At 40.1% G+C, this 576,716-nt stretch overlaps 2 protein-coding genes, 1 long non-coding RNA gene, 1 other non-coding gene and 3 pseudogenes across 9 annotated transcripts; 4 read left to right on the top strand and 3 right to left on the bottom strand.

The window, feature by feature from the left end:
• The first annotated feature begins 143,757 nt into the window (after nt 1–143,757).
• On the top strand, nt 143,758–487,201 carry MYRIP (myosin VIIA and Rab interacting protein). Of its 5 annotated transcripts, XM_077129738.1 has the most exons (17): nt 144,247–144,490; nt 212,493–212,537; nt 217,670–217,813; nt 310,139–310,360; nt 412,094–412,230; nt 417,202–417,282; nt 420,460–420,557; nt 420,776–420,856; nt 422,710–422,850; nt 435,586–435,739; nt 442,510–443,147; nt 456,771–457,010; nt 472,896–473,090; nt 481,005–481,166; nt 485,243–485,347; nt 485,445–485,505; nt 486,894–487,197. In XM_077129738.1, exons 3-17 carry the CDS (start codon nt 217,704–217,706, stop codon nt 487,088–487,090), a joined length of 2,622 nt encoding a protein of 873 aa, XP_076985853.1. In that variant the 5' UTR covers nt 144,247–144,490; nt 212,493–212,537; nt 217,670–217,703; the 3' UTR covers nt 487,091–487,197. The 5 variants fall into 5 exon arrangements, with proteins under 5 accessions (XP_076985852.1, XP_076985854.1, XP_076985853.1 ...); XM_077129737.1 differs by lacking the exons at nt 144,247–144,490; nt 212,493–212,537 and adding an exon at nt 143,758–144,062; XM_077129736.1 differs by lacking the exon at nt 212,493–212,537 and having other exon boundaries at nt 144,249–144,490; nt 486,894–487,196.
• Nucleotides 277,827–281,746, top strand: LOC143657755 (small nuclear ribonucleoprotein-associated protein B' pseudogene; annotated as a pseudogene).
• On the bottom strand, nt 382,721–383,807 carry LOC143657754 (adiponectin receptor protein 1 pseudogene; annotated as a pseudogene).
• A 32,319-nt stretch (nt 487,202–519,520) lies between the features above and the next one.
• Nucleotides 519,521–528,238, bottom strand: LOC143657394 (uncharacterized). The gene is made up of 3 exons (XR_013162843.1): nt 527,984–528,238; nt 522,122–522,272; nt 519,521–520,892 (listed from the first exon to the last, which is right to left on the bottom strand). It is a non-coding gene; the product is annotated as an uncharacterized LOC143657394 (long non-coding RNA).
• EIF1B (eukaryotic translation initiation factor 1B) lies at nt 528,159–530,960 on the top strand. The gene is made up of 4 exons (XM_077129735.1): nt 528,159–528,463; nt 529,429–529,592; nt 530,045–530,146; nt 530,533–530,960. The coding sequence occupies exons 1-4, from the start codon at nt 528,433–528,435 to the stop codon at nt 530,575–530,577; spliced, it is 342 nt and encodes a 113-aa protein (XP_076985850.1). The 5' UTR covers nt 528,159–528,432; the 3' UTR covers nt 530,578–530,960.
• A 31,906-nt stretch (nt 530,961–562,866) lies between these two features.
• On the top strand, nt 562,867–562,973 carry LOC143658197 (U6 spliceosomal RNA). The gene has a single exon (XR_013163199.1). It is a non-coding gene; the product is annotated as a U6 spliceosomal RNA (small nuclear RNA).
• Nucleotides 562,974–567,708: 4,735 nt separating this feature from the next.
• On the bottom strand, nt 567,709–570,235 carry LOC143657968 (folate receptor alpha pseudogene; annotated as a pseudogene). Its single transcript, XR_013163041.1, has 2 exons — nt 570,132–570,235; nt 567,709–569,107 (listed from the first exon to the last, which is right to left on the bottom strand). The product of XR_013163041.1 is annotated as a folate receptor alpha pseudogene (transcript).
• Between the last annotated feature and the right edge of the window lie 6,481 nt (nt 570,236–576,716).

The following is a 576,716-nucleotide window of genomic DNA, read 5'->3' as shown; positions in this document are numbered from 1 at the left end:
TCTGCCTTTTACTTAAGCCTCTGCCTCAACTATGTCTCTACCAGGGACTGGAACCACAGAGAATTAAAGACACCACATCACTTTATGCTGGTGGAGAGTTGCACACTGACAAGTGCCACCTGCTGGGCAGGATAGGAAAAGCACAGAGTCTAGAAGCATGATAAGACTATGTGTGGATTTATCAGCAGAACCATGGAGGTAAGAAGGCAGTGGTATGACATATTTAAGGTACTGAAAGAAAAAAACCTACCAATAAAAAAATTTGCATCTGGAAAAACTGTCCTTCAAAAATGAGGGAGAGTTTAAAATATTTTCAGACAAATAGACACAGAGAAAGTTTGTGAAGATGAGACCTGTTCAACAAGAATCCTGATGGGAACACTACAGGAAGATAGAAAAAGACGGGAGAGAGAGGTTTGGAGAAGAGTGTAGACAAGAAGACTATTAGGAAGGGCAAAAAGAGAGAGAGAAAAATAAGATATGACATATAAAGTACAAAAGACAAAATGGTAGAAGAAAGTAATGCCATTACAGTAATAACATAAATGTTAACAGACTAAACTCCCGCAATAAAGAGACATAGACTGACAGATTGGTTAAAAAGGACCCATCTATATGCTGTCTACAAAAGACTCACTTTAGACCCAAGGACAAAAATAAGTTGAAAGTGAAAGGTTGGAAAAATATATTTCACACATACAACCAGATAAGAATGGTGGTAGCTATACTAATATCAGACAAATTAGACTTAAATGTAAAACAATTAAAAGAGACAAAGAAGGCTAGACCGTGTAGTCACCCATTTTACTAAGTGGTCTCGTCTGTACACATCTCAGCCTGCCATCTGAGAGCTATGAATAGATTATAAGATTCAAGGTAGATCTACCTCATGTGCCTCTTTGGAGACTATCCTTCTGAAAAAAAAGAGACAAAGAAGGACCCTAGGTATTTATAAAAGGGACAATCCATCAATAAGACATAATAACCACAAATATTTATGCACCAAGCCAGAGTCCTACAAAATACATGAGGCACATACTGACAAGACGGAAGTGAGAAGTAAACACCTCTACAATAATCACTAGAGGCTTCGATATACTGCTCACATCAATGAATGGAACATCTAGACACAGGATCAATAAGGTAACAGAGGCATAAGATAGTATGATAAATGAATTAGACTTAACAGACATTTATAGAACCTTATACCTTATAACAGCAGTATACACATTTTTCTCAAGTGCTCATGGATCATTCTCAAGAATAGACCACATGTTGGGTCACCAAACATGCCTCAATAAACTTAAAAAGATTGAAATTATACAAGACACTTTCTCAGATCACTAATTTCTTAGTGGAAGAAATGAAAATGTCCTCATAGATTTTGATGGTATATATATATCTATACCATAAAACTATGTGATTATATCAAGAATCATTGATTATTTACTTAGGATGGATCGTTTGATAGGTGAATAAAACTGTTTAAAAGTAAACAGAGAGGTGTGCAAGGGTAGCTCAGTGGTAAAATTCTCAACTGCCATGTGGGAGACCTGGGTTCAGTTACTGGTCCATGCACTTCCCCCCAAAAAACAACAAAAAAGCAACAAACAAACAAAAACAAGCAAACAAACAAAATTCAATAAGTGGTGCTGCAGTAACAGGATACTCAAAAATGGAAAAATAATGAAATGTGACCCTGCCATACAGCATATAAAAAAAAAAGAAAAGAAAAAAGAAAGAGAAAGATACAAGTGCTGAAGAAAATATGGAGAATGGGATGTACCTATTCACTGTTGGTGGGGAAGTAGAACGTGCAGCCCCTCTGGAGGCAGTGTGGTGTTTCCATGGGAGGCTAAGTACAGGGTTCCCATATGATCCTGCAACCCTGTTATTAGGTTTATACTGAAAGCAAGGAGGCAAATGGACATTTGCACACTGGTGTTTATGGCCGCAGTATTCATGATTTGCAATGGACAGAGGTGGCCTAAGAGTACATTGACTGATGAATGGAAGGGTAAACTGTGGTGTATATATACAAGTGGCAGTAAGAAGGAATGAAGTTGTGAGGCATGCAACCAGGTGAATGGGCCTTGAGGACAATTTGTTGAGTGAAATAAGTCAGAAACAAAAAGACAAGCATTGCAACACCTCACTAATATGGATTAACTATAATATGCAAACCCTGAGATTTGAACCTGAGAGCATAGGTTATCAGGGGAAGGATTATTGTAAAGGTTCCTGGATTGTAAGCTCTTAACAGCAGTCATATCCATTCCTGAGTTGTAATGATTATTTCTAAATTGGGAAATGCTGAGCTGTTTGTGTATAACCTGGTCACCTGGTCATTTCCTAGAACTGTGAGTATCTTTGTGACACCTGAGACTCAGAGCTAGAGTTCTGCAGCTATGAAAGTCATCATTACCCTAGATAGTAACTGTTTAAAAAGCTGAAAAGGAGATCAGACTTCAATTAGAGACACGAACGTAGAAGATCTTGTTAGGACTAAGGTAAATCAGACTAAAGAGTTATGTTTTAAAACTTCAACTTCTGTGTGAGACCAAAGGAAGAGATGTTTATTTGATGCTAAATTTTTATTTTAGGTGGAATACTATCTAATATAACTTGTATGGTCAATTTATTTGAATACCATGATTACATGGAAACTTGAATAACGAATAAGATCTTGTTGGTTTGTACAGGTTAGCGTGGTGCCCCAATACATCCCGGAGTAATCTGGGCAGAAAATAAAAAGGTATTTGCAAAGTTCCCTTGAGGGACTGGGGGGAAATGTGGAAATATTAAACTTCCCCACCTGGGTTATTCCTGATATTCTCACAAACATTAAGGCCTAGCAATGTAATCGGTCAAGTCCTTGATCTTGGGGCTTGCCCTTATGAAAGTTATTCCTGCAAAGGAGAATCTAAATCTACTTTTAATTATGCCTAAGAGTCACCCCCAGAGAACTTCTTTTACTGCTCAGGTGAACTGACTGCCCTCCCCTCTACATGGGACATGAGTCCCAGGGGTGTAAATCTCCCTGGCAACGTGAGACAGTACTCCTGGGATGAGCAAGGATCCCGCATCGTGGGATTGAGAAAGACTTCTTGGCCAAAAGCAGGAAGAGAAATGAAACAAAATAAAGTTTCAGTGGCTGAGAGATTTCAAATAGAGTAAAGATGTCATTCTGGAGGTTGTTCTTAAGTCATATATAGATATTGCTCTTTAATTTTTAGTGTTTTGGAATAGCTAGAAGGAAACACCTGAAACTGTTGGACTGTAATACAATAGCCTTGATTCTTGAAGACAATTATATAACTATGTAGCTTTTACCTATAACTGTAACCGTTAATCACTGTAACTGTGTGATTGTGAAAACTTATGACTGGCGCTTCCTTTATCCAGTATATAGACAGGTAGGTGAAAAAACAAGGACAAAAAAATAAATAAATAATAAGGAGAATAAAGGGTATGGGATGTTTTAGGCATTCTTTTCTATTTTTATTTATTTATTTTTGGAGTAATGAAATGTTCAAAAATTGTGGTGATGAATGCACAACTGTATGATGATACTGTGAGCCACTGACTGTACAGTTTGGGTGATTTATGGTGATAGGAATATATCTCAATAAAATTGCATTAAAAAAACAGATTAATGTGCTTATCCCAGGCAAGCCACCTGATGCAAGCACAGCTAAGGCATTGCTAAAAGAAGCAGCACTATCAATAGGATGCTAAACATCTGGCTCAAAACCTAAAATCCATTAAACTACCAGATTGCTATTTCTGACAGTGCTAGGCTACTGACTACATTTGGCATGCAGGCTGGGGGTGGGGAGGAGGGAAGAATTCTGTATTTGAACGAGACATCTTTTTGAAAAGTTTCGGCTTTTTGAAACTTCTTGGTTTTTGTTTTTAACTTTCCAGTTTGTTGAATACTTTCTTTCTTAAAGATTTCCCTGTCCAAAGAAAGATATACATATATGCATGTGAGTGCACATACATACACAGTAGATGAATTTATTTCTTCCAGCATGATCATTCATGTAAATTTTGATGATAGACTAATATCAAAGATTCTACGTATGCTGGAGAACACTAAGTCAATAACCCTGGACCCCTTTCATTATGGATGTGGCAGTGATTTGTTCTTACTATAATAGGCTCCTGTTCAAGGAACTGATTTGTCTTCTCTGCCAGCGTCAATGCCACTATTCATGGATTTACTGAATGCTTTATAACCCAGGAAGTAACTCTCACCATATAGTTTCTGTCCAAGGAACCTGTTCCACTGCATCAAAGTATTATACTTGGATCTCTCTTTCTCCCAAAATTGAGCAAGAGGTAGGAAAAAAGTTAAGCTTTACCAAAGACAACTTTGACCCTGGTTTGGAAAGTTGTCCTTCATAATCATTCCAAAGAAGTTTAATGGGGGCTCATCTTTATATTAATTAGGCAATGGGAATTAGATTTTCCCTTGACTGCTACATATTTCAATAAATAAACTACAAGAATACTAGAAACAGAAATGTCTGGACATACTGGAAGCCATAATGTTTCCTGTCTGTAGCATGGGAAATAATGCCTATCTTTTATTCCCTTGCAGGATGGCTATTGAGAACTTAAAATTTCTCCCATTATTTTTAGTAGTAGTCATCTTGCTCCTATTTTACACTGCGCCACTTTGGCTCTTGAAGAAGTGATTTTTTTAGAAAAAAATTTCTCTAAAATTTTTGTTTCCCAAAGTGGGAAACTCAACTTTGGCTTTACAGTTGTTCAGAACCGGTCTTCTCCCAGCTGTGAGACTGCTCGTGAGTGGTCCATGCTTACCCATGTTCCTCCTCTTCGTCCTTAGTGGAAGCTCCATACACTACCTGCGCTAGCGGCCACTCAAAAATCATTATTCTTAACAGCCTGACTTGCACAAGGTGTAGCCATATAACTAAGTGCTGGCCAATGAGGTAGAAACAGAAGTGGTAGGTGTAGCTTCCTGGACCCATCCTTAAAGGGAGAGGCCTGCATGTCCCCTCCCCCTTTTTCCTTCCTGCTGAATGGAATGTGCATAAAAAGACTAGAATGCTAGACATCTTGAATTATCCTTTGAGATAGCGGAGTAGAAAGCTTGACGTAGCCTTGATACCTATCAAGAGAATTGCTATCAACCCAAAGGCTGGCTGGGACCAGTGACATTGTCAGTAGTTCCAGGGATACAAGGGCTATTATTCAGTGGACTGGGGCCCATGCTTCATCAGGAGTCCATGAGGACCCAGTAAACAGGATGCGTAGCTGCTTCTCCTCCTCCAAGGCTGGGTAGGTTCCTAAGCATCCGTCTACGCTCATTTGCCAAGTTGAAAATAAGGAGGTAGAAGGGAGAAACTTCTGTGATTGGGAGATAATCTTCTAATTTTCTGAATATCTACCAATAAAAGATTTAGGTATCTAAGGGAGATGGTTTAAATGAGAAAAGACTTAAACACCAGTTATTGGGACATTCAAGGGGTGATGGTTTTCTTTGCAATCCTGTGGCGGGGACTTAGGCAGAAATTAGATGAGTCATAGGAAATTAAAAAATAAAAACATGTTCTTTGAATATGTGGAATATATTGAGTGTGAACATGTGATCCACCTTATTTTTATATGGCCAGCCTGGTGAAAGGCTGGAGTCAGAGTTTGGGAAGAATTATAACTCTGATTTCATGCTAAACCAGAAAGTTTAGAAATCATGGTATGGCTAAAGCTAACAAGGAGATCATATACATCTTTTTTTTTTTCAAGAGCGCCTGTGGACACATTCTGTAAACAAAGGTCTGCAGTGGTGAAATAACAGATATGCCAATCTTTACACATATCAGAACAAATAACACACTCTGTGGGTATCTCTGCCAATGTCAGTGCGGGAGGACGCCTGTAAGCAGGTTGCAGAAACTTCAGAAAATGCTCAGCCCAGTCCCCAATAAAACCTAGACCCTACCCTTGGCAACTATCATCTCTCTTCCCCACTAGAGCCCAAGCTCCATGAAGACAGTGATGACATCTGAATATCTTGACAATGGTATACCCAGTTCTGGCAGCTAGAAGATGTTCAATAATAAATATTTGATGAATGTATGAATGAGTACCCTTTTTTCCCCAAAACTCTCTATTATGTAAAGACAATGCATTTCTATCCAAAAGAAACAATTCTTGCAACTGTATTTGTAAATGTGTTACAGTACTTAAAAAAAAAGGTTTCCCCACAGACTTATCAAACAGAAAACACTAGAAGCAAATGGAGCAAAAGGTACAAATATTTGAGGGAGAAAGCTGTAATTCAAGCAGAGTAAGGGGCTCAAGGGTTGGTTTCCAGGCTGGTATCAGGAGCCAGGGGCTCATGTGGGGAAAGAGATGAGGCTGCACCGCAGTCTCAAATTGGCCCAAGTATTTGGGTAACTGTTATGAATAAGGCACTGTACTGGGCACCTCATTTCTGTATCTCCACTAATCCTCTGAAGGAGGAATGATACCACTTTAACAGGATCAGAGAGGTTAAACAACTTGCTGAAGGTCACACAAGTAGTGACTGGCGTGACATCTGACCCAGGCCTGTTCGTGTGTCTGTCACCCAGCCATACTTGACGTGCCTGCTCAGGGCGCCCCTCTGCTCCTCATGCATCCCAGTCTCTCTCCAGTTCTCCAGGTTGGCTCAGGGAAATGAGATGTTCTCACCTTTCCCTTTGTCTGGTAAACTTCCAATTCAGTCTTTAGAAAAAGCTCAAATACCATTGCCTCCAGGAAGCTCTATTGGATCACCCCTAATCTTATTCCACTATAGCACTGCCACAATTGTAATATTGCATTCCACTGTGTGGTTATTTCATTAATGTGTCTTCCCTATTAATATGGAGATAATGTTTTTTTCTACTCTCTATTGTTATACTAATGTCTAGAACAGTGCCTAGTCTATGGAAGCCTTGCTAAATATTTGTTGAATGAATAAAGGAGTTTAAGTGTATGAATCTGCCGCAGGGATTATTTCTACAATAACTTTATTGGTTTGCCCCAGTTTAGTGTGTGAGGAAGATGCCCCTGTATGCCTTTGGATGTGTATTTCTATTATATGGAGGCTTAGGCTAGACCATGAAGAATCAGAGTATAATTTTAATTAACTTATTTTTAAATGGAATATATTACAATATGTCTCAGAAATTTCACACCAAGGTATGTCTCCAAGAGAAATAAAACATATGTCCACACAAAAACTTGTATGTGAATGTTCACAGCAGCATTATTCACAATAGTCAAAAAGTGAAGACAACCAAATGACCATCAACTGTTGAATGGATGAAAAAAATCTATATTATCCATAGAATATAATATTATTCACTAATAAAATGGAAATACCAATATATGCTACAACACGGATGCACCGTGAGAACATTATGCTAAGTGAAAGAAGCTAGATGCAAAAGACCACATATTATGTGATTCCATTTATATAGAATTTCCAAGATAGGCAAATCTATGGAGGTACAAAGTAGGTAAGTGGTTGCTGGGGACTGAAGAGAGGGGGAAATGGGAGTGATTGCTAATGGGTATGGGGTTTCTTTTGGGGGGGGTGATGAAAATATTTTTAAATTGATTGTGTTGATGGTTGTACAACTCTGTGAATATATTTAAAAACATTGAATTGTACAAGTTATACAGATGAATTGTAAGACGTGAATTATATTTCAATAAAGCTGTTAGAAAGAAATATGTTATAAATTCTTTACAAATATTAGTGAAAGTATTCTAAGGTCTCTACACTTCATAATGTAGCAAAACTAATGTTCTGCTTTACATATCTCGTACAATTTTTGACAAAGATGCAAGAATAAAAAAACTATACATCATTCTCACAAAGATTGATGTAGACACCCTCAACAAAACACAAGGAAAATCAAATTCAGCAATACATTAAAAGAATAGAAATGCAACAGGTTATGCTAGGAATGCAAAAATGTTTTGACATTAGGAAATCTAATAATAAATAAAATATAGCATAAGAATGATATAAGAAGAAAAATCACATTACTTCAGTAGAAGTCAAAATCTTCTAACCATTAACGTCCAACATTGCCTGTTCTCCATAAGGGCCTGACATTGCCTGATTCTAAGCAGTTTGCTTTGCATCATGCCTTTTTTTACATGGGCAGGCACCGGGAATCGAACCCGGGTCTTCTGGCATGTCAGGTAAGCGTTCTTGCCACTGAGCCACTGTGGCCCTGCATCATGCCTTTTATGGTAGATTGAATTATGTGCCCCAGAAAAAGCATTCTTAATCTTAATTCCACTCCTGTGGGTGTGAACCCATCCTAAATAGGACTTTAGGAATTGCTATTTTTAGTTAAGATGTAGCCGTTAAATCAGGATGGGTCTTAATCCTGTTACAGGAGGTCTTATACAGAAAAGGCCATGGGAGAAGCCAAAAGCAGGAAGTCAGTGGGAACCAGGAAGAGAAAGGAGAGGACGTCTCCATGTGACCTGAGACCAGGACACAAGCCATCCAAGTATTGCTGGCCAGCTGGGAAACTACCTCTCCAGGAGAAAGCTAGCCTTCTAGTCTGTGAAAGAGTGAGCCAATCGCTTCTGTTGCTAAGCCAACCCATTGTGTGGTATTTGTCTTGGCAGCCTGGCAGACAGTTTTCCATGACATTTGCACCCAGCCTGAGACATTTTAGTTTGTGTATAAAAGAAAGATAAAGAATCCAGGATTTCAAGCTTATATATATTTTTCTTTTCTTTATTTTTTTGGGTGTGGGAGGTGCAGGGACCCGCGGTACTGGTAGGTAAATAGCAGGAAGGATCCCAAGGGTGTATGTGGCCAGGAAAGCCTGGATTTTCAGAGCAGGTTAATCCCATGGTTGGACAATGAAATGATGCCACTCAACACCCTTCCCCCTGGTGCCATGTTATATTAGAAAGTACCCGAAACTGGAAGAGAAGCGTAAAAAGTCACACAACAACAGTTAATTTTCTCGTATAAAGGATATTTATAAGGTCCATTTTTATGCTAGTCTGGAGATGGCCATGCCATTGTTTTTAAGTTGCATGGCTGGACAAAATAACATCAATAAAATCCCCTAGTATCCTGTAGCTGGAGTTTTACAAATCAATATTAAAAATTGGTATGAGTGGTTTGTACAAGTTGGTGTGATGCCCCTATGTATAATTGGGCACCAATTATATGAGTAATTTGGGCAGAGAATAAAAAAAGTATTTGCAAAGTCCCCTTGAGGGGCTGGGGGGAAAAGGAGGGAATATTAAACTTCTCCATCTAGGAAACTCCTGATATTCTCAAAGGCAGTGGAGACAAGCAGTTCAATAGGCTGAGTCCTCAACTTGGGATTTTTCCCTATGAAACTTATTCCTGCAAAGGAGAAGCTAAGCCTACTTATAATTATTATGCTTAAGAGTCACCCCCAGAGAACCTCTTTTGCTGCTTAGATGTGGCCTCTCTCTCTAAGCCAATTCTTCAGGTGAACTCACTGCCCGCCTCCCTAGTCAGGACATGACTCCCAAGGGTGTAACTCTCCTTGGCAATGTGGGACAGGACTGCAGGGATGAGCCAGGACCCAGCATCATGGGATTAAGAAAGCTTCCTTGAAGGAGGGAAGAGAGAAATGAGACAAAATAAACTTTCAGTGGCTGGGAAGTTTCAAACAGAATTGATAAGTTATCCTGGAAGGAATTCTTATGCATTATATAGAAAGTCCCTTTTTAATTTATGGTGTGTTGGAGTGACTAGAAGGAAGTAATTGAAACTGTTGAGTTGTGTTCCAGCAGCCTTGATTCTTGAAGACAACTGTATACTTATATGCTTTTACAGTGTGAATGTGTGATTGTGAAAAACCTGTGTCTGATGCTCCTCTTATCTAGGGTATGACAGATGAGTAAAAAAATAAGAATAAAATATAAATAAATAATAGGTGTGGGGGGATCAGGGGTAAAAAAAATTAGGTAGATTGAAATACTAGTGGTCAATGGGAGGGAGAGGTAGGGGTATGGAATGTATGAGGTTTTTTCTTTTTTCTTTTTATTTCTTTTTCGAAAAATGTTCTAAAAATGATCATGGTGATGAACATACAACAATGTGGTGATATTGTGAGCCATTGATTGTTTGCTATGGATGGTCCGTTTGTGTGTGAAGGTTTCTCAATAAAAACGTTTTTAAAAATTGGTATGGGGAGGAAGAGGAATTTTATTTTAAAAAGAAACATAAATTGCCTATCAAAAGAAATAGAAATGAAAGTAAGATGTCATTCTTTTCTTATCCAACTGGCAAATATTTTGAGAGTAAGGTGGCCACTCATGAAAACTTAGGTAGGAGGGTGTGCTGGTTTGAAAGGATTATGTACCCTAGAAAAGCCGTGCTTAATTCTGATCCATTCTGTGGAGGCAGCTGTATCTTCTAATCCCCATCCACTACAGCAGGTTGGAAACTTGATTAGATCATCTCCATGGAGATGTGACACGCCCAGTTGTACTAACCTTTGATTAGAGGGAGCTGTGAATCCACCCATTCCAGGTCAGTTTTGATTAGTTTACTCAAATGCTTTAAAAGAGGAAACATTTTGGAAAAAGCTTCAGGGCCACAAGAGCCAGAGAATTCATGCAGCCAGAGACCTTCGGAGATGAAGAAGGAAATGTCCCTGGGGAAGCTTCATGAAACAAGAAGCCTGGAGAAAAAGCTACCGGTAAACTTGCAATTTAATAACGTAATAAGTTCTTCTTTTTAAAAGCCGTTCTTTTTCTGGTATATCACATTCTGGCAACTTGCAAACTAGAACAGAGTGTGTGCCAGTTTGAAGCTATTATGTACCCAGAAAAGTCATGCCCTTTAATCCTCATTCAATATTGCTGTGTGGGACTTTTTTTGGTTGTTTCCATGGAGATGTGCCTCACCCAGTTGTGGGTGGTAATTTTTTATTAGATTGTTTAAATGGAGCTATGCCTCCACCCATTCAAGGTGGAGTTGCTTACTGGAACCCTATGAGAGAGAACCAAGGTGGGCCATGGTGGCTCAGTAGGCAGAGTTCTTGCCTGCCATGCCGAGACCCAGGTTAGATTCCCGGTGCTTGCCCATGCAGAAAAAAAAAAGAGGGAACCATTTTGGGAATGCTTCAGAGCCCAGAATGGACAGAGAAAGCTAGCAGATGTCACCATGTGTCTTTCCAGCTAAGAGAGAAACCGTGAAAATCATCGGCTTCTTGAATCAATGTATCTTTCCCTGGATGCCTTAATTTGGACATTTTCATAGCCTTAGAACTATAAACTTTCAACTTAATAAATTCCCTTTTTAAAAGCTGTTCCAGTTCTAGTATATTACATTCAGGCAGCTTGCAAACTAGAACAGAGGGTAAGTTCTTTTTATTTCTCTGGGGAACAATTTGTAATTATATTTCAGAAACTTTAAAACCACTTAGCCTCATTAACTCAATAATTTCACCACTAGGAATTTTCCTGAAGGGAAAATTAGAACTGCCCATAAAGAATTATGTATGAAACTCATTGCAACATTAATTATAACAGCAAAAACAGTAATGAACTAGGGTCCAAGAATAAGGGATTAATTTAATAACTTTTAGGATAGCTAAGGGGCTGTAATACAATTTTGGGTGAAAAGATGGAATGCATAATGCCTTAAAGTATTTAATATATCAATATGAAATTAATAGCTAATTATGTATTATGAATAAACATATACATTAATAAAAGTGAAAAGGAATAGACAAGATTTTTATAATAATTACTTGATTAATTTATATTTTTATCTTTATACTTTTTCATTTCTCTACAAATAAAATCTATAACTTTTACATCCCAAAATAAGCAAATTATAGTTTATTTAATAGTAATTAAATCATAAAAATTAGTTTTAGGTTGTCAGAAATCCAATATAAATATATTTTTGACACTAATTCTGTAAATTTAACTGAATTCTATAACAGAAATACTTTCCTTTTTGTTATACTAAGTGTTTGAAATCCAGTGTATATATTGCTGGATTTTATTATTGGCATTTTATTAAGATCTTTAAGTTATATATTTATAAGACATATTGCCCTATAATTTTCCTTTTTGCTGTTAGGATTATTGAGTACTCATAATACCAAAGTATAAATGTTATAGTATTTATATAAAATGATTTATAGGCTTTCATCTTTGTTTACAATTTGTCAATTTAAATAATGCGGAAAACAAGTGCCTTCCAAATATTTGAAAGTTGTCAGAGGTAAAATTACATGAAACTTGGAGTCTTTTAGTAGCTCTTTAACCATTTTTTCCCCACTTTTTTCTATGCTGATCTCTATGGTAGAATTTTAGAAATTCCGTCACTCTTCAGAAAATTTTGCTAAATAATAATAATAATAGGACTTTTCGGAATATAGGCAACAGAAGCCCAACTTGAGCTGGCTTAAACCAAATGGGATTTCATAGCCATGGAGCTGAGCAACTAAAACTCAGGACAGTGTACTTTGACTGGGTCTGCAGAACAAATAACTATTCATAGAAGCTTTGGTTCATAATAGCCCCAACTTGAAGCTACCCAAATGAACCTCAATCAGTGAAGGAGTAGAGAAACTGTGGTATATTCATACAGTGGAATACTGCTCAGGAATACAAAAGAATGATTTGTTAATAGACCCCAAAGTAGATCCTTCATTCCGCTTATCCTCCTTTCTCCTGCCTCTCCCCCCCATTTGCTCCAAGCAAAAAGCACTTAGTCAACCTTGACTGCTCTAGTTCTCTCACATTCAGCCCAACAGTAAATATGTCTTTCAAAACACATCCAGAATCAAAATACTTCTGGACTCCCAGCCCTACCGTACTAGCACAAACCATTGCCATCTGCTGTCTTCAGCTGCACTTGCCTTTCTGCCACCGCCAGCTGTGGACTTGCTGAAACATAGACGTAAATCAGGTTTTAATGACAATTACTTCCAAAGGCTGCCCATCTCACACAGAATAACATCCTCACTTACAAGCTGCTCACCACGAGGCCTCTGCTTTCTCTTCTTCTTCTCTCCCTATGTTCCAGAACCTCCATCTCCTCATTCCCCAAGACTCTGTCCTCACGCATTTTCATTCACTCCTCATAACCTTCTCAGAATTGCTCTTGGTTGACACAGACTCCTCATCTGGAGATGCCTGGGAGATTAATCCCCACCCCTGAGTGGCCAGTGATTGAGATGTGTTTACAAAGCACTGTCCCCTTGCCACAAGTTGTGACAATGCCGAGGTGCCTGCATGCTCTGGAGCTCCCTGTGGATCAAGCCAAGGTTAGATTTCACCTGGGTTCTTGCTTAGCTACTTCTCCTGCCCTTCTTGCTTCCCTTCTAATCCCACACTCCACTTCTCCTGAGAACACTCCCACTAGAAATCGCATGACTCCAAATTGCTATCTCATTCTAGGCATGGGAAAGTGCAGTAATTTGGCTAAAGAGAAAGGCATCAATAGCCAATTTCTTGTACCATTTGTGTGGCAGTTGACCATTTTAGACTAAGTGTCTAATGGCTTACAGATTTTGGAAAAGCAGAATCTTAAACCTGCAACAAGCCTATCAGTTAATTAAGAAGATCAGAAAAGAAGTCAATGCAGCATGGTTATGGGTTAAACTCTCAGAAGTCACTGCAGCCAGGGTTTGCCTTGGCATATTGTCAAAGTGGAGGTTAAAAGTGCTGGGAACCAAGACAAAAGAGAGAATTCCAAGAGAAGAGGCCTGTAAATCTTAGGGTAAATGTTATTCCTGCACCCAAAGAGTAAGGAACTGTTTCTTAAAGCACCTCCTTTCAGTGATTCTTATTTAAGGAGTCTTGATAACAAAGTTCCAGGGAAAAGGCCAAGTGTTCTCAAGGGAAAAGACACATAGCACCTGCAGATCCAATTCCCTTGGGGTGGAGGTTTAATCTGCCAGGCTCTTGGAGCAACTGGCTCCAATCTTGGGGAGGTCACATGTACAAGCCATGATCAGATCACTCACAGAAGCTGGGGTAAGGAGTATGCCAGTTGGTAAGGAGGATTCAGGATACTACACTTTGTTTGTATTAGAAGCTGTAAGAAAATGGGACATAAATATCTGGGAGATACATAAGAAGCGAAATTCTTGAATGTCGTTAATGTGTAAATTAAGCAGCCCATTGAGGACCGCTGGGCACTCTGCCCCTGGAAGCTCTGGAGGGTAAATATATGTTTGTCTCTTCTCATTTGGTTTTACCATGATCAGAGCTATTCCCCCTTACTTTAAAATTGGGACCGTCATAAACTCCTTTGTCTTATCACCCACAGGATTAATGCAGGGGGGCATTAAATTTCTTGGATAAGCATATTCAGGGCATTGTCTTCACTGAGGACCACTGGATGCTCAGTGTAAATTGACTGCTCTTCCACATTCATCTCACTACCCTCTCAGTCATTGTTAGAGACTATTCACGATCTTGATAGAAATTGTGACTAAAGATGAACTTCCTGGTGAGTCATCCATCAGCTCTCCCCTCCCTTTACCTTAATTTTATTTGAATCCAAGTAATACAGTTACATAGACTTAAAAGTCATTTGCCACAGAGAGGAATCTTCCAGTCTCTTTTCCAAGATACATGTGTTTTGATACCAGAGAGGGAATGAAATCCATCAAACATCATAATCCAAAACACAGGCTTCTTTCCACAGTGTAATGTCCCTCACAACTGTGAAAGCTTTCCAGAAAGGACATCTCTCTTCTGCCAAGAATTCACTGGGCTGCAGGGGAGCAGAAGACCTAGATGATGGGTCAGTTCTACCAGCTCCATGTTCAGTCTATCCACGAACCCTCTTCTTTCCACGTTCACCCCAGACCCACCCTAGAGGCAAAGGGTGCCTCTAATTCCTGTGGCTCCCGTGGATTTCATGGTGGCAGTTCTCCTGATTTTTGTTGTCTTCATCAGCTTCTCCAGGTTTAAGCTTTGTCTGGTTTGCTCAGTTAGTTACCACGTGACTATTTTACTTTCAGTCTTTCAAAATTCATTGAAATTTGTATGGTCTCCAGTTTGGTTTGACTAATCTCCAACTCTCTCTGTTCTTATGAATCAATGTTCTTTTTATTCTTTAACTCTCACTCTAATGGGGATTTGAAAGGTAGTTAATATAGATATTTGTGTTCAGCCTACTGTATTTCTGCTTCAGATTTTTTTTTATCTTGTCTATTTATTGATTGGCCTTCCTCCATAGGCTTGTTACTCATTTATGAATATGTGTCTAGAGAACCTGACATGGATTACAGAGAGGATCTACATCAAAAACCTAGGGAGAAAAGTCTGGGATGGGGAGAGGCCAACTAATTTCTACCACACTCCCACCCTGTCCAACTCAGCCATTTTTTTTTTGGCGCACTAGAAAGATTGCCGAGGCTGACAATGCCCCAGTGTTCCCATTCCAGGGAATTAAACTTTAAATTGGTTCTTCCAAAAGCCGTTACTCTATTAGAGTGGGGTTTTCTGCATTCTAGACTTTCCTATTTTCAAGGTTGAGTTGTGAAAGACTGCTTCTATAAACTGGTGTTATGTTTCACCCTTAAAATTTATAGAGAGCTTTTTCTGGAAGAGAGACAATTTGTCACTTCCTGGTGGTCACCATTTAAAGTGAAAACCAAAATATAGTTGAGTTTTGCCAAAGAGCACCCTTTTGACTGCTTGTCTGGGTCCAGTGTCCAAATTACATTTTCCCTTGAAAATTTGGTCCTCGTATTTTCAACTTGGTTAATTTCTAATTCTGAGGTTTGATTCTATGATGGCCATTAGGGGGTGCAGGAAGTATCAATTAATGCCCTCCTAAAGGATACCATACAGACCTTTCCCTTTAATGAGCAAAGTGGACTTTTTCTTAAGATTAAAAAAAAAAAATTATCAGAACACCCTACATTTAAAAATTTTGTGCACCACATGTGGGGGATTCAGCATCAAAAGTGCATTCCCTCATCCTCCCAAGTCCTCAGTGTGCATTCTCTCTTTCATATTGCTTACCTGGGAGAATTCTGAGTTCACTCAGACTTCCTGCATATTTCAGGGGATTTTTCTTTTTTTCTAAAGATCGGCAGTGAATTCTTTCTCTTTGCTACATACCAAATTAACTACCAGATTCCTTTAAGAAGATTGCGAGGAGAAGCTTTAGAGCTTCAGGAACATTAATCAGATGCAGTTTGGAACAAAACTTGATATTTTTTCTATTCAAGATCTCATTGGATATGAAGTTGAGGTTACTCTCCCTGGTTTCTCAGTTTTCTATTGGTGATGTACCCATCCCTTAATAGTTTACAATTAAATACACATATCTGGAGACTACACTCCCCCATCCACCCCAGTCTTCAGAAGGACGAATAAAAAGTTTCATCCATCATGAAGCACCTTGGTGCAAACTACACACTGCCTTTCCCCCAAGGTAACCTGCATCCTTCTTTTATGCCCAACCTAACTGATGGTGATGACATCGAATTCTAGCTTCTCCTTTCTCACCTGAGCACCTTTCTCTTTGTGTACTCTCTGAACAGGTATTTCAAAGTAGGGAGCAAGCAAAAATTTTAGATGGCAGTGTGTTCATTCTCTTCATTTTCTGTAAGAGGCAATTACACCCAAAGGAAATAGAGCAACTCAGGCATTGCTGTACCTTGCTCGCCTGGTACTATCTTACCATCCCATATGTTCTCAGATGGAGAAAGTCTTAGTGTATGGCAAATGGTTCTCTGAGCCTAATGAGGAAGGGCTGTGCCCATATCCCAAGCATATCCTCATCTTTGTATTAATTTTGGTGGGAAATATGACCACTAATAATTGCTGAGCGGTGTTTTTTTTATTAGGTCTACCACTGGAAAGAAGCTGATTTGCTATCTCAGTTCTAATGCAAAAAAAGAAAAGGGGGACTAGAATTGGCCTGGTTTTAATCCTGGAATAAGCCAATGCGACCAGATGGTGGAGCTCATGGGGCTACTGGATGGGAAACCATGGCTGCAATGAGGGAGAAAAGGTTCCCAGAAACTGGGCCACAATGGGCCTGCTCAAAGACAAAGAGATAGGTGTCTGCTGTGCCAAAGTCACTGTCCCTTTTTACTTAAGAAATGAATTCTGAATTTAGGGTACTGAGTTATTTTTGGATGGTTGATATGAAAAATAATTCAGACATCTTTTTGCAATTCAACCAAAACAGGCACAAGCTCTGAAGAAAAGAAGCTGTTTTAAGTTACACTGAGAGTTCTTTGGAATCATCCCACATAGCGCACAATACAAAGGTGAAATGCTAACAAATGTCACCCATTTCAACTCCACCCTTGGCTCCACCACCTGGTGACATTGACTCATTCCAGGATTAAAGCGGGGCCAATCCTAATCCTCCTTTTTTTGTGTGTGTGTTGAAATTGAGAAAGCAAATCAGCTGCTTTCCAGAGGTAGAATTCCTAAGTACTACTCCACAATGTTGGTAGCCATATTTCCCACCAAAGTTGATAAGAATCTTTCATCTAATGTGAATGAAACAGCACAACTCCTGGCAGAAGCCACACTTTCCCTGATCTCATAAAAATCTTGGTTCTCCCTCTTTAAATTCTCAGCTTTGACATGAGGATTAGTGTTAGCAGACTAGAAGCTCTCTTTCATTGCCCCATCTATAGAGAGAAGTGATCTCTAAAGAAACATAGTTTGAAAGTATCAGAATTTACTACCTTTATATTATCAGTGGCAAACAGGCAGATCCTACATCTGGCTATGGAAGGATTTTCAAGTATGAAATTGAATTTAGCTCCTGCAGACTGCAAAAGCCCTAAATATAAGACTTCAGGAGAGGCATAAATGTATTTGTGGCCGCTTTATTTGAAAGAATGCATTTCAACTTTGTTTTCGGGGAAGATTCATCCTTAAATAACAATGCGAAGAGGAATTTAATAATATGTTAATTTCACAAAGCTAAATTAAAATAGTTTAATTTACATTTCCAAGATTAGAGCTATGGTTAAATTTTATTTCTCAGAGTATTGTATAATCCCTATTAAAAAATTATTGAGGTTTAGCATACCTTTATAACATACAGCTTGATGCATTTGTGCATATGTATTTATCTGTGTGACCACTACTCAGATCAAGATACACTATATCTCTAGCGCTCCAGAAGGCCCCTTTATGCCCCTATATGGGCAGCTTCCACCCTTACCCATGGTCCCAGAGGTAACTACTATTCTAACTTTTATCACCTATGAACTTCATAAATAAGGATTCATTCAGTGTATGCTGTGTTTTGTCTGGCTTCTTCTGTTCAATATTATTTCTCTGAGAGACACCTGTGTTGTTTCATGCAGCATCGAGTCATTTGTTCTCATTGCTGTATATTATTTCACTGTGTGATTCTACCACAATTATCTGTCTGTTGTCTGTTGGAAGACCAAAGCATTCATTTCTCTTAGATCTATCTCTAGTAGTGGAATTGCTGAGTCAGTGGGTGGGTGGACATTTAGCTCTACCAGATAAGGCCTAATAGCTATCGAACACAATTGTACCAATTACATGGCAGCAAAAATGAGAGTTCTAGTTGTTTCACATTCTTACCAATTCTTGATTATCATCAGTCTTTAATTTTAGCCATTCTGGCAAGTATATAATGGTTTCTTATTGTAGTTTTAATTTGCATGTTCTGAATACCGTTGAAGCTATGCTTCTTTTCATATGCTTGATGTTATTTTTACTTTCCTCTTTTATAAAATGGCAGTTCAATACCTTAGCCTATATTTTACTGGGTAGTTTTTATTTTTCTTATCAATTTATGTAAAGTCTTTATATAGTCTGGATACAGGAACTTTGTGAGCTATAAGGCATTGCAAATATTTTCTCTCAATTTGTAGCTAGCTTTTTAATTCTCTTATTGGTACTTAATGAAAGCTAATTTATCAATGTTTTGTATGGTTGATGTTTGATATGGTTGATGTTTATTTAAAAATTGTTTTACTTTTTAAGTTGAGATAATTATACTCAGAAAGTTGCATAAATAGCACCAGAAGGTCCCATGTATCCTATAATGATAACATTTATATAAAACTACAATATATCATCAAAACTAGGAAACTGACATTGTTACTATTCACAGAGCTTATTCTGATTTCACCAGTTTTACATGCACTCATTGTGTATGTGTGTGTGTGTGTAGTTCTGTGAAATTATATCACACATGTGGCTTGTGGGACCACCACCCTAATTAAGACGCAGGTTTTTTCCATCACCACAAAAATCCCTGAGTGGTAACTCTGTGGTCACATCTACCTCTCTCCCCTGCCCCAACCCCTGGCAGTCACTAATCTGTGCTCCATCTGTATAGATTTGTCATTACAAGAATGTTATAGAAAGGCAATCATACAATATATAACCTTTAGAGGCTGGCTATTTTCATTCAACATAATGCCTTGAGAAAGATTCAAGTTTTTGTATGCATTCATTCCTTTTTTTAAAAAAGAATTTATTGTCATAACATATGCAACACAAAGTTTTCTATTTTAACCATTTCAAGTGCAAAATTCAGTGGTCTTAATTACATATACAATGTTGCTCAACCTTTATCACCATTTATTGGCAAAACTTTCATCACCCCAAACAGAATATGTACAGAAGCTCTACACATATTAAGCAGCAACTCTCCACTATTTCCTGGTAACCTCTAATTTAGTTTCTGTTTCTATGAACTTGTTTATTCTAGATATTTCATATAAGTGGAATCATACAATAGTTGTCCTTTTGTGGCTGGCTTATTTCACTCAGCATAATTTTTCTAAGGATCATCCAAATTGTAGCATGTATCAAAACTGCATTCCTTTCTATTGGATGAAGAGTATTCCATTTTATGGATACTCCAGATTTTGTTTATCCATTCATTTGTTGATGGACTTAGGTTGTTTCCACCTTTTGGTTAAATTCATTCCTTTTTATTATCGAGTGGTATTCCATGGTATGGTACCACAATTTAATCATTGGCCCATTTAAGGACATTTGGATAGTTTTTATATTTTAGCTTTTAGAACTAAGGCTGTTATTCATATACAGGTTTTTTAATAGGCTTAAGATTTTATTTCTCTGAGATGCTTCAGAGATGATTATGAGTCTGATTGCTGGGTCATATAGTATGTGCTTAGTTTGTTCAGAAATTGCCCAGCTATTTTCCCGAGTAACTGTAAAATTTAATATTCACACCAGCAATCTGTATGAAAGATCTAGTTTCTCCACATCCTTGCCAGGATTTAGTATTATCACTATTTTTATTTTTTTATTTTAACTGTTCTGATAGATATTTACTGTTATCTCATTATGATTTTAATTTGCATTTCACTAATGACTAATGGTTTAAACATCTGTTCCAGTAGAACTTCAGGGGATAGGCTGGATTTGGCCCATTCCTAGTTTGCTAATCTTGGTTCTAGATTATTTATTTGCTCTTTTGCTCTTTCCATTTCCTTTTACCCTAATTCCTGCATTCTGTGTTTTCAGTACCATTTTTTTATCCTAATATTTCCACTTGCTTCTTTTTTGTGATTGTTTGTTCTGCTTCATATTGCCGATATGTTCCTTTAACGTAATAAAGATTTTTATGCTTTGTCTATTTCAATAACAACTTTATGTGGTATGTGTCAATCAGTTTTGTCTTTGGAACCATGAAATAGTACACTGTTTAAAAGCTTTGGTGCTAGAGCCTGTTTGTCTAAGCTCAAGTACTGACTCCTTCACCTCTAGTAAGTCAGCCCTCTAAGACCTTTGTAAAACTTTACAAGGGCTGAAGTTCCCCCAGAATGGCTGAGATTGGGATTGTCACCAATAAAATTAGTGGGAGCTGGGGCCATATTTCAATATGGTTTATAAGAATGTAATAATCTAACGAATCTTGCATCGCATGTTGTGAAGCCAATTTAAAATGACAGCATTTATAACCAGCAGACACAATTATAATATCCTATCTAGTACTGTTAGAACAATTAGACACAAAGTAACACATAGATTTATAATACTATCAAATAATTGAACCTAATTGATATTTAGAGAAAACTATACACAGAAACTGAAGAATACAAATCTCAGTAAATTTTTATTTCAAAGGATTGAAATCATACAGAATATTTTCTCTGGTCACAATGGAATTAAATTAAAAATCAATAATAAAAAAATACCAGGAAAACATCTAAATACTTTCAATTTAATCAATACATTTCTAAATAGCCCACTGGTCAAAGAAAAAATCAAAAGAGAAATTGCAAAATAATTGGAACTAATGAGAATTAAAACCCAACATATCAGCTAAAAATGCTTAGCTGGAAATTTTTAGTTTTAAAAGCTTATATTAGAAAAGAAGAATTTCATAAAATCAATGATTTAAGGATCAACCTTAAAAAGTTAGAAACAAAGAGTGATTAAGCCCTAAATAAGCATGAGGAAATAAAAAATAAGGAGCAGAAATCAGTGAAAGAAAATTCCAGATTCAGATGGCTTTACCAGTGACTTCTATCAAACATATAAGAAAAAAATAATCCCAATATTATACAAACTCTCAGAAAATAAAAGAGGAGAGAATACTTCCCAACTCATTTAATGAGGCCAGCAATACCCTGGTAACACCAGACAAAGATTTTAGAAGAAAAACAAATTCAAGAGCTATAGCTAACTGAGCTAAGGGAGTGTGATGACATTTTTGATGTGTCAACTTTTCAAGGTATGTCCCAAACAAACACTAATCTACATATTGCTATGAAAGAATTTTCAAGATGTAAAGTGCCTAATCAGGTAACTTTAAGTAAGGAAGATCAACCCAGGCTACCTGGGTTTGCCTGATGTAGCTGAGCTACATCAGTGGGGCTGAGGTCTCCCTGTGTGGGTGGGGTGGGGACGGGGCAGGGGAGGGGACAGAAGGGGGAAGGATGAGGGGAGGGGAGGGGGCAGGGAGGAGAGAGGAAGGGAGCAATGGAGGGGAAGGGAGAGGAAGAGAGAGAACGGAAGGGAGGGGAGAAGGGAGGAAAGGGGAGAGATTTTCCTTCCTAACTGCCTATGGGCAACAGCCTTGAACCTTTGCTGTTAGCCCAGGGATCCATCTTGCCCCAGACCTTCCCTTCCTGACCGCCTACCCTATTTCAGACTTGCTTAGCCAGCCCCTGTGACCATGACAGCCAATTTTTAGAAAATAATGCTCTGTGTGTATTTATCATCTACCGGTTCTGCTTCTCTGGTGAACCCTGACTGATACTGGAAGGGTGACATTAGAAGATTAGAAATGTTCACAGGCCCAAGTCATGCTGGGCCTTTCAACTGTGTTAATGAGTAGGGATTTTAAATGCAACTGGATATGAGCGATTGGTCTGATTACCCATGGGTTTTCCCAACTGTTGCTTATTGGTAAGTACCAATTTCTGCCCAATAAACAAGAGATATAAAATGATATTACAATGTTGGTGAGTTTAAAGAGAAATTAGACTCATTTTAGCTTTGGAAACTATGTCCCAGGGCAATAACTGAAATGAAATATGTATCTGTTTCAGTTTTCTATTGCTGCATAACTAATGACCGCAAATTTAGCAGCTTGAAGTTTAACATGCATTTGTTAACTCTGTAGGTTAGAGGTCTGGCAGGGTGAAGGTGGATTCTCTGCTCAGGGGCATCACAAAGCTGATATTAAAGGTGTCACCCGGGCTGAGTTCTCCTCTGGAGGATTACGGGGAAAATCTGCTTCCAAGCCCCATGGTTATGGCAGAATTCAGTCTCTCCTGGTTGTAGGAGTATAGTCCCTCTTTCCTTGTTGACTATCAGCATATTCCTTGACCCTCCCTTCATCTTCAACCGATAATTTCCTTCATGTTAAATCCTTGTCATGCTATGAATCCTTTTCACTTCTCTATTTCTGATCTTTGGACCCAGATTTAAAGAGCTCACATGATTAGGTCAGGCCCACCGGGGTAATCTTCCTTTCTTAAGGTCAGGTGTGCCATGTAATCTAACCTTGTCAGGAAGTGAAATCCATCCTATTCTCAGCCCCAAGGAAAATACACGGCAGGTTCACTAGGAAACAGGGAATCTTGGAGGTCACCTTAGAATTCTATCTACTACAATATCTATATATAATTTAGATAAATAGACCCACAGAAGTGTTTATTCTTGTTCCATTTTTATGTTCGAATGTACATCTACCAGAAATAACAAAATTTCCAACTCTAGAGCAGGCAGATTGCAGTTTATAGATAATGGATTACTATAATTACTTTGAAACATGTTTTTTTATAGTTCCTGTCCATCCTTGCCTACTTACCACCTCTAATGGCAATGTAAGTGGAAAAACACGAAATGGAACGATGCATATGCAGTGACGACAGTGGTTGCAAAAATCATATAAATGTTGCAAAATCATTTAAATGTTAGAATTACTGTGAGGAAAATGGGGAAGACAGAGTTTTCGGTTGTAGTTGTGTTACTGAGCAAGTGGGTTTGTTGCCCGATATGCACAGAAGTTAACTGCTGTGACACCAGAATTTTGAGAAAAGAAAAAGTGTTTATTTATTGCAAGGCAGCCAGGCAAGGAGACAGGAGATAATGGTCCAATCTGTCTCCTAGAGGGAGGAGGCTTATGTTATTTATGTGGTTTGGAAGGGGTTGGTCTAGAGGAGTGACTCAGGACGGGGTGAGATGGCTCAGGTCAGAAAGCAGGGTTAAGCGGCACACATGCAGTTACGACTCATGCTTGTTCATACATTGCCTGTTTAAAAATGGCAGCCTTGACACGACAAGGGCCATGATTTTTACTATTATAATTAAACATAGGTAACTGTTGGTAAAAATTTTATTCTTTTGCACATGCTCCAGTCTCCAGATCTAACTGGACCTGGTGTTGACTAGTTTCTGCAGATGAAGAAGGATACAGGAACTAGGCTTTTGGTAAAGCAAGTCACTTATTAATAAATATGAGTAGGGGGGTGCAAGGGTAGTGCAGTGGTGGAATTATCACCTGCCATGCAGGAGACATGAGTTCTATTCCCGGCCCATGCCCTTCCCAAAACAAACAAAAACCAAACAAAAGCAAACAAACAAAAAATTCAACAAATGGTGCTGCAATAATGGGATACTCACGTGAAAAAAGAATGAAATGTGACCCTGCCATACAGGACACAAAAATAAATAAATATATAAATAAATAATAAACACGAGTAGGTAGACCTCAAGCAGGTAAGGGAGGGGTTAGGAAATGGGCTTGCTAGCAGCTGGCGTCTGTTGTCAGGGAGCAGGGGCAGAGAATGGGCAAATGCCTTAAGATAAACAAATGGACTTCTATCGTCGTTACCCTTCTGGGGTTTCTGCCCATGCTAAAAAAGAATTTTCCAAAGTAATTGTACATAAGGGGATTGAATTTGACAAATATATGCCGCCTGCTGAAGCCGGAGTCCCTAATCATTTTCAGCACGAAGCTGGCTTGCAGAGGTAGGGCTGCTGTGGGGCGATGGATTAAGTAAGAAGGACAGTGGCAAGAGAGTTCCAGCAACCTCTTAAGGGGTTACGTGACTCTCCTCTGTAGGTCTGTGCTTTGCCTTGGCTCTGGCCTCCATCTGACTGCTCTCCTCATCTCTGAATCACTGAGTATGAGTGGCAGCCGGAATGAATTAATAAGCCCTTCCTTCCTCTCTAGGGCAACTGTCCACACCCCTATCCCTCAGGCTGTCAGGCCCACACCAGTGGCTGCCTGATCTCCGCAGCCTTTGAACAACCCTGCTTCACACTGCAGGCATCACACTTCAATTTGCTTGCTTCACCGATCAAGCCTCTCTTGTTGGAGGCCTGGAGGGAAGAGGGCAGCAGGGAAGCAAGGCCGGACGTTTGCCTACACATCTGACAGCGTTTGGTAAATGAGTTTTTCTTCCCCGTTGTACAAGCCCCAGGACAATGGGCCTATGTTTGTTTGAAGCTTGTAATTCATACATCCATCTTCTTGGAGAGTTTGTCTTCTAAATTTTCTCATAAACCACAGAGTAAACTACACTTCTTGGAAAGCCCCCCCCCACGGCTGTCGGATGGCGCAAGCTGGGTGGGAAACCAAGATTCCAGGGCATGTGCTCCCCACAGCCCTGGTCCGGTCGCTACTTCCTTGGCTCCTGATTCAGTCCTTTAAGGCTCTTTACCCCGTTTCATAACAATATTTTCAAGCTTTTTCAAAAATATCTCTCCTCGTTTTGCATGTCAGCGAGGGCTTTGAGGAGCAAAATAAATTTTCCTGTTTTTGACATCTAAAATACTTGGAACAAACGTGGGTGGGGGCGAGGAGGCGGTCGTGATGCTGTTGAAAGGCTCAGGCTTTTTGTTTTGTTTTGCTTTTTTCCACTCCAGAGTCCTGGCACCAACTTCAACTCCACGCAGTCGACAGGCACCTGCTCCTGTTCAGAAATATAGGTCATCAAGTTAGGTCCACTGCAATTGAGGGGTTTTATTTGAAAACTTCCTGAATTTATTCAGCATAACGAGTCTCTGAGGTACTTGTGACTTCTCTGAATCTAAGATTTCCTCATTTGGTGATGTATCTCCATGTTTTTTTGGATGAGAAACAGGCTAGCAAAAAGGCCAAAATATGACTACAGAAAATGTTCTATGAAATCAAAAGATCTCTGACCAATGACATCAAATATTTCCTGGGAAAGAAAGAAGAAAAAAATGTGATGAAGTTTCAATTGTTGAATTGAAAATTTCAAAGATTTCTTTCTTTTGTCCAAAATAGAAATGAAATCAGAATGTCTTTGTGACAGCCAATTTGGGAAGCGGTTTGGCAGTTTCTCTACAAGCTGAGCGTGTACTCATCGTACAGCCCAGCCACTCCACTTCTGAGTATTAACACAAAGGGAACCAAGGCTTCTGTTCATGCAAGGACTTGTGTGTGAATATTCATAGCAGCTTTACTTGTAATAGTCACAAATTGGAAACAGTTCAAATGTCCATCCACAGAGAAATTCATGAACAAATTGTGCTACATACATACACTAGAATGCTCCACAGCAGTGAAAAGGAATAAGCTACTGATGCATATGAACAGCATGGATGAATAAAAAATAATTATGCTGAGTGAAAGAAATGAGACAAAAAGAGAGTATAGGCTGCATGCCACCATTTATATAAAATACAGACTAATCTATACTGGCAGAAGGTACCTCGGTGGTTACTGGAGGGATGGGGTACAGGGGGAAAAGCTGAATTACAAAGGGCCACAAGGGAGCTTTTGGGGTGATTGTCTTGATGATTATTTGATGCATGTCATCAAATTGTACACTTCAAATATATATACCTTATAGAGTCAATTATACCCCACAATAAGCTGTCTTAAAAAAATAACAACCACATAACAATGATTCTTTCCTTCTGTTCAAAATGAAAAGAGAAAAGGAATATGTCTTTTGCCCAAGACCTCTGAAGTAATTTAGAAGTTTGTGATAAACAATGACTTTGTGTTGTTTTCAGTTGAATGTTTAGCACTGGTTAGAAAGGCTGAAGATAGGAAAAATATAATTTCCACTGTTCAGGCTCTCCAAATATGTAATTATCTGATTTGATCGTATTGATCTTGGAATAGATTTTTATGGCCTCATTTGCAACTTTTTCCTACAAATGATATGATTGTAGAGTAAGGGGGACATTTCTATCTTACTACGAATCAATATTTCTAATTTGGTACATGAAGTAAGATCTGCCAATACTTCTACCTCTCAAAAATCGCTGGGGAAAAGCTTCTGCCCTTATTCCATCATGGGAAGAGAATTAACTTACTTTATCGATAAGGTTAAGAGAAGCCGCTCTCTCTCTAGCTGGCCTGCATGGAGGCAGGCTATTTTCTCCCCTCTATACCTCCTTCTAGGTATTAAATACTCCTGATCCGGTACTCTGTTTGATTGGCTTGATGGGGCTTGAGGCACACCCAGATTCCTCATCTCTGTGACAGGGAACTCTCTTCTACAGCTAGAACTTTCTCCATGCACCGTGTAAGGTTGAGTTGAGAAAAGGCCATTGAGAGCTGAGTTTGGCCTCAGTTCCAAGACTCATTCTATAATCCAGCTAATAATAAAGTGGATGATATCATTAAATTACAGCCTGAATTCTTTGTCTCTTTCTGTATGGTTCAGAATCCATAAAGGAGGGAGATGTGATTAAATAGATATGGGACCATATCAAGTGGAGCTGTTATTGATTAGCATTCTGCACAGGAGGGAATGACGTGTGTTGCCATATCCCTATCAGAAGGAAAGTCTTTCTAGAAATGACATAAAAAATAAAGGAAAAAGCAAAATGAAATTTTTGTCACATTACTAAGTTAAACAGATTTTCTCATCTCACCTGGCATTTTGATATGACAATTATAAAAAGTGTTACACCTCAAAATCAATAAGTTCAAGAAAGAGACTAGTTACTCTTGTTAGCTAAAAATGTCAAATGCAACTTGATTTTGAGCATGTGCCTTAAAATTTTGATATTTTCGGATTGTTTTGTTGTTGTTTGGTTGCTAAATTGAGAATGATTTCCAATAAAGGAATTGAAGATTTAGGGGAAACTTTTAAATAAAATTTTTAAATGGTTAAAACATTCAATTAGAATAGTTTCCTGAATTCTTTATGATTCTGGTTCTCTAAAACAGAAAAACCTGAGGTTCCAAAATAAAAGGGTCTTATTTAAAGTCAGCCCAAGATCTTTTTAAATTTAGTTTGCATATCACCATTAATTTCTAAAGTTGTAATGGCTAGGAAAGGGTTAGAGAATTTCGCACTGGTAGAGCCAGAGAAAAGAGCTGTTACATGCCCAGTATTCCCTTCAGGCTTGAATTAAAGGATATGCCCTCGGCATCCCTATTCCCCATCTGCAACCCTCAGAACTGTGGCTCAGGAATGAATTGGAGCCCACTGTGTACCACTTGTGAGGTTTTTAAATTTGTTGTTTATTGCCTGATGTTCAGGTAGTAGTAACAGTAGTAGTGATAGCAATAACAACTTTCTTTCATGTAATGCTTTCTATGTGCCAGGCACAGTCTTAAGAACTTTACATGCATCATTTTAATTAAATCTCACATGAAACCCATGGGAAAGCTGGGACAAATCTTCATTCATCAGAGGTCTTCTCCATTCCACATGACCCCACCTGTAAAATCTTGTGATCACTCCAAGTTTCCAGAGTGTTATTTGCATATTGATTTTCTTTTTTTGGGGGGGGAGGGAGGTGCATGGTCTGGGAATCCAACCCAGGTCTCCTACATGGAAGGGGACATTCTAACCACTGAACCACCCGTGCACCCCCTTCTTCTCTTTTTTTAACATGACTTTTAAGGATGGTCCAAACTGTGATCAGGGCAAATGAATGAGAGAGAGAGAGATTTAAAATGGTACTCAGAGAAACTAACTGTGGTTCCAAATAAGAACTGAATGCCAAACTGAGGACTTAGGGCTTGGATTGCAAAAGGATGGCCCCCATGGAATGATGCATTGCCATCTTAACATTTTACCACCATTTCTTTATGTCATGGTACACTCAGTTGAGGGATTAGAGCCTCAAATACACTACCCCAGCTGGTGCAGCTTTTTGAACATTTCCCACCACACATTACTGTAAGGAGAAAGCTCTTGTTTTCCTCATCATCTGCACTGAGCCCAGAATTGCCACAAGTTGGCCCCATCCCCACCAGCCTCATTGAGTTTTAATTTCTCTCTTCATCCTCCTTTCCTTCATCTCCCTTGTCTTCCTTTAACTCTCTTTATTTTTAAACTAGCTAATTAATGCCTATATTAAAGAAATAGGGATTTGGGAAGTTCTTTCCAGTTGCATTGGAGAAAGTTTCAAATTCTTGAGCTAGACAGAAGATACCATCAAAATGGTTTAGAATGCAGTAATTTATGTCTTATTTACATTTGGCTCACACTAAACTAGACTTCTGGTAAAACTCTCTATTGTACTAGTCAAAATAGCCTTGAGAATTGATTGGAATGTCTCAAAAAACAATTGCTTTGAGATAACAATCTCCATGAAGAAAATGAGGGTAAATAAAATAACTTGACCAAGCTAGAGAAAAGTTGGAGCCAGCCAAGATTTGAACACAGCTGTGTCTGAGTTCAGAACCAATCCCCTTTAACCACTATTCTATAGGATCTCCCATCTAAGGAGGAGCTTATTTTCATCAACCTTAAGTAGGTCAATGTACATAACTATATTTATTCCTTATAGCTCTTCACTTTTTCATTGTGAGCATGACAATCCCATGGCAATATCTTTGATCCTTCTCTTCTAGGTGTGATTCTTAGGGCCAAAGTTCCTCTGGTCTTCCATGTTCTGTAATTATCTTAGATGCATCTGATAATTCAAGATTCTAGGAGACTTGCATTTTTAAGTGTTATTTATTATAACTTGTGTGCTGCTGCTCCTACATCTATCTGCTGTGGGCAGCCCAACCTCTGGTTTCATCCAGGGCCAATCTTGCAACAGTATTTATTACTTTGTTTATATCATTCCTCATCAAAATCCTATCCAGAACGTAGATTTTCCTAAAGATTTTGCAAGAGCAGCAAAGGAAGTATTTTATGTTATACAACAGATAGCATTTCACTTAGAAATTCCTTTATATCTTCCAAGTCTCTCTTCTTGGACTCGTACCCACACCCCTCAAGCCATCTGCCTTCCAGGGTTCTCATCATCTCTTCCCAGTTCATATTGTAACAATTAAGCTCTCTCCATGCCCCCATATCTAAGTTTACATGCCTCCACCCACTGATAGTATCTTTCAGTGGATCAGATCTCACTGTTTCTGAGAATAAAGATTTTGATTTAAGCAAACAAAAGATTCTTCATTTATGAATGTCAACTTGTTTTAGAAGACAGTGGGTTATTGCAAATAATTAATGTGGGAGGAAGAAAGGGGATCAGGGTCAGTTAATTCAGGAGGACAGAGGAGATGGTTACGCTTCTCAGGAAGCCACTCCTGAAATCTTTAGAATGAACAGGACTTTTGTTCTCATGGAAACATTTGTTTCCAGAGAGACTTCCTCACCTGCAACATGAGATCCTTCACAAGATATTTACCTGCATGCGGTCACCAAAGGGACCACTGGGGCTGAAATTCCTATGTCCAGTCCCAGAGACCTGGCTTTAAATATGAACCCAACTAGGGTGCAAAAACCAGACTTATATTTGCTTCCAAGATACTTTTTAAGCAGCTACACATATTGTCTAGCAAGAATTTATGAAAGCTGATCGTGTGGACGAGGACAAAAGAATTCCATCCATGTAAGCACATTTTTCTGGAATCATCCTCTCTTTATTTATACTTCTTCCTGCCATGGCTGATTTGGCCTTCTCAGGGGCTTTGAAAAAAACATAGAGGGCACAGTAAGCTTCCTAAAATCCTGCTGTCTCTTCTCATCTCCCAGCACCTCATTATTTTTCCCCTTTAGCTTTAGCAAATTATAGAAAAGACTCAGTTCTGTGATTGTGATGATTCAGTATTCGGCATTTGTAATAAAGAAGCAACTACAATGGAAGAATATTGGCTTCCAGCCATTTTATTTCCAAATATTGGCCATTTCTTTCTGCTAGCTATTGAAGTTTACTGAGCCATCACTGTCCTCTTTCTGACCCAGGAGAAGATCCTAAGAATCTGCATTTGTCAAAAATTTCTGTAGGTAACTTTTATGCAAACTAAGATCTAATAACGATTCTGATAGGGACAAAGGTGAAGAATGGGAGCTAACATAGGAGAGTGAATTGAGAAGGGCGAGGGACGGCAGTGGTATGCCAGGACTAAGGATGGCTTAGCAGGCTTGGAGGCCCCTTCGGAATCAAGAACATTCATGAGGCAAGTTTTGATGGCTCCTCCAGCTCTTTCTTCCCTCTTGTCCCTTCTGAGCCTTAGTTCTGGAGTGACATATTCTTGGCTAGAGGCAAATCAGGTCCTGTTGTTTCTCTCTTTCCCCCATGCACAGAGCTGCTGAGATAAACTGGTTCATAGCTCTTTGAGAGGAGCAGAGATCACACATTTGCATTATTACCTGTCCATTTGTCTCCAGACACAGCTGGGTGGCCTCATTTAAATAGATGCTGCACACTTGTGGCCTCGTAGTTATCTTTTGCATCTGGGCATGGTTTTTGCAGCTCCTCCAGAATCTCTGAGGGCCTGCACCAGCCCTTACTGGTCCCTGCCCATCTGTTGGCCTTGACATCCTTATTCAGGACAGTGTGACTCAGCTGCAGACACAGCACAGAAGTCAGGCCTCCAGCTGGTCTTTTGATTTCCTTTATGTGCTCCATAACCACAGCCAGAAATGGGAAGTGGCGCCTTGGAAGGGTGCTTCTGCCTGGCATTGTGGAGGCTTACTGAGACTGCCTGGGAATCCGAAGGCCTTTTTCCTGGGAAGAAGAGAGGAGAGAACAAAGATGGCTGACAACCTCCCTAGAAATAGAATCAGACTCAGAACTTTAAGCTGTGGTGTGTCTGCTGGGGTCACAGTAAAAGTCCTGAGTACTCAGACCAGAGTTTACAGCTGAGGGGAAAGAGGGCCTTCACGTCTCCTAAGGTTTCTCTCGTCTCAACCTCTTTTCACCTCCTTTCAAAACTGAAGTAGAGAACTTCAACTTGAGATAGACTCTGCAGAGATAGTCCACTGGAGCATCTTCTGTACTGGGTGGCATCCCAACAGGGGAAGAGATAAGATGGTGATGACCCTTTGTGGGACAGGGACATGTCCTGGGAGTACAACCATTCTCAGGACCATATATCCTAAGAGAACTTTCTCCGATCTCTATAAATGAGATTTATGAAAGAATGATGGCTGTAAGAAGGGAAGAGAGACTATAACCCAGGGGACTTAGCCTCTCAGTAACCAGTGGAATGTTAGGAAGTTTTCCAGTATCAATAGCATGTGGCTGTGTTATCAAATAAGTGCTTGTCTGTGGTAGTTAGATTCACTTGTCAACTTGGCCAGGTGAAGGCACCTAGTTTTCTTGCTGCGGACATGAGCCAATGGTACATGAACCTCATCTGTTGCTAATTACATCTGCAGTCGGCTGGGAGGTGTGCCTACTGCAATGAATTGACATTTGACTCAATTGGCTGGTGCTTAAATGAGAGAGCGCAAGGTAGCACAGCCCAAGCAGCTCAGCATACCTCATCTCAGCACTCACAGCTCAGCCCAGGCCTTTGGAGGTGCAGAAAGAAATAACCCCAGGGAAAGTTGTTGGAACCCAGAGGCCTGGAGAGAAGGCCAGCAGAGACCATCCTGTGCCTTCCCATGTAAGAAAGAACCTCAGTGAAAAGTTAGCTGCCTTTCCTCTGAAGAACTAACAAAATAAATTCCCTTTTATTAAAAGCCAATCCGTTTCTGGTGTGTTGTATTCTGGCAGCTAGCAAACTAGAACACCATCTCTCTTAAGTTGGGCTCTCTCAACCTGAGCCTGAGACAGATTTAAGCTTATGGCATTGAGGGAGTGCTCTTCAGGAAAAAACGTGTAAGTGGGGAGGGAAGTAGGACAGGGAAACGAAAGGAAAGAGTTGAGGAAGGATAAGGTCTCAGACTGTGTAGTTTGGCATGATCCATGGAAAGGAATACCCTTCATGCCCCAGGCCTGACTCCTCTCCTTGATGAATTTCCCACTCGTGCTTCAACACCTTATTTCAACTCAGCTCCACAAGCACTGAATGCTGGCTATGGTGAGGGGGCTGGGGATGTAACGTGTCCCTGTCCTCGAGGGAGCTCATGGCGGACCATGCATCTAGGCAAGAAAATACCCATAATAGCGCATATTTCACTATCACTGGGCTGTTTCTCTACTTTGTACAGGGAAGGGAGTTCATTCTAGTCAATCAGCCTCCCACTCTTGGGCATACCAGTTTACATGTTTCAAACCTAGTTTTCTAATAGCTCTGAAGTAACATTCTCCACAAAATCTGCTCCGTGCTGCAATGATGAGGTGTTATTCCACCCATAGCTGTAAACTTTGTTTCCCTTTTCAAAATTCATGTGCATTTTCTGGAGTGTTTCCTTTAATTTGATATTCATAAAATGATTAGCATATTGAGGTATTTATCTTTCTAACTAAAGGTTAACTTTGCCTCAGTTTGGGATGAAGTAGCTGCTCAATAAATGTTTTTTAAATGTTGTTACTATTAATACAATTACAGGTGATCCTCATGGTACCTCGGTGAGGTAGGAGTATGCAAATGAGGAGACAACGAGCAGACCTGAGTAGGAAGGAGAAATTTCTTCCACAAACATGTGCAACTGCTGGTCCTCACTCAGTTATGTGTTGCTTCTAAACCATAGTGTGAATGGTGCCTTCTACCTTTATGCGTGGCACAGTATGCATAAGATGCACACTGAGAAGATGATATTTAAGTAAATATCTGAAGGTGGTGAAGTAGCGATTCTTGTGGATATTTTGGAGAAGAGCATTTCAGCAGAGGGGAAAGCATGAGCAAAGGCCTCAGGAAGGAGGATTGAGGAATTGCTTATGGCCAATCAATGTTTCTACTGATAACTACTAAAACAGCCAGAAGCAAACACAAGAGATTTTTGAAGGTTTTGGAATGCAATCAAGATTGGGGGTAAATAAAAGGGTGTTTGCAGAGTCCCCTTGGGGAAGTGGGGAGAAAGGAGGAAATATTAAACTTCCCTATCTGGGAAATTCCTGATATTCTCACAAGCAGTGGAGACAACACATTCAATAGGCTAAGCCATTGATCTTGGGGTTTGCCCCATGAAACTTATTCTTGCAAAGGAGAAGCTAGGCCTGCTTGTGATTGTGCCTAAGAGTCACCCCTAGAGAACCTCTTCTGTTGCTCAGAAATGGCCTCTCTCTCTAAGCCAACTCAGCAGGTGAACTCACTGCACTCTCCCCTACATAGGGCACGATACCCAGAGGTGTAAATCTCCCCGGCAAAGTGGGACAGGACTCCAGGGGGATGCCCGGGACCCGGCATCATAGGACTGAGAAAGCCTTCTTGACCAACAGGGGGAAGAGAGAAATAAGACAAAATGAAGTTTCAGTGGCTGAGAGATTTCAAAGAGTTGAGAGGTTATCCTTACACATTGTATAGACATCCCTCTTTAGTTTGTGATGTATTTGGAGTGTCTAGAGGGAAGTACCTGAAACTGTTGAACTGTATTCCAGTAGCCTTGATTCTTGAAGACGATTGTTAACTATATAGCTTTTATAATGTGACTATGTGATTGTGAAAACCTTGTATCTGATGCTTCCTTTATCCAAGGTATGGACAGATGAGTAAAAAAATAAGGATTAAAAAATAAATAGTGCTGGGGGTGGATAAGGAATTTTAAAAAATTGGATAGACTGAAATACTAGTGGTCAATGAGAGGGAGGGGTAGGGGGTATGGGATGCATGAGGGTTTCTTTTTTCTTTTTGTGTCTTTTTCTGGAGTGATGCAGATGTTCTAAAAATGATAATGGTGATGAGTGCACAACGATGTGATGATATTATGAGCCATTAATTGTATGCTTTAGATGGACTGTATGTGTGTGAAAACATCTCAATAAAAATAATAGAAAAAAAAGGGGGGAAATCCTGAAGGAGAGGGAACCACAGAGAGTTCTGCACCTCCTTTCTGCCTTGACCATTAGCCAAATTGTTGGGCGAAAGGTTTTGTTAAAACATAAATTGAATTATGCTATTCCTTTTGTCAGCACCTTCTGGAAGATACTCGTCTAATTAAGCATAAAGCCAATGTCTTTTCAGTGACCTCCAGGCCCTATACAACTGCGCCCTGCTAACTCTGACCATTTCCTACTATTCTTCCCCATTGCTCACTCTGCTTCAGCCATTCCAATCTCTTTCTTGCTTCTCAAACTCATGCTTCCCTCAGGGCGTTTGTCCTTGCTGTGTTCTCTACCTGGAATGTTCTTCCTCAAGCTATTAGCCTGGCTCTTTCCCTCTCCTTTAGATTTTTACTCAATGTCATCTTTCCAATGATTCCTTCCCTGACACACCATTTAAAATTATAACATCGCTCCCAGAATTTCTTAACCCTCTTCCCTGCTTTACTTTTTTTCTCCAGAGCATTCATCACCATAAAGCTCACTTCATACTTTCTTGTTCTGGTAACTTTTTTTTCCTTCCCACAGAATGTAAGCTATGAAGGAATTTATTTTTCTGTTCTGTTCTTTTTGCTTAGAACAGGTGATTGTAAGCACATAATAAATATTTGTTCAATGAATGAATGACTCACGTGTCGCCAACATGGATAAATTTCAACTAGATAGAGTTAAATTTATTCCAAATTGAAGGAATTACAGAAGCTGACAGAAATTCACCTTAGGAAATGCAGTTTTGTAGGAAATAAGAGATTCTGGCAAACTCCGCTTACATTCCCCTACTTTTTATAGTTAAAATCTGAACTTATGGGTGAATTGTAGGAAAGTCAACAATACCTTTTCCTGCCATTGATGACCTATGAAGAAGCTAGAAGGAAAAGTATGTGGTCAGGCTATTTTTATGACCTGGTTTCTAAATATCAGCTTGATTTCCTTCCAATGTAAGTAGAAGCCTCCTATCATGGTGTGAAATACGCTAGTGGGAAGACGCCTCAGTGCACCAATCTACCGGAAGAGTTTTGCACATCTGAAGGCCAATTGAAGAAGTGATTGAAAAGGTGAACTTTTTTCTAGCCTTTTTTTTTTCTTCAGGGAAGGTGAGGTAGGAGGAGGTTGTTTGGAGGTGCTAAGGAGGTAATCGTGTCTGATTAAAAACAAAATCCTATTCAGGGAAATTCACTGGAGAAGAGGCAGAAAATAGTATCAGGCCTGGAGCAGCAGGAGTTTAGGAAATGCGGTTTTATAGGAAATAAAAGAGATTTTGGCAAACCCCACTTATATTCCCCTATTCTTTATAGTTAAAATTTGAAATTATGGGCGAACAATTCTTTAGGGAAAAATAAGGAGGGGAACGTTTCCCTACACGACAGGGAACTTGGCAAGCAAAAAGACCTCTCCATGTAGATGGGCTTGAGAATCTGCTGTCCAACAAAGGGCACAAATTACTAAACCAAGTGCACTTTTTAAAAAGATTTTTTATTGTAATAATAAATACACATCTCAAATTTTCCCATTTTAACCACATTCAGGTATACAATTCAGCAGTAGTAACAATATTCACAGTATTTTGCTGCCATCACCAGTATCCATTATCACTATTTTTTCACATCTTAAACAAAAACTACTCACTCATTAAGCTATAATTCTCTCTTCTATCCCTGTCTCCTCAAATCCCACCCCCACCCCCTGGTAACCAATAATGCACAATCTGTCTTTATGCATTTTGCCTCTTCTAAATATTTCTTATAAGTGAGATCATACAATATTTGCCTTTTGGTGTCCAGCTTATTTCACTAGACATACTGTCTTCAAGCTTAATCCATGTTGTAGCATGCATCAGTTCTTGGTAAAAATTATTACTAGGTATTTTATTCTATTATGAGCTATTGTAATTGGGATTGTTTTTAAAAATTTCTTAGAATATTTTTTGCTGATATATAAAAACACAACTGATTTTTGCATGTTGACCATATAGCCTGCAACTTTGCTGAATTTATCAGTTCTAGTAGTTTTCCTGTGGATTATTTGGCATTTTCTATATAAAGGATTATGTCATCTGTAAATAGAGATAATTTTACTTCCTTCAATTTGAATGTCTTTTAACTCTTTTTCTTTCCTAATTACTCTGCTAGAACTTCTAGTACAGTGGCGAATAGCAGCAGTGAAAGTGGGCATCAGCCAGTCAACATTTTGAAATTTTTTCATTATCCCATCTTCTCTCCTAAGTGACCTAATAGTAGGGTCTTATGTTTTACCTTCTTACTGGTATTTCTAGGTGTTCAATAAATTTTAGTTGAACAAATAAATGAGGCTACAGGCACAGTACACAGAACATGTGCATGTACCCAATGGCAATATTCAAAATATTTAATAATAGATATGTGCAGGTTTGAAAGGATGTATGTACCCTAGAAAAGCCATGTTTTAATCCTAATCCAATTTTTAATGGCAGCCATTTCTTCTAATCCCTATTCAGTACTGTATATTGGAAACTTTAATCAGCTCATCTCCATGGAGATGTGACTCTATCAGTATGGGTATTAAACTTGATGGGTAGAGATATGTCTCCAACCATTCCCAGTGGGTCTTGATTGGTTTTTCTGGAATCCTTTGAAAGAAGAAGCACTTTGGAAAAAGCTAGAGAACGACAAGAGAGAAAACTGAGAGATGCAGAGAGAGCAGAGAAGAATGACATAGTCACGAGAAAGCCACAAAAGAGAACACCGCAGAACCACGAAGCAGAGAGTCCACCAGCCGGTGACTTTTGGAGATGAAGAAGGAAAACACCTCCCGGGGAACCGGAGAGAAAGCTAGCGGATGATGCCATGTCACCATGTGTCCTTCCAGTAGAGAGAGAAACCTTGACTGTGTTCGCCATGTGCCTTTCACTTGAGAGAAACCCTGAACTTCATCGGCCTTCTTGAAAGATACCCTGGATGGCTTAGATTGGACATTTCTATAGACTTGTTTTAACTGGGACATTTCCTCGGCCTTAGAACTGTAAACTAAAAACTTACTAAATTCCCCTTTTAAAAAGCCATTCTGTTCCTGGTATATTGCATTCTGGCAGTTAGCAAACTAGAACAAGATATGGCTCAGATACAAACCATTCAGAAAGAATGACCTGTGTGAATAACCAGTACAGCTACACCAGTTTATACTGGTTAAAAATCAGCTGTATGTATACCAGCTCTCCCTCACCTACCAGCTTAGATCTCAAAGTTTATTCTATGAGACACTGTACTTAAACCTGTGAAAATGTCCTTTACCTTTTGGTCAAATACAGCCTTTTTTTATTTTCTAATGCACTCATTCATTTTGAGAAAGTTCACTGAGCCACCTATAAAGTATAGGATATAGGTTTCTTAATGTCTTGCTGAGCTTTTAGTAGAAAAATTTTATCATTAGATATTAATTTTTTAGCTTCAGCTCTAATAGCCCAGGTTCAAAACCAATAAACCAGTGGTAATTTGCATGCCTTGTTTAGTCTTTTTATTATCTTGGCAAAATAATTTCTCAGAAAAATCATTTGCTGATAAATTTTATTTTTATTATTCAAAGAGCTCTTATGAGAACATATATCTTTTCAATGATATGATACTTCCTTTGCTCCAAGATTAAATGTAAAATTTTAATTAAAATACTCAAAGCAATAAAGTCAAATTCTAATCCCTTTATGTAGTCAATGAAATAGAATTGAAAGAGATAGGCATAGTGGATTCTTTTTTTTTTTTAATGATCTACCCAATCCTTTTCAAATTTCATTATCTTCCAAAAAATAGGTTATCTGAGATACCTTTCTTCATTAGAGGGGACAGAATTTTTCAATGAATTTGTTAGTATTCATTCAGTCAATATTAAAATAATACAATCAGCTAAAGGCAATGTTGTTTATGAAATGAATGTCTGGTCTTCTAATAGAGATATACCAACCTGTGCAGACCACGAGATATGATTGTTTCTGTACCATTTATTTTATGTATGCTATCTCATCTAAGCAGTTATTAAGCTAAGTGGAGACAAGTTTCTAATTTTATTGAATGCAAATACTCCAGAAACAAGCAAGCAATATTTGAGACATGTAGTCATATAATTCTCAGCATTTGTTTCTGCAACACACACCATCCATACTTCAATCTCCTTCCCCAATTCCATAAAAAATCTGTTGTATCCCAAAACATGGGACCTGAAAAAATGTTATAGTTCATTTGATCAATATATCTGTACAATATCTGTAAGAAGAGCTCTCTTAACCACCATAATAATGTGATTATACCGCTCGTGCCTTGTGGGTAAACCTAACCATTCTATGCCTCTCTTCACACATCACATGGTCAGCTCTTTCTTTTTCAAAGACAGGAAAGATTGAAAAAATAATAATGTGGCTATGAGAACTACAGCCTATAGGGAAACCATCATCTGAAGATTAGAAGGAAGAACAGACTTTGGAAAAATGACTTGGTATAGACATGAAAACTTTAAAAGTCATGTTTTATGAAATAGAAGGAGAAAGCTAATATTATGAAGGGGAAGTGACTGTGTTTTGTTCATGAATACATATTATAGTATTTGCTACATGGAGCTCACCAAATAAATATTTGTCACTTTAATTGTTGATGGAAATTTTTGCTTATCAACACAACCTGGGTAAATTTTACTTCTAAAGAATGAAAAGTAAGATTATAGATAAGTAGGTAGGTAGAAGGATAGATAGATAGATAGATAGATAGATAGATAGATAGATAGATAGATAGATAGATAATACATACATACATACATACATACATACATAGACAGATAGATACAGATGATTGATAGATAATCTATAGATAGATAGGCAAGTAGCTAAATGAGAGAGATTTCTATAAGCATTGGGTGAAGAATAAAATTAGAAGGAGAATTCAGCATGTCTCTCTGGAAATAATAAACCCCAAAGGAAAATGAGGCAACTTTTACAGAATTTAAGTAAAAACCTGTGACCCCCTACAGTTTATATCCTGTAAAACTTTTATTTACATTTAAAAGCAATGGAAAAATATTTTAAACATTCTACCCTTATGTTATCTTAAAATATTATTTCACAAATATTCTAACCAGTAGACTTCAATAGGAAGTACACTCATCGCAGGAGTTCACAAAAAATTTTCAAGGATGTAAATGGGCACAGATAGTTTTATAGGAATCAATTCCTAGGTCCAGAGCATATGTAGTGTTTCTTAAATTCGGTCTGCTTGGTTCTCCTTTTCAAACTCTTATTTAATAATTGCTCTTTTCCCAATTGACAAATTTTCTGCCCATCCAGACAATTACCATTGTACATTGTGCACATTGTGTATTATTGCCCTTGGGGTAAGAACCTCAGGGATAATTCAAAATGATGGTATCAGAATTGAGAAAGTGAGTATTCATAAAAACTGAGTATAAATCCATTTTGTAGCTCATGGAGGTAAATTACTTTAAATAAATTGACTGAGAAGCTTTTGGATAATTAAAAAAAATTTTTTTGACAATTGTTTTGGCTTCTAAGACAAAACTCTAAAAGAATTGAGTGACATTGCTATACAAAATACTTTCTATTTCTACCTACCTATACATTAGTTTGTATTTCCAATAACTTTCTATAGTTGTATCCCTCTTAGTCTGGTTTTCACTCAGCATAATGTGTTTAGAATTTATTCATATTGTTGCATGTATCAAAAATTCATTTCTTTTTATCTGTGTTACTCTACTGTATCATATACACAGTTTGACCATCCATTCATCTGCCAGTGTGCATTTAAGTTGTTTTTGGCTCTTACAAATAAAGCTCCTGTGAACACTGCTTATAAGTCTTTGTATGGACATATGGTTTCTTTTATTTCGGGCAAATATCTAGGAGTGGAGTGGCTAGATCATATGGAAGTGTATGTTTAACTTTTAAATATTGCTAAATTGTTTTCCAAAATGGTTATACTATTTCCTAGTCCCACCAACACTTCATGAAGATTCCAGTTCTGCCACATCCTCACCAACACTTGATATGGTTTGTCTTTTAAATTATAGCCATTCTCATGGGAGTGAGTGCAGTGGTAACCCATTGTAATTATAATTTGCAGTTCCTAATAACTAGTGAGCCTTATTTTCATGAGTTTATTTGCCATCCGTGTATCTTCTTTTGATGGGTTTATTCAAATATTTTTCTTAGGTTGTTTAGTTAGCATTGAGTTTTACCAGTTCTTCATATATTCTGGATACATTTATTAGATGTATGATTTGTAAATATTTTTTCCAAGTCTGTAGCTTGTCTTTTTACTCTCTTAACAGAGTCTTTTGAAGACCAGGTATTTCTTAGGAAGATATTTAAACTGAGACATGAAGCATGAATTGGAGTTATTTTGTGAGTTTGTAAACTAATTTATTTCTAGTAATTTTTTGTGGTTCATTTCATTTGGATTTTCTACATAAATGATCATGTGTTCTGAAAATTAATAAAAAATAGTTCTGCTTTTTCATTTCCAAACTGGATTCCTTTTATTTATTTTTATTACCTCAATGCAAGAATCAGGATAGATGTGAGTAGCAGTGGTGAGAGTTTATATTCTTGTCTTGATCCTGAGCTTAGGGAGAAGCATTCAGCTGGGAAATTGTGTGGATACATACACACAAACATATATGTCACCACAATAAAATCCTTTTAAAAGAATAATAAGGAAATATTACCCAAAATCCTCACTGTATTCATAAATTTGGGTGAAATGGATTGATTCCTTTAAATGTATTAACTATCAAAACTCACTCAAGAAGTGTAGAAAAGTGGAATAGTCCTATATCTCTATTAAGGACATTGAATTCATAATTTTTCTTTGAAAAGCAGTAAAGAAAGCTCCAGGACCAAAAGCTTTCACTGGCAAGTTCTACCAAACATTTAAGGAAGAAATAATACCAATTCTATATAACAACCTGAAGAAAACAGAACAAAACGGTATACTTGTTAACTCATTCATGGGTCCAATACTACAATACAATACAAGGTTGGTTCACCACATTAACAGACTACAGAAGAAAAGTCATGCGATCATTTCAATAGATCCAAAAAAAAGAAAAATCTGATGCTTTCATCCCAATAACACCCAGCAGAGGCCCCAGGTCAACGTATTTCTCAGAGCAGGACCCAATCATCAGGCCAAAACTTATACTACCAGAGATGAGCTCGTGGCTGCTTATGTGTTCTCAGGCATAAGGACTGCATGGATACAAGGATATCACCTGGACAAAGATATTTCCAAATCAATCTCCTTAAGCTGTCTGTCAAGGATGGGGACGAGCAGGGAGGGGAGATAACCATTTCAATAAACATTTCTTCATCATCAGCATTTACAAAGATCTGAGGTTGAAGAAATGTATGAGGGAGGAGGAGTTTTGAAGAGCTTGGGAAACTTCAAACTTCTTTTAATGAGATCTGTGCATCTCGTTTTGTGACTTAAAGTGCTGTTGAGAATTTGAACAATGCCTCCTCAGACATCTTCTTATGCTATGAGACAAGAGAAGACATTGATAGGTCCCAAACATTTTCCCTGGTGAAATCTCTTTTCTTTGAGTTGTGATTTTTTTTCCTTACCACCTTCAGGAATATGTATTCCCACTTTGACCTCTGAAACAACTGCGGTGGACAATCTTCTATTCACGCCTCAGAATGACTCCAGGAGAATCAGTTCTGATAATAATAAAGTCTTGAAGCTATTTGGAGCTCCACTTTCCATACATTTGCCCATTGCTTGCCATACAATCCAATGTTCTTTACATGACCCACAAGGCCCTAGAACTCCAGCCCCTTCTTCTAAGACTCTGTCCCTTGTTCTTTAAACTCCAGTCACAATTTCATTTCTTCACATTCATAAAGTCTTCATAAAATGTTTACGTTCAGGCATGCTTTTCCCTCCATTTCAGATGCTCTTCCTCTCACTCCTCACCAAGTTAACTTCTCTTCATGTTTCAAGTCTCAGTTTAAATGTCTTCTTTAGCAATATCCACCCTGAATTCATCCCACCATGCCTACAAATTGTTCTCCATTACCCTCTCCCTTAACAACCTGCAGTATTTCTTCATTGCATTTAGCATGATTTACCTTTATATGTCCATTTGTGATATTTTACCTAGCATGTCTCCCCATTAGATTGTAAATTCCTTGTAGGCAGCAGCCCTGTCTGCTATTTATATATCATTATTTCTCTAGTGTCCAAACTGATTCCTACTGCCAAAGATAGTAATAGGAAATACTCTATTATTGTATCAGCTGTCTCAGGGACTTAATAAAAAATAATAAAGTTGTCTCAGGACCTTAATAAATACTTAATGAATAAATATTAAGTGGACTACCACTGTCCTCCTGCAGTGTAAGACTTGAACTAAGGTTGAATATTCCAATTTTAAGACCCCCAAACAATATGTTACTATATTTATCTTGTAATACCATAATATCCTATTAAAATCACATGCACTGCTTGAATCCTAACAGAAATATTGTAGCCTTAAGCAATAAGGCACAGGTTTTGAAAAGGAGGATAATTTGGAGTGATAGACTGAAGCATCTTTACCACCTGTTCTATCTAACATCATCACCATGTGTTGTAAGCATGTGTAATCAGATAGATTAGAATAAAAATAGTTTTGCTACAACTTCCAATAATTTATTTTACTTTTCTGTACTTTCTCCGACCAACTCTCTGTAAAATGCTTACATAATGGGAGTTAACAGTTAATAATGTGATTTTCTTAGATGTCTCCTGTATGCTTGACTCAGTAATGACAAACAGCACAGGAAATCCAAGAAACACGCAATATAGATGGTCTCCTCAGCTACCAACAACAGGATTATATATTTGTTTTGATTTTTATCCACTAATTGTTTCACCAGGTGAAAGAGCATCTCAAATTAAGATAACAAGGTAGAAATGCCCATTCTACTGCACCAGTGGCTCAACTACACACTGTACCATCCATTTTTCAGTTGCTAGGCAACTACTATGTCTATCTACAGTGTGACGACGATAAGGAAATTAATAATGTTGACCATTTTGCTCCTAGCCTAATGGTTTGTTTAATTAATTGGTTGCCAGGCTCAGCTAATACTATGTTGATGTCCTAAGACATCTGTAATGGGGACAGCAATCTCTAATAGACTCAAAGTCCAGGTGCTAAATGGAACTTTATTTGCAATCAGCCCAAACTTCAATGATAGTGTTAAAATCTCAACATGAGTAAACATGCTTTGATAAGTAATTTGGGGATCAATGGTTCAGAATTTGAAATTGGAATGATCCCAGGAAATCTCAGAATCATGGTTACCCTCCCTAAAATGCATAGAAGAATTTTCTTCTAAAAAACCAGTGACATGGTGAGTGTTTTTTGTGTCTAAGTTATCCCCTTGGACCAACAAGGGGTAAAAGGACAAAAATGTCAATTTCATTTGGTTCAACCTAACCTACAAAAGCCCTACATGAACACCGAGACACTAGGCATTGAGGAATTATAACGAGATAAAATTTGAAAGAAAAGGTACAATCCAGGTGCTGTACTTTCAGTCTGGAAGCTTGAATTTTTCTAGCCACATGTATACCATACAAACATACATCCTCATATAGATGTTTGAAAGTGTGTGTGTGTATAAACACATTTTACCTTGATACTTTTTTTGCTTTATTTTCACTGACTATCCTTTGCAATCAAAGTAACAATTATAAAATCTAAGGTTCCATATCCTCAGCAGACCTGGAAGGTCTCAGGTGTGCTTTGGTGGCCAGATTCCAGCAGGGGCCACAACCTTTGGATACCTGCAGTGGGCACAGCCACGTCGTTCCACAGCAGGCTTAGTTCCCTGCCTCAGCAGCAGCCAAGCCCCAGAAAAGAGGAGCCAGCACATCTGTCTGCTTGGGAGAAAGTTTTGGCTCTGTCACTATAGAAGACCTCAAAGTGGAGCTGGAGCAGTGTGCAATTAGACATTCTCATTTGCATTTTTTCTTACTAACAGCTATTTAGAAAAAGGTTTTAGATATGCTGGCAATGATTCTGGGAACAGGGTTTACTTCTATCCACAGACCTGCAGACAGAAGAGATTTCAGCCAAGCAATCATTTAAGTACTTAAGGGAAGACACTCAAAAAGCAGATTTGCCAACTTTGCTTTTTTTCCATATGCAGTAGTGGTAATATTTTACATGTTCTCTTGGCTGTTTACACTGGCAGATATTGATTTCCTCCACATGTTAGCTGGCTGAGCTTAGACAAAGCAGTAAATTTCTAAGTCTCAATTTCATCATCTGTACAAAGGGATAAGAATATGCTCCTCATAGGATTGGTCAATAGACTATGTGAGAGAATGGTACATTCTAGAGGAGGAGGGAGACAGTGAACAATTGTTTATACCAGTAAATGTTTGCTTGTCATTGTGATGATACAATGTATCATTCGAGATACTATGAGAATGACTAACAGAATCTGGTCTGGTCTGGGGTTTCAGGGTATATGAAAGGCTTATATCTTAGGGAATATGCATTAAAGGTTGATGATGATTATATCCAGTTAGGAGAAGACAAAGGGTTTTGAGACTGTTGCTAAGGTTTAGATCTGTAATGCACAACTTTGAGTCAAAGTAGTAGACAAGAACCGTGGCTATCAATAGATGCTTTTTTATTCTCTTTTAGTGTTTCTAAATATGCTTCATTAAGGAGATAAAGGATTGCAATCTTGTGTTAGGCTCCTACTTCTAGGGCTGGGTTCCTCAGCTTGGGCACTATTATAATTCTGGGCAGAATAATTCTTTGTCGTGGGAGCAGTTCTGTGCACTGTAGCATGTTCAGCAGCATCCCTGGCCTCTATCCACTAAATGCCAGTAGCATTTCTCTCCATTGCTGCAACTGAATTGACAAATGTCCCTTCAGGCAAAATCACCTCCAACTGAGAATCACTGTTCCAGTGAATTCATCTTAAAATCATGTAGCAATTTGTTTAGATAAACCAGTAACAAAAAGCCCCCTACTTTTGAGGACAGGAGATGATATTTAAAAGAAAAAGAAAAACTAAATCAGCATAAGCCTTTCTCAGAGTCTGGGAGAGGTCATTTGGCATGCTAAGTTTTGCCTGCTTAAACGTCTTCCTGAGACATGATTGCTGGGTCCTTCCATCATCAACTTTGTTAAGCTGGAATTAAATTTTTTCAGAATCCCCTTCTCTCGGTGGCTCCACATAGGGCTTGCCAAAAGAGGAACCTACATGAGAGTTGGGAGGCAGAAGTGAAAAAACGACCATTGTTCTCTGAAGGACTTTGTGGTCTGCTATTGGGGATGGACACATGAGGAGGTACACAGAGGACCTCAGCTTGTCTTCATTTCCCTCCACTCCTTGTCCAGTTCTCCTTCCCCAATAGCTGGCCCTGTTGACAGCAGCAACTCAGCTCACCAACAGACACTTGGCCACGGACACACAGCAGTGGTGGCCTCCTAAAGCCAACAGCTTCCTCTCCATAACAGTCTTTCTTGTGTAACTGAACATGGTTGCCTTCTCAGATTTCCCTGCCAGCTCTGACTTGTCCACCCACCAGCGCTTCATGAAGTCTCATCAGGACTTCTTCTCTGACCTCATGACTCAGTCTTTCAGAACATCACTTTCCCAGGTCCTCTCATAATTCATTAATGCCCAATTTGTATAATAAATCCACTTTCTTATTCTGTAACACTTATAGTAGTCAAGTTATGAATACCTTGGTTTCCCCCAGACCTGTAATTTCAGAAGCCACTGCTATCTGAGTCATTGTCAGTCACCACCATCCCAATGGAGGGCACTCAGTACATGAATCATCATCCTGGAGCAGCAGGGGAAAGTGGTCAACTTGCTTCTAAATTCATTGGATACTAATAAATTTGCCCCTATTGTAACAGTCTGGCTGTTCCAAGAGCTCAGTTTGTTTTGTCTGCCCTGGAGGATTGTAGAAGAAAATGAATTTAACTCTATCTACTGCTGGAAGAATAAGGCTTTCCCATGATCAGGTCCAGGGGTGGAATTTAAGTTGTGGTGATAGTGCTGTGGAGAAGGGCCCACCGCATCCCAACTGGAAGCAGATGACCACAGTGCAACTTTTTAATCTGTATTTTAGTTTGGGTTTATAGAAGGCAGCCAATAAAGGATTTGTGAACAAGCGAGTGACTGCCACTGGTAACTGAAATTCAATTCCACTGGGGAACTCTGGAAAACAGTGTAGAGTGCATTGAGTATCTCATCTAAGACAGTGGCTCTTGAGAAGAAAAGCTCTTGGGTTAATTCTTGAGTATTTCTAACCTGCTCTGCAACAGGGACAGTACCCCAGCTGCTGGAGATGCAGAGACTGGAGGTTTGTTGTTTGCCAGCATGCACTAAAATGGTAAGACCCAAGAGAGTATGAGTGAGGGACAATGACAATCTCTTACTCTCTGCAAGCTCAGGTTTTGTGTTACAAGACTCCATATACAGAAACCAGATCTTAGAAAAAGCAGCGTATCCAAAGGAATGGATGTCTAGGTGTGTCCTGTGTCTTGTTTTCAGTCTCTCAGGAAGTGATTGATACCATTGCATTTCGAATCTTAAGTCCCACAAATTTGAGTCTCCCTCACCCCTATTCCCCTGGTCAGTATCGAGAAATCTGAAACACGTTTATTTGCTCCATTTATTTATTCTCTATTCTTCCTGGCTCTCCATCTTCTGCAGACTTGATGCCCATCCTCTATTTCCTCTTCTAAGTCATTGTTGGCCAAAAATGTACCACTGGGGCAGACAGAGTAAAGAGGCTAGAACTCTTCATGAGGTGTTATTTGATCAGCAGTTTCATTTAGCTGTGGATGTTTGCTGTTGAGAAAACTTCTGATCTACAGGAGGAGTGCCTAAACCTATATTACGGACAAAAGGGAACCCTACAGAAAAACGGCCCCCTAATTCCCTTTCCCAGAATGTGAGGGGGATATTTAGTAGAAGGGATGATGAGATTACAGAAATACAATTGCATATTCCTCTCCTGAAGAACCGCCTTTTGCGTGTGAGAACCTTTCATACTAAAGGAATGAGATGGGCAATAGAGGAGCTCACAGAGTGACTCTGGCTCCTAAGAGCTGGCTCTGATCAAGTCTTTAAGAGAGGAAGTCAAGAATCTTTGAGACTCTTGAATGGCGCAGGTATGCTCTCTGGCATAGGGTTATATATAGGGATCCAGGGAAAAGACAAAGCCAAGAACGAAAGCTCTTATGACTGGGGCTCACTTGTCATGGAACTCAGGGAAGGGCAAGAGTAAAGGAGGTATGGGGGAGAGAAGAAGAGGAAGGAAAAGAGGGAGAAAGAAAGAATGGATAGATGGATCACAGTGCCTCTTGCATACAGCCCATGAGTTGGCATTATCTTAGTGCAGAGATGAAGTCCCTGAACCTGCTGGGCCCCAATCTGGATCAATTGTATTAGATTCTCTTGGGATTACAACACAGCATCAGTATATTTTAAGAAGTCACGAGTTGATTGTAATGAACAACCAGCATTAAGAACATTTGCTTAGAACAGCTGTTCTCAAACTTTAGAGCACATTGAGATCCCCTTGAGGGCTAATAAAAGATATTTCTGGGCCTCAACATGAAAAATTATGATTCGGTCAGTCTAAGGTGGGGTCCACGAATTTGCATTTCTAACAAGTCACCCATGTGATGCCGACACTCCTGATCTGGAGATCTCACTTTGAGAACCATTGCTTTAGACCAACTTTGAGGTTAGTGCTATAGTCATTCCCATTTTACATATGAATAAACTGAGGCTTAGTAACAGCCAAGCCAGAACTTGTTCTCAGGTCAGTGACTCAAGCCCTTAAATTGCTCTACTTGCCTCATCTTTTATGCAACTTGGTCAGGCCTTGCTTTGCCGAATGCCTCACTGAAAAGCAGTTACCGCCTGTCTCCGGCATTGTGTAAAAGGCTGCCTTGCATGCCACATTAAGTCAATTTCAAACCCTTGCCTGCTATCAAGAAGAAACATTTGAGATTACAAAGCTAATTTAACTTCATTAATCAAGATAACATTAATTGTTAGAATTTTCTTAATGAAGGACTGCTAATACATATAAAAGTGCTCCATCCGAGATAACTTCATCCAAGATAATTTTGAAGTGCCGTCCTCCAGGGCTTGGCTCAGAAACTGAAATCTCTTCTGGATAAAGTTTCTCTCCTGAATGGGTTCAGCGCTGTACATTGCGTGTCTACGTAGCAATGATGTTCCTTTAAAAACACAGTTCCTGTTACAGGTGATCCACGGGGAAGACTTCAGCTGCCCCAATGAAGGAAGACTTCGGCTGATGTGGAATTCAGGGATGGCCTCTCAGGCCAATGAACACACTTTGTAAAAGTCAGAACTTAAAACCAAAGGGCATCATAAGCAAAAAGATTACAAGTTCAATTTCTTCCAGTACTTTTTTATTGCTAGGCAGGTAAATTTCGAGGCGTCAAGAACCTAAGTGATTGCACTTTCAACTTTTATCAATTTTCCATTTAACTCCAAAGAAAGGCTGAAGGCCTCCAAGACTGTTGGAGGCTGGCCTTCGCTTCACATAATTCCCACCCATGGCTTCTCTTCATGCAGGTGTCCTCCTAGAACAGTAGTCTTTTCATTTAGAAGAGAGTCATGGAAATGAGGAAGCCGTGATAAAATTATTTTTCTCTCTTCCTGCTCCGTGACCTTTTTTTGAGAGTCATACATCTAACAAGGTGAGAATAAACACAGTGAATCCTCTCATGTAGACTCCATTGCCAGCCTTTTCTACCCTGGATTGGTCATTCATTAGCTGTAGGCTACTGATAGGAAGGGCATAGCATCCCAGGCACTTCCAGGAGAATGGTGTCTAGCTGACCAAGGGTCAGTCTCAGGAGAAGAAAGGAAGCTGTCTGGGTGATGGATCCACCTGCCAGGTAAAAGGGATCTGGTGTGGCACCAACAACATCTAATACATGAACTCAGCAGAATCAAGGAACCTCTTCACTGTGTATGTAGGAGGAAAAACAGGGAACTAGGTCACCTTTTCCTCCTGGGGACTTTCTTCAGTTCTTTGGTTGGCTACTCCCCCTCTCTGTATTCATGCCTCTGCTGTAACCCTTAGCTATATTAATGTGTTTTATTGTGTCTGTCTCCATGTTGAGACCAAGAGCTCTGTAGAGTTAGGACACTTATTCACGCATCTTTGTACCCCCATGACCTAGGGCAGCATTGGGCACATGCTAGGAGTTCACCGGTTTGTTACTGGTAGGACCTAAAGCTTTCCTGGCCCCTCCTCTTCATTCATACCTCTCAGTCCAGGCCCATCTGAGCTGTTCTCAATGAAACAGATGACAAGCAGGCCCTAAAAATACCAACCCCTAGGGCTTGGATAGTGTCTTAATGTACTTGCAATTGTGCAAAAATGAAATAAAGACAGATGGTTCTTTCTAAATAGACAATATATGGAAAGCTTAGTCATTCTTGAACTCTTTTTGATCCGGAGAAAGACCCACTTAGTGGCTCTTTGAAGCAAGAAGCAACAACCTACACAGAGAACAACAAGAGGGACCTGGGCCATTCTTCAAGGTGCTAAGTGGGCACAGAGAGCATTGTGCAGAGGAGAGGTTTGTTGATGTAAGGAGTAAAAGCAGAATAACTTGGGAATGGAGGTTCGTTTCCCAAAGCCAATGACCTATAAGTGGGCATCATTATAATTTTATGATGATATACAGGATTTTTTCAAGTATATTGCAAAACCACATAGTCCAGTTAAATTAAAAGTGTTTCCTTTCCATTTTTAAGCCACATTAAAGTTAATATTGGAATAAAATATTCATTAACTAAGAAATACCTTCCACGTAAAACAATGCAAATATTATTTTAAGGGAAGTAAGGATGGGATGAAGATGGCAGTTAGAATACATAGTTTTGCCTCTCCCTCCCATTTCAAATTCTTAAAATTAAACTTAAATAACAAAGCCAAGATATGATTTTCAGTGAGAAAGGCTCCATCTAGATGCATGTTTCTAAAGCTATTATAAGAGAGTTTGAACCACTTCTTTGCCTCTTATCACCTTCCCTTCTAAGGTACATAATTGGTGAAAACTGGGTGATGTCTCTGACCCTAGCACCATTTTTATGGTCTAGCAGGTCTTCATCCACAGGTGTTTCCTCTAGACTGAAGATAGGTTCTCTTCCTCCTGCCCTGACCAGGTACCATGGTATCCTCAACAGCTGGAGAATTGCACTAGAAAGGAAACGCTCCTTAGCACTGATAGATACCAGGGATCTTTTGGTTGGTCTCCATTCCTGCCCACTCTTGCTGGACTCCATTCTCTTTTCTGCAATGGGGGGGTTGGCAAGGATGAGATGGGGGGACTGCAATTTTGGAGAATATGTAGAGAGAATTCTTAAGGGGTACAATGGAGTGGGAATATGAACACCTCAACAGGCCATGGAAGAATGATTCCCTGTTTTTTAACTGCTAGGGCTTCTGGGACTCTGACCCAAGGACTGGCATTGGGAAGAAAAGCATTTGTTTCCCTGAGTTTCTTCAATATGGCAGGCACACTTCATCCAGGCCCTGATGTGGGTAGTATAACTGAATATGATTCTGGATTCCGCCCCCAGGCTTTCAAAGTAGTGAAAACTCTCCTTGAACTGGTAATCTGTCTGTTTCAGGCATTGGTTACCAGGAATATATGAAAGGTTGAATCAGAGGCTGCTGACTAGATGTTATTTTAACCAGAACACTAACTAACCTTTTAATGGAATGTACTAATGTGATGGCTTCTGCCTCCAACTTTCTGTGGCTGTCACCTGCATGCTTTACTACCTGAAGTCTTAAAAGAGAGCTCTTCCTTCCACATACTTATGATGCAGAACTTTGCTCATCTACAGATTTTTGGATTTTTAAAAAATGTTTTCCTGTTGGTATTACTTTATCATAAGAGAAAAAGTCAGAGTGATCTGGTAAGTGTTTCTAGGTTTGTTCTCTAGTTAATTTTTTATTTTATTTTCCAATGTTTTGTTTTTTAATTAACTATATTTTACGTATAATAAAATGCACAAATAGTAAGTACACAGTTTGATTAGTTTTGAAATGTGTGTATATTCCATTGACCCAGGAAATTCTCTCATGCCCCCATCACTCAGTTCCTCCATCCCACTACCTGAGAGGTAAACTGTCACCATAGAGTAGTTTTTGGTCTGGTTTTTTTTTTTTGGGGGGGGGGGTGCCTGGTTCGGGAATCGGACCCGAGTCCATCCACTGAATTATCCATGCACCCTTGGTCTGTTTTTGAACTTCATATAAATAGATGCTCTCTTTTTATTTTTAATTTTGAAATACTTTCAAACTTATAGGATGCTTATAAAAATAATATTAATCCCACACAGAGAACTTCAACATACCTTCCCTGCCAAAAACCCAGATACACCAATTTTAATATTTTACATTTGCTATATCTTCTACCAATCTATCTATCTGGCTGGCTGACTATCTATCTATCTATCTGTCTGTCTGTCTGTCTGTCTGTCTGTCTGTCTGTCTGTCTGTCTATCTATCCATCCATCTACCTATCCATCAATCCATTTGCTGAACACTTAGTGTAGGTTGTATACATCATACTCCCTGAATGCTTAATACTGCCATGCACATTAATATTCATGTACATTTCCTAAGAACAAGGACATTCACTTATGTAACCATATTAAGTGTGGTTATCAAGTATAAGGAACTTAACATTAATATAAAGCTTATAGGCTATATTCCAATTTTTTCAAATGTCCCAATAATGTCCCTTTGAGCCATTTCTCCTCCCTTGCTAGATCCCATCCAGAATCATTTTTGCATTTAACTGCCATTATCTCTTTAGTTGCTCTTTATTTCTTTTAATTTTTAAATTGTGGGGTATACAACTTTCCCATCTCAGCTGCTCCCAAGCATACCACTGAATGGAATTAATCACATTCACAATATTGCAGTGCCCTCAACACCTATTACGAAAACTTTCCCTTCTCCCCAAAGAGAAACCATACACCCATGATGCATTAATTCCCCATTTTCTCTGCCCCCTGCTCTTGGCAAACTGTACTCTAATTTCTAACCCTGCATAGAATATTGCATTTTCTCTACTATTTTCTTTGAGTCATGATGGGACTTAAAAGGAACATTCTAAAACTATAACAATCTCATTTGTTTTGATACCAACTTATCTTCAATAATATACACAAACTATGTTCATTCACCTCTCCATTCACCCACCTTGGTCTTGTCACAAATTACATGTGTACATGTTATGAGTCCCAAACCACTGATTTATCATTACCTTTTATGCGTTTGCCTTTTAAATACTGTAGGAAGTTACGAGTGGAGTACAAACCAAAAGTACAGTACAAAAATAGTCCTGGCATTTATATTTACCCATGCCATTACCCTTGCCAGAGATCACTATTCTTCATGAGTTTCACTGTATTATCCATTATCCTTTCCTTTTAACCTGCAGAACTCTCTTTAGCATCTCTTGCAGGCCAATCTAAAGGTGACTAAGTCCTTCAACTTTTGTTTATCTGGGAATTTCTTAATCTTTCCCTCATATTTAAAAGATGTTTTACCAGAAACTGAATTCTTGGTTGGCACTTTTTTGCTTTCAGTATTTTAATTATTGTCATTTCTTTGCCTAGTTGCCTTATGGTTTCCAGTGAGATACTGGCACTTAATCTAATTGAGGGTCCCTTGTACATGATATGCTGCTTCTGTCTTGTGGCTTTCAGAATTTTCTCTTTAACTTAGCAGTTTAATTAAAATATGCTGTGGTATGGGTCTGTTGGGGGTTATGTTATTTGGACTTCCTTGAGCATTCTGGATGTGTATATCTGTGTCTTTCATGAAAGCTGGGAAGTTTTCAGTCATTATTTCTTTGATATTCTCTCTGTACATTCTTCTTTTTCTTCTGGGACTACCACAATGTATTTATTGGGACGCTTGGTGGTATCCCATGGGTTCTTCAAGCTCTGTTCACTTTTCTTCGTTCTTTCTTCTTTCTGCTCCTCAGAATAAATGGATACAATTGTCTTGTCCTCAGGTTCTCTGATTCTTTCTTCTGCCAGCTCCAATGTGCTGTTAAACCCTTTAGGGACTTTTCAATTTATATTACTCTGGCCATCAGTTCTGTGTGGTTCCTTTTCATAGTTTCCATCTTGCTATTGCTATTGTTTTTGTGTTCATTTGTCATTCTCCTGATTTTCTTTAATTCTTTGTTCGTGTTCTCATTTAGCTCTTTGAGCATATTTAGGACCTTTTCTTTTTTTAAGTCTTTGTCTGGTAAGGCCCAGATCTGGTCCTCCCATTAATGGTTTGTAATGCTTTAATCTTCTCATTTGCTTGGGCCATTACTTCCTATTCTTTGTATGTTTTGTAATTTTTTTTTTGTAAAAATTTGGACATCTTGGTATTTTAATGTGTTATAGCTGTAATATAAACTTTTGCTCTGAGGGATCTATTCCTTAAGCTTGTATCCGGTTAGTGTTATGACAGAGCTTTCCTTGAATGTCAGGAGCTATCAAAAAAAAAAGGAGAAAGAAGAGCAGCAAGAGGGGAAGAAAACACCTTTTTCAGTCTTTGCAGATTGACCTGTGCAAGAGCTTTCTTCAGGGCTTATCCATATAATGAGTTTAGAGAATAGTTCCAGGCCAAAGTATGGGGACCTTCCTGATCCTTTCCAGGCATATGTCTAGTCTTAGGGATGTGTATGTGTGGCCCTAGGAATTCCCCTATTAACCAAATGTCCCCTCTCTTAGGAAAGAGGTTCCTTATTGTCCTGTACACTATACTGCATGTCCTATAGCCAGCAATCCATTGCCCTAGACTGCATGACTTGACTGCTTTCCCACAGTGTACCATGGAAGAGTTCAACGGGCCACTTTCTACACATAGGGCAAGTTCTGGGATGGCGAGTGCCTCAGGCCCCAGACAGATTGGGTCAAACAATACATACTTCCAGTATGTGCATAAGGATTACTTAAGAACAGAGAAAGCTTAAAAGAGAGAAGGTATGAGCGCTTGCTGGTTTTAAAGATGAAAGAAGAGGGCCATGAGCTGGGAATAGCCCTCAGCTAACAGCCAGCAAGGTCCAGGAAATGGGTTATCTCAGCCCTATAGCCACAATGAAGTGATTCTGCCAACAGCATGAATGAGCAGAAAAGGGATTTTCCCCTAGAGCCTCCTTAGAGAAACACAGTCTGCCAACAACTTGACTTTAGTTCAATGAGGCCTGTATGAGATTCTGACCTATATAGTTGTAAAACAACAAATTTGCACTGTTTTAAATGACTACATTTTTGGATAATTTTATTATGGCAGGAATAGGAAACTAAAACATGATCTTGTTCAAAATCACCCAAAACTGGAAGTCATTCAAATATTCATCATCTCATAAATGGACAAACTGTGCTACGTCCATACAGTGGATTCTACTCAGCAAATAAAAAGGATAAAAACACTGATACACACAACAACATGAACATACTATAAATGCATTCCTTATGCTTGTGGAAGAAGCCAGACTCAAAAGCCTACCACATACTATATGATTCCTTATAAGACATTCTGGAAAAGACAAACAAAATTGGAGGTCAAATCAGTGGTTTCCAGACATGGGGGAAATGGGGTGGGGATTGACTTCAAAGGGACACAATGGAGTGATAGAACTGTTTTTTTTACCACGATTACGATGCTGGTTTCCCAATTGTATACACTCTTAAAACTTTTAAATCACATTGTATACTTGAAAGGGGTGGCTTTTATTGAATAAATTATATCTAAATAAATCTTACTTATTTTTCTTGAAGTGAGGTCATTGAATGATTTTTATGTAAGTGAAAAGTTCCAGGAATTAGGGGAAAGCCTTTTGATACTATGGGGCCTAATAGACAAAATGAAGGGATAAATACATCTCTTTCTTCTTCTAACTTTCCATCCTTTCTTGCAAATATTTCTGAGAACTTGTTATAATCAAGCCATGGTGGTCAATATTGGAGATTCAGAGATGAAGAGGAAATGAAAATAAATAAATTACAGTACAGCATATTGCCCCCACTCCAACCATCTAGACTGAGCAGGAAGACCTCTTTGCTCCATCTCCAATGAACCTCCCTTGCCTGGAATCTTGCAGTGGTCCTAACTGGCCTCCACTGGCCCATGGTCTTCCCCTGAATCTATTCTCCCCATGAAAGGCTGTGTGGTCTTCTCAAAATATAAATAGAATCATGTGTTGCCCTACTGAGAACCCTTCCACTTTCCCACTGCCTTAGAATAAAGCTCACATTTCTTACATGTCCTACATGGCCTGGCATGACCTGTCTCCTGCCTACCTCTCCATCCTGACTTCTGCCAGTCTCATCATCACTCACTGTGCTCCAGCCACACAGGCCCTCACTGTGACTCAAACGCACCCAATGCATTTCCACCGCCACCTGGAAATTCTTCCTCTTACTTTATCTGTACAACACCTGAGCAGGTTGCAGCTTAAGTATCCTCAATTTAAATTAGGTTCCTTGTTATTCTCTCCCACAGCTTAACGTTCTTTTCCTCTATGGCCTTATCACATTTTGAATGAATATGTATTTGTTTAATATCTATCTAATTCTGGTTATATTAGCATAGGGACTCTTTCTCTTTTACTCATTGCAGTATCTCCAAGGTATAAAACAATGTATAGAGAGCATAACAGAAGTAGATATTTAGTCAATAGCTTTTGCAATGAATGCATGGAAATGACTGTTGTAGATAATTTATGTATCCTCATATACAGATGGGCATTTGGGCTGTTTCCGGTACTTGTTGAATGAGTGAATGAATGAATAATATACAGTAATGTAGCATAGACAGTGGACTGTGGGAGCCTAGGCAGTAGCCATGTGGGACCCATGACCTTAACTCTATTTTACCTTTTCTCTCCTCAGGTACATTAGCACTTGTATTAAGCAATAGGGAACAAGCAGAACTATGGGCCTATATTCTGTACAACCTTAGCCCCAACTCCTGTGGCAAACCCTGCAGGCTGCCTAAAAATAGTCAAGTGTACCTTCCTGTCACCAGCCACAGGCCTTTTACTGTAAAAGCTAGTCTTCTGTCACAACCTGAGTACCTGCAAAAATAAAATCAATTGGGAAAGGCTAAATTTCAGTGGAACAGCTAAGATTTTTTTTTAACTTTTTTTATTAATTAAAAAAATTAACAAACAAAACAAGATATTCCATTCTACATATACAATCAGTAATTCTTAATATCATCACATAGTTGCATATTCATCATTTCTTAGAACATTTGCATCAGTTTAGAAAAAGAAATAAAAAGACAACAGTAAAAGAAATAAAATGACAATAGAGAAAAAAATGATTATACATAACATAACCCTTACCCCTCGCTTTCATTTACTACTAGCATTTCAAACTAAATTTATTTTAACATTTGTTCCCCCCTATTATTTATTTTTATTCCATATGTTCTATTCTTCTGTTGATATAGTAGATAAAAGGAGCATCAGACACAAGGTTTTCACATTCACAGAGTCTCATTGTGAAAGCTATATCATTGTTCAATCATCATCAAGAAACATGGCTTCTGGAACACAGCTCCACGTTTTCAGGCTGTTCCCTCCAGCCTCTCCACTACATCTTGAACAACAAGGTGATATCTACTTAATGCATAAGAATAACCTCCAGGATACCCTCTCGACTCTGTTTGGAATCTCTCAACCATTGACACTTAGTTTCATTTCACTCTTCCCCCTTTGTTCAAGAAGGTTCTCTCAATCCCTTGATGTTAATTCTCAGCTCATTCTAGGGTTTTTCTCAGTCCCTTGATGCTGAATCTCAGATGATTCCAGGATTTCTGTCCCACGTTGCCAGGAAGGTCCACACCCCTGGGAGTCATGTCCCATGCAGAGAGGGGGAGGGTGGTGAGACTGCTCGTCATGTTTGCTGGAGAGAGAGGCCACATCTGAGCAACAAAAGAGGCTCTCTTGGGGGTGACTCTTAGGCCTAAATTTTAAGTAGACTTGACCTATTCTTTGTGGGGTTAAGTTTCATATGAACAAACCCCAAGACTGGGGGCTCAGCCTATAGCTTTGGTTGTCCACACTGCTTGTGAAAATATCAAGAATTCAACTTGGCGAAGTTGAATTTCTCCCCGCTCTCACCATTCCCTGAAAGGGGCTTGCAAATACTTTTCCAGTCACTAATCAAATCACTCTGGGATTCATCGGGGCATCACTCTGGACAAACCAACAAAATCTCATGTCCTACCTGAGATTCCAAGTACTTATGACATTCAATCAAACTATCTACATGAGTTATATTAGGAAATGCTCTAGTCAAAATATAAATTTTGTAACAAATAAACATTATTTGCTTTAGTCTCACACATAAGGTGACATTTTAAAGTATTAATTATCATCTATTTTCAGCACCCTGCAATAATAACATTCCTTTGTTCTTCCTCATGTAAAAACCTTTTTAAAATTTGTACATTGTACATTTCACTATTATTATACACTCTAGGCATTCCTAGATTATACCATCTTGATCTTTAACATCTATCCTTCTTTCTGATTTCATTTATGTCCCCAGCCCTCCTCCCTCTATCATTCTCACATGCAGCTTCATTCAATGTTTTAACACAATTATATTACAGTTAGGTAGTATTGTGCTGTCCATTTCTGAGTTTTTGTATCCAGTCCTGTTGCACAGTCTATATCCCTTCAGCTCCAATTACCCAATATCTTACCCTATTTCTATCTCCTGATGGTCTCTGTTACCAACGACATGTTCCAAGTTTATTCACTAATGTCAGTTCATATCAGTGAGACCATATAGTATTTGTCCTTTAGTTTTTGGCTAGTCTCACTCAGCATAATGTTCTCAAGGTCCATCCATGTTTTTACATACTTCAGAAGTTTATTCTGTCTTAAAGAAGCATAATATTCCATCGTATGTATATACCACAGTTTGTTTAGCCACTCGTCTGTTGATGGACATTTTGGCTGTTTCCATCTCTTTGCAATTGTGAATAATGCTGCTATAAATATTGGTGTGCAAGTGTCTGTTTGTGTCTTTGCCCTTAAGTCCTTTGAGTAGATACCTAGCAATGGTATTGCTGGGTCATATGGCAATTCTATATTCAGCTTTTTGAGGAACTGCCAAACTGCCTTTCACAGTGGTTGCACCATTTGACATTCTCACCAACAGTGAATAAGTGTGCCTCTTTCTCCACATCCTCTCCAGCACTTGTCATTTTCTGTTTTGTTGATAATGGCCATTCTGGTGGGTGTGAAATGATACCTCATTGTGGTTTTGATTTGCATTTCTCTAATGGCCAGGGACATTGAGCATCTCTTCATGTGCCTTTTGGCCATTTGTATTTCCTCTTCTGAGAAGTGTCTGTTCAAGTCTTTTTCCCATTTTGTAATTGGATTGGCTGTCTTTTTGTTGTTGAGTTGAACAATCTCTTTATAAATTCTGGATACTAGACCTTTATCTGATATGTCGTTTCCAAATATTATCTCCTATTGTGTAGGCTACCTTTTTACTTTCTTGATGAAGTTCTTTGATGCACAAAAGTGTTTAATTTTGAGGAGCTCCCATTTCTTTCTTTCTTTCTTCAGTGCTCTTGTTTTAGGTGTAAGGTCCATAAACCCGCCTCCAATTATAAGATTTATAAGATATCTCCCTACATTTTCCTCTAACTGTTTTATGGTCTTAGACCTAATGTTTAGATCTTTGATCCATTTTGAGTTAACTTTTGTATAGGGTGTGAGATACGGATCCTCTTTTATTGTTTTGCATATGGATATCCAGTTCTCTAGGCACCATTTATTGAAGAGACTGTTCTGTCCCAAATGAGTTGGCTTGACTGCCTTATCAAAGATCAAATGTCCATAGATGAGAGGGTCCATGTCTGAGCACTCTATTTGATTCCATTGGTCAATATATCTATGTTTATGCCAGTACCATACTGTTTTGACCACTGTGGGTTCATAATATCCCTTAAAGTCAGGCAGCATGAGACCTCCAGCTTCATTTTTTTTCCCCAAGATACTTTTAGCAATTCGGGGCACCCTGCCCTTCCAGATAAATTTGCTTATTGGTTTTTCTATTTCTGAAAAGTAGGTTGTTGGGATTTTGATTGGTTGTGCGTTGAATCTGTAAATCAATTTAGGTAGAATTGACATCTTAACTATATTTAGTCTTCCAATCCATGAACATGGTATGTCCTTCCATCTATTTAGGTCTTCTGTGATTTCTTTTAATAGTTTCTTGTAGTTTTCTTTGTATAGGTCTTTTGTCTCTTTAGTTAAATTTATTCCTAAGTATTTTATTCTTTTAGTTGCAATTGTAAATGGAATTCGTTTCTTGATTTCCCCCTCATATAGTTCATTACTAGTGTATAGAAACACTACAGATTTTTTGAATGTTGATCCTGTAACCTGCCACTTTGCTGTACTCATTTATTAGCTCTAGTAGTTTTGCTGTGGATTTTTCAGGGTTTTCGACGTATAGTATCATATCATCTGCAAACAGTGATAGTTTTACTTCTTCCTTTCCAATTTTGATGCCTTGTATTTCTTTTTCTTGTCTAATTGCTCTGGCTAGAACTTCCAACACGATGTTGAATAACAGTGGTGATAGTGGACATCCTTGTCTTGTTCCTGATCTTAGGGGAAAAGCTTTCAGTTTTTCCCCATTGAGGATGATATTAGCTGTGGGTTTTTCATATATTCCCTTTATCATTTTAAGGAAATTCCCTTGTATTCCTATCCTTTGAAGTGTTTTCAACAGGAAAGGATGTTAAATCTTGTCAAATGCCTTCTCTGCATCAATTGAGATGATCATGTGATTTTTCTGCTTTGATTTGTTGATATGGTGTATTACATTAATTGATTTTCTTATGTTGAACCATCTTTGCATACCTGGGATGAATCCTACTTGGTCATGATGTATAATTCTTTTAAAGTGTTGCTGGATTCAATTTGCTAGAATTTTTTTGAGGATTTTTTTATTTTTATTTTTTATTTTACATGGGCAGGCACCGGGAATCGAACCCAGGTCCTCGGGCTTGGCAGGCAAGCATTCTTACCTGCTGAGCCACTGTGGCCCGCCCTTTGTTGAGGATTTTTGCATCTACATTCATTAGAGAGATTGGTCTGTAGTTTTCTTTTTTTGTAATATCTTTGCCTGGTTTTGGTATGAGGGTGATGTTGGCTTCATAGAATGAATTAGGTAGCTTTCCCTCCACTTCAATTTTTTTGAAGAGTTTGAGCAGGGTTGGTACTAATTCTTTCTGGAATGTTTGGTAGAATTCACATGTGAAGCCATCTGGTCCTGGACTTTTCTTTTTGGGAAGCTTTTTAATGACTGATTCAATTTCTTTGCTTGTGATTGGTTTGTTGAGGTCATCTATTTCTTCTTGAATCAAAGTTGGTTGTTCATGCCTTTCTAGGAAGTTGTCCATTTCATCTACATTGCTGTATTTATTAGCATAAAGTTGTTCATAGTATCCTATTAATACCTCCTTTATTTCTGTGAGGTCAGTGGTTATGTCTTCTCTTCCATTTCTGATCTTATTTATTTGCGTCCTCTCTCTTCTTCTTTTTGTCAATCTTGCTAAGGACCCATCAATCTTATTGATTTTCTCATAGAGCCAACTTCTGGTCTTATTGATTTTCTCTATTGTTTTCATGTTCTCAATTTCATTTATTTCTTCTCTTAATCTTTGTTATTTCTTTCCTTTTGCTTGCTTTGGGGTTAGTTTGCTGTTCTTTCTCCAGTTCTTCCAAATGGACAGTTAATTCCCTAATTTTTGCCCTTTCTTCTTTTTTGATATAGGCATTTAGGGCAATAAATTTCCCTCTTAGCACTGCCTTTGCTGCATCCCATAAGTTTTGATATGTTGTGTTTTCATTTTCATTTGCCTCAAGATATTTATTGATTTCTCTTATAATTTCTTCCTTGACCCACTGGTTGTTTAAGAGTGTGTTGTTGAGCCTCCACGTATTTGTGAATTTCCTGGCACTCTGCCTATTATTGATTTCCAACTTCATTCCTTTATGATCTGAGAAAGTGTTGTGTATGATTTCAATCTTTTTAAATTTGTTGAGACTTGCTTTGTGACCCAGCATATGGTCTATCTTTGAGAATGACCCATGAGCACTTGAGAAAAAGGTGTATCCTGTTGTTGTGGGGTGTAAAGTTCTATAAATGTCTGTTAAGTCTAGCTCATTTATTGTAATATTCAACTTCTCTGTTTCTTTATTGATCCTCTGTCTAGATGTTCTGTCCATTGATGAGAATGGGGAATTGAAGTCCCCGACTATTATGGTAGATGTGTCTATTCTCCTTTTCAGTATTTGCAGTGTTTGCCTCACGTATTTTGGGGCATTCTGGTTTGGTGCATAAATATTTATGATTGTTATGTCTTCTTGTTGAATTGTTCCTTTTATTAGTACATAGTATCCTTCTTTGTCTCTTTTAACTGTTTTACATTTGAAGTCTAATTTGTTGGATATTAGTATAGCTACTCCTGCTCTTTTCTGGTTGTTGTTTGCATGAAATATCTTTTCCCAACCTTTCACTTTCAACCTATGTTTATCTTTGGGTCTAAGATGTGTTTCCTGTAGACAGCATGTAGAAAGATCCTGTTTTTTAATCCATTCTGCCAGTCTATCTTTTGATTGGGGAGTTCAATCCATTAACATTTAGTGTTATTACTGTTTGGGTAGTACTTTCCTCTACCATTTTGCCTTTTGTATTTTATATGTCATATCTAATTTTCCTTCTTTCTACACTCTTCTCCATATCTCTCTCTTCTGTCTTTTCGTATCTGACTCTAGTGCTCCCTTTAGTATTTCTTGCAGAGCTGGTCTCTTCGTCACAAATTCTCTCAGTGGCTTTTTGTCTGCAAATGTTTTAATTTCTCCCTCATTTTTGAAGGGCAATTTTGCTGGGTATAGAATTCTTGGTTGGCAGTTTCTCTCTTTTAGTAATTTCAATATATCATCCCATTGTCTTCTCACCTCCATGGTTTCTACTGAGAAATCTACACATAGTCTTATTGGATTTCCTTTGTATGTGATGGATTCCTTTTCTCTTGCTGCTTTCAAGATCCTCTCTTTCTCTTTGACCTCTGACATTCTGACTAGTAAGTGTCTTGGAGAACGTCTATTTGGATCTATTCTCTTTTGGGTGCACTGTACTTCTTGGATCTGTAATTTTAGGTCTTTCATAAGAGTTGGGAAATTTTCAATGATAATTTCTTCCATTAGTTTTTCTCCTCCTTTTCCCTTCTCTTCTCCTTCTGGGACCCCCACAACACTTGTGGAGGGTATGTGCACTTCATATTATCATTATGTGCGCTTCATATTATCATTCAATTCCCTGAGTCCCTGCTCATATTTTTCCATTCTTTTCCCTATAGTTTGTGTTTCTTTTTGGATTTCAAATGTTCCATCCTCCAGTTCACTAATCCTAACCTCTGTCTCTTGAAATCTACCATTGTAGGTTTCCATTGTTTTTTTTCATCTCTTCTACTGTATCTTTCATTCCCATAAGTTCTGTGATTTGTTTTTTCAGACTTTCCATTTCTTCTTTTTGTTCCTTCCTTGCCTTCTTTATGTCCTCCCTCAATTCATTGATTTGGTTTTTGATGAAGTTTTCCATTTCTGTTCATATATTCTGAATTAATCGTTTCAGCTCCTGTATCTCATTTGAACTATTGGTTTGTTCCTTTGACTGGGCCATATCTTCAATTTTCCTATTGTGATTTGTTATTTTTTTGCTGGCATCTAGAGCATTTAATTACCTTAATTAGTTTATTCTGGAGATTGCTTTCACTTATCTTACCTAGGGTTTTCTTGCTAGATGAGTTTGTTGTCTATCTGTTTTTTGACCTTCAGTTCAGCTTTTCTGGGGCCTCTAGCTTAATTTTGTTTAACAGAGGGTAATTTTTCAGTTCTTGTTTTCTTGTTTCTTGTCCTGCTTGTAAGGTACCTTTTCTCTCCCCACCCTTATGAGGGTCTACATAGGTATTACAGACTCCAGCCGGGTTTTCCTGGACTAAACTGGCCTCCTATGGGGGGGGGGGGGGAGGAGTCACCTGCATCAGTTTTCCCTGAGGGTGAGACCCAGCAGGTTGAAAGACTTTCCTGTGAAGTCTCTGGGCTCTGTTTTTCTTATCCTACCCAGTATGTGGCTCTTGTCTGCCTGCACGTCCCACCAGCAAAAGATGTTGTGGCTCCGTTAACTTTGGAAGGCTCTCCCTGCTGGGGGCGTGGTGGAGACAGAGGAGAGGTTTTAGGCTGGCTTTAATGGCTTCTAATTGCCTAGCCCTGGGGTCTGAATTCCTTGAGAGAGGGACTCCACCTAAATTGGGCTTCACCCCTCCCCTGGGGAACATGCGGTAGACAGCCCTGAAAGCAGTCTGTTTCTGCTTATGCCTGGGGCAGCTGCAGCCCGAGTAGTCCTGCCACTGAATCCAGAGGCAGCCAAGCCTCCGTAGAAACAGCCACAAAAATTTCTGTTTCATCTCCTTTCCTCTTTTTCGGTTAGCCCAATAAGAGACCTCCGCCTTGACCAGTTTCTCCTGAGCTGGGGGCCTATTTTTAGTAGTCAGAATTTGTTTATTAATGCCACAATTGGTGTTTGGTTGGACTCAGTCCCTGCTACTGTTAGAGTCTCTTTCCTTTCCCTCTGGGAAGCTGCCTGTGGTGGGGGGGGGGGGGGGCGCCGGCCACTGGCTGCCGTGGCTTTGGGAACTCACGGTTCTGGAGACTTGCAGCCGGTCCAGCTGGTCCAGACTGGGGTACGCTGTGTGTTCGGTCACTATCGTGGCTCCAGGAGCTGTTCTGTACTGTTTCTGGTTATTTAGTAGTTGTTCTGGAGGACAAACTAAAATGCGCACATTGCTAAGCCGCCATCTTGGCCCCTCCCCTCAGTGCTTAATCGGAACAGCTAAGATTTATAAAGGAAAACATGGGACAGAATAAAGAGCATGCAGTAAGAAAGAACTATATAACTGATTATATTTGAATTTATGGTCATACATATCACAAAAAGGACTTTCCACAGCATTCAATTATTAAAATCTGCATAGTAATGCAGAGATTTATCAGAGAAAATACTCATCAAGTTAGAACAAAATGTTGGACTACAATTTCAAGATGAATGGTGTATGTAAGAAGTCAGTTTATTACATCTCAGCAAGTTCAGAAAAAGACAATATGATATACACAGCGTCTGGAAAGAGGCAAAGTCTCCCATAGGTGATAAGGCAGGGATTACTGTTTGCAAGAGCACAGTCAAAATTGAGAAAATAGGAGCAATATGCATTCCTTCTGAGAGGTATCTGAGGTCTTTGGAAGAAAAGTAATACCCAAAGAGAAGAGAATTGAATGTGGCCAAGGCTCACAGAGAGGCTTAAGTTAAGCCAAAGTAGCTGCTGTCTACCAAGACAAGACCAGAATCACACCTTTCTTCTCCTCCTGGCTAATGGAAGCCCAGGCGGAGAAAATGGCCCATTTATGTCAGCTGATGCTAAAACAGTGAAGAATTGCTGCAGTGGAGGCTGCTGTTGTGGGGAGGGACCTGAGTGTATTCCTCGAGGTGGCCAGGTACCATGATGAGAAGGGGATCAGACAGGGGGACTGAAGCAGAGCAGAAGTGGCGAGACAGAGGAAGGAGGAGAGATCATCCACTCTTGAACGAGACCTGGAAGAAATGGCCTTGTTCCCACATACCCTTCTTGTGATAGAAGAAGGGTACATCCAGGGTTACTCCTTGATCAATGCCAGCAGACACCACTTACAGCATAGTCTATGTGAATAGAGCTCCCTAGAGTGTCACAGTGTGTGTTCTGTGCAGCAGAAGTCCCATCGTCGTATCTCCAACAGGGATGAGATACTTTCTGAAGTCCTTCAAGACAAGAACTGCATAAACCCTCCATCAAAGTTTAGGATAGACTTGGTCCAGGGAGGCTGGAAGTTGTGGTATTCAGAGCACAGGTTGCAGCCATCATGCCCCAGACCCTCACTCCACAGCCACCTCCCCCATCCCCATCACCCGGAAGATGACTCACCTGGTCCCTAAAGATTACAGAGCAGACTACTTCCAAGCCTGAGGCTGCAGGGTTCATTCCCCAGGTCCTTCTCACCTCCAAGCCTATAAGACAGAAAGGAGAGGTCCTGATACCCAGGGGCCATATTCTCATGGCCACTTCTGCCTCGGAGTTTGCTTGAGTCAGTTCACTTTATGCCTACATGTTAACTCTATTCTCCCCTACCTCAAATTTGGGCATCTTCACTGTCAATACCCATCATCTAGTTCATGATCAGTTAACCAAGATTATCCCATGACCTCATGTACTTGTTATAGGTTTACAGCTTTGTTCAACACTTCATTTATACAATTACAAAAATGTTCTTCATCGATTATAACAAATGTACCATACTAATGTAAGATGGTATTAGTAGGGTGATGTATGGGAACTCTGTATTTTATGCATGATTTTTTGGTAAATCTACAGCTTCCCTACTAAAAGAAATCACAAATAAAAAACAAAAAAAATATGTAGCTAGATTTAAGTCTCCAATTTCAGTTTGAGAGTTTGTTCGGTTAGTAGGTTTAAAGCTAAAAGAAATATCTTGGAAAGAAAGAAGCTTAATTTCATTTTAAATGCTTTCTCATGAAACTGCCACAAGCAGAATTTGGAGGGAATTACAGAAGCTCAGATAAACTGTTGTGCAGAAAGCAATGGGCATGGCTCTGATCAGGACCCACTTCTCCTCTGTGCAGAAGCTACATATCAAACTCCTTCATTGAGACACATACCCTAGATGGAGTTGGCAGTCACATCATATCTTGCTATAAGAGGAGAAATTCCATTTTTTAAGGAGATGGTAGAACCAAAAATTAAGCCCTATCTTCTGTTGAAGTATTTTTCCTTTGTTGAATTTCAGGCTATGTGTGCCAGGTTTTCTTATCTCATGTAATACGCCTATGGTTTTTTCAGGGCAAGTCTGATTAGCCTGATTATGTGTTGTCTTAGCAGCTTGTTTCTGGAAATACTGAAATTTTTGCTTCTCATCTCAGATGACCTCTTTTACACTGAATTTCAATGATGGGCCATTAAAACTCCTCTTCCATGGTTTAAAACGTCTAGCCTTCAAATAAAACCTTGCCCTGCCAACCTGGAAATTGAGCGTTCCTTCTAAAAGAGCTAGCATCCAGCACTGGAAGAACTGAGGACTTACATGTAAAAATGTTTTTTTTTTCCAGGACCTATTTGAGAATTTCCTAGTCCCTGATAGAAAGGGTATAAATTGTGTTCTATGGCATAAGTGTAGAAGCTACAGTGGTGTGACAGCAAGGATATGAGCATTCAACTGAGACATTCCACTTTAGGATGAGTTTAGGCCCTGAATATCTACTCAGTGCAATTTTCAATGTTCAGCAAGTCATAGAAAGGATTAAAGATATTGAAGTTTTAGATTTTGACACATAACTACCAGGAAAAATTGTCACAGGTAAATGATGAATTACAATAATATTTAAATATGCATGGACTAGGTGCTTGTTTTTTCAAAAGTAAACTGGATGTTAGGTGTTAAAACCTGTTCAACTGTTGCTTGAAAAGAAAATTAAATATGTGTTAGTTCCGTCCCTCCTTACATTGGCTGGAAGTCCCTAATTAAGAATTTTGTTTAATAACTGGGCATATATGTAATGGACTGATCCAACTGGTACCAACACTAAAGGCACAGAATTATATTAGTAAATTTGATCAGTAAGAAGCATAAACATCAACAATTTCTCTGTGGCTGCTATAAGATCCAGAAATTCTTTCCTTCATCAGAGAAGCTTACTGCCCCGGTTTGTCTGAGACTGAAGGAGTTTCCTGGACACAGGGCTTTCATTTTAGAACAGGGACAGTCCCGGGAAAACCAGGATGAGCTGATAACACTGTAAGAGTATCTGTCATAAGAGGGGGACTTGCAGAGGAGGTGCCACCACCAGGCACTCATGGGGCACAGGTCACCCACCGTCTGGACATCTGGGATGATCTTGAGCCCTCTGTCTGTGTTTGCAAGTCTTTCCACTTCCCATATGAGTCTAGGAACAGCAGATTTCCAAGGGTCTCTCTGCCCAGCAGTTGCTAACCCCTCACCTATCAGTAGTATTTTCTGGTTTCAGGAACTATTTTAACAAAGCTAGAATAATGCTGGATCTTGTATTTACACCTTGCATTTCTTCAAAAACTATTCTAGGAATTATTCCTAGAAGAGAAACTAAATAACTCCAGCTATAGATGGATTTATATAAGTTCTGATTTGAATGTATTTCAGGAGAGATTTCCAGTTGACTTTAATGAAATTTTAGTCAGCATCTGCAGCAGATGCTTGTGATGGCCTGCCGTATCCCTTCATCCTCACCATCGCAGTGCCGGCCAGCGGTGTCCTTTCACCAAGTGCTTCTTTTGGCCACCAGAATCTACTTTGCAGCCCACATAGGGTAAGCTGGAAATGCTGGGGAATTTACACCCCCCAGGAGCAGCCCTCACCCCACAGCAGGAGCTTGTGCATTGACCACCCATAGCTCTCTTGCCTTGGGTGGAATCTGAGGTCCAAGTTCTACATTGGCTCCAGATTGTCCCCAAGAAAGTAAGCCCCATCTGCTCCCAGGGGTAATGTTCTTGATGATGGCTCTCTGCTTGGCTGCTTTCCCCACACTCTCCACTTCCCCACTGCCCTCCTGATGTTTTCTTCACCTCCAAGTAAAGCAGCTGCTCTGGAAGCTCCATGCCGGGGTCTGTTTCTGGGGAAGCCCAAACTAAACCTCTCCCATATGTTGTTTAAGAGCAAATATGAAGTAGGTTCTTGTCTTTCGGTTCAACCTGCTTGTTTCCTTCAGAGCCCTTACTACAATACTTAATTTTTGTATTTGTTTACTTGTTTACTGTCTGTCTCCTGAACAAGGTTAAACTCCATGAGTTCAGGCAGTATTTATCTTTCTCAAGTTCCGGAACTTAACAAATGTTTGTTAAACAAGTGAATGAAAGGATGAATTCTAAGGAAATTGCTTTAAGGCCAACAAGCTTAATGGCCAATTCACTAAGTTATGTTGCTTGTGTGCATATATGTATGTGTGTGTGCATGAGCGTGTACTGTGTATATGTATGCATGAGTGTATATGTGTGTATCTGTGTATGTGCATATGCATCACATTTATCTAAAATAAATGCTATACAAGAATATCCTCCAGGCAGCCCTGGTCCCTGAGCCTGTCTGATTCCAGGGCCTGAGCTCTAACCACTATACTGACTTTTTCTTCATTTGAAAAACAAAAACAAAGTTATGACCTATAAGATTCCCACCATAGTGTGCAATACAGCTTTGAGAAGCATAAAACATTCCCACCTCTGACAGTTCTGTTCACATCCATGCATGTTAAACAGGAAGACTATGACCTCTACAGACATTTCCAAGAACATGATGTCCACGGTCTTAACCAGCTTTCTGGCACAAATCTTTATCTCCATAAAGCACTTGGGTACCAATAAGTAAAAAAGCCAGTGCGATGCTTTCAGGATCCTCATCCAAGAGAACAGTTGTGAGGTCACAGCCATGGATGGGTGAAAGTTGCAGGGGGAGCAAGAGCAGAAGCTCAACTCAGACCATACATACTAGCCCAGTGACTCTCAACTTGTCTCCCTAGGTACCTTCCTCCTTCTTTCTTTTTTAGACTCCCATCCAACACATCCCACCTTTTCCTCATTCAAAGTAACTTCCACACTTTTCTTTATGTCTTAACACCTGCCGACATCCATGCCCATGCACCCTCTCCTTTAAGTGCCTCTCTTAAGTTGGGTTCCCCACAAACAGACTCTGAAGCAGGGATTCAGGTACACAGGATTTCTTAAGGAAGTCACTGTGGGGAAATGGCCAAAGGTCAGAATGCTTCCATAATGCAGATAAAGGTGTGGAACTTGGAACACCGGGTCCTGACGGGATGGAACACTGTCCTGGCAAGCACATGATTGTTTGCAGAAGGAAACATTTGAACCTTGTATGGCATGCCTGAGATTAATGTTGATGTGGCAGTTCAGGTGATAAACAACTTACTAACAACCCTGAAAGATACTTGCTGTTTTGAAGCTTCGCAATAAATACAATGAGGAACTCAGGGTCGAGGCTCTTGTCCTTTGAGACACGAGTTCCCTGCTCTTATCTTACAAGACTCTTCTGTGTGAGTGTCTTTATTTTTCAGATTCGTGGTGCCTTCTTCGGTCCCTCAGGCTGAGCTGGTCTCAGCAAGTCACCTTACAGGAAACTTGAAAGGGCAAAAGAGAAGAACGATAGGGCAGAAGGAGTGGAAAAAGATGTGGTCTCAGCTAGAATTGAGCTTCAGCTTGATCCCAGGAGAGCTCTGGAGTGTGAATTGCGCCACAGAGTTGGTCCCACTTTGAGGCAATGAACCAATCTCAGTCCCCTGTGTCAGTCGATCACGGCTTTGAAGCTGCCTGGGGACAGGGTCTGTAGCACTCCCCACCCCCCAGCAAGGCAGCCCCCTCTAGCTAAGGATCTCATCTGAGGCAGCTGTGAGTCATTGGCGGCATGCACATACACAGCACCTGAAGCACAGGGGCACCAGGTGAGTAATGGGGTCTGGATAAGTACCAACAGCAGACACAACACAGGTCAGTGAATTATTTTGCAATATGGCGACACTGGAAAAAACTTAGGTCTTAGAACTACCAATGTACTCATTTGTAATTATACATCTCACATTTTGCATGTCTTTTTTTGCCCTCCCTCTCCATCTTTAAGGTTTTTTAAAATTTCTATAGAGGTAACAGATAAACAACACAAAATTTCCCATTTTAACCACTTTCATGTACAATTCAGTGTTATTAAATACATTCACAATATTGGGCTACCAATACCACCATGAATTATCAAAATGCTTTCACCACCGCAAACTAAAACTCTGCATCCATTAAGCAATAACTTCCCATTTCCCCTCACCTCAACCCCTCGTAACCTATAATCTATTTTCTGTCTCTGTGTATTTACTTATTCTAGGTATTTCATATAAGTGAAATCATACAATGTTTGCTCTTTTGTGTCAGACATTTTTCACTCAACCTGATGTCTTCAGGGTTCATCCATGTTGTAGCATATCAGAACTTCATTCCCTTAAATAGCTGAATGACGTACCATTGTATGCATATAACACATTTTATTCATCATTTCTTCAGTTGATGGACATTACACATCTTTTGTTGGCTGAATTAAAAGCAATGGTTATTTTATTTCCCTCCCTTGAAAGAATCCTTTGCCATCTTTCATCTACATTAATTTCTTCCCAGTAGTCTATAATCATTCTTTAGTCACACATGTCAAAAACAAACAAAAAGCCTACACTGGCTTGAACTTATGTTTATCTATATCCTATCATTCCTATTATTAGTTGAGCATTTATTATTTTCCAGTCACTAATCTAAGCTCTTTATATGCATTATCTCATGCAGCGCTCATGTAAACAGAGGAGGTACTACTAGTCCCAAAGTAAAACACTCTGGGGCTTCAAAAAAATAAGTAAGACTCTTCTGAAGCCAATATAAATAGATACCAAAATGTGACAAAGAAAAAGAGAGAAAGAAAGAAAGCAAAAAAGAGGAGCAAAGAATAAAGTGTAGACCAATCTCATTATAAAGAAAATATTGACAAAAAATGCAAACAGGAACAGTTTAAGAACCCATATTACCACTACAATTACATAATGAATACATGTAAAATATCCAACACAATTAGACAAGAGAAAGAACAAGTGGCATAAATATTAAACTATCAGACAGGTATAAGCAAGAATACTACTATTTGCACATGATTCATTTGTATACCTGAGAGTCTAAGAGATTCCACTTCATTTTAGAATTCGATGATCATATACTTTCCTTAAAGCCAATCTTTTTTCTGATCTAGATTTTCCTTAATTTAGATATGATGTCCATCTTGAATATCTCTGAATATCTGTAGCAAAAATGCTTCTTAGTGAAAGTAAAATTCCTAAGAGATTTTTGTTCTCTGATAGGTCTCCTTTTTTGAGTTTGTTTTTCTCACTTGTAGTTTTCCCAGATGATGTACATGTGTGTAGGGCAATCTAGGTGTGCCCAATATTCAGAACTGAGAACAATTCTGTCAGAATACATGTGGAGCCCTGTTGTAATATTTGAATTCCCGGGAAAAACTTTACATTGAGGGTGACTTGATGATGTTATAGTAGGATATCTGGGGCTAAGCAGTGCAGGAAGAGAGCTATCAGATAAATAGTCAGCTGCATAGCAGGAAAATTCATCATTGTACTAAGATGGGGGCTGGCTGCCACTGCGCCATTTTTCAAATTCTTTCTGTGATTGATGGGTATTTTAGATGAATTTGCATGTTAGTAAAATACAGTGTTGCCACATGTGCTCCTTTTGTAGATAGAGCTGAAATATAGTTTTTCCAACTGCTAAAAAAAATTAAGAGGAGATCATATAATAACTTCAGTTGCTGTGATTTGGATGGTAATGTCAACTCTCTACTATATTAAATTGTAATGATTTTGAAGGCAATATGCATCTCAGCTGGGACGCCTAAAGTAGGAATAAACAGAAGGAGTGTGGGCTGGTAAGGAAGCAAATAATCTTGCAGAGTATTTTCAACTCTCAAAAACTAAATTTGAAAGTAAGCTTTGCCATAACAGGAAGTATTAAAACTATTCTGAATGTTCATTAACCATATCAACCTCTCTGAGCAAAGCTAAGATTTACTTCGTTGGAAGCTGTAGTAGTTACAGAAAATTTAAAAATGCAATTTCTTTTTGGCCATCAACTCTTAGTGAGCATTACAAACTAATCACAGACAAAATAGAAATAGGGGATCAGGAGAAACATTGAAAAGATCAGATATAAGTGTATTTTTCTAAGTTCCTTCATCTGCTGGTTTAGTGAGCCATTTTTGTGGGCTTCATTAAAATGAAGACACTACTAATAATAATGAAGTGAAGGGATAAGTGGATAAAGCAAAGAATATATACCTAGTATGCTATCTTTTGTGTAAGGGAGTTAACAAAATAAAACACCATAAATGGATCTGCTTATTTTTGCAAAAAGAAACTCAGAAAGGATAAACCAAAAACTAATGAGAGTGTTTGCCTAACAGAGGTGGGTGGGGATAAGGTGCAAGCGTTGGGGACCACAAACTGACTTTTCTATGAGTATTTGGTTTGTATCGTTTTGGCTATTGGAACAATGCCATGCTTTATAGGAACAAATAATAAAGTTGAAAAATGAATAAGGATAGGGTGTATGGGTAGGTCAGTGGTAGAACACTCGCCTTCCACATGGGAGACCCAGGTTCAATTCCCGGACCATGCACCCCACCCCCCCAAAAATGTGAATAAAGAGGACTTCTAAAATGCACTTTAGAAGTCATAAACAAATGGGCTTAACTATATTTCAAATTAATAACTAAACTGAACTGAAGGGAAAAGTAAAAGGAACCAATCCAAGCAGCACAGTATTCAATTATATGCCCTCAGCCTAAAATTTTTGAAAAGCTGCAAACAAATACTGAACTGGTTAGTAGAGTTTGTTTTTCTGCTTTGTTTTTCCACAGTGATGTGAGTTGGTAGCTCTGAAACCACATCTATACATTCTAGCGTTGAGCAAATAAGTAAATATATTGCGAATGGGTAAAGTGAAATGACATCTGTGGTGCTGGATTAAAATTAAAAGCATAGTGGTAGATGAATCATGTCCACCACAAGGACATGTTCCAGTCCTAACCCCTGTGGTCCTGTGGTTGGGAACCCAGGCATAAATAGGATCTTCAAAAATCCTTTTAGGACGAGGCCAGGAGCCCCTCCGTGCCACACCCTGGTTCTCGGTGGGAATGTGAGCTGTTGGGCCCAGGACCTCTTCCCTGTGCTCCCTGCTGCAGACCTGCCCTGGCTGCATCACTGCACCAGGAGTGCTTCCTTAAGAACAGGGCTGGGGAACAGACCAGGGAACTGGCAGATTCGGAGAGGAGCCAGGAATTAAACCTCAGCTAATGAACCTTATTCAATCTGTAAGAACCTTGATGAGAGTGCCACTGATGAGAGCAAATGCAATTGCAATTTTATTACTTTAGCTTTTAATTTTTTAAAATTTTGTAATGTAACATATATACAAAGCAAAGAAAGGAAAAGGCAGTAGTTTTCAAGGCACTCTTCAACAAGTAGTTATAGGAAAGATCCCAGATGCAATTGTATTACTTTAATTATTTGGGTGCGGTAACATGGGGGAAAAATGGAGATGTGGAAGAAGAGATACAAGCAGAAGTTATTATTTCAGTCATAATTGGAATATAGATACTTTAGCTGGTCAGCCTTGCACTTGACAAAAATGTACAGCTGACAATCAAATAAGAGTTCCTATTTATCTGATTTATTTTAAACGTTGCACCTGTGGTTTCATTACAAAGAGATCAGATTAATTGTATATAACAGAGGCGGTAGCTATTCAGAATTGAAATGCATTTGATTGCTGGCTGTTACTAATAGTCCATGCTGCGGTAAAGTTTGTTAGAAAGGTACAGGGCTGTCATGTCTACATTCATAGAGATTTCTCTCTCTCTCACTTCTCAGGGATGAGGTTGGGTGTTTTTTCCAAACTCCTGGCTAAAGGTTTCCTTTTGGGTTGCCTAACCTGGAATTTGCTTGGGGACAGAGAAGCAGTGTGGCAAGATGAAGCACAGTCAAGCAGAACATAGCCACCTGGGGTGAAAGACTGAGCCTGCGGCATACAGCATGGTGCTCAAGACCTAGGAGGAATAGCTGTGGAGAGAAGCTCTGTTTCTTAGGGAAAGCATTTGTGCATACTGGGGACACTAATACTGATCATGTAGAAACTAAAAAGATTAAAAGAGAATACTATGAATAATTGACACCAACAAATTAAATAATATAGATGAAATGGAAAAATTACTAGAATTGCACAATTTACTTAAACTGACTCAAGTAGAAATAAAAGATCTCAAAAGACCTATAACAAGAGATTGAACTGATAATCAAAAACCTCTCAACAAAGAAAAGTCCAGGACCAGATGGCTTCACAGATGAATTCTACCAAATATTCATCAGACTTTTTCAAACTCTTCCAAAAATTTAAAGAAGAGGGAACTCTACCTAACTCATTCTGTGAGGCCAGAATTACTCTGATGCCAAAACTAGGATAAAGACATCACAAGAAGAGAAAAATACTGACCAGTTTCCCTTATGAAAATAGATGTGAACAATCTTATCAACATATTAGCAAATTGAACTCAATAACATATTAAAAGGATTATGCTCCAAGGCCAAGTGGAATTTATGCCAGGAATGAAAGGGAGGTTCAACATAAGAAAAGAAATCAATGTAACACAACACATTAGTAGAATGAAGGGAAAATGTCACAGTACCATCTCAATTGATGGGTAAAAGGCATTTGACAAAAACTAACACTTTTTCTTGATTAAAAAAACACTTTGAAAATTAAGGAAAAAGAAGAACTTCTTCAACACGATAAAGGGAATATATAAAAAACCCACAGCTATCATCATACTCAATGATTAATGACTAAAACTTTCCTCCTAAGATCAGGAACAAGACAAGGATGTCCACTTACGCTACTGGTATTCAACATTGTACTGGAAATTCTAGCCAGAGTGATTAGGCAAGAAAAAGAAAAGACATTCAAGTTGGAAAGGAAGAAGTAAGACTATTTCTATTTGCAGATGACGTTCTTTTACATAGAAAATATATACACAAAGTTGAATTACTGGTAGATTAAATCATTGGATGTCAAAGTTAAGCTCTTAAAATAAAAAAGCACTATTATTAATAGGATGGGAGAAAAACCTTCCAAAATGAGGCATAAAACACAGAAGAATAAGGGAAAAGCTGAGAAATTTGAAACCCTCCCAATTTAAATTTCTCTAGTAAATTGAATTATAACTCAATGAAAGCCATACTGACATAAATAAATGAGTGAAGGAACAAATAGATAAGTACAGAAGGGACAAAAATTCCTTACAGAAGAAGTTTAAATAATAATAAATGCAGATATTCTTCCCTACTCCAAGAAGTGGAGCTTAATTCCTCTCCCGTTGAGTGTGGACTGGAGTTAGTGACTTGCTTATAATAAATAGACAATGGAAAGGGAAATATAGTGACTTCACAGTGGAGAGATCTGGGAGATACCACCTTCCCCAAGTGAGTGAGGCTAACATCATCAGTGATAATTCATGTTGACATCATGTGCCCCCAGAGAGGATGTACTGAGAAGGGCACTTTATCTCTGTGCTGTTCCTCCCCAAAATCTATAAGCCTGGTCTAATCATGAGAAAACATCAGACCAACCCAAACTGAAGTATATTCTACAAAATGCTCAATAAGTACTCTTCAAAAGTGTCAAGGTAATGAAAAACAAGGAAGACCTGAAAATACATTGCAGATTGGAGGGAAACAAAGGAAATATGATCACCAAATACAGGGTTGTATCCTGGATGAGATCTTTGAACACAAAAGAAGGGCATTAGTGTGAAAATTAATGAAATCTGAATAAAGTCTGTACTTCTGTTAATAATACTGTACCAATGCTAATTTCTTAGCTTTGAAAAATGTACAATGGTTTTGTAAGATGTTAACATTAAGAGATGCTAGGTGAAGAATAACATTAAGAGAAGTTCGGTGAAGGAGCTCTCTGTGCTATCTTTGCAGTTGTTTTTTATTCTAAAATTATTTTCAAAGTATGAAGTTAAAAATGCTTTTTAACAACAAATATTATTCGGAAAAACTTTTCTCCACTAAAAAAACTGACACATGAAAAGGTAATATGAGCTTTGTGGCAGAATGGAAGAAAACTTACAGTATATATATAATTAATCAGATATGTAAAGAGCCCCTGAAAAAACAATAAGAGAAAGGCAAACAACTCAGCACAAAACTGGATTAAGTAAATGAACTAGGAAAAAAAAAAGCTCAAAGGGAGAAATACCTATGGCCAATATCTCTCAGTGAATATTCTGAATATCAACAGTATGCAGAAAAATGCAATGTAAGACAAAAAATGACAACATCAGATTGGCAAAAAAATTTAAAAGAAATGCTAATAACAGGGACTCGGTGACATAAGGATTCTCTTATACAGCTGGTGTAAATTGGCACAATAGTTTTAGAAGGCAATTTGGCAATGTCTATCAAGGTTTTAAGTTGGAATATTCTTTATTCAACATCTCCCTACCCCATATTAGTGACAGACCCCTCCAATAGTAAATGTTAGAATTGCCATAGCCCAAAAAACCCCAAAGAGAGGTACTGAAAGATCAAAGGTGATAGTGAAATTATACATAGAAGCTAAGACTTAACAAATATATATGAATGCTGAATCATTAAACTGATATCTCTCTTAGTCTCCAGTATTTTAGAGCAGCTAGAAGTAAAAACCTAAAATGGTGAAATTGTAACCCATGTCAAAGTCTGAAATATGTTCTACAAATAATTGTGGTACTATGCTTTGAAATTTATAGCTTTTTTGTATATATGTTATTGTTCACAAAAAAAGTTGATTGTGATTATAAAAAAGCATTTAAGCCCTCTAGCCTCCTATATTCTGGAGCAGCTAGAAGGAAAAATATGAAAGGATCATATGGTAGCCCATGACAAGCTCTGGGATCTATCCTGTAACCACTTTTTGATGAATGCTTTGAAAACTATTGCTTTTTTATTTCTTTGCTTTGTATATGTGCTATACTATACAATTTAAAAAGTTAAAAAAAAAAAGTTAGAATGGGCATAGCCCAAATGCCCCTACAGAGTGTGAGAAAGATCAGAGGGAGGACGGTGGAATTATACAGAGAAAGTTGATTTAATAAATCAGTGCTAAATCATTTTACTGATATTTCTTTTAGCCTCCAGTGCCTTTGAACAGCTAGAAATAAAAACTTAATATTGTGGAGTTGTAACTCATACCAAACTGTGAAATCTGATCTACAACTATTTGTGGCGATGTACTTTGAAATGTACTGCTTTTAGGTATATATGTTATTTAAAGGGAAGGAGTATAACAAAGAAGATAGGATTTAACAAATGAGTATGACTTTTGAATCATTTCTGTCAGTCTCCAGTGTCTTGGAGGCGCTAGAAGGAAAATCTGAAATTGTGGAACTGTAACCCATACCAAACTGTGAAATCTGTTCCATAACTACTTGTTAAAATGTATGTTGAAATTTATTGCTTTTTTTTGTATGTATTTCATAATTTAAAAAACGTTAAAAAATAATTCCACAACTAAGAATACATTCTAGAGAAATGTTTTCATTCTTGCACAGGGGTATTTGTAGAAGGATGTTAACTGAATTGTTCAGAAAATTGTAAACAATCTAAACGTCCATAAAAAGGAGAATTTAAAGTAGATAAGTACATGAGTATGTGGAATTCTTAAAAGCAAAGAAAGAATAGAATGGAATTGAATGAAACGGAATAGAATAGAAATAGATAGTTATGAGTATAGAGATAGAGATAGATAGATGATAGATATGGATAGATAGATGTAGTTTTGCTGTCTTCTCTTCCTTGAATATGATTATTGTTTCTGTAATTTAAGAAATATAAGCAACAAGGGCAGTTTTGAAGATGGGTAAAACTGAATGATTTCCTTATTTTTCTGATTGATTTATTTGGCCCAGATTTATATACTTTGAGAACTGTAGTACAAGAAAACTAATCTTTATAAGTATCTGAACCTTGCCATCTCCGAGATGAGTAGTTTCTTCTTTTCTTTTATCAGTCTTAATAAAGAATATATCATTATTCTCATCTTACATGAAACCAAGAAACTCTATGTTCTGAGTGAACTAATGCTAGAAGAAAACTTATGTTTGCTTGTTCAGGGCTGCGGGCCTGCATGTGTGTTCATTGTTTTGTGTGTACATGTATTTGGTGTTGCATGTATGCATATTCATTGTTTTATGGGTATCTGTGTATGTATTCATTGCTGTGTGGGTTGGTGTGGGTATGTATATATTTGGTTATGTGTTGTGTGTCTGTTTGTGTCAAAGGGTTGCTGTTACTCACCCATCCAAGAATGGTACAAATCTCCTGCAATCCTTTTCTTTCTTTTCACATATCCCCACCCATGACAGCTGCATTGGCATGTGAATATATTTGTTCTGGCCAAATGATTCTGTCTGAATGACCACATTGCTGTTTTTTTAGCAGCTATGTGCCAAACTCAATCAGGGATAAAGGGGGAAGGGTGTTTCCACACCATATCTATAGCCACTATCCTGGCCAGTCTCAGTTTAAAATATTTTGTTTTACCTACAAATCACTTAGAGATTCAAATAACAGGGCCATTAAAACCATATTGCAGAAGGCTATTCAGCAAAAAAAAAAAAAAAAAAAAAAAAAATGGATTCAACCACTGATATTTGCTAGTATATGGGTAAACTTCAAAAGCACTATATTAAGTAAAGAAGTCAAATTTCAAAGACTTTTTATGCTATAATTCCATTTATATGAAATGACCAGAAAAGACAAATCTGTAGAGACAGAAACTAGGTTAGTGGTTTCCTGAGGATGGATGGAAATGGAATTGATTATAAACCAACAGGAGGGATCTTTGGGGTGATGGAAATGGAATTTCTAGGACTGAATTGTGGTGATGTTTTCAACAGCTCTGTAAATTTACTAAATACCACATACATTTAAATAGGTGAAGGTAAATTATATCTTAATAAAAATATTGGTACAATATTTCAAAGACAGAACTGTGAGATCAGGTTAAATTTACACCACTGGGATGTTCAGTGTCACAATGAAGCCAGCAGAAAACCAAGGGTCCAGGGTTCAATATAGCATGTAGAAAAGATAAGGAAGTCTGATTGGTTCAGTTTGCTAAAACTGCTGGAATGCAGTATACCAGAAATGGATTGGCTTTTACAAAGGGGATTTATTAAGTTAGAAGGTACAATTCTAGGGCTGTGAAAATGTCCAAATTAAGGCACCAACAAGAGGATACCTTCTCAGAGGAAAGGGGCTACTGGCATACAGAGCTCCTCTGTCATAAGAGAAGGCATATGGTGATGTCTGTTGATCCTTTGATCCAAAATGTCTCTGTAGGCATTTTCTTTCTTTTTTTAGCTTCTCTCAGCTCTTGTGGGTCCTTCTGGCTTCTCTTGGAGCATTTTCCTTCTCTCTTAGCTTCTCTCAGCTCTGAGCTGTCTCCAAAATGTGTCTTTCTTAAAGGACTCCAGCAAATGGGTAAGACCCACCTTGAATGGGTGGGGTCACATCTCCAGGGAAACAACCTAATCAAAAGGTCCCACCCAACAATAGTCTGTCCCCACAGGATTGGATTAAAAGAACGTGACTTTTCTGGAGTGCATAACAGTTTTAAAGCAATGTACTGATGGAAAAGGACTTCGTTGAGCTTGTTATATTAAAACTGCGGTATAAAGGATTTTAAATTGCTTTACTTCATCTCTTCTTAACTATTTGCAAGGTGATAATCATACACATGTGTGACCTGCAAACAGGGAAATCACCAAACTGGTGTATATGAACTGTACGGTTTTAGAAGATAAGGAGGGTACAGAACACCAGTAGAAATTAAAGTTGAGGAATAAGGGAGTAGAAGTGTAAAGTCTTGGAACTAAATGTTGATACATGCCTGTGGATGACTTACTCTGTTAAGAAAAGCAGGGGAATCAACATTTGAAGAAATGATAGGATATTTTTCGAGATTAGATCTGAATTATGGCCTTATAAGAATTGTTAGATCCTTTTTAATAACCTCTTAATGGCTAGCCCCAGGGGGAAAAATGGTGGAATACTAATTAAGCAACTTGTATTTTGATCAAATTCTCACAATAATTTCAGGATTTACAGTAATATCCTCACTGTGGGATCCATGTCCCTATTTCTGCCTATTTACTAAGAAAATGTCTCAGGAAAGATCGAAGTGTTGATGATATTACAACCTAATGGCAGGCAAATGTAATATTAACGTCATCAAAGAAAGGAACCCAGACAATACAGGAAAGGGTAAATTTAGCAAGGTAGAAATGGATAGGCAAAGTCCCAAATTGCTGAAAATAAAGAAAGTATAATAAAATGAAAGCCCAGAGAATGTGATGCAGGAGTGGTCTAGTTTGCTAGCTGCCAGAATGCAATATACCAGAAACAGATCAGCTTTTAAAAAGTGGAATTTATTTTAAATTGCTAGTTTACAGTTCTAAGGCTGAGAAAAATGTCCCAATTAAAGCAAGTCTATAAAAATGCCCAAATTAAGGCACCAACAAGAGGTTAACCTTCACTCAAGAAAAGCCAATAAAGTTCAGGGTTTCTCTCTCAATGACAAAGGCACATGGCGAGCATGGCAACGTCTGTAAGCTTCCACTCCAGGCCTCTTGCTTTATGAAGACCCCTGGGGGCATTCTCCTTCTTCATTTCCAAAGGTCGCTGGCTGGTGGACTTGGTTTTCTCATCATTCTCTCTCGTGGCTCTCAAAAAGAGGCTCTCTCCAAACCGCTTCTTCTTTTAAAGGATTCCAGTAAACTAATAAAGGCCCACATGGAATGGGTGGAATCACATCTCCCTCTATTCAAAAGTTAATACCCACAATTGGGCGAGTCACATCTCCACGGAGACAATCTAATCAAGTTTCCAACACACACAGTGCTGAATAGGGTCTAAAAGAGATGGTCACTCCTACAAGATTGGATTAGGATTAAGCCATGGCTCCTCTAGGATACATAAATCCTTTCAATCCAGTACAAGGGAAAGACAAAAATATCAATAAGTGGTACAATTGAGAAGAAATTCCACCTAGAGACAAACAATCCATCCTTCATATCACCCTTCATAAGAGAATTAGTATTTGTTAAGCATCTCATATTTACTAAGAAAGGCCACCTGTGAAATATACTTTATTAACACCACATCAACAAAAAAGAAAACTGAGGCTCAGAGAGCAGCATCCTTAAGATCACACTGCCAAGCACTGAGTGATAACTCCAGGACTTGACTTCTATTCTGTCTCATTCAAAAATTGGTGTCCAGGTCATTCTCACCTACTTTTTCCAGGAAAGAAGGGATCTATTTGGGATTATTTAAAATGCAAATTTAATGGCTCAAATAATGTTGTAAGGTTAACTCTTCCTACCACCATTTATAAAAATATTCTTTTATAAGCGTAACATTTACTTATTTATTTAAGCTTATTTATTTACTTAAGCTTTATTTAAGCTTATTCTATTATAAGCTTAACATGTACTTATTTATTAAGCTCCTAGGAAAATAGCTGGCACATCACTGGCCATAAGCACAAGGAGGCCAAATGGCAGGAAGTAGTCTCAAGTGGTGAGTATTTCCAAAATTCAATAGATCCCATGCTATCCTGAAATTTTAAGAATTAAAATGTTTTTTCAGGTTTATATCACAAGAAAAAGAAAAAAAAATTGAATACCTATGAACTCAGTGATATTATATGCTTTAAGAAAGCTTTAGGACCTGCCCATGGATGGATTCTCGCCACTCTACTGTAGCAGGTGATGACCAAGGAAATCATCATTATTCCAGCCTGTGGAATCTTCACACCACCTGACTCCACACCACGACATCTGCTCTTTGCAGTCCCATTCAGACTCCCTATCATCATCCCACCATAACCCATTTGCCTCAAGTTCAAATCACTTGGGACTTTTCACCTCAGAAGGCTTGAGTTTGGTATTCTTTCCCCTTCCTGACTTCACTCTTGATAACATGGTCTCTATCCCTCCTAGTAGTTATATCATCCAATGGTCCAGAAATTTAATAAAAAATATCAAACTATTTTCTCTGGGTGGTAGGACACCTGAAATTCATTTAGTTTGGCACTTAGAGATAGCAGACATAAATATTTTTTAGAGAGCAATGTTCACACTGTTTTATATTGAATTTAGAAGAATTAAAAATAGCCCTCTCTGGTCCCTGGTTACATTTCAATCCTATGGTATAGGTATGTGCAATCCACAGTAAAAGTCACATGGTGAAATAGATGGCTTGCTTACCAAATCTCTTTCTCTGATCCACCCTTCTCCAGGGGTGGGAGGCAGAACTGAGGAAACCTTCTGGTCCTCAGTTTTCGTAAGTGTCTTCTGGCCATGTGCATCACTGTTCCCATGAGCTATGTGGTTTCTGGTCTGCGTGGGGAGTGGATACTAAAGAAGGGGTCATTTCGAATACTATTTCATTAAATGGGAGTCCATTAAAGAATGGAAATTTCATTGCAGGACCTAATGATATAACATAAGAATATGGATTTAGAAGTAGAAAATTGGGATTCAGACTTAGCATTTCCATTTATCACGTATGTGTTCTTCTCAAAGCAAATTTCCCCTCACTAAGATAGATTTTTCTGTCTCTGAAGCAGGAGTGAGTGTGACAATATTTCCTGTACAGAGTTGAGAATTAAATGACATATTAGAAAATACCTAACCCATAGAAAATTATCTTTAGAACATTTTTTAAAGTTACCAATAAGAAGGTTAATGGTTGAATACAATAATACATCTTTGAAGATTTGTCACTGTTTGCTTGAGGAATTTTTAGTCTACACTGGTAAGTGAATTTTTACAGAAATCCCACAGAAGAAATCTTGGTTTGTGATTCTTGCTTTCCCTTTTCTTACAGGTGCCAGACTTGAGTCATACAAGCATCCTTACTGTCCTTCTCTGTGAAGCACATTTATTTCTTACCCTTACACTGAGAGTTGAAGCCTTTTAATATCTCAGCTTAAGTACGTTAGGAGTTAACAAGGGGTAGCAATGTGGAGGCATCGCCAACATTTATATGCTGACATGCAAAAGAAGCTAGTCCTCTACAAAGAAAATGAACTAGATCAGCCCCAGAAGAAAATTATCTATAGAATGAGGAAGAAACAAGAGCATACACCAAAAATTCTACACCAGATGTCATCCATATGGCAAGAAGATAAAATGGAATTTAAATTCTATTAGGGGTGTTAAACATATACCCTTTACTTTTTTGCCTTGTTTTTGTGCTTTCTTAACTAAATCCTTGATATTTTTGAATATGGATACATACCTAGCAGTTAGAGCCTACCTAATTAGCCATTTGAAATCAATACTGGAATATCCTGTAGCATGTGAATATATTCAGAGAGCCATGCGGAAGAAAATTAGGTGAGAATCAGGCAAATGTAATTGAATGAGGATCAAAAGTCTGAGTTACATAACTCTGAAGAACAAAGACATTCCAAAGGCATTTGGCCACGGGATTTCCTTATCTCTGTCCATCTCAGCCCATGAGCTATTCAAAGATGACCTAACTGATCATCTTTATTTCAGGAAGAGAAGGACCAAAGACTTAAAGCCCTTGTTCCAATCCATACATGTGAGAACTCTGCAGTCAGTATTGCCTTATAGTACCAGAACATACAACTGGAGTCCCAAACTTGCCCCAGTGAATAATTATGGGACCCTGCAATGGGTAGGGCCAAAGTAGATTTGAAAAGACAAACTTCACAAGATTGTGGAACTCCTATGAAAAGAATTCTATGCTTTGAGAAACAATAAAAGTAGGGAAAAATAACAGAAGAGGCTCCATTCATTCCAATAAATTGTATCCCAATAAATTGATCTGTGCCCCACAACCTAACTGCCCAGAAATCTCCTTCTTATTCATCTTACGCAGATTGAAAGAAAACTGAAAATCCATGGCTCTGCCCTGACCAAGGCCATTCCTTATAGAAGACCTGAGGAACAAGTGACCAGATGTGCTGGGAACTCTATTATCAATGTTCCCTAACCAAGGAATTACTTCAGGATAATCCAGCCCATGAAAGGAAGAGGGAAAAAGGAAAGGGAAAGGGGGCAGAAGGAAAAGAACTCACAAATAGAGAAGTTGTGGCTCTAAGGGCACAGTCCTGGTTCCTGACTCCATTTAATATATTATCATGTATAAATATATTTCTATATAAGATATAGTAACATATAGTTATATAACATGTCATTACATAAATAGATAATTATATATTAATGTGCATAATTAATATATAGTTAAATATATATAATATGCTAAATAACTATAGCAATTTTGATCACAAACAGAATGCATGTATAGAATTTTTAGCTGAAAATATACATAAGGTAAAAAATAATAATTTATCTTTAAAGACAGAAAAATAGCTGAGAAGATGTTTGCAAACAATTGGAAATGAGGGCAGGATGGGAGAAAGTGTGAGTTGCTAATTTCCCATTTTCATTGGAAGACAATGAAAACTGCTTTGATAACCAAATTCTGATCTAGCAGTGTCACAATGGACTATTCCTGCCGGTTTGAGTGCAAAAGTGTTCAGCTTTTCTGGGAGGTACATTGGCATAATTTGTCAAGAACCTGAAATATTTTATAGCCGTTGACCCTGAAATTCTAATTTTATGAGTTGAACCTAAGTAAATAAACAGATGTACATGGAGTGACATGTATTCAATGGTATTTACAGCACATTTACATATATTTGCAAGAGGCTATCTAATTCCTGTGCCATCAGGAAGGTGGCAGCGCAAGTTCCATTCGAACAGGGATGCTGTGAGAGGGAAAGGCAGGGCCATTGAGAATTACACCAGGACAACAGGGACAATGTCTGCCAAACCAACATGTACTATAAGTGCCATTAGTATGTAAGACTTCTATACTCTTGGGGAAAAAAAGAGATACTTTAAAATCTACTAAATTCTAAGAAAAGGAAAGGAATGAAAAGAGTCCAAGAGCTGTGGAGCCCTTCTGGCTTACCCAGGCCGAGACATTGCCTAGTCAAAAGGCTAGAGCAACTTGGGAGGCAGCTTGCCTCGGTTTTCCAGCTTCTAGTTCCTTGCTTCCTTTCATATCTCACCTTCCAGAAACCTGCTGCTTGACAATATAACCCCTTAATAATTCTCTGCTACAGATCTAAGATCTCTCCTTCCAGAGTTTTCTTAACCATCAGGTCATCGGAACAATTTAACAATGTCTTAACCACATAGTGAAACTAATGTCCAAAAAAAGAAGTTACCACCACCAGGGGAACCCCTAATACCGTGTCAAACATTAGGGACACTCAAATCAATAGGCCAAGCCCTTGATCTTGAGGATTACTCTTGTGAAGCTTATGTATGTAGCGGAGAAGTTTAGCCTACTTATGGATATGCCTAAGAGTTACTTCTGGGGGACCTCTTTTGTTGCTAATATGTGGCCTCTCTCTCTCTCTCTAAGCTCAGCTCTGCAAGTGAAATAATTGCCCTCCTCCCTACGTGGGACATGACATCCAAGGAAGAAAGTCTCACTGGTGGTGTGGAAGATGACTTCCAGGGATGAGCCTGGTCCTGGCACAGTAGGATCAACAATGGCATCCTTACTAAAGGGGGAAAAGAAGAGTAACAAATAAGGTATCAGTGGCTGAGAGAGTTCACATAGAGTTGAGAGGCCACTCTGGAGGTCACTTTTATGCAAGCTTCAGTTAAACATTGCTACCTATCATAGCTTGCCAACCCCCAACCAAAACCATTCCAGCCAATTCTAAAGAACACATAGGTTGCTATATAAGATTTTACAAAGGTTCTGTGCACTAGGATAACTTTCCAGGAACCTACAACCTCCAGATGGGTCCCTGGACCAGAGAAGTCCTTAAATTCATAGGGGCCAGCCTCTCCAGAACATCAACTAGTTCCATCCTCCATCTCATGTTGTTGACAGCCCCTTTCAACATGAAAAAGTTAGAGTGGGCATAGCTAAATATCCCTAAAGAGTGGAAGAAAGATCAAAGGTGACTGGAATTATACAGAAAAGGTAGGGTTTAACAAATGAAGATGACTGCTGAATCATTATATTGATATTTCTTTTAGTCTCCAGTATATTAGAGAAGCTAGAAATAAAAACCTAAAATTGTGGAATGGTAACCCATCCCAAACTCTGAAATGTGTTCTATAACTAATTATTATGATGTGCCTTGAAATTTATTGTTTTTAAATACATATATGTTATTTTTTTTCACAGAAAAGAAAAAAAAAGTCGATTGTGATCATGAATTTATGGAAAATAAAATAAAAAAGCAAAACAACAACAAAAACAGAAGTTATCCAATAATGGGAGGTTACACACACACACACACACACACGCACACACACACACACACACACACCAGTCATTGTACCAGAAATGACCACACAGGGAGAGAACACCTGAGAGCATTTTGTGGAAGCTCAGTGGGTTAGCTTACCTGGAACCTCACTTGAAGGAAGATCGTCAGAGAGGCTCTCAGAGAGAGAGGGATATTGAGGTAGAGTCTTGGAGGAAGTCGTCATGAGCTAGGGCTCCAAAAAATCTCAGTGTGGCTGGATGTGGAATATAAGTTGAGAGCCAATAGAAAAGATTCCAGGAAGGGCAAGTCGGGAAGGGTATATGGGTCCTTCAGGTCCTCCGCCTCCCACAGGAACTGTTAGGTTTCAAACTTGGTACTTAACAAAGTCCCCATTATTTCTGTCAGGGTGCTGGGCAAAGGACCACCTGTGATTCGCTAGACCTCCATGTTCACAGTCTCCTTGTGCATGGATGGCAATGCGAGGCACACGAGTATGCCAAACGGCTCTTGCTTTCATTCTGTTGTGCACAGGATATGAATATCTCTGTTAGTGCTAGGAGAAATACTTTATTTCTCACTGTCTCTTTTACATTTTCTCAGTGGGAAGACTTCTTTCTTTGACCCTGGATAAAAACTTAGTAAAAAGTTTTTTTTGATTACTTTTAGGTAACAAAAGATCTTATGGTCACTTTAAAATAAAGCATGGTCTTGATTCAGAAATTAAAATACTAGGCTCATAAAATAATCTAGACTATAAACTTGATTTGTGATGCTAACTCATGTCTACTTTATTAATCAGAGCTTTCATTTTCCTTCCCTCCTATCCCTCCCTCAACCTACTAACCTGGTTTATGATCTATTTGGGTTTGAAACAGGAGATAAAGAAGATGTAAAGAGAGAAGGACAGTTCTTACTTCATGGACATTGCCATATAATGGTTTTGCACTCTCTGGGCCTCTAGAGACTTTCATACATTCTTTGAAGCTCCCTGTTTGTAGCTCCTTTGACAGGGTTGAATGTGTTGCCATTCCAGCTGATCACTTACTCCTTCCTTAGGAATATGATAGTCCACCTTCAGTTTGTCTGATGAGGGCCCATCACCCCTGCAGGTGGCAGTATTGGATAGGACCTATTTTAACTCCATTCCACCATTCCCTGGCTTGTGACCCACATCAGATTCTTGGGAAAGCATTGCATTTCCTCTTCCCTAACAAACTCTGGATGAGCAGCCTCATTACAAAGCAGCCACTTCTTTAATTTGCCCAACAGCAGCTAATCAGCCTGTGTTCATCCTTTGAATTTCTCAGCCAGACATCACTTTGTCCCTCCAACTGTAGATGACACATATCATTCTGAGATAAATTCTACTGAAATCCTTTCTCTCGACTTGATATGACAAGGGATGCACCTCCCATCTCACAGCCTAGCAACAGTGCTCTGCAAATAAGTCCTATCTAAAAGAAGACAATCTCCAATGCCAACAACCCAACCCTTTTACATTCTCAATGTCAACAAGTTACAGTCTTGTAACTGTGCTTTATTTTCTTGTTTTGAAAATATTTATTTTGGTTTAACACTTAACTTTAGTTCCTTGCTACGTAGAGTTGGGTCTAAGGACTGGCAGCCCTGGCCTTACCCAGGAGCTTGTTAGAAACACAGAATCTCAGGCCCCACTTCACATTTACTGAATCAAAATTTGCATTTTAACAAGATCATCAAGTGATTCTTATGCATGTTCAATTTTAAGAAGTGCTGCTTTAGAAACTCTTTGCCACTGCTTCTTGGTGTCTCAGTCAAAACTTCCCATTTAATTTCCTGTTATCCATTTATAGCTCAGTGCCCTACTGTAGATTTATGGGTTCTATTTTCAGAAAGAAGGCGTGCTAGTGTCTACCATTTGCAAGTCCAGATCTCAAACCAACTAAAGAATTAATGTGGATGTCCTTCTATTGAATTGAAATGTTTCTCTATTACTTCACAGACAACATACTGTAAAAAAAAATTCAGTATTTTTCCCCATACCTGACACCACTTCCAGACCCCTACCTATAGGCCTACCGATATTTCAAGATCCAGTACAGGCCATCTCTTCTAAGACTTTTTTCTTGACCATTGTAGACCACACTGATTACTCTCCCTCCAGTCTCAAACTCGTGAACATGTTATCCTTTAGCACTTACTGTATCCTGCTGTTTTCTTCATTTCATTTTATATTGCCTTAATCTGATATTTAATTTCTCATTCAGCCAACAATATTTATTGATCACTTTCTCTAATAAATGCCAATAAATGCTCTAGGAACTAGAGATATAGCAAGCAACAGATTAGATTAATTTTCTGCCCTCAGAAAACTTAACATTCTCAGGTGAGAAAACAAGACCAAAATAGGTACACAGATAAATAAATAATCATATATCATAGCAATAACTGAGAAATGATATTGCAAGTGCTAATCTCTCCCTATAACTGTGGTTCATATATCCAACGGTCTGTTCCACGTTCCACTTGGATGTCTAATATGGATCTCGAAGTTAACGTATCCTAAACTGAAGTCTTGATATTTTCACTGTAACACCCTCTTTCCCTAGTGTTCTCCATCTCAATAAATGGCAGTCTTCTTATATCCTCTCTTTTTCTCACACCCTACTTCCAGACCATCAGCAAGTCCTGCTAACTCTACTTTCTAAACATATCCAAAATATTGCCACTTCTCTCTACCTCCTCAGCTCTGTCCAGGTCACCAACTTCTCTGGTACCCCTACCCCCACCCACACCCCCACCCACACCCCCACCCACATGGGTCTCCTACTCCTACTTTTACCCCTCTGTGTCAGTGAAGAACACTTCACACGGCTTTCCTTTTACAAAATAAATCAGAACATTCCCCAGCTCAAACTCTCCAGGTCTCCCATTGTATTCACAAGTAAACCCTGGGCCTACAAGGCCCTAGAAATTCTACACCTCTTCTTTTTCCTGTAACCTCCTACCACTCTTCCACTTTCTAATCCTACCTCAGCCACTTTGGCCTGCCTGATGTTCTTTGAACATATACATCAGAACTCCCCTACCCCAGGGCCTTTTTACAACTTTTTGGACCACTCTTCCCCATGTATCCAGAAGGCTTGCTTCCTTCAGACTTCTCTCTATTCAAATACTACCTCTTAATAGAGGTCTTTCCTAATTACTCTATTGAAAATAACCTCACGCGTCACTCTCTTACTTTCTTCTTCTTCATAACACATCCAAAATCATGCGCACACACATACACATATTTATTTGTCTGTTTATTATCTGTCTCCTCCCCTAATTTGTAATTACTCTAACATAGAATTTCCAGGAAAAAAAAATCTAACTGCTCTTTGTCCAGGACCTAGAACAGTGCCTGAAGAAAGCAGATATTCAATAAATATTTGTTGAGTATGTGAAGGATAGCTAAAATACTACTTAAGTTTGTAAATTGTTTTCTTTGTTTAATAACAGCCAAAACTGTGCCTGCAATAATTTCACTGTCACTAACTTATATTTTAAAATGCTTCCTTAAATAAAATTACAGCTGGGAATTGAACTTCACCCTGGGCATCACAGCAGGAGAGTGTCATGCACGTGAATATCATCTATCATATGTGTGGCAAGAGAAGAAAAGTTTGAGAGCAGTTGCTCTAAAGCACAGTTTCTATCCTTACTGTGTAGATCTTTTTATCTAGGTGACCAAGCAAGGAGCTTGGCCTCGATTTGTCCACTGACATTCTTTGAGAGAGAGTTAGGAACATGTTGCCTCCCGTATTCATTAAGGAATGCACACTGCTAGCCCTTTACCTGCAGCAGAATAAAGGTAGAAATCTGGATGGGGGCTTTGGATCAGAAGGTATTTCCCAACTGCTAATGTTGATGTCCTTTCTATCTGGCACTAGCTGTCAATACTGATTGCACTTTAGACTCACGTGGGAGCTTTAAAGAAATAACAGTGTTCAGAATCCACTTATATGAAATAACTAGAATATGCAAATTCAAAGAACCAGAAAGTAGATTGCAGGTTACCAGGTGAGAGATAGGGCTAGAGAGGGTGAATGGGGAATTAATGCATAATGGTTTTAAGGTTTGTTTGGGGTGATGGGAAAGTTCTGGTAATGGATGGTGGTGGTGGTAGCACAACATTATGCCTGTAATTAATGCTCCTGAATTGTACGCTTATGAGTGGTTGAGATGGGTAAATTTATGTCCTATATAGGACAATTTTAACAATGTGAAAAAAGGGAGAGACTAAACAGACAACAAAAATTAAATGCAATGCATTATCTTGGACTGAATCTAATGATGGAGGAGAAAATGACCAAAAGGACATTATCGAGACAAGTGAAAAACTTGGAATATGGATATGCTTTATCTCAATGTTAAACTTCTTCAACTTAATAGCTGTTCTTAAGGTGGTTACATAAATAAGTGTCCTTGATCTGAGGAAATGTGTATGTCAATGTCGGGTGTGAGAGGAGCATGATGTATGAAACCTACTCTCAAATTATCAGAAAATAGACAGATGATAGATATACGTAGGTAGGTAAGAAAGTAGGTAGATGGATAGATAACCAATGTTGCAAAATGCTAATAGTTGGTCAACCTGGATATCTGTCCAGGAAGTACATTGGAGTTCTATGTATTGTTTCTGCATTATGTTTGCAATTTTTCTGTAAGTTTGAAATGATTTCAAAATAAAAAGTTAAAAACAAAGTAACTGTCCAGCCACATCCCTAGAGATTCTGAGTTAATTGATGGGTAAGCCTACATATTGGTATTGCATAAAAGCTCCCCAGGTGATTTCAGTTTGCAGCCAGATGGCAAGCACTGGTCTATAATCCTTGGGGTGCTAGCACCAGGGAAACACTGAGTGAGTATGCACTCCTTGGAGCACACATTCTAGGCGGGGCCTGATTCAAGGCCCTCAGTGATGAGACAATAGATCTGGAGCTTATCTCGTCCCTTTGGAGGACTTTGCAGTTGCGTGATCATGTCCCAGTTCAAGCACTGTGAACACTCTGGGGTTGGCAGCTCTATAGATGTGGAAAATTTGGAGAGGTTCAAGGAAAGAATGGATGAAAATATTTGAGGAATTGGGAATATAAAATATATAAGGCAAAAGTCAAAAGTTAGATTTTTATTTAGCCTGGAAAAGCAGATTTAGTAATTTTCTGACTTTGTATGCATAAGTCCCATATTGAGAAAAATCTAGTATACAAAAATCAAAATGTATGAAGTGTGCCTACAGGAGAGGGTAATTATTTAAACCTACACTATAAGCACAAATACACACAGAGTAATTACAGGCAGAAATTTATGTAGCCCTTTCCCATGGGTTGGGTGCTGTTTTAAGCACTGTGTAGAATGGATATAAATTAATTCATTTTTCCCCTATAAAAACCTATGAAATGGATACTAGTATTATTCTCACTTTAGAATGAGCTATTTGAGGCACTCAAAGGTTTAGTAACTTACATTTGTCACTAAATGTTACTGTATGGATCTAGAATTTAAACCCCAGCCGACTGGCTCCAGAAATCATGCTTTTGACCATTACTTTGTAAATATGCATATGGATGTATGCATGCATGTATATGTGTATGCATAAATGTTATATACAATACAGGTGCATGCGTGTGTATCTAATAGATACATAGATATGTACTGCTGTGTGTAAGTAGACACACACATATATATGTGTGTGTATAGGTGATGTTTCGGAGAACATATATACACATTTTGCTTGACAAAAAGACGCATAATAATTTATAGTATTGGAGCTCACAAGTAAGCAGGAATTTAAAAGAGAAAAACTCCTTCTTTATCATGTGACAACCCATTACAAATGCTGCGTAGTGAAAGTTTTTTGAGAAGATAAATGGGAAGGCATAAGAAGTTCAATGGAAAGTCTTGTACATTTTTTCCTGGGTTATTTTAACATGTGATAAATAAATACAATGAAAAATGTGTTCTTGTGGGATTTTCCAGCTAGATTTGAAATAAAAACAAAAGGTTAGCTTTTAAATACTAAGGATCTGTCAATCAGTGACTCAATGTCTCATTGTTCTATAATGGGTTGGTTGTTGGGAGCAAGTAGAGAGGTATTATTGGGTAGGATGGGCATGTTCTTGCTTGTACATTAACATCACCATTTTTTTTCAGTCTGTTAGGCTGGCAAAATGCAATATGCCAGAAATGGGCTGGCTTTTAACAATGGGGATTTATTAGTTTACAAGCTTACAATTCTGAGGCCTTGAAAATGTCCAAATCTAGACATCATCAAGGCGATACCTTCTTCCTGAAGACTGGCTGCCAGTGATCCTGGACTCCTCTTCACATGGCAAGGCACAGGCGCATGGTACTGGCTATCGGTCTCTTCTGGGTTTCATAGCTTTCAGCTTCTGGCTTCTGGAGCTTTGAATTCACTCTGAATTTTTGTGTCTTTCCTCCTGAGCTTCTGTGTCTTACTCTAAATCTATCTCTTCATATTCATCCTGCTTATAAAGGACTCCAGTAAGAGGAGTCCTTACTTCAGCCAGGGCATGCCTCAGCCGAGATAACCTAATCAGAAGCTTCCACCCACAACAGAGTTACACCCACGGGAATGGATTTGCTTTAACAACATGATCTTCTGGGGTCCATTCAGTTTCAAACTACCACACCATTAAAACTTCATGTAAGGTTTTGTTTTGTTTTGTGTTGATTTTCTAATGAAATAGGCTAGAGGCCTAAAGGATTGCCCAGTAAAGTAGTTGAAAGAGTGTTTTTACAAATATCATCTAAAACTTATTTTGGAAATAAAGTTTGGGTTAATAATAACAAGCTATTAAACAATGGATAGGCACATGATAATAAAAATGAAAATATTCCTCTAATTCCTGTTTGCTTACTATAGAGAAAATTTAGTAGCTTTCCCATACTTGGTTGAAATTCTTTTTTTTTTATATATAATTTGTTCATTATAATGAGACCTTGATTGAAAGGTTAATTTAAAAATAAATTCATAATATAATAGTTTGGTTAAGCTAATTAAATAGTACTAACTTTGGTGTGTAGTAATAATGAGCAAAAACATAAATTAAGGCAAAGAAGTGAAAATCTCAGAAACTTTAGAATAATGAATAATGGGAAGGCTGATACCAGTTACACTAGTCAGTGTTTCCCACTGTTGTAGATAGCTAATGAAATACTGGAATAGCAAAGATAAAAGACAAAGCTGCTTTATAGAATAGTGGTAATAAAACTCTTCTTGTAAAAGTGCAGTCACCCAATTTGGTTAAGGCCTATTAAAGATGAAATTAGCCTATTTTTAAAGGCCAGCACAATCATTCTTTCTTTAGGCTATCCTTTGTATATTAGGGTGTGTGTTCTGAATGTAAAAGAATATTTCAGACTTAGGTATGAAGTGATTCTTGGCGAATTACTAAGCTTCTCAGTCCTCGCTATTAGCTGGGTTTCCTAGGGGCTCTGCCTGCCACCTCTCTTCCCATGGACTCATCCAGTCTCTCCTGGGATTAAAATTGCTGGGGGACAAGACATGTTTCCCCATGCAGCTTGTACCTTGCCTATTTCTACCAAAGATTCTGCTCTAATCCCTTCCCTATTTCCTTATCCTGGTGAGCTAGGCTATAGTTATGGACAAACTTTAGGCCCTCTTCTCTTATTCATCTTGAAAAATCCTAGAGCAAGTAAAGCTTCAGCTACTCATTGCATGCCTCTTTCCCCTGGTACTGCTCAGATCTTCTTACCAGAGGCAACCATCCCATAAAGAAGAGTCATTAGATCATATTAGCTCTTGGAGAGAAAAAACTGGCATCACTAGTAGGAAAGAAAAGACCTGGAAACGTCTCAAAGGCACAGAACTTGTCTTATTCATCTTTACATTTCCAGAGCCACAAATGGTGCCTGGCAGTCAGTCATAGATGTTCAATAAGTATTAGTTGCACTGGCCTTTGATTCCTCTCCCTTACCCCCTCCCCACTTCTTCCTCAGGTGCAGTGGCTCCATTTGTGGGTTTCTTATGTAGCTCCAGAAAAAAATATTTTACTCATAATGTCTAGTAAATGATTTCCAAAGTTAGGATGACTAACATCCACAAAAAAACAAAAAAAACAAAAACAAGAAACCCACCTTTTTAAGAAATAAATTATGGTATGTAATTTGGGATATAAAGCGTGATAAGAAATAAATGAATCCCGGTGCCTGCCCATGAAAAACAAATATATATACATGTAGGCCTCTCCATCTTTCTTTATTTGCAAAAGTATTCATATGTCTTCTTTTTTTTTTATTCAACATACAAACAAAAATGTTCTTACCATATGATCATTCCATTCTTGATATATAATCAATAACTCACAATATCATCACATGGTTGTATATTCATCATCATGATAATTTCTTAGAACATTTGCACCAATTCAGAAAAAGAAATAAAAAAAGAACAGAAAAAAATTCATGCATACCATACCCCTTACACCTCCCTTTCATTGATCACTAGCATTTCATCTACTAAATTTATTTTAACAACTTGTTCCCCCTATTATTTATTTATTTTTAATCCATACATTTTACTCATCTGTTGATAAGATAGATAAAAGGAGCATCAGACACAAGGTTTTCACAATCACACAGTCACATTGCAAAAGCTATATCATTGTACAATCATCTTCAAGAAACATGGCTACTGGAACACAGCTCTACATTTTCAGGCAGTTCCCTCCAGCCTCTCCATTACACCTTAACTAAAAAGGTGATATCAAATGATGCATAAGAATAAGCTTCAGGATAACCTCTCAGTTCTGTTTGGAATCTCTTAGCCATTGACACTTTATTTTGTCTCATTTCGCTCTTACCCCTTTTGGTCTAGAAGGTTTTCTCAATCCCTTGGTGCTGAGTCCAAGCTCAGTCTAGGATTTCTGTCCCATGTTGCCAGGAAGGTCCACACCCCTAGGAGTCATGTCCCATGCAGAGAGGGGGAGGGTAGTGAGTTTGCTTGTTGTGTGTCTGAGAGAGAGCTCCTACATCTGAGCAACAAAAGAGGTTCTCTGGGGGTGACTCTTAGGCCTAATTTTAAGTAGGCTTAGCTTATCTTTTGCAGGGTAAGTTTCATATGAACATACCTGCAGTTTGAGGGCTCAGCCTATAACTTTGGTTGTCCCCACTGCTTGTGAGAATATCAAGAATTCTCCACTTGGGGAAGTTGAGTTTTCCCCTTCTCACCATTCCTCCAAGGGGGCTTTGCAAATACTTTTTATTCATTGTTCAAATCTCTCTGGGATTTATTGGGGCATCATTCTGGACAAACCTACAAAATCTCATGCCCTATTCAAGGTTTCTAGTACTTATGGTGTTTAATTAAGCTGTCCACATAAGTTATATTAGGAAATGCACTAGTCAGAATATAAATTTTGTACCAAATAAACATTTTTGCTTTAGTCTCACACATAAGTTAAAGTTTTAACATATTAATTACCATCTATTTTCAACACTCTGCAGTATTGACATTCCTTTGTTCTTCCTAATGCAACATTTTTAAATTTGTACATTTAGTCACTCTCATTATACACTCTAGACATTCCTAGATTATATCTTCTCAGTCTTCATTGTCTATCTTTCCTTCTGATTTCATTTGTGCCCCCAGGCCTCCTCCCTCTATTATTCTCACATTCAGCTTCATTCAGTGTTCTGACATTATTGTGCTACAATCACATAGTATTGTGCTATCCATTTCTGAATTTTTACAATCAGTCCTGTTGCACAATCTGTATCCCTTCAGCTCCAATTACCCAATATCTACCCTATTTCTATCTCCTGATGACCTCTGTTCTTAACTGGAACTCTCCAAATTCATTCATTAATGTTAGTTCATATCGGTGAAACCATACAGTATTTGTCCTTTTGTTTCTGGCTAATCTCACTCAGCGTAATATCCTTAAGGTCCATCCATGCTGTTTCATACTTTATAACTTTATTCTGTCTTAGACCTGCATAATATTCCATTATAGTATCAACCACAGCTTGTTTAGCCATCATTACTTCACAATTGTAAGTAATGCTGCAAAAACATTGGTGTGCAAATCTCCATTTGTGTCCTTGCCCTCATGTCCTCTGAGTAGATACTGAGCAATGGTATTGCTGGGTCATATGGCAATTCTATACTTAGTTTCCTGAGGAACTGCCAAACTGCCTTCCTCAGCAGTTGTATCATTTGAAATTCCCATCAGCAGTGGATAAGTGTGCCTCTTTCTCCACATCTTCTCCAGCACTTCTCATTTTCTCTTTTATTGATAATGGCCATTCTGGTATGAGATGATATCTCATTGTGGTTTTGATTTGAATTTCCCTAATAACCAGGGAAGTTGAGCATTTTTTCATGTGCCTTTTGGCCATTTGGAATTCCTCTTCTGAGAAGTGTCAGTTCAAATCTTTTGCACATTTTGTAATTGGGTTGTCTGTCTTCTTGTTGTTGAGTTGAACAATCTCTTTATATATTCTGGATACTAGACCTTTATCTGATATATCATTTCCAAATATAGTCTCCCATTGTGTAGGCTGTCTTTTTACTTTCTTGATGAAGTTCTTTGATGCACAAAAGTGTTTAATTTTGAGGAGTTCCTACTTCTTTCTTTCTTCAATGCTCGTGCTTTGGATGTAAGGTCTAGGAAACTGCCTCCTATTATAAGACTTATAAGATATTTCCCTGCATTTTCTTCTAAAAGTTTTATGATCTTAGATCTAATGTTTAGGTCTTTGATCCATTTTAAGTTCATTTTTGTATAGGGTGTGAGATATGGATTCTCTTTCATTCTTGTGCACGTGGATATCCAGTTCTCTAGGCCATTTATTGAAGAGACTGTTCTGTCCAAGGTGAGTTGGTTTGACTGCCTTATCAAAGATCAATTGTCCATAAATGAGAGGGTCTATATCTGAACACTCTATTTGATTGCATTGGTCAGTGTATCTATCTTTATGCCAGTAGCATGCTGTTTTGACCACTGTAACTTCATAATATGCCTTAAAATCAGGTAGCAAGAGACCTCCAACTTCATTTTTCTTTCTCAGGATATTTTTAGCTATTTGGGGCTCCCTGCCCTTCCAGATAAATTTGGTTATTGGTTTTTCTATTTCTGAAAAGTTTGTTTTTGGTATTTTAATTGGTATTGCATTGAATCTGTAAATCAATTTAGGTAGGGATATCTTAACTATATTTAGTCTTCCAATCCATGAACATGGTATGCCCTTCCATTTATTTAGGTCTTCTGTGATTTCTTTTAACAATTTCTCTTAGTTTTCTTTGTATAGGTCTTTTGTATCTTTAGTTAAATTTATTCCTAAATATTTTATTCTTTTGGTTGCAATTATAAATGGAATTTTTTTTCTTGATTTCCCCCTCAGATTATTCATTATTAGTGTATAGAAACACTATTGATTTCACACGTTGATCTTGTAACCTGCCACTTTGCTGTACTCGTTTATTAGCTCTAGTAGTTTTGCTGTGGATTTTTCGGGGTTTTCGATGTATAGTATCATATCATCTGCAAACAATGAGAGTTTTACTTCTTCCTTTCCAATTTTGATGCCTTGTATTTCTTTTTCTTGTCTAATTGCTCTGGCCAGAACTTTCAACACAATGTTGAATAACAGTGGTGATAGTGGACATCCTTGTCTTGTTCCTGATCTTAGGGGAAAGTTTTCAGGTTTCCCCAGTGAGGATGATGTTAGCTGTGATTTTTTCATATATTCTCTTTATCATGTTGAGGAAGTTCCCTTCTATTCCTATCCTTTGAAGTGTTTTCAACAGGAAAGATGCTGAATTTTGTCAAATGCCTTTTCTGCATCAATCGAGATGATCATGTGGTTTTTCTGCTTTGATTTGTTGATATGGTGTATTATATTAATTGATTTTCTTATGTTGAATCACATTTGCATACCTGGGATGAGTCCTACTTTGTCATGGTGTATGATTACTTTAATGTGCTGCTGGATTCGATTTGCAAGAATTTTGTTGAGGATTTTTGCATCTATATTCATTAGAGAGTTTTGTCTGTAATTTTCTTTTCTTATAATATCTTTGACTGACTTTGGTATGAGGGTTATGTTGGCTTCATGGAACGAGTTAGGTAGGCTTCCCTCCTCTTCAATTTTTTTGAAAAGTTTGAGCAGGATTGGTACTAATTTTTTCTTGAATGCTTGGTAGGATTCACATGTGAAGCCATCTGGTCCTGGATTTTTCTTTTGGGAGAGCTTCTTAATGACTGATTCAATTTCTTTACTTGTGATTGGTTTGTTGAGGTCATCTGTTTCTTTTTGAGTCAATGTTGGTTGTTCATGCCTTTCTAGGAAGTTGTCCATTTCATCTACATTTTCTAGTTTATTAGCATAAAATTGTTTTTAGTATCCTCTCATTGCCTCCTTTATTTCTGCAGGGTAAGGGGTTATGTCTCCTCTTACATTTCTGATTTTATTTATTTGCATCCTCTCTCTTCTTCGTTTTGTCCACCTTGCTAAGGGTCCATCAATCTTACTGATTTTCTCAGCTTCTGGTTTTGTTGATTTTCTCAATTGTTTTCATGTTCTCAGTTTCATTTATTTCTGCTTTATTCTTCATTATTTCTTTCCTTTTGCTGGCTTTGGGGTTAGTTTGCTTTTCTTTTTCTAGTTCTTTCAAGTGGACAGTTAATTCCTCAATTTTTGCTCTTTCTTCTTTTTTGATATAGGCATTTAGGGCAATAAATTTCCCTCTTAGCACTACCTTTGCTGTATCCCATAAATTTTGATATGTTGTGTGTTCATTTTCATTTGCCTTGAGATATTTACTGATTTCTCTAATAATTTCTTCCCTGACCCACTGGTTGTTTAAGGGTTTGTTGTTGAGCCTCCATATATTTGTGAATTTTCTGGCACTCTGCCTATTATCAATTTCCAACTTCATTCCTTTATGATCTGAAAAAGTGTTCTGTATGATTTCAATCTTTTTAAATTTATTGAGATTTGCTTTGTGACCCAGCATATGGTCTATCCTTGAGAATGATCCATGAGCACTTGAGAAAAAGGTGTATCCTGCTGTTGTGAGGTGTAATGTTCTATAAACATCTGTTAAGTCTAGCTCATTTATTGTATTATTCAAACTCTCTATTTCTTTATTGATCCTCTGTCTAGATGTTCTGCCCATTGATGAGAGTGGGGAATTGAAGTCTCCAACTATTATGGTAGATGTGTCTATTTCTCTTTTTAGTGTTTTCAGTGTTGCCTCTAGTATTTTGGTGCATTCTGGCTTGGTGCATAAATATTTATGATTGTTATGTCTTCTTGTTGAATTGTTCCTTTTATTAATACATGGTATCCTTCTTTGACTCTTTTAACTATTTTACATTTGAAGTCTAATTTGTGGGATATTAGTATAGCTACTCCTTCTCTTTTCTGATTGTTACTTGCATGGAATATCTTTTCCCACCCTTTCACTTTCAACCTATGTTTATCCTTGGGTCTAAGATGTGTTTCCTGTAGACAGCATATAGATGGGTCCTGTTTTTTTAATACATTCTGCCAGGCTATGTCTGCTGATTGGGGAGTTTAATCCATTAACATTTAGTGTTATTACTGTAGTACTGTATGGGCAGTATTCTCATCTATATTTTGCCTTTTGGATTTTATATGTCATACCTATATTTTCTTTTTTTTTACCTTTACTGATAGTCTTCATTTCTACACTATTTTCCACCCTCTCTCTCCTGTTTTTTCCTACCTGTCTCTAGTGCTTGTTTAGTATTTCTTGCAGAGCCAGTCTCTTGGTGACAAATTCTCTCAGCAATTTTTTTTGTCTGAAGATGTTTTAATTTCCCCCTCATTTTTAAATGACAATTTTGATGGATATAGAATTCTTGGTTGGCAGTTTTTCTCTTTTAGTAACTTAAATATATCATCCCACTGTCTTCTCACCTCCATGGTTTCTGCTGAGAAATCTATGCATAGTCTTATTGGGCTTCCCTTGTATGTGATGGATTGATTTTCTCTTGCTGCTTTCAAGATTCTCTCTTTTCTTTGACATCTGACATTCTGATTAGTAAGTGTCTTGGAATATGTCTATTTGGATCTATTCTGTTTGGGGTGTGCTGCACTTCTTGGAACTGTAATTTTAAGTTTCATAAGAGTTGGGAAATTTTCAGTGATAATTTCCTCCACTAGTTTTTCTCCTCCTCTTCCCTTTTCTTCTCCTCCTGGGACACCTACAACATGTATATTCGTGTGCTTCAAGTTGTCATTCAATTCCCTGAGTCCCTGCTCATATTTTTCCATTCTTTTCCCTATATTTTCTTTTGATTGTCAGATTTCAGTTGTTCCATCCTCCAGTTCACTAATCATATCTTCTGTCTCTTGAAATCTGACATTGTAGGTTTCTATTGTTTTTTTTCATCTTTTCTACTGTGCCTTTCATTCCTATAAGTTCTGTGATTTGCTTCTTCAGACTTTTGAGTTCTTCTTTTGTTCATTCCTTACCTTCTTTATATCCTCCCTCAATTCATTGATTTGATTTTTGATGAGGTTTTCCATGTCTGTTTGAACATTCTGAATTAATTGGCTCAACTTCTGTATCTCACTTGAATTGTTGGCTTGTTCCTTTGACTAGGCCATATCTTCAATTTTCCTAGTATGATTTGTTATTTTTTGCTGGCATATAGGCATTTAATTACCTTAATTAGTTTATTCTGGAGATTGTTTTCACTTTTTTTACCTAAGATTTTCTTACTGGATGTCTTTGTTGCCTATCTGTTCTTTACATTCTGTTCAACTTATTCTAGACCTCTAGCTTAGGTTTTGTTTAATAGATCAGAATTTTTTCTGTTCTTGCTTCCTTGTTTCTTACCCTGCCTGTATGGTGCCTTCCACAACCACCACCCCCTTAGGGAGGTCTACTTAGGTGTTATGGACCCCAGCCAGATTTTCCCAGACCAAACTGGCCTCCTCTCAGGAGGAAAGAGTCACCTGCATCAGTTTTCCCTGAGGGTACAACCCAACAGGTTGAAAGGCTTTCTTATGAAGCCTCTGGACTCTGCGTTTTCCCTATCCTGCCCAGTATGTGGTGCTTGTCTGACTGTGGGTCCCACCAGCATAAGGTGATGCAGTACTTTTAACTTCAGCAGACTGTCCCTGCTGGGGGCATGGTTGAGACAGAGGAGAGGTTGTGGGCTGGCTTTAATGTCTTCACTTTTCCAGACCCTGGGGCCTGAATTCCTTGAGGGAGGGATTCCATCTGAGCTGGGCCCTACCCCTCTCCTGGTGAAGGTACAGGCTCCAGATAAACACTCAAACCAGCTTGATTCTGCCTATGCCTGGGCAGTTGGAGCCCAAGAAGCCTTGCTGCTGTATCCAAAGAGTAGTCAAGCCATAGAAACACAGCCACAGAATAGAAAAAGAAAAATCCTTTTCAGAGCAGGGCCCCTATTCATTGGGTTTGCCATCAAGAGTTTAAGTTGGTATGTTGCTTTGTGTATCTCCAGGTCCTATGTGCCCCCCCCCCCTTTCCTTCAGGGCCCAGATCCTTTCAAGTATTATGTGTTATCCAATCCAAGAAAAAACGCTTTTTTTCCTTCCATTTTTCTTTTTCCATCAGCCCTGCCCCCTCTGCACCAGAGCAAAACCCAGCAACCTCTGCTTTGACTCAAGCTCAGCTGAGCTGGGGGCCTATTTTTAGTAGTCAGAATTTTTAATTAATTCCACAATTGGAGCTTGGTTGCTCTCAGCCCCTGCTGCTGGTAAAGTCCCTTTCCTTTCCCCTCTCGGAAGCAGCCTGTGGGGGAAGGGCGCCAGCCACCACAGCTTGGGGAACTCATGGTTCTGGGTGGGCTTGCAGCCGGTCCAGCTGGTCCAGACTGGGGTATGCTATGTGTCTGGTCACTGACATGGCCCTAGCAGTTGTTCTGTACTGTTCCTGGCTATTTACTAGCTGCTCTGAAGAACAAACTAAATCCCACACCTCACTAAGCCACCATCTTTGCCCCTTCCCTCTTGTATGTCTTCTTACATGTGTATCTAAAAAATGCCCTTCCTGCTTACTCTGTGCCATTCTGTGCCCTTCTTTCTTGTGGCATGGCCAAGAACCTAGGAAGCTAAAATCTGCCAACATATTTTGGTGAGCCAGTCAGGAGTGACTTCTCTCAAACGTCTGGACTGGTGCATACCATGAAGATTGGCCATATGCTTTCTTTTGTCCTTCTCACTAGTCTCTGTCTTTCTGTCTCTTTCTCTCTTTCTAGGGATCTAGAGGCGCTACTGTGGCTCCCCCAGGACCCTGAGCCTTTGGCTCCCTCCTCAGTGGTGGCAGGAACCCCAGTTCCATACCATGTAAAGGAGACTCAGGACAGCAGGAGATACCACCTTTTGGGACCTGACTGGGCACTTCTCCCTGTGTCAAGCAGGAGCCCAATAGGAGTGAAGCCAAGTTCCTATCTCTCTCCCTCTCTCTTCTTGCCTCTCTGAAACTTCCCCCCACTCTCTCTTTTACTCCACTTTGAGGTCCCAGACCCCTCCTGCTGAATCTGTTCCTCTTTTTACCTCTTCATCAGACATCCTCTCCCCTGTCTCCAACAGCATCTCCCTCTTTCTCCTCTGTCTGGCTTTCAATGCCTTCTAACACATTTAATATTTCACAACACAGGATTCTTGACTAAGAATTCTTGTACCAAACAAGGTGTTCTCTTGAACATTCTAAGGAGTCATCTCTGGTTTAGGCCCAAGGGAATTAGGTCTCCCTCTGAAAACCAAAGTGAAGTTTACAGAGTCAGCAAAAGCCCTGGCTATCCTAATTATAATTAACTAAGCCCGTAAGCCCACAAGCATGCAGACCCTCTTGCTCTCTGCTCACTTGAGGCATCACTCTGATGACCAGCTTTTCACTTTTTCTCTCCCAGTTTATCCATCTCTTCATCTGCTAGTATGTCTTGAACCCCAGCATGTTCTTCTATTAGCCATCTTAAAAATGTCACCCAGTGTAGGAAGAACCATTAGCTGAGAAGAATAGGCTGTTAGGTATACATTCGCATTCTAAAAAATACATCCTGGTAAAGGATGAAAAAAGACTCAGTCACCAGTCCTGGTTCTGTCCTACAATAGGTCCATACCTAAAACCCCCTGATTACCTGAAAATCATAAAAGACATGTTCCTAAAAGGAGCCCAATTTACTTGCCACACATTCTTTCCCTTTAGCTCAATCATGGAAACACCCAGGGCTAGCACCCAGGAAATTCACTCCCTAGAGTTTCTTTGTTTGTGGTAAATTCTTTCCATTCTCTTAGGCAGTAAATCAGGCAGTAAGTTAAAAAGAAAAGACTTTTTTTTCTACTGCAATACTATCTGGCCATGATATTGCCTGTAGGACAGACACTGTTGGCCCACAAATGGGACAGTCAGTTATAACCCCATCCTACAGTTAAATCTCTTTTGTAAAAAGGAGGGAAAGTGGTAAGAGATTCCTTACATACAGATTTTTATGAACTTATATCAGGACAAATCCATGAAGGGCTCTTGAAAATTACATTATGCCCAGAAGGATGCTCAGAGGCTTCTTCCTCATGACTCTTCCTTGTGGGAGGGGGAAAATATTTTGGATAATCCCCCCTTAAGTAGCTCTCCTCACTTTAACCCTACCACAAAACCTGAAATACCCTAAACCTCTGAGGCTGCAGCTCCCTCAACACCCTTTCCATCTCCACCTTACTCTAGTCCAGCAACTATACTCACAGTGGGGCCCCATACCATTCCCCAGGTAAACAAGGGGAAAATAATTGTATGTTTCCCATTCAGGAATTAACAAATAGAAACATGGAAAACATCCATGTTTATGTAAAAACCTATTTTGTTGATTAGCCTGCTCCAAAAATAAGGAGGAAACTCCAAAAACTGGCCTCTGGACCTGAACCCCCTGCAAATGACCTCATGAACACTGCTTTTTCTGTTTTTAATAACCAAGACAAAGTTGCAGAGGAGGAAAAAGTAAGGAAAGGCAGGGACAAAGTTCAGCTCATAGCATTTGCCATGAATGGCAAACAGCTGCCTTAGGGCCACTCGCAGGAGCCAGCCAGATCCTGCTATAAGTGTGGAAAGATAGGGATACTGGAAGTAGCATCCTTAGGAATGCCAAGAGCCCCTGGGGTCTTGCCCTAGGTGTGAGAAAGCTGGAAACTGGGTCTGGGAGTGTGCTGAATCCTGGAAGGGAGTCAAGGCCCTTCCAAAGGCCTGGGTGACTGCTCCCAAGCAAGACTGAGGAGGACCACATTGCCTAAAAATATTGACTTTAATAAGCCCCAGGTGACTTTGAGATGGCAGGTAAGACTATTGTAATAGTTAGGTTCAGGTGTCAACTAGACCAGGTAATGGTGCCCACTTGTTCTGTTTCTGTGGACTTAAATCATCAGCACATGAATTTCATCTATGGCTGATTACATCTGTGGTCCACTAAAGGGAGTGCCTTCCACAAGGAGTGGTATTTAATTCAATTAGCTGGAGGCTTAAAAGGAGGAGTCAGAAGAGAGAGAAGTAGCTTAGCACACCTCAGCTCAGTGCTGAGAGCAGGCATTTGGAGATGCAGACAGGAAATACCCCAGGGAAAACCTTTTAAACCCAGAAGCTGGGAAAGAAAGCCAATAAACATCACCATATGACTTCCCATGTGACAGAGAAACCCAGATAAAAGCTAGCTGTCTTTTCTCTGAGGAACTGTAAGTTTGTAACTAAATAAATTCCCTTTATAAAAGCTGGTCCATCTCTGGTGTATTGCATTCCAGCAGCCTTAGAAACCTAAAACATCGATTAATTTTTAATTAACACTGGAGCCACTTTTTCTGTTTTTACCTATCACTTTCAAACCCATTATCCCCACAAACTTGTCCCATATTGGGGTCGTTTTCTCACTCCTAAAGGAAAATGTACAAATAATCTGTTTTCACCTTGTAAAAGTGAGGTGCTAAGATAATTTAATATATTATGTATTAAAATTTCTATCCTGTTAAATTTGCATAATAAAATGTTGTTCATATATTTTAAATTGTATAAAATTCCTAAAGACTTAGCAATGTTTTCACTGTCCATGTTATATCCTAATACCTATCTGTATAGTAACCAAATTTATTTTTCAGTTATACTACTTTACTATAAGGCTTAAGTAAAAGTATATGTGGTCAAATTTAAGTCAGAACTTCATCTTCAACAAAAAGCACTTTAAAAGAAAAGCAAGGTGAGCATGAAAATTATATTCTATTCGTCAGTTAACATAACCATGGTAAATGTGGAGAAACAAAACAAGCAAAACTTCTGCTATAGCTCATAATTAATCACCCCAATATGTCAAATGTTTCTATTTCTGAAAGCAAATTCATTTAAAATACTTATAAAAATTAAAACTTTAACCTACCTATAGGTATGCATAAGGGTTACTTCTGGAGGACCTCTTTTGTCGCTCAGATGTGGCCTTACTCTCTCTTTGCCCAACTCTGAAAGTGAACTCATTGCCCTCCCCCCTACATGGGACATGACACCAGGGGTGAAAGTCTCCCTGGCAGCATGGTAGATGACCTCCAGGAATGATTCTGATCCTGGCACTATGGGATCAACAATTCCATCCTGACCAAGAGGGGGTAAAGATGTGCAACTAATAAAGTATCAGTGGCAGAGAGAGTTCAAATAGAGTTGAGAGGCTACTCTGGAGGTTGCTCTTATGCACGCTTCAGTTAACATTGCTACCTTGCCAAACCCAAAATAGGACGATTCTAACCAATCCTAAAGAACACCTAGGGCAATATATAAGATTCCACAAGGTTTTCATGCACTAGAGTAACTTTCCAGAAACCTACAACCTCCAGATGGGTCCCTGAACTAGGTAAGTCCTGACATGCAGCGGGCCCAGCCTCTCCAAACATCGAATAGTTTCACCTCCCTACCCCATTTACTGACAGATCCTTCCAATATGAAAAACTTAGAATGGCCATAGCCCAAATACCCCTGATGAGAGAGATAGAAAGATCAAAGGTGATGATGGAGTGATACAGAGAAGATAGGATTTAACAAATGAATATGATTGCTGAATCATTAAATTTATATCTGTTTAAGTTTCCAGTATCTTAGAGCAGCTAGAAGTAAAAACCTAAAATTGTGGAATTGTAACCCATGCCAAACTCTGAAATATGTTCTACAACTAATTGGTGCTGTAATTTGAAATTTATTGCTTTTTTTGCATATATGTTATTTTTCACACAAAAAAAAAGAAAGAAAAAAACTTGATTGTTGTGATAAAAGTATTTAAGCCTTCTAACCTCCTATATTCTGGAGCAGCTAGAAGGACAAATCTGAGGATCATATAGTAGCCATGACAAACTCTGGGATCTGTTCTGTAACTACTTGTTGAAGAGTGCTTTGAAAACTATTGCTCTTTTCTTTCTTTGTGCTATAGATATGTTATATTATACAATAAAAAAGTTAAAAAAAAATTAAAGCTTAATGTGTAAGCTCTTACAGCAATCACATTTACTCCTAAGATTTAACTATTATTTCTAAGTTCTAAAATGCTTAACCTTTGTATACCTAGTAATTCCCTAGAACTTTAAGTATCTGTGTAACACACAAGACTCAGAATTAAAGTTCTTCAGCTCTGAAAAACAGCAGTTCTCCATACAGCAACATGTAAGTGATGCTGATCTAGTTAGGACTAAAAGAAATATAAAATTATCTATATTCTAAAACTTTAACTTCTTTGTGAGACAAAAACAAAAAACATGAAACTATTAAATTCCCCTACCTGAGAACTTCCTTCTATTCTCTTAAGCAATGAGGGCTCCCAATCTAATAAGTCAAAGCCCTGCCCCTAGGAACTTTAGGTCAGAAAGCAAAACTAATTGACCTCACTTGAGTTTTAAAACTAAAAAAATAAAATAAAAGGCTATGTCTTCTGTGTTGGTTTGAATCTGTTGCATACCCCAGAAAAGCCAAGTTCTTTAATTCACATTCAGTATTGCTGGGTGGGAGCTTTTTGATTATTTCCACAGTGCTGTGACCCACCCAATTGTAGGTAGTAAATTTTGATTGGATGGTTTCCGTGGAGACATGTTTCTACCCCTTCAAGGTGGGGTTGCTTATTGGAGCCCTTTAAGAGGGAGCCATTTTGGAAAGAGCCTTTAGGGAAGCCTAAAGGCAGAGGGTGGGCATTTCACCTAGTTGCAGTGGAAGAGTTGTGCCATCTCAGGCCTTGGAGAGGGTGGAGCAAATTCCTTGGGGATTGGGGAGAACCTGGCTGCTACCACACTCTTGTGGAGGGATTGAGCACAAGCCCCAGAGATGGCAGATAGCCTGGGTGCAGACCTGATGCTTGGAAAGGGTAGAGCTGAGAAAAAAACATGGTCTCCCCAATGTCCCCCAAGGTTGCATTAAGAGAGAGGTGGGCCACTGTGTAGGTCCTTGGAAAGGGTGTGACTGCTGTTTTCTAAAGCCTGGAAGATAAATGACTCTCAGATTTTGAAATCTAACTGAATTTTGCCCTGCAGGTTTTCAAAACTGCTTTGATCTGGTGACCCCTGTGTTCCTTCTAATTTCTCCCTATGGAAATGGCAATATGTATCCTACGACTGTCCCACCTTTGTATGTTGGCAGCAAATAACTTGTTCTGAGGTCCAGAGACAGTGGAGAATTTTGTGTTAGGACAGAATATGCCTGTAGCTGACTTTGATGAGATTTTGTACTGTTTATGACTTTGTGTTGTATTTGTATTGTTACTGACAAGATTTAGGCCTTTCTGACATTGTGATCAATCAATGTATTTTGCATTTGGAAAGAACGTCCCTTTTTTAGGGTCCAAAAGGTGGAATGTGCTGGTATGAATCTGTTTTGTACCCCAGAAAAGCGAAATTCTTCAATCTTCATTCAATTTTGCTGGATGGACTTTTTTTTATTGTTTCCACAGAGATATGACCCACCCAATTGTGTGTGGTAAATTTTGATTAGATGGTTTCCATGGAGATGCATCGCTACCCAGTCAAGGTGGAGTTGCTTACTAAAGCCCTATAAGAGGGAACCATTTTGGAAAGAGCCACAAGAGCCACCAGAACTGACAAAGCTAACAGAATGGACCGAGCCCCAAGGAAACCATTGAGAAGAAAGCTAGTGGATCTCACCATGTGCCCTCCCAGCTGAGAGAGAATCCCTAAATGTCATCAGCCTTCTTGGACAAAGGTATCTTCCCTGGATGCCTTAGTTTGGACATTTTTATAGGCTTGCTTTAATTTGGAAATTTTCACAGTCTTAGAACTGTAAACTGAATAACTTCCCCTTTCTAAAAGCCATTCTATTTCTGATACTGCACATTCCAGCAGCTTGCAAACTAAAACACCTTCCTAGACCTGCATGTTCACACAACAGTGTAAAAAGAGCAAAGCTTTCTCTCAAACGCCACCAGGAAATACTCAATATCTTAAGTACTGTGCTTACACAAAGATAGTGGTAATTCATTGCCCTGCCAATAAAAAAAAATCTAACTTTTCTCAAAGAAAAAACCAGGCTGAAACAGCATCTAAAGCCACAACCCAATCAATCAAGCCCCTTCTAAACCTCATTCCTGCACCCTTTAACATGTCACATGCACCCTCTTATTTCCCAGTTAGGCAGAAACAAACCACCCAGCTAAAATTCATTCTTAAGCTGAAAAAAACAGTCATTTCCTTCCCTCTTTCCCAGTCTTACTTGACAAATGTCTCTCCTAGACCTGAGCAGCCTTTGCATTTTAAAACTTCTCACCAAATTTATTTCTTCTAGACTAGTAACCTTTCACTCCAAACTAATGCTGGTGCACATTTTCAGCCATTCCAACCACCCCTCCAGATGCTTCCCCTCTCAACTTAAAGGAGATAGCCAGAAAGTTCTACATACTGTCAGGCAGGGCTTATACCCCCTAACAAGCCAGAAACAGCTACAGAACACAGATCTTCATCCCTCAGCACCCCTTAAGTTTAAGTGTTGAGAACTCTTTGAGGGGGAATTTAAGGCAGGCTAGAAGGGAGAGAGAAAAATACCATGAAGGAGCCCTTGAACAAGGACAGTTAATCAAAGTCAGCAGGACTATGTCTGGCACAGACACCCTGACTAAGGCTACCCATTTCTGGGAAACACCCAGTGGCAGCCCATCCATCTGAAGCCAAATGACCTGAGTGAGTCATCCATGGAGAAGGATGGAACCAACCAACCCACCCACATGCACTATCTACCACCAGGAACCACCCTGGAGAGAATAAGGAAGGGTACGAGGAAGGACCTCAACAAGGAAGGGGGAGGGAAGTAAGTGAAGCAAAGTGAAAAAGTAGATGGTGCCAATGTTGGGGCACTTCTTCATCTTTCTTTACCTACAAGAGTGCTCACATGTCTTCTTACATGGGTATCTAATAAATTTTCTGCCTGCCTACTCTAAAAAAAGCCCTCATGTATTAGTCAAAAACTGGAAGCTACCCAAATGCCCTCCAATAACTGAACAGATAAATTGTGGTATATTCACACAGTGAAGTACAGCAACAAGAATGAAAACTCTACAAGTACATGCAACAGTATGAGTGAATCCCATAATTATAACATTAAGAAAATGAAGCCAATACAGAAGAGTACATTATATGAGGCCATTTGGACAAAGTACAAAAACTGCCTAAATAAATCTATGCTATGAGGAATCAGGGTAGTGGTTGTCTTTGTTTGCTAAAGCTGCTAGAATGCAATATACCAGAAATGGATCAAATTTTCTAAAGGGGATTTATTAAGCCTTAAAAATGTCCAAACTAAGACATCCAGATAAAAACACTTTGATTCAAGAAAGACTGATGTCTGTCACATGAGGAGGCACATGGCTGGTGTCTGTTGATCCTTGTTTCCCGTTCCATTGCCTTGTGCTTTTGCTTCCAGTGGCTTCCTCTCTAAGCATCTGACTTAGCTGCTCCAGGGCAAAATTCCGGGTTTCATCTCTTAGTTTAGTATCTCTGGGAGGCACATCTGCTGGGATCTGATTCCTGTCTAGCTTCTGCCAGATCTCTCATCTCCTACTGTCTCCTGGGGCTTCTGTACCTAAACTTTCTCTGTATTGGCTATCCAAGCATCTCTGTTGGTCCTCTGAAGGACTGCAAATGTCTATGTTGGTTCTGAACTGTCTCTTTAAAGGACTCTAGTAAACTAATTAAGGCCCATTTTGAATGGGTGAAGTCATATCTCCATCTAATCAAAAGGTCACATCTATGATTGGGGGAGATCACATGTCCATGGAAACAACCTAATCAAAGTTTCACCTTAAACAATAAGTCTACCCCCACAAGATCGGAGTAGGAAAAAGAACATGGTTTTTTGGGGGTATATAACAGTTTCAAACCGCACTATTGTTATCCTAGAGACAGTGGTTCTCAATCAGGGAGATTTTGCCCTTCCGAGGGTTTTTGGCAATGTCCAGAGACATTTTTGGTTGTCATGCTGGAGTGGGGGGTACTACTGGTATCTAATGGGTAGAGGCCATTAGGGATGCTGCTAAACACCCTACAACGCACAGGACAGCCCCCACAGCAAAGAACTGTCTGACCCAATATGTTCACACTGCAGAGATTGAGAAATACTACTATAAGAGCAGTGGTTGAAAGTGGCACAAGAGAAATTTTGGGGATTGGTAAAATTCTGTCTCAAGTGCATTCAATCAGAAAATTTGTAAAGCTGTACACTAATGATATGTGCATATTTTAGAATACTAGGCTGCTGAAAGCAGATGCCATGAATTGGGTTGGCAAAACAATGTTTATAGGCTGAGAAAAATGTCCAGATCAAGGTAGCATCAAGGCAATGCTTTCTTCCCCAAGGCCAGCTGCTGGCAATCCTTGGGTTCTCTGCCACATGGCAAGGCATGTGGTAACATCTGCTGGTCTCTCCCTGCTCTTCCAGGTTTCATTGCTTTCAGCTTCTTACTACTGTGGCTTTCTCTCTCTTTTTCTCTCTGTATTCATCCCATTTATAAAGGACTCCAGTAAAAGGATTAAGACTCACACTAGGCCACACCTTAACTGAAGTACCCTCTTCAAAAGTCCTTCTTATAATAGGTTTATACCCACAGGTATATATAGGTTTATACATTATAATAGGTTTATGCATTAGTTTTAAGAACACAATTTTCTGGGGTACGTACAGTTCCAAACGATCACACACCACCTTCTGAACCCCAAAAAGCCATGTTCTTTCTCTATGCAAGATATATTCATTCTATCACAACATCCCCCAAACCTTAAGTCATTTCAGTAAGAGTACTTAGTACAAAGTCTCATCAAAATCAGGTATAGATATGGTCTGTCCTGGTGCACAATTCCCCTCAGTCTGTGGACCTATGAAATTAGAGACCAAGCTATCTGTTTTCAATCTACAAATTAGGGACAGGCACAGGATAAACACTTTCATTCCAGAAGGGAAAATTGGAAGGAGAATAGGAGTCACATGTTCTAAACAATTCTGAAACCTTGAGGTTATACACCATTCGATTTCAAGGTCTGAGAGTCATCCATAGAACAATGTTTTGTCCTCTGGGCCTGAGCAGCAGCCTCACCCTTTCCAAGTGCTTGCACAGCAGCCATACTCTCCCTAAATGCTGGGATGAAGTTTTCACCCTTGTCAAGCACTGGAGTGGTGGCCAACTCTCTGCAATCCCCCAGGCATCTGAGAAAACTGGGATGGTGACACTCTTCCTGAACCATGGGGTGGAAAGTCTGCCATCTACTAGTATCAGGCCATGGTGACCCTTTCCACACACATGGGTGGGCTCACTCTTGGCCTGAGACAATTTCTTCGATCCAGACCTCAGCTTCCATGTTTCTGCCTTTGAAGTTCATTTTCCCTTCATTCTCTTCCTTTTCTGTCCTTTTCTGTCCAGGTTGGCAGTGGTTCTGTTCATACATATCTCACAGAAAACTTGTTAGTTTAATATGTAATAATAGAGTTCCAAACCATCAGACAGAAGAACATTCTACAAATCTTTCCTACATAACTGCGTTTCCAATCTTGATTTGCACTGAAATCATTGACTGGTTTCATGTTCAGTTAAATTCTGACGTGAAGCACTATTCTCTGGAGACTTGCTTTCTGGAAGCTCAGAATTTTCCAAACCATCAATTTCTAGTTTCTTTGTGTCCAGGAATTCAGTTTCAGCTTATTTCTTCCTCTGGCATTTTAGTATAAACTGCGAGGACAAACAAGTCTACACTTTCCATACTTGGTTTCAACTAAATATCCAACTTTATCGCTCTCAGATTCTGCCCTCCATCTGAAATCAGAACTCAATTTTGCCAAGTTCTCTGCCACTTTAGAACAAGGGCCATCTTTCTTCCAGTTTCTGATAAGACATTCATCAGTTCTGTCTAAGGTTTCATCAGAAGCAACGTTAGCATCCATATTTCTATTAATAGTCTCTACAAAGCAACTCGGACTTTTTGGTCAAGCAGATAACAATTCTTCCAGCCTCTAACTATTACCCTATTCCAAAGCTGTTTCCACATTTTTGGCATTTGCAATAGCAGCATCCCACTCTTCTTGTACCAAAATCTGTTTCAGTTTTTATAGTCACTGTTAACTGCAAAGGAGATACATGAAATGGGTTGACTTAAAATTGAAACTCATTAGCTTACAGTTTTGAAGCTGAAAAAAATATCCAAATCAGGGCATCATTAAGGCAATGCTTTCCTCCCAAAGGTTAGCTGCCAGCAGTCTCTGCCACATGGCAAGAGACATGGCAGCATCTGCTGGTCTCTCCCTTCTGTTTTTTCATTGCTTTCCGCACTTCTTTTTGTGGTTCTCTCTCTCCGTGTCTGTCTGTCTGTCTGTCTGTCTGTCTGTCTCTCTCTCTCTCTCTCTCTCTCTCTCTCTCTCACACACACGCACACACACACATCTCTGTTTCTCTCCATCTTATAATAAAGTTCTCTACTAAGAGGATTAAGAACCACCCTGGGCCATGCCTTGACTGAAGTAACCTCATCAAATTGTCCTTCTTACAATGGATTTACGCTCACAAGAGTGGATTAGCTTTAAGAACATAATTTTCCGGGGGTACATACTGATCCAAACCACCACAGTGTACTTTTCTATATGTATGTTATTCTTCAATAAAAGTTTTAAAGATGTCATAAAGCTACCTGTGTGTTAGATAAACTTTATTTAATAAAAATATATCCAGGACTCAATTAAAGAGCATATTAAGTTTACATTAGTTTACATTGACCAAAGTCATCTAGATTTGGTAGATAACGGGGGAAATGACATATCATAGAAAACCCTAAAAGTTTAATGACAAATGAAATGTAAAAATTTCATTCATCAAATATTGTATTGAATATTGAGATCTATATAGCTTTAAAATGGCAAATCTTCAAAAAATATGGTGCACTAATAAAAAATGAATGACTATTTTATTTACAAGTATATCCTTATTGATCTGTAGATAGGAATGTGGTTGTGTCAGCTTGAAACTCTTATGTACCCCAGAAAAGCCATGTTATTTTTCTAATCCAATGTTGTTTAGGGCGGAAACTTTAATTAGATTCTTTCCATGGAGGCTGACAACTGTGTTGTGACCTTTAGGTAAGATTCCTTCCATGGAAATGTGACACACCCAATTGTGGGTGTGACTATTTGCTTAGATGGAGATACAACTCTGCCATTCAACATGGGTCCTGACTAGTTTGTTGGATCCTTTAAAAGGGGAGGCATTTTGGAGAAAACAGATTTTCTTCAGAACTGACATCGTTCCAGATGTCTGGAGAAGCAGGAGTTGAGAGAGCCAACAGAGATGCAGACATTTGGAGATGCTTGGAGTGCCGAGCGTGAGAGCAGATGCCTAGACACAGATGTTTAGAGTTGCAGAGCCCAGCACACATCACCATGTGCCTTTTCATGAGATGCTAAGCAAGCCAGAGGCCAGATTTGTGACCCAGAGGGGCTAAGTGAAGGCTCACAGATGCTTAGAGAAGAAACTACTGGGAGCAGAAGCACAAGGCAATGGAACCAGGAACAAGAACCAGCAGACACCAGTCATGTATCTTCCCATGTGACAGACTTCAACCTTTCTCTGAATGCTTTAGTTTGGACATTTTTAAGGCCTTAGAACTATCAACTTGAACCTTAATAAATTCCCTTTTTAAAAACTGTTTCATTTCTGGTATATTGCATGCTGGCAGCATTTAGCAAACTAAAACAGTGGCCAAATCACTTAGAATCAAAATTTGTTGTGTCAGTCTCAGAAGAAAAGAAAAGAAAACACAATGCAACACCTACTTTAACAATGCAAATCAGGGCCATCCACAGTCTCTTGCTGAGACTTTACTTTTCAGCCTGCACAGCAGCAGCATATCCTGCTCTGTGGTGAGGTCCTTTGGTTTATGAAATTTATATGTTTTTTACAATGTGAACTGACATTGAAAGATTAATTTTCAATGGAAAACTCTCTTCTGGCTATACTGTTCCTGTCACAACTTTGTGTGTTGGATATATGGAGGCATAACTTGTCTTTTAGCCAATAAGACTCCATGCAAGAGAAGCTACCTATGGGTATGACGTAGGTCCCAAAATCCTTGATTCTAATTTAAGAAGGTCTTCAAAGTAAGTGTATTTTTCATAAAGGAAGAACTTGGATAATTGTGACCTGAGGATAGCCATAGTAGATCCTTTGTAAAAATGTCTATAATTACTTCCTTCCCTAAAGTTAGAACTTTATGCAGTGTGGCTTGGCAGCTCCTCCCATATGGAGTTGATGTATATTATTCAACCCCTTAAATATGCACTGGCCTTTTGTCTTACTTTGACTAATAGAACATGGAGGAAGTAATACCATAATAGTTCTGAACCTGGACTGGTGCTTCTGTTCATTTGATTGGAACCTTGACCCTGCCATGTTAATACATTTGGAGTGGTCTGCTGGAGAATTAGAGACCACATAGAGCAGAGACAAAACATTACAGGCGAGTCCATCCTTGACCAACCAGGCCCAGAAAACTCAGGAGTTGCCCACAGTATATGAAGTTAAGTCCATCCAAGACCAGAAAACCACTACCCAGCTGTTCTAGTTTACTAGCTGCTAGAATGCAATATACCAAAACAGAACAACTTTTAAAAAGGGGAATTTAATAAGTTGCTAGTTTACAGTTCTAAGGCCAAGAAAATGTCCCAATTAAACAAGTCTATAGAAATGTTTGATCTAAGGCATCCAGGTAGATTCCTTGGTTCAAGAAGGCCAATGAACTTCAGGGTTTCTCTCTCAAATGAGAAGGCACATGGTGGACACAGTCAGGGCTTCTCTCTCAGCTGGAAGGGCACATGGTGAACACAGCGTCATCTGCTAGGTTTCTCTCTTGGCTTCCGGTCTCATGAAGCTCCTCAGGAGGTGTTTTCCTTCTTCATCTCCAAAAGTCATTGGCTTGTGAACTCTCTGCTTTGTGGTGCTGCAGTATTCTCAGCTCTCTCTGAATTTCCTTCATTCTCCAAAATGTTTCCTCTTTTATAGGACTTCAGAAACTTCTCAAGACCCACCCAAATGGGTGGAGACATGTCATCATCTAATCCACCTAAACAACCACTCTTGATTAAATCACATCTCCAGGGAGATGATCTGATTACAGTTTCAAACATACAGTATTAAATAGGGATTGTTCTACCTTTATGAAGTGGGATTTTGATTAAAATGTGGCTTTTCTAGGGGACATACATCCTTTCAAACCAGCACAAAAGCTGAGCCCAATTTAAATTAGCAGTCTACAGAATCATGAATTAAACAATTTGGAGTAATCTGTTGTACAACAAAAACTAACTCATACAGGTTTGTTCTTGGGTACAATGACAGCAAGCAGCTCTAGCACTCTAATGTGAGAATTTAACTGTTGTGATGTTTCCAACTGGCTGGTCATTTGATACTTTGTAGATCCCATCATTACCATAGACATGAGAGAAAGTCATCCATTAATTACTCTACCTGCATGATTTCAAACATGGATAATCACTAGGGAAAAAAATCCATTTAGAGTAAATTTGGTATTTTGGAAGCTTCAGTGTTTAGATTTACAGGTAATTTATTTTATCCTTGATGCATACCAGAGTTCTTTTCTCCTAAAGAGGAAGAAGATGTGTAGAAAGGGTATATAGACTAATTTTATGCTGTGACATATTCTAGAATGAAACATATTAGAGATAACAACCTGTTTTTACAGGAAGTACAAGGGCACTAATCAAAAGATTTTTAAAAATCTTGATAACTTCTTGAATAATAAATAGAGAATTGACAAATACTGGAAAAAAGAACACTGTTTCCTTTAGTCTTTCTTAATAAGTACTGTCTTACAGCCTTTTGATTTTCTCTTGCTGCCTGGCTGATTTCTGGACATGTTTGACTTGAATTTACTTATCCTCATAAATAATTAAGACTAATACATGGACATAATATGTAAATTGGAAATCTGGTGGAAATAACTGACAAAGTTGGTGAATAAAATCTTTCTGCAGATGAAAATTGCATAGATGAAGATGAAGATTCTGTTAACCACTGTTTTGTGATTGACAATTCATCAAATTATCCTAGTGAGTAAACATTCAAGATGAAGAAATGAATTATAGTACATTAATAGGATGAATAATCTGTATCTGTTAAATAATGTTTCTAAGAAATATTAATTGACATAGGAAAGTATGCACAATATTTTGCTAAGTGAAAAATACATATAGAAATGTATCATGTCATCATTTTCATAAATTCTCTCTCTCTCTCTCTCTCTCTCTCTCTCTATATATATATATATATATATATATATATATATCCATATGAACAAAATGAGAATTTCTGGAGGTTCTGGAAGGAGCAGAGTATTCCTTGTGCAAATACTGGGAGCATATATGTTGGGCCCAATCTTTCTGGTGGTGGTCTAAGGTACTCACTGTCCTAGAACATGCTCTGCATGTAGAAAGAAACTCATCAAGCTCATGAACACTATATAGGTTATGCTGCCTGGGGCAAGGGATCACTGGTTATAGGAGATACAGTGCAGTGCCTGGGACTATGAGGAAACTGTTTCCTAGGAAAGAGAAGACATTTAAATTTGTGCAAATGGGGGATTTCTAGGGCCCCATATGCATGCCTAAGATAAGATGCATTCAGAGGAAGGATCAAGGATATCCCTGAGCTTTAGCCTCCAAAGTCTTTTTATAGACAAACTTTGTAGGACAGCACTTGCACAAGTCATTCTCAAAGACTAAGAAAAGTATTTTCTTTTCCTTCTTTCTTTTTATTAAATCCTGGCATTCAAGGAAGGCTCTATCATAACAGTAGCTGGATATAAGTTCAAAGAACAATAACTTCAGTATCTAAATTCTACTGATAACACACTAAAATATCAAAATTGCCAACCAAGAATTCAGTAGCTGGCAAAACTGTCTTTCCAAAATGAGGAAGGAATTAAGACATTCCTAGATAAACAAAAGCTGGGAGACTTTGTCATCACTAGATCAGCTCTACAAGAAATGCTACAGGTAGTTCTGCAGGTTGAAAGGAAAAAGTGCTAGACGATTGAGGCCACATGAAGAAATACAGATCTCTGGTAAACGTAATGATGTGGGTAAATATAAATACCAGAATTACTGAACTTTTAAATTCTAACTTCACTTTTTTACTTCCTACAGGAGCTGAAGGATGATGCACAAAATGTAATGACAAATCAATGGTTTTGAATTCATAATGTATGAATATGCAATTTGTGATGAGAAGGTGGAAGCAGAGGGGTATAGGAACATAGTTTATGCATTCTATTAGAGTTGTTAAGTTGGTGTCAAAATAAATGAGATTGTTGTAGATTTAGGATGTTAAATTAAGCCCCATTCTAATCACAAAGAAAATATAGGAGAAAATGCAAACTGATAGAGATAGAGACCAATAGAGTACAGGTTTCTAGGAGTGGAGTGCAGGGGCAACAGGAATTAATGCAATATAAGGATAGGATTTCTGTATGGGGTGCAAGAAAAATTATAGTATGCATGTGGGTGAGGGTTCTGAAACATTTAGAAAGCGAATGGTATGTTTGGGAGGGATTGAGATGAGAAGGTGTATGCTGTATTTATGTTTCCACAGTTAAAAAAAAAAGAGAAAGATAAACTAAAGAGATAATTATGATTTATATGAAATATATAGAAGAAGCAAACTTCATAAAGACAGATGGTGCCTTATAGGTTTCCAGGGGTCAGGTGTGGGGGCAGAAGGAGAGAGTTATAGTTTAATGGGTGAGGAGTTTTTAAGTTAATATTTAATGGGCTCAGAGTTTCTGTTTTGGGTGGTGAAAAAGTCTTGCTAATGGACGATGGTAATGAATAGCACATTATAAATATAATTAATGCCATTGGATTATATCCTTGAAAGTGATTAGAAATGGAAATTTTATATTGTTCGTATGTTACCAGGCATGCACACACACACACACACAAATGAAGTGGTTGTGGCCAGACTCCAGAATTCTCACTCTTAACAACTATTCTATAGTTCTCTGCTTCTTGTGAAAGAGATTTCAGGTATCACTCATCTGGAAAGAAAGTGACTCAGAAAGGAAAGCAGAAGTGTTAATTCAGAGCCCAAGTAGGCAGAGATGGTCATGATCTCTTTCTCTTTATCTATTGATGGAGGAAGTCAGCTTAAAATTTAAGGAGAGCATCCAACATGTCGAAGTTAAAGGGGGAAGTGGGAAAAAAGAGATGCTGGAACAATCCCTTCCATAATGGGTTGTCTTTTCTAAGAAATGGAATAAAATTCAGATGACCTGATTGATATTTCACATCATGCTTACTCATAAGTTATCCGTTACATGCACAGGTGAAGGGTTCAGGCTTTCATAAGCTTTGAAATTCCTAGGTTACATAGACAAGTCTGTTGCAGGTCTCTTTTTTATGCTTGTGAACATTTTCATCTCTATGGAGGGATATAGTGTTCACCATCTCCCAACTTCACTCAAAAACAAAAAAAAAATGTTTTTTCTTGGAGCACTTTCTAATATCTCCCTAAGTTAATGTTCTGTGGAACAAAGTATGGGAAACACTGGTCTCAAATAACAGTACTCTCTATATCATTTCCATTTTCTTCCAGCCTTTGCTGAAGTTTTAACATCTCAAATTTGTCTCATGTTGTAGTAGTAGATAAACAACTCATTTCATTCAGATGAGGGAGGCCATCCCAGATCACCTGGCCACCAACCAACCTGCTACCTAATTGCAAATATAGGAATCAGCCCAGCAAGATCACCTGAGCTAGTCCAGTCCAGAAGAAACATCCAACCAACCCATGGACCCCATGAACTAAATAAATGCTTGTTGCTAAGTTTTGTTACGTACAAAAACCTAATTGATACAGTGTTCTTGGTATGGTAAGGATTTTGTGTATTTCTCTTCATGATATGACCCCACTTTGGCTCTTAATGTCTTAATAGAGCCTCTGAATCTGACAAATCCCAAGTCAGTTCCTTGGCCTAAGCAAACCACCCAATATCTCCTACAGGCTTGCTGGATCTCAATTCTTGGTACCTTTCATTCCATATGGAGTATATTTGGATTTATAGATTCCTCTGATGCTGTATAAGAACCTAGGGAGAGTAACAGGGTGCCACCTCCTATTCTTTCTTAGCTTAAATTGACCACGATTCCATTCTCATTTGACTGCAGCTACTCCATGTTACCTCATGGGAGCCATGAGAGGTTGTCCCCTTCCGGTGTTCCAAATATGGTGTGTAAATATAAAGACCATGCAAATAAGAACTGACAGAAGCTATTTATTCCATGCTTGCTGCAGCAAAGGGTCAGGCCACCATCGCTTGAATTTGGTAATGACACAAAGACAAGCAAGGTGGTAGGAAAGCTTTATAATTAAAAAAAAAAAGCAAAGTGTTTGAGTATGCTCTGATTACAGGTTGTTTGTGTAAGAAAACTGGATAAAGGTTAACTAAAAGCAGGACATCGTATGTGAATAAGATGGGGAGCATATTTTGGGGGAGCATATTTGGCTTTTTCTCGTTCGTCCTTAGTTGGAAATTGGCTTTTTCTTGTTGGTCTTTAGCCAAAAATAGTACAGCTGGCAGTCATTGCTAGTTGTTCTGAGCCAAGTGATGCAGAGCTTGTGAATCAAAGTTCTAATGTCTTAAATGGTCTGGTAATTGCCCTTTTGTATATTCAATCTCTCAGTTCCCCTTTTGGACTTTCTCTCACTTGCAGAATGTTGGTTAATTCAGGGAAAGCTAGAGATCCAGATTGTCACTCCTTAGGGATTGTTCAGTTGTCACCACACTCAACTGAATCACAAGATATTCTTGAGCTTTTGGTTGTTGTATTATTATGGTAGGCATCTGATGAGAGAGCAGCTGCACAGTAGCATTTAAGACACTGGATAGGATGCAAAGGGCCAGCATCATGCCCACTATGACAAAAATAAGAACAATTAACAGTCCCTGTAAAATGCTTTGGAACCAGGAACCCAAATCACCCAAAATAGGTCAAGTAAACAAATCCCATAGGCCATGAGGATCTACCTTAAAGAATGTAGTAGCTTTTCCCCGAAGGTGACTGATAGCCTGTTCTATCTAGCCTGTTTAATTAATCCAAGTATAGGAAGAAGTATTAGTAATGGCATAGGCAATAACATGACTAGCCAACAAGAAAGCCAGAGAAATTCACTAGCATTACTACTCATGCCAAAGACTTGAGATTGACCTGTACTTCATTTAGGGAGAGATGGTATTGTTAATAACTTCTGCCAAAGTCAGTGATAAGTTACTCACAGTATTTGCTATTTGGATGATTCCACCATTGGAACACTGCTCTGATTTTTCACATAAACAATAAGTCAATAACTCCCCTAAGTAGGGTGCTTGAATAATCAAGGGTGGCTTCATTTTGGAGCTTGGATTTGAGTTGGAATTTCCAATCCTGGTGATTTATAGAATTAGTGTTTCTGTATATGAATATGTGTGAGAATACTATTCCTAGCAAACAGGATGAGGTATCCTGGTATCAAAGGATGTAGTATCTTGTAGGGGCACATGGAAATCCCAGAGAACAGTTGTTCACAACAGGAGGGTGAATCAAAGCCTTACATTAGTACAATTATATACATGGATCTCTATTAGGGTTTTCAGGTGGCAAGTAATTGCCCATTCACCACATGAAGTTTATTTAATGCAAATTTAGGAGCAATTGTAATAATTGGTTATTTTTCTAGGAGAGAGGGAAATTACCAAAGTCATATGTTGATTTATTTATGGTCATTTTTCTAGGTAGGTGCTAGTGGAAATGCCATTGGATATAATTCCCTATGATCTTGTTTAATGAGACTGGAATTTTTCAAAGGTTTTTATCAGAGTGGTCTGGTTATGGAAAGCACATCCAGCAGTCAATAAGCTTGAGGGCAGTGAATAATGTTTGGATAATATAAGAATGGAACTAAAATGAATATATTATGAACTAACAATGAGAAAGTGGACAATTATAGGTGGGTAACAACCAGAGATCTATAGAGATTGAGAAGAATGGTTATTAGCAAGCAGTTCAATGTCTTAGGAAGATGCTGTCCATTATTCTAGGTCATTTGCATGTTACAAAGATCTTGGGTCAGAGACTTCCGGAGAAGATGGCGGCTTAGTAAGACGCGCGGGTCTTAGTTCCTCCTCCAGAACAGCAACTAAAGAAACAGAAACAATATGAAACAGCTCTCGGAGCCACGACAGAGACCAAAAAGACAGCGTACCCCATTCTGGAATGGCTGAACGGGCAGGGAGAATCCTCTGTGGTGAGATACCCGAGGGACGCGCGCTTTCTCGGGCCGGGGCGGCTGGCGATCGGGTCCCTTCCACACACGTGGCTTCCCGGTTCGACTGGGAACGTTGGATAGCGGGGCCCTCCTGCCACGCTTGGCGTCTCGGGCCAGCTGGGCAATTTGGACCGGTACTCCCCCAAGCCGCAGTGGCCGGCAACCCCCACTCCACGCGCGGTTTCCCAGGCCGACTGCGAGATTCGGATTGGCAATTAAAGGAGCCACAGCATCTTTTACTGGTGGGACCCGCAGACAGACGAGTGCCACAAGTGCCACCTACTGGGCAGGAAAAGAAAAACAGAGCCCAGAGATTTCACAGAAAAACCTTTCAACCAGCCGGATCCCACACCCAGGGAAATCTGATCAAATGCCCAGACACCAGCAGAAAATAATGGATGACGCTTGGAAAATTGAAGATATGGCCCAGTCAAAGGAACAAACCAATAGTTCAAATGAGACACAGGAGCTGAGACAACTAATGCTGAATATACACACAGAAATGGAAAAACTCTTCAAAAACCAAATCAATAAATTGAGGGAGGACATGAAGAAGACATGGGCTGAACATAAAGAAGAAATAGAAAATCTGAAAAAACAAATCACAGAACTTATGGGAGTGAAGGACAAAGTAGAAAAGATGGAAAAAACAATGGATACCTACAATGGTAGATTTAAAGAGACAGAAGCTACAATTAGTGAACTGGAGGATGGAACATCTGAATCCCAAAAAGAAACAGAAACTATAGGGAAAAGAATGGAAAAACTTGAGCAGGGGATCAGGGAACTGAATGACAATATGAAGCGCACAAATATACGTGTTGTGGGTGTCCCAGAAGGAGAAGAGAAGGGAAAAGGAGGAGAAAAACTAATGGAAGAAATTATCACTGAAAATTTCCCGACTCTTATGAAAGACCTAAAATTACAGATCCAAGAAGTGCAGCGCACCCCAAAGAGAATAGACCCAAATAGGCGTTCTCCAAGACACTTACTAGTTAGAATGTCAGAGGTCAAAGAGAAAGAGAGGATCTTGAAAGCAGCAAGAGAAAAACAATCTGTCACATACAAGGGAAACCCAATAAGACTATGTGTAGATTTCTCAGCAGAAAGCATGGAAGCTAGAAGACAGTGGTATGATATATTTAAAATACTAAAAGAGAAAAACTGCCAACCAAGACTCCCATATCCAGCAAAATTGTCCTTCAAAAATGAAGGAGAAATTAAAACATTCTCAGACAAAAAGTCACTGAGAGAATTTGTGACCAAGAGACCAGCTCTGCAAGAAATACTAAAGGGAGCACTAGAGTCAGATACGAAAAGACAGAAGAGAGAGGTATGGAGAAGAGTGTAGAAAGAAGGAAAATCAGATATGATGTACATAATACAAAAGACAAAATGGTAGAGGAAAGTATTATCCAAACAGTAATAACACTAAAAGTTAATGGACTGAATTCCCCAATCAAAAGACATTGACTGGCAGAATGGATTACGACCCAGCAATACCACTGCTAGGTATCTACTCAAAGGACTTAAGGGCAAAGACACAGACGGACATTTGCACACCAGTGTTTATAGCAGCATTGTTTACAGTTGCAAAGAGATGGACACGGCCAAAGTGTCCGTCGACAGACGAGTGGCTAAGCGAACTGTGGTGTGTACCTATGATGGAATATTATGCAGCTTTAAGACAGACTAAACTTATGAAGCATGTAATAACGTGGATGGACCTAGAGAACATTATGCTGAGTGAGTCTAGCCAAAAACTAAAGGACAAATACTGTATGGTCCCACTGATGTGAACCGACATTCGAGAATCAGCTTGGAATATATCATTGGTAACAGAGACCAGCAGGAGTTAGAAACAGGGTAAGATAATGGGTAATTGGAGCTGAAGGGATACAGACTGTGCAACAGGACTAGATACAAAAACTCAAAAATGGACAGCACAATAATACCTAATTGTAATGTAACTATGTTAAAACACTGAATGAAGCTGCACATGAACTATAGTTTTTTGTTTGTTTGTTTGTATCCTTTGTTTTTGTTTTTTTCTTTTTCCTTTTTTATATATATATTTATTATTATTATTATTTTAATTTTCTTCTCTATATTGACATTATATATCTTTTCCTGCTGTTTTGCTAGTTCTTTTCCTAAATCGATGCAAATGTACTAGGAAATGATGACCATGCATCTATGTGATGATACTAAGAATTGCTGAGTGCATATGTAGAATGGAATGATTTCTAAATGTTGTGTTAATTTCTTTTCTTTTTTTAATTAATAAAAACAATACAAAAAAAAAAAGATCTTGAGTCAGCTGTCTACTTCTGATGATTGGCTGCTACTAGAGTCTCTGAAAATCCTAAGTTTAAAACCCTTAATTGGCATAGATGGCTTACTCTGTGGATTCTGAATTGCTTCATTAGTTGGGAGGCATGAACTCAAGGATTGACTTCTTTGAGTTTCACTGCTGTATTTGTTTTTAACAGTACCTGATAATGTTCCTTCCTATGAAGTTCAAGCATTGTTTTTCTCTGATATCTCTTCCAATAAATGAAACCTGCTTAAAGATTATGAAGAGGCTGTTTAGGAAGATGTTGTGGAAAATTAGCCTTGACTGTTAGTCATAGGTTTGGGTATGCTAGTACATGAGTGCCTTGCAATATTTTGCCATGACTGCATGCAGCAGGGCAGAGTATCAGAAACGAAATCTCTAAATGAGTGGAACTTCCAGTCACCAGATTATAGGAAGCTATTTTATTTGTCCCTGAAGGAGTGGCCCATGTGGCCATAATCTCTTATAGTTTCATCTTTTCTCTGTGGAGATGATTGAATTATCATCCAATAAATTTTTATCAGAAATGTTTGGGGGATAGATTTTAGAAGATTTTGCCTTACCTTTTCCCCTTCTCCATTTTATGTAGAAAGGGGGTGCTGTAGATCTGTTTCTTTCTCAGCCCAATCAGAGTTTCTAATCCAAGATTTAGCATCTGAGGTTTCAGCCAGTATATATACAAATTGATGTAGTCCAGGCAATCCTGGGGCATATGCACACAACGAAGTCTTGCTCCTTCTATGAATAGTAGTTGACCTTCTCCAGGTTTAGACAACTCCTGAATTGCAGCTCATAATACAGCTCAGTTCTGAGATATAAATTATAAAATAGACTACATACTTTGCTTATGGAAGGGATGGCTCTTTAGAGGCAACTGGCATTTTAGAGTCTTAGGAGAGTCAATAGGAAAAGATAGGGGAAGAAGAGGGAGAAGTTGATGGAAATGAGGAAGGAGAGAGATCAAAAGTATAAGGAGGAAGGGGGAGAGTTGGATATAGGGAAGCAACTGGAATACAAGGAGGGATAGGATTTACTAGGGAAATGAGTTTAGTTTACTATTGCTCAAGCTTGTCAAATTGTTTATTAACTTTGGCCAAAGAATGTTTTAGTGAAGCAACCTTTGTATCAGAACTTCATTTGGAGGCCTCTACATATCATTAAAAAAAATGTCACCCATTGGGCCAGAGAAATTTCACTCTATTTCTTTTCGAAGGCATCTCTCAAATGAACAATTTTATTCAAGTCAAATGTTCCCTAGAGATGCCATTGAAGGTCCAGATAATCCTTGGTGAAGTTATGCCACTTGGAGTGATAGACACAAAAGTTAGGGTGATAATGAGAGTAAATATGGAAAACAGGAATTTCTCCTAGAGGAGAAGAGGATTTCAACTTAGATGGCCCCATAACAGCAGAAAATGGTTAGTTGAAACCTATGCTTATGCACTCTGTGTCTTGGACCCCCAACCTATTGGTTGGTCATCTTTGAAAGCAGACCCCTCCCCCAAAACACTCCTCAGCAGGCAAAAAAACAGAGAAATTGTTATCTCTGGGTCAAAGCCAAGCTCTCAGAACAAAAAAATCAAGATGGAAGAGAAGCCTCATTTGATGTATTGGTAACTCTGCAAAGTTTGCACAAATGAATATGGTTTCCACAAGAATCACAAACTCTCCAATCAGCCCTAATAACAGACTTACGTGGCCTATGCCTGATTTCTGCCTGTGACTCTCCTTATGACAAACAGCACTTTTAGACAGCACTATAACAGAACTGAAGCTCCAAAGAGATCAAAAAGGGATGAAAAGGAATGGCCTGATTCCACCAAGGAAGTCAAACAAATGGAAACCAATAACAAAACAGAAACAAAAACAGAAAATAGTTGAAAAACTCAACATGAAGAGAAGAGTTCAGACCTAGGGCTGCCTTCGATGTCAGTGCATCTTGACAAGCCACAGGCATCAAGGCACAAGGAGCCTCTGTGAGAACCACACCTGGTTAAAGGCTGGGGTCTGAAGGGATGGCCAGCCAGACTGTGTCTTGCTGGGATTTCCTGAAGAATCGTGGAAATAAATGAAGACCAGCCAAAGGAGAACAAATAGAGGCTTTCTCGTCAGAGCTTGCTGTTGCAAGGAAGTCAGCTACCAACATTTGTATCTGACAGAAACTCAGATTCAGGCAGGGAAGTAAAACAATTTTACAGTTAAAAAAAGAGAGAAGGCTTCAGCTATGCTCAGATTGGAGGTTGCTGATATGGGGAAGCTGGAGTTAGGTTAGTTAGAAGTAGGGCATATTATGTGATTAGTTTGAGAACATCTTTGGCTTTCTCTTATTGGTCCTAAGTTGGAAGCTAAGGCAAGAAGGAAGGAAGGAAGGAAGATAGGAAGAAAGGAAGGGAGATAGGAAGGAAGGAAGGAAGGAAGGAAGGAAGGAAGGAAGGAAGGAAGGAAGGAAGGAAGGAAGGAAGGAAAGAAGGAAAGTAGGTAGAAAGGAAGAAAGAAAGAAGCTGGCTGTTGGTGAGCAAATATTGCTTTTTGAGGGCTGACTGCTGTGGTTGTGGTTCGGCTTCCTAACTGGTTCTGCAGAGGTTTTGGGACAGAGTTCTATTGTCATATATGATCTGGCCAGTGTCCCTTTGTATATTCGGGTTTTTTTGGAACCCAACTCTATTTGCTCTGCTGCATTTGGTGTCTCACTCAAATTCTGTTTGGTTTCTAACTGTTCATACACACCACCTCCCCCCACAGACATATCCTGATTATTTCCCATTCTGAGTCCCACGGGAGCCAAGGAAGATTAGGTTTTGGATTCTTGGGAGAATCAAGTAATGTCTTTTGTTGACTCATGTTTCTTCTAAATTATTCTCTTACTCTCCTAGAAGAGAGTGCTTAAAGAAAAACTTTGCAACAACATTAAATTTGTCATGCAGCTTTACTGAGTGATTCATGAATCAGACAGCAACCCATTCAGAAAGTAGAAGGGAACTACACCAAGGGAGTGGAAAGGAGACATTCATATGTGGCGAATGCAGAAGCATATGAAGAAATGTTCGAATTGACTTAAGCTTCCATTTTACATAGAGGTGGCTTACAAAATGGGGAGCAGATATACATTAATTAGAATGGTATGCTTGTACAATCTGATAGGCTGTCTCTTCTCGGCCGAAACTGGCCTATCAGCAGATGTTGCTTATCTTTGGTTCTGTAAAGTGTGTTCCATTGTTTCATTTTCTAGGAAAGTCCCTTGACACCAATTGTTTTCGTCCATTAGAAAAGCCGTTCTTGGTGAAGGGTCCTTGCTGGCAATGCCTAATGCAGTTGGCCATTTTATTTTACTCAGTGAAAGTGTGCGTCTCTTTTTTTTTTTTCTCCCAGTAGTAGAAACTTCCCCCACATTTTATCTTCTTTCTTTCCTACCCTTGGATTTCTCTGTTGCAGAAAGGATCGACTTTTCTGTCCTCAAGCTCTGCCTTAAAGGTGGTGGTGGAGGGGGATCACTCAGTGGAGAAATATCCTCAGTGAACTGATAATATTACTACAACCAGCATTTAAATGCTTTACCTCTCCAATGAACTTAAAAATTCTTGAAAATTCAGGTGTCCTGACTCAAAAAATCTCAATGTGTACATTTGGCATGCATGAAAACCTCTAAACATCTTTGAATTGTAAATATTGGTGGATGAACAGTTTCTCTGGAAACCTCATTCATTCAGCAAGTATTTATTGAGCACATATCTCATGCTAGGCTTGTTTCCAGGCACTTGGAGAGATGTGGGAACAAAACAAAGACCCCTGCCTTATATAGCTTACATGCCGGTATTTGGTACAAAAAATGGTAACCAGAATAAGTAAGTATATGGTTTGTTAAAGGGGAACAAATGCTAAGAAATAAAGAAAATATAGAGCAGCTTAGGTAGGGTCAGGAGAACAGGGTAGAGGTGGTTTCATCTGCATTCCTGTCTGCTTTTCTTTGGTGGTACCTGGTCTTTCCATTTCAATAGCAACCTTATTGCTAAGCCTCAGTGAATATGCTCCTAACAATTAAACTCTCTGACAGGGTTTGAATATTGATATGAAGAAGATGCACACTCACACAAAGGGCCCTTGCTAAGTTTTCCGGGCATTACTGCTAATTTTATTAATCCTCAGCACAGCTGCGGGCTGAGTCAACTGCAGTGGATTTCAATTTAAATCTGCTGCTCAGTATCACTTCTTGGTTCAGAATTGAGGGAAGCATTGTACCTGATTGGCTAAAGAGGTTATTGACCAGGTCTGGGTTTTATTGTAGGGAACTGATTTATAATCAGAAAAGTTATGAAAGAAGAGAGTCACAAATCAAGACTCCATAACTCAGCAGTCATCTGTATTCCTGTAAAATAATAGTTATCAGCATCTCAGCAGCATCCATGATCCTTCCTTGATACTCTGGCCAGAGAAGGACAAGGTTCTATTATTATTTCTGCATTGTTGTTCCATTCTTGAATAAACTTTTCTAAAGAAACCAGCAAAGCTTTTAAAAAGCCATTATTTAGTAGGGAACAAATGGCTGTATAATAAAATATTAATTGTTCTAAAAATACTGCAGAGGAAAATATTGTACTTACCAGAAACAGTAAATTTTTTCTCTGCATTTCTATTTCTATTTAGAAAAATATGATCTGCTTCATCAACTCAAGATACACATATGGTCGCATGTCTTTTATTTCCCAAATCAATCACTGCTGAAAAGCAAAAAATTCAGGGCTTTCTTTTCGAAGGCTCCCACCCCCTTGAGTTGTCCAAAACCAGGAGAATTCACGTAGTCCAGTGGGGTCCATCCTGTCTCTTCACATATCAAGAAGAATGAACTGGCCTGTGTTTGGTGCTCCCCTGCTGCCATGTTCTCCTGTCTCATGGTAGGCTTATGAACAGATCCTGCCTGGTTTGGTTTCAAAGCTTTCTGTCTGGTACCTGGAAGTTCTTGCTAGTCCAGACCACAGTGGATGCCTGTTTTGAAGGCCAAGATTGCAGCTCTGTTTGTTCACACCCCCAGCTCAACCATTGTTCCCAGGAGCCTGCTCCCAGAGGGGCTTCCAGCCATAGTCACAGGATATGGCTACCATACTTCCTACGCCGACTACAAACACTTAGGTCCTTGTGTTGTGCCTGTTCACAAGCTTAGCTTCCTTATTTCACAAAGCAAAATTTATTTATTTTAGTGGCATCCTTGCTCCTCCATGCACTGAACCTTCTTTAGGATCAGGGTCACTCTGGGCAGGTATGTAGATAAATAAGGCATAAAGTTGTCACCACTGGGAGGGCCAGAAGAGGCTAAAATCCAGCCCATCCTCCACTTGCTCAGTCCATACCTCTGGGTTAAGCATTTCTAATACATCTGTGATGGTTAAGTTGATGTGTCAACCCAGCCATGTTTTGGTATACAGTTGTTTGGTTAAGTGAGCACTACACTATTTGTTATTGTCTCGACATTTTGTGGACTTAAACCATAAGTTGATTGCTGATTAAGCATAAGTTGATTGCTGATTTTATCTACAATCAACTGAGGAGACTAACTTCAACAATGAGAGACATGTCATCCAATCAGTTGAAGGCCTAAAAGGAGAAGTGATGATTTCAGCAGTCAGAAGAGAGAATTTCCATCTCTACTTTAACCAGCCAGCTTCTCCTAGAGAATTCATTGAGGACCTCCATTGGAGATCCCAGCTTGCAGCCTGTCCTATGGAATTGGACTCATGCATTCTCACAGTCACATGAGAGAATTCTTATAAAGATTTCATAGTATTTACAGATATCTTCTGTCAGTTCTGTTTCCCTAGAGAATCCTAATACAGCATCTACCAAGATGGTGAATTAGCATTGGTTCATAGAGAAGTGCTAGTTAGGGGGCTCTAATTGGACTCATCCTTCTCCTCTCCAACTGATCTTTGTACCTTTAAATCTCAGGGAGCAAGGGTTAGAGTAGCTATCCATTCCTTCTATAAATTGATCCATCTCCTCTTCAGGAATCAGTTTTCAAAGTGGGGAGTGGGATGGGATGTGTGAGACCTCTTGCCCCTTTTACCTCCTCTCACAAGAGCCAAACACAGTGAGCTCCTACTCACTTTACGCTTTGCATTGAAAAAAGTAATCCCCTTTATCAGGCAGGCACACAACCCCACCCCTACCCCACCAACCCAGATGTTGTAAGTGTTGTCTGTTAATGGCTCTCAGTGGCTCTCTTCTTTGGAGAATTATCCTCTAGAGGACAGAGACACTTTGTCCAGGAGCATCTCATCCTGCCCACCCCAGTCTGCCACCAATGAATGACTGGCATAGGAATGTAAAAAGCTGCACCCCCTTGCTTCAGGATGAGATCAGTTCTATCGTGTAATTCATGCTCCGGAGCAGCCTGCTGGATCAGGCTGACGCTTGTCTTTGCTTAGCTCCCTCGTTCCTTTTCTCTTTCTTTTTCTCTTCCCTCTACTAGAGGAGTTGTGGGTTTACGGAACAATCATACATAAAATACAGGATTCCCATACATTATCCCACCAACAACACCCTGTATTGCTGCGTAAGATTTGTCACAATTAACAACAACAATTTTTATAATTGTATTATTATATACATCCACGGTTTAACTTAGGGTTCGCTGTTTGTGTAGTTCCATGGATTTAAACATTTTTTAAAATTCTGTTACCATACATACAATCTAACGTCTCCCTTTTAATAATATTCAGTTATATATTTCAGTCCTGTTAATTGTGTTCACAACCTTGGGCTACCACCACAACCATCCGTTATTAAAACGTTTCCATCATTCCAAATAGGAACCCTGTACATGTTAAACCTTAACTTCCTATTCCCTATCCTCACCTGTCCCCTGATAGCCTCTATCTAGATTTTGACAGTGAACCTTTTGTTACACACACACATGCACACACCTACACACATATTTGCCTTTCCTCATAAATATGAGCTTATAGTACATTTTGTTTCACAATTTGCCCATCAAAGTCCCCCAACCACCACCTTCCTTTAGATTGTGGACATTTTATGTCATGATGTACAGTTGTATCTCATTCTTTTCTAATAATTATACAGAATTCCTTATTTTAATGTGTTGTCAATTCATAGCCTTGAGGATTTTTTACTTCCTCTAGTATTATAAATTATGCTGAAACAGCAGTCTGCAAATATCTTTGCATCTTGCGCAGTGTTTTAGCATCACAGTGTCCTAGAAGTACAATTTCTGGCTCAAGTGTTTGTATATTTTAGATCCAAAATGTACAAAAAGGTTTCACCAACAGAGTTTGAGGCACCCATTTCCTCACATTCTTACCAATGTGAAATGCTTTCAATCTTTATTTTTCCTTCTGAAAATATAATGAGTAAAATTTGTACCTACTATTGCGTTCATTTTAACTTTGCTTATTATTGGTGAGGTTGAGCATCTTTTCATAAAGTTTGTAGGTTACCAGTGTTTCTTCTGTGTATGGCTAATCATATATCTTGGTCTTTTTTTATTGGCTATTCAGTCTAGCTGATCCCACTTGAAGCTCCTCAAATTCTTGGGTTACATATGGCATCCATCCTTGACCTTTAGTGCTGCTATGAATTTATGCTTATTTTTATGTATTTTTTTTTTTTTTACTGTTTCCATGGGATTTAGGAAGGGTGGTGTGGTAGATGCTTTCCTGGGCTTGTGTACTCCTCCGCTTGATTGTCCTGAGTGTTGGCTGCTAACAACTCACAGCTGTTTCATTCAGAGAATTGCTATCAGCCCAACAGAAGCCATCTTGTATGGGATAAAATCATGGCCCATGATGAGTCGCCGGGGGTTACAAAGGCCAGCCCCCCTTGTCTCAAGGCGGGGCAATTCTGTGGTCCAATTCATGCTCCAGAGCTCTCAGAAGGATCAGGCTGAAGTTAATCTACGTTTTAGATCCCTTTCTTGCTTAGCTCCTTTCCTATGAAACTTCCCTCACTGCCTTTCTCCTTTGAGCATCTCCTCAATAAATCACATGTCCCTGAATCTTGTCCCAAGTTCTAGGGAACCTGACTTAAAACAGGCAGTGATATAAATGCAGGAGCTCAGAGCAGCATTTGATATGAAAATCAGAAGCCATTTCTCAGTGTAGAAAAATCCTGTCATTTCATAGCCACAAAGAAATCAGGACATGCTAAATTTCAGAACAGCCCTAAAAAAGTTAGGATTTAAAAAAATAAAATAGTATACTTGTGTGAAAAATCTAATGTTTCATTTCATACTGACTCATTTTTTTAGCCTCATTAAAACAGAAATAAATGTTGCGATTATATAAGGCCCAAATCTGCCCTGAGATCTGCAGGATGGTAGAGAAAAAACAATGAAATTTGCAGGTTCTTATCTAGGTTTTAAATGGTGGTCCAGCGGTAGTGGCCCAGGAGGACAACAGGAGCCACAGGTGTGCTTATATTCTGAACCCTGGGACTTGTTTTGGAAGAAAAATGCATATCTCAATATCCTATATTTGTCTCAATATTAGTGGTTATTTTTGTGCATGGCACACTTTTTGCATATGTGCTTGGTATGAGATCAGTGTCTGAAACATCTTCTTCCTCAAATACCAATAGAAAATTTTGCTTACTATAAGGAAGCTCCAAATTGCAGACTTGAGTATAATATTATGAAATGTATAATATACTGCATCATCATAATGCTGATATGCCTCTTTTAAGTGGATAAATTTATTCATTCATTCACTCATGTGCTTTTTATAAGCTTTTGTTTTGAAATAATTATAGATTCATGGGAAATTACAAAAAAATGTACAGAGAGGCCCCCTGCGCCCTTCACTCAATATCAATATCAATACCAATGTCAATATCTCGCATAACTATAATAAATTTCAAAGCTAGGAAATTTGCATTGATACAGTCCACAGAGCTTATGCAGAGTTCAACAGTTACATAGGCAGTCATTAGTATGAGTGAATGTAGATAGTTCTATGCAATTTCATCACATATGTAGATTTATGTAACTATGCTATAATTAAGATACAGACTTATACCATGACAACAAGGTTCCCTGGGGCTATCCTCTTACAGCCACAGCTATGCCCTTGGTTCCCCATCTAGCCCTTGGCAACTACTAATATGTTCTCCATCTCTTTAATTTTGTTATTTCAAGAAAGTTATATAAATGGAATCATAGAGTACGTAACCTTTTGAAATTGTTTTTTTCCCCACTCAACACAATGTCCTTGAGATGCATCCAAATTGTTGCATATATCAAAAACTTGTTCCATTTTAATGCGATTCTATTCACATTAAATGATATAGATAACTATTAATCTCATTTGGGTAGTTTCTAGTTCCTGGATATTAAGAATAAAGCTGGCATGCATTCTTGTACATTGTTCTCGTTTCTCTGGAATAAATACCCAAGAGTGCAATTGGTGGGAATTATGGTGATTCCAATAGTAGTTTTAAAAGAAACTGCCAAACTCTTTTCCTGGCTGGTTGTACCATTTTACATTACCACTGGCAAGTTATGAATCATACAATCTATCCACTTCCTTGTCGGCATTTAACTAGTTTCACTGTTTTTTTATTTTAGCCATTCTGATGGGTGTGTAGTGATATCTCATCATGGTCTTAATTTGCATTTCCCTGATGGCGAATGATGTTAAACATCTCTTCATGTGCTTATTTGCCAGCTGCATATACTCTTCAATGAAATGTCTCTTCAGGCCTTTCACCCATTTTCTAATTGGATTGTTTTTTGTTTTACTGCTGAGTATTGAGAATTCTTTATCTGTTCTAGATATGAGTCATTTGTCAGATATGTGATTTGAAAATACTTTCTCTCAGTATGTAATTTTCTTTTCATCCCCTCAACAGGGTCTTTTCTAGAGAAAAAGTTTTCCATTTTGATGGAGTCTGTGGTGGTTAAGTTCATGTGTCATCTTGGCTAGATTATGGTGTTCAGTTGTTTGGTCAAGCAAGCACCAGCCTTGACTGTTATTGTGAGGATAGTTAATGGGATTTCAATAAGTTGATTACATCCGTGGTTGATTCCATCTGCAATTAACTGAGGAGACTGTCTTCAACAATGAGGGATGTCTCATCCAATCAGTTGAAGGCCTTAAAAGAAGAAGTAATGATTTCAGCAGTCAGAAAGAGAGAATTTCCATCTCTACTTCAGCCAACCAGTTTCTTCTGGGGAAGTCATTGAAAAAATTCATTGGAGTTCCCAGCTTAAAGAATTTGCCTATCTCCAGAGTCACGTGAACCAATTCTTGCTTAAAAAATCATAATTTTTACATTATATATATACATACATATCCTGTGGGTTCTGTTTCCCTGGAGAACCCTGACAAATACAAAGTCCAATTTATTCATTTTTCCCTCCCTTTACTTTCCATTCAACAAATAATTATTGGATTTCTACAACAACCAAGAAAATGTTCTAGGCACCCTGCAGGAATCAAAGATGTGACATGGCCCCAACTTTAAAGCCCTTCCAGTCTAGTTGGGAAGATTGAAGATGTACCCAAATAGCCAATAATATTACATAGCATTTGCTAAATGGTGTGGAAAAGGTAATGATACTTTTTTCGAAAATCAGATATCATTTTTAAAAATATTTTTATTGACACATTTTTACACATGTACAGTCCATACATGGTATACAATCAGTGGCTCACAATTATCATCACATAGTTGTGTATTCATCACCATGATCATTTTTTAGAACATTTGCATCACTCCAGAAAAGGAAATAAAAAGAAAAAAGAAAAAATTCATACATTTCATGCTCCTTACTCTTCCCTCTCATTGACTACTAGTATTTCAATCAGCCCAGTTTATTTTACCCCTTATCCTCCCTATTATTTATTTATTTTTAACCATATTTTTTACTCATCTGTCCATACCCTGGATAACAGGAGCCGCAGACACAAAGTTTTCACAATTCCATGGTCACATTTTAAAAGTTAAATCTTTATACAATCATCTTCAAGAATCAAGGCTACTGGAACATAGCTTGACAGTTTCAGGTACTTCCCTTCAGCCACTCCAGTGCACCATAAACAAAAAAGAGATATCTATAGAATGCATAAGAATGACCTCCAGGTAACTTCTCAACTCTTAAATCCCTCAGCCACTGAAATTTTATTTTGTCTCATTTCTTTCTCCTCCCTTTTGGTCATGAAAACTTTCTCAATCCCATGATGCTGGATCCCGGCTCATCCCAGGAGTTCTGTCTCACATTGCCAGGGAGAGTTACACCCCTGGGAGTCACATCTTACATTGGAGGGAGGGCAGTGAATTCACCTGCCAAGTTGGCTTCGAGAGAAAGGGAACATCAGGTATCATTTTTGCTGATAGAGAAGAAATGGGTAAAGGTTTCATTTATCACTTCTATGCCAGAGACTGCCACAAAATGGCACAGAAATTACCTTTATAAATTCATTTGTTGCAGGTTAAAAATGTTAAGTTTTAGATAACTGACATAGGATAAATCTATGGACAAAGCATTTTCACATACACCATGTCACTTAAGAATCCCACAGTGTCGTGAACAGGATTGCATCTATTTTATATTTAGGGATTTTAAAATTCAGAATAGTTAAGTAATTTACTCAAGGTCACACAGCCAGGAAGTGGTGAGCTCTATTGGTACCCAAGTCTTGGGCTTAATGCTCTTTTAATTCTACCCAGAATCTTTCCAAGTTATGTCCTTTTCCTGCCAGTATAAACTTGTCAATCTTCTGGCTATAAAATAGTCTGATTTATGTGTTAAGAGGTGATACATTTCCTTGTGCTCACAAAAACCTATGAGTTCTTGATAGAGGAGGAATCCATTAAAACTCTCATAATGGTCAAGACCATGCAGTAAATGGAAAAGCAGGTGCTGCCTGTGAGTTATGAAGGGCAGAAAAAGGGAATGGGTATTGCTGGAATTCAGTGGGAATCATGACAGAGGTAGCATTTTAGGCCAGCTACTTATCAGACTCATTGTTAAACAAATCATCTTCAAATGCCAAAGCTTTCACGGTGATCATTAAAAAAAATAAATAATTCCTCCGGCTGAAGATTTGAAGAGGTGCTTGTTTCTGACCTAAAAGCCTATAAACGGGGAATTAGAGCCCTTTTCATTCATGTTTTTGGGCTTCCATCTGTACTTTCTTCCTGTCTTATTTGCAACCTTGTCCAAATTATTTAACTGCTCTGCATTTATTTGTCTTTGTTTTAAAATGTTTACTACTTAGGGAGGATGTTAGACCTTGATTCTGAAAGATTCTATAGAGAAGCAGACTTACATATTAAGACGATATTGCAGACATTTGCATAATGTCAAATAACCTTTGAACCCAGCCCCCATTCTTATCATATTGCGGCCACTGTCAGGCCACATGTGGAAGGTAACCCTTTTATATTCTACATTCAAACTTTTACCCTGGAGGCCTGGATCTGGCCCTGAAGCTGAAATATTCACAAGGTCTAGACATAAACGAACATAACATGATCATCTTTATTTGTTGACCATTTATAAGGCATGTGTAGGAGAGTTCATGGACTACTGGTAGACCTTCCAACTGGTTTACTCCAACCATTGAGTCTATCTCATTGTCCTTCCTTACCACAAACCCTGGCCTGACAATCAGAATACCCCATTTCCTAGACTGCTCAAGAGATAGACTCATGATTGAGGTGGGACCAATGCATTGTCTTGAGGGGCTTAATGTTCGTTCACCCTGGGGAAGAGAAGGCTTGCCTCGTTTTTGAATCCTGACTACTAAGGAGAAGATAATCCTGGCAGTATGGTATCAGGTGCCATTATGTTAAATACGTCAGCTTAACAATGAAGCCAAAAGAGAGAGAAACGGCAGCAGGGCAAGAGAGAGTCTTTAGCTATCCTTCCACTGATATCTCTTGAGCCCCTGAATCTAGATGTGTCTGAAGTTAGACCTACACCTGGACTTTGCGTTTAAGTGAATCTATACATTTCTTTTCATGCCAAAATCCACTTGAGTTGTGTTTCTGCTACTTTATGACATATCCTATTTATAATGGATACCATAGAGCTTCCAAAAAAAAAAAAAAGGAAACTCTTTGTCATGATAAGGAATGACTCCATGATACATTGCTTAAGGAAAAGATCATTCAGCTTATGTTACTTTAATTTGTACCTGTTTACAATAAAAACAAAGTGCATTATTTAATGTAAGCTTATTTTGTCTGTTGGGGTGGATTATCAACTGCGAAACACTCTTATTCTCTCTCTGTGTGTGTATGCGTGTGTGTTTCTCTCCCTATATCAATCAACATGCCCTCAGTACAGATTTCTTTTCTTTTTTGATGCAATTTTATTGATGCATATTATATGTTCACACACATATAATCATCCAAAGTGTACAAGCAATGATTCACAGCACCATCAGATAGCTGTGCTTTTATCATCACTGTGCTGGTTGGAAAGGAAGTATGCCCCCTAAGAAAAGCCATGTTTTAATAGGAAGTATGCCCCCTAAGAAAAGCCATATTTTAATAGGAAGTATGCCCCCTAAGAAAAGCCATGTTTTAATATAAATCCCATTTCATAAAGGTAGAATAATCTCTATTCAATACTGTATGTTTGAAACTGTAATGATGTGATTTAGTCAAGAATGGTTGTTAAACTGGATTAGGGGATGACATGTCTCCACCCATTTGCGTGGGTCTTGATTGGTTTATTGGAGTCCTATAAAAGAGGAAATATTTTGGAGAATGAGAGATTCAGAGAGAGCAGAGAATGCTTCAGCACCACGAAGCAGAGAGTCCACGAGCCAGCAACCCTTGGAGATGAAAAAGGAAAATGCCTCCCGGGGAGCTTCATGAAACAGGAAGCCAGGAGAGAAAGTAGCAGATGATGCCTTGCTTGCCATGTGCCCTTCCAGCCGAGATAGAAACGCTGACTGTGTTTGCCATGTGCCTTTCCAAATGAGAGAGCACAACGTAGCACAGCCTAAGCAGCTCGGCATTCCTCATCTTAGCACTCGCAGCTCAGCCCAGGCCTTTGGAGATGCAGAAAGAAGTCACCGTGGGGAAAGTTGTTGAAACCCAGGGGCCTGGAGAGAGAAGGCCAGCAGAGACCATCCTGTGCCTTCTCATGTAAGAAAAAACCTCAGTGGAAAGGTAGCTGCCTTTCCTCTGAAGAACTAACAAAATAAATCCCCTTTTATTAAAAGCCAATCCATTTCTGGTGTGTTGCATTCCATCAGTTAGCAAACTAGAACAATCACACAATTGATATTTGAACATTTTCATTAATCAAAAAAAAAACTAAAAGTAAAAAAGAACACCCAGACATCTCATCCCTGTCAGCCCCTCTATTATTTGTGTATTTTTTATCTTTATTTACTTACTCATCTGCCCACACACTGGACAAAGGGAGTGTCAGTCACAAGTTTTTCACAATTACACAGCCATACCTTAAAATCTCTAGTTATTCAATCATCTTCAAGAATCAAGGCTATTGGATTACAGCTCAACAGTATCAGGTATTTCCCTCTAGCTACTCCAATATGCCAAAAACTGAAAAGTGATATCTATATACCATATAAGAATAATGTCCAGAATGACCTCTCGACTCTATTTGAAATCTCTCAGCCACTGAAACTTTATTTTGTTTAATTTCTCTTCCCCCTTTTGGTCAAGAAGGATTTCTCAATCCCACAATGCCAGGGTGAGAGTCATCCGGGGGAGTTCTGTCCCACATTGCCAGGGAGATTTACACCCCTGGGAGTCATGTCCCATGTAGTGGGGGAGGGCATTGAGTTCACCTGCTGAGTTGGCTTAGAAAGAGAGACCACATCTAATGAACAAAAGAGGTTCTCTGGGGGTGGCTGTTAGGTATAATGATAAGTAGGCTTAGATTCTCCTTTGCATGAATAAGTTTCATTAGGGCAAGCCCCAAGATCAGGGCCTGGCTGGTCAACATGGCAGTCCCCCAGTGCTTTCGAGAATACCAGGAATTCCCCAAGTAGGGAAGTTTAATATTTCCACCTTTTTCCTTGGTCCCTCAAGGGGACTTTGTAAATACTTTTTATCTTCTGCCCAGATTAATCTGGGGTATATCACACTAACCTGTACAAACCAACAAAATTCTCATGCCCCATTCAAGTTTCCATGTAATTATGGTGTTCAGATAAGCTGACCAAACAAGTTAAATCGGATATTGTGCTACAAAACATATAAATTTTGCACCAAATAAACATCTCTTCTTTTGGTCTCACACAAAAGTTGAAATTTGGATATACAGTCAATATCACCCTTTACCCTTTTGTCTGATTTACCTTAGTCCTAGCCAGATCAGCTTCATTCATATCTCCAATTGAAGTCTGATAACTTTTTCAGTGTTTTTAACAGTTGCTGTTTGGGGTAATGCTGACTTTCATGCTGCAGAACTCCAACCCTGAGTCTCAGGTGTCATACAGATACTCAAAGTTCCAGGGAACAACCAAATTATGCAGGAAAAGCTCAGCATCTCACAATTTAGAAATAACAGGTACCATTCCAGAATAGATGTGTCTGCTACAAGAGGTCACAATCTAGGAACCTTTACAATAGGCCTTTCCTTGTTAACCTAAGCTCCTGAATTCAATTCTTGGAGTTTGCACATTATAGTTAGTCCATATTAGTGAGGCATTATAATATTTGTCTTTTTGTTTCTCACTTATTTCACTCAACATATTGTCCTCAAGTTTCATTCACCTAGTTGCACACCTCACAACATCATTCCTTCTTGCAGCCACTCAATATTCCATTGCATGTGTATATCAAAGCTCCCCCTTCCCTCCTCAGTGGATGTACCCTTGGGCCACCTCTGCCCATTGCAAATCACGAACAATGCCACCATAAACTTAGTGTGCAACTGTCCATTCATGTCCCTGCTTTCAGTTCCTACAAATATACACCTCACAATGGGGTTGCAGGATCATACGCAACCTCACACCTAGCCCTCTGTCGAGCCACCTCAGTATAGGTTTTTGACTGGTTTTTACTGCTCCTTGAGGTAAAACCACTAGTTTCAAATGTTTTTATGAACGTTTCATTGGCAGGACTTGCTTTGTCCATTAAGAGTCTATTGGTTTGAGACAGGCAAACAAAAAATGTGCAAAAAGTTAAAATAAAAAGGAAATACAAATGGTTTTTAAACATATGTAAAGTTTTTTTTAACCTCACTTTTAATAAGGTAAATGCAAGTTAAACTCCTGAGACGATTTTTCACCTAGCCGATTACAGAGATCAGAGAGTTTGATGGCATACCGAGTTGATGAGTAGTGAATCAGCCAAGGGACAATTAGGAAAACAGAACCCCCTTTGGGTATTTAAGATATGGAGTTGGTTACACAGATGATGTAAGAGGCTGAGAGGTTCCCGGGGACAGTGAGGAACTGGAAGTGAGCAGCTGTGGGATGCCCTCTCACCCACAGGCTGGAGGCTGTGCTGTCACCAGAACCCTGTGGTGGGGTGGGTCTATTCTACAGGATGTGGTACCAAGAAGAGGAGCTGCTGTCCTGAGAAACCCCCCTCTTCCTCCACCCAGGTGGAAGGGGGAGTGTGAGAAATACCCTGGCTTTTCCCTTCCTTCTGCCCTCCATTCTCCTATCACTCACTCCCAATGGGCAGAAACTAAAAAAGCAGCTGGCTGATAGGGGAGGCGGGGAAATGCAGTCTGTGGAGGTCATCACTACCCTACCCTCACCTCCGCAAACACACACACACACACACACACACACACACACACATATACACACAAAGGAGAAGGAAGGGCTAGGAAGGGATCTGGGGACAAATAGGCTCAAAACCTCCAGAGGGGTGTATGTAAGAGTGTACACAAGCAGTCTCTGTGAAGTCATGTGCTGACATCTCTACGAAGGGCACTCTGACAGTATCCACATTACAGATGCACATAGTCTTTGAGTGCACAACTCCAATTCTAGAGCTTTAGTATTCATATGTACTTCCATGTGTGCATAGTTGTATAAGAACAAAATTATTCACCACAGTTTTCTTATTAATAACGACAGATTGGAGACCATCTAAATAGCCATAATTGGGTCCTCTTACATAAATGATGACATATCCTATTCAGTGGAATGCCATACAGATGTAAAAGAGAACAAGAAAATTCTTTCAGTAAAGATTATGGAATAACTCCAGGATATCTTGCTAAGGGAAAAAGAACAAGGTGCATAACATTGTGCATAGTCTGCATAACACATGATACTATTTTGTATAACAAAGGGTAAGAAGATAAGAATACATAGACAAATATGTTTGCTTGTATATACGCTGATTTTCTCTAAGACTGTACATAAGAACCTGTTAACACTGGTTACCTCCAGGGAGGTGAAGGAGCCAAGGGTGGGAGGGAATGTTTTTAACTGTGTATCCATCTGCACTTTTTAAATTGTGTAGCCGTGAATGCTAATCTAATGAAACATAGATAAATCAAATCAGAATTGAATGCAAATAAAATAAAAATAAAGCACAGAATTTCTTTCACTTTACCAGTCGTAGACATTAAAATCCTTTTAAGGGAAACGACTAGGCCTTTAGTCCTCTCCTTTACCTTCCACGTTTACCTCTTAAAGGTTGCTTTTGCTTCTGGTGACTGATTAGCAAACGAGCCATTCTCCCTCTCCTGTGCAAATCTACACTGAAAGAAATGCCTCAACCCACCGGTTTAGGAGAGGATTACTAGGGATTTAGAAATCGCCAAAGTGGGTCCACAAACGCTTTCCTCTGCTGGAGTGACTTTCACCCAGCCGCTAAAATTGCCAATGCGCTTTCACAGCTGAGTTGCTGGGGTTGAGGCAGTCGTCTTAAGAGGGCTGCAGCAGGGTTCCGGGCCCTGTGCCTGATGGAGGCAAAACCGCAATGAAGTTGTGTGGACTCCACGAATTTTCAGTCATCTTTCCAGAACTTGGAATTGCTGACATGAACCCCAGTGCAGTCCTACTGGTCACAATCTTCTCAGGGCTGGCTCGCTAATCCGGTGGTTCAGCAGCAGTAGGGCGTCTAGCCTTCGCCAAGCGCGAACCCAAACCAATATGGATTGAACGAATGAACTTCGCTAGCACAGCAAATTCAGGGGAAAACTAAAGTAATACAGATTAAGGGATGGGTCACCACGGTGACTTTAAATACCCAGGAATTGTGAAAAAGGAAGGTGTCGATGTCAGAGCGCAGCGCCAGCCTTGACGAGGCTCTTTTGGGAGGGCGCCCACATTCCGATCCCCGGGCGGAGGTGTTCACTGAGCCAGGCCGGCAACGGAGTCCGGTGATCCATCACTTTGAAGTCAGGAAGGCCCAAGGGTCAGGGACAGGGGACAGGAAAAGCCTTGATTTAAGCTGGAAATGACTGAAGTCTCGCTTTGGGGGGCTCTCGGGCCGTGGCCCCAACGCTGCACTGCGCGGCAGGGGTGAACCCGGAGATGGGCGCGGATCCCAGTCCTGGGTGCGCGCAGCTCCCGCCCCGCCTCCTCCCGGTGCGCCTGGCCCCTCCCGACGCGTGCCGCCCGCGCGCCCTGGGTGCTGAAGAGGATCTAGCCCGGCAGGCACCTCCTGCCCCAGCGCAGGCGCGAACGCGCGCCACCCCTCCCTCTGGGCGCCCCGCACGCGCCCCCGCCCCGCCTCCGCACGCGCCCCCGCCCCGAGCGCCTCTGATTGGCCGCGGGCCGGGCCGCAGGTATCGGCGGCGGCTGCGGCCAGGCTGGCCCGGGCTGCTTGCGGCGCGGACACGTCCCTCGCCTCTGCTGTAGCTGCCGCGTTCCGGGCTCGCGGCCGCTCCCCGGCTCCGGCTGCAGCTGCCGTTCTGGCGACCGAAACCTCGCGGCGCTGCAGTCCAGCTCTGGCGCGCCGACTGACCCGCGCCCCTTCCTAGATGCCCACATTCTCCTAATCCACGCGAGGTGCTGCGGCAGGTGCTCGGGCATCCCGACGCGCGGTGACCTGAGCCCGGCCGCCATCGATGACCCCGGACGCGGACTTGCTCCAGCCGGGTCACTTCGCGTGAGTATCGCCCCCTCCTCTTAGGCGGCTTTGCACTACCCTTCCCTCACTCGCCGACGTGGCCGCCACTTCGAGGGGTGGGTGTGAGGTGTCTCTCCCTCCCCCAGCGGCCCCGGGGCGTTTCTTGAGCCAGGTCCCTGGCCACGGCCAGCCCCTTTCTGCGGAGGAGTGTGTGTGTGTGTGTGTGTGTGTGTGTGTGCGTGTGCGTGTGCGTGTGCGTGCGTGTGTCGGTGGGGACGGGGACTTGAACTTGCTAGGGGATCGTCGCAGAGTCGGAACCGCCCCTTTCTCCTGCTGCCGGGGCCGGAGCCAGCCTCTGCGTTTCCCTCGCGTTTTCGGAACCCAGCTGGCCACGTAGCACTTGGGCTGCGGTTCACGGCTCACCTACTACGCGACCCGCGCACTTGCCGGGCTCCTTAAGCCATCGGGTAAGCGCCGCAGCCGTTCAGCGCTACTGGCTTGACTCTTTAGTACTCTTAATTTCTGTAAAATGGGACTAGTCTGGGAATCGTTCAAGGTCATGGTCGGGGCGCTGAGTAAGAACCGGAATCGATGTTTGGCCTTCGCCACCCGGCTGCTGGGGCGGGGCGCGCTCTTGAGGTCCTTATCTCAGTTTCATCCTCCATCTATTTCTCACACCTCTTACCCCCCACCCCCCACCCCACCCCTATCCCTCAGGCGCCGCGGGATTTGGAGAGGTTGGGAGCCGACCCAAGGGACCCTGCAGAGGTTGGGGGTGACCGCGGGGACTGTGTGGAGCGGAGCTCCGGACTCGTCTGTTCCGTGGTGGGAACCCCTCGGACCTGAGGGAGTTAAGTACACACACCCCAGTCGTTTAATTTAATAACGTCTTGGCAGTTTGGGGAAATTTGCTTTGTGCCTGCAATGAGATCCGTAATGCTCCGCTTCCTTTCCCTAAATAAACCCTATCCCCGAGGGTAAGTATCCAAATACCAGTTTAGGACCAGGGACTTCCTAAGGGAAAAGGGTATGGTGTGGGTTTGGCTCCCATCTACTCTTAGAAAATGCTTTGAGTTCTGGCTTCATTTCCGCGCTCACCCTCCTTGATCTGGATTTGTTGATTTACTTTACACTTTCCCAGGGGAGGGTGGGGTCCAGTCCAAGGATGTGTAAATGTCTGCCGGATGTGAGCCCTTTACTCCAGATCCTTCCAGCTGGCACATTGGGGGGCTGTCTTTGCCGCTGTGAGCAGCTCACAGAGCTCTGGGCTAGGGAGAGGGTCGCCTCACCTCTCATGCCCCATCATTCCTCTCACCCTCCAACTCAGCTCCCCCCTCCTCAGCTCTGAAGCCCAGTGATGTGATGACTACTTAGTCTTGTGATGCCTGGCAAGCATTTTTGAGCCTCAGTATTTTCATCTGCAAACTAGAATAACTCCTGCCTTGCATTCTTCCCAAGGAAGTTGGGTTTCAGAGGACATGACAGATGTGAAAATGCTTTGGCTGTTGTATATGAAAGTAGAAGGATAACGTTCTGAGAGGATTTGGGGCTGTGGGTAGAAGAGGACCTGATTTAAAGAATTTTACAGCCCAGTAATCCTATTTGCAGGTCTAAAATTCCTTTGTAGAGAAATCTAGCTTGCTAAGACTTTGAAAATTCTTCTTTCCCTTTTGCTGTTGATGCTCCATGCCTGGCTGTTTGGCACCTGCACGTCTCCCGATGAACCCTCCCCTGAACACAGTGGGCCGGGAGCTGACTGTGTGGGGCTGAGGCTCTCTCTGTGGGACTGGAGGTTGTCTCTGTGGACACAGTGGTGTCTCTTTGTGGCAGGGTTCTGGGGCTGGTGGCAGGAACTGTCAGGCTCCATTAACTTTTGGGAAAGTGGATTTTTAGCTTACTCAGTAATTTAAGCTAGCAGTGGTATCAGTGGTATGTATAGGTTGTGTCCTGTCTCCTTCCCAGAGGGACAGAAGGAGAGCTCTGACCTGTGGTTTTGGCCTTGGAGCAATTGATCCACACTGCCTGAAAGTGTCACATAGAGAACTGTTTTCGCCTTCTTGGTTATTGCTGTGTTTGCACAGACTTTTGTCTTGATAGCAAGGTAAGGAGGAATGACTGGTCAGAACTTGGTGAATTTCTTTTACTATATTGAAGTATATTATAATCACAGAAAAGTGCACAGGTCAAGAGCATACTCTGCATTTTTCACAAACTGAACTCATCTGTGTAACCAGTGCCCAATTTAAGATCTAGGAAGGTCTCAGCCTACATAACTGCCCTAGGCACTTGCCCCCCACCACCCAAGGGTAATCACTGCCCTGCTTAGTTTTATCAGGTGAGTTTTAATTTTATTACTATTATTATTTATTTTATCTTCTTAGTTCCTGATGTAACATGAGACTTCTTGATTTTTCTACTTTGTTTTTAAAGAATACAAACCAAGGGTAGCTGTACGTAAGTCAGTCCAGAAAGCTGGAAGGAGGAATTTGGCTTAAAGTTCTGGGTAGAAAATGAACTGATGGTTCCCCCCATACCCTATTCATAAATTTTCTGGTGGTATAACTAGCCCAACCCCAGTTATAACAGTGCTGGTACTGGTAAATAAATGGAGGCTGATTTATTCCCCAAAGGGCTTTTTCATAGTGTGAATTTGAATAATGCCAATCTGAAATAGTGTCATATGAAAATACGAATAAAGTCATTTGAAGCCAAAAAATGGAGATGTTGTGAATTCCTTAAAGTTAACAAAATTGGTCAAGAGTCACAGAATTTCAAAGCTTTTCAACTTAGTGATTTTATGATCTATCCCTGCTGTTGCCACATGGTGGCACCACATTAGCCAGAGAACGGAAATACCCACCATCCTTTCCCAAGCTCTAGGAAGGAATCCCAGGAATAAAATTCAGCATTTCACTATTTTCAAAAATGATTTCCAAATGCTACGGTTTTTCTAATCTCTGGCAAGCAGACCTTCTCTCTGGCTCCTGCTACTAAATCCATAGATAGAACTAAATCCCAGCTCTTTAGAAAAATTGCTAATGGGTGAGGGGCAGGCATGCATATGTATGGGTATTGGGGTGGGGGGAGAATGTGGAGTAGAGACCTTAGGCTCTCAGTCCCAGATGCCTTCTCCTTAGCAATATGGAGCTGGGTATACCCTTGGGATTTTTTTTGTTAATTAATTTAAAAATTTTTTAAAAACATAAACAGGAACATTCTTACCGTATGATCATTCCATTCTACATATATAATCAGTATTCACAATATCATCACATGGTTGTATATTCATCATCTTGATAATCCTAGAACATTTGTATCAATTCAGAAAAGGAAATTAAAAAAAAACAAAAAAATTCGTACATACCATACTTCTTACCCCTCCCTTTCATTGATCACTAGCATTTCAATCTACTAAATATATTTTAACATTTGTTCCCCCTATTATTTATTTTTAATCCATATGTTTTACTCATCTGTCGATAAGGTAGGTGAAAGGAACATCAGACACAAGGTTTTTACAACCACACAGTCACATTGCGAAAGCTATATCGTCATACAACGTTCTTGGGATTTTGAAGAGGGTCATTTGAGAAGCTTGCTTAGGTATGTTTATGATCCTTTTCACCTTAACTCACCCCAGAATACCCTAAAGGTATGAGAGAATGAGTTCCTTTTCCTGAGGCAGCGCTGTCCATAGCAAACTTGGAAGAATAAAAAGGGTCAGGTGTAGCCAGATTGCTGCGGGAAGAAATGCCCCACGCACCCTGCAGAGTGGGAGCCTTGGAGGAGGAGAGCCACAAGGGCGAAGGGTTGTTGGATCAGGCTGCGGGAGACAGCTTAGGTGACCCACCGAGTGCTCACTTCCCACCCATCACCTTTCCCTCTTGCTGTCGGTGTGATTCAGAGATGTTAGAAGGGTGTATTCACGTGCTGGCTACTGTGCCTATGATCTCTGAGTATTTGCTGCTAGACATGATAGATAGATAGATAGATAGATAGACAGACAGATAGATAGATAGATATAGACACTATATATATATATATATATATTTTTTTTTTTTTACTCAAGTGATCTTCTCAGTAAGTAGAGGGTGGCTTTTCAGCTTTACAGATGAAGGAACTGGGCCTTGACAATTAAGTTTTCTTTCTTTCTATACTATGGGAACCAAAGGGAGATTGAAAGCCAAGTCTTTCAGGCAACTTCCCTGAGTTGTGTCCGTCTGCAGGGTGAAAGGAGTCTTGCATAATTCTTTTGCTCTTCCTGGCACCTAGTGCAGCACATTATGTGTAGTAGCTACTGAAGTCTAAGAATGGAATATCTGGGGCTAGGGAATTCTCCTGTGAGTAAGAGGGAAAACTAGACAGTGAGAGGTAAGAAGTTGGGGTCAAGTCCATGCAATCTGTAACACTGGGACTATGTGCTTATAAGAGCATGTAGTCTTATTTTGTGTTTAAAGTTTTATGTAAATGGAGTTTGTCTTATTTATTTTTGTGATTTGCCTTTTCTTCCACCCAGCTTTGTTTTTTTTTTTTGCATGGGTAGGCACTGGAATTGAACCCGGGTCTCTGGCATAGCAGGTGAGTATTCTGCCACAGAGCCACTGTCATACTGCCCCCAGCCTTGTTTTTTACATGTGATATCTTGATAATTGTAGATCTAGTTGATTCATTTTAACACAGTATTCCTTTGTTTGATAAACCAGAATTTAAACATTCCCCAACAAGATTTTCTACTTTTTGCTATCATAAAAAAACAACATCCTTGATTAGATCTTACAGATACTTATAAAAGTGCCTCTGAGGTATTTATCCCCCAGAAATTGAATATCCAGGTAATAGGATATGCTTCCATCAACATCTGTCTTTTGCGTCAACCTTCTGAAGCATTTGTGCCGATTTATATTCCCATTATCAGTGTATGAGTGGTCCTTGTGTCCTTGTGTCTTCAACTATGGCTGGTGTTCATCGGATGCTTTAATTTTGATCAATCCGGTAGGCCTCTCTCCTGGTTGCTGGTGGCTACGGACAATCCTTGGCCTTCCTTGCCTTGTGGCAGCATAACTCCAGTCGCTGTCTTTGTCTTCACTTGGCCTTGCCTTCTGTATCTCTCTTCTCTGTTTCTGACTCTTGTAAAGATACTTACTGGATTTAGGGCTCACCCTAATCCAGGATGCTCTCACCTTGAGATCCTTACTTTAATTACATTTGCGAAGACCTTTTTTTTTTTTCCCAAATAAAGTCATATTCATAGCTTTCAGGCAAACATATCTTTTGGGGGCAGCCATTCAGACCTCTGCATTGTGTGAATGAGTTAATGCAGTCAGTCTCTGGTGACTGGGGGAATCTGAGCAGCGAACCCACCAGAAGGTTAGTGAGGGAAAGGCTGAGACATGGACTTGACTGGGAAAGAGGGGCAAGGGGGAGAAAGGGGAGGAGTTTGGGCTGGATGCTTTGCTGAGAGAAACTTCCCCCACTTCACACTTACCCTGAGAATCAATCCTGTTTTTATGTAAGGGGAGTAAAAGAGTTTATGCAACGGTGTGCCTAAATGCTTTTTGAAAATTGTTATTAGTTTTTTATTTAGCCATGTGTTATCCCCCTCCGTTACCTCCCCTAGGTGATTTTGAGTTATATTTTTTGTATATATTTATATATCATCCCTGGGGTCAGGAAATGCTCTCTGTGAAGATCATTTTGTGGCTATGGTTTATGGTTTATGTCATTGACTGCTGCAGCTGGAATGCACAGATCCATTCTGTGAGCTGATAGTTTAATCTGATTGAGCAGACAGTTAATAAAAAAGTACAAGATATGCTACGAGATGGAGGTGCCCAGAAGACAGAGGTGCCCAGGGCCCCGGAATTTATTGTGTTAAAGTCCTGGGCTGCTCAGAATTTATCTCCTCAAATAATCTTCTGACCTTGAATCGTAGTGGCTCACATAACTGTGCCATACTATATGATTCCTCCTTTTTTTTTTGGTGTGAAATGTAACTATCTCATATTGCACAGAATCGTTTTCTAGGCTTAGGAACCTAGATGCCAGGGTTCTGTTGGAGTCACTGGAAAAAAAAAGAAAACAATCTAAGCCGGATACATTGTGTTTTTTTGGTGAGGATGCCTAATCTGTGTTAGCAGTGCTTTGAGTCCCAAACCTACTTCTCATCTCCTCTTGAAAATCATTGTCCCAAGCCTCATTTCATTTTGTCTATGTAGCCCTAGCCTCAGAAAATATGGCAGGTACTGTTTTTGTGTTTGTGTTATATGCTGTTATTTTTATTTGGGTTTTTGAAAAACATTTTATTAATATAAGAGACTTTGATTTACTAGAATGTCATGCGAGCAGAGTTTTCTAGATTAATCTCTTTCTTTTTTGGCTAACTGGAAGAAAAGTTGGAAAGCCTATTTTAGTTAAATCCTTGTGTAAAATCTTTTAGAAATCCGCCGGTTGGTTTTTCAGCTCTGTGGTCCAGTAAAAGTCACGTGTATCTCCCAGGACTGCAGATCTTAAGATCTGGCTCCTGAGTGCTGCTGAGAGCCCCTCACTGTGCCTTTGCACTCCCGGGTGGGAATCCTTCTTCCCAACAGGTCCCAGGTACCTGATGCTTGCTCTTTCCATCACTTTCACCACCACCACCACCACCACCACCCATTTCTGCTCGGCTTCCTCTCCCCTTGGGCTCTTGCTGAGAATGGATGGTGATAGAAGGCTGACATTTCCTTCCCCCTTCTCTTCCGTATATGATCCAAAAGTAAGAAGGAGAATGAGGGGGAAAAAAAGCATATGCCAATTTTGGGAAATCTGGAAGATAATTGATTCTCAAAAAAAGGTTGTAGAGCTGCCAGAAGACAACAGAAGAAGTGAGATCAAGCAGGGCTGCATGGAGGAGGCGTAGAGGCTCCACATGTTCAGTCAAGGCCACTTCTCAAAGACAAGGACCCCCAGGGTGGTGGAATCATGTTCATTTATAGTGCTATTATGAATATATATATATATATATATATATTTTTTTTTTTTTTACCATTTTTGCTCTCTCTCCTTGTTCTACTATTTATATATTCAGTTACTCTATCTTGCTGCTTTTTTGAATTGATTTAGGTGCCCATATTACATTTTGCTCCTCTACATATTCTCAAAAGCTTTGTACTCTATTTCTGTTTGCTAACATGTACTATTTAGTAATTTTAGCATACAGATTTACCTTAACAAAGTCTCAACTGAATCAGATTTGTTTCTGCCATCCTGAGCAATTCAAGGACATAATACTGCTTTAATGTTTATCGTCCGCTAACAATGTGCATCTTAATGTTATCCTGTATTTTAGGTCAGACTTTTTAAAACTTCGTGGTTTCTAAATTTTAATTTTTTTTTCCACTTCGTGTGCAATTCTTTCACAATAGTTTGACACTGTCTTCCAACTTCCATGGTTTCATTTTGATAATTCAGTTAGCAATCTGATTATTGTTCTTTTGTCATCATAATCTGTCTTTTCTTTCTGGCTAATATTAATAACCTCTCTGTGTCACTGTGTTCTGAGTGTCCCTTCGGTGTAAGTAGTTATGAGTTTCTTTTTTATTATCCTACTCTGAATTCGCCGGTCTTCTTAAATGCTGAGGATTGATGTGGAATCAATGTTCTGAAAATTTTTTAGCCATTATTTCTTTGAATATTGCCTCTTCCCCGGTCTACACTTTCTCCTCCTGAAACTGATCATACACATGTTGGATCTTAATTCTGTATCATCTGTCCTTTAACTTTTCTTTCATGTTTTACTTATGTTTTTAGTGCTGCATTCTGGGCTATTATTTCACCTCTACTAGTTCTCTCTTCTGCCATGACTAATCTGTTCTTAAACTGTCCATGGAGTTTCCATTAATTACTATTTCTTTTTCTACGTGTTCTACATGGTTCTTTTTCAAACTTTTTTGGTAATTTTTTTTTTTTTTTTTGGACATAGGCAGGCACGGGGAAATGAACCCGGGTTTCCAGTATGGCAGGTGAGAACTCTGCCACTTCACCACCATTAGCTGCCCTGTTTGGTAATTTTTATAGTTTGTTGTTCATTAGTTCTACGTTGATAAATACTTAGCCACATTAAGCATACTTATTTGATTCAGATATTAATAAATTCATTATCTACAGAATTTAGCAATCGGAAAAGACTGTCAGTCATTCTAGTTCTGAATTCCTTCTTAACATTGAATAAAGTGAAAGAAAAACCTGGGGTCAGGTAGGGACCCAAGTACTGGGACTAAGCCTTCCCTTACCCAGATATTCTACCCATCTCCATCACAAGAGGCAAAAAGCTTTAGTGAACTTGAGTAACTCTGGGCTTTCTTAGATATCCTAACCCAATCAGTAAGGGCCAAGGGATGCCCTTGCCACTCTGAGTATGTCTGCCTTTCTGCAACAAAGGTCAAAAGTGAGTCCTTTGCACTGGGTTAGAGACCAGGTCTACTCTGACCTTCGGCCCTCTATTGACTGGGCTCAAAAGGAAACCCAAAGCACCCATCCTTCCCTCACCTCCTCACTCAGCCCCAACACCACTTGTCTTAAGTGGCTAGAACACATGACATCAGGTCTTTTATCCCTGTTTCTCAGTGCCCCCCAGTTCCCAAGGCCATTTCCTCTTATTTTTTGATGACTTGCACTGCTCCTCCATTAGTCTTGTCAGTTTTAATATAAATGAGAGCCTTCTAACACCTGGCCTTTCTGTGCCTTGACCTCCTCTGCTCTAATTTTCTGTCTTGCACCTGATCTGTGCCACTCACTTCCACAGTCATAGCCCAGACCTTCTTTATTCCCAGTAACTGCTGACCCTTCACAGTCTCAGTTTCATGCATTTTATTTCCTGACAACCACCTGCCATCTTCTAATCCTCCAACAACTCCCAATTCTGACAGTCCCTCCATAACCCTGACTTCCAGGCCATTATCCCTGACATCTGAAGTCCTTTTCTTCTGCCTTTTCCAGCTTGTATGTCGTGGTCTGCACTATAATCAATGCTTTGTACAATCTCAGTTCACTTACTTTCTGGCAACATCCTACTTACTCGGCAGAGCCACAGCAGTGGTTAAATCCTAACCCCTGCCTATTCTTCTTGCATTTGTGCCGCTGTGTGTGGCTGGCAGGAGAAAAACCCACAAACAATTGGCTGGTCTCACATGACCGTGAATCTCAGGTGGTTCCTTAATGCTGCCTGATACATCCTATTCCTTGTATGCTTCTGTTCATGACAATTTCACATTTTCTCCCTTTTCCTCAGACCTCCACACCTCTACATCTCACTCCTACACAGTGCCCTTGCTTCTTCTTTCACCAAGAAAACTAAGACCATTAGAGGTGGAACTTCCACAAACTCGCTCCACGCATCTTCCTACCTGCCCAGATCTGTTGTCATTGTACTCTACCTTCTATTTTGTGGCTGAAAATGAAGTATCTGTTCTATTATCTAAAGCCAGGCCCCTCAGTCGGGCCCTGGAGTTGATCTTCAAATACTCCAGGATACCACTCCAGAGACTCTCCCTTCTATCCTCCCTGCCTTACAGATAATTCACATTGGCTTACAAACATGTTATTTCTCTCTTCTTGGGAGATGCTCCTCTTCACCTTACTTTTACTGCCAGCCATGGCTCTATTTCTCTTCCTCCTCCCTGTGTGGTAAAACTTCTCAAAACAGTTGTCTAGACTTGTTGTTAGCACTTCCTGTTGGACTTTCACCCCCACTACTCACGAGAAACCGTGGACATCATCACTGACCACCATCTTTGTGCATGCAGTGGTGGAATCTCAGTCCCCACCCTACTTGACCTCCTTAGCAGTATTTAACTCAGCTGGTCACTCCCTCCTCCTTGACCTGCTTTCTTCACTTGGCCTTGAGGATACACTCTTTTGGTTTTCCTTCTAATCCCTGGTAATTGTTTTCAGTCTCTTTTGCTGGTTTCTCTTCTTTTGCTTGACCTCTTCATGTTAAGAGTACCCCATGGCTCGGTCCTTTTAAACTATTTATTTCCTATTATTTTTATCTAGGAGACTTCATCTTGTTTTGCAGCTTTATGTGTCATCTATGCCAGTGATCCCCAAACCTGTATCTCTAGGCTAGACCTCTCTTCCAACACCTTGAACTACCTACTTGACTTCTGTCTTTGGATATGCAGTAAATATCTCCAAATCAACTTTTGAAAGCTAAATCCCCAATCTTCCCCCTAAAATCTGTTCCACCCACAGTTTTCTCATCTTTGCTGAAGTCCTAAACCTTGGAGTCATCCTTAATTCCTCTCTTCTTACATCATAGATCTAAATCATTAGAAAATCTCTTTGCTGTATCTACAAAATATATACAGAATCTGTTTTGAACCATCTCCACTGCAATTGCTGCCCAATTGGTCTCACTACGTCTGCCCTTATCCCCTACAGTCTATTCTCAACACAGCAATTACAGCAATCCTTTTAAAGAAAAATCAGATTATTCTAGTCTTCTGTTCTCAAACTCTTCGAAAGCCTTCTATCTCATTCAGAGTCAAACTTGAGTTCCCTACAGCTTCTCATCTCAGTCAAAGTAAAAGACAAAGTCCTTTAACAATGGCCTACAAGTCTCTGCAACATCTGGATCCATAATAGCTCTCTAGCCTCTTCTCTTTCTGCTTTTGTCCTCCTCTTTCACTTTGGCCTCGGTGCCATCCTTGCTGTTCCTTGAGCACTTTCAGGCCTATTCAGCTTCAGGGCCTTGTCCCTGCTATTCCTCCTGCGAAGAGAGCTTGTCCCCACATAGCCACATGGCTAATTCCACCCCTTCTTTTAGTTTTTGCTTCAGTTACTACCTTTACAATAGATCTGTCCCGTTCGCCATATTCAAGATTGACCATGCCCTATCCTCCACCTAGTAGTCCCAGTTATTTAACCTTTTTTTCTTTTTTCTTATAGCATTTACTTTACCCCTTTGAAAGTACTTTAGAACTTATTAGAATTTTTTAACTCCATAAGAACAAGTGCTTAATACTTAGATAAATCTGATATTAGAAATTTTTTAATTCCGTTAAGAATTAACTATACTTAGATAAATCTTAAGAATTTTAAGAAAATGACCTTATTCTATAGATGGGGAGTTTGGAGCATAAAACACTTATTTCTTAGCTAGATAATTACTGAGAATCTTCTAGTTAACAATGAAAAAAAAATTTTTATTGTTCTTTTTTTTTTAAAAAGTTCTAAGAAATTGTTTTGGGTTCAGTGCCGAAGCAGAGGCTCTGATTTAGTGTATGACAGTGCCCCCAGTGAGCCTGCGCAAATCAGACAGGTCAGCGGAAATGTTGTTATCCATGTCAGTTTTACCCGTTAAAGTAGCTTCATGGTTTATATGTTGCCCTTCAGACCAATGCCTGAAAATGTATCTCAGGTACCTTAATATTTTGATCCCATCTGAATTTTATTTCTTGCCTAAGGAAAAAAAAATTCTTAATGTGGGAAACTCTTTACACAGAAAGATATTTATCATAGCACTCTGTGAAATAGCAGAGTTGGAATCAACCCAGATGTATAACACTAGGAGGTAAGTCAGTAAATGATGTAATAGTCACTTGATGGAATATAGTGCAGACTTAGCAGTGATGTTTAAAAGTGGTTGTAATGGCATGGAAAATGTGTTTAAGATAAAGCATTTAGTGAAAAAGGATATACAGTACTGCATACGATAGGACAACGATAAGACCACCTACAAAGTGGCAGAAATGAGACCTAAATGAGTCAATGTTCTGGCAGTGGGTGTTTGATGGTGTTGAGTTGATATTAATCAATTAATTATTCCTTTTAAAATATATCTTCCGAGTTTTCTTAAATGGACAAGTTTGGGGATGGTGAAACCCTCACAGTAGCTTTAAAAGCGAACCTCAAAAGAATGAGAGAGGCAGAGAACTTTTTGTGGCCCCTCTGGTAAGATACTATGGGAATTCCTTTTTAACAACTCTTTTGCAGAATTGAGACTCCATAAGAAAAGAGATGGAACAGGAAAGGTGCCCCAGCCTGGCCACATAAGGGGAAACATTGTTGGGGGGTTGTCTCCCACCCCTAATCTGTGGATTAGGGCCCTGTGCTTTATTTCTGGGTTCTTCAGTGTCTAGACTTGATGGGGGTATTAAAGCAGTGCTTAAATTTCGGTCAATGGAAAGGGACTGGAGTAAATTCCATTGGCTACATTGTATGCTTGTGTGTTGCTTTTATTAGGGTTTTACCTTGGATTTTGAGAAAAAAATGAAAAAGATTTGGTCTTCATTTTCGTCCAATTTGAATTAAATACGCATGTGCATTACTGCTCAATACAAAACAAACCTTTCTCAGTCTTCTGCAACACCCGAAAATTACTGAATCAATATATTTATAATAAAGCTGTAGCTGTATTGGTTAGATTTTGCTTAAGAGTGCTGTAATCTTATCTATAGAATCCTGTAACATACCTTTAATTATCCTTGAAGTAGCTAACTTTAATTAAAGTAGGTGTTTGAACCTCCTGCTAATGGAAGATGCATTACTGGATTTGTGAAGCCCACAGTGGATAAGGCTAATGTTAAAGATCATTAAATAATTTCCCTCCTGCCACAGTACTGTGCTAGAAATTTTAATTGCCAAAAGCACCTTTCCTCTTCTCTTTGTTATCCAATAGACATTTTCTAGGATCAGATCTCTTTATACTGTTACTGCTTGTATTTCTTTAAATATAACCACACTTTGAAAGGTCTTCCTAAGCACACCACCTTTCTGTAAGCTTTTCTATTTGAAATTGTTTTCCTTTTGAAAATGTATGCTACTCAGTCTAGTTCAAACATTTATTTTAACTTTCATTGTATTAAGGCTTTGAAATAATAAAAGAAGTGTATTTATTGCACTAGGGCCTTTGATCATTTAAGGAGGCATAGCATGAAAAGGATCAGATCAGAAAGGCGTTTTGGAAAACTGGTGGACCAAAAGTTGTCAGTAGGTATTTCCATCATTTCACCAGAATTGCTCTTTGCAGGCGATGCAGTGCATTGGTGAGACTCATGAATTCCATGGACATGAGTCTGTGACCATACTTCTTTTGCTATAAAATGAGTTCCTTAGTCAGATACAGTGTGGTAGGGAAAATTATGACAGTGAATTAAGAATTCTGTAAGTGATGGATGGTGTGCTGGCAGGAGCATTATGGACAGAAATGGCAAATCTTTATCTATCTGTTCCAGGGAGGAATCACAAATCACAGCCCCCTCCATGATAGAAGGGTTTAGTGTTGTCACTACCACCAGGTGGTTAACTAATTTTCTCTCATTCTACATCCATGTAAAGTGCAGCACTGTCCCCTGCTATTGGAAAGATAGGTTCTCAGCAGTGGTGAAAGCCAGATTATGCCTAGAGAGGGAAAGTCTATGAGGCTGGAACCTGAGGCCATGTCTATTTTGTACAAGAGCTCATTGTATAAGCACTAGGGGAAAGAGATCAGCTGATATCCATGGGTTGTGTCATCCTGTCCACCTGATTTTTGAAACTTTTCTTTGCAAAGGGTATGTTTGAGCATTCATTTAGATAGTCAGATATCATCACATTCTGTGGCCGCTCTGAGATTTCCATTCACATAACTCCTCCCTAGACCGCCTTGTCACTAATCTTCCAATTCTTTTCTTTCGTATCCTGCCATCCTGTTAGCTACTGCTAAATGATGTAGATCCATTCTTCTGCACATCTCTCAGTCCAGACAATGTGGAAAATCAAATATGCTGTCTGAATTCTACCCAAGATCAGGGATTTCCCTTCACTAACTCTTCTGAGTCATCCCTAAAGGGGCTTTTAATGCTACAGGTGTCCATTTCTGGTTGGAGCCAGTTGAATCTCATAGAAAAATCTGTAAGGCAGGCCTGAGTTTTTTTGTGTTGTATTAGTTGACCATAAGAAACTTTCCATGAGGACATAGGTGTGGATTGAGGGAGAGGACAGAAAGCAATAGGCGTAGATGGAATAAGTGCCTAAGTCACTCGCCTATGCAAATTATACCTTCTGGAACTGCTTCATCTGGATTTATTATATATCACTCCTGTTTGACAGTGGATGTCTACTGCAGACACCGAACCTGAAGAGAGGCTCAAGGCTAGGTGGGTCAACTGTTCTAGTGCAGCTGGTCACAGGATCACTTGGTATCCCAGAGTCAGGCATTCAGTACCAGGTCCAGTAGCCAGCATGGGCTGTTTTCTCAAAGGGAGAATAGTTATCTGTAGAAGAGGGGATGACTTTGTTCTGACACCCTAGGGGTTTACAGTGCTTTTCCTAGAGCTCCCTGGACGAGCTGTAGGGCATCTCTGTTTGTTGCAGGCATGTCACATAACATTGGATCTGTTGGGCCGTGTGTAATCTGAGGGACAGAGCAGATTGTACTGCAGTCTGGATTTGCAGCGGAGCCTTCTCTTGCGTCCCACTCAACAGGCTGCCTTATTGTTTTCCAGCGTGCTCATGTGCAGTATTTGTCATCTGCAAAATCCAGAAATGCTCAATGAACTCTGAGCTTCTTTTTTACTAGAATGCTAAATGATGTTGATGAATATTAAAGTAATGGTAAAAACAACAGCCCTAGATGATCTAGGACAGTCCATTAATGACACAATGGACTAAACCTTGGTGGCTGTGGCTGAGGACCCAGCTGGTGAAGCAGAATACTAACTCTAATTATAGGGCCTGGGTGAGGCACGTCTGGACTGTTCGGGAGCGGGCATTTCTTTTGGACACAGATGTTCGTTCTTGTAATGGTTGGTTTGAAGTACAGTGGAAGTTGGTTTAGAATTTGACTTTTTATCACATATTTGAAAATTATCCTTAGTTGGGAGTTTACTGTTCCCATACATTTAATTTTTCTCTTGTTTAAGATTATTATCTTAATAATCTGTGTTTTCCGTTAGCTTGTTGAGAGGACTATACTTGGGATTATTTTTTTTCTCTACTTACATGTAGAATGTATCTCTGAATTTCAAAGTCGTATATTGAGTTTTAGGCACCTTTCAGACATTTTAGAAGTTGTTATTTGGTACAAAATACTTGGCATGGTTTTAGTAATAACACTTGTGGCAGGTTTGGTGAGATTAGGCAAGAGTTATTTTTAATTAGTCCCATATGAGGAATTTTATACCATCCCTACTTACCTTTTCATCTTACTATCACTTGCTCTTAAATAAAGCCACCAGCCCACAAGTAATTGAGTGGGGAAGGTGGTTTGTGCTGAGGGAATTGCTGCCCATGTTTTTTCTAAGCCCGGATGCACTGCTCCAGTCAGGTCTTTGCCATTCAGCTCTTCTGAATAGCATTTGTTCTGTAGTTCCAGGTCCTTTGTGTAGAATCTCTCAAAATAATCTCTACTATTAACCACCTGAATCTGAATGAACAGCTTAAAAATCTGAGATCATTTTTAAGGTACTTACTTGTAAAATGAGACATTTCTGCAGTCGCAGAATGATTCTAGAACATGCAGGTCAAATATAAATTCTCTGCCTTCTAAAGGGTATGTGAGAAAAGTGAAGAATGGGTGGGTAGTTGGAAAACATTGTTTTGAAATGCAACATGGGCCATTACCAACACAGAGGTCACAAGAAGTCCCATAGTGTTCAGCAGGAGCCAAGGCAGGGATGCCCACAACTCTGCCTGCTCCTGGCAAAGCCTCATTCCCTCTTTCCCAGCCCGACCATCAAAGCTCAGAAACACTGCCAGCCTGGAATCATCAGGGTCAATACTCATCATTCCCTTATTCCCTGTTTGTTAGTCCCCACAAGGAGCCTGGGTGTCCTGGATCATTGAATATCCCTCAGACTCTGACCCTCAGTCACTCTGTTCTACATGTTTCTTCATCTGACCCTGTCTCCCACCTCTCCCCACCCTGAGAGGGCTATCATTTGCCTCAGCACTGTCTTCTGTACCATCATCTTCTTCTCTGATGTTCCCTTTTCCTTCTTCCTTTGTAGCCCTCTCAGACAGGGGCTCTTTCAGTCCCTGCTCCACCTACCTGTAAGTTGTATAAGTGTCTTCCCTGCTCACTGTTTCTTTGAGGTTGTTCTGGCTGCCACCAGACACAAACTGCATCATCAGACCCTACTGTCCACTATCTCTCCTTGTTACACTCTGCTGCAGATGCCTGATCCTGTCCTCTAGCCTGTAAGATTTTAGCATGTGACTCCCTGCAACTCTCGCTGACATTGTAACTGGGTTAGTTCTTGGTGATGTTGATACCTACAGAGATCATCCTCTTTGGCCTCTCCTCTCCAAAGACTGTGTCCTCTTTTACCATATTGCTGGAAACTCTTTCATTCTTTTGGGTAAATGTTTCCATACAGGCCATCCCTGGGCCTCTCTGCTTGAGCTCAGAGTAGTATTTGCTGCCTCAGTACTTTCTATACAGGATCATTTCCCTTATTACCCCCCCCAAATTCCCCAAGTTCCCAGAGTCTTTTTTTGAGTGTTTCATTCTGTTTAGGAGCAAACCTGGGCCCGATGGAGGTTGCAGAAATCCTACAGCTCTCCAAAGAGCTCCTCTTGTCTTTTTTTACCAAGCCAGCCTTGCCCAAGCTAAGCACCCACTGCCTCCAAAAGTTTTAATACCTTTGAGGGTCAGAGGTGCTGTGAGAGCTCCCTCCAACCGCCTGGTGTTGGTATCGAGTGGGCCTACCATGGGTGGAGAGGTTTCTGTTAGAACCAGAAGCTGTATGGTCCCCTCTGCTTTACCATTTTAGTGGTTGGAAGTGGGGATGGAGTGGAAAGAACAAATTAACAACCTTCCAGGGTTGTAGGCTGCCATGTACTTGGATATGGAAGCCTACTTCAGGACTGGGGTATTGAGCATGTGGACCGTGTTAGTGTGGAAAGACGGTGAAGCAATTTGTATTGGTTTGCTAAAGCTACCAGAATGCAATATACCAGAAATAGAATGATTTTTAAAAAGGGAATGTAGGCTGGGCCACGGTGGCTCAGCAGGCAAGAATGTTTGCCTGCCATGCCAGAGGACCTGGGTTCGATTCCCAGTACCTGTCCATGTGGAAAAAAAAAAAAAAAAGGAAATTTATTATGTTGTTACACGTTTACAGTTCTAAGACACTAAGAGATCCAGAGAAATATACCTTGACTCAAGAAAGGCCTATGGGTCCCTAACACCTTTGTCAGCTGGGAAGGCATGTAGTGATGTCTGCTAACTTTCTCTCCCAGCTTTTCCTTCCAAAGAACTTCCTCAGGGATGTTTTCCTTTTGCATCTCCAAAGGTATCTCGCTGTGTGGGCTCTGAAGCTTTTCCAAAAGGGTTCTCTCTTAAAGGGCTCCAGCAAGTAACCCAACCTTGAATGGGTAGAGACACATCTCCATGGAAACCACCTAATCAAAAGGTCCCACTCACAATTGAGTGGGTCATATCTCAGGGAAACCACTTAATCAAAAAGATCCCATCATACAATATTATTTTTTTTATTTTTTTATTTTTTTATTAACGGAAAGAAAAAAAAAAGAAATTAACACAACATTTAGAAATCATACCATTCTACATATGCACTCAGTAATTCTTAACATCATCACATAGATGCATGATCATTGTTTCTTAGTACATTTGCATCGGTTTAGAGGAACTAGCAACACAACAGAAAAAGATATAAAATGTTAATATAAAGAAAAGAAATAAAAGTAGTAGTAATAGTAAAAAACAACAACAACAAACAAACCAACAAGCAAACAAAAACAAAAAAAAACCCTATAGCTCAGATGCAGCTTCATTCAGTATTTTAACATGATTACTTTACAATTAGGTATTATTGTGCTGTCCATTTTTGAGTTTTTGTATCTAGTCCTGTTGCACAGTCTGTATCCCTTCAGCTTCAATTACCCATTGTCTTACCCTGTTTCTAACTCCTGCTGAACTCTGTTACCAATGACATATTTCAAGTTTATTCTCGAATGTCCGTTCACATCAGTGAGACCATACAGTATTTGTCCTTTAGTTTTTGGCTGGATTCACTCAGCATAATATTCTCTAGGTCCATCCATGTTATTACATGGTTCATAAGTTTATCTTGTCTTAAAGCTGCATAATATTCCATCGTATGTATATACCACAGTTTGTTTAGCCACTCTTCTGTTGATGGAGATTTTGGCTGTTTCCATCTCTTTGCAATTGTAAATAACGCTGCTATAAACATTGGTGTGCAAATGTCCGTTTGTGTCTTTGCCCTTAAGTCCTTTGAGTAGATACCTAGCAATGGTATTGCTGGGTCGTATGGCAATTCTATATTCAGCTTTTTGAGGAACCGCCAAACTGCCTTCCACAGTGGTTGCACCATTTGACATTCCCACCAACAGTGGATAAGTGTGCCTCTTTCTCCGCATCCTCTCCAGCACTTGTCATTTTCTGGTTTGTTGATAATGGCCATTCTGGTGGGTGTGAGATGATATCTCATTGTGGTTTTGATTTGCATTTCTCTAATGGCCAGGGACATTGAGCATCTCTTCATGTGCCTCTTGGCCATCCGTATTTCTTCTTCTGGTAGGTGTCTGTTTAAGTCTTTTTCCCATTTTGTAATTGGGTTGGCTGTCTTTTGTTGTTGAGTTGAATAATCTCTTTATAAATTCTGGATACTAGACCTTTATCTGATATGTCGTTTCCAAATATTGTCTCCCATTGTGTAGGCTGTCTTTCTACTTTCTTGATGAAGTTCTCTGATGCACAAAAGTGTTTAATTTTGAGGAGCTCCCATTTATTTATTTCCTTCTTCAGTGTTCTTGCTTTAGGTTTAAGGTCCATAAAACCACCTCCAGTTGTAAGATCCATAAGATATCTCCCAACATTTTCCTCTAACTGTTTTATGGTCTTAGACCTAATGTTTAGATATTTGATTCATTTTGAGTTAACTTTTGTATAGGGTGTGAGAGATGGGTCTTCTTTCATTCTTTTGCATATGGATATCCAGTTCTCTAGACACCATTTATTGAAGAGACTGTTCTGTCCCAGGTGAGTTGGCTTGACTGCCTTATCAAAGATCAAATGTCCATAGATGAGAGGGTCTATATCTGAGCACTCTATTCGATTCCATTGGTCGATATAACTATCTTTATGCCAATACCATGCTGTTTTGACCACTGTGGCTTCATAATATGCCTTAAAGTCAGGCAGCGCGAGACCTCCAGCTTCGCTTTTTTCCCTCAAGATGTTTTTAGCAATTCGGGGTACCCTGCCCTTCCATATAAATTTGCTTATTGGTTTTTCTATTTCTGAAAAATAAGTTGTTGGGATTTTGATTGGTATTGCATTGAATCTGTAAATCAATTTAGGTAGGATTGACATCTTAACTATATTTAGTCTTCCAATCCATGAACACAGTATGCCCTTCCATCTATTTAGGTCTTCTGTGATTTCTTTTAACAGTTTTTTGTAGTTTTCTTTATATAGGTTTTTTGTCTCTTTGGTTAAATTTATTCCTAGGTATTTTATTCTTTTAGTTGCGATTGTAAATGGGATTCGTTTCTTGATTTCCGCCTCAGCTTGTTCATTACTAGTGTATAGAAAAGCTACAGATTTTTGAATGTTGATCTTGTAGCCTGCTACTTTGCTGTACTCATTTATTAGCTCTAGTAATTTTGTTGTGGATTTTTCTGGGTTTTCTACATATAGTATCATATCGTCTGCAAACAGTGATAGTTTTACTTCTTCCTTTCCAATTTTGATGCCTTGTATTTCTTTTTCTTGCCTAATTGCTCTGGCTAGAACTTCCAACACAATGTTGAATAATAGTGGTGATAGTGGACATCCTTGTCTTGTTCCTGATCTTAGGGGGAAAGTTTTCAATTTTTCCCCATTGAGGATGATATTAGCTGTGGGTTTTTCATATATTCCCTCTATCATTTTAAGGAAGTTCCCTTGTATTCCTATCTTTTGAAGTGTTTTCAGCAGGAAAGGATGTTGAATCTTGTCAAATGCCTTCTCTGCATCAATTGAGATGATCATGTGATTTTTCTGCTTTGATTTGTTGATATGGTGTATTACATTAATTGATTTTCTTATGTTGAACCATCCTTGCATACCTGGGCTGAATCCTACTTGGTCATGATGTATAATTCTTTTAATGTGTTGTTGGATACGATTTGCTAGAATTTTATTGAGGATTTTTGCATCTGTATTCATTAGAGAGATTGGTCTGTAGTTTTCTTTTTTGGTAATATCTTTGCCTGGTTTTGGTATGAGGGTGATGTTGGCTTCATAGAATGAATTAGGTAGTTTTCCCTCCGCTTCGATTATGTTGAAGAGTTTGAGGAGAGTAGGTACTAATTCTTTCTGGAATGTTTGATAGAATTCACATGTGAAGCCGTCTGGTCCTGGACTTTTCTTTTTAGGGAGCTTTTGAATAACTAATTCAATCTCTTTACTTGTGATTGGTTTGTTGAGGTCGTCTATTTCTTCTTGAGTCAAAGTTGGTTGTTCATGTCTTTCCAGGAACCTGTCCATTTCTTCTAAATTGTTGTATTTATTAGCGTAAAGTTGTTCATAGTATCCTGTTATTACCTCCTTTATTTCTGTGAGGTCAGTAGTTATGTCTCCTCTTTCATTTCTAATCTTATTTATTTGCATCCTCTCTCTTCTTCTTTTTGTCAATCTTGCTAAGGGCCCATCAATCTTGTTGATTTTCTCATAGAACCAACTTCTGGTCTTATTGATTTTCTCTATTGTTTTCATGTTTTCAATTTCATTTATTTCTGCTCTAATCTTTGTTATTTCTTTCCTTTTGCTTGCTTTGGGATTAGTTTGCTGTTCTTTCTCCAGTTCTTCCAAGTGAACAGTTAATTCCTGCATTTTTGCCTTTTCTTCTTTTCTGATAAAGGCATTTAGGGCAATAAATTTCCCTCTTAGCACTGCCTTTGCTGCGTCCCATAAGTTTTGATATGTTGTGTCTTCATTTTCATTTGCCTCTAGGTATTTACTAATTTCTCTTGCAATTTCTTCTTTGACCCACTTGTTGTTTAAGAGTGTGTTGTTGAGCCTCCATGTATTTATGAATTTTCTGGCACTCCGCCTATTATTGATTTCCAACTTCATTCCTTTATGATCCGAGAAAGTGTTGTGTATGATTTCAATCTTTTTAAATTTGTTAAGACTTGCTTTGTGACCCAGCATATGGTCTATCTTTGAGAATGATCCATGAGCACTTGAAAAAAAGGTGTATCCTGCTGTTGTGGGATGTAATGTCCTATAAATGTCTGTTAAGTCAAGTTCATTTATAGTAATATTCAGGTTCTCTATTTCTTTATTGATCCTCTGTGTAGATGTTCTGTCCATTGATGAGAGTGGTGAATTGAAGTCTCCAACTATTATGGTATATGTGTCTATTTCCCTCTTCAGTGTTTGCAGTGTATTCCTCATGTATTTTGGGGCATTCTGGTTCGGTGCGTAAATATTTATGATTGTTATGTCTTCTTGCTTAATTGTTCCTTTTAATAGTATATAGTGTCCTTCTTTTTCTCTTTTAACTGTTTTACATTTGAAGTCTAATTTGTTGGATATTAGTGTAGCCACTCCTGCTCTTTTCTGGTTGTTGTTTGCATGAAATATCTTTTCCCAGCCTTTCACTTTCAACCTATATTTATCTTTGGGTCTAAGATGTGTTTCCTGTAGACAGCATATAGAAGGATCCTGTTTTTTAATCCATTCTGCCAGTCTATGTCTTTTAATTGGGGAATTCAGTCCATTGACATTTAGAGTTATTACTGTTTGGATAATATTTTCCTCTACCATTTTGCCTTTTGTATTATATATATCATATCTGACTTTCCTTCTTTCTACACTTTTCTCCATGTCTCTCTCTTCTGTCTTTTTGTATCTGACTCTAGTGCTTCCTTTAGTATTTCTTGCAGAGCTGGTCTCTTGGTCACAAATTCTCTTAGTGACTTTTTGTCTGAGAATGTTTTAATTTCTCCCTCATTTTTGAAGGACAATTTTGCTGGATATAGGAGTCTTGGTTGGCAGTTTTTCTCTTTTAGTAACTTAAATATATCATCCCACTGTCTTCTAGCTTCCATGGTTTCTGCTGAGAAATCTACACATAGTCTTATTGGGTTTCCCTTGTATGTGACAGATTGTTTTTCTCTCGCTGCCTTCAAGATTCTCTCTTTCTCTTTGACCTCTGACATTCTAACTAGTAAGTGTCTTGGAGAACGCCTATTTGTGTCTAATCTCTTTGGGGTGCGCTGCACTTCTTGGATCTGTAATTTTAGGTCTTTCATAAGAGTTGGGAAATTTTCAGTGATAATTTCTTCCATTAGTTTTTCTCCTCCTTTTCCCTTCTCTTCTCCTTCTGGGATACCCACTACACGTATATTTGTACGGTTCACATTGTCCTTGAGTTCCCTGATACCTTGTTCAAATTTTTTCATTCTTTTCCGGATAGTTTCTGTTTCTTTTTGGAATTCAGATGTTTCATCCTCCAAATCACTAATTCTATCTTCTGTCTCTTTGAATCTATCATTGTAGGTATCCATTGTTTTTTCCATCTTTTCTACTTTATCTTTCACTTCCATAAGTTCTGTGATTTGTTTTTTCAGTTTTTCTATTTCTTCTTTATGTTCAGCCCATGTCTTCTTCATGTCCTCCCTCAATTTATCGATTTCGTTTTTGAAGAGATTTTCCATTTCTGTTCGTATATTCAGCATTAGTTGTTTCAGCTCCTGTATCTCATTTGAACTATTGGTTTCTTCGTTTGACTGGGCCATATGTTCAATTTTCTGAGCGTGATCCGTTATCTTCTGCTGGCGTCTGGGCATTTAGTCAGATTTCCCCGGGTGTTCGACCCCACAGGTTGAAAGATTTTTCTGTGCAATCTCTGGGTTCTGTTCTTCCTATCCTGCCCAGTAGGTGGCGCTCGTGGCACACGCCTGTCTGTGGGTTCCACCAGCGAAAGTTGCTGTGGGTCCCTCAACTCTGGAAAACTCTTGCCGTAGGGGAGGTTCGGCAGCCGAAGCGTCTTGGAAGAATGCCAGCCGGCCCGGGGTTCCAAACGCGGGGAGGGTCGCCGGCCGTCGCAGCACAGGAGAGCGTCCGGCCAAATTAGCCAGTCGGCCTGGGGCACCAAGCGTGGTGGGAGGGCGCCAGCTGTCGCAGCCCGGGAGAGTGCACTGTTCCCAGCCGACGGGGGAGTCACGTGTTTGGAAGGGATCCCCCGGTCACTGTTCTCCGCAGTCTGGGGATTTCTGACCCAACTATCTCAGTTGTTCCGGGGGGCCTCGTGTGGTGGGGGCACCAGCCGCCACGGCCTAGGGGGACCGCCTGTCCAATTCTACCAGCTGGCCCAGGAAGGTGGAAGGGAGGGACTCCGGTCGCTTGCCGTCCCTCCCAGGAAAGCCCGTGCCCCTTGGTGATCTCACCGGAGCTGGTTCTCCCAGATAGTCAGCCGTTCCAGGATGGGGTACGCTGTCCCTTTGATCTCCCTCGTGGCTCCGGGAGCTGCTCTGTATTATCTCCACTCCCCCAGTAGCTGTTCTGGAGGAGGAAAGGTGAGGGCGGCAAGGCTGTCGAGGCTGGTGGTGGAGGAGCACGGTGAAGGCGGGGGAAGAGGGCACCGTGGTGGTTGGAGAGCAGCCGGAGCAGGAGGGGGAGGAGGGGGGAGAAGGAGGGCGGGCGGCCCCATCATACAATATTAAATAAAGATTAAAGAACAGGCTCTCCTGGAGTACACCACAGTTTCAAACCAGTGCACAGGTTGTCGTCTATCACTCAGGATCCTTTGTCCTTTCTTTCGGCGCCTACTTCGATGCTATGATTTGTCTGTAGAGATAGAGTTCCCTCTGTGTCCTAGAGAATATGTTCCATAGAATGAAGAATTCTCCCATTAACTCACAGAACTAGAAAAATATATACTTAAAATTATTAATTTCCTTCTCTGAGAATAAATCCTGTGTGCATTTGATAGAGAGCTTGAGCATCCCTGGCCTCATTTTTCCCAGGTCTGCCCTTTCTCTTTCCAACTGCCTACCGTAGACTTGCAAATTTTCATGGAAACTCATGGTGCAACACGCTCTTTTGATATAAAAATTGAGCAATACCTTTAGGTGGAAATTTGGTACTAATTGGGAATTATAATCTTCATACAATTGATTTTAAGAAAAAGTGTCAACTATTCAAATACTGGTGATTTTGAAGAATGGGGAAGTATATAATATGTTTACAAATTTCATATGCATTTCTGGCATATTTTGCTTTCATTTCACCCTTAAATATTTACCATCTGAAAAATGTAAGCTCATGAGAGCTCTTAAGTATTTGAACCTTCTTCCTTATGAGTTAGGTGCATATATTCTTAAAAGTGTACAAGTTTAACTTATTAAAGGGAGGTGAAAACTTTGTATTTTGGTTAACTTGTAAAATGTAAAGCTTTTATTCTTTCTATTCCAAAGAAAATAAAAAAATAACTTCTTATGTTTAGATAAATATTACACAATCACTCAGTGGCAGATTAAGCAGCCATTCAGAAGAATAAGACCCTAGAAAGATTTGCTACAACTTGCTTCACCCACTTTACACAACTGCACTGATATCCCCTATGAGGCAGACTCCCATATTCTAGTCCCTAATGAATGTGGGAGAAGGAAAGATTTTCCCAGGATGCTTTGGGTGTTCTGAAGTTGTATAAAAATAGATAAAAACCATGTCTGTACTCAGCATTTATTTCTGAGTCTAAATACTAAAGCCATCATAACAGCTAAGCTTTTGAAGAGGTGTTTTTATTTGATCACTCCTTTGAAAAACTGTGTCAGAGTAATACTGGCAATGGTTCACTCTAGTGCATGGACCGTAGTGACGGACCATGGCTGACAGGGGCTGGTCCTGTCCCATGTGGAAATGGTGATTAGGGTTCATTGTGGCTGCAGATGGTTCATGGTGATTGTCCTGATAACTTACACGGTGTGAAGCTTCTTAATTGTTTAAGTTTGTTAGAGGGAGGACATTTCTCGGATGCTAAAGATTTTTTCGTTCTTGGTGGTCCCTAGTTCTCACATTTTTCTGCAGCCGTGACAGGTTGACTCAGATGAGAGTTCTACAGAGTGGAGAAGATGCCTCTTTCACTATTGAAATTGAGCTGTGAGGTTCAGGAGGAGGAAACCTAGGAAGGACAAAAGAGGAAAGTAAGAATCCTTTTCACCCAAGAAGTGTGGGAAGGAGGAGAGAAAGGTAAACAGTCAGGAACATGTGTCCTGACCTCTCTCTTCCTAGAGGAGGAAGTCAAAGGGCCTTAGTGTGTGTCTTATGAAGGGTAGAGTGGAAATATTCATCAGAAACTCCAGGGGAGTCTGAAAATATGGTGGGATCAGCTGGTTTGGGAGAAGCTGCAAGTCTCTCAAGGAGGCCCTGTTTGTAACCACACCCATCATGGCCCAGGAACAGCTATGGTGGAGTCTTGGCTGGGGGATCTGTCTATCAAGGTAGGCCCCATCTCCTGTGCATGGCATGCAGGGAACCAAGAGTTCCTGTGTGCCCTGTGAGGGTGGGGATGTGGAGAAGCAGTGCGGGAGTCCAACCTGCTGCAGCCTGAAGCCTGGAAGGGGAGCATGTCCAGAGCAGAGACCCTGATGATCACAGGCTGTGGAAGAATCAGCGGTCAGCAGCTGAGCATGCTGTTCATGGAAAAGGACAAGTGAGATTGGTTACTCCTTGGTAGATACAGTTCCAGACACCAGCCTGGGCAGGCTGAGAAACACTGTGTGGACTGGCCACCCCTTCCCTTGTTGCCATGAGAGCTGAAAAAGCTTCCCCTATGTCCAGATGCCATCTTGGGGAGGAGGAGCGAGAAGAGAAGGAGGAGCCCCATTGAAGGAGGGGAGTTGAACTGTGGAGTGCCTAGACATTTTCCAGGAGGAGATGGTTTGACATTTCTGCTTCCCCTTCCCCTTCATGCACCCACACTGACCAGTGGCCTCCATGTGTCTGTCTTCATCCTTGTGCACCTTCTCCCCATCTGCCCTGCTGCTAACAGAGTGACCCCAGGAAATTACAAATGCTGTACCACCAGTAACTCATCTGTTTAAAACTCTCATTGGCTCCCAGACCCCCCTGGATGAAGTCCAAGCTGTTAAGCCTGTCTTAAATGGCTCCTTCCCTGACCATGCAACCAACACATGGAATGAAGATATGTGCTTCTCTAAAGCATGCATTGTTTGTGCTCTTCCCGCAGTCTAGACACCTTCCTTGGGGTCTTGACCGAGGCCTCTCCTCCTCCTGAAGGCTTCCCTGTCTCTGGCCCTGCCCTCCTCCTGCCTCCCCGAGGAGCCAGCCCATGAGTCCTCCCTGTACCAGCTCCTTCCTCAGGTTATATCACCCTGCGCCTGGTGGTCCTTTATCACCTGCTGCCCCAGGATGTACTTAGTGAAGGCATGAATAAACAGGACTCACCCACAGTCCCAGCCTAAGTCCCAGCAATTTGTGATCGGAAGAGGACTTTGAGGTTGGCATATTCAAAGCCCAGGCTCTGCAGCTGTTATTTGCCTGCACTGTAATTGTGGTGTTTGCATATAAGTTGATCCTTCTAAATAAGTACCTAATATGCTTTCTTTGGAACATCAATATTCTCTTTTTCTTGTCTTCTATTAATTGACTTAATTCCTTTCACGTGAGACCAATGGATTAGTAAATTTTCACCTTACTATGCTGATTCCAAATTCAGAAATAGTGAAGTCTGATGTTTTCGTGGTCTTCTTTTGGCCAGTGTGATTGTGTATTCGAAATGTAATTTCTATATTGACACTCTAGCACTTTTATTACAGACAGAAGAAATGCACCAGTCTTTTATATGGTAGAGGGGAAAAGAATGTCGTTATCCAGTTGAAGCTGAAGAGGAAAACATTAGTGTGCTGAAGAGCTGTGTATTTTTATATTTTTATCGAATGCCCATTAGTGGCTCTCTGTGCAGGGGATCTACATTAACATACTCAAAGGTTGGGAAACAGAAAAAGAAAAAGCCCAAAAGGCAGAGGAGACTCCACACTGGTCTTCCACTGTATCCAGAGAGTCAAGAAATAAAAGCAGGGAATTGCATCCATCCGACTGATGTCAAGGTGGCAGAAAAATACACTGGGCTCTAATAAAGACACTGGGCTTTTAAAATTTCCTCTAAGTTCAATCTTTGGGGATGAAGCCAGAAAAACAAAATCAAGGTTTATAAACCAGGTAATTTATTTGCCAATAATGTGCAATGCATACATGAATGTGAGCTGTCTCTCCTATCATCCTAGTCCCCATACCTCCCTGCATCGTCACAGCAGTGAAGGTCACACATGAACTCTGCTGGCTGAGCCTTGGTGGGGAGGAGTTGGGGAGGAACAGAGCAAGAATTTAAGATGCTTTATAAGTCTTTGTGTTTAGACCAGGGCTTTGTACCTTGATATTAGTGACATTTGGGGTTGCATAATTCCTGCTCTTGGGGGCTGTCTCATGCATTATGGACAGTACCCTGGTTTCTACCCACTAGATGCTAGTGGTACACCCCAGTTGTGACAACCACAAATATCTCCAGACACTGCCACATTTCCTTGGGAGGTAAAATGACCCCCGAGTTGAGAACTTCTTATTTAGACCACAGTAGTAAGTGAAGAAAATCGTAATTCTCCCTCCCTCCCCCCAACCCCACATTACTGCTAACTCTTGCCATTTTGTGCCCAGGAAATATGTGGGTTCCCTCCTAGTGCCATTTGAAGTCATCTCCCAAGACCTGCTGCTACCAGACACTGTCATGGAAGCAGCTCCCACAACTTCATCATCCTTACTGCTGAAGAGGTTTCCACCAGAATCTAATTGGTTAGAAAATTCCGTCTAATCTGATAAAGATGGGAATAATGTGATCACCTCACCAATTTTCAATGGTTAGATCTGTTCTCACTTGCCAGAAATAAGATCATGGCGTCACTTCTGTTTAATGGGGGAGGAAGTTTTGCTTAAACAACATGAACTTGGAGGCTCCAGGAGAGTATCAGAAGTGCAGTGGTTCACATGGGATTCCTGAGGGCTTTTGGAGCTGGTGCCCAGCAGTTTCAGGGTGATGGTCTCCTGACTGTAAAATGTGATGCGTTCACTGCGCAGTTGGGATTAGAGCTGATCGGGCCTGCCTCTGCATGCAGCATCTCTGGTGAAATGTGGTCTGCAGAGCGTATCTGGGAACAGCCAGTCATTGGCCACAGGAGAACTCTTTGTTCGTTCTTTCATTCAATTAGCAATCAGTCCTTCAGTCAACACCCACTATGAACCAGATATTGAACAAAGTCCTGAGGATAGATCTCTTCAAGAAATGGATTTGTGAAACAGTAGAAATACAAGTGTCTGAGATGCTTTGACGGAGTTATGTTCAAGATTCATTGGGGGCACAAAGGAGAAAGGAAAGGTCAGGGGTTTAGGAGGGCTCATGAAAGTTTCTTCAAAGTGTGGACTTAACCCTGAAGTAAGTCTCTAAAGAGGTGGAGGGTTTTCTCTTTCACTATGTGTGGGTGTGTGTGCGGGTGTGGAAGTGTAGGTCTGGGAAACTCTCTCAGTAAGAAAAGACCCTGGGGCTAAGGCCTGGAGACATAGGTAGCCCACCTATTTGAATCCTGTAGGTTGTGGGGCTGGAGGCAGTCACTGGGGACAGTGCCTGAGAGCAGAAGGTGGAGAATAACCCTGTCCTGTTGTTACAAGAACTGGGCCAGGCAGCAGGTGAGAGATCTATAAACACGATAGTTCTTATGCTAGGAGAATCCTTGGTTCTCATGTATCATTTACAAGGCTCTCTCTGTGTGACTTATTATGGGGATCCCATGGTATGAAGAGTTCCCAAAGGAGAATGTCTGAAGCTGTCCCCTGAGATTGCTGGTGTAACTTCCATCAGTTTTTCCTTCTCTCCTGCAGCACCAACCAAAGTCAATCTTCTTGTCTTGTTTGATAAGAGGCAGCTTCTAATATCTGGGGTTTTCTGGACTCTGTTCAGGAGTTCTGCCCTGAAAACCTCTCACATCCCATGACATTAATTGAGCACCCCTGATATGCTAGATAGTATGATTCATCCTGGGGATACAAAATGACAAAATAGGATCCCTTCCCTCAAGGAATTTAAAGTATTCTAGGAAGAAAAACGTGTATAGAAAGTAATCAAGAGTGATGGGACAATGAGAAAAATAAGTAAAAAGAAGTAGAGTGGATGGAATAGTTCACCCTGAGAGGTACGAGATCATTCTAGGAAGAGTCATGGCACTAAAATAATAACAGGCTGGAGGTTGAGACTATGGAGGAAATAGTGAGGCACCTATAGTGCATTACATACCTGCCTACATATATATGCTGACATATACAGGGCACAACATACGTGCCAGACACTTTACTAAAGTCTTTTTTTTTATTAATTAATGGAAAAAAAGAAATTAACCCAACATTTAGAAATCATACCATTCTACATATGCAATCAGTAATTCTTAACATCATCACATAGATGTATGATCATCATTTCTTAGTACATTTGCATCGGTTTAGAAGAACTAGCAACACAACCGAAAAAGATATAGAATGTTAATATAGAGAAAAAAAATAAAAGTAATAATAGTAAGAACAAAACAAAACAAAACAAAACAAAACAAAAACCTATAGCTCGGATGCAGCTTCATTCATTGTTTTAACATGATTACTTTACAATTAGGTATTATTGTGCTGTCCATTTTTGAGTTTTTGTATCTAGTCCTGTTGCACAGTCTGTATCCCATCAGCTCCAATTACCCATTATCTTACCCTGTTTCTAACTCCTGCTGAACTCTGTTACCAATGACATATTCCAAGTTTATTCTCGAATGTCGATTCACATCATTGGGACCATACAGTATTTGTCTTTTAGTTTTTGGCTAGACTCACTCAGCATAATGTTCTCTAGGTCCATCCATGTTATTACATGCTTCATAATTTTATCCTGTCTTAAAGCTGCATAATATTCCATCGTATGTATACACCACAGTTTGTTTAGCCACTCGTCTGTTGATGGACATTTTGGCTGTTTCCATCTCTTTGCAATTGTAAATAACGCTGCTATAAACATTGGTGTGCAAATGTCCGTTTGAGTTTTTGCCCTTAATTCCTTTGAGTAGATTCCCAGCAATGGTATTGCTGGGTCATATGGCAATTCTATATTCAGCTTTTTGAGGAACCGCCAAACTGCCTTCCACAGTGGTTGCACCATTTGACATTCCCACCAACAGTGGATAAGTGTGCCTCTTTCTCCGCATCCTCTCCAGCACTTGTCATTTTCTGTTTTGTTGATAATGGCCATTCTGGTGGGTGTGAGATGATATCTCATTGTGGTTTTGATTTGCATTTCTCTAATGGCCAGGGACATTGAGCATCTCTTCATGTGCCTTTTGGCCATTTGTATTTCCTCCTCTGAGAGGTGTCTATTCAAGTCTTTTTCCCATTTTGTAATTGGGTTGGCTGTCTTTTTGTTGTTGAGTTGAACGATCTCTTTATAAATTCTGGATACTAGACCTTTATCTGATATGTCGTTTCCAAATATTGTCTCCCATTGTGTAGGCTGTCTTTCTACTTTCTTGATGAAGTTCTTTGATGCACAAAAGTGTTTAATTTTGAGGAGTTCCCATTTATTTATTTCCTTCTTCAGTGCTCTTGCTTTAGGTTTAAGGTCCATAAAACCGCCTCGAATTGTAAGTTTCATAAGATATCTCCCTACATTTTCCTCTAACTGTTTTATGGTCTTAGACCTAATGTTTAGATCTTTGATCCATTTTGAGTTAACTTTTGTATAGGGTGTGAGATATGGGTCTTCTTTCATTCTTTTGCATATGGATATCCAGTTCTCTAGACACCATTTATTGAAGAGACTGTTCTGTCCCAGGTGAGTTGGCTTGACTGCCTTATCAAAGATCAAATGTCCATAGATGAGAGGGTCTATATCTGAGCACTCTATTCGATTCCATTGGTCGATATAACTATCTTTATGCCAATACCATGCTGTTTTGACCACTGTGGCTTCATAATATGCCTTAAAGTCAGGCAGTGCAAGACCTCCAGCTTCGTTTTTTTTCCTCAAGATGTTTTTAGCAATTTGGGGCACCCTGCCCTTCCAGATAAATTTGCTTATTGGTTTTTCTATTTCTGAAAAATAAGTTGTTGGGATTTTGATTGGTATTGCATTGAATCTGTAAATCAATTTAGGTAGGATTGACATCTTAACTACATTTAGTCTTCCAATCCATGAACACGGTATGCCCTTCCATCTATTTAGGTCTTCTGTGATTTCTTTTAGCAGTTTTTTGTAGTTTTCTTTATATAGGTTTTTTGTCTCTTTAGTTAAATTTATTCCTAGGTATTTTATTCTTTTAGTTGCAATTGTAAATGGGATTCGTTTCTTGATTTCCCCCTCCGCTTGTTCATTGCTAGTGTATAGAAATGCTACAGATTTTTGAATGTTGATCTTGTAACCTGCTACTTTGCTGTACTCATTTATTAGCTCTAGTAGTTTTGTTGTGGATTTTTCCGGGTTTTCGACGTATAGTATCATATCATCTGCAAACAGTGATAGTTTTACTTCTTCCTTTCCAATTTTGATGCCTTGTATTTCTTTTTCTTGTCTAATTGCTCTGGCTAGAACCTCCAACACAATGTTGAATAATAGTGGTGATAGTGGACATCCTTGTCTTGTTCCTGATCTTAGGGGGAAAGTTTTCAATTTTTCCCCATTGAGGATGATATTAGCTGTGGGTTTTTCATATATTCCCTCTATCATTTTAAGGAAGTTCCCTTGTATTCCTATCCTTTGAAGTGTTTTCAACAGGAAAGGATGTTGAATCTTGTCAAATGCCTTCTCTGCCTCAATTGAGATGATCATGTGATTTTTCTGCTTTGATTTGTTGATATGGTGTATTACATTAATTGATTTTCTTATGTTGAACCATCCTTGCATATCTGGGATGAATCCTACTTGGTCATGATGTATAATTCTTTTAATGTGTTGTTGGATATGATTTGCTAGAATTTTATTGAGGATTTTTGCATCTATATTCATTAGAGAGATTGGTCTGTAGTTTTGTTTTTTTGTAATATCTTTGCCTGGTTTTGGTATGAGGGTGATGTTGGCTTCATAGAATGAATTAGGTAGTTTTCCCTCCGTTTCGATTTTTTTGAAGAGTTTGAGGAGAGTTGGTACTAATTCTTTCTGGAATGTTTGATAGAATTCAGATGTGAAGCCGTCTGGTCCTGGACTTTTCTTTTTAGGAAGCTTTTGAATGACTGATTCAATTTCCTTACTTGTGATTGGTTTGTTGTGGTCATCTATGTCTTCTTGAGTCAAAGTTGGTTGTTCATGTCTTTCCAGGAACCCGTCCATTTCCTCTAAATTGTTGTATTTATTAGCGTAAAGTTGTTCATAGTATCCTGTTATTACCTCCTTTATTTCTGTGAGGTCAGTAGTTATGTCTCCTCTTCCATTTCTGATCTTATTTATTTGCATCCTCTCTCTTCTACTTTTTGTCAGTCTTGCTAAGGGCCCATCAATCTTATTGATTTTCTCATAGAACCAACTTCTGGCCTTATTGATTTTCTCTATTGTTTTCATGTTTTCAATTTCATTTATTTGTGCTCTAATCTTTGTTATTTCTTTCCTTTTGCTTGCTTTGGGATTAGTTTGCTGTTCTTTCTCCAGTTCTTCCAAGTGGACAGTTAATTCCTGCATTTTTGCCTTTTCTTCTTTTCTGATATAGGCATTTAGGGCAATAAATTTCCCTCTTAGCACTACCTTTGCTGCGTCCCATAAGTTTTGATATGTTGTGTTTTCATTTTCATTCGCCTCGAGGTATTTGCTAATTTCTCTAGCAATTTCTTCTTTGACCCACTCGTTGTTTAGGAGTGTGTTGTTGAGCCTCCACGTATTTGTGAATTTTCTGGCACTCCGCCTATTGTTGATTTCCAACTTCATTCCTTTATGATCCGAGAAAGTGTTGTGTATGATTTCAATCTTTTTAAATTTGTTAAGACTTGCTTTGTGACCCAGCATATGGTCTATCTTTGAGAATGATCCATGAGCACTTGAGAAAAAGGTGTATCCTGCTGTTGTGGGATATAATGTCCTATAAATGTCTGTTAAGTCTAGCTCATTTATAGTAATATTGAGATTCTCTATTTCTTTATTGATCCTCTGTCTAGATGTTCTGTCCATTGATGAGAGTGGTGAATTGAAGTCTCCAACTATTATGGTGTATGAGTCTATTTCCCTTTTCAGTGTTTGCAGTGTATTCCTCACGTATTTTGGGGCATTCTGGTTTGGTGCATAAATATATATGATTGTTATGTCTTCTTGTTTAATTGTTCCTTTTATTAGTATATAGTGTCCTTCTTTGTCTCTTTTAACTGTTTTACATTTGAAGTCTAATTTGTTGGATATTAGTATAGCCACTCCTGCTCTGTTCTGGTTGTTATTTGCATGAAATATCTTTTCCCAACCTTTCACTTTCAACCTATGTTTATCTTTGGGTCTAAGATGTGTTTCCTGTAGACAGCATATAGAAGGATCCTGTTTTTTAATCCATTCTGCCAATCTATGTCTTTTGATTGGGAAATTCAGTCCATTAACATTTAGTGTTATTACTGTTTGGATAATATTTTCCTCTACCATTTTGCCTTTTGTATTATATGTATCATATCTGATTTTCCTTCTTTCTACACTCTTCTCCACACCTCTCTCTTCTGTCCTTTTGTATCTGACTCTAGTGCTCCCTTTAGTATTTCTTGCAGAGCTGGTCTCTTGGTCACAAATTCTCAGTGACTTTTTGTCTGAGAATGTTTTAATTTCTCCCTCATTTTTGAAGGATAATTTTGCTGGATATAGGAGTCTTGGTTGGCAGTTTTTCTCTTTTAGTAATTTAAATATATCATCCCACTGTCTTCTAGCTTCCGTGGTTTCTGCTGAGAAATCTACACATAGTCTTATTGGGTTTCCCTTGTATGTGATGGATTGTTTTTCTCTTGCTGCTTTCAAGATCCTCTCTTTGTCTTTGACCTCTGACATTCTAACTAGTAAGTGTCTTGGAGAATGCCTATTTGGGTCTAATCTCTTTGGGGTGCGCTGCACTTCTTGGATCTGTAATTTTAGGTCTTTCATAAGAGTTGGGAAATTTTCAGTGATAATTTCTTCCATTAGTTTTTCTCCTCCTTTTCCCTTCTCTTCTCCTTCTGGGACACCCACAACACGTATATTTGTGCGGTTCATATTGTCCTTGAGTTCCCTGATACCCTGTTCAAATTTTTCCATTCTTTTCCCGATAGTTTCTGTTTCTTTTTGGAATTCAGATGTTCCATCCTCCAAATCACTAATTCTATCTTCTATCTCTTTAAATCTATCATTGTAGGTATTCATTGTTTTTTCCATCTTTTCTACTTTATCCTTCACTTCCATAAGTTCTGTGATTTGTTTTTTCAGTTTTTCTATTTCTTTTTTATGTTCAGCCCATGTCTTCTTCATGTCCTCCCTCAATTTATCGATTTGGTTTTTGAAGAGGTTTTCCATTTCTGTTCGTATATTCAGCATTAGTTGTCTCAGCGTCTGTATCTCATTTGAACTATTGGTTTGTTCCTTTGACTGGGCCATATTTTCAATCTTCTGAGCGTGGACCGTTAACTTCTGCTGCTGGCGTCTGGGCATTTAGTCAGATTTCCCTGGTTGTTGGACCCAACAAGGTTGTAAGATTTTTCTGTGAAATCTCTGGGTTCTGTTTTTCTTATCCTGCCCAGTAGGTGGCGCTCGTGGCACACGTTTGTCTCACGTGTTTGGAAGGGATCCTCCTGGTCACCGATCTCTGCGGCCTGGGGATTTCCGATCCAATTCTCTCCGTTGGTTCGGGGGGCCACACGTGGTGGGGGCGTCAGCCACCGCGGCTTGAGGGGACCCTGTGTCTGGTCGCCGGACACAGTGGGCCCGGGGAATTCGCCACCGGATCAGGAAGTCGCCCGCGGGGGAGGGGCGTCGGTCACCAGCCGCCGCGGCCTGTGGAATTCCCCACCGGACCAGGAAGCCACCCGCAGGGGAGGACCACCACGGCTTGGGTAGCCCTCTGATCCGAGACTCATAGCCGGTCAAGAAAGCCGCCCGCAAAAGAGGGGCGCCGGCCACCTCGGCTTGGGAAACTTGCCTCTCCGAGACTCTCAGCCTGCCCTGGAAGGAGGGAGGAAGGAGCTCCGGCCGCCACAGCTGCCGCTGCTCAGGAAATCGCGCGCCGCCCGGGGATCTCACCGCAGCTGAGTCTCACAGTCAGACTAGCCAGTCCAGACTGGGGTACGTTGTGTGTCCATTCCCTGCCGTGGCCCCGGGAGCTGTTCTGCACTGTTTCAGTTCACCTAGTAGTTGCTTTGGAGGAGGAACTAAGACGCACGCACCTTACTAAGCCGCCATCTTGGCCCCCCTAAAGTCTTTTATATAGTTGCTCCTGTTGAATTTTTTTTTAAGTAAAAGCTTTATTGGGTTATAATTTACATACCATGAACTTAACCCTTTTAAAGTGTACAGTTCAGTGGTTTAGAGTGTCATCACAGAATTACCATCACCAGTAATCCCAGAACATTTTGATCACCTCCAAAGAAACCCCATATTCAGTAGAAGTCCTACCCATTCTCCCTTCTCCCCAACCTTTCATAACCAAGGATCCACTTTTTGTCTCTTAATGGGTTTGCCTTTTCTGGACATTTCATATAAATGGAATCATGTAATATTTAAAAGCTTTTTGCGAGTGGCTTCTTTGACTTAGCATAATGTTTTCAACATTTATCCATGTCAGAGCATGTATTGGAACTTCATTCCTTTTTTATGGTTAATAATTCTCCACATTTTGTTTATCCATTCATCAGTTGAATTTGGGTTTTTTCACTTATGGACTATTATGAATAATGCTCCTAAGAACATTTATGTGTACATTTTTTGCGTGGACATATGTTTTCAATTCTTTTGGGTATATCTCCAGAATAGAATCAAATAGAATGGCTAAGTCATATGGCACTCAATGTTTAACTTTTTGAGAAATTACCAGACTGTTTTCCAAAGCAGCTGTGTCATTTTACATTCTCATTATCAATGAACAAGGGTCCCAGATTGTCCACGTTCTTGCCAACCCTTGTTATTTCTGTGTCCATATTCATAGATAAATTGTCCTTGGTTTTGGTGTCAGGGTAATACTGGCCTCATAATAAGAGTTAGGAAGGTTCCATACTCTTCTATTTTTGCAAAAGATTGTGAAGAATTAGCATTAATTCTTTTTTTAAAGTTTGGTAGAATTCAGTGGAGAAGATATTTGGATCTTGACTTTTCTTTGTGAATAGATTTTAGATTATAAATTCAATCTCTTTACATGTTATAGGTGTATTTAGAATTTCTATTCTTGAGTCAGTTTTGGTAGTTTGTGTCTTTGTAGGAATTTTTACATTTACTCTAAGTTATCTAATTTATTGGCATAAAATTGTTTGTGGTATTCAATTCTTTTTATTTCTGTGAGGTTAGTAGAATGTTGCTACTTTTGTTTCTGATTTTAGTTATTTGTGTCTTCTCTCTTTTTTCTTTGTCATTCTCGCTTAATATTTGTCTGTTTTGTTGATTTAAAAAAACTGACATATGGTTTCATTGATTTCCTGCTTCTCTATTCCCTATTTCACTTAATTCTGCTCTAGTCTACTATTTTCTTCATTTCTACTTGCTTTGGGTTTGTTTTCTCTCCTTTTTCTAGTTTCTTAAAGTAGAAGATTATATTATTGATTTGAGGTTTTTCTTTCCTTATATAGGTGTTCACAGCTATAATTTATCTCTAAGCATTCTTCTGCTGCGTCCATAAGTTCTGAAATGTTGTGTATTCATCTTCCTTCATCACAAAGTATTTTCTAATTTCTCTTGTGATTTTATTTGACTTGTTTATTTAAGATTATGTTTTAAAATATCCATATATTTATGAATTTTCCAGATTTCTTTCTAAATTCATTCTAGTTGTAGTGAGTGAGCATACTTTAAATAATTTCTATTCTTTTAAATTTATGGAGACTTGTTTTATAACCTAACACATGGTTAATCTGGAGGACGTTCCACATCTACCTAAGAAGAATATGTGCTCTGCTGGTGTGGGGAAGTTTTTTTATAGATGTCTGTTAAGTCTAATTGATTTGTAGTGTTGTTCCAAGTCTTCTGTCCATGTCAATCTCTTGCCTAATTCTATTTCTGAAAGTTGTGTGTTGAAGACTCCAAATTTTTTAGTGAATTGTCCTTTAATTGTCAGTTTGGGCTTCATTTATTTTTGAGCTCTTTTGTTAGGTCCATATATGTTTATAATTGTTTTGTCTTCCTCATAGACTGATCTTTTTATCGTCATAAAATATCCTTATTTTTCTCTAGTAAAAATTCTGTAATGATGTTTATTATACTTCAAAGTCATATAGGCACTCTACCTCTGTTTTGGGTATTGTTTTAATGGTATGTTTTTTTCCATTCTTTCATATTTAACTTGTCTGTATCTTTGACCAGAAGTTTGTCACTTCTAGAAAACATGTAATTGTATCATGTTTTTAAAAACGCATTCTACCTATCTCCTTCTTTTGATTGGGGTGTTTTATCTAAATTTAATGTAATTATTGATAAGGAAGGATTTATGCCTGCCATTTTGCTATTTCTTTGTGGGTGTGGTATGCTGTTTTTGTTCTTCTGTATTCCTCCATTACTATTTTTTTGTGTTAAATAAATATTTTCTAATATGCCATTTTAATACTCTTGTTTTATTTGCCTTATGTTTTTGAGTTAATTCTTGAGATTACAGTTTGCATCTTAATTTAAAGCAATCTAGTTGGGATTAATACTAACTTGATTTCAATAGTTTACAATACTTTGCTCCTGTGTAGATCTTTTGCACTATTATTGCATAGAAAAATACATCTTTGTACATTATAAACCCATCAATACAGTTTTATAATTTTTCTTATTTATACAGTTGTCTTTTAAATCAGATAGGAGAAGAAAAGGGTTAAGAACAAAGGATTGAACAAACCAAAGTGTCTATCAACTGATGAATAGATAAATACAATGTGGTTTGTACATACAATGGAATATTGTTCAGCCATAAAAAGAAATTAAGTCTTAATATATGTGACAACATGGATGAACCCTGAAGACATCATGTTGAGTGAAATAAACAAGACACAAAAGGATGAATATTGTATGATCTCACTGATTTCGAGCAATTACAATAAGCAAACTCTTAAGGTCAGAATTTAAAATATAGATTACCAGGGGATGGGGTGGGGATAGGGAATGTGTAGTTAAAGGAACAATTGTTCCTACCTAGAATGGTGGAAATGTTTTGGTAATGGATGGTAGTGCTGGTAGTACAACATTGTGAATGCAGTTAACAGCACTGAGATATATCTATTTGAATATGATTAAAATGGGAAATGTTAGATTGTATATATGGTAACAGAATGAAAAAAATTTAAAAAACCCATGAAATTTAACTGCACAAACAGGGAACCCTGAATTAAACCTTGGACTTTAATTAATAGTAAAATTATAAAAATGTGCTACTGTTAATTGTAACAAATGATCCATACCAATGCAGGGCATTTGGTGGGGTAGTATATGGGTATCCTGTGTTTTATGTATGATTGTACTGTAAAGGCACAACTTCTCTAGTAAAAAGGAAGGAAGGAAGGAAGGAAGGGAGGGAGGAAGGCAGGAAGGCAGAAAGGGAGGAGAGAGTGGAAGGGAGGGAGAGAGAAGAAAGGAAGGGAAGGAATAAGTCTCAGTTCATTTTCTTTCATTCTTTTTTCTATCTGTTAATTAGAGTAGATAATCTAAGTTGACCTATCTTCAAGTTCCCTGATTTTTCTGCCAATTTGAATCTGCTGTTGAGCCTATGTAGAGATTTTTTTTTTCCCTTTAGGTTATTCTATTTTTCAACTTCAGAATTTTCATTTGGTTCTTTTGCATAATTTCTTTCTCTTTATTGGTATTCTCTACCTGGTGAGACATCATTCTCATACTTTCTTTTAATTCTTTACACTTGTTTTTTTTAGTTATTTGATCATGTTTGTAATACTTTCCGCCTGGTGAGGTTCTAGCAGGAAATTAGGTCCCTTGTGGAAAAATCTATACCTTGCAGTCAATATTCTTTGACTTCCGAATTATATTTTATATCATATCATATATTATAGTAATTTTTACATTGTCTTAAAAATGGAGAAAAGATATCACTGTGTGGTTGGAGAGTGGATGAGAAAGAAATCTTGATGAAGTAGAAGGTGGTATTAAGAATCACCCATTTTAAGTGAAAGTGTTTCAGTATTTGGTGTTGAGACACTCCAGAAGCCTTTTCTAAGACTCCTTCTCTTGTTTGCACTCTCACTTTGTAAGGCCCTATGCATGTCCCAGAATATGTCTCCACTCTTTATGTGCAGAGTCTGTTGATTTGCATGTTTGTTCCAATAGATTGTGATGTTTGTGGAGAACCAGAATTGATGTTTCCTTCTTACTATTTGCATCATGATATATAATATGTTCCTAAATGTTTTGGAATAAATGGATTCTGTATGTGAGGAAATTCCTTATCATATGGCATTTACCAATTTGCATTAAAAACTCTAATTTGGTACTTAAAATAGGAAATCTTTTTCAGAAGAGCCTTTCTTTGCAGTCTCATTTATCAGGCATACACTTGAAGTATTGGAGTTATTTGTATTTTTGAAATGTGCTAAATATCCTCTGATTTCTGATGACCTGACAAGCCTGCTGGCTTCAGTTACAACATAATGGACCGTATCTGTCCAGACCAGGCCGTATCTTTTTCTGAAAACTTGATATTATGTGCTTGGAGGTGAAGATCTGTCCATTGGGGCATTGACACCCTGCTTCACCATCTTAGTAGGGTCCGACTGAGTGGATGTGATTTACAATAGATTGTTGCTTGTAGAAATAAAGCAATATATTCTCTCCCTTTAAGCCAACTCTGCAAACAAGATCATTGCCCACCTTTCTACATGAGACATGACTCCCAGGGGTACAAGCCTCACTGGCAACATGGGACATGATTTCCAGGGATGAGCCTGGCCCTGAAACCATGGGATAGAAAATGCCTTCTTAACCAAAAAGGAGAAAAGAGATGGTCCGAAATGAAGTTTTAGTGGCCAAGAGATTTCAGGTAAAGTTGAGAGGTCATTCTGATGTTACTCTTATGCAAGTTTCAGCCAGATACTGCAAACTGCCACAGTGTGCCAAGACCCAACCAACATTATTCCTGAAAATCCTAGGGAGTGTTCTGGGCTCTATTTAGGTCTCTATAAAAGTTTTGCTTAGTAAGTTTATTTTTTCCCTGAAGGTTGAGAGGAAGATCAAATGAGAGGGAGAAGGTGTAACTGGGAAATTAGGATGTAACAAATGACTGTGACTACTGACTACTGATTCATATAAATATTTCTTTTTAGTGTCTAGTGTTTTAGAGAAGCCAGAGGTAAATACCTGAAGTCATTGAACTGTAATACAGTAGCACTGGTTTATGGTAATGATTGTAAAACCAAATAGCCAAGAAAAAAAAGTGTCGGTTGCCCATGTTTGTGTGATCTATTTCTAGATGCTTTTTTCTGCCAAAAAAAAAAAATATATATATATGACAATACTATACTGTTTCAATTAACCTATCTCTACTATAAGTCTTGAAATTGGGTAGAATCCTATACTAGTGATAAATAAAGGGGGGTATGGGATGTTTGGGGTTTTCTTTTACTTCCTATTTCTTTTTCAAGAATAATGCAGCTGTTCTAAAAAATATCATAGTGTTGAAGGCACAACTAAGTGATGATACTGTGAACCATTGATTGTATACTTTGAATGGACTTACGGTGTGTGAATATATTTAAAGTACATTAAAAAAGTTAAGCAGTATGTTTTAAAGAGTGGTATTGAATCCTATAAGCTGAAACTCTCTTGATTACTCTAGGGTGATGAACCAGTTTATGGATTATCCCAATCCTTTGTATCTGGGTCCTCCTTCTTCATGGAGCAATCCTTATATTTACATGTCTATTTGCTTGTTATCAGCCACAGGGGGACTAAGGGATGGAGGAGGGATAGGGTCTACTTCAGCAAATTCTGCTGATCTTGGGTAGTATAAATACTGTATTGGTGGATAAGGAGCCTAAGAAATGGGTTAAATGATGTCTGAAACTTTTGGGTAGAATTCACCTGAGTGAGATAGTGTCTCACAGTGGGAGAATATTGACTTTGGAGTGAAAGTGACTGTATTTGAATTACTAGATTTGTGACCATAAGCAAGTTATTTACTCTCTTCAAGCATTTGTTTCCTCCTGGGGAGGAAGATATCTATTGCTTAGTTAGGTAAGGAGTGATAGAGATGCTGTTATTGACTGTCCTTTTATTTTTGGGAAAAATTGTATTTCAGCTTTATCTCAATCATCTCCCCTTTTACTTGGAATATTTATCTTTCACACACACACACACACACACACACACACACACACACATGTATATTACAGCATTTCCATCTTCCCTGTCTTTTATAATCCCAATATTATCTAATCAGTGATTTCAATTTGGTTATTTCTAAAACTTTTTGTACACAATGACAGCTCATATTTGAAAGCTTTAGTTTAAAATGCCTAGAAGATGATTTCATCTCCTCTTCAGATGACTAGGCAAGAATCCCATCATTCACATATATGGTTGTATCCTTCAGAGCTCTTTTATTGCAAGAGACAGGAACAAACTTTTGCTTACTTAAGCAGAACAAGGAACTTTTTGGAAGGAGACTTGGAGACCTCTAGGAGACAGGAACTAGTTTGACTCAATGGATCTTGGCACTTGGTAGCAGGAACAGATGGAAAACCTCTTCTTGGAGGGGCGATCATGCTTACTCAGCTTCAACAATAAACAGTCTTTGGGTTACTTGGTACAGAATTCATATTTGGAGTGTGAAAATCTCACTGGCCTGCTGTACTTTCATTAGCCTTTATTTTGCCTGGAGAGACAGAACCTCTATATGAATGGTTCCACTAAAGCCATATAAATGCAGAAGTGGACATTCCCGAGAATGAGGTGGGGTGTTGTTTCCAAATTCAGTGTAGACATTGGGCAGGCAAAAAGAATGTCATATATCTACCTAAGAAGTATAACTTTATAGAGACCACTTGAATTGATCAAAGCTTGGGAAGCAGAAGCCACTTTTACATGAATAGAGTAAATTTAGAGACTATGAAAACCGTCTCTTCACCCTCTAAGTCTTTTCCAATGTTTGGCTTATGTTTGGACACATAACTGGTACATTTTTATAAAATAGTGAACAGGATGGCAAAAAGTTGTGTCAGCTAAAAGATGGCTTAAGGATCTAGCAGGATTTTGATATTTGTTTTTCAAGAGAGATGTTTACTCCATGCAGCAACTGTTAAAGAAGCTGAAAAAGAGATTAGTCTTCAATGAGAAATATGAATGAAATGCACCTGATTAGGACTAAGGTAAATTGGAATACAGAGCAAAGGATGATATTATCTGTATTTTAAAACTTCAACTTCTGTGTGAGAGCAAAGGAAGACATATTTCCTTTGTCCAACATTTAAATTTTCTGTAGCGCAATATCTGATTTAACCTCTCTGATCAGTTTATTAAGGTAACCTAATTACATGAAACCTACAATAGGGAATGAGATCTTGTGTTTCTTTATAGGTTTTTGTAATACCCTGATACATTTTAGAGTATGTTGGGCATAAAATAAAAAAGTATTTGCAAATTCCCTTCAGGAACTGGAGAAAAATATGTAGAACTATTAAACTTCCCACCTGGGGAATTCCTGGTGATCTCTCAAGCATTAGGGAATCCCAATTTAATAAGCCAAACCCTTGATCTTGAGGCTCGCCCTTATAACATTTATTCCTGTAATGGTGAAGCTAAGCCAATGTATAATTATGCCTAAGAGTAACTCCCAGAGAACTTCTTTTGTTGTTCAGATGTGGACTCTTCTCTCTAAGCCAGACTCTGCAAATGAATTCACTACCTTCCCCCTATGTGAGGCATGACTCCCAGGGGTATAAGTCTCCTTTGCAATGTGGAGCATGACTTCTGGGGATGAGCCTGGCATTGGTTTTGTGGGATTAACAATGCCTTCTTGAGAAAAAAGGGGGAAGAGAAATGAAACAAAATAAAGTTTCAGTGGCTAGGAGATTTCAAACAGAGTTGAGAGGTTCAGCTAGAAATTGCAAATTGCCACATATGCCAAGCCCCAACCAACAGTATTCCTGAACACCCTAAAGAATACCCTGGGCTCTATCTAAGGCTCCATAAAAGTTTTACTTTTAAGTACCTTTTTTCAGAAACTTAAAGCTTTCAGATGGCTTCTATGCCAGATAAGCCCTGAAACCCAGAGGTAACAGTCTCTCCAAGAACATCAACCAGTTAATGATAAAATGAGAGGTAGGAGCTATAACAGAGAAGTTAGGATTTAACAAACGATTGTGACTACTGACTCATTATATCATTATATAGATATTTCTTTGTAGTTTCTTGTGTATTAGAATAACCAGAAGGAAATACCTGAAATCATTGAATTGTAATCCAGGAGCCTTGATCTTTGAAAATGATTGTAAAATTATATAACTTTTTATCTTGTGACAATGTGATTGTAAAAATCTTGTGACTGACACCCCCTTTATTCAGTGTATGGGTAGATGAGTAATAAAAAAAGACATACATGAAAAAAAGTAGGCTGGGAATATTGGGGGAAAACCCTATGCATGTTATGGACAATAGTTAGTAGTACTACTTTACTTGTAACAAATATATTAACTATGAAAAAATAGTAGAATAACAAACAAAAAAACAAAACCGAAAAAAGAGAGATGTTTAGGGATTTAGTCCCTTGAAGTAGAAGGGAGAAGACCCAGAGCCCAAACTCAGCCTGGATTTGACGCCACCTCTTTGACTTCCAGCTGTCTTATATTGGGCAAGTTGTTTAATCACATGAGGTCAGTTTTACCATCTGTAAACTGTGACTAATGTTTTCACCTTTCATAGGTGTTTGAGCATTAAGTGATATTATCTATAACACCTAGCACAGTATCTGGTAAACTTATGCCATCGACCCCACCCCCCAATTAAATTCCTCACCACCCTCAAAAAACATCTATGAACTATCTTTCTGCGTAAACAAAGACTGACAATGCATGGTTCCTTCGTGAAGTCTGAGTCATAAGCAGATGGTGGTAGGCCAGCAGCATGAGATGTACCAAGGCAGAGGTGTGGGCAGGATTCTTTGGGGAATCAAAAAGGGGAACACCAGCCTAGTCAGAGAAATGTTTCTCTAGACAGATGGGTCCTGAGCTGGGGGTATTTGCCCAGGTGAACGTCTCAGGGAGGGGAGGGCACTCTGTGTGTGGAGGGAGGCCCGAAGAACACAGCGCTTGAAGGGAGCTGCACGTGGTTTGGCATGACTGGGGTGCAGTTGCCCAGGGCAGAAGCAAGGGCAAGACTGGAGAGCCGGGCAGGGTTTGCTCAGATCGCAAGGGCTTAGAATCTCAGGCCGGCAAATTTGGCCTTTATCCTGAAAGCATTGGGAACCTCCTTTAAGGAAGTACCAATCCTTCTAGATATCTTTACTCTACCCTGAAAGAGGGAGGGAGCAAGTAACTGGTGCAGACTGAATAACATACAAGGATAGGGATGCCAGGAATGGCTGTATCATGTTGTAGCAGGCATCATTATTCCTTTCCAAATTAACAGCTACCATGGTGCAGAATTCTCAAATGATAGAGATAGAATAGTGTTTTCATTTAGCCAGAACTAAGCTTGAGTTAATAAGTTTAATAGGTACTTCCTCCGGCCGTAGAGCTGCCTCAAGATAATAAATATTTTTTTCCTTTGTGTTATTTTAAAAATTTGTATCTTTTCTAGAAAATAATTATTTAAAAGCATTTTCGTTCAATATTTATGGCTTTCTCCCAAATCTTATAAGTAAAGGAGACCAATGGGAGCCAAAATATAGCCTTGTTTGCACATTCTTAGTGGTTTACAAAATTATTTTTTTAATCTTCCTCCCCTCTAACTAACTTGCATTTTTTCCCATTGAAAACACCAAATCCATGCCACCTTTGTATATGAAGTTAATTTCAGCAGGTCCTTTCATCAGTTCCTCAGCCACCGGGGAAATGTGAAAACAGAAATTTCTTTGAGTCTCAGTAGTAGCTTATGCTACAGTGGTGAGATATTGACTCGTCTTTTAGTGTGAAATAAACAATGTTATGTCTTTGGATTTTCTGATCTTAATTCCTGACAAAGCAATGATAAAGTTCATACCAGCTGCAGATTTTATTGTCTCCAGTCCACTTTCCTTGTGTCAGACCTGCTGGAGATTTACTGGGAGGCAGTGATGGTGCACGCCCTGGGACTTTCCAGCCCTCTGAGTTGCCTCACAGTTGGCAGACTGTAAGGGTTAATCTAATTTGAGAAGCAGGTGCCCTTGGGGGAAGTGCATTGTGTTGTGAGAACCCACAAGTAGGGAGGTTTTAGAATATGGTGTTTGAATACATGCCAATAAAATTAGATCTTTCGGCTTACCCACAAGCTTTCAAGTATAACTGCAAGTCAGAATGTTAGGCATTTAAAATTTAAATAAACGTGAGCTCTTGATCTGAGTTTAAATTGGAAACAGCATGGCCTTTGGAATATCCTTTTAAATTTTCATACGCATAAAGGGAAAGATTTGGTCAGAATGATTGTTTCTTGTAATGACCCTTTGAGCAGCATTGTAGGCTGGCAAACGGGATAGAAACACAGGTTCAGGAATCGTATTTCCACAGCTTGACACACCCACTTATCAGTCTGTGACACTGGGTGATATACTTAGCTCTCTGTGCCTCAGTTTCCCTCAATTAAAGAATAGGAACTATAATAGTAGTAATGATAATAAGATTCTTGAGAAACTTTAGAACAGGACCTGGCACAAGTAACACATTCGACAAAAAATATTAGCTGCTGTTATGATTAATTAATGGTTGTCATCATTAACGTCAAAACACCTGCATGTTTGGGCCATGGAGACGGTGTTTTTAGAGGATAGCATAGAAATTATGTCTGAGTTACTGGAATCATTTTTAATGTCTTAAAATCAATGTGAAGTGATAATAATAAAATATGCTTATTATTAGATGCCAAGCACTGTAAGAGAATGATCTAATATTATACAGAATACGTACATGGCTACATACGTATATGTATGTATACCATACAGTATATGGTAAAAATCACCAAACTCAGTAAAGTTATTTTTAACTTTTTTTTAAGTTTGAGTATATAAACTTAAAGTATAAGTTTATTTCCTGTAAAGTTATCTGCAACTGCCATATGCTATGGCAGTTATTTATATATATTTGTATCTCTTTGTGTACTTGGCTCTGGAGGTTCATTTATTAAAAAGATATTTTATGTATATTTATAAAATATAGAATTTTCTCTCATGACCCAGTTTCATTTTTCAGAAATCTTATTTTCATTTACTTTGTTTTTCCAGATGCATGGTGTGGTAGTTAGATTCAGTTGTCAACTTGGCCAGGTGAAAGCACCTAGTTCTGTTGCTGTGGACATGAGCCAATGGTAGGTGCATCTCATCTGTTGCTAATTACATCCGCAGTCGGCTAGGAGGCGTGTCTGCTGCAATGAGTGACGTTTAACTTAATTGGCTTGTGCTTAAATGAGAGAACGCAATGTAGCACAGTCTAGCAGCTTGGCATTCCTCATCTCAGCGCTTGCAGCTCAGCCCGGGCCCTTGGAGATGGAGAAAGAAATCACCCCGGGGAAAGTTGTTGGAACCCAGGGGCCTGGAGAGAAGACCAGCAGAGACCATCCTGTGCCTTCCACGTCAGAAAGAACCTCAGTGGAAAGTTAGCTGCCTTTCCTCTGAAGAACCAACAAAATAAATCCCCTTTTATTAAAAGCCAATCCGTCTCTGGTGTGTTGCATTCCGGCAGCTAGCAAACTACAACACATGGTATATATTTTCTTCTGATTATAAATTGAATATTTATGTTGAGAAATGTGAGGAATATTACTGTCTTAATAAATTCAGTTGTCTCTCAACACACTTTGACCTGAGTTCTTAGTACCTGGTACTTACAAGAGGGTGCTCAGTGAATATTTGTGAAGATTACCTATCTGCACACACACACATATACACACATATACATATGCACTCTTTTTTAAAAAGCAATTTTATCTCATTTATTGCAATTATAAATTACATATTGGTTGTATTTTCATCATCTTATTTTTATTTGTCCACGTATTTTAACATCTGTCATCTCAGTATCTGCTTCCTTTTTCACTTGTCCTTGGGTGACATTTTAGAAATTGTTAATTGTATATTGAACATCGTAGACGGTATGTTGTAGAGACTGGTTGTGTAGTCTCCTGGAGAGCATTGAATTTACTTCTTTAAGACAGTTAAAGTTCTACCTGATTGTTCTAGTTTGCTAGCTGCTGGAATACAACACACCAGAGACGGATTGGCTTTTCATAAAAGGGGATTTATTTTGTTAGTTCTTCAGAGGAAAGGCAGCTAACTTTCCACTGAGGTTCTTTCTTACGTGGGAAGGCACAGGATGGTCTCTGTTGGCCTTCTCTCCAGGCCTCTGGGTTCCAACAGCTTTCCCCAGGGTGACTTCTTTCTGCATCTCCAAAGGCCTGGACTGAGCTGTGAGTGCTGAAATGAGGAGTGCTGAGCTGCTTGGGCTGTGCTACCTTGCGCTCTCTCATTTAAGCACCAGCCAATTAAGTCAAATGCCATTCATTGCAGCAGGCACGCCTCCTAGCCGACTGCAGATGTAATCAGCAACAGATGAGGTTCACATACCATTGGCTCATGTCCACAGCAACAAAAGAAGATGGCTTCACCCTGGCCAAGTTGACAACTGAATCTAACTACCACACTGATCATTGATTTTATGGAGCTTGATTTTACATGTTATTAGTAGGGATCTCTTTTAGGTTTTGCTCTTCATCCTAGGGTGACTCTTTCAATCCTAGAATATAGTTTTATTCCTGAGATGTGGCCCTTCTTTGGTTTCAAAAGGAAGTTTGAGTTGTTTACCATGTCCCTCAAACTTGGCAGGACTCAAACTCTAAACTCTTCTTCGCTGTGGAGGGCAGGACCTGAAATCTCTGTCTAGCATTTAAAAGCAGTGCACAACCTTCTGTGTATTGCTTTAAACTGGGGTTCATTGGGATCTTCCTTTGTACCTGCACAATTCTGGGCTCAGCCAAGGATTCATGGGAGTTTATAGGTAGTCCCTTTGGGGCTTCCTTCTTTTTGTTACCTCCCTCCCCCAGTTTCCAGCTGCCTGGCCACCCCGAACTCTATCCTCAGATCTGTCATGAGTTCTAGTCTTCCTGCATTGCACAGACTCACGATGCCTCATTGAAAAAGCCTAATAAATATGGATGTTACTCATGACTGTGTTTTCTTTCTTTAACTTCACCTTGAACTTCTGCCTTCCTTTGGTAGCTTCAGATAAGTTATTTTTAAGTTGTTGGTTTTTCCCCAGAGTTTCTAATTGTTATTTGCAGGAGGGTTAGTCTGATACAAACTCTTCCTCTATTACTGGAACTTACTTGGAATAACTCAATTTTAATAGCTGTTTAATTTTCCAGGGAATAATATTCCCCAAAATTCAGCCATTTCCTCATTGTGAACAATTTGGCTTTGTTCCTGAATTTTTTGCCTGTGAAAACAGTGCTGCAGCCAATAGGCCTGCTCTGGAACCAGACCCCTGGGTTCATTTCATATCACTGATCTCTCACTCCCTAGATTTATGCCTTTGAACAAGTTATTTACCCTCTCTTTGCCTCTGTTCACTCACCTGCAAAATAGGTATAATAATTGTTTCTATCCCCTAGGGTTCTGTGATGATTAAATGGATTGATATAAAATTCTTAATTAGTTCTTCACCTGTAGAGCACAATAAATTTTGGCAAATTCTGTTCAATTATTTATCCCAGTCTTTCTTAAATTTTGCTCTGATATGCCATGATAGAGATCTTTTTTCCTTCATTAAGCTAGACACTAAATAGGTCCTCTTAGTTTTGAAATGATTATTCTTCAGTTACAAGAATCTTTTGCATAACCTTTTTGATAATTTATTCCTCTCTCTTTTCTCTATTATCTATTTCTATATATCCTAAAGTTTTCTTCCTTTACCCTTAAATGTTCTCTCCCTTATTATGTTCTATTTTCTGGGAAAGCACCTCAATTTTATCTCTTAGTCTTTCTGCTGAATTTTTTATTTTCACTACCATGTTTTCAGTTTATTCGTGTTCACTAAATGTTTGTTTTTTATTTAGCTTCCTGTTTTGTTTTTTTTCATAGATGAAATCCATGTCTCCTTCAAGAAATCTGATAATATCAAAGTGTCTAAAGTTTTCTTCAACTCTGAGCATTGTATCTGTTTCTTCTGAGGTGATCTTTTTTGTTGGTTTTGTTCTTTGTCTTTCATATTGGAGGTTTCCTCAAACTTTTGATCATCATTGGCTGTTTACTCATTTAAGAGTAAACTATAAAATGCTGATTGGAATTTCTGTATATGCAGGGAAGTCATATACAGAGACATACACGGAGACTGGTGGGATTCACCGGAGGGGGAAAGCAAACTATTTCCCTACTGCCCCCAAATTAGAAAATCTTCTAAGTTGTATTCCAGGACTTTCTATTTGAGAACATCAGTTTCTCCTCAGAAGACTCCTCCGGTTTCCTACTTCGGAATAAGCCTGAATGCCACCACTCTGAGAATGGCAGGGGAACCGTGGGTTGGTGGCCTCCATGTTTTTGCTGTAGATTTTTGATGAATGCTCCTGTTTTCAGCGTGGCTCCTCATCGCATCCGAATCTGAGCCCTCAGTCTCTGAACCCAGTGCCGCTCCAGCTCGTTCTCTCCTGAGCCCCCATCCTTCACCCTTATCTTTGGAGGTGCTTAGTGCCCCTGATTTTATTTTATTTTTATCCTTTTCGGGTCTCGTGTAACAAGTCAGGGTTCTCTCATTGCCTTTTCCCTCTTCAAGTTTGGATCTTAGTTTTCTTCTTTCTGACAAGTCAGTTATTTTTCATCTTTGCACTTTCCATCTTCCAAAATTTTGTTACCATCACTCATTTTCTCCTCTTCTCCTCTCGTTCTTTGTCCCCATGTTTGTTTGTTTGTTTGTTCCCGTGTTTTAAAAAAGTATTTTTTAAAGTCCTTTTGCATCATTTTAGTAGCACTTTGAGAGATAATATAGAAAAATGAATGTTTCAATCCAGTACATTAATTAGAAGCATAATTATTGAATGAATCCTTGGTATTTTACAATATTTTGTTTGATTTGTAAGATGAAATATGGTATCTGCTCATTCTCCTTTTTTTCTTATTAGCTTTTTTTCTAATGAAAGTTGCATCACAAGTGGTAGTAAAGTCATCATTCAAGTTTTGAAGGCCCTTGGGATTATGCTCATTATTTAAAGAGCATTTCCATTACACAGAGGTAGAAGCGGTTGACATTTTGCATGCTAATTTCTTTTCCCTGAGTCTCCTGTTTCAGTTTAGATGCCCAGAGCAGATTTGATGCTGTCCAGAAGTGTCCTTCCTTGTCCATTGAAATATTTTGCGTGTCTAACTGGACACGTTAAATCTTATATCTAGATTTGAGATAGTTTGCCAGGGGTGGATATCAGAATGAAAATCAAGAACCCTAAAATGACATTTAAACTTATTTTTAAATATTTACATTTTTCTGTTTTTTTTTCTAGAATAAAATAATGTGTGATTTCTGGCTACTTGATTAATATGATTTGAAGTAATTTGAGCTAGAAGAGACTGCTTTGCTTGGTGGTAAGAGCACAGACTGTGGTACAGTTTCAAAATGGGTGGCCTTGAGCAAGTTATTTACTTTTTCTTTGCCTCAGTTTTTTCATCTGTAAAATGAGGATAGTAATAATACCCACTTCTTAGTGTTGTTGTGAGGAATAAACTAATTAATATGTGCAAAGTGCTTAATGCAATGCCTGGCTTCTACTAATTGTGATATAAGCATTTGCTATTAATGTTTGAATCAGAAACGCAGGGTTAGGTAATCTAAGCATCATAATCATACAAATGATTGTATGATTCTTTTCTTCCCCCCACTTAAGATGGCAGAAGAGTACATCTGATGCCAAATCAGGCAACTGGTTCGTACCTTCCATTGAGTATACCTGGAAAAGTTGAATAAAATATGTGGGGGGAAAAACCTTCCTTATCTACCTAAAGGGATTAAAGAACTAACAAGATAATAAAGAGTCAGTGGTCCAGAACCTGTGGGGTTGGGTAGCCCAGGGAGGTAAACCTAGCATTTTAGGTCAGTTTGCAATTCATGAAGCTGCCTGGTACTTTTGACAATCTCTTGGGGCTAAGGAGATAGGAATTGGGGGGCAGAGCCTGACTAGGGAGGGGGCCCTATGGAAAGTCTCTCATTTTGGGTCGAGATCCTAAAAGGTTTTACCTTGGGCATAAGGGTGAACTGGATGTGCAAGAGTGTGCAGGATCTGCAGTGCAACCTCTGATCGTTTCAGCCTCAAAATTGCTAATGCACTTCCAGCTTGCTGTTGCTGCAGACACCTGACAGAAATACACCTGAATCCTCTCTAGAACAAAGTAACAATTTTATAATCCAATATGCATAAAAAATAACTGGGAACAAAAGGAGATGAGATGAATGTAAATCAGCAGGAAAAAAGGAAACTATAAACAGATCTATAGAATCCTCAGATATTGAATTATCAGACATACATTTTAAAATAACTGTTTACTATATTCAAGGAGATAAAGATGGAGAATTTAGGCAGAGATCAGAATGATTAAAAAAGAATGGAATGGGGCAGGCCACGGTGGCTCAGCAAGCAGAGTTCTCACCTGCCATGCAAGAGAGCTGGGTTCGATTCCCAGTGCCTACCCATGCCAAAAAAAAAAGAAAGATTGGAATGGAAAATTTAGTATTGAAAATGCAGTTACCAAATTTAAAACTTAATAGAGGGTTTAACAGCAGATAAAACACTGATGAAGAGAAAATGAATAATAATTGAAAATGATCTGATCTAGGTCAGAAGAGTAAGTCACAGTAAAGAATGGAGCAACAAGAGGATATAAAATCAGAAGAGAGAATATGAGACATGAGGAATGCATTGAGAAGGTCTAACCAACATGTGTGCTATTGGAGTTCCAGAAGGAAAAAGAGAGAGAAAAAAAGATGTGTTATGTGAAGAGAAAACTGAAAAATTTCTGATACTGATGTAGGTTAAAGAAGGCTGTAGATTCGAATGGTTCCTTCTGTGCCAATCTGAATCTGCGGTGGACCCCAGAAAAGCCATGCCCTTTAATTCTCATTCAGTATTGCTGGGTGGGAGCATTTTGATTGTTTCCATGAAGATGTGACCCACCCAATTGTGGGTGGTAACTTTTGATTAGATGATTTCCATGGAGGTGTGTCTCCACCCACTGAAGGTGGAGTTGCTTGCTGGAATCCTTTAAAAGAGGAAACATTTTGGAGAGAGTCCCTTTTGGTAGAGCCACGAGAAAGCCAGCAGACACCGCCATGTTCGCCATGTGCCCTTCCAGCTGAGAGAGAAACACTGAACGTCGTCGGCCTTCTCGAACCAAGGTGTCTTTCCCTGATGCCTTAAATTGGACATTTCTATAGACTTGTTTTAATTGGGACATTTTCTTGGCCTTAGAACTGTTAACTAGCAACTTATTAAATTCCCCTTGTTAAAAGCCATTCCATTTCTGGTATATTGCATTCTGGCAGCTGGCAAACTAGAACACCTTCTATGTACTACAACAAGCAGGACAAACAAAACAAAACAAAATCTAGGCACATGATATTGAAACTCTTGAAAACCAAAGATAAGTCCTTAAAAGCAATCAGGGAACAAAAGGCAGACAATGGGTTGTAGCTGATATCTCACCGGAAACAATGGAAAAAACAAAGGCAGTGAGATGATACTCTTAAGATGCTAAAAAGAAACACTTGTCAGCCTAGAATTCTATAACCAGTGAAAGCATTCTGGAAAGATGAAGGTGAGGGGCCACCGTCCAGTCCAGACAAGATATCATATACTTGTTTCTCCCTACTCCTTGATTTGTTCAACTATAAACCCTGGAAATAATGCAAGATACAACCAAAGGAGAACACTGAAAGGTAGGAAGAGGAAGACAACTGATTTGGGATCCTAGGAATGGGGAAACAACATGGTGGCAGGGCATCTAACAACCCCCGCCAAACAGCAGGAATGACCCACGGTCGGTGTTTCCCAAATCCCTGCCCAGCAACAGAGGTGGCCCAGCAGGTAGGCTCATTCCTTCCCAGACTGAACGGGAGCCTTGCTGAAGACACCAGGTAAAGATGGCACCTCTGGCAAGGGAGTTTGTTTGGGAGCCCCACTGACAAGAAGTGGCTAGTGGAGGTGCTCTATTTCTTTGCCTTTTTTTTTCTTTTTGCCCATTTTTCTAATAGGTTTCTGCTTCCTTTTTCTTATCCATTTGTTGGAGTTGTGTTTGTATTGGGGGAAATTACTCTTTTGCCTTTATTATGAGATGCAAATATTTTCCCTGTATTTGTCTTTTATCTTTGCTTGTGATGTTTTCTTTTAAAGTATGCAGACATTTTCAATTTATGTTGAATTTATCCAGTGTTTTTTTTCTGTTCTATTTTTAAAAAAATTTTTATTGATAAAACAGTATACAAACACAAACATTCTTAACCTACAAATGTTCCATACATGATGTACAATCAGTGGCTTGTATATATAGTTGAATATTCATCACCGTGACCGTTTTTTACATTTGCATCACTCCAGAAAAAGAAATAAAAAGAAAAAACTCATATATACCATACCTATTACCCCTCCTTCTTATTGACCACTAGTATTTCCATCTACCCAGTATACTTTAATTTTTGCTGCCCCTATTATTTATTTATTTTTATTTTTTTATATTTTATGCGGGCAGGTACCAGAAACTGAATCCAGGTCTCTGGCATGGCAGGCAAGAACTCTGCCTGCTGAGCCACCGTGACCCGCCCTATTTGTTAATTTTTTTTATCCATCTCTCCATACCCTAGACAAAGGAAGCACCAGACACAGTTTTTCACAGTCACCAGTCACATTGTAAACATTGTATCTTCACAAAATCATCTTTAAGAAACAGGGCTACTGGAACATAGCTCAACAGCCTCAGGCACTTCCCCCCAGCCACTCAAATACACCACACACCGAAAAGGGACGCCCATAAGATGCATAAGAATAACCTCCAGGATAACCTCTCGACTCTGTTTGAAATCTCTCAGCCCCCTATGTGTTATTTTTTCTCATTTCTCTCTTCCCCCCCTGGTCAAGAAGACTTTCTCAATCCCTTGATGCCAGGTCCCAGCCTATTCTGGGACCTCTGTCGCACATTTCAGGGAGATCCACGTCCCCTGGAGTCATGTCCTATGCAGGAGGGGAGGGCAGAGGGTTCACTGCCCTGTTGGCCCAGAGAGAGGCCACATCTGAGCAACAAAAGAGGTGCTCTTTTGTGAGAGTCTCAGTGATTTTAAATGGTTCTGAATTTTGTATCAATTATTTTTTTCACTCCGAGGCTACAGAAGAATCTGATTATTTTTTTTCTCTGTTACCATTATAGTTTCTTTTTTTTTTTAGACCTATAAGTTATTGATCTATAACTAGAATTGTCTTGGTGTGGAATGTGATGTGTGGTTACCTTGTTCATTGTTTTTATAGCTTAAAAATTTTAAAAATCAGTTTTCCTTGGGATACAACATAGTCTTAAAATTTTCGTGAATTGTTTATTCATTTGTTTCTGCATTTACATTTCTTTCTTTGAAGTCTCCTCTGTTTTTCCTCCACACCTATACCACTCTCCTAAATCTTTTTAACTCTTTATTTCCATTTCATTTTGACCTCCACATCTGTCTTGAAGGTCTCTTACTTACTTTGTTCCAGTACTTTCTTGGTTCCTTGTCTGTCTTTTCAGCATAATTTCTGCCATGATTATTTTCCCCTGCTACTTTCTTTGAACTTTGTCAACTCACATTTCATCATTTCATCTTGTTTTGTATTTTCCTCTGTTTCTTTTTTCATAGATGTGATTATATCATTAGGTTTTAAATTTTTTAAAAAGTATTTTGTCACCATGTCCTTTGCTTCCTAGAATGTCATATAATGAGAAAATTTCACCTGCCCTTTGCCTCTTTGCTCAGTTACTTTTATTTTCTAATGTGTTAGTAGGTCCTAAATTTCTTTCTTTTTTATCATCATCAAAAGAGTTGAATTTGTCCATCTATAGAAAGTTCCTGGAAAGTGGAGGTGTGGTCTAGTTTGGCTAGAGTTTTTTTATGCTTTGCCTATATTTCACCAAAGCCAATGGAGAAAGGAAGGTTTTTTGTTGTTGTTTTGTTTTGTTTTGATTTTGATTTCAAAATGAAAAGATTTTCTTTTCCTCTGCTACACAATAGACCAACTGCTTCCAGATTGTCTTTTCTGTGTTTGATTCCTTATATACTGTTGACATTTCCTTTAGTGGGGTAAAAACAAAAACCCAAAAACAAAAATCCTAGGTCTATGTAAGTGAATTGAGCCAGCTGGTCTGCTCCCATACACACTGTTTTAGTTTCGTAGCTGCTTAAGCAAATACCATGGAGTGGTTTGGCTTAAACGATGAGAATTTATTAGTTTATGGTTTTGAGGCTGGGAATATGTCCAAATCAAGACATCCTCAAGGTGATGCTATCCCTCCAAAGACTGGCATTCTGGGACTGCCTGCCAGTTATCCTTGGTCCTTCCTTAGCTTGTCATCTGGTGAGGTTTGTGGTTGTGTCTCCTGGTGTTCCCCTTTACTTCTGGGTTCCACTGAGTTTGGCTTCTGGCTATTCTGTCTATGATTTTCTTTTCTTTTTCTGGTCTGAATTTCATTCTCTTTTAAAGGACTCTAGCAATAGGATTAAAACCTGTCCTGATTGAGCTGGGCCACACCTTAGTTGAATAACTACAATAAGAGGTCCTATTTCAATGGGTTCATACCCACAGGAATGGATTAGATTTAAGAACATGTTTTTTGGGGGATACATACAGCTTCAAACCAGTACACCCACTGTTTGAAACAAACGTTGGCACTTGAAGTTGTGTCTGTTGCCTTTGAGAAGTATGGTTTTTTACTAGGACTCGATGATGCTTATAGCTGCAGGGAGCTCTCTCTCTGCAACCTTTTATTTCCTCTTCCTCCTGCTTCATTCCCTCCATTTTAGATGACTTTCCATTTACATTTAGGTTCTGTGATTTTAATTGTCTCCTGGTTTAGCCAAAAGTGTAATTTACATTTGTGTTTCTCATTTTTCTTGTTGCTTTTTTGGATGATTTCCAGGATGAAAAGGGATATACTGGCTTTACACCATCAAATTTGAGCTAGAAGTCAGCCTATATATATATATTTTAATTCTTTTTCTTTATTTAATCAAGGTGACATAAAAGTTTGAAAGTAAATAGAGGAGTTAAAATGATTTTAAAAAGACATTTTTTTTTAATGTGAGGCCGCATTGTCTAAAAAAATAAGGAAGGAGATGGTCAACATGCATATCGATAAGTATGTTGGTCTGATAACACATAGAATCTTTATCATCTAGGCAGACTACTTGGATGGTTAAAAACCTTTTATAACTTCTCATTCAGAACACACAAATAATCTAAGAAAACGTTGTCATTTTAACAGATTGAAAACCAAATTCTTGTTTTGTATGAAGATACATCTGATAAGAAAACTATAAAAAATATTATGAAACTATAAAATCTTAGTCAACCTTAACCACAACCAATAAAATTCACTTCAAGCAATACTTCTACAACTTTCTATATCCATTCATCTTTTAAACTTTTTTATTGTATAGTATAACATATGTACAAAGCAAAGTAATAAGAAAGCAGTAGTTTTCAAAGCACTCTTCAACAAGTAGTTACAGGACAGATCCCAGAGTTTGTCATGGGCTACCATACGATCCTCTCAGGTTTTTCTTTCTAGCTGCTCCAGAATATAGGAGACTGGAAGGCTTAAATATATATACATTCATTTGTCCTACACATTCCTGTTTCTCATTCTGTAGCAATCAACTATTTTACCTTAGGGGGAAAAGAACACTTCCTGCATACTCTACATAATACCAAAAAATATCTTGAAATCTGTCTTTAAGCCAAAATCCTACAGAACATGATTCTTCTTTTCTGTGAAAAATAACATGTATACAAAAAGGCAATGAATATCAAAGCACATCACAACAACTGGTTGTAGAACACATTTCAGAGTTAGTATGGGTTACAATTTCACACTTTTAGGCTTTTGCTTCTAGCTGCTCTAAGATACTGGAGACTAAAAGAAATATCGATATAATGATTCAGCAGTCACACTCATTTGTTAAACCCTGCCTTCTTTGTATAACTCCACCATCACCTTTGATCTTTCTGCCACTCTTTAGGGGTATTTGGGCTATGCCCATTCTAACTTTTTCATGTTGGAAGGGGCTATTGATAATATGGAATAGGGAGATGGAACTAGTTGACATTCTAGAGTGGCTGGCCCTTCTGAATTTCAGGACTTCTATGGTCCAGGGACTCATCTGGAGGTTGTAGGTTTCTGGAAAGTTACCCTAGTGCATAGAACCTTTGTAGAATCTTACATAATATATAATGCCGTAGGTGTTCTTTAGAATTAACTGGAATGGTTTTGGTTGGGGTTTGGCAAGTTGTGATAGGTAGCAATGTCTAAGTGAAGCTTGTGTAAGAGTGACTTCCAGAGTAACCTCTTGACTCTATTTGAACTCTCTCAGCAACTGATACCTTATTTGTTCCACTTCTTTCCCCCCTTTTGGTCAGGATGGCATTGTTGATCCCATGGTGTCAGGGCCAGACTCATTCTTGGGAGTCATCTCCCTTGCTGCCAGAAAGACTTTCACCCCTGGATGTCATGCCTCACATAAGGGGGAGGGCAATGGTTTCACTTGCAAAGTTGGGCTTAGAGAGAGAGAATCCACATCTGAGCAACAGAAGAGGTCCTCCAGAAGTAACTCTTAGGGACACCTATAAGTAGGCTAAGCTTCTCGGCTAAATATATAAGCTTCACAAGAGCAAGCCTCAAGGTCAAGGGCTTAGTCTATTGATTTGGGTGTCCCTAATGTTTGACACAGTATTAGGGGTTTCCCTGGTGGTAAAATTTAAAAGTTCCATATTTTTTTTCCCATCCCTCAAAACTTTTTGATTGTCTGCTTAAGATACTCTGGGATGTACCCAGACATTCTGTTAAGCTATACAGGGTTAACGGTCCTCATTCTTACTCTGTGCTCAAGTTGGGTCGTTTAAATGATCTACCCAGACAGGTTGAGTTGGATTATGTGCTACAGAAAATTTAGGTTCCAGATAAAACAAACCTTTCTTTCTCTGCATTCAAAGAGTAGATGAGGTTCTAAAATATAGACAAAGTCTTCCTTACCCCAGATTCTGAAATACCTTAATTCTGACCTGATCAGCTTCATTCTTAACTCTAAATACCAGGTTATACATGTATAGAACAGCTTCTCAAAATCCAGAAATAATAGCCTAGAGTTTTAAAAAGCTGCACAAGGCCCCAAAATGGATATTTATTTTAGCAAGCCAAAGAATGCAGATTAATGTGAAGAAATTTTTCAGTTTTCTCTTGTCCAACTGCAGGTTGGCTTCTGGAAATATCCAGTATTAACATTTGCCATATTTTCATTAACATCTTTCCTTTTATATGAAAATATATAAAAGCATGTATATGTCATGCATAGGTTTTTATTTTATAAAACCACATGTAAATTTTTCATAAACACATTTGTGTAGGTTTTATTGTATAAAAATCCATAATATTTGTATTGCTTAGCAATTGTTTTTCTGTTACCTGTGTATCATGAGAATACCTCTATGTCAATGAAAATATATCTAGCTCATTCTTTATAATGAATATATGAATTATAAACTGTATAATATTCCAGGGAATGGAAGTACCACATTTTATTTAACCGTTCCATCTTGATAGACTTTCATATTACTTCTAGTTTTTGCAACTATAAATAATGTTGCAGTTAACATTGATTTACATAGAACTTTAGACTGATGTGCTTTAGCTTTTCTGAGATCACTTTCCAAAATTGGTGTTATTGGATCAGAGGTATGAAATAATTTTAGCCTACTTTTCAAAAAATTGTATCACTTCATCTTTCCATTGGCAATGGATGAAAGAGCTGATTTCCCCATATTCTTGCTGCAGTCTTACTGTATTGTACTAATCCAAGGCTGGGGGAGAGGTGATAATAATATCTCTTTGTTTTAATTTATGTTACCCTGACCATTGATGGAATGGTGTATCATTTTGAATTTTTATTCAGACATATACATGTCATTTTGTCATTAACGGATTTCCTGTTTTCCTCTAAAAAGATTCCCCTGCCCTAAAGTAACACAAATATTAAACAAAATTTTTTCTAATATTTTTATTATTTTCAAAAATTTACATCTTTAATCCACAAGAGAATGACATAGACAGAGACAGCAGTGGCTACAGAGAACGACAGAGGTGATTCTGCGTGATGATAGTAGGGTAGGAATTTGGAATGCAAGGAAACTGCATACATTCTTGCCCAACCCAGGTGAAAACTTGTTGCAGCCTGGAATCAGGCAGAGGTTGTGGGATGGGAAGGGGTAGAGATGGCAGACTGAAGCGGATGAGGATGTTGAATCTGTTAGGATTTAAGGGCTTGAGGCTTGTGGGTGGTAAGTGAGAGGGAGGACAGGACAGTAAGTTATTTTAGAGATTAGGTGGCCAAAATTGCTAGTCCCTAAAGTGGAGGCATTAGGGAAAAACTACAAAGGCCTTCAGCTGTAGACTGAAATTTGGGACTGAAAAGAGCATTTTATAAAAATGCATTTCTAGAAATTTAGATTTTTTGTAATAAAGTTTTACCTGGTGATTGCTGGTGAGTGAGCAGAATGTTTAAAAAAGTATGAAAATTTTTTTCTATCAAGTTAGAGAAGTAAATTGTTACATCATCCATAGGCTGAATAATTATATGTTAGGAATGAATAAGTTAAATACCTTTAAAAGTGACTTTTAAGATGGTAAAATTAATATAGCCATGTAACAGAGAACGTGGAAAACATAAGAAGAATCGCTTACGAACAAACTATTCTCAAAGCAGCCACCACTTTATCCTATTCCTGCCTCCTGGTTTGCTTTTTAGGCTGAATGACATGGATACCTTTTTTTCTCTAACATTTTCAATAAAATGCCTTTCATGTAATATTTTGTGGGAGTTCAAGTACATAAATGTGGTGAGCACGTTGCTCCTTCTGTGCAATATCACAGACTTCCAAATTGGTCCTTTAGTTTTTTTTTTAAATTTCAGTTCTTTGAACAGTTTTATTTACATATGATACAATCCATCCCAGGTGTACAGTCAGTGCTCTTGATATAATCACTGAGTTGTGCATTCACCACTACAATCAATTTGAGAATATTTTCATTGCTCCAATAAAAAAAAATCCCATACACCTTATATCCCCCTATTATAGACATTTAGCTTTGAAATACTACCTTTGTTACAATTGATGAAAGAATGTTACACTGTTCTTTAGCCCATAATTTGCATTAATTGTGTTTTTTCCCATATACCACCCTATTGTTAGCACTCTGTATTAGTGACATACGTTGGTTCTAGTTAATGTGAGAACGTTTTTATATTTGTACAATTAACCACAGTCATCGTCCACAACAGGTTTCTCTGTTATACAGTCCCATGTTTTACTCCCTAGCTTTCCTTCTACTGACATACATGACCCTAAATTTTCTCTTTCCACTATAATCACCCTCAGTACTGTTAATTACACTTACAGTATTTTACTACCATCACCTATATTGATTTCCAAACACTTACAATCAACCTTATTAAAAATTCTGTACACCTTAGGCATCATCTACCCATTCTCTACCCTCGTTCTATCTCCTGGTATAATCTACACTCTCGATTTTAACTCCCAGAGTTTGTGCATTGTAATTAGTTCACGTTAATGAGACCATACAATATTTGCCTGTTTGTGTATGGCTCATTTTGCTCAACATAATATCCTCAGGGTTCATCCGGGTTGTTATGTGCATTAGGACGTCATTCCTTCTTACAGCTGAAATATATTCCATCGTATGTATATACCACAGTTTGTTTATCCACTGATCAGCTGATGGACTCTTGGATTGTTTTCATCTTTTGGCAAATGTGAATAATGCCCCTATGAACATTGGTGTACAAAATATCTGCTTGTGCTCCTGCTTTCAGTTCTTCTGAGTATATACCTAGTAACGGGATTGTCATGTCACATGGCAGTTCTGTACTTAGTTGCCAGAGGAACCACCAAAGTGTCTTTCGCAGTGGCTGTACCATTTCGCATTCCCACCAGTAGTGAATAAATTTCCTATTTCTCCACATCCTCTCTAGCACTTGTAGTTTTCTGTTGTTTTTTTTTTTTTTTAAATAATGGCCATTCTAGTAGGTATGAAAAGATATTGTAGTTTTAATTTGCCTTTCCCTAATAGTGATGTTGAACATTTTTTCATGTGCTTATTTAGCCATTTGTATTTCCTCTTTGGAAAAACGTCCCTTCAAGTCTTTTGCCCATTTTTAAAAATGGGTTATCTTTTTATTGTTGAGTTGTAGGATTTGTTTATATATTCTGGATGTTAAACCCTTACTAGTATATTGTTTCCAAATATTTTCTCCCATTGAGTGGGTTGCCTTTTCACTTTCCTGACAATGTCCTTTGAAGCACAAAAATCTTCAGTTTTGAGGAGATTCCATTTATCTATTTCTTCTTTCACTGCTTGTGCTTTGAGTGTAAGTTCTAAAAAAAAAAAACAACTCCTACTGTCCTTTGAGTTTTGAGAGGTTCTTGGAGAGTTGTGTATAAGAGGTTTGTTTTGGTTCCTGCCTCAGCTGATATAATCAAACTTGACTAAATACATGGAATTAAAACATAACTCAATCTTGAGTGAGTTGTTTGGCTCATAAATAAAACCCAAAAACTCTTTTGTAGGTGGGATTTCTGTTCTCCAGAATTGTACTGTTTGTGGATGGTTTCAATTTGAACTGTGTGTCTATTTCTTGACCTATTCTGATTAGAAGGTTTTACCTATATTTGAATTAATTACTAAGATTTCCAATTATCCTTTGCTCATATGCAGGTTTTTGAAAGTTTTCCATGTCTTGAGGTGTAAATATTCTTTGATTCTTGGAAACATAAAGGGAACCTGAGTTGATTGATACTGATTTGTTCATCAGTTGAGGCTAATAAAGAGATAGTATACATTAAGCAGTATTTCAAACCCTTGACATATAATGAGAATTTTAGTAGTTGGTATTGTAACATTTCTTGTTTGTGGTCTCTGCAGGTATAAATTGATGCGAAACCAAGATAATTCAGTAGAGACCAATTTGTAGCATGTACATTAGGTTTAGGTTAACATTAGGTTAACATTAGGTTTCTTCATCATTCCAGTTATTGTGATCCTCTGATGCAATGACAAGGTCATTTATTATCTTACAATCTTGAGTTATTCTTCTAATGATTATTGTTAGCTTTTATTATTATTTAAAACAACATTTATTTTTCATTAAGTAATATTTATTGATTGTGAAAAAATTACAGAACATAGATAAACAAAATGAATAAGTATTTAAAAATGACAAGGAATCTACCACTGAGAGATAACCACTCTGAACATTTGGTGAATGATGATTTGAACTTTATCAGTGTGAAGACACAGTACACATTTTTAGAAAAACAGAAAATTGACATAATTTATATATAGTTTTTTGCTCTTTAATTTTCACTCTTAAATATGTTGTGAGCTTTTCCATGTCAGTAATACATCATTTTTCAAAACAGTGTATTATTCTAACTTAGAGTTATATTACATCATATGTAATTATAATGCCCTATTACTAGACATTTTAATTGCTTCAAGAAGCTTGCTATTATAAGCAATACTAAGGTGAATATTCTAATACAGACCCTTGATAGTTTTTTATTGTTTAATTATTCAGATAATGTTTATTGTAAAGGGAAGGGAAATATATGCAAAAGTAAATTTTTAAAAATCACACCATATGAACTTTTGACATTCAAAGATATCAATTGGTAATATGTGAATATGTGTATGGTATGTATATTTCAATATATAATTTTTTTGGCTTTTGGTATATTTCTATCTTATCCACTTACACAGGATTGTGTATTCACACTCTATTTTTCTACTTTTTATTGAGCCATATTATACTTGTATAAAAACACACATATGTCATAAGTGTAGCTCAATGAATTTTTGAAAATTCAACACACCAGTGCCTAGATCAAGAAACAGAACATTACCTGTACCCCCAAATCCCTCTCCCCCAGCCCCTTCTAGCCACTTTCCTCCTTCTCAAGGGTAACTACTATCCTGCTTCTAACACTACAGTTTAGTTTTGCCTGATTTTGTACTTTGTATAATTGGAATTATACGGTATGTGCTCTTTGTGTCTGACTTATTTTTACCCAACATCACATTTGTGCTATTCACCCATACTGTTCGATGTTGTTGTAGTTTATCCATGCTGATTGATGTAGACTATTCCAATGGGTGAATATATCACAATTTTTCTCTTCTGTTGATGAGCATTTATATAGTTTCCAGTTTGGATCTATAATTAATACTATTGTTATAGACATTCTTGGATTAACACACTTTAATTTTCACCTGATTTTTCTCCTTTAATATATCAAAAATGGCTTTTCTTTTTAGTACATTTTTCACGGGCACATAATATTCCAGTATATGATTGTACCATAATTTACCCAAACCTACTTTTGGGTTTTTATATCCACTATTTTTCTGTCATAAACAATACTAAAATGGACATCCTTGTACATATGTATTTGCACTTTTTTCCAACTTCTTGAAGGAAACTCTTAGATTGCAATTACTGGGTCAGTGTTTAGGTACATTTGAAAATTATTGCCAGATGCCAGTTAAAACAATTACACACATCATATTTCTCCTAATAGTATAAGTGATTGTGTTCCAAGAATCTTATTAGATGAAAAATTGAAACTTATAATAATGATCAGTGTTTCAGTGACTAGTGAAATGAATATTTTATTAAACTATATTTCAGATGTTGGTAGTTGGCAAATTGCCTTTTTTCATGAACTTAGTCATTTTATCTCTTAGAGAGTTTTATATTCTTCCTCGTATTTTTAAAACGTGCTTAATATAGTGGAATAATAGTCTGATATGTTTATTCTGAGATATCCCTTACCTTTTAAATTTTATTCCTACTGTTTTTGCTGTATGAACTTTTTTGTTTTTTCGGCATGGGCAGCCACCGGGAATTGAACCCTGCTCTCCGGCATGGCAGGCGAGAATTATGCCACTAAGCCGCTGTTGCACACCCTCCTACTCTATGAACTTTTAATTTTTATACAGTAAAAGTTTGGTTGTTATTTTTAAGCTCTGTCTCACATTTGCATAAACTTCTCCATATATTTTTCCCAATTCTTTTACGAAAAAACCTAATATTGCAAAGATGGCATTTCTTTCCCAACTTAATTGATACATTTCTCATTCAATAAAAAATTCACTTGAATTTTTACTCCTAACTTTTTTATAACATCTGGGGACCGAAATGGGCAATGTTAGCCAGGACAGTTTTAAAAAAGAAAAAGAACGATCTGTGACTTGTCATGCCAGGTTGTAAACTGTGCTACTGACATGAAAATCAGCTAGTAGAGCACCAGATCAGTACAGAATGTCCCAAGAAAGAACTATGTGTATGCATATATGGTTCATGGATCATCTAGGTCAGAGGGGAAAGGATGAATTGTTCAGTCAATGGTGTTGGGACAGTTGCCCAACTGTGGCCAGTTCTGTGACTTGTCTAAGGACTATTTCTTAATAAGTTAAAAAATTGTGAAAAAAATATATACAAAAAAAAGAAAATTTTATTACAAAGCTAAAAGGCATTTGGTGGCACTCTCAGGCAGGAGTGCCGGGGACCACTGGGTCTAAGACACTCTTACAGAATGTCAATATCAAATTCCTAGGAGAGAGGACATCCAGCAGGGGTCAGGTGCCAGCCCTGGTCCTATCAGCTGTGTCCTGGTGATGTAACCTTGCCTACACTGGACCCACTCCTGTGCCTGGGTCAAGGGGTGAGTCTCAGAGAAGGCGACAGTTCACAACAGGGACAATACCCCTGAAAATGAATAAATGAAGGTCAGTGGGCCATATACCCAACTTCCACTTCCTCCAAAGAATAGTCAGAATATGAGCATGTCTCTAATCTTGTGTGTGCGTGTGTTTCCTTCTTAGTCAAGTTCTTTTCTTTTTTGACTCTGATAACTGTGTCATAAATGGGAGAGTCCTAACATTTAGATTCTTCTGTAGGAATAAGGAGTTTCTTTTCAGGTCTAGTCAGGAATTAGCCATAGGCGAAGAAGGAAGCCTCAGCAGCATTTAACCTTTGTAGCTTTTAGGGCTTTGGATAGTCTAACTTTATCTTCTCACGTTTCTCTCTATCTTGGCACATTGCTGAATAAATCATTCAGAGGGTTTCGAAAGATCACATGTATGTTTTTGTCCTTGACTCCTCTATTCTAGGTACCTTCCCAGAGTGTTGTTTGCATAGATATTAAGCATTTATAATGAAGCTCCCATATATATATATATATAAAGCTTTGAAATCTAAATTCTTTACATTTGCAAGGTTTGTGCTAACCAGTTTCCAGTAAAAACGCCTATGTCCATCCTTCTGCTTAGTTCTTCTACTCAGTAAAAATTCAGACATTTCTTCCTTTGTTTTTGGTCTTCCAACTTTGAAGTTATATCCATTTGCTTTTCTTTTGAAGGCGTCAGCTTCTTCTAAATCTCATCTCAACTCTGTAGCTTCTTTTGATAATTATATTCAAGAACACAGCTAAACCAGTTCAGTAATTATCTTAGAATAGCTGCTGCAGTTTGTCATTCTTGTATTGACTCAGTGCACTGCTTCTTAAATGCTCATTTTTTGGATGTGATGAGGTACATGCTATCAAAGAAAGGAATCTGCAGACAAATTCATTTGAGAAGTTTGGGGTTAAACAAAATTAAACTGGTTGTTTAGTATCAGGCTTCTTAGAAGCTTTGATAAGCTAACGTGTATTGTGCATCGCCAAGAGGGCAATGCAGATGGAAGCATTTCTCAAATTTATTTCAACACAGAGCCCCTTTTCTCATTGCTTGTGGGAAGTAACCTGAGAAACACACCTTGGGGGAAATGGTGATATAATTAAATGTTTAAGTTGTATTAATCTTCTCATTATTAATTTTTAAAATGTATTCTCTCTCTTGCCATCTTGGTTGGTTATAAACTGGAGAAATCACAGGGCAGGAGCTCTGGTCTAGATATCAGGAGCACTTGAATCAGCTATGTCCTTGGGAAGCCACTTTTCTCTTCTGGCCTGAAATTTCTCATTTTAAAAATTGTGTTTATTATAGAAAAAGAAAGAAGCTTTTTACCACTTTCCAATAAGGTTTTCTAATTTTTCTGTATGTTGTCCGTTTACAGTTACTTTATTTCTTTCTTTAAAGAAACTGTCTATCCCTCTTGAGTCTGATCATTCTTTTTAGATGTGTTGTGATCAAAGCTGCTGCCCTGCATTTCACTAATGGTCATCTTAGAATCTCATTTAGGATTCTAGGAACCAAAAGCCAGTGAAGTGAAGGAAAGGGGAAAGACTCCTTACCTTCTGGGAACCCCCCAAGCACCATCATCACCTTCAATGATGTGTTAAAGGAAGAAGCTAACCTGCGTTTTCACCGTGCCCACTAAACTGTTTCTTCTTGCTCATCAGGAGATTAGAAGATGGGAAGTTTATGACACATTCCCCCTTGTCTTTGCAGCCTGTTTTTGATTTGCTAACGCTACTGGAATGCATTATACCAGAAATGGGTTGGCTTTTTCAATGGGAATTTATTAAGTTACAAGTTGCGATTCTAAACCCATGGAAATGTCCAAATTAAGACATCAACAAGAGGATACCTTCTTGGAGGAAAGGTAGTTGGCATCCTGGGTTCCTCTGTCACATGGGAAAGCATGTGCCTGGCATCTGTTGTCCTTCGCTCCCTGGTTGCATTGCCTTCAGCTTCTGATTCCAGTGGTTTTCTCTGTGCTCTTCTGTGGGTCCTTGCTTTCTCCTCCAGAGACACCTCTCTGAGCTCTCTCTGTCCTGTGGGTCTACTCTTAGCATCTCCAAGGTGCTTCTCTCTCTCTCTCTCTCTCCTCTGTATTAGCACTCTCCAAAATATCTCTGGGCTTTCTTTTCTCTCTCTGTAAACATCTCTGGGCCTCTTGGCTTAATACTGTCTTTTTTATCCTTTCATAAAGGACTCCAGGCAAGAGGATTAAGACCCACCTTGAATTGGGTGGGTCACATCTCCATGGAAACAACCTAAACAAAAGATCCCACCCACAATAGGTCTGCACCCACCAGAATGGGTTAGAAGAACATGGCTTTTCGGGTACATAGCAGTTTCAACCAGCACACAGCCTAAGGATGGAATCTTCTAATTTACTGCTTCTGTTGACCATCTGCACTAGGTTTTCTCACCATCCCCAGCCTTACTGGACAAAGTGGACCAAAGTTTTATTTTTGACAAATAGTATTACTGGAATGAAAGATTCTTTTTTAATAGTTGGAATTCTTGTTCTGATTTTCTGGCTAAACCTTGAGATTAGTTCACATCATACAGTCATGAGATTTCAAACCATTTAACAAAAGACTCTTTAAGGACTGAAACCGTTCTGTTCTCTATGTTGTTGCCATTATTAGGAATCTAAAAGGGCAGATCACCTTTGTCTGAAGAGCAGCCAAGTGATGAGATTTTCTCTCTATGTCTGTTACGTGCTAGAAAGAGGGTGTAGGGAGCTCTGGACCTCAAATCATAAAACCCGAGGTCCAGAGTTTCCCTCTGCATTTTTTAGGAAGGCATTTATATGGTATAAAGGGCATTGACTGAATCAAAACAAGACACATTCAAGTCTAAGGTTTGTCATTTGTCTTAGAATGTGTAACTTTTTTGGGGGTGATGGGAGGGTGCATGGTCCGGAAATCAAACCCGGGTCTCCGACATGGCAGGCGAGCATTCTACCACTGAACCACCCGTACACCCCTGAAATGTGGAACTTTTTTAAAGCCCCTTTTTCTCAGGTGGAAGTAGCAGTGGTGGTGGTTGCTCTAGGATTTTGTGGGACTTAAAAATATTAAATGTACTAAATGTGTATATGTATTTTCTCATATATTTCAGAAAAACTAAAGCCTCAAGAACATCGGAGGTGTTCAGTCCATAATGGTAGATCTACTAAAGTCATTCTTATTTCTTATTTTTTATTTGAATCCTTAGCATCGTCCTTGAACTGTTTCAAATTATGATGTGATCATTTGGGTGGGATGTGTATTACATTATTGTGGTAGATTGAATTGTGCCCTACAACAAAACCATGTTCTGGATCTTTATCCATATTCCCGTGGGTGTGAAACCATCTGTAAAAAGGACCTTTTGAAAATGTTATTTTTAGTTAAGGTGTGGCAAACTCCATCAGGGTGGGTCCTTAATCCATATTACTGGAGGCTTTATAAAGGGAAAAAAAAGGAAGCAAGGAGCCAGAGAAAGCCACAGGGGTGAGCCAGAAACTAGGAGTCAGCAGAAACCAAAAGAGCCAGACACCAGAGAGAGAGATGCCCCCGTGACTGGAGGCAGGGATGCCAGCCAAGAAACCCCGAGGATCGCTGCGAGCCAGCACCAGAATTTACAGAGTTTGGGGACAGAGCGTCGTCCTGCCAATGCCTTGATTTTCCCTAAGGGTGTTGACATTCTCTATCAGATAAAGGGAGATCCCTTCTATTTGGAGTTTGCTAAAAGTTTTTATCACGAAGGAACTTCTTTTCTGCTCCCGTCTAGATAATCACATACTTTCCTTGTTTATTGCAATTTTCTTGTGAATTGCAAGAATCAATATTTCAGGTTGAACCAACTTTGTATTACCAAAATAAACTCATTCCGGTAATGAGTGGCCATGATATATTTTTATATTCATTTGCTATATTTGACTTGCCAATATTTTGTTTACAACTTTTTAAAAACAAATTTCAGTAAAGTTGGCCCTTTTTTTCTTTTTATTGTTTCATTTTATTCTTGTATTGTTTAGATAATATGGTTAAATGAGCTTCATAAAATGAGTTGAGTAGACCCTCATTTGTTTATGTATTATTTTCTTAAAAAAAGTTGTAAAATTTGTTTAGGTAAAATAACTTGGTTCTGGTGTATTCTGGGAGGAAGATGTTAGTTGTTTAATGGTTGACATTCTTTAATAGTTACAAGGCTATTCTGATATTGTAGTTCTTCTCAAATTGGTTTTACTAAAATGGTTTTTCTAGGAATTTGTCCTTTTCCTTCGAACTTTCAAATTTATTAGCATAAGGTTTTCCCTAATATGCTCCACCTTTTTTGTTTTTATTTTGCTCACAGTTCTATATACGTAGTTGTTTTATAGGTTATATAAACCAGCTGGTCCCCCTTCCCACCCCTACCTCTCAGGTTTTTATTTATTTATTTTGTCTGATTAATTTGGTATTTATTCTATGTTGAATATCATTTAATATGCTTCTTGACCTTCTTTTGTAAAGTAGCTGTTCAAAGTCTTTTGCCCATTTTTAATTGATTTCTTACTGTGCTGGAAGAGTTTTTTATATATTTGGGATACAAGTTCTTTGTTAGATTCATTTATTGAAAATAGGCTTGCTTTTTAATATTTTTATGTTTTTTAGTGTTTTAATGTTATCTTTTGAGGAGCAGGAGGTTTTACTTCTGATGAAGTTCAGTTCATTAAGTGTTTTCTTTCTGATTAATACTTTGTGTTCTAAGTAGGAAATCTTTTCTTACCCCAACAGTAAATTTTTCTTATATCTTCTAGAAGTTTCATACTTTCAGATTTTGTGTATATGATTAATGTTTTTTTTTTTTGCATGGGCAGACACCGGGAGTTGAACCCGGGTCTCCAGCATGGCAGGTGAGAACTCTGTCACTGCACCACCATTTCCCATCCTATGATCAATTTTGAATTAATTTTTTGAGTATGACTTGATGTAGGGGCCCATGATCATTTTGTTTTTCTAGGTGGATATCCAGGTATTCCACCATCATTTGTTGAAAGTACTATCCTTACCCCACTCATCTTTGTGGGCATGTTTGTAGAGCTAATTGGTATGTGGTACCTGTTTCTGGAGTCTGTATTTCATTGTTTTGTGTGCCGACCTTTATGCCAGCACTACTTTGTCTTGGTTAAGGAAGCTTTATATATGACCTTCAGTATTGAGAGAGTGAGAGTGGCCAGCCTTGCCTTTGCTGATCTTAAGAGAAAGGATCCAGTCTTTCATCAAGTATGGTATTAGTTATACTTCTTGTGATTTTTTTAATACCCTTTTATATGAATAGGACATTTCTTTCCATTCTTAGTTTGTAGAATGTTTCTATTATGAATGAGTATTGAATTTTGCCAAGTGATTTTTACTGCATCTGTTTAAATGATCATATGATTTATCTCTTTATTCTGTTAATGTGGTGAATTACACAGATTGATTTTTGAAAGTTGGGCCAATTTTGCATTATTCAGATAAATCCTACTTGTTCATGTGTGTAATTCTTTTAACGTATTGATGGATTTCATTCACTAATATATTGCCGAGAATTTCTGCATCCATGTTTAAGATGGCTTTCAGTTGTGGGAAATTTTATGAAATTATTTAATGTGAGCTCTGGGCACAACAGTTAATTAAAAATGGTATTTTAAAAATATAGTTTCCCGGGTGGGCCATGGTGGCTAAGCAGGCAGAGTTCTTGCCTGCCATGTCAGAGACCCAGGTTCAATTCCTGGTGCCTGCCTATGTAAGGAAAAAAATATATAGTTTCCCATAATTTTTAGATGTGCACTGCTGGGAGGTGTTTCTCTGAAATAACATCTTTTCTGCTGCTAAAGGAAGGCTAAATAAGTTTTTTTTTCACTCTGTTTTTATTTTTATGGAAGAGAATTTCTTGACTTCTAGTTTGTATTTCACAGCCATGAAATTACTTTAAAGGATGTAGTGTGATGAGTGTAGGATATTACTTTTTAAAAGAAACATTATAATTTGTTTTACAATTATGTGTTATACTTAGAATTTAAAACATCAAATCATAGAAATTTAGAGCATTTGGATACTGCCTTTTGGTGTTTTGTGCAAATCCACATTAGGTTTCCTGTATGGTTCATTTTGTTGGAAAACATTATTTATTTTTTATTACTGTGAGAGTTGGGATGAATGAAACAAGCAGATCGTCTGTTTTCCTTTGGAAACTTGCTGAAGTTGCCTGTAAATATTTGCTGGGCATGAGAGCAGAGAAAGATACTGCATTATATATACACTTACATATATATATATATATATATATATATATACACACACACACACACAAACATATTTAATTGTTTTTTCTTTAACTTATGTTATTGTGTAGTATAACATGCATACAAAGCAAAGAAATAAAAAAGCAATAGTTTTCAAAGCACTTTTCAATAATTAGTTACAGGACAGATCCCAGAGTTTGTCATGGGCTACCATGCAATCCTCTCCTATTTTTCCTTCAGATCATAGGAGGCTAGAGGGCTTAAATATTTTTTTATCATCACAGAAGCTATAAATTTCAAAGTGCAGCACCACAATTAGTTGTAGAATATATTTCAGACTTTGACAATGGTTACAATTTCACAATTTTAGGTTTTACTTCTAGCTGCTCTAAAATACTGGAGACTAAAAGAGATATCAGTTTAATGACTCAGCATTCATATTCATTTGTTAAATCCTACTGTCTCTGTATACCTCCACCATCACCTTTGATCTCTTCATCCCTCTCTTTAGAGGTGTTTGGGCTATGGTGATTCTAAATTTTTCATATTGGAAGGGCCTATCACTAATATGGGGTAGGGAGATGGAACTATCTGATGTTCTGGAGAGGCTGGGCTAGGTTTCAGGACTCATCTGGACCAGGGACCCATTTGGAGGTTGCAGGTTTCTGAAAAGTTACTGAACTGCATGGAACCCTTGTGAAATCTTATATATTGCCCTAGGTGTTCTTTAGAATTGGCTGGAGTGGTCCTGGTTGGGGGTTGGCAGGTTATTATAGGTAGCAAGGTCTAACTGAAGCTAGCATAAGAGCAACCTCCAGAGTAGCCTCTCGAATCTATTTGAACTCTCTCTGCCACTGATATTTATTAATTATACTTCTTTTCCCCCTTTTGGTCAGGATGGAATTGGTGCTGGGTCTGAATTCACCCCTGGGAGTCATCTCCCACATTGCCAGGGGGACTTTCACCCCTGGATGTCATGCCTCACATGAGGGGTGGGGGGGGGTGGGCAATGGTTTCACTTGCAGAGTTGGGCTTAGAGAGACTGAGGCCATATATGAGCAACAAAAGAAGTCCTCCAGGAGTAACTCTTAGGCATACCTATAGGTAATCTAAGCTTCTCCGATACCTACATAAGCTTTACAAGAGCAAGCCTTCTGATTGAGGGCATGGCCTATTGATTTGGATGTCCCTAAAGCTTGACACAGTATCAGGGGATTCCCTGATAGTAAGGTTTAATAGTTCCATATGCTTTCTCCCATCCCTCAGGGGAATTTGCCAATGCTTTTTGATTATCTGCTTAATATATTCTAGGATATATCCAGGCATTACAATAGTCTATACAGGATTAAAGGACCTATTTTTTATTCTGTGCTCCCTGTGTTTCAGTTGTTCAAATGAGCTATACAGATTGAATTAGATTATGCACTACAGGAAATTTCAGTTCCAGACCAAATAAACCTTTCTTCCATTGGTCTCACAGAGTATGTGTGGTTCTGAAATATAGACACTGTCTTCCCTACCCCTATGTTCTGAATTACTTTAACTCCAACCTGTTCGCTTCATTCTTATCTCTATATATAAGGTTATATGTATAAAACAGCCTCTCAAAATCCAGAAATAGTAATCATCACTCTGGACTTAATGTGTCTGCTCTGAAAGCTTACAATCTAGGCCCCTGTTTTCTTATAAGCATTTTCTAAAGGTGACCATACCATTCTTGTTCTTTTGTTCCTGGCTTGTTTTGTCTCACCAAATGTCCCACATGTTCATTCACATCATTGCATGCCTCACGACTTTGTTCCTTTTTGTAGCAGCACAACCTTCATTCATAAGTATACACCATCATTCACCAATCTACTTCTCCATCAGTACATCCTTCAGCCCCTGCTGAAGGCATCATGTAGAGGGCCCAAAGTCAACAGTCCATCAACATTCTCAATTTTAGATCATTTTAATTGTTTTAATAACAGAATAAGTTGATTTAGTCCATGCAGGGCGTTTATCTTGCACTTAATCTGTGGTCTCTTTTTTGATTTCCCAGGTCTTTTTACATCGTTTGTCTTTGGTGTTAAATCATGGGGAGGAAACTGGACCTGTCTGGTTTGACTGATGATGAGACAGAGCATGTTCTCCAGGTGGTTCAGCGAGACTTCAACCTGCGCAAAAAAGAGGAAGAACGACTAAGGTGAGATGCCTCTATTGCCTGACTGGGTCTAGTGAGCCATGTGTGGACAAATGAAATGGATTTACTGAGTGTTCCATGCTGCTGTCCTGAGTGTGGGTGTATTTAGGTCAGGTAAACACACACTTAGGTTGATGAGATGAACGCCTGGCCCTTGGCTGTTCGTGCTCTCAATTGAGGTTTTGTTGGGACTGTTCACCCTACATGTTGTTGCAGGCTGTAGGGTGGGTGGAGTTTGTGGCGAAGGTGGCTGTCTCAAAGTTACTCCTGGCTTTAGTTTTCCTATCAGCAGGTACTAATGAAGAATACCCAAAGTGTTATGTGAACAAATCTTAGAAGTAGGCTCAGGTATGTAGACTCTTCTGTTAACACTCTCAGCCACCATGCTCCAGGAAGGAGCCGATACAAGGACATTAATCTCAGGCTAGGAATGACCACCTGGCCCAGCACCACTAGCTTTGCTTTATAGAGAAGGAAACTGAGGCCTGGAGAGTTTCTTTTCTCCTCTGTAATTGATATTTCCACTGTGGAACCCTCATGGAGATACTGTTACAGCTCAGTGGGGCAGAAATACCTACATTTGGAAGAAGTCAGAGTGATAGAAATGAGGCCATGTGTTGGGCCTGGTGTCTTAGAAACTGATGGTAAATTATTGTTAATCCCTTGTCCATGATCCTCGGGATTCCAAAGGCTTATTCATGGTCCTGTCTGCCTCCTGGACACCAGGCTCAAAACCTCAGAGCCTTTAGAACTCCTCCCTTGCTTGGTCTTCACAGCTAGGGCAGTGCCAGGCTCTGCTGATTCTGCCTCTTCAGCCTCTTTTCCCACCGCTGTCCTGGTCCAGCTTTCACCGTTATTCCATGCCTGTCATGGCAGTCATCTTTTTTACGATCTTCGCGTCTCCAGTCCATGCACCACTCCTCAAATAGCCTGCTGTTGTCAGGAGGATGCCGTGTCTCTGCTCTACTCCACCCTTTTCACCTTTCTAAAAACTGATGAATCTTTCCCACTTCCAGATCACTTCTCCTTTTCCTTCTTGGAGTACCCAAGACTTTCCACTTATTTACAATATTACCTCCCTTACAGATCCCTAAAAGCCCTATTGTAATCATCTTTATTTCCATTACATTTTTTTTTCTTCCTAGTTAGTACATATTCAATAGGTGCTTGTTTGATGGAAGTCAAGAAATCTTTTAATTAAATAATTACTGGATTTTAAAAACCATGTGTCAGGCACTGTTCTAGCTGCTGGGTGAAAAATTGTGAGCCTAACAAGTCTGTTCTCCAAAGAGTCCTACAGTTGCCTTGGCGGATACCACAACCGCTAGCCACGTGTGGCTGCTGAGCACTTGAAATGTGGCTAGTCCAAAATTGATATGGGTGGTAAGGGAAAAATACACACCAGTTTTCAAAAACTTAGTACATAAAATGCAAACTATTTCATTTTTAAATTTTATATTGACTATATGTTGAAATGCTAATGTTTTATAAATATGAGGTGAAAGGAAAATATTATTAAAATTATTTTTCTCTGTTTTTACTTTGATTACTAGAAATTTAAAATTACACATGTGGAACACATTATATTTCCATCTCATGCTATTCTATAGGTAGGAGATAGAAAGCAAATAAACAAATAAACATGTGTATATATATATATATATGTATAAGGTAGCCATAAGAGCCGTGAAGAAAAATAAAGCAGGGAAAGGGAGACAGAGATGGACCTGGGTTAGGAAAAGTGCTAATTTTTACACCTCCTGCTCAGAAACACCTCTCTAATGAGCTGAGATTTGAGCAGAAGCCTGAATAAAGTGAGGGAGGGAGTTGTGTTGCTTCAGGTAGAATCAATCAAGGCAACATTCCTTGTTCAGATACGACTTCTCTGTTCCCAGTGGAGATAGGAGGGAATAAAGAATGGGGAGTTTAATAGTCAAAGTCTAAGCAATAACCAGAGCCCAAATCATGTAGTGGTAATTGTGTGGAAAAGCCTGAAGTATACTCTGAGGTGGGAAACCAGTGAGTGTTCTAGAGCCTGAGTGACGTGATCTGACATTCATTTTAATAGGATTCCTCTGGCTGTTCAGTGGGGAAGTAAGTGTAGAAAGGTGTTCTAGTTTGCCAGCTGCTGGAGTGCAATATACCAAAAACAGAATGACTTTTAAAAAGGGAAACTTAATAAGTTGTTAGTTTACAGTTCTAAGGCCAAGAAAATGTCCCAATTAAAACAAGTCTTTAGAAATGTCCAATCTAAGGCATCCAGGGAAAGATACCTTGGTTCAAGAAGGCCAGTGATTTTCAGGGTTTCTCTCATGGAAGGGTACATGACAAACATGGTGGCATCTGCTGGCTTTCTTGTGGCTCTACGAAAGGGACTCTCTCCAAAATATTTCCTCTTTTATAGGATTAGTGGGTGGGGTCACAATTCCATGAAAGCTATCTGATCAAAAGCTACCACCCACAATTGGGTGAGTCACATCTCCATGGGAACAATCAAAATGCTCCCACCAAGCAATATTGAATGAGGATTAGGCTTTTCCAGGGTCCACCACAGATTCAAACTGGCGTGAAAGGTGGGAGAAGAAGCAAAGAAACCAGTTGAACAGAGTGGTGTTGGTAGTATTCAGGGGAAACTGAGAGTTCTGTTTGGCATTTTAAATTTGAAATGTTTATTAGGCTCCAAGCAGAGGTGTCACTTTGGCATTTGTATGTATGTGCATCTAGAGTTTAGGTGGGCATTCAAGCTGGACATAAAGGTTTTGTAATGGAAAAGACTGCCTAGAAGAGTAGGAGAGGAAAGGGACCAGGGAGATGGAATCCAGTTGCCGGGCAATACTAAGACCTGAAGTTTGTGGTCACTCATTTACACTGAGACCAGTTTCAGTGTGATAGTGTGTGCTTCTCCTGCATTCAGCTTCTCTCCCCTAGTGGACTGTGGCTTCACAGGAAAGGGACCTGGTTTTATTTCGTTTTGTGTCTCTAAACTCTGGGCACACAGCTTGGTACATGGTAGGTGTGCCCTTAGTATCTGTGAAACGGAACAAATGGAAAGTCTCTGCCAGTCCCTGTGGCCGACAACATGTGTGACTTCAAGAATCAGACTTAATATTTTTTTGAATATTGAAGACCATCTGTGTACCACACAGTGTTGTGATAGGACATCACTAAATGCAGGGACCTCGGTCTCTGAGACACTGGAAAAGGAGAGTTTCTGATGACCAGCAGGATTTTTTGTGTGAGTAAGAAATAAACTTTTGTTGATTTAAGTCACTGAGGCTTTGGGGTTTATTTGCTCCAGCAGCATAACATGGTATTACTCTGATGTTGTTCGTGAGAGCTAAAAGGAGCCTGAGAACTGGTTATTCCCCAGTCCTTGGCTTTGCAGATAAAGAAACAACCTCAGAGGATGCCCAAGCTGTTAGAGGCAGTAGTCAGGTCTGGATGTGGCATTCCTGATACCAGGCCTCCCTGTCTTCTGCCATCCAGCCACTCATGTAGTAAAGACACTTGTAGAAAGATCTCCAGGCTTGTACTGGAATCACTGTCTGTGCCCTAGGATTTTACATCATCAGGAATGTTTATAGATATCTGTGAATTGCATGGTCCTCTGGTATACAAATTGAATCTTGGGGAGCTTGATGAGATCGCCTCAGCTCTTAAAATTTCTCATTAAATATGCACTTGTCAAAAGCTAGTTAGCCTCTCAATGACTTCCAGACATTTGTTGGTACTTAAACGGACAGAGGGTAACCTTGATGGAATAGTTTCCCGTAACTGCAACTAGGCACCAGTTGTCAGGGTTTGCTGAATTGACAGTGCACTCAGGTCTGTCAAGGACTGTGGGCCCAGGCTAGCCAAGGGCCAGGGGAAGGAACGGAGGGGAGGGGGGATGAGAGTGAGTGAGAGAACACTTCCTGTCTGGTCTTTACTGGGAGGGAGGGTTGGCTGCCACAAGCCACCAACTGCAGTTTTAAAGACCTGCTCCCTTTACCTGTGTTAAGGAAGGGAAAATAAATGCAACTGGATCCCTGCTTTTGTTGCCCATAATGGTATCAATTACTGACTTGCCAACCTGGCCGGTACCCTCTTCGCCACCTCCAGGAGCAACCTTCCACCCCACTGGCAGTTAGGTTCTAGTGTTGCAAGGAAATAAACAAGAGCTGCCAAGGATTGTGAAGAACCACTGCAGGGAAGGCAAAGCATCTCTTAAAATTAGAAATTATTGCGTTTCTAGTCTATTATACAGAGACTCCACTGATGATTAAAAGCTATTTTTTAAAGTTGGAAGAACATGGTGCTTTTAATATAAGGAATTAGTGATAATCTTCATTTAAAATTTATTTTCATTTTAAGTAAATTAAGATTTAATTATAAGAACTTAGTTTTTTCAAGAAGTTTGTATATCAAAAAGCAAATTCTTTGTTCTTGGTGTCCTTTATTTGGACACTTACTTTGATCTAACAGATTAGCGGATGCCCCCTCTTTATATCCTTCTCTCAAAATGAAAGATGGATTTTCTTGTTTTTATTTCGTTGGAATAAGCATGTCTTGCCGTTCATGAAATAACTGGGTATGCACAGAGTGCAGCTGCCCAACATCTTGCCAGGTTTGCCATAGCTCTTGAGCATCTATGCTAATGATGTGACATTAAGGCACCCAGTGAATGAGCCTTTTTTCTTGGGGGGATGCTTCTGCAAGGCAGTAATTCCTTCTTCTGTTGTAGATGATCAGGTTAGCCAGCTGGTCACCTGAAAGGGCCCTGAAATAACAGATCCAAGAGCAGGTGCATTTTCTCATGGAGAGGGAGGTTTGATGCAGTTCTATTTGAGAGTCACTGTTTGATGGAAGGAGGATACCCCGTAAGAGAACTTGGAGACACTAGGAGAGAGCCTAGAGACTTAAGGAGGGGGGCGGGGAGAGTAATCATTCTCAAAGCTGAAAGTGACCTCATGAGTTTTTTTTTTTTTTTCAGTCTTCATTTTACTTACTAGTGGTTTTGTTGGCAATGTTTTAAAGGTCAAATATATTAAAGCAAAGCTGTTGTGTATTCATTCATTTGTTCAAAAAATCATGTACCGTATTGAATGTCAAGAGCCTCTTGAGAGATGAAGGGGGTGAAAGGGGAGACGGGGATGAGCTCAGAAAGTTAATAAGGGCCCCAATCCTTGAGGGGAAGCTCAGAAGGTGAGCTAAGTCCAGGATGAATAATTATAATGCTACAGATGGTGAGGAATGAGAACAGTAAGGCAGACCCAAAAAATGCCATGAAATGTAGAATAAGGGAAAAAGTTCCTGATGGAGAGTTGGCATTTGATTTGAGTCCTTGAACATGGACAGGATTTTTCAGTGGGTTGAAACAAAGATCTGGGCTTCAGGAGGCATCCTGCTTGAAATAATAAGGATGGAAAAGGGGGCATGTTTTCACAACCCCAAAACAAGACTCATGGTGGGGCAAAGGGAGGAGGAGACTGCTCTGCCAATCCTTCTAATTCTGTTACAAATAAAATCGACTCCTCTTATTTCCCCAAACCCTGGAAAAAGCCTCTTCTTACCTCTTTCCAAAATGGGGAACCTGAGGCTCTAGAAAGATGCTAAATGACTTGCCCAGGTACACAGAGGAAGAGGTGGGTTCAAACCCAATCATTCTAGACCGAGGGCCTGGGCTGGGAGCCATGACATTATGCTGCTCCTCATGCTGAGAACCACGGAATGTAGGTGTCTGGAACAGCATGGGTTAACTTAGGACTGTCCTGAAAGATCTGGTGCCTGGGTTTGCTAAAGCTTCGGCTGTGTTCAGGTATGTGAAAGTAGGAGGGTTGAGTCTCAGGAGGGAGGGGAGGCAGTCGAAACAACATAGTAGCCACCAGCCACATGTGGCACTGAGTGCTTCAGGTGTGGCTGCTCTAAACTGAGATGTGCATTGAGAGTAAAATACACACACTGGATTTTAAAGACCTAGTAGGAATAAAGAGTGTAATAAGATGTCTCATTGATTTTTTAATATTGATTACACATTGAAATGGATCCACAGTTACATGTTGCATATAATTGAGTTAAATAAAATGCATTATTAAAATTAATTTAATCTGTTTCTTTCTGCTCTTTATAATGTGACTGCTAAAGAGTTTAAAATTATGTTTGGCTCACATTTTATTTTTATTAGACTGAGGCGCTGGTCCGGAATTCCAGGTTAGGCACTTTGGACTTTCTGGAACCAAATGTAAGCTTTTTTCCACAACTTTCTTTATGGCTAGGCCTGTTTTTCTTTCTTTTTTTCTCTTTTATAGTATTTTTAAATATCTATAGGATCCAGCTAAAATCTTAACTAATAATCATATGTTGAGAGTTTGCTATTACATATTTTCATCTCTCTCTCATGTGGAGGTGAGCTAAGGGTAATAATGTCCTGGGGAAGGCTTTATTGTGCAATTTGAAAGGAAAATACACCCACCATATTTCACAGTGGAGAGTTTGTGCATCTCAGGTTGTTTCTCTGAAGTGAACTTTGACTAAGAGAACATCATAAGCTTTGAAATAATGTGGTTTTAGAGTGGCTTGGTCTCATTTGTAATTTGTATGAGGTCTCTGGGACTATTAAGTTGTAAGTTATCACCCATTTACCTGTGTGGATTTGCCTTATTCCTGCCTTTAGGTAGGACCAGGAAAGTTTGATGCTAACACTGTGCTCATAATGTAGAAGGGGAGAATCAGGCTAATGCCTTTATTCACATTTTAAATTTTTAGTTCTTCAATGATATACATTTACTAATCTGTAGATTCTGAATACATTATCTCTATAACCCCATATTCTTTAATAACAATTTTCTATGAGGTTGCAGTTTTCATTCTTAAGTTCCTGATATTATTTACTTTTCCATTGCAAGTGTTAGAGGCTCAGCTCTGCTGGGCTCTGATAAAGCGTCTCTGTGGCACTAATTCTCTGTTGACCTTCATTCCTCAGATCTCTGGCCACAGAATGCATTTCTTTGTATTACGTGTGCATAGAAGTCAGGACATGAAAGGGAATAAAGAGAAACTCTCCAAGGTCATTGTTAAAACACCTTTCTTTAACTACAATAATTCAGGAATGTACACAAGCATTTAGCCAGAAGTGGTCTGAAACCGCAGCACAGGTGTGCACAGGTGAACAGTGTGGAGACTAGAGGGCTCACCTTCTTCCTTGCCTGTTGGCTGTGCTGTTGAAATGACAGTGTCCTCATTCCTATGAGCTTCTCTATTTCCTGGAAACAGGCCCCTGCCTCAGTAGCCAGCACCTGCCTTTTCCTCCTTACCCAGCTCTGGAAGCTGACCCACCCATCTCCTGGTCCTATTCCTAAGCTGATGATACTTGAAGGAGGAAATTCACTAAAAACCTCTCCCTGACTTTTGGAGTGATTTATAATGAGCTCCTTCTTCCAGACAGGGAGATTCCTCTCTAGTCTAGAGACTCCTTTGCTGGAAACCAGATTGAGACTTAAATCCCTGGAAAAGCCAGGCCCCCAGGTGTGCCCTAAGTCGCTGCCCTTTGTACTTTCCCCGGCCCCTTACTCTTCTGACTCACAGGCTCCCATTTTGATCAGCTTCTCCTTTATTGTTGGGTGTGTGCCTGTGATTCAAGCCCCCCCCCCATACCTCAGGCCAGAGCCAGGAGTACCTATCTGCTGTGTGTCCTGTCTGAGTCTGTGTCTCCAGATGTGGGTACCCACCCATTAGGGTGGCAGGGTCTTTGGTTTTTACCACCTCTGGAGTTAATGCTGGAATTATGTACCTCCTATGCCTTCTGATGCCCCACCCCCCACCCCAATACTCATATGTGCTGTGGCTGTGACAGCTACCCCTTGTCATCTCATACCTTGTAAAGCTTAGCTCATCTTCCAGGCTGAGCATTTCATAGTCAACAAGGCCCATTCTCCCTTCAGGATAAAATGGCCTGAGTTGTCTTTGTCCCATTTCATACCAGCAATATACCAGGAGCCTGGGCTTTCTTACTTCCCAGAACCTGTCCTGGCTATTAGTTTGACGTATAGTCACAAATAAACTACCCACTACCCCTCAACCCCACTCTTGAGTCCTGAGCAGAACTGAAGGGCTTGTGCCAGATGCCAGATCCATGCCCCTTCCCTGAATCAAGGCTCGGGCAAGTTTCCCAGGTCATACTGCCTGATAGCTATGGCCCTGTGCTGTATGTCTGAGTTCTGAGAGGAGGTGGCAGATTCCAGGGACATGCGTTTTCTCAGGCTCTGGGCTTTTGCCATGTAGTCTCACTCTGCCACATCCTTCTGCTGTTGTCCTTTCCTTTCCTGCCTCTACCTTCTTTCTCCCTTTCCTGGGTAGACTCCCATGCCACCCAGTTAACCAACAGGTTGATCCAGAACCAGATCCTAGAAGCTTCCAAGTGTCTTATATTGCTGTGAGAATAAACAGCTTTGTGTGGCTGTAAAGTAGACTCTTATTGATTTAAATGCAAAAGAGAAGAAGATGCAGAGCTCTGAGTGTATGCAGGCACCCCAGCAGACTAATTGGCCCAAGATATAGCCTCTTAGAGTATATTTGTTTTCTCATGAGGATACATTTCTGCCTTGAATGCATTTTCCAAAGGCTTACATCTGATAGTCCCACAATTAGGTAGACTTCCCTCCTGGGATGGTTTTTCATAAATCACATTGGGTCATTTCTCACCCTCTAGTCCCTTTACTTTGAAGGCATTCTACTCTAATATGTCATTAAAGGCCTCATTACTGTTGATGTGCTCAAAAAAAAAGATCACCTAAAGCAGAGATGATTCTGGTTAACTGTTGGCATTATGGGGAACAATAAAGAATGTGACTGGTGGCAGAAGCTCTAACTGAACTTCACACCCCCACTTTAGCGATGGGAAGCCTGTGCCCCTAAAAATGACATTATCAAATCTCAGTTTCCTCTTTAAAGTAGAGAGTATTTCTTGAAAGTGTACCCTCTTATGAATCAGTCATCAGTTCAGGTATAATCTGATCATTTTTACATGAGGACTTTATGCCCTATGAGTTAAGTGCATTGCATAAGTTGACACAGTGAGTGAATACTGGTGAGCTCATCTTGTCTCCTCAACTATGACAGTACGTCTTTTATTTAGTTTTTGTTTCCAGCGAACTTAGATATAGAATTATGTATCAGGAGATCCTTTTTTCCCCTCTAAGCTATTTTCAAAGGGATATTTAAACCCACTATATTATTTGAGTGTAAATAGCCATCATTTAAGGTAAGTTTTGGGGATTATGAATCTTGAAAACTGAGAATTCTGATGTTATGAAATTCACAGATTTTCAGGTGAGATATCATAGGTAGACTGTAAAATGCCGACAGCCACTGTCTTCTGCATCCAAGTAGATGGATTAGACATACCTTTCCCTATTTTGCCCCACTAAATAAAACTAGAAACCCTGGAAATTATATTGAAAAAAAAACAGAAGACTCTGAAAGGTTGAGAGAAGAATGCAGACTGGCTCTTACCTTGGGAACTGAGGAATGACATGGTCATGAGTTTGCTGGGGTTTTTTTTGCCTCATATGTTCCCAAACTTGGAGTTGAAGAAGCTGGCTACCTAGAAATGTGCCTTTGAGTGCAGACAAAAAAAGCTCCCACAAAAAAGCCTATTATCTATAGACAGAGGACCAGGAAAGAGACAGCCTAGCAAGGCAGAAAACTGTTTTACTCATTAAAAATACCACGGAAAAAACTGTGGCACCCACTCACACCAACAAAGGCTGAATGGGGAGCCTAGATTGCCACTTAGGCACAGCAACACTCCCACTGGGTGGTGTCAGAGAAGGCAAAGTAGTAATGAACCCTGTCCCCACCCCATTTGTGGTGTCCGTGGAGACCAGTGGAAGTCTGAACTTCCACACCCACCTGGGAGAAAGAAGTTACCCCTCTCGCTCTCACTGCTGGGTTGTCATCAGGGAAGGTTGGTGGAGAGTCAAAAATTTTATCATTGCCGAGTGGTAACAAGGCCACACCTACTGCGGAGTCAATGGAGACCGTATGGGAGCTAAAAATGATAACACCCACCCAGTAGCAACAAGGAGCCCCATCTGTCAGTGTCTAAAAAGGCCAATGGGGAACCCAGACTTATACTTTACTTGGCATTAGTTATGCCAGAGCGGTATCAGAGAAACCCACCTAAAACAAAAGGTTTAGGTTCTTAGAACATAGTACAGAAACATCCAGGTTTCAACAGACTTTCTGCTTTTATAATTTAAACTTAAAATTTACCCATACCTAGAACCAGGGATATCTCAAATGAGAATGAAAAAAAAAAAAACCCCAATCAATAGATGCCAATAGTGAGATGACAAAGATGTTAAAATTATCTAACAAAGGTTTTAAGGCAACCATGATAAAAATGTTTCTATGAGCATTTCAAGCATGGTAAATGACAAAAATAGAAAGTCTCAAAAAAGAAACAGGAAGAAATAGAAGATGTAAGGAAGTACCAAATGGGAATTTTAGAACTGAAAAATACTGTAACAGAATATAATACTCAGTGGTTGGGCTCTAGAGCTGAATGGAGGTAACCAAGGAAAGAATCAGGAATCAGTGTACCAGAAGAGAGAACATTAGAAATTATCTAATCTGAATAACAGAAAGAAAATATACTGGTGAAAAAAAAAAAAGAATAGAGTCTGAGAGACCTGTGGGATTATAACAAATTATTTAACATATGTATTGTCAGAGAGCCAGAAGGAGAGAAGATAGAGAGCAGGGGTATAAAGTTCCTTGAAGAGATAATGGCTGAAGCTTCCAAATTTGGCAAGAGATGTAAAAATCTACAGAGGCAAGAAGTTGAGCAAGCCCCAAACTCTAAGAAATCCACACCAATACATATCATAATTAAAACTTCTGAAAACTAAAGCCAAAAACAAAAAAACTTAAACTCTGCCAGAGGAAAGCACCAGTCTGCCTTTAGGGGGAAAACAGCTAGAATGACAGTGAGTGTCTTATTGAAAACCACAGAGACAGAAAGAAATAGCATAGTATTTTTGAGGTGCTGAAAGAAAAGAATTGTCAATCCAAAATCCCATACTCAATATCAGTACCGTCCAGGAATGAAGAGAACATAAAAACGTTCTCAGATGAAGGAAAACTAAGGAAATTTGTCACCTTAAGGAATAGATAAAGAAAATTCTCTAAAAAGAAGGGAGATCATAAAAGGATGAATTTCAGATACTTCAGGAATGGAGAAAGAATAAGGTAAGCAAACATGGGCAAAAACAGTTGACTTCCCTTATTCTCTTCTAAATTCTGTTTTCCAAATTATGTTTTTTAAGTTAGGTTTGATGATTGAAGCAAAAAGTTTTAACACTGTCTGATATATATGGCGGAAATATTTAAGACAATTACACTATAAATGGGCTATAGTAAAAGGACACAAAGAGAATCATTTTTATTACATTTCATTTGAACTGGTAAAGTGTAATAAGTTTTGAATATCTAGAATGTCATACCTACCAATCATATGAAAGCTATACAAAAAGATATACTCCAAAATACTATAGATAAATCATAATGGAATTCTAAAAAAGTTCAAGTAACCCATAGGAAGGAGGAGAAAAAAGTGCAAACCCAAACAATGAGGAACTGAATAAAGAGAAAACCAAAAAATAAAATGACAGTCTTAAATCCTAAAATGTGTCAATAATTACTTGAATGGATAGAGAAGGGATGAATTGAAGGAAGACAGGGTTCAAGGGCACAGCCATGGAAGCAAAGGTCTGGACCCTAAAGATCTCCTTGGGCCAAGACAGCAGGTCTACTCACATGTGCGGAAAAATGCCCCTGCACTTGGAGGGGCTTGGCAGCTGCCATGGAGCTTAGATGGGGCTGGCTTCACACTCTATTATTCAGGGAAAGTGGTGTCACCCCAATGCTCAGGGATGGTGGGGCCTGAGCCTCAGTGTTTGGGTAGAGCATGGCCTCTGCAAGCCCATGGAAGGTGAAACTGCTGCTCCATCAGGCATGGAAGACAAAGCATCAAGCCACAGATGTCTCTCAGGTAATGAATGGAATTTCAGAGATCTGATGGAGTTTGGCCTGCTGAGTTAGGGGCTTGTGTTTTCCTTCCAATTTCTCTTTTCTGGAAGGGAATATTTATTCTATGTCTGTCCCTGTATTGTATATTGAAAGCAGATTTCTTGTTTTCTAGGTTTCAAAGGTCTATCAGAGAGAGAAATTTTGCTCCAGGATGGACCACATCCGTAACTGATTTTGATTAGGCTTTGCATTTAACATTGTTCTAAAATGGCTTAAGAATTTTGGGATGTTGCAGTCTAATGAATGTATTTTACAAGTGGAAAGAACATGTCTTTTTGGTGTCCAGAGGGTGGAATGTTGGCGATCGAATCATGTCCCCCATAAAGGTCAGATTCAGGTCCTAAACCCTGGTCCTTTGGGTGTGAACCCATTTGTAAATAGGGCCTTTGAAGATGTTAGTTAAGGTGTGCCCAAACTGAATGAGGGTGGACCTTAATCCAAAATGACTGAAGTCCTGATGAACAAAAGAAATTGGACATGGAAGAAAGAGAAGCCACAGGAACAACCAGAAGTTGGAAATCAGTTGTACCTGGAAGAGAAAGGAGAAGACCCTGTCATGTGCATTTTCATGTGATGGAAAAGCCAAAGAAACCCAAAGATTGATAGCAAACTAAAAGTTACCAACACTGGGAGAAAACAAGCTTTTTAGCTTCTGAAATGGTGAGCAATCAATAAATTCCTGCTATTTAACAAACCATTGTATAGCAGCTATGGTTTTTATGTAATAACCATACATAGTTCCTCATGGCAACTGAGAAACTAAAACAAATACATTAAATGTAAAAATTCTAAATACAGCTGTTAAAATTACAGATAGGCTAAATGGATAAAAAGACATGATTCAACTATATGCTGTCTACAAGAAACTCACCTCAAATATAATAATACAGCCAGATTGAAAGTAAAAGTATGGAACATCTCTAAAACCTGCTCTAAAATAAATGACTGATATATTTAATGAATCTAGAAGCAGCGTTTTGGGCAAAAGTCTCTCAGCTTTCTGACTTTTTATCTAGTTACCCATCACTGCAAGATTTTTGGCTCAGCATTAAGAAACTTTTAGAGTAGGAGTTGGCAAACTATAGACCTGCAGACCAAATATGGCCTTGGCACCTGCTTTTGAAAATCCTGTTTTATTGAACATAGCCACCCCTGTCTGTTCATACATTATGTGTAGCTGCTTTTGCACTACAAAAGAAGAGCTGAACATGACAAACTCTCTGGCCTGCAAAGCCGCAATATTTACTAGCGTTTGCTAACCCCTGTTTTAGAGTCCTACTATCACTCAAAAGACTTCTTCAGTAAATCAGGCTATGAAAATCCACTGTGAGCGCAGGCTTTCACACCCTTTTTACTGAAAATCTCTCCTCATTTGGTTCTGTTTTCTGCTCCTGTTTCCACACAGGAAATTTATATGTTGACAAATCCCAAGAAATATCAGTAGAGAAATAATGAAGCTTAAGAAAAAGTATCATAATTTTCCAGTGAGAATGAAAGCTTAATAGTCAATATAGAGACTTTGCTTGAATGTCAAGCAAAAGCAGTAAACACTGCCCCATGGAGTCAAAAGTTTAATATCAACATTTCTAGGAACCAGAACAGGACCGCTTAGGAGAGAAGTGGCTGTAATATTCTGGTATTTTCAGAATTTTCAATGTTGAACGCATGCTAGTATTTTGATGAAAATAGACATAAAGTCCCTTTTTGTAAGGTGGGCAAGGATATTGAAAAAGAAAAGGGAGCATTGTAGAAAGTTATTGCTGTTCTAAAGGAACATTAGGTAGTATTATTCAAATCACGACTCCCTTTGATTTTAAAGGGAGTTTTGTTTTTGTAGTGCAAAATTCTAAATATTATCCCATACCTTTTGTTAGTAATGAGAACATGTTTTTTGCTTTGTCCTCTTTTCATTGGTATGTTTTATTTCCCACCAGATTTATGGGCTAAGTAGCCTCCATTTCTTTATTTGTCTAACAGAGAAAATTAAATTTTTTATCTTTGATGGGTACATGATTACTTTGTAATGCTCACATATTATACTCTTCTCAGATGGATGGTGAGCCATTATTCATTGTTTGTACTATATATTAATTGAACTCAACAATGGACTAAGAATTAGTATGAAAGCGAATAAGTGTAATTTGGTTTAAGAGTCATTTAAAAAATATTTTCTAATTATAAATACATGATATAGAAAACTAGTAAAGGGGCATTAGAAGTGTAAGGGAAATAAAAATTGTTCCTAACTTCACACTTTAGAATAACCATTTCAAAAATGGATAAGTTTCCTTTTGGATATTAAAAGTATTTGTTACTAATTATTGTCTTTAATAAGCATTTATTGAGCCCCACAGTGTGCAGTGATATGCTGTGGGGAAACATTCTGAGGACAGCCCAGAGCCTGCGGATATAGAGCTTCTAGAACTGTGCTTACATATGTGGGCAGGAGGTGGTGCCAGGCGGCCGGCATGGAGCCGAAGGCTAAGTTGTGGCAGAAGTACCATGACGGAAATGTCTTATTTTGTGTGTGTATGTAGATATAGTAAGCAGATTTTTAAGCGAAGCAGGGATTCTTAGTAATATCCACCTTCGTATTACATTAAGCAGTGTTTCATATCAGTAGACATAGCTGCATAATATCCCATTGTGTTATATGTCATATATAAGTGCATCTTAATTGATTTAGCCATTCCTTGACTGATGGATATTTGGGTGGTTTACTATTTTTATAACATGAAGAATACTGTAATGAGCATCCCTGTGTCTCATTAAATGCTGTCACTTTCTACAATCCTTTTTCCTTAAAATTGATTCATTAAAGTAAAATCACTGATCGAATAGCTCCCCCATCCCCAATTCATGTCCAGCAGGAGCCTCAGAATGTGACCTTATTTGGAAGCAGGGTCTTTGCCGATGTAATCATTTAAGATGGGATCATACTGGATCAGGGCAAGTCTTAAATTCAATATGACTGGTGTCCTTATAAGAAGAGGAGAGGAGACACACAGCCGCAAGGAATTAGCAGATATTCCTTGTGTGCTGATGGAGGCTAAGATTGGTGTGATGCAGCTAAAAGGAGCACCAAAGATTGCCGGCACCCACCAGAGGCTAGGAAGAGGCAAGGAAGGTTTCTTTCCTTGAGCTTTCAGAGAAAGGGCAGCCCTGCCAACTCCTTCATTTTGAACTTCTAACCTGCAGAACTGTGAAAGAATAATTATCTGTTCTTTTAAGCCATCCAGTTTGTGGTAATTTTCTATGGCAGCCCTAGGAAACTAATATAGTGGCTCAAATAAAGCTTTCCCAGGCTACTGAGATTCATTCCTGAGTTGATTTCCCATGTTGCTCCAGCTCACTCCTACATTGGCTCAGTGTTTTGCTCACTGGTGACACATTTTGTGTTTGAGCCTCCTGAACCTTCTGACTCCAAAACCTTTTAGACGGTATTCCAGATGAACACGCCCTACGTTGAGTTCTTTATGGCAAGCGGTGTTTAGCAAAGGCTGTCTGTTTATCATTGATTAAACCGATAGGTCTGAGTTCCATATACGTCATAACAATGTCAGTTGTTCTGTGGACTTAGTACCTCTTGGTGCACTCAGAATAGGAAATACATGCCAAAGCCAGGTCAGAATAACAAAACACGGGGGTTTCCTTTGATGTCATTGTATGTCAGATGTGGAGGCAAGAAAGGACCATTGTTAATCTTCTAAGAAGCAGTGAACCCTTGAGACTTTGTGATGGAATGAAAATGTTATGTGAGCCTTGTTGAACTTTGTATTTTACATTTCTCTTGGGAATTGGCATGGGTCATTTAGGCCCAACACAGCAGATCTTTGAGTTTTATAGAAATAGAAATTAGCAGATATTCCTTGGTTTTAGAAACATCAAATTAATCAAGAAGGGCAAGTAGTTTTTAAAAACTGAAATGAGGTATTTGTTTGCTGTGAAACAGCTTTCCAGCTGTGGGTGTGATAACGGAGTGTCCTGTGAACACTTTGTTCTCCTGACTCTACTCTTGGGTCTGTCAGCCGTGACTGAGACCACGTGTAGACCACGATCTCAGTGCTTCAGAACCGTCTGTTGTGATCGCAGTCTCTTTCGTTCTTTATGCTGTAAACCTCACCCTTCAGTTTAATACTTTAAAATTTTATGGTGGCCTCGTCCAGTGAGGGAAAACAAACATAAAATACCTCATAGTTACTTTGTGTTCTTATTACCATGCAGGAGCCCTGTTTTTAAGAGTGGGTCCTCAGGGATGAGTGGAAGTGAGCGTCCCTCGCACTTTGGGAAAGAGTTCTCAGTGGTGAGAGTGGAGCCAGGGTGGGCTTGGGGCATCATGACTCTGCCTGTTGTGTGATACCTTTGCCTAGTCCTTGGGCTTTGATAACTGCCTTCCTGTTTCCTTTTCTGTCCAGTAGAAGACTATTTTCCTATGAGATCGGTCCATTCCCTGGAATTACCTCTTAATTAACTTTTCCAGAGCTTAATCATCATAAGCCTTATTTAATATCTAGGCAGTATAGGAAGTGCCAGGTGGGATTTTTTTTTTATTATTAGCAATAAGATAGGGTCCCGTGGAGCCCTGTTAAATCAATTCTCATTAGACATTGATTCATAAGGCCAAGAGTGCATCAGCTTTCTGCTGCTGCTATGGTGCAGTTTGCATTAAGTAGGCTTTTAGAAGCACTAAAGCTTAATGGTGCCTGGACCCAAATTGTTTTAGTATGTCTTACTTTTTTTTTTTTTTAATGTCTTACATTTTTGAAGCTTAGTAGCAGTAGGATGTATTTGATAGGACTTCATATGTTTTAGAGAAAAGAAATAGGAACCAGGATAGTTTGGGCATAAACCAGAGCCCGTCCGACCACTCACACTCCCATTCCACACAGCCTCAAAGAACCAACAAAAAAGAAATTGAGGACAGGAATTTGGAATTTCAAGTCCAAATCATAGTGTGCTTTGGAGTTGAGTTGTGCTCTAGTAAGCTCCTACACTGCAATATGAAAGTATGAATTGGTGTTCCACCTGAGGAGAGCAATTTGTCTGTATCTATTAGAATTACAAGGTGTAGAGCTTATAACCTAATGATTTCAATTCTAAGAATTATCCTACAAAATACCTCACAAATGTGAAATGAGATATGTTATTGGTTATAATTACAGCATTGTTTAAAATGTACACAGATAACTATTAGATAAATAAACTATGGCCTAACCAGGTGATGGAATGCTATACAGAATGAGGAAGCATTCTATACTGAAATACAAAGATCTCTAAGATATGTTAAATGCAAAAACAAGGTTCAGGACAGAGATTTTATTTAAAATGGGACAAAAATGCACATGGGAGTGGGGCACAAGAACGAGTGATAGGGAGATATGGAGGAGGGAGGAAAAAAGAGGGGAGATATTTGTGTTTGTGTAAAATATCTCTGGAAGGATATTTGTGAAACACAGAATTTTCATTGACTGTGGGGAGAATTGGGTGGCTAGAGAACAGAATTAATGGGAAGTCCTTTTATTGTAAACTCTTTTGTATTTTCTTAATTTTGAACTATGTCACTCTAAAACCTATTCAAGAATTTTGTAAATGGACCCTTAAAAAGTGTCATAATTGTTCATATGATGTTGCTGGATGACTGAGGTTCAACAGAAGCTTATTTCCTTTTCCCTAGACTTTAAAGTGAATGCAGCAGTACATACCTTTGGTGGAAATATTGTTCATATGAGTTTCTATCTTTTCTTTCAAGCATGGCAGTAAGGGAAATATTCATTTTTAGATTTCTTGCCCATCACTGTATGATCTTGAAACTTCATGCACGTACAGTAAACTCATTCATATTTTTCTGAAACATAATTCTTTCTATTTTATGGGGTAGTATATAGATAAAGTATTAATATTTGTATTAGTTTCATAAAATCTTTTCTGGTGCAGACAAGATGGCTTGGTTCATTTTACCCATGAGGGAGGACAGCCCAGAAAAGTTAAAGGATGTGCTTAAGGTCTGCAGCTAGTCAGAGATGCCTGGCTGGCTCTATGTTTTATTTGGTTACCTTAAGAACATATCTTTGTCCCAAGAAATCACAATTAAGCCCATGCATATAACTTTATTCAATAAACCCATGAAGATAATAAGAATTTCATCAACACGCCAGAAATAATCAGGGAAGTCCATTTCAATCCTCAGTCTAAAGGACTCTCAGACATGCAAGAAATTAGAATTATTTAAAATTGTCCAGCCAACCAAAAAAATTAATGAAAAGACAGACCTCAGATTAAGGTGAAATTAAATGTGAAGTAAATGATGAGTAATGAGAGCTTTAAAATTTGTGTTAATGTTTAAAAATTCCTCATGATTATACAACTTAATATGACGTCAAAAATAATTCTTGAAAGTGAAGAAAGTACAAAAAGCATTGATAATCTGCATATAAAGGCTATGATTCTTTTACTTGGTAGGAGAGAAGAGGAGGAGAGAAAACTACATAGGGGTATCATTAAATACTGTTTTATTCTTTATGGTGATAAAGAAAATATGATTAAATAGGTCTAAATTATGCAGGAAATTGTTAAAAAGTACATTTACTTCTAAGTAATAGGAGAAAGAAGAAAAAGATCAATGAATGTTTTGATCCCTAGAGGAAAAGATACTGGGAAGAGGGACATGCAGGTAGCAAAACACAGAGTAAAATGGCAGAAGAATATCAGATATATTTTCATAATAAATATAAATTTGTCAAACTCATTTATTAGAAAATAAATACCATCAGATTTAATAAAACAGCAAAATCAAATATTAAGGTATCATCAGAAATCACTCCCGCCCCCAAAACAGAAACAAAAACAAAGCGATGTAGAAAGGATGAAATGAGGGAATGAGCACAGGGGTGGCAGGACTGGAAGATGCCCCACTCCCACCCAGTGTCCGGCTGCATAATCCTCAGGACTGTGAGGCTGGTGAATTTGCTCCTGTGATTCCAGCGTGTTGCACGGCACAACTGACATTAAGAAAGGCGGATTATCAGGATAGGCCTGGCCTTTTAAGGCAGAGTTTTCTCTGACAGCAGAAGGGAAAGTCAGAGAGATGAGAAACATATGAGGGATTTGGTGTGGAGATTCTCCGTTGTAGAACTGGACAGGGAGCTGAGAGCAGACCCCGCTGGCAGCTAACAAGACAACAAGAACCTCAGTCCTACAACTGTGAGGAAATGAATTCTGGCAACAGGATCTGGAAGTGACCTTTCCCTAGCTGAGCTCCCAGATGCAGACGCAGCTGACCAACACCCTGGCTTCAGCCTAATGAGACTCTGAGCAGAGAGGACTCAGTGAAAATGCCACACTCCTGACCCAGATGATACACTTGTGTGTTTTAAGCTGCTGCGTTTGTAATGATTTGTTGCATGGTGATAGAAAATGAACACAGATATATATATTTATATATACATACATACATATATACATATGTGTATATATATATATACACACACACATATATATATTTATATATACATACATACATATATACATATGTATATATTCTATACAGGAGGAAGGTTGGCATGGTGCTAAAAATGCCAGGCAAGTTAAAATTCAAGGTAAGCATTAAATGGGATAAAGTAGGCTTTTTAATTTAAAAAAGAATAATCTGTAAATATATAAAGTTGTACAACATTATATGGTTAAGATAACCTCAGTTTCTACTTTTAATAAAACATTGTAAATATTAAAATTAGTAGACGCTCAGTGGGCGATATTAGCATACCTGTAACAGCCCAACAATGAAGCAGATGTAAAGTAATTAGGGCTGTGCTGATACTTTAGGATGGGATTAATAAATCTTGTTTGGAGGATGCTCTTAGGCTGGGTGACGGTTCCTCTGCGTGTGGCCACTGTGGACAGACCTGAAGACCTTCATTCTTCTCAGCACAAGAAAAGATCCTTATAGCTTCCAAAGTCATGGAAAAGGGCAGCAGTCTCTGGACTTAGAATAATTCCTATACTTGCTTAATCCCTCGATTGAGCTGACCATTCCTACAGGAGCCAACAGAGGCTCTGAGACTCTGAGATTCCAAAAACCCCAGTGCATCCCCCTGGTGTCAGTCCTGCCGTGTCCACCCATGAGTGAGCCCAGTGACCAAACCTCCTGCTTCCTCCAAGTGGGAAAGTGGCCTGAGTACCAGAAGCTTTCTTGAACCTCATGTTTTCCTGCTGCATCCCCCAGTACCAGGGCACCCCTAAGAGTTATTAAAGTCAACCCTGCCTCTCCCCCAACCAGTACCTGCAACTCCTCAGTAGGGGAAGGTTAGAACTGCATGGGACAGAGGCCAGGAGTTTGACCCAAGAGCACATACTCAAATGTATCTGCTATTGCTGGCCCCAGAAATATGACATAATGGAATTAAATGGCATTTTATAATCTACAGAGAATATAGAGACTTTCTTTTTCTTTCCAAATTCCATGAAATATTTAAAAATTTGGACATATATTAGAGCAAGCATTTCTTTTTAAATCTCATTATCTAAAGTCGGAATTGTGTTGGCTATTTTCTTGGATCACAAAATAATAGAGCTGAAAATTAATCACAAACATAAAAACAGAGGACGTTCTCTCCTGAATAACTGAGCGTTGGCACACTTTTTAGAAATATCAGTGATGGTTATGCTCTGTGGCACGCAGCCAAGGCTGCAAGAGGAAGAGTCTTTCCTTTCAAGGATTTCATTATTAAACAAGAAGGCACAAAAATAATTAAACCGGGGCTCAATTTAGTAAACTCGGAAAAGAAAAGCAGATAAAAGGACACTCAGTAATAAGGATAGGGAATTAATAAGAATAGAAGCAAAAATTGATGAATTAGAAGATAAGAAAAGGAGTTGCATTAGCAAATTTAAAAGAAATCCAGCTAGTTTTATTTTACTGAAAAAATAAATTAATAAAATGGAAAAAAAAAAAACCCAACCCTCCTGACATGACTATTCAAGGAGAGGAGGGATAAAGAGCAGCTATCAAACATCAGGAACGAAAAGGAGGAATGTAATTACTGGTGCAAAGGAAATGAAAATTTATAAGAAAAAGAATAGTTTAAATCCTTGATATTCAAAGTTTGGTCTTCAGACCAGCAGCAGTGGCTTCATCTAAGAGCTTATTACGAATAGATAATTTCAGGCCCACCCAGACATACTGATTCAGAATCAATAGTTTGTCAAACTCCCCAGGTGATTCATGTGCACATTAGAGTTTGAATACCACTACTCTCTATCAGTAGTTCTCAGCCTTGGCTGCACATGAGAATCACTTGCATAGCTACCAAAAAAATACTCCCAGAGAGATTCTGATTTAATTGGTATGGGCATCAGGACTTTAGTGAGCAGCCAGAGTTCAGAGTCACTGCTCTAAATTAATCTATGCAGATGAATTTTAAAATCTCAATGTAATGGACAAGTTTCTAGAAAAATACTGTGTTTCTACGGGGAAAAGTTAAGGGAAAATGTGATAGATCATCTGAATAGACCATCAATTGCAGAACAACCTAAAAAAATGTCAAATAAACTCCCCCAAGCCAGATGCCTACAGCTCCATAACTGAGTTTCAGATCTTCAAATAACATAGTATGCTATGCTATTTAAACATGTTCAAAGTGTAAAAAAAAGAAAAAGAGGGAATTATTTTATTTATTTTATGAAACCAACATATACCTTAATGTTCAACCTGACAAAGCACAGAAAGTATAGATCAATCATTATTTTAAATGTAAACAGCCATTTTCTAAATAAACCATGAGCATGTCAAGTCTGACTTTATATGAAATATAATACCCATAATTTATATTTTTTAAATGCAAGGATGATTCAATATTAACAAGTCTCTTGATATACTTTTTTAATAGGTTCAGATATGCCAAAGGACATTTAAGAATATATAGGTAAATTCCTGATAAATCTTTTAGTGAAGTAGGATTAATAAGATACTTTAACGTGATAAATACTATCTTACTCAAATAAAAAACCTAAGCCATGCTTGTATTAGAATATTAAAGTATGTGTAATATATACCTACTTCGCCATTTACCCGTGGTCCCATCTTTGGCCACAGGAATACAAATCATCCTGGAAGCTATTTAATACTCCCAAAGAAGCAGAATTTCTCTTAAACCCAAGAATGTGGCAATCTTATCTCCTGCTCCCACTGTCATTGAACACTACTAGATGCTGGTTTGTGCAATTAAACCAGAAAATAATGTAATAGGTAAGACTATTAGAAAAGAGGGCACAATTGTCATTTTTTACATAAGAAATGCAGTTATCTATTTGGGAAACCAAATGAAGTCAACCAAAAACAATTTTAAAAATTTAGGAGTTATAATGACTCTCTCTCTCTCTCTCTCTCTCTCTCTGTATGTATATATATATATATATATATATATATATATATAACATAAAATTTAAAATAATTGCCTTTTTGTATATATCAACAATAAACAGCTAGAGAAAAAAGACAGAAAAATATTCCATTCACAGTATCAACCAAAACACAAAATATTTGGAAATAAAGCCAATATTTGGAAATAAACCCATACACATTTTCCCATGGATACACACTTGCACATATATATGTCTAAATATATGTAACTATATCATTATAAACATATATAACTATAAATATCTCAGGAAAATGTTAAAATGAATACTTTGGAGAAAGAATCCATGTTTTGGGATGACAAATCTCAGTATTAAAAGATGGCAATTCTCAGATTTATTTATAGTTATAAGAGAGTCCTATTCAAAATCCCCAAATTTCAATCTACTTTCTTTTCTTTTATTCTTCCTTCCTTGCTTTCTTTTTCAACCTGGTTACCTGTTATGTAATTCATCTGGAAAATAAATGTGCTAATACAGCCAAGCATATTTTGCAAATGAAAAATATTAGGAAGATTTGCCCCATTGAATGTAAAAATTAAAAAAAAAAAAAGGTAGGGAAAGTTTCTAAAGTTTCCAAACTAAAGCTGGTGACCGATGTGCATAGCAACTGTTCTAGTTTGCTAGCTGCCAGAATGCAATATACCAGGAACAGAATGGCTTTTTAAACGGGGAATTTAATAAGTTGCTAGTTTACAGTTCTAAGGCTGAGAAAATATCCCAATTAAAACAAGTCTATAGAAATGTCCAATAAAAGGCATCCAGGGAAAGATATCTTGGTTCAAGAAGGCTGATGAAGTTCAGGGCTTCTCTCTCAAGTGAGAAGACACATGGTGAGCACAGTCAAGATTTCTCTCTCATCTGGAAATGCACATGGCAAACATGGAATCATCTGCTAGCTTTCTCTCCTGGCTTCCTGTTTCATGAAGCTCCCCTTGGAGGCATCTTCCTTCTTCATCTCCAAAGAGCGCTGGCTGGTAGGCTCTCTGCTTCTCGTGGTTACGTCGTTCTACTCTCTCAGAATCTCCTGGCTTTCTCTCTTGTCATTCTCTTTTATAGGATTCCAGGAAACTAATCTAGACCCACTCAAATGGGTGGAGACACGTCTCCATCTAATCCATCTTAACGTCCACTCTTGATTAAGTCACATCTCCAGGAAGATGATCTAATTACAGTTTCACATATACAATACTGAATAAGGATGAGAAGAAACGGCTGCCTTTAAAAAATGGAATTAGGATTAAAACATGGCTTTTCTAGGGTACAGATATCCTTTCAAACCAGCATAGCAACATTATTCACAATTGGCAAAAGATGGAAACAGTCCAAGTGCCCATCAACAGATTAACAAAATGTAATATATACATATGATGGAATATTATGCAGCAGTAAGACGAAATGACATCCTGAAGCACATGATAAAATGGATAAATCTTGAGGACATAACGCTGAGTGAAATAAGCCAGACACAAAAGGATAGATACTGAATGATTCCTCTTTTATTACCTTGGTAAAGGTAAAATCAGAGGCTTATAATACAGAATATAGGAGACCTAGAGATACATGGAAGCTAGAGATGGGTGAATGATTAACTAATGAAGTTGAACTCAAATGTAAGAGAATAGATAGAAAGGAAGGTGGTTCATTGGTGAGTCTGTAAGTGATATTACCATATTGAAGGTGAATATAATTGAAAGGGTTATACAGAGAAGTTAGGATTTAACAAACGAGTATGATTGCTGAATCATTATGTTGATATTTCTTTTAGTCTCCAGTATCTTAGAGCAGCTAGAAGTAAAAACCTAAAATTGTGGAATTGTAACCCATACCAAACTCTGAAATCTGTTCTACAACTAATTGTTGCAATGTGCTTTGAAATTTATTGCTTTTCTGTATATATGTTATTTATATAACATATAGAGCCATGTGTCCCACTGATTAACACTACAAATATAATTAAGGGTTCTTGCATGAACTGCTTCAAAGGTATTACTCTTGTTAAAAAAAGCATGTAAGTTTGGAGTGTAGGGGGAAAACTGCTATTGCATGCTATGGGCTATGTTAAACAAGAAAACATCAACAATACCACAGCAACATCAAGGGTGGGAGGGTCAAGAGTTAAGGGGAGGTTTAGATTTTCTATTTGGTGAGGGTATGTTTATTGGTTATCTTTCTTTTGGGAACAATGAGATTATCTAAAATTGAGAATGTTGATGGACTGTTGACTTTGGATATTATACATGATGCCTAATGAATTGATGTGGTGATGGATGCACTGACTGAGAAGTAGATTGGTGAACGATGGTGTATACATATGATCAAATGTTGTGCTGCTACAAAAAGAAACAAAGTTGTGAGGCATGCAACATGCTGAATGAATTTGTGGGACATTTGGTGAGGCAAAACAAGCCAGAAGCAAAAAAGCCATTATTGTATGGTATCCTTTAGAAAATGCTCTTAAGAAAACAAGGGCCTAAATTGTAAGCTCTTATAGCAGTCACATTTAGTCTGGAGTGGTAATTATTATTTCTGGATTCTGAGAGGTTGTTTTATATATGTATAACCAGGTATTTAGAGATGAGAACAAAGCCGAGCAGGTCTGGATTAAGGTGATTCAGAATACAGGGGTAAAATAGACATTGTCTGTATTTTAGAACCTCATCTCCTCTTTGAGACCAAAGGAACAAAGGTTTATTTTGTCCAGAACCAAAATTTTCTATACATAATCTAACTCATACTGTCTGGATAGATCATTTAAACAATCGTGACATGGAGCCCAGAATAGGAATGAGGGCCTTTAATCCTGTATAGCTTAATGTAATGCCTGGATACATCCCAGAGTGTATTAAGCAGATAATCAAGAAGTATTGGCAAAGTTCCTTGAGGGATGGGAGTAAAAATATGGAACTATTAAACTTTACCACTGGGGAAATCCTTGATATCTGTGTCAAACATTAGGGACACTCAAATCTATAGGCTAAGTCCTTGATCTTGAGGCGCGCTCTTGTGATGCTTATGTATAGTGAAGAAACTTAGCCTACTATAGGTATACCTAAGAGTTACCTCCGGAGGACCTCTTTTGTTGCTCATATGTGACTTCTCTCTCTCTCTAAGCCCAACTCTGAAAGTGAAATCATTGCCCTCCTCCTATGTGGGACACAGCATCCTGGGGTGAAAGTCTCCAGGCGGCATGGAACATGACTCCCAGGGATGAGTCTGTCCCTGGCACCATGGGATCAACAACTCCATCCTGACCAAGAGAGGGAAAAGAAGTGTAATTAATAAAGTATCAGTGGCAGAGAGAGTACAAATAGAGTGGAGAGGCTACTACAAATAGCGTGGAGAGGCTACTCTGAAGGTTACTCTTATGCAAGCTTCAGTTAGACATTGCTACCTATCATAACTTGCCAACCCCAAACCAAAAGCATTCCAGCCAATCCTAAAGAATCCTAGGGCCTTATATAAGATTCTGCAAAGGTTCTGTGCACTAGGGTAACTTTCCAGAAACCTACAACCTCCAGATGGGTCCCTGGACCAGATAACTCCTGAAATTCAGAGGGCCCAGCCTCTCCAGAACATCAGCTAGTTCCATCCTCCATCCCATATTATTGGCAACCTTTTCCAACATGAAAAAATTAGAATGTGCACAGCCCAAATACCCCTAAAGAGTAGGAGAAAGATCAAAAGTGATGGTGAAGTTATACAGAGAAGGTAGGATTTAACAAACGAGTATGATTGTTGAATCATTATATTGATATTTCTTTTAGTCTCCAGTATCTTAGAGCAGCTAGAAGTAAAAACCTAAAATGGTGAAATTGTAACCCATACCAAACTCTGAAATCTGTTCTACAACTAAATGTTGCAATGTGCTTTGAAATTTATTGCTTTTCTGTATATATGTTATTTTTCACAGAAAAGAAAAAAAAAGTCAATAAAATTGATTTTTAAATGATGATAAAAAACGTGATGATAAAAAATATATATTCCTTCTAGCCTCCAATGTTCTGGAGCAGCTAGAAGGAAAAATCTGAGTTTATGTAATGGTAGTCCATGACAAGCTCTGGAATCTGTCCTGTAACTACTTGTTGAAGAGTACTTTGGAAATTATTGCTTTTTTCTTTCTTCGCTGTGTATATATGTTACATAATACAATAAAAAGAGTTTGAAAAATCATACTGGTCAATATACTGTCAAAAGGTCTAATAAAATTAAAGCTAATGAAGTGTCACCAGAAAAATACATAATATTAATCAATGAAACAAAATGCAGAAATCTGTTCAAGTATATTTAAGATTTTACTGAAAGCTGGGATTTAGAACATGAGGAGCTCTGTATTTCAAATCAGTAGGAAAATGATGTATATATAAAATTTTGGAGTTTAAAACTTTAAAAACTCTCTTATGCAAAAATAAATTCTGAGCGGATTAAGTATCTTATGGAAGAAAACAGATTTACAAAGTCAATAAGCATAAAAATAAATTCATAGGTGGAATGGGCATCCTTGAGCCTGAAAGAAGGAAGTCCATTTATTGTAACATAAGTCTCAGACTCATTCTTTCACTGAAAATAAAGGGTAGGAACAAATGATGAACAACAACAACAACAACAGAAAAGAGAGAGAACAAAATTATTTGAATACATCCTGGAGGTGCCATAACGTAATAAATATACAGAGCAAGGATCAGGTGGGGGTTGGAACCCAAACAGGGCAGACAGGTAGCCTTTCATCAGTTGTGAGAAATTCTCACCAGTATCTCCTCAATTACTGCCTCTAACCTATTCTCATTCTCTCCTAAGACTCTTTCTAGAACTCTGGTTAGCTCTCCTCATTCCATCCTTTCTCTACCTCTGATTCTTTCTTTCATATTATCATCTGCTTCTCTGTGCTGCATTCTAGATTTTTTAAAAAATCACCCCAAAGTACGCTAATCATTGTGTCAGCTGTGTTTAATCTGCTATGTAATATATTGGCTAGGATTTGAATTTAAATCATTACATATTTCGAGTTCTTTTTTTAAATTTTCTTTCTCTTTATTTATTTATTTTTTTTATTTAATGTTTATTCTTGAGGGTATTTGAAAACTAAAGAATCATTTTTCCTGGTCTTTTGGAGCCCAGAAGACAAAAGACAACATTAAGAGAGACATCTTTTGTATGATGTCTAACAAAACGTTAGACCCTCTTTGTAAGCATGAGTCAAAGCCCACCACCCACCACAGAATTGCAAATAATATTGTCTGGGAATGTTGAAAGGAAGAAATGCAGAAAGATTCTCCCCTGAGAATTCTTAACCACAAGGAAGCCATTCTTGTATTTGTAGCACAAGTTTACATTACCATTTTGACCCCCAAGCTCTCAAAGCTAGGTATTTAACAGAAACCAATGCAGATCCTTTGTGAAAGTAACCTTCCTGCACTCTAGGTATCAAAAAATTTCTCCAGAGAAAATTTTGTAATGGAAGCCTCATGTATTAAAATTACTAATCACTGAAGGCACCAAGGCAATTTAAGCAGAAACAAGAGACAGCAGAACAGGCCTATGAGATATGTAGACACCAGAATTAACAGCTACAGAATATTTAAGACTGTGCTTCCCATGTTAAAGAAATCAGACACGTGAAAAATTATTAAATAAAGAGAAAAAATTTTTAAAAACTTGAAATATGTAATAATTTAAATTCAAATCCTAGCCAATATATTACATAGCAGATTAAACACAGCTGACACAATGATTAACGTACTTTGGGGTGATTTTTTAAAAAATCTAGAATGCAGCACAGAGAAGCAGATGATAATATGAAAGAAAGAATCAGAGGTAGAGAAAGGATGGAATGAGGAGAGCTAACCAGAGTTCTAGAAAGAGTCTTAGGAGAGAATGAGAATAGGTTAGAGGCAATAATTGAGGAGATACTGGTGAGAGTTTCTCACAACTGATGAAAGGCTATCTAATCAACAGATTCATGAAGCCTCCAAATCCCAGCCAGGCCGTAAAAGTAAATCTACATCTAGACACATCTTAGTGAAACTGTAGAACACCAAGTACAAACAGAGGAACTCAAAAGCAGCAATGGGATGATACCTCCAGTGTGCTGGGTGGTGTCTCAGAATGAAGTAGGCTTTGGTGATGGATTGGGCACTAGATCAGACATGAGGTATTTCAAGGTTATCTGTCAAGTTTATGGAATGCACAGGATACCTTTACTAAGATAAGGAATATTGAAATAAAGTCAGGTTTGAGGGGAAAATTTATGAACTTGGTTTTCAACAAGTGAGTCCAAGGTATCTTTGAGACATCCAAAATGAGATTAGGCTTCTTTATCATTCCATCATCTTGCTTACATTTTCTATTTTATCTAAAAACATTACAAGGATCTATTCTATGATGACTTGTTGCAATGTACTTTAAAATTTATTGCTTTTTTGTATATATGTAATATTTCACAAAAAAAGTGTTTTTTAAAATATATTATAAGGAACTTGGCTAATGCCTTGCTCAAACAGACTCATACCATACCTATGTCGACCTTTTTTCTATTAGAAACTTAATTTGGTGTGAATTGATAATGAGTTGTAGCTCTGCCACTTATGTGATGTCAGACATGACATACCCATTGTTTAGGAACCTCAGTTTATTCGTCTGTATCATGGCAGTCATATAATTTACCTCATTGAAGTGTTGTGATGATTAAAGGTGTCATATCAGAAAAAACTTTCATATATAAAATGCCTTGAAAATCATTATATGTGTTAGTGACTCCTTGCTCCTCAGGTTCAGGTTATTTTCACAGTCCTCATTTACCACCTGTTTCATGAACTTTATTTCTAAAATTTTATCGGGCATTGATTTAAAGCTTTATATTTAACAGAATTCACTTCTTCTTTGGAAATCAGAACAACATTGATCTGACACAGAGCTCTTGGTAGCTCTTCTCACAGTCTAATGATAGTGGTTTCTAACCCCATTTGCAAGTTCTTTTTGGGACCTAGGATATGATTTGGCTGAATCAGGCATCTGTATAAAGCACCTGCATACTTTTTTGTTTTCAATGATTTTCTCACTTGTCTGGGGTTTCAGTTTCTTATTTCAACTGGAAATTATTCTCTTGCACAGAGAAGGTGTAAGTAAAAACAGACGTTGAAGGATTCTGATTTTCCAAACAACATATGTTAACTAACATTTTGCCATCTGCCCCAAGCAATGTGGAGTTTTGATTCTTATTCTTATTGCCCTGGAAAATAATTTTAGACATTTGTTTTGAATGTCTTAGTTCATTGTGACCTTTTCTTTAATACATAGTGTCCTTCTTTGTCTCTTTTAATTGTTTTACATTTGAAGTCTAATTTGTCTGGTATTAGTATAGCAACCCCTGCTTTTTTCTGGTTGTTTACATGGAATATCTTTTTTCCACACTTTGGCTTTCACCCTATTTTTGTCCTTGGGTCTTAAGTGAGTCTCTTGTAGAGAGCATATAGGTGGATCCTATTTTTAATCCATTCTGCCAATCTATGTCTTTTGATTGGGGAGTTTAATCCGTTAACATTTAATGCTATTACCATAAAGGCTGTACTTTCTTCAACCATTTTCTTTTCAGATTATATGTGTCCTATCTTCTTTTTTTTCTCTTTTAGTCTTATTAGTTTCCTTTTCTGCTAATCTTTATTTCTATATTCTTCTCCAAACTCTCTCTCCTGTCTTTTCTTATCTGCCTATACTGCTCCCTTTAGTATTTCTTGTAGAGCAAATTTCTTGTTCACAAACTCTCTCAGTATCTGTTTGTAAGTATTTTAAACTTTTTCTCATTTTTGAAGGACGGTTTTACCAGATATAGAATTCCTGGTTCACTTTCAGTATGTGAAATATATCATCCCACTGCCTTTTTGCCTCCATGGTTTTTGCTGAGAAATGCATACTTAGTCTTATCAAGCTTCCCCTTGTATGTGATGGATCGCTTTTCTCTTGCTGCTTTCAGAATTCTCTCTTTGTCATTGACATTTGACAATATAATTAGTAAGTGTCTTGGCATCGGTCTATTTAAATCAATTATGTTTGGGGTACACTGCCCTTCTTGGACCTATAGTTTTATGTCTTTTATAAGAGTTGGGAAATTTTCATTGATTATTTCTTCCATTATTCTCTATGCCCCTTTTCCCTTCTCTTCTCCTTCTGGGACACTCATAACATGTATATTCATGCCCTTCATGTTGTCATTCAGTTCCCTGAGAGTCTGCTCAAAATTTTTCCATTTTTTCCCTATTTTATGTGTAGAATTTAAGATGTCCTATCTTCTAGTTCACTGATCCTTTCTTCTCCCTTTTCAAATCTTCTTTATTATGTCTCCATTTTGTATTTCATCATTTCTGCTGTGCCTTTCAGTCCCGTACATTCTGCTATTTGTTTTTTCAAGCTTTCAAGTTCTTCTGTATGGATGCCTTGTGTCTTCCTTATGTATCTGTAATGTCTATTTCCATTTTGTCCTTCAATTCATTGAACTAATTAGTTGTTTGAATTCCTGTATCTCAGTTGAGGTGTTCGTTTATTCCTTTGTTTGGGCCATATCTTTGTTCTTCCAGGTATGAGTTGTCATTTTCTGCTGGTGCCGGGACATCTGATTCTTGCTTAATTTATTCAAGAGATCTTTTTATCTCTTTTGCTTAGGGTTTTCTTGTTGGTTGGATTTGTTCTCTGTTTGTCTCTCTCACTAGCCAGTTGTCATATTTGTTCTGCATACGGCCCCCACCCAGGCTCCTTTCCAAAACCAGGTACCTACAGTGACCTGCCTCAGGGGTGAGCTGGGCACTGAGAACCACAGCAGTGTTTCTGTCTGTGGGTAAAACAAGTCTGTTGTCTCCCAATTGTTCTCTGTTTTTCACCATCTTGCAAGACCTGGGTTTGTTTTAGGGCACTGCTTTAACAATTGGGTCACCTATATTTTTTAGCCAAAGCATGGGCAGGTTCCCATGCAGAGGGTCTAGACCCACTCCAGTTGACCTGAAATAATTTTCTGGGTAATCTCTGAAATAGCCCTTCAATTCTCTTGTACTTTTTGTTCTGCACAGCAGATGGCGGTGTTCAGAGTACTGGTTGTGTCTCTCCAGGTCTGGCTGAAATGGCACGTTTCCTGTTTCCTCTCTTTGCCAGCCCAAATCTGGCTCAATATGGGTCTGTGTCCCCCACTATGCTTGTGTCACAGTATACCCCCAGCTGTCCTAGTCTTTAACCTTCCCCCAAGCAGGGATCAGGTCTCTCACTGTTGTTTCTCACTGGGGTTGGGGGAAGGTCTTTAGGACCCAGGGATAGAAACACAGCTTCCATCCATGTTTTCTCAGACTCTTTATTTCTCACTGATCTAGGCTTTGAAATGCTCTCTCCTGTCCCCCAGGTCTCCAAAATGTGAGGGTCTGTCCCACTGCTGTGAGAAGATTTGTATTCTGTGTCCCTGTTGGGAGGGGTCCCTGCTGCTGTTACTCTGCTGGTCCCATGCTGTGAGAACAAATGAGGGGGAGAGGAGAGTACTGGCTGGTACGGGTCGGAAATATCCTACTTGATGTTCTTCTTCTTCAATTCAGGATTTGTAGGGTCTCTCTCCAGTCCATATTCTCCTCCGGATTTCTGAATAATTCAGAGTTGATCTTTTTAAATACTGAATCTCCGAGGAGAGGTTTTCAGTAGCTGTTTACATCACCATATTGATGATGTCACCGTGACCTTTTCTTTAAATGTTCTTATAAATTTCTGCCATTTAGTCTTTTTTTTGCATGGGCAGGCACTGGGTATTGAACCTGGGTCCCCAGCATGGCAGGCGAGAACTCTGCCTGCTGTGCCACTGTGGCCTGCCCTGCCATTTCGTTGTATTTGTTCTTTTATCTTTAGTATATACTTTTCAAAAATATGAGCTCCTCCATCTTTAGTTTGTGCTTTTTAAATATATGATCTCAGAGCACGATAATTTATACATGGTAGATGTTACATGTGTATGTGAATGAATGAAAGAATGAATCAGAGTTTTCCACATAGTCACATTGGCTACTTAAGATTTCTCCCCCTGTCTTCCTTATCCAGGCCATTTCCAATTATATTATCAATTTTTTTCATTTAGATATTCTATTCCTTTTTGAATTGTATTCCATCATGAGTTTGAACTCTTGAAAATGCCTACATTTTTCACATTCTAGAAAAATATACTTAATTGAGGTTCTTTTCTGTAGCTGAGCATGCCTAGTTTTTCATTTTTTCCACTGTTAGAAATTCCAAGATGCTATGATCACTTTCTCTCAAGGTTTCTGTCACTTGAGCATCAAAATTCTTTTCTCTTTTTTTCCCCTTTTCTTTTTTCTTTTCTCTTCTCTTCTCTTTTCTTTTCTCCCTTCCCTTCCCTTCCTTTTCCCTGCCCTCCTCTCTCCTCCGGCCCCCTCTTGCTTCCCTTTCCACCTCCTGTTCCCTTTTTTCTTTTTGGTATCTGGTTTCAGCTTCAGGACTTCTATTTCCATTTCTTCTTTGATGCTGAGTTTCTTCACAGTGTGGTGGCCTCAGGATTATAAAAATGTCAGGAGTAGATGCTGCAAGGCCCTTGAGGCCAGGGATCAGGAGCAGGTTTGGTAGGCTTGTGGGCTCCAACATTTGGTGAGAGGAGCGACAAAGAATTTGTGGCCATATTTAATCTTCTAGGCATTCTACAGGTTATCATTTTCACTTATTTACATGATAATTGTTGGTTGTACTGGGCTACTTGCTACATAAATCTAAAATAATTAAAAGCAGTAGAATCATCAAAAATTGGCATTCTGTTTATTTCTAGTTTTATCTTTTCGTATTCAGGTTTAGTGCCCTTAGCAGAGAGATTCTCCTTATGGCAGTGATCTGGCACGGAGAAACTGGTTATTACTGATAAAATCAGTTTTGGAAAATGTGTTTTGGAAACACTGACTAAGAAAAAGTGGCCATATGGATTCTTTCTCTTAGGGAAAAAGAAGAACGAGTGAGTTTTGCTATATATTTTAAAACCATTTAATCTGCCAGTGGTTTAGATCACTAATCTAAATGTTTTATTGACTAATTTTCAATACTTGATGTGCTGTTGGGATATTAAAATGAAACTCAGGCTCCTTGGCCTTAGCTCCATGGGTACTCTAGAAGGGTAATCACTAATCCTGCCTAAACGCTGGAGTCAACTGAAGAATTGCTCCAAGACTGTCATGTAATTGTGTGGGTATGTGGAAGAGAGTTGGTGGAATTCAGGTGAGAGTATTTTTTAAAGCTCCCAAGTGATTCTAATGTACATTCAGAATAGAGAAGCACTTCTCTCGATCTGGGATTGGCAAACTTTTTATGTAAAAGGCAAGATAGTAAATACTTTGCAGGCCATAAGTTCTTTGTTCAACTACTTAACTCGGCCTTCATAGCGTGAAAGCAGCTGTAGGCAGTAGGCTAACAAATGAGCATGGCTGTGTTGCTGTAAACTTTATTAATGGACATTAAAATTTGAATTTCATGTAATTAAGTGTCATGAAATGTTATTATTTTGATTTTTTTCCCAAACATTTAAACATGCAAGAAACATTCTCGGCTAACAGATCATATGAAAATAGGTGGTAGGCTGGATCTTTCCGATGGGCCAGAGTTTGCTGACCCCATCTCTACAACACTTGTGACAAAAGTTCTCTACCTACACTGAAACTCTTCTCTCATGAGCTCGGAAGAGCGTTGTATAATCTTTTCAAAAGAATTGTCACTTTTCAGTCGTTATGGAATTTTGTTTAAATAGCTTTATTGTAATATAATTTATATGTGAAATGGCATATTGTAATATAATTTATATGCCATATAATTAACAGATATTGAGTACACAATTCAAAATGATATTTAGTAAATGTAGAGTGGTGCAATCATCAACACAATCCAGGTTTAGAAATTTTCATTACCCCGAAAAGATCCCTTGTATCCATTTGCAGTTAATCTCTGTTCCCATTCCAGTTCTAAGCAACCATTAATTTGCTGATTGTCTCTGTAGTTTTGTCTTCTATAGACATTTCATATATGTGAAATTATACAATTATCCAATCTGTAGTAGTTTGCACTTGACTTTTTTCATTTACTATACTCTTTTTTGTTCAATTTGTTCATGTTGTAGCATGCATGAATAATGTATTCCCTATTGCTGTATAATATTCCATTGTATGGATGTGGACCACATTTTATCCATTCACTCAACGGATTGTTTTTTTTTCTCCTTAGCTGTTATGAATAATGCTGCTGTGAGGAAATTCTTTTCTGTTCCTGATTTGTTGAGAGTTATTATCATGAATGAATGTTGGATTTTGTTATAAATCCAGTTAATTATGGTTATGTGGATTTCCTTTGTTATTATTTATTAAGGATTTTTGGTGCCTGTATTCATGAAGAATATTGTTTTGTACTGTTCTTTATTTCTGATGTCTGTATAAAGTTTTAGTATCAAAAACTTCATAGAATGAGTTGGGAAGTATTCTTTCCTCCTCTATTTTCTGAATGAACTTATGAAGAATTGGTAGCAATGAATGTGTGTTTATCTGAGAATGTCTTTATTTTGCCTCCATTTAGAAGGACAGTTTTGCTGGATATTAGATTCTTGTTTAAAAGGAATGTGTGTCTAGCTAGGGACCTCTACTATCTCTCCTGAGTGTGCATGCAGCTTTGCACAGTACACAGACTTCCAGACCCCAGGGCTAAATGGAATCTTCTCTGATTCCACTGTGACTGTCTCATTCCCTAGATCTCCCTGTCAAATTTCTGACTTGTGTCTCAAATAGGATCACAACCTCATTGTCTTTCCCTATTCTTTTGCCTATGGGGTCACTAAGATTTATGACAATGCCCATGGGCATGGAGTTTTGCTATGCTCTGCTCCAAATCAAGTTGGTTTCTTTGGCAGCAAAACTGTAGGTTTCCTTGACTTTCCTGAACCTGGTAGAACTGCTAATTTGTAGTTTGGGGGAAGGGGTTGTAGGGTAATGGGAGCTGCCCTAGACTAAAATGCCAAAGACTTCCTGTTTTTAACTGAGGTTTAATAGTTTATCTTGAATATATGTTTCTCAATTTGTTATATGTCTTTGGTCCATTTCTAGAGTTTTATCATTGCTTTCTGCATGGAGGGTTTGTTGAGCTGCACAGTTTGCCATTCCACATATCCCTTAAAATAGTGTTTTAAATTCATTGATTAGTGTTGCTGTTTTTAGGAAGCTTATGGAAAATCAAAATATTCTTTAATTAGTATCAATAAAATCTGTAGCATGGCTATTGGCTCAAGAAATCTTACTGGATTTTAATATGCAGTATTCAAAACACCACTAAAACAAGTAGTATTGGATGAAAAATGAAAGTTTAAGTATTAAACAAGTAAGTATTATTAAATATTATATATTGACTGAGGGCAGAGCTCAATAAATTAATGTGTGAAATAGTTTTCTCTCTGAATGGCATGCTCCTCTCTAGTACTATCTGTAGTTGGTATTGCCTTATCCCACATGTCTGGGCAGGCCCTGCATTATCCAGGGGGACTTGAAAACAGTTAATCCTTGTCCTTCCCATTCCATCCATTTGGGTAGACTGTATTGAACATTTGTGATACCAGGTACTACAAAGGTAATTAAAAAGATTATTTATTGGATATGGTGGACAAAGAAATCTGCTTCCTCTGTCTCCTCTCATCTCCCATTCCCAGCCTCAAGGCAGGCTATTCTTTTGATTTTGGGGTTATCCACGGCAATAGGCATGGCCAACAGTGGCTGAGATGCTGACTTGCTACTCTGGGCCCCATTTCAGGCCCAGCAAACATCATAAGACTCAGTGGAATTGGGTCTCAGTACTGCGATGTGAAACCGAGCAGTCCCCCTCATTATCAGGGCTCAATCTTTATGGTGTTCCTCTCCTTCCACATTCTTTCCTACTCTTCCCTTATCTTCCTCCATAAAGACCACCATATCAAAAGTGGGAACAATTCCCATTGAGCATTTTATTCCCAAAACCCTCTTGTTAAAAGCATGAACTCAATTAATAAAGCAAGTACTTAATTTTACTTAGGGAGACAAAGTTTAGTAATACCATGAAGTAAATTACTTTGTGCCCATTCTTGCTGACAATATATATGTTTTAACTTTTTCATTGTATAATATACATATATACAAAACAAAGAAATAAAAAAGCAATAGTTTTCAAAGCACTCTTAAACAAGTAATTGCAGGACAGATCCCAGAGTCTGTCATGTGTTACCATACAATCCTCTCAGATTTTTCCTTCTAGCTGCTTTGGAATATAGGAGGTTAGAGGGCTTAAATTTTTTTTTTATCATGACAATCAACTGTTTTTTTTGCTTTTCGTAAAAAATAACATATATACGTGTGCTGGTTTGAAAGGATATATGTACCGTAGAAAAGCAATGTTTCAATCCTAATCCCATTTTGTAAAGGCAGCCATTTCTTCAAATCCCTATTCAGTACTGTACAAAATCTGTTCTAGTACAGTACTAGAACAGATTTTGGTACCAGGAGTGGGGTGCTGCTGTGACTTGTAAATACCAAACATGTTAGAATGGCTTTTTAAATGAATAAGGGGAAGATTTTGGAGGATTTGTGAGGAGCTTGATAGAGAAGGCCTAGAATGCTTTAAAGAGACTGTTGGTAGAATTGTGGACTTTAAAGATACCTCTAACCAGGCTGTACACAGAAATGAGGCATGTATTATTGCAGACTGGAAGGAAGGCGATCCTTGTTTTAATATGGCAAATAATCTAGTAAAATTGACTAGTAGCTTTTGCTGGAAGGCAGATTTTAAAAGCCATGAAGTTGGATATTTAGTAGAAGAAATTTCCAAATTAAATGTGGAAAGTGCAGCCTGGTTTGTCCTTGCCGCTTACAGTGAAATGCGACAGAAAAGAGATAAGCTGAGAGCTGAGCTCTTGGGTACAAAGAAACCAGAAATCGATGTTCTGGAAAATTCTGGGCTTCCAGAAGGGGAGACCCCAGAGAGTGGTGCTCCACGTGAGGATGTAACCAAATGTGGAACCAGCCAGTCATTTCAGAGAAAGTCAGGATCAGACATGGAGTTATCTAGGAAGGATTTGTTGAAACTCCTTATGTCTGATAGGCATTCTACTGCATAGAAAGCCATTGAGAGTGTTGTGGAATCTGTACAAAGAGAACCACTGCCAGTTGGGATTGACGGGAACAGAGAAGGGTTACATTGGAGGAAAAATAACTTCAGAGGCAAAGCCATGGAGGCTGAGGTCTGAAGTCAAGAAGCCTTGGGCCTGGAGAGCAGACCCACCCAAACACGTGGAGAGGGTGAGTTTGCCCTGAAGGCAGATGGGCCTTCCACCTCATTGCAGTGAAAGAGTTCTGCCTCCTCTGGCCTTGGAGTGGGTGAAGCACATTCCTTGGGATTTGGAAGAGCCTGGCTGCCACCACATGGAGGGGTTGAGCATATGCCCTGGAGATGGCAGAGAGCTCAGGTACAGCCCTGAACCTTGGAGAGGGTGGAGCCAAGAAAAAGGTGGTCTCCCCAATGTCCCCAAGGTGGCATTCTGAGAGAGGCAGGCCTCTGCATAGACCTTTGGAAAGGGTGGGACTGCCACTTTCTAAGGCCCCAAAGATAAATGACTCTGACTTTGAAATTTAATGGACTTTGCCCTGCAGGTTTTTGAAACTGTATGGGTCCAGTGACCCCTGTGTTCCTTCCTCCCCATGGAAATGGATATATGTATACTATAACTGTTCCTCCTGTGTATATTGGCAATAAATAACTTGTTCTGAATTTCACAGGTCCAGAGCCAGAGGATAATTTTGTCTTAGAACAAACCATACTGTAACTAACTTTGATAGGAATTTGTAATGTTTCTAACTTGGTATTTCATTTGTATTGCTACTAAAATGGTTTAAGGATTTCTGATAATTGTGTTGGAATTAATGTATTTTGTATATGAGAAAAACATGTTTTTTTTTAAGGTCCAGACAGAGGAATGTGCCAGTTTGAAAGGATGTATGCACCCTAGAAAAGCCATGTTTTAATCTTAATCCCATTTTGTAAAGGCAGCCATTTCTTCAAATCCCTATTCAGTACTATATGTTTGAAACTTTAACTAGATTATCTCCCTGGAGATGTGACTCAGTCAAGAGTAGTTGTTAAATAGGATTAGGTGGCGATATGTCTCCACCCAATCTTGGTGGGTCTTGATTGGTTTACTGGAATCCTATATAAAAGGAAACATTTTGAAGAAAGCAAGAGATTTTGAGAGAGGAGAGAATGCCACAGCACCACGAAGCAGAGAGTCCATCAGCCAGTGACTTTTGGAGATGAAGAAGGAAAACATCTCCTGGGGAGCTGGAGAGGAAACTAGCAGATGATGCCGTGTTCGCCATATGCCCTTCTAGTCAAGAGAAAAACTCTGATTGTGTTCACCATGTGCCTTTCCAGAGAGAGAGAAACTCTGACCATGTTCACTATGTGCCTTTCTACTTGAGAGAGAAACCCTGAACTTTGTTGGCCTTCTTGAATCAAGGTATCTTTCCCTGGATGCCTTAGATTGTACATTTCTATAGTTTTGTTTTAATTGGGACATTTTCTCACCCTTAGGACTGTAAACTAGCAACTTATTAAATTTCCCTTTTAAAAAGCCAGTCCATTTCTGCTATATGCATCCTGGTAGCTAGCAAACTAGAACAGTACAAAAAAGCAATACATTTCAAAGCACAGCACCACAATTAGTTGAAGAACATATTTCAGAGTTTGACATGGGTTACAATTCCACAATTTTAGGTTTTTACTTCTAGCTACTCTAAGATACTGGAGACTAAAAGAGATATCAATTTAATAATCCAGCAAACATATTCATCTGTTAAATCCTATCTTCTCTTTATAACTCCACCATTACCTTTGATCTTTCTATCCCTCTCTTCAGGGGTATTTGGGCTATGACCATTCTAACTTTTTCATGTTGGAAGGGTCTGTCAATAATATGGGGTAAGGTGATGAAACTACCTGATATTCTGGAGAGGCTGGGCCCTCTAGGTTTCAGGACTTATCTGGGCCAAGGAACCATCTGGAGGTTGTAGGTTTCTGGAAAATTACGCTAGTGCATAGAACCTTTGTGGAATCTTACATATTGCTCTAGGTGTTCTTTCAGATTGGCTGAAATGGTCCTGGTTGGGGGTTGGCAGGTTATGATGGGTAGCAAGGTCTTCCTGAAGCTTGCACAAGAACAACCTCCACAGTAGCCTCTCGACTCTATTTGAACTCTCTCTGCCACTGATACTTTATTAATTACAATTCTTTTCCCCCTTTTGGTCAGGATGGAATTGTTGATCTCAAGGTGCCAGGTCTGGATTCATCCCTGGGAGTCATGTCCCACGCTGCCAGGGAAACTTTACCCCTGGATATCATGTCCCATGTACCGGGGAGAGCAATGATTTCACTTGCAGAGTTGGACTTAGAGACAGTGAGGCCTCATCTGAGCAACAAAAGAGGTCCTCCAGAAGTAACTCTTAGGCAGTCTATAGGTAGGCTAAACTTCTCTGCTACCTACATAAGCTTCACAAGAATAAGCCTCAAGATCAGGAGCATGGCCTATTGATTTGGGTGTCCCTAAAGTTTGACACAGTATCAGGGGATTTCCTGATGATAAAGTTTAATAGTTCCATATTTTTTTCTCCCATCCCTCAAGGGACTTTGCCAAAACTTTTTGATTATTTGCTTAATGTACTCTAGAATGTATCCAGGCATTACATTAAGCTATATGGGATTAAAGGGCCTTTTTCTTATTCTATGCTCCCTGTGTTTCAGTTGTTCAAATGAGCTCTTCAGATAGATTGAGTTAGATTATGTGCTACAGAAAACTTCAGTTCCAGACCAAATAAACCTTTCTTACTTTGGTCTCAAAGGGTAGATGAGGTTCTAAAATACAGACAATATCTTCCTTACCCCTGTGTTCTGAATTACTTTAAACCTTTCCTGATCGGCTTCATTCTTATCTCTAAATATCAAGTTATACATACATACATACATACATACATATATATATATATATATAAAACAACCTCTCGAAATCCAGAAATAATAATTACCACTCCAGACTAAATGTGTCTGCTCTAAAAGCTTATGATCTAGTCCCCTGTTTTCTTATAAGCATTTCCTAAAGGAGACCATACCATTTTGTCTTTTGTTTCTGGTTTATTTTGCCTCACCAAATGTCCCACATGTTCATTCACATTGTTGCATGCCTCATGACTTCATTCCTTTTTGTAGCAGCACATCAGTTATTCATAAGTATACACCATCATTCGCCAATCTATTTCTCAGTCTGTGTATCCTTCAGCCACCTGCCTTCACCAGGCATCATGTAGAGGGCCCAAACTCCATAGTCCATCAGTGCTCTCAAGTTTAGATAATTTCATTGTTCCCAAGAGAAAGAAAACCAATAAACACACACTTGCTAAACAGGAAATCTAAACCTCCTCTTACCTCTTGTCTCTCCCCCCATTATTTACCTCTGCTGTTGCTGGGGTAGTGCTGATGGTTTCCTTTTAAACATAGCCTATAGCGTGCAATAGCAGTTTCCCCCCATATGCTAGACTTAAACACTCTTTGTACGCGAATCATACCTTTGAAGTAGTTCTTTCTTGCTAATAATCTTGAGATTGTTCTTCTTCTCTTTACCCCATAAAAGCATTTGTGGTTCATTTACGGATTGACTTGCTCTGTTTTCCCCATTTACTGAACACGAGTGAAGCAATCCATACAGTGTTGCAGAGGAATGTTGTTATATAAAGACAGCACTGCACCTACAGTTAAACTAGTATGACTAGCTTATATATGGGAGTAATGCTTTTGCTGACACATGAATTAGTTGCTTATTTCTTTTGGCAAAGTTCCAACTAAAAAGAATTGAGTATTCTGGAGTGGTGATTTGGCCCTAACAGGTTGCTAATTACAAGAACCAAGGCACAGGCAGACGTTGCCTTAAATGTGAACTTACATAAGTATATTAGTCAGTACTCTTTTTTAACAATTGCACTTCTTAGAAGGAAGGTTGCACAATGGATTTATTTCATAGAACCGATGGTATACTGAATCTTATTTCTTAAAACTGATGACTTCCCTCTCATGAGGGGTGTACTGTGCAGGTGGGAGCCTGACAGTGAGAGGTGTAACTTTTGATTGTTACTGCACTTTTAATGTCATGCTAAATAGAGGGGCACTTTGCAATCTCTCAACCACAGCAGTTTCCTCTGCTGATTTAAATCTAAGCCTACAAATGTTTCCCTAACTACTGTTTGTATCTAAAATGTTTGTCTGGCAGACCTGTGCAAGTTGAATTCTGGAAAGGAAATCTAGCTTTCAAAAACATCTTAGAACATTCCATCCCAGATTGAAATCAAGGACCATGTTTCCCATGCGTGTTGTTTTCCAGGCAATTTTCCTGGAGTGTTTTGCTGAAAACCTAGAATGGCGCTTGTGGGTGGAGGGGAAGAGTAGCAGGAAGCCCAGAAGGCAGAGAGATTTGCACACATTTCCTTGACGATAATTCCTTTATTCATTTATACCTTAACCTTATTTCTGGATGTATTTCAAGTTGCTTACTGATAAAACCACAGTTCAACTGGAAGAGACAGTGCAGTAGAAAGTAAGAACAGAGAAAGAAGAGATCAGTTGACCTTGTCCCAAAGTAAATCAAGGAGATCCCTACTATTCCTCTCCTCTTTTCTTCTGATATTCTGGGAGCTCAACTAGGAAAGTATGGATTAAGCCAAAATAAGGGCTGAGCCTGGAAGTCTGAGGACCAAGGGAAAGGCACTGACTTTGAAGGACTAGATGAGCCAGAAGGTCCTCATTTCCTAGTCTCACTTTCTAGATACAGGTTCCATTTCTAGCAGAGGAGTCACAAAAGTAGATCTTTTAGTCTTACTCCATCATGTCCAGACTTCTTCCTGGTGTTGAATTAGCTCCTTCAATAAGGTATATTATATTATCTTATTCTCCTGTGAAATATCTGTTTCTCATTAAAGCATTCAGCCACATGTCTTGTACCCATAATAACAAGGATTTAGTTTAACAAGTCAGGAATTAAAAGCAAATGTTTTAGATAGGCCCAGGGCCCAGAGTATTTGGTGGCCAATTACATGGAAGTAGCAGCAGGGTTAAAATTATCCCTCTCTGATTCTCTTTCATGACCAGATGATGAATGGATTTTCTTGAAAGATTTCACAAGGCTGTTGTAAGCAGAGTAATTAAGATACCTCCCGTTTAAACCCTCTTAAGTCCATCTGGGTTCAAACTGTAGATCCACATTTTTTAAGCATTGGGTTCTTGCCCAAGTGACTTAATTTCTCTGAGCCTCAGTTAACACATCTGTAAGATGGCTATTACAATATCACCTATCTCAGGGTTACTTGAGAGCCAACTAGGATTACACCCCCACACACAAAACATAGTACATCATTCAACACATGACAATCCCTTAGTAGATGCCAGTGTTTATTATGTCTAAACTCTTGAACTTGTTGCAGTTGTAGTGTAACTCTGTATTTTCATTGTTTGAGGAACTGAATAACTATTAAAAGAAATAAAATTGCCTGTAAATTTTCTGCAGAATAACTTGGAAATAGGGAAGGATCCAGAATCACCAATGCCTACATTTTATCTGGGCTAGTTTTTTCATCTTGTGGTAGATTGAATTATGAACTCCCGGAAAACATGTTATTCCATTCCTGTGTTGAGAACCCATTGTGGGTAAGACCTTTCGATGATGGTAATTTTAGTTAAGGTGTGACCTAACCAAAGCAGGGTGGGTCATAATGCTATTACTTGAGGCCTTATAGAAAAGACCACAGAGAGAAAGACATGGGAAGAACCAGAAGCTGGAAGTCAACAGAAATTGGAAGAGAAAGGAGAAAATTCTGCCATGTGCACTGCCATGTGACAGAAAAGCCAAGTACCACCGGCAGCCAGCAACAGAATGCCACAGTCCTTGGGGAGAAAGCATTGCCTTGGTGACATCTTGATTTTGGTCTTCATCTAGCCTCAAAACCATAAGCCAGTAAATTTGAGCCAATCTATGTTATCTATCTTGGCAGCTGGGAAGCTAAAGCACACCTGTTGAAAAGGGGGGCATGAGTGCAGGGGTGGGAATGAAGGATTTGTAATCTTTTTTATTTCTGTGGGATTTGTAGTAATGTCTTACCTTTTCATTTCTGATTTTCTTTAATGAGTCCTCTCTCCCTTTTTTGTCCGTCGTTACAGGTTTGTCAATTTATTGATCTTTTCAATGAATTAACTTTTGGTTTTGATGATATTTTTCTACTGTTTTGTATTCTCTATGTCATTTATTTCTGCTCTAATTTTTATTTCCTTTCTTCTTATTTTGGGTTTAGTTTGCTTTTCTGTTTTTTGGTCGCTCAGTTGTGAGGTTAGGTCTCTGATTTGTGATCTTTCTTCTTTTTTTCATGTAAGCATTTAGATCTGTAAATTTCCCTCTCAACACTGCCCTTGCTGCATCCCATAGTTTTGGTCTCCTGTATTTTCAGTTTAATTTGTGTCAAGATATCTCCTTATTTCCCTTTTGATTTCTTCTTTGACCCATTGATTGTTTAGGAGTGCAGTGTTTAATTCCCCTCAATTTTCCAGTTATTTCTCTATTATTGATAGCTAGCTTCATTCCATTGTGGTCATAGAAGATACCTCATATGATTTGAATATTTTAATTTATTGAGATCTGTTTTGTGTCCTATGTTCTGTCCTGAAGAATGATCATACGTACTGGAGAAATACATATTCTGATTCTGCTGCTTTTGTGTGATGTACTATATATGTCTGTTAGGTTTAGTTGGCATATAGTGTTGGTCAGTTCTTCTATTTCCTTATTGATCTTCTGTTTAGATATCCTATCCATTATTGAATGTGGTGTCTTAAAGTCTTCTAATATTATTGTAGAACTATCAGTTTCTCCTTTTATTCTGTTAATATTTGCTTTATATATTTTGGGGCTCTGCTTTAGGTGTGAATGTATTTATAATTGTTTTATCTTCCTGTTGGATTGCATGCATTATCAGTATACTCTGACCTTCTTTGTCCCTCATGAAAAAAGTTCGTTTTTTTTTCTGATACTAGTATAGCTACCCCAGCTCTCCTTTGGTTACCATTTGCATGTTGTATATTTTTCCATCCTTCTCTGCTCAACTTACCTATGTCTGTCTCAATTTAAATTTATATTCTGTTATTATACCTCACGTTTATGAGTGAACAATAACTATAAAACAAACTAAGCAATGGTGAGTTAAAAGAATTATGCATAAACACATGTGTGAGAGGGGCCTCATATCATCTAGGTTTTTTAAAAATATGAATAGAAAAAACCACACACTTTGGGTCATAAAAGGCCTGGATTTGCATCTAGCTTCAGTACTTCCTGGGTGATCAAGTCCAGGATATATTATTTCTCAAAATATCAGTCTCCTTCCCTGTAAAACAGGGCAGTGCTTATTACCTTATTCATCAGTTGTGCAGATTAGTCAAGATGATGGGTATGAACTACCTGGCAAAGTCAATTTTCATCCTATCTGTTCTTCAGAGAGTGTTGTTTGATGATGTGGGGTAGGCTAGGAACAGTTTATGAAGACTTAAATTTAGAACCATTCGAGTGTTAGAAGAGCAGATAAGTCTCACTTTGCTTTTGATTGACTCTGCCTGATCTCTTTCTTTTCCAATCATCCATTCATCCATCCATTCTTCACTTCATTCATTCATATATTTACATATATGCATTCATTCAACCTATGTTTATTGAATATCTTACAGTGTGCAATTTGCTAATGATCCCAAGATGAATGAGACAGATGGTTTTGTTTGGAATTTCTGAAGTCACTTATGAACACAAAGATGGTTCTCTGTTTCCTTAAGCATTATCTTGTATTGATGTTTACCATATATGAAGATCACATTAAAAACATAAAACATATTCTAGTATAAAAACATTTATACTAGAATCAAAGATGCCAAAAGAAACTGGATGTGTTCAAAATGGAACGTTAATGAATATGTGCATACGTGTATAATTATATTCATACTAATCCATCATCTGTGTTAAAGGTAAAATCAATATTTTCATTGTTCTGTGGCTCATTTGGCCTTTGATTACTTCTTATTTCACCAACATATCTGCAAATTTATATTATATACTGAAAATCAGCATCTTCAAAGACCAGTATGATCAGTTATTGTAGATTTAAGATTGAAAATAGTTCTGGAAGGATTATATGTCCGGGCAATTACATTGCTATTCTTAATTTTTAAATTCAATTTTAAAGTAGATACTTCACTATCTTCTGTCTGCTCTATTTGGGGGAGTACATGGTGCCAGGCCACGCTTGATGGTTTAGATTTCTTCATTAGCTCTGCTTTTCTAAAGGCATTTTAAATTCTTTGTGCTGCTGTCTGACATTTCACGTGAGGGCCACCTGGTGCTTTCTAAATGGCCAAATATTTATTTTCAGCCTCTATACTATCTACACCATGATTAATTTTCAGCTTTTAATTACTATTTTGAGTAACTTGGATTCTATTTTGCTTTTTTTTCACTTCAGAAAATCCTTTTTCACTGTTTCCAAAACATTTTAAGCATTATGAAGATGGTTTAAATACAGCAGATAAGAAATTAAGGGCATGAATTCCAAATGTATATATATATATAATTTAGTTGACCGTTTAATGAAGGTAGCAGCAATTTGTTATTATAACCTAAAAATGAGAAGAAAGAAGTTCTCTGATTCTTAGAAGCCTTTTCTATGAGTTATTAATTTGACATAGATAAATACCTAACATTTGCCCAAGGTCTAGAGTTCCCCTTATTAAAAACTGGATGCACATTGATTTTGCTCTAGTAAAGTCTTATTTAGATGCTACAATTAGGACAAAGATACTCAAGCCTGGCTGCATTGGTTGTGCTATTTATGAAACCCTTGCTTTAGGGTCAGACTGCAGGTAAACATCACCCAGAAGAGCTTCTAGCCTTTTAATATATTGTTTGAAGAAGAAATTGGAACTGTAGACTGCTTTGGAACATACCTGAGACTGCAGGAAAATTTTATTACTTTTTATGCGAGATGACAATTTTTGAAGAAGCTTAAAATTTACACTAATTACTATATGTATTCATCTGCTTGTGGCAACTGCTTGAAGAAAGATGGAAATAAAATGAACATTTTGGGTCATTTCGATGCAAACATTTTCCCATTTTGAGAGGAAAAAGATAAAGCATATTTGCTAAATGCGGTAATAAAAAGTATGTTTAAACACTCACAATGTTTATATTTTGAAACACTATGTACTTAAATTTGTAATAAAATTTATACATTTTGGATGGGCCACAGTGGCTCAGCAGGCAGAAATCTTGCCTGCCGTACCGGAGACCTGGGTTCCATTCCCGGTGCCTGCCCATGCAAAAAAAAAAATATATATATATATATATATATGCATTTGCAGTTAAGTCTGAAGCACAGAGTAGGTTCAATAAAGCATTTTGTGTACAAGTATAAAGTTAGCAGAAAATTATTGTTTATAAATTTTTCATGTCTTCCCGTAAATCACCTGAGGACACATATATTGAAAAATTTTTTTCATTGGACTGATTAATATTATGACCCAGTTGAGTTTAACTTATTTTATGTACAGATCCCAGAGGCCTCTGGGTGCACTTATTTGGATCATTTATTATACATTCTTTAAGCCCTTTTTCTGATTCTCACATAACTCAGAATTGCATTGTTATATTTTTCAAAAGCATTTTATACAACTAAGTTTGATTAATATGAAATTAACTTTGCACTCTTCTTATTTGGAGCTACTTAATGATTTGCTGCTTCATTTCCTCCCTCTGAACCAGTACAGCTTTACTTTTACTTAATTAGAGCAATTAAATCCAACTGTATGCTCTTTCCTAGTAGATGTTTATTTCGGTCAGAGTGCAACCAAAGAAACAGAACCAGTAGGTAATATATGTGAAGAGGTTTACTGCAAATAATTGGCTCATGCCATTGTCAGGGCTGAGAAGGTAAGTCCTAAATCTGTAGTTCAGAAGGTCAGGTAGGGCAGGTTCAAACTATAGGGAAGGAGCCAATGCCATAGTCTAAAGGTGGAATTTCTTGTTCTTCTGAGGAAACCTCAATTCAGCTCTTAAAGCCTATGAACTGATTGATTGAGGCCCACCCATATTATCTAGGGTATTCTCCCTGACTGAAAGTCAATTGATTATGAACTTTAATCACATCTACAAAATACCTTCACAGCAACACCTAGATTAGTGTTTGATTCAATAACTGGGGGCTATAGCCTAGCCAAATTGGTACATAAAACTGACCATCACAGTATTTAAATGCAAAGCATTTCAGATTCAACAAAACTAATTTGAGACATATACCTGTTTGTTTGATAACAGTTGATGCCACTTGTTCCTTTATTGTTGCAACAAAATGCATATTGTTAGAAAGTAAATGTCTAGATCCCTCCTATCATAGCTAAAGAAAAGGGCATTAGAGAGATGCTATGAGCTATTGTCAGAGGTTTTCTGCTCTGCTTCCAAGGCAGGCAGGTGGCTGGATTGTTCCAGGAGCTCAAAGTACATCCACCCTAATATATTTTGGCTTCTCTCTAGCTCCTCCCAACTAGCCTTTCTGAAGGGCCATAATAAGTAGAGAGGGCTTTCCTTGGCTTCTCAGAGTGTGTTTGGCTGAATGATTATCTAGGTTTAAACAGTGGTTTTGGAAGCCAAAGGAGGCCACCCTGAGCTTTACCAGGAATACCTTTGATGAAAGAGCAATTCCCTAGAAGTTGCCAGAAAATGGGATCAGGGGGCTGGATATTTGACAATATTAGATGACCACTACATTTGTTTGCTTTCTGCCCAACCTCTTAAGAATAAAAGCTTGGAGGTACAGACTGTCTTTATATCCACAGAGCATGTCATAGTGGCGGGCATATCATCTAGGGTCCCAGCAGGAAACAGTACACTCAAATTACAGTAATTCTAAGAGGGGTTAATAAAAGGGCCTATTTTTAAAGTTGTGGACAGGCTTTAAGGAAACCCGAATGATAGTGCAGTACCCTATAGCCGTTATACCCAGGCTGAGGGATTAGAGGAGGGAGGGTTTCCTAGAAGTCAGAAGGAAAGTCTGTGAGGGATGGCTGCACTGATAGATGCTGTAACCACTGAAGGGAAAACCAGTCATTTGGAGAGGAAGCTGGGGGCGGGGTGGGGGCGGGGAGATATAAGTACCCTAAGCCTGAAAATATACCTCACACTCTCCCTTTGACCACTGCTGTGGTTCTCCTCAACTAAACTTACCAGAAATCAGAGGGCCGAGGAGTCTGTTGATCGAGTATCTTTGAGTGGATCTGCAGGGAAAGGAGAGGTAGTAAGCACCTCATTAATGTTATAATGTTATAAACAGCTCTTACCAGTTATGGGGACTTAGACATATAGTAAATTTCTCAAAGTCTCAGTTTCTCATTTGTAAAATGGGATAGTCATGGTTACCTAGCTATGCTGTTTCAGGGAAGAGAATATATATCAATGACCTTTAACAATGAGTGGCATTTACTATAATAGTAGCTGTTGTTATTATGATAATTCCACCATCATTGTTATCTTTACTAACTCATAAATTAGATATGAGGTTCACATGAAAAAGACATAGAAGATTCAAGAAACAGCTTCATAATAGTCTTACTATCTTACTTAAAAGAAAAAAAAAATATATATATATGTGCAAATAACCATCTATTTTAACTCAAGCTCTGGTCATCAATAAGACAAAACCCCCATTTCGCCCAAATGCTCCCCTGTGGCCATACAGTTCCACTTTTCCTTCAGTCCAGTTAAGACCACCCTCACCCCACTCTGATTCTGACACTCCCCTTCTCCTTAGGGCACTCAGAAAAGAGAAGCACGAAAGAAGATTAGTAAACTACACGAGTTTAAACTCCATTTCCCTTCTCTCTATCTTATGGTGGAGAAATTAATTAAAGGCAAAATGGCCAAAAAATTTGAGATTCGCAGTGAGAAACTGACACAAATGAACGCTGCCTGGCAGTGTTCTCTATTACTCCTATTTGATTTGTTTTCATTAAAGCTGAGTATTGGGCCCATAATAACATTGTGATGGAATAAATATGCCTACATTTGTAGTGTCTCTTCTCTAGAATAATTATGATTATAAGGGAGGATTTACCATACTCTATTCAAAAATTTAGATCACTAGTCAAATAGAGAGCCAGATAAAAACATATCTTAAAAATTCATCTCAGAAAAGGCTCAGAGGTATCTGGGTTGTCTCTACAAGAAAGAAACCTGCACCTTCGAGGACCTGCAGTTGAATGTGAACTTAGAAAGAAATTCTTACTGGTTCCTTATGAAGAGAGCTCCATGCTGTCTGCATGCATGAGTCTCCTGGCTGCGAATAAAACCAGGTTGGAGGTTTTGCTACAGTTTATTATATTATACCTATGAATGATTCATGTGCCATCTGTTGACCACAAAGTCAGTTAAGGAATCCTAATAAATGCATGATTTCCATTTCCTCAGGTTAAACAGCACTGGCATTTACAACCTTCCCGAGCAATAAGATGCTATTAAAAATATAACTGACAGTTATGGGTCTTTGCTGTTCCTAAGCATTAATCACCTAAAAGCACAGTATCAGATATCTGCATTTCTATGACTACCAGCTACAAAATGTTGGCAATATATTAAACTTCAATTACTTTTTATATCTTATATTCACATGGAAAGACTTAAATAATGACTCACGAAGACAATTTCAAATAAATATGGTTATTCACCCTGGAATTTTCTCTTGCAATGGCAATAATTATTAACAATGTAACGCTCTTCTCTAAGGCAGTAATTTTTGGCAGTTTAGTTCTTATTCAGAGTGTACTGAAGATGTGATTATTACGAGTACCTCTGTCTTCCCTAGTGTGTAGTTATTTGTGTATTGATTTGACTCCTTTTTATTGGATAAAAACAGCACAATATTAGCAGAAGGATAGGATTTTAAAGTATCTTTTACACAAAATGATTTTAATATAGCATTAAACTTTAAAATGTTAATTTAGCCTGAGTTACTTTGAAAAATCTTAAATGCTGCTTTTATGACCTTCTAATCATGCTATCCAAAATGAGGAAATAAATATACTTTTAAAAATAACAAATGCCAATCTGATGTCTCTTATTTTGATGTTTTTGTTTTGGTCATTCTCAACATATTTTGACGTAGGGACATGTTCATATCACCCTTTGGTAGCTGGAAGTGAGAATGCACTAGAAGCTCACACAAGTGGCTTAAGAAATGGAGATATGTGTCATAGAAATTCAGACACACCGTACCCTTGGGCTGGCCACTAACCTGCCATTTGCTTCTCTCTCCTCCCCTCAGTACCCTCATCTGATATGAGAGAATGGACTTTTTTTTTTTCATAGCAGCAACAGAGCTGGATTCTATTGGTGAGCAACTTCTTTGGATCTGAAAAAAATCCGTGCCCTCAAGGTCTTGACTTTTTTCAACTGACTTAAGCAATGTGATTCTGTTTATTGGACTGACTTTGTGTTTTGAAAGTAAAAGATAATAAAATACATGTATAGTAAGACCCCAATGTTGTAAATGAATAGAGAATGTGTATATGTGTGTGTTTGTGCTTGTTAAGAAAAAGAAAAAGTCTAAAAGGAATGCTCCTAAATACTAAAAACACTGATCTCTGGGTGATTTTTTTGTTGATTTTCTCTTTTGTACTTTATTTTTTTAATTTCCTTTAATCATATAAATAGATTATTTTAAAAAGAAAAGAAAGTGCTCACTCCCTTCCTCACCTTATCACCAAGGAGCACATCCAAAGAAAACACTATAGAAGTTGAAAGAGGAGGTGTGCACTGAGGGCAAGTCTATGCCAAGGACTGCCAGGGTTCAAAGTGGCAGCTTTAGGCCAAGCACATGACTTAGTCTACACACTGCGAGCACATATGTCAAAGCTCACCTAAACCAGGCTCCCAGAACCTGACAGGTGGGCAGAGCACATGGTCCTTGGGTGGGGACGCCCTCTAGCTCTAACAGGTGCATTCTCTCCACTATTAGATCCTGACCTGGTGTTTGTTCATTGCACATGGAGCCAGGGCAGAGTCCATTCTTACAGGCTGACTGCCTTTGGCATCCATCCCACAAGAGGAATAGCACTGCCTCTATTAAAGTGTTTGACCAGAAACTTTGGGTTAAACATAACTGGTAAAGCTAGCCTTGCAAAGCCTATTGAAGAAATAAGCCCATAAATCCTATTGAAATGGAGAGAATAAAACCCACAAACTGTTAGACTGTTTAACTTCTAGGTCAACTTTTATTCTTCTATCCTTTGTACTTTCTGACCTCTTCATTTGTGCTTTCTTCAGAGTGAACCTTCCCAGACCTGCTTGAAAAAATCTCTTCCTCCTACTTCCCAGAGGCTCATGCTGATCCAGGCTCTAGCTTTCCCCTCCTTTGTGTTTGTGTGGGGATGCTTTCATTCATTTATCACTGTCTATGGAGCTCCATTGGTATATGTCTAAGGTTCTGTGCAAGGCAGATGTCCTCATAGAAACATAAAAGCAACCTCCATTTGTTAACAAAAAGGCTCTCCATCCCTCACCTCAATAAGACCTCTTAGAGATGAGTTCATGGTATGGTTACAACTATAAACTTAGTCTTCTAGGTGTAGCTCTAGACCCAGGCTTGGTACCATTTTACTATAATGAGGACTTAGCTGAGACCTTAGGTAAAATAAACTGCTTCCACGAAATTGGTCATGATCATCCAATCCTCAACTATCCAAATAGAAACACGGACAAGCTGTCTTTTGTACATTGATGTATATCGGAGTCATGTGATGCTGAAATTTTTATTTGGCCTGGATAAGGGTGTTGGTATAAAGTCACTGAAGAGGTACCACCTCAGTTTGGGACATTAAGATTACAGTGGGTGGTGAGCAGTGTGGACAGTGAGGTGTCCACTTTGTGAATTTGACTGGTATCTCCCACAGCAGCCTCTTACCTGTCTGTCATTAAGTAACCTTAGGGCTGTGCAAAGTGAGTTATAGCCCTTCCCCGATTCAATACATCCTGTCTCTATTACCTTGTAAAAATAGCTGTGCACTGCCTAAGATATGTTCTGCCTAGGATATGATTCCTCAATGCCATATACATGTATTGCTACAGTCTTCCCTGAACCTTGGCCCAAACCTGGCCATGTGCCAATTAGGAACAGGACTTCATAGAGATCACTAAGGAATCAATTCCTTACAGCTGTAATTTGATCCCAGCTGTAATCTGATCACTGAAATTGAATTCAGTGCTCCAGTGTTTAGGTGGGCAGCTCCATGATCTTATTAAAGATATTTATTTAGAAGGAAAGTGCTTCATAATTTATCCATGTGTTTTATTGGGTTTTGTATTGATTTGTAAAAGACGTGACTGGAATCTTCATGTATGTCACCTAGATTCCCTAGCATCTTTTATGTTCTAAGTTGTAGCACTTTTCTATTTTCACCGTGATATTTGATGCAGGATTTGCTTATTACCCCACTTTTGAAAAATGGTATATAAAGGGGGAAACCCTAAATCATGCAAGGAGTGGGTGAACCCATCTATAGGAATTGCTGATGGGTTAATTGTGCATTGAGCGTTAACTGCTGAATGAAAACAACTCAATAGCAGTGGAATGCTTAAGGTCTGAAGTTTTTAACACACTAGAGCTTTTTGGAAGCCTCAACCCAGATTTTTCATGAGTTTGTCCCTCTAGGGATTTGCAGTGTTTAATAATTAATACTAGAATGCTGACTTGCCAAATGTGGTCATATGAACAACTTTCTGTCACACATTTTTCTAGAGGGTGCAGACCACATTTATTTCATGACATTATTAGGTCATTTAAAAATTGCAAGTAAATTGGCAATTGATTATATTTTCAAATGAATGAAGTCCCCACATAAATACCTTGTCACCTTTAATTAGCATCAGCATGATACTTTATTTTTTCATCATGATACTTTTATAATGAAAAATAAAGTCAGTGATGAAAAGATGTTTACAAGATGTTTAAATAATTCAGTGATAGAATTCAGTGAAAGCCAATCACTGTGGTTGGTGCTGAGAAACGGAAGGTGAGCACAGGAGAACCACAGAAGGTGTAAAGTAAAAACTGGAACCCAGGCTTTGAAGGAGAAGGGTTGTAATGCTGTCTTAAGTTGATCTCCCTAGAGGCAGAGCCAGAGACAGGGATTCCGATGCATAAAATTTACTGGGGTAGGGCTCTCAGAAGGAACTGTCAGAATCATGGTAGGGAAAGGAATGTGTGGTCTCAGGGGGACTGAGTTTCAGCCTGATCCCACAGGGAGCTCTGGAGCATGAATTACACCACAGAGTTTGCTTCACCTTGAGGCTGCCCCTTACCCCAGTGCATCAGTCCTAGGTTTGCCCTGGGATGGGGCTATGTCCTCTTGGGCAAGGGGGCTCCCATTAGGCCAAGGTCTGTTTTCTAAAGAAGGGGAAAGCAACTGAGAAAATGGATGCTGCTAGTCGGAAGGGGCTATGGATGGGTCACCAACAGCATCTACTAGAGATACTAAGAGAACATATTATCCAGAGTGCCTTTTTAAAAACCTTCCAATGGCCGCTCATTCTTATCAGAATAAGCTCCCCGAAAAGGATGGTGAAGGTCTCTGGGACCTGTTCCTTGCTCTGACTTCTTCTCCTAGATATCTCCAGATCAGTGCTCATTGCTCAACATGGTACTCATTATTGCTATGGTTACCTTGTTCTGGCTTGATTTTCATTTATCTTTTGTATTTTAGCAGCAACATATATTTTGGATGTTATTTCACATTTCATCAGTGTGTGTTGAGGCACCTGGCATTGTTGCCTTATGTTTGTATTCCAGAGATCTATAAGTGTACCAGAATTTTGCTTTATATTAAAACTTGACATATGGTATCACTTTTCTGGCTTCAGAGAAATCTTTTTTTTTTCCCACCAAACATCAGAATTTACTGAATCCATTTGAAATTGGCCCAGAGACAAAGCTATATAAAAAAGAGAGAGAATCTTTGAGGTTAAACTTTTTTCTTTTTTAATTTCACACAAGAAGACTAATACATACAGTGAGCATCCTTATTCTTATATCCTTGTCTGTTGCATCTGCTATCTTTTCACGTTTAGGTTTATCTCTTTATTCTATGCTGTGTGGCTTTTTTCACTTTTCTTTTTCAAAATTAATGCTTTTATTATTTGACATCTGTTACTGTTTCTGTTTTCGTTCTTCACCCTCTTGAGTTCTATTTTAGCCCTCTGCATTCACTATATAGAAAATCAAGGGAGCTTATTAAAATCTTGTTCTTCATCAAAACATTAGCTGTGTCCTGCATCACCTGTTGCTGTGGGAAACCATTTCACGCTATTCACGAAGTTGGGGTCTTGGGGCAGAGAGGTCCTCTGTTAATGACATTGTGATCTCTTCCTTTGAGATATCTTGAATCCCTTTCATTGTGTGCCTGGCTACTAGATCTGAAACACTGTCAAGTTTCTGAAGCGATCATTTTACCTGGCACATTTGCTCCAATTACAGGAATGTATGTTACTCACAGGATATGGCCCAAAGGGCTAATTTAACATGGGAGGTTAGAAGACATCAACAAATGATGATGGAGGGCCTACTGTGTGCCATTCCAGGGGAAAGCCTTTGACACATAGGAAGAGCTCAAGACATATATGTAGGCTGAATAAAAGTGAACTGACTGGATTGAAGAATGAACAAATGGGAGGATAACAAAAAAGTTTGAAGAACCCCAACTACTAGAAGAGGGAGCAGATCTGCAGACACACGATGACAGTCAACTGTAGCATACCAGAGGAGGTGAATAAGAGTTGAACAAGACTATTTGGGGCTACCCAGTCACAGTCTGTTGGCAGCAACACTCATGTCTTTCAGGGGCACCATAGGCATTTATGTAGGATAAGAAGTTGAATACTTGTAGATAGGTTTGATACCCTAGCACTAATAATGGGGTTCTCAGTTTTATTACCAAAGAAAATCACCAAAAGGACCACTTAAAAGCTGCTTTTAAACATTATTTACAAATACTTGATGGCCTTAATTGTATTACATGACAGTAATTGCTAATCATTGTACTCCAGAAGCTTAGGAGCTGCCAAGTCGCTTGGGAACTATACAAATATTTTCATAACAAAATTAGTAATTTCAGCATCATAAAATATCTAGTATGGAAACTAACCAGTAAACATTGTTAATCTTAAAAAATATTTTTAAAAGACCAGGGGCAGGGGTAAGTCTTCTCAGTATCTGCCCTACAACCAAATTTTCTTGATACCTGAAAAAGGATCCTAATTACTAGACCATGTTTCCCTTGAAAATGGGATCTTGAAAACACTTTCTGTTCTCTAAGGCAAGAATATATAGTAGCACATTGGTAAAAACTTTCTGGATTTGGCAAATCTGGCAAAACCTCAAATAGGAAGAGATATCAACTCCATTTTCCATAAGCTTGAGTACCTAAAACATTATTTTCAACATATCATAGAAAGAAAAGCATTTGTGATGAATGGGTGCTAAGTACTTCACCAAAAATTAGAAATCTTTATAACTTAAAGCAATCATAGACACTTATTTCTTCAGAAATCTTTTTGAAATTTTGCTTTTGATGAGGCTTAATCCATAACTGAATACCATTGCCAAATATAAACTTGAAATACGGGTTTCTGGTATTTTAAAAGGTTGGCCTGGATTAGATTTCATCCTTTCTGTAATCCAGTTTCTTTATCCCTGCCAGAGCCTGGGTTGTGTTTGGGGCTGTACATTAAGCATCAGATCAGGTAAATGTGAAATAGCACTGCCATAGAAAAAAGAAAATCTCAAAACAAAACAAAGCAAAAGGTAACATTCATCTTCTTGATCAAAACTATATTCTTTGGGCATCATATATATGTGTGTGGATATTTATGCTACTTTGCTGTGTAACATAATTTTTCAACCTGGAAGTCTGAGTAACATGATAATTACTGATTAGAAATACTCTCCATCACGAATTACTATGCTTGAATTATTATGACCCTGCTGATTTTAGTTCATAAATCTTCTCCTGTATTCCATATCATCATGATAACTGATCTATTTACTTATTTATTCAACAAATATTTCCGTATGTTACTGGGTCCTGTGGGAAGGTTGGGGATGCAGTGGTAAGCTACTCAGCAAATCCCCTGCCTTAGGATATTCTAATAGAGAAGACAACCAGTGAACACATGAATAGATATATAAAGTCATTAATTACAGATTATGATAAAGGCTGGGAAGGAAATAAAGACGCTCCAAAATAGACTTAATGGGGAAGCATTTTTTTTTATTAATTAAAAAAAATTAACTAACACAACATTTAGAAATCATTCCCTTTTTTTGGGGGGGGGAAGCATTTTTTAAAAGACTTGAAGACATTAACTCTGTATGTCATTTGATTTCTCTATATAAACACCCAAATGTGGAATTTAATTTAGACTTAGGTACTAGGCAAATACATATACTGTGAATAATGATCTTCCTTCCTTTGTGAAACTGAAATGTATGTAATTTACTCAGTTTCTCTTTTTTGCTCTGCTGTCAGGAAGCCTGGAGAAAACCTTGCTCAATGAAAGCACTAGAGTATGACTTCTGGCTAGTATATTTGTGCATCAGATGAGCTAAACACCACCCCAGGTTCCCCAACCCCCATTCCAGAGGTTTGCTTGAATAATACCCAGGTAGTTCTGCATCAGGCCAGGCCAGCCTGGATAGACTAGAGAAGAGATTTTTCAGGCCAGAGCAAAGATATTTGAAGGAGAGCTTTTCAGAACTTACGGTATGATGTGCAATGTAACCCACACCTCTGCTTTCTGCACAAAGCTATAAGTAAAATGGATATTACTCAGTAATATTTTTGGGGAATTGGATTTGTGCTTTTGGGATGCAGCCAAGTATTGAGGCTCCCCTGACACTGGCCATAGAGCTTTAGCATATGTCCCAAAGGGGTCAGTCTCATTCTGGGTTTACTCGGTTCCTGTTCCTTTCATCTCTTCTCTTTATTACTATTTACTTTATTACTATTACTGTTACATCTCTTCTCTTTATTACTATTTTCCATTATTCTATTTTATTTATACATTTGCAAATGAAAACACTGGTGGTAACCACAAACAAATCTCTCTTTTAACTTTCTTCCCTGAGAACCTGAGTCCTGATAGGCAAACAGAACTGGGTTTAAACCCTTGCTCTGATGCATATCAACCCCATCTTTCGGCAAGATATTTGGCAGCAAAGCTGTAGTGCCCTGCCAAAACCCCCGTTATCAGGCCAATACCCATTCACAGTGACTCTGAGCATCGGCTGCTGATGGCTCAAACTTTTCCCATCTCAGGAGAATTTTCCTCCCTGCAGATGACAACGCCTTTGGATGGGAGAGGGCAACTTCCCACAGACTTGATTGACTAATACAAAGGTGCGAAAGCTGGGTCCCCTTGCCTGGTGGGACCACTCTATGATCTAATTCATAATTTCCAAGCTCACTGTAGGATCAGGTTGAAGTTCCTCTAGTTGAGACCATGTCTGTCCTTATCTTAGACTACCTCCCCTTTCCTTTCCTGACTCCTTTACTCCCTTTCTCCTATGAGCACGCCTACAATAGATCATGTGCCCAGGAATCCATGTTTCAGGCTTCGTTCTTTGGGCATCTCTTTTCTTATCTATAAAATAAAAATAATTAATCACTCATAGTAGTATTTTGAAGCTTAGGTGAATTTATATAGTATTTAGAAAGACTTTAAAAGCAGGTATTAAGAGCTGGCATTTACTGTTATTATTATGATTTTCAGCCACACCCCAGAAATTTCTGAGAAATGTTCAGAAACTAAACTCTTATTGAAAGCATTTCAGAGTGTCTTGTTATTCATTCTGATTGCTCTAGTTATCATGTTCCAATAGATGGCACACATTCCCATAGCTAAGTGATGGGCTTTTCCCAGTTTCTTAGTGCAGGACCCTAGTGGACTGTGAATAAATTGTAGTTGAGGACAGCAGGTAATGAACTAGAACTCTTTCAGCCAAAAGACAGCTTTATATAAAGATAAATCTAAGCTTCATTCTCAGCATCTTCTGGCAACCTTCAGAAACAAACCACTGGGACCAGTTTTTTTCAGAACATGTGTCCCTATTTCCTTAAGGCTTGGGTTTTAGAACCAGATGGAAACTTAGAGAGATCTCTGCTCCAACCTGATCTTTCCAAAGGAAAAATTCGGAACTCGGAGAGATGAAGTAACTTGTTCACTGTCCCACACTGAGTGAGAATTGAATTCTAATCACTCCTTACTTCCAACTTCTAGCTCAGAACTGCTGGCCTCTTAAGCATAGATTCTTTCTCTAGAAACAGCTTGAACTTATTTAATTTCCTTTATTCTTAATTATTTACTACCTTCTTGTTAGTCTTCTCCTGGCTCATTCTCCTCTAGCTACCCTGTCTTCTTACTGTTTCTCCAGCACAATGGACAAACTTCCCTCTCTAGGAATTTTACACAGGTTATTATTCTGTTTTCTTGGCATGCCCTTCCCCACACTATTTTCCAGTCCTTGTTCATAGTGTTACTTTCTCACTCTATTTCATGTTGCAGATCCCTACCATTAGCACTACAAATCCCCCCTTACTCTGCTCTACTTTTTGCTTTCCATAGCACTTACCACCTTCTATCATACTATAGAATTTACTTATTTATTATTTAACATAATGAATTTAAGCTCCCTGAAAACAGGGATCCTTGTCTGTTCTGTTCATCCATGTATTCCATGTACCTAGAACATTTGTACATAGCGCATAGGTGTTCAGTGAGTGCCCGTTGAATTAATTAACCTGCAAAAATGAATGTCACCTAATGGAAGGGCCATTTGCTCTACTGTGCAAGTAAACTCTCTGTGAGGGTTGAGGAGAGGTTGAGCAAATTTTCTGTATTCCATGAAAGACCATGCCACTGCTGCCTTAACACTCCCTGTCACCTTGTGTCATCATCACAATTAGTCAAGAGACCAGTCTCGAGAGAGGATGTAATAATCCCTTACCCCTGTCCCTTAACAGATCATGAGAATCCATCCCATTAATTCTCTCATACCCCTTTACCTCACTCATCCTTACAAATCCAAGCCTCCTCCATCCCTGGACTCTTCTTTACATACAGTTCAACCTCCACTCTGATTTCATCTCTACCGCCCCCATTCCCAAACCCTTCTACTCTACCTTCTTTTCACTGTCATCAGCAGTATATGCTTCTTGTCCTTAGCCTCTTCTCTGAGATCTGCCATCTTGCCTGCTCTGAAGCCTGTCTCTCCCCCACCAGGATACCACTACCCTGCAGTTTTTTTAAGTGGTGGCTGTTTCTTCCTTACTCCATTATAACCCTTGGCCTATTCCTCATTGCTACTCCAGACCAGAACTCCAAGTCCTTCGAAACACTTGCCACCTGAAGATGCTGCCACCATCCATCCTTGTTCTAACCAACTCTCAGCATGTAGCCAGTCCTTCTTTCACAGAGCATTTCTTTCTGTGGATCACTGTCTTAGCTCCCTGTGACTCTGCATCTTTGGTGACTTCAGCATCCCTGCAGTGACCCATCCCGCATCCGTGTCTCTAGATTCTTTGTCTTCATTAATTTTCCCCTCCGTGGACATTCTGTAGTCCTTGTATTCCTCAGTAGTGCCCAAACTCCAAATTCTTGACTGCAAGCATTGACTCTTTGACCACCATTTCCTTTCTTTTAATGGTCCCATTCCAAAAATTCTTCATCCTGGCAATCTAATGACTTCCACTATTTTGTTGTCAAGGATACCTTCCTGTCCTTGATTCATCCTTCCTTAGGTTGGACCCCATGATCTATCAGTATCTTTGTTCCTTTACATTCACCTTCAGTCCTTTCACATTTTGTCTGCGGTCATACTCACCTGATCAACCACAGCCCCTGGGTGATCTCTAGGCCCCATCTGTACTTCTCCCTGCACCTGCACAGCTGAGTGTAGATGGAGGGAAATGTACCACCATGCTGACTGAACCTACTTAGAATTTATGACCATGAAAGTGAGTGGTCCCTGAGCCTTGCTGGGCAATCCTAAATAATTTCCCTTGTCAATCCTTCTCCCACTCTGTAAGATGACTAGTTTACACCTTCTCTTTTCTTCTCAACCCTCCTCACCCCTGCTGTCTTCTCACTCTCTGCTAATTACATCTTTTCTTAATTCACTGAAAAATAAAAGCAATTGGAAGCAAACTACCTCCACTTCCCAGTACTGAATCTGCTGCTGTGGCTTCCTTCCCACTAGAGCAGATGACAAATGCTGTGCATGAATAGCAGTGACAGATTTATGGGCAGATTCACTTAGTCCCAGCACCTCTGGGTCTGACAGGAATGGGCACAGCAGTTCGGACTCTTGATTTATAAAACTTTTACCCCGGGCCAACCTTCTTAGCCTTCCAAGACTGTTGAACTTCCATTTACTTTCTTTACTATGATTTCTTTTAAATAATGACATTTTCCATTATGTGGCCACTTAATTTTAACTTACCTGCAAAATGGCTCATAAAGTACAAACACTTCTTTTCAAACAAGCAGTCCCAGAACTTACAAATGTAAACTTTAAAATGTTATAAATAAATGTAAAACACTTGGTTACAACAGTCTGAAGTATTGTCTTCCATAAAGACAAGTCTGAATGTTTCTAATTAAATTACTGGTAGCATTTCAAAACTCCAGCAGTATTGCTGGGAAATTGTGGAAGCGTGGTACTACAGGAACATCTGCTCTTCCATAAAGCTTCCTTCCCGTGGCATAGCAGACTTGTGGCTTAAGTTGTAAACCAAAAACTGATACAGACTTGACCCCTCCCCCCAATTATTTAAATCACCCATGAAGATATGTAACATCTCTCAAACAGTCCAGAGCTGGTTTTCTGGACATGTTATGGGAAAATGTGCACTGTATTTTTACACACCTAGGACGTGTGTCAGGTACTTGAACTTGGTTATCTGTAACTTGCTCTCTTCCCTCCCTAGTGTTTTGTGAGGGTAAAAGCCTGACTATAAGCCAAGAGTGCTGAGATGGGTATAAAGTCCCACCTGTGTGTTTAGCCATCCCCACAGATGGCCCTGGGCAGCCGACGATCTTGGTGGCTCTCGTCTCCTGGGAGGTTTCATAAGTGTAAATTACATATGCTTGCTAATTTTTCTTAATGATGCTCTTATCTTAGAAACAGAAAGAGTAAGCTTTCTTCCACTATGAATCTGAATACCTGAATATTCTAGGAAAATGTTAGAAGCTTCTGCATTTCAATTATAATTTTTATAAATTCCTTTTATGATTATTTTCCAAAGCATAGTAGGCTGGTAGACTGAATGAATTTGGGTGGTATGTGAAAGAACAAATTTTTGTATTAATAGTTAAGTTTTTGATTTAATATATATATATATATTAGAAAAATATAACAAACACATCTAGCCCAATATTTCATGGATGTAAATGCTTAGAATTAGCCAAAAGGATAATATTTAAGAAAATATTTAAGTGAGTTGATAAAAAAATATTAAGTAAATAGTAATAGAGTAGATATGTAGATTTGGCAAAAATTTTGAAAGTAGTTGTCTACAGGGTCACAATGACACAGAAATGATCTCAATGAGCACAGGCCATCAGACACAGAGTTTGTTTAATGGGCAGAGTATGTAGAAACTTTAGGAGTTATCTCTATAAAACAAGGAACAACTTGACATATTCATATATGGAGAGATTTTCTTCTCAGGTCTCCAAGTCCCCTTCACTGGAAATAATAGTTGACAATGATACTGCTCATGCAGAATGGGGATGTAATTGTGGTAAACTGTAGTGAATGCCTAGAAAATCTTACCACGGGATGATGACATCTTGAAGGCAAAGATTCTGCAAGAAACACTAGAATGAAGAATAGGATGACAAACAGGAATGGGGCAGAAAAGGTGAGAAAGAAATAATGATTAAGGTAATGGTTTAGGATGACCCATCATGATATAAAATAAGCCAGTAACCTGCATCTGCATTTTTGGCTGGCTGTGCATGGCTTTGGTACCCTGTCTCTGAATGACAGCCTGTGAGATATCTTCAGGGGTTTTATAGAGAGTGGACATGTTCATGTGAGGGCAGGACAGGAGATAAAAAACAGACTTGTGAGTAAGGACCCCCTTTGGGGATTTCCAGAAATGATAGAAGTGCTGAGGGCCTGTACATACATAAGTTGGGTCTCTTGACAAAAGTCAAACATATATGGAGAGCCTCACTGAGCAACCAAGAGTGTCACCTGCACCAGAGGTGATCTCAGCAGCAACAGGTACCTGCAGTGGATTTCCAGGTGAAACTGAGAAAGGCATTCTTAGCTGAGACACCAAGAGGTGGTTAAAACAGTATAAGAACATCTAGGTAGCTGATCCCAAGCAAAATCCAGACTCCATCTACTGTTTGAAGCTTCTGCGAGCTTACCTTGTTTGTAGAATAACCTGTATCATACCTTCATCTGTAGCCTTCTTCTGGGTCTGAAGGGTCCAGCATCCTTACTGAAGATATTGAATTTGGTGGAAGAGCAATCATGACTCTGGGCACAGCAGCAAGCTGCTATAGCACATTGACTATAGAATGAGAAGTATCTTGCAAGATACGTCATTGGCACTTTTAAGGCTTTTGATAAGCATATGAACTTGATCCTCTGTGATTGCCATGAGTTAGGGTAGATCAAGCCAAAGAATGTCAAGCAGGTAGAGCTTTCAGAAAAGCAGATTTAGGTCTGCTGTGGCTATATGGAGAGAACTTGGTTTCCAAAACAGTGGAGGGTAACCCCCCCCACACACACACACACACACAAAGATATTACTGGCGTTGCTTGGGTACCATTCGCTGAAGCTGCAAGAGGCCCTGGATTTGGCAGGGCAGCTGGCAGAGGAGTTACCAGTTGGTGTCCCAATTCCCCAGATGCCTGCTGGATTAGCAGACCTTGTCCAAGGGGTTGGACAGCCATCCCATAGGTTCCATCTTCCCAGGCAAGAGGCATGGTAGCAGCTGCCGCAGTTGCTGCTACTGCCAGCATTGCTGGAACTCCGACACAGTACCCAACAGGTCAGGAACCCCATCCCCACTTGTGGGAAGAGCAACCCCTCCTCAAGGCATTATGGCTCTTGCATGTGGTATGATAACATATGACCCACCAGTTTGGCTTACCCTGCTCCAGGAATGCAAATAGGCTTGTCTCCTCCAAGAAAAAGACTCCATCCACCAGGAATTCAAGGTCCATCCACCCAGGAATGCATCCACCAAGATCCTAGGATACTGTTCATCCCTTCTAGTCACATTTTCTTGCAATGTGTCTTGTAAAACTATAGAGTGTTTGTGAGCTTTTTGTCACATCTTTGCTGCAGTACTATTAGCAAATAATAAATGCAAAGAGCAATTTAAAAAATTCCATGCCTTTTTTCTTAATTACAACAATTTTTGGTTTTATGGTTAGCTCTTTATATACTTTTTTCCTCAGGTCTTGTTGGCATTCTAGATATAATCAAAGATGCATCACCAAACGAGCCGGGTCCACATTTGTCTGTTATTGGAATTATCTTGTTCTTGCTTCTGTTTCTGAAAGTCTTACATCCTGACTTCTGGCCACACACATGGAGCAGCCCCCAAATATGGATCACTCCCACTGTCAGTTTTCTTTGGTTTCCAGAGGTAAGGTGACAAAACAGTGTTCAGTAGCTCCAGTGTGGCCTCATGCTTTCTGAAATTCAAAGATTCCTCAAGGTTGCTTGGAAACCCTCTTATTTATTGATTACTCTATAACATTTAGCACTGAACTTCTGATGTACTTGAAGTCCCAACCTCAAACCCTGCAGACCCCATTTCTTGGCACACAACTCCCCCTACTTTATAACAGATGTACTATCGCATGAGTGACGCAGAGTTCTCAACCAATCTCCCCTGGCTCCACCCAAGTGCCCATTTGAGCTTTTGCTCTTGTTTAGGTTTCTGGTTAATATTCATAGCCTCCATCTCTTCCCTGCTCTCTGACATAATAATTCCTCACAATCTGTCTTGTTCCATGGCTCCACTGGAATTAAGAAGTGCACTTTTGATTTTGTTTAATCAAAATACATTAAACACTCGAACAACAAATACATTTGGGTGGTATTGGAGCAGGAGCCTGGTTTCCCACTTCCAACTGCATTGCCTCCTCCAACACATCTTTGCACAGTGACTGGAGCACTTGAGGTCACCTAAACCTTCCTGCCCCCCAGGTTACTCTTTGGCATCCTAGGAAATGTGCAGTGGGAGCCTTGGCATTGCACAGTGCAGATTTCTCCTTTCCTTATTTTCCCCACATTTAAGCTGATGTCACCAAACAAGTGCCCCGTGGAAAGAAAACAAGCTAACATTTGAGTCCCTGCCATGTGCCAAGTGCTTCATATGCATTTGTCCTGTTTTACCCTCCTAACAGCCATGTGAAGCCGGGTGGTATAATTCATACTGTTTTCCTGATGACAAAACTAATGCTTTGAGAGATTTTTACATGAGTAATTTGCTCAGGGCCAGATAAGAACCACAAAGGTGATTCAGCCTAGGTCTGTCTGACTGTGAACTTTATGAACTTCCTGCTATGCTCATCTGCCATCCTTCCTTTTTGGTATATGTATTTTTTACAATACAAAAATTTCCATTCAATCTCAGAAGGTTCTCGGTTCCCATGGAGCCCCTCTTCCTTGTTGACCTTAGGTGTTCTTGAATATGCTTAAAGCCAGTGGATTTTAGGCCTGTCTGACTGAGTTTCTGAACTTCTGCTGTACCACCCTGACATCTTTCCTTTCTAACAACTCCTAAAGTATTACATGTTTTTCACCTTTGCCTGGAAGACTTGCACTAGTCAAAGGGACCAGAGAAATATTAGAGCATGTGCACTTGACAGAACTTAAAGCCACAAAGCAGAAGCCTTGTCAGAAAGATACTTTGTGATGCCCATGAAGAGTGTCCCCCATCCACTGTGACGCCAGGACAGTGTTCCAGTGGGGGCCTACAAGCTCAGCCCACCCTATGAAAGATCCACTCTGAGCTGTCCACATCCTACTCCTTCCTAATTCCCACGTTCTGTGTTTTATTTTCATCTTCTCCTGTTCCTTGCAGACTCCTGTTTTACTAATCCACCTCCATAACCACATTGCACCTGGCACAGTACTATTGAGAAAATCAGTGCTAATTCAATATTTGTTAAATATTTGATACAGCACATGTATATGTCTCAGACCTAGGCTTATCATATGGATGATATTTCTGCAGTTAATTTACTTAATTCCACATCTCTTTTTTTGTCCATTACACCCTCTCCTTATTAATAACATCCAACAAACATGGTTTCCAAAAGGATATAGATAAGAATATTAAAATATGGCAAATTGACTTTATAGATGGTGATTCAAAACAATGTTATTTCACTTCATGGGCACCAAAATGAAATATTTCATAATGGGAGTAAGAACACAGATAATGTGTTGTTGCTACTCACTTTTAGTGGCTCACCTTTTAGCATACTTGTTGTATTGGATACGCCATGCTCATCTTTTGAGTGTCTTGTCTGTATTTTTTACTGCCCAGTATAAATAGTATCATGTTTACTTTGCAAATTTCCTTTAAAACTGAGTTTAGTGGGAAACAGACATTAGGCAAAATATCCTGAAATATAAGTATAATGCACATGCATGCCATATATAATTAGAAATTGTGAAAAGACTATAAAGGAGAAATCTGAGGTGCTATGAGAGAGTCACGGGGGGGACTTAATTTACTCTAATGGGTGAGGAAAGTTCTTTCATGGAGACATGTAGGAGGACAAATGGGCTCAAGCTGAGTGAACACTGATGAGAGGCACTTCCAGAAGAGGAGTCATGTGGGAAAGCCCTGCAGAAGCCAAGAATTATGTCATTTTCAAAGGAAGGTGAGTGTGGCTGGAACCTAGTGAGGGAAGGGGATGAGTTTGGAGGCAGAACCAGGTCATATGGGCTCCTGCTACCTATTGAGAAAAACTGGAATCTGTGAAAACAAGTTCAGCTGGCAGGTGACCCAAACAGATTTTTATTTTCAAGGTCTTTCTTGTTGTAGTTTAGAGAAGGAATCAGAGGAAAGGAAGTAGTGCTCCTAGTTTAGAAAGAGGTTGTTGCAGTGATCTTGGGTGAGACAACGCTGGGTCACACTAGGGGAATAATAGCAAAGATGGATAAAAATGGCTGGATCCCAGATGTGTTTAAGAGCTAGGGTGTCTAGTACCTTGATTGACTGTAACAGGTAAAGAAGGGCAAGATCAAGAAAAATTCATAAGGCTCCGGCTTAAGCGATCTAATACAGTTATTTCAAAACAATTTGTATTTACAGTATACATTGTCTAGAATTTGCACTTACTCTGGGTACTATTCAAGATATAGGAGTAGCTACTGGTTTTAATGGAAAATCACAGTGGTTGTGTTGTTCTTTTTCATTTTTTTTTTTTGCTGGGTACAGTGTACTTTACTGATAGTATATGGCAAGGCAGGGTGCTCTGAGCCCCTCCCCGTCTTTGGGAGTCTGGGATGGAAGCTGTGGAGAATGGGTGATTCTCAGTGTTGGGAGGTCAAGATGGGGCTAGGACTCCCAGCAGCTGACTGCCTTTCTCTTTCTCCCGTGTACTGGGGCTGATGGTCTGGAAGCTCTGACTCCTTGGATGCCATGTGGACCATAAGGCATCCTGTTACTGTGGCCAAATTCATTGTCACACCAGGAAATGGTCATTGAGGGCAATGCCAGCCCCAGCGTTAAAAGTGGAAGAGTGGGTATCCCTGTTAAAGTTGCAGGAGACAACCCGGTCCTCAGTATAGCCCAGGATGCCCTTTAGGGGGCCCTCTGGTGCCTGCTTCACCATCTTCGTGTCATCACATTTGGCAGCTTCCTCTAGTCGGCACCTGAGATCCTTGATGGACAAATTAGGGAAGGGGATGTGGAAGGCCATGCCAGTAAGCTTCCCATTTAGCTATGGGATAACCTTTCCAACTGCCTTGGCAGTGCCAGTAGATGCAGGGATGATGTTTTGGGCAGCCCCACAGTATTCTCACCACATTTTCCACTGTCTTCTGGGTGGCAGTGATGGTGTGGATGGTGGTTATTTATGCCAAAGTTGTCATCGATGACTTTGGCCGGGGGGGCCAGGCAATTGATGGTGCGGGAAGCATTGCTAACAATCTTGAGGGAGTTGTCATACTTCTCCTGGGTCATGCCCATCATAAATATGGGGGCATCAGCCAAAGGGGCAGAAATCATGACTTTTGGTGCCCCTTCAAAGTGAGCCCCAGCCTTCCTCAGAGTCATGAAAACACCAGTGGATTCCACAACATATAATCACCCCATTTGAAGTTGGCAGAATCTTGCTCCTGGGAGACAGTAGTAGGATTCCCATTGATGAAAATCTTCCTGTTCTTCGCCTTGATATGTCATGGGTAGATTCAAACCAGAACATGCAGATCATGTAGTTGAGGTAAATGATGGGGTCATTGATACCAACGACCTGCACTTTGCTGGTGTTTACAGCAACCCTGGTGACCATGTGCTCAACGTGGCCAAACCCATTTATTCCGACTTCACCATCCTGTCTCAGGATGCATCTGGAACTGCATGAAAAGATGCTGCTGTCTGTCACACGGGGCAGGCAGAAAGCCTGTGTTTCTCTTAAATGGCCAAATTGAATGGGGACATGTGAAGGCCAATTTTTAGCTTTTCATGTGAGCGATAAACTCAGCAGATGCTTGGGGGAAAATCTCTTTGATTTGGAGAAGTAACTACGTATCAATTTAGTCTTCAGTCTCACCTGGAGATAAAGGCAGCCTCTTGTTTTTGTCAGAATTCTGTTTTGGCCTAATGCATCCAACCACAGAGAAAGCAATTTCAAAATAGCCCTGATCAGTTACCCGGGGACAAGTCACATTGAGACAGTAGTCCTGGGGACTTGGCCAGTCTTTGTCATATGAACTACAGAACAGGCTGTTCTCTAATTTTGCATTTGTTTAAATATATAAAAGCATACATAGAGAGGTCTTTTTGAAAAATAGATCCTATAGAGAAGTTGTGAGAGGAAAGGAAATAGAAAAACTGAGACACGTATATGCCCCAACCTTAGCTCAGGCATCCTCTCCTTCACTGCACACGGTCTGGGCTCAAACCCTCCCTCTCTCCTCAGTGATGAGGGAATATTTATCAAAATTTTAAACTTTTGTGCAAAGAATGTTATCAAGAAAGTGAAAAGACAACCTACAGGAGGGAAGAAAATATTTGGAAACCTTATATCTGATAAGGGCTTAATGTCTAGAATATATAAATATATAAAGAACCCTTATAACTTGAATAGACATTTCTCCAAAAAAGATATATGAATGGTCAATAAGCACATGGAAAGTTGCTCCACCTAATTAGACATTGTGGAAATGCAAATCAAAGCTCCAATGAGATACCACTTCACACCTACAAGTGTGGCCATTGTTAAAAAAAATTTTTTTTAAAAAAACACAGAAAATTAGTCGTGGTGAGGATATGGAGAAATAGGAACTCTTGTACATTGCTGGTGAGATGTAAAATGGTGCAGCCATTATGGGAATAGTTTGAGAGTTCCTCAGAAAGTTAGGTATAGAATTACTATATGACTGGGCAATTCACTTCTTCATATATATATATATACAGAAGAATTGAAAGCAAGAACTCAGACATATTTGAACACAATGTTCATAACAGCTTTATTCACAATAGTCAATAAATGGAAACAATTCAAGTGTCTATCAGTGGAAGAATGGATAAACAAAATGAGGTGTACATATATACGTATGGATATATTCATGGAATGTATGTTGTGTGTGTATACAATGAAATATTATTGTCATAAAAAGGAGTAAAGCGCTGATATATGTTATAATATTGATGAACCTTGGAGACATCACATTGTGTGAAGTAAGTTAAACAAAAAAAAAGACAGATATTGTATGATTTCATTTGTATAAAATATAGATACAGAGATACTAGGTTACCAGGAGTAGAGGTTTGCGTGAGGAATGGGAAGTAATATATATATATTAATGGATACAAAGTTTCTGTTAGGGGTGATGAAAAGTTTTGGATAATAGATGGTGGTGATGGCAGCATAACATTGTGAATATAATTTACATCATTATGTTGTATACTTAAAAGTGATTAAATTTCTGAAATTGTGTTGTATAATTGTACCACAATAGAAATGTTTTAAAAGAAACTAAAATCCAACAGTCATGGAACTCCTGGAATAGAGCAATCCTTAGAAATACCTCCTAGTGTAATAACTTAATATTTTTATCTCAAGAAAATTCCCTCTGTCACACTCCCCTTCCTTTTCTTCCTGACTTGTCCCTCCATCACTTGTCAAGGCGAATCTTATCTGTACTTTTCCTTCTCACCTTTTCATGCCTGCATTAATGCTGTTTGGTGCATTCCTCCTTTCTGTTTCTCAGTTTCTGCAGCTTCACTCTAGTGTCCTCCTGTTCCCCTCCTCACATCTTTCTCCACAGATTCTCCTTTGCAGAGGTCTGGATAGGGCAGGTGTGACATGGAGTTAACAGGAAGAATCACAAGTTTGCACTTCCATTCTTTACTTTCTGCAACAGCTCTGCAGAATTAAGTGACCTAACAGTATCTGGCTCTGTAATGGCTCTAGAGAAACAAAGGTGCAAAATGGTCTCTGCCAGAAGGCAGAAACCTTTTTTATTCATATGGAAGGAGAAAGTCATTCTGACTCGTCTGAAATCTATTCCTGAGATTAGAAAGTGAGTCCTTGCCCTGCAACTACTTAATGGAAAGAAAGAACCTCTTCATTGTTTTTCATGGCATCTCACCAATATGGCATGATATGGGAATGAGGCCCTATGGAGTGGTATACCTTACTGCAAGCCAGGCTCTGTCCGCTCATTACCTTTGTGAGACTGAGCAGATTTCTTAACTTCTCTATACCTTGGTTGCCTGATCTGTAAAGTGGGGGGAAGGATAGCTGCCTTCATCTACCAAGCATGGTTGCTTTGTAATTATATTGTCCACATTTGTGAAAGTTTTCTGTAACTTTTGGAGGTTGCACATTATAATTTTAGGCACATGAGCAAATTTGAAACTCAATAAGCAGCTTATTAGTTTAAAAACATAAAAGGTGTTAAAATTTTTCCCTCTTCCCTCATCCTTGTACAGTTCCTATTCTGAACACAACTCCTATTACATTTGCTCCCAATGCCAGAAGCACTGAAATCTATTGACATAGCATAAGCCTTACATTTATTCATAACCATAACCTCATTTTCATAAAGGTAGAAAAACACAGACTTTTTAGGGCATTCTTAAGATGCTGATATTTGAGAGGATATTTACAAGGAACTGTTTTTTGAGCTTGATTTTCTGTGGAATTGTGATGACTTAAGATTCTTATTGAATTAAATATAGCTTTTATCATTTTTACCTGTGAAAGCAAAGTCCACGAGTGATTTGTAAGCATTTTCAGAATTCCCAAGCTCAAAATACGTATACTCTTAACTGTTGCACATCTCTGTTTGGTCTTTTAGTAATTGCTGTTGGTGGCCCCCCCAGATGCCCTTTCCTTCTGGGTATATGACTGTTGGGCAGCTATGAGCTGTTAGAGCCCCTTCTCTGAAGAACTGCCCTCCTCCAACAGGACCTGCCTCCTATTGTGCCCATACCCAATGCCCCAGAGGAATGTCTCTGCCAAAGTTTGACTACATAAGTACAAAAGTTTGGCCCCCTTCTTCTAGGTGGGGCCAGCTCTGAGGTGCAATTCGTTCTCTAGACCTGCCCATGGGATCACTCTGAAAAGGACTCCAACTGAGACAACATCTTTGCTTGGCTCCTTCCCCTGTTCCATCCTGTTTGCCTGATTTCATTTTCCTTGATTTCAAGAGAATGTCCATCTCAGGCTCTGCTTTTGAAATCTTGTCTCAGAAAAATATCACATTGACATCTCAAAACTGCCACATATATATATAACTTAAAAGTCTCCCACCCCCTCAAAGTGTCTTAATATGTACAAACCTTGAGTGCACCCACTTAAAATTTGTGCTTTGATCACGTTACTACTGTATTTCATGGCCCAGTGAGATTTCTTGTGAAGAGCTGACCCAGGTTGATGGGCAGGGCCATGTGTCACCTTCTCCTCCAGGTGCAAAAACAGACTTTGGGAGGATACATACAAAGTGGGGTGCTGTAATGGATTCCCGTAAAGGAGAATGCAGTTCCCTTCACTGGTATAATTACAGAGATGGGGTTTCTTCATTTTGGAATTTATTATCAAAAGCAACCTAGCAAAATTTTGGATATACTTTCATAGAACGTAAAAGTTGAAAACTGAAAGGGAAATTATATAATAAGCAAAGGCAAATGTGAGTCACGTGCTCCCATTCCCTGCCACTGTCTGTAGCAGAGCTAGTGTCCAGGGCATATGTTACTGATGAAATATGACACTCTCCCAGTTTGTCTAGATGTCCGTTCCCCTCAGAATCCCTCTTTACACAATTCTTCAGATGACGACTGCCGATCACTACCAGTCTCTGAGCTTAGAAATACATATATTTGTATTCATAACCCTTAACCAGGTTCAATCCTTTTATTGAATATGTGAGCAAACTAAGTTCTCATTAAGTTAAGTGACTTTCCCAGGGTGTGACAATTTGCCAATGGAGAAACCTGTTCTCAAGCTCATCCTCGCTCATTACTGATTCTGTATTCTTTTGTACATCCTGTACACATATTTATATCTCTTTTGTTCGAATAAGTAACACCAGAAGACATTTTACTAATGGAAGGGGACTTGGCATTATTTCCCAAATCCATTTAATCACGTGAATTTCCTGGAAAAGAAAGAAGAATTTAAGAAAAATGATTAGCTTTTTTTTTTTTTAATGTGAGCAGTTGTTCCAGCTCAGCACAACCCAAGACCAAAGACTATGCTGGAGAGAAGATTATCTATGATTTTAATTAAGGGCTTGCAGACAGGAGAAAGATTTTCCCAGTGCGGCCTTTTGGAAAATGAAAGTCTGCCCTCTGCTCAAAGCCAGGAGAGAAAACGAGAGAGGGGCATGCCCAGGGAACGGTTTATAAAGTTTAACAGTCTCACGAGATTTGGTTGTAACGGAGTTTCAGAGACTTTCGGGAGATTAGGTTATTAGGGGAGGGGGCTTTACATTCTTTGGCCTTTAAAGTCTGTCCAGGTCACGTAGATGACAGTGTGACATGCTCTCAGAATGGAGGAGGGGCGGGCCCGGACCCTGGGTGCTTACAGCAGTGCTGGACAAGCAAATGATTTGCTGTGGGAATTCCAGTTGTACATGGTATGCCTGATAAGACCAGATTGTATAAGTTTGGGAGAAGGAGTCAATTTGGTTCTCAAGTCAGCATGTTGACATTTACATATTTAACGTGAAGTCATTCCCTTTCCTTACCGTTAAGCCTCTCACTGAAACTTTTTTGTTCTTTTGTCTTTTTCTAATTTAGATCCTTCTACATTTTTTTTGGTCTAATAGCAGAATTAAGTAGGAACAGACAGAAAAGAATTGCTCATGTAAATGAGTTCTAAGAGAATTGAGCTTGTGAACTTTAAACTACAAGTTTTTCTGCATAAAATCATCCCTTCCTTGAGGATACCTCTTTGTTTCTCTATCATCTTACTGCATTATCTTGGTCTCCTCTACGTGCTGATCAATTTCTTAGTTTTGTGAATGCTTATGGTTTTTATTTTGCTCCCTGGCTTAATATTCCCCAATATTCAGTTCTTAGCTTGCTCTTTACTATTTCACCCTCATAAATTTACTCACTTCCAGAACTTTAGCTTCCACTTTGTAAGGGTGATGACCCTGGGATAAAACCTAGTGCCCATCTCTTTCTCTAGACCCCCAGTTTGCTTTCCTGGCACTTGCTAAATACATTCACTTTGCATTCCATTCATCACTTTGAGTTCAGTGAGTCAGACTTAAATTCACAATATGCTTATTTTGTCCTCATTTGGATTTTGTTCTTTCTGTGCTCAGCATGATCCTTTTTATCTGAAGAGTCACGCAAACTGAAGATGTCAGTGGTCTTTGCCTCTCCAGGTTCTTTTATCCTGTCATTGTAGCTACCAGGTCCTTGCAAATGCTTTTATCACAGTGTCACTTGAACCTATATCACTCTTTCTGTTCCTACCACCACCTCCCTCGTTCAGGTTTGGGCAAGACTGGTCCTCTGTCCTCTTCCTCTCACAGCTGCTAACGCCACCCACAGCCTGGTTATTGCTGCACTTCAGAGATTGCTCTCATATTACCCTTCCCAAAAGTTCATTTCTATGTATGATGCCTTTAGCACTATGGTACAATCAAATACTGAGCCCCCATCAAAAATAGTGCTGTCATTCTCGGAGGGAACCTGGAATATCCCACCTGGGGGCCTTGATCTAAGCCAGATGGTATATGCTAACAATATAATTTATGATGGGGGCCTTGGGACATGTGTATCAGCTTGACCTCTAGAAGAGCTGGACATTGAGTGACTAACATCAGCCATGTGGACACTCAGCTATGCCCATGTGACTGATCCAATAAAAGTCATGAACAACAAACAAAGCTCAAGTGAGCATCCCCTGTTGGCAATACTCCATGCATGTTGCCAAACATTATTGCTGTAAGAGGTAAATGCTATCTGTACAACTCCACTAGGAGAAGCAACTGGAAGCTTTCACTGGGAACTCTCCTGGACTATCTCTATATGTATCTCTTCCCTTTGCTGATGTTAACTTGTATCCTTTTGCTGTAATTAACTGTAACCATGAGTATGACTGAGAAAAAATTATGCTTTCAAAATATGTTGGAGACTTCTACTTCGGGAAAGATGGAGTAACATACTTTTCCCTTCTGCTAAGTACAGCTAAAATCTCTGGGCATTATATTAAAAAGCAAACCTAAGAAGACTGTATTTTGTTTCTCAGCTGCTAAAACCATACAATGGTTTGGCTTTAAACAGTGGGAATTTATTGGCTCATGGTTTTGTGGCTAGAAGTACAAAACCAAGGCATCGGCAAGTTGATACTTTCTCCCTGAAGACTGTGGCATTCTGGAGTTGGCTGCTTGTCCTTTCCTTTTCTGTCCCATGGTGATACACATGGTGGCATCTTCTCCATTCTCCTCCAGGTTCCATTGACTTCCAGTTTCTTGCTCGTCCTGCTTCTCTGCCTGTGTCCAAGTTTCTTTGCTTATGAGGACTTCAGCCATATTGGATTAAGTCCACCCTCATTCAATTTGGACACACTTTAACTAATCAAAGCTCCTATTTAAAAATGGGCTCACACCCACAGGGCCAGGGCTTAGGACCTGAACATGCCTTTTGTGGGGGACATGATTCAATTTCAAACATTCTGCCCTTTAGATACCAAAAAGGCATGGTCTTGGGACCTAAAAAGAGTGTAATAGTATTGGCGAATGAATAAACAAATGACTGTTTAAAGAGGAACCGATTCAATCTTTTTTTGTTTGGTTGAGAACACACACAGAGGGTATTTTTAGAGTCTGATTTAGGAGAAGCCTTATGGTAAGCAATTCAGATTAATTAGAGATATCCTATTTTGGTGAGAAAAACTTGCGCACATTCAAATGGAGTTAGACCATCAACACAACAATAGTGCCTCTGATAGGTGATAAGGTTACATATTTTGAACTGCATCTTTTTTGTTGTTATTACTTTTTTTTAAACTTTTTTTATTGTATAATATAACATACAAAGCAAAGAAAGAAAAATGCAGTAATTTTCAAAGCACTCTTCAACAAGTAGTTACAGAACAGAGCTCAGAGTTTGTCATGGGCTACCATTCCATCATCTCAGATTTTTTCTTCTAGCTGCTCCAGAACACTGGAGGCTAAAAGATATATATATAAATATTTATCATCACCATCCACTTTTTCTTTTTTGCGAAAAATAAGATCTATACAAAGAAACAATACATTTCAAAGCACATCACAACAATTAGTTATGGCACAAATTTCAGAGTTTGGTATGGGTTGCAATTCCACAATTGTAGGTTTTTACTTCTAGATGCTCTTAAACTAAAAGAAATATCAATTTAGTGATTCAGCAATTATATTCGTTTGTTAAACCCTACCTTCTCTGTATAACTCCACCATCACCTTTGATCTTTGTGTCCCACTCTTTATGGGTATTTGGGCTATGGCCATTCTAAATTTTTCATGTTGGAAGGAGGTATCAATAATATGAGATGGAACTAGCTGATGTTCTGGAGAGGCTGAGCCCTCTAGGTTTCAGGAGTTATCTGGTCCAGGGACCCATCTGTGGGTTTCTTGAAAGTTACCTTAGTGCATGGAACCTTTGTAGAATCTTATATATTGCCTTAGGTGTTCTTTAGGATCGGCTGGAATGGTTTTGGTTGGGGTTTGGCAAGTTATGATATGTAGCAATGTCTAACTGAAGCTTGTGTGAGAGTGACCTCCAGAGTAGCCTCTCGACTCTATTTGAACTCTCTCAGCCAGTGATACTTTATTAGTTATACTTCTTTCCCCCCTTTTGGTCAGGATGGCATTGTTGATCCTATGGTACCAAGGCCAGACTCATCTCTGGGAGTCATCTCCCGTGCCACCAGGGGGACGTCCATATGTCATCTCCCATATAGTGGGGAGGGCAATGATTTCACTTGCAAAGTTGGGCTTAGAGAGAGTGAGGTCACATCTGAGCAACAAAAGAGGTCCTTCAGAGGTAACTCTTAGGCGTACCTATAGATAGCCTAAGCTTCTCCACTTAGCTTCATAAGAATTAGCCTCAAGATCAAGGGCTTGGCCTATTGATTTGGGTTTTCTAACATTTGGCGCAGTATCAGGGGTTTCCCTGGTGGTAAAGTTTAATAGTCCCATTTTTTTCTCCCATCCCTCAAGGGACTTTGCCAACACTTTTTGATTATCTACTTAATATAGTCTGGAATGTGTCCAGGCATTACTTTAAGCTATACAGGATTAAAGGCCCTCATTCTTATCCCTGTGTGATTATTATTTTTTTAACTTTTTTTAATTGTATAATTAACATATATACAAAGCAAATAAGGAAAAAAACAATAGTTTTAAAAACAATCTTCAACAAGTTGCAGAACAGATTCTAGAGTCCTGGGCTACCATACCATCATCTCAGATTCTTCCTTCTAGCTGCTCCAGAATACAGGAGGCTAGAAGGAATAAATATTTTCTTTATCATCACAATCGATTTTTTCTTTCTCATTTGTGAAAAATAACATATATACCAAAAAACAATGAATTTCAAAGTACAGCACAACAATTATTTGTAAAATAGATTGCAGATGAACTGGCATCTTAAAATTTTTTTCAAGTAGCTTCTACATTTGTATTAATATATTTGCACTTAACATCAATTTATTCTTATCTATTAATTTTCACACATGATATATTCATCAAATTGTTGGTAATTGTTTAAAATTAGTGAATTGAATTTCTGAAGTAGAATTTGTGCTTCATTGCTTATACCTTTGGATTTTGTAACTTATCTTGCCTTCCAAGGCTAGTCGTTGTTAGTGAACTGCCCTTGTGTGACAAATACTACAGGACGGTGTTTAAATTTCAAGTGAAGATGAACATTAGAGACATGAGCAGACAAGTATCCAGCCGAGTGATCTTGTGTTTGTTATTTTGTGCCTGTTTATTTGTCTGTGGGATGAGGAGGGCTTTACTAGGAAATCATTAGGTTTTTGTTGAGCTCAAACATTCTGGGTAGAGAATATCAGTTGCAGGTATGGTGCATACATTCAGGGAAAACTGTAGGTAAGTCACATTATATATTTTATAAGTAAAGTATATAATCACTCTTCGAGGTCCCTCTTCTCTAATTTGTAATTTTGCTGTTTTAACATTGTATTCTTACAACTGTTGCATGTGTACCTCCTCTATACCACAATACCACCCCATTGTCATCAAGGGCTTACATTGTCAACAGGCTCCATCCTGGATGCTGTGTGAGCATAGGTTCCACCCAGGCCCATGGGCTGCTCATCATCATATAGCCACAGGTGAATTAAAAATAATTCGTCATGTATCAAATTCAAATTTAGTTGAGTATCCTATATTATCTGCTAAATCTGGCAACCCTACTAGATGGTGAAAGGAGGTCCAGTTGTCTCAGCTACTACCTCTGGACAGAACTCTGCACCAGGGAAGCTCACGGATTACTGGCACTCCTATGAGTTGCCTGCCTTTGGGACATTTATCCACACCTGGTCCAGTCAGCTTTGGCCAATGGAAGGATGGAATCATATAACACAAAACTTAGTTAGCTTCTTCGTGTCCCCCAACCTCAGAGCCTGTGGGCAGTATGATTCCCTTAGAAAGGGTTGTGGATATAGTAAGAATTGTGAGTTTATTTGTATGACATCCAAACAATAGAATTTTTATAAAAAGAAAACTTAGTAGCAAAATCAACACCCTGCAGGTTTAGTGGATATTCTGAATGCATTGAAGGGTAGGGGTCAAATGAAAATGCAACATTAGCTTTGGAAGCTGCATAGATTTGAACACAGATCCTGGCCCTTCCCCCTACTGTGATTATGTCCTCAGGCATATATAAAGCCTCTCCTGAGACTCTTGTCTTCCATAAGAGGGGAGCGAAAACTTCTGCCTCAGAGGGTTTTGTCGGGATTGATTCTTCCAAATGCCTTGCCCATGGTAGGCATTCCACAAAGGTGATCTCCTTCCCATTTTATGAAAGTGTAAGGAAGGAAAGTCTTCTCCTCCCTTTTGCTCTGGAAAGGGAGATATCAAAGGAGTATAATATTTTAAGAAACTTTTAAAACCATTCTGTTGGTGTTTCAGTTTTTTCCTTTCTGTACCCAAATTTGGAGAAGGTTCTTCACTGTCGAGTAAGAAGGGAAGTAAATGCCAGGTGAGGAGGATCAGCTGTGAATTGATATCCAAAGGGTAACTGACTTCACAGCTACGGTGCTTTGCCAGTGAACGTTGGCAGTGCTCCACAAGCTGACATTTACCTTTTACAGTGACCTCTTCTAGATGGAGAAATCACTTATTCATAAATTGAAGTAGAAGTTCACATACAATGCACAGTGCATTAAATGTCAAAAAAATGTGTGATATCCTGAGCTGTACAGATCTCTGAGCCTGCATTCATCCTATGAAAGTGAGAGAATGAAGGCTGGAGCATTTCTGTTATGTTTGTAACAACCTCGAGAGTGACAACAGTTGCATTTCTTCTGGGGAGATCATTTTCTTCCTCAAGGTCAGATCCACATCAATAAGCCCAACAATAGAAGGAAGATTCTCTAGGGCTAAATTCCCTGTTTCTGTGGTTACTGTCTGATGCAGGTGTTGATCAACTCTAGAGGTGGTGCCTGTACTCAGCCACAGATTTGGATTATAGAAGTTTTTTATTTGTGTGTATTAGCATGTGAGTAAGGAATACAAACATTTTGAATTCTGCAAAATTTTATTCAGAAATAAAAAAGAAGAATCCTGCCTCATTGTCAGGTTCCTCCCATTACTTATGCCTGAGTATCCTATTTTAACTTCTTTATGGTGCTTTATTTCAGGTATATTATAAGCAGCCAGAAGACAAAGAACATCTTGCTCTATGCATAATAAAAACTTCCAGAGTAAGAATTAGCCAAATATTTGGTTTTTGCCTGCATGTTTTCCAAAATATTAGAAACCTAAGCAAGATCAATTGCTCAGAAATTTTAATTTCATCTGCCAGTACTCATGTTTCTATATTCCCTTGCCCATTGGCTGAACTTGTTTGGGGAGAAAGGAGAGACCACCTCACCATGTGATCCAGGCCAGTCCTTCTACACTAGGGACAAAGGACATCCCCACTGTCCTTCTCTTTAAAGAGTTTATTGTCCTGTCAAAGGCGCATGAACCAATTATTAAAATTCAGTGTGGTCTGTGCTAGAGTTGAGTTAGGCACAAAATCCTAACCATGCATGGCAGAACTAGAAACTTGGTAGAGAAGGTGACATTTGAGTGGGTCTTGAAAGAAAAAGAGAAGCAATTTGCCAGTTTGGGAAGGGGAAGAGGAAGGACAGAGCCTGAGGAGGGAGGATCACAGGCAGGCACAGGGACAGGAAGTTTTTTACAACTCGAGGGATTATAAAACTGCACATAGCTCTAAGTATTGGTAGGAAGTGGCCATGTATGCTTCTGAGGAAAGCCTTGTTGAAAGTGGCTGGGGATAAAGAGATCACTGTAGCAGTGTGGGCTGGTGCAATTTCACTGCACTTGAAATCAAAACTTTCCGGGGCTTGCATCTTGGGCTACATGCCCTTTACTCAATATTAAGCTCTTTTTCTCTGCTGTTCCCTCTGCCTGGAAGGCTGTATCTTCCATTGGGCTTGTTCCTTCTCATCCCATAGTCTTTTTTTTTTTTCTTTCTCATTTTGGTAACATATATGCAATATGAAATTTTCCTTTTTAACCATTTTCATGTGTATAATTCAGTGATATTAATTGCATTCATAATATTGTGGTACCATCACCAGCATCCGTTACCAAAATTTTTTCATCACCCCAAACAGAAAGTCTGTATCATCCCACAATCTTAACTTAAATGTCACCTCCCAGAGAAACCTTCTCTTATCACCCCATCTCTTCTCAGTCTCAGTACTTTGCTGATTCTGAGATAGAGTCTGTAATAGAACAGAATATTATGTTTTCTTAATTTTTCATCATCTGATTCCTCACTCAAATACATGTTTCATGAAAGGAGTGACTGCATCTTGTTTTCTTTTTATCACCATTGCCCATGTCATGTCAGAAATGGTAGGTCTCAATAAGTGTGAAATGAATGTTTCACAATCTAAGCAATAAGTGCCTGTGACCAAGAAGTGAGTGGTGCCTCATTGCCGTGGATCAAATCACTGTCTTTTTGATAACCTAGTTGAAGGAGAGCAAACAGGTGACACAATGCCATCTGTACACCCACAGCAGACATTTCCAGCTCATCAGAACACCCTAGTTCAATTGAGCCTGTGGCAACCTCTTAACACATGCTGCTTCATCCACCACTGGCCAATAAGAGTTGGCATGATGATGGACCACAAAACCATGAAATTTTAATATGCTTTTCAGAATTCCATTCCAGAATGGTGAATCTGGTGAAGATTAGACCAGATGTTGAAATACTTGGTCAAGACCAGACTAAACATGCTCAACATCATTAGACATTAGGAAAATGAAAATCAAGACTACAGTGAGATTTTACATCCACAAGTATGGCCATCATTAAAAAAAAAGAAGCATTGGAGAGGATGCAGGGAAATTGGAACTCTAGTGCATTATTGGTGGGAATGTAAAATGGCACAGCCACTGTGGAAAGCAATATGGCAGTTCTTCAAAAGGTAAAGAATTACCATGTGACCCAGCAATTCTACTTCTAGTTGTATAACCAAGAAAAGTGAGAACAGTGACTCAAACAAATACTTGTGCACCAATGTTCATAGCAGCATAATTCACAATAGCTAAAATTTGGAAACCATCAACGAATGAAGGGATAAACAAAATGTGGAACATACACACAAACATTATTCAGCCATAAGAAGGAATGAAGTTTTGAGACAGGCTACAATGTGGATGAAACTCAAAAAAATATTATTCTGAATGAAATAAGAAAAGAATACAATATTGTATGATGTCACTTCTATGAAATAACTAGAAATAGAATGTAATGATTACCAAGGATGAGGGAGGCGGTATGGGGAAATTTTTGCTTCATGGTTATAGATGTTTGTAAATAAAAATTAATTAAAAAAATAGGTGGTGAGAATAAAAAAGTAGGTGGTAGGAATAATGTGGTTACAAAGGGCCACTAAGTGTTAGAAGCCCCATGTCACCTTTAACATGATCTGCTGTGTGGATAAGAAGGATCACAGGTGATCTTTAAAATAAGGCTCTAGACCCCAGCCCTGTGATTTCTTCGGAATGCCCTACAAGCCCTAGTTTCCACTCACCTACCTCGTTTGTTCCTGGATTCTGTCTACATTTCTAATTAGGATTTACCCCATTTAGCTGTACCCAAGCTGATTCAAGATAGTGTATATGGTAATGAAGAGTTTTAGAAGGGTGGTATTTAAAACAACCAATTTAGGATTTACTCTGTGATCAAAAGGGAGGATTGATGGGAGGATGATTATTAAAAAAAAAGTTTCTGGTAAATACCATGAGCTGACCATGGAAGGGTATCAAAATCCAACCAAGAACAGGATGCAGGAAACAAGAACCCAGACACAGTCAGTGTACCAGAAGACTTGACCATAGGGAGCAGTCAGCAGGAAGACCTGACTGATTAGAAGAGGCATCATCTCTCTTTTCCAAGGGTGCTTTTAACTGGCTAGATGCAGACATGCCCACTCTTATACAAAAGTGTCTTCAAGGCAGTTGAAAATCAGTTGCAGCTTTAGTTCAATTTTAAATGAAAGTCTACAGATTTTTATGGTATTTTCTTACTGGAAGCTGACAAAAATCCTTGTGTTTTTGTACACTTACCATCAGTCTGTAGAACTACAGTGACTATAAATATTGCATGATCATTTGCATTTGTATTTCCAGGGAAGAAATACAAGCAAATGACAATTTCTGAGTCTCTCAGATTTTTGATGCATACTTTGTTTGAGACAGATTGTCACTGCCTGTTTACAAAATCCAGTTGAAACATTTCTCAGGTTACCAGCACCAATTCAAGGTTCAGGGAAAAAGCTACAATGAATGATATTTGGCCAATTCTGGATTTATACAATTCTGCTTCCTTACATGGGGAGAAAAATGGCAGGGATGTGGCATTATGTTAGGATGCTGATATGGGCCAGACAATTCAGGAAGTTAAATTAAAAGGAGATGAGCTATTTGTCAGCAGGGAAAACCCTGATACTGTCTCAAATATTAGAGACTTCTAAATCAATAGGCCAATCCCTTAATCTTGAGGCTTGCTCTTTTGAAGCTTATTTATGTAGCAGAGAAGCTAAGCCTGCCTATAGTTATGCATAGAAGTTACTTCTAGAGGACCTCTTTTGTTGCTCAGATGTAGCCTCTCTCTGTTTAAGCCCAATCCTGCAGGTAAATCATTACCTCCCCCCTATGTGGGACATGATACTGAGGGGGTGATAGTCTCCCTCACAACATGGGATATGAATCCCAGGGATGAAACTGGCCCAGGCACGATGGGATCAATAATGCCTTCCTGACCAAAAGGGGGAAAAGAATTGTAACAAAATAAGGTATCAGTGGCTGAGAGAGTCCAAATAGAATAGAGATGCTAGTCTGGAGGCTACTCTTACATAAGCTTCAGCTACTTATTGCTATTTAACATGGTCTGCCAACCCCCAACCAAAACCATTCCTGCCAATTCTAAAGAACACCTAGGGCCTATCTGAGATTCTATAAAGGTTCTATGCACTAGGGTAACTTTCCAGAAATCTACAACCTCCAGATGGGTTCCTAGGCCTGATAAGTTCTGAAACCCAGAGGGGCCAGCCTACCCAGAACATCAACTAATTCCATCCTCCTATCGCATATTATCAACACCTCTTTCCAACATGAAACATTTAGAATGGGCATAGTCCAAATACCTCTAAAGAGTGGGAGAAAGATCAAGAAGAAGGTAGAGTTATAATAGAAAATATACAATTTAACAAATGTGTATGATTCCTGAATCATTCAATTGATATTTCTTTTAGTCTCCAATGTCTTGGAGCGCTAGAAGGAAAAGCCAAAAATTGTGCAACTGTAATCTGTTCTATAAGTAATTGTTTGAAATGTATTGCTTTTTTGTGTGTATGTTACTTTTCACAATTAAAACAAAAAAAGAGGTGGGCTGTGCAGAAAACTTTGCTGTTCTGTTTTCAAGGACACACGTAGCCCATGTAGCAGTATAATCTAAATTAGAAAGGTGTCCCTTCCTCAAGTTACTTTACTTGCATCTCCCAGAAAACTGTCAAAATAAATATGCAAATCTACATCATCATTGAGAGTGGTGCTTCATAATGCTGAGCACTGTAGTTGTGAAAGTATGGCAGCACTTTTTAAGCTATAGAAACATCTCTTTTGACAGGAGCCTGTTTCTGTCAACCATAACTGTGGTGCTAAAAAATGCAGGTTTCATAAGAATTCAGTAATCAGGAACTAGAATTGAATCCTTGCAAGTTAACCCACAGTCTACATAAGGAGCTATAGTTTTGAGGAAGATGAGAGTCCTTTTTTGAGTCTACAGAAGAACAGGGACTAAGCTGAAATAGACATTAGACTCACTGTTGCCCCAACCCGGGGATGATACATAGATATTTTACAAAGTAACTTTAAGAAGCACAGCTCTAGGTGAAAAACCTTGGAGATTTGAGCCCATTGAATTCACATTATATTCATGAAGTTAAGCACTTTGTATACAGGTTGGTTAAGTATTAAAGGCCCACCCATTAGAATAGGCTTTAAGCGGTTCTGGAGGCAAAAGGATTTCACTCAATATTTTGTTTAACGTAAGCTTCATTAAACTTATTTGATAGTTAGCCTCTTCCATTTACTTTGCTTTGGGGGAAAAAACATAATGAGATATCATTTCACACCCGTTATTATCTAGTCCTCAAGCAACAAAAAAAACGTTGGGTGGGCTAGCCCAAAGACTATCACAGAAGGCTCTTGACAGGTAAACAAATGCAATCAAATTTTAGGGATAGCAGTCCATTGGGTTTCTTGCTAATTCAAGTGAATAACTAGTATTTGCTTAGTATTATTTTGTTCACTTAAACTCTCTAGCAAGCCTGTGCAGTAGGAATTACTATTGCTGCCCTTGTATAGCTCAGCAAGCAGAGGCCCAGAAAGGTTAGGAAGCTTTTTGGTAAGCCATCGAGTCCAGCTTTTGCACCCTTGAGTCTGACTCTGAAATCCATCAGTTTTTCCCAGTGGCTGACCATTCAGTGCAGGTACCTGGTCTTGCTTGATTCTTAGTAGATTCTGCTATCAGCCACTAAAAGTTTTCTTGTGCAGCGGCTTTTCCATGAGGTTCTGCACCAGTGCACTGTACAATTTTAAAAGGTAAATTTTAGGCCCTGTGGATTATATCTGAATTAACTTAAGAGTCAGAAAGAGAAATTCCAAGGGGGTAGAAATGAAGAGGGAATTTTAAACCAGAGTGACCAGCCTAATCAGGTGAGGAAACAAGGAATTGTAAACTCTCCTGGTTAGCAGCTGCTATTTTAATATCTACATAGGGGTAGGAGATGTGGCCCTGTGCCCTTATAAGACAAGCAGCTGAAAATAAGATGCCCGTGTGAAGTGGCTTTGAAGTTTATACCTAGTGAAAGAGGGACTAGATATGAAGTTTATATCTAGTGAAAGAGGGACTAGACAATTTCCAGCCTCTGGGTTCACGGAGCTACAAAGAACTCTGGATTGGGGAAAAGGAGTCTCCCATGAGAAATGAAAAACACAAGCCTCCACTAATATGGAATGAAATATCAAAATCTTATTACTCATGTGGCACGTGATTCCTCAAGCTAAGAAACAAAATAAAAAATAGTCCTGAACTGATGAACTCCCTGTGGAGCCTTGTAAAAGCAAATACATAGCTGCTCTGAGAAAATGCTTGCACAGAAAAAGTGCACTTACAGAAAAACAATCTTGGCTGAAGAGGACCTCAATCAAAATTACACACATACGAGCTCTACATTGAACAAGAAGTAACAGACACAACCAATAGGAGGATTAACACCACCTTTTAGAAGTTCAGATTATACAAGCGTCAGGAAGAGAGTATAAAAAAATAGCTTTGAAATAATTTAAAATATAAAAAGAATGAATAAGAACCATCAGGAAGTTACGGCACAAAAGAAAAAAGATGGCAGATTTAGATGGAAATATATCAAGAGAACTTCTGAAAATGAGAAATAAAGTGAGTAAAATCCCAAAAGGATTAAACAGTAAAGGAAACCCAGATGAAAAAAAAAGAATTATAAAAACTAGAAGCTAGAACTGAAGAACTTACCTAGAACATATCCTAGAAGTACAAAGAGAGGAAAAAATTAGGTGGCAGGGAAGAGCAGAGAAGGTTTGACATATGATTGGAATTCCAGAGGAGGGAATCAAGAAAGTAGAGGAGACAGCATTCCAAATAACAATGCCTGGAGAGTTTTGTAGAATTAATTGAAATTTCTGAAAAATCACCGTAAGTCCTATCTTAGTTTGCCAGGGCTACAAATAATATACACTGTGTGACTTAAAAACAGGAATTCGTTTCTCTCAGTTTGGCTAGAAGTCCCAAATCAAGGTCTTCACAGACCGTGCTCTCCCTTAGTGTCCGGCATGCTGATACTGGCTTGCCACGACCTTTGGAGTTCCTTGACGTGCATCTCTCGCTCCATCGCATGACAATTTTCTCATTCTCTGGTTTCTTCTGGTTTCTACTGACTGTATCTGACGTTTCTCTCTTTATGACACCTCAAGTCATATGTATTAAGGCCCACCTGATTCAATTTGGCTTATCTAAAAAGGCTCTTCGAAGGTGTTATTCACAAATGAGCCCACACCTTAACTAATAACAGCATCTTTAAAGGCCCTGTGGATTCACACCCATAGGACTGCGCATTAAGACTTGAACATGTCTTTTGTGGAAAGATATTCACAATTGAGCCCATACCTTAACTGTTAATGGCAACTTTAAAGGCCCTGATTACAAGTGGGGTCATACCCATAGGACCATGCCTTACAACTTGAACACATCTTTTGTAGGGTATACAATTCAACCCCCAAAGTCCACCCTCTGGACCCCAAAAAGACATGTTCTCCCCACATTCACCCCATCCCAAAAGCCTTAAGCCATTTCAGAACAAGTCAAAATCCAAAGTCTCATCAAAAGCAAATAGAGTCCACATCTGAGCAACAAAAGAGATCTCTGGGGGTGACTCTTAAGCATAATTATAAGTAAGCTTAGCTTTGCCATTGTAGAAATAGATTTCATAAGGGCAAACTTCAAAATCAAAGACTTGGCTTATTAAATTCGGAGTCCCTTTGAGAGAACTGAGAGAATATCAGAAATGTCCCAAGTGGTGAAGTCTAATAGTTCCACGTTTTTCTGAGTCTCTCAAGTGGACTTTGGAAATACTTTTTTATTTTCTGTCCAAAATACTCTGGAATGCATCAGGGTATTACATTAGTGTGTGCAGAATGACAAGATCGTATTCCTTTCTCTAGTTTCCATGTAATTATATGGTTTAAATAACTGACCAGACAAGTTAAATTAGATAGTGTGCTACAGAAAATTTAAATTTTGCACCAAATAAACATCTTTCCTTTAGTCTCACACAGGTGTTGAAGTTTTAAAATATAGACATTGTTATCCTTTATCTTTATTCTGATTTACCTTAGTCCAAATCAGGTCTGTTTCCTTCATATCTCTAATGGAAGTCTGATCTCTTTTTTCACCTTCTTTAACAGTTGCTGTATGAGTAATGCTGAACCTCAGAGCAGCAGAACTCGAACTCTGAGTCTCCAGTGTCACACAGACACCCAAAATTCCAGGAAATTACCATATTATACACAAGGAGCCCAGCTTCTCAGAATTTAGAAATAACAGTTAAAAATCAGGAATAAATGTGACTGCTGTAAGAGCATACAATGTAGAAACCTTTTTAATGTGCCTTATTGAAAGTACTATACTCTTTAATAATCAATTATCCAAACTCTGCCCATTTTCTGTCCCCTGACAACCTGAGCTCTTGGATTCAATTCTCAGAGTTGGCTCACTGTAGTTAGTCCATATTTCTCCCTTCATTTTTGGCTTGCTTCACTCAACATAATGTCCTCAAGTTTAATACACCTAATTGCATGCCTTATGACTTCATTTCTTCCTGCAGTCACTCAGTATGACATCGTATGTATATACTACAATTTGTCCTTCTGTTCATGGTTGATGTACTGTTAGGCCACCTCCATCTATTGTGAATCGTGAATAATACTGCCATAAACACCAGTGTGCAAATGTCTGTTCATGTCCCTGCTTTCCGTTGTTCCAAGTATATATCTAATAATGGAGTTGCAGGATCATACGGCACCCCCACCACCAGCCTCCTGTGGAACCACCACACTGCGCTTCAGAGGGGTTGTACATGCTATTTCCCTACCAACAGTCTCTGCAAATAAGCTCACTACCCAGCCCCCTACATGCAACATGATTCCCAGGGAGGATCCTGGGACATCATGGGATTGAGAATGCCTTCTCGGCCTAAAAAGGGGGAAAGAGATGAAGCAAAATAAAGTTTCAGTGACTAAGAGATTTCAGGTAGAGTCAAGACTTTATTCTGAAGGTTGCTCTTATGCAGCTTCAGCCAGATATTGCAAATTGCCACAGTGTGCCAAGTCCCAACCAATAGTATTCCTGAAAACCCTAAAGAATACCCTGGGCTTTATCTCAGACTCGGTTAAAGTTTCTCTTAATAAGTTTCGTTTTACAGAAACTTAAGACCTCCAGATTGTTTCTATGCCAGATAAACCCTGAAACTGAGAGGTGCCAATCTCTCCAAAAACATCAACTAGTTTCATTTCTCTACCCTATAATATTGACATCCCTTTCCAGCACAGAGAAGGTATGTGGTCATTGCCCAGATATCCCCGAAGATTGGAAGAATGATCAAATAAAAGGGAGTAGGTGTAACTGAGAAATTAGAAATGATTATGACTATTGACTCATTATATGGATATTTCTTTTTAGTTTCTAGGGTATTACAATAGCTAGAAGAAAATACCTGAAATTTTTAAACTATAATCCAGTTAGTAGCCTTGATCTTTGATAATGATTGTATAACTGTATAGATTTTATTATGTGTAACTATATAGATTTTATCATGTGACCTTGTAACTGACACTCCCACACTCCCTTTATCCAGTGTGTGGGTGGATGAATTATAAAATAAAGACAAAAAGGAAAAATGGGGGGGGATAAAAGGTATGGGGTGTTTTGGGTATTCTTTTTTATTTTCCTTTCTTTTTTTTTTGGAGTAATGAAGTTATTTTAAAATTGATCATGCTGATGAATGCACAACTATATGATGATATTGTGAGCCGCTGATTGTATGATTGGATGGATTATATGGTGTGTGAATATATCTCAATAAAATTGCATTTAAAAAAAGCAAGTAAAATGGGAGACAGCACTCAAAGTAATGATAGCTGTAAAGTTTTTTTTTACAACTAATGAAAATTCTGAAAAATCACCAAGAGTTCCAAACAGAATAAATGTAAATAAATCCACCATTAAACACTTCATAGTGAAACTGCAGAATACTAAAGACAAAGAAAAAATCTTAAAAGTAATCAATGAGAAAAATCAGATTCCCTACAAAGGAACAATTAGACTGACAGCAAACTTATTACAACATTTGATGCTGGGAAGTAAAAATAAAATAAAAAATAGTATTTTCAAGATGCTTTTTAGAAAAGAATTACCAACTTATAATTCTGTACCTCTTAAATTACCATTCAAATATGAATGGGATATAGACATTTTCAGCAAATGTTGAAAGTAAAGGGGTATAAAAGCAGATATTAACAAAAATGTTTAAGTTACTATAAACTATAAGTATCAGACAAATAGACTTTAAGGCGAAAACGCATAATTATGGATAAAGAGAGATATGTAATCGCAAAAGAAATTATTCACACATTTGTGAACCTCAATGCACTTGATATTAGAGTCTTAAAGAATAAAAGTTAACATGATTAAGGAGAAATGGAGAAATGCACAATTGTAGTGGGAGATTTTACTGCTTATTCTCAATAGGCAGACACTAATGTTCTTTTCAAACATCATGAGACATTTACAAAAATTTGGCTATAATGCAAGTCTCAACAAATACCAAAGAATTACTGTTCTAGACCCTATTCTCTGAGTAAAATGAAAAAAAAAAAACTAAATCAATATCAAAACTCATATATTTGAAAAAATTTAAATCTGAGAATCATAAAATACATAAACCTGAATTCCAATAAAAATGCTTTGATTTGAAACCTGTGGAGTGCAGCTAAAGTGATAAGCTGAGTTTTGTAGCCTTAAGTACATGTTAGAAAAGAGAAAAGATTAAAAGTAAGTATACTTTATGGCTGGTTCAGTGGTTAAAATGCCTGTCTTTCATGCGGGAGACCTGGGTTCGATTCTGGAACCATGCACCCGAAAAAAAAAAAAAAAGCAAGAACACTTTACCTTTTAAATTTCAAAGTTAGAAAAATGAATGCTGCAAACTAAAAATAAGTAGAAAAAAGAAGTAAGACTTTATGCAATAGAAAACAAATAAATATCATAAAGCATCATCAACCTTACTGAAAGCTCGTTCATTAAATTTAATGAAATAAACCCCTGAACTGATCAATCAAGGGGAAGTAAAGCTGAGGTTCAAATAGACAATATTCAGAAAAGGCAGGCGTAATTATAGATACAGAAAGATCTTGAAAATCCTAAGAGAAATCTGTGAGCTATTTTATACCAATGTACTTGAAAGCCTAATCAAAAATAATTTTCTAGCCTTCAAATTCAAAATAGTATAATTAGTATAGTTCCATTTTTTAAATATAGAGTGGGGAAGGGAGCAGGAGGGTATAAGAGAGGGAGAGAAAGAGAAAGGGAGAGATAGAGAAGATGGAGACATAACTCCATGTGTTAGGAAACTAATCTGTTTCCCTTTTTTTGCTTTTTTTTTTTTTTTACCAGTGTCCTGATTAGTGCACTCCTATGCCTAGTGTGTCAAGCAAGGGAAACTCCTCTGTATGTAGTTGTTGTTTACCATTTAGCTCATGGACTTTGAAGATTTTCCTGTGATAGGATCTGGAGACCCTGGAGAGTAAGAAGAAGCAAGAGGCAGGAGGGAGTCTGGGCAGGCAGAGATGGGGCAGCTAACATGTGCAGTTTCAGGGCTTGGGAGGAATCCCAAAGTTAAGCATCACTCAGGGGCTTTGACTGCAGCAAAGGCCAGTGCTCTATTTGGAGTTGTTTTCTATTTTGTCTGGAGCTTGGGTCTCATTCTATCACCTTTCATTATCCTGAAATCGTCATAATAAAGATACATCACACACAGCACTTTTAAACTCTGCTGCTTAGGGAAAGGAGGGGAGGACAGAGAATAACCACCTAATGTTGCATAATGACCATGCCTCAAAACAACCTAATAGTCAATAAAAGGTTGACACATGAATTATTGAAACTAATCTTCATCAGTGAATAAGTGTTTTTATTTGCTCTAAGAAAAATTTGTCTACCATGTAAAAACTCAGAATAAGAGGATGAACTTTCAAAGGTAACAGAGACGGAATAACGGAAACAAGCAAAATAGGATGTCAAAGGGAAGGGAAGAGAGCATTTCAAGAATGGGTGGATAATAAAGTATGGTGAGGACTGAAAAGTTCCTTTTGGTTTTGGCAATATGGAGGTCACTGGAGAACTTGAGCAGAGCTTCTGTTTCCTATAAGGGAAAGGAACAAAAGTCAAATTGGAGTTGACCCAGAAGGGGATGTAGATATATCACCAGGAAAAGTTTCTGCAAGAATTTTATTTATAAAAGGGAGAAGGGTTATAGGGTGGTAACTAGTTGAAGACATAATATTGAGAGAAGATGTTTATTTCTTTAATGGAGCTATTTGAAGTTGTATAAAGACTGTTGAGGTAGTATAAGCTTTTCAAAACAAAATATAGAACTCAGAAGCCACAAGGAAAGACTGACAGACTTAGCTATAAACAAAGTAAACACTTCTAAATGGTGAAAGAAAGCATAAACAAAGTTAAAAGATAGTGCAGGAGGAAATATTTGCCACATACATTGTAAATGTACCTGGAATGAATTACACAATCACAAGCTGGGCATAGAAAAATAAATTGTGTTTCTAATTCAGAGTAACTTGGTATGTCGAGGTCGTTTTTTGCTCCAGGTAACTGCGTCTGTTTGGGGGTGTATCCTGATCCGTCAGGATTTCTTTTTCCCTTGTCACTGTGTGCTGAGAGAAGTGTATACAACTTCGTGTTCTATATTAATATAACTGGCTGTTGGCCCAATACGGCTCTGAGCTCCTTGGAAGAAGAAGGACTATCTTTTATCCAACTCTGAACCATCAGTGCTGAGAATTTGCCCATCACAGAGACTCCTTATTGACTCAAACTGACTTAAAAGCTTTTAAGATCCTAGGGTGCTTCAATTTCCAGGGATGTCAAATAGGGCCAGAACTGCATTTGTCATATTCCCTGCAGGGCTCTTGTGAAGATTAATGTTTTAATGTATATGATATCTGCTCCTTTAAAAAAGCATTAACTAAGTTAAGCATTTTATTTTTCAAGGATGTGCTTAATTTTATAATTTCTATCACAGTCTAGTCTCTGAAATAGAAGCAATAAGATTTGCATGCTTTTTCATAGAAAATCTGACTTAGGAGTACACAAAATTAATCCACAATTAGCATTCCTCCCTGGGTATTATGTCAAGGAATTGATAGTCCCACGTTGTGTTGTTTTACAGGAAGATTCTGTATTGTAGCTTGGCCTGTTGAGGGGGAGGGGGAGTGGCAGGGCAGGGTGCCCTGATAAGAGAGCCCCTGACCTGACCTGCTCTTTCTCTTCGTCCCTCCCTGGCTTCTCAGTGAGATGAAGCAGAAGTTGGATGAGGAAGGCAGCAAGTGCAGCATTCTTTCGAAGCACCAGAAGTTCGTGGAGCACTGCTGCATGCGCTGCTGTTCACCCTTCACTTTCCTTGTCAACACGAAGCGCCAGTGTGGGGACTGTAGGTTCAACGTCTGCAAGAGCTGCTGTTCTTACCAGAAGCACGAGAAGGTCTGGATCTGCTGTGTCTGCCAGCAAGCAAGGTGAGTGGTCAGCCCAATCTGGGGCTCTCTGCTGCTGGCACCCATCACTTCCTTCAAACAGGTAGGACTAGGAGCAATTGATTTATCATCGCAGAATACTGACGACAATTAAGAGATAGGAGAGACCTACTGACATTCACAGAGAGCCTGAGAGGGGTCTAAAAAGGAGCCCGTGAGTCCCAGTAGAAAGAAGAGGTGTGGACACACTTGGAATTGAAAATAAAGCTCCCCACATGCATCATCCATCCTTTTGACATTTCTCATCTAGTCTCATCCTTTCACTCATTCATTCTACAAACACTTGTTGAATTCTTAGGAAATCTCTGGGTGCAGGAAACATGATGGTGAATTAGGCAGAGTGCTCGGGAATCAAGTACACTGGCTGTTGGAGTTCAGGTTCACCCTAATCCAAGATGAGCTCGTCAGGAGATCTGGTATTTGTTCCTTGGAATTCTTAAATCTTTGCTTATACTAGTGTGTGTGTGTGTGTGTGTGCGTGTGTGTGTGTGTGTGTGTGTGTGTGTGTGTGTGTGTATTACATTTGTCCATGAAGAACGCATTTTTTGTGTGTCTGAAATCTCAGTAAGATAGTTGATGGCAACTCTGAAATTTGAAATGATCACTTTGGTGAAGATACACTCAGATCTATATTTCATTTCTTGTACTGCCCGTGATGCACTTTCACTTTCCCGGTGTTAACTAAATCACACTTTTGTGGTATTGGTTTAATATCCAGCTGTTTATCCAATGGCTACCTGTTTCTAGTTTGCTAGCTGCCAGAAGGCAATATATCAGAAACGGAATGGGTTTTAAAAAGGGGAATTTAGTAAGTCGCTAGTTTACAGTTCTAAGGCTGAAAAGATGTCCCAATTAAAACAACTCTATAGAAATGTCCAATCAGAGGCATCCAGGGAAAGATACCTTGGTTCAAGAAACCAATGAAGTTCAGGGTTTCTCACAAGTGAGAAGGCACATGGTGAGCACAGTCACGGTTTCTCTCTCGGCTGGAAGGGCACATGGCAAGCACAGAGTCATCTGCTAGCTTTCTCTCCTGGCTTCCTGTTTCATGAAGCTCTCTGGGAGACATTTTCCTTCTTCATCTCCAAAGCACTGGCTAATGGACTCTGCTTTGTGGTGCTGCAGCGTTCTCTGCTCTCTCTGACTCTCCTTCATTCTCCAAAATATTTCCTCTTTTATAGGACTCCAGAAGCTAGTCAAGATCCACCCAAATGGGTGGAGACATGTCATCACCTAATCCAGTTTAACAACCACTCTTGATTACATCAAATTTCCAAGGAGATGATCTGATTACAGTTTCAAACATACAATGCTGAACAGGGATTAGAAGAAACGGCTGCCTTTACAAAATGGGATTAGGAGTAAAACATGGCTTTTCTAGGGTACATACATCCTTTCAAACCAGCACACTACCCAATACATATGTTTTGAGGGGATAGTATGGGGGCCATGAATAATTATTATAATAAAAAATCTTGTTTAGAAAAAATTAAGGAGCTAGGCATAGAAGTAGACATTCTTGCAACAATATTAACAAAATGTCAAAGATGAGTAACCATATCAAGCACCTGGCTGTGACATGGTTCTAAACAAGTGACTCACATTAGAAATATGGGGTTCATCATGAGAGGACACATCATGAGATAGGGATGTCAAGTCACTGTAAAAATGGTGGTAATCTGTAATTTTACCTTTCTTAGTATTATCCTAGTGAAAAAGAGTCTACATGTCCTAGTGTTCCATTTGATTATGTAGTTTAGTAAAAGCATTTTAAGAATTTTAAATGAAAATTTCCTTTTAATGGTCGTTACTGTAATTATGGTCATCTGCTTAGTTCTTCATCAGTCCTTTTGCATTATGTGTTTTGCATGAAAATGTATTTATATTGTCAATGTTTAACTTTGGGAGATTAATAAGCATCAGATGAATTTATTATAGAGTGAGTGATGGATGCCTTATTTTTGAAGTTATGTTAGCAAATGAGATAGAACTCAATCATTTTCTTTGCCATTTTATTATATATCTATCTTCTTGATAATTTATTGTGTCAGTCCATTCATATCTTATACATAAAAGCATATGGTAATTGCATTTTAAGGTCTTCTTCAGGAAACTTTGCAGAATGCCCCAGCCCAAATGTTTCTGCTGTTATCATTTGGAGTCAGATTAGTTCAAGAAATGTGTTTCTACTTTCTTTGGGAATAAATTGGCTTCCTTGTTCTGTGCATCATTATAAAAATTGTTCTCTGATTTTTGTCATTTTGTAATATTACCTTTTACACAGACCCAATTTGGGAGATTGTTTTCATGGAATGAGAGGAAAATTATCCTTAATGCTAAAATCAAAACATGTCTCCTCATTTATACCTGAGGCGTTGCTTTGTTTTTTATTTTTTTTCTGAGAAAACTTGAAGCTTCATTTATTTTCACTTCGAATTTAACATCCTTTACTTCTATCTGATGACTTATTACTTGGAATTCATAAAATAGCATCTGTCCTTCTGGCATCAAGCCCACACCATATTTTAGAGATACCTAAACATGTTTGTAATATTCTTAAATATGATATAATTTTAAACAATTATCACATGGGTCAAGGACAATCGTAGGCTAACAAATAGATGGGAAATATCTACCCTCACTAGAAAGCGAAGAAATAAAAATTTGTGCTGAGTAGCATTTTTTTCCCTCACTAAATTAGTGACGCTTTTTGCTTAAATCATCCTATTTAGTATTTGCCAGGGTAGATAAATTCTCTCATCTATCTTTAGTGAAGTCTAAATGAGCATAACCTTTCTGCAACATGTATCAAAAGCCTTTTGCATGTCTGAGTGCTTTTACCCAGGAATTTCACTCTTGGAAATCTATTAACGAAAGAAATAATTTAATATAAGGAAAACTGTTGTACAAAAATGAGTTGTCCTGAATTATTTGTAACATGAAAAACTAGAAGTAATCTAAATGCCAAACAATACAAGTGTAAATAAGAAAATTAGGGTATATTCAACTTGTCAGAATATTATGAGGTCTTCAAAAGAATGTGTATATTTTATTAGCATGGGTAAATTTTTTTTGGGGGGATGCATGGTGTGAGATTTGAACCCAGGTCTCCTGCATAGAAGACGAGAATTCTACCCCTGAACCACCTGTGCACCCTATAGCATGTGTAAATTCTTATATCAAAATGTTTAGGTTGAAAAATGTATATTTGATATCACCATGTAAGGAAAAAATATAGAAAAAAACTGAAAGGGCATACACAACCAAGCCGTCATCAATAATAATTCCTTGGAAGGTAGGCTTATGGGTGATTATTTTCTTACCTCTTTTTTTTCACTTAGTTTCCAAATTTTCTGTATTTTGCATGTGTGCTCTTACAATAGGTATAAATAAAATAAGTGTAAAGAAATGTAGCACTTGCTCCTTCTTCTCTTGCCCTTGCTAAAACCATCTCCCCTCTCATCCCAGCACTGCTCTTCACCCAGCAGCCCCACCTAGTTTAAACCAAGGGGCTGAAACCACCCAGCTTCCCCAGGAAAGTGGAACCATGGGGGGGGGGGGCCTTATTTTGAAATGCCAGTTAATGGGCAGTCTTGGTTAGAGATACCATCTGTCCATAGCACAACTCCCAAGAGACTGTGACCATGGGACTCAATCTAATAATGGCTCTTGGAGTGACTTGGGTCATAAGGCAGATGAGAATTCTTTACAATGTAAATTGCCCCCAGTGAAAGCTTAGTATCTATGTTTGGTCCACTAATTCTTTAATATTAGTAGATTAAATTACAAGTAAATATATTGAGAGTGCCTCCTATGGATATGGACTTGAACTTGCTTTTTCAGGTGAGTTATTTTATCTAATCCTTATAAAATCCAGCTGGGGGCGAGATATTAGCCTCCATTTTAGAGCCAGGGTAATCTGAAGCTCGAAGTGATTGCATGACTTGCCCAATGTCAGCTTGTCAGTCTCAATTCAGGAGTCTCCTTACAATCCCCCCAGGAACACAACTTGAGCCCCTGGGGCATCTTACCTTTGGTCAGCCCCCCCAGACCCTGTTTTTAAGTCCCTAGAGTAATAGAGAGCCTGTGCTCCCTCACGGAGCCAAAAGGAAGGTGGCAGTTTCTCCTCGTCTTGATGGCTCTGTGTATCCACAGGCATTAATTACACCTGTGCATTTATTTGCTGAGCAGCTGTAGCAGTGAGCAGAGACTTGGGGGCATGGACCTCGAAAAGGGAGGGACAGCATGGTGGCATCATATCTCACATCCAGGTTAGCACTCTGGGCTCCTGATTGTTCATCTGACCTGAATCATTTTAGTGCTAACATTTCTCTTGTCTGGACCACAGGTATTGTGTTGTCCCTAGAGCCATTGTCCTTAGAAGTCTGTGTTTTTAAGGAAATTATAGCATTGACCTATGAAAGTCTTACTAAAATTTCTTTTTTTCTTTCATATGTTAATACTTAATAAGAATTCTCCAAGGATAGAATTTCAGCCTATAGCAAAACATATGCTGGATGCCAGTGAAACAATCCTATTCCTAAAAAACTGAATAGGTCATTGAAATCATATTTTGCACAAATTTTCAGGATATATACTTAAATTTCCACCTTATTAAAGGAGACCAGTTTTAAAAAATTCCATCTGCTTTGATTCATAACTGGTGTAGAAAAGACACTTGAATGAGTGCTCCTTTTGAAATTGATTCTTTTCAGGTCTTAGCAACCAATGAATGCGAGTGGGAGCCAAGGCAGTCTTCTCAGAGGAAGTGATTCTCCTTCACTGAAGAGTGAAATGTTTGGAGGAACCAGGTCTCAGTTAAGCCAAGGAAGTGGTGGCCATGCTTCGTGAGGGTTGAAGTCACAGGGGAGCTGCAGTTGCAGGGGAGCTTTTCCAGAGGGAGAGTGGGAGGGGTTGGAGTGAGGGTCACAGTGGAGGGTTGGGGCTGGTGCTGGGCAGCTCCTGTGCTGAGAATGGGAGGAGGAGAGGTTGTGGGGAAAATGCTGTTTTCCATATTTATCAGATAAATAGATTTAGCCTTGCCAGGACTTGGCTAAGATGTTCCTTATTAGTTAAATGAGTTCTGAATCCTGTTCTTGCTGGTATTTCCAAATTAACTTGAAATAAATAGCTGATGGCCAGTTGTTTTAGTTTGTAAAAGCTGCCAGAATGCAATATACCAGAAACAGAATGGCTTTTAAAAAAGGGGGATTTATTAAGTTGCAAGTTTATAGTTCTAAGGCCATGAAAATGTTCAAATTAAAGAAAGACTATAAAAATGTCCAAACTAAGGCTCCAAGGAAAGATATCTTGCTTCAAGAAGGCCAGTGATCTTCGGGGTTTCTCTCTCAGCTAGAGAGGCAAATGGCTACATTTGCTGGCTTTCTCTCCAGGCTCCTTCAACATCCTCTCTGACGGCATTTTCTTTATGTATCTCCAAAGGTCTCTGACTGTATGGGCTCTGTTGGTGCTCAGTTTTTTCCAAAATGTTTCCCTCTTAAAGGGCTCCAGTAAGCAACCCCACCTTGAATGGGTGAAATGCCGGGAGGCACGTCTCCATGGAAACCATCTAATCAAAAGTTATCAACCACAATAGTGTGAGTTCCATCTCCATGGAGACAATCAGAAAGATTCCACCCAGCAATATTGAATGAGGATTAAAGGATATGGCTTTTCTGGGGTACATAATAGCTTCAAACTGGCAACCAGTCAATAAAGGCAAGGAAAACTTTATTAATATATAACTCCTTTTTCCAGGTTGAATTTACATTTTAGTGGGCATCTTCAATGTTTTAACCATAAAAATTAAATATTGTCTTGGTTTAAAGCTTTGTAATAAAGCAGATAGTAAAGATACCTATAAAAATAGGACATACATTTATTGCCTCCTAAACCCTATTATATGTCTGTTACTTCTCCTTCCTGCACACAAGTTCATTCCTAAATGTACCTAAATACCTACAAAAAGCCAGGAGTGTCAAATCGTAATCCATTCCTTGAAATTGGCCAGCCTAGCCAATAATTAAATAACCTGCAAGAAAAAGTTTATTTTATAAGTTCAAAATTATCTAAAATCTTTTATACATAGTAAACAGAAAGAACTTAAATTACCTCATTACTTGAATGTAGAGATGGTTATGAAGAGAAGAGATTGGAAGGAAGTGGAGGAATAAGGCCGGAAGCGATGTTTATGTAGGGACCAGTAGTGGTACAAACAGCCTAAGTGAGAGCTCCTCGCCTGTGGCATGCTTCTCCACCGTGAGCTGCCTTGGTTCTTAGAACTCACCTCAGGCACAAAAGTACCTCTGCTGCCGGGTTTAAATAAACCCTACCAGCCAGTGCTGACTTGCCTGATTGCAAGTGGTGGCTTCAGTGCTATTGTCATACATTTGCTTTGGCCCTGATATGTCTTTTGAGACACTTCCTAAGCTCAGGCCAAGGAACAGACAGCCTGCTTTCCTCTGAATCAGTGGTTTGCAAGCTGAGCTACGTGGGACTTCCATGGTCTTCATGAGGCATGTGGAGAATTGTAATGAAATCTGTTTTCAAATCCTCAGCTTCCAGGCATGTCCTTTCCAAACTCAGTCTGCCCTAGGTCACCCTTCTCCTCCTTTACACATGGAAAACTCAGCCCTCACTCATCACTTATCTAACCACGACTCAATGTCACAGGATAGAGAAACCTCCAAAGTGTACCAAGGGTTGGTTCAGAAATGGTACTGAGGAAGTGAAGAACTCTAACAACTGGGTACTGATTTCCTTTGTGTCCCAGGTGATTTCTAATTCTTTACTTTCCACAAAAAGGTAGAACTAAATGACTATTCAACATAATATTGGATCATAGCTTGCTGTGTGATTTTTGGCATATAACTTGGATGAAGTTCAGAGTTGAAGGACATCGCTATAAGAAAAGCCTACTTCCATTCCCAGCTCATGGCTTACAATAAACTAGTACTGAACACCATCTTTCAAGCAATAATATTTATTTATACTGAAGAAACTAAAAAAGCCATTTCGTTGGGAGATGCATTTCCAATAAAGTATACATTGGTGTTTTGTCATTACTCATCAAAATTCTAATATGATTATGTTTTGATCAATTGTGTCTTAGTAATAATCAGACTTGATAAATCAATCCAAAATAAAAATTCTGACATTTAAGCCTCGTGGCTCAAGAAAATTCAATTTGTTACACATATTTCTATGACAAAGAATGATAAAGACAAGCGTAAAAATATGTGACATTAAAATAAAATTCCATAAGGGGAGTATAATAGAATAGAAATACTTGTTTGAAGTGAAAAAAGAAAATGTTAATTTTTCCAGATGTTGCAGAAGGGGACAGCAAACTATGGCCCACAGACGGAACCCGCCCTGCTACCTGTTTTTTATAAAAAAGTTTTAGTGGAACACAGCGACATCCATTTGCCTTCACTGTCCCTGGCTGTTTTCATGCTTTAACGACAGAGTTGAGTAGTTACAAGTGGGGACCATATAGCCTCCAGACCCAAAGATATATACTATTTGGCCCTTTACAGAAAACATTTGCTGACTGCTGGCTTAGACCAGTGATTGTCCATCACCTGGCTGTCAGCACATTTCAACTCTGAACACAGTTGGTACAGTGCTAGCTAGCTTGAAGTGGGAAATGGATCTGAAAGCAACCATAGTGTCTGCCACAAGGCATATTTTGAAATAAGTGGAGATTTTAAGGGCTGACAAAAGTTCACACACAAGCTGCCACCACCAGTCTTGTTAATGGACTACAGACCTGGATTCCTAGGAACCCTACAGAGACTGCCATACTTTTTGGGTTTGAAACAATGAGGGCAGTTAAGAAATCATGGATCCTTATATGCATTTTCTTATAACAGTCACCTGGCTAGCAGATGACATGGTCAACTTCGGTCATTGAGCTGGTAGGGAAAAATGCCATATTTTTAGCTGCTTAAACCTGGTATTTAAAATTTTGTACTCAACCTTGCCATTATGCATTTCCCCCAGCATCACTTTTTGGCATATGATAACCCACCATGCAGTGCTTGGTGTGGTCTGGTCACATCACAATAAAAATAACCCTTTAAAATATAAGGAGCTCGATTCCCAGACCATGCACCTAAAAATATATATGTATATTATATATGCACCTAAAAATATATATATATATATATATTATATATATACATGGAGCTTCTGCATTAGATATTCCACCATTGTGCTTTTTGGCTCTAGGGGAAATACTTACATAAATGAGAAATTTTGTCTTTTGGTCAAACGCTGAAGTTAAGGAGCCATCAAATAGAAAGCAAACTGCTGTTACACAGGATGTTTCCCATTTAGCCCCTTCACTCTTTCAGTTATGAAGAGAAATCAATAGAAGATGCTCTTTTCTTTAAAATGGAGCCGACAGTAGAACATCTTGTCATCATTTGAGGGAAAAAGAAAGCCAGTGTATGAAAGGCCCGTGTGCCTCAGATGTTCCCTGGCTCTCTGGAGGGAGGTAGATCGTGCCCATCTCTCTGGGTCGCCTCCTGTTGCCCAGCCCTACAATACCAGGGGCATGAAGAGGCCTTCAAAAACACAATCCCCATTGAAATCAAGCTTCATTCCTCCATGCCCCTTCACTGTTTCCAGATGTCTTTTTTGAGGAGTTATACCCAGGCCTAGCAGGGCTTGTTAAAATAAAATGCCTTTTTTTTTTTTTAGGAGAAACAGCTCCTCTGCTTGCACTGGTCCTCATGAGGATCCAGGCAGAAAGTATCAGCTGGAAGTTCCCCAGAATAGATACCAATTTTAATATTGGCTGGAGGTATTTTTTAACTTGATACTAAATGCAGAAAAAGTAAGAATTAGTTGAGAATGGCTGAAACCATACCATAGTCTAAACAATATATGACCTATTAGCATTTGCATAAACATAATCTTAATACAACAAATATGGAATGATGTGCAGTGGAGTTCTAGTGTTTGCTTCTTATCCCTCCCCATTTAGGAAGTGGTGAAAGTTTAGCCTCGGAGTTACAAGAAGCCTACTTGTCCCAGTCCCCATCACTGCCACCATTCATCATCTTGGTTCTCCATCTGGCCCATGGTTTCTCCCCAACCCCCACCCATATGCACAAGAATTATTGTGTCCTCATTTCAGGTTTTTCATATTAACTGCAAAGATCTCAGCCTTTTCTGTAGTTTCTCCGATTTTACAGTTTAGGGAGGGCATCTGTGACTGGTGATTGTAGAGCACCAGGCTTCCTTGTTCCTTACGTGCAGCTGCTCAGGTCCCTGAATCCCTAAAACTCACCTGCATCCCTGCAAGCCAACCCTGCCTGGTTCCTGAAAATACCTTCTTGTGCTCTGCACTACATGCTTTCAATAAGCACCCTGTATTTTTTGCTTTTAGAGCTTAACTTGGATTTTTTTTAAGGATGTGAACAGCATCTAGGATGAGTAAAATTGAAAATGCATTATCTTATTTGATCTTAGCAAAAATAGAAAGTGTTATTTCCCGTCTTATAAATAAGCGAGACAGTTGATGGACTTACCCCAATTCACAAATTTGCTGGATTGTCGAAGAATACTTGGTGGCCACTCCGAGTCCCTATAAACCAGAAATTCTCCTTCTGTACAGGGCTTGGCTCCTGGCACATAATAAGCTTTATCAGTTGATGCTAAGTGAAATAATGAAAGAATAGAAACTCCATCCCAGAAGCCCTCAACCCAGCACTCTTTCCCAAGCAGTGACAAAAAGCATATGTCTCAGAGATTCGTTTTCTTTGGAAGCACCATGCCACTGGGAACAAGGCAATGATGGATTAACTGTGGTTATTGGAGCAATTATTGAAGAAGCTTTGAAGACTACCTGGGGATCAGTTCATCGAGGAGAGGCAGGATAGTTAGCATGTGGGAATTTCCAATCAAAAATATTCATTCCAAATACATTTGCTAAATATCCATTATTTTTGCCAGCACTGTGTTTCATATGATGATATAAAAGTAAATAGGTTTTTTTACAAGTCACAGTTGAATAATTGGAATGGGAGGGCACAAAAACTCTTAGGCACAACAGTCACAATATAATTGAGGTCAGAATACTTAAACAAAGTCATGGAGGATGAGGAAACTACCAAAAAGATTGGATGGTAGGCAGACGGTGGGGGACGGGGCAGAGCATTCCAGACTAGAGTGAATCCATTTATTTTGTATGAGGGCCAATTAAGTAACAGCAAAAATATCTACACCACTTCTTTCAATAAAGGAACATCTGTACTTGAGCATTCTTTATCATATAGCCCTCTAACTGGAAATTTCTTTATCTTTCTTCATTTTTTATTGGAAGAGGGGTGATAGGGTTATGGTTGACATTTCAAAGACTGCTGGCATGAACAGCCCTGTCTGACTGTCATGCTTTGGCACTGGATACATTTTGAGTATGGTAACACCTAGTGGTGCTAGGAGAGAGATTTGAGGGATTTAGGGATAGAGAGGCACATTGGCACTGGAGTTCTGTTATAAGCCAGGAATGTAAATGGAAAGCTGCCCATTGGGTGGGAGACTATCCGAATGGGAGATGGAGAGCATGGCAATTGGGATGTTATGCACTGCAAACAAATGCCTTCCTGCTCCTATCACAGTCCTGTTCCCTAGGATGGCTAGAAGAACATTTTGTTGGGTCCTACTTCTCTTGAAAGGGTAGTGAGGGCGAGGTCAGAACCCTTTGATTTGTGTGCATCATCTGCCCAAGTTGTGGCTACTGTGGTCGTCAGCCTCTGTCCTTTTGCAGACCAGGAGTAGGCAGTGGAACCAGCCTTGGAGATGAAGAGTGTGGCTACTTGGTAAGGGGCTTTCTCAGGGATGGTGCTGAGTGACTAAGTGGAATCATGATTTATCAGCATTATTAGTTTTGGTTTCTCAGGTCTTAAATTAGGTCTTGAAACTTTCTCCGAGTCAAGATGACTAGTTATCTCAGTAGTGTCCATTCAAGTGGAACGGAGCTTGAAATCCTTTGGGGGGTTGAAGAAACTGCAGACAGTTCAGTATAACCCTGGGTCAGGGTACAGGAGGCAATGTTGGGGGATGGTGGTGACAGGAGGCAGGAAGCCGGACATTGGTTCTTTGGAGACCAGCAGCAGTGCTTTTGAAACCATGCCTGGGTGTTCTTTCTGTTTCTGGGGTATAATTCTACATGAATGTAGTGAGAGCAGTAGGAGCTTCCCCTATCATTACCACACATAGCCCTCCTAACAGTCTGTTTTTCAATTAACAATTTCACTGCCGTTTTCCTGTTAGAAAATAGGAGAACTCATGAGCTTGCATTTCATCTAGTACCTGTTGACGGGTCTGTGCCTCCCTTCTTGGCGTCCCTAATCACATCAAGAATAACTCTCTTTATTGTCTGTCCTCTGAGTCTTTCCTGGACCTCAACTCCTCTAGGCTCATTTTTTTCTCTCCTGGTGAAAGTGACCATTATCCCAGCTGCCATAGGGGCAGGCTTAATTTAGAGGGTGCCTGTTTAATTAGCACCTCTATAACACTTACTATGTGCTACACACTGCTCTAGGAGCATTATAAATATTAACTCAATATTCATATTGACACTATGAAGTAGGTGCTATTATTTTCTCCATTTTACATATAGGGAAACTGAAGCAGAGAGTGGTTAAATAGCTTAGGTTAAATAGATTTGATTTAATTAAACAGCTTTGGTCCGATCGATGAGATTGGATTGACTAAAAAGAACACCCACCTGGGAGTTACTGTGGGAGTTAAATTGAGGGAAACTACTTCAGGGCCTGACAATTAGTCTCATTTACTATTATTATTATTACTGCTGTTATTGATCTCATGATGCTGGTGTTGATAGCTACTCTAGGGACCCTAAAGAGCAGCCCCCTTGGTACTTATGGACCACCGCCTAAGGACCCCTGCAGTCCCACCCAGCTCTCTCCTCTCCACCCTTCTGTTCTCTTCACTCCACTCCCCCCACATCTGCCTCCTTATTTGCTGGAATCTGGCAAGCGCTGGATGCACAGATAGAGTCTCAATTAAGATCTCAGAGAAATCCAAAGTCCTGTGGTGAAGGCTGCCTGAATTGGTATATTCTTCCCATTTTCCTTTAGCCTGACTCATCCAAACGAGCTTGTTAGTGGGATTGAATTTTCGAGCTAAGGCAGCTGGTCTTTCAAAGAGCCTGAAGTTCACAGAAGGATAGTTGAAAAGTGTCTCATTTCCAGAGCCCTTGAGTGGAATGGAGCAGCACGAGCAGCTGCACGTGTTAATCTAGACAGGCCCCGTATTTTATTGGTCAGTAGGCAGCCCAGGAGCACAGGTACCCCTGGTGTTCCTCTCAGACCACCATGTTTCGGAGGCCTTGCCTAGCACAGTGATGCCCATATGGAATGATGGAGCCTACAGAAGGTTATAAAAAAGCTGGCGATCCTCTACATAGGAGACTTTTGTTAATGGAAAACCCAGAATTTTCTTTTATTGGCGGTACCTCCCAGAGAAAGGGGATGGATTAGATGATTGCTTGAGGTTCCTTTCCATCCTACACCATAATTCTGTAAATTAATCCCTGTGCTCTGCATCAAACAGATCTGGGTTTCCATTGGCCATTTATTTGCAGTGTGATCCTAGGCAAGTAATTCAACCTTTCTGAGTTTGGGACTAATGATACTTTCTTCAAAAAGTTAGCTAAAAAGAGAGAGAATGCATGTAAATCACTTACCTATGCCTAAGCCACAATAACTGGTAACTATTATTGTATTATTTTCATTTTAAGGGTGCTAAAAAATATTTATTTTATAAAATATTAAGCACAATATTAGTACCTATGGGCATGAAGGTATTTTCTCAATTTGTGGTTCTTTTTTTAGTACAGTCAAAGTAATTTAATTTTTATGGCTATTTCCCATAGTTCCTCTCCCAGTATTGACCTAAGGCAGTGAAAAATATCACCACTTGGGAATCAACAAATGAGGAGACTTAGACACCCTCTGAAAAATTTTGTAGGATTACTCAGTGAATGTTCAAGGATATTAAGATATAAATCATCATTTAGTAATCTCAAGTGTGGGTTCTTTTAAATTTTAGTGTCTCTGGGAACTAAAATGTACACAGCATATTATAGATTCAATGCAAACATCAGGTGAAAATTATTTTACTACATTGCAACATACATTTCATTTCTTTTTGCTCAAATAAAATTTGTAATCCTCAGGCTGTTACTATTTACTGTTGACATTTTTTAACTTAGCAGCATGAATACCATCTATAATATCCAATGTTTTTCAATGTGCTATAATAAAAAGTATATAGAAGAAGAATTAAGAATAAAATGGCAAATACTTATGGATCCATCACCAAGATTATGATCCATTACCCATCCCATGGAAGCCCCTGAATATCCTTCTTTAATTACATTTTCCTCTCTTCCCCTAGAGAGAGCCGTTTGGAACATGGTGTTTATTGTAATCATTCATTCATTTCTTCATACTTTCAGCATAAATGTACAAATCCCTACAGAATGCGTTGTACAATTTTGCTTGTTATCTTTATATAATTGGTATTATAATAGATATGTTATTCTGCATCCTGATTCCTTTGCTCAACTTTGTCATAATATTTTTCCACATTGACATGCAGAGTTCATTCAGATGTCAGAGACTGCTCACCAGAAGTCCAGGTGCTCCCCTCTATTTCCCAGCCTCCTTTGTACGTAGATTGGAGCCATACAATTGGGTCTGGTGTGTGTTACCTTAAAATCAAGGCAGCTAACCTGGATGCCTTTCTCTTTTCCCTTCTATGGCAACCTTAAAGACCTTGAGTCCAGATCATTATGGCAAAGCCTTCATTAGCCTGGGTCTCTCAGTGACTGTGTGGACAGAGTCTCCTATCCTCCCACATTAAACATGTAATATGAAAAGAAATAATCTCTTGTGATTTTGAGTCAACCAAGAATTATAGGTTTATATATTAAACCTATCCTATCCTAAATAACGTGTTCATTTGCACTCCTGTACTGTATTCCACTGTATGACTGCACTGCACCACAATTTCTATTCTCCTGTTAATGAACATTTGTTTCTCATTTTTAGCTGTTACAAATAAAGCTAACAAGACATTCTTATACATTTCTTTTATATACATATGCAAGAATTCTTCTAGGGAATATGGTTAGGACTGATTTTTAAGTTGTAGGGTATTCAACATTATTTTGATTTTGAATCTTTTGATTGGCTGGATTTTATCATTTTGTGGGTGTGATTTTTAAAGAAAATTTCACATGTGCTATATTATATTCACTGTTTAAGCATACTTGAGAATATCCGTTACCTTTATATTCAAAGCAAGATTTATCGATATTTAAAATTATATTATCATGCTTTAATTCTCTCAGACCATAGTTTTTGGTACATATTAGCACTATTCATAATTATTTCTAGTTCTTCTCTTTTCAGGCATGTGGAAAGATGGCTCTTCTTCATTTTGGAGGTTTGGTGTGGTCATAGGACTTGCTCTGGCCAATAAAGCATGAGTGGAAGTGACCCATGTGTCAGTTCTGAGTGGAAGCATTCATTCCCTTGCAGAACTCCCTGGAGCTCTCCTCCCTTTTCTTACAATTGTGCAAGCACACACTAATGTGGAGTCTCCTACTGATGTGGTGTTCTAGAGAGGCCTGATCAGGAAATAAAGGTTTGAGGACTGAAGCCACTGAGAGGGGAGGGTTGTTTGCTCCAATATCACTCTTATCCTGACTGGCGCACAGTTCCACTGCTTTCTGGGGCTGAGATTATATTAGTTTTTTAACCAAGAAGTCTCCAGCCATCTTTTTGTTGGCTGGATTCTATTATCCAGTAGTTAAATTTTTTTCCAAAAAAGATTCATGAGTACCTCATTTCCTGTGTTTCTCCAGATTTGAGAATGCCTGTCTGAAGCCTTTTTACTTTCATAGCACCAGTTTACCTGAGTTTGTCTTTGGATCACACTTTCTTCCCCCTCAGAATTTGCAGAAGTTGTTCCATGATTGGCATTGAATATCGCTTTGGAGAAATCTCAAGCCAAACTGACTTTTCCCCCTTTTAGGTCTCCAGCAGATTTTTTGTCTGATTGCTTGATGATTCTGTCTTTGTACTTGAATTTTATAGCCTAACCAAGAGAAGTCTTAAAGGGGATAGTTACCAAGGGTTTTTATTGAAATATGGTATCCCTTTTGCATATGCAAACTCAATCTTTCATTCATTTCAAGGCAATTTTCTGTTTTTACACCTGTTATGATTTGCTAATGCTGCCAGAATGCAATATACCAGAAATGGATTGGCTTTTACAAAGGGGATTTATTAGGTTACAGATTACAGGGCTAAGTCCATAAAAATGTCCAAACTAAGGCATCAACAAGAGGATACCTTCACTGAAGAAAGGCTGATAGCATCCAAGGCTGCTCTGCCACCTGGGAAGGCAAATGGCTACATCTGCTGGTCCCTTGCTCCTGGGCTCCATTGCTCTCAGCTTCTGTTTCCACTGGCTTTCTCTCTGAGCATTGGTAGATCCTTGCTTGCTTCTCCGGGGATACCTCTCCGAGCTCTGCGTGTCTTACAGGTCTCCTCTAAGCATCTCTGTGGCATCTCTCTCCCTCTGCATCCTTCAGTTGATTTCATCTCTCTTCTCTCTGTATCAGCTCTCTCCAAAACGTCTCTGGGTATTGCTTTTCTTTCTCTAAACATTTCTGGCTCTCTCTCAAAGGGCCCTGGAAATTCCACCTTGAATTGGGTGAGTGACATCTCCATAGAAACAACCTAATCAAAAGGTCCCACCCACAATGGGTCTACCCCCACAAGAATGAATTCGAAGAACATATCTTTTCTGGAATACATCATTTCAAACCAGCACAATATCTCTGAATATATTTTTCGTTCCATTTATTGCTTGTTCAACCATGAGCAGCAGTTAGCCTTATGTTAAATATGTTCCATCTGTCTTGCATATGTATTATCTTCTCTTTAATTTTTTAAACCACTTGTCCTTTTCCTATGCATTCATTGATTTCTTTCATGTTCTTTATTTATGTCCATAATTTGATTTTCAGCTTTGTGTATACTTGTATCTTGATGTTTCTAGCTAATAGTTTTGTAATGGTGGTATTTTATCCTCAATTTGTTCTTTTAACTCTGTGATCTTCTTTCACCATATTCTGTTTTATAATTTTGTCTTTGAGCATCTTTAGTTCTTACTAAGTTTATTTTCCTATGAAGTATCTCTTGTACAAAATGCTCAAGGGGAATTTTCTTCTTTCCCTTGGGTCCTCCTGACTTCCAGACTTCCAGGGTTTCTCATCTCCTTTTTACGTATTATTTTTCCCTACTTTCCTCCCTTTCTTTTACATATCCATAAACTTTTTCTTTCATTCTTCCATGTCTTTTGGTCCTGTTCCTTTTTGTTTCTTTGTTTTTGCTATTTGTATTTGCACAGTTACAATCCTGATTCTTTTCACCATGACCAAGTATAACATAAGCAGTCTGTCCAAATCTTCTCTTATCTAATATACTATGTTTGAATTTTCCGTGACACCCCCCCAGCAACCTTATCTAAAACCAGCCCGTCTTTCCCTCTATGCTGGAATTCAGGTTGGAGTTTTGCATGTCTGTTGCTTGGAAGCATGAAAGAGGAAGGGACCTCATCTGTGCTTATCATTGACTGATCGGCCTCTCTGCTGAGATTTTAGTTCATCTTCCTATACCAAGTTTCATTTTCTTGGTAGGATGGGGATTGCCTCTCAAGTTTTGGATCATATCCCCATATTAAGCACAGACATTTGAGCAGCAGTGTACCCTGATGAATCTCCCACCTGAACTAAGATTCTGAAATCCAGTTGTCAGAGCTGGGGACTTTTCCCTAGGCTTCCCATCCAGTGAATTTTAACACAATTAATACTACATTTAGAGATTACCTTTGTATTTAAATCAATATCATATCAACAGCATTTTCTTTAAGGCACATCTTTTCTCCACTGGGACATTGAGTTTCTTATCTCCAAAGGAGGGTCTCTATAAAGCCATTCAACAAATGTATTGACCATGTACCACATACAAGGGACAGTCCTAGGAACTGGGGATACAAAAGCAGACAAAATAGGTCAAGTCCTATCTCTCATATACTTTATACTCTGGAGGAAAACCCAAATATAAACACATTGGTTATGGATAGCTTTAATAAAGAAAACTAAGGCATGAAAAGGCAGCAGAGGGTATTAGGCATAGTGTGTCATTTTAGAGAGGTCAGAGAACACCTTCCTGAGGAGGAGACTCTGGTTGATGTTGAGCATACACTCTAGCTCTGTGAGTCTGCCTTTGAGTATATCAAGCTGCTACATTCTTAACTGAGTTGAGTTTCATGCTCTCTTTTTCATGTACTCTCATGTTTGGGGCTGATAATGAGCAGTGAAGTGGCCAAAAGGCATGCCACCTAAGGGGAAAAGGGCTTAAGGAAAGCAAATTAGTACCTGCCGCAAAGTTTGTTTGTTTGATATGTTTGTCAATTATATCCAGAAGTGTGAATAGATTTCTTAAAGTGATGTTGTGACAGAAAAGAGAACCTATCACCAATCCTAGTTTTGAGACCTATTTCTCCGTTTGATAAATTTTAAAAGGGGCTCTAGAATTTCCATTCCTAACAAGCTCCCAGGTGATAATATTGGGCCAAGGTTTCCATTCTCAGGGGGCATCAGTTATACAAATATTAGGCCTTTTTTACGTTGTTAATGTCCCCTATCTAGTCTCTTGAACTCGCATATTCCTAGCAAGGTGTATCACACAATGTGTCTTCTCCTTATTTCTGCTTCTAATGTGACTTTCTGAATTGTTTCCTTCTGTTTCTTTCCTGCATTCTTGATCTCACTTTTTACCTATTTCTTTTGTCTCATATTCTCTTCTTTAGAACTGTTTCTCCAAATTTTCATCTGTCATAATTATGATAGGGTTTTTTTGTCTGACTATTATTTGTAATGTTCATTTTCTTCTTTTTTCTTGAAGTATCTTTGCAAAAATCATGTGATGGTTTCTTTGAGATATTTTTCATTTTTGAATGATGGTCATTTCTTCCTGTATCTGCCCTTCGTAGATTGTTCATGGGGAAAAGTATCCTGCAAAGCCTAAGTAGATTAGCAACAAGCCTGAAATTTTGGTCTGTTATCACAGAACCCTTTCTCAATGGCTATCCAGGCTTGCTTTGAGCCCCGCATTCCCTGGAAATGTGTGTGTGTGTGTGTTTATGAGGTGTCAATGATTACTTCTCCAGCTCTTACTTCTCCAGCTCTCTGAAACCAGAATATTTGGGACAGCTTGTCGCCTACATTTTCTCCTCCATCCTGCCTTAGTGACTACTTGCTTCTTTCAAACATAGCTCCTCTTATTCAGCTGTTTCTGTCCTGGTATTCCATGCTCTAAAACAGGGTTTGGGGAGTCTCTCATAGTCCACATGCACCTTTATCCTTACCTGCCCAAGCCAGGTGTTTTGTGGTTGCCTCTTGTGGGTCATTGTGAAACCCCAGCCAAAATTTGTTCAGACTGATGATGCCACATGCACCGGGAGAATATGAAAAGGTTAATTACTCACATAATGAGACTCTCAAGGGAAAGCAGGGAAGGCTCAAGTCAGTCCAGGTGGCAAATGAAGCAGAGATAGGAGGATTCCCCCACGCAGTCTGAGGTTTGTCTGGGCTGAGTGTGTGAACTTTCTTATAGGTTTATAGGTGTGGGACAGAAGGGGAAGCAGGAGAGATGGGGCTTCAAAGTTGTCAGTAATCAAACATGAGAAATGGAGTTTTTCTGTTTGTTATACTAAGCATCATTAGTTTTGCCCCTTAGGGGGATCTCCTATTTGGAAAATTCTGTGCTCTGATCATTTTCCTTGAGAACTGTGGAGGTTATGGGATGGCTTCAGGGCAGTAATGTCTTTATTCTATTATTTTTAAACCTCTTGTATTGCTGCCTCTTTTTAAATGATAATGATAAGCCCAGAGAGCTCTGCCACTTCTTTTTTTTGCATGGGCAGGCCCTGGAAATCGAACCTGGGTCTCTGCTGGCATGGCAGGCAAGAATTCTGCCTGCTGTGCCACTGTGGCCTGCCCTCTGCCACTTTTAATTTGTGGACTATATTCTGCATATACTCAGAACTTTTTGTCATTTTTCCATGTCTCAAGAAAATAACACTGACAAAAAGTATGGGTCCTGCTTATGATTATTTTGCAAGTAAGACCTAAATATGTATAGTTATTCTTGAATATTTTGGAGGGCCATGGTTACATTTTGGGAAACATTAAAGATTTGAGTATTGGATTTTTATAGTAAACAGAACAAAAGTGTTTCCATAGTTGAATGGGATATGCTTTTATATTCATCCAATGGAATATGCATATTGATTGCATTGGTCAGGGTTTTCTAGAGAAACAGAACCAACAGGAGGTATCTGTAAATATGAGATTTATAAAGGTGTCTCATGCAGCCATGGGAATGGAATAGTCCAAAATCCATAGGGCAGGCTATGAAGCTGGCAGCTCCGATGACAGATCTGGATGAACTCCACAGGAGAGGTTCGCTGGCTGAAGAAGCAATGAAAAAGTCTTTCTTCTTCTTTGATAGTCTTCAGCTGATCTCACTTGCAAATCAAAAGTGACCCTTACTTGATCACAGATGCAATCAGCCACAGCTGCAGTCAACTCTCTTGATTTAATAAATCAGACTTCCGATTTATCAACCAGCCATGAAATATCCTTACAGCAATGATAAGGCCAGTGCTTGCCTGACCAGACAACTGAGCACATCACTAGGCCGAGCTGACTTCAGACCCTAACCATCACATTAATGTTGCTGTAGTTTTCTTTGATTAAAAGCCTCCTTTTATTATGCATTTTTAAGTCCTACTTTTTTGTGGAAAGGAGGAAGACAATATAAAAGGATTTTAAAGCATTATTTCATGTAAAAGTTATACCGAATATATTTTTATGTAAAATAAATGTAAATTCTAGTATATATGGCAATGTGTAGGAAATTTATTTGGAATCTCTGGGCACCAGAATTTTGACTTATAAGATTAATCCTGGATATTATGTTATCTTGATTATAATGATGCCTGTTTTTTGACATTTTAATGTTCCTGAAATCAAGATAGGTCTTTAAAACAATAGCACAATCAACTTGCAAGTTGCCAGGGAAAGGATAAATTGTAATTATAATTGCCTGTAAACTTGCAAACTTAGCCTTAAGTAGAAGTTGTCTGTTTTCAAAATGATCACCACAATTTAGTCATGTCTTCATAGCATCATGTGCTGTATTTTATTTAACTTACATTAGAATGTTAGCTATTAAAATGTCCTTCTAGAGATTTTACCATGAGGCAGAAAATCAAAGAAAGTTACTGTGTTCCTGGAAAATCCAGGGCTACACAAGGCTGTTCAGTGTAAAAGCTATAAAATTGTCAACTATCATGACTAGACTGAAGAATATGAAGGAAAAAAATTTAGCAAAGGTTTGTATGAAGTTTAATTCTTGCCCTGTGAGAGACAATCTACCTGTCCAAAATTCAGAATAAATCAAATCTTCAGGAAACACCAAACAAATATATACTGAGGAGTGTTGTACAAAATAATCAGCTTGAATTTTTCAATAGGTTGATGTCACTAAAGACAAAGATTGAGGAATTGTTCTGAATGAAAAAGGCTAAGGCAACATGAAACTAAATGAAATGCTTGATTTTAGATTAGCTTCTAAGGTAGGGGAAATAGCTAAATGTATAAATGTAAATTTCCTGGTTTTGATCATTGTGCATAGTTATGTGAGTGTCCTTGCTCCTGGAAATATATGCTGATGTATCTAGTGGTTAAGCAAATGTTTTTCACTTGTTTCCTCCATAAATGCTTTTACCTGAATTCAGCCTACACAGGAGGCTTGTGTTAGTGCAATTAGCTGGTTACTGCTCATCACTGATTTTCTAGAATAGTTTTGGTCAAATAAATTTTCATCCTCATGGTAGTAGTTTTTGGGTGCAAATTCTTTGTCTGCCTTTTGTTTGTAAAGTTTCTGTTTCAGTTTCCTAGGCTGCTCCAGCAAATGGCTTAAACAGTGGAAAGTTATTAGCTTACACGTTTGAGGCCAGAAAAATGTCCTAGTCAATGGCATCATCAAGACGATATTGTCTTCCCAAAGACGGGTTACCAGTGATTCTGGGCTCCTCTGCCACATGGCAAGGCACATGGTGGTGTCTCCTAGTTGCTCCCCTCTCTTTCAGGTTTCCCTGATTCCAACTTCTTGCTTCCATGGTTCTCTCTCTCTCTCTCTCTGACTTTCATTTTCTTATAAAGGATTCCAGTAATAGGATTACGACCCATGCTGCTCGAAGTGGGACATACTTTAACTGAAATAGCTTCATCAAACGATTCTTCTTAAAATGGACGCCCACAGGAATGCCCACAGGAATGGATTAGATTCAAGACATGTTTTTCTGGGATATATACAGCTTCAAACCACCAAAGTTCCTTTTCTTCTTTCTTCCTGGAGCATCTTTGCATGAGTCATGTGACAGTTTCTTTGAAGTATTTTCCATTTTTCTTAGAATTGACTTTTGTGGGCATGTACATGTGGGGAAGGATCTAGCGTGTAATTTTGATCTGGAAATTTGTTTGATAATTTGAGTGAAATTTGTTCACTTTTTCAGCAAGTTTCCAGGCCTGCATCAGTGGCCATGGTGATGGAAACAAATAGATCACAATACATGTTGATGGCCCTTACATAGTAACCTGGAGCTAGATCTTTGCAAGTTGTGAATGTGTGAGAAAGGCTTTGCTAGTGTTAGAGGGGGCATGTGGCTAATACAACAGCAGGAAAAGTATCCCAGAGGGTGTATGAGCTGGGCTTTGAAGAGAGAGGAGGGAAAGGCAGGCTGGGCACAGAGTTGTAAGTGCAGGAGAATCAGTTGTGAGAGAAGATTACTTAGGTACCAGTTTTTCCTGCATTATTGTATCTAGTCCTGTAAAATGAATAGCAATCCATTTTAGAGTTGCAGAAACTGAGTTCACCAAGGCAGTAATTTGTCCAAGATCACCTTCCAAGTAAGCGTGGAAGCTGGATTCAGATGCATATCTTTGCCTATAGAGAGTACATTCTGGACAGAACTCTGCAGTCCACCCTGCCATGCCCAAGGGGCAAAACATAGTCCCAGGAGTGTGAAGTGTGAACATTTCTACTCTTTTTTATGAATAAAGCGCAACTACACATACAGTCTATACACAGACTGCATAACTGTGGTAAATTCCATGAGGGAGAGAATGGGGGTTATTTGGAAAAAATGTCTAAAAAGACTCCTAAATGAAGCAAAAATGAAACACCAGGATTCTGCAACATTGCTCTAGAGCAACACAGTTGTGCTCAAACTGCAGAGGCCCTAGGATGAGCAGGTCAGGTTGATATTGCTATTCCAGCTAATGGCTTGTTTCCTTGGCTTCATTAGCAAAGGCTGCTAAGAATCCACAAAGGTATTTGCTTATCTTGATTATGAAAAGTGACCAAATGACTTAATTTCTCACCCTGTTTAAAGCAACTTTTAGAGAACAGTAGAAGTATCAAAGAAACGTATCCCTAAGAGTGGACCCAGACAACTGTGGTCCTTGGTTAGAGGATGCTCCCTATGGAGAAGTTATATTAACCCTGTTAGAGATTTTCTATGTTTCTTTACTACTTCCACCCATCAGTGGTATTTGGTGGATGTTGATGTCAGTCTTCCAACCTGCACCCCTCAAAACTGGGACCTCAGGTGTCATCTGAGACTGGCATAGTTATGACAAGACCCTCCCTTTATGTATTCTCTCCTTGAATCCTTCCAGATTTTTATATTTGACAATGGCTTCCGTACATCAAAATCCTAAGCTTTTAAAAATAACTCGATTTAAGGTAGACAAACCATGTCATGCTATTTACACAGTGTTAACTTCTGGGATAAATTGGCCTATGTTGACTGATGTGTGTAGATTTTCAATATTGTACCATTTAATTTCTGAGTGAGAGATGCATAGAAATGATTCTTTGTGCTTTTCTATCATTATTTCATTGAAAGCAGTTTTTAAAACCGATGATCACTAAATGGATATTTTTAAAGTGAACAGATTATCTCTGATACTGTCACCTTAATAGAATTTTTTCATCCCTAGTTGTTGTCATCCATATAAATCTGTACTTTACGTTGCAATCCTCATGGCAATACCTACTTTTCATGTGCTGCTGTTTTACTTAAATACGTCAACTTTGATCTACGTTGTATACAAATAATTATTTGAATGCCTATTTAGTAGTCTCTCATAACACTGTACCACAAAATATTAACATATTTTCATGATTTTAAACATTGCTGTTCTTTTCCCATTTTTATTTTATAATAACAGATAGTGCTCCCACAAACATCTTCATACATATGTTCTTTTGCTTCTGATCATTTTCTTAAGAAAAACTCTAGAAGTCGGTCCAAAGACTATGTACATATGTTAACTTTCCTTAAACACACCATGTTGCTTTCTCACAGAATTGTATGAACTGATTCTGCCACCAGCAATAAACATCAATTTCAACACAAAGTCACCAATATCAGGTTCTCTCATTTTTAAAGCTCTATTTTGGTGGGAGTAAAACAGTGTTTTGCTATAGAACAGCTAAAAATATCAATGACTTTTAATGTTTTTCTCAAAAGATTCTGTAGCCCCATAAGATGGTTGGAAATATAGTTTTAGATCTGTGAAGCTGAAACCAGGCTTACCATTGAGGACGTATTGTATAGGGTTTTCTCCCAGCAAGACTATTTAGCCCTGAAAGCCAGACAGCAACTCTGTACAAAACACTGTATTCATTCATTCTTTCACCATCCTGGGGATATAGTAAATGGAACTAAATACATATAGATTGAGGACATGACATTCAAGTGATGTACAACAAGATAGTGGAATTTCAGCCTCCGTGGGTGGCAGTGACTCACTGAGGTGAAGGGGGCAAACCACAGGAAAATGTGCATCATCTCTGGCTTTAGCTGCAGGTCCTTTGCTGGTTTTTCATTAATGTTAACATGTGGCCTGTACACTTTAATGTGGAAAGCCCTGTTCAGGCTTGTACTGACAGTAACAGGAGAGAGTGTCATTTTCACCATGCACAGTCTAGAAGGCTGCAAATGCATCAAGCCTTAGCGGATGCTCTATTTGAAAGTATCGTGCTGTTGGGCACAGCTCATCTTCACCCCTTTGTATATTAAAGGAAATCTGAGAGGCAAGTGGAACCAGAAGTTAAAAACAATCTGAGAGACAAAGCCTGTGTATGTCACAGTAATGTGGTCCTGCATTCTGAATACATGAGTGTCTCAGTAGCAGGCACCCCTGGGACAGACAAATTGGAGATGAGTTGTGGATTGAGTGACGTGGCTCCCCTTGGAGGAACAAAACTTCATGACATGTTTTAGAGGTGCCCCTGGATGTTTCTTCTTTCCCCATGTCTTGATACTGGTTTCACTGAAGCCACTCACCACCGCCCACTTTTCATCCTTTCTCCAGGGACTTTTCATTTGTCTCTTTCACCTAAATAAAAATTCACGTAATAATTCCACCTACCTCCAAGGCCAAATCTTACCAGATACATTTTAAAACCTTTTCATTTTTATCCAAATTTATGTGTAAAGTGGTTTGTAGTATCTTATAAAAAGACATTCACTCAAATAAAAGCATAGAAATTATTTCAAAATTAGGACCAGGAAAACGTAAATTATAATGCAAAAATATACCCTGCAGTGATTGACAGAATTGCTGATGTTGGAACACACATTTGGTTCTGGGTTTCCTGATGGCCAAGCAGAAAATAAAACTTAATTACACATTTTTAGGGAAAAACTACATAGCTTCTGTTCTAGTTTGCTAGCTGCCAGAATGCAACACACCAGAGATGGATTGGCTTTTAATAAAAGGGGATTTATTTTGTTAGTTCTTCAGAGGAAAGGCAGCCAACTTTCCACTGAGATTCTTTCTTACATGGGAAGGCACAGGATGGTCTCTGCTGGCCTTCTCTCCAGGCCTCTGGGTTCCAACAACTTTCCCTGGGGTGACTTCTTTCTGCATCTCCAAAGGCCTGGGCTGAGCTTTGAGTGCTGAGATGAGGTATGCTGAGCTGCTTCGGCTGGGCTACGTTGTGCCCTCTCATTTAAGCACCAGCCAGTGTAAGTCAAACATCATTCATTGCAGCAGGCATGCCTCCTAGCTGACTGCAGATGTAATCAGCAACAGATGAGGATCACATACCATTGGCTCATGTCCACAGCAACAGAACTAGGTGCCTTCACCTGGCCAAGTTGACAACTGAACCTAACTACCACAGCTTCCAAGCAAAGCACATAATTCCAGGCACTTTAATTCTGGAGAACTTTTCTCCACTTTATTCTTTTCAAGGAAGCCATGAAAGCATTGATGTAGAGGACCGTAACCTTGGTTACAGCCACATAATATTTCATAAGATTTCTTGTCAATGAGCCTCTAGTGTGTTTGCCAAAGACAGAGCTCCACAGAAGACTCTTAAAGAAGCCTTATGTATGGAGCCGCAACAGCGTTTCTTCATACAGTCACTTAAAATTTCACCAAATCACCTATGGACATAGGGGCTGCCAATGCAGATGAAGCACAGTACTTTCCCACAATGAGATTACAAATTACGACCTAGTGCTTTTGATCATCAGACTTGATTCAGGGGCTGGAAATCTAGATTTCATGGCCTCAAATATCGTTTTCTCCAGGTGGGCCTTTGTTAAATGTTGGGCAGCTGATGGCTATCTTTCCCGGCAAGAAGGTCCTGCGTAGTTCCGTTAAAGCACAATTCAGCAGGTGGTAGGGTTGGTGCCTCTTCCTACCCAAGCCATGCCTCCCCTTCCACATGGAGTTGGTCAAAGAAGAATTGTCAGGGAAGCCAAGGCAAAATGCGTTTGCCTTTTTGACATGAGAATCTGTGACTGGGAAGAAAGCCCAGGAGAAGAACAGAAGAAGGAGCTCCCAGGAGGAGGAGAAGTGTTCCGTCTCTCTATTCCTGCAGTAGGAGGCCTCTCTCTGTGGTCCTCACCTGACTTGTTCCCTGCTGTGGTTTCCTGGGTATAGACATCCCTGAGGTGGGTCACAGGTTTTGTTGGGGCCACAATATAGGTCATCAGAGCGACAGCAGGACCAGGGACAACTCAATAATGTGGGCCAAACAGGGAATGGAGAGAAGGAGAAGAGAGTCAGGAGTGAAGACAGGTGGATTGAAAAAGGGGAGATGTTGAAATGTAGAAGCCCGTCTAGACAGTTATTTTCTGTCTGGAATTTAGCCATAGCAGATGGGATGATAGCTGCAAGAGATGTGGAGGTAAGGAGGGGGGTGGGTCTGTTCATTCACCATAGGTGGTATAAGAACATATGTAATGGTCTGAAAGAGAGGGAGAAATTGGTGACTAGGGTCAAGAGGGATAACTGGGTGGAAAGGGACCCAGAGCTTGCGGGAGGGAATGGCTATTGGTAGGAGGGGCATTCCCAACACTGTTGGAAGGGGGGAAGAGGGCTGCAGATGCTGGGGGCTTGAGGTGGGAGATGTGCAGCTCCTACCTGGTGCTTCTTTACCTCACTGAGGAAGGAGGCAAAGGTATCAGCTGGAGGATGAAGGAGCCATGACATATAAAATAGTTGCCTTGGGAAAGGGAGAAGTGTCTGTTACAGGAACACAGGGTTACTGATCAGAGCAGCATGCCCATTTGAAGTCTGTGGCCTTGATTTAATGGAAACTCTCCAGATTGGTTGTGTGGTTTTTCTGCAGCATGTTCAGTGCCTAGGGCTGGCATGCAGAGGCAGCGGGTTGTAGGACTCATCTGGGGCAAGCATCAAGATAGGTGCACAGTTCACTAAATTTCAACCCTTATTCTGTTCTATTATATGCATTTAAAATAGTAAAAGTTTTGCTAAATACTGCTTTGCCACATCTTTAAATTTTGTTATTAATATTAATAGTCATTGAATTCAAAATATTTTCAAATTTCTATTGTGATTTCTTCTCAAGGTGGTAAATACTTCTGGTCATATTTCTATTATTTATTTCTAAATTAATTGAATTGATATAGAAGAACACTTATGATTTCAGTTCTGTGAAATTTTTTGAGATTTGCTTTGTGGCCCAGTATATGGTGAATTTTTGTAAATATTGTGGATATGCTTAAGAAAAAAATTGAATATTGTGTGTCTGGTTGGGTGCAGTTTTATATAGGCAAAATTTTTAATTAAATTCTTCTATATTCTTAATCTTTTAATCTACGCTTTTAACAAAGTATGCTAAGAGTATCTTGGTATGATTATGGATCTAATTCTCTAGTAACTGTCAGTTTTTGCTGTATTTGTTTTATATGTTTGAGGCTCTATCATGGAATGCATACATGTACAGAAATGTTCTATCTCTCTGATAAAATATTATCATTTGGAAGTCTTCCTCTTTATGTCTAATAATACTTTTTCCCTAAGATCTATTTTGTCTAATATATCTATAGCAGATTTCTATAAGTACCAGATAGTACATAGACAGTTGTAAATCCATATGTACTTTGACCATATAAAGCAGAGGACTGCAAACTTTTTCTTTAAAGGGCCAGACTGTAAGTATTTTAGTATTTGGATAGTATTTGCATGGTATATTTTTTGGATAGTATTTGCGTGGTATATTTTTTCTATCCTTTTCCTTGTACACTTTATCATGTTTTAGATGTGTTTCCTCTAAGCAGAATATGTTGCTATTTACTATTATTTTATTTTCATTTAATTTGACAGATCTTATTTAACTGTAATATGTAGTCCATTAACATTTAGAATATACTACTATATTTGAATTTCACTCTACCACTTTCTTATATGTTTTTTGACTGTCCTGTTTGTTCTGTGTTCCTTTTTCTCTCCTTTTTTGAATTATTTTAGATGGAATTAGTAATTTTTAATAATTCTACTTTCCCTGTCTACCAACTGACAGGTATACTCTCTTTTACAGTATTTTTGGTGGTCACCTTAGAGACCACATACATTCTTGACTTAAAGTCTAATATTAATCTTAGCCTATATCCATCTCCTAGAGGCACAGGCAAGTATTTTACAATATTTTAACTTTTTAAATCCCTTCCCAATTCCTATGCTATTATTGTTGTGTTTTAATACTATACATACATATACTAATACTATATTTTAAAAATAGCTTTGAGATATAATTCACATGCCAAACAGCTCACCCAAATTGTGCAACTCATGTATTCACAGAATTCACTCATGTATTCACAGACTTGTGCAACCATCATCACAATCTAATTGTAGAACATTTTCATCACCCCGTTGGCAGTCACAACCTCTTCCCCCACCCCCACTCAGCCCTACGCAACCACTAATCTATGCCTGTCTCTGTGGGTTCACCTTTTCTGGCCATTTCATATAAATAGAATCGCATATTATGTGGCCTTTTGGGGCTGATTTTGCATAATTTTTTCTAGGTTCATCTTATATTGTAGCATGTATCAGAACTCACTTCTTTTTATTGCCAAATAATATTCCCTTGTATGGTGTTACCACATATTATTTATCCATTCATCAGTTGGTGGGCATTTAAGTCACTTCTATTTGGCTATTATGAATAATGTTGCTATGAACATTCATATACAAGTTACTATGTATATGTGTGTATGTATATATATATATAACAAGGCACTTTTATTATTACTTGTTTATCAGGGATTGGCAAACTACAGTGAGCAGACCAAACCCAGCCACCCCATCCACGTACTCCAGTCAGTGGCTGCTCTTATCCTACAGCAGCAGAGTCGTTGTGACAGGCCATATGGCTACAAAGTCTGAAATATTTACAGTCTGGCCCTTTACAGAAAAAGTTTGCAGTCCTCTGTTTTATATGGTCAAAGTACATATGGATTTACAACTGTCTATGTTCTTCCTTCTTTACTGCCTCTCCAAGTTTCTAGCCAACTGGAAGAAGTTTCCTTCTGCCTAGAATTATGCAGAATTTCTTTTAGTGCTGGTTTGATGCTGCTAAATTCTCTCTGTCTGAAATGCCAGATCTGAAAAAGCCTTGATTTTGCCCCTTACCTTTTTCAAAAATCTTTAATAGTATCTCTTTATGATTTTTTCTATTTTTGCAAACATTCCCCTTCCCCTCCCCCGTACCCATCCCCTTCCCCCTTATCTGCTCTCTATGAATTTGTTTTTTCTAGTCATTGAAGTGATATCATACAATATTTGTCCTTATGTGTCTTGCTTTTTCACTGAGCATAATGTTTTTGAGTTTCTTCCATGTCGCAGCATGTTTCATAACTTCATTTTTTCTTACAGCCAAATAATATCCCATTGTGGGTATGTACCCCAGTTTGTTTATCCATTCATTTGTTCATAGACATTTGGGTTGTTCATGGACATTTGAGTTGTTTAGGACTTTTAGCTGTGTTGAGCAGTGCTACTTGTACCTGGTATAAAAGTATTTGCTCGCAACCCTGTTTTCACTCTCCTTGGGTATATAGTTAGAAGTAGGATTGTCAGGTCAAATTATCAAAAAGGTCAACAGTCCTTGAAATGCTCAACTTGTATTGTTAAGAAAAGTAAACCATTATAACAAAGACGCCCAAAATGTCATGATTTAAAGAACAAAAAGGAGTTTCTCTTTCATGAAATAGCCTAAGATGAGTGTTCCAGGTTGGCCAGCGGTCTCTACTCCATTGTAATTCAAGGCTCCAGGGCTCTGCCATCTCCAAGCAACAGTTCTCAAACTTGTCTGTGTATTAGAAGCATTTGGAGAGTTGAAAAAAAAAATCACGATGCCCAAGCCACCCCTATATCAATTAAATCAGAATCACTAGGGTGCGACCCAGGCATCGGTTAGGTTTTTTGCAGAATGCCGGGTGATTCCAATATGCAACTAAGTGCTCTTGGGCCTTATCTAATTGGTTCATATGAGCTTAATGCCACAAAAGGTTTCAGTCTCTGGGAAGGAGAGCAGAGCCTTGCTTAGGGCCTGACCCAAAAGAAGCACACATTGTTTGTGCCCGTATTCCATTGTCAAGAGCATTGTCCCACAGCGACACTTAGTTCAAGACGGGCTGGCAGTCATATGCATGACTAAAATTCTGTTACCTGGAAAGAAGGAGAGAATAAATTTTTTGGCAAATTAGCACTCTCCATGACATAAACCAGGAGAAAGTATTTCCTTCCAATAAATTATCTAGAGGACAGGAATATGGCCCAATGATTTCTTTATAGTTGTTCTATATTTAGGAAACACCAGTATTATCTTTTTTTTTAGCTTAAAACAACAGAAATTTATTTTTTCATAATTCTAGAGGATAGAAGTCTGAAATCGAGGTGTTGGCAGGACCATGCTCCATCTGAAATCCGTAGGGAAGAACCCTTCCTTACCTCTTCTAGCTTTAGGTATTTGCCAGCAATCCTTGGTGGTCCTTGGCTTGCAGAGGCAGCACTCCTCTCTGCCTCCATCTCCAAATGGAATTCTCCACCCTCTGTCTGTCTCTGTGCCCAGATTTGTCTTATTTTTTAAGGTAGAAAAAAGCATAGTTTTCTTTTGAGTTTTGTGAAATAAGTATACAGTTCTTAACTTATGAAAATGAGATACATTACTATGAACTAAATTTACTTCAAGGCAGCTGTCTACAGTGACATTCAAAACTGAGGCACTGAAAGTAAACAGGGAGATGGCATCTCATCAACCAATGATACAATACAGAAGATAGTGTGAAGGTGATTGCATTAATATTGATAAGCCCTTTTGCGTTGCATGTAACAAATTACAATGCACTGTTATATGCTTTTCTTATTTCAGTCAGAGAATAAAACAAAACCAATGAGCCTTTTTTGTAGTGCTTTTGATACCACATTTTAAAATGCAGTTTAGAACTTTAAAAATACCTGTCCCTAGATACAGTTGAATTCAAGGCACCCCCCCCCCAACCTTGTTTTCTGCTGGTTTATATGGACATGCTACCCAGGGGGTTCCTCAGCTGCTGGTGAGAAAATTTTCAGCATTCTCCTCTCCTTTCCTGGCCCCCAGGACCCGCAGATCAGCACTTGTGGGCTGGCTTCTTATGCTAGTTTGTTCTGCCAAGAATTGGCTTGTGCTCTGGAGAGAAGAACACTATTTAAAGAGATGCTATAGACTGTTCATTCTGCTGAAAAACATGTAGAAATGCTGGAACTTCCACCTGTCGAAACATGATTTGGAGTTCCTATGGAAAGCAAGATATGTTCAGAGACCGGAGAGCTCACCACCTCCCTCCATTGCCTCTCAGTTCTTCAGTTTTACTTAATTTCCACATCAGTTGGACTTCTAACCCTGGAGGTGGGGTCAAGCAATGTGAGAGGACTATGGCAAGGAGAAGGAGCTAAATTTCCTAATTTGGCATTTAAAAAAAACAAAACAAAACAGAAAGAGTAGTTAGAAACTAGCAGGACAACTCATCCCATTGATATTTTTCTTCCAGGAAAAGTTGAGTAACAATACCAATCACCAGCAACCTGGAATGGCTCCTGATCATAAGAAAATGCTCTTACTATTTCACTATTGTGTGCTATTGGCTTTAAGGAGTTTTGGATGCCTCTTTCTAGAATAAGGAGATTCCCTTTTTATTCCTAAAGCCAAGAGATTTTAGATTTAGAAGTGAACAGAACAGACACAGGCTCTACATTCATGGAGATCATGGCCTAGAAAAGGAGTAGTCACATTGCACTATGATGCCAGACAGGGTAAGTACTGAAAGGGAAAGATACAGTGCTATTTTTAGGTCCAATCCAGAGAGTGGGGACCAGGGTATAACATTTCAGCTTCTCTTGCAGGTTGGTGGGAGTTGGTCAGACAAAAGGTGGATTGGGCAGTAGGGGCAGGAGAGAGAGGAAGCAGTTCCAGAAAGGGTCAGATGGAGCCTTCATTGCTTCCTTCCTTATTTCTTCTTCATTTTTTACCCCCTTCTCTTCATCTGAATTTCCATCCTCAGCAATAGGAGAGCAAAGTAAAGATGGTAATAAGAAGAAAAAAGCAAAGGAAGGGAAGGGGAGGTACTGAAATATCAGAAAATAAACCTTGGGTGGTAGATCTCTGGATGCCAGACCCAGATAAGACCCTAAAGGCCCAGGTGAGATGTTCCCACCTGCAGAGTAACCTCACAAAGAGATAGCCCAGCCAGGCCTGCTCCAGAGATGCAGTTTCTAGAACCCTCAGCCAAACTCTGCTCCCTTTTATCTTATCTCTTCCTGTTTTTTCTCCTGATTTATGACTTGACCTGATCCCTTTATAGAACCCATGCCAAAAAAAGACTTTTAAAAAAATTATCCTCAGAATGCATGAGGAGCTAAAGGAGATGTGGAATAATAAGTAAAGCATACGAGGAAAACATTGAATGAACAATATGGGAATCTCTTTGAAATGCTATATAGGAACCAAACAGAAATACTGGAATTGAAGAATACAATGACAGAAATGAAAAAAAAAAAATGTCCTAGAGCATTTCAGCAGTAGATTGGAGGTAGCGGAAAAGAGATCAGTGTTCTCAAAGACAAGGCAGTTGAAATGATTCAGGCTGAGGAGCAGAAGGAACAAAGAATAAAAAAAGAATGAACTGAGCCTAAGAGACCTGTGGGACAGCATCAAGTATACCAGTATATGCATTTTTAGAATTTTCAGAGGGAGAGGAAGGAAAGGAACAGAAGAAACATTCAAAGAAATAATGACAGAAAACTTCCCAAACTTGACAAACAACATGAATATGCACATCTAAGAGCCCAACAAACACCAAACAGGACAAAGATGAAGAGAAATACGCCCACTCAAGTCACATGGTGTCAATTTGCCAAATGCAAACATCAAGTAGAGAGTTCTACAAGCTGCAAGAGAAAAAGCAACATATTCTGTACAATGATATCCCAGTAAGATTAAGTTCTGATTTCTCATTGAGCGCATAACCCAATTAAATTAAAATACCTAAAGAACTGAGAGAAATAATTCCAAGAATTTTATATCTGGTGAGAGCTGGTGGTGGTGAACTCTCTCAGCTTTTGTTTGTCTGTAATTGTCTTCTTCTTTTTTTTTTGTCCCTCAAACAGCTTCTGACAAAAAAAATGACAAAAAAAATTTTTAGACAAAAAAAATGACAATTACAGATAAACAAAAGCTGAGAGAGTTCACCACCACCAGATCTGCCCTACAAGCAATGCTAAAGGAAGTTTTCAGACTGAAAAGAAATGACACTAGACTTTGGTTAAAAGTGGCATAAAGAAATAAAGAACTCCGATAAAGAGAACCATTTGGGTAATTATAAATTATAAATGCCAGTACTATTGTACATCTTGCTATGTAACTCCACTTCTTACTTCTTACAGGTGCTAAAATGTAAATGCATAAAAAGTAATGATAAATTGATGGTTTTGGATGTAGACTATACAAAAATATAACTTGCAACTATAACTACAAAAAAAGGTGGGGGGTAGAGGGATATAAGAATAGAGTATGTGCATGCTATTGAAGTTAAGTTGCTATAAAAAAATGATTGTTATATACTGAGGATATTAAAGTTAAGCCAAATGGTTACCACAAAGAAAATATCTGAAAAATGTATACAGAAAGAAATGAGAAGGGACTTTAAATGGTATACTCCAAAAACCAAATAAATATGAAAGTAATCATTAATGGAAGATTTGAGGGTCTGAAAAGGTATAAGACTTACAAATAGCAAATAGCAAATCATCAGAAGAAAGTCCTGCATCATTAGTAGTTATTTTTAATGTAAATGGTTTAAATCCTCCAGTCAAAGGCACTGATTGTCAGAATGAATAAAAAAAGGATGACCAAACTATATGCTGTTTCCAAGAGACTCACCTTAAATTCAAATACATGAGTAGGTTGGAAGCGAAAGGATGGGAAACATATACCATGCAAATAAAAATCAAAAGTGAGCTAGGGACTTCCAGAGAAGATGGTGGCTTAGTAAGGCATGCGGGTCTTAGTTCCTCCTCCAGAACAACTAATAAAGAACTAGAAACAGTACAGAACAGCTCCTGGAGCCACGACAGAGACCAGACACACAGTGTACCCCATTCCAGAATGGCTGGACTGGCTAAGAGACTCCACTGCGGTGAGGTCCCCGAGAGGCGCGCGCTTCCCCGGGCCGCGGAGGCTGGCGACTGGAGCCCCTCCCTCCCTACTTCCCGGGCCGGCTGGGAGCTTCGGATCAGCAGTTCCCCAAGCCATGGCAGCCGGCGCCCCTCCCCCACGCACAGCATCCCGGGCCAGCTGGGAGCCTCAGAACAGCGGTTCCCCAAGCCGCGGCGGCCGGCAACTGGAGCCCCTTCCACACACGCGGCTTCCCGGGCCGGCTGGGAGCCTCAGATCAGCAGTCCCCCAAGCTGCGGCGGCCGGCGCCCCTCCCCCACAGACGACTTCCCAGAGGGAAAGGAAAGAGTCTCCAACAGTAGTAGAGACTGAGCCCAACCTAACACCAATAGTGGCATTAATGAACAACTTCTGACTACTAAAAATAGGCCCTCAGCTCAGGCGAAACTGATCAAGGCGGAAATTGCCGATTGGGCTAACTGAAAAAGAGGAAAGGGGGTGAAACAGAGCTTTCTGTGGCTGTTTCTACGGAGGCTTGGTTGCATCTGGGCTCAGCGCTGGGATTACACAGGTTGCAACTGCCCGGAACGCAAAACAGGCTGCTTTCAGGGCTCTCTACCACCTGAACCTTCCCCGCGGGAGGGGTGAAACGCAACTCAGGTGGAATTCCTCTCTCAAGGAATTCAGATCCCAGGACTTCACAATTTGAAGCTTAAAACCAACCTACAACCTTTCCTCTGTCTCCACCACACACCCAGCAGCGAGAGTCTTCCAAAGTTAAAGGAGCCACAACATCTTTTGCTGGTGGGACCCGCAGACAGACAAGTACCACATACTGGGCAGGATAAGAAAAACAGAGCCCAGAGCCTTCACAGGAAAGTCTTTCAGTCTGCTGGGACCCACACTCAGGGAAATCTGATTAAATGCCCAGATGCCAGCAAAAAATAACAAATCACACCAGGAAAATTGAAGATATGGCCCAAACAAAGCAACAAACCAATAGCTCAAATGAGATACAGGAGCTGAGACAACTAATGCTGAATATACGAAAAGAAATGGAAAACCTCTTCAAAAACCAAATCAGTAAATTGAGGGAGGACATGAAGAAGGCATGGGATCAACAAAAAGAAGAAATGGAAAGTCTGAAAAAACAAATCACAGAACTTATGGGAATGAAAGACACAGTAGAAGAGATGAAAAAAACAATGGAAACCTACAATGGTAGATTTAAAGAGATAGAGACTAGAATTAGTGAACTGGAGGATGGAACATCTGAAATCCAAAAAGAAACAGAAACTATAGGGAAAAGAATGGAAAAACTTGAGCAGGGGCTCAGGGAATTGAATGATAATATGAAGCGCACAAATATACGTGTTGTGGGTGTCCCAGAAGGAGAAGAGAAGGGAAAAGGAGGAGAAAAACTAATGGAAGAAATTATCACTGAAAATTTCCCAACTCTTATGAAAGACCTAAAATTACAGATCCAAGAAGTACAGCGCACCCCAAAGAGAATAGATCCAAATAGGCATTCTCCAAGACACCTAGTAGTTAGAATGTCAGAGGTCAAAGAGAAAGAGAGGATCTTGAAAGCAGCAAGAGAAAAACAATCCATCACATACAAGGGAAACCCAATAAGACTATGTGTAGATTTCTCAGCAGAAACCATGGAAGCTAGAAGACAGTGGGATGATATATTTAAATTACTAAAAGAGAAAAACTGCCAACCAAGACTTCTATATCCAGCAAAATTGTCCTTCAAAAATGAGGGAAAAATTAAAACATTCTCAGACAAAAAGTCACTGAGAGAATTTGTGACCAAGAGACCAGCTCTGCAAGAAATACTAAAGGGAGCACTAGAGTCAGATATGAAAAGACAGAAGAGAGAGGTATGGAGAAGAGTGTAGAAAGAAGGAAAATCAGATATGATATATATAATACAAAAGGCAAAATGGTAGAGGAAAGTATTACCCAAACAGTAATAACACTAAATGTTAATGGACTGAATTCCCCAATCAAGACATAGACTGGCAGAATGGATTGAAAAACAGGATCCTTCTATATGCTGTCTACAGGAAACACATCTTAGACCCAAAGATAAGCATAGGTTGAAAGTGAAAGGTTGGGAAAAGATATTTCATGCAAATAACAACCAGAAAAGAGCAGGAGTAGCTATACTAATATCCAACAAATTAGACTTCAAATGTAAAACAGTTAAAAGAGACAAAGAATGATACTATTGACCAATAAAAGGAACAATTCAACAAGAAGACATATCAATCATAAATATTTATGCACCGAATCAGAATGCCCCAAAATACGTGAGGAATACACTGCAATCACTGAAAAGGGAAATAGACACACTACCATAATAGTTGGAGACTTCAATTCGCCACTCTCATCAATGGACAGAACATCTAGACAGAGGATCAATAAAGAAACAGAGAATCTGAATATTACAATAAATGAGCTAGACTTAACAGACATTTATAGGACATTACACCCCACAACAGCAGGATACACCTTTTTCTCAAGTGTTCATGGATCATTCTCAAAGATAGACCATATGCTGGGTCACAAAGCAAGATTTTAAAAGATTGAAATCATACACAACACTTTCTTGGATCATAAAGGAATGAAGTTGGAAATCAATAATAGGCAGAGTGCCAGAAAATTCACAAATACGTGGAGGCTCAACAACACATTCTTAAACAATGAGTGGGTCAAAGAAAAAATTGCAAGAGAAATTAGTAAATACCTCGAGGCGAATGAAAACGAAAACACAACATACCAAAACCTATGGGACGCAGCAAAGGCAGTGCTAAGAGGGAAATTTATTGCCCTAAATGCCTATATCAGAAACGAAGAAAAGACAAAAATGCAGGAATTAACTGTCCACTTGGAAGAACTGGAGAAAGAACAGCAAACTAACCCCAAAGCAAGCAAAAGGAAAGAAATAACAAAGATTAGAGCAGAAATAAATGAAATTGAGAACATGAAAACAATAGAGAAAATCAATAAGACCAGAAGTTGGTTCTATGAGAAAATCAGTAAGATTGATGGGCCCTTAGCAAGATTGACAAAAAGAAGAAGAGAGAGGATGCAAATAAATAAGATCAGAAATGGAAGAGGAGACATAACCACTGACCTCACAAAAATAAAGGAGGTAATAACAGGATACTATGAACAACTTTACGCTAATAAATAGAACAATGTAGGTGAAATGGACAAGTTCCTAGAAAGGCATGAACAACCAACTTTGACTCAAGAAGAAATAGACGACCTCAACAAACCAATCACAAGTAAAGAAATTGAATCAGTCATTCAAAAGCTTCCCAAAAAGAAAAGTCCAGGACCAGACGGCTTCACATGTGAATTCTATCAAACATTCCAGAATTAGTACCAACACTCCTCAAACTCTTCAAAAAATTCGAAGTGGAGGGAAAACTACCTAATTCATTCTATGAAGCTGTCATGGTTAGGGACAGGTGTCAACTTGGCTAAGTTGTGGTACCTGTTCATCTGATTGGGCAAGCGCTGGCCTGTCTGTTGCAATGAGGACATTTCATAGGATTAGGTCATGATCACGTCAGCTACATCCACAGCTGATTCCATTTGTAATCAGTCAAAGCGGAGTGTCTTCTGCAATTAGTGATGCTAAATCCAATCATGGGAAGCCTTTTAAGGAGGACTCAGAGCAGACAGGTTCCATTCCTGCTTTGGCTGGTGAGCCTCTCCTGTGGAGTTCATCCAGGCCATCCGTTGGAGTCATCGGCTTCACAGCCTGCCCTGTGGATTTTGGACTCTGCATTCCTACGGTCACGTGAGACACTTTCATAAATTTTATATTTGCAAGTGTTCCCTGTTGATTCTGTTTCTCTAGAGAACCCTAACTAATACATCTTGGTACCAGGAGTGGTTCTTAAGGAACAGAATCTTAAAAATGGGTTTTTATGAATGGTTTTCTACTCTGACTGGGCTCAGAGACACTAAGGACTCTTTTTCCCGTAACCAGAATGACACTCCCAATCCGTGGACTGAGTTGGCAAAGGAGATAGTCAAAATATCATCATTCGATTCTCCTAATGCTTCACTTGTACGAAGCCAGACTCTGGGGGATAATGTTTTTGACACCTTTACAGAGTTTTGTAGAAATAAGAGTTATAGAGATGTTGGTTGGTTGTTGTTAGATACACTGTCTACATTAAAGGGTGAAAGGGATGGGCTTAAGGCTTCAAACAAGAAGCTTAAGTGCCGTCTGAAAGATGTAGAGGTTTCTATGAGTATCTTGAAGGAAAATTTTATTTCCTGTAGCCGTAGACTTGAGATCTCTGAAAATCAGACTCAGAATCTTATTGTTAGAGTAGCAACTTTACAACGTAAACTGAAATCTCAGTCTTGCATGGTGTCTGCCGTTAAAGTGAGGGCATTGATTGGAAAGGAGTGGGACCCTGAAAAATGGGATGGTGACATATGGATTGATAATGATGTTGGGGGTGAGGTTGAAATCCTAGAACATACTGAGCCTTCTTTAGATAACCCTGTAATAGTCTGCCCTGAGGACATAGCCGCCCCACCTCCAGCCTGCCTTGAGGAATTGGCCAACCAACCTCCTCCTGAAGGGATTAGCCCTAGAGTTATTAATCCTGTTTCACCAGATGAAACTGCAAATGAAAGCCCTGAAGCAAATGGCTTGGAAGATATTTCTAATTCTTTTCATGACCCACCCCCACCACCCCTCATTTCTTCTAGACCTATAACTAGACTAAAGTCCCAACAGGCCCCTAAAGGTGAGGTACAAAGTATCACACATGAGGAGGTACGTTATACTCCAAAAGAACTGTGTGAGTTTTCCAATTTATATAGACAGAAATCAGGGGAATATGTGTGGCAATGGATTTTAAGAGTGTGGGATAATGGTGGGAGGAATATAAGGCTGGATCAGGCTGAATTTATTGATATGGGCCCACTAAGCAGAGATTCTGCATTCAATGTTATAGCTCGAGCAGTTAGAAAAGGTGTTAACAGCTTGTTTGGGTGGTTGGTTGAAACATGGATCAAAAGGTGGCCAACATTACCTGAGGTTGAAATGCCAGAACTGCCCTGGTATAATGTAGATGAGGGGATCCAGAGGCTTAGAGAGATTGGAATGTTAGAGTGGATTTATCATGCAAAGCCTGCTCTTACACCCCAGGAATGTCCAGAGGATGCACCTTTTACCAGAACAGTGAGAAATAAATTTGTGAGACTAGCACCATCATCCCTCAAGAGCTCTGTGGTTGCACTTCTCTGTAGGTCAGATATTACTGTAGGAACTGCTGTCACTGAGCTGGAATCCTTAAACACAATGGGGATGACAGGATCCCGAGTTGGCAGAAGCCAGGTGGCAGCACTTAATCACCAAAGACAGGGTAGACGTGGGTATTATAATAGACAACAAACTCAAAGGAGGCATCAAAATTATATGACACGCAGAGATTTGTGGCATTGGCTAGTAAATCATGGGGTGCCTAGAAATACAATAGAAGGGCAGTCTACTAAATTCTTGTTGGAGCTGTATAAACAAAAGAGTTCTAGGTCAAGGGAACAGAAGTCTAACCTGAATTACAAAAACACAGAGTCACGGCCCCTTAACCAATTTCCAGACTTGAAACAGTTTACAGACCCTGAGCCCCTTGAATGAAGGGGAGGCCAGGTCCCTATGGGGGAGAAACCTGTTACACTGCCACAAATTTATACTGTTAACCTTCCTCTAAGTCTTCCCCAAGGTGACCGACGGCCTTTTACCAGGGTAACTGTGCATTGGGGAAAAGGAAATGATCAGATATTTCGGGGATTATTAGACACTGGTTCAGAAGTGACATTAATTCCAGGGGACCCAAAACGTCACTCTGGACCACCAGTCAGAGTGGGGGCTTATGGAGGCCAGGTGATCAATGGAGTTTAGCTCAGGTCCGTCTCACAGTGGGTCCAGTGGGCCCCCGGACCCATCCTGTAGTTATTTCCCCAGTTCCAGAATGTATAATTGGCATAGACATACTGAGCAACTGGCAGAATCCCCACGTTGGTTCTCTAACTCGTGCAGTGAGGGCTATTATGGTAGGAAAGGCCAAGTGGAAGCCACTAGAACTGTCCCTACCAAGCAAAATAGTAAATCAAAAGCAATACCGTATTCCTGGAGGGATTGCAGAGATTACTGCCACTCTTAAGGACTTGAAAGATTCAGGGGTGGTGATTCCCACCACATCCCCATTCAACTCTCCTATTTGGCCTGTGCAGAAAACAGATGGGTCTTGGAGAATGACAGTGGATTATCATAAACTCAACCAGGTGGTAACTCCAATTGCAGCTGCTGTTCCAGATGTAGTATCATTGCTTGAGCAAATCAATACATCCCCTGGTACCTGGTATGCAGCTATTGATCTGGCAAATGCTTTTTTCTCAATAGCTATTAGTAAGGACCACCAGAAACAGTTTGCTTTCAGCTGGCAAGGTCAGCAATATACTTTCACTGTCCTACCTCAGGGGTATATTAACTCTCCAGCCCTATGTCATAATCTTGTTCGCAGAGACCTTGATCGTTTCTCCCTCCCACAAGATATCACACTGGTCCATTATATTGATGATATCATGTTGATTGGACCTAGTGAGCAAGAAGTAGCAACTACTCTAGATTTACTGGTAAGGCATTTGCGTGTCAGAGGATGGGAGATAAATCCAACAAAAATACAGGGGCCTTCCACCTCAGTAAAATTTTTAGGTGTCCAGTGGTGTGGGGCATGTCGACATATCCCTTCTAAGGTGAAGGATAAATTGCTGCATCTGGCCCCTCCCACATCCAAAAAAGAGGCACAACGCCTAGTTGGTCTTTTTGGATTTTGGCGACAACATATTCCTCATTTGGGTGTGCTACTCCGGCCCATTTATCGAGTGACCAGAAAAGCTGCTAATTTTGAGTGGGGACCTGAACAAGAGGAGGCTCTGCGATAGGTCCAGGCTGCTGTGCAAGCTGCTCTGCCACTTGGGCCATATGATCCAGCAGATCCAATGGTGCTGGAAGTGTCAGTGGCAAATAGAGATGCTGTCTGGAGCCTTTGGCAGGCCCCTATAGGAGAATCACAACGCAGACCCTTAGGGTTTTGGAGCAAAGCCTTACCATCTGCTGCAGATAACTACTCTCCTTTTGAGAAACAGCTTTTGGCCTGCTATTGGGCCTTAGTAGAGACTGAACGCTTAACCATGGGCCACCAAGTTACCATGAGACCTGAGTTGCCTATCATGAGTTGGGTGTTGTCTGACCCACCAAGCCATAAGGTTGGGCGTGCAGAGCAGCACTCTATTGTAAAGTGGAAATGGTATATACGAGATAGAGCCAGAGCAGGTCCTGAAGGCACAAGTAAGTTACATGAAAAAGTGGCACAAATGCCCATGGTTTCCACTCCTGCTGCCACATTACCTTCTCTTTCCCAGACCAGAGCTATGGCCTCTTGGGGAGTTCCTTACAGTGAATTGACTAAGGAAGAGAAAACTCGGGCCTGGTTTACAGATGGTTCAGCACGATATGCAGGTACCACCCGAAAGTGGACAGCTGCAGCATTACAACCCCTTTCTGGGGTGTCCTTGAAGGATAGTGGTGAGGGGAAATCCTCCCAGTGGGCAGAACTTCGAGCAGTGCACCTGGTTGTTCATTTTGCTTGGAAGGAAAACTGGCCAGAGGTGCGTTTGTATACTGACTCATGGGCTGTTGCTAATGGTTTGGCTGGATGGTCAGGGACTTGGAAAGACCATAATTGGAAAATTGGTGACAAAGAGGTCTGGGGAAGAAGTATGTGGATAGACCTTTCTGAGTGGGCTAAAAACATGAAGATATTTGTGTCCCATGTGAATGCACACCAGAGGGTGACTTCAGCAGAGGAAGATTTTAATAATCAAGTGGATAAGATGACCCGTTCTATGGATACCAGTCAGCCTCTTTCCTCAGCAACTCCTGTTATTGCCCAATGGGCTCATGAACAAAGTGGTCATGGTGGTAGGGATGGAGGTTATGCATGGGCTCAGCAACATGGGCTTCCACTCACCAAGGCTGACCTGGCTACAGCCACTGCTGAGTGCCCAATCTGCCAGCAGCAGAGACCCACACTCAGCCCCCGATATGGCACCATTCCCCGAGGTGACCAGCCAGCTACATGGTGGCAGGTTGATTACATTGGACCACTCCCTTCATGGAAGGGGCAGCGATTTGTTCTAACTGGAATAGATACATACTCTGGATATAGGTTTGCTTTCCCTGCACGCAATGCTTCTGCCAAAACTACTATCCGTGGGCTTACAGAATGCCTTATCCATCGTCATGGTATTCCACATAGCATTGCTTCGGATCAAGGAACACACTTCACAGCAAATGAAGTGCGGGAATGGGCACATGCTCATGGAATTCTCTGGTCTTACCATGTTCCCCATCATCCAGAAGCAGCTGGATTGATAGAACGGTGGAATGGCCTTTTGAAAACTCAATTACGGTGCCAACTAGGTGGCAAAAACTTGAAAGGCTGGGGTAATGTTCTCCAGGAAGCTGTGTATGCTCTGAATCAGCGTCCGCTGTATGGTGCTGTTTCTCCCATAGCCAGGATCCATGGGTCCAGGAACCAAGGGATGGAAATGGGTGTGGTGCCACTCACTATTACTCCTAGTGACTCCTAGTGATCCACTAGGAAAATTTTTGCTTCCTGTCCCTGCTACCCTGAGTTCTGCTGGCCTACAGGTTTTAGTTCCAAAACGGGGTGTGCTTTCTCCAGGAGAAACAACAGTGATACCACTGAACTGGAAGTTAAGATTGCCACCTGGCCACTTTGGGCTACTTATGCCTCTGGATCAACACACCAAGAAGGGGATTACATTATTGTCTGGGGTAATTGACCCTGACTATCAGAAGGAAGTAGGACTGCAACTACATAATGGAGGTAAAGAAGAGTTTTCTTGGAATATAGGAGATCCCCTGGGGCGTCTATTAGTACTACCATGCCATGTGATTAAAATCAATGGAAAACTGCAACAACACAATCCAGGCAGGACTACTAATGGCTCTGAAACTTCAGGAATGAAGGTTTGGGTCACCCCACCAGGAAAAGAACCACGGCCAGCTGAAGTGCTTGCTGAGGGGAAAGGGAACATGGAATGGGTAGTGGGAGAAGGTAGTGATAAATATGAACTTCGACCACGTGATCAGTTACAGAAACGAGGACTGTAATGCTGTTTTGTTTGTGTTATCTTATTTAAGTTGTAAGATATCAAGTTTAAGAATGAATGTTGCCCAAGGATTTGCACCCTATTCTGGAGAGATTTAATGTGCTTCCAGTTATATGCAGGACATGTTGAGTATTGTCAGGTAAAAGAAAAAATGTGTGCTTATTTGTTTTCATTTGGAAATTAAGTATGGTCTAAGGTGATATATATATATATATATATATATATATATATATATATATATATATATATATATATATATATATATATATATGCCAAGTTGACAAGGGGTGGACTGTCATGGTTAGGGACAGGTGTCAACTTGGCTAAGTTGTGGTACCTGTTCATCTGATTGGGCAAGCGCTGGCCTGTCTGTTGCAATGAGGACATTTCATAGGATTAGGTCATGATCATGTCAGCTACATCCACAGCTGATTCCATTTGTAATCAGTCAAAGGGGAGTGTCTTCTGCAATTAGTGATGCTAAATCCAATCATGGGAAGCCTTTTAAGGAGGACTCAGAGCAGACAGGTTCCATTCCTGCTTTGGCTGGTGAGCCTCTCCTGTGGAGTTCATCCAGGCCATCCATTGGAGTCATCGGCTTCACAGCCTGCCCTGTGGATTTTGGACTCTGCATTCCTACGGTCACGTGAGACACTTTCATAAATTTTATATTTGCAAGTGTTCCCTGTTGATTCTGTTTCTCTAGAGAACCCTAACTAATACAGAAGCCAACATCACCCTCATACCAAAACCAGGCAAAGATATTACAAAAAAAGAAAACTACAGGCCAATCTCTCTAATGAATATAGATGCAAAAATCCTCAACAAAATTCTAGCAAATCGAATCCAGCAACACATTAAAAGAATTATACGTCATGACCAAGTAGGATTTATCCCAGGTATGCAAGGATGGTTCAACATAAGAAAATCAATTAATGTAATACACCATATCAACAAATCAAAGCAGAAAAATCACATAATCATCTCAATTGATGCAGAGAAGGCATTTGACAAGATTCAACATCCTTTCCTGTTGAAAACACTTCAAAAGATAGGAATACAAGGGAACTTCCTTAAAATGATAGAGGGAATATATGAAAAACCCACAGCTAATATCATCCTCAATGGGGAAAAACTGAAAGCTTTTCCCCTAAGATCAGGAACAAGACAAGGATGTCCACTATCACCACTGTTATTCAACATCATGTTGGAAGTTCTAGCCAGAGCAATTAGACAAGAAAAAGAAATACAAGGCATCAAAATTGGAAAGGAAGAAGTAAAACTATCACTGTTTGCAGATGATATGATACTACACATCGAAAACCCTGAAAAATCCACAGCAAAACTACTAGAGCTAATAAATGAGTACAGCAAAGTGGCAGGTTACAAGATCAACATTCAAAAAATCTGTAGTGTTTCTATACACTAGTAATGAACTATATGAGGGGGAAATCAAGAAACGAATTCCATTTACAATTGCAACTAAAAGAATAAAATACTTAGGAATAAATTTAACTAAAGAGACAAAAGACCTATACAAAGAAAACTACAAAAAACTGTTAAAAGAAATCACAGAAGACCTAAATAGATGGAAGGGCATACCGTGTTCATGGATTGGAAGACTAAATATAGTTAAGATGTCAATCCTACCTAAATTGATTTACAGATTCAATGCAATACCAATCAAAATCCCAACAACTTATTTTTCGGAAATAGAAAAACCAATAAGCAAATTTATCTGGAAGGGCAGTGCGCCCCGAATTGCTAAAAGTATCTTGAGGAAAAAAAACGAAGCTGGAGGTCTCATGCTGCCGTACTTTAATGCATGTTATGAAGAGACAGTGGTCAAAACAGCATGGTATTGGCATAAAGATAGATATATCGACCAATGGAATCGAATAGAGTGCTCAGATATAGACCCTCTCATCTATGGACATTTGATCTTTGATAAGGCAGTCAAGCCAACTCACCTGGGACAGAACAGTCTCTTCAATAAATGGTGCCTAGAGAACTGGATATCCATATGCAAAAGAATGAAAGAGGACCCATATCTCACACCCTATACAAAAGTTAACTCAAAATGGATCAAAGATCTAAACATTAGGTCTAAGACCATAAAACAGTTAGAGGAAAATGTAGGGAGATATCTTATGAATCTTACAATTGGAGGCGGTTTTATGGACCTTAAACCTAAAGCAAGAGCACTGAAGAAAGAAATAAATAAATGGGAGCTCCTCAAAATTAAACACTTTTGTGCATCAAAGAACTTCATCAAGAAAGTAGAAAGACAGCCTACACAATGGGAGACAATATTTGGAAACGACATATCAGATAAAGGTCTAGTATCCAGAATTTATAAAGAGATTGTTCAACTCAACAACAAAAAGACAGCCAACCCAATTACAAAATGGGAAAAAGACTTGAACAGACACCTCTCAGAAGAGGAAATACAAATGTCCAAAAGGCACATGAAGAGATGCTCAATGTCCCTGGCCATTAGAGAAATGCAAATCAAAACCACAATGAGATATCATCTCACACCCACCAGAATGGCCATTATCAACAAAACAGAAAATGACAAGTGCTGGAGAGGATGCGGAGAAAGAGGCACACTTATCCACTGTTGGTGGGAATGTCAAATGGTGCAACCACTGTGGAAGGCAGTTTGGTGGTTCCTCACAAAACTGAATATAGAATTGCCATATGACCCAGCAATACCATTGCTAGGTATCTACTCAAAGGACTTAAGGGCAAAGATACAAACGGACATTTGCACACCAATGTTTATAGCAGCATTACTTACAATTGCAAAGAGATGGAAACAGCCAAAATGTCCATCAACAGACGAGTGGCTAAACAAACTGTGGTATATACATACGATGGAATATTATGCAGCTTTAAGACAGAATAAACTTATGAAGCATGTAATAACATGGATGAACCTAGAGAACATTATGCTGAGTGAGTCTAGCCAAAAACTAAAGGACAAATACTGTATGGTCCCACTGATGTGAACCGACATTAGAGAATAAACTTGGAATATATCATTGGTAACAGAGACCATCAGGAGTTAGAAATAGGGTAAGATAATGGGTAATTGGAGCTGAAGGGATACAGACTGTGCAACAGGACTAGATACAAAAACTCAAAAATGGACAGCACAATACTACCTAATTGCAATGTAATTATGTTAAAACACTGAATGAAGCTGCATCTGAGCTATGGTTTCTTTTTTTCTTTTTTTTGTTCTTTTTTTTAATATATTTTTTTGTATTTTTTATTTTTATTTTTCTCTATATTATCATTTTATTTCTTTTTCTGTTGTCTTGCTATTTCTTTTTCTAAATCGATGCAAATGTACTAAGAAATGATGATCATACATCTATGTGGTAATATTAAGAATTACTGATTGCATATGTAGAATGGAATGATTTCTAAATATTGTGTTAGTTAATTTTTTTTAATTAATAAAAAAAAGTGAGCTAGGGTAACTATCACATCTGATAAAATAGGCTTTGAGTCAGAAGCTGTTTGAGGGACAAAAAAGTCACTATATACTGATAAAGGGTCAATTCAACAAGAAGTCATGACAATTATAAATATATATGCACCTAACAGCAGAGCCCCAAAATATATCAACAGATTTTCAGATTTGAAGGGAGAAGTAATGATTCTACATTAAGAAGAGACTTCAGTGCACCATTTTGAGTAATAATTAGAATATCTAGACAAAAGATCATTAAGGAAATAGGACACTTGAATGATAATATAAACCAACTAGACCTAGCAGACTTATCTACAACACTTTACCCAACAGCAGCAGAAAATACATTTTCCCCAGTGGACATGAGTCATTCTCCAGGTTAAACCATGTGTTCAGGTCACGAAACAAGTGTCAATCAGCTTTTAAAATACTGAAACCATACCATGCATCTTTTCTGACCACAATGGAATTAAGCTGGAAATAAAGGCATTTGACAAAATCCAGAACCCCCTTTTAAAAACACTTAGAAAACTAGAAATAGAAGGAAACTTCCTCATCATGATAAAGAGTGTACAGGAAAACCCCACAGATAACATCATGCTCAAAAGTGAAAGACTGATAGCTTTCCTTCTAAATCAGGAAAAAGAGAAGGATACCAATTGTCACCACTATTATTCAACATTGTACTAAAAGTTCTAATCAGAGCAATAGGCAAGAAAAAGAAACATAAGGTATCCAAATTAGAAGTGAAGAAGTAACATTCTCCCTGTTTGCAGATGACATGACCCTATGGTAGAAAATCCTGAAAAATCCACCACACAGCTCTTAGAGCTAATAAGCAAAGTGTCAGACCTCATCAAAATTAAAAACCCTGTTTCATCAAAGGTCTTTAACATTGAAGTAAGAAGACAGTCTACTTATTTCTTACTTTCTCCAAATATTGGAGAAAATATTTGGAAACCATATATTTAATAAAGGTTTAATATCCAGAATATATAGGAAACTGCACAACTCAAAAACAAAAAGACAAACAACCCAATTTTTAAAAATGGGCAAAAGAAGAGACATTTCTCTAAAGAAGATAAACGGCTACTAAGCACATGAAAAGATGCTCAACATCATTAGCCATCAGGGAAATGCAAACTCAGACAACCATGAGATACCATTTCCCATCCAATAGAATGGCTGCTATTTTTTTTTAAAAGTCAGGAGGGACAAGTGTTGGAGAGGCTGTGAAGATAGAAACACTCATTCATTATTGAGGGGAATGTAAAACGATGTAGCCACCATGGTAAACTGTTTGGAAGTTCCTCAAAAAGTACACATAGAATTATGATATGACCCAGTAGTCCCACTTCCAAACCCAAAAGAATTAAAAGCAGGAACTCAAACAGATATTTTCACACTGGTGTCCATAGTGGCATTATTCTCAATTGCCAAAAAATGGAATCAATGCAAGTATCCATCAGTAGATGAATATATAAACAAAATATTTTGTATGCCTCCAATGGAATATTATTCAACTGTAAAATGGAATAAAGTTCTGATGCATGCACCAGCATAGATAACCCTTGAAGACATCATATTGAGTGAAGTAAGGCAGGCACAAAAGGACAAGTATTGTGTGATCTCCCTGATATGAAATAATTAGAATAAGCTAACTTATAGCATCAGAAATTAGATTACAGGTTACCAGTGTTCAAGGGTGGGTGAAGGAAGAAGAGAGTTAATGCTTAATTTGTGCAGAGTTTCTATTTGGGGTGATGGGAAAGTTTTGGTAATGGATGGTGGGGATGATAGCTCAACATCGTGAATTTCATAACATCACTGAATTAAATGTGGTTAATAGAGGAAATTTTATGTTGTATATACATTACAAGAATAATATTTTTTAAAACCATAGGCTTATACAACCTTAATGTAAGCCATAGATTAGTTAATAGTATACTTTTAATTATATTGTTTCATCAATTGTAACAAAGGTACCACACTAAAGTAAAATGCTAATAATGGAGAAAACTATGTTATGTGTGTGTTGGGGTGGATGACATATGGTAACCGTACATTCTCCATGATGTTTCTGTAAACCTATAACCTCTCTAATAAAAAAAAAAATGCATTCAAAAAGAAAACCAAGACAAGGGGGCTGGCCTGGGCCTGTAATGTGTTGGTAAGCATTAACCTACCAGCCCTCACGTAAGAAGAAAAGCTTCATTTGCAGTCCCAATTTCCATGGTGTAAATACTTCCACCATTTATGTTTTCAAGCCACCATCCTGTCATCACTGAATACAGAGTTAGGAGGAGAATATGCTGAGTTAGCTGTCCTGAGCTGGGTCCAGCCTACCCCTGGCTGGGGGTTGGGGGGGGGTGGAATTGGTGTTTCCTAGAATTAGCAGAAAGATTCTGTTTGGAGGCTGCACAGGGGACTTTGCCATTTTTTCCTGTGACCAGCTGGCATGCAGGGGTGCTTTGCTGGGACCACCCCAGATGCTTTGGCCTCACTACACCATGGTTTTGTGTTTGTCTGTCAGTGGGACAGGCAGGACACCCTATGCTCTGAAAAGTAGAGGAAGCAGGGTAGCCTCAGGAAGAGAGTTGACAGAAGCATCAGGCTCTGTGCAGAAAAAGATTGGCAGCCTCCGCGAGCAGGGTGTAGGCCCAGGGGCTAGGTGTGAGGCTGGGGAAAGGGGTTGGGCACCAAGTGTGATTGGGAGCAAGCAGGTGAAGGTGGGAGAACCCAGGGCAGACGCTGAGACTAATCAGTCTTTACTAGATTCCAGGCCTCAGAATTTCATTCACATTTGCTCATATGATTGTGACTGAATAAATTGCTGCTTTTGTTTTAGTCAGAACTGGCCCAGAATCTGGAGCAGAAACAGAAAACACAGGCTGAAGACCATCCATAGATGCAACTGTGAGCAACAGAGCTGAGGAGTTCAGTTACCTGAAAACAAGAATTGTCGCTCTGATAGACCCTGAGAGTTCCCCAGTTATCGTTCATTCATTTGGCTAACATTGGCTGTGTCTGTTCTGTGCTAGGCACCATACACAAGCTGGAGACATGACCCTGCGCAGCAGGAGGCTCCTGCCTTCTGGGATCTCAGAGTCTAGTATGGGAGACAGGAAAGTACCAATTCTGACTACACAGACTTAGTATTGATGCTGGGAGAGCACCTGGAAGGTAGGGCAGAGGCCCTCGGGTGTGACCGAGGGAACTGAAGAGTGTTCCTCTGGCTGGAGTTCATTTTACATAGAAGGAAGAGGCTGAGCTGGGGCTGAGAGGGAGAGCACAGGGCCTTCTCAGCTCCTTTGAGGACTTAATGTTCTGAAACCAAAGGACAGCCATCGGATGCTTTGGGCAGACGTGTGACATCCTCAGTTCATGTTTTAAGGTGATGCCTCTAGATGCTGGGTGGAGAAGGGCACGGCTGGAGTCAGGAAGACAGTAAGGAGGCTGCTGCAGTCAGTCACCCATGGCACAGAGATGGAAGCCTGGCTCAGCAGTGGCCATGGGAATGGGAAGATGCAGCTCTAGGTGGTGGTTGCACGTAGATGATGAGGGAGAGGGAGGATCAGGAGTGTTGCTGCAACTTCAGCTCAGCACCTGGATGGATGCTGATGTCACTTCCACAGGTAGCCCAGAAAGCAGCAGCTGGCAGGGAGGGCAATGAGAGTACGAGTCTGCGGTCACCCTAGTATAGATATCCATGAGGGGACAGGAGAAAGGGCCAGACAGTGTAGAACAAATGGGTGTCATCAGCACCTTAAAGCCTGAAGCCAAAACTGGACTCCAGATCACTCAGAAGTATGTAGCCATAACTACTTAGCACTTAAATTTAACAAGCATTTTTGCTTTCATTGTGTTGTTTTACCTCTTAACCCTCCAGTGAAATATGTAGGTCCAATATTCCATTTTTGTGGCTGAAGAAGTGGTTGCTAAGAAAGGTTGTTAGAACATAGTCCTTTTACACCTGCAGCTGGCAAAACCATCTTTGAGTCTGGTTAGCTTTCCAAGCAGGGCCTTAAGACTCTGAGCTAGTCTTTGGGCCAGAGAGAGGGGCGTATTCACTTAGCTATAAAACATCGACCCAAGATCAAAGGCCATTCCACATATATGTCTGGGGCTCGGAAACATCAATTTAAACAAACACCAAAAAACAAACAGAAACCAAAGCAGGCCTGAGAGCCTGCAGAATGATTTTCTGCAGTTTTCAGGAATATAATCATCCTCATCATATATCAGTTTGAAGGGACGTGTCTGCCTTTGTCAGATGTTAACTGGCTTATATTACCGTGGCCTTGGCAATGGATTGTTTATGCAGGACACCATTTGCTTCCTTGAAAACCGCTTTCTATAGATTTCTGTTTTCTTCTCTTCTAAAATTATATTCAAGATTTTCCAGTCAAGGTGTGTGTGTATGTGAGAGAGCCTGTGTATTTAATTCAATGGAAAAAGGTCAAGGAAAGTCACTCTGCTACACTGTATGCACTTTTAGTATCAACATAAAAGTGCTTCTCTTGATCCTTTTATTTTTGACCTTGAAAATAATCCATCATAAGAGTTTATTTTTAAAAATACCTAGCATGGTGTTGCTGTGTGCTGAAAACACTCCATGAATACTTACGGCATTCAAAATATCATCAAGAAAAATCAACAGACTCAGTTGTATTTCTAGTCGGACTTTTTTCTTTGGTGAGCTTTGAGACGTTGTGTAAAGCCCCTAACTCTTCTGGCCTCCCCTGTAAGGATGATGATTGACCAGGCACACCTGTGGCACATTCCTCAGCGCACCTGAACAGATGCTGTTTGTGATTTACTGATTGGGTGAAGGGCAGTGATTGCGTGCCCTTGGGTTTGCAGAGCGATGTTACTGCCCAAGATGTTTGGGGAAAACAGAAAGGGAAGGGGTAGCAGGAGTTTGCCTTTGTATATGATAAGACTGACCTACCTGGTTTGTGGTGTGAAATCCTCGAAGAGGGCCCTTCGTCTCTGCCAACCAGCCAGGCATTCTCCTGTCACCATTGTCTCTGAGCAATGGTTTCTAGTCTCCAGGAGCAAGTCAACCAAAAGCATTGCAGGATAAGGTTTCAATGTTAGGAAAGGACAACCCAACTCAGCTGACCAGCTTCATTCATTTTTGACTTATAATCTATCAAACCTGCTGGCTTATGAATTTCTTTGCCTGGGACCATTTCAGAAATGCCTTTCAGAAGTAAAAGGCCATAAGGTGACATCTTATGCATGACATATATCTGTGCCATGCTGTCCTAAGTTCAGATCCCACCTCTACTTGGTGCATTGGTTTCTTGTATGAATATTGAGGATGTGCAATGTTGAGATGTATACTGATGTGTTGGACCTGTGGAGCCTTAAGTAGGTCTTCATATATGCAACTGGAGCAGAGGTGAGTCTGGAGGAAGCAGTGAAGATGATTCCTCCTCTTTATTTAGTTGTGGTTTCTTGGGGGTGGGCTTCAAGAGATATGTGTGCTCCCAGGTGAGCCGAGTGCATGTGGCATCAGCCACATGGAGGCTGGCAGCACTTAGCAGGAAGCAGGACTGTGTGCATCAGAGAGCTGATCTGAAAGCTCCCCTCTTATTTGAGCCTTAATTCCAGTCTTCATTAGGCCTGTTGGCCTGAGTCTCCTGAGGCTCTCCGCACCTGGGCCACTGAAGGGGGTCAGCCACTAACTGAGAGACCAGGGGAGGGGAGGGTGTGGCTATTAGGATCCCCCAGAGTTTAGGGTTCCTGGTCCAGCTACTTCGACCCAATAAAGTCTCTCCTTCCAGTGCCAAGCACTTCCTTTTAAATTAAAGAATAAGTATTTCTGCACAACAGTAATTTTAATAGCTGTGTGACAATTCAAGGACAGCCCAGACTTCCCCTTATTTCCTGATATAAATCACTAGGCACAAATTTTAGCAGACAATTGCTGAGCATATATTTTTAGTCCACTTGCATTTTATCTGACTAATAGACAAGAATGTGTTTAATGGGTATTAGCATCTTGACATGGAGCATTTTGCTTGTCACTTATAATTCTCACGTTTAATAATGTATTTGGTCTGCAAATTAGACTGCAGGATTCTTAGTCTGAACTACACCAGGGCTGGCAAGGGTAGGGGGAATTAAAGATAAAGATAAATTTGAAAATTGAAGATAAAGACTCCATCTCCACTGTCTCCTCATCATGCCTGAATTTCTCAGAAGTAACATTTCATATTAAAATTGTCCACTGAAAGTCTTCACTTTCCACTCTCATCCTGGCAGTGTTTCCAGGTATTGAATTTGCAAGGAAAGAGATGACATTGCAAAGACACATGTAAGAATGCATTTCCGAAGCAATAATTGCTCATCTGAGGCTCTGTCAGCCTTGGAATGGACTCAGTTCCTGAAATGTCTTTTGTGCAGTGTGTTTACTATTCCCTCTCCTGACCTGCCAGTCTGTGCAGAACTTCTTGGCGCATTCTACGAGACCGCTCCCACCATAGGATTGAAAAGAGGGATGCACCTGGAGCTTCAGTTCTCCTTCCCAGGAGATTTTGAAACTGCTACTAACTCTCCTCCGTACAGAGACCCTGGGTGTTTGCTGCTTATTCATGTCAGCACCCCAGAGCCCCCAAAGATGTCTCCCCCAGTTGGTTTCACACCCCTGCTGAGCTCTCTACCTCTCTCCCTTTTCCCTTGATCATAGTAGGCAGCCAGGAAACGCTGGAAAAGGCTTTTACTGCTCCCATCAGGGATGAGTAAACGTCCCCAAGTCCCCTTCCAGGTAAATGTTATTTTCACGAGGCAAATCATTAAGCTGATGGAAAGGCATTCTCACAGCACCCACAGCTTTACTCTGGGATGCTTTCAGTGTTGCTTAGGGTTTTCTTGCCTCCATTTTATTGTATGTGACTGAGGTTGGTCACCCAGAACCCTGTGAAAGGAAAGAAGGGAACTGAAATTCAAGGTATGTCTCCTGGGTGCTAAGCACATTGTCTCTTCAAAAACTTTTCAAAGGTGGTGTGCTGATTTGAAAGGATGTATGTACCCTAGAAAAGCCATGTTTTAATCCTAATCCCATTTTGTAAAGGCAGCCATTTCTTCTATTCCCTATTCAGTACTGTATGTTGGAAACTTTAATTATCTCCATGGAGGTGTAACTCAATCAAGAGTGGTTGTTAAATCAGATTAGGTGGAGACATGTCTCCACCTATTCCAGTTGGGTCTTGATTACTTTACTGGAATCCTATAAAAGAGGAAACATTTTGGAGAAAAAGGGAGATTCTGAGAGAGCAGAACAACTAGCCATGAGAAAGAGTCCACCAGCCAGTGACCTTTGAAGCTGAAGAAGGAAAATGCCTCCCAGAGAACTTCATGAAACAGGAAGCCAGGAGAGAAAGCTAGCAGATGATGCCGTGTTCACCATGTGCCCTTCCAGCCGAGAGAGAAACCCTGACTATGTTCACCATGTGCCTTTCCAATTGAGAGAGAAATCGTGACTTCATCGGCCTTCTTAAATCAAGGTATCTTTCCCTGGATACCTTAGGTTGGACATTTCTATAGACTTGCTGTAATTGGGACATTTTCATGGCCTAAAAACTGTTAACTTGCAACTTATTAAACTCTCCCTTTAAAAAGCTGTTCTGTTTCTGGTATATTGCATTTTGGCAGCTAGCAAACTAGAACAGGTGGGTATTATCCCTGATTTACAGGGTATGAAATGAGCTCAGGGAGGTTAGAGACCTGCCCCAAATCACACAGCTAATAAAGCATTGAACCTGGATTGAAAACCCAGTCTATTTACTCTGAAGTTCATCATCTTTCCATCATGTCACTTTGCCTATCTGGCAGCCCAAGTCTACCACCACCCGTTTCCAGGGGCAAACCTGTCTCCGGTGCTCCTACCCCAAGTAGTTTAGTGTGTGAATGGGCTTCATGTTCCAGAAGGTCTGGACCACTTGGTACACGCTTTGTCGTTAGTGATGAATCCCCTCACAGAATCCCCCATGGAACTGAGCCTACGCCCATTGCCGCTGCTCTTCTGAGAGAGGGCCAGGCGAGCAAGTCCGCCCTCCTCTGTTAGCAGCCCCTGCTCCAGCACCGAAATGGCAGCTCACCTTCACCACTGGGTCCACGGTGCTCAAATAGAGAGGGTAAAATGCACTGGGCTTGTCACAGCTTACTCCTCTCCTCTCTTAGCCTAGGCTCATCATTGCAATTGAATACAAACTCTATGAAGACAAATTGCTTCAAACTCCTAATTATCTGGAGGTAACCTGTCCATGTTTTCCTTTGCTCTGTAAGTAAAGACAGAACTCTTTAGTGGACTGACCAAACTTCAACAGTCTGACCCTCTACTCTGCTGCCTCTCTGTTCCCCTGTCTCTCAGTCCTTCCTATTCCCCCCACTTCCTCCCACTATGAGGTCTTTGCACCTGGTATTTCCTCCACTGACATGCTCCCTACTCCCTCCCTCTTCACCTATTTGATTCTCATTCTGCTTACAGACCTCACCTCCATGGCCACAGCCCCACCATCACATGTTGACTGTCATCGAGCAAGTTTGTGTTCATTTGATGATGTTTATCCTACTGGATTGTAAACTCCCCTGGCTGTTGTTGGCACCATGTTGGCCACAATTTGTGGTACATGGTAGGTGCTCAATAAATATTTCTTAAATGGCTGATTAAATATTTAATCATATACAATAATCCTATGAGATCAACCCTTTTTATTCCCTTTTTTGCAGGTGAGGACATGGACACTTAGAGAGTTTGAGTTGGAATGTGAGGCTTGGTCTGTCTCTAAAGCCAGTAGTCATTGCTCAGTGACACCTGTGTGCCCCAGCTCCCCACCCTCAAATTGGCCTCCCCATCTTGGCTTCCTGATTAACACTTTCCACCTTCCTCGCCTTTGTAGCACAGAGACTTCTGTTACTGGGACTTTGATTCCTTGTTCAGACATCTGCCTTCCCTGATCACTGGGAGGCCCCCAGGGACAGAGGCCTTTTGGTTAATCACCTCCTTCCTGGCACTATCACGGCACCCACCCGGTACACTGTAGATGCTCGGTAGGTGTTACGGAATTCCATTTACCTGTTTCATCCAGAGCTCTATGGGTTACCAGTGACAGGATTATCAGCCTGACTTAAAGAAAAGGGAATGTATTAGCTCATGTAACCAAAGAAATTCAAAGAGAGGCTGGTTGAAGTACAGCTGGATTCAGGGCTCAGTCTCTAGCATCAGTACTCAGTATCTCTTCATTGCTTTCTCCTGGTGGACTGTGATCTCAAACTTCTCACAATAGTAAGATGGCAGCCAGAACTCTAGACTGTCCCTTCTCTCAACCACACATCCTGATCAGAAACCACACACTCCCAAAGATCTGAACACAGGCCCTAGCCAAGGCTCACACTGATCTAATTTGAAGGTGTTTGTCCCTCACCAGCCTAGTCACTATGGCTGTGGGAAGAGAGATGAGACAATCTAATCTAAAGACCCAATCTTGTAGCTGAGAGTGGGGTCAACCCCACCAAACTGCCAGGGCTCAGGGTGGGGAGAGGCAGCTACCAGACATTTGGGACATTGTTTTACCAAGAGGTAATGAATAGATGCCAAACTTTGAAAGCAAGGTTTCCCCTAAAACCTCCTTTTCCAGGCTGACCTTGTACCCTACCAGCCTGACCAGGCCAGCACTGTTAGTGTCTATCACAAGGATGGATACTGAGTCCCATCCTCACATCCCATCAGGCCTGGAATTGTAAACAGAAACTCACATCCTCCCTCCCTGGGCAGAGAGGGTGGCTCAACTTCTAGCTGCTGTCCCCAAGGTCGTCCTCCTCTGAGAGCTGCCAGCTAATGTGGGGCCAGTGGGTTTCCCAAGGGAAGTCCATTCTGTCCATGCTCAGTCAGATGTTCCTATGTCCAGAGCTAAGAAATCAGGCCCTAAAAAGAGGAGCAGGAAGCTGGGGGGTCCTGATACCCCACCTTCAGTCTTGAAGAACCCAGCCTGCTTTAGAGCCAGGCAGAGAGAAGCCCCCTAAACCCCTGGCTGTACTTGGGGAGAGTTTTGAGAAATGCATAGGCAGAGGCAGTGTGTGCTACTTCAGCCACTGGCTTCAGCAAGCAATCTCTCGCTCTCCTTTCCTCCTTCTCTTTCCCTCTCTCTCTCTCTCTCTCTCTCTCTCTCTCTCTCACACACACACACACACATACATACACACCACACATACTGTCTCTCAACCTCTCTCCGTCCCTTCCTCCTCCTCTCATTCTCTTCTGTCCTCACTCTCCCTGTCCCTCTTTCTCTCCTCCCTCTCTGTGACATACACATAGGCCCTCACACATTTTCATTCTCTTATGCTCAGTAGACCCTCTTCTCTCTTCCTCCTCCTTTTTTCCCTCCTCTCCTCTTTCCCCTCCCCCACTACTTCACGCTCCCTCTTCTCTCCCCTTCCTTCTGCCTCACACACATATGCATAACATACATAGTCTCTCTCATACACGCAGGCACATACACACACGCACACTCCTCTCTTTCTCCTCCCGTCCTCTCCCCGACCCCCCAGTGCACGCACACCCCAAGGCTGTCACCACCATCCCCTCAAAGGCTGGCCTCCGGGAATTTTCTCAGGTCATGCCCTGTGTGGTGCGGCTGCCCAGATGGCACACATCTTCCAGCCCCAAAGACTGATCTCATGGCATGCCACTGAGGAGAAGGGGAGTGGCCAGAGCAGAGTCACAGAGCCACCCTGTAAGGTGGGCAGGGAACAGAACCCAGCTCTCTGGTCCTCTAGGCTGGTATTTCCCACATCTCTCTTCTGACTTAAGGTATCTTTCCCATGTCCTGAATCTTTACTGCAGAAAGTGAGACACCGAGAAAGAGATCATATTTAGCCTATGACAAAGTGCCAAACAGATCTGGAGATGATTTTGAGCCCATGAGGTTAACTCTCTCCCAACAAAACCATCATTCAAGCGACCAGAGAAATAGAAGATCATTTTAATGGGTCTGTCTCAGCTCTGAACCCCGGGATGAGTCATCCCAGGCCAGAACTTGTGCGTGATCTTGTGCTGACAGGCTGCCCTGAGGGATGAGATGGCTGGATCAGTCCTAGGCGAGCTGCTATGAGCAGCCTGGGAAGTTGGGTTTATCCGGCATATTCCCCCAGAACCTCCATCTCTCTTTTTTGTTATAAGGGTATCAAATGGCTTTTATTTAAAATTTGAAGCCATTTACTGATAATTCACTTTCTAAAAAACACAAAAACAAGAATAAAATAAATAGGCCGAATACTCACTAGAGTACGCAGGATGGGAAGGACCCCTGGACAAAGAGCCTCCAAGTGTGTTTACTTATAATGTCTGAGCTTCCTCACTCATTCTAGGGTCCCATGTTTTCTCACCTCTTACAGGGGACAGGAAATTGGCTAAAAGATTTATGTACAAAGTCACAGCAACTTTAAAGCCACTTGCAAGAATGAGGCATGGGGCACAAGCATCCACATCTTTGAAATGATGAAAAGTTTCTTTGCTGAACAGAATGACAACTGTAAGAGAAATCTGTGGACTCTGACATGCAGCATCTGTGCTGCTTGGCAAAGCCCAAGATTTGCTATTTAAGTGAAGTAAAACGCTCCACCCATTGTCCTGACTCCTTGCTTTCTGCATCGGCATGACTTGATATCAGTGGCCCGGCCAGCAATCCAGAAAAAGGCTCACCTGTTGCCATGGAAGCTTTCAACTTTTCCAAGACTGGGCCTTGTATCAGTGCCTTTACAAATAGATCCCCACCACACTGACCCCCAAAACAGAAAGAAAGAAAATGCCATGGGAATGAAAAATTGCTTTTCTCTAGAAGAGCTAACACTATTGAGAGTTTATTCTGTACTGAGTACTGTTTCAAGCACTCTTACTCTCATAGCAATCTCATAAGATAGGTAGACTTAACCCATTTTACAGATGAGGAAACTAAGAAAGCAAAGGTCAAACAACTTGCCAAAGGTCAGACTGGCTCCAGAGTGGGCATCCTTATCCTGTGCTCCACAATGCTCTCAAGTCACAACTCCGCATGCTTTCTAAACGATGCTCTCTGAAGTACTTAGTTAAATCCTGATCAGTGGTTTGTTTCCATTTTGGTGAGAGAAAAAAAAAACACCCTTTTCAAAGCAATTTATTCAAGGCTTCTCTTGGGAGATATTTTTGGCTACATACAGATGGAATAATCTATTCGCCAAAGCCCTGAAGTCCACCACGGTGGATAATGCTAAAAATAAAATAAAATAAAAAGCCCCCCACCACTTACACAAGCTCTTTGGCCAGGCTCCCACTCTGGAGGTGGGGATTGGAAGCAAATGTGCACGATTTCTGTCCCTGTAGGAAGTGTCCTGCAGCCTGACGCCTGGAGCTCCAAGCCTTTCGAGTTTCTCTGTAGGCAGAAATCTGCAGAGTCCTGGAAGCACTGCAGGACTCATTTGGAGGCCCTTCTGTTCAGATGAGCTGAACGCCGAAGGGGAGTGTGGGATCCTCCAGGGGTAACTGGAGTGATGGAGGCCTGGCCAATGATGAACTTGGTGACAGAAAGGAGATGGCAGTGGTGCCACAGATGACCTGCACCTGGACCCTGGATAGGCACCAGAGAATTCTGGTGCTACTCATTGGCTCTCATTTGTCAAACAGTCATGAAAATTCTGATCAGTCAGTGTTCCTAGGGCTTTCATCCCCAAAATGAAAGTCAAAATGGGCTCATAGATCAGGTGACTTCCATTTGGCCACATCAAAAACCATCCCGTGATTTCTAGTGTTTTTTTATAAAGTCAAACAACAGCAGCCTTTTTTGAGATTTACATTTCTAAAGAAATGCATTAATTTGGGGTTCTGTTTGCGTAGTATAAATTTGTTGCCACTTGTAAGAAAGAGCTATTAATTTTTGCATGAAAATTAGTAAGGCGTGCTCCTTTTCAAACTTTCTGTTTATATCCGGTATATGCTATGAGAACCCATTCCTAATACAATACATTCCATAAAAGTGTAAGCAGAATTTTGCACATATGCATTCATCTGGAAGAAAAGGACCTATCGGTAGAGGATGCAGTCATTTGACAGTGGGCAAAAAAGAACAGATTTCTTTCTTCCCTCCTTAACACCCACAGTTAATGTGCACACGTGCATTTCTAAATCCTTTATAAACAATGGCACACTGTAAACAGAGTGCCTTGGTTCTTTTTGCAGAATATTTTGCCTACCTCTTCATAATAAAAGGAGATGCACATTGCTCAAAATCATGGTAGATCCTTTAGGGAAAACCTTTCTCAATTCTTTGCAATCAGATGTTCTGCCACCCTTCTCTTCTGTGTGTTTTGGAAAGGTGGGATGGAGAGTCCTTTTAAAGCTCAGAGGTAAAATGACCTATTACGATACCTGAGATTATTGTTGACATTTTGCAGTCATTTGCAAAAAAAAAAAAAAAGCAAACAGCCCAATCTCTAGGCATGTATTGAGCATATGCGTGTGGATGTTTAAGCAAGAATTTTGAGTCAACAACTAATGTTTCATTCAGCACCAGAATGAAATCTCATCTGATGAGCATGCACCGGTTTTGCACAGAGTAGCTTGGCCCAGCTGCAAACTGGATTTGGAATCTCACCAGGCAGTGATGCAGTTTTCCTTGCAGAACTGTCTTTTCTTGTGACTGCCTGAATCTGTCCTGCCTATATAGAAGGGAGGGGGACTCACATTGGAACAGAAGAGACATTGCAGGGGGACACATTTTAAGCAAGTGCTTGGGGTTACAAAAAACTGGTTTCTTCCTGCTCTGAGATTACTCCTTCGTGATTTGTGTGATCTGAGGAAAACGCTGTCCATGCTATTAATATTAGAACTTTGCAGGCAAGAGGATGCTAATATTCAAGCATGGCTATATGCCAAGCACTGTAATTTGGTGCATTACAAACATAATTTTTTTTTAATCCCTTCAACAAATTCATGAGACTGGCGCAAGGAGCACAGACAATGCCCATTTTACAAATGAGGACGTTGAGGCTCATGGAAACAAAATAGTAGCCTGTGATCACAGAGCTGACAAATGGTCATGTCCACTTCATCACACTGTAGCTACACTTATACCTGTACTGGGGTCAACGTGAATGGGGTAAAACCTGTGCACACACTTTTGTGTTTCCTCTGTACTTCAGGGAAGCACACCATTTCCCCTTCCCAAAAAGATCCCCTGAGATTTCTCTTCCAATCATTCCTTTGTCTCTGTCCACTGCTGCCAGGTGAAGTATATTTGTTAAGAACATTTAACAAAGCAAACCCTGTGGTCAGTGACTGACAAGAAAGGGCAAGATGACACCGCATGTCTTGGGTGTTTCTATAGTATAGGATCTTGAGTTTGCAATGCCAGAAAATAAAAAAAGTGCATTTTAAAATTCACATGACATTTTTTCTGCCAAGTTTTATCAAACCAGACAGCTTTAAATGAGCTCTCCCTCCCTGTCGCACACGTGTTGATGGGTTTCTCTCAGCTTGGTCGTCAGATCTCACAGCTCACCGCCATCCCCCTTCTGAAGCCAGTAATAGAAACAGGCAGTAGCATCGCTGCCGTCCCTCTGCCCTGGGCTGCTTCTCCACCCGGAGCCTCCGATATTTCCCTAAGAAGGATTCCTGGTTCCCTCTCTGTCTTTGTCTTTCTGGTCAGAAGGACATAGAGTGAAGATTTGGGACTCCCTCACCTGTGTCCTGGCGTTTAATTCTTAATTGAGACAGTTGAGCTATATCTGGGTAGAAGAACTTGGCTGAAAGACAACTACCGGTTCCGGTAATTTTAATAATTAAACAATGTTGACTTGTCCTGTTCTTCCACAGGTAACAATGTATTATTACTGGTTACAGAAAGAAAGAAAAAAATCCTTTATGAGAAGCTGTCTCGGTGTTATTGATATTTTCCAGATGACTTGTATTGTTTATTTTCTATGCGGTGCATACATTTTTAGCATTTTGGATACAATAGTCTATGCAAACATTAAGAAATGAAGGGCATTTTGAATGATTGGTTACATTTTTTAAATATGAAACAAAGAAATGTTTCTTTTCTCTTGATTGACTGCTTTTTAAGGACAGGTAGACGGTTGTTCTGATGATAAAACAGAAATCTGATGTGGTGAGAGTGTTGTAGTGCTGCAGACATGCCCTCTCTGGGTCCGGGGCTGGGCTTCATAGTCCATTTCTGCAGGGAATAGGAATGTCACAGCGCAGTTTAAGGACACCAACTTGTTCCAGTCTATGCCTCCAGATGTGTGTTCTTGAGCAGCACCTGATGAGCCTGTGTGTTCTCAGGAATTTCATTGTTTAAGCCTGGGTTTTCACAGTCCAGTCAAAACGAGATCCTGCACCCACCACCCAGGACAGAAGTTAAGAGATTTCTCAGAATCCTAAAGCTAAGAACTAAACGCTCAGATCTTTTCTTATTTTTTAAATTTTATTTATTCCTTATATTTCATTTTAAAGTCATATGTATATATACTTGAAAACTTCAAATAGTTCTTATGGTTTATTGCAAAAACTGGTAGTCGCTTGTTCCTCCCCCACTCTGTTCCTGCTTCCTAAACACAACCATTGTCAAACTTAACCATTGTCAACTTTTAGTCTTCTTTTGGTATTTACCTTCATATTTCTAAATAACATGTTACACTGCTATTTTTTTTACATTTATCTTTTCATTCCCCTTTTGTGCAACAGTTTTATTTTCTTATACCCCCAACCTACTCTCCCACACGTTCACGTCCTCCTTCCCTCCATTCTCCTTAGACCAGTTTTCAGTGTTTTATTAGGACTTTGAAAAATAGCTTTCCATTGTTATTTTGAGTAGTCCAAAGTCATCCTGTTATTTATCCTTTGTATGTGACTTTTTCCCCTCTGAAAATTTGTAGGATCTTCTCTTTAGTCCCAGTGTTACCAAATGTCACAGTGATGTGCTTTTGTTTGTGTCTTTTTCTGGGTGCTCATAGAACCATTTCACTTTGGGAACTCAGATATTTTCAGGCCTGGAATCTTTTCTGAAATTATTTATTTCCTTCCTTCCATTTGCTTTGTTCCTTCAGGGAACATAGATGTAAGACCTCCCATATTAATTCTCTAGTTTTCTTTTTTTCTCCAGAATTCTCTTTAATGTTTTATTTTATTTTTTGAAAGAGTTCTCAACTTCATCATCCATCCTTTCTATTAGGTTGTTAATTTCTACAATATATTTTTATTCCTGAGTGTTATTTTTGGTTTCTCTGTTCCTTTTTCTAGTATAGTGTTGTTGCTTCAGAGTTACAATATATTCCTTTATAAATACATTTTAAAGTTTTCTTCTCTTTTGAGTTTTTTCTGTTTGTTTGCATATTTGTCTCCAATGGTGGGGCCTTTGCTCAAATATCTGATGACCCATGACTATGAGTTTTTCCTTAAGAGTGACAAACTGAAAGCTGACTCGAGTCATTGGGTCTAGGTGATGAATATACAACTACGTGATGATATTGTGAGCCATTGATTGTATACTAATTTGTATATTAAGAATGTGTGTGTTTGTACGTTGTACAAATCAACATAAAAAAAAAAAAGAGTCATTGGGTCTGAGTGGCGTTTATTGACCAGTAGGCTGCAACCTAAGGTAATCTGGGGAACTGTCAGTCAGTCTTTTCTTTGGAGTTGGCCCAGGGAGGAAATCTCCAGTCTCCTGTGGGGATGTAAGGCCAACAGCCAGTTTAGGGAAGCTCAGTGGCAGGGAAGGCTGGGACCAGACATGGCATTCAGCATGGAGGTTTTCCCTTGATCCATTTGTTTTCTGTGGGTGCTCCTGCCCTTGATATGCCTGAAACTCTGAGCTCAGATTCCCTCTGAATCAGCCTTTCTAGAGAGTAAACTTCAGGTCTTCTACTGAGGTGGACAAGGCAATCACTTAGCAGAACAGAGTATAAAGGTAGCTCTCCTTCAGTCACCTGCACACCCACTTCTAGAGGTAACTGTTGCTTGTGACTCCTGAGCTTGAGGAGGTTCTGAACTGCCTCAAAGTTCAGCTTTTCCAGGATGTGGAATAATTTACTTCTGCTTCATATTTTTCCGTCTCCCAGATGTTGTTGCTTTCAGACTTTAGGATTTTGTATGTTCTTTGTTTTTCTATTAGGAGAGAGCAAATGTAAATGCACAGGTTTAATTTACCTCTTTCAACTGTAAGCCCGTTCCTGGATTCCCACACCTGTTGGTGGCACTTGGGCCAGATGGGGACATCCTCAGAAAACTGCAGCACCAATCTCAGAGGTCATAAAGGTGGTGTTAAGTGTCATTTCCCTCTGGCAGCCAAGAAGAGTCACCTCTGACATCTCAGGGTTAGGCATATCCACCAAGTGCTGGGGAAGGCCAGATAGGGAATATAACAGTGGCTTATAAAGTTATTTTTAATAAGTTTATTAATTTTAATAAACTTAATTTTAATAAGTTTATTAACACTTAATGTGTGATCTGCATTAAGTTCAGTTTAATCAAACCATCTAGGAGGCAGATGCATATACACTCCTACTTATAAAAGTCCTATATATAAAAATATAAGCTTGACAAAACGATAGTTATCCTTGCTACAGAATACTTTGATATTTGTATTCTATTTTTATAGTGGCAGCCTTGACCCACTGATTGATCATAACCAGAAATTTGCAAAGCACAACTGCCTGAGATCATACCCATTCTCTTGCTACTGTTCCCCCATTACCATCTTTCTACTCTAAACTTCTCATCACCCCCTGAACATCACATTCAAACCCTAAACACGTGCCTTAGACTTGTCTGTCAAAATTCATGGCACAGGATGTCCCCTTGTCTGTGCCTCTCCAGTAGCAATTTCGGCATGCTCTCTGCCCTCACCCTCCATACATGTCAATCCACAATGCCTTTTCTGTCTGTGTTTTTCTGCAGGAATACCCTCTCAGCACTGCTTGCATCCAGGAGAGTTCTGTGCACCCATTAAGACCCACATGAGATCGACCCTTTCCCTAATGCACACACTCAGAATCACAAGAATCTTGGGGTCAGAAAGGACAGGTTTATTTTTCATTTCTATTACAGAACTAAACTGTGGTCATAGAAGAAGTGTTAGAAAACCAGAAAAAACACCAAAGAGAACACATGGTAGCAAGTGTAATCCCACCACTTGAAGATAGTTGTAGTTTAACATCCTCATAGTTATCCTTCACATTTTTTTTTCTCAACACATATACGGCTGTGGGTTTTCTTGGTTTTTGCTTTGTCTTGTTTGTTATCAAATTGGGTTATCAGGGCAGGCCATGGTGGCTCAGCAGGCAAGGGTGCTTGCCTGCCATGCCGGACGACCCCGGTTCGATTCCCGGTGCCTGCCCATGTTAAAAAAAAAAAAAAAAAATTGGGTTATCAACCTAGATATTATCCAGCAATATATGTCAGAAATATTTTGTGTGGAAAATATCCTTCTAGAACATAATGCTTAATAATGATGTAATATGACATGGTACAGATACACTATAATTTATTAAGCAGTATTAGTATTATTATATATTTAATTATTACCTTTTTTATTAACTTAAAGAACTGGCTAGTACACATCTTTATCTGTAAGTCTCAATGCCTGCAAGCATTTTGACTGGATTTGATATATACTACCAGATCCCTCTTCGGAAAATTAGAACTGTGAGGACATAAACCAGAGAAGCCGTAAATTGTTAGGTAAGACAAAAACAAAACCCTCTGTAAGTGCATCATAAGATGCACTGCACATGCCTACCCCTGCTACATACCAGTAACTTCAAAGAAACATATTTACCATCTTGCACATCCTGACTTGGCTGTGTGCCTTCCTTGTTCTTGCCCTCTGTAACCCTCTGTAACCCTCTGTAATCCTCTGTAACCCTCTGTAACCTCCAGTAGTGCAGAGTACTGCTCTGAACATCCTGCGGCCACACAGGACCAGCTTCCCACGCTGTAAGTTCCCTCATAAACTGTTAGGTTTTGCTACATGGAGTGGCATGCTTTGATTTTTGGTCTTAAATGCCCATCAGAGTTGGCAGGACCTATTCATTAGGTCGTGGCCAGAAAAGAACCAAGTCAGATTCCCATGCTCAGTGGGAAAGCCTTTGGGGCCACTTCTAGGTACTGCAGTTTTTCTATAATTTCTCTGGCAGTTTTGGATTTTAGTTAGAGACAATTTATCAATCATTTCCTTTATGTTTCCTACCTTTACTGTTGTACTCAGGTCATGCCGAAACCCAAAACTTAGAGCACTTTTGTTTGACTATAGAATTTCCCCATATAAAACTCTTGTTTCCTGTTTTTCTAATGAAAACACGAACAAAAGTGGAATTCCTTTGTCTACCTTTAATATGTAAACTTTTAAGACTGTAGATAAAATGATCAAATGTCTACTTATAAAATGAATGTATTGGTACTGAGGCATGTACACCTTTAAAATCAGTCATTATATGGAATCATATATTAACTTGGAACTATTGTTTTTCTCGTCTCTCATTTCATGAACCAATCTTAGAGAAATACCTTGTGTGTATCTTCAATGTCAGCATTCTTCTCACCAGAGCCACTGTGAATCATGTAACATGATTTTCCTTGGCACAGCATCTGCACTGCCATCTGAGTCATTTTGAATCCACATATGAAATTTTAACCCAAGTCACAAAGGCGTGATTTCTTGATATTAATTTTTACATATATCCTGAAGGTGTATATTATTCCTCTCCACAATGAGACAAATTGTTTTATGCTATTTTTAAATGCTTTCACTCTTATTAAAGAGGCATATGCACACAGTTTAAAGAGTCAGATCATTCTAAGTGTCTTTCAACCTTTCCTTTATTACCTTTTCCCCCATCCCACCCCAGGGTAACCACTTTCTATTCTTTTAGCGTATTTGCCTATCTCTATTAAGTGCACCTATATTGTTCCTTGTTAATCTTACAGTTCTAGGCATTGTGTGTGTGTGTTACTTCCCACCATGGAACATGAGGATTTAGCATCTTCTGCCCTTAATTCCTTCACTTCCCATCCCCTTACCTTTCAGCAAAACCACATAATAATCCAGTGTTAACAACTATTGTGACTTTATAAATGCTATTCCCAGCTGAGCTGTGTACTATATAGTAGCTATTGTTGTGCTACTATTTTTAATTTTTTAAATTGTCAAATATGTCATACATACCAAAGAGCATAGGACATGTATTTGTACAATTTGGAGAATAATAATAAAGTAATACCCATGTAGCTATACCCAGTTTAAGGAAAACAACCATACACAGTCCTGTGGAGTCTCTTTTTCCCCTCCAAAGACACAGCCCCTCTTTCTCACTTAGCTACTGTGTTAATCATCCTTTTATTTATAGTTTTACCACTTTTTCTAGACATTTCTGAACAGCACTAACTGAAAAGGTTCAAGGTTAGAAGAACAACCATCTAAAAGTAGTATACTCGGGGTCAAGGAACGCATAACCAAACATACTGGATGAAACAGACTCTGCACTTTAATCCATGCTGCCAAGCAGGTCCCTATGTCCTCTCTCATCTACCTGTCTCATCTATGTGTGAAAAGAGTACAAAAGAGCTGGGAACTCAGCAACGCAGATTTCTAATTTCTTCTTGTACAAAAGAGTTATTTAAGAGGTTCTGGTGTGCAGGGGGATTTGGGAGCTCTCATTTGCAAGTTGTTTCAATTTTCATGTTTCCATGTTGGATATTAATGCCTAGTTCTGTTGCAATACAGTCGGAGAATTTTGCCTGAACAGTTTCGACTTTGCAGGCTCTATGGAGGTTTCTTTATGACTGGGATGGGATTCATTTTAATGAACCTTCCTTGTGTATTTGGAAAAAAAAAATGTGCCCTTTCTATTTCAAAGATAATGAATTCTTACATGTTTTTATGTGTATGAATGGATGTATGGGTGTGTGTGTGTGTATCTCCAACCAAGTTGATAACATTCACTTCCTCTCCATTCCTGACATTTGTCTTATCTGACAAAGAGTTAAAGAGAGTTTTTAAATTAAAATCTTTTACTATGTTTTTTTTAATTCTCTTTGTTCTAACAGATTTTGCTTGATATATGTCAACAGTAGTAGTCAGCCTATTATATCTTGTGACTTATTCCTTTTAGAAATGGAAAAATAATTACCTAGCATATTAAAGGGCTTTTCTTGAATTTTATTTCGTTTGATTTGCTGTCCCTCTTTTTATTTTGTATTCAGCTGGTCCTCCCTGGCCTGTTTCTTCATTTTTAATCTCTATGACAATTTTGTTTATAAGTCTCTTGTCAACAACAGATAATTGAATTTTGATTTTTTTTTCAAGCATCTGTCTTTTAAAAATAGATTAAACCTATTCACATATATTATGATAGCAATGTGCTTATCATCCTTGATATGCTTTACCAATCTATATTATGCTGCTTTTAAAGCCCACAAATTGACTTTGGAAGGAGGGGAAGAGGGGTGACAATTAATTGTGAGGCCCACACTATCCTGTCGTCCATTAAATCTGCAGAGAGTTATTAGGTACCTGCTGGGTGCCAGGAACCAGACCAATGCTGGGGACACACAGAGCGTGACCCAGCCGCTGTCCTGTAAGCAAGGCAGGCTCCATGAGCACGCAGCTGCTTCACCGCCCTTCGCTTGGTTTAATGCTCTGCTGTTGCTGTCTTGAAATGATCCGTAATTTTTTAACAAGGAGCCATGGGTTTTGATTTTGCATGATCCCCACAGCTTACGTGGCTTGTCCTGCCTATAACAACACAGAGTAGTGTGAGAGACTGAAAACAGGACACGTCAATTTTGGATGACAAATGCTCTTTTAGGGATCAGCAGAAGGGACTGTGCAAACACAGAGGGAGGCCGTCTCACCCGATGGGAAGGTCTGGGCAGAGCTCACCATGGGGTTGAAATCAATGGGGAGGAGGAGTCAGGCTGGCGGAGTGGAGGAGGCAGAGGTCACAACAGGCCCTGGGCCTTAGAGAGTCTGATGTCTGCGGCCACAGCAGAAATTACAGGTGTCCCTGAACAAAACCAGCAGAAAAGTAACATGGTCAGGTGAATTACCATCTAAGTATTAGGAGCATGCATCCCCCAAACATTTCAGGTTCAGGAGTGAATGTGTCAGCAGGGGGGATGCCGTAATACTATGGCTTCTGCCCACACGCAGGAGGGAAAAGCTACAGAGCTTAGTAATTAGCGGTGGTTGTGGGAGAAAGGAGTGAGTCAAAGATGACAGGGGTGCTGTGACATCACTAAGGTACTGGATATAGGCACATAACCTGTTTATATGAAAAAGACCGTGTGTGCTTTCTTTTTTTATCATTATTGTCTTTGCATCAGGATACATAGCAATGATAGCACGTTTCTTTTAAAAGATTAGTTATTAAATATTAAATATCTTTTCCCATTTTAATTTTACATCATTCTGCCAAAAATAAAAAAAACCTAAAACTTAACTTGTCTGAAGCTGGCCATCCTTGCGTGATTAGCCGGGCTTTGTGGGAATGCGTGGCTCTGTTCTTGCTGAGGCCCTAGAAAGATGCAGCCAGGTTATGACTGGTTTTGAAAACTGGGCTAAAAAGTGGATGGCCTCGATAAGTCCTGAAACCTAGAGGGCCCAACCTCTCCAGAACATCAGATAGTTCCATCTCCCTACCCCATATTACTGACAGCCCCTTCCAACATGAAAAACTTAGGACGGCCATAGCCCAAACACCCCTAAAGAGAGGGACAGGAAGATCAAAGGTGACGGTGGAGTTCTACAGAGAAGATAAGATTTAATAAATGAATATGATAGCTGAATCATTAAAATGATATCTCTTTAAGTCCCTAGTATCTTAGAGCAGCTAGAAGTAAAAACCTAAAATGGTGGAATTGTAACCCATGTCAAACTCTAAAATATGTCCTACAACTAGCCATGGTGCTGTGCTTTGAAATTTATTGCTTTTTTGTATGTATGTCATTTCTCACACCAAAAAAGTCGATTGTGGTGATAAAAAAAAATATTTAAGCCTTATATAGCCTTCTATATTCTGGAACAGCTAAAAGGAAAAAAATCTGAGAGGCTCATATGGTAGCCCATGACAAACTCTGGGATCTGTCCTGTAACTACATGTTGAAGAGTACTTAGAAAATTACTGCTTTTTTATTTCTTTGCTTTGTATATATGTTATACTATACAATAAAAAAGTTAAAAAAACAAACAAACAAACAAACAGGGGCCTTGATTGTAAGCTCTTATAGCACTCACATTTAATCCAGAGTGGTAATTATTATCTCTGGTTTTTGAGAGGCTCTTTTTTTTTTTTTTAACATGGGCAGGCACCAGGAATCAAACCCAGGTCCTCTGGCATGGCAGGCAAGCATTCTTGCCTGCTGAGCCACCGTGGCCCACCCGAGAGGCTCTTTTACGTACATACAATCTGTTATTTAGAGATAAGAATGAAGCAGAATAGGTTGGAATTAAGATAATTCAGAACACAAGGGTAAGGAAGACATTGTCTATATATTTATATTTATATAGACAATTGTCTAAAATATAGACAATTTAGAACGTCACCTACTCCTTGAGATTGAAGGAAGAAAGCCTTTGTCTGGAAACTAAATTTTTGTAGCACATAATCTAACTCAACCTGTCTGGATAGATCATTTAAACAATCCATACCCAGGGACCCCAGAATAAGAATGAGGTCCTTCAGTCCTGTATAATGTAATTCCTGGATACATCCTAGAACATATTAAGCAGATAATCAAAAAGTATTGGCAAAGTGCCTCGAGGGTAGGGAGAAAAAATATAGAACTATTAAACTTTACCACCGGGCAAACCCCTGATTCTGTGTCAAACATTAGGGACACCCAAATCAATAGACCAAGCCCTTGATGTTGAGGCTTGTTCTTGTGATGCTTATGTATGTAGCAGAGAAGCTTTGCCTACCTATAGGTGTGCCTAAGAGTTACTTCTGGACGACCTCTGTTGTTGCTCAGATGTGGCCTCCCTCTCTAAGCCCAACTTTGCAAGTGAAATCATTGCCCTCCCCGCTATGTGGGACATGACATCCAGGGTGAATGTCTCTCTGGTGGCATGGGAGATGACCCCTAGGGATGAATCTGGCCCTGGCACCATGGGATCAACAATGCTATCCTAACCAAAAGGGGGGAAAGAAGTATAACAAATAAGGAATCAGTGGCTAAAAGAGTTGAGAGGTTACTCTGGAGGACACTCTTATGCAAGCTTCAGTTAGACATTGATACCTATCATAACTTGCCAAACCCCAATCAAAACCATTCCAGCCAATCCTAAAGAACACCTAAGGCAACATATAAGATTCTACAAAGGTTCCATGCACTAGGGTAACTTTACAGAAACCTACAACCTCCAGATGCATCCCTGGACAACATGAGTCCTGAAACCTAGAGGGGTGAGCCTCTCCAAAACATCAGCTAGATCCACCCCCCTACCCCATATTGTTGACAGTCCCTTCCAAAATGAAAGTTAGAATGGGCATACCCCAAATACCCCTAAAGAGTGGGAGAAAGATCAAAAGTGATGGAGAAGTTTAACAACTTTAAGGGTTTAAAGGTAGGGTTTAACAAATGAGTATGATTGCTGAATCATTCTATGGATATTTCTTTTAGTCTCCGGTATCTTAGAGCAGCTAGAAGTAAAAACCAAAAATTGTGGAATTGTAACCCATGCCAAATTCTGAAATCTGTTCTACAACTAATTGTTGCAATCTGATTTGAAATTTAATGCTTTTTTGTATATACATTATTTTTCACGAAAAAAAAGGTGATTGTGATGATAAAAAATATATATATTGCTTCTCACCTCCTATGTTCTGGAACAGCTAGAAAGAAAAATCTGAGATAACGGTATGGTAGCTAATGACAAACTCTGGAATGGGTCCTGTAACTACTTGTTAAAGAGTGCTTTGAAAACTACTGCTTTTTTCTTTCTTTGCTTTGTATACATATTATACAATAAAAAAAGTTAAAAAAAAAATGGATGGCCTGATATAAGCCAAGTTACAAAGTAAGGGTGGGGTTAAGGCAGGGACATTTTCTCTCAGAAACAGGTTTTCTAAAGAGTCCCAGTCCATAACTTTTTCCAAAAATTATTTGTGCAAAGTGTGAAATCTCAACATGAGCTTCAAAGTCCAGTCTCTTTGAGGGGACAGTACCTGTCTTGCTGAGGAGGGGGGTGGCTGAGTTGGGCCATTTCCTTCCTCCCCAGCTAGGGAAATGAAAGTGGAACGTTTATTGCCCATTGAGTATGAATATGGGGCTGAAGCTTTGATCATACAGAATTCTCTAGGTTTCTTCTAGAAACAGACAACTCAGACTCTTCCTCTCACTTCAGTAAATAAGTTATTTTTAAAAGCACTTGGGAAGTTCCTCCACCACCCCTCTGGTGGGAAGGCTCAGGGAAGGAAGTCATCAGTACAGCCACCTTCCAGGCCATAATGGAATTCCTGAAGATTGGAGACCCCATGGAAGTTTTCAAAGGCAGCTGCCAACAGTGGGACGTGGAAAATCTGATAAGACCAGATCCATATGTCAAGCTTTCCAGGAAAGTAACACTCAATTCCAAGCTATCAAAGCCAGCTCCGGGGATGAATGTCACAGTGTAAGGAAGAATCAGCCCAGCTGGCCCTCCACGGGGGCCTGGACAGAGCCCCCAGCAGTAGTAAGGTGCACAGTGGGCGTACCACCACTCAAGCCAAGTTCTAGTAACACTCCTGCTCCTGTCTGCCAGTACTGAGTGCCATCCGGTGCAGGACACAGACAGTGGAGGGGAGGATGAGCCATGGCTGTGAGGAGTAGTAGAAGTAAGAGAGCCAAGGGACTAAGCTCCCCATAAACAATAGGATGATCCCTGAATAGCCCAGTTTGGAAAATGTCTGAGAGACTTTCTCTGAATGGTAATGTTGTGAAAAAGCCAGGGAAACTGAGGCAGAGCACTGCACCCAAAATAACATCCCCCAAACCACCTTCACCTGTAGAGGAACCACAAAATGTATATATTTGGTCAGCGCATGGTCATGATTCCCAAAAAAGAGAAATAGCATAAAACCAAGCAGATTGTCCAGATGTTGCCAGTTTCTGTATGGATACAGAAGATGCTCTTGAAGAAAACATGTAAGGAGGGCATGGGTGGTCTGTGGCCATGTAGAGGTAGTCATCGTCCTTAGCCAGTCAGGGAGCACATCATATGGGATGACCCTTCAATGTCCCTCCCAGATCTTATATACAAACTCCTCCATCTTCTCCATTGCATGGTGGGCTTTCAGGGGAAGTATTGGTACCCACATCTTCTCCTCTTCTTCCTGGAACACTGGGCATGTTTGCACTACTTCAGCTTTGGTTGGGTTGGCGATAGCCCGTTTTGCTCTTCTCTCCTAGCAGCGGTCCCTGTTTAGCCAGTTCTGCCATGTCAGTGTCAGTTTCCCTATTACTGGAAGGAGCTCCATTGCCCCGTGCCACCACAGATCCTTTGTCGGAAAACATCTGACTGGTATCTCAACACCCTGCAGTTTCAGCTTGCAGAAAGGTTGGAGTCTCTCAGCCCTATGGGACAGAGATCTCCCTGTGATGTTAGACACACTGGGCAAACGGGGGCTGCTAGGGTGTGGGGTTCCCCAAGCTACATCCTGTAGTGCTGGAGGCAGCTTGTGGCTGAGCAGCCCCAGATCTTCCATGCCCTCCCCACTCTGAAAGGATCACGCAATGACTCTGTGTCACCTCCTCAGCTGCATCACCTCCTCTCGGGCTCTACCACACCACCTCCAATTCCAGGCATTCTTTCCCAACAGTGTATTGAGTTTGAGGTTCCCTAAGTGGAGAGATGGGGGTTTAAAAGTGCTGGCATTCAGGAGTGGGCCAAGGAGGGAAAGTCTTTAGAAAGGGCTAAGATTGAGAAGAACAACCAGAGACAGATGGGAAACCAGCATTATGTAAGTCAGTATGTTACAAATGTAGAAATGAAGAAGGGTTCAAAAAGATAAACCATGAGCTGAAACAGCCCAGGAGCTGAGATGGGCGAGGTGACCCTTAGACTTAGCACAGAGATCCTGGTAACACTAGGGAGAGTGATTTCAGTGGAATGGACCCTAGATAGGGAGAGTGATTTCAGTGGAATGGACCCTAGATTAAGGAGTGAGAGGTAGGAAATTAAAACTGATTGTAAGCAATAAAGACTTCTGGTTGTTAAGGGAGAAGGAATGTAGTGACTGACAGGACTTGGGGGTTTTGTCTGGTTTTTTTGTTTATGAGAGAGATTGAGTATCTTCAGATGCTGATGGGAAGGTGCCAGTTGAGAGAGAGAGAGGGAAAAGGAATCTGGAACAAGACCCTGAGAAATTGGAGCTGATGGAACCAGACTCTTTACCTCATAGAGAGAGAACAGGCCTGGCCTGACAGAGATTATTCTCAGGAGGAATATGCTCCCTCTACATGTTAAAAATGAACCCTACCTCTTTATCTAAACCCTTGACTGTGGTTTAAAGCATCCACCCCCAAATCCCATAGTCTCCTCTGGATGAGCCCATAATGACCATTTCAGCTTCACACGCCTCTAGGATTTAGCCAGAGCCATGCATTGGACACCGATAAATATTAACATGAGTTTTCTTTGTGCTTTGTGGATAGGTCCAGCCCACCCTACTGCTGGGAGGGTAAGAGCCTCTTAGTCAGCTCAGGTTCCCAATGCCCACCATCTGTTGGATACTAAATGAAAGTGATGATGGTGGTGATTCAATCCAGTGAGCACTATGGAGCACGCTCTTTCTACAGGGTTGCAAAGGATAGAATTAAATAAGACAGGAGCTCTCCTGTGGTAGAGGGCAGATGTACGAGGAGATGAAAAGGTGGGCTGTGATAAGGGTGATAAGGGAGCTGACTACCTGATGCACATCATGGGAAATGCAGCCAGCCCTAGAGCCCACTTCCACATTCCTTACCCACTTCCGCACACCTGAGCCTGCCAGACCCATGGGAACAGAGTCTTCAGGCAGAATGGCAGGAGAGATGGCCTTGAGAAGCCGGGGATTGAAAATCCTTCTTATCTGGGTTTTCTCCTTGCAGTCGGCATCTATTTGCAAATTGCTTTCCCAGAAGCCAGCATGTTCTTGTGAGCAGAACTGAGAATATTGCCTTGGTAGAGAAATGGCACCTCTAGCACATGGAGAAGAATCCAGTTTGAGGCAGGTATAGCTAGCTTGGAACCAAGAGGGCAAGGCTAAAAATCACCTCCGAGGACTGGTCTTCTGAATGAGAGAAATCAAGATATAAATAATAATGTTGATTCCTGATCCCAAAGATGCCAGAGATGCTTGGAAATGCATTGGGTGACTTTGTTTCAACCTGCTCAGCCTGCTACAGCTGAGGTCAGAATCCCCATGCACACCAAAGGGTTCCGCAGATTCCTTCTCGGACACTTGGGGCTTGTCCATGACTCCACGGTATCTGACATTTGGGTGCTCTGTGTCCTTCTTCCCCTCTTAGCAGACCCTAACATATACCTCCAAGGCCCAGGAACCCCGAGTCCAGCATCCTTTACTACTCCACAGCTTCACTGCTTCACTCTCCTTATCATCTCCCTTTCCTAATCTCAACTTCAATTTCTTCTCCATAATTATTCTCAAACAACTGCGAATGTCTCCCAGGTACTCTGCAGTTCACAAAGCTGTGTGTATGTGTGTGTGTGTGTGTGTGTGTGTGTGTACTCAATTTTTGAATGCAAGCACAGACATATCAATCAGGGAGCTTAAATTCAAGTCAGATCTTTCTTATGCTTGCAATAGAGAGAAAATCCAGAATGTTGAGTCAGATAAATGGAAAATTTTCCATCTGATACCTGAGGACAAAGGAATTAGGCTCCAGCCCCTCCTTAAAAGGTCAGCATCACCTGTTCACACTGGTTGCCCCAAGAAGGGAAGTGGCAGGTTACTTAGCAGAAGACTGCCCACTTGACATTTTTTGGTAGCTTTGAGACCAGATAATTCATGGATTTAGTAGAAAACCAAATCCATCCCTGTGAAAAGCAACTTAAGCAAAAGTTACTTGAAACATGTTTAACATTCATTAAACTCCAAAGACTACTGCTTAAATGTTTCGTGATATAGAGGAACTTCAGAGTAGGGAGAGGGCATGTTGAGTCATCAATGATGGTGGAGATAGACGTGGTCAGTGGACAGTACAGGAGCCCCAGGGGTTCTGTCAAGTGTCCCCAGGACCTGGCTTATCTGCTTTGAGTCATCCATCCACACCTTGATAAAGTGGCTCTGCTTTTATCTATTTGGTATACTGAAGTTCTCTGCAGAATTCATGTGAAGAACATCTGAATAAAGAAATAAAAAATTACTCAATTACCTGATACACTAAGTAATTACTGTGTTGAGCAGCAAGCATATGGTTCTGTTTCCAGGAATTAGAGAGGAAATATACCCTAGGGCATGCTAACTAGCTCTGTGACTATGAGCTAATCACTTTACCTCTCCAATTGGACTTCCTGATCCCAAATGTTCCTTCCAGATCTGAGAGTTTGTGATTTTTGGGTGCTCACTATGGGTGCTGGTGGCCTCATCCACAGGTCAGAGAGGTGATGGTTTAGGAGACTTAAGGTCAGCAGACGAGCTGGATAATTAGATGGCTGAATTGCTGCTTGTATTACTTCTACATCCCCCTGGGTTCATAATATGGTCTAGACCAGTAATGGAAAAGCCTGGAATACATCTCCATTGGCTCCACCACATTCATAATAGCCCTGATTTCATGTATTTGGGGTCAGACTGAAGTGAAAGGAGGGACTTAGTGGCTTAAGACCAGGACCCTTCTCCAGTCTTTCTTGGGTTTCTCTATAAGGGCAAAGAAATGAGCATCTCATCCAAGAAAAAAATTGGCGAAGGAAGCGTGAAGTGGGAGGGAAGGAAAGGGGAGAAAGTGAATGAGGGAGAAAGGAAGGGAGGGAGGGTACCTGCAGAAGTGTGGGAACTCAGAGAAGTCACAGCCTCTCTGGAGAAGAACCTGTTCGTCAGAGGAGAGGGCTTTCTGGTTCATTCAGCCCTCCTATGTCCAAGTGTGTATGCTTCAGTGAGGACCTTTCATCCAGTAAAGTGAATATTAGAAATGTGAGCCAAGCTGTTAGAGAGTTCTATATGGTGAATAGACTACAGTTTCTGTTTATTTGGCCTCAGGAACCATGTGGCACCTTTCATGTTTGTTGTACAACTGTGAAAACAGACCTTTTTCTCTGATGTCAAATACAAGAAGCCCTACCAGATGTTGGAATTTATTGTAAAGCCATAGTCATTAAAACAGTTGGGTTCTAGTACATGAGTGAATCTTCAGAACAGTGGAAAGTTAGAGTCAAAAAAAACTTTGATTATTTGTCAACTTGAAGACATTAAAACATGTCTCTGCAATCTAAGCTAATCTATGATTTTGCCTATGAAGCCCTTTTCTTTTGAATCATGTCAAATATATTTCAACCCATTCCCCCTTCCATAGTTTCATAAATTCAGAATGAGTGGAAGCCAGGCGTATGTTAGTTTTTCTTTTATTGTGTCCTCCTTTCTCTTCTACCTCAACTGAGCAGTCTCGTGCATGTAGCATGACTGCAGCAGGGGACTCTTTGTACCTTGCTGTCAACATTACTGTAGCATCTAGTAATGGTGCATGTGCCTTTCAATCCTTTTCTTTTTCCTTCATAGAATAAAAGTTTATTATTTGGGCCTTTAGAGAAATTTGATAATCAAATTAATGGAAATATTACCTACTCAGTCTAAATGTGTTGCTCTAAGGGGCTGGAAAGGTATATAATATGTAAAAGTTGAAGAAGAGTAAAACAATGATACTGGAGACTGGAATCAGAAATAACTCAGAACCTCAAACCGTGACATATGAGTTCACCAATGCCACATTCTGGTTGTTGTGTTTATACAAACTAAATCCCATTAACGTCATAACACAATGCCCGTGCTTTTTATCTGTTACCCTCCACTGCTTGAAGTAAGCCTTGGTTGGTTTGTTTCTGTCCACCTAGGTTTTCCTTTTTCCCTGATTATACACTTCTATGTGCTTAGGTTTTAGATTTCCACATTTAAAAGCCTTTTATTCATTTTCTATATCTCGTGTCGTCACATAGCTTGGCATCATTCCTTCTCTGAGGGTAGTGTCAATGCATCGGAAGAAAAAATCATCTCTTACCATCAGTACAGTGTATTGATTCCCTGGTGCAGTCTGTCAGTGTCCAGGAGGAGAATAACATTGGGCCTTATGATATACAGGAGACAGCTTTTTGTAGCCAGACCTGGATTCCAATCTTAACTCCATCTGGGAAAAAAGTAAATAAATTTGGACACTTATCCTCTATCTGATATCAAAATTCATCTTAATTGGATCAAAGATTTTAGTGTAAAATATGAAGCCACCAGAGAACAAGGAGCAATCATGGGAGATTTTACTAAGTATGGCCCAAAACCCCACAAAAATAACAAAATCTCTGAGTGACCAAAACCACCATTAACTAAGTCAAAAGACAAATGAAAATTAGGGGAAATATTTGTAATTTATATGACAAAAGTTAATTTTCCTAACATGTAAAGACTTTCAAGCCCCAAAGAAAAAGTTTAACAGCTTAGTAGATTAAGAGTCAAGGAAAGTGAACAGGGATTTGAGAAAATGAAACTATCTTCTCTTAAATAAATGAAATGGCATTTAATCTCCTTCATAATATGATAAATGCAAATTAAAACTACAGTGGCATACCAGTGTTCACCTATTAGATTAGCAAAGATCGAAAAACATGATAATGAACTGCATTGGAAAAGATACAAGTAAATAGGCGCGCTCATTTGTTGCTCAGATATAAAGGCAATTTTAAGTTATCTGTCAAATTACAGAAGCATATGCCTTTCAACCCTGGATTCCACCTCTAGGAATTTATCTTGAAGATATGTTCACATATTTGCAAAAGGACAGGTGCAAATGTCATTCCCTGCAGCATTGATGTAATAGCAGAAGAGCAAACAATGTGAATGCCCATTAAGAGAGCACAGGATAAGGAAAGTATGGTGTGGTCATAAAGTGAACCACTTCTGCACCCCCAAACAGGAATGAGGAAGCTCTTTGTTTGCTTATATTGAATGATCTCCAGGATGTGTTCTTAAGAAAATAGCAAAGCATATAACAGTGTGCAACAGCATGCTACCACTTGTGCAGGAAACGGGGGGAAGGGACTTTTTTCTAAGTATTTTCTTGTGTGCATATAGATATGCAAGAAACCGATAAAATTGTTTGCCCTCAGGCAAGGGAAGGGAACTGGGCGGCTGGTGCGCATGAATGGGTGGGAGAGTTTTAAATTTAAGTCCAATAAACCATCTATCAAAATATTATTTTTAAAAATTAGCATACAAAATACCAACAAGAATATTGGTTCCCCCACTGACTAGCTATGTACAGCTTTTGTTTTCTCAGAATAATACCTGTCTCTTGATTTTGTTTGGAGGACTACAAGAACCTAGCTCAATGGCAGGCTCATATAGGTACTCAGGAAGAGGCAGATATTATTAATTAATTAAAATGCAGTTCCAACAACTCTAAGTATTTTACTATGAACTAACAGCACAGTTTTTTATGATAGCTTTGCTCACTTAATGCAGCAAAGTTCCTGCCTTTTAATTTTCATAATAATACAATATGTGTATATTATAGCTAAGGTCCAGAATTGGCTAATATCAGATCATTTTCTCCTTTTTCAAACAACCAGCTGGCCACTTAATTTAAACAGAGAAGATATCTCACTATAAAGCAAAATGTTACCATTAGTCAAATCACTGAACTAAAAACAAAATGGAAATTGTACACTTTTTTAAATGTGAAAATGAAGGTGTTACCAGTAAAACTGGCACACATCAATCTGTCAGGACATCAGAGATGAGGCAGTGTCAGATACAGTCCCCATGCATCCTTGGGGATTTGACTGGAGTGAGTTGTTTTCATTTGTATTCTGAGGATGAGGAAGGTGATATACTGAAAGATAAATTGGTGTCTTCAAATCACACAGTGAGTGATGTGATTGGGAAAAGAGTCCATATGTGCTGACTGTTTGCTGTTTACTATTTTGGTCACCAGATCATTACAATTTAGCACAGGGAGGATGCAAGATTTTCCTTCTGGAAAGTATTGGCTCCTGGTCCACATTGGCTTGACGTTCAAATTACTACAGCTAGAGCAAGAACAGCAGTCTTCAGATAAATAGCTAAATTGTTTTAGTCATTTCAAGTTGATTCTGAATCAACTTGAAAAAGAAGTCCCAAACAGCTTCATATAAGAAGGCAAAAAAAAAAAAAAAACAACAGCAAGCCATATTCAAGTTGTATTTATTCCTACCTCCAAAAAGTTGATGCTAAAAGAAATCCAGCCTTGATCACTGCCTGGTTGAACATGAGTCAAGCTCACTGAACCAGATCCAGAGGAATGAGTCAAGGGTTGGGTAAGAGCCAAGAGCCATGAAGAATAGCTGAGAGATGGAATTGTTCAGGGAGGGTTAGTGTCAATGACCTCATATCTGGAGATAGCTCTTTGAGAGCTAGACAGGGACAGTTCAGCAGGTCCTGCAGAGGCCAGAGTGGCTGAAGAGAGGTTGGACTGCTGTGCCCAGGCCACTTGAATGACACCAAGGGCAGGAAAGCCCCAAAAGGGATGGATGTCCTCTGACACACCCACGTCCAGACAAGTTCAGAAACATATGCTCATAAAGACCTTACTTGGGCAGTAGTGTTTTATTGGGTTTTGTGGCTACCTACTAATGCAGGACCCAGCCTACTACAAGGCTCTTCTCCCCATCCCACCCCCATGGATTTCTGGTAGTCTCTGAAAGCACTCACCAGGCTCAAAAACAAGTCTTGCCAGCTAACCCATAACATCAGTGGTTTTTCTTTCCACTTTTTTCTGCTGCTTTCCCATCCTCAGTATATTCTGTGTACCACCACATGCATCAACCATTGATATACCCCCAGGTACCACCACTACACTCTTTGGGCACTATCTTCTCCTCTTGAAATCCACTGCACTGCTGCCTTTTCCACTGGCCCAGCCATTTCCCACCAGACACTCCACTGCTGCCACTCAACACTAGGCAAAGGTGCTAATGGGGTCTGTCAGGACCAAGAGTCAGGTGAGGTGAGTGCAAAAAAATCAGTGATCAAGAGAAATAATATTTCAATGCAGTATTTTAAAATCAAATTTAGTTTTAAAAATTCATAATGGACAAATACAATATTTTAAGTAAAGACAGGATCTAATGATGCCAGACCAAGCCATATTGGAAACTAAGGCAAAAGGAAAAATGTGTGTCCCTATATATAGTCTTAATGTATTTTTAGGCAATTTATTGCAGGGTATTCACATACTGTACAATCCATCCAAAATGTACAATCAATGGCTTTTAGTATATTCAGAGTTGTGCATTCACCACAATCAATATTAGAACATTTCCATCACTCCAAAAATAAAAACCACATTCCCCTTAACAGTCACCTCTCAATCCCTCTACCTTTTCTAGCCTACATAACCACTAATCTAATTCTGTCCCTGTAGATTTATTTATATTCAAATAATATTAAAATATTACTGTTAACTGTAGTCCATAGTTTGCATCAGGTGTATTTTTCCCATCTATCACCCTATTATAAACACCATGCAGTAGTGACATACATTCGTTATAATTCATGAATGCACATTTTTATATTTGTGCTATTCACAACAGATGTCCTCCACCATAGGGTTCACTGTGTTGTACAGTCCCATGTTTTATCCTCTAGCTTTCCTTCTAATAACATACATGACCTAAAACTACCCCTTGCATCCACATTCACACACATAATTCAGCACTGTGAATTATACTCACAGTAATATGCTACCATCACCTTTATCCATTTCCAAACATTTGCAATCAACCTAAGTAGAAATTCTGCACAGATTAAGCATCAGCTCCCCATTCACGGCTCCATTCTACTCCTGATAACCTATATCCTAGATTTTAACTTCATGATTTTGTTTATTGTACTTAGTTCATATTAGTGAGATGCTACAATATTTGTCCTTTTGTGTGTGGTTTATTTCACCCAACATGTTTTCCAAGTCCATCCGTGTTGTCACATGCATCCTTCATTCCTTCATACTGCTGAATAATATTCCATTGTATGTCTAAACCATATTTTGCTTATCCATTCATTGGTTGATGGATACTTGGGTTGCTTCCACCTTTTGGCAATTGTGAATAATGCAACTATGAACATCAGTGAGCAAATGTCTGTTCTAGTTCCTGCTTCAGATCCTCTGGGTATATACCTAGTAATGGGATTGCCGGATCGTATGTCAGTTCTGTACTTACTTACCTGAGGAACCACCAAACTGTTGGCATATTCAGCACTCAGCCCTTGGCCCTCTGCCATACCCATGCCCCATTCCAGGAGAGGAGGGCCTCCACGTTGCTCTCCATCTGCAGCAGCCAACCACAGGCCCTGCAGGGGCAGCAGCCTTGAGGGTGGGGTCTGGGCACTGGCCACTACCACGGTGTGATTCACTCACAGGATTTTGGTCACAACTTCTCAGTCTCCCCATCTCGCTCTTTCCTGGATGTTGTACAGCACGCTCCTCGCATCTAAAGCCCCAGAACTATTGTTTTAGACAGTTTCTTCCTGTCCGCTCGCTCTTTTTGGAGAACTTGACCATTTTCCCTGGAAGTCTTCATGTTTTTGTTTTTGTATGCTGTGTGGTGAGGGTCACATTTCATTCTTTTTCTACATGAGTATCCCCTTATTGCAGCACCATTTGTTGAATTTTTGTTTGTTTGGGAAGTGCATGGGTCAGGAATCGAACCTGAGTCTCCTACATGGCAGGCGAGAATTCTACCACTGAACTACTCTTGCACCCCTTTTATGTATTTTTTTTTTTTTTTTTTTTTTTTTTTAAAGGAAAGACAGAGAGAAGGAAGGAAGGAAGAAAGGGAAACATCTTTAAACATTTTCTTGTTTTATTGTATTTTGTTTTTCCGTTTTTTGTTACATGGGCTGGGGCCGGGAATCGAACCGAGGTCCTCCGGCATAGCAGGCAAGCACTTTGCCCGCTGAGCCACCGCGGCCCGCCCCCCTTTTATGTATTTTTAATAGTTAATTTTTTCAAGAATATTAAAGTAGTTGAAAAACTATTGAAAACTGGGTTATTAAAATTCACATTATTTTAAGTTTAAATTTATTTATATAAAAACAATTTCCTATAATTTTATTTCAACTATATTATATTCAGATAATAATGTATATATTCAAAATCTGTTTCTTTGTTTATCTCATTTTCATTTGAGCATTGTATGTCACAAGTCAGAGAAAGTAATTTAGAAAGGCTGTTTGATAAATATAAAACTTTAACAAAAGATATGGATATACTTTCTGAATTTGAAAAATAAATAAAATGCAAATTGAAACTGTATGCACTGGTTGAGAGTATCAATTATTATTGGAAAAGTACATATCAAATATAAATTAAGGAGACTATAGATGTCCTGATTTGACTTGTGAAATGAAGATATGAAAAATTAAAGGCCTTCAGATTTTGAATTTTTAACTTGAGAAAAGTCACTTTCCATGAATATATCTGATTTACAAGAAGCAGCCACTGATTTGGCTCTTAAATATTCTGACGATATAAATACTATAGAAATTTCATCTGATATAGTTTTCAGCTGCATGCAATATCAATAATTTGTCAGAAAAATTAGCATCATGTTTCAATCTTCTGAAACAGATTCATGGAATTTTGCTTAGTACAATCTTACCCAAATTTGGAAATGGCCTTGAGAATTTTTTAAACGGTCCCAGTCACTGTGGCACACTGTGAGAAATGTTTCAGAAGCTGAAGTTCGTTAAAATTATTTAAGATCATCATTTGGTCAAGAGACAATGTCCAATGGGAAATTTTCATAGTTGAAAATAGAGCCACACCTGAGATGACTCAGCAGCTGGCAGTGGAAGCAGGCTGAGCCACCAAGGCCTCTTTTTCAATCTCCGTGTATGCTGGGAGCTTCTCAAGTGGCCTCTTCACCTGGTTTCTCTGGCATAATAGTCTCAGTTCCACCTCTTACACAGAAGCCCAGGGCATCTAGACAGAGTGCTCTGAGCTCCTGGACAGAAGTGCGAGACTTCTCATGACCTAGCCTCAGAAATCCCAGAACATCATTTCTGCCATATTCTAATGTCAAGCAAGTTACCAAGGCAGCACAGATTCAAAGGGACAGGGAATTTAGACTCTGCCTCTCAAAGGGAAGTAGAGCAAAGACTTTGTGACCATCTTTAATACAACTCATCCCAATAACTCTTCCTTCAGAACCTGACTCCAAAGTATCCAGCAACTCAGAGAACTGAATGCCAGCGGCAGGACACAACCACAGCACAGGCTCCCTTGGGCTAGAAACCTCTTGGGCTAGAAACCTTAACATCTTTTGATTTTTAACCTCATGTCTTTGTTAGAAAGAAGGGGGTTCCACACTTGGTCAGTTCATTAGGAAAAGGAGTGGATTGGCCACTAGCTGTGGCCAAGGCTGATGCTGGTGGTGGCAGACTCACAGAGGGAGAGGAGAGTCGGGAAGCTGAGGGGTGGACTAAAGCTGGACACAGCAGAGATGAGGGCCCTGCCTCCCGGTGATCCCAGGGCAGCCCACACCCTTCATCCTGCACCCACCTTTGATTCCCTGTTTGAACGTTTCTGAGGAAGCCTCAATGCTAGAGAGAAAGGCTGGACCAAGTGGGATATTTAGGATTTGAGGCAGGCTGGCATGGGTGTTCTGGAGGAGTTAAGGATGGGGTTGGAATTTGGTTGAATCCAAAGGTGAGTCCAAACCGATCAGCAAAATGCATCTGAGGGATGGGCAGTGAGGGTATGCACACAAGACCTCCCAGCTTGACTTGGCTCTCTGAGGCACAGTGGCTCTGCCAACAAGGATTCTTTGGCAGCCAAACCCACATCTCCTGCATAACTTTGGGCAAGCCACACACCTCTACTTAGCTAATAATCCTTCTCTTTTGAATCTCATCCCTGATTCAGGAGAGGCAGTGTAACTTGGGGGTGAAGGGCACAGGCTCCGTGGCTGGACCACCAGGCTCGAATCCTGGCTCTGCCTCTCACTGGCTGAATGTCATCAGATAGGTAATATAAGCCATGATGCTCCCTCTGAGAAATGGGGATTAATACGAGACCCTACCTGTCTCAATTTGACAGGGCTGCTGTGACAAATACCACACAATGGGTGGGCTTAAACAACAAGCATTCGTTGTTTCATGGTTTTGGAAGCTAGAAGTCCAACATCAGTGTATTGCCAGGGATACACTAGGGTCTATCCCTGTGTATCCCCTAGGGTCTAACATTCCGGTAATCCCCTACTACATGGCACTCTCTCGCATACGCGCTCGTGCTCTCTCTCTCTCCTGGGATCTGCTCTTCTGGTTTCCACTGACTTCTGACTTCTGGCTCTCTCCCTCTGAATGTGTCTAAATTTCTTCTTTTTATAAGACCACCACTCTGATTCAATTTGGCTTCATCTGAAAAGGATCTTTGAAGACCTTATTCACAAATAAGCCCATACCTTAACTAATATTCATATTTTCCAAGGTCCTCTTTGCAAATGGGTTCACACCCACAGGAATATAGATTAAGATTTGAACATGTCTTTTGTGGGGGACGTAATTCAGCCTCCAGCGCTACCACATAGGGTGGCCGTGAAGATTAAATAGGTTAGTTTGCATAAAATGTATACAACAGTACCTAGCACATGAGAAGGGCCAAGCGTGTGTGCTATCACATTATACCCATGGTTCTTATGGTCCAGTAGAGCTGCAGAAGTTTTGTGACCAGACAGAGCCAGGTTCAAACCCCAGCCCTGCCACTTACTAGCTATAGATGCCTTTGGGTGTCTTGAGCCTCCTTTAGCCTTAGTTTCCTCATCTGTCTACTTCTAATTACTCTGAGGGCTAGAGAAACATTGCCTAGACAGCCCAGGAGCAACTGCTGACGTGCTGCATGGATGTCTCCTCACTTCTCCACGCTTTTCTTCCTCCTAATTATTTGTCAACTCTCCCTTCTCCCCCATAGCAAGATACTTCACACGATTGGCATTTGTCATGTATCAATCAACTGAATTTGACACTTCCAGTCTCTTGGCCAAGTCTGTCTGCAAATTCCGGGTGATACAGTCAGTGGTCCCAGCTGTTGTTTTCCACATAGCCTCTCAGTCTCTCTTGACTTTTCAAAATTGATTGCTTGGTGCTCAAGGGCCTTCCTGCTGTCAGGGCTGAAGGAGGCTGATTTTCCAAACACCTGAGTGTTTTTCTGTTGCTTTCTCGTGGTTTTGAACCAATAATATCTTCTCATGGGCTCTTCGCAATATGCAGAACTTATCCTCAAGCTCCTTGGTTCCAAAAACTTTGTCCTCAGAGCAGCAGCATCACATCACCCGGAACCTGTTAAAAATACTCAGACCCCACCCAGACCTACGTCACGTCAGAAATTGTGGACGTGGAATCCATCAAGCTGGGCTTTATTTATGAATCCTGATAAATACAAAATAAAGAAGCACTAAAGGTTAAAAAACATCTTAACTCAAATGGCTAACTTTTTTGTGAAGATGAAATGTAAGAATTGAACACATTTCTTGCTCAGTCTATTTTTTACCATCTATTTACTGATTGCACCCACATCATTCCAAAAGAAGTGAAGAGGGCTTGGGATAAAAACTAATATTAATGATCATAAGAAATAATGAACTGAAAATTTACCCAGGCCTAGGCTCAGTGCTGAGTGCTTCTCATGCATTTTGCCATTTAATCCTTATTAAAAACTTGAGGAATCATTTATCATCTCCATTTGCATGTAAGGAAACAAAACATCTGGGTTTAAATAAATTTTTAAGATCAAATTGGGGGGACGGACAAAAGGTTTTGTTTTTGTTTTTTTGTAAACTGGATAATCATGCCTTGAGTTTATTTCTGTATCCAAGGGGCTATTTAGAAATAATAATTCTTAACAGTTGAGTCTCACCAAGAAAAATAGGATTGAGTGATTTCATAGCAAGGCCAGGCAGTAAATTGGATGGGCTGCCATCAGCAGATGCCAGACCCAGGTTGAAGAGTTCCGGGGCTCTGCAGGCCTCGGCTGGCAGGAAAACAGCTCACTCTGCCATTAACGAGACTGTGTCTGCAGTTTCTTTCCAAAGACATGTTAACAAGCCAGAGTCCCACATCCAAGTTAATTACTGGCCCTAAAGGATAAAGCAAAGGCATCCTACTGGCCCCATTTGATGGTCCATATAGAGAGGCATTCACTGTTCTGTTTTTCTTCTTTAGAGGAAAAGACCTTTATTATAATGGGGCATAAATTGAAGGAGTGTTTTGTTTCTTCTGAGATTCAGTAACTACCATTTTCTTAGTGCCTACTTTATTCAACTTATGTATTAGATGCTTAAACATTAAGCCAATGAAACCTCTGCCACATAGATGTTAGTGTCCCCATTTTGCAGATGAGAAAAGGGTGCCCAGAAAGGTTAGTAACGTGCTCTTGGTCACTCAGGTAGTGAGTGGTAAGGTACAGTCTAACTCCCTGCCTGTCATCTGTCCCACACCAGTACTTCCCAAAATATGTTCCAGGGGCTACGGGGATGGCTGTTATGATCGCCTAGCATAGTTCTCTTCTACCCTTCTTGTGGCAAATGGTTCGGTAGACATAGATGTTGCCTTAAAACTAACACCACTTGCTATTGCCCATGAAGTGAGTTATTAAGGGTTACTGACAGCTGGTGCTCATAAGTAAAAATTCTTCTTACCAGACCCTGTCATTGCCTTGCCCCTGCTCTACTCCATATTCCACTGGGGCCTACAGGCTGCGTTTCTGCTGAGCTTCCAACAGCAGGCCCTAGAGGGAGATTAGAGTGCAGGAGGCAGAGAGAGAACAGGGTGTTCCCCCCCGCTGCGTGCCTTTGGCAGCCCCACTGGCAGCGGTTGCACCTCTGCCATGGCCCCAGCTCCTCATCCCAGGACACCACTGCTGCTAACACCACCTTCTCCCCTGGCCGCCTGGCTCTGGAGAGTTGACAGCTTCCCCTGGCTGTTAGTCTCTACAATGCCCACTGTCTTATCTTTGGAGTCTCAACAGTTTCATTATTTATATAGCAAGTTGCCTTATTTAACATCCTTCTGTTTGAATGACTTAGACTCTTTTACTGCCTGGCCCCCTGTGGTAGTTAGATTCAGTTGTTAGCTGGCCAGGTGAAGGCACCTAATTTTGTTACTGTGGACACGAGCCAATGGTATGTGAACCTCATCTGTTGCTAATTACATCTGTAGTCGGCTAGGAGGCGTGCCTGCTGCAATGAATGACATTGACTTAATTGGCTGGTGCTTAAATGAGAGACCACAACATAGCACAGCCCAAGTAGGTCAGCATACCTCATCTCAGCACTCGCAGCTCAGCCCAGGCCTTTGGAGATGCAGAAAGGAATCACCCTGGGGAAAGTTGTTGGAACCCAGAGGCCTGGAGAGAAGGCCAGTAGAGATTACCCTGAGCCTTCCTACGTAAGAAAGAACCTCAGATGAAAGTTAGCTGCCTTTCCTCTGAAGAACTAACAAAATAAATCCCCTTTTATTGAAAGCCAATCCGTCTCTGGTGTGTTGCATTCCGGCAGCTAGCAAACTAGAATACCCCCTATCTGTTCAGTGTGTTATTGGTGTTTGCTGAATCTTCTCATTCCTTGATCTACACAAACTGAGGCAAAGCTCACAGATCCAGAATATTCTTACAGTTTTTAGGAGGGACTATTTATCAATGTCATCTTCAGTTGGCCATGGGTTTTAATTGCTGCTGATATTAGTTTTTAGCAACAAATTAGTGTTAACTTCATCACCATCAGCTTGTTATGAATATTTTGTTGAACCCTGCTGTTTATGATGATTTGAATTTGTATTAACAGTATTTTATTTTCTTATAACAAATGCACCTAAATTGGGGAGTACTATTCTAATTATATTTGGAGTATGGTCAAAATTTGAAAAAAAAAAAACATGCCACCTCTGAAAGCGCCCAGCTGATTTTGCTAGGCTATTGCTTATCGAGCTTTGATGCACACGGAAATCACTTGGGATTCTTGTTAAAATGTGGCTTCTGATTCGTCTCCATAGGGTGGAGGCAGTGTACTCACTGAGATTCCACATTTCTATCAGGCTTCCCCGTAGTGCCGTCCTGCTGGTGGGGGACCACACAATGGGCAGCGAGGTGCACAGGACCTCACAGTGTTTGGCCGTGGTGAGCTCTGAGTTTGCACAGTGCTCTGCCATACTGGGTTGGAGACCTGTGGAAGTCTTGCTTTGTCACTAGACGCCAGAAGCTGAGCAATTCTTTACGTAGGCAGTTCCTTCCTTCTCAAAATTGCGTTGTTTTAGTCTAATGAACCGAAATCAGTCTGGCATTCCTGGGCGAAACTGTAATGTGGTTGTCATTTCGGTGCTGTTCTTGAATTGAATTATGTGATTCCAGTCTGTCTTCTAATGACAATGCGTCATGTTTACAAATTCAGTCATGTCACAGGGAAAAAAATTAGAAAACTGTTTGCACAACAAGTGCCTTGAAGTGATTAGTAGTCGCAGTGTGATGTTAAGTAGGCTTTTTAGGGGCATGGTGCAATGATTTTAGATATGTTTTCGATTTTCTTGTTATTCCCTGATTCATGGGGCTTTCTGTTTGTTTAAACTTTGAAGTAAAAGCTTGAATGTACAACAAGAATGTTAACTAGGAAGAAAGTAACCTGATGGGACGTCAAGGCACTGACCAGAGAATGAGGTCTACTGTCCTTTCCCACATTTGTTTCTGATTCAGTCAGTGACATACCAGAGAAATTACTTGTTTCCATTTTTGCAGTAAAATGTAGATAATCCAATATACCGATTACTGGTTTTAATACTACCTGTGGACCCAGGACTGCCAAATCTGTATTTCTAGTCCACATTTCTATCTTTCTAAGTCCCAGCCAGCATGTCTAGATGCCCACCAGGCATTGCCACCTGGAGATTCAGTGGGCACCCCAAATTCAAGTGTTCAAAATGAACAATGTTCTTCCCCTAATATTCCATCTCTGGGTTAGTTGTATGACCATCCATACTCAACTTGTCCAAGAATGAAGCTCCAACTTACTCCCTATTAAATTGGAGCTCCTTTAGGGCTGCAATTATGTCTTTATTCACCTTTGTAGCCCAGTACCTTGCACTGCCCTCAGCATAACAAATGTTAAAAAATGTGTCTGCATTAGCTAAACTCCCTAATAATGGAATGATCCTTTAAGATCTTGGAAATTAGTATTTGAGAATTGTGTTGAATTGCCATTGTGAAGAATTGTAAACCTTCCCCCCACCCTGCTCCAAAAAACCCCAAAACAAACAAAAACCAAGTGAATACAGCTTTTTTTTGGTCAGTTATTTCTGTTGCCAGGGCATAAAGTAAACACCCATGAATCTAAAATCCATATGAACAAAACTTGGTATTTTTTTTTAATCCTTATTTTTACATTCTGCATCGATCAGTATCTAGCTACATCTATATGTTTTGTTGGTGTCTTGTCTTACTATGCTTCCCGAAGCCTGTCTCCCATTTTGTTGGATGCATTCCTACCTACCATGTACCAGTATTCCTAACAGGCACTTTGTAGCATTGTCTTTAGTTTCACAAACAATAAGATAGATTTTGTAAACACCATTTTTTAACGAGGAGACTGAAATTCAAAGAAAGTAAGTGGCTTTCCCAATATCACACACAAGTAAGAAAGGAGGCTGGGTCCCAACCTTCCCCTCTCCTAGGCTACAAGGCCTTCGAATGCATTTGAGCAACTGCAATCTTTCTTCCTTTCATTTGAAAAATAGCATCAAAGGTGCAATAACAGTTTTTCTGTTTTTCAAATATTACATGTTTATTTATGCAACTTGAAAAATTAAAGTGACCTGAAATACAGTTTATTTTGGCACATTTCTTTCCAAATTTTTCCCCCCATTAATAATTATTTTTCAAATATACAACACTATTTTAATTATATACATTTCTCTCTCCTCTTTTCTTTTTCACAACTGCTCTTAGCTAGAAGAGTATCCCTAATTTTTAAAAATGAGAGCTTCTGTCCATCCCTCGTGCCTTGTTGGAGGAGCAATCCTGGATTTCTAAACACAGAAGCAAGAATTATCTCTATGCAGAAAGATTCAGTTTGAAGAAACTCGGATAGAGAAGGTTGTCAGTAAATGAGATGAAATGAATCTAAAATGTACTTAGGACATTTTTTTTTAGAGATTGGCTTATTTAATGCTTATGGAATTGTCAGTTTTCTTTCAAATGTCTTCTAGGAGCTGGGAATTAGTGAGGACATTAGTGTGACACCAGGTAACAAAACAAGGCTGCAGGGGGAAAAAAATAAGCCTTAGACAATTTAGAAAATATGCTGTTGATTCTCAATGGCTGTAAAATAAGAGGCTCACTTTGAAACTTAGCTCCAGGAAAGAACTTGACTCCCACCTGTGGTCCCAGTTGCCATCCAAGAAGTCTTCAAACAAATGTTATTCCCTTTCCACATTTTACAAATAGAGCAGATGCACCTTTTAGGGGCAGAACAAGAAACACTTTGCTTTGACTGACACTGCTTTTCCTAGCTCTTTACATGCCCGTTGGTAGCGCCTAAAACTTAATGCTAATACTTTTTCATACCTTAGGAGCTGGATTGTCTCAGTAGTTAACAATTCCCCAGAAGTCCAGGAACTGTGGAAATGAAAAGTGTAAGCCCATCTTTATATATTTGCCTAGAGGAAGGCCTGCGCAGATTTTAGTGCTGGGGAGAATGCACAAGTCCAAACTGGGTGGGGCCTCCAATAAAGGAACTGGATAGAGTAGACAGAGTCTGCATGAAAAATGACAGTGCAGGGCAGGGAGAGGCTCTAAAGAAATTATGCCTATGGGGTCAACGATGAAAATAAGAATTCATCCATCTGCAGATTAAGAATCCTCCTTTGAAAGCAGAACGATATAAGCTTAAGCCGCAGGTATGCTTCATTTCATTACACAATGAAAAATCACAATATAGTCTTGTTCTCTTTGCAGAGATTATCTTAGGAAGCATGGTGTAATAGTATAGACTGCGAAGTGTGTCTGCAGATACCTGGGGACCTTTGTGATTCTTTCTACTGATAGATGCATCACTTAACAGTGAAGACAGACCCTGAATGGTTGATTAAAATGGCGCTGTTGAGTACTCCAATAAAGGTTTTTGCTAAGAGAAGAGGGGAAGGAGTTGGATGCGGCTTGACTAAGAAGAATGAGGACAATACATAGAAAGTGTTTGTGTTTTGGGCTTTGGTTGGTTTTGTTTTGTTTGTATCATGGAATGTTTCAGAGATACTCAGAAATTCCCAGCATGTTGTGGTGACATCTGTGGACCTCTCTTCCAGATTTAATGGCTGCCTTGTGCCTACCATAACAGACTTTAAGGAGATGAAATGTTTTTGATGTCATGATGCCCCATTGTGAGCTCCTCTCTTCTCCCGTTCCCTTTTCTCACTGAAATTGGGTGTATTGTTCTCATGCATGTTATTTGATGTTACTACTTACATATGACTAAAAGAAATATGTAGTGCTGCTTTTTGTGGTTTTTAATTTACATGAAAGGCATCCCTCTTTGTATGTAGGGTTCTGAGAGGTTTTTTAGATTAAGTATGTTGATAAGCATACATCTGGTATATTAATTTGATACTGCTGTATAATCTTTATTGAGTGGATAATCACAATTTATTTAACCTTTCTCTTATGAATGGATTCTCCTCCTTGTTCACATCACACAGCCACACTGAGCTCCTTGTTGTTATTCAAACATGCAAAGGAAGCTCCTAACTCAGGGACTTTGCACTTGCTGTTTCCTTGTTCTAGAACGTTCTCACCCCAAATTCTACACAGTTCCTTCCTATCTCTAATCAAAAGATGTGTTACTAGAAAGGCCTTCACTGGCCACCCTGCATAAAATAACTCCTGCCCCCATCCAGGCTCTTTCCCTCCTATTACCCTGCCGCATTTCTTCTCATAGTACTTGTGATACATGACATAGACTGTCTGTTATTTGCAGTCGACCCTCTGCCTCTTGCACTGGATGTAGCCACCTTGAGCCTAGGAGCCTTGCCCATTTTGTCCACTGCTACATACTCAGTGTGCACATCAGCTCCTGGCATGTAGTGGGTGTTCAATGTATTTGATGAGTGAGTGAGTGAGTGAACAAAGAAGAAGTGAATATATGAAAGGACAAGGCTATTTACCTTTTTTTCTACTACTAGCAATACTGCAAAGAGCATCCTTGGGGACACGTCTGAGTGCTTCTCTGGGGAGATTCCAGGAATGGAACTGCCAGATCATAGGGTATATGCATCTCCTGGGAATACTTAGAAAGCAAAAATCTCTACACAGAAATAAGGGGGGGCTACCTGGGGAGAATGAGGAAGGTAAAGTCTTTAATATGCAGAGGGAGGATTAGTATGCTTACTTTTGATGGGTGTGGGTATGCAGACTCGCCTCCTGGTATGTGTCTAGCCTGGTACAGGGCTCCTTGCCTGTCTTCCTACCCAAGGCTAAACTCCAGCTCTCTTGTCCCCTACTTCCTTAGACACTCTCAGAGTGGTTCATCTGACCCTTCACATCTACATAAACTTTTCTAGTGATTACTCTCATTGTAGGAGGGCTGAGCACTTTACTTGGATTCTCCCATCAACTTCATAAATCCTGTGGTCTGTTATTATCCTTATTTTATATGGGAGGAAACAGGCACAAAGAGGTTAAGTGACTTGCTGAAGGTCACCCAGCTAACAAGTGGCTGAGCTAGTACTGGAGCCCAGGCCAGAGCCTGTGCTATTAACTACCATGCTGGGAAGATGATACTGCTGATGATCTGATAATGCGTGCTTCACGTTGAGCAGTGGCTTTGTGCCAGACTCTGCTATATGCCTTCTCTTCTACTTGTCATTTAACCTCCATAACTATTTTACAGGCGCACAAGCTATTATTGTTTCCATTTTGCAGAGGTGACTGAGACACCAAGAGGTTCTGTTATTTGTCTGACTTGACAATTCAAGAAAGTGAGAGAGCTAGAACTTGAACTCTTTTTCTCTCTGACCCCAGGGCCTTGGCTTTGTCCATGACTCTGTGCTTTCCTTGCTTAAATCTAAAGGGCTTGCCCAGCCTGTTCCGGAACCCATTCTCACTCCCTCCTTCCTTTAGGGGCAGCTTCAGGAGTAGATGGCCACACAGCAGCCTGTTGCCTCTGGCCCTTAGGGCACCTTCTCATGGTCCTGGCGGTTGTATGAGTTCTCAGAGGACAGGTCAGTCATCCATCTGTGTGATATATCTGCTTAACAGCAGTCATTCATTCTCAGTCTGGTTTCCTGACCCCCCCCCCCCCCAAGCTTCCATCAGTGTCCCTTATGGTGACACTTAATCCCCAACGGGGAATTGAGTAAGGTAGAGGATGGGAGTGCCATAGGGAAGTCTTATCGGAGTCCCCAAGAACATGTGTATTTGGGGGAAAAGCCCACCTGCCAAGAGATTATTCTGTAGCCCCCACTGAGGCACAAGCCCCAGGCTGAGAATCCCTTATTTGCACCATTTAGTGCAGGGCAGGTATACAGAGGCCATACAGGAAAGACCTGTCCACTCACACTCGGATTCAGCCGGCACCCCTAATGGGCATATGACTTTGATCTTTCTCTGGTACTCTCAGCTGAATTATCTCATCCAACCCTCTTTCCAGTCCTATAAGGCATTAAGTTATCATCCCATTTTACAGGTGATGAAACTATAGCTCCAAAGACTCAAAAAGTAATCAATTCTGACTCTGTTGCAATTGGTGAATTTTGAGGATTTCTGTTTATTTTTCAAAAGCTTTGGTGTTTAAAGGAATTACCATGCTTGAAGTTGTGAAATGATCCAGAGCCCAACCTCTTTAGGTAAGCATCTCAGGGAAAAGTTGGAATTGTTTAAAAACTAAGACCAGTGAAATCAAACAGCCTCCCTTTGTACAGTTCCGAAGACAGAAATCCCTTTACAGCAAGTGTCATCACCAGGAGAGTGAATCTGTGACATCTCTGAGCCACTTCTCTTATTAGTGCAGTGGAGAAGCAGCAGTTGGTGCACCTTAGAGAAAATGCCCGAGACAGGCAGGCAGGTTGGCTAGTTCTGGTTTCTCCATGTCTGCAGGAATGATCCTAAACCCAGACAGCCCAGCTATTTTTGAGATATCTTCAACTTGACTTTTGATTCCATCTCATTCTTATCTGGCATGCTTTGAAGTGATTAGCCTGGCAGAACTGTAGGGCAGGGACCTCATTTACTTTGTTACCCCCTGTATTCCTACCCCAGCACCTAGCATTCAATGAGTATTGAGGGAATGATGGAATGAATAAGTGAACAAATGAATTAACCCATCTGCAGACTCTGTGTTAGGAACTGAATCATGTTCCTCACAAAAAGCATGTTCACATCCCACCCTCACTACTCTGGGTGTGAACCCATTTGTAAATAGGACCTTTGAAGATGTTGTTAATTAGGGTGTGCCCAAGCTGAAGGAGGGTGGACCTTAATCCAATGTAACTGAAGTCCTTAAAAGCAAAATTGGACATGGGAAAGAAACCCCAGGGAGCAACTAGAAGCTGGAACCCAACAGAACCTAGAAGAGAAAGGAGAAGGTGCCTCCATTTGTATTGTCTATCATGTGATGAAAAAGCTAAGGAGCCCCAGGGATCGCCAGCAGTCAGCCCTAGAATGCCACAGTCTTCAGAGAGAAAGCATCACCTTGGTGACACCTCAATTTTGGACTTCTAGCCTCAAAATCGTAAGCCAATAAATTTCTGTTGATAAACCAACCCGTGGTATAGTATTTGTTTTAGCAGCCAGAAACTAAAACATGCAGGATTCTACTCTGCCTTCTTGTCCAGTGAGATCCTGACACAAAGGCACCTACCTCCTTTCCCACCTACTCTTGCCTGAAGTCAGATGCATTAATTGGAAGCTGGAGAGGGTAGGCCATGGGAGCCCTCTAGCACATTTTCCAGTCCACCCTGAGTGCTGGCGTCCTCACAGTCCTCACAGTCCTCTCCGCCTACCTCTGCACCATAACCACATGCATACTGAGAGTTTCCTCTGAGCCATGTACCTTAAAATAAGTGAAATAAAAGCAGCAATATCAAATCAGGGTAATCCTGAATGAGCCTTCCCTGGGACTGCCAGAAAAGCTCTCCATATTAATTCTAAGTCAAAACATAATCTATAGCATATCACTTTTTAAGGAAAAGTTTTTGCATTCAGGCTGTCCCCGAGGACTCAGTGCCATCTATCCACCTCCTTTCAGCCCCACAATGCTGCTTTGGTTCCACCCCATGACTTGAGCAAGCTGAAGGCTTCTATTTTAGAGTTCCTTAAAATGCTTCTGAATGTCATAGAGCTTGAGGTTAACAGGTGAATGGAGAGCTCCGCTGATAAGGCACTTGAAGTCTTTCAGGGCTGTCTAAAACTTAGAATACATTATTAGGAGCTTTGGTTGCAAATAATAGAAACTCACCTCAAAATGACTCAAGCAGAAGAGGTAATTTATTGTTTCATATAATGGAAGTCTAGGGGTCGACCTCAGGCTTCAATAGATCCAGATGTTCAAAGTATATCCACAGGATCCCTTCCCACTTTTAGATCTGCTTCTTTTTTTTTCAGAAAACAAAACTGAAAAAGAAATTTTTCAATTCTCCCCCAAGTGATGGGATGATATCGCCGGGAGCTCCAGGTTTTCATTCTACTGAGGAGCAACCCAGCAGAAAGGGAGGGCCTCTTTGTAAGAGCTTCAGTAAAAGCCCCCACCTTCACCCTGATTGGCAGGTCTGAGTCATGTGACCGGGGTGGGACCACCCCTTCCAGAACCAGACTATGTTGAAGGTGGGGGTGGGGCATGGGTGGAAGAGTGTCCCAAAAGGAAAAGAAGTGTCCTTTCGTCAGAAGAATGAGGAGCACAGTACCAGCTGTCCCCCACCAATACCATCGTGGACCCTCTTAGCTACAGAGCTGAGCCCTCCAGCTCTGCTCAGAAAGGAAGATAGTATGTTGCAGGGGAGAGGCAGTCTGGAGAGCATTTCTCTTAAGAAATTACATTTCTTTTGTGCTTTCAAAGATGCCAAATAAATCATACGTCCAGAGATTATGATTTCCCAACGACAAGGTCCTCTATTTTTTTCCTTTCTCTATATTATTCTAAATTCTGAAAATAGCTTTACATTTTTTGTTTATGAAAAAAAGACACGTGCTTGTTGTAATAAATTAACACACTACCAGAAAATACACTGAAGAGAAGGGATCACTTTGTACATCGGGCACCCATCTTTCCTGCACTAGTGCATGGTTGAAAATTCCTCTTTTTAAATCCCTCTTCAACCACTTGCTACTTTAGGCAGGTAAATCTCACTACATTTTGGTTTACTCATCTATAAGCTGGAACTCACTGTTGTAAAGTTGTTATTAGAAATTATTGAGCCCTTATGTTGGGCCACACACCTTATTACTTGTGTTATCTCATCGAATCCTCAAAACAGCCTTATAAAGTGATTGCTGTCATCATCCCCATTTTAGAGATAAAGAAACTGAAGTTACAGGAATTAAGTAATTTTCTCAAGACCACACATGTAGTAAATACCAGAGCCTGGGCCACTCCAAACCAGCCCCACACTCCTGCTCTCGTTTGCTGTGTATGCCCTATTAGAATTAAATAAGATAATTCGAGCAAAGCTTTTAGCACAGTGCTAAGACCAAAAAAAAGTACTCAAAAAATTGTATTCATGTTTTCAGCTAGTAGTAAGACTACTGGTATAAAGGGGACATTATATATCCTATGTCCAATTTTATAGCTGCATTTCTCCATCAATTAGTAGGATGAACCTCTAGATGCCATCTCTCAACTACCAATCATATGGGAGGAGAGGATGCTTTCTTTTGCCCTTTCATAATCCCTAGTACAGTGTTTTAGGCAACCAGAAGCAGGCTTTGCCATGGAGCAATAGCCCCTCCATTGGGAGTTTTTCTTCAATATGAAGCCATTTTGAGGAGGGCTTTAGGATCTTAGAATCTCACCCACTGGTGTGAGTGCAGACTGGTACAAGCCTTCTGAAGAATTCATTTCCTTAAATCCAGGAATTCTACTTCTAGGATCTACAGTCATGGATCTGTTGAATCACTTAGCTGCCAACATATGCATCACAGAATTGTTTTTTGATAGCAAAAGGAATAGAAAAAAATCAACATCTAATGTAGCAGACCAGTTAACTAAAGCATACTGCATCCATATCCTGGAGAACTCTAGACCTACTAAAAATGCTGGGCGGGGCGGGCCAGGGGAGAACATCTTACAGCATTAATCATATAGGGTTTCCAGTCAACCATATGTCAGCAGAGACATTCCCTCACAGACTGTTTGAACAACTAGCAAAAACTGGCAGAGCCATCTTCCTCAGAACCCTGAAAAGCAGTTAAAAGATTGCAGTGACTGGACAAGAACCAAATCAGGAAAATATAGCTTTAAAAAATGGTAGTCAAAGCTTATGGTGTCCAAGCTGGTCCCTTCCCACTCCCTTCCCATGCCCTCCCCAGCATGGCACGCAGCCAGCCTGCATACAGAAGTGTGTCCCTGGCCCTGTTCCAGAGGGAGCAGAGTAAATCTTATGAGCATACTGCAGTGCCTTTCTGTCATGCCAGTTTCTCCCATGACATCCTGAAAGACCGAACCTGGAAACTGTCTCTGACTCTCCCTTCCAGAACTTGTTTGTAAGCAGAAGCAGCTTGCTGACAGCTAAAGCAGTGTTGAAAACAATGACATCAAAACAGGCAGGGCAAAGGATTACCTGCTTTAAATCATAAAATAGAGCATCTATTTTATTTGGGAATTCATAAGCCCACGACCAACAGAAATTTGTTGGCCCACGGTTTTGAGTCTAAGGGAAGTTCAAAATGAAGGCATCAGCAAGGTGGTGCTTTCTCCCTGAAAGCTGTGGCATTCTTGAGCTGCCTGCCAGAGATCCTTGGGGATCCTTGGCTTTTCCGTCACATGACAATGCACATGGAGACATCCTCTCCTTTCTTTTCTGGGTTCCATTGACTTCCAGCCTCTGGTTGCTCCCATGACAGTTTCCTTTGCCGATAAAGACTTCAGCCACACTGTGTAAAGGCCCATTCTATTTTCAGTTTGGGCACACCTTAACTAACATCTTCAAAGGTCCTATTTACAAATGGGTTCACACCCACAGGCCCAGGGCTTGAGCTCTGAGCATGCCTTTTGTGGGGGTAGGTATGATTCAATCCCCAACACATGATACTGATTCAAACTCTTCATGTCATTATTATTTTTGTTAATATGCAAAATACCCTTTCTTCTGTGTGGAAATCACTAAGGTCTCCTTATCTTTAAGGACCTGAGTTTTCATGAGGATCTATCTGGGTGGATTTGTCTGCTTTATTTTGTTTTGTTTTTCATTTATTCTGCTTGGCAATTAGTAGGCCTTTTAACCTAAAGACTTAGTCTTTTTAGCTTTGAGAAATTTTCTTCTAAGTCTGGTTTTTCCTCTCTATTTTCTTTTTCATCTCATAGAAATCCTTTAGATGCTAGACTACCTGGAATAGATCCTCCACAACTCTTTTCCCTCATATAGACCATCTTTTTTTTGTTTTTTTACTTCTTATTCTACATAAAATTTGGAATATTATAGCATTTTTTTTTTTGCATGGGCAGGCACCGGGAAGTGTACGTAATATCGTAATATTATAATTTTTAAATTGTCTGCTCAGTGTTGTCACCAATCTTGTTTTCTGTTTCCAAGAACTGTTGCTTGTCTTCCAATTGCTTATTTTTCACATCAACTTAACCTTGTTGTATGGATGCATTAACAACTCAAATCGCTCTATTGAAATTCATTTGAATTTTTAAAATTCTTTAAAGTACCCTCCTTTTTATTGCTGTTAGTTATCTTAATCCTCTTTCTTTTACATCTGTATTGTTTCAAATGTCTGGTGATGCCTGGTTGTGTACTCATATTTTGAAACAAAGAACTTGGTTGGTTAATAAAAGTGACCAACATGAGCATCCTCTGCAACTGAGTAGGTTAGCATTCCCTGTGGATCTCTCCTTCGCAAGGAGGGACTAACTGAGAACTCCAACTTTGTGGGGCGGACGTCACCTGACAGGCTTTGCTTTGGGCTGCATGGATAGGATCTGGTGGGCAGGCAGGTGTGGGTCCCCCCAGTGCCAAACAAGGAGGGCTTCCCTGCGAGACGTTAACTATTTTAAAGCCCTACAAGACATTAACCTCTCCATTGAAGTCCCAGTCCTTCTCAAGGAGATTGCTCAATTTCATTAAAGAACTGCTTTCTGTTTTTATCCTAGTACAAAGTCATCCTTGGATCAATGGGTATAGAAATAGGGGACCAAGACTCTTCACCACTGTCTACACAATCATTTAATTAACCTTATGAATACTCACTCATTATCTAATCCTGCTCACTGAACCAACCAACTGAAAATTGGACCTTTCAGTCAAAAGAATCTCAGCTCTGCTGCCTGCTTTGGAGGACAACCTTCTCTCAGTTTCCTCTATGCTGCCATTCACTTTCAATTTTCCAGAAATTTGTCAAAACCTCTGATGCTGCTCTCATCCCATGCCTTCATTTTTGTTCATTTCTTCCCTTTGGATATCTTGTCATATTTCACTGCCATCTGGGAGGGAAGAGCTGCTAAACATGGGCTTATTCCACTATTGGATTGGAAGCCTTTGTATTCATTTTGCCTTTCTGAATTTTCTAAAATGAATACGTATTATTCCATTCATAATAAGAAAAAATAGCAATAAAAGCTATTCTCAAAATAGAAGGGCTTTAGAAATATGTTCTTTTCAGGCATAAAAGAGAAGAATCTTGTCAGATTGTCTTGTAATGACCATTATGGCACTAACAAGGGGACTGTTTTCTCACAATACTTCAAACTAAATGAGTAAGAGCCAGAGAATTTTGCCTTAAAACCGACCGTCTCACTTGTGCTTTTTATTTTCCCAAACTGAATTTTAAAAGTTGTTAATGTAGTAAGAGTGCTAAATATAATGTCTGCTATTAAACAGATATGTCAGTTAGCTTTTGCTGCATAATATACTATCCAAAACTTGGTGGTTTCAAGTTTCCATTTATTAGCTCGCAATTTTTTAGATTATGGTCTTTGGGATGAATTCAGCTAGTTGGTTCTACTGCTGTTCTCAGCTTGGGTCACTTATAGATCTGTGATCAATTGGCAATCTGGAGCCTCATTCACATGCCTGGTGCTTATGTGACTGTTGGTGGGGACAACAGGGATAATTGGGCCAAGTGTCTTTCTTCACTCAGAAGGCTAGTCTGAGCTTGTTGACATAGTGAGTGATAAGTTGCAGGATTCCCAAATGCAGCTACAGAGGCACCTGCAAGGCCTCTTGAGGTCCAAGCTCAAGACACACAACATCTCTTTCATCACCTTCTAGGGGCAGAGCAAGTCACAAGATCAGCCCAGATTCAAGGGATAGAAAAATGGATCCTATGTCTTGATGGAAGGAACTGCGAAGTATTGTAGCCACTTTTGCAAGCCACCATTTATTTTTCTAAGGAATTTTTAGGTTTGGTTTCTAATTCTCTGTTTTTCTCAGGCTTCTGAGGACCCAGTCTCTGGAATGGTTCTACAATAATGTGAAGAGCCGCTTCAAACGCTTTGGCAGTGCCAAGGTCCTGAAGAACTTGTACAGGAAGCACCGTCTGGAGAGTGGAGCATGCTTTGACACTCTAGGTAACCTGGCTACCTGCTGTTCTGGAGTTTTTGGTGGGCTGATGAGGTAGAAGAAGACCTGGCTTGGAGACCCAGTACACCAGGGCACACTCACCTAGAACAGAGAACTTTGCTTAAATATCTGGCTCTGATGAGGAACAGAAATAGAAGGACCAGTTAAGTTTTGACACTTTTGGTTCCAGCATCCCCACTATGCTAGAGCTGGTATTTTAAAAGCTGGGAGTACCAAAGGATTCTCTGCTGGTTCTGGACATTTTGACTCTCGAATCCCCCCAAATCAAAGGCTCTTGGTCATCATACCATAATGATTAAAGCATAGAAAGGCATCTTCATCTGGTTGCAGAGCAACTCAGAGAATGTGCTTTCTGTGCCCTTTTCCATCTTGTCCAAACTTCTATTCTTATTAGGCCAAAATTTAATGAGGTGGGGAAGTTAGAAATTATCAGCTTCCTCCCAGGAAGATTGAAGGATGAATTTCACCCATGCTATTCTTATATGGTTAAGACAACCAAGTGAATTCGAACAAGAAATCACATTCTTCAGTTCTCCTAGATCAGCCAGGAAGAAGAAATGGTTGTTAGAAAGTGGACAGCATGTCCTCCAAAAAAGATTGTTTATTCTATCTAGAGGCAATTTTTTTCATCACTTGCTGACACTAGTAAATGCTTTTAATGCAGTAAAGAAAAAATAATCTCATCCATCTTATTAGGAGATTTTTTTCACCATCATTGTTTTACTTTGTTGTATTCTCAATAAAGCCTTTGGTTGTATCTTATCTAAAAATATGTCAGCAAATTAAACATATTTTAAGACAAGGAGGAAAATAGGATGAAAGAATTAAACCCAGGGAATCATTTGTGCCTTTTATGGTAGTTGCTGGAATCTCTGTCTTTCATACTACTCAGGAGTCAGTAGCTAAGAGAGCAGTGCCAAAGGTTTCCACATATTATTTTAATCTTCTTATTGATTTTTCTAAAAATGTTCTCTAGGGAAGGCTAACATCAATCCCAAGTGGGCCAGCATAGAACTTTTAAATTTACAAAGGAGAATCATTTGCTGGGAATTATGTCTGCCATGATTGGAGTGCATTTCAGTGCAGTGCCCTCTGTGATTCACCACTTCTTTCATCTGTGCCTCAGTATTTACCACATGACATCCAGGTGACAGTTTTACAAAGCTGCCTGTCCTCCTGAACCATGATCCAGAGGAAATAGCTTTTTATCGCTGCGTTCCCAAAAATGGATGCTCAATGCCTGGCACTTCTTAAGTCCTCAATATTGCATTAGTTAGATCCTAAAAGCATTTTGTGGGTACCAGGACATTTCATAAGAGTCTTAAAATCAGTTGCTTCAATATGATTGGTATCTCCATTTACACTAGGATTTTCCTTTTGATAAACATGGAGACAAGCAGACACGAGATAATCGAGATGGTACTGAAATATATGAAGCTATGGTCATAAAAACAATGAGATTTATTCTACAAACCATCTAGGAAATTTAGTTGTACCTCCAGTATGGAGAAATCTAACTAGTATGGAGAAATCTAACTAGTATGGAAAAATCTGACTAATATGGAGAAATCTAACTAGTATGCCATCTAGTTGTGTTAGATGACTGAGGAGATGCATTAGCTTTCACCTCCCTCCTAGCAGCCTCTCATGGTTGTCATCTGTCACCCTTAGTCGTGACTACACATTAGAATCACCTAAGGAGCTTTGTAAAAGAAATTCCCATGCATAGGCCCATCCTGTACCCCCAACCGATTATTTCTGGATCTCTGGAGGTAGGGCTCAGCATAGGCACTTTTTAAATCACCCTGGGTTATTTTAAGCTCCAGTCAAGGCTGAAAACCTCAGCTGGAACTTCTCTATAATTAATTTATCAGAGTTCTGAATAAGACGGTTCCATCTTGAACTTCATCTAAGAGAATCTACTTTCAGAATTTTGATTGTCAGAGCATAATAGGCAACATCTTCAGTGTTCTGGACTCCCGCTCTGCACCAGGACCCTCAGTGCCAAACTCCTCTCACCCACTAAATGCCTCCACTGCATGGACCAGTGCAGTTTGCTATAAAAATACTCAATTCATTGAGAATTCATCTAGTTCCCAGAATCTTATGGAGTCTTTGCATGCTTGCACTGCCGTCACTTCTTCCCCACCCTCTGAAGCTGGCCTTACTCCTTCCCCTGCTGCCCACACCAGGTGACCAGGTTAGGCCTTAAATGACACCATTAGTACAGCCAGAATCTGTCAGTAAACAGTGATTGGACACCTACTTTGTACCTACCCGGTTTAAGAGTTGGAGACACATCGGTGATGAGACAGGCAAGACCCTGAGATCTCAGAGCCAGCATTCCAGTGGAGAAGCCAGATAAATAAGGAAACAAATCTATGTCTAATATAATGTCAGATGGTAATGAGTACTCACATGGCTTATCTGGCAGACCCACTGTAATGTTTTTAACATTTACCCTAAAAAGGAGCACTACATGAAAAGATAAAAGTAGATTAATGTGCTTTAACTGTAGTCAGTTGGATAAATAATATATGCTTTTATTTAGTATCAGATAAATAAAATGGGAAAAATAAACCCTGATTTCATTTATTATCATTATTTAACTATTTTTGACATAATTTCTGAAAAAGTTGATTATGTCTTTCATCTGGGATTTGATTGACAAATGTGATCTTTTGAAAATGCCGAGCTGCATGGAATCGGAATTCCCTTCAACTCACAAAGAACGCTGCTTGATGTGGTCAGGCTGCTGCGTCAGTGTTTTCCAGAACAATTCAACAGCTTTCTGCCCTTGGAAAAATCACATCATCCTAAATGACACTGAAGCTCTCACCCATAAAAATAAAGGAAAACAGAGGGAAAGATGTTGTGCTAGATTTAAAGTCATGCAAAACCAGAGTTTTGCCTCTGGTCAGCTCAGTCTCCCAAAGACATTTTTTTAGCTCTCCTCCTCCTGACTCATACTCCCACCTCCCTCCCCATTCTCTCCACAGATGACCTTACCTCCTCCTTCACAGTGCAGATAGAGTACACCAGGCAAGGACTTCCTCCTCTTGTCCCTTCCGGATATACAAACCTCATGCTGTCTACACACATCCACCCGCCCCCTTTGCACAGCCATAGTGGAGGCACTGTCCCCAGTCTCTCACCTGCCTCTCCCTTCGCTCTTTGCATCCAATCCCTGCCTGCCTTCCAGGAAGGTCTCAAGGTCACACATTCCTTCCTTCCTGTCTATTTAACCTCACTTTTAACTCACTGTTTCCTATTGATTTATCAACATGCCCAAGCCTCTCCCATTTCCTAAACGCTTTCTTGACCACACATTTCTCTCCACTTATTGCCCTGCCATTCTCTTTCCCATCACCAGTAAACTCCAGAGAGTAGGCTATACTCACAGCTTCCATTTCCAGCCCTTCCTCACCCTATACCCTCCAGACTGCACCCCCTTCACCCCTTCCAGGCTGTTCTCCACACAGTAGCCGAAGCACACTTTTAGAATCACAAATCTGACCAGGTTACCTGTGTGAAACCTTTAATGGCTTCACATGGCTGTTGGCTAAAGATCCAAATGCTGAGGGGGCTTGTCACAGCCTGCGTGGTCTGTGACTCCAGGATCATTTCATCCCATGCTGCCTCTCCTTTCTGCAGCCCCTCAGCCCCCCACCCATCCCAGGGTCTGGGCACACTCTCTTCTCTGCCCTGGATTCTCTCCCTCCTCCCCCACACCTGCTTAACTGGTTACCTACTGACTAGGTCAGTCTTCTCTACTGAACATTTTCACCACGCTGTGAATTCCCCATCAGAGCACCAACATAGCCATAATTTTATATTTATGTGTATAAATCTCACATTAATGAACTCCCCCCCCCCCCCCCAGATTATCGAGTTTGGCAGGGCAGGGATGATTTCTGGCTTTGCTCATCAGTGTGCCCCTGACACTTAACCTAGCCCTGGGCCCGGCACATGGGAGGTGCCCTTGGAATGTTTGTTGGATAGATGAGTGAATACTGGATATGGCCCACAAAGTGACATTTTTGTGATTAGATGTATAGACAGGGAAGAGAAGACGTTTTATCCTAAAGCCTCATGTTTTCAACCAGCATCCAATTCGTTATTATTTTGAGCCACCTGCTCTCTCCAACTGCCATCATGGGCACTGGGGATACAGTGAGGGGGAAAGAGCCCCCATCCCCACCTTTGAGGATCTCATTTGATGAACTAACATGTCAACACAGTGAAAAATCCTCAATTTCAATAGGAGCTTAAGGCTATTTTTGCTTAGTCAACTGCTCTTTCAAGAGCTGGAGCTAAGACTAGGATTGTGTCCTCAGTCGGGAAAAGACCAAACAAGAAGCAGTGGGCCTTAAAGATATAGAATACTGTGACTTCCCTTGCCTGCCTACTCTAGGTTTCTTTTTTATGGACTGTCTTCTCCAGAAGGGAGCAGTAACCACAAAATCATTAGCTAAAAACAGTTGTCTGGATTTATACCGTAGACAGCAACTAGACACCAGACATTCAAAGTCTTGTCACATTATGAGAGAATTCTATTGCTATTCCTTTCTAATAAGGAAACTGAGGCTCACAGAGATTAATTAACTTGCTCAAGGTCACACACTTAATAATTTGCAGATCCAGGAATAGAACTCGCATTTCTCTTACTTCAAATCCTTGTTCTGTCCTCGATTCTGTATTGCCTCCAGAGAAGATATTGGAACAAGGTAAGGGGGCAACAAGCTACACCACGAATCAGTGCGAGAGGACAAAATGTGATGAGTCAAAAGTTGTAGGGCTATTCTTAGGACCCAGTGATCCAGTGATTCCCAAAACCTCTTTGGGAGTAGATGATGGTGACTTGATAATTCATGACATGGGGCAATAATGCTCCTTGAAGACCTCTGATATTCAAATTCTCTCTCTCTCTCTTTCTCGCCCCCCACCCCCTCTTCTAGGAGGAAGCTTTTTTGAGACAAACCTGGAGAATGAAGGAAGCATTTCAGGCAGTGATTCAACATTTTATAGACAGTCAGAAGGTAAGGTTGCTTAAGCATTTACAGCTAATGGAAGTTAGAGGAATAGAAACACCTTCAGGTATTGTCAGGGTCTCCTAGTTGCATTGTAATTCCCAGATACATCTATTTATTTCTTTGTGGGGATCTTCACAAATCTTCTTGTTATTTTCGTTTATGTTATTTCATCATCAAAATAGGTGAGCATATGAAAAGGTATGGTCTGGAAAAATGCATCCTCAACCAGTTGATACTTCGGAGTCAACTAGCGTAGTGTTCTTCTGTAGTTGAAATATAACAACCTATCCACTCACTCGAGCATTTTGTATTAAAACATTCTAAAATGCTAAAAAGAAAATAGCAGTTACTGATTAACTTGCACTTCTTTTATACCAATATAACAGTCCTTTAAGTAGGGGTTAAAAGCAAGAAAAACTTCTAATTTTAAATAAAATCTTCTCCATCACTCCAACTCCTTCCCTAAAGTATCTGGACATGGTAACCAGTGCCTCCTGAATCTGCATCCTGTGGAGCCCCCGCAGCTTTTCTATACTCTTTCTGGGTGCTTCTCAGAAAGTTCTGATCCTCTGTCAGCCTTCCTGCCTTTGTTTCTCTGTGGGAACCTCACACCTTCATATGGCCTCGGTGCCCTTCCAGTTGTGGACATCCCTAAAATACCCACCCTTGATCTCAGAAACTTCCAGAATGAAATTTCTCATTTTTAACCATCAGGAGCCATAAGTCCTACAGAAGTCTTAACCACAGAACGTCCTTATCAAGCTCTTTGGCCATTTAAGTATATCAGCGTAAGTCATCTTTCTCTCAGGCCCCCTTCCTACTTCCCCCAAGTCACCCACCATCCTGTCAGCTTTATTTCCAATCCCATCCCTTTCATTCCGTTCTGAGGCTTATGACCTGATACCACCCTCCTCTGCCCCCAACAAACTGCTCTCCTGGATTCATTTCCGTACCATCTAACTTGTTTTCTGCATTTGGTTGTCCTTCTTCTGACTCTTCCTCCATACCCTACCAGCTTTTCTCTCTGAAACATCAACCTGAGCCTTCATTTTTCAGCCAGGACATGTCCAGTGTTCTACTCCACCCTCATCAAACAAATCATAAACCTGGCATCCAAAGCCTTTCTGGTTATGCTCCAGGCTCTTACTTCCAGGGACCTATGGAACTTGTTAAATAATCCCATCACAGATCTACTGCTCTGCCTCATAGCAGTTATTTACATGCCTGGTCACCCAATAGCTTGGAAAGCATGAGAGCACAGATTTGGCTTGTTCATCACGGCATCTCCAGGGACCACCACAGAGCCTAACACACAGGAAGTACTTGGTAAACATTTGTTTGATTCAGTGAGAAATTGTGGGGCACCTTTTCTGTAACAAATACATAAATGTGTATCTTTAAGAAGAGAGATGAGAGATACAAGTATCTATCTCCAGGGAGCACTTAGTGTGATGACAATGTAATTTATAAGCTCTACTTACCAAGACACCTATTTTTCTTTATACATTGGGGAGACTTAACAATCAACCTCCTCTGGCCTGGGCTGCCCTACACAGTTCTACCATAACTGTCGTAGCTGGCCCATGACCTACTCACCAGCTGCCTAGATGACTTTGACTTTAGCTGGGTTGGTTTGGGAGATGTTTTAATGCTGCTTTCTGTCTTTAGGAGTCTAACAAGCTTGGATTTCTTTGTTTAATTGAAGGACTGATGAATTAATAAATTGATATATTTATATGTCTCATTCCACAAAGAATCTGAATCAGCTTACAGGAGATTTGCATTGATTAAATAATGCATGGCTAGGAGGTTATAAATGGCAATAGGAGGTTGAAGCTGGGGGAAAAGGAGCCCTAAGCATGCAGCCCTTATGGACCTGCACTCCTGTACCTGATGTGAGTGTCGCTTCTTGGACAAACTAAGAGAGGGATGATGGAAATTCTCTCTTACAAGTAAGAAGCAAAAATCTAGTCCTCAAGGGAAGCAGAACTCTTCCAAGAATTTAGCTCCAAAAAGTATTGCATTGCCTATGGAAGTCCATTGATTTGGGGATCCTTCCCCCTAGTTGTTGCCCTATATGAAAACTGCGTTCACTAACATTTTGGCACCTTTTTTTTTTGTAAACCATGTGTGGGCTGTGTGTAGCTCACTTTCTCCATTAAAATCATGTGCTTTGAAGACAGAAAGTCTTAAGTTCAAGTCTCATCTCTCTTACAGTCTTGTTGTTTAACCTTGGGCAAGTTAGTTCACTTCTCTATGCATCATGGTACCTACTCCCCAAAATCAGAATTCACTGTGATCCTGTCTGTGAAACTCTCAGCACAGGACCTGGCAAATGGTTGGGCTCTGTGACTGGCCAGTGTGATTGCTAATGGTATGGTTAGTTTAGTGTCTAAAATATTCTTCAATAAATTTTGTATTTGTATTAAATCATATTCAGATCCCAATACCCTTAGGGCATTAATAATTTCATCCACATGTTCACAATGAGACATCATATGCACATAATAAAACACAATCTTCATCTGAGAAAGGAGATGAAGAATACACCAGCTCCTTGCATGAAGTTCTTTGTTCAGTCATCTGTAAGTCACTCTGCATGCTGGGGGTTGTGCTCGGTATTGGAATACCATAATCAACATGATCAAGTTTTGTTTTCTGAGGGTGACCTGCAGGAAAATGGAGAGAGATGGAGCCTCTCTGGCTCCAATAGAAGCATGCACAGTGGCTGTGAGAGCACCTTGGAGGGACATTCAGCCAAGGAGGGGAGAAAACAGAGAAGGAACCAGCTTGGGTGTGGAGCAGTGGACCAGAGAGTAGAGGAACAAGGCAACAGAATCATGGCTTTTCAAAAAGTAGCAAATGGGGTGGGCCACGGTGGCTCAGCAGGCAAGAATGCTTGCCTGCCATGCCAGAGGATCCGGGTTCAATTCCTGGTGTCTGCCCATGTATATAAAAAAAAAAAGTAGCAAATAATTTGTTGTGGCTGAGGCATGGGATGTGAATGGTAAGTGGGAGGCAGTGAGGCAGGGAAGAAGGGCAAGAGGCCCAAGGGCCAGGGTAAGCAGTTCTGAATTTATCCTGGAGCCACTGAAGGGTTTACACAGAAGAGCTCAAAGTGGAACAACCGTCTTACTTGTCACTTCATTTTAGAAAGTGGCCTCTGTTCTATTTCCTGTCTAGGACATAGCATGATGGACACCTTGGCTGTTGCCTTACGGGTGGCTGAAGAGGCCATTGAGGAAGCAATTACCAAAGCAGAAGCCCATGGGGACAGCCTGGTAGGCCCTCCTCTTCTCTCCGGGGGGAGGTGCTGGTTGGGATTCTGGCCACCAGGAGAAAGTGCAGGTGGTCGGGAAATCAGTATAGCAACAGCCATCCTTGAATGGAGCAGAACCCAACTTACCCCTGCAATTGTGGTCAGGACTCTCCCGGGAGAATGAGTGCCAAGTCTCCTCCAGCCCTCCCACAGCATAGTGCCATTCCCTCCCCTCTACAGGACAAGCAGAATGAGGCCAGTTACCTGCGGGACCACAAGGACGAGCTGACCGAGGAACTCGCCACGACTATCCTGCAGAAGGTAGGGGGGATGGGGCAGTCTGCATGGCTACAGTTCATTGCCCTGCCCCAGGCAAGGCTCTGGCAAGATGAAGAGCAGACATGGGGAGTGACTTAGGCAGCATTTCTTCTGTGCTTTCTCACTTTCGCCTTTTAGGCTCTGGGGGCCAGGGCAATGGGCATCTCTAAGAAGTTTTTCTTTAGGGATTGAGCTAGTGGCTGAGGAACCAGGAGGTCAGTGCTGGCCAGGCTACTCATTAGCTTCCTACTTCCTAGGCTTCATGATGTGTGCGTGTGTGTTAGGCATTGGCCCTTCTCACACTTCTTGAATAGCATCTTGCTGGAGAGTCTTTGCAGTCACCCTGCTACCCCTGCCCCAAGCTCTCCTTTACATAATTTATCAGTTAATTACTACTGAGTGACTAACCACCCCTTTTTTTTCTCACTCATGCATCTGCAGAGCTGATCTAGATGAGGGTTGAATGGGTGACTCTGCTTCAAGCTGTGGTTGGGATCAAGTCCGCTGTGAGGTGTTCACTCTGAGGCCTGACTTAGTGAACCGAGAACATGTCAGCTACTCGGGCCCGTAACAGAGCACAGAGAGAGCAAGAGGAAGCAAGTGCTGCCTCTTAAGGCCTACACTCAGCCCTGCCACACTGTGACTGACTCCCTGCTCACATTTTGTAGGCCAAATCAAGAAACATGATTGAACCCAAAGCCAAGGGGTAGGATATATATCCTCCCTGTGCTGGAGGGGACTGCAAATCACATGGCCAAGGTGTGGATACAAGGAGCGCTGAAAAAGTAGAGCTGATAGCTGAGCAATAACTCATGCCCCTTCCAAGTCCAAGTACATTCAACCTATCCAAAACCCCCAAATGTCTTGTCCAATCAATAGCTCAAAGTGCATTTGATCCAGACACCGCCCCTCTTCATTTGGACACCTATGAACTAAACACACAAGTCATCTGTCCCCACATACCTAACATACAATGTTGGAATAGGGACAGGAAAGTGGCACTAACCCCACACCCCTGCGAAGGGGAGGGATGGGAGGCATAGGCAGGCGCTGTCCACAGCAATCCCAAGAACACACTGGGCACACATGGCAGGTCCCCTGGACTAGGCTCCAGGGCTGTTCCCTGGGCATGGCCCCTCGAGTCATTGAGCTCCTAGCTCTTGATCTTCCTTTTCATCATCCTGACTAGTTTAAAATGTCATCAGAGAATATGCCCATCTTGGTGGCTCAGCAGTTTTCCCAGCTGCTTCCTTCCTATAGGAAGCTGGGACATGCTAATGGACTTACCAAATCCAAGTAGCCATGCTCAGCATAGCAAGGGGCACATTTGAGCTTAGGCCATCCCCCATGAGTCCTGGTGTCTGCCCTCTTGTTAGTGTTTCCAAATGCTTCCTAAAGTCAGGATTTAGAGCCAGAGACTCTGGGTTTGAGACCCAGTCTACCATTTATGAGCTGTGTCATGACCTGACCAGTATCTTAACCTCTCTGCACCCATTTCTTCATCCTTAAAATAAGGAGAGTATAATACATACCTCTTAGAATTATTTTGAAGATTAAATGAAGTAAAAAATATATAGTGCCCAGCATGGAATCTGCCACATGCAAGGCACTCAGTAAACAGAAATTAACATCATAAATGTAAGGACTATTTATCAACTCAAAAGTGCTGTAGAAATATTTGTGGCTGTGTTTGTGCTGTTTTTTTATAAGGCAGATTTGGAATATGCTGGTAAGTTGTTGAAACTAAGCTCTGAAAGTGGCTGAAAATATTCCAGAGATGGTCCCAGTTATTCCATGTAGCATCAGCAGGCCTCTGTGATAACTTGTCCCCTGTTGTTACCCCCTCCCTTCCCCAGATCATACGGAAACAGAAGAGCAAAAGTGAGCAGCAAGCGGAAGAGCTGGAGTGGCCACAGCCCCAGAGTTGTGGTGTAAATGTGGCTGACGTGGTGACCACAGCCTCCCTGGGAGGACACCGAGCCCCCACCACACTGTGGGTGAGTCCCCCAGCACTGCCGGCCCACCCCACACAGATGTCCTGGGCAGGTGCAGGGCACAGCTGTTCTCCCCATAGAAATGGGGCACACCACATTTAACCATCTGTAGTGGATTCATCTGCCTACTGGGCAGCATAGAGCTTCCAAAAGGGTGGGCAGTAAGAAACTGAGTGAGACTGTGTGTGTGAGAGGGAACAAATGCAGATGGGCTATTGAAGACAATGGAGCTGGGCTTGTACACAGAGGCCAAGCTAGGGAAATAAAAACAGCCATAGGCTGCATTTTTTAATTCATTCTGAAAAGAGTTTTACTGAGTGATATGAAAAAAATAGTATCATGTGTATTTACATGGGGGCCATGTGTATTTTTACAACTTAGATCACTTGTTTTCCTGAAACCAAAGAGTGACTGTGAGAGAATTACCCCTGACATTTTAGCTACCAAAATGGGCATGGTCAGGAAGTCATGATGTGGAGTCACCCTTTTTGTCTATCACCCTGAAATCAAGTCAAGGGCCAACTCACAAAGCATGGTGGTGCAAAGCTCAGTCTGTACCCCAAGGCTCTGGGGCTGTTCATATGTATGATAGGGACACCAAGCACATAAAATCCTTTGCCATTTGCTCAAGTAAAATCCAGCAGAGGATGTGCAGAGTGCTGTGAAAGGGACTGGTTAGGGGCTGAGACCCTGAGGAATGCAGTTTTCTGTGCCAAGGTGCAGCAAGCAACCAAGGGACTGACTGTCAGAGATGTGTCTGTCAGCTGTAGAAGCCCACTCACCCTTAGGAGGAAAGGGACAGGGTTACAAGCAGGTGCAGTGTAAAACTGGAAAGTCAGAATGAGAAAACCAATTCCTGGTCCTTGCTCTGATCTTACCTGGGATCCACTGGCATTTGTCCCTTGCTTGAACAGATTAGAATAAAGGCTGTACAAAACAGCCATGTGGTAGACCCGCAATTCCAGAAATGATGTTCAGAAGCCTCGCCTGCATAAACTCTACCCCATATTCACCAGCTGCCAGGTGCATGTGGATTAGAAAGACTATCTTTATGGCTTTATCAGAGATTTAACTTCATTGATTTATGGCAGAACCTTCCCCTGTCAACATACTGTCGGCTGGCTTCGCTGCTTATTGCAGTGTGCTCAGCACCAAGGAGAACAAAAGAAATAGAAGACTCGGTCCTTTGCCCTCCAGATCTTTATAATCTGGTTAGCAAGGCAAGAGGATATAGAGTTAAGACTGGCAAAAAGGGGATAACAGGAAAGAAAAAAAGGGGGCGGGTAACATGAAGCAGTTCATAATTGGGTGCTTGGTTAAAACAATAAGGCTGGAAATGGAATAGGAATTCAGAGAAGGGGGGATCCCTTCAGGCATTGAAGGCGGGGAGTTCTCCCACTGGATGCAGCAGCAGGGCAAATGTCCTTCCAATAGCCTGTCATTCAGTCAAGGCTGATGTTCCTGGGCTTAGCTCTGCATTCGTAACATTGTGCTATATTTTGTAAGTCTCTGTAGTATTTCTGCAAACTGAAAAAGTCAAGTAAAGTTTTGGGGACTCTAGGAATTGGAAATCCCTAAAGCATCCCAGACTCATCCAGGAGTTGAGAAGTTAAAGCCAGGGTCATTCCTGGGGGTGGGATTCTGGATTTTCCCTTAACTAACTCTGTGACCTTGAATAATTGTTTAGTTTCATTTCTGTAAAATGGGGATAATAAGACCTGCCCTAGAGCATGGCTCTGATGATTCCTTATGCAATTAACACAGTATTTATTGAGCTCCTACCATGTGTAAAGTGCTGTGCTCAGGGCTGCAGAGACAAGGGTTCCTGCAAATACAGTGGACTTCATCATCTAGAAGGGCAGACAAACCATAAACAAGGAAACACATGGTTATAAATTCCAGTCATTGTTATAAGGAGGACCCAAGTTGATGGAGGGGGAAAGAGTAACTGGAGGGTAAATGAAAACTTAGTTGGGGGTTATCCAGGGAAAGCCTTCCCTAGGAGAAGACATTAAACCAAGACTTGAAAGATGAGAAGCTGGGGGGACAGTGGGAGGGAGAGGATTCCCATAGAGGGAACAGCATACATGCAGGCTCTGAGTAGGAAGAAACTTGGTGAGTTCAAGAAACAGAATGGCAGTCATGTGGCTGGAGAATGGTGACTAAGGGGCAGAGTGGTGGGTGATTAAATGAGAAGTGGATATAGGCCACTTAGCACATAAACTCATCCCCTAGATGACAGTTATTGTTCTTACTAGTACTGCCTTATCTCTATGGTTCAGGATCAAGGTTACTGTATTATTAAGGTGCCCAATCTGAGTTAGGAGCTGGACCTCACTGTGATTTGGTCATCTGGACTCCAGGCCCAGAGAGCAGCAGCCATTAATGTATCACTGACCTGCCTTTCTGACTCACGGGCCACCCTGGCACCCACCAGCACGGCTTCGTTGCTGGCACTCACAGGGGCCCTCTCCCCAGCAGGGCCCTCCCCCCCACGGTCAGATGACATCATCTGGCTTCTCGTCCTTATCTTAGTTCACCCACTGGAAGATGCGTGTTCACTTACCACATCTTTGGGCTGTCCTGTTCGTCCTTCATCAGAGGCCAAACCTCCTCCCCAGACCCTGTCCCACATCCCCTTGCACTGAAGATATCTGGCTCGCCTCAAAACAGACCCTTCCTGATTTTCCTATTGACATCAGCTGACTGCAACCCTGCACAGTAAAGTTTTCATTGAAAACCCTGAGTGAGCAAGAGGCCGGGGAGTCACCATAGAAACTTAAGGGATAATAGCAATAGTAGAGGGATTGTCAAGCATCTTTAGAAAAAAATAACACTCAACCAATACCTTTCTTTATGTAACACTTTGTGTGCAATGGGCCTTCACATAGTTTATTTCATTAAATCTCTTGGAAAATACCCAATATTATTCCCATTTTTCAGAGGAGTAAACTGAGAACTAGCTATCCTGAGCCTCTGCATCTGAGCAGTGGTGTGGGACTGGAGCCCAGGTTGCCTGGCTCCAAGCATTATCCAACGCTCTGCTGTCGGTCTCCTGTTTTATTGGGAAGTGCTGGCTGCTAAATGGCTGCTTTCCCAGTGGACGATCACCGGGTGTCCTCATCGTTCATACGGTTGCAGTTGTCCTAGGTCTTAGACACCCGTGTCACTCTCTGTGCCATTAGAGCTGTGGAGCCGTGGGCATTAGTACCGTGAGTCAGGCAGTGGGCACAGCTGTACCTGCTGCAGTGTTCCCCATTTGGGAACATGTTCCTCAGACAAATACTGGCCAATGCAACTTAAAATAAATAGCACTGATGCTCCCCGAGGGGACTCTCCCCCACTGCTCAACGGGCTCCCTGGAAAGAGCTCAGGGCACCTCTGTTGCAGTCACGGCCATGGGCTGTGCTCACTGAGGGAGATGTTAAGAGGCGCCAGTCAGTCTCACAGGAGTTCCATTTGGTTTGCTAAAACAAATACCTCCCAGGATTTTGCTCTTTAGTCAGAAAATATATTATGCCAAACGCCTGCATCCTGCACAGCAGATGTGCGTTGCTGTAGCTTCAACACCAATATAAAGAGGATCTAGGCGTTTCTGACTGTTTTTCTCAAGAGGCAAACAGAAGAAATATGATTTATTTCTAGATTTTAATATAGGGATAAGGCCTAATGGAAGACCCTCCTTGATTCCAAATTGTATTTTAAATCTCTTGATGTGCAAAGCTTTTCAAGCTATTTACCTTCCCTGGGCTTGAATCCACCTTGGTGAGAGAGGAGTGAGACAGAACCTTGGGGTTATTTGAAAATGTCCCACAAGATCATATGGCCTGGCAAGGGCCAAGGGGACCTTCCTGAAGGAACGAGGTCATTGGCTCCTATTACCACAATATTCACCTTCACCTTGGATATTTGAGCAAGGAGGTCCCTTCCTGTCCCCTCTCTGCATTTTTACCACCATGTGATACACAATATGTAAACAGCATATTTTTGTCAACAATATCAGACCGGAATAAGTGCATGTTTGTCTTTCCCCATGCTCACTTGTACTCATGGAAAGCTGCCCCAAGCAAAGCAGCCTGAATCCAAGAATAAAGAAAAATCTATTATGCATCAACTGGGGTCCCTAGCACAAATGACTCATTTAAGTCACCAATATTACTAACCCTTCCTGTTTGTCAGTGGTCTCGTTTGTTCTGTCTTTTCCACGGCTCTGCACTGAATGTGTAGTGAGCATCCCCCAGATACAGGCCCATGGCCAAATGGCAGCAAAAAATATCAATTTGTGGGAACTTAATCAGGGCCTGGACTTTGTCTTTCCCCTCCATCAAGGATGCCTGTGAAGGAAGGAGAACATATTAAGATCCCAGAAAAGCCATTGGTAGCCATATCCTTTTAAAATGACCATTTTTAGTTTCAGGCTTGGTTTAAAGATAAGCATCGTGAATAGGGCTTTTTTTTTGGTGGGGGGTGGGGGGTGGGGGGGCGGGTGCATAGGCCAGGAATCGAATGCGGGTCTCACCACATGATAGGCGGGCTTCTAACCACTAACTTACCCATGCCCCCTGTGAATAGGGCTTTTAAAAAGCATTATCTGGAAGGAGAGGGAGCTCATTTCCCACCCTTGGTGATAAGAATGCAGTGATTCTTGATTCTGACTTGTTTAGAAAGGCATCTCCCACATTTCAAGGGCACAGTAGCCTCCCATGGCTAGTGACTACTGTATTGGGTAGCGCAGATAGCACACATTTCCTTCATCACAGAAGGTTTACTGCACAGCACTGGTCTAGGGGGTTAAATAAAGAAGACAAGATATATAGAGGGCACGAAAACAGAAATAAACCTGGATGCAAACCAGCAGACAGAGTCTTGATTCTCTGGGACTTCAGGGATGGTAGCTCACTCACCTCTTCACCAGGTATTCTCCACCTTGGATGTTCATCAGCTTGAGACTCACGCAAAAGGTTCTGATTCAAGGGGTCTGACATGGAGCCTAAGCATCTATGTTCTTATCAGAAGCTCTCCAGTTGATGCCAACAGTCTACCAAGTTTAAGGATGACCTCATGATATCAAGAGAAAAGGACCTTGAAGGAGCCTGTTCTAGTTTGCTAAAGCTGCCAGAATGCAACACACCCGAAATGGATTGGCTTTTAATAAGGGGATTTATTTAGTTAAAAATTTATATTTCTTCAGAAGAAAGGCAGCTAGCTTTCATCTGAAGTTCTCTGTTATAGGGGAAGGCACACCGTGACTTCTGCTGGTCTTCTCTCCTGGCTTTTGGGTTCCTAGAGCCTTCCCCAGGTCAATTCCTCTCTGCATCTCCAAGCATTGGGGCTGAACTGCAAGTGCCAAGATGACATATACTGAGCTGCTTGAGTTGAGCTCTTTTCTGACCTCTCTCTTTTAAGCCTCCAGCTAATTAAATTAAACACCATTCATTGCAGAAGGCACTCCCCTTAGCCTACTACAGATGTAATCAGCCGTAGATGAGTTTCACATGCTAATGATTCAAGTCCACAGCACCAGAACTGGTCACCATCACCTAGCCAAGTTGACGCCTGATCCTAAACCTGTGGCCTTTCCCGTCCCTTCTCCTGTGACCTGGATGTCTCTGGCTCAAGGAATAACAATGCAGAATCTCAGAACTTTGCAGAACCCAGTACACAGGCTTTACTGCAAAACCAAACTTAATCACTCTAGTTCAGATGAATTTCTGATCTTTTCAGTTGGAGGAAAGTACACTATGGTTGTTCCCTTTTTAATTTCCTTCCTTATTGTGCGATTCTCTGCCAGTAAGGGCAGAGAGGTCACTGCCATCCGGCTTTTACAGCCTTGAAAGGCAGTATCCTAAAAGTCTCTGGCGTGGGGGTGGTTTTTCATTTAATGCCTGTATCTTTGGATGCACATATATAAAAAGGTACCTCAAGTAATAATATACTGATGCTATTGATAATGGTGGTGACATTTAGGCACTTACTGTGTGCTTGGCAACTAAGATGTGCCTCCGACTCTATCTCTGCTCTGTCTTTTATCTCTTTCTATTTCCCTCCGCCTTTTCCCTTGGGGGCCCTATAATTTTCTCCCTTATATTCTCTCTCTCTCCCTTGAATGGCTATAGCAAAGAACTGAAGCATTTTTTAATCATTTATTGTTATAATTATTGGATCGAACTTAATGGCTGTGTCTGACCCTAAAACTACAAAGGGTAGATAGGTCTCAGCCATTTATTCAATGACACTCCATTATTGGCCCCTTTGCCCCAAAATCCTTAATACTAAAAACCTCCTCTCTCCTTATTTTATATTGTGTGCTCTTTGAGAGCAAAGACCCTATTTTGAAGCCAGGGTCAGTACTTCAGGAAGCCTGTGCTGTTAGTGATAATGATAATTATCATTATTATCCAAGAGATCTCAGTAAGAAACATTGCTGCTGCCAACACAGGGGATGCAATGGCTGTAGAGGAGGGTATATTACACTGCCTACTTAACCCAAAGCTTCAGAGCCAGCTGGTCCCCATGGCAAGTCCTGCTGGGTTGGAGCACTGGCAGCCAGGAACACACAGGCTTTCAGCAAAGGCTGACAGGCACAGCACCGAGAGGGCATGGAGGAGCATTCATTTGGAGCCACATAGACCCAACTTCAAACCCTGCTCAGCCCCTTGATTCCCCAGGAGCCTTGGGCAAGTTATTCAAGCCCTTTGGGCCTCAGTTTATTCACGTGCACCCAATTGCAAGTGAGAGAATGGATATGTTGTACCAGTGTAGTGGTAGGGCTTGATAAATGCTACTATTTTGGCTAATATTTTTTTTTAGTTCTTTCTATGTTGTATGCATGACAGTAATCCTTTTACATGAAGAAACTGAGGCTTAGAATAATTGAGTCATTCCCCTAAGATTCCCACAGTTAGCAAAAAGGTAGCTGGCACTGACCCACTACCTAATACATCACCCACTGGTTAAGGATTAAGAGAGGAGGCCGACATTGAGCTGCGAGCGACTTCAGGGCACATTTAGGAGTCAGCATCATGACAGAAGACATCAAGACCAAAATCAAGTGCCCCTTTTGACAGCCGCTTCCCCAACCAGAACCAGACCAGGAACTGCGGTTCGAACTATCTGGACTTCCACTGCTATGAGAAGGACGTCCACCACTGTGGGGGAAAGGGAGGACCTCCACCACTGTGGGAGGGAAAGGACCTCCACTGCTGCAGGAAGGACCTCCACCACTGCAGGATAGACCTCCACCACTGCGGGAAGGATCTCCACCACTGCGGGAAGGACCTCCACCACTGCGGGAAGGACCTCCACCACTGCAGGAAGGACCTCCACCACTGCAGGAAGGACCTCCACCACTGCGGGAAGGACCTCCACCACTGCGGGAAGGACCTCCACCACTGCGGGAAGGACCTCCACCACTGCGGGAAGGACCTCCACCACTGCGGGAAGGACCTCCACCACTGCAGGATAGACCTCCACCACTGCGGGAAGGACCTCCACCTCTGCGGGATAGACCTCCACCACTGCGGGATAGACCTCCACCACTGTGGGAAGGACCTCCACCACTGCATAAAGGACCTCCACCTCTGCGGGAAGGACCTCCACCACTGCGGGAAGGACCTCCACCACTGCGGGAAGGACCTCCACCACTGCGGGATAGACCTCCACCACTGCGGGAAGGACCTCCACCACTGCGGGAAGGACCTCCACCACTGCGGGAAGGACCTCCACCACTGCAGGAAGGACCTCCACCACTGCATAAAGGACCTCCACCTCTGCGGGAAGGACCTCCACCACTGCGGGAAGGACCTCCACCACTGCAGGATAGACCTCCACCACTGCGGGATGGACCTCCACCACTGCAGGATAGACCTCCACCGCTGCGGGAAGGACCTCCACCACTGCGGGATGGACCTCCACCACTGCGGGAAGGACCTCCACCGCTGCAGGAAGGACCTCCACCACTGCAGGATAGACCTCCACCACTGCGGGATAGACCTCCACCACTGCGGGATAGACCTCCACCACTGCGGGAAGGACCTCCACCACCGCGGGAAGGACCTCCACCACTGCGGGAAGGACCTCCACCACTGCGGGATAGACCTCCACCACTGCGGGAAGGACCTCCACCACCGCGGGAAGGACCTCCACCACTGCGGGAAGGACCTCCACCACTGCGGGATGGACCTCCACCACTGCGGGAAGGACCTCCACCGCTGCAGGAAGGACCTCCACCACTGCAGGATAGACCTCCACCACTGCGGGATAGACCTCCACCACTGCGGGATAGACCTCCACCACTGCGGGAAGGACCTCCACCACCGCGGGAAGGACCTCCACCACTGCGGGAAGGACCTCCACCACTGCGGGATAGACCTCCACCACTGCGGGAAGGACCTCCACCACCGCGGGAAGGACCTCCACCGCTGCGGGATAGACCTCCACCGCTGCGGGAAGGACCTCCACCACTGCAGGATAGACCTCCACCACTGCGGGATAGACCTCCACCACTGCGGGAAGGGCCTCCACCACTGCGGGAAGGACCTCCACCACTGCGGGAAGGACCTCCACCACTGCGGGAAGGACCTCCACCACTGCGGGAAGGACCTCCACCACTGCGGGAAGGACCTCCACCACTGCGGGAAGGACCTCCACCACTGCGGGATGGACCTCCACCACTGCGGGATGGACCTCCACCGCTGCAGGAAGGACCTCCACCGCTGCGGGATAGACCTCCACCACTGCGGGAAGGACCTTCACCACTGCCAGAAGGACCTCCACCACTGCGGGAAGGATCTCCACCACTGCGGGAAGGACCTCCACCACTGCGGGATAGACCTCCACCTCTGCGGGATAGATCTCCACCACTGCGGGAAGGACCTCCACCGCTGCGGGATAGACCTCCACCACTGCGGGAAGGACCTCCACCACTGCGGGAAGGACCTTCACCACTGCCGGAAGGACCTCCACTGCTGCAGGAAGGACCTACACCTCTGTGGGAGGGAAAGGACCTCCACCACTGCATGGCCGTCACTGCATGAAGGATCTCCACTGCTGCAGGAAGAATGTCCCTTGCTGCGCGAAGGCAATGACTGCTAAAGGGGTGGATGTCTCCCCATACAAAAGGTACCAGCATATATATAAGTCCCTCTGCCCCATATCCTGGGTGTCAGCCAGGGGTGACCACAGGGCAGAATTTCCTGGGAAAATCTGAACTGGCCCACTCTAGTTCTCCCCTATCCTTCATCCTTTCTCCCAGGGTGGTGAAGGGGGACCTGGGTACATGGTGACACCCACCCTGGGATCCTGAATCATGTCTAAACTAATAATTAAAGCATATTGGAAAAGTAAAAGAGAGAGAGAGAGAGACAAAGCCTGTCTGAGAGCTCAAATTCCCAAGACCATCTTTACAAAGCTTTGCTGACATGCTAACATTTCTGGATCCATGGACTCTGCCAACCATTCTCAGCCACACTTGCATAGATGTGTAAAGCGCTATAACTCAGGTCAGCCTTTCCTGACATCCATGGGCCTGAGGGAAGGTGGGAAAAGCAGAAGGTGGGGATGGGAAAGAAAGGGCAGACCCAGAGGCTCAAGCCTGAGTGACGAGCAAACAAATATTCAAGCCTGGGGTTGAAGTAGCAGATAAGTAAAAGTATTGTTGTGGCGCCATCTACTGGGCTATGTCCTCATTGCAACAAATTTGTGGCAAAACCAGGTCTGATTCTCAGAACTGTTAGTTTTCCATCCTAGCTCCTAGCTGGAGCCTGTGAGCAGACAATGTCCAGGGATTGTCAGGTTGTGGTTGTGTCGAACAGTGGTTTGACTAGAATAGATTATAAAAACCTGGCATCCCCAACTCACTCATGCAAAATCCAAAACCTGCTTCTCTACTGGGACCAGAGGATTTTTCATTTGTTAGTCTTGGCTTCTTTGCAGGGGTGGTGGAGGGCATACACAGGTACACACATAAAATAGTGTGAGCTGTTGCAAAATGAAATATAAAATATTGTTTGTTCCTTTTTAAACATGTGCTCAGTGATTTACAGTGAGAAGCATGCAAATATGAAAAGCAAGGCCAGGGTATAGGAAATGGCTCATGTGAAGCTGCAGCAATATTGCATCTATCAAACAGACTGGGAACTCCTCCAGGGCCAGAGCTGTGTCTTAAGTCCTGCAAATTCAGTCACAAACATAGACCAAGCGTCATACCCAAGAGATTATCCCTGCCTTCAGGGAGCTCACAGTCTGTGGCAGAGTTGGCAAGTCCATGGACAATTAGAGTGGAGCGTGGAAAGAACCTTGCGATCACAGAGCTCAAAAGAAGTTTCACAATAAACACCTTGATGTGAGAGAAGAATCAAGGGTTCCCCTTAATATATGGGGGATTTGCATAGAACTTTTTCCTTCATTTTTAATAATTTCACTTGCCAGTTGGCCAACAGCCTTGATCTCTGTCCTTTCTGATAGCCACTCTTTATCTGTCAAGGATTTAGCAAGAACATGGGTAGCTCCCTAAATGCCCAACCCTGTGAAAAACTTGGTTATTATCAAGCTGCATCTTCAGAACTGTTCAGGACACCAGGGCCGGATCAGGGCGCGCTGTGCCGTCTGGGTAAAGAAAGCAATGCCCGGCTGAGAGCCTCTTGACCTGCGTGTTAGCCTGGCTCTCCTCCGCTCCTTGCCCTCCCATGATGGGAGTGGGCATGATGGTGGGCTGCTTTTTTATTTCTTTCTCTTGCTTCCCAATTTTATCCAGGATGTTGGTAAAAATAAATAAACTAATGAATTAAAATCAGGCACGTCTGAAAATTCATCCTGCAGCCAACTCCAAATCACATTCCCTCCACCACAAATATTCAGTAATTTCTAATCCTCTACCAGTTACTGCGCTAGAAGCTCAGGTGTTGCCATTGACGGGACCCTATCCCTGCCCTCAGTTGCACACAGTCTAGTGGGGACCACGGACAGGAAGATAGGTGTTTGCAAAGGAGTTCAGAAGAGCTGCAAACATAGAGAACATCCAGGACTCCCAGCCCAGCCTGGGGCAGAGGCAGCCCATGGTCCACTTGAGCTGAATGCATGCAGAATCCTATCTGGTTGATAAGATGGGGAGAGGTCAGCAGCCGCCGTGTGTTAACCTGCCATCACTGCATTGGAAGGCAGGTCTAAGGGCCCCCTCCTGCTCTCTCTTTCATGTATTCAAAGGAATGGAAGGCAGGTTGTAACCTTGGTACACTTGGCAACTTAGAGGGTTTCATAATTGTTCTGTAAACCTATCTTCCTCCTTGATTGGCCTCAAGGTCTTGTGGGGGAAAGTAGAAGAGATTTCCAATGACTGAACCAGAACTGGACTGGCCACACCCTCCAACAATGGTACCAGACTCCTGGTTCCTTGCCTCACCTGTGACAATGGGGATGCTGGACCCAAATCCTCATCTACTTCCCTATCTTTTCTCAAATTCGTTAAGGGTCCTTCATGGGGAGAGCCTACCGAATGCTTTCTCTTCCTCCAGCTCCGCTCAGAAAGCTCAGTGTTGGCACCCAAATATCCTACTGCTAGTTTTTGCCCTCTTTTCTTTGTTGTTCTCAGACCATTGTTTAAAACTACCATTATTATGCGTTGTTTTATTATTATGCATTCTTATGCTTATAAATTCATATGTTATACATTTACTGTGTGCCAGGCAGGGTTAGATTTCCCTATCTCTCAAGAAATGAAGACACTTGCCCAAGGTATTAGAAGCAGAGTTGGCATTTGAGTTCACCTCTAAACCACTGCACTGTCCTGCCCACAGGCTGTCTGAGAGAGCGCTCCTTTTGTCTCCTGTCCTAAGGCCGTATGATGGGAGAGGAAGAATGTTGCAGAGATGAGCACATTTCTCACTGGAATAGAAGGGAGCAGTGCTGTTGGCATTGAGACCTGCCAGCAGGTGAACACAGACTGCTGAGGGGGCCTGAATTATAAATCAGTATTTTTTAAATATGGAGAGCCATTGATGCTTTCAGTGATTTTGCAAGGATGCCCTCTCCTCAGTTTATCAACATAGAAAGAGCAAAATAAATGACCAGTAAGAGTTATTTCTTTCATTAAGCAGCATTGGAAAAAAAATTGGTCTCTTTCTGTTTGATAGAACATTTGAGTTTCATAATCTATATGAAAGAATTCAAACATATTTCCTGTCCATTATTTGAATTTCCATCTTTGTCACTTCTCCTTGAGTTAGAGTTTGTTTTCCTTCCTTTAATTCAAGGGCTAGATTGGAATAATGTTGTAATAGTTCTGGTTTGTGGATTGACCATACTTTGCTCATTTATCAATTATAGCACATATGTTGCACTGTAACTTTCTCTTCATACTGCAGAAACATCTTCTTTAAGAAGATCTTTTTATTTTTGCATCCCCTAGAGAAGTTCTTCACACACAGTTGGCCCGAGGAAATATTGGCTAGTTGAGAGGCTGATTAAGAAGGAGCCAAATGAGACAGAATCTCTATCAGATTCCTCTGCCTGCTATGCTTGCTGGTGGGCCTGGCCAGCTTGCAGTGGAACAAGCAGAGAACTGTCTGTGCCGCAACAAGGTGTTATGTACTGATTTGCGCTTTTAAGTCTCCATATGAGAAGCATCAAAACCATTAGACATATTTTCTCCACACTCCACACTGACTACCCTGAAAGCTGAAAGCATTCCTCCTGGTAATTGGGCCTTACACAGTCACCCCTTTCCCTCTTTTATTTCCACAGCGGTCCCAGTCCGCGTTGTCGCTTACCGGGGAGGATGCCCTGAAGCTCTCTTCCCTGGAGGCAGCATGGAGGCAGCCGAGGGATCAGGGCCAGCAGCCAAGGGAGGAGTCTGCTTTGCCCAGCTGGAGGAGCGTGGACAGGCTGGATGAAACAAGTAACTGGTTTAAACAGTGTCTAGTAGGTCTGCGAGTTTCGAAAGTGCCCCTGTTGTGTGGCCCCTCAGGATTTCCTCCCCTAGGTCTAAACTGGTGTGAACCCATTTGGGGCAGCTGAGCCACCTCGAGGCCTCGAGCAGAGCACACGATGTGTGATGTGGTCGTGTTTTGCACCCGGGCAGTTTCCCTGGTTGTTGTAGCAGAATTAGGTTCTCGATTTATCATCGGTATTCCCTGTGCTCCACTGAGAGCCCTGGGACAGTGGTTTTTTCTGGGAAAACGTGTTAAAGCCTCTCAGCCCCGTGGCCCCACTTAGCTGCCTGTACTGCAGAGACTAAGAAAACATGTTCTTAGGTAGGTCAGGAGCACCAATCCAATTTTGCACGGTACTTCAGCTTTCCTCAAGGTTCCAGAACTTTGTCTCAATCCTGCAAATTCAGTCACTAATCTGACACCCAGAAAGTGTCTGATTCTATATGGACTAAGGAAATGTGTCCTAATATAGGCCAGAAAACCAGAATGTGGTCTGGTTTCAAAAGTGTCCTTTCTGAAACCAGATATATTAGTTAGGGTTATGCTCACCGCTATAGCAAGTAAATACAAACATTTAAGTAGCTTGACACAATAGAGTTTAATTTCTAACTCACACAGCCGTCCAGTGCAGGTGCTTCTAGCCTGTGGGAGGACCTCAGAGGCCCCGGGCTCCTTCTGTCTTGTGGCTCTGCCATCCTCTAGGGCTCCTGAGTCTTCTACTAGACTGTCCACAACCGGCCAGCAGAAGGAGAAAGAGAGAATGGAGAAGGAGCATCTGCTCCCTAACCACACCTTGGTGTGGAAATTTCACACACACTTTCACACAGGTCCCATGGGCCAGACCTAGTCACATGGCCCCACCTAGATGCAAGGGGGTCTGAGAAATGCCCTGGCTGAGAAAATGCACCCCAGAGACATTGGCCTCCCATAGAAGAAGGGCAATATTTCCCACACCCAAGGATGGCGTTGCTATTTACTTCTGACTTTACCTGCTTCCTTCTCCTAGCATGTTCCACATCTACATAGAGCAGATAAACTTTCCTTTCCAGAGAGTCTTCAACTTCTACATGTGCACAGTTCTTTATAAAGCTGCCATTTCACGTAATCCCTCAAAGTGAAGAGACTCAAATTAGCTGAGTTGCTTGCCCAAAGTCACATACCAAAAGGCTGTGAGATGCTTGGGACCAATAGGGTCACAGCTGGCAAGCAGTGACGCTCCCGTGATCAGGCTACATACGTCTCTTGGACCTATGACTGCAGGAGTAAAGGCTGTGCACCCCCACCCCCACCCTCTCCCCCGTCCCACCCCATCTCCACCCTCACCCTCTCCCCCGTCCCCACCCCATCTCCACCCCCACCCTCTCCCCCATCCCACCCCATCTCCACCCCCACCCTCTCCCCCGTCCCACCCCATCTCCACCCTTACCCTCCCCCACCCCCACCCCCAGCACAGCTCTGCTTCTCTCCTCACCTCAGTGCACATACTGTAAAATGGAAGCTAGACGCACCTGTCCTCACATGAAGAAATCATTACAGTATCCCAACCCATGTTATGTGTTAGATCTAGACCCCCTTCTTGAACAACAACAAAAAAAACCATCAGCAGTAAACCCTCCATGCTTAGAGATATGCTTTTAAAGATTATGCTGTCATCTCCGTAAGGGAAGAGATTTAACCAACAGCTACGTAACAGAATCAGTTGTTAACACAGCTAAAAAATTCAAAATTAGTTGTTTAGACAGTGATTCTAAAGAGTTTCCACAAAGCATTTCCATGTTAACCTTCTAGTGTATCAGTAGAAACTGCAGTGTCCATGACATTGTGGAGAGTCTATGAGCGGTGAAATTTTCTGTATTTATGTATATGGTTGGGGATTTCGTGTTTAAGTACTTCTTTCCTTTTTAGACATACCTTTATTTCACCCTCCTGCCCGGCATATTCATATTCATTTATCCCCCGCCTCCTCCATGGCTCTCAGATTCCCACACACAGATTCCCACAGAAGAGGCCGTGGTGTTCCATGGGGCATATAAGAATATCATATAATAGATCTTCAGTAAACAGTAACCAGCTTTTTAAAATCTATTTGCAGTGTACAGAGTCCATATGCTTGCACTGTGTTATTGATTCTCCCAACAGTGTTGCTAAGTGCTGCCATCATCCTATTGGCAGATAAGAATGTGATGAGGGACACTGAGGCTCAGTGACTTTTCCAGGGCCCCACAGCTGACCTGCGTCCAGCTGCTCCTCAAAACTAAACCTCGTGACTCTGATCTCCATACCTTTCCCACTACTGCCTGAAAACAGATGTCTCCCCACCATAAAACAGGACATGAAAAGCAAATCAAAATTCAAACAGCATACCAATAAATTTGGATGATAGTATAATAATTTCTAAAAGATACTTGATTCCACAAAATGGTTCCCACTAGATTATGAGCATTCCATATAAATTCGCAAAGTATTTTGATTTTCAAAACATGGTTTTGTGCATAATTTTATGTCAAATCAGGCACCTATGTGTGCTTTATCAATTGTATATAAACATGAAACTGTTCAACAGCATTACACACAAAAGAGAGTTCACAATCTGCTCAAAAATCCATGCATCGCTCAGGGTGAAGATCTAAAATAAAAAATAAAAGCACTCAAAGAGAAGACTGCTGGTTTTCTGGGGAATGCTCAGCCCTGGACCTGGTCAAGTATCCATGCTGAACCCTAAGTTCTTGAAGGATGTCTGGTATGTTTAGCAGGAAGCAAATTATCCTGGGGAGCCTATCTCAGACCCAGAAGAAGAGAAATGTAGAACCGAAGAGGCCCCAGAGGTGGAGAGTATCTTAGAAGGTTAATATCCACCAGGCTATTTTTAGCAGTTCTGTTTATGTCTCAGGGGAAGCGTTGGCTTGAGAGCCTCTTAGTCCACAGCTGTGGTCAGCCTTCCGGACACTATGGGGCAGTAAACCACAGCAACGCCATTTTCCATCTTGGCTGTGCTTAGAGCAGTAAATGGATTTCCTCCAAACCCGTCTTCACGGTATGGACCTTGACTGAGCATCTGGTATATGTGCAGCAAGTGCTCAAAGATGGGGAAATAAAGAGCAGTTTAGACCCCATCCCTGCTCTTGAATTGCTCACTGAGAGTTGTCTGCACAGTGATGAAAGAGGAGGAGTTTGGAAAAAGAGGGGGTTGGGGGAGCAGGGTCCCACTAGGCTGAGATGGAAGAACATGGCATTGTTGTGGGGTTGTGGAAGGCAGGAGAGGAGAGGAGCTGGCGGTGGGCCAATCGCATCCCAGTAGGGAGTGGGCATTGGAGGTGGATCCAAGGGGCCACATTTATAGTATGTCAACCCTGGAGCCAGACAATGTATGTTATTATCAGGGGCTTTCCTGCTTTGGCTTCCCATGGCTCCAGGAGAGGCTCCAGACAAAAGAGCCACACATCAAAAGCCCCGCCTTGCCCCTCCAGCAAGGCAGAGCCTGTGTTCTTTAACAAGGAGTCCTTAACATGGGGCCCAGAGCTGCCCAGGTGCTGAGGATACAGTGCCAAAGAAGTCGTGTCCTGTCCTCAAGGAGCTCGCATCAGAGGTGCAGGGGAGGGAATGGACAACCAAGAAAATTAACTACTATAATTCAGATGTTAAAAAATGGAAGCTTTCCGGTAAAGCTCAGAGAAGAGATTAGCCAGCTCCTTGAAGGAAGGAAGGCCAGTGACGTCCTCACTGGAGAGCAGTGTTAGAGTTGGAAAGTGGTTCAGAGTGTCAGGCCCAGAGGAAGCATCTTTCCACTCGGGGAGCAGACTCCACAGCTGGCAACTAAGTCTGCCCCCCATCTTGTGGGTGTCTTTGTTTGGCTTCTCCCGGAAGCACAGCCTGTTAGGACCTGGTGATAGGTGGTTTATTTAGGAAGTGAGCTAAGGAAGCACAGGGAGGGGAGCAGAGACCTGAGACAAAGCTGGCAACAAATGACTTGTCACCTAGTAGGTTATGGTGCGGGTGCCTGGAGCTTGTCTGCCCTGCAGAATGCTGGGATCCTGGATGGAGCATGCTCCTGGGAGGTGAGAGAGCTGGGGTGCTCCCTGGAGGCCCTGATTTCCCAGCACTTTCACCCTGTCCCTGCAACAGGCAATGTAGGCTGTGGTAGCCAGAGCAAGTCTCAGGCAAAGAACAGCAAGTGCTAGCAGGTGGAGGCCGAGCCACTATAACCGAAGTGGGGAGGAGGGTGCCAGGGTTATGGGTGGGACACCCACAGGGACTGCCACTGGGAGAATCAGTGTCACCACTCATTGGCCCTAAATAGCTTCACTCAGAGCCTAAGCATTCCTGGAAAAACCCTGGGATGGGCTTTTTAGTCCCTGCCTTCCACACCACCTGACTGGTGATCCTGAGACAGACTTTGGGAAAATGCCAACAAAACAGAAACCCTTTTCCCAGGAAACCTACCATTACCACAGCCACAATGAGAACCCATAAAATGTAAATGGTAATAAAAAGCCTAGCCAGCCACTCTTCTGAATGTTGACATAGTGAAACACTGTTGCTGTATAAATATCAATGCATCACGCTGAATAGTGACTATGGGGTATATAGAGAATATACATATATCTGTTATATATGTATGTATGTGTATGCTTATTCATTTATATACTTGGGTGCTGATCCATAATCAAGTGTTAGTACTATAATCCAACTCAACAGATGCTAAATACGAATAGCTGAGGTTGCTCTATCTAGCAGGCACTAGAATACATGCTCTCTGTGTATTGCTTCATAAGAATGCTCACAACAGCCAAGGAAGGTTATGCTTTGCCCATGGTCAGGAAAGTCTCAGAGATGTTCTCCAACCAAGGTCTCCTGCTAGTGGATGGAAGAACCTTGGCTCAGCCCTGGATCTGATTGTATCCAAAATTATTGCACCAAAGTGGCCTCATTCATGGATGAGTGGAAAGGACCTTGTGAGAATGGAGCATGTGCCCTGAGCAGGTGCATGTAACCCACTGGTGAGCTTCACCTCATTTAATCCTGACAAGAATTTGTGCAGTATAAGCTATACCCTTTACACACTGAGGGACCCGAGGCTCAGCGAAGCAGGGTTCCCTCGGACCTCACCCCCCATTGTCTCTCCAGTGTACTAACAGCCTCTGGTACGGAAACAGGTTGATTGCTTCCAGGTATAAAGAGATGCCTGATTTCCAGACCATGTCTCAGGACCTGTCATGTGCAAGGAGTGATTGGTCATGTATGTGATGAGCTAGAATACAAGGGGGAGCACAGCTCAAGCCCAAGTGGCCAACATACCAGGAGGGCTCAGAGGAGTGGCCACGTCTGGGTAGGGAGACAAGGGCTCTGGGAAGCAACAACGGAGATGAGAGCTTTGTGGAGCCCCTGGGAAGAGAGATACTCAAGATAGAGGAAGCAGGGAGCGAGACACAGCACACCCCTCAGGCTTCCAGGAGGGCCTGCAGTTCTCCTGCAGGAGGGAGAGCCCTAGTTCCTGAGCCACACAAAAAAGGGAGCTCAGAAGTCCCTTTTATTGAAGTGGAACTGGGTCACTGAGATGAAGGTGTTTGTTCACCAACATCTGAATTCCCCTAAGGATGCCGTTCTGAAGAGGCCTGGCAAGTACAGTGCTCTGTGGACAACACTGTGCAACACTAATAACTTTCATTTCATTACTTAAAGCAGTTACGGTTTAGTTGGAAGAAAACCTGACTGTTTTAAGCAACATCTTGCCTCAGGGTTGCACCACAGCAACGGGACAATGGTCCTCACCAAAGCCCTGGAACCCTCCATCCATCCCCCAGGCAGCCTACGGGGTTCCTAGCTTTAAAAAATAATAATAATAGCTTCTGGGGCAATTGTGGTGCCCGAGGCCACAAGCCTGGGCCAAGTTCCCATAGCTAAAGGAGACACCATGCCATCTTACTCTCAATCCCCAGGAGCAAGGACAGGAAATGTTTTCTTGTTTTCCTTCAGCAAAAACTCAGCGAGGTGTCTTTTATACCCACATGCAGATCAACCCAGTCATGATGCTTTTGGCAGACCCAAGCCCCGTTTAGGGCAGTCCAGAGCTGTGACCGAGTGGGAGCCTTCCAGCCAGCCAGGGGCTCTCGTGCTGCGGTCTATACCCAAGAGCTGCCTTGAAGTCAAACTGAGGCTGAGGCTGTCCCAATTCCGCTTCTTAGGGGTCCTGCAAACTTTGCCATGTCACTCGTCTTCTCCTCCTCCCCTCATCTATAAAATGAGATTGGAAATACCGTAGTCTTCCTGCCTCAGATCCTTTCCAGAATGAGGTGTGGGGCTTGAGTTAAGGTAGATAGACATGCCCATTTTGCAAACTGTTAGCTTGAGGTCTGTAAATCTTCCAAGGGCAGGACTTGGTAAAGGCCTTCCCGATGGGAATGTGACCTGGAGGGGTACGAAGGGCAGGGCTTGGATCATCCCCTGTCAGAAAAAGAGGATCTGAGGATACAAAATCACGGCCTAAAATCAAAGAACTAGGAGGACATGAAACGGGGACTGGATCTCCCAGTTCCTCCCCACCCACAAAGCCTCAGGGAGCTCCCCGGAGACATGTAAACTCTGTCACCTAATTAGGAGTGCTCTTCCTCTCATCTTAGAGTCAGCTGCACCCCAACACCCTCCCCCGAGTGCATCAGGAAGATGAAAAATGGGAACCCCACCTTGCCCATGGTGGTAACGAGTTGCTCTCTGGTTTCTCTCGCCCGCCCGCCTGCAGACCTGGCTCCGGTTTTGCAGAGCCCGGACGGGAACTGGGTGGCCCTGAAAGACGGCCCTCGGCCCCCAGCTCGCCTGCTGGCCAAACCTAAGAGCGGGACGTTGCAGGCCCTGGAGGCGGCCTCCAGCGCGGTGTCTGCCTACGACGAGATGGGCTCCGACAGCGAGGAGGACTTCGACTGGAGTGAGGCCTTGAACAAACTGTGCCCTCGACCCCAGGGCCTGCTCGGGAACCCCCAGCCTCAGCCTGCACACACCCAAGGTTCCGACCCAGGCCCCTCAGCTGCCTCTCCCTCCTCGGGGCTCTCCCCTAACCCTGAGGCCATGTGCTCTGACTCCGAGACCTCCTCAGCAGGCTCCTCCCGGGAAGCCGGGCGCTGGGCCAGACTGTCCTGGCTGCAGAGGAAGCCTCCCAGGAACCCTGCAGCGGAGAAGTTGCGCTTCCAGGGAGAGCTGGATGTGAACTTCAACCCCCAGGAGGCCAGCAGGGAGACCTCGGACAGCAGCGAGCCTGAGGAGGCCCCCCAGACCATAGACCGGCGTGCCAGAAGGTGGCGAAGGGCCCGAGTGTGCTCAGAGGAGCCAGGCAGAGCACTGTCTTCCCCCAACACCCATCTGCGGGATCTGGACGCACATCAGGTAATACAGTTGTGCTCGTGCAATCACAAATGCATTTTTAGTGCATGCCCTCATCCAAGCGTGAGTGGTCTAGAGCATCCCAGATTTAGAATTCACAGACCCAGGTTCTAATTTTGATTTGCTGCTAGATAGCTGAGTGATGCTAGACAGGTGCCATCAACTGCCTGGAGCTCACTGTCCTCCTCTCTAGAGATGATAGTTTAGAGTTTAAAGTGCGGTTCACGAAGCGTGGCCTCCCGACTGGCAGCTTGGGCACCACCTGGGCACTTGTCAGAAATGCAGATTCTCAGGCCCTGCCCCAGGCCTGCTAAATCAGAAATTCTAGACCAGAAATTTGTTTTTACCGGTGCTCCTGGTGATTCTGCTGTGCATCCTAAATTTGACAGCCACTGGCTTAGGGTGCAGGGTATGGGATGTAGAGTCAGCCTGCCTGGGTGCAAATCCAGCTGGTGACCTTGGGCAAGATCTCTCTAGGTCTCAGTTTCCTAACTGTCAAATGGAGATAAGATTAGACCCTACTTCAAAGGGTGGTGGTGATGATTATAAAGAGCTAAGCTCAGTCCTCAGCACAGCACAAGGGCTCAGTAAATGTTATTTCAATATGACCATTCAAGGCACAACTTACTAACTTTCTGTGATTCCTTAGTCTACATGACACCCCTTAGCAGGATCATCAGTGGCATTGCCCACATGCTTAGTTCAAGAATCCCCTTGGAGAATGTGATTAAAGCTATGGATTCTCTCTTTAGAAAAGTGGCATCTGTATGCACACACACAACATTTTGCTTAAAATTTCAGTTAATTCATGGATCACCCCCCAACTGGATTAATTTTATGTTCTCTGTAAATACATCCTGCTGATTCCCAGCTCCCTTCCCTGCCTAGTGAAGCCCTGTCTATCACTGGGGACCAATTACCAAAACCTGTGGATCCCACTCAGCCCTCTCCATGACAATGTTTTCTAAACTCAAAAACTGGAAAGCTTAAGTCACCGCTTGGAAGCAATGAGTTGCAATATTTGGAACTGAGAGTCTCATAGAAAACTTAATTATATTGTCACTGCCTTCTTAGGAACATAATCTTTATCCCATTACTATTACGTTGATTTTTAAGTTCCTAGAGAAACCACACCTACCTCCTGAAGGTCTTTACATCCTACATAGTACCCAGCTAGCAGGCCCTGCACTCTTGTTTAGGTTCCACCAAAAGCCCTAAACCAAGGATTTGGGTGCAGGTAGTTTATGTGGGATGTGATCGCAGGAAGTACAAGTATGATACAGGGAAGTAAGAAAAGCCAACTAAAGCAGACTACAGGCAGCTGGTGCTTTGTCCCACTGGTGACCCTCTGAGAAGCCATGTGGGACATGGCTCAAAATTCTCCCATCAGAGTTTAGGCAGACTGGAGCTTTATCCACAGGCTCTCACCTCCAAATGGTAGATAGTTGCCCCTAGTCAAGGTGGGCATTAATTCCATACATAGCTAGGCTTGCATGGAGAGTGCCTGACAGATCCCTCAAGTGGAGAAGAGAGAGACCCAGGTTTGATTTGGAAAGCTCTCAGTGGGCCAGGAACTCCCCACTGCTGCAGGCACATCATGTAGGTCCAGGGGATATTGGAAGGGACATCACTGAGGTCTGGTACAATGGACTTCTATTGAGTGCAATATCCTGATCCCTGGTCCTGGGCCCCTGTGGAGGCAGTTGTAGATTCAGAGGTCCTCAGGCAACAGAATTTGGGCTTGGCCTGCTAATGTACACCTAGAACAAGTCCTTTATATGATTCAAGCACTCATTTTCTCCTCTGTAAGACAGAAGAGCATCACAAATTTGTCTTGTGGAGTGGTCGTAATCATAGAGTAAAAATATGAAGTTCTATTCAACTGTGAGCTCTGATCACCTAGATCAAGTGGAGACAGTGGTCCCGAGACTTTGAGTGACTGACCTCATGGTACACTCATAAGAGCTGCTGCATGGTTGACTTGCAGGTATAAAATGCACATCTTCAGCATAACTGTGTGCCTGAAGCTTCACCTATTTATACTGAAGTAGCTTGAAAGTTGTCTTCTGGTTTTAATCTTTGCAAAGCATTAATAGGAAGAAAGCATTGGCCAACAAAAAGGCACTGAGCCCAGTGTTGCCTCTGCCTCACTGAGAATGGCCATAAGTGGCATCACCCTCTACTCCCCACTAGATGGAGATGGCATCGCATTTCTGGAGACTTCAAAACCCAGGCCTTCCTTATTTAGTTTATTGCAGCAGTGCTGTTTAAATATATATATATGTAGTTGTTTACTTACTTTCTAAGTATATGAGTAAATGAATATAATGTCAAAAAATATTAAAACATTCAGATACAGTCCCCCTTGGCCATAACACTAATAATCCCTGTCATCTCCCCAAAAGGACTATGGTTATGTCAATCCATCCAGGTCTTTGTTCGTTCATATACAAATAGTCCATTTAGAAATATAATTCTATAAATGTTGGTGTTTTAGCAAAATTTTTATCCTTCCCTGCATCTGCTACTGCCATTTTTTCTTGACAATATGCCATAGAGATGTCGGTGCAGAAAGATCTGTGCATTATACCTGCAATGGTTGAGTGCATGTGTCAGCTTGGCCAGGTTTTGGTATACTGTTGTTTGATCAAGAAAGTACTGGCCTGATTATTACTATAAGAGTATTTCATGGATTTAAATCAACAGTCAGTTAATTGTATCTATGACTGATTATGTCTACAATCAACTACAAAGCTTGCGTTCAGCAATGAGAATTGTCTCACCCAATCTGTTGAAGGTCTTAAAGGAAGAATTGATGGTCTCAGCAGTAAGAGAGAAGAATTTCCATCTGTACTTCAGCCAGCCAGATCTTCCTGGGGAATTCATCAAAAACCTTCATCTGAGTTCCCAACTAGCAGCTTACCCTATGAAATTCAAACTTGCCCAACCACATGACCTGATTCCTACAATAAATCCCATACTATTTACATTTCATATGTAATATTCACATTTTGTATAAATATTACATTATATATCTCCTGTCAGTTTTATTTCCTTGGAGAACCCTGACTAATGTAGTTCCTACAAAAAATTACCTACCTATGGAGAGCCAAAGTCAGGAGTGGGGGTAGGAGCAGTTGATCTAGCATGCAGGCAATAAGAGGATTCATTGTCTGTAGAGAATTTTGAAATAATAAAACCCACTTATTATCACCTTGCGCCATGCATGGACAATTCTAAATAATGTCTTCTCCTGCTGGCAGGCTGCTTCCAAGGCCTGCCTGCACCCCTTGGATCTCCACTGTTTATGGTGAGGAGAAAACATCATTCAACATTTCCCATTAATGATGGACATTTAAAGACTTTTTCATTGTTTTGGTATTAAAACAATGTTGCACAGAATATCACTGTGCAAACCTCTATACAGTACAAGGAGTAGAATTACCCATTTGAGAAATATAAGGATCTTAATTTTAAAATATATACTTGCCAGCTTTTGTTCAACCAAGATGGGAGCATCAATGCTCCAGAGATTCTATCCCCTTACAGAATCTTTGAACAACTAGCAATAACTGATAGAGATATCTTTCTCAAAACGCTGAAAAATAGTTAAAAATTTTGCAGTAACCAAAAAAGTGATGAGTCAAGGATACACACATTAAAAACACAGCTTGTGGTGCCCTTGCTGGCCTCTCCTCAGCATAGTATGGAACCAGCCTGAACTCCTATTGTGAGTCCCTGGCCTTGTTCTGGAGGAAGCAGAGTAACTCTTAAACACATCCTGGGGTGGCTGTGTGTCAGTGCCAGTGCCAGCCTGCCAGGTGGCAGCCTGAAGGACAGAACCATGACATTCATCTCTAGCTCACCCTCCAAAAGTTGCTGTGCAGGCCAGCTGGAGTCAGAGAGACATGGCCAAAGAGGAAGGTAGAGCAGAACTGAGGCCAAAGGGGGCTCAGAGAAGTGCAAGTGAAAAAGACAACCTACAATAGCTTGCTATGAAGATGGAGGATGGAGGCCATGAACCAAGGAATATGAGCAGCATCTAGAAGTTGAGAATGATTTTTCTCTATCAGCCAGAAAGGAAATGAGGTCCTCAGACCTACAACCACATGTAACTGAATTGTGCCAGCAACCTGGATAGTCTGGAAATGAATTCTTCCCTAAAAGCATCAAGGTGGATTGCAACTCTAGAAGTTAGCCTTGTGAAACCCAAGCCACACAATTCCTGGATTTCTGACCTACAGAAACATGAGAAAATAAATGGTGTTGTTCTATGCCATCTTTTCTTTCTGTCAGAGACACTTTTTAATGGATAATATATAAATATCTGCTGAAACTTCTCTATTCATTTTATAAATTAATTAGGCCCCAATATAAATGAGCAATGTTTCTAACATCCAATTTATCAACTTAGGCAAACTACTAGTTTACTGGTAGCATAATATGTTGTGCAATATGACATTTGAAGCAAACACATCTTTCAATTTTGTTTCAGCAAATATTTTCAATACAAATACCTATAGATTGATAGCCATTGGTTATTGATGGTGTCATTATGTTTGTATAGTGTGTGGGTTTGCTATCTACAACTACACATAAACAGGATGTTACGTATTTGCATGCAAAGTTGATAATATGATCTATGACACTGGTCACTGAATCACATCAAAGTATTCACACAACAATGACTTATGTCAGTGGCATAAGACAGATCGTATTCTTCCCAAAATAGACTTTCCTTAATATTTCCCTGACAGTGTGTAGCAAGGCAGGATGCAATGGGAATCAACTGCAGTCCTTACAATTATTTTCAAATTGTTTCCCTCCAATTCACAAAACATTTGTTTCATAACCAGCCAAACCACTGGCTTGTACATATTGTCTCTGTTTTGATATTACAATCATATGTTGCTTTAGGGGTATGAGGTTTTAGACCAAAACTGTACTATTATCCAAATATCTCCCTGTAGTTTTTTACACTAAAATTTAGGTTCCATACTGTTTTCATATGCCTTAAAACACATTCTTTATTTGGTTTCTACCCTGTCTTATGGATCAGAAAATACACTGTAGATTTTTACCAAAAGCTGACAAAGTTTTTGAATGACTGTTTTCTTATTACTGTTAATTTGGAAATGCAACTTAACATGAACACTTATTAAATTGCTCTTCTTGCCTACTTCTTATTAATAAAGGCTATATCTCCAAATCAAAAAAAAAAAAAAAAAGTTGCTGTGCAGGAAGAGGCAGCTTGCAGACAGCTAAAGCAGTATAAAAAACAATTAAATCCAAATGACCTGAGATAAAGTATTACCTTTAAGATTAGATATCTTAATATCTAATCACTAGGAGTGGAGAAGGCATATTGTCATGAGGAGTAGAGCAGATACATGGATTCCTGTAAACAGGGGAATTCCTAAGGCCTCAAGCTAGCACAAGCCCAGGGCAAGACATAGACTTAGAAAAGATGGAGAGAACTCCACACTGCATTTTAACCTTGGGTTGAACTTCCTGGTAGTGGGGCTAAACTCTGAAGGACAACACCAGCCAATGCAGAGCCAATTTGCAGACTGTGAAAGGTGGTTTTTTACCTTGGTCTGTTTGTTTTTGTTTTTTCCTGGCACTCAAGGAAAAATCTGTCATATCACTAGCTGGACACAAATTTAAGGAACAGATAGCTCAGGGACTAAATCCCAGAGTTGAAACATTAAAATATTAAAATGTACAACCTACAAAAAAGGTTACAAGACAAACAAAGAGACAGGAAATAATGGCCCATCCAAAGGAACAAGATAAAACTTCACAAACCATCAATGAAGAAGACCAGGCTTTGGACACACCAAACTAAAACTTTTTTTAATGAGCTTAAATATGCTAAAAAAGGATAAGGGATAATATGGAGAAAGAACTTAAAGCTATCAGGAAAATTATGAAGGAGAATATAAGGATTTCAAAAGAGATAGAAAATCTGTAAAAGAACCAAACAGAATTACAGGAATTGAAGACAATAATAACTAAAATAAATTCCCTAGAGGGCTTCAACAGTAGAATGGAAGTGGCAGAAGACAGGATCAGTGGACTCTAAGGCAAGGCTGAGAAATAGAAAGAAAAAAGAATGAAAAAAAGTGAACAGAGCCTAGGTGATCTGTGGGATACCATTAAGCTTACCAATATATGCAAATATGTGTCCCAGGAGGAGAAGAAAGAGAGAAAGAGATAAGGAATAATCAAAGAAATAATGGCAGAAATCTTCCCATGTAACAAAAATACACATTCAAAAGCCCAACAAACCCCAAACAGGATAAACTCAAAGAGAACCACCCCTCATCACAAGGTAGTCAAACTCTCAAAAGCCAAGAGAAATGAGAGAGTACTGAAAGCTGCAAGAGAAAAGTAGCATATTATGTACAAGGGAGCTCTATTAATATTGAGTGCCAATTTCTCATCAGAAACCAGGGAGGCAAGAAGACAGTGGAACAAATATTGAAAGAAAATAATTACCAACCAAGACTTTCATATCTTACAAAGCTGTCTATCAAAATGAGGGGAAGATTAAGACCTTCCAAGATAAACAAGAGTTAAGGGAATTCATGACCTCTAGACCTGCCCTACATGCAATACTAAAGGGAGTTCTTCAGGGTGAAAAGAAAGAAACTAGACTGAGGTTCAAAGTGGATTAAGAAATAAAGATCTCCCAGTAAAGGTAACCAACCATATGGGTAATTATAAATGCCTGTACTATTATACTGTATTTTTTAATTGGTAGCTCCACTTTTTATTTCTTACAGGTTAAACTAAAATGTAAATGCATGGAAAGCAAGACAAATTTATGATTTGGGATACACAATGTGTAGAGATATAATGTGTAACAAATACAGCAAAAGAAGTGGAGGGTGGAGTAATATAGGAACAGTGTTTGTGTAGGCTATTGAACCTAAGTTTTAAATCAAATCTGATTGCTACAGATTTGGGATGTTAAATTTAAGCCCCATGCTAACTGCAAAGAAAATATATGAAAAAAATGTATACAGAAGGAAATGAGAAGGATTACAGAATGGTATACTACAAAAACTAAAAGGAAGAGTAGGCATTAATGGAAGAATTGAGGGACAAAACAATGTAAGACTTACAATGACCAGATAGCAAAACGGCTGAAGAAAGTTGTGCATTATCAATAGTTACTTTAAATGTAAATAGATGTAACTCTCCAGTCAAAAGGCAGAGATTGGCAGAATGGATAGCAAAGCATGACCCAGCGATATACTGTTTAGAAAAGACTCACCTTATATTCAAAGACACAAGTCAGTTGAAAACAAAAGATTAGGAAAAAAATATGCCATGCAAATAGTAACTGAGAACTGGAGTAGCTAGACTATTAGATAAGATAGATTTTAATTAAAAACTATTACAAGGAACAAAATAAAGACACTAAATAATGGTAAAGGGGGCAAAACGACCAAAGGACACACAATTATAAATACATGTTCACCTAATGTCAGAGACCCAAAATCTATGAAGCAAATATTAACATATTTGAAGGGAGAAGTAGACAGTTCTACATTAATAGTAGGAGACCTAAATACACCTCTTTAAGTATTCCATGAATGTAGAAATGCAATAAGGAACTAGAAGACTTAAAGGTTACTATAAACCAACTCGACCTAACACACATGTGGAATGCTTCATTTAACGGTGCAGAATACACATTCTTCTCTACTGCATGTAGGTCATTCTCCAAGATAGACCATATGTCTCAGTAAATTTGTAAATATTGAAATCATGCAGTGTGTCTTCTCTGACCACAATGGAATGAAACTGTAAATCAGTAATGGAGAGATAACTGGAAAATTGACAAATATGTAAAAATTAAACAACAGATGCTTAAACAACGAATGGTTAAAGAAGAAATCACAAGGGAAATTAGAAAATACTTAGAGACAAATGAAAACAAAGACACAATATACTAAAATGTTTGGGATGCAACAAAGGCAGTGCTCAGAGGATTTATAGAGAGTTTACAGAGAAATTTATAGCTATGAATGCCTATATTTAAAAAGATCTCAGATTAATAACATAACTTTATATTCTGTGGGGAAAGAGCAAGGAGAAAGTAAACCCAAAATTAGCAGAAGAAAGTAAATAAGATTAGAGCAGAAATAAATGAAATTGAGATAATAAACAATATAATCAACAAAAGAAAAAATTGATTCTTTGTAAAAAATCAGTAAAATTGACAAACCATTAGGTACACTGACAGAACAAAAAAGGTAAGATACAAATAACTAAAATCAGAAGAGAAATGTTGATATCACTACTGATCTTACAAAAATAAAAAAGGTTATAAGAGAATATTATGAACAATTACACACCAAAAAACTTGATGATTAGAATAAATGGAAAAAACTCTTAGAAATACATTAATTACACAAATTGGCTCAAGAAGAAATAGAAAACACCAACAAACTTACAACAAGTACAATTTAGTCAGTTCTGATTCCAACTTGACTTCAATACTTGTGGATCCACATATATTCCTCCATCCCTCCCTTTTATGTTGTTTATGTCACAAATTACATCTTTACGCATTGTATGCCCACTAACTAAGATTTACTCTTGTTCTTAGTATATTTAAATTTTCAGTCTTATATGACATAAAATAGAGCATTACACTTGACAAATGAAATAATTCTGGCATATGTATTTACCCATATTATTTCTTATACCAGAGATCTCTATTCATCCAGCCTCAAGACACTGTCTAGTGTCCTTTCCTTTCAACATGGAAGATTCTCTTTAGCTTTACCCATAAGGCAGATCTAGTGGTAATGAATTACCTCAGTTTTTGTTTGTCCAGAAATATCTAAATTTATCCCTTATTTTTGAAGGACAACTTTGCTAAGCCATGTACCCTCTGTGGTTTATGTTGAGAAACTAAATGTCAATCTTATTAAGGTTTCCTTATATGTAGCATGCCACTTTGCTTGTGCTCTTTTTAAGATTCTGTCTTTGCTCTTATCATTGAAAAATTTGACCGTAAAATGTCTCAGGGCAGATCTGTGGAGTTTATCCTGCTTAGTATTCATTGAGCATCTTGGATTTGTATAGTCATACCTCTCATTGGACGTGGGATGTTTTCTGCCATTATTTCTTCAAATTTTTTTCTGTCCTCTCCCTTCTGAGATCCCCATGATGCATGTAATGGTGTGCTTGATAGGTCCTACCAGTTCCTTAGGCTCTGTTCATTTTCTTTTTTCATTCTGCTCCTCAACCCATTCAGTTGTTTAGTCTTCAAGGTTGCTGAGCCTTTCTTTTACCTACTATAATCTGCTCCTGAACATTTCTCTTGGAATTTTCACTTCAATTATTGTACTTTTGAGTTCCAAAATTTCCATTTGGTTCTTCTTTATAATTTCTATCTCATTATTGAAATTCTCTTTTTCCATATAATGTTTCCCTGATTTCTTCTATTTCTGTGTCCATGTTTTCTTTAGTTCATAATTGATTCACTATTTACAAGTGTTGTTCCAAGGTCTTTGATGTGTAATTCCAGAGACCATGCATCCTCAAGAATGTTTTCTGTCAGATATTTTTTTTTCCCATGACCTGGCCATACTTTCCTGACTCCTTATTATGTTTTGAAACTTTTTTCAACACATAAATGTTGAGAAATGGACATTCTATTATGTTATGGTCACTCTGGAAATCTAGTTCTTCTATTCTTCAATCTTAACGCTAAGATCAAGACAAAGAAAAAAAAGGAAGGAAAGGAAGAGAGCAAGAAGGAAAAAAAATGAAAAATAAAAAATACTAACAGACCCCCAAAAAATAAATAAACAAGAAAAAAAGAATGAAATGCACTGCCTCTCCAAGTCTCTTTTTACATGGTAGTAGAAATCCAGAAGCAGCTGCTTTTCAGACTGAAACCTAGGCCAGCATCCCTGCTCATCCCTTAGAGATCACCCAGACCCAAAAAATACAAAATAGAGAAAGAAACAAAACCTCTGAAAAAAAAAAAAAAAACAGAAAAAGAGAAAGAGGTGCACAGGCTTTTTATGTCCCTGTAGATGAAAGGCCAGAATGAACTGCTTCTGAGAGAAACCAAGGCTAGCTAGCATCTGACTGGGCTCTCAAGTCTGAAAGACTAAACCACGGAAGAAAGAGAGAGAAGAAAACCAATCAATAAAAAAGGGTTCTGGATCTTTAAATCCTGGTAGATGCAGGGTGAGGCCAAAAGCCACAGCTGCAGAAAGGACTGAAACCAATGCCAAGTCTCTGTTGTGCCCCAAGGGATCTGTCAGACCAGGGAACACCCACACCCAGAAGGAAAAAGAAAAAACAAAAAACAAAAACCACTCGCTCCTTATGACCAGGTGGGTGTTGGTGGGAGACTGAAAGCACTGCAGCCCAAAAGGCTGAAACTGAGGCCAGCTTCCGTGCTGCTCCCTCACAGATCCCCAGACCAATCTCAATAACCCCAACTTTCAGAAGAGAAGATGTCCTCTGCCTGTCCTGCCTCAGCCTGCCAGGTCCAGGCTGCTTTGCCGCAGCTGCAGCATTTCTGTAATCTCTGCCACTGGGATGAGCATTGGGGCTGGTCCCTGGTTGTGCCTTCACTTAAAAGAGCTGAACTCTCAGCAGCCTCTCACTTTCCCTGACGCTGCTGTAGTTGTCCTAAATGTCCATTCTGGTTACAGGGTTACCATCTAGTTAATTCTAGTCTCTTTTCCAGCGCCTTCATTTTTCTAGTGATGGGAGAGATTTATAAAACTTCCTACTCTGCCATTTTGTGCCTGTGCTTTCTGTTGTGTTGGCTTTTGATAATGATTTTTACATCTGTGCTTGTGGAATCATCCCTTCTGGGTGTCAGATCCATATGCAAATGATTACAAAGACTTCTGTGAATTCCAGAGCCATCCCTCAGCATTAATATGATTCTTGAAGATCAAATAAAACTTGAGATACACCTTGATAATGTTTAGGATCAAGAGTCTACTCAGGTCTCACTGCTTCCAATTTCCTTTGCCTTATGACTCAACTTCATCCAAATCAGGTGAGCGACCATCCTCATCAACCCCTCCTATGTGTGTTATAATTATCTAGTAAGGTGTTCCTCTCCCTACCACACAGTGAACCCCACGGTGTCACACTTACTTTGCGCCCCAGGAGCCAGCACATAGTCGATGCTCAATGTGTGTTTGCTGAGTATGAATGAAACCACAGTTGACTAATTCTTCCAAAGTTCTCATGTGGTTTGGAAACAGATATGGAACATGAACTGGTCATGCTAAGCTGGCCTCCTCTTTTTAGTGAACTATTTTAGCCTTGCAAATTAGTGTTTCACAGACTGTGTGTCCAAGGAATAATTAGACCAAAGCTGAAGCAAAGTAAAAGAAAATTAAGATGAATTGACAATTCAGTGTGTTAAATCTGTTGAAAGATATGATAAGGGCAGGCCACTAGGTGTGAGTTTATAGCCAGTTGCCGGCTTCCTGGCTGGTAGAGTGCATTCCATGAGAGCAACAATAAAAATGTTTGAAAGATAAAGCCAGATTCCTTAGGCTGACATTTAACCCTCTGCAGTCTAGCCAAGTCCTTTCTTTTCCATGCTCTGAGCTTTATTCCTTGAGCTGAGCCAAGCAATTGTATGCGCTCTGGGTCTTGCTGATCTTGATACTTCTTCATCAAGAAGGTTTGCCCGCATCTCTACATATTAATAGTTTTCTCATCTTTCAAGAGCCTGCTCAGGGACTGGTCTTCCCGTGGAGCTTCGTAGCACCCCCTGGTAAAGGGATACCTTCTTCTCAAGCATGCTTGGGAGTACCAGTCATCTCTCATGAAGCCCTCATAACTGATTCTCTCTCAGGACCAGAAAAAAAATCACTCCCAAAGGACCCTTTTTATTTTATCAATCCAGTTCTTTTTTTTTTTCATTTTTGCATCATCTGTTTTCTTCTAATCACCTTTGTATAGACATCTGCCTTCAGCAGATCCAGTAAATTTGATGTACAGACATCACAAGGGATCAAATAATCTGTCACACATCCTTTTAGCAAAACAGGATGGTGCTCGTTCTTGTTACAAATAGTGTATGATGAAGTAAGTCCTTCCTGTTGAATGGCTAACTGGATGAAAATACCCTATTTCCTTTTTACCCTTAGTAATGTTTGTTTACACATCAATTCTTGGGTTTGAGAAAATTAATCTAGCCCCCTGTCGTCTGAAGACTCATCATCTGAGATTGCATGCATGCAGTCAATTTCACTAAAGAGCTCTCCCCTTCTCTTTACATTTATCTTCTGTCACCTGATAATTATGAAACATTCTCTGTCAATTTTCTTCTCTTTGCCCTTATGAAAAATTTTGAAATCTCAGCTGTGTTCAATGAAAGCTAAAAGCAGACTCAAAATAGTGATGATTTATTTCATTATTGAATCATCCTTCTAGGCAATTCTGTCATTCTACTGTTTTCTTATTATTTTAGTCTGTTACCATAGTCAGGAATAACTGATGAGTAACAGTGGAATAATTCCCAACATGACAAAATAGCAAAATATTTAAAGAGATGAGAAAAATAAAATCACAAAGATTTCATCATGTATCTTAGATTTATAAACTGGTCCAAAGAACCTAGAAAGATAAAATGAGTTTTTTTCCTATTCTTTAAAGTAAGTACACTTTCCGTTTGTTCTTTGGAAGATCTCTAAAATGAAATTAAAGGCACGAAATATCTAGCCTTTGCAGATAATAGAATAACTTAAAGAGGAAATTCAAAAACCAAAATTGGGTCCAGTGGAGTCAGAATGCTTTACCTTTTAAAATTCCATACCTATATGTACAAATAAAAGTCACAATCGCCATGTCTCCCCAGAGTCCCTTAGGCCTGGTAAGGACTTTGCTCATTGAACAAATTTAGGAGATACTCACTGAACAGATGGTAGGAGCAAGCAATGTAATTATTAAACTGGAACTGAAATTACTAAGGTAATGTCACGTACAATTCCTTATATAGGAGCAAGGCCCTTGCACTATCTCAAAATCATTGCCGTTTGTCTAGAATACTGTTATTCCTTCTCTCCCTTTTAGCTGAGTTATTGTTATACACACTTTGAATCTCAACTCAAAGTTTACTTCCACGGGGACACCTTCCCCAACCCACAGCCTCTCCTGTCAGCTGCCCCTTCATGGGCTCCAGGGGTTCCCTGACTTCTCCTCTGCCCTGGCCACCGTGCCAGTTATATGTAAAGATCCATGTGCTCTCACAATGAGTGTGCCTCTCCTCCCCTGCCCTCTAAGTGCCACGGGGGCAGCGGCCAGCCAGGTTCAGTCAGTGTTGCTTATCAGAACTGTCCATGTGGATGCTCAGTAAGTATTTATGAGTGAAAAAACAGAATGGGTTCAAACACTTTTCTGAACCCAGATGCTCACCTGAATCCTTTAACAAACTGCTGAAATGCACACATTTGAGAAAGTAAAGGGGAAAAATTAAAGCCCCATCTGTAGAAAGCACATCGGGTGAGAGAGCTGTTACTTTCCTGGACCGTCTGTTCTTTCAGGGGTTATTGGGAACCACAAGCAACCTGACGGTAGCAGAGGGGTCCCCAACTTCTCATTCTGATTTTCATTTAGGTGCTGGGTGATTTATCAGAGGCCAACATCACCAGTGAGGCTCGGTACCCCAGGACCAGTGCAAGCACCACTGAGGAGAAACTGAGAAACAGGTTGTACGAGTTAGCAATGAAAATGGGTGAGAAGGAGACTTCTTCAGGGGAAGACCAGGAGTCTGAGCCCAAGACCGAATCTGAGACCCAGAAAGAAAGTGTGTCCTCTGAAGACAACAGCCAGAGTGTGCAGGAAGAGCTGAAGAAGGTAAGAGCTATGAAACCACCTTCAGACAGTTTGAGTTTCCACAGCTAGGGTATTGGGAAAAGGTTCTATATCTGTGCAGAGGTGTGCCTGGTCCCAGAGAGTTCCTTCTAAAATGCCCATCCCCGTACACTTGGGAGTGCCTGAGAGAACCCTTCTTGATTAATACTGAGTGGTGTAATCAGAAGAACAGGCCCATGGAGGTCACCCAAGGCTTCTTAGCTCCTTCCAAGAGCCTTCAAGACAGCCCTTCAGGTTTTGGTTTGTTTTTTGTTTCTTGTTTTTTTGTATACTGTACGGCAGGGTCACATTTCATTCTTTTTCCATGCGAGTATCTTGTTATTGCAGCACCATTTGTTGAATTTTTGTTTGGTTCATTTTATGTGTGTTTGTTTCCTTGTTTGTTTGGGCAGTGCATGGACTGGGAATCGAACCCGGGTCTCCCACATGGCAGGTGATAATTCTACCACTGAACTGCCCTTGGACCTCCTCCTTCAGTTTTGAGTGTAATTTAGTGCCTCTCACATTTGTTGAGTGCCTCCTCTGTGCCTGAGCTTTGCAAATGTTAATTAGCTCATTTAACAAAAAACCTTTCAAGAAGAGGCAGCCCCTTTTTGCAGATGAGAAAACTGAAGCTGAGTAGCTGAGTCATGAAGATACCTGCCCAAAGCCCACAGCTGGTAAGTTTCAGAGCTGGGGCTGGGACACAAACCTGCTTAGTCTCAAATCACAGCTCCTTCCTCTACAACAAACCACCTCCTCTTTAACTCACATAAGGTTTTGTCTGAGAATGTCTAGATTTCTTTGCACTTGTGACACTCTCAATATGAAAAATTCCGTTTCATCGTTAGAGCAATGTTTCCAATGGAGAAAAATCTCCCAATTTTTTTCCCTTCTGAGAGCATCCTGTGTATACACAGACAAGTTGGTGGTAACTCCCGTGCCTGGGCAAATGAGTCCCTTTCATCAGTTTATTAGCAGAGCTGGTGTCCTACAGAGGAGCCCAGCCAACCCAAGAATGACCATAGGTGGCCATGAGCAGGCCCAGAAGGAAATGGGGACCATCCCTCCACCCTTCAGACTCTGCCTCGCACTCCCTCTCACCCCACCTTCCATAACCATTGAGTCCTCACCCACGCATCTGCTGGGCCCCTACCTGTGGCCAGCATGCATCCCTTTCCTTTGCCATTTGCATGGGTTGGAGAGCCTTGCTTGGCTTCCACAGGCAGCCCTTGGCAGACAATCATGGGGCTATGGGCTCCAACCTATTGCTTCATCTGTGGTAAAGGGTTCTGTTCCTCTGTATTATTTGAGCTGATGCCGCATTACAGTCACATTTGTCTGCAGGGGCTGAAAACTGAAAAATATCACATTATTTCATAGGCTAGCCCTGCATCCTATGGTTTTGTTGCCTAATGGTCTCAGGGCCTCAAAATTCACTCCACATTAGAGGCATATCAGGCCACGCCGAGTCCTAAACTCCCACTCCCACCCCACGACGGCCTGCAGGCCTCAGCTCCTAGATGCACAGCCCCAACCTGAACTGTGCTTTCCTGAGCACAATATGAATATGGGGAAAGAAGAGCCACCTGGGCATGAGGGGGGAATCCTAGGGACTTGGACAAGGTCCCCCTCTTGTCCCATGTCCTCAGTGAGAAGAAATCAGGAGATTCACTTTTATTCAAACCCTCAACAGTGTCAACTTCTCAATGTTCAAGCCTTCCCCCAACTCACCATGAATTAATGAATTAGATATTCAGCCCAGTATCACCCTCTACATGTAAAAATCCAAACAAAAGATAATTAGTATATGTTCACCATCAGGCATGGGCTTCTCTGGCTAAAGGCAGTAGAAATATAGGTTTATATATTAAAAATTATTTAGAGATAGAATGGTATAGAAATAGGATTAAACTGTGTTTGAAATACAGCATGCAATTTGTAAACTCTGTGGACTTTGGTTAATTTCTTAACTCACTAGTACTGCTTAGAAGAAGCCAATATCATTTCTTGCCTGTCCTATTTTCCCTCCTCCCAACCTGGTCTCCTTGACTCTCTAGGCCCTTCTTGGTCCCTCTAGTTCTTCCTCCAATCTGCAGCTTGAGGTCCCTGCAGTCCCAGTATTTGCCCACAGCATGTCCGCAAGCCCCTGTCTGTCTTGTATATGTGGGGTGGGGGGGTGGGGTAATTGATCCCTAGGACCCAGGCAGGTCTTCATTGTTAGTGGGATCAACATACCGTGGCCTCATCTGTAACATGGGGATAATCATACACCCTTACAGAGTTGTAAGGATTGAATTATGTAATGTAGGATTTAGCACAGAGTGGAGCCCAGCAAATGTTAATTACCATATCCCCTTTAACAATCTCATGGAAAATAAACTTCACTGTCATGAAATATCATCCATCTGCTGGCACTGAAGGAACGGCTCAGTGCCAATTTGCAATCAACACTTGCAGTGTCAACCTGTAGCTCTGTAACCACATTTGGTGTTTCTTTATGCTATGCAGAGAATAAGCGGGGAAAGCACTGCATAGGAATCCCAGGTCCCCAACTTCAGGATCAGAGTAGCTGCTCTCTAACCCTGTGATCTAACCATAGTTAGTGTGCACAACACACACACACACACACACATGGCCTATTTGAGGGGTGGGTCTGGGCTTAGCATAACTATTCCAGAAGCTGTCTATGCTCAGCCCTCTTCTCTTTGGCTTATCGGTGCACATTGGCCCGAAGTCTAGCTGCCTGGGGGCTTTCCTGGCTGCAGGAATCCCTTTTCCTGAGCAGAAGGCAGGCTGGAAAGGCCAGAGAAATAATACTCCCCGGGAGCAGCCTCAACCATGACCAATGGGAAGAGTGTGTCCAACAGGGTCAATAAGCCAGTTCCTTTTTTGGCCAGAGAACAGGGGGTGACTCTGAGGCAGGTCTCATGCATTGACTCCCAGAGTGCCTCAGCACATTTAGCTCTAGGCCCAACAGTGATAAACTTCTTAAAGAGGCATTCTTTATTGGCTCCCTTCCCTTCAGTGTCTCATTTCCCCACTCCTTTACCACAGTTTCCTACAGTTACCTCCCGAATAAACTATAGGTACTTAAATCCTTGTCTCCAGATTTGCTTCTGGGGGAAAGCACCAAACAGGAGAAAATGGAGAGTCCCTAATTCACAAACACTCCTTTCATTATTGTAAATAGCAGTGAGAAAATCCAAGTGCCCAGCTGGCTGCTATTTGTCCTTCCTTGACCAAGAGGAGTCTTGCTTTATACCAAGAGGAAGAGCTTAATCCAGACTTCATGTGTCTCTCCTGCCTCCACCACTGACCCTGATTTCTGGGACCAAAGGAGAGGAGCATGCATGTTTCCATGGAAATAGTGTTATCAATGGCAATTCGGTACCCTTGGTATGATATCTCACCTAGGAACCGGAGCTTTAGGGTCCTGTCCAGCAACACCAGAGCCATTTTAGAAACGCTATTTTTCTTGATTAAAGTTGGCCCCTTGCTATGGGCAGAATTGTCCCTACAGTTGGCTTAAATGTCCTACTTTGGCTGTGTGTTGGAGACCCAGTGATAAATCAGGGAGGACATTGCCATCTGAATTTCAATTAGCCAAAGAACAAACTTCTAGAGCTTGGGTCTAGCCCAAAAACCTCTTGGGAATTGTGTTTCTAAAGGGTCTTGATTTTTCTTCAATTAAGTGTGTGGTTTCCATCAAACCTCAGCTCTCCAAGCCATATGGCCCTCCGAGCCCAGGAGTGAGCACTCAATTCTTTACCACCAGCAGCAGGTGGCCATGCCAGTGGTTCTGGGAGAAAGTCTTGGTTCACATGGTTCTTAGAACCACTTTCCCTACAGGGATGCAGGCGCTGCACTTCTGAAAGAGGGATGCAGAGAAGGACCAAGAACTTCTGGCCTGGAGTTTGTAGACTACATTCAGGGGCTGCATCACCCACAACCCCCCTTTTCAGTCCTGGAGAGATGCTCCCCAGGGTCCTTTCTGACTCTAAAATTCTGTGGTTCTAGATGTGTAATGGACTAAATAGGTTGTTGTTTCCTGACCCAAGTGTCATTTATAACATTGTTTCTACTATGAAAGATTCCTCCACGTCAAACTTTTAGAACATGAATATTTTTTCAAGACTCAAGTTAGTAAATTCCTGCATCATAGCCAAGTTAGTAAGGCCAGTGCCCTGAAAGCATTTTTATTAAAAGTTTTTTTTATTAAATATCACTGATAACTGAGACATTGTGCTTTATTGTCACAAAGGAGTCATAGACGGTGACTATTTACAGTCTCATGAAAGAACCCAGGCTAATAAATGTCTTTGTCCCTAAACAAGAAACTAACTTATCCTCTAATGGCCCCTACCTGTTTAAAAGTCAAGCCACATGGAAACACAATCCCAGTCAGTGGTCAAGGAAACAGATTTATTGACTTGGGTTTCTGAAGTTTAATATGCTTTTGGTTGGTATCATGATGTGAACATAAAAGAGAGTTCGTGTGTGTCTCACCCTCCCAAAACATTCCCATTCACATGAAGATACAATGTGCTTCATCCCAGGTAGCATTTTGTCCCAGAATAGCGTCTTCATCTGTGCCTGGTACTACAGTCAATATAGGGTTAGGTACCAGTGTGTATCTTACAAGCTACACTGATCTTAATAGGTCTTATGCCTCTTTAGAAATTAACCCTTCTTTTCTAACTTTCTGTTTAACTGCTGGCCTAGGAAAAAAGAGAAGCGTTAGCTGTCCAATTAGAGCTCTTATCCACAGTGCTTGAACAGGTGAGGCTTCATTTCACTCATGATGTCAGTGGTATTATTGATTCTCACAAATTGTGTACTGTGTGTGTGTTGTATGAATGTGTATAGGGAAGGACCTACCTGGATGAGGAAACAAGAGTTCCAGGTTATCTTATGGATCACTGGGGCTTCAAACAAACATCTTCCTCTCTAGGCAAAAAATGAACTGAGGGCTGGAGAAAGACCTCTCTGAATCCCAATGCAAAGATTCCCTAAGGCCTCTGTTAAAATGCTGGTGTTACCTGAAAGACCATTATTAAGGAAAGCAGATACTGTCTCAGCCACAGCAGTAGGATGGGACATAGAACAGATATGGTTTAATGAGAGAAAGGCAGAGGAGCTCTGGAAGCTTGTGAGTAGAACAGTATAGAAACTGAGGTACTGGCAGAGCTCTGGCCCCACAGAAGCCCTCAAGAGGGAGCAGATGGGAACAAGGAAAATGACAAGAAAGACGAGGCAAAAAGATACTGTGGCTGAGGCACTGCAGATTAAACAGGATTGAGCCCTTGGAGAATGTTTCTGGATAGACAGAATATAAAAACAAAAGAAGGAAACAAAAGCAGGGAGGGAGAAAGGAACTATATCCCAAAGTCCTAAATAAAGTGTTTGCAACCTGAATTTTGCAATATTAAGAGAATCACATGCCTTAACTAATATGTTTTATTCTGAGAACTCAAAATGATGTTTAATAACACGAAACTCCACTGTTACAATATATCATTTAGTAAGTACTGTTGTTTAAAAGCTCATGATAATCTCAACCAATGCCAAAATGGCCCTTGGAAACATTCCACATATTCCATTTTAAAAAATAGAAAGATAAAGAACTCTCAGTGGACAAGTAAAAAAAAAGATAATTCTATAACACAAAGAATATCCATTCCAGAACATTCATATCACCACAATGAAATCCTGGAACATTTTTTCCCAGATAACTCATTTTGAATATCAAAAATATCATGGAAAAAATGTATCATGGACATCATAATGTTTTACTATTGGTTAAGAATATGTGTGACAAAGAATTATGAAAAGAAAAGCCTTTGTATTATTGAATATTTTGTCATCAAAATAACATGCACATGGAATACTCACATGGAAAAAGAATGTAATGTGACCCCCACCATACAGCATACAAAAAAAAATTGAAAAACAATAAATGCATGGTTTTAAGATTTGTTTTAAGTGAGGCAAGGAGTCCTGGATGGTCGGGACCTCTCCAACCAAGTGTCTTTGGGGCTGAGACTTCAAGGACAAAAAGGGAAATATCGGGCAGAGACCTAAAGGAAGGCCTGTCCAGTGCAAAGGCCCTAAGGTACAAATGACTGACAAGTTCAAGGAAGAGATCAAGAGGCAGGATAGCTGCAGCAATGTGGCCAGTAGAGAGAGAGGCTAGGGGCCAACGCAAGCAGGACCTTGTGAGCCGTGAAGCAAGTTTAGTTTGTGTTTTGGGTGAGATGGGAAAGGTTTAAGCAGAAAAGTAGAAAGGAGGATACGACATATATCATAGATCACTCTGGTTGCTATGGGCTACCTCCTTTCTGAGTGATTTCACTTTTTACTGGGCTTCTGCAGAGTCAAGAACTTGCCCTGAAGGGTACCGACCAGCAGTGGGGAAGTGTTTCCAAGTGATAGCATAAGTTTATTCTGAAGAGCAGCCAGTATGAAAAAGCAAAAAGGATTGGTGACCAGGATCACCTCCTCTGCTAAGAAAGGAACTCCTGCTTCTTCTATACCTGCCAGGGCAGTCTTCAGTCAAAGGTAATCCTCTCAGGCAGGTGGCATGCGCCAAGCAACAGTGGACCCAACTGAGAAGGAGCAAGAAAATGACCTCAGAGAAGTTCATACAGATCATTTGGTTTAATTCTGAAACTTAACTGCAGATGGTAATATTTTAAAATTCCGTTTCTATAATCACCATGTTAAAAAATAATAAAACCTTCTTCCCTAAATGGCCTTGGCCATCAAGACCTAGATGATTTAAGAACCCAACCCTTCCTAGAGGTCAGTTCTCCACTAACTTCTGTAATGTTTGATTGATTCCATTTATTGCATATGCTAATGTATTAAGTTCATGCTCCAATTCCTTTCCACAGGTCTATGCCACCCTCTTTCATTGAACAGAGCATGAGTCTGTCCATGGAGAATGTACTTTGACAGGTTTTAGTGGCGGCACCAGACTGCCTTATGTTTCTTGAGAGCTGAATCATATCTGCATTGGATTTTTCTAGCAGATTTCTGTCAACTATTTAGGAGGACATATGGAGTTTCTTTTCTTACCTTTGAAAAGGAGGAATACATAAAATCAGAGCATTTGGACGAATTTTCTTGCTTGTTCTAGGAGTTTGATGGGAGTATTTTTATGAAGCCAAGACAGTATTTGTAATATGAGGACAGAAAACTAATGAGCAGACTGTGAAGTCTGGATTGCACTGAAAGCAGATAGAATGCATTCTTTTTGACTGATTTTCCTTGGCTGCTCAAGATAGGTAGGCTTTGTAAGTCTCAGACAGGAACTCATCACTCAGTAGTTCTCACAGTTCTGTGATTGTGGCTTGGTCTAGGGTGGGTCAAATCAATGAGCTTTTTCTGGTCAATGTCAGTTGGTGGAGGCTGTGGCATGACATGAAGGTTCCCTGTGCTGGTGGGGGCCAGCAATCTTTGGGATTCCCTGGCTTGTAGCTGCTTCACTCCAATATCCGTCTGTTGTGGCACAGCTTTCTCCTTGTGTGTCTCTGTGTATCTGTCTTTTCTTTCTGTGAGGGTGCCAGCACTGAGGTAGAGCTGACCCTAACCCAGTGTAAGCTCGTCTTAACTAATTACATCTGCAAAGACTCTATTTCCAAATAAGGTCCCAATCTGAGGTTCCAGGTAGACATGGGTTTTGGAGGGACACTGTTCAGCCCAGGACAAAGACAAAAGTCTGTGGGCTCGAATCCCAGCTCTATATCTTTTTCACTGAGCCATGATTTCTTCATCTCTAAAGACCAAATTAAAAGAGCAACCATGTAGAATTGTTAGGTGAAATAATGAGAAGGCTGAACTCATGCCTGGCTCAGGATGAACCCATATTAATTGTAAATTCACCTTCTTCCTTTCTCTTCTCTCCCCCTCCTAAAAGAGTCTCTCAAGAACAACACCGGGCAGGGGGAGAAGGTGACCCATATTTGTGTCATGCAGCTTGAACTGCTGAAAGGCCCTGTTACTCTTCTTGTAGTTCTTCCATGAGAGCCACCCCTTTGTGCAAAAAAGATGGCTTTAGAAAACCCCTAATAAAGTTATCTCTGTTGCTTGGGATGCCCACTGTACCCTATTAGCATCCTAAGGTGCACTCATTTTTCACAGGGCTGAAGGGAGAGCTTCCACCAGTTTCTCATTTTTATTAAGGCCAACTATGAAGACTATTCTTCCTCCAAGTCCCTGCTCAGGAAACTTGGCTTTGAAAGTAATGCATTTAAAATAAAGTTTAATCAAATAACTTGGAGACTGTTCCATTTCAACATTTTGTAATCACTCAGTCTCTTGAATTGTTGGAGAAGAAGCTTTGAAATATTATCTTTTTCCATGTTTCATGGCCCAAATGAACCCTTCTTTCCCTCCTGGTGTTTAAATATCCTTTAATGGTATCAGTAACTTCTGTATCACCCAGCTGGAAAGTACAGCAGCGCCTTGCCTTCTCCCCCTTCTTCTCTCAACAGCCACAGTCTTCCCTCAGTTCTGCTTCCAAAATATTGGACCCGACACCTTTTATCCCCATGGCAGCTGCCCCACCTCAGGCCCTCGTGACCTTTGTTCTGAGCTGCGGTCATGATTTCTTACACGTTCTCTCTGCCTCTAATTTTGCCCAGCCCTAAATCTGTTCCTCCTGGCAGCCAGAATTAGCTTTCTAAAGCACAGTCTTGCTCATGCTGGCCTGTTAAGAGCCTTGGCTTTGAACTCAGGCAGACATGGATGCAAATCCCAGCTCCAGCAGGGCAAATCGTGTCACTTCTCTAAGCCCCATTTCCTCATCTGTAAAGGAGAGTGCTCACAGTACCCACATCATACTGTGGTTATGAGAGTTAAATGAGGCAGTGCAAATAATGTGCATATCCTGGAAGCTGGCATGCAGTAAGTGCTCAGTAAATGACAGCTGTTGATGAGCACAACAAAAACCTGCTGTGGCACCTCATTTGCCTCAGTACAGAACCCAAACTCCTGAGCCTGGCTTTCAGGATGCTGGAAGACCCAGCCCCTCCCTTTTCCCATTTGTCTCCCACTTTGCTCCCTAGCTGTAATGCCACTTACTATACACACTGTGGGGTCCTATCTCCAAAACCGGTCTTCTTACATCCTTCAGCCTGAATTACACTTTCTGCTTCTCTGTTTCTTAACACCTTCTCATACTTCAGGGCTGTCTTAGTTTTCCAGGGCTACTTTGACAAGTAGCACACAATGGGTTGGCTAAGCAAAATGAACTTATAGTCTCATGGTTTTGGAGGGCTAGAAGTCCAGAATCAAGGGTCTCAACAGGCCACACTGTCTCCCGGAGTCTGTAGTGTTTTGGTGGTGGCTTGCCACAATCCTTGGGGTTCCCTGGCTTACACATCTGCCTCCATCACATGGTGATTCCCTTTGGTCTTCTCCTGTAGCATTCTCTGACTGCCTGCATCCATATTTTCTCTAGTAATATGGATTAAAGCCCACTCTGATTCAATTTGGCCTTATCTATACAGGATCTTTAAAAAATCCATTCAGAAATGAGCCCACACCTTGATAATAACATCTTCAGAAATCTTACTGCAAAATGGATTCACATGCAGGCAGATTAAGACTTGAACATGTCTTTGTGGGGTACATGATTCAGTATCTAGCTAAGGCGTACTAACCCCAAGGTCACATACTTATTGGAACCTGGCTGTCCCCTCTACAGGGTAGGGCTCATCTTCTGCTACCTGCTGTTGGCCTTCCTGCCCCTCTCTCCAGGTTGTAGCTCTCTGGAAACAGGAACCTGGCTTACTCATCTCAGTTTCCCCTGCAATGTCCTGGCTTAGAGTAGACATTTGCCAAAGGCTTGAATCAAATTAGTGATGATGAGAATTGGTTGATGATGCTTGAGGGTTTGGTTTGTTCAGTTTCTGAGCTAGGCAATGGATATCTTGGTTTTATTGCATATCAGTATGCAAGGTTGACTCTGCTCCCAACAAAAGGGAAAAGCATGATCCTTTGTCTCTTTTTCCATACTCTTATTAAAACTGGGAAGCAAAGAGTTAGCAGCAAATTAGAACTTTTTTTTGGTAATGCAAAGTAAAAAACATTCTTTAAAACACCAGTAGCTGGGCTGTGCGATGGTGGCTCAGTAGCAGAGTTCTCACCTGCCATGCTGGAGACCCAGGTTTGATTCTGGATTCTTGCCCATGCAAAAAACAATAATACCAAGTAACCTAGGAAACATGTTCGAAGAGCTCTGAACACAATGAGAGGCATCTAATCAACCTGTACGTCACATAGACCCAGGAAATGACCTGCAGGTCAAGAGGGAGGAAGTTTGGGGAGTGACCGACAGCTCTAGACCCAGACAGTCTCATGGGCTCATGAATGGCCCTCCCATAGTGGCCAACTCAGAGCCATCATTGATGTCTGGGGCCATCACAGCCCCGAGAGAACGGAGCACCCCAGGCCAATTGTTGCCCAGATCCATCGCCCTGCCCAGGTGCTTACTGTAAGAGGGGCTACAGATCAGCAAACCCAGGGCTGCCTTATGACTTTCATTACTCAGGCACTTTTGCCATTGTTGGTCCATTCTTCCATAAAGTTAAAAATCATGTTTTATAACTGTGTTGGTATGAAGATGAATATATTAACATTATATATTAAAACATGTGCTTCAACCCAAGTTTGGTTTTATCCCTTTGGCTTTGAAAGGAAACAAAACATTTCCATGGGCCCCTAAATGAATGGTGGGCCCTAGTTACTATGCCTGCTGTGCCTAATGGGCAGGGAAACCCTTTGCCAAGACTCTGCTGAAGTGGCAGCCTCTCACCACTGCCACTCCCTGTTTCACAGATCACCCCTGTGGACCCCAAAACATACTACTTGCTTCATTATTTCACAAAAACCCTAGTGTCATTGCCCCTTCAGCTTCTACTTGTTTGCCATTTTGTTCCTGTTATTGATGTTTGAGCAGTCACAGAGGCTGAACTAGAAAATTCCTTGTCTCCTTCTTTTGCCACAGATACATGTACTTATTACTTAATCTCAAGGCTTCCTTTCACATGTTACATCAAGTCACATAAATGGATATCTGGGGCCCCTGGTACAGCCCCTCTTCATTGTACATAGCCAAAAAGGGCATCTCAGTTTTTGCCCAGTTGAAATGGACAGACACACAAGAATGCCGAAGTGCAAAGGTACAGTTGGGACTGGAATCAGCCATCTTTGATTCCAAAGTCTCTTTCTATTAAACATCTGATGTTTGGAACATGGTCAAGCTAATCACATGTTTGCAAGCTTGAAATATTCTGATAAGGAGCCTTCCCAATGATTCTAACTCAAAATGAGTTGCATTGCTTTGTCTAACACAAAGCCTTGAAATAAATAATGAGGCTGGAAAAATCTCAGGGGAATTTGCAAGGACTGCTGATAAGCAGGTATATCTAATGTTTAGGATGGAAACATTTTCTTCTTTAGAATTCTATAGGCTCAGAATCTCTTCTTCCCTCACAAACACCTTGCTTCCAAATGTTGGGAAACCGGTTAACATGAATGGCAAATGAAATTAAAATTTCTGTTTGTCACAACATATTGTATATGAAGAGAAAATTCAGGGAACAGAATGGAGAACTTGCTAAGACTAAAATTTAAGGGTACTGAGACAAAAAGAGAAGTCTTGCTCCACTCTACAGTCCTGAGAAAGAAAATGAATGATACAGCTGGGATTTAGGACAGGAGTGTTGTGGTTGTTTTCTTTCCTGAGTCCATTGACATGGCCACAGTGGCTGGGCCTCAACCTTAGAACAGTCAGATCTGCATCAGTCCTACTGTTAGTTATGAGTCAAGCAGAAAGTAGGGAGTCTTCTTTAAGACTGATGCATCTTCAGTGTTTCGCTACCTCATTAATGAGAGATTGGTCAAACTCGGCTTTTTGGCTAAAAGCAGTCAGAGCAGGGCTTTTCTGTTTTTCCATAGGATGTGGTTCTGTCATGGATTCTGAACACTGGAATGCTTCCCTTCACATTCTGTACCCTGAGTTGTGGTCTGTTTGCTTCAACCCTGGTGGTCGTGTGGTTGGTATTATGGTTTTGATGTTCTACGTGGAGTTGTGACACAGACTGAACTCTAAAAGTGGACCCTTGGGCTTTGAAAGGTGACTATCGGTCACCAGGAAACTAGATGGGAAAGTATAGGTGCAATGAAATAAACGCCTCCCATTGTAGAGCAACAACTCAAAGTATGTGTTCAACCTGCACATAATATTGACATGTGCTTGGCATTTTTAAAGGAGTCATACGTATATCTGGCACTTAGTAAATTTGTGATTCAATTTGTATTTCTTTGATCACTAGAAGGTTGACTTGTATGTTAGGGCTCAGCAGAGAAACAGAACTGACAGGATATGTAAATATTAAGAGATTCTTGTAGGAATTGCCTCAAGCGACTGTAAAGATTGGCAAGTCCACATCCCATAAGGCAGGTCACAAGTTGGGAATGCCAATGAAAGTTTCCATGATTTCCCCAGGAGAAGTTGGCAGGCTGATATAAAGATAGAAATTCTTTTTCCTAACTGCTGAAGTCATCAGTTCTCCCTTTCAGGCCTTAAACTGATTGGGTGAGACTTTGCTCATTGCTGTAGACAGTGTTTGTTGGTTACAGATGTAATCAGCCATAGATGCAGTCAACTGATAGAATAATTCAGTCCATGATATGCCCTCACAGTATCAATCAGGACAGTGCTTATTTTGACCAAAGAATTGGACACCATAACCTAGCCAAGTTGACACATGAACTTAACCAGCACAACTTGTTGCATGGGTTTACCGACCATTTTCTTTCCATCATCTGTGTCTTTGAAACCAACCTTCTTTTTCTATTTTTGCCTCCTATTCTGTCTGCTGATTTTCTCCACACTTTAACCACTGCCTTCTTTGCTATGATGAAAATGTCACATTTGGTCCATTGTATAATTAACATCAGGAAAAATGTCAGTTATTATAATAGAGCAATCCCTGGGCTCTCAAATCACTTCTGTGCCATTCAGCCCTTCCCTCTGGGGCTGTCAGCAATAAAAGCAGAAAGGATCCTAGAGCTTTTCATTTCTCCTACATGCAGGGCTTCCTGCCAGCCACCCCTGAATCCACACCAGCTTTTAATCTGAACAAAACTCTATCCAGTGCTAAATATAGCTTTGTTTAATGTAGTTGTAGAAGGTGCTGTCTGCTTATAAATCTAGACTGGGCAGGAAACAAGACATTTTACATAACAACTCAATGTTAGCTTAGTAACAAATCATCTACTTTAACTCTTTCTGGGGGCCAGTAAGTAAACTAAGGAACCAGGAGGTTGAGTGCCCTACTTAGTGTCATACATTTAAAAAAATCCCAGTTTATCTTAACTTCCAATGCATGTAGTATCTACTCCCACCCCCACGTCCAAGCAAACAACCACTCATATAATAGACCAGAAACACTTGATTCCCTACAGGTTGCTTGTGAATTCCAGCTTGTGTTTCCCAGTGGTAAGCAAAACTGTGACACCAAACAGAGATTTTGTCCAATTTCATTTAATTTTTCTCTTGGTTGCTTCCCTGAGCTAGAGGCTCGTTCTCTCCTGAATGGGGTTCCAGGTCTTCAGCCAGACCATAGACCTTCCAAGTGAAGCTGTGATGCTACCCACAGACCAGCTTCTGGGACTCCTCACTGGCTTAATGGCAAATGCAAATGCTTTCAGGGGCCAGGAAAGTTTGTCAGCATGTGGCTGGGATGGGGCCAAAGGCAGTCTTTGAGGACAGAAACTTCATCCATCCTGTGCACTGCTTTGTCCCACCAATCCCAGCCTGGAACACCATATGGCCTCAATTAAATATGTTGAATAGATGATAGGGTCTGGGAAGTGCATATTTCACAGAAGGCGCTCTTATCCAAAAGACATGCCTTCAGGCATTATTTAGCTTCTAACTTGCAATTCCTGTAATTGAATAAATACTAGCAGTTTGGGGATGGAATGGAACAGTGACTTCCAAGCAATAGTGATGTTCAATTTATTCTATTATTAAAATATGTTCAGTTGGCGTCAGGATGAGCTATCTCTTTGTGTTTTAGCACCTCTTAAGTCCTTCTCATTAATGACCTTGGCTCATTAATGACCTTGGACTGATAGGAGATTTGTGTAATGTTTCACACTTTTTCTTCCACCATGCTCTGGTCTAACTTTTTTTTTCCCTGAAATGCTTAGTGACGTGCATTTCTTTCCATAAGACATATAAAGGCACCTCTGACCAAATAAGGGCCAAACATATGCTTTGTTTACTAATAGCATGGTGATAAATATGCTTGCTTATGTACAAAATTGCCTTTTCTAAAATGGACTTTAGCAAACAGTGGCAGCTAGTTCATGCCAAAGTAACTTTGAGCCCAATTTGTGTCCCAAATCTGCCACACCAAGTTACAAAGTCCTGGATAACAAAGGAATGGCCTCCTCACTCTGGAGGATCTGTGCCACCTTCCCTCTTCCCAAGTCTCCTGACACTTCAGACAGAAGTTTTTTGGAATGTAGCCAAGTTCCTTGAAGAATAAAGGAGCATGAATGTTTTTCAATTATTCTGCTGTTATAGAACAGACAGGCAGGGAGGGCCCCTGTGAGCACATGTGTCCCAACCCTAGGATGGGTTGACACTCCACATGTGCCTTAGCATGGGAACCTGCAGCCAGCATCTAGACTGTGAACTCAGCCCCTAAGTAGTCCCATAGTCCCCTTTTCCCTTCCAATTCTCAAGAAGAATGCTGTCGATAAACCTCCTCTAGTAAGACAAGCCTGCAGTAGAAACTACTTGGAGGAATACATTTTGCAAAGTCAAGCCATAGCCATCATTAATATTAGGTCACAAGTAACAGAAAATCTGGGCCAACAGTAGCTTCAGTAAATAGGGATTTATTTTTCCCATGTAACACGTTGCTCAGAGGCAGATAGTGGTTCTGCTGATCCAGTGGTGTTGGGACTCAGGCTCTTTCAATCTTTCTGTTCCACCTTACTCCATGTCTTGGCATTCATCCTCATACTTGATGGTTCACAGTTGCACATCTGTATTTAAGGCAGAAGGAAGGAATGGCATCAGCTGCACCAGTTCCCCTGATTAGGAAAACAAATGCTTTCCTAGAAACCCCCACAGTTGGTTTCCTCTTGGGTCTCACTGGGCAAAACTATGTCACATAACTACCCCTTGCTTCAAGGGAGGCTAAGAAATAGAGTATTTATCTCTTTAGCCCCAAAGGTAAAGGAAAGCAAGGGAGAAGGACTCGAGAATGGGTCCTGTGAACTAACACACAGTGTCTGCCAAAAGACTACAGAGAATGCTATTTATACAGAGAAAGTATTTACAAATACTTTCATTGTACAAGTGACAAACCTCAGTTCCAGAAATGGGAAGTGACTTGACCAAAATCCCATGACTAGATAAAATTAGAACCAGATCTAGAGTCCAGATCTCCTAACTCCTAGTCGAAAAGCTATCTACTGCATCACAACATGGATGTAATTTGACATATTCTTTGAAGATATGTTGGGAAAATAGAGTATCATCTGGTAAATAAGGTGGTAGGTAGGTATGAACCGATCAGTGGTGGGCAGAATATGTAAGTGCTTCCACTTGGGTTCCCCCCTCACCCCCAAAAGAATGTGAAATTATTCACTGTGAGTCACTGAATATAGGCCTCATCCAAATTTCCTCCCCCAGAGGAGAGTTTTTATCTTCTCATTACTTCAGCCCGTTGGCCCGCGTGTGTGCAGTGATGGATCCCGGCTCATGATGACGAACGCATGATAATGGGCAATTTCCAGGTCATCGTTAATGTGCTGTTCTTGTCTTTTGTCCCCTTCTGTCGTTGGACCAAACAGAAGTATTCTGCTGTTTCTCTCTGCAACATCTCCACAGAAGTCCTGAAAGTCATCAATGCCACCGAGGAGTTGATAGCAGAGTCTACAGGGCCCTTGGAATTCCCACCAGTCCCTCCTGACAGAGAGAAGGGGACATTTCCTCTTGGAACAGACCAAGTGAGACTGGATGAGCAGCTGACTTCCCTGGAAGAAAATGTAAGAGGGTGTGGACATGTCCTGTCCAGGACAAACATGTGGAAGAAGCTGATGGCATTGTTTCTTATCACACAGGGCAAGAGACACACACACCACCACCACCATCAGAAATATATTCTCATGAAACGTCTCAGGCTGTGTTCCCCAGAAGCACACCCTGAGAGGAGGATTTGCATACAAGTGAGTTTTTAGGGCAGTGCTTCAGGGAAGACTGGCAATAGAGTGGAAATAAGGAAAAAGGAAGAAGCCAAGCAAGGGTGTCCCCTCAGGCAGAAGGCCACTTTAGCCTAATTCCTCAAGGAGTTCTGGAGTAGAAGTTACATCTCAGGGGGAGTTGTCCTAACCTAAGGCAAAGGAACTGGCTCTTCCTTCAGCCAGTAGGCACTTCTGTCTCTCTGCTTGCAGGGAGAGTGTCTCCAGTAGCCCAGAGGCAGTCCTCTGTATAGATTTCAGCTGTTGAGACTAAAACGCACTGGAACTCAGGGGAAGGGAGACAGGGGAAGGAGTTTCAGGGTATTGTAGAAATGGTAAAAAGGCACATTGCCAGTGCCATTGCAGGGAATGACAGTGGTTGTGAAAATAATTCAGGTTATTATAACTGGTCTGCTTCACTAATTTAAGATACCAGTACAATCTCGTTCATGTTTCCAATGAATCCCCCAGACCTCCATGTGCCTTTCGTAATGGGAAGCCCATTGTCTCTCCCTGTACCCGGTTTCCAGTGTCCAAGACACTGAGTAAGACCCCTCTTTGTTACTTCGTGGCCACTCTTAGACCCCAGACTCTTCCAACACATCCCCTCCCCACTCTGTTTCCCTACAAGGCTGCTACCTAGCCATTGCTAGTGGATATGGCTGATCAAGAGGGAAATGCCTAACATCAAGTGTACTTAGAATTATATTTCTTCTTTGCAAGTAAAATATTTAGTACAATAGCTGGCACAAAATAAGTAACCCAACAAATGTTAGATATTCTTATCTGTATTTGACAGACTTCTCCTCTCCCATCTCCTCAAATGGTTCCATTAACATATACTAAAGAATGAGTTGTCAAAAATCTTTCCAATCTTAGTAAGCAATACTCTTAGCTCCTTTTCTTATCCTCTGACAAGAATGTATTTACTGCTTTCAAGAAAAAGACACTTGAGAAAGAAAGGAAATAAAATAAGCCCCATTGATGGTTTATGCATTGCCCAAAAGTCATGTTTTCACCAAGGTGTGGACAGAGTATCCCAGAGGTCTCATTTGCCTCATTCATTCCCATTTTCACTTCTTGTTCCTTCTGAGTCCCCTCACCCTGATGCTGGGCCTTGCCTAGTGCCTGGTTCTTTCCTGCTTTAGGGAAGCCTTATCCAAGAATCGAGGCCACAGAGAAAGGAGGTAGGAGCCACGAGGTTTCTGGAACAGAGGAAAGGGATGCAGGCAAAGGCACTTAAGCCCTGATGTGACATATCAGGAAGTTTAAAGGCCATCAGCCAAGCCTGCTCATTCCCTTTGGACACTTGCCCATCTCTGAAATTAACTAGAAGAAAAAACAAGACAGTGCTTACATTATTCTTAAAATTCAGTTCCTCAGAGTTTAAACTTCTAAAAGGCGTGTGCAAACAGTTATGTCAAGGAACTCTGTAATTTCTCCTTCCACTCAAAGAAGAAAAAAACATTTCGGCTCCCAAGTGAGATGAGGGTGTGTGGGTGTGAGTGTGAGGATGGGGGTGTCCTGACTGATAACCTCAGAGTTCAGTGAACACTCTCATTTCCCACTGGGTAGTTGTCATGAGCGTGTTTGATTTGGCTTAACCATGTCTGCTGGTGATGGAGTTTTCTGTCCTTCTGATCTGTGAGAAAAGAAAGTAATAGATTCTTACATGCATATATCCACAACCACTCTTGAGTAGTTCAATCAATTTCTGTTGTGAATTTTCCAACACTGCAGGCCAGCAGTGACACGGAGATTTGGACATTTGCTGCTCAGACCAGAGTCACCATGGCTGATTGGCACGGTTTGCCCATGAGGCTGATATCAAATAGGGACCAGTGATTCCATCTTCCCAGACCCAGAAGAGTCAGTCCTGATATGGGGGTGATCTGATCAATGCTATTCCCAGAAATCAGTAACTATTATTAAAGGTACTTTTTTGCTAAAAGTTGAAACAACAATAAAAGCAAAAAGACTCAATATTTGTTTACTTTAGAAGTTCAAGATCCTCTACCTTTGGGATCCCATAAAACCTAAGCATGTCTCCACCTAACCACATACCTCCCTTTGCTTTCCTTTCTGTTCACTCATCTGTCTCCCACCAGTTCAGGGCACTCCTGACATTTTAATTGGGATGATTCCCTGTTGTGGGCTGCCCCATGCATTGTAGGATTCTTAGCAGCATAAGGGCCTGTACCCACCAGATGCCTGTAGCAGTAACCCCCTCGTTGTGACAACCAAAAATGTCTCCAGACATTGCCACAGGTTCCCAGGATGGGGGGCAGAGTGCAAAATCACTGCCACATGGATACATAAATTCCTGCAGAATAGGGCCTGCTGTCTTTCACCTCTGAAGTCCCAGCTCTTAGCCCAGGGTCTGACCTAGAGGAGGCACATAACAAATGTTTGTCTGATGAATGATGACCTCAAAAGAGTGAAGCTTTTTTAAAAGAAGAAATGTTTTACCTCTGATATTCAGGACCTCGGGTCTTTAAATGTGTCCTTAAATACAGTTCTTTCAGTGTCGGTGGTCCCAATGTGGCCTTAATTTTGGACACACAGAATCGAAAGGGTTAAAAGTAAAGATGTGGTTCACCAGGAAAGGAATGTATTTTTGTTTTTTTTACAAAATACGGCATCAGAAAACTTCCAGTGATGGCTCCTGTGTGAAAATACCTGGATTTAAATGACAACGGTCAGTTCTTGTGGCACACCCAACAAAACAGAGACAGCATTTCTCTTTTTGCCTCCAAGGAGAATGTTGGAAAATACAATGGCCTCGTCAGAGTTTTCGCTTTATGAAATCCTTTTGTTGTACCTTATGTTTCTTTTCCTGGGTTCATTAATGCTTCCAGTTCTATCCACTTACCCACTCATTCCAGAAGTCAGAGACCCCACTGGGACCCATGGCTGAGAGCCAGGTGTTAGAGTTGACTGGCCCCCTGCCCGGCACCCTCTCTGCAGCCTCTCCGGTTCCCAAAGGGTTAACTGCCTTCACTTGCTTCCCTCCTCCCGCCATTTCCCAACCCCCAGCTTTTCAAATTTCATCTCAGAAGGTGCTCAATAAATATTTCTGGGGCTTTGAATTCTATAGGTTTTTGAGTCAGAGAAGAGGTGACTCTTTTCTTCATCTCTTAATTTCCCAGATCACAGAGCCAAGGATGCCTTGCTTCAGTGCGCCCTTTCTAGGATGGAATTCGGAGGGGCAGCAGCAGGGCAGGGCTGGTTCTAAACTGGGTCTCTGAATGCAGCTGATTTAATTAAACCGCGGCTTTTGTTGGTCTGTGCTATAAAGAGCTCTCCGTCCGTTCCTCCACTGCCTTTCAGCTAAACTTATTCTGCCTCCTGGAACTGGCTACCATAGACCAAGATGGGAGGTAAAGGAGAACAATTGATTAAGAATATTCCTCTTTAAAAATACTTATGAAGCTTTCAGAGCTATGTAAGATAAAGCAAAGAAATGCCACATTCATGTGTTGCATCTCTTGTCTCCATAAACTGCCTTTTAATCTACTTCACTAGGGGATTTTCCTCCTTTTCAAGACTGCATGGTCCCCACAGCAGAGGAGAGGAGAGGGCACTAGAATTTTGTATCTCAGCTTTGGTCCTTCTTGCCTGGTGTTAGCACCGTGAATTCAGCTCTCTTCTCCCCTAAAGGTGAGATGCCCCTGGGGCCAATCCCAGCCTCCATCACGGCCACAGAAAGCTCAGGTCTGAGGATTGAATACCTGAGTCTCTCAGTGTTTTAAACTCTTGCAGTGCAGTGTAAGATTCTGTTCTATCTGTTAGGGACTGGCTGGGAGAAGACAGTTTCATGAAGAAACTATTTACAGAGGTGCAGGCAAGGTTAAGGGACACACAATGGATCCTGCAGCATCCAGAGAGTGGCAATAGCCAGAAGCCATGGCCACCCCTAGGCAGAGTGTCCAGAGCCCAGGGAGGCTGGAGCCTGCAAGAGGGCCGTCCAGCAGGGCCTGTAATCCTGGCCATATGGAACCCTGGTGCCCCAGCTGGAAGAAAGCAAGAGAAGACATATTCTAGTTTCTTTCTCCTCCTGGCTCCCAGCTGCTGGAAGTGCCTCTATCCCAGCCAACCAGAGAGCCCTGCTGTCGAAGTTCCTACAGGTCAGCCTCATGTGGGACAAAACAGGGCAGAGAAGGGTGGAAATGGACCTTAGTATGGACAGAGGACTGCCAGCATGATCACTCAGACCTGAGGCATGACTAGTGGAGGGGAAACCACTGTGTGGATTTATGCAGGGTCGTAAGTGAGAAGGATAAATTGGCTCCTTCTCTCGCCTCAGCCCCACGTGAGGACCCACCTCATTCTCATCTTTGCTAAGTGGTAGAGACAGCCTGCGGCACTCCCTAATCCTGCTTGCCTGTGGCAGTGGAGAGACAGTCCCAACTTCCCTTTAAGCTCGGCCCCATAATTCTGAGCAACATCGGATGCTTGGCACACATGATATACACCTGCAGCAGCAGACACAGTGGAACTGCCCACGGGAAGCTTGCTCTCTGCCACAGAATTCAGGACCTGGCCCAGTATATTTGTCCTCCTTCTGCAGGCTCTTGTCCAACCCCACAGCAAAAGGAGGAGGTGGCACTAGAATTTGTGGATATGGTCCTGGGTTATTCAGGTGGGCAAGAAAAGTTTATTGTCTAACCTTATTCCCTAAAGTATTTCATGGAGCCCAAGACCAGCCAGATACTCTGGAGTCAAATAAACTGGGAAAATCTGCACAGGCTTTCTAGGAAAATTAAAGTACCTATTAGCACATGTACTGTGTAGGCTGGGTAATCCTGCAGTAAAGAGATCTGCTTAATGCCATTTATTCTGTGTGGCCACCAAGTATTTCTTTAATGAAACCCCTGTTCTCATCCCTTGAACCACTTTAAAAAAGATTTATTGAAACAGAGGCCAGCCAGTGGGGTCAGAATCACCAGGGACTAGCCTTTGGGGAAGATACAGATTATTCAGACATAGTAACCCCAAGTCCCTCCAAAGTGAACCTGAACTAAGCAAGCAAATCCAGGCTAATGTTTTTCAAATGGATTAATTTTTTTTTTAGGGCTGGAATAACATTTTCATTAAATAGCACATTAACTTTTGCTGTTTCACCCCAGCAACAGAGCCAATGTCATGACCGTCCATAGCCACAAGAACTCTGGTACCTGTAAGGTGAAGTGTGAAATGCAAAATGTCATAACAGGCCAACTGAGATAGAGTACCACGGCATCGCAGGGCAGAGCAGAGAAAGGTGTGGGATCCGGCAGCCTCCCCCCGCCCCGTACCCCCATCCTGATCTCCTGTCCAGGCTCCACCACTTCCCCACCGTGAGGCCTGGGAAAGTCACTGAACCTTCCTAGGCCAGAATGTTCTCATCTTTACCACAGCGGTTGGGATAACACCTACCTGCAGGGGTGCCGTGAGTGTTAAGTGGGATGAGCCATGTAAACCCCCGGCTCCACGCGTGGAACGATAAATAAGGGACATCCTTGTCACCGTTGGTTTCCCCATCGTTGTCGCCTCATCCTTCACCTCCTCACTCTCTTGCAGTCCTTTAGGCTCCATCAGTTTGGCCATAATTTCCTGTTCGGCAGGTTCTAGGGCCAGACCGCTGACTCCTCCTTCCCCTCTGGCACCAGGAAAGCAGGCTTTTAGGGAACAAAAAGTAAACGATGAACATTCTGGCCTTGCTGAATGTTCATATTGCCTCGTCTTGGCAGAAGAACCGAGGAGCGTTAGCAGATGACCATGCCAGTGGTGAAAACAGCAAGACGTTGGTAGGATGAGACAGTCGCAGGGTGTGATGACAGAGCTTTGCATGTTTCTGGTAAAATCAAGGTTCCGAGACCAAGGTTATGTTATGTTCGCTGTTTCCACACTTAATTTTTTCGTTTACAAATGGTAATTCCAAATTTTGTTTCATGGCACAAAACTGTAACTTTGTATTTTAAATTGTCTTACCAAAATAAATTTTGCCTTTTTGTGCTATGGGTGGGGTAAAGCATAGTATCCAAACTCCAGATTGCCCTGTCTTCTCTTTCTCTTTCTCTCTCTCTCTCTTCTCTCATGTTTTCCCTAATTGTCTTCCCCGCTGAAGGGAAATTTTTCAACGTCAAACTTTTTAGACATATTTTTAAAATAATTTTTTCCCACTTGAATAGCTTTACAATAGTCATAATTTCTCTCTTATCACAAACAATACAGTTGTTTCTTATTTTGAAGACAAAGAATAAATGGATATAATAAAATAGTGAAAATCTTTTAAAAATAACATTTCTCTAAATGATAAATGCATATTATAAAAAAAGTAAAAGAAAAGGCAAATCTGAAAAATGATAATTACCAGCAAATGTTTGATTTATGACCCCCTATATGGTTGAGTCACTTAACTTGGCCCATTTTGTCCGTCACTGCTAGAAGCTCCTGTGGCTCAGTAATTGTGCCTGGTGATGCACAGTCAAATTTGTTTTCATCAAACCACATAGCTGCCTGCTCCTGCCTTTGCTCCACTTAGAAATGTGCTGCAAAATTGTCAGTTTTAACACAAATCCATGAATCATGCCAAGGAATTGACAGAGTCAGAGCAGCTCAGGGTACCTTCTCCTTATCAGCATTCAACCATCACCCAGTGCAAAAGATGTGCATAATGTGTGCGTAAGCCCTTGGCTCATCTTCCATTCTCTCATCTCAACTCTGTTCCATTTTTAACTCATGTTAAAGAAGCTGCGAAAGGCCTGTCCATGTACTTCATTCAAATCAATCGCGAATTGTCCCAGTTATAGGGTTAGAACTTTCTCTACATTGGTTAAACTTCAAGACTGCTCTTTAAGTAATTAACTCTTTAAGATAAGTATCTTTCCTTGTATTGTTGGTCATTTCATCACACTGATTAGGTTGAAGAAACGTTTCATTCATTCACAGTGGCCAGCATCCCTGGGTCTGAACTATGCTATGATTTTACTTTCTGCTTGCCCATTTTTATGGGAATCCACTTGTAAACTCATAAGTGAAAATATTTATTTTCCTTTATCGTGAATTATTCCCTTTATCTGATTTGCTCTCTAATTTTTGATAGCTCTCAAAATTCTCCCACCAGATAAACTGATTTGACATGCATCTCTTAACATCACACTATTTTCTAAGAAATAAAGTATTTTTCCACTGCAAATTTCAGATTCATTTAAGTTCCCTTACCCTGTTTCAGGCAAGCAGAAGATAATTGATCACAGGTAATTCACCCAAAATTTGTAATTATTTTAAGTTAATATCACCTCCTTCATGTTTTCTGAATTTTTCTCAATGACTAAATGCCAAGTGAAATGTTTGCTGGAAAAACAAGTCATGAGTTGTTCTCTTTGTTCTCTCTGTCTAGACATTATAGTTTGTATAGTCACTGTACAAATAAAATTCCCAGTTTCTGTAGCAGATGCACCAGGTGTTTTATACTGTTTCATCATATTTTCAAAACTTACAAATTGCTTCCCTTTGCAGGGAAGATGGAGGGGTGTATGGTTGACAAAAGGGGTGGCAAGACCTCATGTTACCATTTAAGTGTAAAGAAAGTCTATAAATTAGGGATCCTGCTCTTTTTCCCTTAATTTTGAGCCCTGTCCTCTATCACTCCCCTCAGTTACTGGGTTTCCCTGAAAGGGCCCACCAGCCCTGAGTCCACAGACCTGAGATCAAAGAAGACTGTGCTCTCCTCTGCAGGTGTACCTGGCGGCAGGCACCGTATATGGACTGGAGGGCCAGCTGAATGAGCTGGAGGACGCCGCCCGCAGCATCCACAGTGGCACTGACGAAACGGAACTGGCAGATCTGGAGGACCAGGTGGCCACAGCTGCAGCCCAGGTCCACCACGCTGAGCTCCAGGTGAGAGTCTCCTTTCCACCCAGGTGGGGAGTCATAGGGCAAAAGGAGCGGGAGCCGCAGCTTCTGCAAGAATCATTCCCAAGACCATGTGTCAGTTCCCATCAGCTCCAGCATGCTTACATGGACATGGTCTTTCTAGGTGGATCCAATGAATCCCCCCTTTTTTTAAAAGTGCAGTCATCTTCTCCCCCAAATTATAGTCTTGCTAATATATCAGACTGCCCTTTAAAACCTTATGTCAGTTTCCCTTTTGATAAATCGCCTGTCCTATAGGTATGTGGGTTCTCATTCCACCCTAGACTACCTTCCCCTGCCTTTTTCAAACTTGTTGATTACCAACTTAGTGCCATTTCCCCCCTACTGTAGGCGAAACACTTCACAGAAACAGGACTGTGGCTATATAGCTTATCACAGAAAGTGATACCTGCCTTGCACAGTACTTGGAATAGGTTTGGCTTCTGATAAAAATTAGTTCAGTGAGAAAAAGAAAAAAAAATGCTAGTTCAGTGAATGGATGAAATTGGAAGCATGGATTTCTCAGACCAATATTTTGCATGAGAAGCAAGCAAGATTTAGATCTGGCAATTTCAGAACTGGTCACTCTATTCTCAACAACTTTGTGAAGGTACCAGTCTGCATTTTTCTTGGATCTTCCCTTGTCCTCTGTCTCTGTGGATCAGAAGTGATTGTGGACTAAACCACCAATTCCCAATATGGTGTCTGCAGACATATTCTCAGGGGCTCATGACATTTTTTCCTTTAAAAGGGCCCGTATGTTACTCAAGTTTAAGAAATGCTGGCTACTGCAGCATAAGCTCAGTATAGACCCATGGTTCACTAATATTTCTATAAACCCTGCATCTCAAAATGCATCCTTGGAAGTATTGGGGTCAACAAAAACCACTGTAGACGGGGGCAATGACAACTTTGGGTGATAATTATTTTTTAAATAAATATATTTTTTTAAAGTCAAAAATCATGACTACCAACATTATTAACCACTCTTGAGAACAAGAGGGCACCGATTTCTCCACTCTGTGAAAGGATTAACATTGTTAACCAGGAATGGTCTCATCAGACAGAGAGCTCTGTTGACTCTTCATCATCAGCAAGAATGGCTGAAGATCTGCTCTCCAAAAATAAAGATTATTTTTCATAAATGTCGCCCAAAATTTAATCAATTTATAGTAAAAGTTATACAATGTAGGGTCAGATTTTTCATTTTATGAAGAGCATTGTGCAGCAAATACTTCTTGAAGAGTTTTGCAGAAACAGTTGTCTGGAGGATTTTAATGGCTAATTATTTCTGATTCCAAATTTTTCTAGGCTTACATTTTTAGAGCTATTTTATGGCAAAAAGAAAAAAAAAAAAACCCTGGAGTCCCAAATGTCCATTTTCTATGGTTCAAACAGGTATACTAATTTATTAATTTTTATTATTATATGTTACCAATAATACCAATGTTCAATGAACCATACTTTGTGCCAGGAATTGTGCTTAATGTTTTACCTCATTTTGTCCTCTTCACAACCTCATGAGGTGGCTACTCTTATTATTCCCCTTTAATCTGGGAAAACTAAGGCTCAGAAAGATTAAGCCTCTTGCCCAGAATAAAATAGGCAGAAGTGATGAAGTCAGGATTTGAACCTAAGTCCTTCTGATGTCACAGACCAGATTCTTACCCAATCTGTACTGCATGGTTTTCTGAGAAATGTCTTCATCCTGCCAATGGGCATATATTCACCAATTCAAGACTCCTTAATTTGCATGTGTGGCTGTCAGCCCTGCCTTCAGCATCATGGATTGTCTCAACTCGGGGACCTTCTTCAGCATGATAACTCCCCTGTACTGCCAGTTCCTGCCAGAGTATATGAAGCCTCAGACTCCCTATTTGTTGTCACCCAAAGCTTAGTTTTACAGAAAATCTCGCAGAGGGTCTCCTGGAGGATGGGTGCTCACTAAGGAGAGTGTATGTGCTAAAATGTGTTCTTGGATTAACTAGATATTAAGAGAACTACAAACGTGGAGTTTACCTTCTGTACAAGGTGCCTTTGCCTAGTGTGGACGGAGTTGTCCAGATGCTCTCCCCTGCATCATGCAAGTTCATCTCCATGAGCATTCCTGAGAAATCCTGTCTTAACTCTTAATATCACACAAAGCCCTGAGTCCTTCCTCTTTCTCTTACAGTCGCTTGTCCTACACTTGACCTCTTTGCTTTGGCTCCCAGGAAACTCAGAGCCAAATTCACTATTCCCTTTTAGCAAGGGTTCAGGTCATTGAGCATGCAATCTTAAGGATGGCATGAGACATAATTATGTATATAGACCACAGAATGTAAACAAAATAAGCCCTCAGTAGTCTCTTCTTTCTTTATTCTTTGCCCCATGGACTAAAACTTGAAAAATTAACCCCTTCTTGTTCCAGAGTCTGCAGTTAGCAAAACTGGAGGTCAGCCACTTGCTTTGCCACTGGCCTGTCTCTCAGAGTTAGCAAAACTGGGAGGTCAGCCACTTGCTTTGCCACTGGCCTGTCTCTCAGAAATCTCTGAACTAGGCACTCCTTGCTTGCAAAACTGCTCCCAGGAAAGAATGTAGGCTTCTAATCTGTATCAGTTACGAATGATTGATGAAAACTTAGCCAGCAACCTTACTCAGATGTGTACAACTCATTGGTCTATAAACCAAAGGAATGCAACACTCACTGTGTAACTTGTGGAGTCAGAACAGGAAGGCATTTGGGACTAGGAGCCAACTGCCAAGCAGCTTTAGTCTGCTTTTTTTTTTTTTTTTACCTACTGCCACAGAGTTGGCTTTCACCTACCTCCTCCTCTTTTTCTGACAAAAACTGTCAACCCTAGGGTGGGGAGTGAACATCTCCTACGTTTGCTGACCGACCCTTCAGCTCCCTTCTCTCTACATCCCCACTATTCCACCTTTGCCCAAAGAATCCCTCGGTGAATGACAGCAGAATTAAAATGTGTCTTGAGCAGCATAAAATAGTTGAGGGATAATGGAGGCAGAGAGACCCTGGGGTGGGCACACAGGCTGTTGGGCCACCTTCAGGTGACAGGTTTGAAACCCCAGCAGCACTCAAGCTGTGCTATCTCAACAGGACGGCCTGAGCCACACCTCTCCCCTCCACCATGCTGGCCTTTCCCAGCCACTTTTAGTGACCCCCATGTCAGGCCCTGCCAAGACTTCTGAGAATGTGCATTGCGACAAGAAGTTGGACACTGGAGTTCATAAAAGCTCTGCTCAGGACTGGCTATAAGATATAGGGTGCATCGCTTAACCTTCTGCGTCACAGTTTCTTCATCTGTAAAACCAGGGGAATGGTATCTACTTCACAGGAATATTTTGAGGCATGAATGAGTGCATGTATTACAGCACTTAGCATAGTGTTTGGCACATACTAGCTCCCTTTTTTAAGAGCAGGGCCTGTGTCCTCTTCATCCCTGGGACAGGGGAGGACCAGGGTCCTTTCCTGGCACAGAGCAGGCTCTTACCCTCTATATCTGCCTTCAGACACTGTTGGTTGGAAATCTGAGCTCTGCTCAGGAAACTAATGCCCAGAAAGGAGAAGGAATTTCTCATGGCCTCTCGGTCTCCTAATGGCAAGTTGGACTTGAACCAGGGATTGCTGGGCCTCTGTCCTAAAACTGGTACTGTGTTTTGGGATCCATGGAGTTATGGAGGAAGGAACTAGGACCTATTGCCCCTTAAAGTCCAATTCCAGTGTTACCTCCTGTGGAAGCCTCCCAGGCTGCCCCCATCTGAGTCAGGTGACCCTGGACCAGGGAGCCCCTCGTGCACTTCCATGCTTCCATTTATCCCCGGGCTCACTCTCACAGGGTCCCTGATGTGCTCTAGAGATGACAGACTAGGAATTTAAATTTACAAGGAAAGACCTGTGTTTTATTTTCTTACTGCAGTAGAGAAGTGCTTGGTGGAAGTTGAATGAATGAATGAATGAATGAATGCATGAGCACACATCGAAGCAGATTGTTCTTTACAGATTCATAATACTTTCAATAAAGATTCTCCCCTTCTGATCTTTCTCTTTCTGTTGTATTAAGATTTCTGATATCGAGAGCCGGATTTCAGCCCTGACCATTGCAGGATTAAACATAGCTCCGTGCCTGCACCTCACAAGAAAACGGGAGCAGAAGCAAAGGAACCAGGTGCTTTAGCCCTCCTCCCTCACTCCCTGGGAGACTTAGAAGGTAAAATACCTCTCAGCTTTTTAAAGGTGCATTGATCGCTGTGTGCTGTTTGCAGGTGCAAACCATAGACACATCAAGGCAGCAGAGGAGGAAACTGCCTGCCCCACCGGTCCAAGGTATGTTTACATTAAAAACCACAAAGTTCCCAAAGAATTAAGCCTGAATCGTTTTTCCTTTGAGGAACTTGGAAATCTTAGTTTAAGGACCAGATCACATAAGGAGTTCTCACCCAGAATTGCTCTTGTGGAGAATCTGTCATGATTTGGTTTCCCTTGCACAAGCAGACCCTGGAAGAAGAATATGAGTGCCTGTAATTTATTTGGGAAGTGATTCCAGGAAGCACTGGTAGAGGAGGAGAGAAATTATTCAGGATAGGCAGTTAAGCCAATAAAGCATACTTCAATTAGTAGGTTACTTCTGTGGGCAACAGAGGCTCAGTCCTGCTGGGGACCGCTGACTACACAGTTTCCTGCTCAACAGGTAGGAAGCTGGAGTATTATCCTTCAGCCATCCATCATTGGCTGAGAGTTACTCCTGGGGCCTTAACTCCCTGGTACTTCTGAACTGACCCATGCATGGGCCAAGAGAGACCCTCAAGCAGACAGTTGGCAGTGCTTACAGTAGGATGCTGCCAGAATGTGCTGGAATGGTGACTGCCAGGGACATTGGGCAGGGCACCAGAAGCATCTGTCACAGTACCCAACCAAGCATAAAATCTAATGATGTCCATGATGTCATCTTTATCTGCTGGACATTTTCAATAATTTCCCCAGATTCAGGAGCTATGCAAGGATGATTCCAAAAACAGAAAATTAAATTTATAAATTAGAAGAGAAAAAAGTCAGAGAAGTATTTCTCTTGATGCTGCCAGTTTTATCATTCACAAAATTTAAATGAGCACCTGCTTTATATTCTACTTGTTTACCAAAACTCTAAATAAGGGTCCACAATCCCTCATTTGAAACCCTTGGATCCATATATTTTTCAGAATTCTTGTATTTTAGAAATGTAATAGGGTATATGTACTATATATTTCATAACACCCCCATAGTATCTGAGGCAGTATCTAATATTCAAACACATGAATATCCTGCAGAAAAGCATAAAAATATTCACAATCAGCAGTGTGAACAAGGACATTAAATGGCCACACATCAGTTCAGGTCAGGTTTTGCCATCAGATGAACTTTGGCTCCAAAGTTAAGAAGATTTGCAAATTTTAGAGCCCTTTATATTTCAGAATTGCAAATAAGGATTTATGGATTGTAGCAGATTATCTCTGAGCTACCTTTTCCCAGAAACCCACCAACAAGGACTTGACTTATATGATCCATCATAAAAGCAAAAGCAAAATAAAAAGATTCTATAGTCAAACCTGGGCCCAAGAATGAGATGCCTACTATGGAACAAAAACCTGGGCAGTCTGGCCACCTGGTCTTCCTTCCTGAACAAGCAATCATTTCAGCTTCTGGGTCTAACACTCATTCCATTTGTTTCCTCTCAGCTGAAAAAATTGAGGCATCTTCAGTGGCCACCATCAAAACATTTAACCGCAACTTCATTCTCCAAGGCTCCTCGACAAACAGGGTTAAAGAAAGAAAAAGCACCACCAAGGATTTGATGGTAAATGTCATCAGTGTCTTAATGACCATTACTTTCCCTGTTAATTATATCTCCATTCTGTGGACCTTCCTTCTGTAGCTCCCCCATCAGAAGCCCAAGAAGCATCCTTCTTTCATGATCCGGTGGTCTGTTTGGGGAGTGGGGAGTCTAAGAGAGGTGCCCAACATCCTACCTGGTACTGCTAAGCCCTTTGATATATGATACACTCTCTCAGCTCTTAACTCCAGCTCCTTGTAGGAACCAGGTCCAATATAAGAGGTATAAAATTATGGACACAGAAGTGTAAGTTCTCGCTGAGGTATAAGAATTCTTATTTTATTTTCAAGTATTTTCAATATCTCATATTCACTCTCCTTTGAATTTCTTATGAGCCATTAATTACTTGCTGTGTTGCTGATCAAAGTCAGCACCTAAACTATAGGTGGCAAAGGAATAGGCAGTGGGTAATTGCACAAACTCTGGAGGTCATAAAAGAGGGATAATGGATTGTTGGCCTGAACACAGTATTTTGGCAAATACTCGGATGCTGGGAAACAATGATTTAGTGAAGCTGCCTTAGTGATACTAGTTATGCTAAGGGCAGACCATGCCTGGAACAACAAGAATGAAATGGAAGGGAATTATTCTGCTGTCTTTTATGCATCCCTCCTTGTTCCCTCCCCGCTCCTTCCCCTCGATGTCTGTCATGAGCACAGAAGCAGCAGACACTGAAATAATGGTGGGCTTGTCATTTAGAATCACAAATTACTGCATTTCTTTAGCAGTATTGCTGTCCATCACCTTTCCCTCACTGGTTGAAAGACCATTACACTGGACCTTTCAAAGTCCAGTCACCTTGCTCCTGGTCACTAGTCCAAAAAGCTAGAAAAAGATGCATTATCACACTAAAGGTGCAGGTCATTAGGGCCAGGGAGAGACTGTGTTATGAATAAGATGGTTAAAAATGAATTACCTGTGAGTAACACAGAGAAGTTAAAAATGAAAAGATGGACAATATTTACTAGATAAATGTAAACAAAAAAGAAAGAGCAGAAATAACACTTTAAAAATAAAGTTCAAAACAAGCATTCACAGAAAACAAAGAGAGGGGCTGTTTTGATTTTGACAAAATAAAAATAGGCAACTCGTGATCCTTTCTTGATTTGGCAAACAACAGGGCAACACAATTTATATTGCCCTGGAAAGTAGGTAAGCCAGAAAGAAAATATGAATCAGAGAATTTGAATGTATAATTATTAATATTTTATTAAGATGTTTAACTTTATACTTGACAGAGGATTCACTTTCATTCCACCTATCAAAGGACCTTTTACAAAAATTGATTTTATAGCAGATCACAACAAAAACCTTATTAAATTCCAAAAAGTAGAAAGTATAAAGCTCCGTTCTATGACCTCAGTGTTGAAAATAGAGTCTAGATTGTGGCTTCCCAATAGAACTTTCTGGGATGATGGGAATGTTCTGCCTCTGTAATGTCCAGTGTGGCAGCCAACTAAACATGTGCAGCTATTGAGCATTTGAGATTTAGCCACTGGGTGAAAGGAACTAATTTTTTTATGTTATTTCATTTTAAATTTAAATAGTCGCATCCTGCTTGTTTTGATGTATGCAGTGTTTTCATTTTCTAAATACTCTGTAGATTTGCACACACAATCATATTGTTAAGTGACTATTGAATTAAACAGAAAAACAAATCCACAAAGTACTTAGGAAATGAAAACATTGCATATATCAAAACACAAGTGATACACATAAACCTACACAGAGTCAAATTGATAGTACCAAATATTTCCTTGTTAGTAAAATAAGAAGCAAAACAAATGAACTAGACATTGAATTCAAAATAGACGTTTTAATTAAAATGTAACTAGTTAAAACCCGAAAACTTATAGAAATAATCATAAGTCTAATAGTAGGTTCTTTGGAAAAATTAAAATAGAAATTTTTTGTAAGTCAAATCAAGAAAGAATAAATAAAAATAAAAGACCATTGTAGAGATATAAATGTTTATTTAAATATATAATGACATGTAAAAATACGCTAATAATTTTAAGATCTTAATTCTAATAAAGCCAGAAACAAATCAAAATATTAGTAAAAAGTGGCAAAGGAATTGAAAACATTTATTAAATCTTCAAAAAAGATTCTAATCGATGAGTTTGCTGATAAACTTTTCAGAAATATTTCATTTCCATGCTATGTAAAATATTCCAAAACATTAAAAAATAAAAAGTAAAAAAATTCATGTTGTAAAGTTATTATAACTCACAAATACCAAAATAGTCCATGGCTGGCGTTTTCATTTATTAATGCTACCAGAAATGCAATATACCTGAAATGGGTTGGCTTTTATGAACGGAATTTATTAAGTTACAAGTTTACAGTTCTGAGGCCATAAAAATGTCAAGACTATGGCATCCAGAGAAAGATAACTTGACTCGATGAGAGGGCCGATGACATTCGGGATCTCTCTGTCAGCTGGGAAGGCTCAGATCTGCTAGCTTTCTCTCCCCGTTTCTGGTTTCAAATGTCTTCCCCGGGGGCATTTTCTTTCTGCTTCTCCAAATGTCTGTCTCTATCTCAGCTCTGAAGCTTTTTCCTAATTGGTTCCTTCTTAAAGGGCTCCAATAAACAACCCCACCTTGAATGGGTGGAGACGCATCTCCATGGAAACCATCTAATCAAAAGGTCCCACAATTGTGTGGTCGCATCTCCACGGAAATAACTTAATCAAAAAGATCCAACCCAGCAATATTGAATCAGGATTAAAGAAAGTGGCTTTTCTGGGGTACACAACAGTTTCAGACCGGCACAGCTGGTAAGCATGTACACATGCTCCACACCAGCTCACACACTCAGGCACATACAGGCACCCACATACACACACAAGCCACAGGCCAATCCTCCTTCTTTAGAGAGATGAAATTGATTAAATAAAATATAACTAAATTAAACACAGAAATACATTAAATAATAAATTACCAGGTAGATTTTACAGAAATGCAAGGATACGTTTAATATTGGGCTACTGATTAACAGATCACGTTTAAAAAAAAAGCCATTTCTTCCCAAATTAATTTATAATTTAATCAAACTTTCATCCCAAAGTCACTGGGATTTTCTTTTGAACTAAAGTTCAGATAAGAATAAATGGTCAGGGGTGTGAGGGTAGTTCAGTGGTAGAATTCTCGCCTGCGATGCGGGAGACCCAGGTTTGATTCCCAGTCCATGCACTTCCCTAAAAAAACAAAGAAACAAAAATTCAACAAATGCTGCTGCAATAATGGGATAATGGGAAAAGAATGAAATGTGACCTCTGCCATACAGCATACAAAAAAAAAAGAAGAAGAAGAAGAAATAGGCAAGAATAGAAAAAAGTATTTATGAAAATAAAGTGATTTTCCTGCAGATTTTTAAAAAAATAAATGCTGTAAGAAATTGACAGATTAATGAAATAGGATAGAAAGCTTAGACAGAGATACAAGCACATATGAGAATAAGCATTAGCGCATGAGTGTTCTGTAAACCCACAACTTCTTAACTAAAAGAAGGAAAGAAGAAACAGAAACTTGTCAGGAAGGTATAGATTCTTATTTTTTAAAAAACCATACTTGGGAAATCGGCGATGGGAGTGGTGATGGGAAGAAAATCAAATTAAATAATTACCTTAGGCTTATCCTAAAAGAAATTTCAGATGGATTAAGAAGTTAATGTAAAAAATGACATAATTTTTCTAGTGTTGTGAAATATTTAACTGGTTGATGAACCTGATTCCCTTGATGATCTAAAAAGCAGTAAACATTGTTTTTAATGGCCTAGTCTCTTTTTGCCTTGTGGCTGATACAGTGTGCCCAATTCGTTGCCTCAGGAGCCTGTGATGTATTAGTGCCAGGGAGCTCCACTGCCAGTGACCCACTGCCTCCGGCCGTACACGACAGTGCCTTGACCCAACAGCCATCGAACACCATATGGATTTCCAGCCAAGGAGAGGGCCTGGGGAAGCCAGGGTGCACCATCGCACAGGCCTGTCCTGATACCTCACCCCGAAAGCAGGCCCAGACTTCAGCTTTGCGGTCTTGCCCACTCTCTGCCTTAGGCTCCTGGGGGAATCCAAGACGGAAAATCAAGATGCTGGCTTCCAACAGCAGAGCTCTGTGTTCAAAAGATGCATCTTTCCCCTGTTCGCTTTGCTACTGCGTGTTGTCTTTAAGATCTTATGTTTTTTTTCCTTTGGTCCTTTTGATTCAACTGCAGTTACATGTCAACAATTTGCCCAAAATTGTTCGGGGTGGGGGACGGGAGGTGGGGATTACCATTTAATTCAGCATCAGTGATTATTAATCTCTCACAAGCATCTTTGTCTTGCAAATGCTAAGAACATTTTTTTTTAAAAAAAAAAGCAAAAATGCCCCTGTAGTGAGTCCTAGGGACAGTCTAATAACAATCAAGGATGCAGGGCTCCCTTCCGTAGCCTCCATACTTCTAATCTCCCAGTCCACCAGACTACCTGTCATTCCCGTTGCTTTGCGATCACAAATCACAGAATGGAATGTTGTGACTTACCTATGCCGTTACTAAAAGTGACCATGTACTTGCTCCCAGCCCCGGGTCTTTCTGAAATAGCATCTCACTGAGAATGTGCTGGTGTTGTTGTTACCTGGACTTCCTGAGAGTTTCTCTACTCAAAAGTGGAGGGGGGGGGGGCGGGCCACAGTGGCTCAGCAGACAAGAATGCATGCCTGCCATGCCAGAGGACCCAGGTTCAATTCCCAGTGCCTGCCCATGTAAAAAAAAAAAAAAAAATGGAGAGGAGCCAGAGAAAGGTCACCATTGGTTCAGTTTTAGGGCACTGTCCAAAATCAACATGATGTGGTTTATCAGTAACCATATATATCTAAATGAGGGTTAGGGAAATGGATGATCACAAAGATAACCTGAGAAATTCAGCAAAGTAACAAAATCATCTTAAAGCTAAAAATGGTTATGGAATAGCCTTAGAAAACCTACAGGTATGAATAGAAATCAGAATGTGAATGTGATGTACATATAACTCCAGAAGCTTCCGGTCTGTTCATTTCCATCTCAAATGCATGATTATATAGAATATGTTTCCAAGAGCAAATGGAACTGGAATTGCACTCGGTTAATTGGGCATTGGCACTGTTTTATTATGCTCACCCCTGAGATGTTCTGAATCTGTGGAACAAGTCAAAAGGTAGGAGTCAGGGGTGGTCTGACTAATGTTTGTGGAGTGCCTGCTCTGTAGGAGGCAGTGCTCCTCTTCATTTAATCTTTATAATAAGCCTACCTGGTGGGCATCTCCATTTTCCAGATTTGGAAGCTGAGGGCCAGATTTGTTTGCCCAAAGTCACACCTCTAGGCTCATAATAATTGGAAGACCTCACAAAAGCCTCACACTGTGCTGTTTTCAACTTCTGTGTTCTTTTGCTGCTATGCACATTTCCAGATTTTTTAGTTGCTGCCCTATACGTGTGTAATGAGCCTTGCTAATGCTTGTACGTGTTATCCAACAGAAATGACTCATTTGAAATTAAGTAAATCTCTGGCTTTTTGTTCTGTTGGTATGATTCAGAGCAAAACAAATTTTCAGAACACAACAACAAAAAAAAAGATCTGAGTTCCAAATAGAACGTTTTCTTTAAGTGGCATGAAAAGCAACAATTGGTGTGTTAGTGTTAAAATATTCAGTTTTCTTTGACAAAATGTGTACTGTGTAAGCCTTGCAAAAAAAAAAAAAACAAAAAACTAAAGAAGCCTGCTCTATGGCATTTGAATTTTTATAAAGGTTTCCTTGTGCCAAATAAGTACAAAGATTTAATTTACTATTAAAAATCATAAGCATATGTTATAGCTCCAGAAGAATTATTTTGTCATCAAGTGATTTTGATCTTTAGTGTCAATATTTATATTTAGATTAATTTTTATAAATGAAAATATTTTAATGGTTTAAGAAAATGAGGACAATAGAACAATATCTTTGATGACTTCTGAAAGTTATGCTTGCCTTCATGTTATATGCACATTGCCAAGAATTACTGTCAAGAGAAATGATAAAGTAAAAGTCATTTATGAAAATAAAGTTTGTGGGTTTGTGATTTTTTTTGGTTAGAGAAGACGATTGAGGAGGGAATAGGGAAAGAGGTCACACAGCTAGTAATTGCAGGGGCCAAGATTCAAAGCCACTGTTGCCCCACGCTCCATCTTCCATCCAGTTATACCACTCACCTCTCCCCTGCAAAGTCCCCCGAGACATAGCCTTTCCCAGTGACCACTGCCACTCAGGCCATCACTCGGGTAAGAACCTGGGTTCTCATGGCAGGGAAGGGCCGTGATTCCCCCACCACCACCACCTACGAGACATTTGGCAATGTCTGGAGACATTATTCAGCGTTACAGCTTGAGGGGCAGGGGGAGAAGAGTAGGTACTACTGGTATCTAGGGGATAGAAGCCAGGTATGCTGCTAAATAAGCATCCTACAATGCACGAGGTAGGCTCCCTGTCTAAAGAATTATCCAACCCAAAATGTCAATAGTGCTAAAGTTGAGAAACCCTAGGTTAGACCCTGGAGGTAAACCTGGACCTCAGTGGAGAGGCCCCTGCCAGACTCCGAGAGGATTATGCTATTGAGCAGGAAGGAAGACAGTTCTTCTCCCAGAGTCTTTTGCAAACTCAGTGGAGTTTGGTGGGCTTCTGAAGCTGGCTTACCCAGAGCACTCAAGCAAGACACTGGCCCCTGCCACCACAGGATAGGAATAGGGATACTCCACTAACCTGAAAGGAATGAAGGACTGAAAATACTAACAGAAGCCAAGAGCCTGCTCTGCCTAGTGGCCTGACAGAGTAGTTCTCAAACTCGAGTGTGCAGGGCTTGTTAAACCATAAGTTGCTGGACCCCACCCCAACTTTCTCATTCAATGGGTCCGGGTAGCTGCCCAAATAGTTGTAGTTCTAAGAAGCTCTCGGGTGATGCTGATGCTGTTGATCCCAAGGCCACACATTGAGAACCTCAGACCCAGGAGCTAAGAGAAAGGAATCAACTTCCTTTGAGACTTTCCTTTACACCTGAGATACTCCAGATTTAATGAAAACAGTAAGAAACAGAAAACTACTGTCTCCTGTATGAGGGATCCACTGATGCAATTCCCCATACCGGATAGAGAAACTGATGCTTGGGGAAGTTAAAAGAATTGTCCTGGGCCACAAAGCAAGGAAGCCAGGGGAGCTGGGATTCAAACCAAGCCCCTTCAGACCTGGAACCCAGACCTTTTCCTTCCTATGCTTGAGAGGAATTTGAGAAAGAAAATGTCCTTCACTGAGCAACAATCTAACCAAGCCCTAGCTACTGCACCCCTTCCCCCCATATTCCAAGTAATATTTCACTCAGGCAACGTTTATCTATGAAGAGTCATGCTGCAGATATTGCTGCAGGCAAGCAGCACAGAGTGGAAGCGCAGTACACGTGGATGCCACCAACTCCCGGGCAGCTTCTCAGCTGAATACCAAAAAACAGTGCGACGCAGAAAGCAGTCAAGCACGAGCTGCTGGGGCACCCAGATTGATGGATCAAATTAGAGACCCGGCACAAAGCTTGGAAAACATTCCATTTGTTAACAGGACAAGGCAGGAAGGGCAATCTCCGTTAATAAACCCCTGCTATGTGCCAGGCACTGCATGTCCTTCTACCATGCATCAATTTACTCCAAGGTAGGTCACAGCAACCCCATTTTACACCCAAGAAAATTAAAGCCTCAAACAGCACAGTATTTTCCAGAACCGAATTTTTTTTTTTTTAGTATAGTCAAGCTGCATTATGTCTGATTTCCAACATCATTTAATATAAAGAAAAATCCTAAGATTATGCAAAACAAAACACAATAATACTGGTTGTCTTCAGAGAGGGGCACTTTTGAGTGGCTTGTAATGGGAAAGAAATTTGTCACTATATTCCCTTTTATACCGTTTGGATTTTGGCCCCTAGGAACTATTACCTACTACCTATTATATTTACTCTAGTCAGCATTTTCAAATGATTTTTTAAAAAGAAACAAGAAAAACAAATATGCTCGACCCACAATAGCCAGTCTAAGAAGGACTGAAAAAATATGTAGCTGCTTCAACCATTAGAGTATCTTTATTTTAAGATAAGGGACCCATTTCAGTGGATGAGGATGTCACAGTGTGCATAAAATAACTGGTAAGCCAACCACAATTCATCCCTATCTACTTATAAAAGCTATTCCTATAAGGTCTTTAGCAAAACAAATGTATGGTTTCCAAGTTACAGTTACTATATGTACTTTAGGGTTTAACACCAAATCAAACAAAATATTATGCAGCTTTAAGATAGAATAAACTTATGAAGCATGTAATAACATGGATGGACCTAGAGAACATTATGCTGAGTGAGTCTAGCCAAAAACTAAAGGACAAATACTGTATGGTCCCACTGATGTGAACCGACATTAGAGAATAAACTTGGAATATGTCATTGGTAACAGAGACCATCAGGAGTTAGAAATAGGGTAAGATAATGGGTAATTGGAACTGAAGGGATACAGACTGTGCAACAGGACTAGATACAAAAACTCAAAAATGGACAGCACAATACTACCTAATTGCAATGTAATTATGTTAAAACACTGAATGAAGCTGCATCTGAGCTATAGTTTTTTTGTTTGTTTGTTTGTTCTTTTTTTAATATATATTTTTTGTATTTTTATTTTTATTTTTTCTCTATATTATCATTTTATTTCTTTTTCTGTTGTCTTGCTACTTCTTTTTCTAAATCGATGCAAATGTACTAAGAAATGATGATCATACATCTATGTGATGATATTAAGAATTACTGATTGCATATGTAGAATGGAATGATTTCTAAATGTTGTGTTAGTTAATTTTTTTTAATTAATAAAAAAATCAAACAAAATTATTCTGTAATTAACATATTTCTAATTGGCTGGCTCCACCATAATTAGTCTGAATGAAGTTAGTGTGGGATTGGAGACCAAGATTTTTACACACACACACGCACAGCCTGCCTCCCACAGTACAAAAGTGGAATGTAGTGCCTCTTTGATGAACATTAGGCCGAGGGAGGATAATTAAAAGCCCTGGAAATATGGTGGATGGAATTAATCCTAACTTCTTCAGGTCAATCAACTAAATATTTTGCTTCCAGACAAGCTAATAAGTGTGCATCCCTCCATATGGATATTCTTTAAATATTTGTTCTGTTTATTTAGAAGACAGGCTGAGCTTGCCCCACGAAGGGCAAGGGTAGAGAAGTGGGCCCTAGTGGTAACATTTTCCTTCTCTCTTGTCCCAAGCAATTTTCAGTTTCAGCCTCAAGGTCACGCAGCACTATCTGGGGTGGGGCGTGGGGGTGGTAGTCCAGCCACACTTATGAAAGCAGTAGAGCAACCATGTAATGTTAGCCCTACATGCCCATTGGTGACAGAGGTCAGGGGTGGTTCACCATCTCACTCCACTTCAAGCAGTTTATTATCATATTCCTCCCCACCAGTCAGGGCTTTCTTTGGGAGTTCTAGCACATACAAGCTTTCCCAATTAGTTATAGTTCCTATAATGTTTTGGTGCCCCCTGTATGTTGGCATTCCTTGTGCTCGCCTAGCTGGCAACTCTTTAATTTAGCTCTCCCAAACCAACAACAGTGTGACTTCATATTTCAAGAATGCTAATAGTGTGAATCATTTAGAACATAGCAAAAATTCTGGCACTGTGGTATAAAGAACACTTTTAATTAGAAATCACAAACACTGGATTTTTATTTCAAGTTTCCAAACTGTCTGCTGGATGGTAGGCTGCAATCGCTACCTACAGACTTTTAAAACTCAACTAGTCCAAAATCAAAATCAGTAGCTTGTGCTCCCATTAACTCCTCTTGCAAAATCTCTATCCTTTACCCTTCCTAACTTTTTCATTCCTTGTTATATCAATCAACAACTCCTGTTGACTTCATTGCCTTCTCTTAAATATTTTTCAAATATCCTCTCCATCCCAATCCCTCATGCTCTGGCTCAATCTTTCATCATTTTTCTCTCCTCGATTGTTTCTGTGGCTTCTTACCTTGACCACCCTTGATCTTGACCCCTCACACTGTAGCCTCAGTATCTTTCTGAAACACATACACCTGCTCATGCCTCTCCTCTCATTCAGGTTCATAATGCCTTGTGAAGGAAGACACTGTTGGCCTAACCAATGTCCTCCCAACCGCCCTCCTCTTTCCTAAAAGAAACCCAATTTTATTTCACTATCCACTATTCACTATTCACTATCTCTAGGGTTCTCTAGAGAAACAGAACCAATAGGAGATATCTGTAAATATGATATTTATAAACATGTCTCATGCAGCTGTGGGAATGGAAGTGTCCAAAATCTCTAGGGAGGCTGTGAAGCTGGTGGCTCCGATGAAGGGTCTGGACACACTCCACAGGAGAGGTTTGCTGGCTGAAGAAACAGCAAAAGTCTCTCTTCTTCCTTAAAAGCCTTCAATTGATTGGCTTATCTTATTGTGAGAGACACGCACAGATATCATCAGCCACAGATTCTATCAACTGACTGATGATTTAATACACCAGCCTTCCAGTTTATCAAACCAACCATGAAATATCCTTGCAGCAATGGTCAGGCCAGTGCTTGCCTGACCAGAAAACTGGGCCTCATCACTTGGCCAAGTTGACAATCAGAACCTAACCATCACATCCAACTATTAGTGCGTCCACCAAAAGGATATGTTCAGTACTAATCCCTGGTCTCACTAATGTGATCCTTTGGGAAATAGGATCTTAAACTAGATTCAGATGAATCTATGACTGGTATCCTTATAAAGAAAGGAAAATTAGGCACAGACAGATGGAGAGAAGACAGCCATGTGATGGAGGCAGAGACTGAGTTATACTACAAGCCAAAGCAAAGAACATCATGGATTGCCAGCAATCCACCACCAGAACCCTATCAATTTTAGAGGAAGCATGGCCCTACCAACACCTTGATTCAGACTTCCAACCTACAGAACTGTTAAACAATAAATTTTTGTTGTTTAAGCCATCCAGCTCATGGTAGTTGCTACAGCTGCCCTTGGAAACCAAGACACCACCTCTCTCCCATTAAGTCAAATGCTTTGGAGGAAGCTGCCACCATTCTCAAATCCAAATTGTGGATCTGAATTTGTCAAACCAATTATGGCTGTCCCACTGCCATGCTGTTAGGACATATGTTAGAGAACACTACCAATTCTGGCCAGTGATACTTAAGGAAAGTCTTGTAAGGACTTCTGGAAAATGTTTCATTGCTCCTAATAAATAAAGAAATGCTCTTTCTTATTTAATTTTCCAGGTCTGGAGGTAACGCCTGAAATCTCCACAGCCATTTGGCTACCAGTCTGAGGATGAAATTGTAAGCAGCAGTGCATTAGACAATTAGACAAATAACTTATTGAGCCTCCATTTCTTTTTTTCTTTCTTTTTTTTTTTTTTTTTTTCATGGGCAGGCTTCAGGATCAAACCAGATCTCCATCATGGCAGAATGAGAATTCTCTGCCACTGAGCCACCATGACACTGCCCCCTCCGTTTCTTTTCTTTTCTTTTCTTTTCTTTCTTGCATGAGCAGGCACTGGGAATTGAACCTGGGTCTCTGGCATGGCCAGCAAGAACGTTGCCTGCTGAGCCACCATGCCCCCCCCCCCATTTCTTTTTAAATGTGGGTTAAAATAGGGCTCTTGTGAGACGTAAATTAAATTAAACATATCACCTACCACAGTTCTCAGTACATGGTGGTGCTCAAGAAGTATTATTTCTTCTCCTCTTTACCATGAATGCTTCTCCAAGTAGTTCAGAAGTAGTTCAGAACAAAGTGAACAAACCAGTCTACTGAATCCATAATACTCCCTCAACTCCAAGACTTCTGTCAGGTTGCAAATGACCTCTTTCCCCTCATCAAAGTTAAGGCTATTGACAGCTTATGCATGCTCATTGACTACCACATTCTCATGGCAGTCATCTCCTACTAATTTTTTTCTTTTTGTTTTTCTCCCAATTATTAAAAACCCATCTTCTGCCCCATCTGACTTCTTCCTCAACTCTGTGTTGCTAAATCTACTGGTCACATTTCACTAATCTTGCTGAACCCTACCAATGTGTTCCACTCAACTGTGGTGATTTGAATATGTATGTACCTCAGAAAACGTGTTCTTAATTCTAACCCATTTCTGTGAGTGAGAATCCATTACAAGTAGGACATTTTGAAGAGGTTACTTCAGTTAAGAAGGCATGGCCCACCTCTATGAGGATGGGTCTTAATCCCATTACTGGAGTCCTTTATAAGTGAAGTGACATTCAGACAGAGAAAGCCACAGGGAGCAGCAGCCAGAAGCTAAAATTAAATAGAATACAGAAGAGAACAGAGAGGCCAGAAGAGCCCAACATGTGCATTGCCATGTGATAGGTGAGCTAAGGACAAAGGATTGCCAGCAGCCAGCCCAGAATGCCACAGTCTTTGTGGTGAAACATCACCTTGATGACACCTTGACTTGGACTTTCTTTTAGCCAAAAACCATGAGCAAATAAATTCCCATTGTTTAACCCAACCCATTTCATGACATTTGCTTGAGCAGATATTGGTACCAGAAGTGGGGTATTGCTATGACAAATACCAAAAATGTACAATGGCTTTGGAATTGAGTGATGGTAGAGGCTGGAAGCATTGTGGGGTGCTTGATAAAAAGGCCTAGATTGCTTTGAAGAGACTATTGGTAGATATATGGATCCTAAAGGTAATTCTGATAAGGCTTTAGACATAAACAATAGATGTGTTGTTGGAAACTGGAGGAAAGGTGATCTTTGTTTTAAAATACTTGGCAAAATTGAATTCTGATGTCAGATGGAAGGCAGACATTGAGAGTGATGTACCTGTTTGTTTCACTGAGGAGATTTCCAAGCCAAGTGTACAACCTGGTTTCTCCTTACAGCTTATCGTAAAATGTGAGAGACAAGGGATAAACTGAGAACTAAACTCCTAGGCACACACACACAAAACAGAAATTGATGGTTTGGAAAATTCTGACTTTTCAGAAAGCAAGTCCCCAGAGAACAATGCTCCATGTGAGGGTTTAACTGAACATGGAACTAGTCAGCAATTTTCATGGAAGTTGGGATTGAAAATGCAGTTATCCAGGAAAGAGTTCTGGAAAGTTGTTTTGTCTGATGGTTTGAACCCCTGTGAACTACATGCAAAGCCAAGAAGATTTTGTGTAATTTGTATGAACAGCACCATTGCCAGCCTGGACTAAAAAGGACAGAGACGGGTCAAATTGAAGGAAAAATCATTTTGAGACAGAACCATGGAAGCTGAGGGCAGGACCAGAGACATTTTCTTGGGTCAAGAAAGCAGGCCCACCCATGTGTTTGGAAAGAATGAATTTGTCCTGGTGTGTGAAAAGAGTGAGTTTGGAGAGAGCATGTCTTTCATTCACTTGTGCAAAAAGAGTGTTGTCACTCCAGACCTCTGAGAGGATAAAGCCTGATCCCCAGAGACTGCAGAGAATCTGGCCCCTTCCCAGCCCCCTCAGCCTTCTATTTAAACTATTTGAAACATAAATCTTAAGGTGGATCAGAAAGATGTTCTCTTCTCATTCCCAATATCCTCTCCTTCTGAAGTAACATATAAAGATTTTGCTTTCGTTATGGGAAAGCAAGATTCATGGGATGAATCGAGCAATCCTCAATTCCTAATCTCTCTTTCTCTGCATTACCATTACTCTGTCAGACACAGATAGCTTATGCATTTAAATTTCCAGTGGGAGCTCAAACAGAGAGCAGCATCAAAAGACCCATTTGGAAGCCTCTCCAGATAAGCATTTCCTGGCCAAAATTCCTGATTTGCCCATCCCTACAACCCATATTCACATCCCCATAAGAAGACACATGAAACAGTAAAGATGGGTCAGACACACTCAAGTTACATGAGCATTCAGCCTCCAAAACCCAGAAGCCCACAGAAATCCACAAAGCATGTGTTGAGCAACCCATCTGCATCAACAATCTGAGTATCAAGAGAATAGGGGTTGGTAGATATCTATAGTCATAGAAAAATCTACAGTTCTCCTAAGTTCTGAGGTAAATAGGCATAGTACAAAGATAATGTTTTCCTCTAAGAAATAAGTCCTTGATTTGACATGAGAAAAAAATAATGTAACCAAATATTCAAAACATTTGAAGCCTACCAGAAAATACTAGGCTCAATTTTTAGACTTGCCCTTTACCAGCTCTATGGCCTGTTACCTCATCTGTAAAATGGGTTACAGATTTCTTCCTCATGGTCTTTTTCAAAGGTTAAATGAAATAACCTGAGAAAATCTTCAGCAAAATGCTTGATAATTATAGGTACTAAATGGTAGTTTCTCTATTATCTCTTAGAATAATGAGATCATTTTAATATCAGCACCGTGTCTTCTCAAGCAAAACACTGTTTCAATTTTCTGACCCATGGTAGAAAAGATTATTGTTCTAAAGCATTCACTTTCTTTATCCCCCAACTGTATGGGAGGAGTGGACCCGCCCCATTGAAGTTGGGCTTGGCCATATGACTTTCTTTGGCCTCATGGTGGGTGAAACATATTTCTCCAACCCTTGATTTTGGACATGGACATGTGACTTGCTTTGGCCAGTAGGACATTAGATGAAGAGATATATAAGGGACTTATCCAAAATACTTTGCCATTCACTATGAGAACATGTTACAGGTAGCCCTCTGGTCCAAGGAAGAGACCCAGACCTAACCTGCAGCTTGCAACCAAGCTCAGCAGAGCCCAGCTATGACGAGCAGAGCCACCCCATCCAACCTGAAGACACATGAACAAGAATAAGTGATTGCTGTTTTAAACCACTGATCTTTTAGGTGGTTTATTGCAGCATTATTGTGGCAATAGTGAATACACTACATGGAAAATTAATTTTATCACCTTTGATTAAGCCCTGTTGTTAGGAATGAAGTGATGATTAGTGAATAACAAAACAAAAGTCACATATCAACATAAAGTATGTATAAGCAAATTATCCAGCTACTCGTTTTTGACATTTTATAATCTATAATGAAACTGCTGGTACATCTTTGAGAGGATCTCTCTCCCTCTTAATGCATGTGTGTGTTGATCTTCCCAAAGGGTCCTACATTCATTGAAATTTTTGCTAAAACAACAGGAGACATTTGGTATTCCTTTAGAAATATCTTCTTGTATGACAGCCTCTCTATTTTCTCCAGGGGAAGTAGTTTTCATACAAAATTTGCATTTTACAGAACATTTGGTTGAGTGAGCCTTCTGTCTCTGCAATTTAGTTATAATTATGATAAAGTGCAGGTAAATGGAGCTGCATTTTAAAGAGCTTTCTAGGTGCTGTGAAACTTTGATATCTATTTCAAACATCAGAAACCTCAAAGGAATGATTTGTAATGATTCAGTTTGGTAGAACAAAATCCTAAAATACACCAAAATATGTTTTATATCAAAGTTGTCATGTTTGGTAAAGGTGAAAGATTTAAGGCAGAGCTTCTCAAACTCTAATTGTGATTCAGCAGGGCTGGGGCAAGGCTCAAAATACTGCATTTATAACAAGCTCCCAGGTGAGACCACACTTTGAGTAGTGAAGTTTGACATAGTCTCTCCAAGGGTTCTCTGTCAAACTGAGGCCTATATATCCACAGAGGCTCATTGGTACCTCTTTTGTGGACTTTTCTTCCCTCACTCTCTCACGTCCCTGCTCCCTCAGCATGTATCCTGGGACCACTTCCCAAATAAATAACTCGACTCAGGTTTGCTTTTAGGAAAACCCAAACTAAGACATCTCCTGTATTATAAGCATGTGTTTGTATATCTTTCTCCTATACTGGCCTGCGTGCTTCTTGAGGAACTGGATTATGTTTCTCTTGCACAGAGCCTTGCACAAAGCAGACGCTTGAAACATGTTTGGTTCACCTTGGGAGGCAGCGGTAGTTCTGGCTCTGGGAAGTAGCTTCCCCGTGCTCATGTGACTGAACTGAAGATGATACACAATAGGGGAGCAATCCCTCTCGTGCCCATCCTGGGGTTGAAGTGAGTATCCCCTAAAACTGAAGTGTATGGGGGAATTCTAACATCAAGGTGGGAGAGCAGAAGGTTCAAAAAAACCTTTCCTCCACCTTGCCCTTCTTCTAGAAAATGAAGGTCCAGAGGTCTGCTCCCTCAAAGTCCAAAAGCACATGTCCCTGTATTCACAGATTCTCACATCCAGTGGGCCCCATGAGATAAACCAGCAACTTTGACTTAGCCATGACATTTAAAAAGATATCTCTAGACTGAGCAAGAGTTAATGCAGAGTTCTTGGATACCATCACTCTATCCTGTCATCACTGGTAAGCCAAGGGAGAATTTGAGATGTTCACCCTTTTTACTAATTTCTTTGAACAGAGCCCATGTGTCCAGCCATGACCTATCTTCTATCTGAGTGGAGCCTATGCTTCCCTCTTTTGCCAATAGAAAGCTAGAATTTAGGGAGTCCAAAGTTAAGTAGTTTCCAGAGTGGTACAGATATATATGGGCTGTACAAGATAGCCAATTAGGGTAGGTTAAAGAAAACTTTAGACCTTCTATTCATACTTATTTTTCATCTGAAAATTTTTCTAATATTCGATATAACATTCTATTTGTAACTAATTTATAAATATACACATTTTGGTGAAGCACTGACAAACAGTTTTACTAATGGGGTATGTGATAAAAAAATTTTTGGAGACCACCTACCTTTTAGAAAACCTAGCTAGTTTCTAATGACTCAAAATCACCATCGAACTAGTCTCTATCCTTATCCCTGCCAGGAACAGTGCTACCTCTTCAGACCTGACTAAATGCTTTAAGGGCAGCTAAAAGAGGAGCAGAGGTAAAAGGTAATCCAGTGAGTTCCAACCTCATTGGTGACCCTTAGATAAGGAATAGAGCCCTTGGATGAGTGTCGTTCTTATCCTCTTAAGAAAAGCTTTCCAATCAGTCTTGTCTGCCTTCCCTGCTTTCCTCCCCAACCCAGGGACAGAATATCTACTTACTCTTCAACTAAGTCAACCAAAGTTCTTGAAAGATATCAGGTTACTGCTGCCCAGAAACAACCCAGCAGACTGCCTCAAGGTGTAAGGATTTCCTTCTGGCTCTTTGACAGGAACCAAATTAAATCTCTCTAGGAGTAGAGGTAAGAGCCACATGGCATTGTGAGGCCGGTGAACCAGGTAAAAGCTTCTTCTTCCATCCAGCTCTGCCTCCCTCCCTGTTCATGATGCCCAAAACCCAACCAAGTGATAGGAGCAGTTTACTGGCCTGGCCACCGGAGAATCTCTGCAGTCAACTTATGCAGGAAAAGTTTGCTGAACATCCCATACATCTATCAATTCTTAAAACCATTCCCAAGTCCAGGAGAGTCTGTACACTGCTGTAAGCAGGGCAATTTGGGGTGTATGCCCTTGGTGCTTCCCAATCAGCCTCACCAAATTTTCCAAGTTTTCAGCCTTGAACTTGTTCAAGGAGGTTGAGGAGACAGGACTGAGAGCCAGGAGGCATCAATGCTGTTAAAGCCACCTTCTCTGTATGTTGTGCGTAACAAATGACAGGGAGCAATGCTGAACCAAAGCCATAAATGTGCCAGAACCACCAGGTGACATAATGGAAAGCTGTGTAATTGTTGTCCCCACTCACCAGGCATTAAGGTAATTACTTAATTGAAGATGAAAAGGCTATTAGCAGGCAGTGGTGCTAGTAAATGTTTTCGATTGCACTTCTATCTTCAACATGCCCTTTCGTGTTGCCTGTTAATGACAATAATTTGCACTTTCAGAGCTTGTCCTTTCTGATTTATTCTTCTCTACTATTTCATTCATTTTCATGACAAACTCCTGGGAGTCAGTGAAAGATGTTCATCTCTGAGGAAGGCAAGGCAAGCATTTTTTGCCCTAACAAACACAGTCTATGTGTAATGAACGTTTCACTGAGAACAGATCATTTCCACCTGTAATTTAGGTCTTTGTAGAAATATCTTAGTAATAAATAATTCTGCAGTCTGGCAAAACTTGGGTAGTTCTTTGCCTTTAAATGGCATGTAACTATCTTTCCTGTATTCAACAGCAATTCCTTCTAGTAACTCTGGGCCCTTAAAATGCTGCTAACTGTCTGGGGCACAACAGCTCTGATGATGTCACTTGGCCAGAAGTCATCTTGGTGCCTATCAGTTGCTGAAATGACTCATGACAAAGGAGTAAAGTCATTCATTCTTGACTTGAAACAGGATTCTGCTGTCCTTGGCCTCCACTCTGTTCTTGATGGATAAGGAAAATGCACTTCTTGGCCCATACTAAAAAGACAAATCTAAATGTGGTTGGAAAGCCTCTTCCAGACATTGTCAGGGCTAGGCTGTAACTCTATGGGAATTCTGGACCACTGCTCCTGGCAGGGCCCCAATTACCCATTGTGGGTTATACACTATTCATAGTCTTTTGAACAAAATAGAATCTTTCTCAACTCTGTCTTCCCACTTATGTTGAGTCCTCTCTACTGCCCCCTTTGACTTGGAAAACCTCTACCCATCCTTTAAGAAGTTCAGCTCAAATGTTACTTTCTCTGTGAGTTCTCTGCCCAGGAGAATTCCAGTATAACTAATAACTGGGGTGGGAGTGAGGGGGCATCCATGTTAACAAAATCTAGATTTAGACCTACATTGGTTCAAACTCCTAAGTCTATTCCCTGTAAAGTCTTCCCAAGGCCTGTGAGTTTCTGCTCATGGATACCAATGGCTTTTGTTCTTTTGCTTCTTTGTCTTTGTAGCCTCTGCATCATATCAATCCAAGCACGAATTCAATCCCCTCACCATTTTCACTTAAAATATCAAGAAGAAAACAATCAACTACCTCACTGAAGAGTTGACTGGCTGTCAGGTCAGAAGCTGGCAGGGGCTGGGGTGGGCGTATAGTATATACCTATCAGCTGAAAATCCAATCTAGACATTCCTGTTCTTCAAAACCTCTGACCCTCTAAGGGACATTGCCTTGTGGGTTTTCGAAACTGCAAGAGTCCAATGACCCCAGTGTTCCTTCCTCCCTATGGAAACGTGTATAGGTATCCTATGACTGTCCCTCCTTTGTATGTTGGCAGCAAATAACTTGTTATGAGTTTTCAAAGGTCCAAAGCCAGAGGATAATTTTGCCATAGAACAGACCAGGCCTGCAACTAACTTTGATAGGAGTTTGTACATTTCTAACTTTGTATTTTATTTATATTGCTACCAAAATGGTTTAAGGTTCTCTGATATTGTTATGGAATGAATGTATTTTGTATATGGGGAAAACATGTCTTTTTTAGGGTCCAGAGGATGGAATGTGCTGGTTTGAAAGGATGTATGTCCCCTAGAAAAGCCATGTTTTAATCTAAATCCCGTTTTGTAAAGGTAGAATAATCCCTATTCAATACTGTGTGTTTGAAACTGCAATCAGATCATCTCCCTGGAGGTGTGATTTAATCAAGAGGGGTTGTTAAATTGGATTAAGTGACGACATGTCTCCACCCGTTTGGGTGGGTCTTGATAAGTTGCTGGAGTCCTATAAAAGAGGAAACATTTTGGAGAATGAAAGAGATTCGGAGAGACCAGAGAACGCTGCAACACCATGAAGAAGAGCATCCACGAGCCATCGATCTTTAGAAATGAAGAAGGAAAATGCCTCCCAGGGAGTTTCATGAAACCAGAAGTCAGGAGAAAAAGCTAGCAGATGATGCCGTGTTCACCATGTGCCGTTCCAGATGAGAGAGGAACTCTGACTGTGTTCACCATGTGCCCTTCCACTTGAGAGAGAAACCTTGAACTTCATCAGCCTTCTTGAACCAAGATATCTCTCCCTGGATGCCTTAGATTGGACATTTCTATAGACTTGTTTTAATTGGGACATTTTCTCAGCCTTAGAACTGTTAACTAGCAACTTATTAAATTCCCCTTTTTAAAAGCCATTCTGTTTCTGGTACATTGCATTCCAGCAGCTGGAAAACTAGAACAGACTCTTACAGAACCAATCTCCTGCTGTGCCCTGCCTCTTCCTCTCTGATTTCCAGGATTGCTTGGCCAACTCCACAAGACACCCTTAAGCCTTGGCTCCAGTGAAAACTTGGAGCACTGGCATCCTACTTTCTCTGTCACAAAACAGTTCTCCACTTGAGCAGAGGACTGGTACTTACTGTTTAAGATATCATTTTCCACCTAGATGCATAAACCACTCCTTTGTTACAGAGCATTTTGTGTATTCCTCCATTATAATTCAATTTACCATTATATATCATTTATGTGCATATCTAGATTGATACAATGCATTTTGACTTTAATCTATGACTAATAGTAAACTACTAAAAAGTCCAGAAGGGGAATGAAGTATTTCTGTCAGGGGTCCCCAAGACCACCCTCAGGTTGATGATTCACTAGGACTCACAAGAGCCTGAAAACCTGTTCACAGTGAAGGGATACATATTAAAATCAAGAAAATGGCTCTTATGCAGAACCCAGGAAAAAAACAAGTACAGGTTTCCAGTTGTCCTCTCCCAGTAGAGTCCTACAAACAGTGCTTAATTCTCCCAGCAATTCTGTGTCACAAAACAAAGTATTGCCAGCCAGGGATGGTCACCTGAGCCATGGTATCCAGGAGACACGGAGCAGCTGTGTGACTGACCTCAGTTACTGAGTCCAAAAATTAAACGGACACAGCCTGATCCAAGGTCCCCACATTAATCACATTTTTAGCATAAACTATCTAGAAAGACTGAAGTCTCCAGGTATACAAAGACCTTCTAAGCAGACAGATTATTTAAGGAACCTGGAAGCTATCTCCCAGGAGTTTCCAAAGACCAGCCCTTTCTTTGGAAAGTGGAATTTGAACATCTCAAACATCTCAAAGCTAGTTAAGTTAACCCTTTACTGCACATGCATGTCCAGCTTGCTAGCGCATTTATTTTTAATCTATGATTAACAGTAAGGCACTAGGAAGACTAGAGGGTGTAAGAGCTGATCCTATTTTTGGTTTACTTTTTTAATAACTCTGATTTTTTTGCATAAGGAGAACACCAGAGCAGGGCAAAGTGATTGTGAGTAAACTAATCAGGAGACTTCCCGTAGAGTTCAGCAAGAACCAAAGTGGCTTAAACAAAGGAAGGGGAGGGGAGAATTTTGATGGATTCAAGAGACTTTTAGAAGGTTAGAAAAAAAAAAGGCAAAAACCAGGATTTTCATGGGAGATGACACCCAGGGATGAATCCAGACCTGGCATCATGGGATCAGCAATTTCATCCAGACCAAAAAGGGGAAAAGAAGTGTAACTAATAAAGTATTAGTGGCAGAGAGAGTTCAAATAGAGTTGAGAGGCTACTCTGGAGGTTGTTACACAAGCTTCAGTTAGACCTTACAACTTATTATAACCTGCCAACCCCCAACCAGGACCATTCCAGCCAATCCTAAAGAACATCTAGGGCAATTTATAAGATTCCACAAGAGTTCCAGGCACTTGAGTAACTTTCCAGAAACCTACAACCTCCAGATGGGTCCCTGGTGCAGATAAGCCCTGAAACATAGCCCAGCCTCTCCAAAACATAAGATAGTTCCATCTCCGTACCCCTTATTAGTGACAGACCCTTCCAATATGAAAAATTTAGAATGGTCATAGCCCAAATACTCCTAAAGAGAGGGATGGAAAAATCGAAGGTGATGGTGGAGTTATACAGAGAAGATAGGATTTAACAAATGAATATGAATGCTGAATCATTAAATTGATATCTTTTAGTCCCCAGTATTTTAGAGAAACTAGAAGTAGAATCTAAAATTGTGGAATTTTAACCCATGTCAAACTCCGATATATGTTCTACAACTAATTATGGTGCTGTGCTTTGAAATTTATAGCTTTTTTGTATATATGTTATTTTTCACAAAAAAAAGAAGAAAAGTTGATTGTGATGATAAAAAATATTTAAGCCCTCTAGCCTCCTATATTTGGAGCAGCTAGAAGAAAAAATATGAGAGGATTGTATGGTAGCCCATGACAAACTCTGGAATCTGTCCTGTAACTACTTGGTCAACAGTGCTTCGAAAACTATTGCGTTTTTATTTCTTTGCTTTGTATATATGTTATACTATACAGTAAAAAAAGTTAAAAATAAAAAAAAAACCCAGGATTTTGGAATTGGTAAAATATGGATGGCAAAAAGATTGAGGCATGCAGGATGACCCAGGTATGACTGGAACTATAGAGAGAACACTGGTCCTATTCACTGAGCTGAGGGATGGTGAAGGAATGCTGATGCCTTTTTAGATATGTTCAATTTGAGATACTGGTCAAGTGGGGAGTCTAGGAGACAGGTGCACCTACATTTGGAATGATCACGGCCTGGATTTAGAGATCTGGGAATTACTGGGACATGGACAGCACTGGACACTATATATAGATGAGATCACCAAGGGAGCCAAGGGCCCTGGACCTGTGGAACTGCATCGGCAGAGAAAGGGAAGTTACAAAAGTAGAAGGAGAGCCAGAAAAGAATAATGCCTCAAGAAACAGGTAAGTTTAAGAAGGAAGAAGTGAGTGGCTACTCAGAGGCCAAGTAATAAGACTAGAAAACATCAAGGGCTCTGATTATGTGACTGGATTCCATCAACTAATATGGGAAATGGAAGAACAAGTTCGCATAATCTAGACCAAAAAGACAAATGCTTGGTCACATTGATTTTAAAGTGCTTCTGCAACATCTTGATGGAAGTATCCATATGTAGATTACAGACACACATTCCTTCACTGAATTCAGCAACATGTGCTACATGTCTATCCATTGCCAGGCATGGTAACTGGTACTAGATTTATAGAAAGAAAAAGATGCAATCTTGACTTCAGTTTGCTTGCCATTTAGGAAGGGAATTAAGACAGACTCCACTAATGGTGGCATGTCCTTTAGAAGAGGATGCACCGTCAGGACTTGGCAGCCGTATCACTCAGAGACAGGTCCAGGAAGTCAAGATCTGTATTGAATATCTCAAATCCACATCCCTGGCTTGTCCTAAATTCTTTCATGTCTCCTCCAATGTGCCTTTCTGCTCCTTTGTTTTTCCTGAATGATGCATTTGGGTGTTTGGCAAGTCTATTCCTGTGAATATGAAGATGTGAGATTCTATATTATATGTTGAGATGCTTAACTGTGTGGAAATAAGGAAGAATAAGAATCCTCAGGGGTATTTTTTAAGAACACATTGGCAGCACTCACCTTCCTTCCAAAATCTTGACATTTCATACAACCCTATTTCCTAATCACCTCCGCCCTTGGCAATGGTGAGGCTGAAGGAAGATATGTAGTGGTTGGAACTGGATGAACAGACGAAGCAGAGTGGTGACGGGGGACAAAGTGCATGGAGTGGCAACCAGATTTCCTACTGGGGCTGCTGAGTCGATGGTAGCCCTATTAGCTGAAATGGGGGAACAGGTTTGGGGAACAGTGGTACTTTTTTTTGCACTCACGTTTGTTCAACTGTTGGCTTGAAATGATTTTGGCATCTCCACCCCTTTTTTTTTTAATTTGCTAATCTGAGAGATACCTAAAAGAATCATTCTGTGTAACTAAGAGAGGTCATAGACTGGTGATATCATTTCTGCCACTATTTGTAACTCTGTGCCCTGGTTATACACCATGGTGAGTTTATAGCTAACAATTTATTATATTTTCACATCTTGGCTCATGCAGGAAGACAAATCTCATTCCATCTGTTTCTTCTTCTAATGGGTCAATGATGTCCTCACAGCTAATTATAGCAATTAAATAGAAAATAATGTGTTTACTTTGAAACGCTATATTTGGTTTTTGTAATTGGGCAGTTTTGGCTAATATACAACTAGTTTTAAGAGGGTGAAGGTCTTTATTTCATCCCAGAGGGGATGTAGACACTTCCACCCTTTCCTGATTTTCTACAAATTTCAATAATGACACTGGCACAGGTTGAGCAGAGGAGGGGCCAGCAAAGGAGTTGGAAATAGTGTGATCTATGATACGGAAAAAATCCGAAGGCGGTGTCAGTGAAGGGAGTAATTAGTTTTGCCAAATGCTATGAAGGTCAAGTAAGATTAAAGAGCAGTGAAACGGCATTGAATTGACAATATGGAGGTCAAGAAGATTTGGACAAGAATGGTCTCTGTCTATCACAGGAAATGAAAACCTGTTTGATGGGGTTCAGAAGAGAGTTGGTTGTAAGCAAGTAGGGATGGTGACTATAGACAACTCTTTGGAAGAGGAGCAGAGAAGTGGATGCTGGCAAGAAAAGGAAATAATGCTAAGGGAAGTTTTTGTTAAATTTTAAGATGGGATATTTGTATCCTGGTGGAACTAATGCTACAGAAAGGGGGATATTATAGATCCAAGAGGGAGAGAGGCAATATATACAGAAGCAACCTGCCTGAGAGGTCAAGGAGGAAAAAGTGATATTTCATCAATTATAACAGGTGGCAAGGCAGAGAGCAGGGGTACAAATGCAGAGGGATTGGAAGATTTGGTGACCAGATGGTTTGTTCCTATCTGATTGCTTCTCTTTTCTCAAAGTATCAGAAAGGTCATCAGCTAAGAGTGAAGATAGGAGTTGGGGTTTTGAAGAAAGCAGAGATGTATAATCATTATTACTATGGAGAATGAGAAAAAGAACATCCTATGGAGCACAGTAAGAAATGTATCACTGACTGTCCATTTGAAATTTGCTGTCCTGAATTTAAAATGAGGCTAGATAGTGATAACAGAAATATTGCACATAAAGCACTTAGCCTGACCTGGTACACAGTGCACACTCAATAAATACTATGATTTTGCCACATTGGCACACAAATATTTCTTTATTGTTGCTGATATGAGGTCTAATCCTACCGAAAAAAGAAAGTGAATCTTGGATGTTTCTACCAGCATTAAATACAGAAATTGTTTCACATACAGAAAGAAGATCAAATTCAAAAGTTTTGAAAATGTAGACCTAATGGCCTAAGAAGTTGAAAAAACATGAAGGGCATGATTATCAATAAGATTTTATAGAGCTAAACGTTTCATCTTAAAGTCTCGGAGTTACGAGAGTTTTGTGCAGCCTTGTATAAGGGCATGGCAGTGTGGAATTACATACTTTGAAGGGCAGACAATGATATGGAGTGTATTACTGAGAAAAAATTAGTGGGGGCTCAGTTACAAGAGTAATAGAATCAATTAAGTAGCTTTTATATTACAGTGAACTAAGAAAAGAATTCAGGGAAATTCTTAATACATTGAAATTATCAACAAAATTGTGAGGCTTGGAAAGGTCACTGCTCTATCCCTGAAATGAGAGGCAACAACCTCTTGTGTCACCCCACTTTTCCAGAAATTGTATGAGATCATATCACATGCAACCTTAACATCTACACTGGTTCATGGCCCTTTCCTTACTGGGGAAAAAAAGAATTCGGGGGAGAGCACCTTGGAAAATGGAACTAGATGCTTTTTGCATCTATTGCGATGACCACACAGCTTGTGTTTTTTAACTTGTCAATGTTATGACACAATTAAAATATAAAGCAATAGGATAGTGCTTTGTGTTTGCAAATAGAAAAGTTAAAGTTTCAACAAAATGATACTATGAAACTTTCCAAATGTATATTATCAGTACCCCTTTCAAACAACCCTTTTGAAGTTTGCTGACTTATGACTATGATGTCAACCTTCCTTTCCCATGCTGTGAAGGGGTCTCATTTCCTCCCCCTGAAAGATTCAAGGTCTCTATCTCATCTACTCAAGTGTCACCAGGACTGCATTTTCCTCTTGAGAGTCTGAAAGCCTCCAACTGTACTAATTGAAAGACAACTCTAGGAAGTAGTCTCGGTTGTACTTGTTTTAAAAAATTGTTTTGATGTGTTAAGGACTAGAAGTGTGGAGCATCTCACAGCCCCTGGTTGGTGCATACTTATCTACTTTTTTCCTGCAAAATGACAAAATATTTATATTTAAATCCCTATATATTATATTCTGATCTTTTGCTACAATTATAATGATATACTTACTCATGATCAATTATTCTAACACTTCTGGGTTAATACTAATTTTAAAATATTTAAAGTGTTTCTTCTTCACTTTTTAACAGTTTTATTCACATATCATACAATCCACCCTAAGTAAAAAATCAGTGGTTATAATCTGGTATCACATGGTCAAGCGTTCACCACCACAATCTACATAAGGACCTTTCCTTTTCTTCCACAAAGAATCCCATACTGTTCCCCCATATCTCCCACTTATTGACATTTAGTTTTGGCATACTGCCTTTGTTACATTCAATGGAAGCATATTACAATGTTACTGTCAACTATAGACCCTGATTTGCATTGATTTATTTTTTCCTATATGTCATCCCATTTATAACACCTTGCAATACTGACATTCATTTGTTCTCCCTCAGGCAAAAACATTCTTACATTTGTATATTTAGTCATCATCATTGGGGGTTAATAGCATTTTTTGATACATTGCTGTTTTGATTGGCTAATATTTTATTTGATATTAACAGTGAATATCTGAAACTGGCTTCCAATTTTTGTCTACTCTTTTCATAACAGCATTATTGAAATAAAACTCATGTGCCATATAAGTCATCTATATAAAGTATACAATTCAGTGGTTTTAAGTATATTCACAGGGTTATAAAACCATCACCACAATCAATTTTAGAAAATTCTCACTACCTCTAAAAGCAATCTCTCCCCATTTGCCCCCAAACATACCCCCAGCCATAGACATTCACGAAACTACTTTTTATCTCTATAGATTTGCCTATCTGGACATTTCACATAAATGGATTACTACAACATGTCTTTTGTGACCAGCTTCTTTCACTTGGCATGTTTCCAAAGTTCATCCATATTGTAACATGCATCCATACTACATTCTTTTTTTTTATCATGAAAAATAACATATATATACAAAAAAGCAATAAATTCAAAGCACACCACAACAATTGGCTGTGGAGCAGATTTCAGAGTTTGGTATGAATTACAATTCCACAGTTTTAGGTTTTTCCTTCTGGCTGCTCCAAGACACAGGAGACTAAAAGAAATATCAATAGAATGGTTCAGCAGTCATACTCAATTGTTAAATCCTATCTTCTCGGTGATAACTCCACCTTCTCCTTTGATCTTTCTCCCAACCTTTAGGGGTATTTGGACTATACCCATTCTAACTTTTACATGTTGGAAAGGGTTTTTGATAATATAGGAAAGGAGGTTGGAATTAGTTGATATTCTGGAAAGGCTGGCCCCTCTGGGTTTCAGTACTTATCTGCTATCTGGAGGTTGTAGGTTTCTAGAAAGTAAGCATAGTGTATGGAAGCTTACCCTTTTTTTATGGCCAAATAATCTTCTGTTGTATAGATATACCACATTTTGTCAGTTGTTGGGCATATGGGTTGTTCCCACCCTTTTGGCTGTTATGAATAATGCTGTAATAAACATTCATGCATAAGCTTTCATGTGGACTTAGGTTTTCATTCCATTTCTAGGAATGAATTGCTAGATCATATGGTAAAACTGTATCTAACCTTTTGAGGAACTGCCAGACTATTTTCTAAAAGGGTTGGACCATTTTATATTTCTACCAGCAGTGTATGAAAGTTCCAATTTCTCCACACCCTTTCCAACATTTATTATCTGTCTTTTTCATTACATCCAGCTGTGTGGTAACTCATTTTGGTTTTGATTTGCATTTCCCTAATGGCTAATGATATTGAGCAGCTTTTCATGTGCTTATTGGCCATTTGTATATCTTCTTTGGATAAATATCTACTCAAAATCCTTTGCCTATCTGTAGTTGGTTTTTTTTTTAATTATTGCATTGAAATAATTATTTACGTATTCTGGATTCAAGTCCCTTATCACATATATGACTTGAAAATATTTTCTCCAGTTCTGTAGATTCTTTTCACTTTCTTTATGGTGTCCTTTGAAGTGCAAACGTTTTTAATTTATCTAATTTTTCTTTTCTTATTTGTGTATTTGGTGTTATAACTAAGAAACTATTGCCTAAAAGGTCACAAAGATATATACCTACATTTTCTTCTAGGGGTTTTATAGTTTTAGCTCATATATTGAGGTCTATGATCCATTTGGGGGTATTTTTTGTGTATAGCATGAGAGGTAGGCATAAAACTTCATTCTTTTGCATCTAAATATCCAATTGTCCCCACACCATTTGTTGAAAAGACTATTCATTCTCCACTGTCACCCTTGTCAAAAATCAATTGACCATAAACATAAGTTCATCTCTAGACACTGTTTTGTTCTACTGATCTAGACGTTTATACTTATGTCAATACCACACTGTCTTGATTACTGTAGCTTTGTAGTAATATTTTAAACCCAATTTTGTTCTTCTTTTTCAAAATTGTTTTGGCTATTCTCTTACATTTCCATATGAATACCAGGATCAGCCTGTCAAATTCTATGAAGAAGTCAGTTGAGATTATGGAGAATATGTTAAATCTGTAGATCCTTTTGGGGAGAATTACCATTTTAACAATACTAAATCTTCTAATCCATGATCATGGGATGTCTTTCCATTTATCTAATTTCTTTTCAAGAATATTATGTAGTTTTCAGAGAGTAACTTTTGCACTTTTTGTTAAATTTATTCACAAGTATTTTATTTTCATGCTTTTGTAAACTATTTCTTTTATGTCATCATTTGTATTGCAATCATAAAATAAGTTGGGAAGTCTTCCACCATATCTATGAAAGATATGAATATTATATAAAACTGGGATCCTCAATAGTTGATGGATTTGACTGTAAAACTGTTTAGGTCTGTTTCCATTTTAGGATAGAATCTTTTTCTACTTTCTAGCACCTTATAAGTTAACTATAGGAATTTATCAAAACTCATTTGCATCTATATTGTTAAACGTATTCCTATAATTGCAAGAATTCACATTATTTAAAAAAAATTCATCTGCTTCCACAGTTAAGTCTCTTCCTTATTATCAAGTTTATTTTTATAAGATTTTTTCTTGATCACAATAGCCGAAGACGTGTACATTTTAAATCTTTTAAAAGAACAAGATGTAATTTTTCATTTATCAATAATTGTACCGATCACTAGTCTTTTATTTTTTGTAACTTATTAACTTTCATATTATTTTAGTTTTTACATACTATTTGGACTTATTTTTTAGTTCTTTTACTAGCTTGGGAATTGAAAATATAATAGAAAAATTTCCCTATTTTCTCATAAGTCCAAGTAACATCACAAATTTCCCCCTAATACTGCTTTGGCTATATTCCCTAAATAAGAATATGTAGTATGCTCATTTTTAAATTAACTTCTTACCAGTTTATCATTTCAATTTTGATTTCCTATTTAATCTAAAAATTAATTAGAAGGGCTTTTTAAAAAAATGTCCAGGTGGATAGTTTGTTTAGGTTTTCTTTCGTCAGTAAGAAATTTATTGAATTTTGATCAGAGAATATGGTCCATATAATTTCCACACTAAAAATTTTGTGGCAACTCTTTATGAAACACATAATCACATAATCATTTTTTTGTAAACATGTCATGAATGTTTGAAAATAACTGATATTATTTGCATTTGGGTATAAAGTTTTATCTATACTATTAGACCTACTTTTAGGTGTAATAGTATAGCTTATCTATACAATATCTTAATTGTATTCTTTAAAAATCTTTATTTCACTTGTTTTGTTTACCTTGTTTACTTTACCTGTCCATTTCTGAAACATGTGTGTCACTATATCCCATTATGATTGCAAATTTCTCCTTATATTTATCTCCATTTTTTTACATGTGCCTTTGCTGAGCTGTTAAGAATATTAAAGTTCATGACTCACATTCTTGATGTGGCATAACTTTGATGTACATGAAATATTCTTCTTTGTTCTGTTTAATGTGAGTTTCCTTGAAACCATTTTCCATAATATCATTACACCCTACTTTTCAATTAGCAATTGCTTAGTATATCCCTTTCAATCTGTCTTAAAATCTGTCATTTGACTTCATGTCTTATAAACAGAAGCTAGAAGCTTTGCAATAGTTTTTAATTCAAATCATGCCCTTTAATAGAAATACACAACCCATTATCTGTTTTTTTTTTTTTGGTGATTGGTAATTGTGAGCTTTTGTCTTTAATTTGCCATGCTGCCTCATTGCTCTTCTTCCCCTTTACTTCCTTTAAGTTAAAACATACATGAAATTTCTGTTCTTCTAGAAATTACCCATAACATATTTCCCCCTCATTACACACCAATGATTTAGATATAGCCACAATCTTACTGGTTTCTTCATACACCTGTATTTCTTTAATTCCATGTTTTCTTCCTTGTGTTTATTTTCTGTGCTGTGGAGTGCATCAACCATATTGTCTGTGGGAGTAAACATCAGATATCATCTGGGGAGGTAAACTTTCTGAGTCTTGCATATTTTGAAAATGCCTTGATTTTGACTTCCTTCCTGCATGTTAGTTTGCCTGAAAATAGGATTTCAGATTCAAAAATCATCTTCCCTACTCTGTGGTCTTCAAGAATTCAGTGATGCCAATGTTTAGGGATGTATTTCCTCAACCAATTGATTTCTGTATATTTCTTCAATCAATTGGTTTCTGTTTTGTTTCTTTCTTCAGGAGGAAGGAAATGTCTGATCCATTGATGGCACATCCTTGCTATCCAGCTGGATTTATTCTTCCCCTATATATATCTTTCCAACATTAGTAAAGATTTTTGATGGTGAAGGTGCTTAGTTTGCCATCATGAGCCAATCATCATACTTTTCTCTTAAAAGGCAGTGTAATTCTTTATAGCTCTGTCACTTTTAATGATTTATCATTCAAATTCCCGCTGTAGTAGGTAGATTTCTGAGGACATGATTTTACTTTTGGCCTACGCAAATATTCATAATAATGAATTTGCTGTAACAGAACTTGACTATGTTGGATGATAAATAAATGATTAAATCCTTCAAGTATTTTATTTATATCACACTGCTAATATAAAGTATAAATATGACAATCAAGTGTTCATGATAACATGTTGAGATTTTTACTGACATTTTTAAACTGACCTGGACCCTATAATGTATCCAAAAGTCTGGAAATATCAATTGTGAATTTACTGTACTTCTTCTGAATAAAAATTGGACTCATTGCTTTAAATTTAGTGGTATTTCACTTGAAAAGTTTTCTGGAATTGAAGAAAACCATAATGAGCATATTATTTGAAAACGTAATTAGCATACTTTTAAAAATGAATGCATCCCAACATTTCTTGACTATTCTAATACCCTGTACATTATGTCTACTGTTTGCTCCAATTCTGTGAATCATTAAATATATTTATACAATTTCTGTCATCCAGAGACTTTAGAAGGATGACTTACGAGATCTGGAATCAAAAGCCCTAGATTCAATCTCAACCCAACCACTCACTACAAGCTATGAGAGCCAAAACAAGGTCCTTAATGCCTCTCAGCCTCACCTTCCTTCCAAGTAAAAAATGATAATAATAATAACACTTACTGTATTTACCTTCATCAGATGAAATAATATATATTAAAACACTTACTTGGAAATTTCTAACCAAATAGCTGTATAGACAACACCATTGGAGTCTTAAATACTAGAAGCTGAATTACATGTCTATTATAGGAAATAAAGTTTGTTTCAGTTTGGGGCATGGCATTGCCAGGCCAACCATCATGTCTTAATTTATAATTGGAACCAAATTTATTTCTTAAACTAGAATTGAGGAAGGCTGTTATTTGTAATTGGGAAAAGGCAACTCATTTCAGAACAACAACCCACAGATTACTCAGCCTCTCCATTTCACATATGGCTCCAGAGAAGGAAGATAACTAGAATACTAGTTATTATAAACAAAGGAAAAGGTAGGAAAGACTCCAAGGAAATATCTCCCCACAGCTATCATCAAACACTGTGAATAAAATCAAACTTACTATAGTAAAAACAACTTTCTTTTTTATGGCATTTTAGTATTTCAAAAAGGTTTTCACATACATTATTACTTGATTGTCCTAGCCCGTAGGTTTGGCAAATATTTTTTTACAACTTACAGATGGAACTGAGGTTCAGAGAGATGACGCTAAATTCCTAAGGTCATATACCTGGTAGGCAGAGCTAGCCTTTGGATCTTTGGTTATTAATATTAAACAATCTAATAGAAGTTCTCATAACTTCTCCACTAACCGACTCTCTAAATGAATCAACATCTCCCATTTCTTCTGTAGAATGCCCACCTACCCCATACTGCCACCTAGTTTGGCCCAGGCACTCTGTTCCCTCCTTGATGTAAACTGCATGCTTACTAGGAGTCAGTTGCATTTGCCCTCAAACCTGTTGATGTTAGTTTTACATATTATTATAATTATGTAATGTAAATACAATGAAACTGATGAAATGAATGCAATAAGAAAGACATCACTTCTAGGTTAAATAAGTTGGCTACTTTGGGGAAACTAGATAAAAAGCAAATTGTTAAAGAGAATTGTGGTCAAGTAAGGTGTAAATGAGACAAACATAAATATTGGTGGGGAATAGACATAAAAATCAAGATGTATTTTGCACTGATTGCTTTTAAAAAATCTCTTTAAGTTCTCGCTTATTAAGTTACCTTAAATAAGCAAAAACAAGACACCATAGCCAATGTATTATAGCTAAAGTTTATAAAAGACACCAGAGAACTCCAATTAGTAAGCCAATAATCAACAAAAAGCCTTCACTCAATATTAACAATTTACATATTTTAATAAACATAAATATCCACTTATCATTTTTATGAATATTTCAATGAACTCTTTTTTACTACTATCGGTTCAATATAGATAAGAAGGCATCTACTATACTGCAGTTTCTAGAGTTCTCCTCACTAAGTAGTTTCCCAGAATTCATGGTTCCTGGTTGGTAGAAAGGATCCCTGCCCAAGAGTCTGCTTGCCATTTTTAAAGCAAAATACTACTGCAAAACATTACCACTATTTGGTATTGGTACAGGTGGAGGCTTCAGCATAGACTTCTATTCTGGGATGGACAGGAGCATGAGGGAGAAAAATAAATTGCTCTGCAAAGCAACATTTTAATTTTTCCCGGTGAGTGGTTTTGTTGACCAAAATACAGCAAGCAGAGGAGAGGGTCTCAGGAGAAAGAAACTGATTTCCCTGTAACAGAAATGATCATCATCTAACACTGAACTTGGTTTTCCATTCTGTGCAGTGGTGTAGCCTCTTCGGTTATCTTCAATTTTCCTATAAACTTGCTAGACACAAAAACTCTTGTTAGTAGTATTTTTGCACAATAAAGGAAGGGAAGGTTATATTTGGGGCAAAGAACTTAACCAGGGCAAGAACCTAGAATGGGAGATGACCGTAAGAATGTAAGCCCTATGGGAATCCTTGGAGATCTTAAGAAGGGCACAGGATATTTCAGAGTTACAATGGATGAAACATGAATCCACTTAATAAGAAAAGGAAAAAAGGAAGAGGTAATCCCAGAAGATAAAGTACTTGGATATGCCCAGATTACATATTTATGAAAATTATGAAGAGTAGAGACTCTTTCCCTGTATTTGGTAAGAGACAAATTGGAACAAAGCCTACAAAAACATTTTTATTAACATGCATTTGTTCTGCCTCTTTCAGAATTAAGGTACAGTTTTCAAATTTCATCCTCCGAGGCCTTTCCTTTGTTGAAGTATTCATTTGTAATTACATGGTGGTAAAAGGAAGCACTTAGTTAGACATCGGTGGAACTGTGAATTTACAGAGAAAATTCTCTTCAGTAATGAGTTATTGTTTTTATTTCAGAACTTTGAAAATGAGTTTCATAATTACAACTCAGTATACTATTGTAATTCCCTTAAGGGAAAATAATGCAAAGTTTCTGTGTATTTAGGTTCCTTTGATTGTGTGCTTTGATTTTTCATGATTTTACTTAAATGTGATGTATTTGTTTATTCATTTATTTGTTCTCTGCTACATTCCAGAATTGGAGTAAATCTACTTACAAAGATAGGGAGAAGGGAAAACTGACATTTTATAAACAGGTTTGTGAGACAGTTTCTCAGAATACAAGCTTCCTGGTACTAAAACCAGTTCATCATTTCTCTAAGGATACTCACAAATAGAAACTGTGATATAACAAATATATCCGTGACAACATCCCCATAAGGTAGGAGCCATGCATGTCATTTGTGCTGTTTCCTTTGATAAGACCAATTCCCCAGAGTGGGTAGGGAGCAGGGGCTAAGTGAAATGTGATTCCCATTCTCAGTTTTTATGCTGACCTGATTTGACCCAGGGGTGGACTTTCAAATATCTAAAGCAAAACCACCTCTATACTGTTTCAATGTGGGCTCAAATGCCTAATTTTGCAAGTGAGTAGTGACTGCTTGTCCAGGAAGGTCCCAGCTGCCAGGCATTAACCTTCTAGCTGCTGGTTAATGTAGTATTTTGGAAGGTCAAAAGGTAGAAGCCTAGAGTTAAGGAGGTTGAGCAGTGGCTGTTTGCCAATCAGCATGCAAGTATTTTAATAATTTAAAATCTGGTATGGATACAGTAGAATGTATCAGCTAGATGTTGACAACTCTGCCTATCATCATTTAACCAAATTTTTTAAAAAAGCCAAAGAATTATTATTTGGCAATTTAAAAAAAAATGTTCAATGACTACACTGCTAGTTTCCTAGTGAGAACTAAGGTGTGTAGCTTTGCATTGCTTGCAAGACAACAATAAACAAGGCTAAATTTGATCAATTCTTGCCTTTAAAACCCTGTCATTGTTTATTGAAAAGATTAGTTGAGCCCAAGATAGTTTAAGAACATCTGCCCTGCCATGTGGCCTCTGAAGTTTGTGGAGACACAATGTACTAAGGCAGTTTGTTTCTAGTGTGTCCTCCTACAATCCACATTTAGCTGGCCCAACTCCCCTGCGATGGTTAGGACAGGCAGCACAATACAAGCTCATATAACATATAACATACACTTCTCTCTCATGGAACAAAAACCGAGACAGGCAGTCCAGGGTTCCAGGTCCCTCTATCATTCTGCTCCGTCAGCTGCAGCACATCCATGCAGGCAAGGTCAGTCACGGTCAGAGATGGCTATTGGATCTCCAATATCATGTCTATATTCCTTGCAGCAGGAAGAGAGAAGAAAAGCAAAAAGGGCAGTTTTCCCAACTGAGTCAGTTTCTTTCAAACAATCCTCTTAGAAAACCCATACAACCCTTCAGCCTACATCTCAATGGCAACATCTAGCAAAGGAAGCTGGGAAAGGTGGAACAATCTTTTAGCTGGGCATACTGCAACCCAGAATAAAATTGAGATTTTTTTACTAAGAAAGAAAGAATTCTCTGCCATAAATTCCAGTGACTAGTACAGCAAAACAAACAATTGCAGCTACATGATTACCTACATTGGCCCTAACCCAGAAACTGAACAAAAGTTCTACAGCACCAGATGGTCTCTTGAGCAAAATGGTACAATTTAACTTTTTTATGCAAAATTTAAATTCTTTCCTTCACGACTTCACCCTGTGACTTGGAACTAACTCTTCCCAAAACGTCCCCCAAGGTGGAACAATCTACAACACATTTGGTTCCACCTCTAACTACTGTTTACTGAATTCACTGGCAGTTTTTCTCATCATCCACTAGCTTAAGGAGGAAGTTCTACATCAGGAATAAAGTATCAACAGATCAGCCTTGACCAAGAACTGAACTCTACTTGATTATGTGTCTGAGCTTTGGCTCATCTCCGTTTTGTGGATGCAATCCTTTCCACAGAAAATCTTCGCTGTCTTCCTACTCGTTCTTTCTTTTCTCCCACCTTCCTCCTTTCTCTTTGGCTCTCTATTCTCTTTCTCACTTTATTTTTTTCATCTATCATTCATCCATCCATCTACCTAAATATATTTATCAAAGTAACTAATTTTCTTTCTACTGATCTTGATATCCTTCCCTCTTCCCACAGATTTCTTTTCTGAAATACCTCTCTGATCAACACTTTCCTCCTAACATCTAGTTCTAATACACAAAGTCAGTCCATCCCATTTATTTTTTTTCCTTAACTTTCAGGAAGCTCACAGCTAAAGCAAATGCACAAAAGCATCTATAATTCCTTCTCTAAATCTATACCAAGAGGTTGCAAATCAAATTCCTTCAGCAGAGACACCCAGGTGGTATTTCTGACCATTGACAATAGCTATGAACAAACACTGTTAGGCACCGGTCACAGTGATGAAGACAACTTAATCCCCGGTCTCAAGAAGTTTACTTCTTCTGTCTCTTAGGAATCTTAGTTGGTTTTTCTGCAAAATTAAGATTTTAAAATGAAATAAACTAGGAGGCAGGGCTTCTTGTTTAAAGTAACCTTCTTTTAAATGTTTCAATTCTACATTGGCGACATATTTGAAACAAATGACAGAAGATGCCACTTTGCTTGACTGTTAAATAAATCTATCTCTGTGGGAAAAAAATAATTCTTACATATTACCATTAACCTATTTTTATGATCAAAGTAAAGGACTGAGATGATTCCATTTCCAGGTCAACTGAGATTACAATCAAGACCAAGCTAGAAGTCATCCACGTTCATTCATAATAATCCCTACAATTAATAAACTTATTTCAATAAGATAGATTTAAATAACTTTCATTTAAACAAATACGATTCCAAGAGCAACTATTTTCATTTTATTTTATTTTATTTTTTTGAGCAACTACTTTTAAATGGATGTAGCATGTTTTGCTAGGAATGGATCTGGCAACCCTAACATCAGGTGTGATTAAGGAATAAGCAAAAATTAACCTTTGGAAAAACAAAGAATGTGCTTCCAGGATCTTCCTTAAAGTAGATGGATGTGTGAATAGGAATGGGGAGAGAAAGTGGCAATGAACGGGTCTTTTTGCTTCAGGTACCTCACAATGCATGTCTGTCCTTTCCCAAGTCAGAAGTTTATATAAATCTGGCAGCCACAAAGGGGGGTTATTTCTGTAGCTACTGACACCTTTCCTGGGCTGTTTCAATGTAATGAGGTTGCAGAAATGGACTACCACCATTCCAAGCAAAATTTTATTCTAACAAACCAAAGTGAATGTAACTATAATGAAATTTCAAGAGGACAGAACTGGAGGAAATGAAGAGAAATATCATATACATTTTGCAAGACAATGCATAAAGCTCCATCAACCACCTCAGCAGCACATCAGGAATCACCTCCAAGTGTCCTCATTGTACAACTACGAGAAAAGACTTGGACAATAAAGCTTCAATTTCTGTCCCAGGCACTATAGTTAAGTGTTCATTACATATTTTCTGATGCAATAATTTTAAAGCCCTATGAGGTAGAAATTATTATACCTTTTTCATAGAAGAGAAAACCGAGATTTAGAAAGGTAAAGTTATAAAAGCTAGTTATACTGCACAGCGATTGATGCCAGAACCAACTCGTAAGCCTAGATTCTTAAACTCTATACCATAAATAATACATTGGATCTAGGTATACACAAACTATACACTTGACCATAAACCACAACTCTCCCACAAGTTCACAAGGGTTAATGACAAAGAAAGGAAAAAGCCATTCTTGTTGGCCAAGCTTGTGACTGAAACCCCAACAAAGAGCTATTAGATAAGCTCGACTGGAACACTAAGGCAAAGATTGGAGGCCTATGGGGCTATCTCCCTCCCTTTCCCCAGATACAACTCATAGGACCAAGTGGATCTATGGGAAGCAGGAAATTGAAGAGATGAGTGAGTGTAAGAAACACAAGAGAGAAAAGAGAGAAGGAAGATGGCCAGGTCTGCCCCTTGTCACTCGCGGGCACTTGAGCAATGAGAAAAAGTGAGACATCCAGGTGCCTGATCTTTCGATACCCAGGGTATCAAAACATGGCCAATCTAGTATCCCAAGAGCTGATCACTCATATTACCAGCTTACCTTGGCCATTTCTCAGGGTTGTGCTTGCAGCAAACAACAATGAATGGTGCATTTTTATGCCCTCCACAGTAGGCAACTTATGGATGGATTAGGAGCCAAGATTCTAACCAGACAGCACCACTACATGACTAGTAAATATAATAGTTGCATAAAGCCCACCATTGTATTCACTGTAGGTAAACTGCTAAAGATACTGTCCACTGTACCACAGTGTCTTCTTCATAAAGGCCCAAGAAAAACATCTCTTGTGGCTCAGGACCAAGGAAATTCATTCCTTCTGTGCAACTGGTACATTTTCATCTTGTACACAAATAGCTTTTCTAGCTGTTTCCTCCGTCTTAAATGCTAGGAAATTCAGAGCAAGAGTTGGGATCCCCTGCTAGTTTTTGCCGCTTTTATTTTTCAAGTACTCTCCTTTTACTTTATTTTTCCTGATTTCTGTTGCCAATAATACTGTTCTCTGCAAGTGATCTAAACTCCTTTCTGAAATATGACTGGAAATAATCCCCTTTTAAACTAGACTGGTACCATTCAGAACTAAAAATACTAGATTTTAAATGCTTCAGTTTGTTTCTTTTATGATGACTTTAGCTGTGGGTCAAACCTTTTCATTCTAAACCAATGCTAATGAAAACAGAATGAAAGATATAATTTAAAATCTTCTAGTCTGCATTTAAAAAGATAATAAAAAACAGGTGAAATTAAGACAATTTAAGACTTTGGAATGTCTTTTACATTTACAGCACATCTCAATTTGCAGTAGCCACATTTCAAGTATTCAATGGCCACACGTGGCTAGTAGTAGTTCTTAAGTGCAGTCTGTAACACAAAAGCTATGATGACCAGATTCATAAAAACCTTTAAAATAGTAAGCCCAACTGTATCCAAACAGTATTTATAGCTGGCTTTGAATGAAGATTTTCAGTTTCTGGGGGTTTCTGATGAAAACAGTAGGTCTGAGAAAGAATGAGTTCTGATGAGCAGGACCTTGAAAACCTTACAATTTCTGGATTTTTTTTTTAACTTCTGTGTTTATTTTTCTTCACTGGACCACCCTTGGCTTCTTCTGAGCAACAATGTAATACAAAATGTTATGGGTATTTAATAAAAAAAAATGAAAACAGAAATAGGCATTTTGTTTATTCTGCATTTCATCTGGAGTCATATTAAAAATTACTTTAAAACATAGTTATGAAAGTCTGAGACCAAACAGAAATCACTGAATCTGTAAACAACAAACGAACAATTTTTTTTTTAACTTTCCTTGCTTTGGAACCAGCTCTAGAACTTTACACCTCAGTTTGGATGAGAAGTATTTTTCGTTTGAAAATCAGGACTAGAAGGCCAAAAAATATACTCAGATCCCTAAGGGTAAATATTTGATTTTTTTTATTTTGGTAAGTTATTTAATTTTAACAAGTCTCCATTTCTGCATCTGTCAAATGGATTAACATCTACCTCACAGAATAGCTATGAAGTTTAATAATACTGTATTTAAGCCTTGTAACGGGGATATAGTAAACCTGACATAAATGGTACCTATTAACATTGTAATTTTAACCTGGAGTCTACAGATCCCTAAATCTATGGATAAAATTGAGGAAGATTCTAAAATTGGATGAGAAAATATTTAGCATTTCCTTACATTATGAATTTAGGGAACATCACATAGTATTAGAAGAGCTATCACTTTGCACCAATAGAAATTACAGATAGTTTCATATTACATTTCCATGTGCAGACATATCAAAATGTCTTTTATGTTTACCACCTCTTTGAAATAATAGTAGTTATTAGATCTGCTGCTAGACATTGCTAATTAATGATTAAGAAGCATACTATTAATATTAAATGTATTGGTTTATTTAGATATTAAATGAAATGTTTTTTATTTTAATATAATTGGTTTCCCTTGTAATCCTGCGTTTAACTTTATGCACTTAAAAACATTATTCTCAGGCTGGGGGTCCACAGGCTTGACAAGACTGCTACAGCACACACACAAAAAAAGTTAAGACTCACTAAACGTTAGTCTCTCTCTTGGCTTCCAGAAATCCATCCAAGTTTGACAAATAAACAGCTACCTGGTGAACCCATCTCCAAAGTCTCAAGTTTGTTTTTCTGAGTGTGAATGTGTGTGACTCAATATGAAGACATTATAGTCCTGATAACCAGGCTTTATTAATTAGCCTATTTGTTGAGCCCACCCTTAATTTATATCTGGTACCCACCCTTTTCAAGGCTCAGTGTTTGACCTTTTGAGGCATACAAGACGAGATGTTCAGCTAACACGTCTGGCACCCACTAGATGCCAGACCCCTGCTGGCGTTCAGGCAGTAGTTCGCAGGCGTGGTTGGAGCCCGGTAGCATCAGCTTCACCTGGGAGCTTACTATAATGGCAAATTGTAGGGCTACACCCAGACCTCCTCAAACAGAAACTCTTGAGGCTGGGGCGTAGCAATGCTTTAACAAGTTCTTTCGGCTATGAACGCTGGAGTCGGCGAACCACTGCGCAAGGGAATCAAAAGTCGGCCTAACCCTTAGGGCCGAAACTTCCACCACGAACCGTGGTGGAGACCAGCATAGCTCCAGCTACCGGGAGCTGGAATTTCGATGCAGAAGGTGCTGAGGGGCGGCCGGCGAGTCGAAAGCCGGAGCTACTGGCTTGTTTTGTATCTGCAAGTGCCTAGCAGGCGCACTGATTTTACTTAAATTACCCGGGGCTTCCAGGGTGACTAACGGATAGTCTCGCTTCCCCATCCCCCGAGGTGAGTGGGGCTGCAGCTGTACCGCGGGAAGGAGAAAAGGGAGTGCAAGGGTATTCTGCCAGCGCGGGACGAACAGAGCCCACACCTGCTAGTTCTAGTTCCATGTGCAGTCACCCAGACTTTAACCCGCCATACCGTGATACCTCTACCGACCAGCGCCGGCAGCCGCACTCCTTCCCGGGAATTGCGGTCCCAGAAGCCCCCCGCGGGCCCCAGGTTTACTGGTCCCGGTTGCCTCCGGAAAACTACAAGTCCCAGAATGCCTTGCGTGGAAAGGCACGTGGGAAGGGCAGCGGGCGCGGCTAAATAGTCTCCATCGGCCATTTTGTGGGAGAAGCCGCAGCGCCGCCTCTTCTCTCGCTTCCCAGCAGCAGTCGCCGCCGCCTCTTCCTCCGCCTCCTCCTTCGCCTCTTCCTGCCGCCTCCCGGCTTCCGCCGCCGTAGCCACTTCAGTTGAATCCCAACCCCGGAGCGAAGCAATTCTTTATTTATTTCCGTTTTCTCGTCACGACAAGCTTCTGACACGGTGATCCGGGCGGGCCCCGCAGTAATTTTATCCTCTCACCGGCCTCACACTAGTATCGCATGTCCACTATCCAGAACCTCCAATCTTTCGGTAAGATCTGATCGTCGCCGCCCCCCTCCCTTCAGTTCCGCTCGCCTCTTGGCTGACCGTTCCTGCCCCGGGCCGGCTCGTCCCCGACCACTCTCCGGGAGCCCACCCACACCCCCTTCTGTCCTGCCCGCACCCCGAATGGGGCTTTGTCTTGGCGCCCAGAAAATGGCGACTGGGCCCTTGGCGACCCCGACCCTCGGCTTCTCAGACTCCCGCCCCAAGGCTGGACGCCCGATCCCGACTCTTACCGGTTATCTGGCTGGGGACCCCGCGCTGCCCGGTCCGATCCTTGCCATGGCTCCCGCCTCGCTCCGGATCCTTGACATCTCAGCGACCCTCCTCCGCGGGCTCCCGGACCTGCAGTGCTCTTCGAAAGGGGGCTGCTGGGCTAGGGTAGGGGTCTAAGGAGTCAGCATCCATTAGGGATCAGAGCAATTTCGGGGCAACTCTTGGAAACATTAAGTAAAAGATGCTAAAAAGGCCTCTGATCTCTCAGAGGGCAGTGACAGTCTTACGTGCGTGAGTAGTGATTTGTAAAATCACACCTTTTGCAGTATATATATTTTAATTTAATTTTTTTGCAAGAAGTTACTAAATGATTAGGGTGGACACATTGTAATGTTTCTGTTGACATCAGAATGTAATCAAGATGACGTATGTTTTTATAGTGGCTTTAGAATTAAGGTTTTAAGTTTCTTTTCCCTCATTAGAGGACCATGTACAACGATAATATTATCCACCTATAACAATGTATTTCATTTCAAGCGACAAAAGACATATTTATTTTCTTTCCGTGAGGGTACCTCTGAGGTTTTATTGATGCCTCACTCATGCCCTCGCACAAAAAAAGCATGGGCGCTAAAACCTCCTTTGCTTACTGTTTAGATTTGTAGTGTATTGTATTTCTGGAAATTACTTCTGAAAAGATATTTTTCTTCCTTGAATTTTTTTGTATCCCTTTGCAGACCCCTTTGCTGATGCAACTAAGGGTGACGACTTACTCCCGGCAGGGACTGAGGATTACATTCATATAAGAATCCAGCAACGGAACGGCAGAAAAACATTGACTACTGTTCAGGGCATTGCAGATGATTATGACAAAAAGAAACTTGTGAAAGCTTTCAAAAAGGTAAAAGTATAAGGAAGAAGAGATTAAAATTTAGTTATTGATTCAGTCCTCTGAATTTGATTATGATTCACACATTTGCATACATGTATCAGTGTGGGTGAAAATGACTGGACTCAAGAAAGCTGTGTTCCTTCTTGAAATTAACATGCAGATATTTGCTTATTCTCCCAGTATGGTCTCCCATTGAAGATTTACATAGCCTTCACGATAAGTAGTTAAAATCTCATAACATGTCACATGTTTAGTACTTAATGTTCCACATGAAATCACTTCCTTTAGTTTTATGTGATCTGCTGATTCATTTTCAAATTAACTTGATTTTGGGACTACACTGAACAACCTGTTTCTTAAATATATAGAATCAAACCTTCCAAAACAAATTTTGTCGTATGGTGGAACTTAAAATTCATTGTATTTGGTTCAAGAATATTGTACATTTATGTATTTTCCAGAAATTTGCTTGTAATGGTACTGTGATTGAACATCCTGAATACGGAGAGGTTATTCAGCTTCAAGGTGACCAAAGGAAAAACATTTGCCAGTTTCTCTTGGAGGTGAGTGAGTGGGTGATTTATGTGCAACCTTGAGGCATCTTCTGAAGTTATATTGAAAGGCAACATGAATTATTATCCTACTTAGTGAATATCCTGTGAATGAAGTAAATCAATTAATTGAGTAAAATATATATTTTAAGATATCAAACTAGATCATTTTTCCAGTTTATTTCATCATTAGAATGGTTCTACACAGTCTACAGTGATTCTTGATACAGAATAGTCCTCAAATGTGTGTAAAAGTGTTACTAATAATATATGGCTAAAGTAATTGTGTTGCTATAAGCTAGTTGCTACATGCTTTCTAATGACTTCTCCATGCTATTTTAGGGGAAAATTTATATATTCCTTTGAGTGATTCTGCTAAATTAGATTCTCTTTTGCAGGTTGGCATTGTCAAGGAGGAGCAGCTTAAGGTTCATGGATTCTAGAATGAACCTAAATACATGGAGAATTTCTTGAATAATTTTGTTCTCTAGATCCAGTTTGGCTGCCTTGTGAAATGATTCTCTGCAGTAAACGGACTTTTCATTTATTTAATCATTCAAACTTCCATTTATATCTGCATGATTACAGAAAGCATGGGGTATGTAGACTAGTGACACATAAGAAAATTGCAGTGAGATGGTAATGAAACCCCGTTTTCATCTTAACGTGTTTCCAATGGAAAATATTTTGTTTTGAGTGTTTATTGTTCAGTTTATTATTTTTCACTTGATTAAATGTTTTTTTGTTGTATTAAACCATGTATGTTGCAGCTTAACAATAAAAAAAGTATGAATCCTTTTGTGAGCAGTTATGCTCCCAAGTCTAAGCAAGGCATGCATGTTTTGTCTTTCATAATTGGAGTTTTCATTCTGCAAGGTATTCTCTTTCTAATTAACTTAGCTGCTGTTAAACCCAAAGCAAAGACAACCTTTATTATACATACACTTCCAAAGCTTGTGTTCTTAAATTTACTGACTAAAATAAGGAATAGTATAAACTCATCCACAGCCACTGCTTTTTGCATACCTCTAGAAGTTGTCTAGAATTTTTAAAGAACATGGTGTATAGTTTAAACTTTAAAATTTATAGATAAAATTTTTAATGTGTTTTTATTATATTACTGGGCTGCCATCATATATCTCTAAATTCCAGATATTACAGTAGGCTCTTAAAATGTTTTAGTCACAGGCACAGCTTTGCAAATATAAAAGTTTCAGGCTAACTTCCCTAGAAGTGCTAGAAAGTTAACAGTTGGGGTCCCGACCCAGAACTTCCAGATAAAAACCATGTTCAATCTCTGCAACATGGATTTTAGTATGTCTAATTAAAGGGAAGTGGTAGGAGAGCCGTATACAACAGTACACAGTAAAAGTAACAATTTGTAGTTTTTTATTATGAGCTTTCTGCTGCTGATCTTAAGTTCCTGACTTTTGGTTTTCATTGAGCAGGAGTTAGTTTGTTCATCTATACCATCTAGCCTTGGTATAAAAAAATACATCCATTAGTAATGTAATTTTTAGCTTAATGCTGTAGGATGATGATGGTGTTAAAGATAATCCATCGCTTGGGTCACTACATTCTGTACCAGCTGAGCCCTTGTGTGGGGGGGTGCATGGTCCAGGAACCAAACCCAGCTCTGCCACATGGAAGGCAAGCATTCTACCACTAAGCACCCATGCACCCTTTGCCCATATTTTGATGATACTTTTGGAAAACAAAAACAGCTCTACAGAGTTTGATTCTTAAAGGAACTAAGTAATAAGTATACTTCTTATATAGTGAGTATAGTAGAATACAGTGTATACTCTGGTGAGTATACTAGAATACAGTGCCTCATTTAGTAAAACACTGATGAAAGATCAGTAAAATTTGACCAAGAAGATCAGGTTTGGGAGAATTTTCTAACTTACAAGACACCCCCCACACACACTTTTCTACATGTAGCATTTTGTACTGATTCCACCTATAGTTGAATGTGCTATAAAAATAATAAATATTTTATGGAAATTATAAAGCAGAAAGTTACGTCAATATACGCATTCAAGTGTTCCCTCAATACATCTGTTGAGAGCTGAGCTAGTGCCCAGGAAAAAAATTAGCTGTTAATATGGGATTTATTATACAAAGCAGGTAGGAGGATGTGGAGGCCACCAGGGCAGGAAAAAAACCCTGGGGAAGCACCCTGCTCTACCTGCTTAAAAATTCGAAAGGAATGTGTAGATACAGCTCAGGGAAAATCAACCTCTGATCAGTCAAACCTGCTTTCCAGTGGGTCTGAGAATTCACCTTACCTATCCAGAAGTCCATGTGGGAAGGAAATGAGAGAGTTGTGGTCCTGGTGCAACTCAACCAAGGGATTCCACATTTACAGCAGGCTGCAACAAGCTGCTCTCATTTGACTGGTAGGTAGCAACCAGGCAAAATAATGCTTGTCCGGAATCAAGGGATCAAGCGAATCAACTAGAATTGAGCAGTTGTGAAACCATTTTTATTGGTCATACTGGCACTTAACTGCATTTTTATCTTGATAGTGGAACCATGGGGGGAGGAGATATGGAGGTGTTACAAATCAGTGGCATGGCTGTATTTCCTCACTTCTGGGAAACCAGAGTGGAATTAGTTCCAGTAAGAGGAGGGAATACCAAACCATCCTTAGATGTTCCTAATCCATGCGTTATTCTCTTAGACAATATGTGATCTGTGGGATTACCTGAAGTACCTAAAAACAACAATTTAAATTCAGCATTGGTTTGTGAGGATGCCAGTGTGAATCAGGTAGCTCATCAGTCTAATTTGAGCATTGCAGAGGAAGCAAGAGATCTACCATAATCTGTAGCTCTGCTCCCTGTGAGGGCATGATGCTGAATCATGGTACCTTCATCCCAAACTAGTGAACAGCTGACAAACTGTCTTTTCATGCAAAAAGCAATTATATAGAGATAGTCACCATTCATGCAAACAGCAAAAGGGGACTAAGATACAAAGCCAAATTCGTATACAGGGAATCTAAATGAACTCAGCCTCCATGTTGGGCTTCAGCTAAACCCTCTGCTCTAGCCTGGGAAGTTTTGAAGGTCCTGTAGGCCTACAGAATGGTAAACTGGCTTTCTCCAGAGGAAGCTACCTTAAACTCGGGTTTGTCTCCGTGTCTCCTTTGCCTATTCTTATGGTCCTATCCCCTATCTCCTGAGTTCAATGAGACTTGAGATGGACAGTCTATAAAGAATCAAAATTACTTTAATTCGTATCAACTGACAAATTTCTGCAGGGAATGATTTAGAGGAAGGTATAATCTCTTGAAATAGGAAAAGGAGGCCCATCCACACCCTAGCTACAGTTGTCCACTCTTGATTGCTTTATTGCCACTGACTTGTTAAAAAAAAAAAAAGTTAGCCCATCAGATTAGACTACCAACATCAGGTAAATAGCACGAGTTGTCAGGCACCCTGAATGGGAGCCACTGGCTAGTGGTGGTAGACCAAGATTGGTGGTAAGAAATAACAGCGTGCCCAGGATATTATGTTATTCAGAAAGTAAAGAATTGAAATGGGGTGGAGGAATGGAGAACTGAGTGGGGAAGAGAGAACGATTAGGGCACATATGTAGTCCTTTTACACCCCCTTGTGGCCAATTTTAAACAATTGCTGGCTCCTGGCACAATAAATTATGAAGGTTTAAATTGTTGCTATCTCTAAAGCACCAACTGACAGATTTAATTTTGTTATCCCTCAAATATGCAGAAATTGATCTAACTAATCCTTTATTGTTACAATCCATAAAAATATTGTGATTTGCTTTTACCTGGGAGAGATAATAAAATATTTTCATGGTCTTACTCTAAGTGTATATCAAGTCACTTCAACTACTCTCTACTACAATGTTGTTAGAAGGAATTAAATTTGAATGTAAACAGAGACAGCTGTTTAAAGCCTCCGGGGAATGAGTGATTAATCTAGAAAACAAGGCATTTCCTAAGCTGTCACCTGTTGAGGAATACAATCTGGAATTTCTACAAACATACATATACAACCTAAATATACAGTGCTCTCAATTTGAACTTCTGTCTTAGACCAGTATGTAGGTAAGTATGCTTTTCTGGCTACTGGAGGCATATACATTGATAGGGTCTCTTTAGGTCAGTAACTTCTGCCTGGAAAAAGTAGTAACTGGATCCCTTAAAAGTTCTTAAGGCCACAGTGACATTCCATTAGGCCTGAAGAACCCAGAATAGGACTCACTTGGAAGATCAATCTGGGGAGAGTCTCTAGCAGATCTTACCTCCACAGATCGGAAAGGCTAATGAGACCCTAGTAGTAACCTGGAAATGGTACTTTAGGAATTCAGTTTGATTTGGTTCTACATGAGTCAATAGTAGCATCATTGGATGAACCCCAGGTCAGGAAATTACCCCTGGAGAGATTTATCTCAGAAAGTTCTAACAGATCATTTCAGCCTTCTTCATTTTTTTTTACCAAGTTTTTCCCCCTCACTTCCCTGCGATAATAATAAAAATAGCTAACCTCAATACTTTTATACTACGTCTTCCCTGTTGTAAGTGCTCTATGTGTATCAGCTCACATACTTCTCTTCACAAGTTTCATGACCCAGCAGAAATACCCAGGCTTACTATCAAAATTGCCCCGTTGCACACATCCTCATCTCCCTTGATTCTCTTGCCTAACTTTCTACTCATTTGTCAAAATCCCAACCCTGGCTAAATCTAACCAGCGACTACTATATATCTGCATAGAGCAGTTAAAGTGGCTAGAGAAATAAACAATCGTTTTCCTCCTTTACCCTTTACCCTCCATCTTCTACCTTGGGTAGCTGAAGGCCTTGCCTCCTCCATCATTAAGATATTTGAGGCTCCCTCATCTTTCCAACTCCAGATCTACCCATCTAAGCAATGGTGCATACTCTCTGTCTTCCTTTCATAATCAGCCCCTCGGTATGGGTTAGCAAAATGGTGGGGCAGGGCGGGCCGCGGTGGCTCAGCGGGCAAAGTGCTTGCCTGCCATGCCGGAGGACCTCGGTTCGATTCCCGGCCCCAGCCCATGTAAAAAACAAACAAACAAACAAAATACAATAAAACAAGAAAATGTTTAAAGATGTTTCCTTTCCTTCCTTCTATCCTTCCTTCCTTCTCTCTGTCTTTCCTTCCCTTCCTCCCTCTCTCTTTAAAAAAAAAAAAAAAAAATGGTGGGGCAGGCAGTGCCAAACTCCCGCAACCCCAAAGATACTCAGGAAGAGAAACAGAAATTATCAGAAGCAAATTTCCCAGAACTCTGGAAAACAGTCAAAAGTTTAGAGAAATCAAGGAAATACTTGGTTTTATGTCCATGTATGCCCTGCTTGGATATGACAGTCAGATTGCCTCTGGGGTTCCTGAAACTCAGCCTGGGTCCTTTTATATGCTCCCCCTTTGCTCAGCCTTCTAGAACTTTACATTGACTTCTAGCAGAGAGGTTCAATGCCCCTCCCGGCCCTTCTGCTTAGCCCTGCCTTTATTCCCACCTCCAGAAGTGATTGGTCACATTCTAGGTCATTAATTAGGCCATATCTTCTAGGAATGGGGTGTTTAAAGGTATTTAAATGTCATCTGGCACCAGCCTTAACTTTTCTTTATTGTCTGTCAGATGTAATATGACAGTCATGATACTTGAAGAAACCACACAGTGAACCAAGAACTTTTGGTTGAGCAGCCTAGTCTGATTTAAATGGAATTTGCAGAACCACAGTTCCCCTAACATAGCATCAGGTTTTACCGAAAACCTGTAAAAATAGATTTGCCCTGTTTAAATAGACATTGCCCAAACAGGCAAGACAGGGTGACCTCACTCAAAGGACCCTTAGCAGGAAGTACAGAATTCCCATATACCCCCTCACACACATTTTTCCTGTTATTGACATTTCTCATTGGTGTGGTAACTTTATTACAATTGATGTAACATTATAATCATAATTATATTATTAACTATACAGCCCATAGTTTACATTAGGGTTTATGATTTGTATTGTACAGTTCTATGGTTTCATTTTTTCTGGCAGCTTATATGCAACCTAAAATTTCCCATTTTATCCACTTCCAAATACACAATTCAGTGGTGTTAATTACATTCACAAAGTTGTGCTTCCATCACCATCATCCTAAACTTTTACCAAAAATGCCAAAACTTTTGCATCACCCCAAACAGAAAGTCTATACCAATTAAACATTTACTGTCCATTTCCCACCCCCACCCAGCTCCTGGTAACCTGTATTCTAGTTTCAGACTTTATGAATTAGCATATTCTGCTTATTTTATGTTAGTGAGATCACGCAATATTTGTCCTTTTGTGTCTGGCTTATTTCACTCAATATAATGTCTTCAGGGTTCATCCACGTTGTAGTATACATCAGAACTTCATTCCTTTTTACAGCCGAATAATTTTCCATATATATATATGGAAATAATTTTCCATATATATATATATATATGCCACATTTTGCTTATCCAAAGGGATTGAAAGCAGTGACTTGAACAGATATTAGCAAATCAATATTCATAGTGGCACTATTCACAATTGCCCTGTTATTTTAAATTTTACTAGTTGAAAAAAGAGTAGATGCAGTATTCATGTATGGCCGCTAGATGACAATGTTGACCTGTTTTTTAAGGCTGGCCTTTAACGTTCGTGTAGTAATTTTTTGTAGCTAATTCCTCACATGCTTATTTGTTTGCTTGCTTTTGAGTTTGTTTTAGAGGAAAGACTCAAAAGTCAAAAGTGATGCAGAGATGATATAATATTGACTAAACTCTCAGATGCTTCATACATTCAAGGAAAAACATAAAAAATAAAAGCTTTGGTAAAAATATACAAAGTCCAGCAACGCCACCTTAGAAGATCTGTCATCATTTCTCAGGTCCATAGACTTCAGGAGAAAGAGTGAGCTGCTCTGCCTTCCCTGGAGATGGTTTCCTTTGCTCAGTCACCTGGCTGACTTGCTCACCTGGCTGACTCACAAATGAGTGGTCCTTTCTCCCTAATCTGACTTTCAAGAATTAAAAAGTTTAGAGAGTCTCTAGATGGGAACGAGGTATCTGAGGAAAATAGTTATGATACCTGGGGGGTGCGAGGTAGGTCAATGATAGAACCCTCGCCTGCCATGCGGGAGACCAGGTTCGATCCCCGGCCCATGCACTTCCCAAGCAAACAAACAAGCAAACAAATGAAAAAAAAACAAACAAAAATTCAACAAATGGTACTGCAATAAGGGGATACCCACATGGGAAAAAAATGAAATGTGATCCACACCATACAGCATACAAAAAAAAAAATGTTATGGTACCTGAGAAGGGACATGACATCTTTTAATTATTTGACCTTTCCAAGCAACACATTTCACACGTGTACACAAACATACCCTCACAGGTGACCTCGACTTGAACCTGTCCACAGCCTCCTGAGTGCTTCTTAAGCTTTAATGGGAATGGGAATCACCTGGTAATTTTATCAACACGCAGATTCTGACTCCAGAGGTCTGGGATGGACCTAAGACTCTGCATTTCTATCATGCTCCCAGCTGGTACTGATGATGTAGTTCTGCCGGCCACATTTTTGGGTAGCAAGGATTTGTGGCAGGGGCATAATAACAAGAATCAATGTGATGGCTTAGAGAAGCCCCATAATTTGGAATCAGAAATCCTGACTTCAAATCCAGTATCCTCCACTTCCCAGCTGTGTGACCTGTGCTAGCCTGCTAAGCTCTCAGAGCCTCTGTTTCCTCAGCAGTAACTTCAGGATAATTACGCTTCGTATCACAATGACTTCCTGCTTGGTGACAGCGGAAACCACTGACACATAATCCTTGTCTTGGGTCTGCTGCTTCTTCAAGAGGATGAGTAAATGGAGGAAAATCAGCAGGACCATGAAGTTATTACAATTTTGTAAAAGGCTTTTTGTCATTATCATATCAAAATTTAACATAAGTATTCCCTCCCCCACCAGCAATTTCAAAAATTTTAACAAAGTTGAATGGACTCAGATGTTCAATGCACTATTGTTTACTCCACTGAAAAATAAGAAGCAACTGGTAGAAGACTGAGCAGTTCAATAAAGTAGAACTGAGAAATATTTAGGCAGGCAAAGAGTAGAAGGCAGCAAGCTTCAAAAAGAGAGGTTGACCAGCATGATTAGAGAACAGGGCAGGAAAGGGAGGTTGGCATGAAAGGAGTGAAGATAGAGAGGTGGGCAGATAAGACAAGGCCTCATAGACCACTTTTATCCTACATCAGTGGAAGGCATTGAAAGATTCTAAGCAGGGGAGCAGCATAATTTGATTTATTCTAAGAAGCTGGTTGCCAAGAGAGGGGTGAGTGGGGAAGCAGGAGTGGGGGTGGGGAGAGCAACTAGAGACTACTGCAATAGTCCAGGTGAGATGATGGCAAGGATCAAGGAACACACAAGAAACCAAATTACTACTTGACCATGACCCACCTCAGATGTGCGCCATCTTGTATGGCACCTCTCCCTGCACAACCTCAGGGCATGAGGGCTTTAGACTTCTCCCATGTCCAGCTTCTGGGGGAAGATAAGCAGGATTCATGAGATGGCAAGATGGTCAAGTCTGTTCCGAGAAGGCAGGTTTCACTGTGAGGTTGGTTGAGAGGAGAACATCAGAGAGGAAGGACCATGCTCAAATGCACCAACGTTTAACCACTGGGTTTGGTACTATGGTATGTCACATCCTCCACAACTACCAAACCAAGACCTGTTGTGTCACAGCAGAGCCCAACTTCTCCTAAGATGATGTGCTGTGAGCTGCAGATCTCTCACTTGTCCAGGCTTCTTCCAAGTCCCTGAACCTAGTTTTGCCTTCATATGTTTTTATCCTTTTTCATAGAGGGTCCCTAAAATTGCATAAGCATCAGTCATTATTCCTCTCAGAAGTTGGAGGGAGGAAATAAGCAGGCAGAAGCAGGCACTGCAGCTTTCTGAGAGGAAGCCCTTGAGGCCATGAGGAGAGCAGGAGCAAAAGACAAGCCAAAGTTTGACTGAGCTGGATTAGGAGGAAATCACGAGGCAAAGAGAGCTAGCACAAGGGTGGAAATGCCTCCTGGGGTTGCAGTGAGGAGAAAACAGTCGTGAGGAGAAAATGAAGCGACATGTATAATGTCTGAGCACAGACTGGGTGCAGAGTCAGTGCTTGAACTTTGTCATTATCATCAGCTTTGTAGCTGGAGATGGTTGAAGTCACTATGAAGATCCATGAAATCCATTTGCCGAGGGCCCTGCAGCTACTGTCCATCCAATTCCAGCCACTCTCAGGCCTGGCTGGACTACCTTTTTCACTTCAAATTCCCATGAAAATCTGTCTTCTTCATTGCTTATAATATTCTTATAATATACTGCAATCTTGCCTTGAAAAAGGGCTAACTCTGGCAGGCCTCAAGCCTCTGGGCTGTCCTGCGAGGTGGCTATGACAGGTCCCCTGACCCCATTTCAGGAAACTGAGGTTTGGGAGGTTCTGGGCCTCACCCAAAGTTCCAGGGCCAGTGTGTGCTGAGGCTGACACCTGCACACCCAACGTGGCTCTTCCGACCTCCCAGTGAATCTTCTCTGAGAAGTTAAATCAGTTTAGCAGCAAATGTAAAAGCCAGATCATGAGTCTCCTTTAAAAGTATTGAGTAGTTTTCTCCCTGGCCTTACTGTTTTTCCAGTAACTGAAGGTTGAGATAAGTGGAGGGAAAAGTACATGTTCCCAGATGATGGACACAAGGTAACTCAGAAGAGAATGTCTCCCAGAAGCAGAGGTCTTCTAGGTTTTCCAGGGCTGCTATGGCAACTGCCACACACTGGTTGGCTTAAACAAGCAATTTTGGAGGCTAGAAGACCAAAATCAAGGTGTGGGCAGGGCCATCCTTTTACCGAAGGCTGTAATGTTTGCATGGTGGCTTGTCAGCCATCCATCTCTTTCTTTCTCCTCCTTTGGCTTCTACTTCTGTGTCCAAACTTCCTTTGCTTAAAAGGACTCCTGTCATACACGGTTAAGGCCCACCTTGATTCAATTTAGTTTCATCTTAATAGGATCTTCGAAGATCCTCTTTACAAATGGGTTCACATACACAGGGCCCAGGATTAAGACTTGAGCATGTATTTACAGGGGACATGATTCAATTCCCAACACCTTCCATGGTCGTGCTTGGAGTCTTGCTGCGGATGAGGGGGAGAAAATCGTGGGCTGGGGAAGGGGATGCTGGGTTCTGCTGACTCCTGCACTCAGCAGCTTGGATAGTCATCCCTGTGGTCCCTTCTTTGTTTTGGTTCTATATATTCATCAGGTGCCTTCCTTTCTTAATTTGATTTACCAAGAAGCCTACTGGTCCTTTTGGCAATTATGTTTCCCACCGTAAATTTGGTTGGCTTTAAGCAATTTGTGAGTATGGGCAGCACGAGCCAGTTTCCCCAGGTCAGGCTCTGCTCCGGATAGCCTGGCCATGGAAGTCCAAAGCAGCAGAAGCTGAGTGCATCCTCTGTGGAGGACAGAAGCTGCAGGAGTTGGCCACCCCAACTCCATGCTGCACATATCTGCAGCAGGGAGGGCACTGCGCAATATCTTGTTGATGCCAATGAAAGTCAGGTCCATTCCCCCAAATCCTTTTCCATGTACTTTTTCAAAGATGTCTCCTCAAGACAGCAAAGGTTTAACTCAGGTCACTGCTTTGAGAGCCTTGGAGTCTCAAAATCAGGGGAACAGAGCACCAATTTGAGTATTAACCTATGAAAATCTACTCTGCATTTTCTACTCTGGGCTTCAGGCTTGGCTGTCTTTTTTCTGCCACCATATTCCTCAAGATCTTTTTATCCCCTTCACGTGGGAAAAAGAAAGGTGTCCCACACAACCTCCCAGGGAGCTGATCATTAACCACATGCCTGGGATGAAGGCTGAATGTCACCAAAAACCCTTGTGCTGCCTTTTTGAACCCTCAGCTACCACTATTCTGAAGGAAACAACTTCATGTACATTGAGGTTTCACCCTCAATTCAGCCTTAATTCACTCATGCCTTGTCTAGATGGTCACATGCTGATGGAAATCAGTTCCACAGCAACCTGGACTCAGGCCAGAGTTCTGCAGAAGGATACCCAAAGGCATCATTGAGTAAAAATAGATTTCCCTGACTATTAAATCCAACACTCCTCTCAGGGAGCCAATGAGAGCACTCCCAAAGGAAGCCATGGCCTGCCTAAGGGGACAGGACAGATGCTTTGAGTGCCCCCCCCCCCGCCCTGCACCCCTCTATCCCTCAGATTTGAACAAACAATTTAAGTTTTGCATTTATTGGTTTAAAGTCCTCTAATTCCTTGTGGGAAATCAGCCAGCAGAATGAGGATAAGAAAGAAAAAAACAAGAGCTTCCAGTCATTCGTTTCTCCACATTTATCAAGTGCTAACTTGGTACCAGGCACTGTGGGGGAAATGGCACTGCCCCTGCCACACCCATTGTGCACCTGGAGGTCACCTATAATCCCCACACATGCACACCGCTTCCTACCTTACACAGCTGCATCTATTTGATGAAGCATGCTGGCCATGTGAACAGAATTGTCCAGAAGTGCCCCAGAGTAAATGGCCTAAGAAAGGGATCCAATGAATTAGGTACTGGTGGGCGAATACCCCACTTGCTCACATTTGGTTCAACTTAGTCTCCCAGAAGTTCCCCAGAGGGTGGAGCCCAGTTGCCCAAAGCAGCATCTTGCTCATTAATGCACATTTTATTGGCTTTCCTCTTTCTCTGACTCACTTCCTCCCTCTCATACCATGTTTTCTGGGATCACTCTGCAAACTTCTTGCACCCACATCTAGTATCAGGGTCTTCTTTGAGGGAAATTCAACCGAAGACACATTTTAAGTCTTCACCTTGGTGTCTTAGTTTGCCAATGCTGCTACAACAAAGTACCAGAGACTAATTTGTGTAAACAACAGGAATTTGTTGTCTCACAGTTTTGAAGGTTAGAAGTTCCAAATCAAAGTGTTGGCAGAACTATCTTTTCTCTAAAGCCTGCAGGACTATGGTGGTGGCTGGCTGGCAATTCATCACTCAGTCTCTGCCTCTGATGCATGGGTGTTTCTCTTCTGTCTCCTACTGTTACTGCATCCGATTTCCTCTGCTTATAAGGACTCAACTCATATTGGACTAAGGTTCACTTCTATTCAGTTTGACTTCACCTCACCTAGTAACATCTTCAAAAATCCTATTTACAAGTGAGTTCACATCCATAGGACTGGGGGTTATGACTTGAACATGTCTTTGTGGGGGAAATGATGCAATCCATCACATTCAGTAAATGGCTTTACTGAAAGTGAGGGTCTCAAACTCAAATATCTATAAGCCAAGGCCAGTGGATGAAGAATTCAGGTGGGGCACCAGGAATCCTGGACAGCCTACATCTTCTAATTAGCAGCTAGCTGCTACTCTACTCAAGAGGCTGTTACCATGCAAGAAGATGGAGCCAATATTGTTAGACCTTCCAATTTTTAAAGAGAAGCTGAAAACCTGCATTTTAATGAACTTTCCCAATTTCTGAAGTTCCAGAATCCATTCAAAATTTTAGAAGCACTACGAATCCCAAAAGAAATCTGTCCATGGACCAAAGTTCACCTATAGTCCTCTTGTTGTGACCTCTGGTTCCACTGCATTTGTCATTCAGGCAACCACCGATGACCTTTTACAGAGCACTGAAATAGGCAAGAAGCCATATTGTGAGGAGTTGAGAAAAGAATTGGTGAGAAAGTGGTTCTTTCCAGAATTTACATAGAGTAGTAGCTATTGTACTGTGTGTATTGTGACAAATTTAAGTCCTTATTTTAAACATCTAGTCATTCTAGATGCTTAGATTTATTCAACATATGTTAAAAACAGAGAGTGTAAAATAATACTTTAAATATTTTTGTTAATACATGGAAATGGCATTGATAAACTAAATGGCTTGGAGCAATACGCTGAGGGAGTTGGGGGGCATGGAAGGAAGTTCTTTGCACATGAGTTGTTAGACAAATTCAGATAGTCTGCCCATTGTTCTATTTAGGCATTTTAGTTATTGCTGTGTATTAAAGTGTAAGTCTTAATGTCCAAAATATATTAAAAATAGAGGTAGAGTGATAGTCCCTATAGAAATGTTCTTGTATTAGTTTATAGGAAGGACTGTCTTCTAGGAGTCACTTTTGTTCATCCATCTCTTGGAGCTAGATGTAATTTTGTACTTAGTCACTGAAGTGGTGAAGGAGGAAGAAGAGAAAGGGCAAAGGGAAGGGATCTTTGCTAGCATCTCTATATCTAGAAGACAGTTGTAGATTATAACCATTTCTAGGAAATTGCCCATTTCATCTAATTTGTCTAGTTTGTTGGCATACAGTTGTTCGTAGTATCTTCTTACGATTTTTTTTATTTCTTCAGGGTCCATGCTAATGATCCCCCTCTCATTTCTGACTTTACTTATTTGCATCCTTTCTCTTTTCTCTTAGTGAGTCCAGCTAAAGGTCCATTGATTTCACTGATTTTCTCAAAGAACCAGCTTTTTATTTTACTGATTTCCTCTATTGCTTTTTGTTCTCCAATTCATTTCTACTTTAATCTTTGTTATTTCTCTTCCATTTGCCTTGGGGTTAGTTTACTGCTCTTTCTCTAGTTCCTCCAGGTCAACAATTAAGTCCTCGATGTTTGCTCTCCCTTCTTTTTTAATGTAGACATTTAGTGCAATAAGTTTTCCTGTCAGCACTGCTTTGACTGCATCCCATAGGTTTTGACATGTTGTATTCTCATTCTCTTTCTTCTCCAGATAGTTATTGATTTCTCCTGGAATTTCTCCTTTGACCCTGTGCTGATTTGAAATGGTGTATGGACCCTAGAAAAGCCATGTTTTAATCCTAATCCCATTTTGTAAAGGCAGCCGTTTCTTCTAATCCCATTCAGTATTGTATGTTTGAAACTGTAATTAGATCACCCCCCTGGAGATGTGACTTAATCAAGAGTGGCTGTTAAACTGAATTAAGTGGAGACATGTCTCCACCCATTTGGGTGGATCTTGATTAGTTTATTGGAATCCTGTAAAAGAGGAAACACTTGGGTGGGTCTTAATTAGTTTACTGGAAACCAATAAAAGAAGAGCAACACAGCCACGGGAAGCAGAGTCCACCAGCCAGTGCCCTTTGGAAATAAAGGAGGAAAATGCCTCCCGGGGAGCTTCATGAAAAAGGAACCCAGGAGAGGAAGCTGTGTTCACTATCTGCCCTTCCAGCTGAGAGAGAAGCCCTGACTGTGTTTGCCATGTGCCTTCTCACTTGAGAGAGAAACCCTGAACTTCATCAGCCTTCTTGAACCAAGGTATCTTTCTCTGGATGCCTTAGATTGGACATTTCTACAGACTTGTCTTAATTGGGACATTTTCTCAGCCTTAGAACTGTAAGCTAGCAACTTATTAAATTCCCCTTTTAAAAGCCATTTCAGTTCTGGTATATTGCATTCCGGCAGGCAGCAAACTAGAACAGACCCACTGGCAATTTAAGAGTATATTATTTACTTGTACAGTCAGTTTAGTTGAACACCATAAAGTACAGGGAATCTTGAATAGGGCATGAGATTTTCTTGGTTTGTCCAGGTTAGTGTGGTGCCCCAATGAATCCCAGAATGATTTGGACAGCAAATAAAGAAGTATTTGCAGGGTTCCCTCTAGGGGTATGGGGAGAAAGAGGGAAAGATTAAACTTCCCCACTTGGAGAATTTTTTATTCTCTTGCAAGCAGTAGGGACAACCAAATCATAGGCCAAGCCCCTGATCTTGGTGTTCACCCCTATGAAAATTATTTCTGAAAAGGATAGTCCAAGCCTGCTTAAAATTAGGCCTAAGACTCACCCCCAGAGAACCTCTTTCGTTGCTCAGATGTGGCCTCTCTCTCTAAGCTGACATGGCAAGTGTCCCTTATGTGGAACATGACTCCCAGGGTGTAAATCTCCCTGGCAACGTGGAATAGACACCTCAGGATGAGCTGGGACCCAGCTTTAAGAGATTGAGAAAAACTTCTTGACCAAAGGGGGAAGAGAGAAATGAGAAAAAATAAGGGTGTTAGTGGCTGAGAGATTTCAACAAGTGGAGAGGTTCTCCTGGAGATTGTACTTATGCATTACATTGATATCCCTTTTCAGTTTATGGTGTATGTGAGCGGCAAAAGGGAAGAACTTGAAACAGTAGAGCTGTGTTCCAGTAACCTTGTTTCTTGAAGATAATTGTGTGAAGATACAGCATTTACAATGTGACTTGAGTGATTGTGAAAACCTCATTTCTGATGCTCCTTTTATCTAGGGTATGAGTAAAAAATATGGAAAAAATAAACAATAGGGAGAATAAAGGTTAAAATGAATTGAAATACTAGTGGTCAATGAAAGGGAGGGGTAAGTGGTATGATACGTATGAGTTTTCTCTTTTTTCTTTTTTATTTCTTTTGCTGGAATCATGCAAATGTTCAAAAAAATGATCATGGTGAATACACAAGTATGTGATGATACTGATTGTACACCATGTATGGACTGTTTGTATGTTTGCATGTTAAGTTTTTACAAGAAAAATATTTTTTAAAAAAAGAGTATGTTATTTAACCTCCATAACCTCCATATATTTGTGAAAGTTCTGGTTGTTTTGTGGTTATTGATTTCCAGCTTCATTCCATTGTGGTCAAAGTGCTTTGAATAATTTCAATCTTTTTAAATTTATTAAGGCCTGTTTTGTGACTCAGAATGTGATCTATCCTGAAGAATGTATATCCTGGTGTTTTGGGGGTGTAATGATCTATTTCCATCTGTTAGGTCTAATTCAATTTTTATATTGTCTAGGGTCTTTATTTCCTTATTGATCTTCTGTCTGGTTGTTTTATCTATAGAAAAGAGTGGGGTATTGAGGTCTCCCACTATTACTGTTGAAACATCTACTGCTCCCTTCAGTTTTGCCAATGTTTACCTCCTGTACTTTGGAGCTCCTTAATTGGGCGCATAAGCATTTATGATTGTTAGTTCTTCTTGGTGAATTATCCCTTTAATTAATAAGGACTCTCCTGCCTTGTCTTTTATGACATCTACATTTAAAGTCTGTTTTGTCTGATATTAGTATAGATGCTCCTGCTTTCTTTTGATTACAACTTGCATGGAATACCTTTTTCCATCCTTTCCCTTTCAACCTATTTGTCTCCTTAGGTCTAAAATGAGTCTCTTGTAAACAGCATATAGATGGATCATATTTTTTAATCCATTCTGCTAATCTGTATCTTTCAATTGGGTGCATAGTCCATTAACATTCCAAGTTATTACATTAAAGGCAGTTCTTGAATTTCCCATCTTATCCTTTTATTTTTGTCAGATCTATTATTCCCGTCTCTCTCATTTATCCTTTAAGTTATCCTTATTATTACTCTTCAATTCTGTACCTTCCTCCAGACCTCTCTCTCCTGTCTTTTTTTTCAGCCAACAGAACTTCCTTTAGTATTTCTTGCATGGCAAGTTTCTTGTTAACAAATTATCTCAGCATTTGTTTTCTCTGAAAATTTTAATGGCTCCCTCACTTTTGAAGGACAACTTCATTGGATAAAGAATTCTTGACTGGCAATTTTTTTGTTTTAGAATCTTAAATATAGCATACCACTGCCTTCTCACTTCCATGGTGCCTGTTGAATCATCCAAACTTAGTGGCTTCCCTTTTATGTGGTGAATTGCTTTTCTCTTGCTTCCTTCAGGACATTCTGCTTCTCTTCAGCATTTGACAGTCTAATTAATGTGTCTTGGAGTGGGTCTATTTGGCTTTGTTGGGCTTTTTTGATTTGCATATTTATGCCTTTTATAAGAGTTGGGAAGTTTTCTCCAATTATCTTCTCAAATAATCTTCCTAACACTTTATTTTTCTCTTCTCTTTCTGGGACACCAATGATTCTTATATTTGTAGACTTCAGGTTGTCTATCATTTCCCTGAGATCCAAATTTTCCATCTTTTTCACCTTTGTTCTTTTGGGCATTCAAATTCATTTGCCCTGTGTTCTAGTTCACTTATTCTTCCTTCTGCCTCTTCAAATCTGCTGTTGTATATCTCTAGTCTATTTTTAGTTTGATCTACAATATCTTTCATTTCCATAAGATCTGCTATTTTTCTTCTTTCAAATTCTTCTTTGTGCTCCTCTAGTGTTCTCTTGATATCCTATATGTCTTTAGCCAACTGATTGAAGTTATTTAGGAGATTTGTATGAACATGTTGATTAGTTGTTTCCAATTCTGTGTCTCCTCTGTCCTTTTAATTTGGTTATCTAGATTGTTCATATTATCTTGCATTTTCATGTTCTTTGTGATTTTCTGTTGACTTCATAACATTTGTTTATCTTGAGAAGGTTATTTTGAAAGTTGATTTCCCTCACTCATCGAAGATTTTGTAGTTGCTTGGGTTTGCAAGAATGGTCTTTGTTTTACTTTGTTAATGCTGCCAGAATACAATATACCAGAAATGGAATGGCTTTTATAAAGGGGATTTATTAAATCACAAGATTACATTTCTAAGGCCTTAAAAATGTCCAAACTGAGGCATCCGAAGAAAATACCTTGACTCCAAAGAAGGGGCTGGATGGCATTCAGGTTTCCTCTGTCACATGGGAAGGTATGTGGCCAACGTCTGCTGTTCTTTTCCTACCTTCTCTGGGGCAAGCACTGGATTTCTTCTCTTAGCTTCTGTTCTAGTTTGCTAGCTGCCAGAATGCAATATACCAGAAACAGAATGGCTTTTAAAAGGGGAAATTTACTAAGTTGCTAGTTAACAGTTCTAAAGCCAAGAAAATGTCCCAATTACAACAAGTCTATAGAAATGTCCAATCTAAGGCATCTAGGGAAAGATACCTTGGTTCAAGAAGGCCGATGAAGTTCAGGGTCTCTCTCTCAAGTGAGAAGGCACACTGGGAATACAGTCACAGTTTCTGTCTCGGCTGGAAGGGCACATGGTGAGCATGGCGTCATCTGCTAGCTTTCTCTCCTGGCTTCCTGTTTCATGAAGCTTCCCAGGAGGCATTTTCCTTCTTCACCTCCAAAGGTCGCTGGCTGTGGACCCTCTGCTTTGTGGTGTTGCAGCATTCTCTGCTCTCTCTGAATCTCTCACTTTCTCCAAAATGTTTCCTCTTTTATAGGACTTCAGAAACTTATCAAGATCCACCCAAATGCGTGGAGACATGTCATCACCTAATCCAACTTAACAACCATTCTTGATTAAATCACATCTCCAGGGAGATGATCTGACTGCAGTTTCAAACATAAAGTATTGAATAGGGATTATTCTGCCTTTACTAAATGGAATTTTGATTAAAACAAGGCTTTTCTAGGGTCCATACATCCTTTCAAACTTGCACAGCTTCCCTTGGCTCTCTCCAGGTTCTGGCTTGCTTAGCATCTCATGGAAAGTCATGTGACAATGTCTGCTGGGCTCTGGTTTCTGTCTAGCTTCTGTCAGCTCTCTCAGCTCCTGGCATTTCCTGGGACTTAGGCATCTCCAAATTTCTGTGTCTCTGTAGCTTCTGAGCTTTCTCCAAAATGTTTCCCCTGTTAAAGGACTCCAATAAACTAATCAAGGGATACCTTAAATGGGTAGAGTTCACATCTTCATGCAGTCAAAAAGTCCAACTCACAATTGGCTGTATCACATCTCCATGAAAACAATCCAATTAAAAGTCACACCCACAGTTGAGTATGTCACATCTCCATGGAAACAATCCAATCAAAGTTTCCACCATAAACAATAGGTCTGCTCTGCAAGATTAGATTAGGAAAAAGAACTTGAGTTTTCTGGAGTACATGACATCTTCAAACCAGTACAGTCTCCTGGAATACATGACATCTTCAAACCAGTACAGTCTCCTTTTGTACTTGGCTTATCAGTAATTCTCCATCAAATCAAGGCTGGGACCTCATGCAGGAGTTGCAACTCAATTGAGGATCTGTTAAAAGCTAGGGAGAAAGGCAGTTTGTCAAAGTGTATTTTCCCTACCTTCCCAGCAGATGGCACTCTTGGGCGTTTCTTTACCACAGGTCTGCCTCTCCGGACTGCAGCAGCCAGATAGGCAGGATGGACGCTGGGTGCAAATCGGGTCAAGGCCCCAGGTCTCTGTGCATGCTGAAGGCTGTCAACTCTGGGGGTAGGGGGTTGGGGGTGGGTGGTGTGCACCTCAGCAGTGAGTCTGAGTGTGGGCACAGTGGGTCTAGTGATTCCTAGGCTTTTACGTGGAATGACCTTGGGCTGTGAAGCTGAGAATTTCAACTTCCCCTGCCCACAGTTAGCCCAGGAGTGCTCAGTGCTGCAGCACAGTTCACTCTCTCATCCCTACCTCTACACCCAGGCATGTTGTGAGCATTCCAGGCCTCTGTGGAGGAAAGATAGAGGTAGTAGGACCCAAAATGTCTCACCAGCCAATTGTCAAATTGGCTCTTCTCTGCATCTCTTCCCTCCTCCTGATAGGAAGGTCCCCAAGCTTCCCCCAAACCAGGTGCCCATAGCGGACTGCCTCAGGGTGGGGGCGCTGTGCACGGCAGCAAGGTCTCTGTGCAGAGGTAAACTAAGTCTGCTAGTGTCCGGGTTCCCACACAGGAGCTCCCGACTGCAAACCTGAGATGGAAGATCTCCCAAGCTGGCTGCAGAGGTGGGGGTGCAAAAGCGTGCCGATCCTACAGCACCTGCTCCGACCTGCGCATTGCTGCCCGCTCCACGTGCAGATAAACTCACCCCCATCTTCTCAGTGGTACTTTCTCTGCTTTTTCATCCAGGTCCTTCCCAGGTAATGTAGAAGTCCCTTTCTGGTCACTTGTACCCTGGAATCACTGTCCTTGTCATTTTCTGTCCTTTCTCTAGTTGTTCCACAATGTAGGGGTGAACTTAGCCTATCCTATTCCACCATCTTCCTCATTCTGTTTCAAATAATATTCATTAAGTATTTGTTATTATTATTATTATACTTTCATCATCTAATTACAAAATTGACATACACTTATGTGATAACTGGAAAATGCAGAAAACCATAGAGAAAAAAAGAAATATTTCCTGTAATCCCACAACTTAATGATATTCATTGTTAATATCTAACATCTGTACCTTTTTCCTCCAAATTGGGATCATACTGTACACATTGTTCTACATTCTGATTGTTTTACTTGATAATACATCATGACCATGCTACCATGCCATTAAATATTCTTTTAAAATGGATTAGTTATATAGCCCTCCCTTGGAGCCTGGCCAGACTTTCGTAACTAGCACCATCAGTAGACTGTAGCGTAGGTGACACCGTATGACTTCCAAGGCTCGCTTATAAAAGGCAACATGGCTTCTACCTGGCTCTCCCCTTCTTTTCACCTTTGGAACTATGCCACTGGATTTCACTGTATGAGGAAACCCAGGCTACATGAAAAGAACACATGTGAATGTTCCAGCTGACAGATGCAGTTAGACTGCTAGCTGACACCAGTAACAACTGCCAACATGGTTGCAGATGAGCCTTCAGATGTTTCAGCCATTCTTTAAGTTCTCCAGCTGAGGACCCAGATATCACAAAGCAAAGATAAGCCATCCCCACTCTGTCTTGTCTGACCGAAACCTTGAGAGATAATAAATGATTATTTGTTAGAGAGAGAATGCAGTATTGCACTGCTTGAATATATTATAATTTCCTATTTTGGTCATCTCCAGTGTTTTGCTTTTATAAATAATACTGGAATGAACTTCTACATAGCAGAGTATTTGCCTGATTAACCATCTATTTCCTGAGAACAAATGTAGAAGTGCAATAACTAGGCCAAAAGATATCATTTCAAAGGCTTTGGAAACGTTGCTAAACTGCTTCCTAGAATATCTGAATCAATTCGCATCCCCACCATGAGTGTGTGAGTGTGTGAAAGTGAGTTATTCTTAGCCACCATCCGCTAGCCACTTCACATTTCTTTTCCTTGGAATGTCATACTCACCTATGTCAGTCAGATTTGAGGTGTATGATTCTGAGGGTCAGCAACAAATTAGTGGGTGCCATACTGGGAATTGTGCAAGGCAAGGAACAGATGGGAACTGCTGGGTTGGGGGGCCTGGGCTCAACAGGCTTCCTCAGAGCAGAGGGTTCTGGGAGGGTCTGCCAAGGTCTATCAGACCAACGTGCCTCTTGCCCTGATTGATGGAGCCTGGGATAAAAGTTCCAGCTGTAATGTCTGTTCCTCCTGCCAGGAAATATGCTTGCCCTGCCCAAGAGGTGTTGACAATAAGGTTGGGGATGCCCTTTCCTGTTCTTTTGTTTATCGAGGTTAAATTTATATAACAGAAATTAATTACTTTAAAGTGACAATTCAATGACATATATATATATATATTACCAGTGATATATATCACTGGTAAACACATATATATATGTATTTTTTAACCCAATAGATGAAATGTTATTATTAATGGGGTAAGGAGGGAATTTTCAGGCTGATTAGTAGGGTATAACTTGGACAGAGTACCAAGCATACATCAAGGTATCAGACCTTCACTTTTGACTCCTCTATGTTTCAAAGCCAGTTCCTTCTGGATATTTTTATCTGGAAACATGGTCTGGCTGAACAGAGTTTCCAATTCTTCGGGAGAATAAGGAGTGGTCATGATGCTTCCTCCATATTGAGGAATTAGCTTGATGCTGAGGTACTAAGCACATGCTTGATTCATGCATATTGATAAAAGGGTCAGGCTGGGGATTCTCTGGGGCCATTCTGTTCATCAGAGGCCCTGAAATCTGAGATGGAGAGCTGTGATCTGCTTGTTCTTGTGGTATTGGTTTCATGCTGGAATCACCCATGTGGATGAAAGAGTGCAGCTAGGAATTCCCAGGGACCCTTCTACCCAGCCGGGCACCAGCAGGCTCATCGGTGGGTCTATCATGAATCCCGTTGAAGTGTCCATTTTCAATCCTGTTTGATGTGTGTCTCTCTGGAAATGCAGTTTCTTTCATTAGCATATTTTGCAACCACTATTTTCATTGAATTCTAAAATATTTTCATTACCCCAAAAGGAAACCCTGCTACCCATTTAAGTAGTTTTTCTTCCCCCCACCCAGCCTCTGGCAACCACCCACCTGTAGATTCACGCATTCTAGTTGTTTCATATAAGCAGAATCCTATAATATATGACCCTTTATGTCTGGCTTCTTTCACTTAGCATAATGTTTTCAAAGTTCATCTACATTGTAGTACGTATCAGCACTTCATTCCTTTATATGAAACTAATGTTTCACTGTACCACAATTTGTTTATCCATTCATCCACTGAAGGACATTTGGGTTCTTTCTTGTTCTTTTTGTACCCAGATATATGAATTGGAATTTGTCTTACAGTTAGTCATTCTTTGTCACTTCTCTAACTGGATCCCTCACTAAAAATTTCTTCAACTCGATTATTGAGGAATATTCATCTATATCTCACCCTTTAGAATGGTTTGATTCCTTATTCAACCTTCTTTAACCTGACTTGGAATCAATTTCTTCCATTTATTGCCAAACAAAATAAAAAATCATTCCATGCAATCTATCAGGCAACTATAGAAGAACTCCAAATGTTTTTCGACAGAACAAGCTTTAAAAAAGAAGTTATTCAAATGAAGTCAAGGCAAGCTATTGTGCTCTAGGAGGCATTTCCCCAGTTTAGCTTGAGAAATTGGGGCTGGAGAAATGGTTACTGAAACTCTCCTTTGTCTTTCCTTATGGTTCAATAAATTGAGCAGTCAACAAACAGAATTTGAGTGTTGGAGCAAAGAAGCCAAAGAACAATCTCTACTTGGCCTGTTTTCCCACCCTTAGCCTCAGCACGGGCCTCTCATAACATGTGATAGTCATGGCACACAGAGGATGTGATTTAACTATAACTAAACTGCTGTCACCCTATTCCATATTTTCAGTTGTTGGATCCGTGGGGAACTTGATGGCACTGTGGCTGAGACATCAGAATTAAGGGTTTGTGGCTCTTTTTTTTTTTTCTTCCTAAGACCTACTCCAGGGAAGGCTAAATATAGTTGACTCACTATTCTATCTTAGGGAGAAAAAGTTCACTAATGCTTAAGAGTGAAAACATCTTTTTGATCAAACCTCACTTACCAGTTCTAGGTTTTGCTGCTTGTTTCTTCTTGATATATTGAACAATTCAAACCAAATTTTTCTGGGCATGTTCAATATGACTCCTACCTCTCCCTCTCTGAAGTAGATACTAGGAAGGCCACTTTAGGATTCTATTCCATATTTTTTGGCCCGAAGAGATCAGATAGAGTGTTTTGATCTAGATGGCAGTTTGCAAGTGCTTATCAAAGATACAGATATCATCAGATAAGATGCCTAAGGACAAATACCTCCCTTGGCTGGACTTCTCCAAACTGGCAGCAAAGATCAGGTTTCATAGGTAAGTTCTCTTCTCTCATCTGCCCTATCACCTGCTTGAGATGTAAGGTTTATAGGGATGAGGTAGGTTGAAAGGGAAGATGTTTTGCAATGTAAACAGGGGCATATATTCTTAGTTCAGACTGTTCGGGCTACATGTGCCAGAAACACAGTGCAAATTAACTTAAGCATAAAAAGACAATTTATTGGCTCGTTAGACTCAAGATTTAAAGTTATAAGTTCTTCTAGTCACAGCTGAATCTAAAAGCTCAAACAAGCTTACTAATTCTGCCTTCCCTGTCGTTGTCTTCACTGCCAGGCAGTGGTGGGGCCAGGTCAGCCCCTTCAGAAGCAAAAGATGGAGAGGGGCAGTTCCCCAAAATAAAAGTCGGGATTTCAGAGTAGTCCAAATAAAAGATTCCACCAAAGGGCATACCTGCGTATCTTTATAAAAGTAACTCCATGAAGCTTGCTCTGCGAAAACCGCATTGCCTGATCCCAGGATGCCTTGAGCAGCTTCCATATGGTTAGCATTGTGCTCAGTGCTGGGATGGACGAGGAGCAAAAGAGAGAAGTCTCGCTGCCCTCATGGAGTTTGTGTTTTACCATCAATGTCCTTTCCTGTGACTCAGCTAGATCAGTCTCCATCTTCATGCAGTGCTTCAGAACAGCTGGCGGGGATGGTGTGGCAACCAGGCTGCCTCCAGGCAGAGACTGAGATAGGTATTAGGGATTTAGGATTTATAGAGGGAGTATTCTCAGTAGAAAAGAGGAGGGAGGGAAACAGGATGGGGCAGGGGAAGGAGCTAAGTAAAAAAAATGATCCCAAAAGCTAGAGTCAGCTTCGTCTCATCCCATGGGGAGGGCAGGAGCATGAATTATCCCACAACGTTGATCCTAGCTTGAGGCAAGAGGACCAGACTTCAGTACCTCCATGTCAGTTGATCAGGGTTTGTGGGCAGTCCTGGGTGAACTGGGGGTATGATACTCCAGGCCAGGGGCTCTTTTTCTGACAGGGAAATTGTCTGAAGTGGGCAGATGTGGGCCATTAGCTGCTAACACTCCCAGCAGCTGGAGATGGTTCACTGCCCTGGGCAGCATCTGGGCAGGATAGCAGGAGGGGGAGATGGGTTACAATTATCACTATGTAATGTGTCAAGCTTATCTGTGTAGTGGATAGTAGCTTTCATTCAATTATTATTCAGTTGTTTAATGCTATGACCAAAGAGCAAGCAACAATAATATCAACAATAAAATGGGGAGAAGAATTAAAACTCTTTTTAAGGTTTCCATAAGACCTGGAAGATCATTTTTTGGTAAAAGAAAAATATATATACATACATACGTACCCACATACATGTATATATATACACACACATTTATATACAATAAACCAAAGCCTCATTGTAAACTGAGTCTATCTCAACAATGCCCAGGGCTTGTAACAAATATTAAAGGAATGAAACTGAATACTGTGAACTATGCCTGACAGCTGGAGAGTGCCAGGCTCACAGGAAATCTAAGATGGCAGTGCCTAAAATGGAAGCACTGTCTAATGAAATCAGGACAATTACAGTCTTTAATCATTTGTAATGGAAAGCTTATAATTGAATAAAGTGGAAGCTGAAAACTTCAAATTTAATTTGTAAATAATGGACAAAAGATTATGTCTATTGGGACAACCTTTGCAGATAAACAATGAGCAAGTGTGGTTGAAATTATATGCTTTCTTCTATTTTAACATGACTTTACTCATTGGAAACTGCAGCTTCATCGACTGTAACAATTTTACTGGCATTAAGGAAATGTGGAACCATTAACTTGAGGAGATGTATAGTAAAGAATTTAACCTTGCCCCAGAAAATCTCTTGCCTTTGTTTATAGATTGAGGAGCACCCTCTAAACTCTTGGAATATCCTGCCTAATAGGATTGTTTTAGTTTGTCAGTGGGGGACCTTGGCTCACTAAACTGTTAACAATGTGATTTAGGGTGGGGGGGTTAGGTCATGCCTTGTCGCTTAACTTCCTGAGGGACTGAAGATTGAGGTCAGCCACAGGAGCAGCCAAACAGATTTGTGTGATTGAGCCCCAATAAACATTCTGGACACACACACAAAAAAACCCACATTTCTCTATGATAAAACAAAAGTCTTAAATGTCCTACAAGGCCCTGCAAGAACATGACACACACACACACACACACACACACACACACACACACACAGAGACACCTCCCCTTCCCTCACACCATGCCATCCTTTCAATGGCTCTACCCCGACCATCCTATAACAAACTGGAATCTGTACTCCCGCTGTGCACTCCCCATTCCATTTCTCCTACTCCACTTCTTTGAAAACATGTATCACTTTCCATAGGACATCTAACATTACTCTATAATTTGCTTATTTATTACAATATTGCTTATCATCTTTCCCCTCCCACTATAATGAAAGTTCCAAGAAGGAAGGGATTTTTCTGCTCTTCACTGATGGATCTGAGAACCTAGAACAGCTCCTGGCACAGAGTTGACACTCAATGAGTATTTTTGAATGGGAAATACATTTTTTCATTGTAACCTGGGCCATTACCAAATTTTGACCATGTATCGAGGCACAAAAGAAACCCACACATTTCAAAAAGCAGATTGAAAGTAAACTAATCTATTAAAAAACGATTAAACAAAGCAAAGAAATTAGAGAAAAGGAATTAATTAACACAGGCAAAAAGAAAGATAAAATAGGGAACGAAAAAATAGGATAAAACATCAATAAAAGCAAATGCTTGTCCTTTGAAAAAGACCCTTTGCCCGGGATTTCTTCCATTTGGCCCTCCAGTACCTTCCACCCTTCCCCACCCTGCACTGTGTCCCAGAGACTGAGCTCCACGGACTACACCCAGGGGTTCCCAGTTGAGTCTGGCCAGTGGGGAGCCCAGCTGGAGATGGGTGGAAGAGAAGATAGAGAAACAGGAATCTTCAGTTTTGTCTCCTCTCTGCAGACTGTCTGTCTGTCTGTGCCTCTCATCTTCAGGTCTGAGCTCCTCTAAGAAGGCCCTCTCTGTGAGTCTTCCCTTCCAAGTTCTGGACACTGCTTCCCCCACCCCCACCCCAATTTAGGTCTCAGACTGAAGATGCTGGTCACCACGAGCCCCTTTCACTCCCCTACGCCACCCAGCCTTTGCAAAGAATCCCTTTATTAAACTCTCCTCATATGATCCAATTTGGGTGTGCCAGTTGTTATTCCCTGACTGCAACAACGCCACAAAAATTAAAATATGAAAAATAAGTGTAGAAAAGTGTAGAAGGAGGGTACTTCTGGGGAAGATGGCAGAGTAGAGGGCCGCAGGAAGCAGTCCTTACACCAAAACAACCATTAACCAGGCAGGAACTATCTGAAATAACGGTTCTGAAACTCCAGAGAGCATGGCACTGCACAGAGGTAAGAGCAGGAGGAAGGGGCTGATAAATGATAGTAAAGAATTACAAATTGCTCTCCCCATGTGGCAGCTACCTGTGCCCAGACCCCACTCTCATGGCAGGTTGCCACGGGGTCCAGTCCCTGGCTAGCTGCTGTGACAGCATGGGGCATAAAAAGCCTCTTTCCCAAGAACAGGGGGCGTTTCTGTTACATGATTTGTTCTACAGCCTAGAGAAAGATGTACATCTCCTCAGCTCATTTATGTCTCACATAACCCTGATAACAAAATTAATAAATGAAAAGAAATGATTGGTCGATTATAGATGAAAAGAAAATCCTAATAAATTCTTAGCAGATGAAATCCAGCAGCAGATTAAATGCATAATATATCATTGGCTTATTCCAGGAATGGAAAAATGATTCCACTTTAGGTATCTATTACTATAATTCAGTACATTAGCAAATTAAAGAAAGAAATGTATCATCACCTCACTAGATGCCAAAATATATTTGATACAATTCAATATCCATTCTTATATTAATTAAATTTAAAAAAGAAAAAAAAAAAAGGCATCTCCTAGCAAAACAGGAATGAAAGGAAACTCCTTTAACTTGATATGTGGTGTCTTCCAGAAATCTGCAGCCAGCAAGAAGGGGAGAGGGACATAACAGGATGAGCCTCAAAGAATCAGGGCTTTTGTTCTTTGATTTTTAAGTTTTAAGTTAATTTACTAGTAGCTAAAATGTTTCATTCCTCAAACTCAAAGAGATATTAAAGGACAAAGAGTGAAAAGCCTCTCTCCTAACCCAATCTCCAGGGACAAGCAATATTATCAGCTTCTCAGGAATCTTCCCTGAGCTAGTCTGTGAATTTTGCAAGCAAATTTGTATGTATATTTGCATAGTATGTGTGTGTATATATATATTTTTTAACACAGTGGTAATATATACAGGTTTTGCTTTTCCACAATATATTGTTCTATATCAGTCCATGAAAAGCTTCCTCATTTTTCTGGCTAAGAAAGACCATATTGGATAAATAAATCATAAATTCATTCAACTACTACTCTGCTGAGAGAGAATTATTTCCAAACTTTTGCTATGACAAGCAACGCTAAGGTTGATAAGCCTCTTATACTTACAGTTTTCTATGTATGTGAATGTATTTGTAGGATAAATCCCAGAAGTGGAATTTCTGGGCCAGAGACATGAGTATTTGCAGTTTTGGTGAAGAAATTGTCCCAATTTTTATTCCCACCAGTGACAGAGCAGGATTTTTTTTTTTTACAAGAGGGAGATTTTACAAGAAAAATTAATAATCATCTGTCTACTCTGGGTTGCGAGAAAATAAAAAGCCACTTCTTGGGAGAGCTGTGACAGTAGGGGGGAAACAGGGTTGAAAGGGAAGGATATGGGAGAGTATTCCCAGAAGTGACTGGGTTTGGGGAAATGGAGAAGAGTGGGGACTGCGTCTGGAGCAAAAGAAGAACAGAACGTTGCAGAGCCGCGGGACGGTGGAATGACCATCTCTATTTGGGGTACTCGTGTTCCTGGGAGGCAGCAAGGGCTTGCAGGGGGTACATCCCGGGTTTCCAGATGCTCAGCTTCCCTACGTCCTTCCAAACGCTGATCTGTCGGAGGAGAAGGAGCCTGCAGTCTTCCATCTCACCTTCCACCATACCAAGAGAAGCCTGACCATTCGCGTCTCCCAGCACTTCAAAGGAAGGGTCCTGGAGCATAAAGCCCTCTGAGGCATTCAAGAAATGGGCAAGCAGACCCTCTGGCCCTATCTTTTTTGTATAGTGATGTGGTGGTCCGGGAACAGGTATTCAAACATCTATTTGAATTTAAAATGCAGTCAGACTTCTGAGAAAAAGGAAGCCTGATTAGGCAGACAGGCTTGAACTTGAGGACTGGATTTGCCAATTTGATTATAGAACAGACATACATAAGTTGAATGAGCCAAATCTGCAGCTACAATGTTTTGACAAAAATATAGTTAAGGCTCATATACAATGTATGTACACTTGAAATCATATCCTCTGTAGTTATGTAATATTAAGGGGGAAAAAGTAGATGTTAATTTGAATACATGCAAAGAATACATCGTTTAACAATATTCTCTAGGCAGAAGAACTTGAAGATAACTGCACTAGAAAGCTGGACAGGTTTTCTACCAATTGAAGAAAACAAACCTGGAGTCTGGGCTTGCCCACCAAAATTGGTGGGAGGCTTGGCTCATTTGAACGGATGATGGTGGAACCAGAAAATTCCAACTTTACAGCTGCTGGGGCAACGGAGAAGTAGTGATAGCACCCCTGCAGAATCTTCATGTTATTCCTTGGAAATGTTGCTTATCTCTTCTGAGCATGTCTTTTTTCTATCTTTCCTGTTTTTTTCCTTTGTGTCTCTAGCCACCCTATTGCTTCTCTGTTGAATTCCAAGTCCTGTCTAAAACCCTCTTTGACGGTTTCTTCCTCTTTTCTATTGTTTCCCCTGCCCTTAATCCCTGTGACTAAATTAGCATCAATACTGAGCTAATCAATCTATTCTACTATTAATGGCATGTGCTAGTATTTCCGTTTCCTAATTCTTACTTCTGAAAATTGTGTGAAATGTGTTTATTTCTTGCTGTCTCCAAAAGAAGAGTGTCATTCAGTTGCTGTTTACTTCTGAAAGATGCCTGATTGCTTTATTCCCTGTGGATCAGAAGCTCTTGATGAGATAGAAGATTTTCAATCTTGTCTTAAAGATATCAGAGAATACACTTTTCACTTGAGGACAATTCTTTCCATTCTTGTGGAAACCTTGCACCCATTGGTTGGAGTGCCTTAAGTGATACTTTAGATCTTCTCTTCTTTCCACAAACCCCAGACCCCCTCTTTTTCCACCTTGCCTGTGGATGTCACTGGGTCTTTTTTTTTTTTTGCTTGATTTCAGGTTATTGCATCTCTGTATTTCTCCTGTGGCAGTTTCCACTGTCTGTCCATCACTTCCTGAGGTTTTATTGCCATGGTCGACCCCAGCCTACCTATTGTCACAGTCCACTTGCACAGCCCATTCAGCTGGCCCTGAAGGCCGGGGAGGTTCCTGCCAGGGCAGCTCCCTTTTACGTGGTAGAGCTGTTCAGTGAGTTGGGAGTGCTGACTATTTTCAAGAAACTTCTTGTGAAAGGAGATGCAGAATTTCATTGCTTACTCCTTTTTTACACCTTAATAATCAACTGCAGGTGCACAGGTGGCTCAGCAGTATAATGCTTGCCTGCCATGCGGGAGACCTGGGTTCTATTCCTGGCTCATGGACCCCCAAAAATAATAATCATAAAATAAATAATCTACTGCATAGATTCCAATCAGATGGAAGATAGTTCTCATCTCAGTTCTGTAAATACCAATGAGACCTTCGGCCAGTTTCTTAGTATCTCTGTGCTCCATCTGGAAAGACAACTTCTGAGGGAGTTTAAAGTTCAGAGGTCTGTAAAAATAAATAAAGGGCAGGCAACAGTGGCTGAGTGGCAGAGTTCTCGCCTGCCCTGCTGTAGTCCAGGGTTCGATTCCCGGTGCCTGCCCATGCCTAAATAAATAAATAAATAAATAAATAAATAAAGCAGTTTGCCAGTGAGCCTCCGTCTGCCTCATTTGTCTCTATAGTCTCTATAGTCTCTGAGCATAGATAGCCTAGCGTTAACACATGCCATTCAATAAAATTTGACGTTTAGATGAATGAATGCATGGCCCAATTTAAGACTTTCTGGAGCCTGCTTGGTTGTGGATGTGGTAAATTACATGATGGTCAAGGAGTTAGAAGGCTTCTCTGGCCTCCCTCTACAATAAAACAGGGCAGATTTTGAGCTGCTGCTTCTCCCTCTCTGTCCCAGCTCCCTACCCCCTTTCTGGCCCTCAGAGGTCTCTTCTAGCCTCTGGCCATTAGATATCGTGCTTGGAAATGAATTCTGGAAGACTTGGGGAAAAGTGCTTACCAACCACTGGATGAAATGCATTGTGCTTAATAACAAGGTAGATGCCAAAAAATTGCATCCAGTCTTGACCAATATCTGTAATTGCCTTTTAGATAAACCAGCAGCCATACTCACCATTAGCTTTGGGAGAGAGCTCTATTGTTAGTTGGAGAGCAGAAGATTTGGCTGGAAGTCAACAGTACCCTGTTCTAAAAGTGGCAGCAAGCATAAGAGAATTAAAAGCTGGGGTCCATGCCTCTGAGAAAGAAAGGGAAGATGTAGTTATGATAAATGTGTTGATTTTTTTTTAATTTAAGGAGTGATTACCTTTTCCAGAAAAACTGTTATTAAAGCAGTGGTACAAATGACTCTTGATGGCATAAGGATTTATGACATTATATTCACTTTCCAAAAGGGTTGCATCATTGCATTGAGATTAAATTTATTTTATTGGACCATGAAAACTACATATTTCAGCAGATTTTCTTTTACCTTGACTCATTTTAAGCTATTTTTTATTTTCTCAGAATGATAGAAGTAAATTATCTCTGGAACATAAGAAACTAATAACATTGGTTGCCTTTGCAGATAACTGGGTGGCAGAGGGCAACGAGGGAGGTAGACTTTTTACTGTACCTTTTGGACTTTGAAACGTGAAATATTTTCTGTTGTAAAAAATGAATAATAAAAACTACAGGGACATAATGGAATAATTCATAGTATTAAAAAAGACAATCCTCTGTCCTACCTATCCCTACCCCCAGGTCTCCTTCTTCAGAAGCATCTACTTCAGCTCTTCTCATTGTTATTTCTAATGCTTACCCCACATTTCTAAACAGGAAGCTCTTACCGCTACTTCTAGATTTATCAGTGTTAGAGAGTGTCTGTTGATTTCCAAATACAGTATTTGAAAGTTTAGTTCTCTTATACACCGTGACCACCTGCTTCCCCGTCTTTGTCTCTGCAATATGATTATGTAGTAGTTTTTTTGTTTAACACATAGCCAATGCAAATATTGTACACTGGTGAGACAAGTGGTTCTATGACTTGCCTCCTTTTTTCTTATAATTTTCTCCTTTTCCTTAATTTTTTTTCCTTAATGGATATTTGCTTAATTTTCTTTAGAATTTTTTCAGGTGATCTAACAGATCTGTAACATGTCTAGCAATAATTTTTCCAAATGTCCAAAACATCAGATTTCCTCCAGAATTTTTTTTTTAATCAGGCCAGCCTGAGATGATCTATGCTGATTATCACTGCAGTATCCAAGGTGATTCACAAATCTCCTTTGTGCACACTAACTTTTCATCATGCCTCTGTTACCTTCGAAAAAAAGGTAAATTGAATTTTATTTCCTTAAGGGATTTGCCCACCTTTCCAGGGTCTGCCCAAACCCCTGAATGTTCTTCATTTAACTCCCTTCTCCTACTTTACAAGGCAAGTGGGGCTCAAGATGTAACATGCTTCATTCACCACCAGAAAACATTTCAACTTAACAAGTTTGCTTAACTAGCAAATAAGCATTTATGTATGTGCCTGGTATCACAGGGGATGCAAAGTATCAGACACGTTCCTAATGTCAAAGAATGCAATCTGGCTGAGACAAGAAAACAGGGAAGTGCAATAGAACTAGCAATGAATAAGGGCTACCAAAGCTCTTTTGTTCCATTTACTATCTCTGATTAATATTTTTCACACCTTAATATATGAAAAGAAATGCAATAGTATCTGCAAAATTCTTCCCTTTTTGTTCTTCTATCTTTAATTCTCTTATCCTGGATGCCAGATACAACATCCCACTGTATAATCTAGCTATTTTTATAATTTTTTTGCAAACTCTTATTTTGCTTCCAAAGCATACCTCTGTATGATCTACAAGTCAATTAATCTTCTTGCACCTCGGTTTCTTTAGATGCAAAATGAAAATAACAGTGCTTGCTTCGGCGGCACATACACTAAAATTGGAACGATACAGAGAAGATTAGCATGGCCCCTGCGCAAGGATGACATGCAAATTCGTGAAGCGTTCCATATTTTTCTGTGTAAACCATCAATAACTTGATGTGTAACGTTCCATATAGTTTTCGTTTTCAGGTACTTTTAAAAATGGGAAGCTGTTAAGAAATTATAAGATATAGGTCACCAAAAAAAAAAAAATGAAAATAACAATCAAAGTTATTCTATAAAATTGTTGTGAACATTGAATGAGAAGATTAATGTGAAGAATTTAGCAGCATTCCTGACACTTGGTAAACAGTTAATAAATATTAGCTGCTCTTTGTACATTAGAATTATTATTAATTACCGCCATCATCCTTTTATTTGGCCCCAGAGTTTTAAAGCATCATTTCAACATATTCTCGTATCTGGTGTTGCTGTTAAGAGGTCTGATGCTAATCTGATTTCCATTCCATTAAAAGTGGCCTGTGAAAAAAAAATTTTTCCCTCTGGAAATTCAGTATTCTATCACTAAAGTTTTGAAGTTTCACACTGATGTATCTTTGTTGGCTCTTTTTGCTTCCATTCAGTTGGGCATTCAGTTCAGTATTTTAAGGATGAAGATTCTTTTTCTCTAATTCTGGGCATTTCTCTTGTACTGCTTTGCAATGTCTTTCCTTCCATTATCTTTGCTCTATTTCTGGAACTTTTCATTGGGTGCTGTACTTCCTTGATCTAATTGTCTTATCATTTCTCTCTCATTTTCCATATCTTTATCTTCCTATTATACATCCTGCTGGGTTTCCTTGTCTTTATCTTCTACCTGTCTGTTGAATTCTTCACTTGAGCTGTCATGCTTTTAATGCCCAAAAGTGTTTAGTGCTCCCTAGAAGTTTCTGTTCTTACGTTTTGGATGAAGTATGTTTCATCACCCTGAACAGCTTAATAATTGTGGGGTTTGTTTGGTTTTCTTTTTTTTTCTCTGGCATGGCAGGCCAGAACTCTGGTGCTGAGCCACTATGGCCCGTCTGGGGTTTGGTTTTTTAATCTTTTCTTCTGCACCTGCATGTCTTGCTTTTCTCTGACTTCCTTTTTTCTGTTTCTTTTTGTCATTGCTCATGGGTTTTTGTTGTTATTGCTGTTTTCTCTCCCTCTGTCATTCATGTTGGTGGTTCTTCTCAGCTCAGCCTTGGTTGTGGGTTCACGTTTAAGATTTATATGTGTGAGAGGAAGAGTTGTCCACTCTGGGCTTTACGGCAAGGTGATTGGCTTTTTTGTTGGGGAACCCCCAGATCTCAGTATGTGGGTCTCTCTGATGCCAGCTTACCCAAATCCTCCAATCATTTCCAGGGCATGGTGGCGCATGGACGGTAGTGGAATGTAAATTTGGCTACCAGCATTCTAACACTGGGACACAGAAAGAGAGCTAAGGGTCCCATAATTCAGTAGGTAGAATTTTACCTAATATCTCTGTTCTCCCATTTTCAGCCCAGTGCCTTCCATTGTGCAAAGTATCCCCAAGTCTCAAGCCCCTCAGATTTGTTTCTCCAGAGAACAAGTTTCTCTTCTTCAGTGGCTTGGATGTATAAGACTAGCGAGAGTGGGGCTGGAGGTTCTAACCACTCTAAAAATAAGCTTTCAATTTGTCACCCTTTTCAGCCCTAAGCCTCACACCACCTTTTACTGGGCCTAGAACACCCTGGGATGACCGGGAGTGGGAGGTGGGGGGTAATGTGTATGCATTTCAATAAGGTAAACTAGCTTGATTCTGAGGCTATGCCCATACTCCTGTGTATCCTCTTCCCCTGCCTCCCACCCCCCACCCCATGGTTCAGGTACCACCATGTTTACCTAGAAGTTTATATGGGAACCCAAGAACTTTAAACATTCTTCTGGGAATAAGGAAAACACAAAACTCATCATTCAGCTGGGAACAGAAGTCTTCAAAGTCACCACTAGGCACTAAATAAATCATCCAAATTGGAGGCCAGGCTGTTTCTAGGAGATTCTCCTATCTCCCAACCTTAAGCTCCTCTGAGGAAGCCAGGGAAGGTTTGGTCACAGAAAACTGGGTTAACCAGCAGGCCCTGTTTTAGATTTAGGATCTCCCTTATCCTTCACACAAGATCATTTCTGCAAAACATCCCAAACATTCCTTTATGATCCATACCAAACCTATGTCATACCTTGGGAGAGAACTCCAATAGCTATTTAGACCAGATTTCCTTGAATTTCTCAATATCCCAGAGTAGTTTTTAGTTTTTACTGGGCACCATAATTTACTCTAATTTTCAAGAAAAAAAAAAAGAATATGATTTTTTTTCTCCAAAATCCAAACAAAAATAGTAAAGCAAATGAGGACATGCTCTCTGCAAAGTTAAAGCAATGAAACCAAATTGAAGAATTCAAAGAGTGTCAATCAGAGTGAAGATCAGGAAGATGAGAGCTGAAATCTCCTGGAAGCTGATATTTAGTAGACAGTCTTGCAACTGAAACTCAGATGTCACAACCAGAGGGCCCTGAAAGGAAATAGAGTGCAAAGTATGGTTTTGATGAAAAATGGACAGCAGCAACTGTATGTTGGGCAATTTTGCAGGAGAAATACGTAGACTAAGAAAGAGTGTTTGCATTTTAATAGTCAAGGAAAAGAAAGAAATATTAAACTATTGATAAATCTGAAAAATTCCACAAGAACATTGTAAACTCATTCTTATTTTAACAAGTAACAAACAAAATACAGTATATTGGCATTAGAGAAATGCAAATCAAAACCACAATGAGATATCATCTCACACCCACCAGAATGGCCATTATCAACAAAACAGAAAATGACAAGTGCTGGAAAGGATGTGGAGAAAGAGGCACACTTATCCACTGTTGGTGGGAATGTCAAATGGTGCAACCACTGTGGAAGGCAGTTTGGCGGTTCCTCAAAAAGCTGAATATAGAATTGCCATATGACCCAGCAATACCATTGCTAGGTATCTACTCAGAAGACATAAGGGCAAAGACTCAAACGGACATTTGCACACCAATGTTTATAGCAGCATTATTTACAATTGCAAAGAGATGGAAACAGCCAAAATGTCCATCAACAGATGAGTGGCTAAACAAACTGTGGTATATACATACAATGGAATATTATGCAGCTCTAAGACAGAATAAACTTATGAAGTGTGTAACAACATGGATGGACCTAGAGAACATTATGCTGAGTGAGACTAGCCAAAAACTAAAGGACAAATACTGTATTGTCTCACTGATATGAATCGACATTAGTGAATGAACTTGGAATATGTAATTGGTAACAGAGACCATCAGGAGATAGAAATAGGGTAAGATAGTGGGTAATTGGAGCTGAAGGGATACGGACTGTGCAACAGGACTGGATACAAAAACTCAGAAATGGACAGCACAATACTACCTAACTGTAATGTAATTATGTTAAAACACTGAATGAAGCTGCATGTAAGAATGATAGAGGGAGGAGGGCTGGGGACATAAATGAAATCAGAAAGAAAGATAGATGTCAAAGATCGAGATGGTATAATCTAGGAATGCCTAGAGTGTATAATAATAGTGAAATGTACAATGTACAAATTTTAAAAATGTTTTTGCATGAGGAAGAACAAAGGATTGTCATTATTGCAGGGTGCTGAAAATAGATGACAACTAATACTTCAAAATGTCACATTATGTGTAAGACTAAAGCAAAAAATGTTTATTTGTTACAAAATTTAGATTTTGACTAGAGCATTTCTTAATATAACTCATGTAGATAATTTGATTGAATGTCATAAGTACTTGGAATCTCAGGTAGCACATGAGATTTTGTTGGTTTGTCCAGAGTGATCCCCCGATGAATCCCAGAATGATTTGATCAGTGAATGGAAAAGTATTTGCAAGCCCCCTTCGGGGAATGGTGAGAGTGGGGAGAAATTCAATTTCCCCAAGTTGAATTCTTGATATTCTCACAAGCAGTGTGGACAACCAAAGTTATAGGCTGAGCCCCCAGTCTTGGGGTTTGTTCACATGAAACTTAACCCCACAAAAGATAGGTCAAGTCTACTTAAAATTTAGGCCTAAGAGTCACCCCCAAGAGAGCCTCTTTTGTTGCTCAGATGTGGCCTCTCTCTCCAGCCAATATGATGGGCCGTCTCACCACCCTCCCCCTCCCTGTGTGGGACATGACTCCCAGGGGTGTGGACCTTCCTGGCAACGTGGGACAAAGATCCTGGAATGAGCTGAGACTCAGCATCAAAGGACTGAGAAAAACCCTAGAATGAGCTGAGAATTAACATCAAGAGACTGAGAGAAACTTCTCGACCAAAAGGGGGAAGAGTAAAATGAGACAAAGTGTCAATGGCTGAGAGATTCCAAACAGTGTCGAGAGGTTATCCTGGAGGTTATTCTTACGCATTAAGTAGATATCACCTTGTTGTTCAAGATGTAGTGGAGAGGCTGGAGGGAATTGCCTGAAAATGTAGTGCAGTGTTCCAGTAGCCATGTTTCTTGATGATGATTGAACAATGATATAGCTTTCACAATGAGACTCTGTGAATGTGAAAACCTTATGTCTGATGCTTCTTTTAGCTACTATATCAACAGAAGAGTAGAACATATGGAATAAAAATAAATAATAGGGGGAACAAATGTTAAAATAAATTCAGTTTGAAATAGTGGTAAACGAAAGCGAAGGGTAAAGGGTATGGTACGTATAGTTGTTTTTTTTTTTTCTCTATTATCATTTTATTTCTTTTTCCATTGTCTTTTTATTTCTTTTTCTAAATTGATGCAAATGTACTAAGAAATGATGAATATACAACTATGTGATGATATTAAGAATTACTGATTATATATGTAGAATGGAATGATTTCTAAATGTTTTGTTAATTTTTTTTAATTAAAAAAAAAATACAGTATATTGTTGGAGGGTGTCATGGTCAGGTTCCTGTGTCAATTTAGCCAGGTGGTGGTGCCCAGTTGTCTGTCCAGGCAAACACTGGCCTGTCTGTTGCTATGAGGACATTTCATAGACTTCAATCATGACCACGTTGGCTGCACTCTAAGGAAAATGTCTTCTGCAATGAGTGATGCTTAATCTAATCACCAGAAGGCTTTTAAGTACGATTCAGAAGAGACAATCACTCTTCCTGTTTCAGCCAGCCAGCCTCTCCTGAGAGTTCATTGGGGACCTTCTCTGGAGCTGCCAGCTCACAGCCTTCCCTACAAACCTTGAACTCCACATCCTCACGGTTACGTGAGACCCTTTTATGAATTTTATATTTACAGATATCTCCTGCTGATTATGTTTCTCTAGAGAACTCTAGCTAATACAGAAGGTGACTTACTCTACAACATATGCCCTTTTGTGAAACTTCTGTGTGGGAGAGGAAGGCATCTGTTTATTTAGATTTTCAGATGCACCACTATAGAGCAGTAAATGAGTGGCCAGGAGCTAGGTGGCCAAACAGGCTAGGATGTCCAGGTTTCAGAAGGTAAAAAGAGCTCAGCTGAGCAACCAGAGCAGTCTCAGGGGTGGGGTGAACAGGAGAGACCAACCCCAAGAGGCTCAGCTCCAGGCTCATCATCACAGCATAGAAACTTGTCACTTCCTTATTATGGTCACCTTGGGCTGGGTCAATCCACATCTGGATACAGCTTTAGTTGCTAACTTTGTGCGACTGACTTCTGATTTCACTGCACAGAACAGCAAATGTGGAGAAGTAGCAATCAAAGGAGTGACAGGCGGCCCCACTGGGCATTGGCCATACCCTACAATCCAGTTCCAACCCTCAGGCCAATTGCTTTTGCACGTTCATTCTAGATGAAGGGGCTTTATGAAGCAAGTGCTATCTCTCCACAGTGGTTCCAGTTGAATCTGTACAGAAGACTGGGTTCTCGTGGGCTTCCCGACTGGTGCTGATGGCGCTTCAAGCATTCTTCTTCCAAGGACTGCAATGCTCATGGAACTTGTCCTCAGAGCCTGGATTTTCCTTGTGATGCTTGGTGTCCATGCAGACACTGAGAAGGTCAATCCTCGCCCTACATGAAGGTCATCAAGACCAGGAGGAGTAGCTGTGTTGTCATCAGTCGGGCCATGTGGGCGACTAAATCCTGTGGGAACCTGGGGTTTTCAAGTCCTCTAATAATCCCAACAGATAGCGTCTCTACACACAAAACTTATTTTCAGCCTTCCACCTTTTCAAAAAATAGATTTAAAAGATGAACAACCTAAAAGGGAAAAAATGGGTAAATGATAAGTATTTTCAGTTCAACAAAATAGACATACAACAAAAAACAGCTATGGGCCAATACAATGTGAAAAGACACACACACAATTGCCAGCATTTGCATATGGTTATATTATCCCATCTTTGTAATAAGAATAAAGGGTGGAAAATTAAAAATTTAATGTTTAAATTAATTTAATTTTTAAATTAATTAAAAGTTTCACTGGTTTTTCCTTTGCCCCATCATATTTTTTTCTTGTTTCAGAAGATCAGGTTTGGGGTAGGCTCACAATTTCAAAGTAAAATCTAACTCATAGAAAGAAGAGCCAAAATATATCTTTAGTTCCACTGTCTATTCCCATTATCCATAGTCTGATTTATTTTTGGAATTGAATTCATGCTTCTCTCCGTGGCTGTCAGCGTAATTATTGATGTCATCTTATGGTGATGGTTTTAGAGTTTGACATTTCTATATTTAAAAACAATATAATATTTTATGATTAAAACTAAAGTTTTAAAAGTTAAAAGAATAGACAAGCATTTTTACCAACCATTTCTCAGACTACTGCCTCTTCTGACTTTGCTCTGGCATAATTTTTAAATTACATTATTCAAAGGAATGTGTTTTGCTCTGTCCTCTTCTGTATAAAGATCAATAGGAAATAGAAGAATTTAAAAATAGAAAAACATGATAAAATCCTTGAGAATGAAATGCAGTTCAACCACCTCTGGATTTTGTCTCCTTCATGTCATCAACTGGACTTTAGGATGAGATGCTAAAAAATTGGAGTTTTCTCTCATCAACATGCAACATAGCCAGCTTCCCTAACAGTATCCAAATCCATTTGAGATATTTTAAGACTTTTGTAAGTCCTGAACATTCTTATCTTTGAAAGTCTCACCGACATTCTTATCAAAACTGTTAAAATGCACCCATATCAAAAATATTTACTGAGCATTTACTTTGTCCAAGGCATTGCTGTAGGCACTTGGGATACATTATTGAACAAAAATAAAATCCTTACCTTTGAGGACCCTTGATTGTCTATAATTTAAATTCAACTAAGGGAGAGTTGGGTTAAATTGAGTTGGGCATAATTGAATGGTTGACTTAATGTCACATTATTAGATGCATTATTATTAGATGCAAGCTAGATTAGGCTGAAGTTAGTGGCAACACAAAGTCTACTTCTGACTCACATTCCATGTCCTGCATAGGCTGGTGAGGTGCTCTGCTCCATACAGTCACTCAGGAATCCACCTTTCAGAGGCATCACCTTCTTATAACTGTACCAACGGGAGTAGACAGGCTCATCATTCTCCAGGGCACTGGGAAATATAAAAGAGAACCCAGGGATGTTTGTGAGTAATAAATGTCCCTGTCACAAAACTTATTTAACATTTATTGATCTATACTTTGCAGTTTCCCTTTTGTTTTTTAAAGTCTATAAATGCATTTTCAGGTCTTGAATATTTCATGAAGAGCTCATAAACCCTGAGCATGAACACTGTCTATCATTTTAATAGACAGCATTTACTGACAGTTTATTGTGTTTCAGACACTGTTTTTGGTGCTTTGTATGTGTACATAAATGTACCACTCATTTACTTTTAAGAAAGACCCAGTGACATGGGTACTATTCTCATCCTCCTTCTACAGCTGATTAATTGGAACCACAGAAGGGGTGTAACCTGCCCCAAGTCACACATGCAGTAAATGGCAATGCCTGAGTTTGTACCCCCTAATTATACTTCCTTGAAGGCATGAAGAATAAAACAACCCATGGGACCTGGAGGATCTATCTTTTCTTTCTGTACCAACACTTATGGTAACAATAATGAAAAAGGAGAAAAAAAGAGAAGAAAAGCAAGACTCCATCTGCCTAATTCAAGACCTGTAGTGAGTAGCTCTCCTTTTATTTTCTGGGTGTTTCTACCCAATAAACACAGTGCTATAAAGAGAGAGGAGAGATATAGGTGGTCTTCATCCTTTAAAAGCTTCAGATTGCAAGACCTACCGCTGTCTGAATTCTGATAAAATGGGATGAAGCAGTGATTAAACCAGGGCTATTCCAATGGAGGTTTTTTTTTTCCAAATGAACAGCTAATGTGATTAAAAAGTGGAAGTTATTAAACAAACAAAAAATTTCACCAAGGCAATGATTTTCATTACAGTGCCAGAAACAAACCTGGCAATTAGAGATCTTCAGAATAAGCATGACTCAGCACATCCATTCACAGTGCATGTTCTTAATGTCTGCTTTTATATAAAATGCATCATCAAGAAGGGCAAATAAGACCTTTTTCATTGCATAAATTTACTTCACTCATCATCTGCCCCCAAGTCACTAATGAGGTAGTATATGATTCCATCACACTGGGTAAAAACAAACAATGGAAAATTACTTAATCTCTCTAGGCCTCAACTTCCACATCTATAAGAAAGGGGCTTATCACTGTCTCTATCTCCAGGAATTCCTTATGCCCCCTTTAGTCCTAAATACAGAAAACTCTATGCTTTAGTCATTCATATATACATTTGTGTGCATATATGTGTATGTAAACATATATGTATGCATGTATATATACCTATGTATTTGTGTGTGTGTATATATATATATATGCATTTTAATATAATAACCCTTGATGTTTATTTTGCAGACAAAATCATTAGTATCCAAAAACTGGCTCAATGTTCCCTGAAGGTAGGAAAAACTTAAATTCTCAAAGAGTTCCAGAGATATATGGGGAAGGGAGCCTATGGGTAGAGACCTAGGGCCCAAAGCTCAGGAACTGGTCCTAGAGAAGTTATCCAGACAAAAAGGTAAGAGGTGGTGAGTAGGAGCCCTGCTGCTCTGGAAGCCACAGTTCAAGCCGACATGAAGGCCATTGGGTTTGAGTGTGTAGGTCACACACTACACAACTCCAGGGCTGTGGTCTTTGTGACCACCCCGCATGTTACAGAGGTTTTACCGCACAGGATCTCTGTTAGAAGGTCCAGCCTTTCCCACAAGGAGAACCTCTCTGGTCAGAGCCTTATCATGGCTGCCTCAGCCCTTCCCCTGGTGATTTACCAAAAGAACAAAGCCCATCACTGCAGTGGGATTTTGTTTCAGCCTTATCTGAGTGTCCATTCAACTACATTCAGCAATAACCCAGGAAAACTCAAAATCACTGATGCTCTCAGACACCTGTAAGGGTGGAGGTATGAAACTGTATTGGGTTGGGGGGGAGGGGATTGATTCCTGAACAGAGTTGTGGTTAGTGGCACACACTCCCATTATAGTGATACATAATAATATTGTTATTCATCTGTTAAAACCTCTAACTGTGGGTTACTGGGGGCTTTGAAGAGCAAGATACTCTAAGGTTGCTCAGAAAAGGTGGGACAAAGGACTGAGCGTTTACCATTCCAGAACTCATCAATGTCTGCACTTTTCAAACTTGCAAAGCCTCAGAAAAATTAAATCCTTTTTTTGGAAACTTGTCACAAAATTTCCAACACCATTACTACCTGGTAAATTACAAGATGAAAGGTTCTAAAATCCAGACTTCTTAAAAAAGTAATGAACCAAAATTAAAAAAACCCAAAGTTATTTTCTCCAAAGGGGCAAAGGGGCAATACTGGTTTGTATTGTCCCACCCCGCATGTTACAGAAAAGAGGAACTCTACAAGGGGTTACAAATCCTCCTGGTGGGGACATTTAGATCTTCTGGGAGTTGGAGGGGTGAAGACAGGCCATGAGGGACTAAGAGGAGGGTGGCTTTCTCCTTCTGTTAAATTATTGTTTTCTTCCTTCTAAAAACATGTTAATTTTAGAAAGAAAGAAAATAATGATCATCTAGTGTAGCAGGTTGAATCATACACCTTGACAAAAAAAACCTGTTCTTAATTTTATTCTGTGTTCCTGTGGGTGTGGACATATTTATAAATAGGACCTTTTGAAGACGTTATTAGTTAAGGTGTGGCCAAACTGAATCAGGGTGGGTCTTAAACTTTGTATTATAGGACACTTTATAGAGAGAGAAACCTCAAATGCAATCAATCAATAAACACCAGAAAACAGAAGGAGCCAAAAGTCCTAAAAGCCAGAAGTCAGAGAAAGCCATAGGAAACTACGTGATGGAAGCCAAGGAGACCCAAAGACCGAAGCAAGCCATTACCAGAAAACTACAGACTTCGGGAAAAAATCCTAGTCTGTCAAGACTTTGATGCCTGACTTCTAACTTTCAAACTGTGAGCCAAGAAATTTTTATTATTTAAGCCAACCCATTATGTGATTGCCATATCAGCTCAGGTTAACCAAGACACTGTTGTATGTGTGCCAGTAGCCTTGATTCTTGAAGATGATTGTATAATGATATAGCTTTTACAATGTGACTGCGTGATTGTGACAACCTTGTGTCTGGTGCTCCTTTTATCCAGGGTATAGAAAGATGAGTAAAAAATATAGATAAAAATAGACAAAAAAGAGGGGGAACAAACTGGTGGTCAATGAGAGGGAGGAGTGAAGGATATGGCATGGATGAGTATTTCAATCTATCCAATTTTTAAAGGGTAAAAAATTGGATAGATTGAAATACTTGTGGTCAGTGAGAGAGAGTGGTAAGGGGTATGGGATGCATGAGTCTTTTCTTTTCTCTTTTTATTTCTTTTTCTGGAGTGATGCAAATGTTCTAAAAATGATCATAGTGATGAATACACAACTATGTGATGTTATTGTGAGCCATTGATTATATATTATGTGTGGACTATATTGTGTAATGATTTCTCAATAAAAGTATTTTTTAAAAAAGACACTGTTGGGGCGGGCCGCGGTGGCTCAGCGGGCAAAGTGCTTGCCTGCTATGCCGGAGGACCTCGGTTCGATTCCCGGCCCCAGCCCATGTAACAAAAACGGAGAAACAGAATACAATAAAACAAGAAAATGTTTAAAGATGTTTCCCTTTCTTCCTTCCTTCCTTCCTTCTATCCTTCCTTCCTTCTCTCTGTCTTTCCTTTAAAAAAAAAAAAAAAAAAAAAAAAAAGACACTGTTTTAGTTTCCTGGGCTACTCAAGCAAGTGATGGGTTGGATTAAACAACAGGAACTTCTTTGCTCACGGCTTTGAGGCTAAAAGGAAGGTCAGATCAAGGTATCATCAAGGAGATGCTTTTTTCCTAAAGACCAGCATTCTGGGGCTGGCCGCTGGCGAGGCTGGGCTCCTCTGCCACATGATAAGGCACATGGTAGTGTCTCCTAGTCTCCCCGTTTTCTTCTGGGTTCCACTGATGACCAGCCTCTCGCTTCCTGTGGCTTTCTCTCTCCGTCGTCTGAATTTCATTCACTCCGTTAATAGATTTAAGACACAACCTGATTGGGCTGGGCCACAGCTTAATTGAAGTAACCTCATCAAAAGATCCTACTTCAAATGGGTTCACACCCACAGGAATGGATTAGAGTCAAGAACGTGTTTTTCTGTGGTACATACGGCTTCAAAACACCACAGATACATGGCTTTTAGAAGTCAACTCAATAGTGCCATTCATCCATTATTTATGTCCTCAAAGCCTATCATCTCTTCTAACCATAAAACAAAAGACATCAGACACACCCAAATTGAAGGACATTCTACAAAACCCCTGACCAGTACTCCTCAAAACTGTTGAGGTCATCCCGAACAAGGAAATTCTAAGATACTGCCACAGCCAAGAGGAACCAATGGAGACAGGACAACCAAATGTAATGTGGTATCCTAAATGAGATCCTGGAACAGAAAAAGGGGATTAGGGGAAAAAACTAGGAAATCTGAATAAAGTAGGACTTTAGTTAATAATGCATCAAAATTGATTTGTTAGTTGTGACAAATATATTAAAGAAATAGCAATAGGAGAAAATGGATGCGGGTTACACAGGAAGTATAATATTATTGCAAATTTCTGTAAATGTAAAACTGTTCTAAAATTAAAAGTTTATTTGGAAAGTAATAACTATTTCTGAGGAAGTTTTTAAAAAACATAAAATTAAAGTAATAGCAATACTGACTCCAAATAACTTAAATCAAAATCACTGGGGATGAATCCCTGGAATAGTTATTTTTTTTAAGTGCTCTGAGAGTGGGTGCACAAGATAAATGTATAGCTATTTAGCAACAAAGATGGGAAATAGGAATGGGGATCAGAGTGAAAGTATCCTCTAGATCTTGCATTGCTTGGGAGTAAAATAAAGTTATTATCTTTATCAAGTACACCTATTAAGTCTTCATTACGTCAAGCATACATGTTAAGAGTAACCGATAAAAGAAGGAAAATAGAATGTATACATTCAAAGCTGCTGGATAAAAGACAAGGGAATAAAGAAAGCTCAATTGATTGTAACAGAGGGCAGGAAGAAGAAAGAAGAAGCAAAGATAAAACATTACATGAAGATCACACAATAAGATGATAGAAAACAAGTGCAAATGTATCAGTAAACACAAATTCACTTTAAAAGTTGTAGAAGTTTTAAGAGGCACATAAAATCTAATGACATGGCGGGGTGCACAGGTGGTTCAGTGGTAGAATAGTCGCCTTCCATGCGAGAGACCGGGGTTTGATTCCCAGACCATGGACACACAAACACCCCCCCCCCCCCAAAAAAAATACAAACAAAACCATGACACTGAAAGGTTGATGTAAAAGGATGGGGAAAAATCTACCATGCAGATCAGTAGGGTTCCTAAAAGAATCAAGATCAAGTGGTTCAAGACTTTAGGGAGTACCTGGAGATGTGAGGTGGGGCTGAGGAAATAAAACAGGGATGTTGGCCTCCCCATAAAAGCAGAGGGAAGCTGCTGCCATGCTCAGCTGGTAGCGACCAGGAAAGGATGGTTGTGACAGAGCCCAGAGGGAGCTGGAGCTCTGCAGGAGAGGCTGTCGGCAGGATTGCAGTTACTAAGGCATGCAGCCTCTGCCAGGCAAAACAGCTCAAAGTGAAAGGGTAGGAGGGCAAGAATTACTCAGCCTCTTTCTCCTCTGCCCCCCTACCCCCATCTCCTGCGGCCAATCAGCCAACTGGACTACAAGGCAGTGGGCAAGGGAGCCTGGAGCTGCAGTCTAGTCTGTAAGGGTGAGCCCACCTTCTTCCCATGCCACAGCAGGGACTAGAAGGACAGAGAATGCATAAGGTGGGCAAAGGGAGAGAAACCAGCATCCAGGAACTCTAGGAGTTACTAAATGGACGGAGATTGCTGTGGCAGTATTCACCTCTGATAAAATGAGCTGTACAACCAAAATCATTATTAGGAATAAACAGAAGCATTGCTTAATGATAAAAAGAACAATGCATTAGGAAGACATAACAAACTAACCTATACAAATGTAACATAGTTTCCAGTATATAATGAAAATGTCACAGAAGTTACAAGGAGTTAATGACAAATATGGGAGATTTTGACATATCTCTCCCAGAATGTGATGGCTTCAACTGACAAGAATTACCTAAGGCTATAAAAAATGTGAACAGCACAATTAAGAAGCTTGATATAATGGATATATAGAGAACTCTACTCCCAACAAATTAAAAATACACAGTCTTACTCAAAATTACTCAGGCATCCTTTAACTGGTGAATGGATAAGCAAATAGTGTGTT

This window comes from Tamandua tetradactyla, chromosome 15 (assembly GCF_023851605.1).
Source record: "Tamandua tetradactyla isolate mTamTet1 chromosome 15, mTamTet1.pri, whole genome shotgun sequence".
Classification (NCBI taxonomy): domain Eukaryota; kingdom Metazoa; phylum Chordata; class Mammalia; order Pilosa; family Myrmecophagidae; genus Tamandua; species Tamandua tetradactyla.
This window is presented reverse-complemented; position numbering and strand designations above follow the sequence as displayed.

Excerpts from the sequence above, each read along its gene's own strand:
- MYRIP (XM_077129737.1), top strand. The coding sequence starts at position 217,704 with ATGGGGAGGAAACTGGACCTGTCTGGTTTGACTGATGATGAGACAGAG. Across the intron at positions 417,283-420,459 it reads ATTTTATAGACAGTCAGAAG|GACATAGCATGATGGACACC; the intron begins GTAAGGTTGCTT and ends TTTCCTGTCTAG. Across the intron at positions 481,167-485,242 it reads TCCACCACGCTGAGCTCCAG|ATTTCTGATATCGAGAGCCG; the intron begins GTGAGAGTCTCC and ends TGTTGTATTAAG.
- EIF1B (XM_077129735.1), top strand. The coding sequence starts at position 528,433 with ATGTCCACTATCCAGAACCTCCAATCTTTCG. Across the intron at positions 528,464-529,428 it reads CCAGAACCTCCAATCTTTCG|ACCCCTTTGCTGATGCAACT; the intron begins GTAAGATCTGAT and ends ATCCCTTTGCAG. Across the intron at positions 530,147-530,532 it reads TTTGCCAGTTTCTCTTGGAG|GTTGGCATTGTCAAGGAGGA; the intron begins GTGAGTGAGTGG and ends TCTCTTTTGCAG.